Source organism: Lepisosteus platostomus, chromosome 8 (assembly GCF_059453375.1).
Source record: "Lepisosteus platostomus isolate fLepPlt1 chromosome 8, fLepPlt1.hap1, whole genome shotgun sequence".
Classification (NCBI taxonomy): domain Eukaryota; kingdom Metazoa; phylum Chordata; class Actinopteri; order Semionotiformes; family Lepisosteidae; genus Lepisosteus; species Lepisosteus platostomus.
In genome coordinates, this window is record NC_142618.1 from 62,017,904 (window position 1) to 62,505,490 (window position 487,587).

Genomic DNA, 487,587 nt, shown 5'->3' on the forward strand with positions numbered 1-487,587 from the left:
GTGGGGTACACAACACATCAGCTTCCTTTTAGAACTGTTGTAGTCTTTAAAGTCACTGTATCATGCATTCAAAAGAGAAAAATAAAGACATTTTAGTTGCAATAAATAGTTGCAATACATGTGAAATAATCAAAGAAATGTTCAACTGAAAGCTACTGTATGAATAATGTTAATACAGACAAGCTGACAGCAGCAACTAAGACCAGGAGTGTTAGTGAGAATTGAATGACCCTGTTTTTACGTCTTTATGTTAGAATTGATTTACACAACAGTGTGTTTGTGCAATGTGATAGAAGCATCTTAATTGTCTGCAAGACAGGAGAAGGTTTCCATTTTCACCAATGGGAATGCAGGTAGGCTGTGTTGATCTTACTGGTGCAAGGGTAAGGTAAATAATTGTATATTTATTGTATTCTTATTTTCTGTTAAATATGGCTTCTGTCATTGCCTCTATCTGCCATGTACCTTTCTTACTAGAATAATAATTATAAATTATTCTGATTATGTTATTGCTCGCAGAAATCTTTTGATTAGCTGTACAAAAGTCAACAAAGACTAGAACCAAAAAGGTTTTAGCAAATTACACTCACCAGATCTTAATGTTTGTCTTGATTATTTTATTTAACAGAATGATAAATAGGATTTTCATTGCCTGGATAGCTGTGGGTGTATTTATATGAAATAGAGATTTTCAGTTACAATATAGAAAGCGCAAATTTCAGTTTAGCAGCACTTAACTGAAAACTGACTTGTAAATATGTTAGTAGCTGTAAAAATATTACTGGCTCTTAGTTTCAGAAGTGTCCATATCACAGAGCGTATTTAAAAGCTTATAATAATCTGTTTCATTGAATAAAGTTACAGAGGCCTTTAGGTTAATGAGCTTGTATGGTTTTCAGTATGACCCTTATACTAGTGTTTAAAGCCCTGTGCTAAAAGTCAAAATATGTGATGAGAACCCTGTTTGAACACAGCTAATGGCAGAGGAGAATGTGGGAAAACAAAAGAGACAGACTTTCCTTTTAATTCTATAATCTCTGGAGGTGAAGCTGGTTCAGGAAAGGCTTACAGAGGAATTAAGTCGTATCTGTAACATACAGTCGCTTAAATAAATATTCAGCCTCCTTTGATTTACTTAAATCATTTAGGAAGTACGAGAAACCATGTACCTGTCCTGCTTGCGTTTATTTGAATTGAATTCTTCTTAACCTAAAACCAGTGATTTTTTCCCTAGAGACAAGAAAATTGCAGTTTACCTGTTAAAGGTAAAAAAAGAACTATAAAATTAAAATAATAAGGGGTCCTAAATATTAAGATAAAACACTGTGTAACATTTACAGTATTCACTGTCCTTCAGCGTGTCTTACAATTCATTGCAAATATCTTCAACATTGCTATGCTGCCCGAATTAAAATGAGTCAAGCATTACAAATAGAGCTTTATGTTTACAGCCAGCTATGACTTGTTAAAATATGTTGCCTTTTGCATGTTGTTTGAGCAGAATATACCAGGCTCAGAGAAGTCGGTTTTTAATGCACTGAGCAGCTCAGCTCTTAAATCATTCCTTTGTGGACCATTTTAAATATTCATTAACACTTCTTACATTAAATTTCGTCCCCATGCTATGCCTTGATTATCACTGGAATTCTTTAACGAGTTTCTTGCAGTGGACTAGGACTGGTGACCTCATACAAAGTTTGGCCTTGTCACAGTCTGAACTTTAATTCAGGAAAGGCACAGATTATATTTTGTTCTTCCTTCCTGATTGTACTCTCAAGTTTTCTAAATATGAAAAGAAAAAAAAACATCAGGATACGAAAGGTTAATCTCAATTGGTCCATTTCTAAGATTGAAATCATTCCTCTGCCTCCGCTTTCGGAGAAGCAATTTCTTTTTTTCTGTTTTGTCCATTGTTTAGAGACAAAAGTGATGAATTTAGAGATTGTGAAAAATGCCAGACTGACAGCACTGAAGAATGAACTGTGTTATTTGTCTACACAGCGGGTGTGACGTTCCAGGCCCAGCATGAGCCTCTGTTCATTGTCCTATCATGCACTTGTTCTCGGGGAGCATCTCCAGAGAGTAGTTCAGCCTCTCTTACCATCCAATCCTAGGACACTAGAAGGCTGCCAACAAAAAGGTGAAAATTAGTGTAAATTGCAGGTTTTTTTTCCTCTTGTAATTTTAACACTTGCCCACTGCTAGAATTGGGTTTAAAGCAAGAGACAGCATCCGCTTCAGTCTCCACAAAGTTGTTTTTTTTTTTACATCTTGCAGATGGGCTTGGAATATCAATGATCAGCCTTCAGCTGAAAGGCTGTGTCTCACTGCCAATCAGTTCAGACTGCTGATTAAACCAAATCAAAACATGGTCCCTCCTTCCAGTTTAGATGTATCAGCCCATTCTTTAGCCTTAGGAAATTATAATTGAGCTAATTAGGTGGAAAATTATATGAAATCAAATCCACATGCCAAGTGGTTTGGACTGAACATGTGTATTTTTTTCAGTAAGCACAGGCATTATATGAAGTGTTCCTTTCGTGCCTATATTTTATTACAGCCTATGAATATGCATGCTAAGTCAATTTCATGATGATGCTAGTAATAGCAGAAGATGGTCTTTTAAACATTTTGCCTCTGTATGACAGCCTCAAGATGTTACTTTGATCTGGCCTCCTCTGTACCTTTCTTTCCTCTTCTCCTTTGGCCTTGATCCAGTTGGGCTTTCTTGCTGACCGCAACTGATTTAAGAGCGGTTGTTTCTAATGTGCAGTTACAGTGTGGGCCACAGCCCATTGGCGTTCCCAAGGAGGAGTACTTGCACGACCTATGAAATTCAATGTAATAACGCTCTCATATTCTTCTTCTCATGTAAGGCACGCAGTTGTACCGGTTGCACTTTCCTTTTGTACTTAGTTTCACCTCACTCCTGATTTCAGACTGACATCGATGAGCACTCCTGCACAGCTTCAACATCCAGTGTCCTGCTCTTGGGTGCTGCTTCTTTCTCCCAGCACAAGGAGACCCGCAGTGCCTCCGAGCCTCCCAAACTCCCTCTCTGCCCCTGCCCGCTGTTTTCCTCCACAACTACGGCGTCCACAGTTCGATGAGACGTGACCCCTCCCAGACCTTCACTTCACAGCCTCATCCCAGCAGGAGCCTCAAATCCTAATGATGCAGGATCAGTGCTCACACAAACACTAAGATTTTAATTTTCAGAAGAAAAGGAAAACAGATCTAAATCCGATACACCCCGATGTCCATTTTTACCGTGTCGGGGGACAAAACGTCCTGTTGGCCAGCAAGCCTGTCCCCTTTTCCCCCCATGCGAAGTAGAAATGCTGTCGTTTTTGTAGTTTTGATGAGTTTATGATTGGTTTGTAAGATCTGGCTTCATTATTTTTAGGGTTCTTGTATCTGCATGTTTCGATCCTCATGAGGGACACCTGACATTTCAGTATCTGAAGCAAGGACTTTTCTGTCGTGAGGACAGCAAAAATAAAATCTGAAACACAGGAGAAAAGCTCCTGTTTCTGAAGCTCCGGTTAGAGAGCTGAATACAAGGCGGCTCTTTGGGGTCTGGGGCCAGGCTGAAGGATGTTACGTACTACAGACACAAATAAATGCAAACACAGGCTGTAAGACATAAAAAGTAATCAAGTGCCTTTTGTTGAATACTGAATACTAAAATATCTCATTTATTGGTTCACAGCAGTGCTAATCACAACATTTTTTTCTCTGGTTGTATCTTAACACAGATTTATGGGGAAATGGGATTTATAGCTACTGTACTGTATGTATGCATTTGCCAGTATAGCTAGGCTTTTAATGCTCAGGTTAAAAAAAAAAGTTTGTGATCTCTCTTTTGCTGTAATGCTGAAGTAACTTTGCTACATATCACTCAAGAAGTGTTGGCTATTGCCATTTGTGTAGACATTGATGCATGTATAAAACTCTGTCTAACCTTTTACAAAGTGTTATGACATTTTTAGTGCTAATATGGTAGGGACTCCGGTTACTGTTACTGGCTATGACAGTCCCTGCATTACTTGATGATGTATTTAATTAGGTTTATTGTACAGACGCAGTTTTTCTGCAGCATGAGATGGCAAGTGCATTGACTTTATGCCTGATAATTCAATACAATAAGTGGTCTGATACAATTGTTATTTCATTAGAATACAGTACTTCAGCATGTAAATAGTTCTGTATTTCTGGAGAGGTTTGTGAAAAGGTACATTTAATACTTTAAGTTTCTTTGTAATGAAACTTGAGGTTGAATTCTGTTTTAGCTGAAGTGAATTTATAAAAGCAATTTACAAAATGCCAGCACTTCTGGACTTGCTGAGTTCTTCACTTTTCATAAATTAGAGATGCTTCTAGCAGCTCAGACTCCACTGGGATTTGAGTAGGTGGTAAAAATTTATTCTTTTAACTGAGGTGAAAATCATAATTTATTAAGCATTGATCAAAATAAATGACAGTAAGTGCTACAACATTTAGTGAAAAATAACTGACAAATTGACACACAATTTTCTTGCATTTCAACTCTTAAATGGCTAAAGTACACAAGAAAAGACTATAAAAATATAATCAGAATGTGCCCATGTGAAAAACAAAAATCCATCAAACCCATTACACTTTAAACTTGACATTGTTAAATTACCTTAATGCCTTAAATAGCGAGCATTTAGGACCATAATGATGCATTTGGTAAGTGTTTCTTACTTTTTGACATAAATTACATTGTTTTATTTGATTTTTTTAATGTAGCTGGTAATGGGAGACGCATTATGCATGGTAAAATGCCATTACATGGTGTTAGTAGCAAGTACCTGAGCATGTATTTGAGTAAATGTGCTTAATCTAGGAAGGCTTAATCTAATTTTTATCAACAGTCCACATGTTCCAGGCTGTGAGCGGAATGTTAATATGACCTCATTAAACTATTACCCGACTGAGAGGATGAGAGTGGTCTGCGAATATTAGAATAAATAATGCATTATTTTTGCGAATCTTGGCCCCGTGCAGTATTAGACCTCAGGGGCAATTAAAAGGGGTTAGGTGGTGTCAGTCAGGCAGACAAGCTAAAAAAAAAAAAAAGAAGTTAAAATGAAAGACAGAGAGCATGTGCAAACAACAGTGGTGGTACACTGCACTCCTGAAAGACCCTATTAATAACCAAAGAAATATGTGCAGGCTCATTCCAGAATGACAAAAAAAAGAATAATTTTCTCTTGGGATTTTTTCCCTCTCATGAAAAGACAACAACATTGTTCTTCAGGACTGTGCCACGAAAATAGCATTATCATCAGTTTGTCAAACCTCTGTGCCCAGAAAGGCATCCGAACCAACAACCTGCCAGGCTGGAGTGTCATTTGCTCAATGTTCTTATGCTGTATGGTCTCTCTTTCTATTACCCAGATCCCGGCCCAGTGCTGTAGATGTAAACCATTCACGAAAAAAGGGTTTTGTCCATCCGATTATAATTCTAACGTTCTCCCCAGATAGCTGGGGAGTATCCACATGCTCCTCAGAATATACTGTAGGCTGAAGTGATATTTAGGACTTTGGACATCAGTTTATTTCCCCAAGATGCCTGTGCTCTTCAGCAGCCATCACAGTAAGTTGTAGCCTGAAGATAAAAAAATTATAATAGGCTAGTAAAAATCATTTTACTCAAGAGCTATGGTCTGTCAAGCAGTCTTATGTTTTTGCTGCAAAGATGTAGTTCATCTTTTTTTTTTCCAACCCTCATAAAGAATAACACACACAAAAAAAACCTGAATTACTCTCTTGGATGTTGGAATAAAAAAAGTTCAACAGACTTGAGTTCTTTTATTATTGTTGCTTTCTTTGGCTGGAAATCCTCCAGCTATCAAAGTTCCTGTGTTGACACTTTTTTCTAATTTAAACGTCTAACGTTTTCTTCTTCTAATGATCCGTGAAGTCCGGTGAGGGAGTAGGGGAAGAGTAGAGAGCCTTTGCAAAATGGGATTGAGATTCTGTTTGTGTGAAACATAAACCAAGCACGTAAGTTGCAAACGAGTGATTTGCTTGTTTGAAAATCCCACATTTTAGTTCAGGTTTCAGAGTCACTGTTGTGAAATCCACAGCGGATCCAACACCTCAACAAACTTCCAGAGTGACATTTGCAATACAATAAGCGGCAATTAGCCGAGTTGCTTATAAGCTACAGTACGCGATTGCTCTGTTATATCCATGAAGTACAGGACATGACGTACAGTATCTTGAAGATTCTTGAAACAGTTGCAGAAGCACAATAACACAAAACATAACTCCAAAGACCAACTCCAGATTGGTCTTGAATAAGAATAAAAACACTCAAGCAAAAGGATCACAATCCCCCGGAAAGCAATCAGGAAGTAAAAGTAATAATTAGTAGAGCAGTAAAAAGGTACAGAAACTGGATCTCTCTCGTCATTGTTGAAGCAGTGTGATACCACAGGTTCAGACTTTTTAAGGAAAAATAGATCTGAATTTGAAATGGCGGACAGTGTTGCAATACAGGGTAAAGGTCAGATTTTTAGCCTGTGAAATAGGAGAGATGATCTCTGAAAGCAATGATTTTCCAATGGCTTGGAAAAACCTAGACTTGACTTCACTCATCCATCAACTTTCAGTCCTTTTGCTCTAGTGAGTGACACACCTGAGTGTAATTTAGTTATTTTGAACACATTTACAAGTTGTTTTGAACTGACAGGGATCAATAATAGACCTGTTCAGTAACTCTGGTTGCACGCTTTGATTTCGGCTCGTCCTCGTTTGTCATCCTCTGCCCTGTCTTGACAGATTGACTGGAGTGCAGGGCGATATCGCCAGCGTCGGTCTCAGCAGCCTGGCTCTCCACGTGACCCCAAGGCCTGTTCAGAGCGGAGCTGCCTGGCGCGTGCTGCTCGCGAGTGCCTCGAAGCTTTCAGTTCTTCTCAGGATACTTTTTTGACCTCTCTTTTACATGTTGTGTGCGTCTCCCTTTTCCTGCCACTCCTTTCCCTCTCTGCTCTCACCGCTGGCTGTCTTTGGGATACAAGTCAGAGGGACAGCCACCCTCAATCTCTCGAGCCTAGGGCAGCTTAATCAGACTGCTGTCAGCTACACGAATCCCATAAATCACCAGACAAAGATTGACAAAGAAAATAGCAATTTCTTAGTCGGAATAAAAGCAGCTGAAGCAACACTGAATTGAAACCCGCTGCACAGATTTTAAGATGCTGCTGGTATGAAGCATCTGTATTCCTACCCTGGTATCAGGCAAAGCTATTGTCTGTGTGGAAGAGGAACGCACAGGCCGTCCCCCAGACAGCACACAGGCCGGGTTTGTTACTGATCCGCTGTGGAATTCTTTGAATCTGTATTAATTAAAAATCTTTGCTCTAAAAAAAAATAAACACCAGAAGTGCTTCTTCATATTCCTGCGGTACATCACACACAACCTTAGAGAAATCTATTTGTACAGCAGGTGCTGAGTTCCCAAAAAACAGCAACTTGTCTAGAATGGGAAGATCGTATCTGCAGTCAATACACTCCTGAAGCTCCAGGTACTGTACCTCATTCACTCCATGTGATGGGGTTGTAGATTAAAAGCAATAGTAAAGTTATTGTGATATTACTGTATATTCACCTATACGTCAAATTGATAAAATGTATGCATTTTTTAATATTTTGTGTATATTTCCTTTTTCTTGGATTAATTATTTTTCATATGCTCAGTATATTTGTTTTTCCTCTTTTCTGGTGCAAGCTTCGTCTCACTTAGCATTTCTGACATCAAATGTCACTTTCATAAAAAACAATCACTCTTCACAACACATTATTGTCTGGGTTTCCAATTCAAAAAATTCCAAAGCATAACTTTTTTAAATGACCTCATGTGTTCACAGTGGAGAGGGCATGGACCTGTTTATGAAAACTGATAATTACAATCATATAAAGAGGAAAAGCAAAAAGCGGAAAAAAATGTGCTTTAATTTGTTTGGACCCAACATCTGCAAATTGAGATATAAATCTTATACTTACCTCTGTGTCTGTTTTATGACCCCTGTAGAGCAAAGCTTCACCCAGTTGTAGGTTTATTTCAACGTGTTGTAATAAAGGCCTTGACTACCAATTAAGAATGAAATATACTGTGTAGTGTGAAGCGACTCTTCAGAGCACACTCTTCTTTTCCCCAGAAGAGGATTTTAAGAAACAGCAGTTCCATCTTAAGGATTGATAATCCTGGAGACCATGTTAAGTCTTTCTTTTCAATTGTTCAAATGCATCTAATGAGCCAGTGAAATTAAAGATTCGTGTAGGAATTTAATAGATATTTTCCTACAATCTGTTACTGTGCTGAAACTGTTTGAACTATACTAATACATACTCATAGGTGACTGAAAAAAACAGCTCAGTTGCCAAAAAATAAACATAAAACACAGACGACTCTGGATTAATTTAAAATGAAGGGCTAAGGCTTAGGAATCATGGGGTTTAGTTAAAAGAGGCCTGTCAGATTCCTGTTCTTAGTAAGAAGCCACTGACTTGTACATGGCTATACCTCACACTCCTGGAAGAACTGAAGCTGAGCCGTTGGATCGGGATTCAGTGTGGAGATCTGCCTTAAACTGATCTTGACATTTTAAAAAATGATGGATTTAGTTGATGCATCTGCTGGACCGCAGCAATGCATGTGAGGCCTGTCAAGGTCAGAAACAGAATTCCTTCATAAAGCAAATGCACCAACTTGCTCTACGAAAAATCGTAACATTTGCAGTGTGCCACTGTCGAAAAAGCTGATCTGAGTAACGATACTGCAAAATAAAGCAAATGGTGGCATCTACTGTACACACACCACATGTAAAATAAAATAGCGTATCCAAAGTGTCCCTTTCCCAGTTGTAGTTTCTCTGAGAGCAGAACAACAAACATGTGTTTTGATCCGCTGTGACAAAGCCTTGCTGGGGCCAGTGACAGAACTGTCACACTAATTTGCCTTCCTGTAGGAAAATGCAGACTAAATACTATGCTTTACAAATTAGACCTGTTAATGCTAGAAAGAGCTCACAATGGAGTCTTAGACTGAACAAAGAAACTGCTCGTCAGCAGCATTTTTAAACTCTGCATGTGCCTCACAAAAGGGGATGCATACTAATGCTTCAAAAACAATTAGCATTTATAAAAATATACTTAGGAAAAAAAAACTCTCAGCAGAATATCAAGAACTGTTGATTACACAAATACTTTCTTTTAACCATTTCATCTGACACTCTCCTGAACTCCCAGACAAGCGGGGATACAGAAAGGTTCTGTACACGTTAGTGGCTGTAACAACAAAACAACAATAACATTAGTATTAGCAGTTTCAGCAGTAGTAATCCACATTTGACTTTCAATGTCTCAACAGATTGCAGAAAAATGAAGGGGATAAGCTCAACTTTTCACCCTCAAGCAAATTTTATCTCATTTTTTCTACATAAAAAGTAGAGAGCATTTTTTGAGAGCACGGAAACTTTCTCCACTGTGTTTTTGAAGTTTATATCTTGATTTCTTTCAAGGAACAGCAAAGTGAGATCCGTGGATCAATTTAACTTCTAACTACCAAATGGACAAGATGGGCCGAATAGCTCTCGCTTGTAACCTTTTTTTGGTTCTTAGCAGGTTGTAAAATGCAATATACAAGCTCTGAAATGTAATTTGGATTCTTCCATTTCACATCCAGGTCCACATCATATGTTATAGAGGATTTTTTAATGGAAGATCCTGCACTGCTAATACAGCCCATTGTTTCTGTGCAGCACATGGGAAGTCATGCAGGATTCTCGGGTTTCTCACAGAAAGTGCTGATAAAAATGCTGTTCTTCAGTGAAGACACCCTCTTTAACCTCGGATTTGAGTCGAGATTTAAGGCGACTTCTTGGCTTTGTCATGTAGTGCAAGTGTGTGTTAAGCTCTCTGTGATTTCTTCAATATTTCTAATTCCCAATGATTTTTCTTTTCATAGTTTCCCAGATTCAGACTGCTGATCGTCAGTGAGCTCAGACCAGCGCTGGAGCACGCCCCCTTTCCAGCCGTTCAGGACACCACGATCCCCACGCCTGGCGCTGGTGCTGCTCTCACTCACACTGGAGCAAGCACACGGGTGCCCGGAGCGTCACAGGGGTCCCGTCCAGCCAGAAGACCCTGAGCCCTGTTAATCCCAGAGCTGAAGATGCAGGAGCGCCCCTTCATATCGGTCTCTCTCACCTGCTAATATAGGCTAATGTATACTATTAATATGTATAACAGATACTGCTCATACACTCAAACCACAGACTCCTCCTGCTCCCCGGGAGAGAGGGAAGGGCTCTGAGCCATCCTGTTGCATAGTTATCTTCCTGCTACTGGGAAAATCTAAGCCTTATACTTAAAATCTCCAGTCGATGTGCTTTGCAGATATTCACATGCTGTACTGTAATGCTGTATCCAGTGTCACACATTGCGGTGACTAGTTCTCAGATCCCTTGAGTGTGCATCTCATCATCTTGTTTACTCTGTTTCTGTTTGTCTCCCGTCCTTCCTCCTAGAGCATCTCATGTTTCTTGATCTCACTCTGAACTGCTGTTTTTCTTCGGGGTGATCAGATAGAATGGAGAGGATCATAATTTTAATGACGTGCAGGGGGTTTCTCCCTTCAAAGGTACGCAGGTATGAATCAACGAAGTACAGGCTTACACCAACCCAGTTACACGTCCTCCTGTCTCCCCGCACCTACTGTACGTGTGGATCTTTGTGGCAGCGTGATGAGCAGATGGGAGAATGTGAGATATTGTGCGTCCCGGACCCGGGCTCAGAGCCCTGGCAGACGATGTGTAGCGAAGAGGAAGACTGGAGAGATGGTAGCAAGTTGGAGTAAATGATTTGAAAAATTGAAAATTGTAAGCTGAATTGTATTTTTCAGAAAAGCAGTACGCGGGACTGAGAGGTCAGCTAAACACATCACTGCGCTAACGGGTTGTTGTGAGGCAGCCCAGGGTCATGGGGTTGACGGGGGAATGCACTCTGGGACGCGGCGGGACCTGGAGAGGGGCTCTCCTGCTGCAGAGAGAGAAGGCCGAGCTGGCTGTGTGGCCACGGGGAATGGAGAAGTGAAATCCGCACTCGTCTCGTGCTGCTAATTTTCCTGTTAACGAGCTGTGGGGGAAACACGGCGAGTGAGGAAGAGACCTGACGGGGGTATGCACTCCCTTGAAAGCAGAACTGGGAGTAACGATAAATATGGAAAGAGTATGCATCTAGCTTTGGCTTCTGGGTAGCTCTCTGAAAACAAAAACTGAAATCGCTCCAGACATTTTTATTTTAATAAGACAATGTATGCTCACGATGACTTTAAAGTAGTTTCCTAATGATTACAGAGTTCAGCTAATCTTACAGATGATGAGACTCTTCATTCCCTTTATGTTTCTGGTTGTCCGAGGTGTAATTTGGAAAGCAATAACACCACAATTTAGGGGCTGTTTTTTTTCCCCACAAGAGGCCCGTGTGGCTATTAGGAGCCAGTGAGGGGGAGGGCTTTTTATTGTTTTCTTCAGCTGACTTTGAGATTTTTATTATCATTTTCAAAGCATCAAAGGTTTTCTCCAGCCAAGCTTAAAGAGATGAAAGTTTGCCTTTGTTCCATCCCTGGTACATTACCACTTTGCATTAGGCCCCTTTTTATCCGTGAAATTACCTTTTAGATGAGAAATGTTATTCTTATTGAAAGAGCAGGTCTAAAATGCGCCTGTCTTTCTCACCTTTTATCTTATTGTATCTTTCCTGCTTTTTTAATGCAAAGATAAAACTATCTTTGCTTTTCAAGTTTTTTTTTTAAGATGGATTAGAAACACACTCCTTTTCTTTTGAACAGTGTGATTTAAATGGCAAACACTAGCTTGTTTGTTCACTCTTGAAAAATATAGATTTAAATTCTTTTGTTCGGACACCAGCTTCGTGTTCACGTAAGTCTAACTTTGAAATTGTGTACTGTACTGGAGAACATACATTCATCAGAATTACTGTGTACAGAAACAGTTTGTAATCATTAAAATGTTCTCTGTCTCAGGGAAATTTATTTGGTCCAAAATCCTTTCATATTAGCAAAACCTCCCCTCTTGTATTACTTGCATCATTGTGACATCCCTTTGAACACAGAAGAGATTCCCCTGTCTGGATTAAATTGGTGTACTGCAATTAATAATGCATTTTGGCACAGTGTCAATTTTTGTTACATAATTTTGACCTAACAAAACAGAAATGAAGAAATTCTGAGTAGGCTATGATTTGATTACCACAAAATAAGATACAGCACCTAGACTTGTGTACCCAAATGAAAAGCAGAGTTTCTCCTTATCTTAAATATCTCACTCAAAAACTGCAGAGCCGCTTTGCTTTTCACTTCGTTTCAACGTAAAACAGTTATCTATACGCTCTCCAGAACTAACACCTGGCTGTCCTCACTGTGAAACATAATTAATTGCTTATTATCCATGACGAATTTTAAATTAGCATGTAAATTGGTGATTTAACTTAGGGATAAGAATCAGGAGATTCACCTGTCAAACTCAATTTCACTGCCTCCTTTAAGCAGGGATTTCCACAATGGTAGAGGACTGATAGAGATGACATACCGCATGAGACTTTTTGGGGAAAACTCATGCTGCTGTACAGTATACCAGCTGGCATGATGATTTCTCTTACTTGTCCTATTAAAATGTGTTTTCTTCATTTTTATTCATTTTCTTCTGCGTAGGCTAACTAAATGCTTCTGGATATTTTTATTGGTTTTCTTCCATCTGTTCAAGGCTTTAGTTGGCTGAATGAGGTGGGAATGAAGGGAGAGCAAAACCGATGCAGGTGTTTTGGGGTGCCAAGAGTATAATTCCCCCAGTGATATTGTTTTGATTACCTCAACATGCAACCACAGACTCTTCTGTTCTTAACACTGCTATGGTAATTGATGGAAAAATGCTTATAACAAAATCTGTTCATTCACTCAGAGTTAAAGATGAGGGCTGTCCGAAGCACCTGTGCTGGCACAGCACAAAAATGCAATCTACATTTTTTTAATGAAGGTTGTGTGTAACATCCGGCTCTTCACTTCACTTAGGTCAATTGTACTGGAAATGAGCCACAAAGTATCTTTAATGCAATGTTTTAGAACATGCAGAGGTATGAATAAGTCTGATTCAGAAAAAGATGAAAGATAAACATTGTCTTTACAGACCACTTCAGAGAGAAAATATCCTTAAAGAAGGTACCACGGTGCACCACAGTGTGGCACAAAGTCCTGCAACCCTTAGACTAGGTGCTGTACTGTATGTCTTAGTCAGAACATTGCACTTGTTTTTCATCACAATCACACAACTCCCTTCAGTGCTTCCCTGCAGTAGAACATTCTTTGGTTGATGGTGTGCACAGGCTGTGTGGACACCATGTTCCCTCCTCCTCGACTCCATTGACTCTTCTGTGGCCCATTGAGCTCACAGATCTCTTCTTGAGATCATCTGGGATGCTTTGCTGCCACCTACTTTTGGAGCATTCCAATTTCAGTATTTTCTACGGCATAGAAATTGTATAAATCGACTTGACCAGTTTAAGATTTTTCACTTAATCCTAAGATGAACTCCTTGGTGGCACTGGCTGCATGTTATACAGCAGCTCATTGTCAAGCTGCGAGGTGAAATTCATCCTATTCAAGTTCCTTTAAGTCATTTCTGGGATTGAATTTCTCAAGTGTTTCAGTAAATTGGAAAAAAAAAGAATAAAAAATGATACAAATTATAGGAATAGATTTTGTTCTTATGAACAGAAGGACGCATGTACTTTCTGTTCAAGTGTATGAATGGACAACTGTATATTGTGAATTTTTCCCCTGACATAAATAACTTATATTCATGAAAATGTATTCATTTTCTTTTTGTTTTCATTTTCAAATAGGCTACTGTATATCCATTTCCCCTTCTGGTCTACACAGAGATTTAAAATTCTCATACATGACAAATGGCAATTACAACATTCTTTATCATGACCATAAGATTCACTTGAAACAGTATAAAGGCTAATAGCTATGCAAAAACATCATTATTTAACAAATTCCATTATGCTAAATATTTAAATTTGAACCTTTCAATATTAATGCTGCAATTAGTCTAATTTAAAATGCTTCAGAATGAAGGCAAAGGGTTAAGCACATGTGCCTGAACACTTGTTTTGTATCATATTCTCTTTAGTTAATATTGAATGCATTTGGTCATGCTGATAAAAAAATGATTTTAAAAACGAGTATTGTATAATACATGAAAGAATTAGATCATCCCTTACACAAAGCTGTAAACCAAGTCAACTCTGCACGATTGTTTAGAGGTTAGCACTGCTGCCTCCCAGCTCCTGGGTCCTGGGTTTGACTGCAGACTTGGATGCCTTCTGCGGGATATTTGCATGTTCTCCCGGTGGCTGACTGGATTTTCTTCAGGAGCTTGCTGTCTGTGTTGATTCATGCCTAAAATCACATTACAATGCGAATGGAATTCAAAAACAATGCAGCCATGAGGACTTGTTTTGATGTAAACAGTTCACTTGCAGGATGATTGATTGATGAGTACAGCATGTGGGATTTTAAAGGGGGCGATAAATGGTGGCCTGTGTGGAATGAGTGTCCTTCGCTCTGTGCATCTTAGGGCGTGTTCGAGTGAAGGAGTGTTGATGGGCCCAGCTCCTGGATGCTGTGGAAACGGCTTCATTCCCAGCCCTCCTGTTTCCGGTTCAGTCAGAGCTTGGCTGAGCCGGGCCTTTTCCTCATTCTGTGAAGCCTGTGGTGTCCACGCCATTAATAGAGCCCGCGGCCATGCCGCTCTCAGCTTGGCCAAGTGGCCCCCATGTGCAACAGGTCCCGGGAGGCCCTCCTGCGGCCCTGCCACACGGGCTCCCCTCTCCGCCCTGCGCGTCTCGTGCCAGCGGGACCAAGCAGAGCTCCAGCCGGGAACACTAAAGCCCTGCTGAAGTGTTGTATTTGTGCCCCACTTCTTAACACACCTCCCCAGCCAATGTGTGGAAGGGACCTGCTTTTCCAACTTCCTCTAGCGAACAGTTTTGCTGTGGGTGTATGTGAAGGCAACGCCCGTTTCCCTTCAGCAAGGGAGAGCAGCAACACGCTGTCGTTCAGGCAGGCCAGTCTCACAGGGTTGCCTAAGGCTACTGACGCCAGGCCAACATGCCCAATACCAAGCGGGTGACACATGACTTCCACAGAGGCAAAAGAGAGATGGGAGAGGTGTCTTTCTAGTCTTCTTTCAATTATTTCAGTCCCACGTGTGTAGACTAGTTTCAGTCAAGACCAGAGACCTTGTTTTTTTCAAAGTCAAATGGAAATGTATCTGCCTCTTTATCAGAGCAGAGAGAGGAGTGAGAGGAGGCCATCTGGCCCATGCACCTTGTGAGCTGCCCAGATCTTCCCCAGTGAGTCCCCCCCTGTGTTCGATTTCCACATTTCACCGCTGGTGTGATGCACCGCTGAGCCTCTCTCTCCTGACAGCCACATCTCTATTCTACATATTTCCACTGCCTGAGAAAGAATGATTTTGATTTTTTGATTTTGGTTGGGGATATAGCCATCACTGCTGTGAAATTCCTGTCTTTATAGTAGGAACAGAAGGAAACACCCTTTCTCTCTTACTGTAGCAGAGTGTAGATATCTCAGGATATCTCACTTCTATATAATCTCAACATACATCTTAAAATTGAAACTGTATCTCAGTGATATAATTACAAATGTCCCTTACGCAAACCTTTTTTTTAAAGCCTTGCCTTTGCTATTTTTTCTGGTGATCTGTACTCTAAAAAAAAACTTTTAAATTAGTTTGGCTACGTTCTACGCCCAGTCTGCCAATATTCCAGGGGTTTAAATGCATTTTTAACTCAGCCTGTCCAGTTTGGTGTTGACACTGATAAATTACAACTGTTTAGATGAAATACTGCACGCTTTAGTCTCATAAAAAACAGAACTGGAAATTCAGATGCAAGAATTTTGAAATGTAAAAAAAACATCATTACTCATATCAAAATAAAAAAACAGTCTTTAATTCAGTAGTTATACATCTCTATATTTGCAGTCCAGTCAGATGCACAGTACAGTAAAGCTATAATACTTTAATATTATGTTGAAAGTGCATTATTATATTACTTGACTTATAATTGCTTAAAAACACTACATTTTCTTTGGTTCTGTTTATGATTGATTTATGTTGTAGTGGTAACATAATTTCCAGAACCCCATTAACCTATAGATGTCCAGAGCACTCAAGTATGTCCACATTTGCATTCCCCTTTGGTTTTAAATGCAGCAAAGCCAGTTTCACCGTGTTCATTTCAATAAGCACAACTAAGTGTTGTTAGCTGGGTTTGTGTACTTTTTAATAGATCAAACAAATCAATTCATATCAATTTGATGGTATTATAATTGCCTTGTGTCAAACATTTTGTGCAATTAGTTTTAAAAACAGATGGAACATACATGTTAGTCTAGCAAGGGCAAATTACTTTCTGAGAGATTTTTTTTGTGCGAAGGAATTTGTTAAAATATGACACACCGATGTTAAAATGACGAGCTTGGCAAATGCTGACCCCAGAACGACAATATGCAACCCTAGAGCCAGCACGTCACAGACAACACATGCACGTCTGAGTGGTCCGTCTTTGTTGGCTTGTGGAACCACTCCGTACCGCTATGAGGTACCAGCAGTGCCCTTTTGGGGAATCCTGCTCAGTCCAGAAGACCTGGTTACCCACTCAGAGGTATTTATAGTACAGTCCATTCAATTCCTCTTCTTATGTCGAACAACTCTTTAGCCCTCTCTTTTCCACTGGAAGAGTTGAAACTGGAAAGAAACAAATTCCTGGCAAACTCCTCTTAGTTTCCCATTTCTCGTCCTTGCCAGATCTAAACTCTTCTTTTTCGTCCACTGGAACCCCTGGCTCTCCCATTCACAGCCAGTCTTTTCTTCACTGGAAGAAGTATGTTCCATGCCTCCTCTGAGACGTGCTGTTGCACCGTACCCGACTTAACCACTGGCCCCCAGTTTCCAGCTATAAACTTCCCTAATCTGCTAGTCTCCAATGACACTGGAGAGTTAAAGTTAATCCAGGCGTATATATTAAGAAAAACAAATGCTAAAATAAACTCTGAATCCTTCTTTCTTTTCCAAGTCTAATCCATAATAAAATCCTAGAAAATAAAGTCTTCATTATCTCTTTCTAACTTTTCCAACCTAAACGGGTGTTGCTGCTGATCTTAAAGCACAGGAATTTAATGAACTTTCCACTAATGTTCCATCCTTCTCTGAACTGCAAGAGCTTAGTTACAGACCCATCCCATCTTGTCAAAGGTCCCATTATCCAGAGGGCCAATCAAATGAGCCCCTTTGCCATTTGTGTGAATAACATTCCACAGGCCAGTCATCAGCTCATTAAAGCAGGTGTGCCCAATCTAACACCAGCAAGAGGAGGCTTCAACCGAGCCTCAGCTTGCTCCATCATAAAGAGTTTAAGCCCTGGGCTAATGTCTGGCATGATGTTGACATTTCCATAACTGGTCTTCCATTCGTGCACAGGCAGCATCCCTTTCCCATGTCGATGAATCATACTGTGTGCAGTATACACACATGATGATAAAGCTTTTGTTTTCTTGTTTTTTTCCCCATTGTAGACCCTTTCGAGAACTTCAACTCATTGTTCCAATACACTTGGAAACACAGAAGTCGCAATAGGAAATTTCTGTCTGTTGTTCTGCCATTCTATTTGTTAGATATAGTTAATTTACCATTCCTTGAAGTTGAAAATTGAGTTAAAAATTTGAATATCCACAAGATTTATTAAGGATGGAAAGGTCGGAGTACAGATGAACCAGTACACTCCTGCGATGCAACAGAGCAGACGGACACAGCACTATTCAGGTCCTCTGGAGGTAGCGCTCCATCAGGATGACAAGAACGTTGAGTTCAACATCTTTGCTACCCAGGAGACTTTTGGAAAATTTGCACAAGCCATTCTGGATCCCCTGAGAGACGGGCTTGTACAGCAGTTCATCTGCAGTCTTTGCTGCTTTAACCTTTCAGCACATTTGGTCTCCTGAGAGCACAGGAGGAACAGTTCCTGCTGCTCTCACTGGTATCTCAACCTCACAGGTGTGTTTCAGGTACTTCAGATTCATATGGAAACCAGCTGGCATCTGGCTACTCACCAAATACTATACAATCCATGATCTCCAAGCTCTTGTGTACACACACTAACCAGCAGTGTCAGCGGAGGAGTATCAGTGAGCTTTGGTCACTGGTTTGTGTGAGACAAATTCAGGAGTGCTGGATTCTCTCAAAAGCCATATTATCTTCAGTTATTGGGATTAGATCTATTGATTGAGAGCAAGTCTGTGGATCAATAACATGGCAGATACCAATCTGGATAACTTCCTGATTTGTTATTCTTAATCCTGAAAGATGTGACTCAATGAGTTTACTCATGATCATCACGAGTCTAAACTGCAAACATTCATTTTCCACCACTGAAGTCAATGTGGAGCCCAGCCAAGTTGGCAGCACTGGGTCCTGCCTTCTCTCTTGATCCCTTGCTGGGGATCTGTGTCCATCTACACAGGGCCAAAGTCTCACCTGTCCCAAACTGCAGCAGCCTTGCGCAGTCTGAGCTGCAGTCCCTCTCTCCTTCATCTGCGCCAAATTCAAACCCAGATGAGCCTCCTTGGCCACTGGCCGGAGCCCCGAGAACTCGAGGGGTTGCTTCTCTGCTTTGTGAACAGGTATTTGTGCCCCCTACAGGTTATAGATTGTGGCAGTCTGTGTGTGTATGTGTTCTCACTGGTTGAATTTTGGAGGTCTGGCTGGCGAACTTTCATCTTGTACGGGATAAAAAGACAACGCACTTATGCAAATTGGCAGCAGAGAAAAACTAAACCTTCAGGCCATTCAGTTGGCTGTGGGCTGATCTGGTAATGGTGGCACTGACTCTCTTCCACTGCAGTTTATCATTTTTGTCAGCTACAATATAACCTCTTTAGGACCTGCAGGTTTCCCTGCTTATGCCTCTGCTAATCACCGGGTGATCTGTGATTCTTTAATAAGCCAAACACTCAGACATGCAGGCTGATGCTCCTCCAAGCAGAAGGATATACCCAATCTTACACAGCTTTCTTTCTTTATTATAGACTCAATAATTTAAAAACAACACGGCTGAAATCGTAATTATAAATACATCAAGCTTTAGGAATTTTGTTTTTTTCTTTAAAAGTAAAAAAGAGTATAACACAGTTTTAAAGTCCGACTGCAATATTAGCTCTTTGTCTCATAGTCTTTAAAGATCATGTTTTATTTTTATTTAAACAAGGGTAAAAGACGTCAATGAACAACTAGGTCTCGAAAGGAGTAATTAAATGTGTTGTATTGAACGTGCAGAGTGAATAGGTTTCGAATTCCAGTTAATGTTACGCTCTACTATAACATAACTAGTACTGCAGCAGATGCATTTCATAATGTAACAGATTGGACTGCGCAGTTAGGCCAGTTGTCCTCCATGAGCTCATGGTTATTGATCTAAGATAATTAGCTTAAAGATTATTTTAATGTATTTGTATGTTGCTGCCTAAAGTCTCTAAATGTTAGCCCCCCTGTTGTGCTGCTTCTTAATTTTTATACTATACTTTATACTTTTTTACAAATGATAATAATCAATGGATGTGGAACTAAAGAAAGAGATGATCCTTCAAAGTAAGATCCTTCAGATCTTTAGAAGTTAACAATGGAAATTGATTAGAATAAAGTTAAGGGAAAGTGGCCTTGATTCATTCATTGATGTAACAATGCATTCATTTTAACATATCACTTCTAGTAATATTTATTCATTAATAAAATATACTGCCCACCCTTTTATATAATAATATGGAAAGAAAATACTTGTAAGCACAATTATATGGTTTGACTTTGTCAAATTGCAAAACTCTGTAAATGATGTGAAGGTTGGAGAATTTCTAAAATATACAACAATGTACTGTATAGCTTTGCCTGACCTTTACTGTCTGCGTTCTTCATTGCGGAAGAGATGTGGGGGAGAGCATTTTTTAGGTGACAGAGAACAGAGAACCTGTCCACTTCAATCTGTTTGTACTCATCTCATCTAAATGATTGTTTTTGCCTTTTCCTGTTATTTACAAACAAGAGAACATAGTCCTGTTCTTTGTTTTTGCTGACTAATGAGGAATTATGTGACTTACTGTAAGTGTGTAATCCTTTAATTGTTTCAGTCCTAAATAAGCATTAGAAATGGGAGGAACTCTGGACTGCTCTCCTCCACTGAGTGACCTTTCCTCTGTTGCTGGTTTTCTAGACTGCCTACTAAGGTGTTCAATAAGAAAGAAAGATGATGAATCAGTGATGAATGGCTGTATTAAGAGCAAAGCTGAATTAATATCTTTTTTAATTGAAATATCATTTAGTCTTCGTCACTTTGCGATATGCCTTCAGGATGACAGTTTTATGAAATGGAAGAGATGGAAGTTCCTATTACCCACTGTTTGTGATATTAATGGGATCAGTTTAGATCGATCCAGTTAGTTCATTTTTCTCACATAATTCAAAATTTGAAAGCAAAATTGTGGAAAAAAATTAATCACTCAAATTAAAATAAAAAAAAAGAATAAAAAAGCACGAAATAACTAATACGAGAAATAGACTAGGCGATAATGAATGTGGATTTACATTCATTGTGTCATGTATTTTTACCAGGTTGTGGCACAAGTAGCTTCCCTTAACATATCGGCAGTGTCAGTATTATTCCCTATCGGCTGCACACCTCCTGCTTCCAGGCAGCTCCCTGCTCACCTGAAGAGCCACGTGTTCTTTCCTCCGCCACAAGCAGCTTAAAGTTCAGTGTCACGGCTGCTGGGAGTGGAGTTTTTGGTCTTTCCTGAACAACCGTTGTGGAACCGAGAAACTTATTTTGATTTCTTAACATGTGCTGTGAGAACATGCCTGAGAGTGTCAGGTTCCGCTGGCTGGGGAACAGAGCCCATGACAGAAAATGCCTGTTAACCTCTGCCACACCAGTCTCAACACAGCCACTTCTTCCCCACTGACCGCAGCCTTTAATAAGTTAGAATCCAGTCATGGAAACATGCATTAGCAATTTTGCTTGGATTTACCTTGGCTGTCCCAAATTACCCTAAAATTAAATGCAAAAGCAAAGCTAAAAAAGATGGTTATAATTACAAACCTTTTTAAAAGCACACTGTAGAATCCAGGCACTAGCCTTTACCACATCCTGACTTGATTTCTGTTGTGTTTGGATGCAAGCCAAACATACATATGTCATTTCTTTCCAGTGGTAATTATTATCTAAGGTTACAAAATAATTGCGCATCATTTAAATTCAGTTGAGATTTGCTCTACTCCCGTTATTTTTGCACAATTCAGATTGACTTTTGATTAAGTGGGTAACAGTTTGGGTTGTTTTATTCTTCTTGTTTGGGTCGGGGATCTCTTGGCGATTTCCTCTCGGGTTTGGGACCGACCTTGGGAGTGGCCCGTGTGGCTGGTGAAAGCTCGTTGGTGTCATTAGGCAGGACGGGCTTCAACATGAACCTTGGAGCAGCCCACCCAGCTTGTTCTTTTACTGGCTTTTCACTCCGCAGATATAATTGCCATCTCATGGGTTATACCCAGGTGGACTTCACAATGTGCCAATAGGTACCCTGGTGATCCATGAGCTTTGTTAATCCAGGTAAAAAATAATCCTCATTGGCATAAAAGATGCTGTGAAACACTTGAATAAAATAGCTGAATTCATTAATAAAAGAAATGCATTTTTTTAATTACACGCACTGCGGCTCTAATTATACTGCTTCTATTAAGCTGTTGATAAGTGTATATTAAAGCCGAAAATTGTGCATTTAATAGAGGCCCACAATGAATTTTGGTTGTCTAATGCTGCCCCCCACTGATGTGTCTCAGAACATTTATTATCCTATAATTATACATTCCCTTTGAAGAGGCTAAAATCTGAAGGCTTCAGCTCTCATCAGTTTTTTTCACCTGTTAATTCATTTCTTGTGAGGTAATAACCTCAGCATAATAACAAATGTGCAAGTACTCCGATTTTGCAATTAAAAGCAGCAGGGTTCCTATTTTGATCATACAGATTGTGACATCCATCATAGAAAACAATTCAGGCCTAGCGGGATGACAGATGCCACACTGATGGCTCTACTAACTAACTGCCTGTCCTACAAAAAATAATTGTCTCTCTGCAGCCCGCAGCTGCAAGTTATCTCATAGTTTCTGACCATTCAGCAGAGAAAACATGCAGTGACTAAATTACCGAGAGGTATTTTTATATCACAAAATGAGAGAATGTGATCCATGCACTGCTGGGTGCTCTGGTTTGCTCTAGATGACTTCTGCATGTTGCCTTTTGCAAACAGAGGGGAAAAAGCGCATGAAAAGCTGGTCACTGTATTTCTGGGGAACAGGACTTTCCCCAGCAGGCCTAATATTATTGTGCCAATATGTTAACTGATTCTAAAAGGGATTTTTTTTCAGTCGCATAATCAGGTGCACGGCGTGCCAATAGTTTATTTAATTAGACTCCTCACGTTGCTTCACACTTCAAGGAGTGTGATTACACGTTATCTCTCCATTTCAGACTCTTTAGGACCCCCGATACCATATGGCAGACTGGAAGGTGGGTTTCCCGTCAGCGAGGACCTGGGTGGAACTGCACAGGCGTGTGTCTTCTGCTGCCACGCAAAAAAGGGTTAAAGGAGGAACAAAAGAGAGGAGCCCGCTTGGACTGGGACGTGCGATTGCTGGAAATTCCAATTGAGGGCTGGAATCCGTGTCCCGATAAAACAGTTCTTCCCTTCCCACCAGAAAATATATTCGGAGCACATTAAGGAAAGATCTCCAACCCTCCTTGGTTCTTTGATTTCTAACAGTTTACAATATGCTTTTATGTAATAATGAGGGCAATGCAACCTCCTTTTTTAGGGTTAGCTGTGACCTGTAGCAAAAAACAGGAAATGAGTTTTAGCGATTGCAGCCCGTAATGAAACCCTCAGCCCCAGAGCAGAGAGGATGGGGGAACAGTTTAATATATCTGGCAAAACCAATAAACACTGGTTTGATTAATTGCACAAAGCATCACCATAAACACTGAAAGTGAAGCCAGACATTGGGATGAAATTCACCTTCCTTATCATTAAGGTCGTTAATTCGTATAATATAAGAGGGCTTTATGATACGGAGTGTTGTAGTTCTGAATCCCTGCAATATCTGGCTCTAAATATGAGGGCTAATGATACCAGTGGCTGCATAAAAGGGCAACAGTGAGCAGTAAATAACGCAGCACGGCTCTTCGCAAACTCTGACCCCACACATTGTTAAGACTATCATTAAACAGGCCCTGCATGCAGGGAGTATATGGTATTGTTAGCAAGACACCCTTGTTAGCACTCGTGGCGTCGGCTCCACTCCCTGGTTTCCAGCAACGGCGAAGCAAGTTTCGAGGACCATGGGCGAAACTGGCCCTGTCATAAAGAGAAATGGATGTTTTTAAAGGTGACAGCATTGCCCTAAGGGACAACTTTGGGTCTTAAGATTAAGGTAATTTTTCTTTGGATCCTGAGAGTGATTAAACCAAATGGTCTTTTCTTTCTTGCTTTTTTTAATTCAAAGACACCAAGAAGGCACATAAGATATCATTTACAATGCATCCTAATGACTCTTTCAGCAACTTTAAATAGAAAACTGTGTTTTCAGATCTGAGTGGGACCCCACTTATTGTTAATCAGGCTGCTGCATTTTTCTTCATTTAAATGGGTCTGGCAGCAGAGAGAATGGAAACTGTAATTAAAAGTAGGAAGAATCTGTAGTAGCGGCATGAATAAAATGGCATATAAGGCATTTTCATTCATTCTATTTAAAAGGGGCACAAGCAGCATTTTAAAGAAGTGACTTATTTATTTTTAAAAATAGCTCCTTTACAGGTTACACAATGTCATGTGGGAGATAATGAATGGAAAATATTTTCTCATACATTGTATTTAATCTATTGCTGCAGCGGAGCAAAACTAATCATTTGTTAAAACCTCAAATCCACTTTATTACTATTTAGGAATCAAGAATGAGTGATTGAAAAAGTCTCATTAAATGAAACAAATAATGTGATTGAAATGAACTCTTGAAATGTTTTTTTTTTATCCATAGTATTAAAGCCTTGATAATGATGACTAATCTTAAGCAATTAGTTTTGATTGGATTTTGTTAAAAGTGGGACTGTGTAATCTCCAATATTCCTTTGTTTCAATACTATAAATATTCGTGGAAAAAGACACAATGATAATTTATTATTCAGTTAGTCTTGTACCAGTGCCCCATGGATATAATAATAATAATTTGTATTCCTTTATTAAGCAGATTTCTGTATGCTGTGTTTATCATAAAGATGTCATCGATGCAATGCCTAGCAACCATTAAATTGCTCTGGAGGTGTTTGCATGCATTTTCCTGAGGGAGAGATCTGGCCGGTCCCTTTCCAGCAGAGCTGTCAGCACACTCTGATGTATGAGGGATAAAAGGAGTCCCCACTGCAAAGGGAAATAAGCTGGAGTCATGGCCTGAAAGTACTGGATCGGGCATCACTACGCTCCGTTAGAAAATGTGTCAATTATTGTCTGGACTGCCTGAGGGCACAGCCCAGGCCTGGGAGCAAGCTAAACCATCGGCAAAAACAAACGGCGAGGAAGTGAGGCGAGTTTAGACGATAAATTGGAGGAAAAAAATAACATACGAGGTTGAAAGTAACCACTTTTAATGGGCTTGAAGGGAACGATAATCATTGTTGCCTATTACCAGAATCTTGGAGATCTGTGTCATTTCCAGATGGCCCGTTGCTGTCTCGGTGTTGGGATGTTGAACTAGTCCTTGTTCGGAGGTAGCTGTCACGTGAGTGGGAGTGGGGCAGTTTCCGAAAAACAAAAATTGGGTTATTGCGATAACTGGTATGTACTAATAATGACCACACCTGCTGCACATTAACAATTCCAAAGTAAAGACATTGGTTAGTGGGCCGCAAGGCAATCTTATTAGGCTGCGTCTTTCTATACTGCAACATCTATTGAATGAACATGCCCCGTTACAGACAGACTTATTTCCAGTTTCACAGTTAAGGTCATGCAGTACTTGTAGGCTCAGAACTGGACAGCACACAGCTCATCTTTGTGGATCTCTAGTATCAGCCCTTAAATAAATGCATCAGTTGTTAACCAGACACGTCTTTAGTTGTTCACAAAAAGCTGGCTTTACTAGTCACCCAGGTCTGTACAGAATACACAGTAAGGTGTATTGCCTGTGCGATTACATTTATAGTGTCAGTTCGCATTATTATTAGCTTTTGCCTGAAGAACAATAAATTCTTAGATACAAGAGAGAATGTTATACAAATACTTAGGAACTGTATTCCTATTACAGGAATACTTCAGCCAAGACACACTTCTGGACGAAGAGCAAAGGCCTTCTCCATATGGGACGTTTGACTTTTCACAGTCTTCCTTACTGCAATATAAATGTTTAACAAAGAAGACAAAGTGGCAAAAAACATTCCTATCCTTGAAACTGCTCTCCATTAATAAAGGGAGAACTCCCTAGTCAAATACTAATGTACTTTTCTGACAAACACCCACGTGTGGCTGTGAACGGGGGACTCTGACTTCCAGTATGGGTTTTGAGAGCCAAAACTAGGGTCAGAAAAGGACAGAGACTAGGGCCTTTTTCCTTTATTAATGGAGGAGAGTTTCAAGAGCACAAATCTTTTCTGCTTTTTGGTCCGAATTGGTCTCCACTCACTTGTGTCTTTTCCAATAAGCTACTGTGTGCGCGCAGGGGAGCAGCAAGACCATGAGAGGGGAACTTATTTGCTTTAATACTTTGTGTGTTGCAACGGTTTTTGCGGCTTCAGCATGAATGTTCAGAACTAGGCATGCTTGTGATTGGAATAAACCACTGGCCGTCGACGGGAGGAGGGGAGATATCTGAGCAGAGACACGTCAAAGTCAATGCAGACAAACAAGCAGGCAGAGAGTGCTGGGATCCGTTCTGTGTACGTGGGACTGGCGTTCCAATCTCACCTCCTTCAGAACAACCCGTGAATGACTCATGGGAACTTCTCTCTCAAACAGGTTCATTTGAGCTGCCTGTTTTGGCACTTTTGATCTCCTTCGCTGTTGTTCCACAATTGCTTGAACTCAATTTTCTCAATTGTCCCCCAGGCAATTTTAACATCATTTATGAAGACAATTGTCACGTCTTACCAAGAATGTGAGAATCAATCTTTCAATTAATGCACCATCCAGCACTTATTGGGCAGCTTTGGCTGTTCTGTAACCGTGGTCCTATCCTCATCCAAACCCCAGGTTACACCTTGCAAACTTGGGTATGTTAGAATAATATGTTATATAAAGATTTATGCCCCAATTATATCCTACAGCTCATTTACTTTTGATTACCTGTACCTATTAAATATAACCCTTATAATGTCTTTTGTCTAGGGTATCACACAGGCCTGTATTCTTATTTCATACCCCAAATAAAACATTTCCTAGTGTATCTTCCCATCTAGTGTAGATGTATGTGAATAATGAATTTCCAATGCATGTCTCACAGAGTACCCTGCACCAGGAGTCTCCAGCCCTGCAGAGCCACAGTCCAACAGATTTCATACTGTAGGTCTCCCCGAAGTTATCCACCAAGCAATTTTGTGTTAAACCCCGAAGCATTTCATTGGTGAAATTAAGTAGTTCAGAGGTCATTTGAGATGGAAATATCAATACCCTGTGGCTTTCGAAGACCAAAAATCGGTCATTTATTGTCTCGATTGAATTAATGTACTACACTGATCAAAACCCACTTGTGCTCCAAGACTTATATGTATTCCAGGTATAAGAGTGAGCTGTGAAACCTGAGGGACTGGGTCTGTCCAGAACCAGGGCTGGCCTCCCAGCCCTGAAACACCACTGGCTCATCAGGAAATTGATTTGCAGAGCACCTTGCGAAAGAAGTGAGGTTTATTCATTTGCGACTTGTGTGGCTATCCCGAGTCTGTTCGCTTAGGCATCGAAGCAGCATGGGGAGAAAGTGCACAGCAGTCGCTCAGTCCATCGGTTGGGGGGGGGGGGTGAGATAGGAGGGGACAGTAACAAGGACTGTCCTGAGCACCTGTCTCAGCCATAACTGGCCTCAATACAGGCACAGGGTCTCCGTCTCCCACTCTCAATCACTCCACTCTGACAGGCCTGAAATTGGAAAATCAGGCTGAACTCAAGAAGATATACGATAAGCAGAAAAATCTCTGCTTCTTCTCACACTAAATATAATTTTATTCATCATGCGGGGAGGGGGGGTTGGGGGGAGATCAGGAATTAAAAAAAAACTGTAAGCATCCCAGTTCTTTCACAGTTCTGTAAAATGTTTTATTTTGCATTACTATGTATAAAAATCTTCCCCTTTCCACATTGTGGGAATGTTTTCAGTCTTTATTCCTTTAATGTAATCCTTTTCTGAAGCAAAGCTACTGAAATTCTTTTACAGTAACAACAGATGCTAAAAAATGATGTTTGATGATATTTAAATATGGGACTCTGCAGCTCTGAGAAGGAACTCTGCCTCTTTTAAGTTTTTTTAACTTCTTGACATGTGTCACATTTAGGAATTCTGCTCTCTTGGGATAAATGCCAGATTACATGGTGTAGTATTTTTATCCTCTGTACATTAACCAAAAAGCTTACAACATCAAAGGGGAGGCAGATCACTCACATCAGCAGAAAATGGAATAGGACTATAATGTGTTTCCTTTGATCTCTTCTTCTAATAATTATCCTGGCTGCACGCATGCATTCAGAGTAAGATTTGAATTAATAAGGTCAGCCAATCCCAGAAAATATAAGAGAAATCCTTAAATGTTCATTTGAATTATCAGTAACAAGATAAACTGAAATTTTAAATTCACATCTGTTACATTTATAAAGTTACAATTCTTTATTTTATGTGGTCCTAATCATCTCCATAAAGAGAAAAGGGAAACAAATGACATTTCACTGCTGGTGTTTAAAAAGGTAGAATTACTAAACGATGTAAGACATTTTATCTGTTGTTCTGTATTGAGTTTTGTCTTTCCCATGCAGAAAATACTTCCTTCTGATCATTTGCCAGAGACAAAACTGTTGGCAATTATGCCTGTTTTTACACTCCTGACTACTGGAGGGACAATTGAGGGAGGTGCAGAGAAATAATGGGTAAGTAAATGTGCCTTTTAAAGCTCTACTTAGGCAATGGAATTTCATCACTGACATTCTGGAGGAATGATGATGTCTAGCTGTTCTACATCATAATTATTCCCGACATTACTTCTCAAAGCTGTATGTAATATAAATATATCATAAACAACTCCCTCAACCCCATCTCTACCTGTGTAGCTCCATCCTGGTACACTACTACTGTAGGGGTCCTACACTCCTCATTCTATGACCTAGACATCTCGGCCAAGCAGGCTATGACAAATCTCACTCTGCCTACATTCTCAAACATCCTCAAACGCATCTAATTCTGGACTTGCTGTTCTTCGTGGAAGTCTAGTTTGCTCAGCAGTCGATCACTGGGAGTCACAGGTGACAGGTGTTGACCATCTTGTCAGTTGAATAAAAGGCACAATATCTTGTTTTTACAACATTATGTCATCCAATATGTTGTTATTTTTAGGCAAAAATCCAAGGCAGTTCCTTTTGTGTTTTTCACCTACAGTAGATTATGTTTTATTTTGTAACTCCATGTCTTTTCCCTCACAGTGGACAAAAGTAGAAGGATATTCAAGTCTTGCAGGGTCAGCCTTGCTCGACTGTAGTCTCAGGGGTCTTTCTCTTTCATCGGCTCCTGCACCAGGCAGCTTCGTGGATTGGGATCGCCTGCATGCAGGGCAAAAATCAGCACCTGTTTCTCAACAGGATTTGCAAGTGCTCTCACTTGCTTCTCTCAAATGGCTGAAGCTGCTTTCATTCTAAAATCAAATTGAGTCAGGTTACTAGCCTTGATCACTTTTTTGTACCAAAAAAAACACCAAAATAGTTGTTGCATTAATGTTTTCATGCTCTTTTCAATAATACTAGGAACATCGCTATCTCAATTCACTAATTCACTGAGACCTATCATTTCAGTTGAATTTGTTTTAAACTATCCTTTAAGAACCATGTTATGAACTTGGTCCTACAGCTGAAGAAAGAGACCTTTTATTTAGTTAAATTAATGAGACTGGGGAATAAAAAGAAGACTTCATTTTACACTTAAATGTCTCAACTTGTCCTTTTTTCCAGCTGTGCTTAAACCTCTTAGAACTGGACTGCATTTAGTCTGAGTTTGTTTCTTGTATTTTATTGTATAAGCAGTTTATGGATGGTAGAGCTGCATAATGAAAATCCCACTTCTGTGTTTCCATTACTGTATCTTTTCATTTACGTAGCTGAATCTTCCAATGCCTGCCAGGAGATAACCCTACCTTTCTCTAAACTGACAATCAGAAGCAGAGAAAAATGGCATGTTTCCTCCAGGTAATCTATGTAAATGCATAGATGCGAGCAATGCTTTTCATCTAATAACATATTAAGAAAAAAAGGGTATTTGAACCTAATGATCAAAGAAGAATACTGTGACAAAGCTGATCAGAAGGAACATTTGAATATACAGTAACAATAATATAACATTTAGTCAGTAGTTAGATGAGATAAGATAAGTACAGTTCCAAATGAGAGGAGATCATTCGGCTCATCTAGACTGTTGGTTGGGTAATTAGTAGTTAATTGATCTGAGGACCTCATCCAGATGTTTCTTGAACAAAGTCGGGGTATCAGCTACAACAACATGGCTGCTTAGCTTGTTCCATATCCAACACAGCTCTTTTTTTAACAGATGTCACCCCTTTCTTCATCTTAAATGCACTTTAACATATTGTGGTTCTGAAGAAATGCACAGGGCTGGCTTTGTTAACGCCTTTGAGGATTTGAATACTTGGATCATGCCCCCTGCCATGTGCTCTGTTCAACACTAGAAAGCTTCAGTTCTTTTTGCCTTTTAGCGTAGGACATCCTTTTAAGACCCAGAAACTGTGCTTCAGTTCTTCTAGGAGTGCCTCACTTGCGGATCACTGGAAAAAAAGTGTAAGTTTTAGTAATGAAATAAAGGATGACACACAGACTAAAGGTCTGATACACAGAGCAAAGCTCTGCGTAAGCACTGTTTCTCCCATTTGCTCTGATTGCAACAGTGCAAGACGCCTTGTATAAACACATACAAGGTCATGTTTGATAGAAAGCTGGCAGAAAAACAATCCACAAGTCAAACTCTCATAGCCAGGATACTACCAGAGCCCTGTTTTCCCTATTGTGTGAGCATGAAATAGTTCTCCCAGAGAGAACCTGTCCATTCATTAGAATTCTGATCAAGTGTGAGTCACAGTTGTCTCTCTCACAGTGCTGGTGGATTTTAAAGGTCTTAGTCTGTGATGCATGCCAGTCTAGACACCTACCATTTGGAAAATAATAGCAAAAGAGAAAGCCTTAGAAAATTTAGATAAATGACATTATTACACGTATGAATTCCCAGAAATCCGTTTTAAAGTTTCTGTAAACTGGGTCACAAAACGCCACGCTTAAGGCTGCAGTAGAAGCTACAGTATTTTAACTAAGCAGGTGTATTAATCAGTCCTCTCATAAACATAACCAAGTGTAAATAAATGCTTTGACTTGCCTGTCAAATCAATCAGCCCACCTAAATTCGTCATTATTCATGAAATCCGGAAGACTCTTAGAGTGACAGATGAAGAAGAAGAGCGCTAATTAAAAATTGAAAGATTAACGAGCATGGAAGATTTTGTATACAGTACCTTCTCCAAAGATCGTGGCAGAGATTTTTTTGGAAGCCTGGTATAGCATCAGCCCTTGCTAGCATGTCAGTTATTCAGATGTAGTTATTTTCAGCAATTATTGTTTTAATATAAATCTGTAATATTACTGTGCCTTCAAGAAAACTGGCAATAGATATAAAAAAGCAGAACTGCAGCACCTCCAGAGTTTTGGAGATGACATCAGCAGATATGTATTAGCAGGACCGTTACCCCTTTATCTGTGTATGTTTGTAGGAAATGAGATATACAGATGTTGGATACTGATTAATTTCTTTAGCGTCATTTGGGGTGATTAATCATTTGTGATGGACTGTGATACCCATAGGTGACTTTGACTGTTGCAAAAGCAGCTAATCAGCTCATTATTAGTGAGGGTTGTCTGGACTCAGGTAAGGAAGGGATTTAACCTGTTGAGTGTCAGTCCTGGTTAAAGCCAAAAAATAACAACAAAGGACCAAGAGAACCACACCTTCATGCCATCGGTATGCCGGAGTCCAGACCAAGTCAGCGCTCTGTCACCGGGGTGTCACAGACAGCAGCTTCTCACCTGGCAAGACATGACAGCCCACGCACACAGCGCCCTGTCTGTCAAGGGCAGGCCACGATCTGGGAGATCCTGAGTCACAATGCCTATCCAAGATCGAAGGGAGCTCCAAGTGTGATGGTCTGGGCAGGAGAGTCTGGTTGCTGCAGGGCTCCCTTTGCAGTGACTGATGGCAGCCTGAGTGCACGGCGCTACACTGATCACGTCCTGGCAGCATCACTCCCTGTCCTTCCTGCAGACTGAACTGCTGTGGATGCCCTGCTTCCCTTCCCTTGAACTTTTTTTGATCCTCTGTGGGATGAGCTGGGATAAAGTGCGGTATCTAGGGTTCAGAGACCAGTGTTCAGACACGCTTATCCAGAGAGTCTAAGAGGAACGGGACAGCCTCTGCGTCTTAGTGCAAAAGCATGAGCCACAAACGCATAGCCTGCATTGTTGGCAGGGGTTGTCCAACACACGGCTAACCAGTCTATTTGTCATAGTAGACCAACTGCCAATCAAAACTGTTTGTGATGAATTTATCTTTGTAACGTTAGTTCTATAAAAATTCAGTTTGCCTGCTGTAAAAATATACAGTAGTTTCATTTTGGCGAAATTTTGTGAATTGAGGTGATGTTTCTTTTTATTCTCTGTATACTTAAAGCAGGAATCACTATAGTTAATTCAACCATGGCTTTAATGCATCAGCCTCTGTGTTCACTCTTTTCCTACTGTAGAACTGGTACTGTGTAATACAGTTGAGTCTTCTAGTTAACCCTGAGATAGCATATACATTGCTATTGCCCATTTACTACACTGTAGTTAACACCTGAGCCTAGCATTATTTTGTTGCTGTATGACAGCTCGGTTGTTATATACTTTTGAGGAAAGAAAAGTACTTTAAATTGTTTATTGCAACATTACATTTGACAAACCATTGGATGTTTTCATTAACTCAACTTTAACTTTAACTTTTCTAGTCACTTTCTGTTCCAGGGAACATGGTGCTCAGGAGCAAACCCCCTTCCATTTGAAGACAGAGAGGGAAGATCACCTAAATGCTAGGCATTCAGAACAAACTAGAAGTTATGCATCTGTTAACAATAGAGGTTGTTAAGAGGATTTCATGCTGCTGGTATTTTTACAAGAAATGTCAGAAGGAGGGCACAGTGTTCTACAACATTTACCATTATGTCTGGAAGAAGGGATTTAAAAGTACCACAATGAAGGCTTTAAACATACAGGATACCGACAAAAACAGCATTCCTAAAAATCCAGGTTCAATAAAATGTAGTACCAAATGGTGCATCTTAAATGATTAGGTTTTTTAACTTGGCTGATAAACATGCACAACGAAAGCACACTCTATATATAGTATATACTGTATAGTATGCAACAGCTAATGGATTGTATAGATCTCACACATCTGTTTGTTAAAACTAATAATAGAAAATTTTCCTACATTGCATTATGCTAACCTTTCAGTAAAGTAAAATAACCTTGATACTTTCCAGAAGTTCTTAGATTTGTTAAACTTAATGTGACACAGCAGTACTGAGTGAAATCAGATGTTTAACCAAGAAAATTCTGTTCATTTGTACTGTAAATTTGTTAGTTTGCAAAAACAGATGGAAAAGGATTATTTTGTATTTAGTATCAGATTTGTTCTTTCAGATTCCTTCTGTCGCATCTGCCTCTATACACCTCTAAACAGCTCTCGCACATTGCAGCAGGGTATCAGGGGACTGACTGAGTGCATCATTGTAATAAGTACTGTTCCCTTCTGTCAGCTCTCTCTGGCAAACATGTCATTCTCAGCACTAATTATAAACATGCAAACTCAGTTCCCCAAAACACACAAGTTTATATTGCTGCTACATTTTTGCTCAGGCTGATGGCAGACACAACCAGTACTAATCACTTACAGGAGTCAGGTACAGAATTACCAGCCTCGAATGCACTTAGAACTGTGTGTGACCTTCAAACTTTATTCCCCATAATTTACCTACTGTACAAATTATCTGGACCCCTTAATTTTTCACATCTAATACCAAATTCGGATATGGATCCATGGGGCACATTTACTTTTCTGTAATGTGTTAACCAAAATTGAAGACAATATTATAAATTAGTAGTGACATGCTTTTCACATGACACACATTGTTCAGTTCTATATATTTCTTTTTAATTGCTTCTCCACATTGTCTAGAACTAAGATGTAAACAATGTGTCAACATAAACACATAGGCCTTTTTATCAAGTAGCCTCTTCTCGCTCAGTATTTTCAGTTTTATCTGGCTCATTTGTATTGCCTGTACTTAAATTAAACTTCATCTGCCAAATATGAGCCTATTCTTAAATTTTATAGAAATTGTTTTGCATTTCAGTTTGGATTTTCAGTTTCTACTTCTACAGTGTTTGCTAATCCTCCTAATTTGCATCATCTGTAAACTCATTTTGCTTTTTTAGCAACGTGCTGCTTTTTCAAAAAGTGTTTGAAAAGAAACATTACTCTATGAGGGCAATATGACTTCAAAGGCTCACATTAGGACAAGGTAAATAATTCAGAACAGAAGTTTTAAGAATGCAATTGTTTTTCCTCGTCTGTTTATATATCTCAGATTCAATTTCCGGTTCTTTTCTTCTGCTACAATGTTGGGCAACCTTAGATACTGTGCATTTACATGGAATATATCTTACATTTCCATGAACTAATTTAGAGCTACTGCCTCACTGTTCTTGAGCACTGTATGCATTCTGGACTGGTGGAGACCATTGCATGCATGTGCATCCCTACTCTGTTGGTACAAGCTTTTGCTGATTGCTCTGGTTTCAAAAGATTTTTTTTTCTGTGTTTGCGTTTGCGTGTGTGCGTGCCCTGTGACGGACTAGCGCCCCGTTCTGATGTGGCTGACACCTGCAAGAGTGGGTGGATTTTTGGTGAATGACTGAGGAATATGTTTTCATGAATTCTGTAGCCTAAACACACACTCCTGGAAATGAGTCTACAGTTCTAAAAAATATGATCTGCTCATGTGAAAGTGATTAAGAGGTATATTACAGTTCTGAACATTTATACTATTACTTATATTACTGCTTAATAAGGCACTCTTAGTAACCCAATGAATGTTTTGATTTACATTTTAAGTAAAGCTGAAAAAGGAAAATGAATGGAAAGAACTATTTCAAAACCACTCCAGCCAATAGCTGCCATTTGATTATTTTTTATTATGTTGAAAAAAAATGACAGTCCAGATTTATTTTATCTTTACGTCAGAAAGAAAATGTTCTTTCAAACCACAAGTGGGGCTAAAAATATATTTAGGGAGCTTTATTACAACAATAATAACAAACGGATCCAAAATGTCAGAAAATCAAAAAAGCTTGCACTCTCTTTAGCAAAGGACACTTGTATTGTTAAGCTACATCTTTCTATCCTTATACTTGAAATCTTTCCAGTGCTGTTCTAACACACACCCCCGATAAACTGATGTTTTAGATCACTTAAAAATCTAAAACCACGGCTTATCCATTTAAATGGATTAAGCTTCACAGATAAAATTTTAACTCAAATTTTAGCACAAAGCTTGTTTGGTTATATATTCTCTAATCCATGAACTGGCATTTTTACTGCAGACACAACAGATTCATGTATTGTGAAGGGGCAGTCACCAAACTCCTCTTGGGTTCCTCAGACATGGTAGCCGAGTCCTGGTCTTTGGTAGAGTACAAAGGCCACCATCGGTCAGCCTTAGATGAAGTGTTAGACTCTTTCAGTTAGCTCTTAGAATAACCTGGAGCTACAGTAAACCATACACTGTCTTACAGATGAGCAGGAGATATTTAAAATATAGTCTGAATTTCAATGGGAGCCAGTACACTTTACTGAAGGAGGCTAGGACTTGATGTGGAGTGGTGTAGTAGAGAATTCTAGACATACTGCAGACAATTTAAAACCTTAGAGATTCCTCTAGTAGGTAAGGCATCACATCAGTCTAAAGTTAAATGAAGACATGGGACATATAGACAGTGCAAGGACCGTAACTCGGCAATGTTACACAGAATGAAAACCAATACCTCTTTCTCTAGGTACTGTACCATCACTTTCTTAGTGGTGAGTAACACCAGTAAATTGTAGGCACTGCAGGAGAACCTGAATTTGGTCTGAATTTGGTTTGGTCATCAATATACAATAGTAGTAAAACCCATGTCCATGCTGGAAAATGATCTATTCAAGAGGTCACATGTACATGATAAACATGAAAGGTCCCAGTACAGAAACCTGTGGAACACCTTGAATTACTGGATAGAGATTTATTACAAACTCTGAAAAGAAAATGGTTTTGCTTACACAAACTATGTTTGAAGATTTCCAGGAAGCATCGCAAAAAGGATTCAGTTAGCAAAAAACATGGATGATTGCAAAACGTTAACAATTTCAGTAATGCAATTGTTTTCACTGTTTCTGCTAGAACTAATGAAAAGATTGTGGGATTAATACAAAGAAGGGTTGTGGGGGTGTGGAAAAGGCTTCCCAGCCATGCGGTAGAATCTGATGTTTTGGCTTCCTTCAAGAAAAAGCTGAATGAGACCCTTGGATCATATAACTACTAACTACTAAACGGGCATATAGTCTCTTCTCATTTGTAACCTTTCTCATGCATCTATGATTAATACTGTCTAAATGCAATATACATTGCCAGAGCAGTTCTGGATCAATATCACCCAATAAAAATGTGCTAATAGCTAGAGCTGTGAGAATATCCTGTTGATGCACATTTAATAATGATGTGTTACCTGTGAGTGTCTGGATGTCTTAGACAGTTTCATCCTTAGACAGCAAATGAGGGTTTGTATTTTTAAAAGAAAAGATTATGCACTATCCTAGTTAATTTAGTCCTATTATTCAGCATCCAATAATCAGCAATGTACTGTATGTGTTTTAATGGGTGTATCTAAGATACTGTATATATATTTATGAAATGTATCTTTATATCTCTTTGTGAGGTTTATAATTCTCATTTTCTTCCTTGTGAGAATGCGGTTATCAGCACCTCCTCAACGGTGACCAGAGATGGCTGAGCAGAGTGCTTAGGCCTCAGCTGGGTACTTAATTATTTCTTGACACCACTTGTGATTAGTTGTTGACATGTCACCTGGGACTCTTTCACGGGTGAATATGCGTTACGCACCATGGGCCTAATTTGACACACGCTACATCCTTCTGGTGCTCTGAGTGTGTTACTTAACCCAGGCAAGTTAGGTCTCCTAAACCATATGCTAAAGCACATTAATAAACCCCTTGAAACTGCCAGACAGTGCTCATATACCCCTGAAAAGCAGGTGCCTTTATATAAGGTGAGACTGTATTTTTTCTTTTCTTAATTTCCTTCTTTGCCTTGGCACTAGCTTGGAACAGGTTTGGACAGCTTGACAGCACTTGTCAGTGGCTTATGGAATATTCCCCAGCTTTGCTGTAAGCCCTAGTGCTATGATGTCCTTGATTTTGAATTTTCCATGACTGTGACAGCAGCAAATCCCTCTTTGCTTAGTTTAAATAACAGGCTAATCTTGAACTGTTGGGATGTCATACCTTCCAGTAATCTTGTGACATAATGGATTAATATTATAATGAGTGGTAACACCTGTCCAATTAGTTTGTTCATAAAGCTACTCACCGACTAAACTGTAGCTGGCTTCTTGCTGTATAGTATACTCTAAAAGCCCGATTTTAAACCCACTTTATTTTGGGTACTTCATTTATTATTTAAGCAATGGAATAATGATATCCCGGAAGAATTCAGAGTGAGTCAAAAATGTGCTTGTCATCGTCAAAGGGTCTCTTTCTGAATTAAGACGTCACAGGTCACTACAGAAATCCTTGTATGGGGGTCCTGACTTCCTTGTCCTGTGGTCAGCTGTTGACCCTCGGCCACACAGATCAACCCAAACATTTTTATACCCAACTCTTTCACACGCATTCCTGAAGCATTATCCTGTATTTATCTCACTCGTTACTGAAGATCTTTAGATGAATTAATGAAGAATATTTTTAAGTATTAGAACCTCATTTTAAGTGTTATATTGCAAGTACAACTTATTTCTTATTTCTTGTGAAGTGGAATTTAAATTAAAAAATGTAAGTATAAGCATTGCGGACCTACAGCTTTTGTCTCATTGTAGTGCTTCTCGGTACAGACCTGTCAGTGTTTAATCAGCTGGGCCCATTGTATAGCAAAAGAATTCAACTTTACCCAGAGCTTGCTTGTATGGGGCTCAGTATGTATTGAGGCTTTTTTTTTTTTTATTGAAGGCAGGACTGCCTGTGTGAAACTGTGATTTGCTTTGACACTTTCAGATATACAATTTGAGAAACGCCGTGATATAAGCAAGTTTGTCCAAGTGAAGGGTGGATTTGCCATGCAGATGTCTGTGTGTACGTGTCTATGGTGTATCTGTGGTGTCCTGAACCACGACCGAACCCTGTTCGGGGGGAGGCAGAGATGTGGACTGAGGCAGTAGGAGATCCAGCCCTGTACTTTGCTGTATGTAGCATCACGATTAACCAATAGAATAGCCTGGCCTCCCTTTTCAACTCTACTATATAGAATGTCTAATGGATACAAGAAAAAATGATTTTGTTTTGGTCATATATTGCAACAATGGACCTTTCAACTTTATTTTTTTTCATTTTTTAATTTTTTCCAAAAATGATCAATCTCACACAGCTGCCGCAGTTACCTGCTTTTGCTCATGGAATCTCTGTCAGCTCACGACTTTAAAGAAAATACAAGGTTGTCTTTCTGACAAAATTCTGCAACTTGACGGGTAAATGCATCCGACACGAGGCAAAAAAAAAAACGTTATTACTGACACAATTAAAATGTTCTTGGGTTTTGTTATAGATTGACAGGAGGAAGGTCAAGGCTTCAGAATGAATTCTATAGCACAGCACAGAAAATTAGAATAAAAAGTTATTCTCCTCCTGATTCGGTGTTCCTGTATTGGTCACATAAAATTTCGATATTTACATGAGGACTGCATATATACTACAAAGGATTCATGTCCCTGTGACTTAGTAAGCAAAATAATCTTGTAATCTTGAAAATGACATATTGACAGGTGTTATCTTGCTAACAGGACGGCACAGCTGTGCACGCAACGCGTTTGAAATCCAGAGAACGTTTGGTCAGGGACTGAGCTCACAGGGCAGAAGAAAAGGCCTGGACGTTCACGAAGGGCCAGGCATGTCTGCCTTCCTCAGCCTCTTCCAGGCCAGCACTCCACTGTGCACGGCCCAGGATTTCTAGCCAGGTTTCTTAAGTCAAAACTAAATGGGATGTCTGCTCACTGCACCTTGGGCTCCTCTCGACTGCTGCTGAAAGTGTTTCACCATAATACAATCCGTGTTAACTAGCTAAACTCATTAAATAATACATTAGCCACTGTCGTAAAAGCCTTAGTATCATCTTTCTCATTTTTTTTTACATTTGACAGCTCAAATAAGCGACAGGCAGTGCCGTATTTCCAATATTTCTCAGGGTTCATAAAATTTTGATAATATGATTTCTTTCTGCCTCTGCCTTGTTCTCAATTAAACGAAATGCTCCAGTTCAATTAATGTGCTCCAGCAATTTACTTTTTCATTAGAGGATTCTCTTGTCTCTGAATTACAGCATCACCATCCATTTTCTCCCCCTCCCCTACCCCAATTCAGGCTGTTTCATTATGCCTGCCAGCTATAAATACAATTGTGAGCCAATATCATTTTAATTGTTTCACTTATATCTCGTTTTAAATGATTCAGCAGACATCGGGAGTGATAAGTGCTCTTGTGCCCTGTAGGCTTGCAGGCGATGTTATGAGGCAGTGTAACCGGGCATCAGAATAATGAAACCTTACACACCAGATAGCGGAAACACACTTTTATCTGTGTGAAGATAAATGAAAACAGTAGATCTTCTTTGGTCTCTCTTACAAGAGCCATTTTGTCTCCCATTTGAATGATCAGCCCTGATAGATTATTGTGCATAACACAAAATGCATCTGTGTGCAATGTACCCTGCAGAGCTGAAATAACGGTGCTAACGAGCTATACAAATTTTCTTGTTAATTATCTAAAATTGTTACTTTACCTTTTGAGGGGGATTTATAAATTAGACTTAATTACACTGGCTAATTACAAGAGGCCATGAATTGGACTTGCTCCTCCATTCTTTCCCACAATCCCAAATCGTCACAGGCAATCCTAGGTAATTGTGTAGATGAATTTAATAAGCAAACAGCCATTTTATGTTAATGGTTTACTGGCATTTACAGGCCTGGCACAGAAATGAACTGGAGGAGGGCTCTCTAATGGCAGCGCATAATCACATTAATTAAAATATAACTGCCATTTAAAGATTTGTAGTGTGGAATTACAGTGTGTTGGGAGCTCAGGAAAGCAGGCTAGAGTGCATATTAACATCATTATAGCACCCTCCTTCCCCAGCAGTCATCACCCTCATGTGTTATAAATGTAATTTATGACTGTTTCTTGTCCTAAAATATGTGTTTTAGTTCAGCTGTTACAGAGTAGTAGAAAAAAAAGGAGTTTCGGATGCAGAGAGTTCAAAATTAATTCATACACTTGCCGTCTGCTTCCAAGGCATCTTTTAATATTTATTTGAAACATTATTGTTGACGCAATTCCCTGCAAGATTTATAACTTCACGGTGCAAAGGATAAGCTTCATTTCTTGTTTCATAATTGCTAAACAGTCCATACAACAACTCAGTCAAAGAAAGGCCTTTTCTTAGAAATCCTAGTTATAATTGACAATTTGGGAGGTATATACTGTGTTAGCATGGGTGTTTTCTGAAATGATGTATTACAGATGTTATCTTAAAATGCCCAGCTAAGATATGTAATTGAACAATAGTTTACTAGAAAAAACTCTGCTGAAATCTGTTCTCATTATGTGCAATGTAAATTCATGCTCCGAAATGCAATCACTATGACAAGACTCCTTTTTTATATCAAAATGATCACTACTGTCATCATTGTGCGAAGAATGAATTCAGATGTCATTACTTCTGATAATATGAGATTTGATAGATCTACAGCAACATGATATTCTCAAACTGAATTAAAGTCTTTAAAGTTGGTCCACGTGACAGCAAAACATCAGCCTACTTTCTAAAAGTAAATTTAGAAGTCATCTGTTGCTGGTAGGTTTCTTTAGGATTTGTAAATTGTGTAGGGCTTTATTTTAAAGAAAATTTAATTTACAGTAAATCAAAGGTCACAACACAATTTATGACACTATTCATCATCAATGCAATAACTAGCTCTCATTTATTAAATTAAAATAGGATGACAAGGAATTTTTGCCCACTAGGTATATTTTTCACTGATTTGACATCTCTATCTTGACCTTTTATCAATTTCTTTCTGTTTCTTTAATTGAAGTCACATGTCAGAAGATGCACAGGACTAGTTTGTTTTATGTACTGAAGTGGTGGTGAAAGTCAAGTATTGCTGACATAATACTTCCATAATCAACTGATACATTTTTGGCAGTTAATTCCTACTGTACATGTTTATGAATATCCTGATATCCAAATATCCTGATTTTAGAAAGAAATGTTTTTGTCCCAGTACACCCCAGATACCCAATCTGTTAATAACGTTAGGAAATGATGCTGCTATCATTTTCTTAATTACTGGAACTGTAGAAAATGTATTTAATTAAATAATAATTGGGGCGGGTGTAAGAAAGGCACAGGTTACATTAGAACTGCAGAACATCTGATGCTCACGTTCCAGTCCTGTGACCCACAGACTCCTGCCCACTGGGCACACCGGTGAATCTAACAAACAGAACACTGCTGTTCCAGGATACAGTTATCATTCCTGGTACCATGTGCTGAATTTATGACTTAGTTCAGAACAAACCTCTGGAAGATTAGCTTTCCAATTCCTTCTTAACAATAACAGAGTTTTACATCTATATTCTTAGATAGTTGAGGTGGGTAGCTGTGTAAGCATGCGTAGGCTGCAAAGGAACAAGTAATAGGTTTATTCCATGCTGAAAAAAAGAAGAAAGAGAACACAACGTTTCGGCCGTGAAGCCTTCTTCAGGTATATTCTTAGATAGTCCTGATTAAAATAATCGTGACACTTATTTTCTTTGGAGGATAACACAGGAGTAAGACATTTGCAGCACTTGAACGATTCTCTCTTCTTTTCCTGATATAATTACTGTGCCATTACTGTGAAGACTGTTTCATTTACACACCAGTATACAACCCTCCGCTGTTATGGTGGCGGCTCTGTCTGCACACTGCTACCTCACCCACCCTGCAGGCAGCACCCATGAGGTCCAGTGAGTGAACGGCTCGGGGATGAAGTCATGGTTTCGTGACCCATTTCAGAAAGTTTTGGAATCCCTGAAGTGAAAGTCCATTAATTTTTTTCAAAAGAGATCCCTTTATTTAATGCCCCAGCCCTGCCTGTGTATGTATGCTGTATATACAGTAAGGTGTTCCTTAAAGGACATATACAGTACTGCACATACTGCACACCCATGTCACCTGCCTGAGTTAGCTCTCTCGTGCTGAGGAGTCCAAATAAGGACAAAACAGCCGCCTATGGCTCTGAATTTATATATTCAAAAAAACAGAACTAAAGGTCTGCTCAGACAGTTCTGCCTCTTGGCATTGCAAAATGGTAAGAGCTAATTAATATTCATTCCATATAATGCAGAGACTGCATGCACTTAAAAGACACCATAACCCTGAAAGGCATTTCTTGTAAGAGTACTTATACAGTATATAATTATAATTATATATATACTGTATAATGTATTTGTGAGTGAGTATGTGTATCTTAATGATCTCTGCATCCTCTAATTGTGGTTTGAAGGAAAGTGATGCTAATTATTGTAACACAAGACAGTTTTGCTGGTCCTTCGCCTTTCAGTCTTCGGAGTCCATGACATCACAGGCAGTGGGTTTTGGAGGAGCTGTGGGTTTGGCTGTGGTTCAGCCAGATAGTCATTGTAAGGAAGGGAGTGTTTCAAATTTTTTTGTAATCAGACACAGGTTTGCAGTATATGCATTACGTTGTCATGCGGTTTTCTCTGCCGTTGAAGATATCTATCCTACTTGCCAGGTGAAAGAGCAGGAGCCCATTGTGTGGCTGTACCCTCTGGTCCTCAAAATCACACATTTCCTTGATGCTGTCCAGGGAGTAAGAGACCCAACCCCACTTCTTGCAGCGGTCAATTGGCAGAGCAACACTGGGAGCCTATTTCTTATTTGAATCCAAACATCAGTTCCCCTGCCTCTAATAATAATAATAATAATAATAATAATAATAATAGTAGTAGTTTGGGGAGGACGATGGGCTCAAAATGCATGTAAAAAGTCACACATTTAACAAGTGATAGCTCTGTATCACAAGTTTCATTCAAGGATCAATTTTTTTCCTTACCTCCCCATTTCGTATCCAAACAAGATGCACTTGTTATTAACTGGGGCACTTAGTAACCCATTCAGCTGCACCATTAGCCTGTATAAGTGGATAATCACATGCAACATAAAAGCATTGAGCAAAAATGTTTTGCAACAACATTGTGCAAATAGAAACATTTCATCCTACTATCAACATGTTATTATTCGAAAATAAATAGAAGCCACTAAACAGAGTCAATTTTAAGAGACTGAGGTTTCGCGTCCTATTAATATTGCTGCCTAACCTTTTTTTCCCTCGGAGATGAAATGGTCTTTTGATCAAGGCATTGGAAAATGCTCGCTTAAATTAGTTGGAAATAAGTGGAATTAAAACCTCTTAAGTTGCAATATAGGACACTTTTGTCACTTACAAATTGGAATATTTCAGATGTGCCACTGCACGACCATGTAGTTTGAAGAACAGTAAAAAACATCCATGTTCTGTATATACTGTATACAGTAGATATCCACCCACCAACCCATTTTCTACTCGCATTGTCCAATTCGGGCTCACATCTCGGAAGCAAGGGTCGCATGGCAGGATACACCCTGGGTGGGATGCCAGTCCATTGCAGGGCACACATAGGCACACGCACATCACAGTCAGTTTTCCCAGGAGCCAATTCGCTCACTAGAATGTCTTTGAATTCTACTGTTAGAGGACGCCAGAGCAACCAGAGGAAACACCCACTAACGCAGGCTTTCCATATTGACAGCAGCTCAGAAACTGAACCCAGGATCCCAGTGCGGAGATCAGCAATGCAAGCCACTGCTCCACCCTTATGTACGTACTGTATACTGCATATGCATTTATATTTCAGTGTATTGCATATACACATGGTAGATTTAGATGGAACTACTCTAAAGACATTTGTACTCGTGACAGAATTAAAAAAATATTCCTAGTTTTAGCTAATGCATCGTCCTGAGCAGTCCATGCTCAAGTTAATTTACCTTAAAGCAGGGTTACAGAAGCACCCCAGTTAAGTTGCAGCATTTACTCAATGCTAAAAGAGCCTCCTACTGTACCAAACCCAGATCTCAAGCAGTTCTGGTAAAATCAACAGAGCAGACTTAATTTTCCACCGAGGACCAAGTCAATTTACTCACAAAAAGAGAATAAACTGAGATCTGCAATGTATTTCTTCCCCCTTCTGTTAGACATTAGAAATCAAAGGTGTAGTGGTGTTTTTACACTCATGTTCACTGCTGTCAGATTGGAATAGAGCTCCATTTAGCCTATTAGCAGTGACATTTTAAAAATTGGTATCTAGCAGCTCTGTTGACATAATTCTCCAAGCACCGCTTTTACAAGTTTGTTACCATTCTGAAAAAATGCACCGTAATGATAGTCTTAATGAGCATTAGCCAGGTTCCTCTGCAAACATACGGTTGGCCTTTCGTGGACGAGCAACAGCATTTTGATATCTGCTTTCAATTTAAAACCTCGTTTTCCTGTTGTTTTATTTTTATGACGGTGTTAATTGCAACCAGAATCCCCATGGAAGTTTACGGAGTAAAAGATCATTTGAGGGAGAGTGCATTTTCAATTTCCTTATTTGTTTTTACCGTCTGGGAAGATCTCGTTACACTTTGCTAGCAATCTCGTCAAGGTGAATATATAAAGCATAAAATACGGCTTTAGGCAAGAAGCATGTTGACAATAGGAATCTCTTTATTTCTAGCAGTTTTGCCTGTATCCTTTACTCAGAAGTGTGCCCTTTACTATGACACTGAATCAATACTTCTAAAATGCTTTAGCTCAGCTAGGAAATCTTAGCCTGAGACTATTAAATGTCAGTTTAGTATGGCATGTACTCTACCATACAGAGTGAGGAGACTACAGAATGGTAATGAGAATTAATGCTGGTTTAAATTACTGCCTTTTCACCTTTAAATCTGAAACCAGCAAAGCCAGTGGTGAGCAAACATGAGTCCAACCTGAGAGCTGATTAGCTCACATGCAGAAGGAGAAACCATGCTGTAGGAACCCCTGCCAAGCACCTGGGGCTTTTGCAGAAGTTCTGTGTTTGTTTTCTTCCCCGTTTAAATGCCTTTCAGATCATTTTGAAAATGCCTTGTTCTTTACGTACCATAAGTGACGGCTCAGCTCCTGGTTAGACTTGAAGCCTCAGCATTTTGTTTGGTGTCAGTTGCAAAGGAGATCAGTTCGCAATAAATTTGCCCATGTGCAAATTGCCCACTTTTATTCCAGGCACAGCCGTTTCACATCAGCGGATGCCTTTTAACACATTCGCTTACTCATACTCCTGAGGTTCAGCCATGTTTCGTCTTACATGATGACTGTCCAGTAGTCTAGGTTTGCGGGCATTTAATGAGCTGCTTGCTTTCTTGGGAGGTTACCAAACAACAGTGTATTCTCAAACACGTACAGGTGTTGGTCCTGCTCAGCATGCCGATCCATCCAATTTTATGTAAACATGTGGTTCCCTGTTTATTTTGTTCTGAAACTTCATCTTAATTTTAAAGGTTTTAGATGGTTGTGTGTGAACTGCACCACACATAATACATGAGAAATAAATAAACTTGTCCTGGAGTGCCACACTGATTATTATTTTCAATATTCAGTTAACAAAAACTTTCAAACTGGAAAATTCTGGCTTACTTTAAAAACAAGCCTGTTAATAAATTTATAAGTAGGAAATTTCATACTCCCCAATACTGTAAACTTCAGTTCCTGAAAGTATCTGGTTGGACAGATGTCTGAGCAAGGAAGTTCATTTATAAAATTCCAGAAGCACATTTCTGTTGCATTCACCTGTGATACGACCTGTAAAGAAATTCTACTCAATTGGATATTGCAGTAATTACAGCACGGTAAATTGATTTCAACGGCAGTGTTTTGCTTGTCACTGTACTGTATAATGACTTTTACCATCCTTGCAGCTCAAAAATACACTGGCAAAATATTAGAAACACAAGAACATGTCAAGGAAAGAAAACATTAAAATAGACACTACACTCTTCCTAACCTTTATCCTTTATATAATTCTAAAGGTAATATTGCCAACTCTGGCATTTTGAAACAAAATTGAAAAGCTCTTAAAAGCCACTCTGATGACTTGCAGAATTTATTAAATAGGGAATTTCTTCTTCTGAGAGTCAGCCTTCTCCAGTAGGACAATGAACAGGAATATTAATAACTTCTTCGTCTATCAGCGCACCTCCACTTTCAGTACAAATGTACAGAAGAAAACAAGCTGTAAAGCTGTAGCAGACGTACCATGAAACCCAATGCACGGACCAGGAGGGCCGAGCCTGTATCTCATCAGTAAAACATGAGAATGTGCTTGAGTAGAAAATCACATTCTGTTACCCACAGGCTATTTCCTGCATCTCATGTACATTGATAAATTCAAACTGCTGTAGCTCTTCTCTTACCCTTATTTTAGACCAATGCAATCATTAAAATCCCATTTCAGAGCTCATGAAATGAAACTACAAGTGTCTCGCTGAAAGTAGGTGCCTGTGACAGTCAGCGCAAAGACTCCTCTGAAATATTAGTCTCAAATGCTTCTGTTCATGAAGTGTATATCCCAAGGTTTGTATTTGATACACATCCCAAGAGGATTTTTTTATTTTCCAGTCCTACAATGTAATGTCAGACATTTGAGTTTTCTTTTCCTTTACAAAGTGGTCCTGCTCGCCCTCGCTGTACTCCGGCTGTAAAGAAATTATTCTAGCTGGACTCGTATTATTACTGCCAGAATGTTACTCATTTATCTAAATTAATCTAATGTGGCTGTAATTTTCTGGGTTGATAAAATATTAGCAAATTTTAAGTTGCCTGTAATTTCTTGTTTTTCTTAATATTGATGAAACAGTTGCAGACAGCTTTACTTGATCTCTGTAAAAAGCTTTGGGACAGATACCGGCAGTTCTTGGTTCTACGATCAAGAAGTTCTATGATAAAAAAAAAAACAGTTTTCCATGATTCCAGAAAAAATATTCCTTAGAGAACATGCAGACATCTTTCAGAATCTGCAGATTATAATGATTTACATTCATTTATTCATCTGTCTCGCATGTTGTGGGGGATTGTTCCAGACTCATATACAGAGAACTATTCCAATCTTTTTCTCCACAGGGCGGTTTGTCCGTCTTTTTCTTCTGGCTCCCTTAATATTCTGATTTTTCTTTTCCACTAAAAAAATACGATTTCAGAACATGGTGAATTGATATATTTGTACTATACAGTATAAATATATATATATATAATATTGGTACTGAGTTTCCTCACTGGATACTTTTTCCCCTTTAACGTGTTGATACCGTCCCAGAAAAAAAAGAAATTAATATGTTCAGGCCAACAAACACTTTCCTCTGCATCTGTGCAAACTTTATATTATGATGACAGTTATGTTCCTGCCATCGATCTATCCACCTGTCTTTTTGACCTTACTGTATATAGTTTTAGCTATCCCTCCAATCAGCACGTATTTCTACAGTTCTGCGTTGCTGGCTCTCCTCTCAGTTTGTCAGGGAAGCATTGAATGTCGACAATGCTTTGCAGCATAATGAATAAAAGTAATAGTACAAATAGCGATTAGTGCAAACCTAGAGCTCAGGAAGGTCATTGGTTCACATGAGTGTATGCCGTAGGTAAGGGGCACACACCACTGTCCATTGCAAAGGGTTTTGGAGATAAACTTTAACTTTAACTTTCTACATAGTCCTCAGCTAAAGGGGCATCCACTTTGATGAGAGATAAAAGACTTTTTCTAGCTATGATTAAATCTTCAAAAAAGGACATTCTTTGGAGAGCTGTTAAGGTTGTGATCACCTCAATCAAGTCAGGAGCAAAGCCCTGGACACTGGAGCTCTCCAGAACAGGATTTGCACACTTGCACTGGTTTATTTTTAAACTAAGCCATTATTTGCAAAGGCTATTTCCTTATAAACTTCAGCAAGAATAAAGATAAGTGGTTTTTAGTTTTATCTTAAGCAGAAGTAGTTGACAGAAAAACTATATTGATATATAAAAAAGGCCTGATGCACTGAATTCACCCCCTTGAAGTCTAGTCTATTTATAAGACAGGCCAATCTAATGTACCACAAATACAAATTTCTCTCTAAAACTCTTACTATACCCTCCTTCCAAGAGGAAGCTTTTTTTTCCTTCTAGCTGGTCTTATAAACTTCTTAATTAGCCCAGAGGGGTGGTTAAGTCCATATAGAGCCTATCCCAGCAGCTCCTTTCCTTTCTCATGTGGAAAATTCACTCTTTCTGAATCCTAATTACCTGTTCAGACAAGGTGTGCCTGATCCTGCAGGCGCCTGCAATTAACAGGTGACCCTCTCAGCAAGCCATCTCTTGCTGCCTTAACAAATCTTTTACTTTTCTTGATGTTTTAAATGCAAAGAACAACTTGATTATTGATTATTTCAAAAAAGATTTTTTTGATGACAGAAATATCAAATAAATTCCAACAACCAGGTCCAAAACAACAAAATATTTACCTATGAATGAAGAAAAACAACATAATAGTTATATAGATCAAATGATGGTTTAGGTTTATGTTATTTTTTATGATATTGTATAATATCGTATCTACCTTTTTTAAAGTTAAATTAATTTACAATAGTGAGAATACTGGCCATCCAAGGTCTGGCAATTTTGATTTGTGAAAATGACATTTTAAATGCGGTATCAATAATTTTACAATACAATTTAAGTCTATCTGAGAATTTTTCTCATGATAGCAGATCACGCTGTTAACAATTACTGAAGACCAGTACTATTGTAAATATAATGAGAAAAGTCATTCCAGAAGGTTATAGCAAGGGAACCGGAAAAGAATAAATGAATGAGTCAACATATACTGTAGAGTTTAAATTGGTATATTTCTGATGAGAGAGATAGTTGAATAATGTTTTGAATACATTTTTTCTTACTTTCTTTGAGTTGCAAAATTGAGAGATTAAACCAAATTAAACCTATTGGGCGGTATTAATTACGGAATATTTCTTGATATGAACTAAGAAATCACTGGCAAGCATAAATGTTTCATAAGAGAAATAATTCCCTCATCTATTGTATTTAAGTAATAGTTAAGTAAATAAAATGATAAATACTTGAGAGTGGAGTTAGTGAGTGTTGCGACCCAGAGATCTAGGGGTAAAGGGGTGTAACATTTAGGATGGGTTTGGATGCAGGAGGGTTTCTGGTGAGGGACGTGGGAAGCGTGACAACACAAATTTGGTGCAAAAGCGATTTATTTTAAAGTGAATAAGTGAGTGGTACATATACAGGACACAATAACACACAGGGAAAGGGAACTAGAGTGGTGCCAAAGGAAAGAAAATAACAAACAAAATGGAGCTGGCTAATAAAGTGAGGGGAAGCTGATCTAACTACAAAAGAAAACCCGAAACACTCGGTCTTCTGCGTCTTCTAACGCCCTAGCTAACCTTCACTGACTACCCAAAACCATACAAGACAAAAGGCACTCACCCGTACTAAACTAGTGTTTCTAACACAAAGACCAACTACGTGTACACAATGTACCCGACAACCTTAACTAACCCTTTACACAAAAGTTCACACAAATACACAAGTGAGCTACAAATACAAACAATGGAAAATGAGAGAAGACAGAAGGAACAGGGTACAAAAGAGCACAGAAGTTGATATAACACATTAGGGCAAAATAAACGATAAACACAAACAAACAAAAGTACATGGAGACGAACACAAACCAACAAAGCCGAAGCTATATGGAAACACACACAAAGCAAAACGAACTAAAACGAAGAGAGACGGAGACTAATCTGAAGTTAAACAAAAGTGAAGCAAAGCAAAATCGAAGTTGAGCCGAGCAGAACCGAAGTCGAGTGAAAGGCCCCTTTGTTCTGAAAACCTCCAGGTTAAATACTGAAGAAGTTGAGTTCTGATTGGTCGAGAAGCAGATTAAGAATGATGTAATACAGCGGGTTGGATGAATTAATGAACCAATGGGGGAGGGAGAACAACCAAAGTCAGGAAGTGGGGAACATAGAAACAGAAACACCCATGGACCACACTGGGACGTAACACACTGGGACTGGGGAAAAGAGAGGTGGAAAGGAAGGCAGAGGGGATGGGAGTGAGAGTGGCCATGTTTGTCTGGGAGATCCAGTGAGGTGTCTCTCAGAGTCTGATCGAAATCTGTTATGGGTCACAGTGATGATGGCAACCCTTCCCATCACAGTGATTCATGGCAAATATGTTGCCGAGTCACAGTGATGACACTGTGCACTACACTACTGCATGTCACATCAATGAGACTTGTGTCTCTATCTGAGTCCTGATTGGTTAATAAGAGGCCACCCTGACTTTAATAACTTGACATGTGTGTCCAAATTTGAATGTACGTTCTTGGACGTTTATTAAAAATGTCAAATTAAAATGGAATTCTTCCGCTGTCCTTTGTTTTGGGAGAGTTCAGCGCTGTTTCAGGTGTGACGCTGGGTCTATTCTGTACCTGTGATCGACTCTCTTTTGCTTGTTTTTCACCCCAGACTCGTATCATTACATGTCTGTGGGAGTCAGTTTTCATTTGAGCAACAAGACATATTATTTCTGTTATTGTAGCATTTCCTATTACGGATCATATTGACTTTCACACTCTGCAGTCCAGCTTTTTCATGACTTAGATGTCGGCAAATCTGTGCAACGTGCATTTACAACAGGTACGAGGTCCTCATTTAGACAAATACAGTTATATAATAATTTAACAATGCAGAAAAATAAGCCGCAAACTGAGCACGAAAAGGAAATGAAGTTCTCTGTACTTTTCTGGTATCTAATTCTTTTCCTTACAGGAAGCTCATTGAAACAAAGCTTTGTAGTACGGAACTGCTGAATTCACAAGCAGAAGTACAGCTGCTTGTATATGTGTTGTGCAACATATTTCAATCATCACTGCTGTTTGCCAGGATTTCAGTTGCATGGATGGTGATAAGCTTCGCAATCTATCCACAAGGTCTCTTCAAAAACGGCCACACATAGTTCTTCAGCTTTTCCAAGTGAACACAATTGCTCGGCTTCCCTGAAATATCCCTCTTCTCAGTGGCAGCTCCAGAAACTCTCTGTTGCTCAGCTTGTCTTGGAAAATCCTCAGCTCCCCAGCATTTCTAACTCAGCAAAAAAACCACAGCAAAAGAAATTACAGAGTAGGAGACTGTAGCCATAAGGCCACAGAGCTCGTCCTGTCTCTGTCTAACAGCGCAGATTTATCCACCTCATCCCTGGAACACCCCCTAGGCAGGGTGGAGACAGGAATCGCCCCCCTGACAACACGGAAGTGGTAGCAGGTGGGAAAACAAGAGAGTTGAAAAAACTAAAAACTAAGTATATATTAACATGTGTATTTATATATACAAGAATATTAAGATGCAGTGATGCAACATAAATATGCAATTTGTAAGTGATGCAAGATCAATAATGTAAAAGTCCTACTCACCAGTGACACATCAGTTGGCGCTGGGCAGTTCTAATGGCCCGGAGCGGAGAGACGACCTGCATTTGGAGAAGGAAGCCTGTGCCCAGCTCCAGGCCATCAGAAGAAGCTGTGGACACAGCGTATGTGAGGTGCGTAAAAGGTCAGACACTGAGGTCAGTCCTGCCGTCCTGTGAGACGTCACAGCAAGGTGGTGGCATGATGAGTTACTCGCATGACCTTTGAACTTCTCCCGGCAGCTGACATCATTGACAGATGTTGTAGAACGGGGGCAGTGGCGTCCTCTGAATGAGCAATTGATTTTCCTCAAATGCATTTAGATGGATTTGTACGCATTTATAATATTCTGTAATATTATCTGACTACACTCTAATTATATTACATGAAGGATAAAAAACAAGGCACGAAATCTGGTTTGATTGTGAACCCTACTTGCCAGAATAATATGAGTCTTCACATCATTTCTGTTTTAGTTTTGAATAATTTGTTGGAGACCAGAATTGCAGTACGGATGTTATTTACCGTGATTGCCCCAGATGCACAAATTTAAAAACAATCTCCATAAAACAGTAACAAACGCAGATCAAGTTGTAAAATGGCATGGAGGCATATAAACTAATATTTACAGACATTTTTAGGGCACATTAGCTGCATTAGAAGCAAAATATAATGTAAATGTGTATTAACATATATTATGATTTGCACAGCAATGCAAATTAGTTTAAATAATTAAGAGTCTTGTATAATACTTCAGGGTTTGCATTTTTTTAAGAGTAAAAGCAGGAAAGTACTCTCAACTGAGAATTCTCTAAACAAAGAGACCTAAATTAGACTGCTTCTCTCCAGAGTTTCAAGTACAGCTGTATGGTTAAAACACTCAACAAATTAACATAAAGCTGTTTAGCAAATTGAAAAGGAATAACTTTATTTTTTCTCCTTTTTTGCTTTGCACATATCATTTATATTTAAAAATTTGACTTTTCCAAATGAATACACAATTGGAGCACTTTGGTGAAAAAAACAAACAAGTGTTTAGTTAGCATCTCTTTCTGAAGGAGTAAGTTCACAGCTTTTGAGCGTTTTGGTCCATATTGTACCCAAGGGAAAATGTCTCTCTAAGGGTAAATAAAATAATTAAACAGTCTGTTCACAGTTTACTCACTGGAAACATCAATCCTATTGTATAACAATAAAAACAATGAAGGTCTACTTTGAGTCATAAAACAGATTTGTTTTATAAAACAAATCTGAAGTGTTTTTTACATATTGAATGTGTCACAGTTGATCTTTTATAAATATTAATTAAGAGGTTATGATGGGAAATGTGGGAAGACTCCAAATCATGCAGGTATGACTGTTACAGTATCGTTGATCATTGAAACAGTCAGAAACAGCCTTTATGTGTGCATGTCTGTTAGGGTGTGCAAAAGCCCTAAAAGTTCTCAACTGAATCTCTGAAACTAACCAGCTTAGCTGGTGCTTCTGTTCAGATGGTTGGTTATAATAACAACAGCGTGCCTCAAGAACTGTAGTCAGTCAATACACATTCTATGGCAAATAGATAAATATATAAGCACATTAGAAATGTGTTTATTGAACAATGTGCACAATATTCAGATTAACCTATTGATATGCAATATGAAATGCCAATATTGCTCTTTGATCAGTGGGAAGAGCTATTGTTTTGCTATGCCATTCCTCATCTCACCTAGTGTGGAGACATACTGTACACAAAAGTCTAAGATAGATTCTAACCCTTTCTTTAGTTCATGGAACTAGTCCAAGTCCTTGTAAACCTACAGTATGTAACTGCTAAAGCTTTCATAAACAGCCCTATAGGCAAAGCTCATCACATCTCATCATGGCTTTTTCTTCACTGATATCGGTCGTTCCAGCAGTTTCTTTTTTATTGTTTCTTACCTAAAGTACTGTCAACAACATGTTTTCCCCAGGGAATCCTCTCAGATTCTCTGCCTGTAATTTTATGTTGCTTTGGCTGCTCTCCATTTTTATTTTATTCAGGTTTAGTTAATAAAATATCACATTTAACCTGACACAATTTAGACGTTGAACTGTAGTTTTTTTTACGGTTTCTTTCCCTGGATAACCCATTTCATATGCACATGATATGTTAAATCTGATAGTAAATCTGAAAGTTTATCAACAAAGAGACCTGAGCTTCTGATAAAAGCCTGGGGGCAAACATAAGTAAACAATGTCTCTAGGGAAAGAAAATACACAAGACTTTGACTGAAAAACATAACCAGCATTACTGTGTGCAGCATTTTTTTTGCTGCATTTCTCAGTAAGGCTGCATTGGTATTGAAAAATGTAAAACCTAAGTCAGTATCTAGAATGAAAGTAATGTAATAATTGCACAAAGGATATTTCCATTCACCCAGTGCTTTCCTGCATCATAGATCATTAAAACTGAATGTTTATTGCTTAATTGTGATAATGGTTAGTGTTTACAGTAAGATGTCGACATTTGCTCACGTTGCAGGATAGAAAAGCATGACAGCAGAGAATCTTGGAAACAGTGGTGTGTGCATCTCTTTGTACAAGAATCTGAAAAAAACACTGATTAAGCAAATACTGTATCAGGGTTATAATAATCTTGGGTGTCTACAGCATTCTGAAACACTGAAAAAAGAAAAAGATGCTGCTACTAGATGATGATGGATCTTACTGAAGACCTGTGATCATAAAGAGGGAGAACTCTGCACAAACTAGCATCGGGGCCTCATCTATTTCACAGGGCTGTTAACGCACCTCCAAATCCACTCTAATTCTTTATTATCTTCAATTTTCTGTCATCTGTGAGAGAGCTGAAAACAGCTGAGCCCCCTCTCTCTAATGGCTGGAAGCACCTTTACATGAAAATCAGGGGCCTCAGAAGATTCCGACTGGTCTTCTGTCCCGCTGTTCCCTCTATCCAGTCCACCCTGTCCCCACGAGGACACGTCGGAAAGACCCCATCACACGCATGGCTCCCCCCCCCTCGGGCTGGGATGGGATGGGATGTGTAACGTCCCAGGCGTCTCCCAGCACACCCAAGCTGGGAGGCAGACAGGCCGGGCTAGGGGATAGAGCACATGATCCAGTGAGTCTGCAAAGCCTTTCAATCTCCAGAGGGCTGTCTCAGGACTGACATTACATGAGTGGGTCCCCTGACATCCGCCAATCACAACTCTACCAGCAACTGGGGGTTCCCATGATGCACTAGTCTGCTTTGCTTGACCTGACTTAGAAGTAAGACTTATAATAATACTTTTTACCTGCACTTGTACGGAGCTTTTCAGTCCAAAGCATGCTGTCGTACCACCAGAGGGGACCCACTGAAGTGGAGCTCCCACCCGCCGCACTCCCCCTCATGACAGGTCAGATGGGGAGCTGAGAAAGCTCTACACCAGCTGGGTAAAAGCTTGCAAACTGTAGGGGCTCAGGGGGCCCAGCATGTAGTTTAGCCAGGACACCCGGGTTAACAATTGCGAAAAAGTGAAAAGGGGCATTGAACCCTTTAATGACCAAGTAGGCAGGCCACACCTGAAGGACAGTTCCTGTTTCAGCACAGAGACATTGGTTTGGAAATTCTGATGCAGAGGAAAGAGGGCCACCTACTGGTCCAACAACACCACATACAGTTAAGCAATAATAATGTTTAATTAAAAATCAATGACATTGAAATTTACAAAAAGATGTAAAACTTTTCCCAGGGTGCATGATGCCATTTTAGAAGCTTTTAGATTTTGTATTTGGTGTTTTTTAGTTATTTACAGTAGGTTAACACATGCTGTATGATCATTCTGCGCACATACTGATGCAGTGACACAAAATATTCTGGGAGAGTCTACGTCTGGATTGTTCTTCCTCTACTGTGTGCTTGGAGAAACCCTCATGTAAACGCAGAGCCTGATCAGCGATCATTGAGTCACTGTGTTGGAAAGTCGTACCTCCCGATGGCACTGTTGGAGTTTTGAAGGCGCGAGGATCTTCTCTTTGTGAAATAACAGTTCTGCAAGCTTTGCATGCTGACAGACAGGAAAAGTACAGAGTGGAAAATGTTGATTTATTTTTAACATTTTTGTTTAAATCTTGCCGTTGAGTTGCACAGAGAGTACATGACCTAAAGGCCCATGAGTCTTCGAAGCTTTCAGCTTTGGGGTCTTTGAAGTTGTCTTATGTGCCACCAGACAGCGAAACTCGAGTTACTTAGACAAACTGTTTTTAGTCACGGTTGTAGTCGTTAGGGCTGCTTCCTCACAGACTGCAGGAAATCATTGATATACATCTGTTTGATTTAAACAAACAGTAAACAAACCTTTATTTTACTTAAGTCTGGTTCACTTAAAGCTCCAGTGCTAATAAATATTATTTCCCTTGTCAGTAAAAACACGATCTTAGTTAATACTGCTTATGGAGCAATCTGTGATACTGACTTCTCACCAGCAATATTTGAATCTGTAACTTGAGCAAAAAATAATATCTATACAATCTAATTTCAGCATTTTAGTAATATTCCTAACTTTCACATACTGTAGCTCCAATAATAGTTTGGTTATGTAACATGTATTGAGTTATTACAGGAAACAATCTTAGATTACACCAAAGTCCACATCCTAAAACCTAGTTTATTTTTGTTATTTTCTAATGATGTTTTTTCTCTGTCCAATTTCTTTAGACATTTTTATAATTTATTGTAAATGAGTAATTAACTATTATGCTTTTAACCAATGCACATGCAATTTAATGTTATTTGATTTACAAGTCAGAGTTTGGAACAATTATTGCCAATTACGTTGTATCTGAATTGTCTTTAACCTGAAGTTTAATGACTCAGTATTTTGTGATTCTATTTCCAAGAGCACAGTAAGAGTGTTTGTCTTTGATCAAGGCAGGCTGGCTCTTCCTCTGTGTTATAAAGTACAGCTAACTTACATTTTTGTTTTATTTTCTCAGCATGTGCTATCTTATTTTCACTTCTCTAAGTAATCCATTATAAACAAATGGCAGTTAATATTCAATAATTTTAATAATTTGGAATGTAATTATAATATATATATAATTAGTATCAATGGCAAAATCCTTGTGTTTAAAATAGATAAGAAAGGAAGAGGGAGAGAGATATAGGATGAACTGTTCATCGGATCTCAGCATTGGAGAATTAGTGGTATTATAGTGCAGGATTCACTATCACTGAACAAATCCGTGACCGCTCTCCATCAGAAGGGTGCCTTGTGCCTCTTGTTTCCCTGGATTGAGTCCAGGCCACTGAGACCCCGAATTGAGAAAGCGGGTCTTGAAAGTTGTGTTTTTGTGTGTGAGCGTGCTGAACCTCCGTTAAAAAGAGCAATATACAGTACAAACTGGTGAGGGTTACAATGATTGGTGTATTATTAAAGTTTTGTGTTGAAGTAACAACAATAAAACATAGTTGTCGGAGAGGTAATGGTAATCTAAGCAGTAAATGCATAGAGTAGTAATAGTAAACTTTATCTAATTAAATTGAACTTATTTAAAATGACCTTTCGTGGTGCATCATCTCAGGGTGCTATACATTAAAAAAACGGAAGAGACAGGTATAGATAAATTAAACAGTGTTAAAAGCTGCAGTATAAAAGTGTGTTTTAAGACTTGTAAGAACTGAAAGATGCTGGGAGATCATTTTCTCAGTCTTGGAGCAATAGAAAAGAAAACAGTCTCCCAGGGTCTCTCTGTGCTCGGAGCTTCTTATTTGGAACTGAAAGAAGGTCAAAGTTTGAAGAGTAAAAATGACATGTAAGATATATGGGAAGTTAATAGTTTGTTGATGTAGTCAGAAGACAAACCTTTCAAGCTCTTAAAGGTTAACAGCAGTATGTTGGATTTTATTCTGAAGTCTTCAGGGAGTCAGACCAAGAAAGCTAAAACAGGTGATGTATGCTTGTGCATGTTACTTTCAGTTAAACTCACAGATGCTTGGGACGGAATAGGGTGCAATTTGTTAAGAACATGTTTGGACTCACCAGCAGGTAGTGCTTACAATGATGAGGCTTGGACAAGACAAAAGAAGGCATTATCTCTTCTACATCCTATTGGGAGAATCGTGAATGGATCTCCAACAAGAGAATGAGTGATTACTAGCTTCAGACAATCATGAGCTTTAATTACACTAAAAACAATGGTGTACAATTGACAAAACTTGAATTCAGGATGAAAGGCACTGTTAATTAAAATAATAATCATCTGAAGCATTTTCTTTCAGTTTTAAGCAATGTTTAAGCAAAGGTGAAAATATAACATTTGATTTGTCTGTTTCTAATTGCTGTTATTAAAACAGCTGTGATTTTGTTGTGATTAAATTTGTTTTTTTTAAGTATATACCACAATAATATGTTTACCGTCTAGAAATGAAAGCAAATAATTCTAAGCACTGTGTTTTCATTTTTAAACACATTTTTATTTAGTTCATGTTTCTATTCATGATTATGTATTCAGTGTCATGGGTTTCTCCAAGGTTTGTAGAGGTGACATTTCCGAAGTGACGACATTTCCGAAGTGATGTCAAGGTGCACAGTTTGATGTTAAAAAGGTAAGAGGATGTGACTTTATTTCATTACTGTATATCTTTCCCTTCCCTTAATCTTAACAGCAGCATGAACTTGAATTTTCCTCCAAGTTTTCTTGAAAAGATAAAGAGAAAGAATTCCTTCCTGTATATACAGCAGATTTATTTTGCACTGTGCACTCTCTGAGTCTGGTTAAAAAACAAAGAAGAATGAATTGTTGCATGTATGGCCTGCCAGGAAATCACTATGAATTAAGACTTGAAATGGTTCCAGTGTGCTCCTTGTGGTTTCCAATGGCTGGAAGCTACACAAAAGTGAGCACTATAATTGTGTCTCAAGAAAGATATTCAAAGTTTTGGAACATTTTATCTGTTTATCAGATTTTCCGACCCCAGGCTTTCATCCGCTGAGACTTCTCCATAGCTTAAAAGCAACTATGCATTACTTTTTAGTCTGGTTGTAATCCACAACTTTTTCTCTTTTCTTCTTTTCCTCCTTTTTTTTACAACAGTTCAAATTCGCGGACATTGGTGGTACAATCGATGTACAGTGCCTTGCGAAAGTATTCGGCCCCCTTGAACTTTTCAACCTTTTGCCACATTTCAGGCTTCAAACATAAAGATATAAATTTTTTATTTTATGTGAAGAATCACCAACAAGTGGGACACAATTGTGAAGTGGAACGAAATCTATTGGATTTTTGAAACTTTTTTAACTAATAAAAAAATGAAAAGTGGGGCGTGCAAAATTATTCGGCCCCCTTGCGTTAATACTTTGTAGAGCCACCTTTTGCTGCGATTACAGCTGCAAGTCGCTTGGGGTATGTCTCTATCAGTTTTGCACATCGAGAGACTGAAATTCTTGCCCATTCTTCCTTGCAAAACAGCTCGAGCTCAGTGAGGTTGGATGGAGAGCGTTTGTGAACAGCAGTTTTCAGCTCTTTCCACAGATTCTCGATTGGATTCAGGTCTGGACTTTGACTTGGCCATTCAAACACCTGGATACGTTTATTTGTGAACCATTCCTTTGTAGATTTTGCTGTATGTTTGGGATCATTGTCTTGTTGGAAGATAAATCTCCGTCCCAGTTTCAGGTCTTTTGCAGACTCCAACAGGTTTTCATCCAGAATGGTCCTGTATTTGGCTGCATCCATCTTCCCCTCAATTTTAACCATCTTCCCTGTCCCTGCTGAAGAAAAGCAGGCCCAAACCATGATGCTGCCACCACCATGTTTGACAGTGGGGATGGTGTGTTGAGGGTGATGAGCTGTGTTGCTTTTACGCCAAACATATCGTTTTGCATTGTGGCCAAAAAGTTCGATTTTGGTTTCATCTGACCAGAGCACCTTCTTCCACATGTTTGGGGTGTCTCCCAGGTGGCTTGTGGCAAACTTTAGACGAGACTTTTTATGGATATCTTTGAGAAATGGCTTTCTTCTTGCCACTCTTCCATAAAGGCCAGATTTGTGCAGTGTAAGACTGATTGTTGTCCTATGGACAGACTCTCCCACCTCAGCTGTAGTTCTCTGCAGTTCATCCAGAGTGATCATGGGCCTCTTGGCTGCATCTCTGATCAGTCTTCTCCTTGTCTGAGCTGAAAGTTTAGAGGGACGGCCAGGTCTTGGTAGATTTGCAGTGGTCTGATACTCCTTCCATTTCAAGATGATCGCTTGCACAGTGCTCCTTGGGATGTTTGAAGCTTGGGAAATCTTTTTGTATCCAAATCCGGCTTTAAACTTCTCCACAACAGTATTACGGACCTGCCTGGTGTGTTCCTTGGTCTTCATGATGCTCTCTGCGCTTTCAACAGAACCTTGAGACTATCACAGAGCAGGTGCATTTATACAGAGACTTGATTACACACAGGTGGATTCTATTTATCACCATCAGTCATTTAGGACAACATTGGATCATTCAGAGATCCTCGCTGAACTTCTGGAGTGAGTTTGCTGCACTGAAAGTAAAGGGGCCGAATAATTTTGCACGCCCCACTTTTCATTTTTTTATTAGTTAAAAAAGTTTCAAAAATCCAATAGATTTCGTTCCACTTCACAATTGTGTCCCACTTGTTGGTGATTCTTCACATAAAATAAAAAATTTATATCTTTATGTTTGAAGCCTGAAATGTGGCAAAAGGTTGAAAAGTTCAAGGGGGCCGAATACTTTCGCAAGGCACTGTAGATGTTATTAACAAGCAGTTGTCAGGGCAGAGTTTAAGCCTCTGAGAACTGCTGAGCGTTTTACAGTACGTAAAATTTAATACAAGTTGGTACAGCATTCAGTTTCGTTGATACATCTATGCAGATAAGGAGCTGCAAAGATTACAGTGTTTAAAATTAAAATTAAATTCTATGTCAACCCTCACAAGTCAGACAGCAGTATGCTATTCATTCTTCAGCGACTGCATTTCCAGTAAAGGAGCCTGCTGTTCATTTGTCTTTAAAGCACTGCGAATGAGGTGGGCAAACATACCACCACTCGAATTTACAAGTTCAGGTCAGCACTTTCAAGGTGACAAGACAGACCCGTCGAAGGTGACCCGTATTTTGGCTGAACTGTGGATGAGTACTGTTAACTGCCAGAACACTCAAGGAAACTGTTAGACGTAAAAAGCCACAGTCCACACAAGGAGCGTAGTGGTTAAGGCTCTGGATTGTAAAAAGAAAGCCAGTGGGTTCAAATCCGAAGTGAAACATTGTTGTTGCATCCCTGAGGCAGGTGGGATGGAGAATGTCTGTGGGAAGTACACTCCTGTACAAATGGGTACTCTCTGGGGATTCATTGAAAAAAGAGAACCTCATCAGGAGTGACTTAAATTAAATGCTTTAATTTTAAAAAAAAGTGGTAATCTCTGAGTGTTCCAGGTATTCATTGTATCAGAGTGTGTGTGTCGAAGGCTGAGCCTGAGCAGGTTGACAGAGCCCTGCAGAGCTCGACAGACCTGCGGGGGTCACCTGAGCTGTCTTTTGGCCCAGTGCAACTGGGAGGTGACAGTGGCTGAAGTCCCAGCCAGCGGAGAAGTGCAAAACATGAAATCGGACACGCAGACTGACGGATTCCAGTCCCGGAGGATGCCCTGGAATTTGGAGAGAGGGACTTTGGGCGGTGGGGGGTGTGTGATAGGGCTCAGTCGGTTCTGGTCCTGCGACCCAGAGGCATAAGTCAAGACAACTGGCTCATACTGAATGATCTCTGGTACACGAGCAAGGAACCCCCAGCTCAGAGCGGGAGAAAGCTGATGGGGACAGCAAGTTGCAGCAAAGACATGAAACAGCAAAGGTGTGAAACCATGGCAGACACCTGTTTCTTTAATGCTCCCTTGAATCAGTTTGACTACTTCTGTTGGAGGTCCCTTCTCAGTGTGCACCTAGAACAAGGATCACCAATCCTGGTTCAGGAAAGCTGGTGTGCCAACAGGATCCCAGTCAGGCTGGGCTCCTGAAGACCTAAATCAACACATTTTGAAACTCACCAGTTGGACAGCTTCACCCAGCTCTTCAGGTGCTAGCGCTCTTGAGGGGCATGGAAATCCTGAAGGACAGGACTGGGGTCTAGAATATTGTCAGATATAGAAAGCAATTCCTTTGAAGTTGGTTTATGAAGATAAAGGAAGTCACTCAAATTCAGTTAGCCCATGGGATCATGTCCGAAACACAAATTTCTCACGGCGAAATGTTTCACATTCACCTTTCAGGAAAAAAAAACTTAAGAGACAGATTTTTTTAGGGATTCAGAAATCTTTCTTGCTCACTACTGGTTATAACCAAAACAGCAGTACCACGCTGCTCATTTTCTTGTGTTCTGAGCTCCTTTCCATGAACTCAGGACATTGTTTGAGACATTCCTCTGTAAGACGCAGCTTCTAAGATCACTCTTTCAAAACCCCAGATCTAGCACCCTGTTATGATTGCTTCACTTGTTCTAAAAAGAAAGATGCGGAGGTAAATGGACTTTTCAAGTGATGAGGACATTAGGGTGGATGTTAATGATCTACGCAAAGAGGAATCATTCATTTAATGAGAAGCAGCCTTGATGACTTTGAAGATGAACTGGAGTGCTGTAGTGTGGGGTAGTAATGAGAGCCAGTGAGAGAACTATGGTTCCATTTAATCTCAGACATGCTCAGCTGGAGCACATCTTGAGGTTATTCTCATCAAAATTCATTTGTGGGATTTTACAGTGCAATAACACTTGCAACAGATCATTAATTTACTAATATGAATATATGGAATTTTAATTTATTAACAAGTAGAAACATTTTACTACTGTGTACTGTTTACTATGAATAAATAATGTTCATGAAATGACCATTTCTGTTTGTAGGTTTTCTTTTGATGAACAGGTTTTTTTATAGGCTTCTGTAACACAGAGAAGTGTGGGAGGCAAGGAATATAATGTGCAAAAATATATGTTATAAATCTTAAAGTGCTTTTTAATATCAAAGCAATGGTAACTTAGAAATGTTCAAAATCATTTTCTATATTAAAATACAAAGTAGTGATCTGGAATCAATCTGATAATTGGAGCATATTTTATTCCATTGGATTTGTGCTCTAAGACATCTCTTCTCCTTCAAGTGTGTGTCCATGTAGGCTTTTCAGACACACAGACAAGAAACGTTTAATGCATTGGTGGAAACCTATGCCTGGCAATAAAATAAAACGAATGCTCAGCCATACAGTAGGATAAAAAAAGCCAAACAAATGACTATTTCCCAAGAAAACAACAAAAAAGCTATGTTATTTTCACTCAACACACTGTATCATGTTACTCTTTAAAAAGCAACCAATTTAGCAAAATGTACTGTATGCGGTTGAAAACTCTTTCCAGAAATGGAACTTATTTCTGATCTGCCTTTGAGGACTAAAGATTCAAAGCCAATACAGCAAACCTAATTGCTATAATGCATTATAAGAAATAGAAAATAAGTTTTCCTGTTTGTGAACAACTCTGTGGGAATTTGATGAATACAAAACAGCTGAATTATTGGCATGTTTTGGTTAAAAGAAACATTTTTTTTTAATTTAGCATTTATTACTAAATGGTCATTTGAGCAGGTGACACGTTTACACAGTATTATAATGTGCGTTTATCGTTTTTCTCTTTCACCTTTTCATCACACTAGAAATAATGCAATTGAACGTCGTCTGATTTTCTTTTCAGCTTGATTTTTAAAAAAAATATTGTTTTTGCTTTGTTTTATAGGGGTTTCTTCCAAGGCTTCCAAGGGTTTGCGGCCTGTGGACCAAGAAACTGTTTTATTTAAAATTTTGTTTTGAACGTCCCGACGCTGGTGGGAGGAGGGGGGTGGTAGTTTAATGTCAAAGTAGTAAAACTGGGGATTGGCAGCCAAGAGGAAAGTGCCACGTTGGTTGTCTGCCAGGGACTGGCTGGTCCTCACTGGAGACTCCCAGCAAATCTTCCAGGGCTGATTCACCCCGTTACATTACAAGTGATCCTGTCTGGGCCAAGAGCAAATCTTCCAGGTTCAGGTCAGGTCAGACACAGCCAGTTCGATCCCAGCGGCAACCAAGGGGCCTGGCCGGCAGGCAGACTGGGAGACACTCATCTCCCTCTGTCACGTGTACGTTTCGGGGAGAAGTGGAAATTTGGACATTTGGATTGATCGTTCCCAGCCAGGGAGAGAGCAGAAACAGCTACAGCATATGTGAGCTTCATTATAATATTTGTGGTTCAAAATGATCACATTCTGCCGAAAAATGAGATTTTCTGATGTGGCTCGGGGTTATCTCCCCTGTATACGTACTGTTGTTTTCTTTCTTGCAGTGCTTACAGTATGTATCAAACTTCATGACTTCTAAAAATAAAGAAAAGGGGGTGAAGACTTACAAGTAAGGAAGTCTGTTTGCATTAAGCAGTGGTCAGATTTAACTTACGCACCCACATCCTCACAAAGATCAGTGAGAGGAATATGATGGATTGAAAATAAAAACCTTATGTACATTCAGCTGTCACTTTGCAAAAACTGTGAAGACTTGTCATGTGAAGCTCGAGAGCAAAATGGATCATCTTGCTATTATCACTAAAATGTGAAAAGAAGAAGGCGTCAGCAGCAGTTCAGATAAGATCCTTCAACTGTACACCTGATTTTTTAACTGAGTGTATTAGTTTTTTATGAATGTTGCTATAGATACCAAGCTTGTTTCCCAAAATCCCAATAATATAATTATTACAATTTACCATAACTCCAGGCAAAATGTGCTCATTTTAATTGAAAATTACAACAAAGCTTTCCATAATTATTCAAATTATGAGGAACAGCTTTTCCTGTATGATTATAAAATTTACAACACATAAAAGGTAATGAGCCGGAACTCAATGGACTCTTTCATCGTTTTGACAGATAGGGAATTTGGGTGTTGAAAGCAAGCATCCTAAAAAAAACCTTGAATATTGTAGCATGTTGAATATTGTATTTCCTTTGTTTTTTGAATTGCCTCATCGAGCACATTCCAGTTCCACTCGGAATTTCTGTTTTTTCAAGACAGGTATTTCAGTGCTAGATTTACAGCACTTAAACGTGTGCAATCATTAGGCAGCATGGCTGATTAATACTCTGCTTATAATATTTATTCCACAAAGCCTGAAGCAGGTGACATGACCACATAGTGAAGGGACCTGGATTCCTTCCATTATACAGCAGCACAGCCTGCTGGTAACACAGGAAGAGTCAGATCACTGACCGAGAATGAAGTGTCTTAGGTTTTAGTAAAACACTTGGCTCTCTACTAAAAGCAAGAGAATAATACCCTTCTAAAGAAAATTAAGTATTTTGCGAACTTTCTAACGTGTTTGTGAAAATAAACATCAGAAGGCAAAATTGTTAACATAATGAGATTATCTTTTATTGGATCCTTCATTTAATTATCCAAATAAAACTGGTAAAATGTGGATTTGATGTTTTATTGGGTTCATAGAACAGCTAGTAGCCAATAGTGTTTCTCACCTTTGAATTGACACTTCTGGTCAAACACTGAGGCAAATGTCACTGGAATGAAATAAATGAATATTGATTAATTCTCTCCACGGAGTATATTTTGCAGGTTTTTCAGTGCACTGTGTGTTTCTCACAGGTTTAAGGCCACAGAACTTTATTCAGTGTGCAGGCTTCTCTCGCTGTGCTACCTGTGCCCTTGTAGAGGGGGCTCAGCCAGGCGATTATGCAGGCAGGTGTGTCACTTCTGAAGTCTTGCCACGTCTCTTTATCACGAAGAGCAAACCCTTCACCCATGCTGGCTCCTGAGAGTACCTCCCGGTGCTGGAGAAGTTCCTTTACAGGCGTAATTTCATTTTTCACCAGACCTCCTGCTCCTGCAGCAACAAAACACTTATACGGCAAAGGAATTTGACAGCCGCATTGTCCTAATGTCTGCTTCTAAATTTACAAGCATATTCCCCTCTCCTCAAAATTGCTAATAGGATTTGTAACTTCCTTTCTGTTTCTTAATGATCTTGAAACACTTGTTCCTCAGTGAAGAGGATCAATAACTACTGACAAATATCTTCAGCAAATGCTTGATTTTCTATATTCCTGGAAATATAAAGCAATTTGGCTTTTCTAAAGTTTTTTTTTTTTCCTGTGAGTGTGCAAGTGCATTTCAGGTTACAGTTTCCATGCCTGATATTTAACAATCATCCTGCCTTAGAACGTTACACTTCCTGTAATAGTGTACATGCAGTGTGGCAGCTGGAAGCTCTTGTTATGCTAAATGTGGGAGAATTTCAAGCTAAGTGCAAGTCAAGCTGGGGACACATGCCAGCATCAGTAGATCTGGTAAAGTCCTTTAATGAAGGTATTAAATAAATTATCAAACTGAATATGTATATAGTCCTTTAAGTGTGATCTCATTTTCAACACAAGATGAACTACTTTTCAGAGTCTGAAGGATAATGGTATAAAATGGCCTTTGGGGTAAAGATTGGATTTAATGTTTTCAGGACTTGTCCTGGGATTCCTTATTATTTGTGATTTTGTTTATATTGCAGTCAGTATAGTGCAAAAGTAAATACTCTCTAAATTATTTTAATGTGTAATAATAATAATAATAATCAGAAATATCACTGATACCTCTACAATATTTCAGTAGTAAACTCTTTTACACAAAATACATTTTCCAGTGTCCTTTGGCTCGAGAATTTCCTAGCACCCATTTCAACAAAGCTTTCCATCCAAGATTAATGTAAAAAGCAGAATTTCATTTTTTTTATTTAAACTTTTGAATAAAATTGTAATTACACTGAGATGTCACAAACTATTCCAAGTAGACAGAATGCATAAAGTTAGATGTATTTTAAGTTTATTAGTGAATTGTAATCTGTTTCTGCATATTAAGATTCTGTGTGATTCAGTTTTATATTCTCCTTTAAAATAAATTTGTCCTTGTTAGCAACTGGCTATAGTCACCTACAATATGTGGAGATGATGACTTTTTAAGGTTTCATACTTTTCTATGGATTCATACAGTATCAGAAATCTGCTTATTGGCCAAGGCTGTGGCGACCTGGAGACTAGTTATAATTTCTGTTCCTGCTGAATGTATGAAACATGCTGTATTTTTCTATACAATATGATCTGCCAGGATTTGATTATCTTGGATTTTGATTCTTGGATTTGATTAGTGGATTCTATCTTCACTTTAATGTACAGAACCATTGTGTTGTATGTTGTATATGATATATGTATGTTATTTATTATTTTTATTATTTTCTTTGTATCTGTCTTTTGGTATCTCTGTTATTTCAAGCACACAACAAAAAATGCCTAACAACCCGAAGGGCTGGTTTGGCAATAAAGTTAACTTTGACTTTAGTTTACTGGCTATTTCAGAACGTATATCAACAATATATAATCAATCATCTCTCTAACTTGAGCACCATCTCCTTTTCTCTTTTGTATCAACCAGTTCACAGACCAGATACATACCTGTACGTTACCTTGGGTCTACTAAATTTAACTTAAGCATCATTTTTTTTTATGTGGAACCTTATCAAAAATCTTCTGAAAATCTAAATAGAACATAATATAAATACATAGTTTATGTATCCATTAGTGCTGTTGTTTGGTCAACCCTAACCCTAACCCTCTAACAAGACAGTCGAGCATGAAACCTCTTTTCTAAGACTATCCTTTAGAATCCTATTACCATAAATATGACCCTGCAGTTAAGTTCCAATTGTCATGTATGTAATTTAACATGCAATAGAAGTAAGACTTACAAGTGTCATTATTTTGTTCAGTTTTGTTGCCCTTTTTATGGATGGGTGCTACTGTTCCTTAGCAGTTTCCCAGTTGATGGATATTTCCCCTGTTTAGATTAATTGTTAGAAGAGTTGTGAGTTGATGTGAACTAAATAATATGTGATGTAAATAATATCCCTCATTTCCTTTAATACAGTTGGTAGACTATCATCAGACCTGGAGATTTGCTTATCTTAACAGCTTCTTTTACTTGCAATACATCTGTCTTTTTTGTGCTAGTATTATTTTCAGCAGTTTGGCCAAACCCTAATGCAATTTGCTTTATTGGCGTGAATCGCCTGGCTGAGGAGGAAGACAACCTGGCTGCAAGGACGAGGCTCATGGGACCCCTTCCTTTAAGAGGAATATCTCTAATTCCGCTTCAAGGATGTAGAAGGGTGGAAGGTGCGTTCATATGAAGAATTTCACGAACTAGGGGGGGTGAAAAATAAAACGCTTAATTTAGTCTTTGGCACAGTGTAACAAATCAAAAGGCAAATTTTAAAAAAATATTTACAAAATCACAAACTACATTTACTACATTTAATCACAAATTACATTTACAATAGAAAGGCCCTCTCAGTCAGGCACAGATATTTTCAAATAAAAGATCCTACTTAACTTACCCCCTCAAACACATGCCAGTCCCTCAAACAGATGGGAACCATTGTTTTCTTCAGTATTTTATATCATTCTGTATTTTAGTGCATCACAGAACGATTGATAGATACATTTAGCCTTGTGGGGACCACAAACAAATATTTTCACAAACACGAGGCAGAATCCCCTTACCAAAAAGCTAGAATCCGTCACTCCAGTGCCCAGATTTGCTGGACATGTTCTGTTGTCAGGACAATCAAAGGAAGAGTCATTTCTTCTTCTGTCTTCCTCTCACTTCTCCTTGGTGCCCTCTCTTTTATGTCTCCGATGTTATTTCTGTATTGACTTTAACACTGTCCTAGAGCTTTTCCTATTCCTCATCAGTGAGAAAGTTGACTTAATTATTTATCAGTAATTGGTTTGGTCCTATTTAAACATAATAAAATGACCTAACCAGATCAACTGCCTCAAGAACAAGATAAGACCAGGGACAGTTAAGCAATCACTGCAAAGAATAACTATTGTCTTATTTTAAATAATTGGGTACATGAGGTGAAATTAAACAGTTTGACACCCTGTTTGACATATAACATTAATGACAGCAATATTGTCCTAGCATTTATATATTAATATTCCACAAAAAAGATGCCAAAATGCTTTATATACTGTATAAGAAGGAGCGTGAAGGATGATACGTTAGCAACCCAATACACAGTCGATCAAGTGGAGAAACTGCTCCTCCATTTGAATTAAGGAACTTTAGAAAGGCAGATTGTGAAAACACAGTGTGGAATTTGGCCATTACACCAAGGTTATCACCACTACTCTTACAAACAGTGCCATAGGATCTTTAACAATCAATGAGACCTTGATTAGCATCTCATTAAACGAAAAGCACATCTTGCAGTACTATGTTTCCTGTCCACATACTGGGGTATTGTTTTGTATATTCTTACCTAGATGGAACAGCAGATACAACAGTATCCTGTTTTGTCAGTGGTCCCCCATCCCAGTACTGACCATGCAGTGTCTTGCAGAGCCTCTGAAACCTGGAAACTTTAGCCTACAGTGTTGCAAGGCTGCTACCTAAACAAATGCAGTCGCAACAAGCTTTGATTCTGTGCAACTGCTGGTTTAGCTGTCCAGCTTCTGTTTAATGTGCAAATAGAAAATAATACTTTGTACCATTTAAACATTTCTGTTATATTTCAATAGTTACTATATGATTTGGTATGTGGAATCTTATTTTGTTACTTTTAGTATTTTATTGTTCTCAGATTTTCACAGTTAATCATTTATCTCCACCCCACCTCTCACAAGCTGTTCCCTTTTCCGAAACTGCATTAGATACTTATTGCCAAATACTACTGAGCGGTAGAATAAGTAGAACTGATTAAAACCATATTTTGTCTAAACATGCCCCATGAAATCATGAAAAACTGAGTTTTCCCTTTGGGAGTCTGAAGAAGTCAGAAGTGTAAACAGCACAGACCAAGTCTGGACAACAGTAAGTAAGGAAGCCTCAGAAATATTAATGAAAACTCAAATATCTTAAGTCCTGTCCCGATTCAAAATCTTCACATCTAATCAGTTTGATATTGTGAAGTTTTTCATGGGAATGTATGGACAAGGCCCGGTATTGTTGGCTTCGATTCCAATTTTTCAGTTTTTCCCAAGAAATCTAAGACAGGCCAAACAAAATTCACCCTATGCTTTGGAACGTTTCCATGAAAATGCTCAGTTTTCTGCCAGCAATGCTAATCTTTCTTACAACACCAGACAAATAAAGCAAAGGGCAGGAGATTATATTTACTGTAAGTCAGATTTGCACAGGATGAAATGAAAGTTACACTGAAGTTTCAGAGAAGTCCCTCAAAACTGTGCTTCCTAATCACAGAATGCATTTGTGCAAAGGAATTTTGCAAGAAAACCCTGATAATAATGGATATCTTAGGTAGCCAGATTTTTTTACAATAAAGTTTCAAAGCCCGTGCCTGGTTGTTCCAAACTTTGTCTTTGTTGAGAATTACAACTTTTATTCTTGTACTGTACTTAGAAAACGTCATAGGTCCCAGAAGTGAAATTGCTGCGGTACATAACATATTTGTATATGTTCATGAATTTAAAAAAACCAAAAGGCTGTTCTTGGCATATCAAACATAAATCCCATTCCATACCTAAAAACAATCACAACAATGTTCAGGAACTCTTTTTTAGTCTCAGAGAGATATACATAATAAATTATTTTACTACCCAACCCAGTTGGTGTAGTAACTAAAGCCAATGGGCGTTACTTTAAATTACTTGTCCCGGTTTTCATTCTAAATGAGTTTGCAGTCAATTAATTGAACCCATAACATGTCGATCAGAATTGTTCAATTATTTTAATGCCAAAACAGATGAAAGAAGTTTCTTTTCTTTCTGAAGAGTAGCCACCAACCTTTCCATTGCCCCTTCCATGTGGCAACAAACAGAACGTTCATATTGACACCAACATTAAGCCAGTCAGGATCGTGATCCCTGTTCGTCCCCCTCCCCTGAGGGGTACAGCGCAGGCACACCGCTCGGTTTACTTCCTCACAGTGGGTTTGTGAATGAGCTTTCATCTCTGTTATCTTTTCTTTTCTAGCTGCTGTCAAGTGGGATTAATTGCGAGCTCACTCCCCTCCCCATCCCACATTTGGTCCAAGTGCATCTCATTAGCAAAGGTAAAAACAATACCGTTCTTAGCTCTTCAATTTTCAAGGCATGGTTTTGGATTCCATTCCTCCCTGTTTATTTTTGATTATGCTTTAGTGTAGGACAGTTTTCCACCCCACCTTCTGTATTTCTTTTATGTCTACATGGATTGCAAGATCCCCTTGTTTGCTCTGGAATATTCTCCTAAAAGTTTCTCGGTGCTCCATGCACTCCTACAGAACTGTGAATGTCGGTACCCTCGTGTACCCCTCTCAGTTTTCCAAGTATATCGGTGTTTCCATGCCTCCTTGTACCTCAGTACTTTATAAATGTCTTGGAACATAGAATTACTGGCCGTGTAGTATGATGTGTCGTGCCCGACATTCCTCCCCTAGAGGGCACTCCACTACTCCTGTTATTAGTCCCATGATTGTTGCTATGTTCCCCAGGTGTACCCTGTCATGTGTACAGCTACTGATATAAGTAAAGGAAGCCACTGTCTTTTTTTGCCCCCAAATTCAAGCTGATTGTGCTTTGAGTGTGTAGACAAACCTGTGCCCCATGTAACCATAGGCACAATTGCAGATTGGAATTGTAAGTAAAAAAAGAAAGAAGATCCTGGTAGCTCGTGCACTGATTTTGTGCGATGAAGGAAAACCATCCTCATTAAAAATGTGCTCCAGTCTGTGTATGCCTTTGTTTCCCCAATGTAGGAAAAAGAAGGAAAAATGATCTGTAAAAAGTTTCTGATTATGGAAAATATGAAAATAGGAATGTCACATCTTCTGGGATTTTGTAAATCTTTTTCCTAAACGCCAAGTTGTAATTAAATACATAATTATAGAACTAAAAGGCAATCTACAGTGTCTAATGGGAGTGCTTGTATAAATTAAATCTTGTGAATTCTATATGGAAAGTCCAGACTTTCCTCAAGTAATGCCAACAGGAGTGTTGGGTTTAAACTAAACAGTGATTGCAAAACAAAGAAGAAGAACTAAATTATTAAACTCTGGCACAGCTTTGATATGCTGTCCCTTTCCATATGAAAAAATTCTGGTTGGCAAACTGTTCCAATATCCTGACAGGGGAGAGAGAGTGAAGTGAAGTGAGGAGTGCTCTGTCACTCCTCTGTGTACACAGTGACTTACTGCAGAACAGCGTTTCATCAGATCCAGCTTGAACAGTTTTTGTACATAAAAACACAGGACAGCCAAGGAGAGACAAAGCAATGTGGAATGTTTTTTCTATATATTATATATATTTATACAGTTAATTTTCTGTTTAATTAAGAAAATGCTCACTTGAAAGCTCAAAAGGTTTTACCCAATTTTGTATTTCTTGATAAAGAAAATTTCCACCCAAACTCATAAAACAGAAAAAAGGCCAGGAAATTAATACTGTGCAATGCAATGTTGTTGTTAATCTTCATGGATTAGGTAGATCCTCTCAAACTATTGTTGCAAAAACATTTTGTTTGTGCACACTTAAACACTAAAGTTTTTCAGGAAATTTTTTTATGAAAAATCTGTTATCGGGTTTACTTTGCGGACATTAAGAAAACATGGAACCATTGATCCATTGATCCTCATCTCTAATTTCTTATTAAGGGCTGTTTTTCCAAAGTGATAGGAAAATGTATAGCACCTCCAAGGCATTACAATAAATTTCTTTCATTCTAATACTGCAGACAAAGATGTTTATGTAAGGAGAAAGTGTTCATATCAAATGAATAATAAAAAAGACAAATCTAGTGTTTCTGATTATATTTTTATTTTAGTGAATCCCATGCCAATTCATTAAACTATTTTTTTTCTTTTTGAGGTATTTCAGTGTGTAAGCAGTTCCAAAAGGAAGGTTGTAGACAGCTTTCCTTCGTGTGATTCAGGATAAAAAAGCCTTTATCTGCTTCAGTAGATGACAGATGTTCCAAAAGATCATTTTGTGTCGTAAGAATATTATATTTGGGGGACAGGAAATGTGAATAAAAACAATTTCTGAAAAATGTGTTTTTATATTGGTTGAAAGTCATGAGGCACTATTATGCAAAGTTTGACCTAATATGAGCAATACGCTGCTACATAATTATATTTATTGGTAACGGGGACAGACCCTACGATAATTATATCTTGTTAGTGTCTGCATCGCTACGTCTTTGATTTATGTATTTTTGTTGGAGTTGACGGATAAATAAGACAAATTGTCATATTAAACACTAATAAATATAAATAATATCGGAATCTGCCTGGAAACAGTGCATTCGGAAAAGTAAATCAATGCATGTATCACAGAAATTGTATATAGAAAGGTAGTTTGGTGCTGTGTTTGAAGGAATCGTTTATTAAACACTGCTGGGGGAAAATACATCCCAGCTATACTGGTCCTCTACCTGGACTTCAGGTTGTGAAAATCTTATTGAAAACGTACTGTGAGGGAACTGAAGAGAAAAGGCGCATCTTTTTGAGGTGGTAAAATCAATGGTGTATAATTTGGGATTTGTGCTTGTGCATATCATACACAGATGGTCAGGTTCTAATCTGGGAGCTTTTCAGATCAGATGTATCTGAGGTGAACTTATGATATCCCCATTTTGTTTTTTCCCTGAGTGGAAAAAATCCCCTCTCTCCTCAAATAATGTTGAGATTTCCAAAGATGAAGACAACAATCACCCTGTAAATCTGCAATGAATTGCTCCCTTGTGCCACTGTGTTTGTTACTAGGGTCATCATTTCAGATACACAGTTTAATCTTGCAGCTGTCATCTTATCGAATTTTATACCACACAATTTCTTCCTTACACTGTGGTCAGTGTGTTGCACTTCTATTTCACTCTGGGTGGACCCTGTTCTACTCATGTTTCATTGAGAAAGTTACTAGATGAACTGCAAACCTGTCTCATACATCTGTTCATCTGTATCACTTTTGAGCCATATAGTGAATATCTACGTGTCCTGCATTCTGGATTCATATTCCTGTGACCCCAAAATACAAGTTTTGATTGCAATAAAGTAGGTAAATTATATAAAGGTATTAATAATTTCAGATTTACATTTATTGTTTACATGGCTTTACGATGATAATAATATGTGAAAGATTAAAACTGGAGGAAGTGAAACAATTAGTAAAGTGAATTCATTTTATATTGGATCCAGATTGTGTGATTATTTCTTATATATATAACTACATAATCACTGTCAATTTCTATAAATCTTACCTTCACTTCCATAATTTAATTTAATTATGCTGCTTAAAATTAGCTTATTAAAATTCTGTAATTAATTATATCTTAAACTTGAACATTTGCCTCCTATCCTGGAAATTGGGTTTTCCTACTGTACCTTTCAACTTGGTTCATGTTGCATTATTTTTAATTTTTAATTTTAGATTTTTTATTTCAATACAGTTTTCCCCATCCAATCTTAACACTTGTTTTCTGTTAGATAATATTTATGTGAGAGATTCCTTTCACTCTTCATTTTCTATAGAAGAGAGATCCACACTCGACACAAATATGCCTTGTAAAAATCAACATTCTATTAATCAGAGGTCATGTTCTAAAACAACAGAAAGGTGGGGCTGCAAATTGGTTGTGGTGGAGAGGAGACCCCATTACCTGTAAAGCACTTTTAGTGGAGTGTCCAGGAAAGCCCTATATAAGTGTAAGCAATTGTTATTATTATTATTATTATTATTATTATTATTATTATTATTATTATTATTATTATAAAGTAGCAGCTAGAACAACAATCATCTTTCTCCGACTGGCTTAAAAAGTGTCTGGTCAGAGTATATGCAAAATATTCTTTCCAGGAATTTCTCAGTAAAGCCGCCCTTTCTGTGTCAGTTTCAAATACTGCTGTGCCAGCGCTTACAATTTCCAATCCTCTCAGGCAACAGCATGATAAACTCCGATAGACATTTAGCTTTCCCTGTCTTTTTCGTACTGAAAAGCAGTACCAATATTGCTGTAATATACAGTGCATTGCAAACAAAAGAAAACTAAAAAATAGTTCTTACTGTATATACCAAGGGAACCCCCTCATAAACACTGATGAACTATAAACTGATAAAGCTTACAGTCTGAAAAACAGTTTGATTTTAAATAGGAATGAAGGTAACTAAACTGCTCATTGACAGCTAGATTAGGGTAGAGAGTGGCTTTCAGGTAAGCATCCTACATACTACAGGTTTCTTAAAATGGCCTCCTGAAACAGAAACGATTATCTCTTTCAACTCCAGACAATGGAGAAGAAGTGCGTTGACTGTCCTTTCCAGCCTGTCATTATGACCCTCTTTCCTTTTTTGTTCTGCAGATGGAATGTGTTGATGGAGCACAGCGAGAGCTGCAGAAGGAGCTGGAAGGAGCCTTCGCTGTCCGGACTGCTGTGGAGGCCGGTGAAGAACGTGGCGCTCGTTGGGATCGGAGGCTCTCTCTTTCCGCTGTGCTGCCCTGAGAGCACAAGCCTGCGAGCGGCTTCTTTCATGCCGGCCTCAGCCCTGCTCCAGTTTCACAGAGCTGAAAGAAATGACACAGCTCATTATCAGCAGGACTTCGATTTCGAGCACAGAGCAGCCTGATATTAAAGCAAACATCATAAAAATGGATGTGAGGTTTATTAGACACGTGTAAGCTTGTTGATTTTATTTTAAAAACTTTGCTTAATGACTCTTCAAGAAATAATTTATTTTAAATTTATTTTTAATTCTTTATATTCTGTAGAATACATTGATATGACACCAAATATACTTAAGCTTTTCTGTACAGTACATAAATATTATGAGTCCTTTTCTATCCTCATTATAGACTGCACACTGCCATTTAATACTATAGTCTAATTACAGGAATCCTTGATCTCAAAGATCACGATGAGACACCTGCAGCTATTTAACTCCCTACAATGAAACCCTACCTCAGGCAATGCCTGCTGACTCTCTTGATGAGACTGACACTTTGTGCACTTTCTCAACGGAGTTCGGTCTTGGTCATCTATGATTCTCAGCTGTTAACTTGAAATCACAATGGACTAGAAGGAGACTGTCAGACTGTCATTAGAATGCTTGCTGTTAACAAGCACAGTGAGGACAATGAATATCACTTCTTATTTGCCTGAAACACAAGCCCTTCTTAACATGAAAGGAAGTGACACAGACTAGACAATGCTCTGTTCTGCTCAGTTAATTAGCACATTTTAAGCGACTTTATAAGACTGAGGTGCCCATTTAATGATAAATAGCATTTTGTTTTATTTTTTCACTAAAATAAAATGAGCACCTGCTTAATGGAATTCATTGATTCAGAAACAAAAGCAATTGTATTGGGGGAGAATATAAAAATCCATTAAGCTCTCTCTGCTCCTTACTTCTGCTCTGGTCCATTCACCATGGTACAGGGCTCTTAATTAATTTCTTTTCTCAGTACTTTAGATATGGCCTGCAGTAACAACAAAGTCTTTCTTCCTGAAGTAAGTTTCTTTCTTAATATTTTGCAGACTGTCTATTTCTATGGCAACTCTGAAAAAATATTTAAATAGAGAACTAAAACATTTTACGTCCATTTTTATAGTAATTATTTAATCAGCTTCATCAGTTAGAGCAGTTCAATTTTTTGTAAAAAAAATGTATGGTTTGGTGGGATGTGGCAAACTTCCAAATTCAGACTTTTGGTATCTTCTCTTCTAACATTTTCACTTTTATACCTATGATGGCTTGGCTGAAGACTAAATTCATGTTCTTGTTACTTTGTGTTAACTAATAAAAGACATGTTACATACAACTGTTCTGAAGACGGTAAATGCTTTTTGTGAAAAGGTATTTTAGCTTGAACCAAATCTTCAATGGAAGTCAAGTTATATTATGGAGTTATTTCACTATCTCACATACAGTATATTACACATATATTGTTATACAATCTAAGAGCTATCCATTACACACTGTTATAACAAAGTGGGCTTCATTACGGGTAATTATTTTTATTGCATTATCAATATTTAATTAAACTTCGGAAATCTGAAAACTAAATTACCACTCAAACCAAATAAATCACCAGAATGGGTTACTGTAGAAACATTTCTTCTATGAGCAGTAAGTGAATTAGGTAAATGGGATAATTCCATTTTCAACTCATGTTTGCTGTGATACGTATAACATACAATACACAACACTTCCTTTTGAAATAGTTTCCAGTGGTGTTCCAGTGTTTCATGGAAATTTAGTGGAGATTCACAGTCCAGGATTGTACTGTACTCAGTGGGACAACATACAGGTAAATCAATATGCTTTTATTTAACTTATTTAAGGGTAACGCAAGGATGTTGTTACCTAATTTTCTTGGCAGTGTCTTTCTCATCTACAATAATGAGGAAATAAAACATACATATAAATAAAAACTTCCAATTAATGCCGCATTGAGTTATATGTTATATGAAATCTATTATATTTATATATCCTGAGAGGAATTAAATCACAACAAAAGCTACTGATTCCAATTATTATTTGCTAGAATTTCAAAGCACCTGTGTATATTATTTTATATATTGGAAATATTTTAATTCATTTAACAGGAAAGATGCCTCACAAGACCTATTTCAATAATATATCAATTATGTATAAATTAATAAATATTATGCTCTCCACATCACTCTTATTCAATTCAGAACTATATTATTCTTTCATATACAGTATAAATTGCAAAGCCAAAAGAAAAGTAAAAATGCATGTATTTATTTTTTGTCAATATGTATAGGTATTGTATTCACGACAACTCTAAGAAGTACCAAATTTCTGGATTCATGCCAGACATTTATAAAGCTCATCCAATGTTTCTCATTTGAAAGTGGAATTACATATAAAACTATGTACTGTAGCATCTATCTGCACCCAGCTATTACTATTTTATTGAACTGGGGGCCATTCATCATTTAATAAAATAAATGTTTTGGGGTCGGGGGGTTCGGATGAAGCTGATCCAGCAACTCAAAACCAAAAAACTTTGGTGTCTCAACTGATACCAGCTTACTGATGGATCTCTGGCAAACAGCATGAGACCAAAGGCAGGGAAGAGCAATATTTGTACTACTTTGCTTTGCCCAATCCCCTCTTATCATTGTAATAAATACAGGAAGATTTAAAATACTGAGTAGAGCCGGAAACGTCCACTGAAACGCACACAGTAGTGCACTAATGGATCATGAGAACTGCTCATCTTTTCTTCTTTGTTTCCCCTGTTAGAGAACATGCTGTCATGCTTGAGAGTGTAAGAACAGCCCTGCTCAGTCCCCGTCACCTCTAATTTCCCAATTTCCATTAGGAGAGAAAGCTCCTCTTGACCTTGCTATCCAACGCCCAGTAAATGCCTTATTTATTTTTCATATATTGGTCCTTAAAGAGTATTTATAGAGGTCAGTTTTTCCGTCAGACCTTAATGAGCAGAAAATAAATGCTCTGAATATTTTGAAAAGAAGACTCGTTTTTGGGATGAGCACAAATGGTACATACTGTAGATAACAGGCAGGACCAAATGGCAAAAAAACATCCTTTACCTGTCAGAGAGAAACAAAAACACCAAATTAAACTTGTTTCTCAAATGTTTTGTGAATGATGTTCTGATGAATAAGATGTTCATCCCAAGGGGTTCGTTACAAGGTTCCTAGTTCCATAACAAATGAAAATGAGCCCACAGGACAGGTTTTTAGAGAAAAACCCTGATGAAGGCAAGTATCTGTGCTATTGGTCACGTGAACATGAATCCAGAAAGCCTTTCTTTGAAGCATAGACTCTTCCGCTGGAAAGAAGGATCAGGTAAAGGGGTGAATTTCCTAAGAAATCACACATCTAGGCTTCCAGCTGAAGTGTCCTTGTGGGAAGTGGTATGCAGAAAGGAAAGCTGGAGAATGGAAACATCAAGAGTTCAGAACATGAAAGTGCCGTTACAATTCAGGACCCACGGCCTTCGGCAGCGAGTCATTTCAGCGGAAATAGACATGACGTGTGTTTTCTGAAGCTGTGGCTGAGAAGGGAAGGAGACTGAATGAAATTACTACTTCTAAGAGAGGCTTATTGGATCCATACTATCAAAACATTCTATAATGTCTGAAGACTTGTATTTATCAGTGTTTCTATAAACATCTGTCCTATTCATCCAAATAGATATTATGTACTTTTGTACTGTATGTACTTTTGCTATCATGCTTAATGTACTGACAGGCATTGAAAATGGAACAAATGAGTTAAGGAACCAATAGCATTTGTTGTGTCTTTAATGCCTCTATACAGTACAGTATATCATTATGATAGAACACTTTTATTTTACAATATAAAGTTTTGTTATTTGGATGTATTATCGCCGATTGCAGATGTGCTTTCTAATGAATCATGAAACACTGGCCTCACACCTGCAATAACGAATGTCTCTTACTTCATACCTGTATATCTAAATTATAGAGACGAGCAAATTCCTCACCAAAGTAACCAGTTGTTAATAAAATCACAAAGAACAACCTGAAACAGCTTTCCATCCTGATGTTTTTCCAAAATGATTGTGATGATATTCCACATACCGTAGGTAATAGGAGAGTAATATTGACTCTCCAGTTTTCTATTTGTAAGCATAACATACTGGGTTAGGCTGTGTGTGTTATATTAATTTGACTGTTTTGGTAAAATATCCTATATTGATTTGCCTCATGCAGAGTTCTTTCAGAGACTCCATTTCTTTCGCTGTTCTGAATTCTGCTGCCAGCACTAAACCTGGAGTGCATTATATTATCCAGGTATCTTTGTGCTTATGTACAACTGAATCATTTGTTATTAAACCTCTTTTTCAACATTCTCCTGCCTGCTGCTGTGATTTTGCATAGCTGGGGTGAATCCTGGTTCAATCAGCCAGAGGTTTCCTTGAAAGAAAAAGCCCCAGCAGTGGAACCAAAAGATTAGAAATGATTGCATGACATTCCCACATCTTGGCTAAATATATCACTGTCTACGAAGCCACAACTTTCTGATATTTCTCAACAACTGACTCAGTTTCAGTTCCCACTACACAGTCTTCAGGAGACACCCCGCTTCTGACAAGTGTGGAGAATTGGAGAGACAACAGCCAGACAACACTGCTTCCTTCCACTTCCTTCCCATGTCTCTGAAACACTGGCCAGCTCCTGTTTTCATGCCATTTGAATGAGGAGTTTTGCAGATTTGAAAAATATCAACAGATGAAGCTCACAGAAGCAGAATGATGTTGTTCTGCCTCTGTTTCACTACCCAAAGTAGAAGAAGAAAAGACACGCTGGATGTTGCAGTTTGTTCCAGACCCCACAACTCTTTGTGCAAAGACAAGCTTCATGCTTGAAGTCCTGAGTGTGCCCTCTCTGAGCCTGTGCTTGTGTCTCGGGGACTTGTTTTGTACCTGATCCTGCGAGCTTGTGACCATCAATACCTTTCAAGATTAAATACTTGAATCAAAACTCTTCAGAGCTTCTTTTGTTCAAAACGTGCACTCTTTCAAGGAAGAGATACGCAGCACTGAAAATAGCAAAAAATATCCTTCTAAAATATCTCAGAGAAAGGATCTAATGTTTCAGTTTTTCTGGGGTTTTTTTCTATTAAAAGTACGGTACAAAGGTTACTTTTTATCATACATGAAAAAGGAATAAAAGCAATTGAACGCTATTTAAATATATAATTGGAATTTTCAATTCATGAAAAACATTATGATCCAACCCTTGTAGAATATTATTCTTACATTTTGTGTGAATGCAGACCTCGTGAAACAAAGAGCAGAAATTTTAAAAACAAAATTTCTGAGGTTATACTGACCTCCACAGGAAAGAGGATGGAAAAGTATAAAGACGTCTGAATAATGAGACGTGTTTTGGAGCCAGAAACAGCTGCACACTTTCTATATTTGAAATCAGCACATTGGGAGTTCACTCTGATATTTTTAGGAACATGTCTTGGAAAGTCCTCTGTGAGCTTAAATTTGAATACTCATACAATTTTGTATTAGTTTTATTTTTCATTTGGTACCAGCATCCCACAACTTGGCAAGAGAAAATGTTTCTGTAAATGGACGCAGACAGTATTTGACATATTCTCTCTTCTTCAGGGGTCTGTGATACTACATGAACCACAGAAGAAACACTGCATATAACTGCAACGCAGACAACAACAATAATAATGGGAAATTAAGGAAATTACATCTGATACGAAAAACTTGATCCATATGACGAAGCCAGGTAGACAAAACATTATCCCATCATCTCCACTCACTGTCAGATACTGGTCTATCAGGCTGTATGGGACCATTGAAAAGGGCATCTTAGCAGCTGTCAGAGAAAATTTCACAGTAGCACAACACACGCAGCTAAATCCACTAAATTATACATGCACGTTTTTTTCTTCTCTTTTCCACAAAGAAGTTAGATGATTTTCGTCAGGCTTATTAAATCTCCATGACAGCAACATCAGGAAAGGTATTCAAAATAATGTGGGGTTCTTCAGACGTCTTAAAAAAACGAGGTTCGTTGACACTTATTTAACCTTAAAAGATGGTAGATATGTGTTGTCTTTTCTTTAGTCTCAAACTCAAAAGAAAGAAAAGAGCTGAGGAACACAGTGTGTTTTTCAAAACACCACTGGGAAAAAAAAACAGATAAATTAGAACTTTCATGTATCAATATTTTTATTGTTCTTTTTTCCATCGTTTTGAGAAATACATGAATTACAAACATACATTTTATATTGACTGGTATTGTGAATGGCACTGGAACTGTGGTGATTTCAGTTAGCTACAGTATATGGACATACAGTATATATGTGGATGACACATGAAAATCTACTATTTGTGCTGATGACACGTCTGCAGGCCTGATTCATGAAAGACTGTGTGCGAGTCAATTTTGAGCAAAACAAGTTTCAGCTTTGCGCTGTTTCGCAAAGCATAATATTCATGTACACAAAGTTCAGAAGCACTTATTTCATAACAGTAAACGAACAAGATCGTTTTGCAATTTTTTCAAATAAATGTTGTTTCTTTAAATTATAAAGAAATCGAATGTTTTTTGTATTGTATTTATTTGTTAATGGTCTTTTTGTTTTTATTGTAACGCAACGGGGCGAAGACTTTTTTACAGCGGACAAAAGCTTCCGAAATGTTCTTTTGTGTTTTGAATATTGAGCATCTGAAACGCAAGCATCGAAGTTCTCCACTAGGTGGCCCGTTTAGAAGCAGGTCCCCTTAGCTACAATATCTCGGGTTGAGCAAAACCACTCGCAATCTGTACGTCCCACCATTGAGTGAAATCTGTCCTTTTTTCTTACTTCACCGTGGTTAGTTTCCCATCTTTCAGAACACAGAAAAAAAGTGACTGGGCTGAAATGTGGGATGATGGGTAAATTAAACCGATTTTTTTCTTCCGGCCATAGTAAGGGGAACAAGTAGTGGGTTTATTCCATGCTGAAAAGAGAAGAAAGAATGAAGAATTCACCTGAAGAAGGTTCCACAGCCGAAACTTTGTGTTCTCTTTCTTCACTTTTCAGCATGGAATAAACCTATTACTTGTTTGCTTAGCAGCCAACGCATGCTGACGCAGCTCCCAACCTGCACCACTATAGTAAGAGGAAGACGACCAGGCTGTGCCATATAAAAGCTCCAGGGCCTCGACTCCAGGCCCGTGAGAGAAGCGCGTTGGTTCCCCGTTGCCCCTGTGGAGGACTGGCCAGGCCTCTCTCGGCCCCTGTGCCGGATCCCCTGAGCGCACAGCTGGAAGACGGAGGACTGCGGCTGCGGTTCGCTCAGCGAGGCGAGTCTCGCCAGATACTCCCTGGCGCATTCGCTAGGGTCTAACCCAACTACCGGAGGGAAATTATTAAGTTTCAGTTATTAAAGTAAGAATGAACTTATTACAATACTATAGCGCTGTCTAACTGTCATACGAATGGTAATCACCGTGCATTTGCAGAGAGAAGACAATACTTCATGAGGATGAGGACTGAAAACGCAGTTTGTTGCTTTCCAAGGTTCCGTAGTACTATGATCTTATCAGTGAGCTCAATTTAATTTAAAAAAAAACCCTGAATATCAAGGGTCATTCAGCTGTGACAGACTGCGCTTCTTCCAGATGTATCCTCCTCTGCTAGATACAGTAGTTATCCTCCGTGCTTAAGCGGTTTAAAAACTCTCGTTGCGTCCTTGCAGGACCCCGATCTTGAGATCATTTGTATTTCCCTGGACTGCACTCACATCAAAAGCAGATTTTGTGTCAGATGTCATGACTTGAGTTGTTCAGTTTTCATAATGTTTAGTGAAGTGGGCAGCTATTTGGTTAGGGCTAACAAGACGTACATTACATGTGTTGAATTAAGACAAAACAGGCCGCGTAGCATAGAACAATTTTATGTCATATTAAACAGTATTCCAGACCTTTATCTCCTGAAAGCACTTTATAGTTTGTTAGCATTTGATGTATTGGTTACTTGCCATTGAGGCTTTCTGGAAGATTGCCGATACACATTTTTCCCTTCAAACGCAGATCCATTCCTCTGTTTCAGCAAAACTGACTTTCATCATGGTAAAGGTCATTTGTAAGGAATATTTCAGAAAAAGCGTGCGGGACCTTAAGTTGGCTCCCCCAGCAGCAAATCGAATATTTGCAACAATTTTCGGCAGCGAGTTTCAAACGTTTTCTTAGTTTTGTCTGTGAAATAACTTTTCTTCTTGATGTAGTGCAAGTGGGTTTCATTTGAATTCCGGCAGTATTTTGACGAATGTCAAGTATAATGATTTACATAAGAATTATGCAGCCTCTAATCATGTGAAAGCCATTTAATTAAGTCAGAAATCTAAACATATCTAGCTGACCCTAAATGGAACTGATAAGTAAAATGCTGTAATTTCCTCCACATCAAGAAATCGGTTATTTAAATTGGTGATGAAAACAGAATTCCCATAAGCCACAAAAACACGTCCAACATGATGCTATTTTAAACAGTGTTTTCTGGAGCTTAATCTATTAACTAAGAACAAGACGAATTGAAGAAAACGAGAAACAGAACTTTTTCTGTTTTTCTTTTTTTCTTTTTTTTTAGAAATATTTTTTTAACTCTTCTTCTTGTGAAACAGTTAATTTCATTGAAAGACTGTTTTTCATTTTCATTTCTCGGTCTAAACTAAAAAAACAAACAAACAAACATAATAAACCTATAAACCCTGTTCCTAGTTCATTAGAAGTCACACAATTGTGAAACAACTACTGTAACCAGGAAAAACGAAATGTACTCGGGATGTGCTAGTACCGCACAATACCACAAGAGGGAGACAGTAGACCAGCTTTTCTGCTAAGAGGGCCCGTGAATGGTTTTCAGTTGGACGGTCATTTTGCCTTCCAGACGGACAGAGGCCGAATTTTCTAGATTCTCTCAGTCTTCATAGACTCAATCCCAAAAGCACTGATCGCCTTCCAAGGACTTAGGTGGAAGATGCCTGAAGAAATGTTTCTCAATGGGCTAAGGGAACTTTATTAAACAAAGGTGCATTATTATCTTTGTTAATACTATTATTCGGAAGATGGCTGTATTGTGTTAACATGGCTAGCTTACTAAACAGTGATTGTTTGTAAAAAATAATAAGAAGTGTACAAATTAATAGCACGAACACACATACATCTTTAATTCTCATGAGAGAATATGTTAAAATATGAGACTGAAACGACAATGACTAACAGCGTTTCTGATTCAGTGAAATGATTTCAATTCAACACGAGTTAATTTTTTCCCAGTAATATTTATAAGGAAACTGAAGTGAAATATGTGGACTTGTATTTAAACCGAAGAGCAGGAGCTACTTCTTTACCTTCTCCACAGCTGGATGGGCCCCTTGGATCAATTAGCTACTATACGACTTGGGTAATAATAATTGCTTAAACTTATATAGCGCTTTTCTGGACACTCCACTCAAAACTCTTTACAGGTCATGGGGATCCCCTCCACCAGTGTGCAGCCCCACCTGGATGATGCTCCAGTACTCTCCCCACTCATCAGCTTTCAGTGGGGAGGAGAGCAGAGTGATGCAGCCAGTTCAAAGACAGGGATTATTAGGAGGCCACGACTGGTAAAGGCCGGGGGGGGAATTTGGCCAGGGTGACACCCCTACTCTTTTTGAAAAAACACCTTGGGATTTTTAATGGTCACAGAGAGTCAGGACCTTGATATTACGTCTTATCCAAAGGACAGAGACTTTTTCTTACAGTATAGTGTCCCCGTCACTATACTGTGGCATTAGGACCCACGCAGCCCTCAGGGCGAGCGCCCCCTACTGGCCCCACTAACACCTCTTACAGCAGCGGCCTTACCTTTCACACCTGCTGAGCTCCAGTGGGGCTGCCTGTTGTGAGTTGCAGGGTGATGTAGCTGCTGGATGGGCTCTTCTCATTTGTGATCTCTCTCATGTACTTATATTGACTAGTGGAGCAGTGGGCACAGAAGAACATTATGTAGCAGTAGCATTATGCTTCTGCTTCACTCTTTACAGGTGACCATAAAGGATGATGAAAATCAGGAAACCAAGCAGACCCATCTGAACACGTTTGGAGATGCTGTCCACCAGGGTAAGTTCTGTATCTTTCACCAACACCCGATGAGAAAGATGTACCACTGCTCTTTGTCGCAAGCCTTCATCGTTCCTGACTTAGTTTTTTTGCAAAGAAACAACACATTAGAAATCAAAAGCCTTCCTAAGGCTCCAGCAAAAAGTTAGCAAAGGGAGTCGTTAAAAAAAAGTGGTGACAAGGTCATGCAATTTGATTTACTAGATGTACTTTATTTCATACACTAAAAAAGTGATGTAATTGTAATTCCCAAAATTCATAATTTTAAAACAGCTATACATCACACATTCCACACAAACTCAGTTTTCTTTCATAGGGTTGATATATATATATATAAAAACGTATATAAATTGGCAGCAGCTACTTAAAACATAATAAAAAAAGCAACTTACATATTCATGTACTGGTTCATGTATAAAGTGATTCAATGCATTTGTACTTTTTTTTAATTTAAAGTACATCACCACAATTACAATAATGATTGTGATCATTTAAAAGGAAGAAAAGATGATGAAGAAAGAAAAGATTAAGAATTACTGGCCACTATATAGAAGAGCTGACTGTAGATGCTAGAGACCTAGTTTGTATTGTAGTTGAAACACATTGACAAAACAATGTAACAGGGAACACTTGCAACTTGTCAAGAGTACAGCTTTGAGCTTGAAATGACGGAGTTGCCAAACGGGTTGATATAAAAAACCCCTCTCCCAGCAAGACAAACATGAGGCGATATGCATAAGTATTTCAAGAAATGATGTAAAAGAAACTATTAAATGCATTATTTATAGCTGTCACCAGAAGCACTAGTATTGGGGTAGTGTCCCATTGCCCCTCAGCAGTCAACAGCCACGAAACTCAGTCCTACTTCTGAATAGAATGAGAGGCATGCATCGGAGTGAAGTATCACACAGGAGGAGCCAGTTTCTTACATTAAATGAAACCAAAAGATTAATGAGCTACAAGCCTCAATGTCTGGCTCCCAGCCTGAAGAAGCCTTTAATTCATCTAAGATGTACCCCTTAATCTGGCGACAAAATTCCTCCTCTCTTATCATTGCTTGTAGCATAAATTTAGATCTGTAAACATCAAATGGAGCAAAATGCAGCTTTAACAAAATATGTGCTGCAAAATACAATACACAACTACACAAAAAGATATAAAATACAATGAGATTCTATCCCTGATACAAACTGTGAAACTTTGAAAAACAGTGGCAGTTTATATCACAGCACAGTACACAAACCAAATGAAAGAGCGAATTGTTGAACTTCACAGCATTGTCAACCAGAAAATTTGCAGAAAGCAAGTTCCTTTAAAATGCATTTTGGCTGACACGCTTGGCAGTAGATCTGCTGATCCATCTGTTGTCTGCATCAATACCACACACAAAAAAATATCAGTTAGAAAGAACAGATACAGATAATATGAGTCCTCTCATATATCCAAGGTTTTGATCTAAGAGGCTACAAGAAGGGGCAGTAGGTGGACGTTTTCAAGTAACAGACAAGTTCTGATCTGCAAAAAGCATAGTCTAATTTTTTTGTCTTCTATAAAACACAGTATCCTTCCATCTCCATAACTCCCTGGACCCTCAGTAGCAAACAGGTTAAATCCCTAATCCGGTGCCAACGGTAACCCAGCAGCCGGCAGGAACAGCAAGAACTAAATCTCTATCTCTATTGATGATCACTAGTGCAACTATCGTGATGATACGATACACTGCGGGTCGCACTGCTTGTGGGCTCACGGATACCCGTCAGCCGTTAGTAAACATGGGGCTTGAGCAGCTCTGGACAGACTGCCCCCTCTGCGCCCCCGGCCCCGCGCCCATCCCGTGCCCGCGACGGGAAGAGCTCGTTCCTCTCCCGGAGCCCATGTCTGTGTGGCGTCCTCCATAGCCAAGGCCTCCCCGGGCCAACAGTTCTGGTGCAAGGACGGGCCGGGCCGGGCTGGGGCGCTGGGCGCTGGGCGCTGGGCTCAGGCCTGGCCGTTAACTCCCCTCCGGTTTCTCCTCCTGAGCTGAAGGAGGCCGCTCTGTGGAAGACACTTGACTTTTTTCACCACCATCCCCTTCTCCTTGAAGAAAGGCACAAGAGAGAAAATGAACCAGAGAAGCGTCGCAGGAGCCCCGAAAGAGCTCGAAAGAAGTAGTGGCCTCTTAGCACTCCAAATTAAAGATAATGTATGACCTTCCCTGTGCACTGGGGTCACACCACTGAAGACTCACACAGCCAGGGACTATGACCAGAATCGGTCAGCTACAGGAGCCTACAGGAGGCAAACAGTGAAGTTTACATGTTTTTTTCAGTTTTGAAATAGAAAATGCAGTCCCTCTGGTTTCTAAATACATTTACTAGGCCTGGAAATGACACTCGTGTTACTAAAGACACAGAGACAGACACAGACACAGAGCATTGTAAGGTAGTTTGAAGACTCGAGGAGTCCAGGCCAATACCAGCTACAGAACTAAAGCTCTTCAACTGCTGAAGAAGGACAAAGACCGTAATCATTTCTGAATGAGCTCCTGAACCAGAAAAGACAAATGTTTGAATAGTAATCTGTTTGTTTTATATATTTTATATATTCTAAACTGGAAGAGATGTATTCTAAAATGCAAAGCAAAAGACTTACTCTTTCATTCATTCTTTCATGAACATGTTTCTACAGACTGTGTGTAGCAAACACACATTTACGCCTTCATTGTAAAGTTAATTTTGGAGTCACAAGAAGCACACAGCTTTAGATCATCTGTTTATTTTGCACAAATGGGGAGACAGTAGGTACATATATTGTACATTTGAAGTTGTCGAGACCTGGACAATCTTAAAATGAAGATAAGAAAACTAAGCATAAACTATTGATGTTTTTGAGTGTTTCTTACTGACTTGGCCATGAAGCGATGCCCAGTGTGGGCAGACAGAGCTGCACACACACTCTGGCCATCCTGCTGTACACCCTGAGCAGTGCGTCAGCTTCCCTCTCTCTCTGTTCTGTTCATTTCTTTCTCTGCAGACTACTTTATCTCCGGGAGGGGATGTTTATGCTCGCCAAGGGTTTGTTTTTCGCTATGAAAATGAATGACTCTAAACACACTCCAAAACGGGAAATACACAGAGCGTAGAATTAAAGTCAACAGAAGAGAGATTATGCAGAAGCCCTGATAGAGAAGCAACACAGAATCCAAAAAAGACACAGACCTTAAGAATTAATCTTTGCAGTCCTGTTGAGACACAGCAAAGGGCATTTTCAGAATATTCTGGGGTAGAAATAAGGCTGATCCTAGTAATGGAGCCTCGGGAGGGTCTGGCGGTGTGCCATTTTCCTCCCGCGTGACCGCCACACCTGCACAGTGGCGGCCGCTCCGCCCCGCCTCACCTGTTTTCCCGAGGTCCAGTTCGGAAAGCTTCAGAGACAAATCGCCGCCCTCCAGGTCGCCCTGGGCTCCGAGGATGTCGTGCAGCGCGTTCCTTCGTCCCGTTCGTCCGGAAGCAATGAAATCTGCGTACGTCGCCTCCACATCAGTCATTGCTGACAGGTGTCAACATAGCAGTGCCTGCGGACACAGGAGCACATGAGCCCCTCCGGGACAGAATCTGGAAGTGGAAGTCGAAACTACGGGGAAGTGAGAACAGGGGGCACTTCCTGCCACAGAGGCTTGTGGGAGTCCTGGCGCCAGCTGCTCAGCCACGTGGTCGAGGCCTGCGCTACAGCCGGACCAGTGGGCTCCAGCGGACCCTGCCTGCCAGAGGGGCCCAGCGCTGCCCTCTCGTTGAAACCCCTCTCTTGCGTCCCCATTGTATGTGAAGCGCGAGTCCAGACAACGCCTGGCGTCAGACGAAAGGGGATCGAAGACCAGGGAGCTGGGCGAGCAGGAGGCACACCGGGCACACTCTCCGGCAGCTGTGGGAGAACAGCTGGACCGCAAGGCTTGGAGATGCAGAATCCACCCCACAGCCACGGCTCTCCCACCATTGCAGCTGCACACGTCGTGAGATAAACTAAACAAACCACGATCACTTCAGAGGAGTCTGCATCTTTATAGCGTGATCACAGCACTTGTAGTTGCAAACACGTTAAACATTTGATCATTTAAATAAATCTAGTTCCAGTATTTTAAGAATTCAAGTATTTTAACAGGACATGAATATTTATGTGAAGATACTTTCCCTCTGGGAAAACTGCCCATCTAGTTTCTTCAGTCTCAGCGGGCAGTTTGCCTAGAGAGAAAACAAGTCACTTTGCCAAATAAATATTGTTGGAAATGATTTAAATATTGAGCAAGCTTTTCAAAAAATTCCACACAAAGACAAATCTATTACCATACAGTGTATACTCTCTCTATATATATCCCAGTACCTTCACAAAAACAATTCATATACTAAAATACTAAAAAAGTAAATAAAACAGGTAAAGCAGAATATATATATATATATTTAAATGGTTGAAATTCCCAGGTGTGGGAGGTATAGAGGATCACTAGCCTGGAACCCACCCAAGATCATCAGGCCATCACTAACTCATACCTGAGGGAGACGGCCAGTAAGAAACTGCAGCTTGAGCAGAGAAATGGTAGTAGGAGCTGGCATTGTGAGAAAGCCGCCATCTTGGCTCAGCACTCGGGCTCAGCGGTGTTGCCTTGAGCCAAGATGGTCGCCTGCTATTAGCAAGGAGCCTGCAGAATGAGACACAGCTGGTCTGAAGGTGTAATTAGCCCTCTTGGGGAGTGAAGGAATCTGTCAGGACGGACTCTGGGGCTTGCCGAGGGATGCCTGAGAAAATCCAGCTTTGTTCTGTCCTTGGCGCCGGTACCAGGTGGGCCAGCAGCACTGCCCACGTGCTGGAAAGCCAGGCTGTGTGGTTTCGGCCACAGGGGCACGTACACTCCTTGTGTACGAGAGGGAAAGAAAAGAAACCCAGCGTTTCTGCTGCGAAGCCTTCTTCAGGTGTGTTCGACAGCAGTGTTACCGCTTGCAACCTGACCCTCACAGGTCTTACAAGCTAGCAAGGATTTGGTCTGGTCAGTACCGGGATGGGAGCCCTCCAACAAAACCAGCCTGCTGCCTAGTGGTAGACCAGTATGGGGCGCTGTTCCCCCTGGACCAGAATTTCAAACAAAGGCCCCGATTATTCTTGACCAAAAAAGCCAAACCTAAGAAGACTGTTTGTAAGAGTGGAGGTATCAACCCTGCTGGCACCACCTGGCCTCCCTGAGAGTGCCTCATCCTTCATCGGACCTCGTTTAATTTTAAAAGCAACACAAACTGCGACACCGTGCGCTGTTCTTCGGACACGACACACACAGCCGGGCCAAAAGGGCTGTAGTGACACTAATAGGCCGCTAGAGGCCGCTGTAACGCTGTGGAGACAGGAAAACGATTAGAATGATCCCACAAACACGAAACACGCGGGCGTACAGCTGAAGAGGCCAATCTTACCGATGTCGAGCAGCTGGAGCGAGACTATGACACCCTTCAAAGTGGAATTGCTTGTGTTTATGTAAGTGGTATACGCAGGAGAATACCCTGCCTCTACCTAACATAGGAGAGGAAAACCCTACTGCTGCAGCTTAGTGCTGTTGGTAATAGGGGCACTAGGTGTGGGCCCCTATGGAAATGCAGGTCTGCTTTACCAGGGTGTAATTAAGCACGAGTGTCGTCCGGCCAAGCCCCCAGAGAGCGGGACTGGAGCTCCTTTTGGCCACCTGGGTAGTTTGATGGACAGTGGAGAGGGTTTTAGTCTACATTGCCGGGGTAGTTCAAGTCAGGAGCCGCGTCAGCTTGTGCAGGATGGAAAGGAACAAGTAGAGGTTTATTCCTGCCGAAGAGATGTCCCACCCGAAGAAGGCTCCACGGCCGAAAACGTTGTGTTTCTTTCCTCCTCTTTCCAGCATGGAATAAACCTGTACTCGTTCCTAAATTGCTAGGGAGCAACTGAATATCGATGAATACACGAATTCAAGCGGCTGTGCTCCACCTAGGTTTGAGGCATTCATGGTCCTTTCAACTTAACTGAACTCGCTATGATATTTGCTTCTGTCAGAATTACAGATAAAAGCCCCCCGAGTCACACCAAATGTTTAGAGTGAAAACCGGAGACGCAGAGACACAGGCAATACAATTAGGAGAAATATTACAGATAAAGAACCAAGACATTTGGATATAGTACTGCTTTTGGACTGGAAAACGTATGCATTTTACAATGTTCTTATCTCCATATCTCCAGACACAGCTGCACTTTCCCTAGGTGCACAGCCACACAGCGGGGAGGTCCCGGGTGCAGCACCTGGCTCAAGGCTACAGCAGCAGCGTGCCAGCTGGGATTCGGACCCACAGCCCTCTGGCTGTAGGAATAGTAGAGTACTGTACAAAGCTGAAGTCTGAAATGGTGCTGTGTCTTCGGATGTGTGCTTTCTGTTCTTACAATGGCAAAACACCACACGTGAAAGCATCGTTCTTCCATTATACTCGTCTGCGGTGCCCATGTTTGAGAGAAAGAGAGAAAATTGACTTTTTTAAACTTTTGTATTTTTGATTGTTTTAGATCGATCTGGCTGATTGTATAATTTATGGCATAAATATATTATGTATAATATGGTATACCATTTTTAAAAGTTAAATTTAAAAATTTAAAATAACTGCTAAGTTATTAATTTATAAATTAGTAAAACTTCAAGGTTTACACTCAAGGATAACTTTTAAAATGAGAACAAGGTGCCAGGCTAGTACTGAGCAGGTTCACTCACTGCAGACATTTAACAAGTGTCAATATTCAGGATTACCCCCAATTCACTGCAACAGAGCTGTGGAACATGCTACATTAACAGGTTTCCTGATTTTCACAATTTAAAGTCTTGTGTGCTACAGGTAATGAATATCTTTCACACTTTCAGAGATTTAGAGAGCATTATAGTACAGCAACCAATACTAACACAGCAGAAGCAGTAACTGCAGTAACTGCCTAATAGATAATAAGCTATTGTAATTGGAGTCTGCTGTTTATTAAAATTACTTAAATACTTGCTGTTAAACTAGCTATGCTAATAAAACCTTTTACATATTGTACAATTTATCCTGCCTGTCATTAAACACCTGGTTGCACAGAACACCACAACGATTAGATCCACCTCCATAGCCTTACTAAAATAATGAACCCGTACAGCTTTCTAGGAAAAGAAACGAGTTCTGCACTGTCGGACACTCCTCGTCTTCACGCAGAAACACCTGGTCAGCAGCCACACGCCTGACCCCAAGAATCTCCAGTCAGAGACCAGAAAGAAAACCCAAAGCACACAACAGTGGCTGAAAAATTGCACAAAGTAACATTATTGCTCTTGACTTACTGATAGTCACTGTTTTATCCAAATCCTGCAGGAGGCCTAAAGCTAAATATTTGCAGGCTAAGGCTGCTGTTCCCCAGGATCCAAAGCGTTTGTGCTATTTTGGGTTTACAGCGTCATCGCCTCTCTCCAGTCTCTTCCAGCTGTCGCCACCAGTGTGCTGTCAGTCAGACAGTCGAGGTGCATCGCAGAAAGCCCACTTAGACCTGGAAGTTGGGAAAAGCCCTTTCGGCTGTGCTCATCTGAGTTCTGTGCTTCTGGGGGTTCAGGCGTCGTGTTCCACTTGGAACAGGAGGCAAGAAAAAAAGAAAGCCCACAGTAAATGATTCCTTTTTCAACAGCAGAATAAAAAAAAAAAGAAGGTAAATGAGTCTTGTACTTCCATTAAAATAGTTTAATACACAGAAATTCATTTAACTAGTAACTGCAAGTGCAGCTTTACAGAAGCAGGACACTTCTCTGGTGGTCTGGAGTTAACAACTATGCAACAATCACTTGCATTTTTAATGCACTTAATTCACCATTACTACATAGTTACTACAATGAATAAAGCATACCGGTAGATCACACTGTCCTTGTGTCAAGGACAGGGCTGTCCTGTATTGATGAAATTCTACAGCAAAAGCATTCCTGCCAAAGGGCTACACTGAAACAGTGGACTGATCCACCTTCAACCTGCGTGTAAATACTACTGAACGTCTGTCGGACAAGATTATCCGTTGACATGAGTCCAGTACACTCAGCCACCGGGACCTGCTATATCAAGCAGCTCAGCAGTTTCAATAAGGAGACAAACCTGTTTTTAGGAAGTTCCTCCCTGCATTGGTCACTCTGCTGTGCAGCTGTCACAGCTGTTTGAGAGGGACACACCCTTACGGATGCACACACTGATCCTGGTGTCCCGACAGTAGGTGCCAACACACACTGCAGCAACTGAAAGTGACGGAGGAGTGCCCTGGCACTAAAGTGGTTCACGTGACCAGCATTGGAGAAGCAGGATTAGCATTTTCTGATCAGCTTTAGACTGGGAAGGAGCCCCTATAGCACAATGAACAGCTTCTGAGATGGCACCATCGTCAGTTTCTTGAATGATCTGTGCTTGTATATGAAAATAACCTACTGTACATCAACTTATTTTAAATTAAACTTCATTTTCCAAAATGGACGGATACAGTTTACATTTTAGGGACCTAAGAGGTCCAGTAGTTATCGCTTCTAATTTTGTATTGGCTCTCTGATCCTGGTGAAGGTTAAGAAATTCTTCCAAGTGAAACTTTAAGAAAGATGTGCAGAAAAAAATCTTAAATTCAATATCAAAGCTTTAAAGGAAGAAGTGAGCTGAGAATTGGATCCCTGCACTTGATGTAATAAATATGTCCACTGCCCAGGTTGAAAAAATGTTTGGTTAAAAAAAGCTGATCTGTCGACACGTTTTTGTTCTAGACCATCTATATTCGAAATCCTTCAGTATTTCATTATTTGCAGTAACTGAACAGCAAGGTGATGCTATTCTGCTGGGTGGCAATTGAATGATATTATAATTCAATTAGGCAAATTACTGTACATGATATCACCCAATATTCATGGTTTGTGTAGATGTACCATTTTAATTGTTCCTTTTTTTCATAAATGTCTTCACAACAGGTGTTTCTGAGTTTTACTGATCTACCCTTGTGGATGAATTCTGACCCAGTTTTAAAGAAGTCTTTTTCAACATGCGGAGATCACGATTTATAACGGGGAATCGCAGCATCATGTACCTGAAATTGAATGAACACGCACTGCCAATACGTGCCTCTCTGTTATTTTCGAGAATAGGTTTTACAGTTCATAGAAACTGAAAGACGTACAGTATAAACACGTTTACAAAAACTGGTACTACACAGAAAAAAAAGAGTTTAGTTGGCAGGCGAAACAACATAAACCAAAATAATGCACTTAAATACACAAATAAGCGACTGAGGGCAGGAAGGAAATTGAGCAGATAATTCCGAGAGGAGAAGACTGAATACAGGTCAAGTCGGCTCCTGTCACTGCTAGCACTCTTCAGTTAACATCTCGGGGAAAAAGTTTTCGGAGTTTTCACTTTTCAATGTCAGATTTGGTTGCAATTGGTTATACCCATTGCAGGCGGGATACTGTACGTACATATTACAAAAAGCCTTTTACTTTCAAAAGTGAGAAAAACTCTGCAGTGCATATACTGCTCTGAGTAATGTTCACATCTATCAGCCTTTCTCTGTGACGTAGAGATCTCAACTAACCAAAATATACATTAAATACTGTATTTAAAATGTCACAGTGAAAAAAAACACAGTCCAGATGTTACACATGAAAACAGACATTTTACTGAAAGAGAATTAAGTTTAACCACTGATGATCCTTGGTTTTGGTGTAAAACAATTTAAGAATAATTAAGGATGAAATATGCTACTACAGTAGGTGCATAAGCAGGTAGTTGTCTGGCTCTGCTCATTTTGGAAGTATTCATTGCTGAGTAAGGTTTTCGTTTATACAGAATTTAGATATACAATTTGTGTTTTATAAAATGTTCTGTTACAGGCCAATTTGGAGACGGAAATGAACGTGTCTATTGTGTCTTTGGAAGGTGGGAGGAAACCAACACAAACAGCAAGCGAAGCCCACAAAGACGCAGTCCGAGACCAGAATCCAACCCAGGAGCTGGAGTGGACCATTAATAACTCCAATTATATACAGTCTTTTTATGAGTGCTATTTTCTTTTAATCTGGTAATGCATTCGGTCAGTAAAAAAATATTAATTTTAATAAATGTCTTTAATAAATAGGTCTAAATTAAAAATTAATTTAAAAAAAAAAAAAACAGACTGGGAGATTTTGGATGGGATCACAAACTTTGCTCCCATTTTTTCATGCTCCACACTGCCCTGGGCTCAGCTTATCCATCAGGATACTCCAGCTGCCTGCAGGCCGGAGGGCAGGGCAAAAGTGCATGAGGAATCAGTCACTTATAAATCCAATTATGTTGCAGCCAGGAAGAAATAGACACCATGCTAATAATGTTAAAAAACGACTGCCTTTTGACTTTACAAATCATGTGTTTTCAATGTGCTGTCCAGGTTTCTCACCTCTGTTTGGTCACTGGGTTCATTTAGTAAATCAAGAGCCCATTTGTTCTTTTTGTAGCTCATCTCAAATTTACTTGACAAATTAGAGCACTGCTCATTTAGTACACATTTTCTTTAGTAGGATACAGTCCTTTGACATAATACCGAACTACTAAGAATGTAGGTCACTGTTAATATATTAACAATTTCTGCCTCGTGATTGTTTGGGATAATAAACGTACTTCTGTACTGCACCAGCAGACAGCTGTAATGTCACTATTAAACACATATTTAAAGAGATTTTAGAAGCAGAGGCGTGATCTCAATGCTTTACCTTTTTATTACGTGTTCTCGCAAGAAGTGAGATTGCTGTAAAGGGATGTTCTGTCCTGAAGAACCTGATGGATCTCCCATACAGGGAAGAACTGGCAATGGCTTGGGCACGAGGCACATCTCAGAGGCTGCATGGTGGAAGTGCATCTTAGACCAGGCACAGGAATTGTACTTGGATAAGGGGTTGTGGAAATCTGGAGCAAACGTCCCAGTCATGTTGCTGGAGCTGATACCATGACGTCTATCGAGAACCAGCCTTTGTAAAAGCCACTAGCAAGCTAACGGACTGGATGGACTCAATGACCTCCTCCTGCTTGTAACCATTGTGCTCTAAAGGGGGAACAATGATCTAATCTTTATTAGATCTGTAGCATTAAAACTTTAGATGTAGTATTTTGAAACTACAGTCACAAGGGAAGCATATTTGATGACCTGTAGCTGCTTATTACTTAGAAAATATGGAAACAGGCAAGAACTGGGGGGCTGCTGTATTGCCACAAAACCATGGACACAGTGAAATCATTTTTAAAAAAGACTAAGGAACCATAGAAGATAATTATTTCTCAGTCCGATTAAAATAATGAAAAGGAATATGAAACTTGCAGGTGACTTTAGCAGGATGTCAGAGTTTCACAGAGAAACTGTAGACTCCACCCCTCTTTCATCTGACCCTGGGTAAATTGGACAGCTTACTGCATACGTTCTGTATCTGAGTTCATTAGTTCCTATAAAATATTTCTAGAGCAATTTTGTTTTCAATCAGTGTTAGTAATTCCTGCATAAAAAACATAATAAAAGGGACTTGGGATTTATCTTCAGGGAGATGCTATTGACAGTGGTGAGTTTCATCACACAGTATGGGAGCCCGTGTAGTCCTGGATCCCCCAGTTTCCAGTTAAATACATTCCCAGACAATGAGTCCCAGACCTAGTTCGGATACAAGAAAGTATTTGGGTTTCAGAGGAAAAACTACACCAAAGTAGATGCGTTCTGCATTTGAGTACCAGTTAGCTCTCTTTACAGAAAGAAAGAGGCTAAATAAGATTTAGAAAAATGCTCAGTTGTAACTCAGATCGATTCACACATTATACTTCTTCCCTTTAGATATTATTTACTTCTGAAATAAGCAGCCTGCAATGGACTGGTGTCCCACCCAGCGTGTATCCTGCCTTGGGCCTGATATTTACCAGGACAGCCTCCGACTGCCCAGCAACCCCATACTGGATAAAGGAGATAAACAGCACAGTGTCCTTAGCTGAATGCAAAAAATGTGATTGCAAAAAACGTGGAAAATGAATTTTCCATGTGGCGGTAGCATGACTATTATGTGAATGTGGGTACACATTTTGTCACACAGGTGAGAGAATGACAATTTTGCAAAGGGATGTCAAATCCGTTACTCTGGAAGAACCTCACAGGATACCAAAACTGCACACAGTGCAACAGTACAAATGGCAGGATTGCCGAGTGACAGATTCTTAGATCATTACGCCACAGCTGTTGCAGGACGAGGGTTGTGTCCAACAGACAGGCAGCCCTAGATTTTGACCTCTCCTGGAATGACCCTCACTTGCACCCTGCCCCTGTCTGAGGTAACACACATCCTGATGAAAGCGTATCTCTCGCGGTCTAATCAGTGGTCTAATTGCCTCATCAGCACTCAGCTGACGATCTGTCATCCACTCTCTGCCTCAGAGGAGCCTCTGTGGAGGTCTCCGAGAGTCTGCGATGACAGGGAGAGTCGCAGCCCCAGAGCTGTGTCAGGTGAGGCAGCCACCCAAGGCACAGAGTGGGTCAGACGGGTCCCAACACCTTTCAAGAGTTTCCCTCTTGCCGAGAGCATGTGGCCACTGGGATGCTGGCTCTCTCGCGCAGTCTGGGCCTGTCCCCCCGAGGGCAGGCGCAGTGCATGCCCACTCTTTCCCGGCAGTTTTATCCACTGTCAGTCCCCCTGTGTGGGTGAGGCTCACGGTTGGCATATGGATTTAAAACCAGTCTAAAGGTTAATACTGGACCGGAACTGCCGCATACAGTACACACCTCCGGTGACGGGTAAATTAGATCAGCCAGTGCATCCTGAAACCAAGAGTGCAGGTACAGTACTCTGTGGCCTGTGTTCTCATGCTACCCTTCACCTATCTATCTTGTGGGAAAGGCACCTGTCACGAAACCTAAAATGAGATGCTTGCAAAAAGAATACCCCCGTCACCCAGTCAAGTTCAGAATTTCACTGTAGCGGCACACGAAAACATGGCTTCTCCTCGATCACCTACAGTATCCCTTGAAATAAGAGGTCCAGCGGCGGAATACTCCAATCTGAAACACGCTTCTCGATTCATAGAGAGAGACAAAAAGAGACCTTGAAATACATAAAGACCACGGCGTGCCTGAATCCGAGCCTATACCACCCAGCTACACCGTCCGCAGGCCTTACAGGAGGAGGACATGATAAGCGCGTTTCTCCGGAGCGGCGACGGCGACCCCGCTGTAAACAACACAAAGGACAGCACCAGCGCACAAAGCGCACAATGCGCAGCGCTTTCTCTCAAGCGCACCGCCGCAGGGAAACCACTTTCGGCGATGGACGGACATCGCCCAGGCGCACCGCAGCTCTGATCGTCGCTGTTTTTGAAGCGGTTTCTCACACAGCGATTTCAGGTACAGCAACCACCTCCTCGCCCCTCCCCCAGCAAGATAAAGGTCGACTCCACGGAGGCTTACCTTATAAAACCTTGCGGATAACCAGCGACTGGGGCGAATATTTACAGTTCCAAAACACGAACGTACTGTACATGGCGAAATATAAATGCCATTATAAAGACACACTAGCAGTTACGTGTTCTGTGTATAGCCCGCACACACAATGTACAGCTGAAGGATTTCGTTTTGCAGATGTGTTTTCTTGGGTATCATGACACTGAACCCGGTGAAAACGTTATCGCCGCCCCGGTCTGGCTGACCCCCTTGTAGCACGTACTGTACCTTTTAAAGCTCTGACAGTCCAGTCATTGCAACGCAGGAAGCGGATTTTGAAAGGCGGCCTCTCCTGTCTCTGTGTCGGGACTGCACTACCGAGAGCGCTCCTCTCCTGCCATTCTGGCTGTCTGATGATGTCATCGGGATTCCGGGATGCTCTCCCGAGGCGGAGGGAGGGAGAGGGAGAATATCCACGGCAGATTGCGATGGGAATGACTGCATGCGGCCTCCCGTGCTTTGCCTCGTCCTAAATATCTGTCAGCCCCCGCACATCTAGAAACTTGTGCGGCATTCAGCTACAATTTCCCTGGAAAGAGAGGTCTCGTCCTTTGTCACAGACTTTTTTTTTTCTTCAATTACAAAAATAAGTATTCCGTCAGCAGAACCCATTTGAAGTGCTCCACAAACTATTCACATGTAATGTTTTAGAACTATCAGGGTGTCTGTAGCATCCACCAAAAACGACCAACCACTTGCAAAGCGGAAATATCTCAGTTCTTACTATTTCTGTTGGGGTTGCATGAATCGCTATGCAGGTTCGCATTGTAATCCGTATTTTATTAAGATTTTCTTTTATAACCGTTCAAACTGAAATGAAAACAAAAACATTTGAGAGTGCAAGTTATTGTTTCGATTAGTGATTGTCTAGATGTCTGTCATTTCTCTTTGTTTCTCGCAAAAACTCTGCAACGATCAGACCTGAAACGTTTGACTGCGTCGGTTACAACCTGTTCACCCATTCCCATCTGATACCAGCTGGGAAACTCTGGGGAAAAGGGCTGTTACTGCAGAAACATTCAGAAAGCTTTGGAGCTTCAGTGTTGTGAATTTATTTGAGCTTAAAACGTTTTTTTTTACATTAAATAACGTGAAAACGGAAGTTGTGTTTCCCTGCGTCTTAGATTTACGGTGAAGTTCAGAATCGGTCTTTGTGCTCCTGGACTTGGAACTCACAGCCTAACGTTCAACCGATACTCGCTTCTGTACTGTAATATGTTCTTAACGTGTGCTATTGTAGTGTAATATTAGGTATCTTAAACATATTGGAAGCACCTGTGAAGACCTCCGTCTTCCTCAGCTCAAAGCCCTTTCTCCGAGTCCAAGCGGAGACGCAGTCAACGCCGTGCAATGGCTCGCCATTACTGTACAAGCAGCCAGGGCTCGATAGCCGGGCTTCAGTTTATACCACCGGCTTCAGTTTGAACGTTTCGTGTGCTCAGGTATCGGAATGAGATCTGAAGCGCAACGCAGGCACATGTGGCAACGGTGAAAGTGACGTCATGCACCAGGACTACATACAGACCCAGTACTGGACCCAGTGTGCACAGGACTGTATATGAGAAGGGCGTTCCTTGTTAGTTGCCGTACCTGTACACAGTATTTTTCGTCACTCGGGAACAGGAGAAAGGTGCTCTCCGGGCGTGTGCACAACCCGGAGTCCACCGTGCAGGTGTTTCAATATTTATTTGCTCTTGCCTTTTCAGAGCGCCGAAGGAGCCGCAGCTCCTGTATATGAAGAGAGACCTCTTTATTCCTGCCAATACAAAGACAAAATTAGCAGCCACCGACAGCTGTGTTACCTTTAACACAGCCTTCACCATGAGATAACTTCGGCCAGTGAAACGCATGTGCGTACAGTATGTATCCTACAACAAACTCCTTGTAGATGCTGTGCAGACTGTGTATAAACACACAGCACATGCAGTCCTCGTACGTTCCTTTCATCATTGTCAATCGTAAATATAGTGCGTTTTAGGGGTTACTCTGACAGCTCTGTTATAAAGTGTCTACGCCGTTACAGACAGCCTTAAGGACATAAAACAGATTGAGGTACTCTAATTGGGAGAGTATCAAACTGATTCTCACTGATGGAATAATCGCCACAGTTTTAGAGATGCCTTTCTGTCCACGCCGGTTAGAATCACGGGCTACGTCTTCATTCAATGGACTGTATAGTAAGAAAGCCAATAAATTATTTGCATACTAGATTATTGTTTTTAACGGATCATGTACATTCTTCAGTTTGTAAGGCCTAAGGCCCCAATATATTATACCCTTAATTAATTGAATTACATTAAATTCTTAATTTCGGGGTCAAAGAAATATCTTTACAAATCATAACAGAAAAGTAAAAAAATAGAATTGCTATAACTTTAAATAAGCGTACTTATTTCTATCAAAGATATTGTAACGCAGCGGGGGCTCAGGCGGGCGCCCTTGCCGCATCTGGTCGGCCCCTGCACCCTCCGGGGCTCGAACCCGGGACTTCCGCGTCTCTCTGCAGCGACCTAGCCCCGTGAGCTAAAGAGAGATCTCTCCACAGCCCAGTAGCTGTGGTCCTGCTATCACAGGGAAGGGCGGTGACGTCACCCGCTCTGGTACGCCGGCTCTTACACAGCGCCCTGTCGGCCGTAAGCGTTACACTCTCCCCCGCTTAAATCGCCGTCCCCGGCGAAGGGCTATCCCGCCCCGCTTCTGACACCAATGTAACGCAACGGGGGCTCAGGCGGGCGCCCTTGCCGCATCTGGTCGGCCCCTGCACCCTCCGGGGCTCGAACCCGGGACTTCCGCGTCTCTCTGCAGCGACCTAGCCCCGTGAGCCAAAGAGAGATCTCTCTTTAGCTCACGGGGCTAGGTCGCTGCAGAGAGACGCGGAAGTCCCGGGTTCGAGCCCCGGAGGGTGCAGGGGCCGACCAGATGCGGCAAGGGCGCCCGCCTGAGCCCCCGCTGCGTTACATTGGTGTCAGAAGCGGGGTGGGATAGCCCTTCGCCGGGGACGGCGATTTAAGCGGGGGAGAGTGTAACGCTTACGGCCGACAGGGCGCTGTGTAAGAGCCGGCGTACCAGAGCGGGTGACGTCACCGCCCTTCCCTGTGATAGCAGGACCACAGCTACTGGGCTGTGGAGAGATCTCTCTTTGGCTCACGGGGCTAGGTCGCTGCAGAGAGACGCGGAAGTCCCGGGTTCGAGCCCCGGAGGGTGCAGGGGCCGACCAGATGCGGCAAGGGCGCCCGCCTGAGCCCCCGTTGCGTTACAATATACAGTATTTTCAACAAACTGATGTCCTGCATCCTGTATAACACATTTCAGAGTCTGTAAGTGCCTGCAAGCTCAGTTTAAGCCCTGTACTGTATCTATTGCAGCCATTGTCCAAGCAGTAGTTCGTGGCCAACAGTCGCTTTGTTTAATATAGTAACTTATTGTCTGGCTCTCAAGTCTGGGCAAGAGTAGCAGCTGGCTAGCAGATTTGTGTGTTGCAGAACAGCACACATTCCGTTCTTTGCGACATAAAGATAATGCTAATTACTGCTAATAATCCAGTGTTTGTCTTTGCCAAATTATTGAAAGTATTTTACTGTGGGAGATGGAAGGCGTGCACTGAACTAAACTCGATCCTTCATTCCAGTATGGGGGGATATGACATTTAGCAAGTTTGCAGTTCAGAGCCTCACAGGCTCAGTACAAGACGGTTTATGCACCATTAGGTTTAATGAAACATGAACAACTCAACTGATTGAAGGCAATGTGTTATGTGGTACATTTTCACATTCATTTGTGAATGTGTAAACTGTACAGTATGAAAACACATTTATCTGTCGGGTAAGAGGGCGTAAGAGGGCTTTGCTTTGTCCCTTTTAAGCAAGGATGGTAAATATTGATTTACATACGTTAGGAAATACACTTAAACCAGACTACCCTAAAATAATTTACCCCACACAAGAAAAGGCTGCAGTAGTGGTGACATCCGATCACCATCTGCCCATCTACATCGTGCAGTAAAATCTACACGTTTACCCCGTGAGAACCGAGACAAGGCATCGCCAGAAAAAAACAACACGATTTCTGATTTAAGTCCAGGCCCATTCGCGCCTGAAAAATACACACAACCCCCCCACGAAATTGCTTGATGACCGTCGTTATCGTGAAAGGTTTTGCCTTTTAAAAGTGACGTATATTATAATACTTGACTAATACGCCATAATGATAGCATCATTTATTTTCATTAAAATACACAGTACTTATGCTGCATATAGTACATGAATTTTGATATTTGTACAATTCTGATAAAACATGACAGAGAAGACTTAAAAGCTAAAGATTTCCACTTTTTACATGACGTGTCTCGCAATTACGTATTAATTTATATATATATAATTGATGTCAAAGACGAAAGGGGAGGATCAGGGCTTGGGTGTGACAAGAGCCCTGTGGCGTACAGTCGGCGGTACGGCAGTGGAAAATCCGACCCAGATTGCCCGTCGTAGTGCCTTTTGTGTGCGAGGTGGGGGCAGGCGGACACGCGTGTCCGTGGGTCGGGCCGGCCGCCTCCCCCGCCCCACCTGCTGTCTGGAAACAAAGTCGCAGCGCTGGGAGCCTCGACCCCAGCCAATGAGACGAGCGGATACTGCGCCGTCAGGCGGCTTGTCAAACCAGGCTTGTTGCTACAGCAGCGGTCGCGCTGCACAGGACAAGAGCAGGCGAGAAAGATGGAGGAGTACGAGGGTGAGGCATTAACGGATTCGTGTCGTTGTCCTGCGTCCTGTGCATTGTTATTTTATGTGTCTGCGGACCCAGACGGCAACATGAACCGTGTTCAGGCTGCGTCAGGGCTGGCGGAGGGTGGGGGTCACCGCTGGGAGAGGAGGCGCCCTGTTTCCCAGGATATTGCCGCGGGCTCGCAGTGGGAGACCACCGTTTAGGGGCGTAGGGCTTGGCTTCCTGTGAGACCGGCTGTCCGGGGAACGAAGCCGCGGTCAGTCGGTTCATAACTCGACGCCCCGGCTTCCTCTTCGCTGTCCGTGTCGAGTGCGAGGTGCCAGATTGACCTCGCTCCGCTTTCCGGTACGGGCAGCCCTCCTGAACAGGGCGATTCCCCCGGGCAGCACCGTTCAAGCGCTGTTCCCCCGGCCCCCGATCGGAATGGGCCGTGATTGATCCATTACACCGCCCCCGGGAGCTCAAGGGACGGCTTCGCCAGGTCTCACCTGGGCACTGTCCGCGGACTCAGGTGACACCTGGGCTGATGCTGGGTCTGTTGCGCGGAGGAGAGTGCTCTCACGGTCACGGGGTGACCGACACCCCCATCTGTGGCTCCGGCGATGGACCGTTCTCCTCCTCTCCTTGTCTTCCGATGGGAAGCGGTCGCGGAGCTCCTCCAGGTGGGGTCGGTCGAGACCGACAAATGAGTGTGCAGAATGTGAAACATTGCCAGAGCGGCAAAGATGTGAACTGCGGGTCGGCTTTGCCCCAGTCCTGAAATAAACTAGAAATCATTTGCTACCTGGTCCCAGCGGGAGCTGTTCTGACGCACAGTAAGTCCCTAAGAGAGCTGGTCTGGTATAACTGGCCCTCTCTCCCGTTTGTGCAGTTATCTGCCCTCGTACAATGTCATATTGGCAAAACTTAAAAAAAAAAAAAGGTTCCTCGTGTTCCCGGGACAGAGGCTGCCCTAGCCAGACGTCGTGAAACACTGCCCTCGGATCGTCCTGCTGCAGTATCTGTTCAGTGCAGTAACCTGCCACAGCTTTTGTGACTTCAGAAATGAAGTGACTTCCTTCAAGCTCAGGGGGGGAGACTGCTTTTTGTTTTTTGTTTTTTTAAAAAAAAACAGATCTGTAACTGTGTTTTGACCAAAGGGAGAGTTTTATTTATATACATTTTAAGAATTCAAGAAATGTTACCTGCAAGAGAAGGCGTTACCTGTTAGTCTGTGGGATTGTGAGCGGAGTATCTGAATAGTACCACTGGGCTGACTCTTTGTACCTCCTAAGTATTATTTCGGACTCAGTAAAGTGTGTGCTTGGGATTGGCTGTCCTTGATATTTCAGTTAAAAGTCACACTGGCCTGATCACAGGCAGAAGAAGGAACAGGCCAAAACAGACTGTAGATGTTATTTCAGATGGCTGCTGTGTTTGGGAGCGAACAGGGCACCCCATAGTTACTGAGAGACTGTTGTTCTTGTTGTCAGGTAGATGTTCACTTCCACGGGTCAGATTGCTCATTTGTTACACACTCATTGTATAACGCTGCTCCGTGCACTTGAAATTGCTCAGTCCCAGAGCATTGCATTGATTCTGTTTTTATTGATGTTCTTTTGTTAGAATTTGGATTTCAGCATTTCAGGTGTCTTTTTTGTATGTTTTTATTTCTGGCAGCTGATGAGAGCCAGATTCCAGTGGAAGATCTTTTGCCTTGTAAAATCTGTGGAAGAACATTTTTCTCCACAGCGCTTGTAAGTATGCTCCTAGCTTTAATATCTTCAAATACATTTGTCCTTCTGTGTTTAACACTTCCAGAGTAACATGATTTTATTCTTCTAAATGGGTATTTTATTGCATTGCAGAGGAAAAGAAAAATATAAATATGTGCTTATTGTAGTTATTAAAATGTTGGAGTGTTTTGTTTTTTGTTAAAATCTTTTTGTATTTCATTCAGCCTCTGCTTATGAAAGTGTTCAGCCTGTTTTATATTTTCTATTGCTCAGTGTATCACACAAATGCAAATGTATCTATATATTTCGCATTCGACTTACAGCCACATTGAATAATAATTATCTTTTTTTTTCCAGTGTGGGGAACAGTTTTGTACAGTAAATATAAAGTTGCTTTTTGATAGAGTTTTTCATTTGAATAGCTGATCACTAAACTGCTCTTTTAAAACTGGACGGCTGAGTTCAGGTTTTGGCCCAAAAATATTTAAACTGCCTTAAAAAGCATATCATAGTTTTTTTTTTAATCCGACCACTACTCAGGGTGATTATATTTGAACTGTTCAAATGCATTGTAATTGAATGTAAATTGCCCAGAGACAGTACATTGACAATTCTTAATGTATTTAAAACATTGGAGAATTAATGACACTGTCAATCAATTTGTCCTTGTAGAAGAAACATGTGCCTATTTGCCAGAAAGCTTTGACTAAGAAAAGGAAAGCATTCGACTCCAGTAGGCAGAGGGCAGAAGGAACAGACATTCCCACAGTGAAACCCTTGAAACCAAGGGTGAGTAATCATCTTCAATTTAATCTTCTTTACTTCAGAACCTAGACCAAATATTATCCTTTGCTGCACAGCCTTTGAAAGTAATGCTATTCCCACAGTACATATCTTAAAAGGATTTGTGAGGCTTATGGAAACCATTTCTGATTCCACTGAAGCATTCCAGTCTTGAAGATGTGTGTCTACAGAATCTCCTTAATCAATAGTCTGTCTCTGTGATGTCGAGACAAGGCCAGGATTATTAGGAAAGCCCAGTGGAAGGAGCAGGACACCCCTCTGTGTCCCTGGCCAGAACAGACCCCATCTCTGGATTCCTGTTTAGAGTTGTTCATAACAAGTCGTTCATCGTTCAGCCTGTAAAGATAAATTTTAACTGGAGTTTTATTTTCATTGTGCCTTTCATGGGAACATCTCTAAGTAGTATTCCATATAGACGAGGGACTTATTTTAAACTTTTGGTTCTACATCATTATACTTGCAGCTTTTATCATCCAACATAATTTTCACAGAGGATTCTATAGATGAATTTGCTTAGGATTGTATGGATCTTAACAGTGATTGTGTGTCATTTACAGCCACGAGAACTGATTTGGGAGAATGTGCTCCTGTACTCTGCAAGCACTTGAAATTTGCAATAGGAAACCTCAGTGAAATAAGACGACAAAAGATGTGAGATGGTCTCATTTTGTTTTTCCAGTTGTAAACTGTCCACATACAGTACAGTCCTCTTCATTGAGAAAAATTCCCAGAGGCAGTTTGCAATTATATTAATTGTTTGGATACAGGTTCACAGCAACAGAAAACAGGTTACACAGAGATGGCGTACTTTCAGTGTTCATAATGTTTGCCAAAGAAGAACAAAAATATTGAGATGGCTGTCATGCGTCACGGGAGGTAATTACTGGAGGTAATAGCAAGCATCTTTATCTTTATTATTTATTTTTTTTAGTTGATGCTCTTATTCCATGTTTGTTTGCACACATTTACACAGCTAGGTTTTTTTAACTGGAATAGTTTGGGTGAAAGTGCATTCCACAAGAGTGCAACAGCAGTGACTCACCTGGGATTCGAACCCACACCTGTGAGGCCAGAGCCTTTCTTGCTGCCCACGCTGCTGTTGATTGTGCATCACTCAGATGGCACCAAGAGAAGGTGAAATTACCGGGAAACTGTGTTCGTCCCCGCAGCCCGAACCTCCCAAGAAGCCGTCCAGCTGGCGCAGGAAGCACGACGAGTTCATCGCCACCATCCGCGCGGCCAAGGGGCTGACCCAGACCCTGAAGGAGGGCGGGCCCCTCCCCCCGCCCCCGCCCCCGTCGTACGACCCAGGTGAAGTGGCCCCCGCCTGCCGCTGCGCTGCCCGCGCGGGCTTCACAGGCGCGCTCGAGCAGCAGCCTCGAGCACCTGCATGAGACGGGAGGGTCGGGAGCAGCGGACGCCCAGCGGACGCCCAGCTAGCGCTGGTGGCTGGGCCACGGATGCCGTCGAAGAATTAAACGGTGATGCCAGGGGCTGAGAAACCTTGTGTTCTCCCACGTCTTGTTCCAGATTATATCCAGTGTCCGTACTGCCAGCGGAGGTTCAGCGAGAGCGCTGCCGAGAGACACATCAACTTCTGCAAAGAGCAAGCGGCCCGAATTAGCAACAAAGACAGGCTTCCCGCCGATGCCAAGGGGAAACCGCCGGCACGGTCACAGGTTAGACGCTCGCTCGTCGGGTCTCTCATCCCAAAGTGTTTCAGGAGAGACCAGCGCCGTCTCCCACTGACGTCCCCGACCTGGGTGGCGTTTTTGCTTTAGCAGCCCCTCTCGGTAGCAGACCAGGGGGGGAAGTGAGAAACTGGGTCTCTGACTGAAATAAGAGAGTACTTTTAGCAGACAGAGTCCACGCTGGGGTTTAGGCAGAATGCTGGAGTAAAACCCATACAGTACCATGGGGTCTTTAATGGCCAAGTAGATTAGACCTTCACCCTCTCGATATAGGGTGCACCTCCTATACCGCAGTGTCAGCACTCACGATTCTGGCTCAGAGGGAGGAGCGCCACCTACTGGTCCACCAAGACCATTTACAGAATCGAGAATCAGTCTTGGGTCTGCCAGCAAAGTACAGATCGGGTGCATAGGCTCTTATCTATTTATAAATGACAGTTTTTCTTCCATTCAGATAAGATTGTCATAGGTTGTACAAAGGCTGCCCTGTGAAGCCAGGATCGGCTCTGTTTTCCCCATGACCCTGTATTGGGTAAAGCAGTTAGAAGATGGATGGATGTAGGAAGGCTTGCAAGTTTTGCGGTCATGCTTGCTGAAACATCCATGAATTGTGTATCTGCTTCTCGGGAGGATAATTGTGGGGAATTTGCTATCCGTTTGATTTGTGCAAAGCACGTGCAAGGTCCTGTGAGCTGCGTCACTTGTTCTGATCCTCTCGCAACAGTACAAGCCCCCGGCAATAAAGAAGACGAGCTCTTCAGCCCCAGCCGCGCCCTCCTCCTCGCGCTTGCCTCAGCGGTCCTCGCCGGCGCCGGCAGCCGCAGGTGAGAGCCGCGTCCCAGTCAGAGCTCTGAATCGCCCCCAGGTCTGGCCCGCAGAGAGGCCCAGGGAGTGATTAGGAATCGGGGATTCTGAAACGGTTCGCGTTCACATACAGTATCTTATTATACAGGCTGCGAGTCCAGTAAGGGCGTGAGTGGGCTCAGCTGTGGCCTGTGGTGAAGTTATCTGTCTGGACGGCGCTCAGTTAGCAAGCAAAGTGTTGCTGGTGGGATTCTGAATATTTGACATTCATTCTTTGGTGGAATGAAGCAGTAAAAATTAATGATGTCCTGAGCTTTATCCTGATAATAAATTGCTGAAATCACCCGATTCATAGTCGCATCTTTTTTGTTTCCGCTTGTCTCAGAGAAGGTCACAGCATCTGCTGGAGCAATAACCTTGCAGTAAAGGCCCCAGTGAGAACACAGCACTCTTCTTTATGGGATGTAGTTCTGTAAAACATTTACAGTAAATCAGTAGAAAAGCAGGGATCTTCCTTTCAGCTTCTGTGTAACATCATGTTCATATGAATTTGAGAGTTTTTTAAATATTGTCAATATTTCCGTTTTTTTTTAATATTTTGGTTAAAATGTGTTTTTTTTTTTTAAATGTGAGATAGGGTCCCATGTCAAGTGTTTTTCATTTGCCTGTGAACCTGCTGGGCAAAATCAGAATAGTGTTAAATTTGTGTCATTGTTTGTATTTAGATATTGCCAACTGTATTTGTATTGTGTACTGTACACAACAACAACAACAAAAAAACAGCTTTTCTGAACTCACTCTCTGATCTCCTGCTGAGGACTGTTGTTCTGCTCTAATGAAAAGGTTGAAGGTTGCTGACCCGGCTCCCTGTCTTTAATTAGGGCCGCCCTTGAGCAGAATCGCTTCATCTGGACCTGCCAAGACAAACGCTTCTGGCTTCTCTCCATCTCGCACCGTTTCTGCAGCGTTAACGTCCCCTCCGTCTGGGTGAGAGTTGAAAGCAAAAATAAAAATCCACAGAACGCTTTACGGAAAGCTCATTAGCCTCGTTAGTGTGCACCTGTAGCAGAGATAGAGCGACAGATGTTGATCGTGAAGCATTTGGCTTCTCTTTTAAGCAAGAAGTGGGAATAAAAATGGGTCGATTGAATCTGGTGTGTGTTTCGAGGTTTGGGGCTTAGTTCACTTAAATTGTAAATTATTGAGTTTACTGCTTTTGGCTTAGTATTGTAGTGCCTGAACAGAACATAGAAAGTTACAAAAGAGAGGAGGCATCAAGAGGCCAGGGTGCTGACTTCAACAGCATGGCTGGCAGCCTGTCCCACACCCCCACAGCTCTCTTCTGTAGGGCAGATCCTCCTGTCCTGACTGGAGGATCTCATCCAGCTGTGCCTGAAGATGTGGTATCGGCCTTATGCTCTGTATAGCAAAAAAAAAAAATCAAGATTTTGTCAAATCTATTTCTTTGTCGATAGAGCAACAGTGAAGTCGAGAACACCTACTTCACCGGGATCCCTGAAGAATACGTCTGGCGCTCCAGGAAACAAAAGAAAAGTCTACAATGCTGATAGCTATGCTACCAGGTATCGTAACCACACACATCGGGGTCTGTAGGGTCTTCATACAGTGCATGTGATAACAAGCATGAGCTGTGTGCACAGGGCAGCTTGTCTTGGAAAGGTGTTGTAGCAAGGCAGGTGTTCAGTAGAAAAGAGCACTCAAGGCATTTCTGTCTGCTAAAAAGAGAGAAACTGAGGGTGTGTCGCCAGGCTTTTTCTGGGAGTCTGCAGACTTTTTCCATCTATTCCTGTCTGTGAGCTGTTTTGAGTGTATGTTTGTATTGGACATTTCATTGGAAAGTTGCACAACAGGGTCATAGTTTATATTATATAGAATTGTTTTTAACTAAGCTGTTGAAAATAAGCCAGTAATCAATTGACAATTGGAGGAAAAAATGTGCAACTGTCATTTGTTGGCAGTAGTAAGAAGGAAGTGTTTTGTTAGTATGTGTTCCAAACTACCAACACAGGTATTTAATTAGTGTTTGTGCTCAAACCAGCCCCTCAGGTTTCCTTGAAAAGCACATGAAGTCTGCTCTGCAGAATCAGGTGTTCCTTCTGAACGCTGTCCTACACCCCCTAGTGGCGCATTGAGGCAGTGCGTGGAGCTGCAGACCTCAAGATGACCTCTCCTTCTCTTTGCCTGGTTTGAAACGTTGCATTCCCTGTTGTCTGCTGCAGGAATAATGCCAAAAGCGGATGCGAAGTCGATTCTTCACCGCCAGTGAACGGAAGCAGGAATAAGGTGAATTCCGCTGGCCAGCAAACCAAGTTCTGTCATGAATGTGGAACCAAGTACCCTGTGGAATGGGCCAAGTTCTGCTGTGAGTGTGGAGTGAGGAGGATGTGTATATAATTACAGGCTTGTTAATGGTAGGACTGCATGAACACTAAATTTAAGAAGTTTTTTGTGTGAGACTTTGACTGTAAGGTGTGACTACATGCGACCATCGCTTTGCTCAGTTGCTTCCCTGTTACAGGCACAGTGCCATAATCAACGCACAGTGTGTTCTCCTGCCCTCTTGCTCCATGCCCACAGGCTGGTCATTAACCAAGGTGTATCACAACAGAACCTGCCCTGCACTGGCTGTGAGCTGCGGGCGATGGGCTCGGCTTCACTCTTCAAATATTGCTGAAGGAAATAGGTTTCACACAGCTGTTTCATTTTGGCGGGGAAGATGTGTAAATATGCACACAAGTGGACAAATCTGACTTGGAATGACAATTAAAGTGTAGGGGGGCCGGGCCTGCAAACGTTGAACACTCCTGTCAGACTGTCATGGGGTTCCAATGGAAAATCATGAGTGTGATTTTAAAAAATACATTTAATTGAATTTAAATTTAAGTCACAGTTCTAAAGATGTACTTAAGTTGATCTTCAAGTTCTTTTTCAGACAGCTATGTAAAATAAAAACAGTTATTGCAGGGCTGTGCTATTCTGACACATTTACCATTTATTTAATAGCTTTTATTTACTACTTGTTTATATGTCCAGTTTTTTTAACTCCATGAAAATTCCATGAGCTCTATATTTTTTTTGTTAATAGAGGAAGGGAGCAATTATTAACTCATTTGCCAGATTTTAAGATATATTTTTGTAACTTATTATTTGAGGTTCATTGAAAGTAGAGACCTGACAGTCTTTTCTTTTTCTTGACCCTAATAGTGCACACTGCTCAACAGTAAGTACGCAACAAGTAGTTTACTCATGCATAGTACAAGTCAAATATTTTTCTTGTCTGAGTCTGTTATTGGTTGATTGGGTTTGGCAATGGATGGTCATGGAAAACCCCAAGAAACAGGACTACAGTGGTTTTACCCTTGTAGAAAAGTCCCAGTGCTAAATGTGTATAAAGTACATACATGTATTCTGTAGGAAATAGCTGCTTTATTTCCAGAAGCTTGCCATGTCCAGGTGATCTGTCATTTCCTGCTTTAATGATGATAATGTGAGTCTGTGTGACTGAAAATCTAAATAATGTGTATCACATGTTCTTTACATTTAAATAAGGAAATAAACAAGTATGGAAGCAGAGTTATTGTTGTAGCTGTATTGTCTCAGAAAGTTTATCCTGTCATTTTATAAACAGCTATGTGTTTAGTTTTTATGCTTTTTCTGTTTTTGCTTTAGGGTGTACCAAGATCCCCGTAAACAGGAGGCTTCAGGCTGCTAACTTAAAATTACCTAGGTTTGAAACACAGAGCCTATAATGTAAGCCATGGAAGTTATAACTATAGTTTGAAGAAGTTCAAACAGGGAGCTTCATCAGCATGCATAGGCTGCAAAGGAACAGGTAAAGGTTTATTCCAACCTGAAGAAGGTTCCACAGCCAAAACATTGTCTCTTTTCTTTTACTTTCAGCAGGAATAAACCTTTACCTGGTCCTTCGCATATACAACTATAGTTAGTGCTGGTTAATCGCCCATGCTCTGGTCTGAATAAAGCCAGACCAATGCAAACTTCAGCTCTGATGGCCTGCAGACTGACAGAGTGGCCCACACATTACCTACATTATTTCCTTGTACTGGAGATAGCCCAGAACTGGTAAATTTAATATTTCTTAATTTATAAAAATACTTTAACTCCAACACATCTGATGGCCTAATACACAAACACATGTACTGTACTTTAACAAAAGTTCCATGTACCTTTATTTTTCAGCTAAACATAATAATACTTTAAAACCCTGCCAGACTAAACAAGATACTGTAAGAACCCTGGTGGCAATCCCTGTCCAGGACAGGACAGCCCTCCTGAGCCTCAGAGTGACCCGAAAAACTACCCCCTTCTTTTACCCACCTGGCTTGTACAAAAAGGCATTACACCATGTGAAAGAAATTAGCCCTGCTAGTACTGACCTTAGTGCACAATTACAAATGTAGAAAGGGTCTTTTGCTGTCATCTTAGCGTTCACCTTTGTTCACCCCACACCTGGAGAGTGTGCGCCCGGCTCTGTCAGGGTCTGTGGGAGTCGAGGCTTGCACTGAGGTTTCATGTCCTCCAGGACTCCCAGCCTCCAGGCACACAACAGAGAAATCCCCCTCCTTCTCCTTTCAGTGTGAAGCTTGTGGTGACAATGAGGTGTGTGACCGTGTGCAGGCACACCTGCGTGTGTGCTCGCCCTGGAGCAGCCGTCAGCGCTGGGACTGATGGGCGGAGCTGGTCCCTGTGTTCCTGCAGGCTGCCCGCTCCCCTCCTGCTCACACAGACGATGAGCGTTCTTTCAGCACGGCTTTAAAAAGGAGGTCATGTGAATACTGCATAATGCTGACAATACAGATGGCACATGTTACACGGATTTTTACAAAAAAATTGTAGTCTGCAATTTAAAAAAAAAATACTCTCTTAGCTTCTGCGCTTTAGGGAGTACTGCTGTGATATTTGAAAGGAGGGAAGCAGGAAGAAGTACTAGTAGGTTAGGAGTCTTCAAAGCAGCTGTAGTTGATGTAAGTGGAACAGCATGGATGTCATTCACTGTTGCTGTGCGTGCGTCCAGCCCTCACCTTGCCCGACACAAATTGTTACTTCTCTAATTGAGTAATCCTACACAGCAATTCTTCCAATAATACGAAGGCAAGTGCCTCAGACAACACCTGCTGATGGACGTGTTGTTTGACTGCAAAAACACACCTTTTTGACCCCCTTGTCAGGCTGTGATCTGTTAATGGAGAAATAAAATCTACTGTCATATTGTAGATTTACTTTCTCACAACCAGCTCATCTTTGCCCGTAATGAGGAGTTAATATCATGACAATAACCAGGAAGAACATGTTTGCACTTCTTACTGTTTGTCTCTTTTACTGGTCTTGTTTGCTCATGTGTTGGTACATACTGTACAGGGTGGTTATAAAGTTTAGGGAACTTGACACTCCTGTAATAAAGATTCCTGTGACCATCTGATATCTCCTTGTGGATTTGTCCCTTTGTCATCCATAAATCTTTGATCCTTGATGTGGAAATTGTAAGGAATTATGGCGAAGTTCTTCTGTGAAGTGGCTGCAAGATTTTGTCATCACACCATAGTGGACATTACAATGGACACCTTTACCCCAGAACCCTTATTTTGAAATAACCAAAACATATGTAGGACAAATCACTTTCAGAAACGGCAGGTGGTATAAATGTAGCAGTCAGCAGAATTAAGATAGCATTTACTTGTTGTATGGGCTGTTATCATATTTTCAGGTCATTTTCTAATGGCTTGCATTTGCGGTTTATGTAGATTATGATGGTCAGTTATATTGTCTTTTGCATTAAACACGAAAAAGTGCTTTGGACTGGAGGTGCCAAAATGGACTGAACAGCTGATGTAATCATTTCTTTTTTTTTGTTCTTATGTCTGCAACTATATATTACATATTGTTTATTATCACTATAAGTATACTGTAAATATTCATCAAAGAAAATACATTGGAACTCAAGTGTTAAAGGAGAACGTTCTAAAAGTGAATAAATTAGGCAAACAGCTCAATACTGCTCTCTTTTCAAATATATTGGAAGTATTGAGGCTTTTTACAATTTTGGCTAACCAATTGAGGTAAAAGTTACATTTTCTAATATCTGTCATCTATCTTGTGTTCTGTGTGTTATTTTATTTTGATTTATCCAACCCAACTAATACATTTCAACAGGAAGCTTTTCGAGGCCTAATAAATACGTACTGTGATGCATAATGTAATGCACATTAATGTTGTAATTGGGTTATATCTAAATCTGATGCAATCCATTAGCAATAATACGCTGGACAAAATGCCTTTGCCACTCCCTTGTGCTCAACTTCATTTACAGATGCCAGCTCTAGCAATTATACAGTCTAATAAAATGTAAGAAAAACAGAAAATTATTGAGGAAACATGATAAGACACTAAAAGAAGCTACTGTACATGCTTTGTATAATGCTTTGCATAATAGATTTTTTTGGAGTTTACTTTCATTTTCCATTGTCATCTTTCATTCGTCCTCATGTTTTCTTACTAGTGTATTCCCAGATTTCAGCTCGGGAACACCCACAAAAGTCCTTGAGAACAGGGCTACATTTATCAGCCTGACTACAGGGCAATTTTTTCCATCTATGGAATGCGTCTCTGCCACTATGCTAATCAATGCCAAACGAAGGGGCATTCCAGTCCCTCACTAGGGTTTGCTGTTAGTGTGCGCACACTGGCAACTGAGGCACAGCTCATGTGCATTACTGTCTGCATTTAAATCACAGAACAGGAGTTTCCAGCATTACCAATCGCTTGTGCTGGCTCAAGCTGTGTTTTGCAGCAAGAAACTGTGATGAAGATATCTCTCTGAATTCAAGGTGAGATTGTGAGTCTGCAAATCAGTGTTTCTTACTTCATATACTGTAGCTAAACCAAGAATACTTGAATAAAAAAAAAGGCTGGACCAGGAAGCATTTCCAATTGTGCAGTATTCTCATTCTAATCTGGTATAACCTGTGAAACTTTTTGGTTAGCTAACCAGGGCCTGACAGTATTTTACCAGTTGTACTTGAAGAACTTAGATGTTGTTCAAGCTGATAAAACCTTTACAACAGTCACTCAACACAGGCAATGCGCATTGACTAAAAAATTGCTAATGCATCATCCATCTGTAAAAAGGGCAATTAAAATTGAACTAGAGATTCATTTACAATCGGTAGGATTGTAGAGGATAGTCAACATTTAGCCATCAAAATCACTAAATACAACTATAGAGTTAAGTTAGAGTCATGTTATCACGGCTGCAACACATGGAACATGTGGAGTGGTATACACACCATTACAGACTGCAAAATACAACCCAACTATGTTGCACAACAGTCTGCCTCTCTTCCTGATGAGCTAAATTCATTCTCTGCTCGGTTTGAGGTCAGTAACAGATCCAGCCAGGAAGATTCCAGAAATCCAAGACGGAAACCTACTGATCATATCCAGAGCGGATGTGTGTAAAGTTTTTAAAAAGACCCAGCCACACAAGGCTCCTGGCCCTGATGCTATCCCTGGCTGTGCTCTGAAGGCATGTGCAGACCAGCTGGCAGATGTCTTGGACATATTCAATCTTTCTCTAGCTCAGTCTATAGTTCCTTCCTACTTTACGAAAACCACCATTGTCCCTGTTCCTAAGAAACCCGGAGCCAGCTGCCTGATTGACTACCGCCCTGTTGCACTCACATCAGTTATCATGAAGTGCTTTGAGTGGTTGGTCAAAGCATACATCACCTCCTCACTGTCTGACACCCTAGACCCACTGCAATTTGCGTATCGCCAGAACAGGTTAACAGAGGATGTTATTGCCTCTGCCCTCCATACTGCCCTCTCACACCTGGACAAGAAAGGAACATATGTGAGAATGCTGTTTGTTGATTTCAGCTCAGCATTCAAAACCATAGAGCCCTCAAAGGTTGTCATCAAGCTCCAGGACCTGGGACTGAACACTTCACTTTGTAATTGGATCCTGGACTTCTTGATGGGACGTCTGCAGGTGGTGAGGGTGGGCAACAACATATCCTCTACCCTGAATCCAAGCACTGGAGCCCACCAAGGCTCCATCATTAAGTTTGCAGACATTCATCGGCCTGATCACAGATGGTGAGGAGTCTGCGTACAGGGAGGAGGTTGAAACCCTGGCAGCATGGTGCCAGGAGAACGACCTCTCTCTGAACATCAGTAAGACTAAGGAGATGACTGTGGACTATAGAAAACACCAGGGAGGAGATCACATACCTATTCATATCAATGGGACTGCAGTGGAGAGAGTCAGCAGTTTGAAGTTCCTGGGAGTTAACATCTCAGAGGACTTAACCTGGACCCACCACACCAACACCGTGGTAAAAATAGCACGGCAGCGCCTATTCTTTCTCTGCATGCTTAAAAAGTTTGGCATACCGTCACATATCCAGGCCAGCTTCTACAGGTGCACTATTGAGAGCATCCTGACTGGCTGCATCACTGCCTGTTATGGGAACTCCTCCGCCCGGGATCGCAAAGTACTGCAGAGGGCGGTGAAGTCAGCGCAGCTCATTACCAGCTGTGAGCTACCAAACATCCAGGATATCTACTCAGCTAGATGTCTGAAGAAGGCCAGGTCCATTCTCAAGGACCCCAGTCATCCCAGTCACAAACTGTTTTCTCTCTTACTGTCCGGTAAAAGGTACCGAAGCATTCGGTCCAAGTCCAACAGACTACTGAACAGCTTCTACAGCACCTCCAAGCAATAAGACTACTAAATTGGACATAATGTATTGCATACACCCTGGACACATACTGTAGCGGTTCTATTTCTATTCAGTTTTGTCTGTTTATCTTATTCAATTTCTATTGCACTATTATGTATGTATTACTATGTCACCTTATTTTGTAACTTTAATTTTGTGATTTTGAATGGCTGCATCTGTAAAGTGATGGGACTTATTGCCGGTTTACTAATTTTCACCTTACAAATAGTTTTCACGGAATGAATTATGTTTGTAAAATGCTACAAAAAAGTTACTGCTGCTCTAAAAGTGACAGTCTTAATCATTTCGGTCTTTGAAGACAACGACAGTACCTGATTAAAGTGTTCACAATCCTCAAAGGCACTGACAAACCACAGGCCTTCTTCAGGATATAGACCACTGGACATTAAAAATGCAAACATGACAGACTTTTTCACACAAAAAGTTGTTCTGACTGGAATAGGATATTCAGCCCATCAGCCCTGGGTAAATAGCAGAAACAATCACTACTGGCCCAGCAGCTGGAGATGGAGTGCAACAGTGCAACACTGATCGTAGCCACCAGAGGGAGACAGAACGCTACTGCGACATCCACACCCTTTTCATTTACTGGAGGCAGGATACTGGGCACGGTGCACTGGGTATGCCTGTCCATACTGCTCCCAAGGCCAGCTAGAATGTAGTGGCCTTGCCATGCCACTGGTCTCAATGTGGACTGAAGTACAGTCCTCAACAATTCAGAAACTCACCAGCATTTCACAAAGTTACAGTTTTGTCCCTCACACAGCAGTTCATCTGTTCGCAACAGCTGCGTGTTTTTTGGCGGATACATACATTCATTTTGTAAAAACAGCTGACTGCTAAAACTGAAAAGGGCAAGATAACATCCACTGAGGAGACAATAATGCAGCTCTGTCAGATATGATGTAACCAGTAGAAATGTTACGATAAGCTCAGTTATTTTAAGCACACGGATATTGAAAGTTCAGGATTTACAGGAACTGTGAATAACATCCTCCGTAAGCGTTTCTCAGAAATAAAAGAAAGAAGTTTACTTCGTGCTCTAGTAATACCCTTTAATCTTTAATTTTGCATTTGCACTGGAGAGCAACACAAAGAATAAGCAACATCAGATGGAAATCATGCAAGTTCATTTGAAATCGCAGTCAAAACATTATCCATGTAACACATTTTAAAACACCTATGTATTGTTTAAATGTTACATCAAGCCTTGCTGTTTTTAGATACACGTTTTACTATAGTGGGATCTCACTACTCAAGAAGTCTAAGCATACTTAACTCCTAAAGGAGAATGTATTTCTAAAGAAGCCCCACAGTTACAATATACTGTAGTATTATATGCCTCCTACTGCACTACATTAACTTTTCATATATAGCAGGCTAGGGAAATGTCCTCACGCGACCCCTGTTCCTGCCTGGTTACACAAGCAGCAGCTACAGTGTACTGATGCCCAGACGTCTTCAGGGTCGAGCAAAGACTTCAAAACCCAAAAGGTGCTGAGGGTGTTAACTGAGTCTAGGATCATGGGATCGAAATCCAGGTCAGGTCAGAAATTCAAGATTCAACCCTTATAAGCCACATCAGACCAGTTCTGGAAAACTATTGTTGAAGTTGATGTCTAAGAGCCATGATCATGTTAGCTGTTTATTTCTGAATTGGTTACACCTGATACAGTATTATTGGTGCTGCTCCTTGCTGGAGGGGAGTTTCCTTTAAGTTAGGTCTATCTGTCGGCCTCAGAGAACAGTCTATTCTTTAGGTGAATTCTTCAAACATAGATCGTATGGTGCATAAAGCACTCTGTACTTTATAAGACATTGTGAATTATTCCACTATTTACTTCATGTTAGACCTAACAATGTTATTGCATTATGAGTCTTTTGGCCAAATCCTATGCAGATCATGGGGTTTACTGATGATATTCTTTAAATCATGTCACTATATATAACTTTAATAATATACAGTATGTGAACCGAATACCCAATACATAAATAATGACTAACAATGTTACAATGGGAAACAAAATTTTAAGCAACTTCAATATGTATTGAATTCAATATACTGTATATTGAATTTAAAATATTTAATTATGAAGCTTCCAAAAAATATTAAAAACATATATTTTAAACAATTGATGATTTCACCGATAACTCTTTTATCACTCAACATCTCACTCGGTTTAAGCAACACTAAGCAGCAAAACCTTATCATGAAAATCTCTATCACCATGTTTTTAGGAGCCACATACTCCCTTTTTATTTACGATTGTTTAACATTACAAAAAAAGTAAACGGCGAAAAAATATGTTTTTCCTTGGCACTGTGATGTATAGGTAGTAGTAGTCATAAGCAGATTCAATAGGATGGGTAAAAAATAGAACACTTCATGATCGTCATTGTGCTGCCAACATTCAACACGTACCGCACATGAACCTCGGTCCACACTCCCCTTGGCACTGATGGACTATACAAAGGTAATAATTAAGGATCAGGAACAGTGTCCTTAACACTCAAGCAAAAAGTCGCTGGAAAGGAAAAATCACTCAACACTTTGCGGTTGTGGCAGTATTTTCGAAGGGACTCCTCTCGTCAGGCCTCCTGTAACAGTTCCCATCTGTGTGCGTCTCTGGAGTGTGTGTCCGGGACTTCACCTTGCGGGCGGGGTTTAGCAAGAGCTGCAGCAGATCTGCCCCTCAGCGGCAGGAAAGAACGCCCCTGCAGCAAGAGACACTCTCTGTCTCAGTCCTGGCTCTCTTGCTGCCCGGCCAGCACTCAGGCAAACGTTTTCCCAACACCTGTCCCAGCTCCCTGCGGCACACTGCATTTTTCCCAAAGTCCCTGTCTTCAGCACCCATCCAGGTGAGGCAGAGAAAAACATCCGCCCAACAGCTGGAAGACGACTAGATGAATGCGAGTCTCAGCTTCTTTTGTCTGCTGCTTTCTTCAGATTTAGGAGTCCAAACAATACCGTTTGCTCTGTCCACCGAAAAACTATTCACGTACCCTTTTTTTCCCCATTACGATCCTACTATATGCGAGAGAGACAACTTGGCGAGGTTTCGGCGAAACAGATGGCCTGCGTCAGCTGCACTGAGACCTTCAAACAGGCGTGACCAGTCTCAGTACTGCAACTGCTTGATGGAGTTTATAACAGAAATTCGGGAGGAAGGTTAGATCTTAATTTCTCACAATTCCTCTCACCTATGTATGTAGGTTTCGCAGCCGGGATGTCCCATAGTGTGTTTCTCTCATACCCCTCCCGCCATCTTGTCTACACCCTGGCTCAGTCCTCACAATACAGGGGGGTCTGGTCAATTCTCTCCGCCAGGTGAGCTACGCCAAGTACACTCTGCACATCTCATCTCTCTCTCGCATTTATTAGGATCTAAACAAATTACTCAATATACTGTACAGTCAATGAGTTAGTGCTCATAAGGCTGATGTCTAGAAATATACATTTATCAGAATATCCAAATGTTTTTCAAACAGTCTATAAAGTACACTAGATTCCAACAATACAGCTACATGATACATCTTATACAATAGGTGCACATGGAGTGCACAGTGTAATACAAAATTCCAGTAGTACTGTAATGTCTTTTAAAGCTCATCTGGTTACTGTTTTACAAGTGAAAGTAGATAATGTAATGACAACAGAGAACACATTCTAATAGCAGGGTTGCTTGCCCACATTTTAAGGTGCCATCATAAAACTTCACAGAATAGAATGCAGAAACATCAGTGTTAAAAGCTTTGATTTATTTGCAAGACCCTAAGGCTGATTTTGGTTTCTAATAGCTGCCATTACCAAGGACAAAGGTTAAACTTTCATCTCACAGCAACTAAGTCGAGGTCTGCTGCACAAGGCTCTTCCTCGAGTGTTGGGTTTGTCTGAGGGCCATTAGAGACATTCACACACTGTCAACAGTCAGCACTCCTCAGCTTGCTTGACTTGTCACACCTCACCTGCAAAGCCGTATTAATCAAAACCCAATACAAAGTGAGCAAGTTATAACAGAATGTGAAAAGTTCTTATTACAGACTGTGTCAGCTAATGCAGGTTTAAGTTATACCAAATCAATATGAAATTTAATACCTGACATTGAACAGTGTTTAGGAATTTCACTAGAAGCCATCAACTACTATATCACATTGCAAACTGACATGACAGTTATGCTTTTTTGAATTAGCGATAAACTGCTGTGTATCCTTGCAAATTATTTTCAATCTGAAATGCAGCTTTGTACAGTATAAATAGGAGGCAAATTATTTTAGCTTATAAATTTCTTCTGTTGCAAAAGTTAGATAAGTTATGCAGCAAAGCAATATACTAGTGAATATATTGTTAAACATATTTCCATTCACACATTACCCTCTGACAACTGGAGGATCCATACTGTCTTCCAAGCACCACCAGTAACCTGATTCTCTTCTTCTGAAAACATCCTCTGGCAGGGCTTATCCACCCAATTTATTACGCCCAAGAATAACATCCTTCTGCTTGCTTGAACTCACTTGACTCCATTCAAACTCCCAAGAGAAAGGATATGTATATGTTAAGTGCTTAAGCAAGCTTACACATTAGTTAAGTGGATTATTGTTCTCAGTGATCCCTGTACCTGGGTGTTCCACGCTTAGGTGCCATCTACTGAGCTATACTTCACATATATCCGCGTGTAACAGTTCTGTATATTACCAAGAAGTCTCCTTATTTTGCAAAGCCTTTTCTCTCGCCGGTGTGGTCTCTTCAGTTTTTCAGCTCCATGCTGGACTCCTGTATGATCCTGTCGCAGACAAACACTGGTTAGAAACTGACCCTCTGTAAAGTCACCCACACGCCGGCCAAGGCGCCCTGGCTGTTCAGAACATCTCGGCGGCATCCCAGAGGGGACCTGCAGCTTGGCTTCATCTTGATCAGAGATCTTCTCACTGGACATACTCTATGTGCGGTTAAGGGATTGTTTAAAGGTCTTCTGCACATTTCATTTCTGATATTTCAAGGCATGGAAAATGTGTGTTTGCACCTACAGTAGAATGTGCACAAGACGTGGTGTGAGGACATGGCTCTGGAGCTACACAGACTTTAGCAGCACCGTAGACACAGAAACCTGCTCTTAGTCCGTTCTCATGCAAACTCGAATGTGCTTGTAACGATATCATTATCAAAGAGTATTTTTCAACTTAATCTGTGGGTTTGCTGGAGAGGTAGGGCTGCAGCCCAGCTCTGTTACTGCTGTGTTTACTTCTCACCTTTCTTCTGTGACAGGAGCATCCGAGAGACTGTTCCACAATTTGCACAAGATGTATCGATTTCACTTTGATGTCTCTCAGTTTATTTTTAATGTTCATAGAACAAATCATTTGAAAAATTGATCCTATTTCCTGAAAAATAAAAACATAACTGCAAATTTACTTTCATAAAACATCTCCTCATCCTTGTTCCTGTTTTTATTAAAAAATGTTTGAAAGCCTTAGTGGTTCCTAACTTACTTGTTACTTGGCAAGACAGGATTTTTCTTCGATGTCACACACTACATCTGGCAGGCCTACTTTGGTCACTCATATTTCCAAAACATACCAGCTCAACGCACTAAAGCGTGTATGGATATTTTTATTTCTTAATTCTTGTAAATCTCTTTGGAAGAGTAACAGTTGTTCACTCCAGAGACATTCCAAACGTCCAGTTCTAAGAATACATTTTAGACTTTCTATAGTTTTCTCAGAACGATATTCATAACCACTTTCCTTTCACAGCCATCTTTACGGGAACATGTGAATCATACTGTAGTACTTCACTGCCAGCTCTGAGAGTTTGGATATAAAGGGTAGATGGCAGTACAGAGCAGGTCTTTTCTTGAGCAGCCAATGGAAAGTGGAATAATCATGCTGTTCTAGTTAACAATCTGGAATCCAGTTATGATTTTGTAATGGATGTTTCAGTTTTTAAACTTATCTAAGTTTTACGTATAATACAATTCACATTCCGATTTAGACGAACTGTATCTCTTGTCTCAGTAGGATCTGCGTTATCATATTAACAGCACAGTTTGCCTAACCATAACATAAACTCCTTAGCAGAGACTTAAACAAGCAACTGCAATGTTCTGGCGGTAGTGTATTCGCACTCCAATAAGCTTCCATTTTTTGGTTTAAATGTGTACATCTGAACAAAAACAAATTGTTACTGTATACATTTTATAAGAACATGTTTTTAAACTGAATTACTGCATAATTAAGGGTTTATTAACCCACTACAATAATGAACATTGAGGGCTAATTCTTATGTAGCATATGTACTGACAGGCTCCTTAGATTTCTGAAAATAAAACAGTGTTCCTTGGTCCTTAAAACCAAGTTTTTTTTAAGCAATAAAGGAGAATAGTTGTGAAATGAATTTCCTTGCTGGAGCACTCTGTGCCTGACCAAACGAGGAATGTGGAGCATGTCTGAAAAAAAAAAAAGGTGCAGGTATTTTAAAAATGCACACAGCCCTTCAGGAAAGGGTTAAAACAAATATTTTCCTTACGTTATCTTCTTCACATGAATATGTGTGATTATCCTCGCAGTTTGTGTCCTCTGTGAGCTTTGAAAGACTTCTGTTCTATTAAAACAAAAAGAAGTGTTCCATTTACTTAGATTTATGCAAAGATCATCACTGTGAAATGAATCACAGCCCAGTTGGAATCCTTGCTCTGCAGTATGAGATCTACATGCTGGCCTAGAGTGTTCCTTCACCCTGCCATCAATCCTGCTTGTCAGAGAGACCGGAGTCCCTCCACACACACCTACTGTGACTCATTGAGGAAGTAAGCAGCACCAGGAAATTCCAGTCCCCTTTTTTTTTTGGTTTTCTTTCATTCTGCATTAGAAGTGGATTATTTTTGGAAAGAAGAAGTAAGCTGATTTTAATTACAAGGACCACAAGAGGCAAAAGCCAAATATATAGTCTTTGTAATCCTGCATTTTATATGCCAGACTATAATGTCAAACATTAAGCTCATCGTGAGTGTAAAAGATTATCTAGTGTTTTTTATATAAAACAAACAAATGTAGCACACTCCAGGTTTAATTTTTTTTTGAAGAACAGGTGTGTTTTCCATATTTTGAAAGACGTCGATGTGTCAGTCCACCCTGATGCAGGTCTCTGTCAAGATGTAGTAAGAAGTAGTCCCGTTTTTACTCCACACAGAATTAACCAACAGGCACAACGACACGAGGGCCACACACACAGAGGACGGTTCTCACATGCTCCATACTTACAAGGTCGTCTATTAAGGGGCTAATAATGTTCTTGAAATCTTCAGTAATGGAATTCATGGCCTTTCGGTTTTCACAGGAAAATGCAAAAGACAACGGTATCAATGCCAGGATATAAATACTGAAGATATACCTATAGAGAACTGAAAAACAAAACATTATTAGCAACATGCAATGAGCACAATATCAGCAAATGCTCTGTTCCATTTCTTCAAAGCTCCATCATCCTTCATACTGATTTCATGAAAAGTAAAACATGACATGGAAACTGATTTATTTTGTCCATTTGCACTACAAAAGAAAAAAAAAGAACATTATAAATTAAGTGAATTTCTGCAGCAAAATCAGATTTTAAAATCATGCCAATCATGTTTTATTTTTACAAATTTGAGTGCACCTGACTTCAGAACCCCCTGCCTTCTGTCAATAACCAGACCTTAATGCCACATCTTCCAGATTTTGTAGAATCCTCAGTTCCAGAGGAACATCAGCTCACACAATGACTACGTCATGAACACCATTCCTCATTTGGGGACATCCTAAATGCCACTGGACTCACACGGTTAAAAGCTTTTGCTTAAGAAAAATAGGTTCTTGGTTCTTTTCGCGTACTGTATGTAAACAAACCTCAGATTTCGTTCTCGTTGAGTGCTTTTGATACTTGATACCCTTGGCCTTGCCCTTACTGCGTGTGCTCACAACTACACGTTATTCTCCTCAATTAATTTCTTTGTGCCATTTCTGCCAGATTTAATTCGCTGATCACTGATGGTTTTTTTTAAAACCCTAGTTGCAGGAGCTGCGACAGTTCGAACAGTACAACACTTAAACATCAGTATGTAAAAGCAAAAATGAATGCAGAAATGCAGGACTGAATACAGTATATCCTCAACAGCTACTGTGTTTCTGGAATACTGTACCTCCCATCCACTCTAGAATGGGCTGCAATGAGCACTCACTGTCGGAGCAGCACCAGAAGCGGAAGATAATATTTGTTTCCTTTTTAAAATATTACCATTAAAAAAAAACGAGTCACGCAAAGAATAAGTGAAGGCAGTAACTAGAGAAGAAATAATATTTTCCGCATAAAAACGAAGTAGCCTGGATTAAATACCAAACCCGAGAGTCAGCGCCGGACAGTACTGTACAATACACGTTGAGAAAGCTCCCACTGCTCGTTTTAATTGAAAATGAAATGAATCCCTAAACATCGTAAATTACCTAGAATTATTAAAATTGCTTATCACGTGACTGGTTCTAGGGTTTTTTAAAATGTAGGTTTCTGACGCAATATAAAAATATTTTCAATTATGACATTTTAAAATACTACACAATTATGCATCGTTGTGTATGTTATTTCCAGAGCTGAATACCTGGTAATAGCCTACTTTTAATGTTTTTTTTTCTTGTTAGTTTCGAACTACTGTGATTTTTCTAATAAACGTTTATTACTTGTATTACTTATAATTAAAAGGTTAGACACTCAGCACACGCACTACAAATACTCATAATTACTTACAAACACCTCTTGCCCTAAAAGCATTAATGATCTACAATACCTTCAGAAATAAACCCACTTTAAATCCAGGTGACTGGTTCTGTGGAATTGGTTCTGCACATTGGAAATGTAAATCTGCAGGTTAAATCAATATTACAAAAACACACAGAGAGAATTGCTGTGAAGAAAATATACTACAATTGCCCCTTAAGAACCTTTCCATAATTATTTCACAATGCGCTGAACCGTAAAAAAACAGCTCCATAGAAACTTCATCATTAATTTAAACATATAATCTCTGCGACAAAAAAACGGATTACAAAGTGTCTTTTCATTCCCGTTCATAATGAAACTTAATGGAAATTCCCGTAAAATCCTAGTTTCCTTCTCTTTTAAAAGGAAGTCCGTAAAAAAACATATAGCCCTGGAATTCCCCTGTGCTGTGTATATATACCCTCCAAAGCAGCCGCTCCAGTCTCCTTACAATCTGTGTCGCGGAAAGGCGGACCCAGCGAAAGGCACTGGGACTCTTCAGAAGGATGCATGAGAAACGAAATTCGCTATCAAATGCTGGTAGGTTTTTTCCCACTGCGGTGAATTACTTTCTTCTTCACTCACATAAAGGAATTCCTCTGTATACAAACGGGTTGTTAGCTAACGTAAAAATAACACGGTCTTGTGTTAGATAAACTGTGCGTCACGCAACTGTCGCGCCTGGAGGACTGAAGTAAAATCCAATCTCTTTTAAGATTATTCACTTGTTCCACGCACTTACCATATGTCATTTTATGCTCATGTTAGCTAATGGACGGGACCAGGAACTCCCACTCATGTTTAGAAGTTGAACGTCAGATTCGCATTTCAGTTTCATACATTGCAATCTCGATTCTCATGAAGTAGCAAACTCCATGCGTTCCACGCTGCCGAGTCTCGCAGTGAAAATCTTGTGCTCTTATGCGTTGTGTCCGGTGCAGTTTTCTCTGCGCTCCAGCAGGGATCTACATCAAGGAACTTCCGTCATTGCTATCCCATTACTTTCGCTTTCACGTCTGAGTGCTTGCTCTCACTGAGTTCTTGCCCTGTCACATTCTGTAAACAGTTAACAGTACTGCACACTGGATGTGCAGCGTGCAGCACCGGCTGCACCACATTCAACTGACTTGTTAATATATAGCTCGGGTGGGGAGCTGCGTCAGCATGCGTAGTCTGCAAAGGATCGAAGAATAGGTTTATTCTATGCTGAAAAGAGAAGAAAGAAAACACAACGTTTCGGCCGTAGAGCCTTCTCACACCAGCTCAGACCTGAAGAAGGCTCCAGGGCCGAAACGTTGTGTTTTGTGTTAATATATATACACCTTCAACAGTAATGATCAACATTCGCAATTTCCAAATATTTAAGTATCTGCAGCTATGAGGTGGAATATTAAAAAAATGGTAGCAGCCCATACAGTACGTGCATCCCTTCAAACATACACTTAGAAGTGTTAAAGACAGTTGTGGCTTTAAATCTTTGAATCATGATATACTCCATGCAGGACAGCATATTTTTATTTTAAATAATGAGGCATCTTCAAAAAATGTGTTCCAGCAACACAGAGTTGTGTAATATATTGCATACGACTTGGGTGGCCAAAACTAGGTCCCGTTCCACATTTTAAGAGCAAATTGGAAAACAGGCCTGGAATGGAAAACTGAGTCATCGTTCTCAATCCTGTGCACCTTAGAGCAGGTGCAGGAGGCACAAGCTCATGGGAGTGTGGAACAGCTTTCCCAGCCCTGTTGTTGAAGCCCAGAGCCTGGCTCATTTTAAGACTCGGTATGGATGAGATCCAACTAGTAAATGGCCTGACTGGACCACATGGTCCTTCTGAGCCCTTTCTGATGTTCTTCCTGTCTGTTCTTATACCATTGCAATTGAAATAACTCGGCAGTTCCCACCCCTGGTGCTGTGGCCTCAGCTGCTTGTTTCATTCTAGTGAAGCTCTTAAACTAACCAAACCTTTAACTCAACTTACAAGTTGCTCCTAAGATATATTTTTGCTGATGGTATTTTCCCCCTTTTCACTTAACTGTAGCACCTGGCGTTAGTGTTTACTGTAAGTGTTTTGGGTTGTAGTCTTACTAATTTACAGTAAGTCATGTTTATTCTGTTTGCATGTTAGGTGTATCAATATTATATCTTGATATCAGACCTTTTAGGAATTATTATAATTATAACTAATTATTAATTAAATACCAACAAGATGCCTTTTTTAAAGGGGGTGATGACTTTGAAGAGCACAGTGATATTGTGTCATTACAAATGTTTGTTCCTTCTGATTTTACTGTAAACCTAATTATTGTTGCATGACCACAGCAAGCCTAGATCTTCATCTTCCCATCTCAGTGTTGACCTGTCAACACTGCAAGGAAGGGAATGGAATGTATTTGTGCTGGTTCTCCAGTGGAGCTCACAGCGCTGGGATCCTGGGTTCAGTTCCTGGCGTGCTGTTTGTGTGGAGTTTGTATGTTGTATGTTGTCCCTGTTTTCATGTGGGTTTTCGTTGGGTGCTGCAGTTTCCTCCCAAAGTACAAAGACATACAGCGCTTGTCGGTTAATTGGCTCCTGGGAAAATTGGCGAGAGTGTGTCTGTGTGTGGCCTGCAGCGGACTGGTGTCTCCCCCAGGGCGTACCCTGCCTTGGCTCCTGGGAAAATTGGCGAGAGTGTCTGTGTGTGGCCTGCAGCGGACTGGTGTCTCTCCCAGGGCGTACTCTGACTTGGCTCCTGGGAAAATTGGCGAGAGTGTCTGTGTGTGGCCTGCAGCGGACTGGTGTCTCCCCCAGGGCGTAACCCTGCCTTGGCTCCTGGGAAAATTGGCGAGAGTGTCTGTGTGTGGCCTGCAGCAGACTGGTGTCTCTCCCAGGGCGTACCCTGCCTTGCGCTCGCTGCCTGCTGGGCCGGGCTCCGGCTCCCCCATGGCCCTGAATTAGAGAAAGAGCTGAGTAAATGGGTACAGGGATATTTTAATTCTTACTTACCTTTTACAAGGAAGAGTGTTCATGTGACAAAGAAAAGTCAGGTGTTGGCCAGACAGGGTAATGACTGACGTACATTAGCAGCTTTGAGAAAGAAATGACAATTTAAGAAACAGTGCTCACTTTAGTGCAGAACTCATTTATAGAAGGTTGGTGTATCTCTCAATTTTAACAGGGAAAGCAGTGCTTTACCTGAAATGAGTAAAAAAAAAAAAATAAAGATTAGAAGCCGTCACTCTATCACGGAGATGAACGTTTTTCAGTTTCACAAACATCAGATGTAGTAAGGCCACAATATAATTCTCTAATCCAACTCCAAGCGCTCCAGACAGCGCCATGTGGGGAGACAGTTTCTTTTTCAACAAACACTGCCGAAAACAAAATGAAAACTGGTGCATTCAAAGGAAAAAGAAACGCACCACGTTGTAGATTTAATGCACAAGATTGTGATATGCGTCCAATTTTCTCCAATACACGAAATTGTGACATGGCTGTTTAAAAATCCAACCAGCAAACCAGCATTCCTGGAAGGTTATTAGGACAGAGGGGCAACTACAGGTATATATACTGCATTCGAGCAACAATGTGTCAGGAGCATAATGACACAAATAATACTGTACTGTACGTCCCGGGTCACCTTTTCCCTTGATAATACCAATGAAGTCTTTCATAAATTGACAGTTCGTTTCAAACATACCCGTCGTGGTTTTTATTTGACTTTGCGTCACCTACAGCGCACAGGGAAGAAAGGTAACAGGTTTTAAATTCAGTCCAAGGACTTCTTGAATTGCTGGGGGGTGAATTTGTCAGAAGAGTGAAAGATTTCAGCAGGCGATGGAAAGGGACTGAACAACATACGTAGAGGTGGTTGTGTCGTACCCACAAGGAAGAACATAAATCGCCGAGAAGGGTTTTGGCAAGATGTCAGCCGAACATTTTACATGGCTAATGTTCACATTAAAATGATTTTAAAGCGACTTCTCCCCCTTAGCTGTATTATTTTAACACATTCTATTAAGGACAGCCTGTGCACGACCTTTTCTCCTAGAGTTTGGCTTTGTTGTGTACCGAAGCACATTTTGGTTTTGCTCAGTGCTCGGTTTCTTTATATTTTTTTCAAGTTTTAAATCTGATGTTCTTGACACCTGTTTTCAAACCCTTATAGTTTATAGCGTATTTATTCCGCGCATTGATGAATAACTGTTTGGTTATAGGTTACAGACATTTAATATTTTATGCGATTCATTGGAAAACATAAAACATTTTTATGTTTATTGAGACCATGTGACAATAATGACCTTGCTTTTGGCACTCACACTGCAGTTTGATTTTTAACGAAATTTTGCTTGTAATTTTAATGCCTGGAGTGTAATCTATACTCTTTTACTTTCTAAGCGTTCGTCTTATTTTTAAAACTATTACCTTAAATATCAATCAAACTGCTTTAGGAAAAAGTGATAATAGCGACTCATTAGCTGACATTTGACCAAGTTTTGTGGGGCATTTTATTTTATAGCGGATCTTCCAGACATCTTGTGACATATTTCAGCTGTCACTACAGTAGATTCGACTCTCGAATTTTGTATTTCGATCACTCTGTATAATAATGTCAAAAGAGTACGTTTCTAAATAAAATATTTATATTTCATAGTACACTAAAAATAAAAAATAAATGATGTACCGTATGTGAACGAATTGAAGAAAAATTAAGTTCTTATCATACACGTGAGTTCAGTTATAATATCGTTCACAGCCTAATAATTCAATGAATCATATAGCATGAACGTACACAGTTCAAAATTCATACAGAACGCTGTTAATTCTTAATTCAGTACTACGTTCGTTATGATAAGCAATCAGCTACCGTATATTTTACGGTTTTGTTTCTTATTTATACTATTCTTGTAATATTGTAAATGACAAAAACAATACAATAATTATTGTAAATATGCAGAGGCTGTGAAAAATATTACACAAATATATTCATTTCGGTAACACTTTACAATAAATTGCGGTTCAAGGTTAATGATGGATTAGAGCAGCAATATAACGAACTGAAGAATCCGTCGTTACCTCGTATATAATTCATATGAACCGCGGAAATAAAATCAGTTCATGTCCATTTACAGTAAAAAACAACATGCTCGAAGGTTTTATCTTTATGTCAAATGCTTCAAAACATTTTCATCTCACTCTTCCTCGTGAAGATCTTTGACTTTGCGTTGTTTAAATAATTTTTTTAATTTACGCTTTACATGAATGCACGAATGAATTAATGTGTTTTTTACACATTTTGTTGTTTGGTTGGCGATTGTACGAGTTTTGTGCATGTTTTATTTTGTACTTATTTATTATATTTGTATTTGTTCCAGTTTTTTTAAAATAATTTAATTAATCTTTTCCCTTGAAATTGTTTTTTTTATTTTTTTTTGAAAGTCACACTAGTTCAGATCTATAGAATTATTTTAAATTAAGATACACTAATATCAGGCACATTGATTACGGTGTATTAACACTAATCGTGTATTTACACAGTAAGTATGAGGCATTTGCATTTTGAAATACAAATATTTACATATGAATCATATTCTAATATAGCAACTGAATATTGTAATTATTACAAAAAATACACGAGTTACAAATACAGAATGACAAGAATGGCATTTTGTAATTACGGATTCAGTCGGGATTTTCTTGTGTAATTACCAATATGGTAAGGTTCAGCTTTATTAGCAGTATTTTAAAATGTAAGTACTGCATGCTTCTAAATATAAAATAGTACATGTTGCTAAATTAATAATGACATAATGCAGTTACAATAAGTTCTATGTACAATGAGTTCTGTGTACAATACATATATTTAGTTTATCTAAATACCATAGAATTACAAGGTAATAACAACCGTTGAAACACTTTAATGTTCCTGTATTTTGAATCAAATATTTAATCAAATTATTTTTATGCATGTCATAATTGAGACTACAAATCTTAAAGGTGATGTAATTGTTCCTTTGTTTAAAATCATTTTAGTTGAAATCTCTGAAGATGTTCAAAGGCCCTGCACTGTTGCCAGTGTTACAGCTGTCCCGCAGGCCAACCGTCTGTAATGAATCACACCCAGTCATGCTAACTTAAAAATTATCGAAGGCGTTGAAAAAGTCAACCCGCCAGGCCTATGTGTCAGCCTTGAGTTGCCAGGACCTCCCTGTCAGCCTCGGCTTGTCAGCTCAGTGAGACTGAGAGAAAAAGCACCAGCTACCATTTGTTGCTCAGCCTCCTGCAGTCGGTACCATACACCAACCGTCTTGTCATGGTGGAAAGCGATACCGAAACTTAGACTCTCCAAATGTGGGTGTCCACACTTCCTGTGATGTGGGTGAAGCATGAGCCATTGACTTTCAGAAGACGGCGGGGGATAAATGAAAGATTTTCCGATTTCGGATTTCATCTTTTGTCGGGGCAGTGCTCCTGTCCATGCAGTGCAGAGGAAGCTGACTGTGTCTTGGCTTGGGCTGAGCTTTAAGACCTTTTTGCCTGTGCGATTGGAGAGCTGGATCATGGTACCTGGTTATGATGGACTGCTTTTGTGTTCCTGTCCCAGAATGTCAGTGAACTATGGATATGACCTCCTGATCTAGCATGGGTAAATACAGTTTCATTATTTTGGGGCAGTTTCAGAGATCAGCACTGAAAACATTGAAGGAGCTGCACACTAGATACACTCTGCTGGGCTATGTCAGTGCAGTGCAGTGCAGTGCAGTGCAGCAGTGTCTTCAAGACTGTCCTGTTATTTTATCCTTCTTTTGAAGTGCCAGCTATTGCTTGTCAATAAACTACTGAAAAGGACCATGTTTGACTGCTAGAAGAAGATAAGATAAGGATTAAAAAAAAGGTCATTCAGCCTTCTAGCTCACTTGTTGGTTCTTGGCAAGCTCCTGTCTCTGAGTATCTCAGCAGGAAATGAGCACATATATCAGCGTCAACTCCATGGCACCCCAGAGCCTTGTGTGAAGCAGTGCCTACTCTTCTCGGTCTCCTTCTCTCTTCACGGCAAACAGTGTTGAGCTCTTGTGATTGCAGAGTAACCATATCTTTTTCTTAATGCACTGACACAAACTGCACACAAATATTGTGATTTAAATTGTCTATGGTTTAATTTTATGACTCAGCAATTATTCCATTATTATTATACAGTACATGTAAGAAATGGAGTCATACTTTTGTAACCAGAATTCCTTACAAAATACACGTGCACTCACATTAGATGCTAATATGTGTCAGTAAATTATTGTATGACAGATTTCTCATATGAGTAAGTGGGTAAGTATAATGAGAGTAGATCAGTGTGCACTAGATTAACTTTTCAAGCTACATATTTAACTCACTGAAGAGTAGTAAGTAGCACCTGACTATCCAGTTACACCATTTTACTCTCATACTACCACATTGTTACCAAATGGACTAAAGTCTTTTCTGTACCTTTATTCAATGTGAGCTCTCCACGGTGCTGAACTCTCTGGATTTTTTAAAATATAAACATATAACTGCAACTTCATTTACATATTTATTTAATATGGTAAATGGCAAGTATATTTTTAGATATTGTTGGCTACAATGTAATGGAAAAATATTTTTGGGCTTTTCTTTTTTATGAAATTTATAGACATTTTATTCCTGCTACTTTTCAGAACTGTTAGGAATGAAGTCTGGATGCAGACAAATATCCTAGCATTTTCTTTTCTTATTATGTTTGGCTTTGCTTTTATTTATATTTGGGCTGGATGTTCTTTAGAAATGATCTTTTCTGGACTGCAATATGTGGAAAAACGAAACACTAAAAAAAACATCTAAAATATTCTAAAGATTCTATATAATACATGGAAGATATGAAGTGAAGTTGAACAGGATAATAACAGACAAGCCAGTCTCACCCAGCTGTTTTAACTTCCTGACTTTTGCTGTATGTATACCTCTCGCACACGCCTCTACTCACATCGTTGTCACACTCATCCCTCCTCCGCACACTGTAGGTAGGGTTGGCTCACTCCTAGATCCTAATGTGGCCAGCGGGCTGCCTCCTTACCATGCTGATTAAGCCAGAACATATAATATTTAAATTCTCAACCGACACTGACAGAGCCTCCAATTCTTGGCTGTTGTTATTCGTTGTGAGATATGCTGTTCATGCAAAATTGTTTAGGGGACTGTCTCTAAATCAGGCAACATTCCTGTAATATTACAGTGTGGCCTAGGAGAACTCTGAACTGCAAGGCTCTCCTTTCCCTCTGTTTGTCTGCAGATACCAGCCAGCCTGCTTTTTTGGGCTGGTTTTGTGCCATCCTGAAACAGAAAAGAGATGGAAAAGAGGAGCTAGGAGCAGTGGGAGACGCTCTGAGGGAAGGCAGGCCCAGGAGGTGCAGTGAGTGCAGCCTAATCTGAAAGAAATAAAGGGTCACTCGTCAGTCAATGAGTAGAGAGCTTCTAAATTACCCTCCTGGGCAGGCATAGCTAGATTTCACAGAATCTATGAATGAGCTGCCTCACATATGAGAGATGGAAATAACGTCCTATTAACAGTGCAGGCATCTTTATCAACAGCTCCGACAAGAGGCTGGAAACTCTTACCTCAGGCAGTAACATTGTGAAGCTGCTGATCTCCACTAAAGAGCTACACCTCAATTTATGGGAAACAAGTTCGTTGACAGTTTGGGAGCTAAGCTCCTGGCACTGGACTTGAACAGGTTCAGTTTGCTCCGGTATTCAGCTAAAGCAGCTGGAATCAGAATTACAGGAATCTTAGCCAAAACAACCTGAACTTCTTTCAGTCGCATACTGTATGTTACGGTAGGCTTGTAACAGCCATTCGTCATTTGTGTTCTACAGGAAACTGTAAAACCCAAGTATTTCCCAAATGGAAAGCCCATGTGATGCAGGGACCATTATTTTGGTAGGAGTTCTGGTGAAGAGCATCAGTACAATGAAACAGTGAAATACCTGAGTGAGTCACTGAACAAGATTGTTCTTGTCTTCCGGCAGTTTGTGATTCATTAAGAAATTATTTTATCCACCCAGACATTTTGTAGTTCATTTGTGATGCTTAAATGGACATATTGTACAGTATGTGTGTAGTTTTTCAAAAATTAAAAAATATTTTAAAATGTTGACAGACTTATATATCATTCATTCACTAAGGATGTTATATAACAGAGGAAGTAATGACATGTAAATACACAAACTACTTTTTTCAAAATGGTGTAAAGAATCCGAAGTGTGATCTTTCCCCTGATGTTAGTAGTTTTAAATGTGTATGTTGCACATATTAATGGCTTTCTTAGAATGAGGAAGGCAAATCTGGCTTCAATCCCAGTTATGGGACCACTTCCTCGTTAATGTGAGCTGCACAGGTACCTGTTCAAGCGTGAGAAGACATTAGAAATCCAGGGATCAGAAGAGTTAGCAACTGGCAGCATTCCTGCTCAGTGTATTCAGCTGATTCAGTAGTCCAATGCAGGCAGTTTTCCTGCCAAAAGGAGGGCATGCTCGGGCACAACCATTAATTTCTGATTAATGTCTGTAGTATAACAATATGTTTTTCTGCATTTTTGGTGTTTATTTTGCAATAGCATTCTTCCCCTTGCAAAGCAAATACCAGTCACTGTGCATTCACTGGATCCCAGTTTAGCAAAAAAAAGTCTTTATTGCCCTCTGGATAGAGGATTGTGTTTTTATCATTATAAATTGTAATTGTTCTTCTCGTGCACTGCATACATATCCATTCTGTTGAAAATAATTATAAAATGCGTTTACTAGATGTGAATTACAAGGGCTCTGGAATCGTGCTCGAGGTTTAGATGAGACAAACCTTCCTTGCTTGAGATGTTCAGGGAAAAGCAGCAGATTGAGAGGAGAATGCCATTAAGCGGAAAGCCGAGCATGCACATAAAGACGTTTGCTGATAAGGTCTGGCCAAAGGTTCAAGAAGTGATGAGCGAAAGAAATGGCAGAACTCCAGGAGTGAGAGGCAGTAGTACCAGCTTACAAGAGCATCAGATGACTGTCAGGGATGACTCGCTAAGGTAACAGGAGGATAGTCCCTACTCCATACCTAAAGAGTAAAACGAGTGGCGAAGTCCGAGTTGGGTTCCGAGGTCTGTGAGGAAAAAGGCAAGAGAGAAGGTATCCAAGCCAGAGAAGGGCAAGGCTGAGGTCGAAGTCGAGTAGGCAGATCCAGAAGTCAGAAGGAGGAGAACAACGAGTGGGTTTCCAAATCCGTGGGGCGAGACAGTAGGCGAAGTCAAGGTAGAGATCCCTGGTAGGTAAAGAGGAGTCAGAAGGCCAGGAGATATGACAGCAAGGCAGGTGAACTAAAGTACAACCAATACCAGGTGAAAACAGAAGGTTCAGAGGGGTTTAAGTACTGTGTGAAGAAGAAGGTGCGTTGATTGAGGAAGTGTCGTGGTTGGCCGATTTGCAGGGGCGGTGTCGTTTGGCAGAAGTGCTCAGGGCTGGAGTGTAGTTAGTGTGGGTGCGTTTCCATGTGAGAATGCGGTGAGTAGAGGGCGTGACAATGACAACGTTTTAATGACAAAATAAGGGGGAAAAACTATGGTAATTTCTCGGAGAACTGGAGAAAACTAGCATATATCAGAGCTGTGAATTACAAAGAGTTTGAATTTGCTCCACAGCACAGTGGTCAGCATTGGTGCCTCTGAGTACTGGGGCCCTGGGTTCAATTCCTGGGGTGCTGTCAGTGTGGAGCTTGTTTGTTCTCCCCCATGTTTGCATCCTTCGCAGGCTTGTGTTTTCTTGACACTTTCCCAATTTCAATAAAAATAATTATACCCTTAGTATTTTAAACCGTGTATACCAAATACTGCCATTTATTTGTAAGACAGAACAGGATGTTCTATGACACATACTGTAGCACAGGCTATAATCTCCACCCATTCGCTGTGAAATCACCGAAAATCCATTGCTAAAATTAACTTTTTCCAGTAAGCTGGAGTCACAAGAACATGGCTCTTTGTATAAAGAGTTCTGGCCCTGGGCTTTGTTTAACAGCACGTGTGGTCAGTCAAAACCTTGCCAGCTGTTTTCTGTTGAAGAACAAGACTTCATCTATCTCACTTTGTCCCAGGCAGGGGTCCCGAACCTTTTGGAAGGAGGTTGAGAACTCATGGCATGGTTAATTTGCATCTCATGACCCCACAAGAGGCCTAAACAAAACCAGGACCCTTCAGCCCTGCAGGATACCTGAGTCTGCCCTGGGCCAGAGGAGGAGCAGGGAACCATGACGAGGCAAAGCACGCTGGCCCTGCTGTGTGGCAGTGCTTGGCAGAGGGAGACACTCCAGGACCTCTGTGGAAACTGGAGAAAACAAACAGAATAAACCAGATTAGCCAGAAAACACAGTTCCTCCACAGATTCTAAACTACAGGGAAAATGCTAAATCTTACAGAAAAATGTGTTCTTAACAGATTTAGGATTTAACCTTGCTGACTATTTTTTAATGCTTTCTTTTAAGTCTCAGTCTCAGTGAACCCTTGGTTTAACAGAATACCTGTTAAATACGGGGAAAGGGGTGTCCATTTTTTCTGAATGTTCAAATCATTTTTTTAGCCCATAAACACCATTTATGTAACAATATACTGTATATATACAGTACATGCACTAAATATAAACTTTCTGGATCTTTTTTTTTGGACAATTGCAAAGAACAACATTAATGAAATGTTTTCCTGTGCCCATTTATTATAAATATACAAGCAATTTATTTCAAGTTTTGTAAATACTTTTAAAAAAATTCTAAAGCATACAAAACACAAAGATTACCCATCGTAAGCAATTGACCTTCCCCTATAGGGCAACACTGATAATTAAACCCATGCAGTATTTATTTTTACATTGCTTTATTATTTGTGCATTCCTTCATTATTTTGGCGAACGTTTGGTATTTCTGATTTTACAGACAAAAAGCAGATTTTGACCATTAAATCTGAAGTCCATTAACAGAGGGTTTACTGTACTTCAAATCTTAGCCGGTTACTGTTGCAGAGCAGAAACAAATCTGAAAGAGAACTGTGAGGCAGAAGGACAAAAGGTCACTTTAGTTTCATTATAAATACTGAATATACTGTATCGTAATGGTTGGTAAGCATCATGTTTATGTTGCTCAGTAGTTAATTAATGTGCTCTGTTTATTAAACAAGTTTCATTGCCATATGCAGCTCATGATCCTATACTGAAACACTTTCAGTGGGATGGATGAGATGGGATAAAGTTATGTTTCTTTTCTAAATTACTTCGTTCATCCCTTTATCTTGGAGGAAGACTGGATGGAAAACACTGCACACACACCACTTGCCATTCGACCTGTAAAGCAACTGTACAGTCAGCAACATTACTCAATGTTGAACAATCTTTTTTTTTCCCAGGGCAAGGAATGATCAACTCACTACCATATGATTCACAAAACAACTCATATACACGAAAAACTTATGAATGAAAACGGGAATGAAACTGGGATTGGATCTTGCACAAGCTTCTGTGATCTATGCTATTCTGTGTTTTTTCACACAGAAAATCTAGTTTCATTCTTGATTTTCCCAAGAGACGTTCTCTTTATCTGTAAGCCTCTGCTCAAAAATTAATACCATTGGTTGTTTTCATGCAAATAATTCCAATCATTTATTGTATCCTGTATATCTACTGAACAATTAGCTTTTGAATGACACTAGACTCAGCCTGCTCAGGCATAGCCATGTATACTCGAGGGACAAGACCTTTTTTCTGCATCGAAGGCTTTACATTTTGAACAGGTACAGGTTGGTACAGGTATTTTTCATTACCTGATCAAACATCTAGAAATAAAAAAAAACATTGAACATCAGAGGCATGAGGGCCATAAAGCCCAGTCTTGGCACACAGTGGATCAGATATGCTCTGAGTCTTTAGTGTCTCTTTCATTATTCTGGTTGTCCAGCTGCGCGATAAGTACAGTTGCAGTACAACAAGGGAATTCAAAGCATTCTTATTTTAGCTCTTTCTTTTGACCGAAGCTAAAATCTCTCTACTCCATGAAATCCTGTTTAGAGTAGCCAATAGCTTAAGAAGTCAGAGACTGTTAGGGCACCATGGTTCAGCACATCATTTATTCAGTGGTATGACATTAACCTAAAATAAACAGGCTTATCATCTCACTTATAGAAGATCATTATAACACCACAATTTGGAATAAGGTTCAGTTGTGTTTTGGTTGGGTGTGTGAAGTTGTCTTTATGAACCATTCAGGTATATTTATATTCCTCGATAGCTGGGTAGGATGTCAAGGCATAATCCACATATGAAAAACTATTTCGCTCCAGGAATTAAATGTGTTTAAAAATAGTTTTATTTGTTTCCTATAGGTAATGGAAGAATTTCACAGTGGTCTCTGTAGTGTGCCACTGCACAGAGGAGCCAGAACACTTTAAAATGCCCTTCACAGCGTTTTCTCAGGTGTGATATGTCTTGATTGGCTTCAGTTCTCACAGAAGAAAAAGGTCTGGCAGGCAGGATCGTGGAAAGGAAATACGCACATCTCCTACCCTTGGGCCACGAATTGGACTTTATTCAAGAATTGGGCTGAAGACATGGCAACTTGAAAGATTAATATAACAAAAATGTAGATGAAATTACTTTATATGATAGTTCTGGTGGAGGATATGGGTGTGGTAAAAAAGCAAGATCAGTCTAGTCTTGAGTAAGTGAAAAAAGGGAAGTTCATCTGACAGTTACTGTAGTTTGTGTCTTTTTGTGTGCAATGTGCTTCAAATAAAATATGCTTTACTGCTGTATGGACTGTGGCAAAATACATTTGTGAATAATCATTTGGTTTCAAAAGGTCTTGGCATATTAATCTGCTTGACTATGCCAGTCATCCTACTTAACACTTCTGTAATGGATGCACAAGTAATCTGCACACTCAATTTGATCGAGAATTTCACTGATATTGTGGAGTTATTGAACCACAGAGCACAGGGCTTCACTCAGGCACTCTCAAGCTGACTTGGTTTGGTTTTAACACAACTAATGTACTTTCAGTTTCCTTCAATATTTTTATTTTACTTAATTTCACATAAACTTCTTTATTTTTAGACCATGCAACTAGTGTAAAATATCAGCTCTGTTAAAGTGTAGCATTGATTCTTTTTCAAAATGGCAAAATTGGCAATAAGTAGAAGAAAATATATTTTGTTTGAAGGGTAGGTTTAAGGAGATTGGATTACTGTATATGGTGAGATTCAATGCAGATAAGGAGTTAATTGTTTTTGGGGGGTTCGTATAAAACATATACCCCCTGACAATATTATCTTTGCTTTCTCTGAATTTAATTATGTATAAAGATACACAAAATCCATAATCAGCACTGTGCAATAGCTTGACATTACAGAATGGAAATTCTGTTCATCCCAACAGATCTCAAATGGTGTCAGAAGTAACTTTTAGTTATGAGAATGTACAGTATGTTACAGTACCTGACCACACCTCCTGTACCCGACATCGTATGTTAACATTAAATCTTCAGGGAGAGAGACTGGCTACACAGATTACAAAATTTCTGTTTAGGATACTTGCTGTCTTTTTTACTGCATGTACTGTACATATTAGTGGCTGTTGCGAAAATTGGAGAGGAGACTTGTTGCTTCTTGCTTAAACTCTAGGTACAGTATTTGAGACTTCCACATGTTTTCAGTATACCATTAAGCACACGGTACGTGGAAAGGGTCATGAGAAAATGACCTGCAAGATAAATCACTTGAGTATAGACAGACTTTTTGTGAAAGAATGAAAAGTGCAAAACCGTCACTTACTGGAGGAAACGAAAGCAGAAGCTTAGTAATTTATTGTAACTTGATTCATTTCCAGAGAACAGTATGAGAAGATTAAAAGATGAAGAGGGTTAGAATGTTGAAAAATCTAGAAATTCATTTGAAGTAAAACACAACAGGAGTATACTGCTGTACAATGAAAACACAACAGTCTAAGTTCTACATCAACAGTAAATCGGGCATATACTGTTCTGTATACTCTAATAGATATGTTTTCTCTATATTTTATCTTGCGAGCAAACTTGTTGATTATCGTTCATATTAAATTATTATTTGGTGTTATTATTATGTACTATAGTTTAACAAAATACGGAGCTCAATTCATGTTCATTCATGAACACCACGTATTGGATATTTGATATCTTGTGTTGACTTAAAACTGACAAAATGATTTAGGAATGTGTGTGTAAATAAGCAAACAAAAGTAAATCCCAAAAAAAGACAGATTGATTGAAGGTGAGCTGTCTGTGGGAGAAGCTGCCCAGAAAATGGGATTCTGTTTTGACCATCAGCGGTCCAGTGCAGGAAGCAGGCCTTGTCACCACGGCACATCCACCTGTTCAGTTTCAGGCTGGAGTAGCAAACCAGCAGACTGGCTGCAGCTCTTCACACATGTTAATGACCTGCATGCTTGGATGCCATTCAGAGGTATTGCTAGGAAAGTTAAGGCATGAAACTGCCATCTTTTGTTGGCCACAGAACATTTGAGAGAATGAGCAGATAGAAGCTGAAGTATAGAGTGCACTGTCAAAATAAGTTAGAATTCCTCTTCGCTGCAGCAGGTCTCTAAGATGGCATTGAGCGGGTAGAAACCATACAGACTCCGAAAAATAACAGGAGGTTACTGATGCTATCTTGACATTAAGGACCTTACACATGATACAGCACTTTTTCGATAACGCAGACATCTCAACTCCAAACTAGAGAGTTTAGTCCCCGCCACGCTCTACTGGGTAGGTAGGTAAATTCAAAATGTCAAATACGTTTCTTAGTTTGGTGCAGAATTGGCTCTCTTGGAGTGTTATAAACTAAGAGAGGCAGTGAATGTGATTCTTGCGTGACCTTTACGCTTGCACATTCGTACTGTGGAGTCAGTCCTCCTCAGCAGCAGGGGGTCAGCTCCTTGGCTCTGCCTCCTGTCAGGCTTCACCGCTGTCTTCAAGCCCCGGCTGAGGACCACACCTGTTCCCAATCCCCTCAGTGCCGGCAGAGATACCGGGAGTTTGTTCATCTGTGTTCAGCCATGGTCACCCTATGTGAGCACCATGAGTGGGTGTTAATGAATGACCATTACATACATATTGGAATCAAAGAAGATACTTGCGTTTATGGCAAAATGTCTGTTCCTGATAATACAGTAACAGTTGTTTCTGACATGTCACATGCAGTAGATGCCTGTTTAAAATGCACTCAGATCCTGTTTAAAAAGCCAGGTCAGGACTAATGACCCCAGGCCAGAGTCAGATTTCTGCACTACTGAAATATAGCGTGCATTTTGTCAATTACAACAGACAACAGCCATGTCAGAGAGAGAAATGTAAAAGCTGGGGAGAAACCAGCACACATCACAGAGGGTGTGCGACCAGGAAGCCCTCAGGCTGATAGACTGTGCTGAGCTGTGATCTTGTCAATCAGCGAGCTGGTCTGATGCACCACCTCACTGGGATTTGCCATTCTCAGTGTATACTGTATACGTTTTAACACGAATGGGTAATTCCAGCGTTACCCGACTTATTTTTTAGTCAGATTTCTTCTCAATTTGCAATGTATTTACTGGAACCTCCTGTTGGATAAAGTTTTCACTGTGAAGAGGATTATTCTTGCAAACCTTGTTTCTGCTTTTTGTTGGCTTTCATTTTTCTGGTCACTGCTTGTGCTGCAATGCAATGACTTTGGAATGTTATACAACGTGTCATTACTAAGGCTGTTCATTACAACACAATACCATCTGTTTTTCTTACATACAGGGAAAATCCTTACCAAAACATCCCTAAAAGGAGAAATTAAATCTATTTAACCCGGGGCAGAATGGTGTTCTGCTTATGTTACAGTCCCAGCGATCACTGTGGTATTGCTGCAGTAATGTTACACTTACAGAAGGACAACAGAGCTGCACTGGGCAGCATGAAAAAAATAAATGTCTGGGAATGTTGTGAAAATATTATAATTAAGACTGTGAAAGGCCATTTCTGCATCACCGCTGAGACATTATTATATAACAGCAGAGAAAAATTGTAGCCGCATGGGGTATCCATGGCAACAGTGGAACACAGATCTGTCCAAGGCCCTTTGTCAAAACCTTGCATTCACAGAACCTTGTAGGATGCAAAATGCAGAAGAGTCGCTTAATTTTAATGGAAAACTCTAACAAGATATCTATTCGATTTTAATTATAAGGGGCAGTTTGTAAATATGTCAAAAATGTCAATCTAAATGCAATGATTTATGGTGCTGTCAAAATTTAGTTTTAATTGTTGGAGCTCCATGAAATGAAGGCTTCATTTATATTTTAATGATGAACTGAAAATCTCCCAACTTATTTGAATAGAGTCAAAAATGCGAAGGTTCTAGCCAAGCAACTTGCTGGTTCAGTGAATGATTCATTTAAGCTGAGCCGCAATGAAAACCGGCAGGTGTGTGTGTGTGTGGCCCCAGGCCCAGGAGTGATAACCCTGACATATGGGATGATTTGAAGTGCTCAGTCTCGGCCTCTGTCAGTCTTACGTTGTCGGAGCGATGAGTCTTCTCATCTCTGGTTATCATGCCATTCTGCGCATGCCCTACACCTGCAGCTCAGACGAAATCCTGCCTGGGAGACAGGCTCAGTACGTCCTGAAACTGACTGAAATTCCTCTATACCAGCTGACCAAGACCAAAAGCAGCAAACTCAGTGCGAGTCCATTCCCTTTTAAGCTCCCCAGACACTCTCTGTGTTTGAATACAAGCTAGAACTAGTGCAACACCCGTGGACAAGAGCTCCCTGTGAACACAGCTCACTGGCTGAGCACAGCTCCCTGATGCAGCAGTCCACCCCGGCTCATACCTCATAAGCAAGGAGGGACATGACAGCTCTGATCTTTGTCCGGGCCAGTTAAAGCTGAAGCAATAATAACGTTATCAGAAACTGATTCAATAAGAATCAGCTGGGGGTTTACTAACTCTAACTCTTCTGGACTATTAGCGATAGGAATAAATCTGAGCCTAAACTCCCCGTGCGTCATTTCGTACTGTTAATGCAATCGAAAATGATTTTTTTCATTTGATGTCAGTCAGCCTCACTGACCCTGTATGACTTATAGTTCCGTGTTTCAGAATTTCCTCTCTATTGTGAGAATGTGCTCAGGACTGAAGTGATTGGGTATATCCAGTATCCAATGGATATGAGAGATCAAAAACATTCCCAGGCTTTCACAGGAAGCAAAATTGATTAACATTTTATTGTTAAAAATCTGAATTATTGCTGCTACAAACACAATCTGCAGGTCTTTTTTCTAGTTTCTGTTTGCAGAGCTATCTATCCAAAAGTGTGTTAAATAATGAATGCTCACTAGGATTCACGATTAACTCCATTTCAAGATAAACTCTACAGTTCCATGTTCATTTGGGATTTCCTCTTCACATTCAAAGTCATTTACTAGCAGGAAGTCAACATAGTAACTGAGAAGCAACCATTTTTAATAGCCAGCACAGGAAGAAAGTTCGGGTGGGATAACAACAGCCAAGTTCAATCATCCTCAGCTGCCCTGAATCGTAATCATTGTTGATATCATTTCCTCATGTTGGAAATGATCAATACTGCACAGTACATCAGCCCTGTCTCTCCCTATGTAACAGGAGCCGGTCCAGGCTCCCTCAAAGCACAGTTCAGGACCCTATGCAGACGGTATCATCTGGAGAAAGGAACAGCAGGATCGGACGGGTTGACAGACAGGGGGGCGTGACAGCGGTGATCCGGTGCTCAGGGGGCATGGCGATGGCAAACAAGTTCAGACAGTCCAAGGGGAATCCGGGGCGCAGTCCAAAGTCCAAAACCTGGTGATCCAACCAAGATGAGAAAAACACAGTTAAAATCTGGAACGGGATCTGGAACAGGGACAGGGAATAAAACCAGGGTGACGAGGCCAGGCGCTCCGAGCCCCGGACTCAGATGGTCAGGACGCCGTGACAAAGCCTGTGCCGTCGGGTCTCTCCTGGACCAGCTGGTCGGCGGGCTTCCGGGCGTCCATCTCCCAGTGCTGAGCCAGGAATAGTGGGAGTTACCGGCTTAAATAAGGAGACAAAACAGGGGGCAGGAGCACATAATCAACTAAAATACGAAAGGGCCGGAGCGCCCTTAAGAGGAGGGATTACGATTGTGGCACTGTATCCTTCCTCCAGTCCTTCACCTCCGGTGCAGCTGCCCCTTGGTCACTCCTCCCGCCACAGGGGAGTCCCGGCCTCCTCGTCCCGTGTCCCGGAGGGCTCAATATGCTTCATTCGTGGGTGCTGCTATTCCTAGAGAACTGATACTCGTGTGTCTCTGCATGAAGCAGTCAAGCTCCTTCTAACTGCTCCTGTAGCAAAAATTTGCATAATGTGGTAAAAATGTGGTAAAAAGTATAAAGAGAAGTTCTTTCATAGCTGAGAAAACAGGAAACTATATACAGTATAGCTCAGACGTAGGGAATAATGCAAATATACAGTACAAGCATTACAGAGGAAAGCATTCACACCTTCAGTAGCGTTGCTGCGGTATATCACTTCTTGTTGCCACTGTTTTCTGTTCTATAGCAACATGAAAAGCTTTTTTTAATTTAAGATGAAAGGTTCTGTTACCAAAGGATGTTACGTTTTATAGTACACTGGGTTTTTGGAATTCACAATTTACTGCAATAGTTTTTATTTGTTATTGAATTAAAATTCCAGTACAAGTTAAGACACCTTTGCCTTGTGTAACTGTGGAATTTGAGTTAAAAATGACAAGAATATAATATGACTATATAATTTATCATTGTCAAATCAAGGGAGGTTATGTTAGAATAGTACAATGCACTAGTTAGGCCTCACCGAGGATACTGCGTGCATACTTGGTCACCAAGTTACATAAAAGATATTGCTGCTCTGGAATCAGACCAGAGAAGAGCAACCAGATACATTCTGGGTCTGCAATGAGTGTCCCACACTGACAGGCAGAAAGAGGTGAACTGTGTGAATTTTGAACAGAGACAAAATCAACGCAGCAGGTTTCTTCCAAATCAACAGTGAAACATGAACCAGGGTCACCAGTGGAACCTACAGTATATTGAAGTGCAATTAAAGCTGAGAACAAGAGGCTCTTTTTTCTTGAAAGGGCAGCAGGAGTAACAGAACAAGCTGCCCAGCCATGTGGCTGAAGTCGATACTTTGTCTCCTTTCAGGAACCAGCTAGATCACACTCTTGGTTCAATTAACTACTAACTACCAAATGGACCATACAGACCCAATGACCTTCTCTCCTTTGTAGCCTTTCTTCTGCTCTTAGGAGGACGAGGATATGGCATTTATACCATCTTATAAGACTGTTACCATGGCCAGATTGTTGTCTTATATTGCTCATGATTTCTTAATTTCTGTAAATTGCTGTAATTCTATACTGAATGTGTAAGTGTTTGACAAAAATCAGCGTAAACTTAACTGGAACTTTATTATTATATTATATTCCTTCCCTTATATTATATTATAAGGGAAGGAATTTCAGCATTCCCAGACTTCAGGCAGCACATCTCTTGGGAGGCTGTAAAATCAACTTGTTTGTATGACTGGGAAATGCAGTGTTATTATTTATAATAACATAGCAGATTATTAACATAGTGAATATTTATAACACATTTATAACAATTGCATTCAGTTATAAGCATTGTGTAAATTACATACTGTATATATGTGTGTTTTTTTGGAAATGTGCTGGCTAAATCACCTGACCTGCAATTCAAACAGTTCTATGGAAGTCACTGGGTCTTCTGGCTCTGGAATTTTGTTACATCTCTGTAGTTGTATTCAGATATAGAAGTACAGTATAATGCTTTGTGGGCAATGCTATTGTCTACTGCAGTGGTTACCAACCAGGCTCTTTAGTGCACTAATGTGTGGATACAGCTCTCGATTGTATTATTGAAAAGCAACATTAGATGCAGTGTCATGAAAGACTCTGTATGAAAGAAATGTGCTGCGACTGATCACGATTATTATAATAATTATTATCATTATTATTATTGGTCAATGGGCACAACTGTTGATCTGCACAGGTTTATAGTAGTTGATATTTAATCACTACCTGATGTATTACTGGACACTCAGATCTACTGGCAATCATTTTATTTTTTGGCACATAAACTGTTTTGCCGTTACTTGCTTTGCTTTTCTTGAATTCATATTTGCTTGAATGGAATTAAATTGGAAAGAAATAAAAACCTTGGCAGGATTTAAACAGCCCCAGGGCTCACAAATACAAATCAGCCTTAACAGGTAACAGTATTGTTCAAAAAAGGTTTATTTTCTAACGATGAACTACGTGAATTGTATTTTCTTTTCACTTGGAACAGTATTATAAGCTGAGGCTGGAATAAGCCAGGTTCCTTTCGAATTTTGCAGCTGAGAAGCTTAAATTACTTCTGTGGACACCTGTGTTTTTCTCTAGATGTTTTTAGCATGGTAGAGTGCAACACCCTGAACTTGGCTTTACGAGAAATGATGTCAGGTTACCTAGAGCCAGTGTATTACAATTTATGGTTTAGCAGATTTATTCTACTGAACTACTGTAAATTCCAAAAATACCTACTAGCAAACAGACATGACATTCACAGAAGCAGGTGCTCAGACTGCCTTAAATTAATTTGCATTGTATTTACCCACTGCTTCACCAGGACGACAAACAAGTAAACAAAATAAACACCGATTTATCAAATAAATATGGCCAGAGGTTTGACAAGCTGTGCCAGGCTTCTTGCTGGTCTGCTTGCCAACTTGTTAACTGTAGTTAACAGTGAAATGCCCGCACCGCCGGTGAGGAAAGATGAGAGAGGGCCGAACACAGTTATTTCCTTCAAGAGGAAGATCAGGTTCTTTTAACAGACTTCCTTCTAGCACGGGAAAGGGTTTTCCTCGCCTTTCTCCTTCCTCTGTGCCAGTAACAGGCGCCTCGGTGAGAGCTTGTGCATTAAACTGTTTGCAGCTTTATGTGACTGGCCTGGGCAATCTGACCGTGTGCCATGACAACCTCAGGGGCAGTGCAGCGGCTGGACACTCGGTCATTTCTGAAGGCAGCTGCATACACAGCTGTAAAATCCCTCAGCAGATCAGAGCCAGATTTTGAGTTATAGTTGCTACTGCTGTCATCTGAGGAAGTTACATTTTGCAATAAGAATAATAGGGGTTATGCTTCCCTAAGACTGGTCTATATTTTGCAAGGACATTGATGTTACAGCAGTACTTTGCAATCTATACCAGAGATGCAAGGTGCAACTGAGAGGTGATGGAGTTCTGTTGTTTTTTAATTGTTCTAGCTGGAGAGTGTGTCTCCATAGCTCAGCAAAGACATCGCTTTTCATTTCCACCCTGATGTGAAGAGCATTGCTGAACAGGTTCACATTGCGTCTGCCCCCTAAGGGAGGCCCTTGACTCTTGCTCCATGGTAGACGGAAAAGGTCTTTGCTTAAACAGCGGTTCGTCACCTGTCTGGAGAGGCCTTCAGATGAAGCCCCGAATTGTGTCCTTTTACTGCAGGAGAAGCCCAACCTGCTCTTGTAGCGCTCCGTGTTAAAACAAGGAGCTGTTTTCCTGGAGGAGCGAAGTGGTCAGACACACTTCTCCATTGTGCTGTGGCAGCCTGCATACATTATTATTCTATTATTCTCAAAACTTTGCTGGCTTGGCTAGCTGGTGTCATGAATGCCTTAGTAAAGAGCTCAGCCATTGTGGACACAGCCTGACTGAACACTTGCTTTTCGCCTCCCGTGCAACAGTCCCTTCTCCTGGCAAACAACGTCTCAGACATTTTTAATTAGAGAAATTCCACACAGGACACCTGTTCATCCAGAACTGCGAGAAAGCACGACAAGGATCAGATGCCATTTCTTATCAATAAACACCACCCAGCCTCAGGGCAAAACCCCCGGGAACTGTTCCAAGGCAAATCTTATTTAATGAGCGACATGTTTTGTGTGCCTTTCCCTTTCACATTCCAAAATAATAACACTTTAGCGGTGTGTGTTTACCTCAGTGTCGAATGTCTGAATCAACATGTACCACAGTATAATAGAATAATATACAGTATATCTATAATACACTGGATATAGGAAGAGTATATATTTCGTCTTTCCTGGTTACATCCTTGTGGTACGGGGCTCAATGTTGCTCAGTAATAATATATTTTTGTTGCTGTTTACACGTGAAACCATGGTATCAATGGAAACTCCCTTTGGCAAAGGCTCTGCATCCGGTCTTTCTCCTGACAGTCTGTGTGCGTAATCACTGTGCTCCATCACACAGCCAATTGATGATCAGCTATTATTATTATTATTATTATTATTATTATTTGGCTGGTGTTCCAGCTGTACCTGTTCATTCTGCGTTGTATTTCCCTGTGGCAGTCGTTCCTGGCCCAAGGGCACCACAGCAGGGCGCCATCTGGACACTGTCTGGACACAGCAGCTCACAGCACACTCCACATGAGGAAAGAGGATCTCGTTCATCCACACAGGTTTTCTACCATCCAGTACGATCTGGTCTTGTTAGCACATGATCTTGTAATCATGATATTACATGATATTAGCAAAATTCTTTTTTGTTTCAAAACATTGACGTAGGGGTTCGGGTTTCAAAAAGGCTGTTAGGTAATTGTTAAGGCGTGCATAATTTTGTTTTGAAATTGTTTCTGTGCATTATATCCACCTATCCGCTTTCTAAACACTTTATCGGATACAGGGTCATGGTGCAGCAGGAGCCCGTCTCACTGAGCTTTATAGTTCTTCTTCAGTCCATTGACAGAAAAGCCCATTCCACATCCTTCATCGTGAGCCCCTTTAGCACATGCTTGAAGTGTGCCTTTGAATAACTGTTATCCTGGCTTTAATTGTCCAAGACCAAAACAGCAGGAGATGGCAAAACGGATTCTTCCACCACTCTGTCGGAACCTAGATGAGCTCATCTGGTTCTGTGACTGCACGGTGTTGCCAGTTCCTGAGCTCCAGAAACATCTTCACTTCATACTGAAACCTCCACCGTGCTTCACACTAGGTCTAATATTTTCTGGCGTCTACATGAAGTTCATGAATATTTTCCCTAAAAAATTGAATTTTAAGTCTTTATTTTTGGAAGATCCATTTAATCACTTTTAACCCCTCTTCACAAAAACTTCTTCAGGTGCTTCCATGTACTTTTGTGTGCAGTAGCAAATCAGAGCAACTTGCCAAAAGGCTTGTGTTCAAAGTTTGTGTGGGTCCTACATGGCATTAATTTCCAGGTTCTCTGGACTTCAGTAAAGTTCTAAATTTTCTAAAACCGAAAGTGTTAATTCAGGTGTTTTTCCTAGGCTGTTAGAGCTAATTGTGTTTTGTCTGCTTGACATATCCTCACTATTGTCCTAGAACGGTTTTATTTGTATTTCTTGTTTCATGTCCTTAGAATTATCCTCTGCTTCAGTAGTCTGTACATTTCAGCAGGCGTGTTGTGTCCTGCTTGTTTGTCTCTTACTGCCTGCAAGTTGCATCTCTTGCACTTTTATGTTACACTTTTGTCTGTTCTTCCAGTTCCTACCTGTCACCTTAAGTAGTTATGTTTTGTTTGGTGTAAATTCATGCATGATCACAGATGTCCACTATGCACTGATGCTACTGTAACATGGAGGGTTCGAATGTTTGAATGGAGGAATCCTTCTTCTGGAACTCAACTGAACCAGTATACAGTTTGCAGCCACAACCCTCTGAACTTGAACTTGAACTTTATTGCCATATGTAACCGGTACTGGTACAATGGAATTCTTACTTACAGAAAGTCTCTCGATTGTAAAACAAGTGTAAAAAACAAAACAAAGTGCAAACAGTGCATCAAGACAATGTACAAACAAACAATAGACAATGTGCAAGTAAACATGTAGACAGTTTGAATGTAAACAATACAGACGTGTAAACAATGAATCTCCTACCACCAATGCTCTCCTACCACAGCAGAGTTAATCACAACTCCCTTCAACCATTTTATCCATACTAGCTGTATAATGTCTTTATACCTAGGCATTGCAAATTTCATAGTAATTAACCCATTACATCCTTATAACAAAAGTAAGGTGAATTTCCCTCTCTCTCTTATTTTAGAAATGTCTTTGTCACTGGTCACTTGTCACTGGTCACTCGTCGCAGCTACTGTAGCTTGGCAATATGGGCTCTGTCAAACCTCTCCCACTGTAAATAGCAGGAGTTCATTCTTTTTTATTTAGATTTCCAGGTTTTGACATAGATAGACCAAGCAGGTCTGACATTCCTGGTCACATTGTGACATTCCTGGATACCTTGCTCAAAGAGACATATCATCTTCTGCATCACTTGTCTGGCACGGCATACAGTTTCACATTCTTAGCCAAGCAGTCATGTCCAGCCCAGGCAAAAGAGTTCCCTTGACCGGTAATGCCAGCGACTTCTTTGTGGAAGGGCTCTGGGGAGGCCAGACTCTTTCTACTGTTGTCTGTACTGACCATTCAAGCACAGTGTTATTTCCTGTCCAAACACACAGGACAGCAGACTGGTATTGGAGACATAAACCCGGTGTTACTGCCGCTACTAATAATTGCAACAGTAACCTTGTGGTTGATGCAGAATGATTTTGGATGTTCAGGTGGACCAGGGGGTGTTGTCCTGGCCAAGGGGATGAGCCAGTCTGCCCCCCCATAACCAAAGGGCTGCAGCATTGGCAGGGCGGGGCAGAGGAGGGGGCTCAGCATTAGAAGAGTGGCAGAATAGGGGTGCAATCAGTAAAACGAAGTATTAAAGCAGCAGAACCAAGGCACTTACAAGCCAGAGGTTAATTAAAGCATCTTAATGCTGTGTCTCACATAAAACCAGATGCCACGTGACATTCAGTGATGACAGATGATCCTCGCGTGTTTGTGCAATCCACCCTCTCTGGCATGATGTCTTGTCAGCAGCTTCTCTTCCTCAGTCAAATACACGCTGCTCAAGGGGGCACAGGATCACCTCTTCTTCAGCCCCACAGCACAATGTGTCCAACACAGAACACACATTTTTGTTTTCTCTCTTATTGTGTTGGTATGCAAAACAGATTTGCCCAAATGGGACAAGAAGCACATGTGAACGCCAAAGGATTCCAAATCATAGACACCAGCTCCCCCTTCTGGCCAACTCATCTCCATGACATTCTAAACACAGATACTACTGTCCCATGGAAGGGGTGGCCAACCTGTGCTGGAGAACCCTGACGCAGCTGGATTTATGAGCATAAGATTTATTATGACCATTGAAGCAGGTGAGGTGCTCAGCTAGGGAATTGAAAAGGCAAGGAAAAAATATACGCAGCTCTCAAGCAACATAGCCGACCCTTCCTGCCTTAATTGAAAAAGTTAACTGACTTAATTGTCTAAAATGCAAGACCTGCATGAGCATGAATATTACAGTTCTTATTAAACAGTCAAGGAAACCTGGAGATGCATTGTGGCTTTTCACAACAGTATTGCATCTGACCGTGGCATCCTTGAATTATGGTGATGTACACTTCCATTTACCCAGACTTACATGAAACTAGTTCTTGAAAATATCGTGGAATAGGTTCAAGTCTTGCCTTTTGCAGTGTTTATTTAAATATCTCAGGTAAACAGACTACATGTATCTTCATTGATTTAAAGTAGCTACAGGACTGTACAAATCAGAGCTACAGGAGCTTTGTTGAGGTGTGGTCTCCTGACCTGCAAGAGAGACTTTAATTTTTTGCTGTGACTTTAGTTAAATGCTGTGTTCCTTACCTGGTAAATACCCTACAATCACAGTTTAGGAAACCCTACATTCCTCTTAATATAGGTTTATGTTGAATCTGCTTGTGTTTGCATTGATGTGGGTTCGAGAGTAATTTCAGTAGTGTGGGTTATCCCTCACAGGCAATGTCTGAAGTCATTCCAAGGGGTTTAGTGCATTTCTGCATGTAAATCATTCAAAATGCAGCTTCAGACTGAGGCAAAATGCAAGAGTGCAGGAACGTAGACTCAAATGCAACATGTTTGCAAACACTTAGAAAGCATCTTGGAGAAGCTGCGAAAAGCCTTACATAAGAGAGACAAAAAAGGAAATTACAACACCAGTACCCCCCAAAACTCTATTCACTTGTCCGTGTGAGTTCAATGAGCAAATCCTGGAACAAGAGCAGCCTCTAAGCTGATCCTGAATCCAGCCAGACAACTGTATAGAAGGAGTCCCAGGGACTATACATGGTGAATGATTATATTCTTCAAGCCTCAAGCCTCATGGCAGCCTAGACAGACTCAAATCTCTGAATGGGACCGAAGAAGGTGCTGGTCTGTTGTCCCTGATGAAGAAGGTGCTGGTCTGTTGTCCCTGATGAAGAAAGTGCTGGTCTGTTGTCCCTGACTGTGATATATAAAGTGTTCATTATATATATAGAGAGAGAAATTAGTTCTCGGCGTACACCTGAATAAACTAAATAAAATAAGAGCTAACACACAGATGAATGACGAAAAAAATCAGGAAATAAAAAAAGGTTTTTGAGAAAGACTCTGGAAGAGGCATAGAAGGAGAGACACTAATGGATTTTGTTTTGACTGTTTTCCGAAGTGGCAGACAACTGTTTTTTAACCCAAAACAGTGAGTAATGTGGAGAACGTACTGTATACAGAGACACAGATCAGACTGCCATTATCCTCTGATGGATAATTCAGACAGGTGAGGAGGGAGCAGTCCACACAGAGCCCTGTGTTTTAACAAGGGCAATTTCTGACATAAACCAGAGGAATCCGCTTCAGGTCATAAAAATAAGTGTGCATCCAAAAGTTGAAAGTCCAAAGACAAATTATTTGATACAGATTCATGATTGTTTTCAAAGCAGAAATGAAGCAAAAAGTCATCAGGAAAGCAACATATACTGTATACAGACTCTGTGGTTAAGATACCCCAAAATGGGAAAAGAAATCCATGACTGTAGTTATTAAAATATATTTTTCTTGGCCACATGCTTCTGTAAGTGGTATTTGGAGTTATGAAATTTGACTTTCATTTTCTCAGTTTATTTCCAGACATTTGCATGAAGATAAAATAAAATCATGTTGTTTTTATCTTAACCTTTTATTTCTACTGTTACAACAAGTATCTTAGATAAAATAAGTTCGTATATTAGTAATGAACATTATGAACGTATATATGCTGTTGCATAAATATACTGTTGTTTCCCCTTTTTCCCCCAGAAGTGTATAATATCTGAGTCTTGATTCATACTTTTGTATCAGAGAACCACAAACTCTGCATCTCAGCAATAAACTCCTCTTATATTAATATAAAAAACAAACACATTGTACAAGAAGTAAATGAGAATGACTAAGCTATTAATGCTGTGCATTTTCTCCATTCTAAAGTTTGGTTTTAACACTCTTCCTGTGTTGCGGATCTCATTCGTATGTGAAAATGAGAAGAAAATGGTAGTCAATAGGCGGTTTCAGTTTTAATTAAAGGCTGACATTCTCACAAAAAACTGCTTCCCTTTTAATAATCCTCATTATCATTAACGATTGTACTTTGTACATTTAATATGTTACAGTTTAAATCAAATTTTATTGCTATGTTATGCGTTACTGCCAAAAATGTCCTGAAAACTTCCTTTGTGTAATATGACTCTTAATAAGCACTTTAGCTGTATCGAGTGCTGGAAGTCATATATTCAGTGTCAGTGATGTTCTAAAAGTAGTAATTACAAGCACAAAGAATGCTGGACATTTTCCAGATAAGTGCACACTTCGTTCTAGAATGCTAACTGTGTTTGACAGTCCTGGCTCTTGTGCCAGAACGAATAGATTGTACTTGCCAAAAAAACCATCAGACTTTCTAAGCCAATGACAGCCGGCTCGCCATCAATCAGATTGTACCTTCTGGGTCACTTAGACGGTATAAGGTTGCGATTATTATTAATCTGATAGAATCAAATTTCAAGCAGGGCTGAATCTGAATTTCGTTCCCATTAGATCTGTACTGCCTGCAAGAAAGGAAGCATTAATTGAAAGGTGTGATGTTTATTCATAAGCATATTTGCTGTGATGTTTTTATTTAACTTGCATTTTTGGTTGTTTTCCCTGCAGGAGAGCAGCTGGATCAGAAGATCTCTACCAGGATATTTGTTATTATGTTCTTTGACATTTTTATATGATCTTTGAAGGCACATGTAATATTTTAGCTAAATTAAATCTCGCAATTTAAGGAGGTAAGATCATAAGACTCTGAAAAGTGATACCTCTCTCATACTTCCCTGAACAGTTAACAGTAGTGCAGTGCATAAGCGCTAAAGAAAAATACAAACCTTTCTTCAAAATGTCATTGAAAACTGTACAGCTAGTTTTCAAAGACTTGAAACATAAACTTAGCCTTTTCAGGATAAATATCAGTCTTACTTAAAATTGTTCGTAATGAAATAATTTAAATACTTCTTGCAGTTAGGGGGCATCCAAACTCAAAACAGGAAAGAAGAGTCAATTTATGTCCTTGTAACCTGATTGCAAAGACAAACTTGAGCAGAAACTAAAAGCTCCTTGAGTTTCTGTTTACAGTGTGTGGAAATTAAGGTTTGCACTGTTCCCTAAAGGTTCTTGAACTCACCACATCACTGTAAAACCCCAGTCAAGAAAGCAGCTGGGAAGTTTTGACTGGCATTTGATTAGAAGCTAGCAGAGGCATTTGTCCCAGATTTCAAGAGGCAAATGGTGTTCCTAAGAAATGTTTAGGTTCAGACAATATACCAACTCCTGCCAACCACTGCTTCCAGGGAATAGTCACAAGACCACAGACGTTCTCTCCCAGCATTCTTTGCTTAAGTACCCCCCTGCCCCACCCACCACAGCCGTAACCATACAGTCTGTTTTACAGCCACTCTTGTCCGTGCAGCCAGGCTGCTGCTCCTGACACTGTGTCACTACCTTGCTGTGCTACTCTTGCAAATACAGGAAGAAGTGCCTGCAAGAGGGGTGATTCATCAACACAGTTTGCACAGTGACTCACGCCTGTGGGTCGGTTGGTTTTCCAAGTGCTTTGTTTGAAGGTCGTGCCACAGCTACTGGTACGCATTCCCACACACTGAGCCGCTTGCGGAGCTGTGCTGGTAAACAGGGGGATCCAGGTGTGGGAGCAGAATGATTCACGCAGGAATGGTTTCTGCAGCGACTGGGAGAGCGCTGGAAACTGGTCAATGGACATACAGCCCCTGAGCAATGCTCTATCAGATGAATCATAAGTCCTAGAAATATGTAGCAAATGTGGATGTGTTTATATTTTGGTTTCACTCAGAGTTGGATGAAAGCAATGTGTTCTACATTTTAGATCATACCTCGTGCATCATTCCAGATAATGCAAAGAGTTAAAATCATATTGCATTTACCCTGTAATACCATCTCTGCACTCTTGCTTTATGGTCTTCTAGGATTCAAACTTATTCATCAATTGAATACAGAATGACTGCAACAATGCTGAATTGTGGTTAGAAAACCAGTTAATCCAGACTAGGGTTAAAAGCATCTGAACCAAATACATGCATCCTAGCCTGTATATTGAATGCATGGACATGCAGAGCAGATAGAATCTGATGATAAACATTTTTCTGACGATAGCTGGCATAAAATGTGGAGTGATTTGCATCTCTTGTGAAACTACTGCTTTATTTACTGGATAGAATATAATACAGTTCCAAACAGTGCATTAATGTGTCTTAAAGGACAATAAGAACTAGAGAGATGATCCAGATTATGGATTATGTACACGTTATTGAGTGGTCTCAAGTTAAACCCTTGAAACTTAAACTATGTATGTGTGTGTGTGTGGGTGAAGATACAGGTAAACATAACTTTCAATGATTGCAAAAACTTTGAAGTTAAGACCTGACTGATTTGAATTGAATGTAATGTGCAGTAATTGAATGTGATGTGTGACATTCATATGTGCAGTTATTTAGTTGTATTTTAAAACACTCTGACATCTATTTCCTGTAAAAAGTGTTTGTGTTGTCTTTGACATTAATAAAAACATTGTTCTAAGAAATGTTTCTGCGTTGGTCTGCATGTGTCGTTGCTGTTGTAATCCTGGAAGAGTTTGAGATGCCTGTCGTTGCTGGACTCGCTGTGCGTGTGGGAAGGAGAGAGGAGAGGCAGGAGCTCCTCTGGGTTACAGGGAACCTGGACAAGAATGTGTTGTGTCACACAGGTAGTTTCACTCCAGCTGCCTGCAGCGTCACTAGAGGAAACACCAGAGAGGAGGTATCAGGTCTCTGTGCCTCTTGCAGTTTGGAGCTTAAAACAAAGACTGAAAGTACATGGGTAAGGATCTGCACCTGTGGCTGGAAGGTTGCTGGTTCAAATCCTGTGGCCAGCAGAGGAATCCTACTCCATTGGGAACAAGGCCCTTAACCCCAACTGCTCCAGGGGCTTTACAATGGCTGACCCTGCGCTCTGACCCCAAGCTTCTCTCCCTGTCTGTGTGTCTCATGGAGAGCAAGCTGGGGTATGTGAAAAGATGAATTCCTAATGCAAGAAATTGTATATGGCCCATAAAGTGATCTTATGTGACATTCCTCTTTCTGAGCAGTTTATCCTTTGCTTTTCAAAGAGGATTGTCTTATTTTTCTTGCATGGCTGATTTTGGGAGATCCTTTCGGATTAGGACTGGATTTATTGATTCTAATATCATTTTTAGGTTTGTAATCTTCCTTAGGGTGATAAATAATCCAAGCAGTCAAAGAACCAATTGTTTACCAACTCCGGGATGCATAATCAATTTGCCATGGCTGTATTTTATTAGAAGAAATCAAGCAATATCTAGACTAAGTCATCTTAAGGTAATCCATTTTAGAGACATCATTATCTTCTCCTACCGACATGCACATTTATTTTCATCTTTACAGCGATTGTATTTACTCAGACAAACGACCTAAAAAGCTTTAAAAAAACAAAATAAAAATCACTAATCCCGTTAGTTGTGCATTGACATCTATTCGATTCAGGTACATGATCCCATGTGAAAAGATCACCAGGCCAAGCCCATTTGATTTAATTTACTTTATATTCTTTAATATTCAAGCTGTTTTGGTCCCAGAACCTCTTCTAAAAGGAAGGTGGGTGGGAGAAAATTTATTTTGTTTCCTCCACTGCAGCTCTTTCCAGATTACTATGTTCCTGCGATTCTATTCTGTTTTTATCTATTTCTTATCTACACATCCCATTCTTATGAAAGTAAAAGTACCATGACATTGATTCACAATATTTGCACTTTATTATAGAGATATTATTTTTGAACATTGGTTGAAACATTGCTACTGTAAACATCCATCTGCGATCAGAGAGCTGCTTATTCCTGATGGGGAATGTAGGTTCTCCCTGTGTTCACATTAATTTCTTCCATGTACTTCAGTTATTCTCCACAGTCCAAAGACATACTGGTAGATTAACTGGCTTCTGGAAAAAAACTGACCCTGGTGTGAATGCGTGCATGTCTGTGTGTGATCTGCGATGGACTGCTGTCCCATCCAGGGTGTATCGTGTTTTGCACCCATTGCTGGCTGAGATAGGCTCCAGTTCCCCATTGACTCTGTATTGGTTAAAAAATGGATGGATGGATATAAGTACTTTTCAGTGCTCAAGGAGTTCTTGTAACTGAAAAGTTTACATACTTGATTCATGAATAGCTCACAGGTGTTGCCAGTCTTTGAAAACAGGTGACCTAACTGGATTGGAGCTTTCCAGAGCCTCTGCTTCTGACTTAAGAACATGTGCAAAGAGTAGTGAACAAACAGAATTCCACAAAAAGTAACGTCTATTTAAAACCACATGGAAAAGATTACAGCATTTTTTTTCTGGTTGTGGTAGTTTGAAAAGAATCATGACAGTGCCTGTGCTATATCACCCTGCAGCTCACAACTGGCAACCCACTGAAGCTCAGCAGGTGTTAGCTTGGTCAGTACCTGGATTGGAGACTCCTGGGTAAAACAGAGGTTGCTGCTGGAAGTTTTAGTGTTAGTGGGGCCAACAGGGGGCGCTCAACCTACAGTCTGTGTGGGCCCTAATGCCCCAGTATACTGACCGGGACATTATACTGTAAAAAGGGCGCTGTCCTTCAGATGAGACGTAAAACTGAGGTCCTAACTCTCTGTGGTCATTAAAAATCACAGGATGTTTCTCAAAAAGAGTAGGGATGTTAACCTCAGTGTCCAGAGTTTTGAAGCCTGAAGTAGAATGTATCCAGAACAGTGGGGAACTGTCTGTGAACACTACCATTCGTCTAAAATGTTTTTTGCAATACTTAATGACCAAGTAGCCAATACCTCAGTTTAAAACTATATCTCCTACAACACAACATCGCCGGTCACCATTGGTTAGGAAATTTGGGTCATGTGGGGATAATGCCCCTTCGCTCCACTAACTCCAATTACGGCAGCAGGAACCCAGTGCTCCCTCTCCGTCCATTGGATGAGATGTAAAATCGAGGTTCTAACTCTCTGTGGTCATTAAAAATCCCAGGACGTTTCTCAAAAAGAGTAGGGGTGTTACCCTGGTGCCCTGGCCAAATTTCTCCCTGGGCTTTATCAGTCATGGCCTCCTAATAATATCCATCTTTGAACTGGCCTCAGCATTCTGCTCTCCTCCCCACTGAGAGCAGGTGTGTGGGGAGCGGACTGGAGCATCATCCAGGTGGGGCTGCACACTGGTGGAGGGGATCCCCATTACCTGTGAAGAGCTTTGAGTGGAGTGTCAAGAAAAGTGTTATATATTGGTAAGGAATTGTTATAGCTCACTCCACACTTGGGTTATGTACAGACTGCAGAGTTACTAGCTCAATGCCCTTAAGGACACATGGGCCTATTCTATGGGCAAACACTCGTTCTGTTCAAGATGCCCCGCATTGTCTGCAGACTGTGCTCTGTTTTGCATCAGTGATGGCACTTACACCACAATTCTAAGGTTCAAAACTGCAGAGGATGTTAAGGAGCTTCAGAAAATCTGAATATTTAGTTCTCTTAAGCTTGTGCGTTTGCTCAGGTTAGTTAAATTTCTTGATTGACTGTAGTGCGCATCAATAACAGATTGAAGATAAACAAAGTGCCTTTAATAACAGACAGTAAGGGGGTATACAGACATAAAGGCTGTCAGCCTTGACTTTCCATCTTTGGTTCACTCCTGCTTGTTCAGACACGCTCTCCTGCTCTCATCTTACTTTCACACAGACAGAAATTGCCTACAAGGATCAGTCACCTACAGTTTGGGGTGAATCTACACTAGCTGTAACCAGGCTGCACGCAGTGGGATCACGACCACAGAAAAAAGTGCTCATCTTTGTAAACAGGAAGAGTACTGCACGCCATCTAGTGGCAGCAAGGAATAACATCACTTTTGAAAGACTGTTATTGAACTGCTGTCAATCCGCTGTAAAATTCTGTGAATTGTTCTCCATCACAAAAAGTTTTTTTTTAAAAGTACATCAAAGTGATTTCCAATATGATCCTAAACATGACATAGTTCAGAAGACGTTTTCTGCCTGTAAGAAGAGACGATGACTGCTGCTGCAGTTTTTCTCTATCACTATGCAGCCGTCAACATTTGACATGATGCTGTTGTCAGTCAGCACTGCAACACAAACCGTTAAAAAGATGCCTTATGATCATACAGAGGAAAGTGTTTGTCTCCTCTCCAGTATGAATGCCTGTGGGCGTGCAATACTTTCTCAAAATTTGAGAAAATATCCCTAACAAAGATAGTTACTGCAGACAAACAGATGGTCTGTGGATGTGCTCATCATGTAAATGACTTTTTTTGAACCCTCAAGGCACCTTCTTCTACATCTAGAAAGCGCCAAGCTCGATGAGATCCCACACATGTAGAAGTACAAGCCTGGGTGTGTTGTGGGGGAGGGAGGATTCCTGTCACTTGACCTCCAGGTCACAAGTGAAGGAGTCAAGGGTGTTTAATACAATGTGCTCTGTCTCTCTCAGCTCCAAACCTCCTTCTTTCTTGTAGCTGGACTTAGCTGAGGTGCAAAGAAGACTTGGGGTTTCACTGGCGATGCAGCTAGATAGGCACATCGGAGCTGTTCTTTTCTAACACACGCTGTTAGTTTATGTATTTAATTGCACTTATGTTCTCACGGTTGATTCAACCTTTTCATATTATTTTCAGATTATCTGCTCTTGAGAGGAAGCAATTGACCTCAATAGGCTAATTTGCCACCTCTTGGGTATAACCTTTATACATGTTATAATCATGTTCTATATACTGTAGTTATGCCAATGGAAGTTGCTGACATTTGTCCCTCTTGTTCTAATTTCATGAAAATCGCCTCAGTTACAGTATTTAGCATAAACACATGTATACATTTTCTTGTCCAGATGCTCACAGATTCTTATACTCTTGCTGATGTTTATGAAGATAAATGTGTTATTAGCAAAAAAAAACAACATGTATACAGTATATACTGTACCCTATCACTTTGCAAACTAATTGTTAGATGTATTTCAGTCACACTAATGTTGTTATTTTCCAATTCCTTGTAAACTGTGTACTGTATATAGAAAGCATCTGGTTGTGATTGCCTCTCTGATTGGGCTTTTTCTTCCCTGTTCTGGAAGTGTTTTCGTATTCATATTAGATCTGAAACCTTTCACCTAATAAACTCTTGCACTTGAGACCCATCAGTGTATTCTGCAAGCATCTGCTCATGTGTCTTCATTGCTAAACTAAAAGACTTAATTCTGAGTACTAATACTTAATTCTAAGTATTTTAGGATAATACTAAACAATAATAACTTAACTAATCTAAATACAGAATTTTAAGGTTTATCATTAAGATGATATGTCAGTATAATGGTTAGCATGCTTGCCCTGGGTTTTCTTTAGCTGCTTTGGTTTCCTCCCACAGTCCAAAGACATCCTGGTAGGTTAATTGGCTTCTGGGCTTCTGTGTCCTGTGATGGACGGGTTTATCCTGCCTCGATTCTGTTGCCTGCTGGGATAGGCGCTGGCTCCCAGTGTCTCAGAGTGATCTGTTTTTGTTGGAAGCTGACAAAGAAACTGTTTGTTCTTCTTGGGCAGGACAGCCCAGGCGAATGTCAACAAGTTTGGTTGTTAGGTGTCAACAGGTCTTTCACAGATATTGTGACAAAACATACATTTTACTGGTGGGCAGCAAATATCAGCTGGACGAGCCACAAAGCTTCACAGTCATGGCTTCAGCCATCGTCAGGAACCCGGGAGTCACTCTTGATCCTCTCCTGTCTTTTGAGCCCCATGTGAAAATTAGATTAAAACCTCTGTTCTTCCCCTTATAAATATTGTGCACATTAGGCAATTTCTATCAATGTCCGATGGTGAGTGCGTGATTTATGCATTTATAACATCAAGGCTTGATTTCTGCAACTCTTTACTATAATGGGCTGCCTAACATCTTCTCTACAAGTTGCAATATGTCAGAAAACTCTGCAGCTAAACTCCTAACTCACACCAGACGTTAGCAACACATCACTCCTACACTCAAGTCTCTATGTTGGTTGCCTCTAAGGTAATGCATTCGATATAAGATATAGGATCTTATTATTGACTTTCAGGGCTCTAAATAATCTGGCTCCGTCATATATGTCTGACCTCCTCCATGTCTACACCCCCTCCCACGGGCTCTGGCCAGCTTACTGTGCACAGGACTAAAGCTGGGAGGTTTTTTTGTGATCGTGCCTTTCCTGTTGCTGCTCCAGTGTTATCGAATGACCTTCCTCAGACTCTACGATGGACAGATTCTTTGAATCTCTTCAAATCCAAAATCAAAACTCATGCCTTTTACTTGGGCCCTTGTCTGATGGCCCTACATTCTATCTGTATGAATTAGTATGTTCTCGTAATTTTTGTTTACTTTTTATTGTGCTTTTTTTGCCTTTGTCTTGATCACTATGTACACGCTTGCATCCTTGGGTTTAAAAGGTGCTTTATAAATAAAAAAGATATGACAAGAAACTGTTACTTACAGCCTCTTTAATTTTATTGATGCTTTCCCTGTATTTCTGTTTGCTGTCTTTCCATAGCTTGACTCACACCAATTTGCTTTTGAGTAAAGGAAATGGGTAGGGTGAATGTCCCAAGGTCTCAATTTAGTAGCATCACCTGTTACTTTACATTTATTAAGACTAAGAATGCAAATGAAAGCATAACAATGGCTTATCATTTGTGACTTGAAATTCTTCTTGGTGTGCTTCTGAAAATACCCACATATTTTGAGCTCAATTAAAGCACACTGTAGTTTTAAAGTCACTTAATATTGTTCTAATCATGTTCTGCTTGTCTATGTCTGATACTGCGAAACATCCATGCCTTTTGTTTATCTAGAATCGACTATTGTAACATTTTCCAGGTTGATATCTAAAAAACTGCTATTTGCAGTTCTCATATCTCCCCAGTGTTGAAGTCACAGATCTTGTTCCCATTCTAGGACCCCACTATTAACTAACAAAGCTCTGCATGATCTTGCATTACTGCGTTTGAGGACCTTTTACATCGAGCAAATGATGGTTTATTGTTTGTGCCCCAAACCACATTGAAAACTTGATTCATATGAGTGTCTTCTGTTTATGCTGCAAACTACATATAAAATTCAGGGTGGCAAGTTATCCTGTCAAAATCGTACATCTGAATCATGCATTGGAACATTTAATGCACTGGACAGAAATTCAAATAAACATATTTTTAATATGGGGATCCTGGATAAAAAATAATGAATATATATTTTTGGAATTCCACAGTATATCTGTTAATAACAGAGGCATGTATGCCTTGTGTGTTTGAGCTACAAAGGCAATCGGTGGGCACTGTCTCACCAGCCCTCTGAGGCTCAAGCTGTTACTGAAAAGTCTGAAGTATTAACAAACTTTGTATCAGCGTTTTAGGAAGGATCATTTTCTATTAAAAAAATCTTGCTTAAACTCATTATTTGTGAGTTCAGTGAAATAGGAAACACTTTTTTTTCCTTTATTAAAATAGCACAGTGCTCTGGACGAGGTGTTCAGATGAGAGAAGCTCCCATTGATTGGTGCAGTGCCAATTACTCTGCACTTTCAGCTGGAACACTTAATCGGCTTAATTGCCAAACATATTTCCAAAAGGTAGAGGTGAGTTTAAACAACCTCTTTTGTGTCTAACGTTGTATTGTGAAGCAAAACTTTCCATTTACGTGTACCCCAATTACTGTACGTGTTTTAGACCATTAGACATTTTAGCAGATGCTTTTAGACTTCCAGAAGTTGGGCGATACAGTACACACCAAGAGTTTGTGTTGCAGAGTCACTTACAACAGACCCTTGCTTCTGTACTGCTCTTTGACCAGGTATTTAGAAGCAATCTCTCATGAAGGAGTTCAGTAAGGTTCAGTGAGCCCGAAACGGCAGCACCACTATCAGAGACAGCAGAAGAGCAAGCAGATGCCTGGCAATGAGCACTCAGCCATAATCCACAGTCCAGCGTCCCCCGGCTGTCTCCCGCCTGCCCCCCGCCTGCCCCCCACTCACACAGGGAAACCGCCATCTGAACTCCACAATCTGAAAAGGTAAGCAGGCAAAAATTTCAGACGTACTGTACACTACCGTGATGCTGTTTGCTTTTCTTAAGGTGGCAGATGATCTTTTTGACAATGAGTGTGTCTCTTGGACACACATGACAGATGCAGGACGAGGACTATATCCCAGAATAATCCAGGGGCAACTGCTGACACTTATTTCGTGCCCATAATCAAAGATGGGAGGTTACTGTGGCAGGAATTTTCTGGTTAATGCCATTCGGCTGTCTTTCCTCCAGGCTTTTGTTTATAACATTGAGCTGGATTCTTCACTGATTCCGTTTTGGCAGTGAACCAGAAGGTCCAATCACTCTACAGCTGCCCGTTAGGCGTGCTTGGTGAATAATTAGTTTTTGGAGCTCCTGAAACTTGCTGAGCTGACTGTACTAGACATTGTTGTGCTTAGTCAGTCCCCAGTTCCTGACCGGTACACACAGCCACAGCTGTAGAAACCTTTCAGGCTTCATTATTTAAGGACTTTTTCCTTTAGTAGTAGGGGTAGGTTTTAGCTCTTACACATTTGCTTATGAAGCCCCTCTGTATATATCATGCCTTCGGGATGTTTCGTACAGCAAAGCTGAAATCGCTTGAAGTGGAGAAGCAGTTCCCAAAAACTGAAGCTTGCAACTCTTCGAGCACACAGGTCAAGTCATGGAAGACAACACTGAATGCAAAGCCAGAGGAAATCCTAAGACATGGAGCACTCAGTCTTGGTGTCAATCGTCTGTGCCACCTGACAGCCCCATTACCACCGAGCTGTCTTTGAAAAAGAGCCCCACAGCTGTATAAATAAGCTGTCGAGAAAAATGAACTGCTGCAGTGGGTGAGAATGATGTCTTAATTCTGAAAGCAGAGCTATAACGCTGATATTCGACAATCAGAGTAAAGACCTGTATAAATACTGATTAAATCTGCCCGCCTCAAAGTGAAATCACAGCTTTCACCCAATTTGTAGAGTTCAGTCCCCCTGCTTCTTCATTCTCAATTCTATGTAAAATCTCACGTTCAGTGCCTAGTATATATTTCATTGGTAAGAATTTATGGTAATGGTTTTTTTCTGCTTATTAAGTATTTCATCACTTGTGTGTCAGTGACATTTTATTTTTATTCAAGCACTTAGTTCTGCTGTCTTGTCTAACAAATAGTAGATGTCTTTTGCGGGATTAGTCGATGACTCTATTTCTGTCTTCTGTGTGACTCTAGTTTAATCTCAAGGCATTCAGTGTAATATGATTGGTAACCTCAACAGACAATAGTGCAAGATGGCTAGAAATGTTTAATAATAGATGTAATTTAAATAGAAATTAGGTTATGTAGGCCATGGGCTATTAACTAGAGTAAAATTAATTGTCAACGAATAGCATGAGATTGGAAGAAATGTATTTTTGCCTAACAGTCTTAATGGAAATGGTGGAGTGTTATTTATATTTACATTTGTCCTGTTGAAAAAAAAAGTTCAGTTCATCCAAGATTTATTTATTCTGAAAGAGATTTGTGAGTTTGTAATCCCAATGAATCAGTTTATTATAATAATAATAATAATAATAATAATAATAATAATAATAATAATAATAATAATTGTGCTTAGAAGACAAGCATTATTCCAGATCCTGCATCCTCTTAAGTAACCATGTGTTGGATGTATTTGCTCTGTAAAACACAAGACAAAGATACTTAACTCTGTAATAAGTCATCAACACAGTTATGTCCATTATTAGTAGGTACAGTATACCGATACGGGCGCACCTAGACATTCAACATTCTTCAGTGTGTTCATGTTTTTGGGACAGTGAACACAAGGTACAGTAGTACCTCTGACTAAAATACCAGCGGGAGAGATCAAGTTTTCAAAAATAAACCCTCGTAAAGAAGCACATCATACTGGGGCCTCTTGAATTGCTCATGACGAACGGAGCTATTCTGCACAGCAATTAGAGGGAGGTGAGAAATAACTGGAGACACTTGCCATAGATGAACACAGAGCACAGGCTGTCTCTGGCCAATTACAAACTTGAGAAGCAACATAAATGAAGGCGCAGGGAAACATCACGCGTCTTTGCTGGAAACTGTCCCACGGTGTGACTGGATGCCAGCAGAATCTGAGCCAGACAAAAAGAAGCTTGGTGCCATGATAAGGTCCTGAGAGCTTCTGAAGAAGATACAGAAAGGCCGAGAAATTAAATCCAGCAAGGTCCTGGAATGGCAGTGAGAAATAAACACAAGCAGGGGTTTCGAATGCAGAAATTTTACTGTTGTATATTTGAAGATGAAAGAACAGTGAAACGTTGGGCAAGCAGGCCCGTGTTCCCCCACAGGACAGGTGGTCCTCGCTGTCAATAAGACCTGAGAGAGGACTTTGACAATCACGTGTTCCTTAATGTGACTGGTAGATCAGTACCATGTTTAGTCATGCAGTCAATATTCATAACTGATTGCTGCTCTACTTTGCTGTAGACATGGAACAAAGGTTTAATGTCTACATTTAATGTTTAACGTCTTGGAATTTTAGAACTTTTCGCAAAACTGGATTGTGCTGAAACACAACGAGCAATTTGGAAGAACGTGGATTAAAGAAGATCTGGAAACAATAAGACTGGGCAAAATAAAAAGTGCATCTTACTTCTAATTGAAATACACCTGTCAAGATAATGACTCAGAGGAAGTCAACTGCATTAAGCACAGAACCAGTGGACCAATAAAGGTTCTTGCAGTTTCTGAATTCTGGTCTGTGTTCCATTAAGAAAGTGGAGTGATGTCAGGGGACAAGGCACGATCGCACTGATGTCTACTGATGTCCATTCACCTGAAATGTTACTGTGAAGAGCTCACCCTCAGTAACTGTGAAAGAGGCATCTCAGGGTAAGTTCTGTTGCATCGTTTAATCTTGTACTGTAGATGAACTGTAGTCCACCTGGCTTCATTGATAGTAATTTTCTTTGTGCTTTTTGTCTCTTGGGAAAAGGCAAAAGAAAAAGAAGACAAAGAAGTAAATAAGTCAGCAATGTAGACAGGGCTAACTGCAGTAAAGCCCTGTGCTTCTCAGACACATTGTAACACAAGGAGCAGGAAGACAGAAGAGGGACAGGATATCGAATGAGAGGGATCTCTCATGGCAAAGGATGTGGTGACGTCAGGACCCTTGCTCCCACCTTACTTAGGCACAGGGACCTAGTGTGTTGAATTGTGACAAACATTTGCTCATTCCTGCAGTCACCAGGACAGTATTAGCCCTGATACTCTGTGAAACTTGACACATTTTCTCTTAAAAAAGAAACAAACAGGCAAAATTAATTTTCATTTGTGAGCTGATTGTTTTGCAGGCAGCTCACCCCCCCTCAGTAAATACTCTGGGAAAGGGCTGGGACAGCTGCTGTGTGAAATGTATTCAGAGCACTTAGAATCTGCTTCCATTCATGCCATATGTAGACATTAACAGGCTGCAAATTTACAATTCCTGCAACATTCTCTACTGCCGTTATTCATGCCAGCTGTGGCAGTTGTGATGTAATCACACTGCTTGAACTCAGCCATATTTCATGCAATACTTCCAAGGTAAAGGGTTGAAATAAATTTTCCATGCCATCTAGTGTCTCTAAAAAAAATAAAAGGAAGTACTGTATACTAAATATTCCGGAAAAGTAGGTCAGTTTATATTGCTCTGCCAAATGTACACATGTTCGCACTACAGTTCAGTAACTGGACTCTGGGCGCTCAATGGTCTGATCAGTTTATACTGTACGTTACCAGGTTTGAACAAGTGAAAAATGAAATCAGGTCTGGTTGCTTTAAGCTGGTTACCTTATTTCAAAGAGATCTGCATACAGAAAAAAGGTAAATTTACATACAGCAATTATACTTATTCAGCACCACTCACGTGAGAGCTGAGATCTTGGCATGCTTGAAAAAGACACTGAAGCTGCAGTGCAGGGAGGCTGTGTTTCCTACTGGAGATCTGTCTCCCAAGCACTGTGATACAAAAAGAGCGAATTAATATCTATTCCCAAAAAACTGTAGCTCCAGCACACTCTTAAAAAAGAACTCTATGGTCCGAAAAGTGTACCTTGATCTCTTTAATTTTGAACACAAAGAAAGACCAGGCAAGAGTGCAATAATTAATCAAGCTCAGTAGAGAGGACGGGGACCTGAGGACGGATTCCACAGGACCACACAGACGGGATGGAATGGAGGGTCTCCTGTCCTTTCTGATGTCCTTAACTAGCGATTCAAAAAGTGAGATAGCAGAGGGTGTCCTCAGCCTTGTTTTTAGGGACTGTCTTTCTGTCTGTTGGTGTGTTTTAAAGTAGTGTGAGTGACAGCATCTTATACACAGATATACACAGATACACAGGCAGGACTTAGACCATCCCAACCAGAAAAAGACTGTTTTTTTTCTCAGTATACCTCGGGGAAAAGTTGAAGAGAAATTTCAGTTTTGGGATTAATAATTTCAGGAATACCCATGTATTTGGTACTAAGCATTGTCTCTTTTCAATGGCACGTTAGCCAAGTATTGTGAATGTTTTGTTTTTAAATAAAGATATGTTGTTTTCTCTTAATTAATCCTATAGTTCACAACTGAATGAAATTCTGGCATAAATCAGCAATATTGTAAATTTTGTTCTCATGTTGTGGAAACCGCCATTTCAAGTTGCTTTATTTGTCATATATACTAAGGGCCGTGTTCTGCATTTCAAAACCAACGGTCTGTTAAAACAAATAAAAAAAGTGACTGATTTTCTGAGTAGAGTGAATAGAAAGCAATATGCATTGCATTAGTGCTTTAAGTCAAAACTGCCCAGAGTATAGAACATAGCCTATTAATTCTAAACTACTGCTGTTTTCTAAGCCGTAAAGGAATGTAATATCCACAATAAATTCTACAGAATGTCATTTAAGGCTTCATATCCACTGTATTATAAAAGCAATGTTTAAGACAAACCAGAGATGCTGGGGTTGTGTAATCCCTTTATCTGAACTGTCGTAATAACATGCTCTCATGGCTGCACAACCTTCAGAGACAAAAAGAAAAAATATAATAAAAAATATTCAAAAATATTTTCACCCTTTGCTTCAAATGCAGAACTGACTATTGCAGGTCTAAGAATGTGTTAAAATAAACTATTTTTCTCAACATGTCCTTTGGGTTTCTATTTCCTGCCAGAGAAGCCCAGATTTCCAAACTGAGGCACACCTGATGACAGTAAGGACAGCAGTGCTGGAAAGGGTGAGGCAAACGTTCTCTGGAGCAGAGTTCCACAGACTGGCACCCTGACCGGCAAATGGGATACCAGCTAGAGGAGACAGCACTTTGCAAAGCAATTGTGTGTTAGCGCACACTAGACACTTTTGTCCACTAGACGCTTTTTTTTCCCCATTCACGATTAGGACATTCTAGACATCTTCACTTTCAGACATTTAAATCTGCTCTGGCTCATCTGTAGAATGATGTTTCGAATGGTGTATCAAGATGACTATTTTACAACCGAATTGTTCCTTGTTTCACAAGATTTCTAGGTTTGTGGTTCTGACCCCTGGCTCTGTCTCTGACTTTGTCTTCTGGATCTTGACTTGATTATTGTGGATTTACTGTTTTTTTACCCTGGCCTGACATCCTGAACCACATTTTGGGATAAACTCCTGCTGGTACTTCTGAGTTCAGAGGATTTTGCTTAGGGTCTTCTGCATTGTAACAAAGCCAGAGGTCAGAGCCAAAAACATATGAAACAGGGAACAATGCAACTCCAGCTGAGTAAACCCCAATACTGAGCAAGGCGTGGTGTGTCAGGCTGGTTTAAGCAGGCAGGTGGAAGAAGGTGTGTCTGATTAGTTCATTGGAAACTGCACTGGAATGTGTAGGAGTTGATTAAGGGTGGTGAGTTCTCTTGAATGCTGTGATGGACTGGTGTCCTGTCCAGGGTGTGTCCTGCTTTGCACCCTGTGCCTGCTTGATTAGGCTCTGTCTCACCATGACCATGTTTAAGGATAAAGTGACTCCTGAACATGGAAGGGTGTTTGTAACACTGGAACAGAGTAAAAACAGAGGCAGCTGAAACACAAGATGGGGGAAGTAAATGGTGTTATGAAACTGCTAGGAATACCTTTGTAAATATGCCTGAGTCATTAATGAACCACATCAAAAAATCCTGCGAAGAAGCAGCTGCACAATTCATTTGTAGCTCGTGTGTTTGAAATGTGATTAAACATTTCTTACAGTCTGAATATATACTGTAGTTTTACTGTTTTAGCTTCAACTATATCGGTATGCTAAGCAACAACAAAGTAAAATCTGATTCAGCTGGTTAGAAAACATTTGTGTGTTGTTCAGTCTTAAAAAGATAAACAAATAATACAACAGGCCTACAAACAAACGTTTTAACTTGTCACCTTGACAAGCATGTGTAAGCATGTGTTAATTCCAGCCTTCTAAGAAATCAAAAGTAGAAGATTTTAATGTACAAACATGTTAAAAACAGGCGTTAGACGGTATAGACATTCTACTTTTTTTTGTGTATATGTAAACACAACATCAACATCACGCTTGAAAATTAACTACAGATTGGGGCGATATCAAGAGGTGTACAGATTACAAATATACTTTCGTGGGCAGTGTTAATTCTAAAAATGCTTTCCTTAACAATACGCATTATTTTTTATCTTCGTTTTAACCTGTAAGATGTTGAGGTCGAACTCCAGCGAATCACAGAAAGCTGCCTCGCCACAAAAAAATAAATCCCTGTGGCGCGAGGGGGGGGTTCTGCCTAAATGCCCACAACAAGTAATTATCCCTGATAGGTCTCGGTTTGCGCTACGGACAGGTCAGGACTGAGCCAGAACCTTAAGACGGATCGCTGTCCATCAGGCGTGGGATGAGAGCGGAGCCGGAGGCACCCTTTCCGTTCGCGTCCAGCAGATGGCGCTCTGTGCGCTCTAGCGGGTATCGCAGAGTGGGCTCGGTGGTGAGATGCTGTGTGTCTGGGAGCGGGTTGGTGGAGACCGGAGCGGAGTACCAGCGCTGCTGCCTCTCTGTAGCTGCTGCGCACCGCAGTGATCCGGTCTCGCTTTCGTACAGCTGTTTTGATCCGCCGCTCGGCGGATGCTCCTTCTTCCTGTCTCGGCCAGCATCCAGCAAATGGTCCATTTCTGCACCCCGGCAGGGTATGAGAGCACAATCCATCACTGATTGCATTTTTGGACAAGAAAGCGGGAGAGGAGTCGAGAAGAAGCGCTGTTCCAAAAAGGATAATATTTGGTAAGTGCAATGTCATTCCAGTGGCTTTTTTTCCCTTCTCCCCCATTCACCCTGCATGATGTACAAAACCACAAGATGCAATTGTCTTTGAAATGGAGAAAACGCAACAGCGCCAGCTTTCGCGCGTCTGCTTACCCGAAAGCATTTTTCTCCCCTTTTTGCGGGTTTTGAATTGACGTGCATTTTTACGGTTCAGCTGTCTCAGAAAACCGTGTTTGGTCGCACAAATAGCACAGGTAACATGTCTGAATGCTAACTGGAACAGAAGCCCGTTGATGTCGCTATGCCCTCCTAGTCGGGCTTCTTAGTGTAGCGGATAGCTTAATACTTTCCTGCCTAGTGACCTAAATTTCGAATCAATGGTGGATTTTATAAGCCAGTGCCTTACTGTGTAACACGAACGACTATTGTTCCTGAGCAAAGCGTCTTGGCTTCTAAAAATAGGAGCGTCGTTTGATAAAGGTGAATGGAAACGCGGTTTATTCGGGAACTATATAATAAATGACTGAGAAAGAAGCATCTCCCATCATTCTGAAATGCTTTTGCCTTTCCATCCAGTAAGGAGAAGCAGGCGTATTATAAAGACACTGCTTCTTGTTATCTCAAGATGGACATAGTTTTGCTTTTCTGTCGCTGTGTATTCAAAGACGCACAATACACAACAATTGCAGTATTAAACACATTGCCTGCATGAGGGTAACGCAATTATTGGCATTAAAAGTGTGGGTGAGATAATGTTGTAGATCTACCATCCGGATTGCCAAATGGACGTCCTTACTGCAATACAACCATATTACAATAATTATATAATAGAAAATGTTTTGTTGGTGTTGGTTGTATCGTTTTTAGAGCAAATACAAAATATCCGTCTATTAGTTGTTTTAGTTATTAATTATCAGACGATATGCTGTTGAGGTTAGCGGCAGAAATGCTACCGTTCCAGGATTTATAATATTCCTTGATTTGCATCTGGAGCAATATTTTGTAGTAACGGTTCCACGGTATTTTGACAGTTAGATAAAGAACTTAATAAAATATTTAAAATATTAATATTTCGTTCACCGTTCATTTCCCGTTTCGATTATTTTCAACAAATACTTAGAAGCGAAAATTTTCTTTGCATTTATTTTTGAAACACTTCATATAGAAATGCAGTACTTGGTCAATTCTCCTTGCAAAATGTTGCACGCCTCAAAGTGACGTTTTTCAAAGTGAAGTTTACAATTTTTAAAGGATGATGGAAATAACCAGTTTAAAGGGGTTTTGACAGCATAGGATGTATTACGAATTTCAGTAAAAAAAAGTATTTGGAAATTTTGCGCTTTCCCTGAAAATACAGTATGTAGTTCTTATGGTTTCAGTCAATCTCTTGAAATGCGTTTCAATAGCGAAGTAATATGACCGACCGTAATCTCTAATGAAACGAATTATTGCTGGAAACATTGAAACAGGCTGGATCATATACAGTATATTTGTATATTAAATAAAACAACAATTAGGTTTGACATTTTCAGTCCAAGGATAGATTTCTAGATATTTTTTTTAACTGATGGTATTGTACAGTACATTGGCTTCTTTACAGACGGGATTGCAAAAATAATAATAAAAAAACACCTTTCACGATGTGGGGGACTTACAGATATCATCACCTAGAGAAATATGGGGAGACGCTCCTCTAAAAGAGTGGGTCTCAGGGCTGCTTAACCACAAGTGTCTGTGTTTGTGGACCAGAACCAGCCTTTAAAAAAGGTAGGTTTTTTAAGTCAGTTTTGACAAGGGCGTCTTGCCTGTATTAGTCGCGATGGCAGTGAATCTCTGGATGTGTGCTGATCGGCTGTAACACAGAGTGCTGGAGACGTGCCTGGCAGAGGCGGCTAGGCTGAGGTCTGTCTGCTGTTTGCTTGCATGCTCAGGGATGGCAGCCCCAGACTTTGGCTTTTTAATTATTCATGAATGTGTGGGGGTAGATCTGTAGAATCACGGTTGACAGGCTGTGGGTTCGTGTCCCGGGTCCCTGCTGCAGACGCTGTTGTCGTACCTTGAGGAGGGGTGCTGGACCCCAGTTGCTCCAGTCTGCCCAGCAGTGCGAGTGGCGTCTCGTGGTCTTTGGCCTGTTTAGTGCCACAGGAACCAGCACTAAAGGAAGAGCTCTGGCCCGGCCCAGCTGCTGTGGCTCGAACCTGCAGCCCATCTGCTCGCTGAGCTCTCACGGACAGTGGGTGACACCGTACCTGTCTGCTGCTGAGTGCCGCAGTGTTGGTGAACAATATTTAGCTGCAGAGGCTTATTAAGATTTATTTAGCCAACGAAGCTGATCTTTAGTCCACTATTTAATTTTTTTTTCAAGGCCTTGTGTTTTTTAGACATTCTTTTAATGAAATAAAGCTAAGAAAGGAAGAAGATGTGCTAATTCCTGTAAGATGTGACATCTTCAAGAACACACAAGGCAACAGGTGGTGTGTTTTTCTGGTACTTTACTCGCCACCAAAGCTCCTCTGCTGTCGTCTGTCACAGCTGCATGTAGCCTTACCCCTGTGTTGCCTCTATTCTGGTCTGTCTGGATGCAATTATCCCCTGAAGTGCGTTCATGCTGCTTGGAGGTTTCTCTCTCACTCTGACGTCAAGCCCAGCTCCTAACATTTCAGATCAGTTAGTGTAAGCTCCACAAGCTTCGTATACTGTAGCAATGTTGCTTTCTGCCCCCTTGATGTCGGCTCTTTCTGCCACTGTGGAGCAGAGTCCGCAAGGCAGTGCTGATGGGGCAGGCGAGCTGGTTAGGGCTGCTGGTGAGCTGTGCCCTGCTGGCGAGGCGTGGTGGCAGTAGTGCTTCCGCTCAGTGTGAGAGGAACCGCAGGTCCAGACATCCAGACATGTGGTGTCTGTGCTCATCTGAGGAGCCAGTGGTGCGAAGAGGCCATCTGTGGAATCGCGACTGAGCTCTTCCTGTCAGAATCCCCCCTGAAGGTCCAGCAGGACTGCCAGAGCATGTCAGCTAGGTGGGGCTGCACTTCAGCATGGTGGATCTGCAGGTGCTTCAACGTCCTCCTTTAATTAAAGTATTATAATAAACACAAGCTTCGCTACTGAATTATTATTATTATTATTATTATTATTATTATTATTATTATTATTATTATTAAGCTTATCCATATATTATTAACTATAATCCCCAGAGTATGTGGGTGTCTGCAGAGCTTGTGGATGTAGAAGGTGATGGGGCACCCCAGTACCTCAGAACCCTGGATCAGGACACTCACGCTGCCTCAACAGCTGCAGCACGTCCTCAAGCTCAGGAACACAAAGAAACTGCAAATCAATAAGATCCACTAATGCATTGAAGTGTCTTTTATATGGGTAAACTGTTATGGAAAAAAAAATGATTTCGCATTAGTAGAACTGTTTTTTTAGGGATATGTTCGCTACCTTATGTCTTGAAGGGCAAAGCAGTGAATTAATGAATGTTCTAAGGAGTGAGTGGGGAAAAAAGCTCAAGTCAATTGTGATAAAAAAATAAGCACCCAACCAACCCTGGAGTAAAAATATACTTTTTTACTTAAGTGAACTAAAAGTATAAAACTATACTTTAGTGTAATGCTAAAGCTTTAATTAAAAGAGTTGATGGTTGCGGAGGATTCCTAACTGACCTGGGCGGTGAGTTCCACAATCCTGGTGCTGCACGCAGGAGGCTGTGCTGTTCATTGTGTGGAGCCTGGTGTTCAGTGGAGTAGGAATCAGCAGATCTCAGATTAGGTGTTGGGAGCTGGTTTGGTTCCAACTTTTCAGTGCCTTGTACACACATGCCTTATAATTTCACTTGAAGGCAGTACAATTTGCACAGTTACCTGCTGATATTGAAGCCTGTCTTAATACTTTCTTAGGTAACTCAGTAAATAAGCCATTATATAGTATTATATTAATCTTAAATTACGTCATGTTGGAATGTTCCTAACATGAATTTTAAACGACAACACAGGTATTGCCAGGGTATTTAGCTTCCACAAAGGTTAAAATTTCAGTACTGTCAACATCAGCAGTGAAGTCACTGCCTTTGAAAAACTGATGAATCTGGGAATCTATGAGTATGGCCTCAGTCTTGTTGTAGGCTTAACTTTTTTCTGTTGTAGGCTTAAAGTTCTGCATCAATTTCTGAACGTCAGACAGATGCCTGTCAAGTACAGAAACTCAGCAGTAGTGTTTGATTTTGGTCAGCAAATGATTGTGAGAATCATCACAATAGCAGTGAAATCAATGTCCAAGATGGTGAAGTATCTGACTAAAACCCAACATGTACATATTAATCATTAAAGGCCCCAGCACCGAACCCAGTGGAACACCTTGAATAAGTGGAGCATCATCACATATAAAACAAGATTTACCAGTTAGTTCCTAGTATCCAATCATCAAACACCTGTGCTCCTGAGTGCCATAGCTGACAACAACAGAGGGTTCACTTAAAACACAGAGTCACAATCCATCAGCAAATCATTAGCTACCTTAACAACAGTGGTTTCAGTATTGTGTTGTTGTCACAGCCCTGACAGGAAAGGTCATGCAAGAAGAGATCCTGACTGAGCTACCACTGCCCGTCCCAGAGTTACTGTGAGAAAAGACAAATAAGGACCAGAACAGATACAGTATCATTGAATTGAAATGCAGACCAGTAACACAAATGTATTATTAACATACTGGTACAAGATCAGATCTCAAAGACTATTTTCCTCTCTTATTTAAAGAATGCACTATATTATTTTATTTCAGTGAAATGAAACTGGTCTTTACTTCATAAGCTGATTTGTTATTAGTAATGCAATTCTGCAGTTTTTTATATTACTATGTATCTGTTGCACTAAGTTGCACCATCAGGTGTGACCCATAACTCCATAAGTTTGCTACACGTTATGCTTTTTATTTATACTTAAAGAATTATTTTTGTGTTCCCGTAACTCAGTGGAAGGAGAAATGCATAGCGGGGGCTCTGTGGCTCAGGATCTGTGCCCATGGCTGGAAGGTTGCTGGTTCAAATCCCACAGCTGGCAAAGGAATCTTACTCCATTGGGCCCCTGAGCAAGGCCCTTCACCCCAGCTGCTCCAGGGGTGCTGTACAATGGCTGAACCTCCCTCTGACCCCAGGCTTCTTTGTCCCTCTATGTCCCTGTGTGTCTCATGGAGAGCAAGCTGGGGTATGTGAAAAGACAAATTCCTAATGCAAGAATTTGTTTATGGCTAATAAAGTGATCTCTTATCTTATTTTTGTTTCTTGAATAGAGTGTTCGTTTGAAGAACAGACAATGAATAAAAAGCTTAAACAAAAAAAGTGTTAACATTTTTCCAGGTGTTAATCTTGTTGGAATGATTTTGTTTTTTGTTCATATGTCTCAGAAAATGTTTGCTGACACTTTTTTAAATTATTTTGTAATGGGTAACAATGATTCATCGGAGGATTTTTTCATAGGGAAAAGACAATTAAACTTTTCAGACCAATTGAGATGCTTTTCTTTTTGAGTAAAAATCTAGGCCAATTTTGTAATGAACTTAAATTGTTCCTTAGATAGGGTCTTGGAGAATGAAAACATATTGATGTCCAATTCATTCATTTTCAAACCACTTTATCCAATAAATGGCCAGGAGAAGCAGAGAGTCTATCCCAGCAAGCAACGGGTACAAGGCAGGATACATTCTGGATGAGATACCCGTCCATTGCAGGGCAATATTGATGTTCTACATTTAGAAACACCTGAGCTTTCAGAGGGTCTGTTAAATATTTATTTCTCTATGTGTTTTATCAGTCCACAGCTCTTTATGTGTTCCAGTACCTTCAGGTTGTTCGCTAGGTCTCCACACTAAGTATTCCTGAATTATTTCAGTGCTGTTTGAGGTGTGGTTTCTAGGCAACCATTTGATTACTTAATTACTGATCATTCTGGGTTACTTTGCCCAGCTATTACCATATGGTCTTTGTTATTAACCTTTACCTTGCAGACTGATGACTATATTATTAGTAATGCAATTTTGAAGTTTAATACATTCTTTAATAATTCTCTGATTTTTTTTCTGTCTGGATCAATGGATGTCTTTTGGACTGGGAAGGACAGAGCCTGAGATTTCAAGCTGACAGAGTCATACATGATGAAAGCTGCTTACTGCCTAAATAATATACTGTTTTCTTAAGTTGTTATTTGCTTGATAGAAGAGGGTGTAAGGTGATAACTGTTTTTGAGGCTTCATGAGCAAAATAATAGGTTTTATGAAGAGATGTGAGCCTGCTGTTTGGTTCTCCAAGTCAGTCAGAGACAGAGAAATGAATGCTTTTTCAGCAACAATTTACCCATGAACAGGAAATTTACACCTCTGTGTTCACCCTCGTGAGTTACGCCTCAGAGACGTGGTGCTTTGGAAGGTGTTGGGTAAGGTCCTCTTTGTCAGAAGCATTAATGCACTGGAGGGCCTGTGGAGTTAATGCGAAGAGCATTCAAGTGCTAGGTTTTTACTCGTGTGATCAGTAGAGCCCTGGTTATTTTCCCCTCATGTTGCAGTGTAGTAGACTGCTGTACACTCAATAAGACAGATACAGTACATGTATCAGACTTTTTGTTAAAATGAATAGACAGTAACAGGGTGAATTCCCGAGGTTGTAAAATAATAGTTTCTCTTCCACAATGACAAAAAAATAATTATTGCTTTTGCTTATAGAAGTAAGAATGCAATTGTATAGATAGATGTTTAATAGATACAGCCCAGCACCTGTGAGTCTGATGGTTTGTACTGCATCTGTTCTTAACTGTTGAGCCTTTGTACGGGGATTTCTTGATATCCGTGTATCATTTAAGACTTCGTTCAGTTTTAGTTATTTCAGTTTTAGTTTATTGCCATATGCACAAGTGCAATGAAATGCTTATTTGCATGTACTGTATGCTCCTATACAAGACATTAAGGAAACACCAAAAACAAAAACAGAGACCAGCGGCAGCAACAACAACAACAAGTTAAATAACAGACATCTTAGAGAAAAAAACCCAACAGTGTGAGCCAGTGGTAGGGGTAGAGTTCAGTAATCTGACAGTTTGTGGGAAGAAACTGTCTCTGAGTCTAGACGTTTGTGCCTTGATGCTCCTATAATGCTCACCAGAGGGAAAGGGGGAGAAAAGTGAGGAACCAGGATGACTGGTGTCCTTAACGATACTCCTAGCCTTCCCGAGACAGCGCGTAGTAAAAATGTCTGAAATAGAGGGGAGCTGTACTCCAGTGATGGACTGGGCTGACCTGACCACCCCCCGTAATGCCTTCTGGTCAGACAACGAGCTGCTGCAACACCACACTGTAATCCCACTTGTGAGCATATTCTCAATAGCAGATCTGTAAAATCAGGACAGTCCAATTTTTTTCAGTTGTCTGAGAAAGTAAAGGCATGTTGTGCCTTCTATGAAGCTCCAGTTACATACTGGGACCACTGTAACTATCTTTACAGCTATGCCAGTGATGTGAATAGGGGTTTGGTCCCCACCCTGCTTTCTGAAATTAATGACCAGCTCTTTGGTTTTGCTGACATTGTGGGAGAGATTATTGTCAAGGAACCACTCCACCAGGTTCCTGCTGACCGCATCCCCGTAGACTGTCTCATCATAGCAGTGATTCGGCCAATGATGGTAGTGTCATCAGCATACATGTGGATGCTGCACATTGGTGCTGGTGGAGGGGATCCCCATTACCTGTAAAGGATTTTGAGTGGAGTGTCCAGAAAAGCACTATATGAGTGCAAGCAATTATTATTATTATTTGAAGATGGAATTGGAGCTGTGTCTGGCAACACAATTGTTGGTAAACAAGGAGAACAGCAGGGGGCTAAGCACACAGCCCTGGGGGGCACCTGTACTGATGGTCAGAGTGGAAGAAAGTTTCCCATCTACCCTCACAGTCTGTGGTCTGCCAGTCAGGAAAACCACACTCTACCTGCACAGAGAGATGTTGATGTCCAGGTCATTCAGCTTCCTGACTAGTCTGGAAGGAACTATCGTGTTGAATGTGTCTTAAGACTTAAGAAAATGTATTTTTACAACCTGAAAAAAGTCTAATACCTTAAGTAAGTGTAATACCTTTAGTAAGACGATATGAGTAAAATGAAATAAAAGAGGAATTGACTAATTCTACACCTGTCCCACAACAAAAACAAAAGCTGTAATATCTGCAGATACAACAGAGAAAGAAAGGGTGCTGAACATTAATTTGTGATGATGAGGGGGTCATTTCATTCTCTGCTTGCTATGGGTGATTTTCCACCCAGTATCAAATAATTACAAGCCTTTGATTAAAAAGAAGAAAACCTCTTGATTCTTCATTCAAACTGCTGCATTCTGCCATAGGAACACCCTTGACAACATGTGTCTTTTAGCTCTTATAAATGGTTCCATGGATATGGTAGAAAGAAAAGTGTGTTTTGTGATGTCTGAAATGACTTAAATAGCTGTCTAAAGATGGAGCAATTACATTGACATAGATTGCTCGGCGGAAAAGTGAATTTGCCCTCTGTGGGAGAGTATACACTTTAAATCTGGCATTAAAGGGATCAGCTATTGATTAGCACTGGCTACTGGCAGGCGCTGACAGTGGGTGTGTTTGTAACATGTCCAAAATCACATCTATCAACAGCTTCCTTCCCCAGGAACTGTGCTAAGATGTTCTGGCTTTGCAGGGTTTGCTTTCGAAAGGGCTTTTGCTGCTTCACAGATAACTCATGTCACAGCACACAATTGCACATGAGATGGAAATTTGAATGAAACATCTTGCACTTGGGCAGATGGTTTGGGATAGAAGTCAGTGATGTGACATTAACAGGTTTCCAGAAATTGTTTATAGTTTTCGCACATACAGTAAGCTCCTTGATTTTTAGAGTAAGATTGGAAATACAGTATCTGTATCTGTGTCAGGTTTATCGGTAAACTGAGCATTCATGGTATAGCCTGAGACATGTCTCTGATTTACAAATAAGGTGTAATGGGGGAGAACGGTGACTGTCACTGCATCGTAATTGGTGAAAATGCTATTTCTCACATTTAAGAAACGGTGTTGGTCTACTTACTGAGACAAACCCTAGTGTTAGGAAACACATTTGTAAATTAGCTTAGAAATTCATTGTGGATGAATGTGCACTGTAAAACATAGCTCAGTATTTTCTGAAAAAAACAATTTTTAAAAAAAACATTGTCATGAAAAACTTGTCAGGAAAGAATCAAGTGATGAAGCCAGCGCAACCCCATCAGTGGTGAGGTGAACGTGTGCTCTCCTGGTTATTCAATGGCAGAGCAATCCGATCAACTCCGAAGATCTCAGACATGCTGTTTACTGTACATGGGGTGCTCCACTGCAACATGAGCAGCCAGATTTCCTTCCGTTATCCAAAATTCTGCTTCCGTGGTTGGCACCAGGAGATCTCGGTAGTGTTAGTTGGGACCAGACCACCCCTCCTGGGTGTGCAGGGGAAGTGTTAGAGCTGGGGCTCAGCAGCGTTTAACAAGGTTGTGTTTTTTTTTCTTCAGTCTGTCACCAGTGCTTGGAAGCCACGGGTTTTTCCTGGTGGCAGACATTTTCACTTTCTCCAGTGACAGATGTCTGAGCAGCCGGTCTAAGGCACCATCTTTGGTAACGATGCTCCTGCTGATCAGGAATGCAAAACTGAGAGTCAGGTGGGCCCTAACTCCCACCGGGACAGCAGTAGTATGGGTGTGTGCAGGGTGTCACAGCAGAGAAACATCACCCAGCACATCGGAAAGGTCAGGTGTGCTCCTTGTTGTGTAAACAGACAGCACCCTTTTTTTTGGAAATATTGTTTCAAAAACCTGTAACCTCATTGTGTTTGCCCTTCCTTGAACAAATTGGCAACAGTCTGTGAAGGTGGTGGGTGAGTGACTTCCTTCAGAGCTGGGCTTGATAGACCACATGGCCTCCTCTGGCATGTAACCATTCTCATGTTCATAGTTCTTGAATTTTGAGGAGTGCTGGAAATGTTTGATAAACAAGACGTCTGCCTGGAGGTAAGCCTACTTAAGTGTGCGGTGTGCCCACCCCTGTAATCCATCAGATAAGCCTTGTGTTGGTTTACCACTTTGCAGATAGTTTACATGAGACTGGGTCAGCAAACAAGCAGGGTGCAGTAGAAATCACAACAGGTAGTGCAGTACTGTTATTAATTATTTAAATAGTGTGTTTTGCAAAATGCACTACCTTAGCCTTCATAGTGTGCACACAAAAATAACAATATATTTCCTGCCACTGCCTCATCTGTACCCATTATTGTTTTTGCTGTGCTGCTCAATAACGGCTTTAGATCTGAAGATTTTAAAGGCTAATTGAGCTTCAAGGAAAACCTGCCTTTAAGAGCATATAATCGTATGTTTACAGACAGCAGATAATTTGTTTTAGTCAACTGCAGTTGCATTTTACGAATAACTAATTTTGGCAATTCTGTTTGTCAGATATGCAAATGTTCTTAGGCAGTTTTTGCTTGCATGCCTTGCTCTTTCAGCTTTGTGATGGGTGTCCACACTGTAATCATGTTATAGTGCAATTCCAACCTTTAACGCTGTTAAAGGCTTTTATTGACTTCGGTAAAGGTACAGTATGAAAGTAGATTATGACAGGTTTCCACCTTGTTAATGTCCTGTGAAACACCGCCGCCTCCTGAATATGGAAATAGTGTTTCTTCAGCATTATCGCGAATGTCTGTGGCAGTGAACGCAGGAGTAAAAAAAGTGGGGGTTTTTGCCCAGTCGTGGACAGTGTTATCACATTTGTACTTCTGACCTGGACCACAGCCAGCTTACAGCAGGTCTGGCAGGTGGAAGATAGATGTTGAGGTAAAGGGCTGCTTTTAGAAGAAGCCCTGGTTCTGCTACTGATCTGCTCCTACTGCCTGGAGCTCCTTGCTGAAGCACCTCGTGCCTTGTGCTGTGGAAGAACGGAAAACCGAAAGGGGGCTGGGAGGGGTGTGTCTGCAGAGACAGCTGATGGGGTGGAGTTAGCGGCTGATTTAAAAAAAATGTTTTGACTCTCGTGTTTGCACACTAAGCTGACTTTATATGAACTTCAAAATTAAACTATAAGAGGGTCTCCCCTAAAACACAGAAGAGGAACATAATTTAACCACAAAAGAGAAATAGAGAAATTATCCATGTTCCTATCTTGCAGGACTGACAAGTGGATGTGACATTTTCTACAAAAGGCTAGTTATTGCTTACTCAAAAACAGGGGTTTATGGGTCCAGCTTGAGTGAATGACTCTTGTTGTTGGGTGTGTTTTTTTTGTGTTACAGTGACAGCTCACTATTATTCATCTGGCTGTATGCTGGGGAAACATTGTGAAATCTTTCTATAAAAAAATAATTAGAGATGACCAGGTGACCTGTGTGCTTCATGGGTGTGAAAACTACAGGTGATTTTGAACCTTGTCTTAGACTTCCTGTCTGTAATGCAGCGTTGCGGTCTTCTTCAACAGACTGAAAGCTGCCATGAAAAATCCTGAAATATTTACTGTACAGCACATATTTCTGGTGTTTCAAGTGTTGAATTTCACTTGTTGTCTGTTGTATGTCCGTATTTGCTGAGCCTGTGATCCCACTGTGCTGTGCTGTGCCTTGTGAGCCATCCTCAGCATGCCTTAGAATTGCTCTGTGGCTGAGAAGGTGCTGTGCTGACTGTGAAGCAGCTCTGGAACAGGTTGAACCACAGGAAGGCTAAGGATCAGATGCTTGTAATGCCTGAATCATCTTCAGAGTCATTCTCAGAAAGGCCATTGCAAACTGAGTGTTGGGCTCCATTAAAGGAAGGTCAGCTGGGACGAAAGAGAGGGATATCTCGGTTTCCTTCACTGTTTGTAGCTCAACTCTGCAACCTTCAGGTGAAGCAAGCAGAGCAGAGAGTGGTGTGAAAAGCCTTCTGCTATTTATGGCTTTCCCCTATGCTTTCCCTCTCTCGCGCAAGCTGGGGAAGGACAAATGAGGAAAATGCCTTCCAACAGTCTTGTCTTCTTTGAGATTGTGCTGCACAGTTTGACAGTTTCAGCCAGGAAAAAGTCTGAAGCCGAGAAGGAGATGCTTGGGGTGAAAAATATGGTACAGAACAAAATATGGAGACATTCCTGACCCCCATCTCCTGCAAAAAATCACTGTTTTTTAGGCAATATCTTTCCATATTGTAAAGTTCAAATTATGAATTTTTGTGCACTTTATTTTTCTGTATTTAATTGTGTAACTGTTTTGGAGCGAACGATGGGAACAATAATTCTCCCAGGTCAGAAAGTGAAGACCCTGTCAGCAGACCTGAATTCTGAAGCAGAATTCAATATCTGCAGGCAAGCAGCTCAGTTCCAGCTCTTGACTTTAGAGGAGAAATGAAAACATTGCGATAGGTTCTGCAGCCAGTATCCTGCAGTATTCTTCATACCATACAGTTTACCTTTCTTAAAGCACTCACAGTCCAGGCAACAAAAGCATTACAATATTGACAAGGGCCCTTCAGGGTTTTTTCAAATCACATCAAATAAAACACATCTTAACGGACAAATATGAGTAGCTAGCAGGCATAAAAATCAATACGGCTTTATGTAAAAGAATCTCCTTCCCTGATTTCTCAGGAAAATGCATTCTGCCATTTTTCAGCAGTTATGAGAAAATCGTAATAGATTTCTTTGGGTAACTGAAGGATGAATGAAGGTAATCTTAAAATGCATGAGTGTTTATGGTTGTATTACTTGCCAGACATTACAACAAAACAGCAGTTGTTGTCACTCATTATTTGTTTATTTTTATTTTTTCTGGAACCTGGTGCCTTATACCATGCAATCTTTCAGAATGAGATGCTGAGTCATTCAGAATGTAGAATGTAGTAAATTTATACCAGCTGCATTGAACAAAAGAATACTGTTCTATTTTTCTGGTGAAGCAAAAAGATGGAAGGACTCCCTAACCATCACATAATATGTTTGTGTGGGGAGGGGGGTGGGGGTGAGAGGAAGTTTTTTAAACCTTCCCTGTCTAACGCTGACAGTAGTCTTGACCGGAGATACTTTATTTATGAGGGGGACATGATTCAAGAGTCCTCAAGGGCATTGCGAGTCAGTACTAGGAAAGCATGTGCAAGGCTAAAAATGCATGGGGGCTATTTGACTCATCTTACCTGTTTGGTAGTTAGTAGCTTTTTGATCAGAGAATCTCATCTGGCTGTTTCTTGAGCTGGTCCCATACTCCCACAGCCCTTTATGTAAAGAAGTGTCTCCTCAGGCTTCTCAAAACTTTTCAGTCACCTACAGTACTAGCAACCAAATAAACCAAAGAGGGTGAATTGTTTGCAAACTTTGCGTATCCTTGAACTGAGGTTGTATTAGCACCATGCTCAGATCACACCAGACCTGCCATGATTTGAAATAACAATAAAATTAGCTGTGTATTGAATGCACCTGATCTGGAACTGTTTTTCTGTGTTGATGTTCGCTTGCTCTTATCAGTACATGAATGCAAATTCAAACTGTTAATGTCAACAAAAATATATTTAATTTTTACACTCTTTTCTATGCGTTTGTGTACTATAAAAACAGCATTCTTCTATCTAGAAAATGTGATCTACAGTATACTAAAAAGACATAGGGTGATGGATGGAGTTTAGGAAGCAGCAGTCAGATCCATGCATATCCAAAAAGAAGGCATTCATTGTTCTGGACCTCTGAATACTCTTGCCATTTCTAAAGACTGTTATGATAGAAGCTAAGCTCTCTTTGTAACTTCAAACAAATTTGCTTTCAATAGGTCATCAGCTCATGTGAATGAAACTGCTGTGTAAGATCAATGTCATGTCAGCACAGTTAGAACAGCTAAAGAAACAGAGCAAAAATAATGACAAAAGAAGAAAAACATCATCATGATGGTATTTGATGAAAAAGAATATCAAGTTTTGATATTCACAGTATACAGTGCAGAGAAAATGTTTGGAAACACCCCACATTAGTATTCTGGTATTGGACGTACTGTAGAATAGGCATAGATAAGATATATTTGGGTTATTTAATTAACATACTGATTCAGCAGTAAATATTCTAGTGTGAATAAGTATGTGAACCCTTATATTCAGTAACTGGTTGCACCTCCTTCCTCCTTGAGCAGCATTTCCAGGCATTTCAGTTTCTTGCATCCTCTTTTAAGAATCGCGGTCCATTCCTCCTTCCTGTTTCTAGTTGGTGACATGAGAGGGTTTCCTTGCATGAACAGTGTTACGAGACTAAAAGGAGAACCCTGTGCAGGTCAGTCTCTTTAGGAAAATGGAGAAGGCGAACGATTCCGAAAGGGCTAGGCAGAGTCTGTCTCCAGAGCAGTCACTAAGACATGACTCAGGAGACAGAGGAGACTGTACAATACCGGGTGCAGAGGTGTGGACTGAAATGGGTTTAAATAGCAGGCCAGGTGTGGAATGTTAATTGTTAATTAACGATGTCCCGGTGTGGCCATCACAAAAGGCTTGCTTCAGATCCTGCCATTAGATTTCAGTGGAGTTTAGGTCTGGGCCTTGACTTGGCCATTCCAAAAGCAAAATATGTTCTTCTTCAGAGATTCTGTTGTTGATCTGTTTGTGTGTTTAGAATCATTGTCTTCCTGCATTACCTACCTTTGACTCATCTTTTGTTAATGAACGGATGGGCTCACATTCAGAGATTGCCAATACAGCATCAGATTCACAGTTCTGTAAATGATGGTAAAGTGACTTGATGATGAGACAACAAAGCATGATACTCTACCCACCATACTCGATGGTCTGCCAGCATGCTTGATGTTCTTCTGCTGGAAGGCAGTGTTTGGTCTCTGCCATGCAAAATGTATCTGAAGTGGATAAAAAGTCAAACTTTCAAATCATGTGTGCAGAGAACATTCTTCCAGCAGTCTTGTGGATTATCCAGGTGCTCTTTGCTTCTTCCTGCCTACAATCCCATGAAACCCATTTCTGATCGTTGACGAATGAACGCTGACCCAGCAAGAGAGGCCTGCAAATCCTTAGATGTTAATCTGGAGCTCTTTGTGACTTCCTGTATTATTTTTCTTGTTTCCTGAGTCAGTGTGTTCTTGTATATTTTACACTGTTTGACAGTGGATGGGTGGAGCACCAAATGTTAAGAAATGTTTTTTTAACCCTCTCCAGACTGATGAGCGTCAGCTACTGTCTTTCTGATGCCCCTGAAATCTCCTTTTTATCCTGGGATAATGGGATTCCACTAGCCTGTGTGATGAAGACCAAACTCACAAAATTTCTGACCATAAAATAGGACAGGACAGCTCAAACCCAGTCCTCATTTGTTTTTCTCCTAATTATTTAACCACTCAATTCTAATTTACCCCCTTAATTGTGATAAGTAAACTAGGGTTCATTTATTATTTGACATACAGTGATACTTTTTTCAACTTCATACATGAGATCATCTTAAAAAGACCAAATTGGTAAATATAAACCCTTTCTATTATTTAGGAAAAAATGGTTTTGATTATGCAAGGGAAATTGCCATTTCCATATGTACATTGAAGGCTCACAAACTTTTTTCAGTACTGTATTTCCCTAAGGATGTACTGTACATGCACAGAACATCTTTCTTGCAAACCCATAGCAGGTTTGGGAAGAGAATGCATGACTTTTCGCTGTGAGGAGACCTCACATAATGAAATTCAGCTCCAGCACTGTCTGGCTACTCAACAGTAGTGACCTCTCCTTGGAGATCAGCCCTACTCTAATTCACATGTAAGCAGAAAGTAATTGTTTCCTAGGAATCTGCTCTCTGTTCTCTGTCAGGTAATTGCTAATTAATTTGAAACCTGTCGATAGTGTCCAGAAACGAAGCCTCTCTTGGTTTGCTGAATGTAAAGCTAGAGGTCACGGAGATGGGCACTGATCAGTAAACATCTTTCAGTCACGGTGATGAAAACCAGTGAATCACCATGACATACGTGAGATTACACTTTTGATCCCTTTTTTGGTTTAAAACCACATAAAATCTGCCTACTAAGCTTGTTTACTCTTATCCACAAAGCACTGTATTTTAACATTCCATGCTGTAATCTATATTTTGATTTTGTTTCAAATTCCAGCTAAGAGAAAGTATTCTGTTCATCATACAGTATATTCTGCATGTACAGTATTTAGAATGGAGTGTTCTGTAAATGTAGAAATGATTGTCGAACAAGACTTTATCAAACAATTGCACTTAAGTTAATGAACAAGAGTTGCTGTGACTGTGCTTTACCATGATTAATTCCTGGATGACTTTCAGTATACTGTATCGATAATTGTGGACATTTCTATTGGTACAGTATGTGCTCAAATTGCAAAATCTAAATCCTAGCTCCCATTCCTACAGTACGTCAAAGGCTAAATCATAACACCTCTTTCAACTTAATGTGATGAAATAAGAGAAGTGGGATGGAGGAGGGTAGATATGAAATCAGTAATCAGGAAATGGACAACAACATATTAAACAGATTCTGCTTGACGTCAGAACAAATATATCTCAAAAGTGAGTACATCATTTTTAATTAAAAATAGTATTCCAATGGTGCATCAAATTGATAAAAAGAAAGCTCTTTTTAAAAAATATTAGAAGATATCAGGATCCAGCTAACAAATTAGTATGATGAGTTACAAGCACAAGGTAATAATGAAGTTTAATAATTATGTTATTGTAGAAAGGCCGAGAGAGAGAGAGAGAGAGAGAGAGAGAGAGAGAGAGAGAGAGAGAGAGAGTGAGTACAATAAAACCCAAAATGTCTTTCATTATCATTTTCAATGGCAAAAGAACTGTCAGAGATGAAGTAAAATGTATCTGGGACAATAATGGGATACATCCCCTTGACCTGAGGGTATCTCACAAGTTGTACTCAAGGAATCGAGCATTCAGAAGCCATTGATGCAGCTCTTACAACAGTCTCACACAGGGCTGCTACCCAGGGACTGGAGAACTGCTATACTTATAGACCAGTTGTTATAGACCAATATGTTTGGTCTGTTACATGTTATGTAATGCAAGCGAATATTACAACTAAATTAGAGGATCACCTATTTAGAAATATAATCCTAAAAAAACAGTCAGCCTGAATTTACAATAGTGTTAGTCTTACCTAACCAACTTTTTTGAGTTCTTTATACAAACAACAGGGGTAACTCGTACACATAAGGCATGTGACATAGTGTATTTAGATTTTCAGAATGTTTTTGATAAAATCCCTTAGAAAATATTAATTATAGGTGATAAGCATGGGGAGTGTGAGTGTTTGGACTGAAATCTAGTTAATAAAATGTACAGATATGGTATGAATACTGGTTACGGAGGTGGTGTGATTAGTGGAGTACCACAGGGATCTGTACTAAGACCACTGCTCTTTTTTATTTTAACTAATGTCATTAGTTAACTATCAGGTTGCAGATAATACCAAAACAGGAGGATTAGCAAACACTGTAGAAGCAGCAAATTAAATTTAAACAATCTAAAGATAAAATTCAGCACCGGGCCAACACCTGTTTAGAGGGTGTTTAATACAGACAAGTGAAGAGCTTTGCACACAGATAGCAAAAAATATAAACTATAAATAGAAAATGGTAAATAAAAGAGGGCATGTAGCAAGAAGATATTTTGTTACCTTGTGTTTGTGTTGACATATTATTTACATCTTCTAGAAAGTTTGGGGAACCAATTAGAAAGCAAACAAAATGCTGGGATATATACAGCTGAAAACACAGAACGTAACTCAAGAGATGTTCTGTGAAAATGTAAGCCACCCCAATAAGGCCTCATTTAGAATATTGCGTATCATTTTGGTTGCCGCATTACAGAAACATATTGGTCTGAAATCGGTCAGTAGAAGAGCAGTCAGGTACACCCCAGGGCTGGAGGAGTAGAGACCTTTAGCCCTGAGCAGAGAAGATCACAAGGGGACCGTCCGAATCCTCAAGGGCAACTGACAAAGTCAACCCAGCAGATTCCTTCAACACAAACACTGAAACACGACCCAGGAGACACCAGGGGAAAGTGTGGAAGTGCACGTAACACCCAAAGGGTTCTGGGAGTACACAACAAGCCACCCAGCCATCGAGGAAGAATGAGACACCTGGATCAAAATTGCTTCTAACTACCAGATGGGCCAAATGGGTTGAATGGTTCTTCTTCTTATGGGCTCCCTGTCCAGCTCTTCACAGTAAACCCGACCATTTACCTTGGTCCCTAACCCCCTTTCAGCCTCTTCCCCCTGCCAGGACAGACAGACCGAGTCTCAGTTGTTTTCTTCACCTGCATTGTCAGGTTTGGTCCCCAACTGCAGGAGGGAGATTTATAGGGTGATGACAAGGGCATCACTGGCTAAATCTCCTGAGGAGTGGTATGAACCAGGTGGCAATGTTGGTGCAGCAAACTAAGAATTGCAATGTCTCCTCTTACCTCTACAGTATAAAGAAAAACACTAAACCAAGCACTGCTGGTAACAGCGAAATTTGAACCCCCAGCACAAGCCCTGCCCTCAGTTCCCACTGCACAGCTCACCTTAAACACTTTTCCAAACTACAGCCCTAAGGCTTCAAGGCCATTCTCTGTTTTCCGCACCTTTGAAGGAAGATAGATGTATTATTCATTGCACAGAAGTCTGTTTTTAAATTGCATTCCGAGTGAGTGGAGGGGAAACTCGAAACCGCGTGAGGCTGTGCTATATATCGTGGCTGAATCGCAATTTGAGAACTGAGATTCGGCTCTGTTTTATCCTGAGGAAGTGGGGATCAGAGAGTCAGTCAGTATACGGTATCAAAACACACTGCTGTAGCGATTATTGGATATTTTGAGGAAAAGCAATGTCATTCTGTTTAATCATTGCTTAATTTTTCTTTTACTCATTGCAAATGATCATTTATGCAGATGTTCAGAATTCTGGGAGGACAACTGAATTTGTTAAACAACTCCTGCTAAACAAGGGAAACTACAGTACTGTATTTGTAACATTAAATTAACCGCTGATGTCTGTAAGAGCTTATCATCCATTTCCAAAGAAAGTGTAACAGTGGATATGCTCAACTAACACTTTATGTTCACAAAGCTGGGTTTTGGATCATAAGTGTCCAGAAAGCTTTCACAATCTCAGATAAGATGAGAAAGTCTAGATTAAGTCACCAGATGATTGATTACCCTGGTCTCTAAAGGGCAGAGCATGAAAGAGTGTGTGAAGAGTTACTGTGGCTCCAAGGATGGTGGTCAAATCTAATAATAGCACATCCATTATTACCTTTTTGCAAGGAAGGCTGCTTTATAAGGGAACTATCAGAAAAAGTAAATGTGTTGTATAATGGAGTGGAGACCAGAGCAAATAGGTATAGAATAACAGCAGTAGGTGTGTAAACAAAAGAGTCTGATGCAGAAAATGAATTACTAATGCTACTAAAGTACGGTGATACAAAATTCCTGTAAAGTGCACTATTTTTTATTCAGATTTCTGCAGATTTTGAGGCCATTTGAGATCTAGGCATGTGCAGCAGACAAGCTCCAATGGGAAGAGTTTGAAGAGTTGAAGGAGGTGTCAAAAACATGCACGGTGGACACTGAACCATGACGATTGCCTGAAGGACTTTGTAGAACAGTCTCGGTGAATAGGTCTGCATTGCCTCTTTCCAGGAGGCTTTTGTCTGGATGAGTTAAATGAGGAGGCTTTTTAATTTTTTCTTCAGTCTTGCAAATTAAGTGCTTTCTTAACTCCTTGTCTCCCTAGATATTTTAAAGCTCTCGACGGGCCTCTATCACCTGTTGAGCTTTTCATATGGGCTGAATTTGTTGTTTTGTGCTTTGGATGAGCTAACTCCACACAGCTTTTGCATTTGCACACCCAACTAATCATCCAGATCTAGCAGTGCAGCAATACTGCATCTCCAACACACTGAATCAAAACAGCAACTGTACCTGAAGTGAATAATTGTGGATATTTTGGCACTTTAATTGACACTTAATATGCTTTTTGGCCCTGCTGTTGATTTCATACACTGGTGTTATAATTCACTGCTTCTTTATGGGCAGGTCCAATATCCTTCTCCTGGATGCAAGTCACAGCCAGGGAGTCAACAAATAATTGACATGGACACATTCATCTGTGGCAGGAAATGCAGTCTACATATTTATGGGCTGCTTCCTGAATTATTTCCATCAGTGGCCTGTGCCAACAGTGAGGTACCACAACTACATTGCCCTGATTCTCAGGCACTTAAGCTCAGAGGAGCTGGAGAGGAAATAGATGATGGAGGGAATAATGACAGGGTTAGAAACGACAGAGGAGGAGGGCCATTAGGCCTGTCGGAGGCTAACTGGCTTCTGCAGGGCTTCTGAAAATCTAAAATACGAAAACAAGCATCAGGCTCCAGGAGCTCAGTGTGGAAAAGGAGAAATGGAGGGCAAGGTGCCTGTATGATGCTATAGACATCCTGCTTGCTTCTAATATTTCACTGTATCCTAGAATTGTTGTGTGTTATTATTCTGAAATACTGTACAGATGTTAAATTTACTGATCTTTTTTTAAAAAAAAGATGCTCCATTTCAGTTTGGCTGGCATGGGTGCCTTTTAGTTGAAGGTATGTTCAGCCTTTATCCACAAGGTTAAATACAGTAAACCTTTGGTTTAATAGACCTGTGGGAAGAAGGGCTATCTGTTAAATTAAGAATGATGATTTATCAGCCCAGAAACACACCTTCATATGAGACAAATATACATATATAAGCCTACAGGATCGTTTAACCTTTTTAACAATTACAATCAAGACAGTAAATGAAAATTATTCTTGTGCCTTTTTCCATACAGTACATATGCAAGCTCTTTATTCAATGTATCTTAAATAATCTGTATATTATTAGCTGAAGTAAACATTAAAGAACATCAGCAATTGTAAGTAATTGACTTACCACTATAGGCACCCTTGATATTTATTAATTTCAAACCTATGTAATATTAATTTTTTATTATTTGCATTTCATCATTATTGTGGGGAACGTTCATTATTTCTGATTTTACAGACAAAATTCCCCTTTATCAGATTTTGTCCCCTAAATTCCAAGTCTGTTAAATTGAAACCTGTTCAACTGGTTTACTGTACTTCAGTTTATTAACAGGTATTTGTCATATTTGTGGGCTTAGCCATGCTATAATTGTTTAAAACTTTGATAGTTAACACCAGTGAAGGTTATTAGATAAAGCATGGTGTTTGTGTCTTCAAGGTGTATGAATATATACAGTACCTTAACAAACTTCAAATTATTCCATATTCCAATAAAATTGGGCTTTTGTGAAGATCTTTTGTATTGATGAAATAAGTGTGTTAAGTAAAGGTAGGCTTGCATGATAAAAATAGGGCAATTCAAACTGCCACAAGAGAGATCTGTAAGTGAAAAAGTTAATAAGCAGCAGACTTGTTTGATCACAGCTAGCCTCAAATAATTACTCTTTATCATTTATGTCATGCTTAGACATCCTTTGAGGAAGTTATTCCAAGAGTTCTTTAATTGCTTTAGGCTCTGAATATCGTACACTGTGACTATGACATTTGTGCTGTGTGCCACATCTTTATGAAGCAAACTCCCATAATACAGACCTTCATTAAGTCTGGGCGCACAGCATAGCAACAGTGAATAGCTCCTGTCTGAGTGAGTTTCTGACTCTTCTTTAAAAGATTAAGTCATTAGGAACAAAACATTTTGACCTTTACGCTTTAAATAAATTGTTCAAAAAGATTATAAAAGAATAATGTTCAATAGATGTCACATTTCTTTATTATTCTACAAATAACTGTCTGAAGTAGTGTTCATCCATTTCTAAAATTTAAAAATAAAGCACCATTGTCTCTGCTATTGCTGTGCAATTTAGTTATTACAATCCAGGCATTATTTCAGTTATCTCTCAAATGACACTGAAGTTTCCCTTAGAAAAGGAAATGTGGTGTTCTGTTGTCTGTTTTGTCTAAATGAATCTGTTCACACATTGATAAGCCAGAAAATGAGACTGAACAGCTTAGAAATGCTGGAGCAGAATTTCTCTTTTCACCATTGAAATCAGTTTGACCTTGTAGATAATACAGGACCTCATCCCTGTTTGTCAGGTCTTAGGACAAATAGATGATATCCCTTTGAGACCTCTCAGAATATTTCAGCAGCAATGCTAAAAAAGAATCATATGCCAGCTACAATATATTTCATCTATATTTCTAAAGATGTTAGCTTTGATAAGCCATATTCTAAATTGCAATGGCATATTATTTTAAAAAAATGTATATCTCAGCCTTGAATTTGGTTAATGACTGCAGATCTTACCAGAACAGTAGAAATGAGTGTCACATGTACAGTACATAATATTCACGTATATAGGGAAGGGCAGATATGACCCTTAGACCCTCCTGTGCATTGAGCTATTAGCTACTGATACTGTATGTTGCAAGGTCCCCAGCTCTGGCAGGAGAGAGGGTGCTGATTGGACGAGCAGCTCATCTCTTTATGACATCACTGCAAGCCTGCAGGAGCCCAGGAGGCCACTGGCCGGAGGTCGCTGAAAGGTGACTAATCCCAGCTGTACCCCAATGGAACCCCAACAGCTGTACACCAACCATCATGGGGTCTCCTGGTCATCGCTGACTTGTGGCATGACCTAGCGGATCAAACTTCCAACACCTGAAATGAGGAAGCCCAGGACAAGAACACAAGGACAAGTCTGCAACTGCGAGGAGGCCATTCAGCCCATTTAGCCCATTCGGTAGCAGTTAATTAATCCAAGGATCTCGTCCTTGGAGCCAGGGTACCAGCTTCAGGTACCTTCTGTTCTTGGTTTTAACAGCACTTCCACCTGTGTCCTTTGGTTCGTGTTTCGCTGCGGATTCGGAAGGAATCTGCTGGATTGCCTTTGTCAGGGCCTTTGAGGACCTTGGTTACTAGTAACCCCCTGTGTCCTCTCTGTTCAAGACTGGAAATGTTCAGTTCCTGCAGCCTGTCAGTGTAGGACTTTCCCTTTAGCCCTGGAATTGATCTGGTGGCTCTTTTCAGGAACGAGTACAGCTTGAGGTCAGGAAAAAGTTACTTCCAAGTATCTCATTTTTTGTATTTTAAAACATTTTTTTGCACTGAAATGAGTACGATTCCAGAGGCTGGTTGGAGGGAGAAATGAATGTTTTCTATGTACCGTCATCAGCAAGACACAGGCAAAGGGCCATTCATGAAACCAAGTAAAACCAGTTCAAGTCAAATTGAACAACTTCTCATTCGTAAAAGTACTTCTTTAAAGGAAAGAAAAATGAATTTTAAAATGAATTAATTTAAATATATACTATAAAATGCATCTTTGAAGCTCAGCATGGAAATAAAGTTTTAAACGTGATGTTAAATTCACTCTTATATCCCTTGTTGTTCGGTAGCATCTCCAATTTACTTGGGTACCCTAGTTTACCCAAGTAAAAGCTACATAGTAGGATGCAGTAATTGCAAAACACAACCTGTAGTTTGGCTTAATTATACAGTACTTTAAGTATTTAGAAAGCAGGTCTTTATTACAAGCACATACAGTATTGCAATAATACTTGCCTGCTTACCTGTTTTCTCACAAGAAAATGTGCACATTATTCCTCATTCTTGCTGTTTGGAAATCAAATTCCATTTTATGATAAACAAAATGATCATTTAAAAGCTAATATTCCTCTGGGGAAGGCACATTTAACTGAGAAAGCAATCATTACTGGGATTAAAGTATTTAATGTTGTACGCAAAATAGTCACAGTCTGTGCATTGCTTCCCTCAATCAAATGCGTTAATGGAAGCAAAAGAAATGATAATAAAAGATTATTCTACCTTTAAGCATGCTGTGCAGATTTCCCTGTTATGATATGGGCATGCTCCATATTTAATATAGATTTTTGCAGTCGAACCATTTAAATGTGCCTTGTTTGCTGCAAGCACCTCCAGTCTACTAAACAGCAGATTCTGCCCAGTAGTCGGAGATCACTTGACACTTTATCATGTTTCCAAGGAGCTGGAGTAGAACTTCTGCCATCGTCTCTTCAGTGCTTCAGTGTTTCTCACCTCAGTGCCAGTCATGACATCACCTCCCCTGCCAGCATCAGTCCTGCTCTTGAGTGGGCGACCTAGTTTGGACTTTTTCTGAGAGCTTTTTTTGTGAGATTTATTTTTATTTATTTTATTTTATTTAGTCTTTTTTAGAAACATACAGTACCAGCAGAATACTAATTCCTCCACCTCCCACCACCATCTTTTATACCTCCAGCAGGTTTCTAATAAAAGACTAAATCACAGACGGACAGTTATGATGGAAATAATGGTCTCAGACACAGACAGCCATGTTAGAAGCACTGTGCAACGATGACCTCAGACACAGTACATACACAGGCAGACTGGAAGGGGCATGCAATGATCTAGTACTCAGGCAGCAAAGCTAGAAGCACCATGCAATGGTGAGCTCAGACACATACAGTACTGTACACAGGAAGACTGGAAGCACCATGCAATAGGAGAAGAGGAATGTTTCCAAAACCTCAGCAGAACTAATCTCTCCTGAACATTGTGAAAAACGTGGCCAAAGCGCCTCATGGACAGAGCATACAGAAAATAAGACACTAGAGATGAGTTATATATATTAGCATCAGTGAAGGATCAATTACACCTTGTGAAGAACATTTTAAATGAATCATACCATAAGGAAGCAGAATGTACAGTATGTATGTACAATGACGCCTGAAGAAGGCTCCATGGCCGAAACGTTGTGTTTTCTCTCTTCTCTTTTCAGAAAGGAATAACCCTATTACTTGTTCCTGAATGTACAGTATGTTTTCCTAAACATTGCATCAGGGCATTTTTTTGTCCTTAATGTTCTAATTCCCATTAATTCCTATTCCAGGTACTAACATTTACAATTATAAAAAGCCTCTAACAGAAAAGGAATAAATAGTAGAGGCTTGTCCCTTAGTCTTATTCTTAAAACCTAGAAGGCTATACTGTACGAGGGGTGTGTAGACAAGCTCGCCCCCTAGAGGCTGCTATAGGTACACACTGCAGAGCAAAAACATGCGAGCAAGACTGGCCTAACCTTATCAGAAATACCTGCGTGTATATGAGTGCCTTTATTTCCCCTAACTGGAGAAGAGGGAATGTGTTCTTGGATCTGTGAATCTTTCCAATAGACACCATGTTACACCATATTGTAATGGTGGGCGCAAAACACAAAGTATGTGCGGGGAATCCTGGGATAAATTAAATCCTGAGTCTATATGGGAGCCAACATGCTGGAGAGTCAGGGGGAGACAGAATTAACAGCTGAACAAATCCCTCTCTAAACAACAGCAGCCCCGAACCCCCCTGAATCCTCAGCCAGGTTCACACTGCGAATTATTGCATCCTATGTAAAAAAATAAAAACTTGGAATTAGATATTAAAACTCTAATATTTATAGAATATGTGCTTAAGGTGCAGCATTACTAAATCATAAAGTTGGCAAATTGAAAAAAAGCTGTTTATTTCCTACTATTTTTTGTGATGACTGTGTACTGTGCAATTCTTACTCAGGAATTTAAACAGCATTGATGCCTGAAAAATGAGGAATCCAAAGAAAATTATTAAAATTGTAGATGAGGAAATGGTAAAAATGAAAGGTGGAAATTTTAGGGGGTCAGGGACGGTGATGTAGAGGTTATGCTGACACAGGTCCAAATGAGCTCATGAAAAAATCACGCCTGCATCATTCTGGGGTAATGCTTGCTCAGTAAGATATCGTAAGCAAAACAAATCTCTGTAAAGGTCTTTCTTCAAGAACACATCAGCTCCGTGCTGTATATTGTGCCAGGCATAAATTTGCTATACTGTATGTTTGTTGTTTCACACTCTGAGTATTTAATCTGGACTGTGCATATGGCTTTGTGTTTAAAGTGTGAAATAGCCATAGCTGTCTGATTCTTGAAGCTCTGTGCTGCTCAGCTCCTCCCTGTGTTCACAGACAGATTTAACCAGTCCTTGGGCCAGTGCAGGTCCCTGCCTGCTTCAATGCCCTCCTGTCATCCCTGTTCCCAGGAAGGATAACATACCCTACACCAGTTGCACTTACTTTGGTCGTCATAAAAACCTTTGAGAGTCTGATACCTCAATATCTATCATAGGTCCATTCTTGACTACTTGTAATCTGCATACAGGTCTAATAGGTGACGGAGTGCTGTGGTTAACATTTGTCTCCACTGGATCCTGCAACACCTGAAATATCAAAGAGATTAATTTTTGTTGATTTGAGCTCTGCATTCAACACCATCATCCCAGAAGTCCTCCACAATAAACTGTCTCATTTGAATGTCTCCCTCCTCACCTGTCAGTGGATAATCAACTTCCTAACAAACAGACAGCAGTATGTGTGGTTGGGCTCTTATTTATCAGACAGCTTATCTGTGAGCACTGGTGCACTTCAAGGCTATGTTCTCTCCCCATCACTGTACTCCCTGTATCCCAACGACTGTACCTCCAGCAGTCCTTCTGTCACACCCCTGAAGCCTGCAGAAGACATCACCCTGAAACATTTCATCAGCAATGGAAATGAGACCAGGTACAGAAGAGAAGTGGATCATCTGTCAACAACATCCTTCGGCTCAACTGTAGTAGCAAATGCTATCAACATCACAAAGAAAGCGCACCAGAGATTGTATTTCCTGTGTCAGTTGAAAAATCTTTATGTTTCCCAGTTCATTTGTAAAGAGCCATTATTTAATCATTCTCATAGATTCTGTAACTGTTTGGTTTGGCAACTTGTCTGTCCCTTTTAGAGGCAAATTGCAACTTGTCTGCTGTGCAGAGAGTGGCATTGGAGGCAGTTTGCCATCTATATAAACTCGGACTAAAGAATCGACAAGAAAAGTTTTCTTATGGCTCCTTTCATCCAGGGCACTATCAGGGATGTCAGAAGGGGAAACCGTGGAATGACAAGGAGAGCAGTAGAGACCCTATGTGTAGTGGTAAAAGGGGCAACAGGAGCGACCTGGTGCTAGGCGGGTCTCGGGACATCTGTACCCTCAATGCTGAGTGAGGAGCAGAGCAGACACAGGAAGTAAATAGGCAACACAACAAGGCACACCAGAAAGACATGAATAATCAGAGAGAACTAGGAACAGGACAGAAGTAGATCGCCCTCTAGGTGTACAGGGCGTGACAGGCACCCCATGTTTCAAAAATTTGCCTCAGGGAGACACTACTGGTCGATCAAAACCACAGTTTTTGCACCAAGACACCAGATCAAATTCCTTGTACATGTGCTTGGCAAATAAAGAGACTCTGATTCTATTTCTGAAGCTTTCTCAGCACAGAGAAAAAATAATAATATTATTCATTGAAAACCTTAAAACAGCATTTTTGCAGTAGCTTTGTTTGTCTGAGTATTTAAGGGGTTATTGAATGATAGGATTATAAGATATCGAGGTTAACTAGCTTGATTTACTGTAAGAAGTGCTGGAAAAAGAGAATGTAGCATTTGAGCAAGATCTGGTGCAAAGACATCTATAAACTTATTTTTTCTGCACCTTAAACACCTTAAATAATAATAATAATTGCACTTATATAGCTCTTTTCTGGACACTCAAAGCACTTTACAGGTCATGGGGATCCCCTCCACCACCACCAGTGTGCAGCCCCACCTGGATGATGCGCCAGTCCTCTCCCCACACACCAGCTCTCAGTGGAGAGGTGAGCCGAGTGATGGAGCCAATTCATAATGCTGCTATCATAACATGTGTATAAAACATGAATAAAACATAACTTTATGTAATGTCTTAGTATTACAATATAATTGGATGGAGGGGTGCTGGCCCTGATCAAGAGACAACTGTGTCTTTTCCCTGTGAAGGACAGTGCAAGTACCTTTGAGTTATGCAGTGCTTTTGCCTGATGCAGGATAGGCTTTTAGGCATTAAAATTAGTAGAAAGTTGTCACTCTATTTCCAGATTTCTACATAATAATTAAGTAATTTCATCTCTCTGTTCTGTTTGTGTATTCAAATTGTAATACAAGACACTTTCACTCTGGGCTTGGAGATAAATGTAATTTGATTAATGAGCACACACTCACACAGGAGTGTTTTTGTAAAACATCAAAGACTTTTCATTTTTCCTTAATAAAATAAGTATATTTAAGTAGTCTGAATAAACAGTTGGAGACTCCTGTTATGGGCAGATAAATTATTTAAAATTAATGTGAGAGACAGCAGAGAAGAGAGTGAATTATGACATTAAAATGAAGGAAAGGAAGATGAATATTCTGCCCAATTCTATCTCTGTTCATTTTTATGTCCATTAAACCATTTTGTTTGCTGAAAGATTAAAATGTACATGCCTGTACTATTTGATGTTGGTTTTCAAGTAAAGACATGCAGCTTTTTATGTATACAGTTGAATATTTTTGACCAGCTGGAGACCTTGGCTTTTTATGTTAATCAGTGGCAGAACTACAGTATTTCGGTAAAATTTATTATTAAGTATCAGACGTGTTAATTTTTATCTCTTTCAAAAGGACCTTATTTTCTTTTATTACAATCTGCATATGTAACTGATCATTCTTCCCAAAGGCTGATGATGCCAGGCCATTGTGAAATCACAGGAATGTTCTTTATCTCCATCCAATTTAATTGCGAGCTTATTCTGGAGGACAGAGAAAAGCATTTGCAGATCAAATTAAAGAAAATCACATTTTCCTATTTTTAAATACCGCCCATCCTGTAGGTTACTTTACCGTAGGATTTCCTTTACAAAGGAACTGAGTTCTGGGAATCTGTACATTGAGCTTTCATCCTATGGTCTAAATTACAAACAGATCTCAATGTCATCAATATCGTTTACTTTAAGAGTAGTATGTCATGTTCTGCTTGTGTCTCTCCTGTTGTTTAAATAAGTTATACAGAATGCACATATCACTTTTTATCAAGAGATCAGACCACTACTTATAATGTAGTAATGCGTCTGAGTGTTGTTTTATGACACCAATACTGTACACAATGTAGAAACTGTACATTATAGCTTTATTTGTAGAGATCCAAGCTGACTTAGTCTATGAGCTGTAGAGGTTAATAACACACTGAAAAGTGGAAAGAAAAGAAAAATTGAAAAATTTCAGTCGTAGACTTCAAGAAGATTATCTTCATTGTTATCAATGCGTGGTACTAAATGTTTGGCTTTGTGGTCAACATCGCATGTGGAACCTGTGCAAGTGAACTCAAACAGGCGATCTGTGAAAGGTCCTCCTGTCTGAAAATTACACCATCAGTGCTCACATCCAGATAATGTGGGCAAGAAATTAACAAGTTAACAAAAAAAAAACTGGGCATGCAAGGAATATAACCCGGTTGACATCATTAGTACCTTCTGTTGTGAACATTGTGTCCATTACTGGTGACTAACTTACCAGATGCCTTTCTGTTAATCTGAATGTAAACACACTCTGATTTGATCATGATCATGATAATAATAATAATAATCGTCATCATCATCATCGTGATTAATGCCTACGCCTGTTTCATCTATATGGTAGCCTTTGTAACGCACAGTTCTTTCCGGACCCTATGCGGACGACACAATCCAAAGAAGTGGGGAAACACTGGGAAAACGTCATGCAGGGATACGGGGCTGAAAACAGGGGGGCGTGTCCAAAGTGCGCTGGTGCACGGGGAAGGTGTGGCCGAGGCAAACAATCCAAAAGAGTAATCCAAAGCGGGTATTCAAAAACACAAGAGGAAGTCCATAGCCAGGTGATCCATCCCAAACACGGAACTGGAACTGGAACTGGAACTGGAACTGGAACTGGAACTGGAACTGGAACTGGAACTGGAACTGGAACTGGAACTGGGGTTAAAACCTTAACGGGACCAGGCGCTTCCAGGTCCCGGACTCGCACGATGCGGAAACCAGATGCAGAGCCAGGATGAGCTTCAGCGCCTGGCTTTTAAGGTGGGCTGGGAAAAGGGATCAGGTGCACAGAATTAAATCTAAAGTGAAAGGGCTGGAGCACCCTTAAGGAGGAGGGACTATAATCGTGACAGCCTTATGTGTAGTATACATAATTGACTTTACATTAGAATCATTGATAAATTATTTATTATTTAAATAAGTACCTATAGAAGCTTGGTAAAGCAGTTATGATTTACTAATCTACTGTAGATCTATGAGTAAAACATAGCAAACATTTACAAATGATTTTTAGATACTGTTTCCTGTTATTTCTGAATAAAAACAATGCCCTTAAATTATAAACTGTTTTGCAGATATTTTTAGAAATGTCCAATGGGTCTGTTATGAGTTTAATACTTTTAGAATACAGTTATGAAATTAACCAGGGCGCTTGGGTAAAACTGCTTTTAGAACACCTTTAGTTTGTCCTACTGTAGTTTAAACCTTTCTAAATGTGTTACAGAAGAGCAGAAATGGCACATTTTAGCACATTCATTTTGCATAATTTGAAAAATTACATCCCTACTGGTCTTTAAACTTAAATCATAATTTGACAATATACCTTTACAATACCTTTAAAGAAATCTCAAAATTGTATTTCAGCAAAATGTTTAATATAATATAATGCTTAATGACTGCAATGTGCTTCCTACTTTAAGGGTTTAAGATGAATGTAATAATAATAATTCCTTACACTTACTGTATATAGCACTTTTCTGGACACTCCACTCAAAGCTCTTTACAGGTCATGGGGATCCCCTCCACCACCACCAGTGTGCAGCCCCACTTAGATGATGCTCCAGTCCTCTCCCCACACACCAGCTCTCAGGGGAGGAGAGCAGACTGATGAAGCCAATTCAGAGATGGGGTTATTAGGAGGCCATGATCGGTAAAGGCCAGGGGGAAATTTGGTCAGGTTAACATCCCTACTCTTTTCGAGAAACGCCCTGTGGTTTTTAACGACCACAGAGAGTCAGGATGTCGGTTTTACATCTCATCTGAAGGACAGCGCCTTTTTTACGGTATAGTGTCCCTGTCACTATACTGGGTCATTAGGACCCACACAGACCACAGTGTGAGCGCCCCCTATTGGCCCCTCTATTACCTCTTCCAGCAGAAGCCTTATTTATTTCCCAGGAGGTCTCCAGCCAGGTACTGGCCAGGCTCACACCTGCTGAGCTTCACTGGGCTGCCAGTTGAGAGTTACAGGGTGATATTGCAGTTGTTGGTAAAAAATATTTTACTAATACACTGGTTTCCGAGCCTCTGTTTAAGTCATTATTTCAGGTATGAAAGTAGATGTTTTACAACAAGGCACCGGTAGTTTATTCCTTTATTCTTTCCTTTGCTGTTAGTGATTCTTTCACTTTAAAATGAATCGTCACCGAATACATCTGGAGGCACAAAATGATCTTTAATTCAGAAAAGAGTAATGACATAAAGATAGAAGTTGTATCTTTCACCCAGGTTTTTGTCATTTTGTATTAGCAGGATTAGCCCCATTCTTTATATGGTAGCTTGCAAATCGCATTTTCAGTTCTCGCCTATTTCTGAATTAGTCATATGAACAGAAAATTGACAGACCTGAAAAGAATTCAAATAGTGATTTAAAGCAACACGGTACGTTATGGATCATTTTTTACAGAAAAAAAATGCAGGGCCTTGGCTTTTTGTTATTCTGAAGTAATTAACTTTATTCTGGCAATCGTTCCCTGGGAATAGACCTTGGGCATCAGTAAACAACAGCAAAGCACTCTTTGCTCACTGGTGCTGCAAGGGGTAAACAAATATATTGAAAAATGTTCAATAAAAAAATAAAAAAATCTCCCTCTTAAAAGACACCTTTGCTTTTGGAAAATCCATCCAACTTCAAATATTGATTCTTTTCCAAATACATGATCTCCAAAACACTGTTGTGTTCAGTCCTCCAATGTTAAAAGAAGAGGTGTTAGAAGAGCAGGGAATGTCACGTTTTTCAGTTCTGGCCCTGAGTGGGCGAAGGCACAGCCTGAAATTCTTTTGTTTTACTCACTAGCATGTCTTTCTCTCCAGGCTGGTGGTCGTTTGTACTGTAGATGTCTTGGTGTATCCTTCCTCTCTTGAGCAGTAGTTTACATTTTGGATCTCTGTTCCCCTTCATGCATGCGACCTTAGATGCAAGACATCAGTGGAATAAAATGGAAATACCTCATGGTGGTTTTATGTGTTTGAAAGCATGAATTGGTGAAGCTGACTTTATTTTTGGGACCAATCCACTCAAAAAGCATCAGACGAAAGCATATACAGTAGCATTCAGGTAACAGTATTAAACTGTACACAAGTTTAAATTGAATGCATCAATCACTCCAGACTTTTTTATTTGCTGGGTTTTGAATTAAATTTTAGATTCATAAGTACAAAGTCATTTAACTTCAGCTTGCTGTGACCTCTGATGGATGTTCCTGCAAATAAAATTCATTAGTTATTTAATCAGATTTTTCTTTGTCAGCTGTTATTTCTGCCAAGATTATTGCCAGACAAAACAAGTCATTTATTTAACAGATATAAGGGGAGCCCTCAGAGAAGGAAGTTTACATCAAGTGTCTGGCTTGGTGACATTTTCAAAGCCACTCTGAACTGCAGTTTTTGTATTGTGAGATTTAGTAAACTCGATGTATGGTTTGTTTCATTAACATGAATAAGTAGAGGGAGGCATGAAAGCACATTTTTTCTTGTGTTAGGAAAATTTAGTTTTACACAACTTTATGTATTTGATAACACCAAGCACAAAATTGAGCATTCACAAACAACATGGTCTGGTAGCATGTCTTCTTGCATGCTGTAGACACCTATTTGGAGAGCTGGTACTTCTACAAATGCAGAAGTGTTTGTGGGAAACGTGTCTGCATTCAGAGATCGTTTTTTATGCATGTGTGAAGAATAGCTCACAGCACATCTGGAAGAACTGCCATTAATTTCCACAAGCGCTGTTCTTCACACTGCTGCACACACAAGTAAAGCGTCCCTGAAGAGAAGGATGACGAAGAGGGGCAGTCCTTGCGCAAAGCACCAGCCCATCCACCCTCTTTAGGGGAGACAAGAAGGGCAGAAGAGGGGATTGTATATCAAAAGGAGTATTCACATTCAGCAACTAAAACTAGAGGAATCAAGAAACATGCCAGAGGTACAGTAGGGTAGTAGGAGAATGATATTGACCAAAAAAAATGCAGATGTGGGATATAATTCAGTACATTGAATACCTACTACTACCAAGTGGGCTAGATGGGCCACATGGCGTCGTCTAGCTTGTACTCGTTCTCATGTTGTTGTGTCTGTCCAATGGGTGCACTTACACACTCTGCTCCTGATCCCTCTCCACACCGTCTTTTGCTTGTATGACACTGGCCTATTAGTAAAATACCTCCTCGGCAAGGAGTAATCCACACGGAAGTAAAAAATCATTTTCTGATGAGTAAAAAGCATGCCTGAGAACTGTCGGCATTAATACAGCTGACTGGGTAGCCTATTCTGTGTTGACTGTACTCATAATGCATCATTGCAGACTTATGGATGTGTTTGGAGCACTACATTAGTGCTATTGATTGTCTTAGATGAGGGATGTGCAACAAGCACTTTTTTATGCCTTGCTAACAGCACATTTTCAACACTGAAAGGCCAGCCTACAAGTGACTTGTTAATCTATTAAGGTTAAGAGATTGCAGTCCTCAAAAAAATGAATGAAAGGCAGCAGTGCATGCTACTGTACTGTGGATAACCTGAATGCAGTGTCTGAAAGTTTGCAAACCGTGGAAGGCCTGTTTGTCTGTCTTGTTGATTCGATTGCTGTTTATTTATGGTATATCTGGATATCATTTGAAACACCATAATCATCTGTGAGCTGTGGTCATGAAGTATGAACACTTTCATGCAGATTTTGATCTTTTCTTTAATCTTTTCCATTTTCTGCTGCTGCTTGATAGCTAAAGGACAAAAAATGCAGGTGAATGTGTTTCTAATCTGCACAGTGCTCCTTTTAAGGGTGGAGTTCCAAAGGAGAGGGAACATTTTTTGAGGGAATTTTATCCAGGTTCATAATTTAATGCAAATATACACAAATATCTTCAAAGGCACTGGCAATTTAGAACAAACAGTCAAACATGTATCAGGGGACACACCTGGGAACTATTGAAAGTGCATTTAAAACCAAGAACAGTGGCCACATCTTTATCCAAAGGGCTGCAGGACTATGGAACAAGATACCCAGCGATGTCATTGAAGCGGATATCCTGGCTTCCCTAAAGCAAGAGCTGGATGTGAGCTTTGGAAAAATTAGCTACCAGCTACCAAACAGCAACAATGGTTTATGACTTCCTCTTGTGTGTAACTTTTCTTATGTTCTTGAAAACTAGGATTAATCTTTTTGAATCAACAACAGAATAATCCAGATTTTTTTTTCTCTAACTCGAGTGTAAAACTGCAAGGGCAGAGCCTTTAGGACAATGTTCTTAAAGAGCAGCTCTGCAGCAGAATGGGCAGCAACAGTAATAAAAAAAAATCTTAGAAATGCTTTGTGTTTAAAATTTGATTCCCCAGAGAGCTGTTGCCATGAGAAGAAAAAAGATTGAATTCTTTGAGAGAGGGGCTACATAACTCCAGAGAGAAGGACTTAAATATTTATGACAAAATACTGCTTGCAAGACCATTTTATAAGTATTATTCTTTCTTAAAGTGTAGTGTCACAATACACAATCCAAATGCACATTTTAAAGACAGCGTTTGTGTTTTTAGGGATACACAGGAATATTTTCAAAGCTTTTACTCAAGCTCAAAATTTTCTCTTTGTCTCATCTCTTAACATACAGTAGTCTAAAATATGCTCAAGTTGAAAACGATCATTTTAGTTTTGTTCTTCATGCCTTTGTGGTGTTTATCTTCATTGGCATTATCTGCTTTTAATTACTTTCAGCATGTTGAGAGCAAATTCCGCTCAGTAGAAGAGTAGGACGTGAAACTCCTTCCTAAGAGTGTTTTATCTCTGTAATGGATGATGTTCATGGTACTTGTTTGCCCTTGTATCGTCCAGAGTTCCCCAATCGTTTCAGACACATCCACTATGTTTGCCCTCGAACTTTCAGAGGTTTGGAGTTACAAACACAGCTACCATCTTCCCTGAATCACCAATCAAACCCATTATCTCTTCATGCAACATTATTACTATGTATTATTATGCATTGGTATTATTTTTTAACCATTCAGTATATTGAAGCCATTTTGGTTTTTGGTTTTTGGAACCAGTTGCGTAACGATCTAGAACAATCTACTGGTATATGTACTCCATTTAGGTATATTATAGATGTATTGACTATTACAAAATCTGATTTACTTAGTAACTGATCTTTACTTCAGTTACCACAGTGTTGAATGAGAAACAAAAAATGCTCTTGCAAGCTCATATTAAACCTGGTTATTCTATAGACCAGAAATTAATCTCCCTTATAACAGCTGCAGCCTGGTCTGTGTTGTTGTGAAAAATATTTGCAATGCCTGAAAACAGTATCATGTAGGAAGGGAACAAAATAAATAAGTAAGCTGCAATACCCTGAGTTCTCCAAAAACAAAATATTTAATTATATTTTTACAAAAAATAATACAATGGTTTTGTTTAACATTCCTGAATTATAGCTGCAATATACTGTACAAATGCTCACAATACTATTCTTTATGTATATAATTTTTAGGATGTGTACTTCAGATGAATAACTTAGTTACAAAACATTAATGAACTTTTCATATTTTGAAGTAGTTCTTAGTATTTGAGAAATAGCTTATTGTAACATTAACAATACAATGAATGGTATAAAAAAACCAACACAATCTAAACAGATTTAAAAACCAAACACAAAACGTGCTTCTTAGAATTATGCATTGGTTGTTTTTTTTTAAAAAAAGGAAACCTAGAGTTTAAGCAGTGAGTTTGAATTCTTCTGTGTTGTATCTTTAATGTTAACGTCCAATGCGACTCCACTGCCATGCAGTATTCAGCAGGATGTTTTATTACTGCAGCCCACTCCATGTCTTAATTAAGATACTTATTTCTGTTGTGAAGTAACCTGGGATACTGGTACAAGATGAGAAATTTACATTCTGTGTCATCTCTGTCCACGCATTTTAAGTCATGATATTATCTTGTCTTAGAGACAAGTTCAGCTGTAAAATCCTCTTCTACATCTAATGATTCTGCACACAGAGGTCTGTCACAGAAACTTGCAGTTTTGCAGTTGAAGCTCCTTTTCGTGACATGGACATGATTGAATGTAGATGTTTTTTTTTCCTTAAACAGAAATCAGCTGTGCCCTAACTATGGAGCCATTCATTTGCTAGCAAGGTTGCTTTTTGCTCACACTTGTCTAATGGACTTTGTTTTCCTTCATTAGCTGTTCCTTTTTAATTGAAAAATATGTTCAATGTGGAGATAATTGCATTCTATGTAAATGTTTAATCATGCTGGCCTTTGCTTATTAAGACAAACAACAGACATATGTACATCATTGTAAATGCAAAGTGCAAAAGCATTAGAAATAATCAAATGCAGGAGCCTAAAATGACTTTGCACTTGTTTGCAGGGGTATTTAGCTGGATGTCAGTAAACCTCTCCGGGACCGTTGGTATATGTCTCACTTGACTGTTTCACACTTTACTGTTTCAAGATGTCTATTGCCTGGATGCAAATTTTATAATCATCTAAAATTCTGCAAAATTTAAAAAATCATAAAAACCAGCAACTGTTCCCAGTGTCCCAGGATACAAAAGTCTCAACATCTACTTTGGCAAATGAACCATGATTTAAGGATTCAGTACATTTCAGATTAAATGTTGGACGTAATATACTGTATATTTACTCTGATGATCTGTTCGAGAATCTTAGGAGGGGAGGGAAACAAAGCCTGATCTATTTCCATTAATACACTGCCAAGACCTGCCTTTTAAAGCACAGATACCTAAATGTTTTAACTTGTGGACCTTGAGACCTACATTACAGTATTGGGAGCTCTGGTGCACATTCTGCCCAAGCTGGTCCTGACCCAACTGAATCAGGTATTGATTAATCAGCTCTTATCTAGAACTGTTCCCACTCCCTCAGTCCATGTAGGCTTTGAGTTTCCAGTATGTCCCCGGGGGTGTTGTCCTCTCCAGGGCTGGAGGTGAGTAGCTCTGGTCCGCTCTCCTTCAGATCAGTTATTTCATGCATCACTCTTCCCAGGGCTGGTCAGCGGCCATTACTGATGGGCTCTGTGTGACCTCTTGGCCTGAAGGGTCCCAGTGCCCGTGGCAGCCACACAACTGATCCCAGCCTGTAGTCTCCAGGAATGTGCGCTGGAATGGGCCTGCGGTTTGTTGTGTAGCAAGGTGGCTTTCTTTATCAATCCTAAAATGTTCCGAGTGATTTGTTTTCCACCTTTTTTTTTTTACGTTGCTGGCATGTTTGTTTCATGGCCATTGCAGTGAACGAACAGCGAGCAGACTCAGCGAACGGGCGTCATGACCACGTCTAACTTTTCCACTATTATCATTATGATTCCATTATAGCTGATATTAAAATAATAGCGTTGTAAATGTAATTTCTAGCTCCTGCCTCACAGGCCCTGCCTGTCTGAAGTGTAAAAGGCTGGAGAGATGGTACTCACACTCAGCGTCTTGGTGTTTCTTAGCCATCAGTGCCTTTCTTGCTGCTCTTCCCAAAATTAATTGGAAATTATGGACATTTAATAGGAGGGGGAAATACCCTTTGGACTGGAGGTAAAAACTACAGTATGTAGTTGGTGATTAACCAAATGCAGAGATGTGAAAACAGGGAATGTGTTGTTTACATGCTACAAATCGCAGGATCAAAATAACTAACAAATCTAGACTTGGTTTACATAGCTGGAAAAATGCCTGGTAAGACTGTGAAGATTCCCTTTAAATGTTGCATTGCATTATACCAAAGCACTCAAATACAAGCTGTACAAAACGAGCATTGTGTAGATAAAATTATCTGCTGGTGAGTAATGTCTGGGAAATTTCAACGCTGACATCTAAAGATTAAATATATATATACTGCATCTCCTTTTGTGTACTCCTGAATTTATACAGTAGCTGATTCCTCACAGAGGTTGCTTGTGCATTTTATTATTTTCATTATTCCTTGAGATTAGGCTTAGAGCAAATAAAAAAAATCAATTAATCTCAGTTTTGCGAGTTTACGTTCATGATGTTAGACCTTGTCTGAGTATTGCAAATTGCATGTTAGTATATTGTTTGTTGCTGCATAGAACAAATGTCAGTTCTAATAGCTTTAAAACTTTATTCAGAAATGATGGATAAGTTTTGTTAATGATTTGACACCAGAAGGCATCCCTCCAAAATTAAAGGAAAATGCATTTGCAGCAATGATTCTTAATGTAAAAACACATTAAAGAAAAGCTAAAGTCCTTAAGCATTTTGTGAGGCAGTGAGCATTGTATTTGTCAGTGCTGGCCAGTGTGTTGCACACAGGAGCCTGGATGAGCACACGGACCGGAGGACTGTGTGTCCGGCCAAGTCTGACAGCCGGCACTCCCTGTAGTAAAGCCGGCAGGATCCGCAAAATGAAATTACAGACTGCATCAAGGGTGCTGCTTTCGCACTTGGCTTCAGGTGGTTTGATAAGACAGGAGGAGGGCCGGGGAGATTTCCTTCAGCACACTGTGTGTCATTCAACCACTGGCAGGCAGATCAAACAGCTGAGGGCACTGTAGTCACACACTGCTCAACTCGCCAGGCCAGCCACTGTCTCTGTGCTGTGCTTTCAAACATTTTGAAAACAGACAAGGAAGCTGCCACAAATTTCACATCCATCCCAGGCTTTTATTCTCTCTCAGAAAAGCCCACAAGACATTGAAGACAGGCATGGCGGTGTCTTCAGTCCATGAGGCACGAGTGAGGTGGCTCAGAAACCCATGAGGTCTGTTCGAGGAGGTTGTTTAATAAGCCCACTAATTCCACTTCGATTTCATTAGTTCCCAAGCAGCTTCTGCTGTGCAGATTATAGACTACTATTTTAAATATTTGAATAGTAGCCCCTTACAATCTGACTTTTAAGGCTGTATAATCTTTGGAAATTGTTTTTCCCTATTCCTTTCCCAGTGTCTTTCTTCCCCAATTCGTCCTTTTTCCTCTTGTTTCGTTTTCCCCCTGGCAGGCTGTGCTCCAGTGAGTTAACACTTCTCTGCTGCTCCTGCTTGGGTGTTTTGTTGTTTTCTTTGCAGTGCTTGGCATGTGTGTCCTCCTTCAGCTCCCCCTGTATTCATTTTCCTCTCAGAGACATCAAATTGAGATTCAGCGTGGGAAGGAGACAAGAATGGCCGCCAGACGTCTCCCCCTGAACGCAGCCAAGATATGGAATCTAAGGGGAAATCAGTCAATCACGATGAGGCCAGGCTGCGGAGATTGCGTACACCCAAAGAAGTGAACGGGGAACATTATTCACTGATTTCCTGTTAGATTACATTGTTGCTCGACTCTGCTTCCATGTTCATTAAGGAGAGGAAAAATGCAGCCGTTTTACGGGACAAATAGAACCATTTGCTGTGTGTGGAAAAGACAAATGTGCTACATTTGCAACATGGCTGAGCCAGGATCCGTAACAACAGGGTACTTGAGGGTTGTCATTGTGCTATACTTACAGTACAAGTGCAGAGAGAAACACAGTGGCACGACCTTGTACTGGAGGGAACGCACACAGGTTCTGCAGTATGAATTCTTACAGTATGAGAGATACGCTTCACAGTGCTGTAAAATAAAAAGGAATGAAATGTATCGTGTTGCAGATTTATAGGACTCTTTCACATTTTGCTGCTTTAATTCATGTACTTGAAAATGGTGTTGCTTCGATTGTTTTAATCCCACTCCTACACACTTGGGTATTTTTTTCTTACAACGTAGCACTGAGTGGTGTCTCAAGCTTGAGTTCTGTAGGAAGTGTTGTGAAGTATTTCAGTAGTGTGCAGAGTCTTTTTAAAAGTCAGAAGAGGTTTGATTTTGAGGTCAGTGCTGTCTTGCATTTAACAGGATGCCATTCTAAAACAATTTATAAAAAGGCGTGTTTTCAAAGGCAGTTTATTTCAAGCACTTGGCACTTTTTGGATTTATTGTAGCAACATGCAGTATGTGCTACATTAAGTACTTAAATGCATTGTAACAGTTCTTTCAAAGATTGCTGTTAAATTACTATTTGTCCATCTTTTGTGACCTGTGGCCAAGCAGATAAGCACTCCCTGTCAGAGGTTTGCAGAAGCAGTGCATTTAAGATGAAATAAGGCTCCGCTGTTGACTCAGTGGCTCCTGACACCAGAGCAGGTCGGAGGTTCAAGATGCCTCCATGCTGGGGAAGGAGCTACAGGCTGGCTGTGTGTACGCAGCCTGGGACTAATTGCTGAGTTGGTTTGCTTTCTGAGCCACTGCCACATTGCCAAATCAAGATGCCAGGCGGCATTCGGCTGTGATGTCCTCTGGCACAGAACAAGGACTGTGCTCTTATACCACTCTAAACACCAGAGTCCAGTCCCAGCCCTGTCACAATGCCACAAGCACCTTTTGTATTGCTTATGTATAGGGGCTCATCGAGCCCTTTGGTGTGATGTGATCCCCTAAGGACCTGGAAGTCTCCCTGGCAGAGAAGGACCCTGGGGTATCTGGAGAGCAGCGTACTGTATCTCTGAGGGCTGGGGCGCTCGGAGGGACCACAGGGACACAGCTCCACTCACCAGCACTTCACTGTCTTTGTTAAAGGGGCGTGTGACTATCAGCAGGAAGAAAATGGAAAAATGTGTGTGAAGCTGTTGTTTTGTGCATTTTTTTTAAATACTCCTTCTGTACAACTGTTGAGCATTAATGTTGTTGTAGAATTGCAAAACAAAAGTTCAGCTTTTACAATTAACTGAGTCATCCTTGATGTTGCTTATTATTTTTATGTGTTAGTATCCACCAGATCACTTGATCTAGATGGTAATTGATAATCAATAACAGTTTATATCCTTTCTCTTCTATCCCTCCCTCTATATCTCAGTATAACTCATTAGAAGTTTTGCACAAATGTTTTAATTTCTATTTCAAAAGCCATTTGACCCGATGCTTCAACACAGACCTTGCCTATGAAAAATTCAGAAGAAAATGCTCCTGGCAATTTGTATAGGATGGAGACAACAATCAACATTCATTTTGAAATCTGTAGTTTCGCTTTAATTAACCTCAGATAATCATTAATGCATAACCCAACTTTACATAATTACATGTTAATTTTCTTTTGCAGCAAGGTATTTTAATTAATGGTTTCTCAACTGTTGAATCGGCTGGATTTTCTATAACAAAAGTATTGCACGTTTCAAGCAGTTTCAATCTTTTTTTAATCTTTTTGTCGAAAAGCAGGAATTTTATACTGTTTTATGGCTCGATACATGAAAGTTTTATAGTGCTGCTTTAAAAATTAAAGAAGAAACAACGAGGCCGCCACTCTTTGTCTCTGCAGAATTGCAACAGTACAAATTCAAAAAACAAAAAAGACAAAAGTCCTGCATGAGAGTGTCCCCAGGTGTTTCAGAACAAGCTGGAAACTGGTGCATGAAATGGCAGGTGTGATTGCTGCCTTTTATAAACACTGTCTGTTTTTTCAATACACAGGGAAGGACAGTGTCTTACCTGGATGTTCTTCTGTTGTTTCATAATGTCCCAAGTGGTGAGGTGGGCACTGCCCAGTGTCTCTTTGTAGGGCAGTGATATAGCTGATGGCAAGGAAAACCTTATTTGATTCAGAAAAGGGAAAGTATTGGGCTGAGTTTTGGTTGAGAGTTTTAGATACATACAAAAATATTGTATCAGGACTGCGAAATGTTGGTGATAAACACAAGCATTAAGGCACTTGTTCAAGCATTTGTGAAGCTTTATTATTAAAAACATTCACTAGCCATAAATCTCAAACATCTAATACATTACACAAACTATTTTTAACAAAACTGTTTTAATAGATATCCTGCAAGGAAATAATTACCTGTACTATAAGTAGTGTGTTTTTCAGCAGTAATTGGATGTGTAATAGCTAGGTATTCACCAGCATTAATTTTCACATTATTTATTATTTGCAGCTAAGAAAGGTTACAAGTGAGAGGAGTCCATCTAGCCTGTTTGGATACTAGTAGCTAATTGCCTTCAGCATCTCATCTAGTGTTCTTTTTGAAAGAACCTAGACTAGAGTATTGGTTTCAACAGGAATGGCGGGGTAGCTTGTTCAATATTCCCACAACCCTTTGCATGAAGAAGTGCGTCTTTATTTTCAACTTCCAATGCACTTCACCGTAGTTTCCTTTGGTTTCCGTTTTTACTTTTGATTCTAAAAAGGTCTGCTCTCTTGTCTTTTTCATAAGTAGCGTCTTGATACCCAGCATTTCTTATACTCCATGTATAGTTTTGGAGTTCGTTTCTCCACCCTGCGTGGTGCCAGGTGGTCACCTACCTTGCATTTTAAATCATTTTGATTCCCTGTGTCACTTGCACAGCGGGAGGCTCATGCAACAGGTTTCATAGTGAAAGAGTGAGATTGGGACGACAGTGCCACTCGGCACTTTGTCCTTGGGCTTGGTGCTTGTCCGGACGGTGTGGGTTAAGACCTCAGGCAGGGGCCTGACATAGCAGTTCTAATCTGGGTTGTGAGTGCTGACGTTCCACTTGAATATGACCCATTTTCAAGCCAGGAAGACCTGGTTACGCAAGCAATTATTTTCAAGCTGTGCAGCACCAGTGAGTGCAATACCTATTGCACATCTGACATTACCAGGAAAACATGGCGCAAAAGGTATGATAGGGAGCCCTAGAAATACAGCACAATTAATTATTAAGGAGCGCAAACGAGCATATAAAAGCAGGACCTTCTTTGATCCTGTAGTTCAAGTAAAATATACTTAAAAGCAAAATGGCCAACTGTTTTAGAAGTCTGTTACAAGCTCTAGCCCAGACTAATGCCTGGGGACCTGCTGGATGATAAGCAGTGTGCAGGAGATCACCTCGCATGAGGATAGCACAATGATACTCCAGTAAGGAGAACATTTGTGCATGTAAGCTGTAGGGCAGCTGTAGGGTCTCTTCTTAGGAAGCACACTAAGTAAACAAAACATTCCAGAATGCATGAAATCAACATGCAGGATTGTTGGTTTTTTTTAAGGCAACATCCTCCAAGTGCTCAGAGAAAAAAAGAATCAGAGCAGCAACCAAAGTTCATGTAGAGATGAAAACTAAAGGACTACAAAGAAAAGCTGATTACAACCAGTATCAAGTGAGTTTTTTCTGCTTTAGCTCTTCGGGGACAGGAGAAGTTTTGTGTGATAGAATAAATTTAAAAGAAATGTGGCAAAGCAACAAGATATTATCTAGTGCTGGAAGCATCACCCTACTTTAACATGGTGCTCACTTGAAGCACACAGCCATTCGGCATCACACTTCCTTAAAAAAGAAGCCGTGTGGTGTCCACTGTGGTCACCTCACCACAATGACCTTACCTTTAATCCAGTATTCAGTTAAAGAGTGTCATACTGTAAGAATACTGCAGCACAGGTACAATGCATGCTGTGTTCCTCACTTGCTGTGGTTTATGGGGGAGGGTGAATATTTGAGTCTTTACAAAGCTGGAAATCACCTGAAGAGAAAAACACAAACACACATCTTTTCCTCATAATGTGTGTAAAATAATTACTTGACATGCTAGAGCTTCTGGTTTCACTGTGTGCAGTGAATCTGGATTATGCATCATCCATTAAGAAAAAAATAGGGCATCCCTATTTACAGCAAGGCCATTAATAAGACACTTGGACACAGCATCAGAAGGAATCTGTTTGGTGAAGCTTGTATGCAATTAATTCGTTTATATTTTTCCTTTGGTGTATGATGCTGCACGTTTTCACCCACAAGAGAGTGACTCAAAAAGGGTATAGGCATTTGTTTAACCTTGACAGCTGGACGTAGGACTTGGCTCAGACTGAATTTCTCCAGGTAACACTTCAGTGATCATGCCTTTCTGGTACTTGCAACCTGTGTGCCTACCATTGATGAGTCACAGTCAATACTGATTTTTTTTTGCTTGCACCTGACCAAAAATATAAGTGACTGCAAGTCGATTCAAGAAGAAATTTCAGCCCGTTTTTTAGTTCAGCTCTTTTGTGTGGCAGCGGATTTCAAAGTCTGATTGCGCTTTACCACTTGGCTGAAAGGCGATGTGCCCTGTATCCATCACCTGGTGTTTTTTTCTATCAGCAAGAATGATTAAGAGGAACGGTATCCGACCATTTCAGTTCCCTTTCTATGTGTCTGACTAAATCAGTGACATGTGCAGGGGATTTGCCACAAGGATCAGACACAGTTAATGAGTTCAGCTTCGCCAGGCCTTTGTCAGTGGCTTAGCCACAGAAACTCAGATGTAAATACACAGCCATCAAAGACAAGGGTAGAAACTTTAAATATCCTTGATGGAAAAGCCTGGAACTGGCTGAAACCTTTTGTTTTTCATGAGTTAGAAATATATTTTGCACTGCCACCTGGTTAGTTTCTCCTAATATTTTCAATTAGAAATGGATTCTGCAATATCCACGTCCTAGAAATGGCCTTCACAGGAACACCTCCTGCAGTGAGTCGTAAGTGTAACTTTAATACAAGTTAACATGGCCTGGAATTGCTTAGCTTAATTAGAATGTGTTCCACTTATTTTTATTTTCTTCCAAACCCACTCAGTCTGGAATCACTTGAGTGTTTCACTCCGACGGCTCACAGCGGCAAGCCCACATGGGAGAGTGGGGAACGGTCATCTGACTTCTCTGACCCGCCTGCTCTTTGAAGCCCTTGCCATCTGCTGCCCTGTGCAGAAGATTCAGCGCCACCTGGAAGAGAGGCCTCAGGCCTCCAGGTGCCTGAGGAGTCCCAGGGCTTTGCCAGGAGTGAGGGAGTCCTTGCTGGCAAATCCCACCCTCCCCTAAGGCAGGCTGAGGGCTGGTGGTGCTCAGCCAGGTCACGTGTGGATATGGGCATCACCCACTCGAACCCGCAGCTTTGGGTTGAGTGTGTTAACAGGCTGCTGAGCCACTCTGGAGCCTCTGTCCTGACATGCAGTACATGTCCTGCCTTCCAGTCGCACAAGCAAGTTGCAGGCTCAGCATAAATGGCTTGTCTTTAGCAGTCAAGGGTATTTTGGTGCCATTTGATGAATGATTTAGTCAGCTTTAAAAAGATTATTATTCTACTTCAATACTCAACACAGTAATTCACTTAAGTGTCTTAAATGGTCAGGCTTTAGTAAAAGTAGCTAACATCTTTAATAATCGTTGAAATGGCTGCAGTCCTAGATAATTGCAGGGAAGTGGTGGTAATGACTGCAGAATTCCCCTGGTTGTCTTCGTAGTGCATTAGAAACTGTTTAGCCAGGCAGAAGCTTAGTCTTTATTGACCATTTTCCAATAACAGCAGGAGAAAACTGTAGCCTGGATCCACAAACCCTAATGACAATCGGAAGTCCTGTAAACAGTTTGTTTGTTTGTGACGATTGAAAGATGTCTGACCTCATACAGAAGCTTCAACATTCATTTTTAAACCAAATCAAGCTGAAATAATAAAACGCTACATGGAGACAATTCTTGATGGATATTTTTAGAACAAATTTAGGTTACGGAGTGCAAGCATTGTATCCTACATAATTATCAGTGCAAAGTAAGTAATGCGTTGCATTTTAATGAGACTACAGGGAATCCACTCTGCATGCTAAAATATAAAGTAGTTAACAATGAGAACATTTATTATTGAGGTGTTTGACTGAACAACCTTTAACCTTTCCTGAGTAAATATGTCACAGTTTATTAACCCTTCTTTCTTTTCTTGGCACATGGCAGATGTTAATGAAAATCGTATTTTCAATGTTATAATAACACCGTAACAAATCAAGAAACTGTTAAACAGACTATGAGAATTCCTTGGTCTGTAATTATCACCTTCAAGACACTGATTGGTTTAGCTTTGCAGGTGTGTTTAGAAATCTGGAAATGCTTGTTTCAGTATGGCTTTATGAATGTCACTTACTCATGTGACACTTGCTGTCATAGATCAGCAGTCAGGTTTCCTTTGTGCTTGAAGGGTCAAATTGAGGATTGGATTAAATTCCAAAAAACAGATGTAACGATGTAACAACTGAAAAATGGAGCTGACCTGTGATACTGTACTTCTTATACTTCAATCTTTGTCTTTAAGGAGTCTGATCAACTCTCCATGGTCACTGCTCCGCTGATTGTACGAATTACTCAAAGAAAGACTGCGGATTCATTTGATCCATTTCTCATGAATAAAAGCCATGGAGATACTGTACATTTGAATGTTAGCTATAGGCAGGATCTCCACATTTTAAACACTTCCTACTGTAGCTTTGCATTTTGAGTTTCTAAGTGGGAAGAAATGTCAGTCTTACTCTGTGCTGAATGAGTGCCTGGGCTCACTGACAGCCCTCACATTGTATCTGTCTGAACACCCATCCTCTGAACACAGCTCCTTGTTCAAATGCGAAAACTAATTTCCGAAGTTATAGAGATAGGATATGTCCTAGTAAATATTTTGAAAATCTTTATTTTATCTGAAATATTTATCAGTTTTATCGATTAAATTACATACTGAAGCAGTAAGTATACTTTTCTGTAGGTTAATTAACTGCATAGGAAAAAAAGATTGAAAAGCAGTTGACTACCTGGGTACTCGGCTGTTTGTAGGGAGACAAAGATGAGAACATAAGAAGACAAAATGATATGTTGAATTACCTAGGTTAGGATTCGATACACTATTAGTTCCCCTTGGTGAAGTATCAAAGAGAGTTAAACCGGTCTTGTGTCACCTTTTTAAAAAGAAGTGTCAGGCAATAAATACTATATATTCATTTCAGCGCATTACTCCAGTGCTCTAAACATCAGTGTTACAGCAGGAGGTGGTAGCAGAACTATCGTCTTGCAGCCTGATCTGGTCAGGTCTCCCGTGCACAGCAAGGTCACTCTTGGTCACTCCTGGGAGCACCAGGTTGATGCTGTAACTGGTGTTGGTGGTCCAGTAGACGACACCCTTCCTTCCAGACCAGATTTTCCAGACCTTCTCCTGTGTGTTGACTGGAGACACTGTGCTGTAGGAGGACTCATGCCGCATTTCAGATGGGATGTTAGACCTACAGTCACAGACACACACAGACATACAGAGACACACAGAGACCCCCCCACACACACACAGACCAGCTTTCGGCTGCTGGACATTTTCTCTCTCTTACAGTAACATAGTAACACATGCAGGAAGCCCCGTGACGTAAAGAGGTCTCTCAGCATCCAACTAATATCATCATGCGCAAGAAAATATGCATACAGAAATTCGGTAGAGGCTCATAATTTGCAATTATGTAAACATTAAAAAGACATTATGGCTTATCACTCACAAAAACTGCTGGATTCGTCAGAAAGTTAATTTAATTCAGATGCTGTGTGTTTTGAATGTATTATCCTGAATCATAGCTCGAGGCTGAATATCTATATTTTTTTATCCAAAATGATGGAAGAGTGCGTCATGTACAATAAATGTAATTACCTCTGTAGGTGTCAATGAGTAGTTTTATGTAGTAAAATATAGTGTTTTGGCCATTAAGTCGGTGATGAAGAATGATCAGAGGTATTGATTAAAATTGTGTTGCTTCATAGATCTGCAAATGTTGTTCCTCAGAACAAAATTCTTGATTTATTGCAACGCTGGACTTCTGAGATGAGCTGGCAATAAACAGTAATTGCAACACTAAATAATTTTGAATGTGGTTGCTTTAAAATGTAATAATCTTTTTATCATACGAATGAGGAGATGGGATGAATTTGTATCTTACTTTATCGGGGAAGGATTATTCATCTGTAGATCTGTTATGTTTTGGTTCATTTTTAACAGTATGGAAGGAAATCAGATGTATTGGACACATTTCTCACAAAAAAAGTGAAACAGAATATCTTTGCAAATAGAAAAATTGCCATCTGTTGGAAATTAACATGCCATGTAACCACAGGCTGAAAATACTCTTCTGACTTAATTTTTTGCCAAATGTTGTTGAGTGAACAATGCACTAATATGCACTATGGATCTTTAAGCAGCAGTGTTACCACCTTGTAGCCTGTTGTCAGCTCTCAGAAGCGAAGTCTGGGCCTTGGCAGTCCTGGGGTGAAACACAGCGTCACTGGTGTAGGTGGTTCCGTAGAGCATTCCTCCTTCTGGTCAAGGACTTCCAAACCTTTGCCCAGTATTGGGACTGGGGACACTGTGATTTAACAAGATGTTAAAGTGAGGTCCTGACTACCTGGTTAGTAAAATTCCCACGACTCCTTTTTTATGAGCAGGAGTGTTAACCCTGAGGTCCTGGCTCAAAACTCCCTGAAAACTCCCAGGTGGCGAAGACATTTGTCACTCCTCAGCCTGATCTTCTGGTCCCGAAAGCCCCCTGTGAGCCACACAGGTGAGGTGAATGAAGAGAACAACTTCCACAGTCAGACAAAATTGGAACTTATTGCAGACTGTGAGGCTCGTTTGTAGATATGTCCTCATCAGGCTACAGTATTTAATAACTCTAATGGCCTTATTATCTATAATATTTCTGTTAGCTCAAATGCACACTATTATTATTTTATTTTATTCAATTCTGCTGATAACCCGTTAAAAGTGTTTTGGAACAACACAAAGGCGCTTGGGTTTGGATTTTTAGCTACAGGGTCCTCATGAGTATAATTCTGGGAAATCAGATTAGAGTCACTGTGTGAAAATTAACGGGTAAAGCTGCTTCCAAAATTGCTTTCTGAGATTCAGTTCACCAGCTGGTATATGAGTTATATAACTGTATACACTAAAGTGTGAAAGACAGATTAAACTAGTTTGAGACTCAGAGAATACAAGCTTAAATAGTTACAAATTGCTTTTCTCTGAAACTGGGACTAACAGAAGTGGTGTATTGTAACGCTTACGGCCGACAGGCACTGTGTAAGAGCCGGCTTACCAGAGCAGGTGACATCACCGCCCTTCCCTGTGATAGCAGGACCACAGCTACTGGGCTGTAGAGAGATCTCTCTTTGGCTCACCGGGCTGGGTCCCTGTTGAGTGACGCGGGAGTCCTGGGTTCGAGCCCCCGACGGTGGGGGGCTGACTTAATGCGGCATGGGCGCCCGGCTGAGCCCCCGTTGCGTTACAGTATGTTAAAACTAGAAATGGTTAGAATAAGCGTGTAACTCTTCTCTTGTCTGTACAGCATGATAGCAGATATTAAAGGTCAACAAAGAGGCCTGCTTCTTTTTATTTTCTGTTAGAAAAAACAGAATATTTAGTGTACTTAAGGAAAAAAACGCTTTTAGTTTAGTTGGGAGATTATGTGAATGTGTTTTTTTTAATGTAGGTACTGCCAAGATTTCAACCACAAAAGAAACAGCTGTCTCAGAAAAGGAGTGTTCTCCTAACCTGCACTGCACATTTGTGCCGTTTCAGGAATAATTTATGTCATGGACTTAGATCTCCGGTGGAATGAAATCCCAGAGTGTTTTGTGTGTGTGTGTGTTGAAAAGATTCAAAGAAAATGTTCAAGAAAGAAAAAGAAGATCTTTCTTTTGCTTTTCCCCTGCAGGAGCTGAGGAGGTATGCCTGTTCCAGACCAGCCTTCTGACTCTGAGAAGAGTGCCATGCTGAGCCCTGTACTGAATGCCTCCAATGGGGATGGTTCAGAGACAGAGACAACTTCTGCCATTCTTGCCTCAGTGAAGGAACAGGTACGTTTGGTCATTTTTGCTGCAAGATAATCTTTGTTGGTGGGGCGTTGTTGCTGCTTTTGCACTTCCTAAAAGTTGCCAGTGGCCATTGCTTTTGATAGAATGATTGTTCTCCTTGCAGTTGGTTAGTTTTTCACAGCTCTCAACACTTTGTGGCTCGTGCAGTATGTGCATTGGCTGCCACAGTTTCGTACACAGAGAAGAGAAGACAATGTGTGTCACACAGGGTAAGGATGGACATTTGGTGTTGCCCAGTGGCTTTTATACTGCTGTAAGCTTGTGGAAAAAGACCTGAAGAAAGAAGAGGCAGTGAAAATCAAATAAGAAAAAAATAATCATCTTGCCTCATGTTGCTCCAGACCTGGGCGCTGAGAACGTGTGCCGCTTTCAACCATAATGGCAGAATAAAAATTACATTCATTTGAAATTTAATTTTATCTTTCTGTTCATTTATACTGTAGTATCAAACGTAAGCTGGGGGAGGGAACAGAGACACATGCAGCTTTTTAAGTTCACTGGAATTTGGAGATAGTGTTCTTGTAAGAGTTGTAATTAATAAATTCAACTAGTAATGATTAGTTAATAAAAAGTACATATTTTTGATAGATCTGCAGTTGATTGCAAACTAAATTTCGGTATGCAATTGAGCTTGTGGTCTGACAAAAGGCCCATATTGCTATGAACAGCTATGGATGTTTAGCGGAATCAGTGCTGAAGTGCGTTGCAGGTGTAATCAGGGGTTAGAGGTATTCACTAGTAAGGTGATATCGTGGAATGACCATGAGCGTGTAAATACGCCAAGCAGCGACCTGTCCCTTCAGCTAAAAAGAATGAAAAGTATCTACAGGTACAGTTGTAGCAAGAAAACACAGAAACAAAAGTCTTTTACTGTATGTGCACATTTTCAGTACAGCCCAAACGGAATCATTCAGCTCCATGGATTTTTTTAAATTAGTTATCTTTTTATTGCAAGTTACTTCTGAGAACACGTAGAAATCAGAAAAAAAATCCCCAGAATAGAAATAATTTCACTGTCGATCACTTTGAGGGCTCGAAAAAGCTGCTGGTACGCTACCTTGCCAAATACTCGGGGGACGTTGAACCACAGAGTACAGACAGAGCGGGGGCTCCAGGAGGCTGTGCTGCTGTCAGAGGGCAGCGGTAGTGGCATTTCGATGCCGCAGAGCTGCCATAAACGTGAAAACCACAAGATAATTTAACAAAAGGGGCCGTGGTTGGTACGGTATTATGCAGTATAATGCTATGATTTTAGATAATGCGACACTCTATTACTGTGACTGCTGTCACTAGGGTTGCTACTAATAATAACAGTTCACAACCATCTTTTCTTCGTCAGGTTCCACATTAATACTTTCTGTTCCATAGAGCTCCTTCTTTTATCATACGGTTGAGATAAAAATACCGTGACAGACGTCTAGCGAACAGCAGTTCCGTCAGTTCACTAGTCAGGAAGCGCAAAAATGACTCACTTGGAGAAGATGCGGATTAACGCTCCTTAATAGTGTGTAAATGTTGAAACATGAAAATATCTTTACAGATTTCACAGTAAGTACGACACAAAAGGACAACTTCTGTTTCTTCCGTACAAAAATATGGAGTCAGAATAGTTGGTTTGGTAGTCTTTTCAGAGGAAGTTCCTCATTTTGTAATCACAAGTTGTTCAGGTTTTTTTTTTAATTCTATATTAAAAAAAGACCAAAATCACAATACAACTAAAAAGATTGTATTGTGAAAATAATTAATAGAACTAAAATAAACGTAAAAAGCCGATAGACAAAATAGAGGTTTAGGATCCTTCAGCGAAACCGAGAATTAGCTGGTTCAATGAAGATTCAAGCACTGATTAGCCTGAAATTGCCTTTCTTTTGGAAGACAAGGCTTCTTTGAAGTGCTGAGGTGCTGGCTGAGTTTCAGCTCAGCTTGCGGAAGATGGAAAGACTGAAACTGCTCCAGGACTGCTCCAAGGAAGGACCTGCTCTCTGTGGACACGCTGGTGTGGATGGAGTCTGTCCCAACACCTGTCCTGGTGACGACTGCGAGACTCCCAGGCAAGCCTGGAGATGGAGACCCCCAGCGTGTCTTCTGTGTGGGCTGGGCTTTTCTCAGGGAGCTGGACCCAGCAGAGCTCCAGTCCTCCTAGTGGGCACTCTGGCAGGACCCATCTAGTACATAGAATAAAATGCAGTTATACTAAGCCTTACAAGCAAGTCATTCGGAATTGTATCTGCTCTTATCCTGTAGATACCTTGAAGTTAAAAAACATGTTATTTGCACGTGTTCTTTTGTGTTTTTAGTCATTACAAATATCCTTATCCAGCTCTCGAGCTCTTCATCTTTCTTCCTGAATAACTTAGACCTGTAGAGTGTGGTACAGATACCCAAGTTTACAACCTTGAAAATGATTCTAAAGCACCTCTGGGCTGTGAGAGAGCAGCGCCCTGCAGCCGCCTGAATACGAGAGGCTGGGGGACACCTTGGTGAATTAGAGGTTAGAGAACAGCAGCTCTCAGATGGAGTATCACTCAGGGGGATCCTTCCTTATACAAGTTCACATTACACGAAGTGTGCTTCACATACTGTACCACAAATACACCAGTAAAAGCACATTACCCAGGCAGTGCCTCAGTAGAAAAAAACTATCTAAACTTTTTCATTACTTATGTATTTGTCATAAGAGTGGACTTTAGGGAGATGTAAAAAGTCGGGAGTCTGAAAAACAAACCCGTCCAATCAGCAGAGTGCTCCATGTCACAGAAACGTATGGCTGACCGATGCAGTAAAAGTAGGGACTTTATTCGCCAGTGGAGCCACATAGGCTCCTGAAGTCTGTCTGAAGGCCTGTGCAGACTGGAATGAATCCTGACAACACTGGCATTGTGGTGGCTGCTCAGTCCGCACTCCTTGGGGCTGGAATTGGGCAGGAGTGCAGGTCTGCTCCCGCGGGCGGGACGTGATCGCGCTGCAGGGATCTGGGCTCCGCCACGTGGAAGAACCGGGCTGCGTTGTGTGACATTATGAGGCCATTCTCTCTCATGCGTTTCGTTCCTCTGAAAATGTGTGTTTTAGTGGGCTGCTGCTGTATACGATATCAGCTGTGTTTTACAAGCTTGGCACTGTGTCTGTTCCAGTGGGTAGTTGAGGCACCTTCTATTGGTAACTATGGATTCCTCATTTTCTCCACAACCAGTTTTTCTTTTTAAAATGCACACATTAGTGGGATTAAAGGGTTAATGTAATGACACTACACATTAGGCATACAGCACTACTGCTTTTCATGTAAACAGTGTGGTAACACCAAAACAAACATCTTGGTCCTACTCAATTCATTTCATCCACTTCAATCATTTCATTATCTTTTCACTTTCACTCTGACTTGTCCATTTTACTCCAAAGGCCCCTTGCAGATGCATGGGCTCTGCTCAGAACTCAAGTGGGACAAACTGCCTTTCAGTAACAAAGGCCGCTGCCTTCGAAGCAGCTCAAGAAGGACAGGGAGTGAGCCCTTCATGGCACCGACGCTGTCCATGTGCATGGAGCTGCCAGTGTCGGAGTGAGCCTGCGGAAGTGTTGTTTTTTTGTAAACCCAGAGGACAGAACCAAAATGTTTTGTCCCTGTCACTGTTTGCCATGGATCCATGTGCTTGATGCCAGTTTGAACTCAGTCATGGACAGCAGAATGAAGATGAGCAATTACTGCAGCCTTCCTGCTACTGTAGGCTCCGGAACAGCAATTTATTTTCAAGTACATCTAGATTTTGTCTCCCTTCCAAATTCATGCTTTCTAGCATTTTCCTGAAAACATAATGAAAACATAATGTGCTATGCTGTGTTGGTACTGTGATTTTGTGTAGTCAATGACTGCAACAAAAGACAAAAATAGATGCACTAATAGCACCTGTGATTTATAAATATAAGTAATTAGATTTGTTTTGTATTTGGTCTAGCTGAGACTTTGTTTTTGCTCAATGACGAAGATACTTCTCCCAGAAGACTCTCAATATTAACAGTCAAACTGGGGTATTTCAGATGTAGTCAGCCTCATCAATACATGTTTTTGTTTTCTGCATATTTCTTTAAAACTTTTCAAAAAGAAACCTTAAAGCTATTTCCTTTACTCTAGATCAAATATAATGAAATACAGCAATTTGGATGCTAAAATTGTCTAACTGTGAAAAAAGAGAAAGACACAATCTCAACGTACCCATTAAAAAAGAGAAAAAATGTTGACAATGATTTATTTTGCTCAACAGGGTAGAACAAAATAAGTCAATATATCAGCTTTTCACACACAAAGTGTCTAAATATTCAGCCGCCATTGGCAGAATAATTAATCAGTTTATTGTTCGTTGCAGGTGGGCTAATAGGCAGTAGCTGGGGGTAATGGAAAGGGTCCAATGGGGTTTGCTGAGAAACCTGAGGCTCAGCAGTGCAGTGGTATTACCAGAAAGCTGCTCTGGGCACCTGGCTTGGAAAACGACGTCTATACTTCAGGGATATAAGATCAAACATTCCCACAACACTTTTATTCATTGCCGTTGGTCAATATTTTGTGAAATAGATTTTTAATCACAAGTCCATCCATCAGTTTCATCCAACACATGTTTTCATGTGAAGGCGAGATACACACTGAACAGGATAACCGCTTGAACACACTTTCCAAGTATAAATGTGCTCCATGACTGATTGCTCTGATTGTTCCTGTTGACAGCAGCATGGGCTGAAAGGTCACAGGTTCAAATGCTGGGTGGGATGCTGGTACTGTACGCTTGAGTAGGAGACATTGCACAGTGAAGTGCTCTGGTACGCCCCCTGCTGTGCCAAAGGGAGAAATACAGCACACGCTGTACTCCAGGGAATTAAAAAGGTCTTGGCTACAGTACCTTGCATACAGAAAGGGTCTCCGTTTACCTGCCCCTGTTGAAACTCATTCTGAATGAGATTTTGTTCTCAATTCACTGTCCTGAGCAAAAAACGTATTTTTAAAATATTGAAAAAAGTCGCATTGATGTTTCTAAACTGTAATAAACTAGGACTGTTTATCCTTATAGAAAAAAACTAAAATAGTTACCCCACTAATTTGGAGAGAGTTTTAAGGATTTAATCAAATATAGCACGAATATACAGTATTTCATTTAAACAATTTCGCCTTGGAGTGTTTTTGGAAGGTATACAAGATTTGTATAACTAAAGAATGCCGTTATTTCATTATATCCCAGAGTAATATTTTCTGAGAAGATACAAAGCAACATCATATTTCTAAACATCATTTTAATGTATTATGCTCATATATGAGTCTCTTCTTCACTGGGTATTATTTTTTCAGAGGTGCCATATCCTTATGAAAGTCTTTTTCCCCATCCTGAGTATCAGCAAATAGCTTCATAGCAGTCACTTGAGACACACTAACTTGATATGATGTCTCCTATTTGGGTTTCATTTGGATTTGTCTCTGATCTTCGTGTTTTACATTAATCACAGTGTCACTGAGCTATGACTTTCAGCTTTGCTTCTACCGTTTACTCCAATGCCTGATTATTACAAAAATGAATAATATGTTCCATCTTTACGAACTACCAAAGAACTGGCAGTCAAAATGTTATTTTTTCCTCTTTCTAGTTTTCAGTCTAAAATGAATGAATTCCAGAATGAATTGCATACTGGTATATTCTGCTCTCATATGCACGCTTGCTTTAAGAGTGGCATGTTTGTTGTTTTAGCAATGTGACACTTTATTGCTCATTTGTAACAGATGTGATGAACATCTGTTACTTAACATCCTCCAGGTTCAAAGCCGTATATTGTTCTTAGTTGAAGATCTTTTAAAATTGTGTTAATATGCAGAAAGCAAAATGGAGCTCGAATGGAATTTGATTTTTTTTCCCTTTTTAAAAAAAATATGTGTTAAAATTAGGCCCAGGGTTGTAATTCTTGTCTTATTTTGTACCAGGAGCTGCATTCTAAGTATCTGACTGTAAAATTTATTGTTCATTCATTCTTGGATGATCAGTTTCTCATTCAAAGACGCCCTGAAACTGAGGGGGGCATTGGCTTACACTATGCATGAATACAAGTGTTTCAGATTATATGTAATTGATAAGATGAAGCACTCTGTTCACACTGGTTTAATTTGTTAAACAGCAGTGCAGTGGATGGTGTTTGCTCTGTTGACCTGGGCTTGCTGGGAGAGCACCAGGAGCTGATGCTGAGGTTTGCAAGACCTTCTTCTGCCCCCTGCAGAGCGAGGGAGGCGGCAGTGTGGGCTGAACTACATTCTGCCTTCAGTTCTGTTTGCTGATTTTCTTTTTAGTTAAAGGGTGACATTGTTTGCACTTTATGTGAGCCTGAACCATAAACTAGATCTGATATCAGCATGTCCACATTTTTACAGATTTTCCTCTTTCAATTGGGGGGGGCTATTTTGAAAAGCAGCAAAAAAGAATAAAAAATGAACAGAAGCTAGGAAGATCCAGGGGAATACTTGTCTAACTGCAGAGACTGTGAAACAATCGTCCTGACAGCTGAAGACTGCAATGAGATGATTCCTGAACACATTCAAAACTGCCCCTCCCTCGATTGGAGATTAGCCTTTCCCTAATACATTCCTGACATTTGACATGGTTATTAATGTGATAACTTTAAAGTCGATCACCTTTGATTTTAAAACTAGAGGCCTTTAAAAGCACAGTTGAGATATCTGACCTATTCTTTCCCTGTTGGAATAAATACGATGGCTTGTGAAGCAGAGGAGCATCGGCTTCTTTGTGCTCTAACATTAAAGCAGACTGGTGCTTGTGGTTGATGGACTTTATACAGTGCCTGCCACTAGGTGGCAAACACATTTTACGGTCTCTTAGTTTTAAAGATTTTGTGCTTTATACACTAGCACAATACTGTATGGGAGCTGACTGACAACAGTTAAATAACAGTGAAATTAAAACATACCTTTGTTTTCCCATGTGCCTTTGCACCACATTGTGGAGAACAGAATATATTTAAAGCTGGAAGCTATATGTACAGTAAAGAACATGAAGAACAGACTAAAATTATTTTTGGCTCACCTACTGTAACAACGGGCAAGTGCTTTTATGTCACTTCTTAATACCAGGACTAATAATTCAGTATTGTCTCTAATTATTACAGTTTCAAAATAGCATTGAATGCATGACACAGTGGAGACATACACTTGTTTAATTTCAGATTGTCTTTAAAAAAAGGAAACACTGTCCAGATGTCTCTGTGTAATCAGAAAAAACAGATAATTTCAAAGCTATCTTTTTGTATTTATGAAGCTACTGTATGCCCACTCTGATATCGTCTGGGCTTTAATAAAAATGCAAAAATAAAAAAAACATTTTGTGTATCCATAGGTAATTTGCATAGGTAGTCCATAACCCTCCCAAGATGAGGTTTATGGACTGGAAAAGCATTATGTTAATATTCTTAAAGTGCATTTCATGTGCGAATCCGACTAACGGAGTTTATTATTTTAACTTACTGCTGCACTTGTTTGGCACAACACTGGCACAGTCTTCGCCTGCAGGAGGCCGGCTTCAACCGACTGATAGGGAAAGTAAAATTGCAAAGAGCAGAATGTGAGAAGCACAAAAAAAGCACACTTAGAATAGAAAAGTCTTTCGTTTCTTATCATCAGTAAATGCATAAAACTAGATATGTATCTGGTCATCGTGTATTTATTGTTAATGTTGCCCGAATATGTTAGTGAAATTCCAAGGAAATAACTGCAAATAATAATGTAGGAGAAATAACAGAATTCAGATAGCAAGCTGTTTCCCAATCCATTGGTAGGTGTGTGCCTTAGCCAGCTGTGAAAGTTTCATTAAGTCTATACTGTATGTATTGTATGTTCTACCTCTTACATGAAGGCATACAAATTGGTACAAATCGGAAAGTGGACACTTGTCATCTCCCGAGCTTGAGCTGAAGTCAGCTCTGAAAAACCTTGGCTCCACTAATGCTGTGCTTTTATTGAAGCTACACATGTGTATTTGAAAGAGTTGCACTCTGTCTTGGTCTCCACAGTGCAGGTTAGCCATTTCCAGGTTTTGCCCAACCGTTTTTCCTGTTTTTGAAAAACAGGCTGGTGGGGTCTGGAACAAGCTGCCATGATGCTGAAGCAGCTTCACGCAGATCTTTCACTGGATGAGCTGCTCAGATCAATAGCGGTAAGCTGTGAGCAGCTGACCAAACATCATGAGTCAAAACATCTCCTCTTCTACAGTATGTGTCATTCCTTCTGTTCTGACGGTATCATTTAATACAGGCCAGTACAAGTTAGACACAAGATTCAGCCAAGCAAGGGAGTAACGTGGCTTGAAAAGGTCAAAGTATTGAAGCTGGTCAGCTCTACGGAAGTGTGAGACAGTATGGCTTGCGTCCGCAATGGGTCATCGGATCTCATTGCAGGGCTGGGATTACAGCTTGAAGGCTATAAGGCAGAGGAGAGGCTAGTAGGGTCTAAGACGTTCAGGCAGGTACAGTAGCTGCGTCAGCATGTGTAGGCCGCAAAGGGACAAGTAAAGGTTTATTCCATGCTGAAAGGAAAAGAAAAGGGTCAAAACATTTCCGCTGTGGAGCGCTCTTCAGGCGTGTCAGTGGGGTCTATGACAGGGGGGTTCTGAGGGGGTGCAGTCCTCATGAACGCGGGTTGGTGGCTCCTCCACAGCCAGGTGTAGCAGCAGGTGAAGTGGCAAGAGGGAGGGTGAGAGTGGGACCCTGTGGGCGCCCGTCTGAGCGTGCCGGGTGAAGCTGGAGCTGTCACCTCTTACAACACTCTGCTCTTTTGTGAGGAGTGAAATAAGTTGGCTGAACTGCAGCAGCTTTTGGAAAAATTGGAAAACTTATTAAAAATTTTTAAATTATCTGTATCGCTTCAGAATGAACATTAGAAAAAGATTAATGCTAATCTCTTCCTCAAGGCTAGACCTGAATGTCATTTTAAATGAATGAACTTTACTACCCAAAGAGAAATAATTGCAGAGCCCTTTAGCTAGAAATACATTCATGTGAAGGATTAAGTAATATCTACTATCTAATTGTATCTTAATTTTTAAGACTGTAGGTGAATTGCTTTATTTATATTTTACTGGACATATGCTCTTTATAATATTTTTCCATCATCTTTCTTTTGACACGTTTACCATAGTCACCCTGATCTTACAGTTATGTGTATTTTGACATTTAGAGATTGGCCCTAAACTTTTGATTAACTGTATAAAGCAATTTTGTTCACTTTCATTTACCCTTACTATATGCCAGACTTGATCTATGGTGTCCCCTTCCTTCCTTATTAGTGGGTATTATCTTCTATTTTTCTTGAAAATGTAGCATAAAGCTCATATACAGTCAAAATTCAAACAGCTGTTCAACAGCAAAATTGAAAAAAACAGTCAAAATAAAAAAAGGTTGTCTGTAACCTTTACGTTCTTAATATTTCTTGTATGTGAAGATCTTAACTTAATTCTCTTTTTTTCGTTGTTTCAGTCAACATCATTGTAGGATGAAGAGCTGTCTGTCTTTGCCTCCATTCAGGAAAGACAAAACTTAAAGCATTAGTCCTTCAGTCCTACAGTATCACTTTGCAGGAAGATAACTGTAAAATGTGTTTTGGGATGATTTATGGACCTTTGGCAGACTGCAGGTGCACATGAGGGTGTGTGTTATCTGCTGGGTGTTTTTTCTTTTACTATATATTTAACATTTGTAGACATCTAGGTGCCCAGTCGTAATTAATTCTACTGGATACAATCTCTACAAAATGAAAATTAAATGGCGGCATACTCTACAGGTCTATCTTTCCACTAATTGGTTTCATTAGGTTAGGATGAATATAATAGTTTAATATATGTCATAAAAGAAAGTGTTTGAATGGAGGAGACAAGACTTTAATTTCAATAACTTTAAAGGGCTGCGTGTGAATGATGGTTTTTATATGCTGGAAAGTCAAACATTCACTAATTATACTAATAGTGCAGTGTGAGCCAATTCCATGCGTTTGCATTAAGATGTCTGGATGGGTTTCAGTGGATTATCGTTGTGCCGAAACTCATAAACATTTATCGATGTGATCAAGATCAGAGGGCCTTTTTAGAAGGCCCACATTAACCTGAATTCTAAGAGGCTGTTTGCCAGTCTTATACAATTATAAACTAAGGGACTAAAGCTTGTGCATTTATCACTTCTGCTTCAAGGAAATTCTTCCTGAATATCCACATGATGTAGGCTATTCCCATATTTGTGCTGAGATGGGCCTGAATTAGGTATTTAATAAAATGTATTGGAACATTCATTTTACCAGTAAATATCGTGTCCTGTATATCCTCCAAGCCGAAGAGAAAAAGTCACCATCTCATTAAAACGACTAATTAAAGTCTTTAGGAAGGTAATTGATTTGCAATGGATTTTTACAAGTTAAAGGCAAGCTGTATTTGTTTGTAACTCTGTTTTGAAGGAGCACTGGATATTCCTGTGCCTGCACTATGTATACCAAGGCAGAGAACCGCAGCCAGCGTGGTGACTCCGCGGTGACAGATCGAGATCGGATACTTGTCTGCCTCCTGGGCATCTGCCCGCTCGCGGGACCCACCCTCTCTGTGGAACACCGCCTGCATGCAGATGTTTCACCTCTGCGCGGTGCTCAGTCGTGACATCATTTACTCTGCTCTCCTCCCCGCTGATAGCTGGTGTGTGGTGAGCGTTCTGGCGCACTATGGCTGCCGTCGCATCATTCGGGTGGATCCTGCACATTGGTGGTGCTGGTGGAGAGGATCCCCATTACCTGTAAAGCGCTTTGAGTGGAGTGTCCAGAAAAGTGCTATATAAGTGTAAGCAATTATTACTATAATAATTGGCGCCCGGAACCTTCAGCCACAGTGCCATCTGCTGGTTGCTGGGGAAGGCGCAGTGAAGGGCAGTCTGGCCAGAGTGGAGTGTGTCCAGTCTCCTGTGTTTTCACACCTCCACTGCTATGAGTCTAGAACAGCCCTCCCATCTTAGTCACCATATTAAAGCCTGGAGAGATGCTCACCTCTAAACCACTGCAGAAAATCCAGTCGAAGTGTCTTTATTACAGTCAAAATGAGAGAAATAATATACGCATACTGACGTTGCCTAGCAACTGTATGAGCTGTAATATTGAGCTGGGACTGTAAGGAGCTTTGCTAATTATTTTCTCTCTCATCGTTATTTAAAATTTTATTTTTACCGCTTTTTAATTCTTTTGTCTCCTAAGAAAACGTGTTTTTCTTTAATAGGGGAGCATAATGTGGAAGTGGAAGGTCCGCTCCAACAGTTGGGTTTTAGTCTCATTTACTTTGCTATTTAAATTATTTAATTTGTTCTATACCACGATTGAAGAACTAAAAACAAAAACAAAACAAAACAAAAATGCCAGCCATATCCCCACAATACATGACTTTTCACCAGTCTGTACTTGTGTTCCCGCCTAGACAATTATCATGCATAGAACCATTATTGTGAAAATTTAGATTCAAGCTGGGGATACAGTATGTGTTTTTTTTTAGGCCATCCTGTTTTTGTTTAATCCGTTTGTGGAGTGTTTCTCCCACTTCTGGAAAAACCGCAGACACCATCCATTTGATTTGTGATCAAAGGACTTCTGGCAGTCTGAGGAGTCTTGTTAAGAGGCTTGACTAACCTGCCGGGGTTCTGCACAGTGGCCTCGGGACTCCCTAGGCTATACAGGACCGTACAGCGCTCGACAGTTGGCGGCTCCTGTGCACATCTGCTGTGCTGTGGGGCAGAATGGCCTTTGCAAACGTGACAGTCGGAAAGTGGCAGCAACTTCGGAGAGTTAAAGAGAGTAAGAAAGTTCTCAGAGTCTGCGCGGAGAAAATGTGGGGATCAATCAACCTCCTTCCCCTTTCTGTAGTACTCCTGGATCCAGACAGTATATTGATCCATATTCAGCCGGTAGCCGGGCCAATGCTTATGAGATACCTGGATCCATTAGCAATGACCGACTTCCCGATCCAGAGAGGCAGAATGGGCCTCCTCTGCATTCAGAGCTTCCTTAAGTTCTGGTACCTTCCAGCAGATGACACCGGCATTAAAAGCAGAACAGATATGCAGGGACAGAACAGGACCATGATACATGTATGTGAGCAATAAAAATTGTTTCCTTTCCTCTGGTCTGATGGTTCTGATGTGATGGCTCACATCTAGCAAACTGCATGTTGACTTCTGAGACAACACAAGGCTGCAAGGATGCCAAGACACAGACATTTAAGCATAAAAAGACGTTTTGCATGAAACTTTACTTTTGTCTTGTTTGTCCAGTAAATGATTCTTGCATAATATTCTAAAAGTTTGCTGAGTGGTTCTCCCAATGCAGTTTTCACAGACCACCAGCAAAGTTTTAAGACAAAATATTTTAAGATAGCATAGAGCTTCTCTCCCAGAAACATTTAACCCTTCATGAACCATAGCAAACTGACCACAGCAGCTCCTCAAATACAGTATTTGTGCTACAGGATAGCACTACAATCTGGACATTTATCCCATGTTGTGGGATCTGATTACTATAACCTGTATAATGTCCACTTCAGTTGTCTTACAAATTAATTTTCATGTTCTTAGACTTAGTGCTTGATAACTACCTTAAGGCTTTTCTTCTGTCCTTCATTGACAGAATTGAGATGTACATGTTCTCTTTCTCAATAAAATAATGTAGGGCCTCTTTTGAGGCAGAGTTTACATTAGTAAGGTTACCTGCCTATTAAATTATAAAATGAAGTCTGTAGACATTGTTATTGTGCTTGACTGGTCTTCCTCGTTACTTCTCTTCATTAGTTCAGAATTACACAATGATAAGGAAGTAAGTCCATGTTGCTCCATTGTTTTGACAGGTCAGCAATAAAAAGTAGATTAAAAAGCATCATTTGAGATTAAATGTGTGAATTACGTATTCATTGTCACTTTTGTATAAAGGTTGTGAAAATAATTGTCAGTTGTCAACGAGCAGTTTATTCCCAGGCAGAAAAAAATATTCCGTTTTGTAAAACTTCAAGCTTGTTCATGGGCTTGCTTAAATTAAACCCCCTCATTAGTTATGTTTTATTTTTGTACTTCAGGGAATAATTTTGACTTGAACTTCAAACAAATGCCAACTGCCTCAAGAGGTATTTTGGTTCTTTATTTAGTGGATTGCCTATGCTCTGTGGAAACCTGCAGGATAAGTTTTTTGTGTGTTTATTTTAATCAAATTCTTTTTTAACTTGAACTTTTTTTCTTCCTTGGAATTGTCACTTAGTCATTGCTTTCAGACTCATTATACTTGCAAATACAGGGTTTATCAGTGACATAACGGCTTCTCAGCTGACATTTTCTTCTGTTTCACGTCCATGTTTACAAGGGATCCTGGAAAGGCCAACGCAGTCCTCTTTGCTGTCCCTTTCTTTCCCTAAAAGCACTTTGATGTTCGTTACTTAACTGCAAATGAAACATTTCCTAGCCATTCATCAGAGTCATGTACACCCTCTTGGGTTAAATATGACTCTACTTGCACAAATTCATCTTTACGTAGAAACCTACTTGGCCCACTAATCCAAGTTTGAAGTTATGGAAAGGTTATGTTAGAGGTGGAAAGTTTATTAACACAGAGGATGTATAATGCTCCATTTAAGGCTTCATTTTCTTCCAGTTTCACTTTGTTCTTGCACACGTGTGACATTTTCTGTGTATCATCTCGCAGTGTTTTGCTGAAAACTGAGAGTAACCCATACGGCAATCATGTCAAGTGATTTTATTTTTGGCTGTGTTAATTCTCTGTTCAATTGCTGAACAGTTCAGTGTAGGTGAATGAAATCCACAATATTTTATTTATAAATGTGTTTGAAGGTAGTACTCCTTCCAATGTTTAATTTATTTACAGTAATGTATATTTCAGCACATTCTATTTGTGATGTTTAATTATTCTTATTATAAGGTTTTCAATCTTTTTTCACCCGTCATTATTTCATTTCTGAGAAAGGAAAGAAGTTTCCTCTTGGACTGTTAGCTGCTGCTACAGCCCCTGTCTTGCTCTCTCATTCCCCATCTTGCAATTCTGTTCTCCTGTGCTTCCTTCTCACTCGCTTACCAGGAAAAATAAGGGAGTGTCCCTGCTGAATCCTGGATGGTGATATATGTGTTCACAAAGTGACTAGGAAAGGGTCCCTTTCAGCTCTCAGAAGATTCTGTAACCCATTTTACCCTTCCCCTCCTCCAACTGATGTTCAGAAATATCTAAATGTTTTTCATGGACGTCTTCCTCTTACCCACTGTGTAATGCTACACTTTCAACACACTCTGTGTTAAATTTCACATTTTAGGCATCTGCCTAGTTCTGGTTTTGAGCACTTTTACTGTTTTTTGTTGTCTGTCATCTGCACATTTGACAAGTTTGACTACTTCAGAATTTAGATCATACTGTATACAGTATGTAAATCTGAATCATGGACCTTAAGCAGATCCCTGCGGTACTCCTCAAATTATTATAACACTCTAAATTTCTCTCCATTTACAAGTTTTCAGTCTGTCTGCATTCATTACTTTAGCTACGCCAGCTTACTTGTGCAAATTTCCATTAATTTGAAGACAATATTTTGCTATTGACATAGATGTAATGATGAATAACTCATACTGCATTGCTCAAAGCAGCCAGTGGGTAATGCAATTTGTATTTGCAGGTGTGTTTTGTATTGTGCATTATGTAACATTACAGAAAAGACAGTAAAATTCAGCATCCATGTCTGTGTTTTGTATATTTCATAATGGATATGCCACACATGCATGCTATTACTTTCATTTGAATACCTTTAGAAGGAATACAGGGGACCAGTGTAAAAAGATCTGTAACAGATAGATACTTTATTGATCCTGTGAGGGAAATTGCAGAATCCATTTGTGAAGAGAAAGATGAAGAGAAAGTTCTGTGTAGGGTGTGTTTTCTTTTCCTTGTTTGGATTTTGCCTAATGTGGTGACTAGATCTGTAACGTAAAACAACGCTCTGATTGCACCACAGTGGTTGGTTAAGGGTTCTAAACCTTAAAAGCAAACAAGACACATTGTAGTTCAGTAATAGGGGTATAATTTCAATATGATTTAATATTTGTCTCTCAGAAATTTCTGTTAGATTTATATTTAGCCCCTTTTTGAGCCCTCTTCCATGAGAAAATACAACAGCATCATTAGACAGCAAGTGTAATGAGGCATGAAATCAATATGTACAGTCTCCACACAGTACTACATCACTAAAGGCACAGTGTAATAAGGTGTCAGGAGTCATTTACACTATTTTTAATCATCTCGGCCTCAACCTTGAAACTTCTGTTTCTCCTACAATGGACAAAAACAGCTGAACAGTTCTGCAGAAAAGAACTGCAGCTTATGGGCCACATGCTCTTTGTAATGACATCACAGTCGGGGTTTAGCCAAGTATACAGTCTTCCACCCTCTAACTGGAGGAGTGTGTTCTCCACGCAAAACCTCCTTGCATTCTGTTTCAGCAGTCATAGGTGAGGAGGCTTCACAAATGTCATAGTTGACAATGCAAAGATTAAGTTGCAGTTATTTAATTGTGGGTGTCAGGCCTATTTTTATTTGCTTAGTGGACGCCTATAACCAGTAGGATGTATGATTGTCCAATTAAAGGTTTCATTTTCAATATGTGCATTTTCAATATGTGCAAATTAACACAGAAGTCTAGACTGTGAAGCATAACGTCTTGTACTGCAGACAGGAGCACAACCCTGAAAAGATCTTAGGTTTAAGAAACAGATTATGAACTGACTATATTAATCTCTGAAGACACATTGCATTGCAAAGAAATGTGAACAACTAGTTGTCTTTCCATCTTTTAACATGTACAGGAGGTCCTGGACACTAGGTCATTGCATTGCTGGGGATTGCAATCATTGGTTGCATGTGTCAGTTCAAGCTACATGATTGCATGTGTGGTTGAACATCAGGGTCAAATTGCATCTTAAGGCCGAGTCTAGTTACACATCTGTCACTATCAACACTGTGAAGAGCTGCTAAGCTTTGCTTTGCATGTCCATGAGTTTTTCTGAAGACTGGTAAAAAACCTAGTTTTTAAAGTTTCATTAAAAATGCAATAAGCGAGGACTGGAGCCAATAGATTGTGCTGTCTTTTTCATGCCTTTCAGTATACAGTACGTACCAGGAAAATGGACTGTCACTCATAATAAAGACATTATGTCCTCATTTCTGCTGGAGATAATCACATGAACAATGTAAACATCATCTGCCTTTGGATTAAAGGAGAATGAAAAATATCAAGTAAATGGATTTCAGACAGTGTTGTCTAGCAAAAAACAAAAGAAAAATGATTAAGCTTGCAAAATGGTACCATTGTCATGGGATGAAGATTTAACTCATTGGCTAAAGCTCCTTTAATTATTCAGATGTGCTTGTCAACATGTTGATTAATTCCAGCGTTATCATGATAAAGAACAGCTCAGACTGCTTGCAAGCTTTATTTTTGTTTTAGTAGAACACAAGTGAAGAAAATCATCCACTTTTTGTCTATATTTTATAATAATTGTGTTTAATTATAATTACACCTTGGCATACCTGACAGACACTATAATAGGATTGACTATTACACTTCAGAGATTAATTAAAACGTGTTGCCTGTTTCTAAAGAAAAAGCAGTTACTGTTAACTTTGCTAGCAGGTGGTCTGGCTGGCAAGAAAGGATGATGTGTAATCTCACCCCAGTGTTTCTACATCTTCTGCGGTTAACAATACATTTAAAAAGATAGTTCAGGTGGGTAGCTGCGTCAGCATGCGTAGGCTGAAAAGAAACAAGTAATAGGTTTATTCCATGCTGAAAAAAAGAAGAAAGAAAACACAACGTTTCGGCCATGGAGCCTTCTTCAGGTGTGAGGAGTGAGGTGTGCTCCACGGCCGAATCGTTGTGTTTTATTTCTTCTTTTTTTCAGCATGGAATAAACCTATTACTTGTTAATTTAAAAAGATGTTTTGGGTATTACAATACATTTCGTCAGCGCCTCGCTTAGAGAAAAACAAGTGTTTTTAACGGTCCAGCCTTTGGTTCTTTTTCACTTTTGCCGACTTGAATAAAACGTTGGAAAGAAGTTCAACAGGACGCTGCCCTGACTGTGGTACGACTATAACTGCAATCGAATCCACATCTGGTGCACGCAGACAAGACTTTGGGTCAGCTACAGTACAATCCCTTCTTCAGGACTCACTGCAGTCAGACGCCCTGCTCTGCGATGTCTGAGGCACCCCTAACACAGCCCTTCAATGATTGATAATAAATGATTTTTCCTAAAATAATTGAGATTTGTTGAACTTTTATAAGTGACATAATGTCAAGTGACAGACATTTCCATCTATTCAGGCACATTAAAACATTTGTCAACTTTTTTCATTTTACTTAAAACTGACAGAAGAGGGCCTACACCTCACATACAGTATGATTGCTACAGGACAGCACCTGCAACTGGAACACAGCCTGGGTGAACTACTGAAGTTATTGAAAACATCACTTGTTTGGACTCAAACGAGATACTGTACTCCAGAAAACATGTGCTCGACAGCTAGCACCCTGTTCTCTATATCTGATCTGCTCTGAACTCTACAACATTTCCAGTCATCAAAAGCATTATAGGGTGTTTTGTGGAAAGTGGCTTACAGGACCTGTTACTGCATCGAGTGGCCTCAGACACTTGCAGTAATCTCAGTAAGAGACAGGCCTCCACTGCATCTTATTCCTAACAACATTCTGCTGAACTGGAGGAATGTTAGGATTTGTAATGCATCATAATCATTTATGATGTTAACTCAGTTAAAACACCTGTTTGATCCTGATATCCAATCCTGGTGCAGAAAGGGATGTGATGCCATTATAGAGCACTTAAAACAAGCAATTCGAAATACAAATACTTTTTCCTTTACATTATAATTGCTGAAAAGTATTAAATTAAGAATTTCATAGGCATTTTCAAATACTGTACCATTAGGGTCCCCAAAACCACTGTGGAATCACAGTTTGTTCGTCCACTAGAGCCCAACAGGGACTCTTTTCATGTTGTTGTTGTATTGTTCACAGCCTTTATGAACCTCAGTGCAGTAATAACACTGTCAAAACAAATACAGATTAAAGACAAAAGATCAGGCTTTCTTACCTTGTAATAAAGCTACTGCTGCAATGATGATAGCTTAGTGAAAGGCCATAGGCTACCATCAGGTTAGTCCTTTTTATGATATGAAAGGCCATGGTTTAATTAAGGCTCAGTTTGGGCTTCTTTTTTAAGGCCTTTGAGCTGCTGGGTTTCTGAATTGTGTGGCCAGCAGTGTCCAGCCCACAGGGCTGCTCCACTCGATTCCCAGCTCCCTCAACAAACACTGTGACTGCAGCGGGTCCAGCGCCTAACCAGCTCTCTCTACTGGACTGTTTCATGAGGGGGAAAATCCCAAGTCATTTTTGTCGAGACAAGAATATTCTTTTCAGAAGATTGATGTGCCACCAAAGACCACATTAGACCCCACAGTGTCTCTGGTCGAGCTCCAGAGGTGTCGGGGGACGCTGATTCAGAGACTTCTGCGCAGACAGCAACGCGATTAATAGCACAGTAGCACGCCGCCATCGGGGTGGTTACTGGCAGAGCTGCTCGTTAACAATGCATTAAAATCAAGAGCCCTCTCCTTTTTTTTGCTGCTGGATTAGAAATCCATTTATTTTCATGTCGAACATATTTGTCATTTCTGTTACCAGTAGTGCTTTGTGTTTAGCTGAAAGGCGCAGTCAGCCTTCACTAATGGACCTTGTTGTCATTGTAATTTTCTTTACTAATGCGTTTTGCTTTCCTCCACAGTAATTTTCATTATCGGTATCGAGCATGCAAAATCTGGCAAGCGGTGTAACTCTGAGGAAGCAGGAGGTGGACTTCTTTCTGCCAAGTATTATAGACAGAGGGAAACGAGAAGCCTTTTCTCTGCTAAACTTTTGCACATATTTTCTGGGTTTTCAGCTTCTCTGTGCCATACAGTAGCTTTAGAAAGGCAGCATGCTTCCTCATACTTTGCCTGGTTTGCCTTCACAGGAAAAGCAACTTGGTATTTTGCTGGGAACTTTTCTGGTCGTTTTGATTGAAAGAAACAGGGCACAAATGCTGTACATTTTCCCACACCAGCAGCAGGAGAAAGCTTATACAGTATTTAAATACACAAAGAGTTTGTGCTGAAAACTTCAGTTTCAGCGTATTGTAAACTTACTATCATTCCCTTTTATGCTGACAACCACGTTTGTAGAAGTGTTATATGTCAATACTGAAAATATATGCATGATTGGGGAAAATTCCTGGTTATTTCTGCACTAAGAAAAAATAGAGCATTAATATTTAAGTTAATTAATATATAAGTTGTGTTTAATGTACATTTCCTATGCTGTAGAAATCACAGGATAGACTTTCTTGGCAGAAGCAGATGGTATAAAACACATTCAACACTTCCTGAAGACAGTCCCATTTAATGTATGACCAAAATTGTGCAATTAACATGACAATGTGCCTGTTATAATGAACAGTTGCTGCAGATTAAAGTGCCAATGAAATCAATTGTTAATAGCAATGAAAACTCTCCAGTTTGGATTCCTGCTGTAAAGAACCTGCAAAAATAGCACCGACAGATCATTTTTAAATACAGAAAGTTTTAAAATGTGGAACTAAGGCTTTAGATGCTACAACTGAAGCACACGTCAGTATACAGTATGTTGTACTGTACATCCTCAGAATAACAAAAGTAAAAGCCTGAAGAAGAAAAATGTGTTTTAACCTTACTTATAATTCAAGAAAAGGGTGGTAGCCTTTTTTAGCAGACATCAAAATTCAATCTAACCATGAATCTCTCACAAATGGACTGAGCAAGGGAAAAATAATTTTCTTGTGGGTGAGGTTGTGCTGTGGTTTCAGTGGTGGTGAATCCGGCTTATATCTCTGAGAATGAGGCTTGGTACTGGAGCAGACCTGGAGATAATGAAGCAGGGAGGGTTGTGGAGGAGAGTTTGAGGCGTGGCACAGGAGCAGACCTGGAGACAATGAGCAGGGAGGATTGTGGAGGAGAGTTTGAGGTGTGGAACAGGAGCAGACCTGGAGATAACGAAGCAGGGAGGGTTGTGGAGGAGAGTTTGAGGCGTGGCACAGGAGCAGACCTGGAGATAACGAAGCAGGGAGGGTTGTGGAGGAGAGTTTGAGGCGTGGCACAGGAGCAGACATGGAGACAACGAGCAGGGAGGATCGTGGAGGAGAGTTTCAGGTGTGGAACAGGAGCAGACCTGGAGATAACGAGCAGGGAGGATCGTGGAGGAGCTGGTGAAGCCACTGGACGATGTTCTTGTTGGAAGCACTGAGAAAATACACATTAAAAACGTGTCACTTTGTATCCAGCCAGATGAGAATTAATGACACATGTAAGCATGCAGTTTGACTATTGCTTAAGGAGTTTGGCCTGAAGGAGCTGTGTGAGTGCATCTACCCAGCTTGTGAGTCTCTGCAGCCTTCGTTGCAGAGCTCTGATTTGTTAGTTTCAGATGGATTCATTGACATTTCCTCAATGTTGTGTGGCAGGTATTGCCACTGGCAGATTTTAGCTTGTCATTCTAAATAGCTCTGAAATATAGTTCTTGGCATTCCTTTAGTGAAGCTGGAAGATAATTGGTTGTCCTCCCTGTCAATCCTGTCTGACAAAATGTAGGGTTATTTGTTTAAAGCAATTTTTTTTTTCTTCTTGTGTAAAATAGAGTAACTCTGAAATATCACTTCAGAGGAAAGGATTGGAAAGGAATGTACAAATCGGGGTTTCAAACACAGTACATATAAATAAACAATATTAATATGGTTGACAGAGTGTTGTCTTGGAAAATCTGAATCTGTCTTCAGTGTTCCAGGGAGATGGTAGTGAGATCTTTAAGATGCTGGCAGCGACTTTTACAAACTTACAGTAGGGTCTTGACGTCTGCGAATTTAACTTTCACCAATTCTCTTATTTGCAAATCGGTCTGGCAGGTGGGGTCTTGTTTGGAAGAAGAGCAGAGCAAGCTGAAGGTTATTGACTAAAACTTTCAAGTTAGAGACGCAACAGACAAGGATCATGAGACGCATCTAGCTAGTGAGTGAGCCTCTGCCCCAGCCTCTGCATCTCAGTCTGGTCTTGTTTCTGTATTGTAACAAACACTCCAGGTTCTGTGTCAGCCGGTGACTGGTGACAGCTTTATAAGTCACTGACAGTGACACTGACAAGGAGGGATTCATGTTGTTTATTTTAACTGACTACTATAATTTTTACTATGTTTACTGTTGTTTCTTTTACTTGATCAGTGTTATTTAAATTAACTTATAGCCAATGCATTAGTGCCATTATATCGGGAGGGTTAATTACAGCACTACATGTCTTTTAACCATACATACCTGTGCTCTATATGTTAGCACATTATGCAATGGTATGGGGTGGACATGGTTATATGTGATTTTGGCTACTTCTGACGATTCTCTGAACCCTCAAGGATGTTGAGACCCTACTATCCTAAGAAAGCCTTTTGTTTTCCCCTGTGCCATAGATAAAACATTACCAGTCCTGATATTATAAATACAAAACAATGTCCAACAGATTCACAGGTGTTGTATTTTTCTCCTCTTCCTCGTTGTTTCACTACGTGGTTTCATAACTGTGTCAGTAATCGTGTCATTCCACTTTAGGTTGGCACTTCCGACTGCTTAAAAACATCTTTCCTGTGATCTGGAGTGGAGGCTTAGATCTGCTTTAATCGCTCCCCCTTCAACAGTGTCTCTCTGTAGTCTCTCCCTCTTATGCATTGGTACATATATATCTGTTGTGATTTGTCCTTTTGGCTGTTTTAAAATGTAAAAGAAACAAAAAGAATAGTAGATAGCCCTCTACATCACACAGGGTGTCTCATTCTTTCAGTGGACACATGGAAAGTACAGGCTGACAGATTGCTTAACAAGCATACTGTATTTAAAATTAATTGTCTATGTCCAAGGGAACCATTGAGAGAGAAGAGGAACTTACCATACCTGCTGTGGCAAACGTGGCATTTTCTCCTGCAGGCAGAAAATAAGCCCAAAGACCTACAGTATACACCAGAATGTAATAGCACACACTTGCCAAGTCAGTGCTCCAGGGACAAATATTGACAAAGGAGGTTTTGAATGTTGACCCAAAAGCACAGTGCATCTTCCCAAATGTCAATAAGGATGACACCCTAAGCCTGTAATGACTTACTCAGCAGTGCGTTTGCAGGAGGGGTACACCTCAGACTTCGGCTCAGTAAGCAGGATGATATTTAAACAGGAGGAAATTATTTAATTGTTTTAACATTCATCTTTCTTTCTGAGTCTTCGTTACTCAGGAAAGCAGCCCAAATGAATATTTTTAACTGGGATAATAGAGGTTGAGGTCACATAGGATTGAGAGGAACCTATGAATTTATTTTATCATTTGAAAACATGACTCTAGATGTTACAAAATATGAGATATTGATTATGGTTATTTTCTGTTTAATGTATCTCTTTGGAATTCAGGGAAAGCCTTTGGTGGAAAAATGAATAATATGCCTATGATTGACATCTAGCCATTAGATTGAAAATTGAGGGCGCACTTTAATTGGGGTTATGTAATTAGCGAAGTAACACACTGATCTGTTTTGGGACCCCTGCTGGGCTGAATGGCTTCTTCTCATTGTGACCTCCATGGTGATTTTGTTCTGAGATCTTCCATCTTAGTCTGTTTTCTCTAGCTCATACACTTGGGACAAACAGAACTCCAGGAGCTAGAAATGTCAGAAAGGGCTAACAAATTATGTAATTAGATCAGGGGACAATTTTGAGTACGGAGCTGAATCAGCATGCGATGGCTGCAAAGAAGCAGGTATAAGCTCATTCCACGTGGAAAGAAAAACAAAAGAGACACAAAGTTTTGGCTGTGGAGACTTCCTCAGGTGTGTTCCTGGAGGATAACTTGTTTGGCCTACATTGCCTGTTAGTCTGGGGCTATAAATGTGTACTAAAAAAATGTTGCTTCAGGTCTTCATCATCAAAAACAAAGAAATTAAGATTAAGGTAAAATGGTAAAACCCATCTTTTTTGCAGTACAATGCACATGTAATGATACTGTACGGTGAGATATAAACCTCTTTAGGCAGCCAAGGTTGTCGACTTGATACAACAGAATACAGAAGATATTGTAGGTAAGTTATTAAAAAGCACCTGAAATTGCTTATGAATAACTCTCACCCAGCCTGTGTATGAATTCTTCTGAGGTCTGTATTGATGCTTTGCCCTAGAGAAAAAATATATCTCAGAAATACCACCACACTCAGTGTCATCACTGTGTTCTGTGAGTAGAAAGCACCCCACTACAACAAAGGTGCCTAAGAAAAAAAGGAAGGGACATCATCAAAGGAGATGGCTAAAAGAGTTTTTTTTTTAAGAAATGAAAGATGCACCAGGATTTTTTCAAAAGAAGATGTTGCAACTGGTAAAGGGTGATCCCAGGTAGACAGTAGTTTCAGCAGGGATGGAGTTCCTGCAAAATAAGCAAAGCACACCTGGAGGCACCCCCTGTCCCCCATCCTGTAATGAATCCAGAATCAAAGACAGGAGCAGTGCAGTGCACTGGACTGTAACCTCTTCACTCTCACCTCATCTGAAAGCCCAGGCTGTGGCTCTGTCAGCCCCTGACACCCAGGTACGTGGGCTCCTGAGCTGCACGGCTCGAAACAGCGGTGGCTGCCGCAGCTGCAGGGTTCCGCTTGAGCAGACTGTGAGAGCAGCGATGTGGCTGCCTCTCGCTCACGAAGGGGCAGGGACCAGGAGCCGTAGGGAGAGACTTTGATGTGGAGAACAGCAAGCCAGCACTTTAATCAGCCATAGCACTACAGCAATGAAGCAGCTACAGGAAGGGTCTAATCACACCCTTCTTTTACTTTCATTTGGGCTGCAAGCCACAGAAATAGCTGTTTTTCTCAACTGAGACTGGAGTATGTCTCTCACTAAAATACATAACCAGATTTCCTTCGTTTCTACTTATTTCTACTTCCTGCACAAATGATTTGTGATAATGGTCATGGTGCACCGATTATGTGTTTTCAATTGGACAGAATAGCTGATGGTCAAATGAACTTATTTCATCCAAGGATGTGTTTATAAGCTATAAGAGTAAAGACTGTAAATGCAAGACTTCAGCATCAGGGGCTGTTCTTACCCATCTTTACAAAGCTAAGCAGCAGAGAGGCTGTTTTGATTTCTTTCCGCCTATTTGACCTTAGCTGGGACCACTGCCTGCCTCACTGCTGATAGTGACTCTGAATCCAGTAAGGATGCAACTTTCTGAAGTTGTCAAGGTGGACTGTGAGCTGTTTTGTATGTGGTAACATCTGCCTTTAGACTGTTTCAAATTTAGAAGGGATTTGAAACAATACTTTTCGGAGGTTAAGATGATGACTCAAAAGGACAGCGTGAAATCCACAACTTGGAACTAGCAGATATAAATTTGAATCACTCATATAATATAGGAGATATAGCTGTTATTTAAAATACATATTCATTGCACAAAGGTCCTTAAGATAATGAATAATGAAAATGAAATAATGAAAAAATAATCATGCATTTATATTTTGCACAGCTCCAAGAATGCACAGCTCATGAAAAAAGAATGGGATAACCAAATTTTCAAACAGAATTGTTAAACTGACACTTGAATAGAACTGGGATTTGAGTGTGGGATGAAAACAGATGTGCACAGAGGGGTTGTATTTGCATCATTAGCATTTGTTAAGTGATAAAACCTTCTGATGCACAAATGTGGATGGAAGAGGGAAGTTCAGTGCAGGCCATTGCAGAGCCAAAGGAGTACAAATCTGAGGATATGTCATGCTGGACAGTCATCATCTTCACATGATCCTGACACAGAGGACTGACTTGCTGCATCACTGGGTACCCAAGGTCCACAGCCTGCTGTCCACTATCCAGACTACAGACTGGCTTTCATTCCATCCTTCATGTCATCTCATGTTTCTTTTCCGTAAATTTGTTTCCAGTTCAGAAGAACCTCTCCAAATACCCATAGTGATTTTAAAAAAAGGCATGGACCCACATTTACTGTGTAACCATTCTTAACTGCAGAGATAGTCAGGTTACAGTCTGCACTGTGTGCAGGTACAGTACGACTGTGGAATGTGCAGGTCAAGGGGCACTGGTGGGGTACAGGTCTAAAACAGTCGACCCCACGTCGCTGCAGAACTGGACTCAGCCACACGCACCTACAGGTGGCACAAGCTGACTTCTGTGTCCATCTGTCTTCTCTCCTGCATTCTGTTCACTTGCCTTTGCTCATTCTTCACGGACGAGTTCGAGAGCTCAGGCTGATTCTGTTATCCTCTCTCACAGAGCTGGCACCAGAACTGTTTGTTTTCTGATGTTCTGTCTTCTGCTAAGACAGATAAAAGCGAATATCTAATCTCCCACCCTTGAGTTGAGCTCTAATAGACTGTTTTGTTTTCAATGGCATGCGCTTTATTTTTTTTAAAGTAACTCAGTTTTTTTTTTCTCTGCATTCCCTGGCAATCAAATCTAACCAGGCTGTGGTGGGCATTTGGAATAAAAATTTGCCATTTATGAACAGTCCTCGGGGCGCTGACTAAAATTGTGCCAGGCATACACAGTGCAATTATAGATCTGTGATGTACTGTGTACCATCAAAATTCAATACACAATAAGGACCCTACCACAGCTACTAGTGTAGAGATGCTAAAACAAATGTTTACTTTCCTTTTGTGAAACAGTGACAGTGAGATTAATGTTCCTTCTGTCTGGATAGTGAAGCTGTCTGCTGCACTAAGAAACTCCTCAGAAAGTAATTGAAACAGGACCTTTGAGGTGCCCTACTACTTACAAAACATACAGGAAATGTTCAGACTTGTGGGCTTTCAGAAATGCAGAGCACAGACATCATATTCTGAATACAGTTTTCGTAGAGGTACAGTAGGTGGAGGAATGGAAATTTTGAGCATTTCACACGAGTTGCCCTCATCCAACCCATCTGATTTACCCAAGACCTTTTCCTCTCCTGCCCTGGTCTTGTCCAAGTGAAGTACCAGGGCTACACCACAGCCTGGGTGATGATTAGTGCTAAGCATTAAACACAGTGCATCTGTTTCTTTATACACATGACCCGCACAGAGAAAAGCTCAGCTCCAAAGACAATGAGGCCAATGCACCAAAACTGTCAGAGTGCTTGTTCTTCCTCACCTCCATGTGTGTTCGGCCAGTACCTTTTTCCTTAGATTAAATTAGAAGTGCTGAATTTATTAAGAGTATAGATGCATGAATGCCGGACTGGGACCAAGGCCTCCACCGGATTCTACAGAATTGCTCAGTGGTCAGTCTTTCCTATGCTGGGATTTGAAATGACAGAATATCCTGCTCTTAATATCCAGCCCTGCTGCACTGATCACAGGGGATCAAGCAGCTGCTCCTGGGAAGCACAGGGTACCAGATCTCTTGTCGTTACCAAATGCTCGTCACAAATTGGCACTTAAAACAACACGTTTCCATTTCATCTGTTTTCCACTGGGAACATCTGGATTAAGATAGTAAAAACACACAAAGTTCTTTCCAAAAAATTTAGATAATGCCAATGCAATCTGTGTCTGTACTATGAACAGAATGTGTTGCTTGCCTCTTCTCAAACCACCGCTGCTCGCAGAGCTCATCATCAAAAAGAGGGCTGTATTCATCAACTGTTCTTTCACAGTAAGGCTCAGACCAGGTCAAAACTCAGGACCACTTCAGTCACAAGCTGCGAATCCAGTATAACTGGATTAATATATAATGCCCAGTTCTGGATGTCCACCTTATAAAATATTACATCTTCTGCAGGAAAAGTGTGTACAAAATTTACAGAGACCCTCTCAAACCCTTATTATTACATAATTTAAAATATTACAAAATAATACTAATTAGTAATTATAAAAAAAGACATGGGAAATGTACACATTCATTTTTATGTACCGTATATGGTTCTCAACTTTGGATGAGACATAAAAACAAAGTCCTGACTCTCTGTGGTCATTAAAAATCCCAGGGTATTTCTTGAAAAGAGTAGGGGTGTTACTCCAGTATCCTGGCCAACTTTCCAATTGGCCCTTACCACTCATTACCACTTGATTATCCCCATCTCATCATCTTCATCATTGCTCTTCTCCCCACTGAGAGCTGGTGTGTGGTGAGCGTTCTGGCCATCGCATCATCCAGGTGGGGCTGCACACTAGTAGTGGTGGAGGGGATCCCCATGACCTGTAAAGAGTTTTGAATGGAGTGTAAGGAATTATGATTGTTATTATTATTAGCAGGGTGTTGAACCTACATGCTACACTTAAGAGTATCTATCTTCTCTGCTTTACAAGTTTGTGTTGAGCTGACACCATGGAGGTTTGTTACTTAAAATATGAAGAGCCCAAATCTCACACTACAGTTTCAGCTATTGCTGTGACTTGTCTTTCATCAACCAGCTGTTAACATCTGGATTTAGAGATGTTTTAATAGATCTGAAAAGAGCTCGAGGAGACCATCTGTTCTTATTGTCTCACAATGTTTATGACTTTGGTGGTTTTCAGAAGATTTATCCTGTATAAATGGTGATGAATTTTTAAATGAAGTTTAAATAAATAACGATAAAGTTTATCATTTTATATCCTATTACAAGATAATAATTATCTGCACACTCATTTTGAAATGTTTATTTCTGAAATATTGCTTCATTGTATCAAATTATCTGATGAAAATTTTGTAATAAGACTACAATAAACTGAAATGATAAATTATAGAGAATCACAGAGAAACTGTAACTATGAAGAAGGGTACTAAATAAATTCAATTCAGTGAGGAACAAACATTACAGAGTTAAATTTTTTGAAAAACAGTAGTTTTAAACTATGTTTATATTTCTAAATGAATGCACGATTTGCAGTATTTGCATAAAATCTCAAATAAAATATATTACATTAAAAATAGAATATTAAAGTTCCACTCAAAATGCACTTGTTGAGGGGTTTTTCTGGAAGGGAAAAAAACACGAAGTAATTCATGATGCATACTTTGCAAGCCATTTTGTAATCAAATTCATACAAACTGGCCCTTCTGAAAGGAAAATTGTCAATCATCATCCACAGGCAAAGTTCCAGCTTTTCTAGTGAAGATTGCTCCGCTGCTTTCCTCATAAATACACTCATGTGTGCTGCCTTCCGGCCGTTCTTTTCTAATCTGACAAGTACAGCGGTGTTTTCGGGAGTACAGTACGTCTGTGTGCATTACTGTTTCTGATACAAGGAGCTGAGGTGCCTTCTGAGCGAGTTAGGCCTATACTTGACATTCCAGGCGATATAAAGGGCAACAGCAGTGTCCCTTTCGCTGCTGCCTGTCCTGGTGGGTCTGTTGCCGCGGCGTCTTACATAAAAGCTACACCTTTAGTAAAGTATATTGTGTTTGCCACTGGGCGTAATGTTGAGGCAAGTCATGCTTAATTTCTATAAACTAGAATGCTGTTTTTTTAAAGTTCAGTAATATAGATATAATATAAGATATAATTTATCTTTTAAAAAAAGCGGGCAGAGTGCTGGTTCTGTGGCTCAGGATCTGCGCCAGTGGCTGGAAGGTTGCCGGCTCAAATCCAGAAGCCGGCAGAGGAATCCTACTCCCTTGGGCCCCTGAGCAAGGCCCTTAACCCCAACTGCTCTAGGGGCACCGTATAAATGGCTGACCCTGCGCTTCTCTCCCTGTCTGTGTGTCTCATGGAAAGCAAGCTGGGGTGTGCAAAAAGACAAATCCCTAATACAAGAAATTGGATATGGCTAATAAGGTGATCTTTGTGTCTTTCCTGTGTGCTGAGTCACTTAAATAAGTATCTATCCTTCCAGCTGTCCATTTTCTGGGTTGTGGGGGAGCTGGAGACTGTCCCAGCAAGCGAAGGACTCGAGGTGCACCCTGGGCAGGACTCCAGGCACAGCACAGCAGACACACAGACACAGACGTGCACAGGGCCAGTTTTCCCAGGAGAAAATGATCCTATCCGCATGTTTTTGGATTGTGGGAGGAAACTGGAGAACTCGGAGGGAACCTACATGAACAAGGCGAGAACATGCAAACATCACACGGATAACACTCCAGGTCTGGACCCCAGTCCTGTGGGGCAACAAAGCTATTTATTGTGCCATCTTGCCCACTTAAGTATGTAACCTTTCAAATTTTACAACAAAACAGCAGAACTTCCTTGCCTTATTTCTTACAAAATGGTACTTCTTCCCGACTTCATAATTAAAGTCAGTTGTGACGATAATTCATCAGTTTTGGAAATAGTGGATGAAAGAGGTTGCTGCTAGAATTTAGGCCATGCTTTGCTGTGTGTGCTTCAGTGTCCCATTTAAGTATTTTCTTTAACTGTATTTTCTGTTGAAGGACAGTGAGGAAGATATGTCTCTTCCATACAGATTCAGTCATGTCTCAGTTCCTGTGATCTGGTAAAAACCCTGTTTGCAGCTCCTCTGCCAGTCTCTCAGTGGGTTTCAATAATGTGGCCATGGTCCATTTCTCATGTCGATATTTCTCTCTGCTGTACCCTACTTAAAAAAGAGCTCTTAAGCTCGTAGGCTAAATATTCTAGTGGACATTTATTTTCATGTTACAATAGACAAGTCAAATTGCTTATGTTTGTTCGTAGCCTTTTTATGTAATACTTAGATTTGTAATGCAAATTATAATATGTTCTTTTCAAAATTCAGGATACACAATTCAAGAATGGCAGCAACTGGGATGAGCTCATGATTTCTAATTACACTGTGCCCAGGTCTTCTTTTCTTTGGGACAAAACTATGCAAGATGCTGTAATAGACAGAAAGACCTTTATGATTCATTAATAATTATATATACTGTGTGACTCCACAGTACAGCTTTGTGTGAACGCTCCCATTGGGATAGACTGGACTATGTGCTTGTTTGAAGACCTTTCTTCAGTTCTTATCAAAACCCTGGCTTCTATCAAGAAACTGAAGATGAGGCACTTATTCAAACAAACGGTTGTGGTAGTGTTTAACAAGCTGCCCAGCCATGTTGTTGAAGCTGCTATCTGCTTTTTCTTTTCAAGGAACATCTGGAGGTCCCAGGATCAATTCACCATTATCTGCCGAACTGGCTGACAGGACTTCTCGTGTTTGGAACCTGTCTTGTCGTGCTCAGAGTCGATGCCATGACCCTAGGCAGTCCTTTTTGAGATGTACAGATACCTGTGCCTTAAATAATAGAAGTGTATTCTAGAATTTCTTATGTAATTGATAGCATGCATTAAATTTTAAACGTAAGATAGTGGAGCACATCCTGTTCTGAAACTATTATCTGCTCAGTCTATTTGATTTGAGTTTTCACAGTTTTGCGTTTTACTTTAAAAAGTGTTGGCTTGCAGCTGTCAGAGACCTCTTGTCGAGTTCTGGTGCTAAAGAGAGGAAAGAGCATGGTTTTGTGTTTCCCCTGGAAGCTTCAAGTTGTCAAGGAGGGCTTTTGTTTCTAAGGTGCGTTATATTCCTGCAGTGTGCGACGCTCTGCTGCAGAAATAAGCACCTTCTTTTGACTGATTTACAGCATTTTAAACATATTTCAGGGGATACAGACAATTATTTGTCTGTGTTAATTGCATAAAGGTTTAATGCCAGGATTTGGCTTAAGGCAAGACAACGCGAACAAGAAAGCTTGAGGTCCTGTAATTATATACATAGCAGGTGATTGGCAGGAACTGGAGTTTGTCTCCCTCTCAGGCATTTGTCAGGAGTTCAATTAGTAGTTCCTTTCTCATTCTTGTGCCAATCTTGCCCAGCAGCATACTGTATATTGTATGAATGAAATTTCTGTAACAAGGTGGAGATAAGGCTCTTGTGCACTCTTTTTAAAACTCATTAGAAAAAAGAGAAATACAAATAAATCTCCGACATCAGACAGTATACAGCTCTGCAGTGCAGGACTGCTGGAAGAGAGGGGCTCCCCTGGTTATTTAAGACAACGTCAGGATGAAAAGATGAGTTTCCATTCATTCTGTGGTGTTCTTCTCGTCCTCCACTCCCACACGTAGTTATTGAGAAAACACCAAGTTCTAAACAAGTTCAAGTTACACAGCAAGTGAGCTCAACCTGGAAATTGCTTTTTGTGACCATATTTTTTGTCAGAATATTGCAGTATTCTGGTGGGATTTAATATTTCTTGCTTCTTTTCCGTCAGTGATTCTAGCTTTAAGGCTGTGTTTCTTAGTGGCTTCTCTGACTTATTTATACAATTATGTATTCTTTCTCTCAGTTAATTTTTTCAACATCCATTGTTTTTTTTTCCATTGAGAAATGGTCGAGGAGACAACTCTGAAGAAAGTCCGAACATTGAGTTGTGCTTGACTAAAAACTTAGAGTTAAGGTTCCAGAGTAAACAGAAGGAGATCTGCTTCCAAAGCAGAAATAACAACAACATAAAAATTAAGACATGCAGTGGGTTTTACTGTTTATATTGTAGTTTTATGGGAAGAGCACAGATAACACTTGCAAGTGCATTTACACTGCCAGCAGTACTCCTCTGCTTGGCCTGAGGGATTCACACATGAAGCAAAATGAGAGGCTCAGAATAACCCACATTTAACAGACATAGACATGAAGACCCAGTGTCTCAACAGCATCAAAAGCATCAGACCATTATAATGTGTTTCAAGTTGCATGACCAAAAAGTCATTGTAGGGGCTGGGCATTCACGAGAATCATATAATTCATCATCATTGGGAAAGCTCAAGAAGAGATTCTGGAAACGAATTAACAATACTTGCAATTAAGCAGGGGTTCCTGAAATCATATGGTGTCTTAAAACCACCGGTAACAATAGAAGTGAAAATTGTCTTTTCTACAGTTCATCCCTATGATGATAAACAGCTAAAAAGGGAAAGAAAGACATGCCTCTGTGAAAAATTGTGAAACATTCGGATACTCAGTTTTTATGGACTATCCTCCGACCAAAAGATGAAAAGTAAATACTGAGTTACAAAAGTTGGCTTCAACGGATAAAGCAAGTCCCGCCCACCCGGGCAGAGCTCAGCCAATGGTATCACTGCGCTAGCTGCCTTCACACTGCAGGCCCGGCCCACCCGGGGAAAGCACAGCCAATGACACCCCTGCAAGGTTGTGTTCAAGGTGCAGGACCATCCCTACCTGGCAGAGGTCAGCCAATGACATTGCTGCATGGGCTGCATTCAAATGAGCCCGCCTCTCCAAACGTTTCCTTTAACTCAACATGCATAACAGAATTAAAGGGCATAAATTAAAATTAATTGCTTTTGAATTCATGACTGAGCCCCCGTGGCTGCCTGTTAGAAATATAAACAGGAGTTATTGCTTTATTATTTCTAAATTATATAAAACATCCCATGGTTTGAAAACACCCTTTTGTGCGCTTGAAAACAATAAATAATGCAATAACTATTTTTACAGCCTTGAAAAAAACACAGGTTTATATCACACCCATCGCTTTGCTGTTCTATGCATGGTGTGAATGTACTTTTAGCATGAAAATGCCATTACGATTACCCTTCCGCACAGACTCGGCTGGAGATGAATCATGAATAATGTCCACAGTGATTGTTAATGAGTAACCTGTGAATGCAACTCCAGTAGTTAGGATACCACTTCATGAAGACTGAGAATGAAATGAGTCTCCCCGTTGAACCGTTTGTCTTGTCTGAACTGTTTTGAAATCGCTGCACGGCTGCCCCTTTACGTGTGAAGCGTTCACCACCGGGCGACTGTAATCTGACACCGCAGACTCAGAAATGGAAATGTCTGCATCAAGAAAAGATAAAGCCTAATGAGAGAAAAGCCGATGTTAGCACCAGTCTGCCAAGGAAGTGTCAGTGTTCTAGCAAAATTCCCCCATCGCATCATTTAGTTTAAAGCAGACTTTCTTCTCGCTTGGTCTTTTTCGATAGCTCGCACAACATATTGCCTGCCTCGGTTTAGATCACTGCGCCGCGGAGTTGACGGGAGTGAAAAGTAACTTTGCGATGTGTGGAAAAAGCTCTCCTGCATCCAGAAGTGCATCCTCTGTCAGCACAGTTTTACTGATACCAGCACGCCTGACACGAGGGAGGACAGGCGACGAGTTTAAAGCGCTTCTGTCAAGAAGCACTGTAAGTGCCGTGAAACAGAAGCCATGTTACACCTGGTCTTATTTAGAACACCCTGCACCTCGAGGGACATCTTTCTGCGTGCTGGTTGTGTGCCAGGTGCAGCTGGTCCTTGTCAAAAGAGCACTGCAGCATTGATCTTGGGTGCTTCTTAAAAAAACAGATTTCAAATACTGATACAGTGGAGATGAAAAAGCTGAATTCCCTGTTGTTGTTGGGGTTTTTTTTTGTTGTTGTTGCTATTTTTCAGTACAATTTAGCAAATAACTAAAATAAGGGAAACTGCTTTAGTTAGTGTTCGACTGTACATTGTTCCAAGACTGTCATTAATTGGAACCATTAACAACTCGAATCTTGCAGCTTTTGAAGAATTATACCACGGATTTCTAAGGTTTTCCATTCGGTTTGATAACTCTTGTACAATGTTGTCTTCTTTGAATGATTCAGAAATATCGCACACTGCATTTCACAGCACCCAGAGAATTAGATGTGTCGAGGATATTGATTCTAGTTATAGTGAGATACTGTATGTTCTAACTGTATGGAATATTTAAAGTTACAATAAAAAAATTAACACCCTACCACATGTTGATGTTACTTCAACTCAAATATAGTTCTAAAAAACAAACAGTATATATTGTTTCTGCTTCATTACATTATAATTATTAATATTATAATTTAAGACATCATTAAATACTTGATAGACGATGACGGTTTTTGCATACCAGTACTAATAACTGCATAAAACTAACCCTATAAAATATAATAGTCTGTAGTGCAGTGACAAATAACTGAAACAAAAAAAAGTCAGTAAATGTTTTAGAATTAGAATATAATTTTAAAATGTTTGGTACTGCCCACTTAAATGACAGAACTAGTCATGGCTAGTGACGTTACTGTTTCTGTGCTAGGCTCATGTATTCATCCTTCAGGAAGCTGCTTGCTAGATTAGCCAAAGACAGGATGAAGTCAAAGAATGCTCAGGTGTCTTATTTTCCAAGGATCCTGCTGTTAAAAGAAACTGACAGTATAAAACAATTGTTAAAGCTGTTTGACGATTTCTACGAATTTACCTACAGTAAGTGTCTGTGTTTGCGTCTCACAGCTGTTTTGGAGGCCCTCTGATGCAAACGTTCACCCCCCTGTGTGACTCCTCACAGCTCTCATGCTGTCTTGAGGGCCGTCAGTTAGTAACGTGCTGAATGTTTTGCGGGGTTCGCCCATGGTTGGTGTGGGGGGACAATGCGAACACAAGCGAGAATGTGTGAGGTAGGACGTGTGCCTCTCCTTCTGCAGAAGAAAGAAAAGAGGTCATGGAAAGATGGTGATTTTTATAACCGTACGCTACCTGAGCCGTGTGATATCCAGATGACTTTCACATTATTACAGTGCCAATGCAAGGAAGAACATATGTTTTCATGCTTTTAATATACTACTTAATTTGATTTGAGAACCATTCGATTTCCTGTATTTTAACAGTCCTCTGTTGACGCTAATGAAATTCAATTCTTGTGGTAGCTTTTAGTGGTGCAGGGCTGTTTGTCACTTCCTCCAAAGGAAACGCTGCTGGATGAGTTCCCGCTGTGACCCAATTCCATTGTGAATGATGCATTTATTAGCAGTGAAAGAAATCCTCCATCTCTTATATATGCCATTAATGATGAGATGTGTTCAGTTAAATCTCTAACAGGCTGAAAACAATACAGATGTCTTAACCCATCCATTAATGACAGCTTGGCTGTATTCTGAGCACAGGTCACAGTCTTAATTAACTGAAGTACAAGTGTTGGGTAAACACAGCACAGACATACTGGTACTGTAGTAGTAAAAAAACACAGCGGAAGAATATTTGAATAGCACTGTGACTTGTGACACAATAACTGCAGTTGAGTTTCTTTTATTACTTTAGTTGAAGAGGTACTGTAAAGGGTCTGATAGAACCTATTTATTCAGTCAGAACTGAGGTCTTAAAATGAAAAATGGAGACACAAGTCATCCTTCATTTTAGTAGTTTTGGGATCTGTAATAAAAATGATCATAGTAATTTACTTCTGAAGTGAAGAGTATAGCTAAGAATTGTATTTTTTGTAGAGTTCTTGGAGCAGAAATCTCAAATTGATACTATTCTTTTCTTATATGATTTTTTTTCATAACCACAAACAGAATTTTGAAGTTGCAAAAGTAACCTTTGCCACAAGACCGAATTATTGAGTCAGGGAAAAGAAGAAAATCAAAAATAGAGTTTAACCCAACAAATGCTAGGGTTTATACCAGCATATTCATCTAAATTCATTCTGCATTATAAATGTAGAATAATCTGGTCAGAAATATAATACTAGCAGTACATTAACTCTCTTGTTAGCTCTTTTCTGTTTTATTCTTGTTACTTTTATTAAACAATAAAAATTAATAATTACATTTGGAGGCTAAATAGTTCTGAAATACAGGTGGGGGTTGATAAAGATGTTCAGTTTCTGTCAGGAAGATCAGGACTGCAATGCTGTCTGCTGGCCTGATCTGAAGAATTTAAGAATCATAAATCCAGTTTAAAAAAAAACAAAGAATAACCAAATTACTCTTATCCTGTGTGTGCCCTGACTGTCAGTGGCACTCGTTTTAAATCATGAGAGTCTGCAGGAGAGCAGTAAAGGTGGGCCTGGATAAGACTGGCAGTTACAGCTCATTCTTGTCCTAGTATTTATATAAACATGCATGAAAACATAGAAAGCCAGACACTTGCAAGGGAGGCAGAGAGGATTTGTGTTGGTCCAGCATTGTCAGTTTCTGTACAGTGTATCTGGAAAATTGGCTGTTCCACTGAACCGCTTGAGTGGAGCAATGAGTTGGAAGAAAAACCTTTTACTTTAGAAGAAGCCTAATTAGGTGATTAATCTTGAAATAAGGATAAACTACTTTATCCAGAGGGGCCAAGAATTCATATAGATTTTCCAGAATGCACACAAAATAATGGGAGTGAGTCGCAAGACAAACTGTAGTTTATTAATTGTTCAATTATGCATGCTCAGACTTCTCTACTGACTCAACCAGTTTTGTAAAACAATATTTGCCTAAAATATTTATATTATTGAATTATTAAATATTGTTAATATATTATTATCTGGAATAAGAAATATTCTGAAAAGAAAAATTAAAATTAAATTAAGTAAGAAAAACTGAAAATTGGTAAGGAGTCTTTCAGCCAGACAGGTCAGACTCTTCTTCCTATACTGTACTTTTTAATATAATGTACATGTTTTTTCAAATTCTCAGGGTTTCCTTTAAACTTGAGCTTTCATGGTTAGAACCCTTCTTATTTTCTTGTGATTACATTTGACTGCCCTTTACTACATTGGGTGCCAATGCGCATTTAAAAAAATCTGCTTACCTCTGTTTTGTAACTTGAATAAACTTTACATAAATTTGCAAATAAAATAAACCACTTTAGGTTTAAAAATGGCTGTTTGATTTATTCATATTAATAGATGTTACTACTTGGTCTTGAGCAGCACTGAAGGAAATTTAATTATGTCTATTTCTGAAAAATATATATATTTCAGAACTCATAAACTCAACTGGTGTCTCAATAATCCTAATACCAGTTACAATTTTCAGCAGGATTTATAAGACTGTTACTGAAACAGGCCACCAAGTAGTGTATGCTAATCTAAAAGGACCACTGTCTTTTACAAAGCAATATATACTTTGGGTTGATACTACTTGATAACACCCTTTTTAAGGCTTATATAATGTTTCCATCAAGAGAGGAATGCTTCACTGACTGGAATTTGTAATTTTCCTTCATTATTCTTTCACAGTCGCTATTATACAATCAGCCAAGCCGAAGATGCGCAGATGAAGTTTGAGATTAAGTAGTGGAAGAAGGCCTCTGAAAAAAGGGTGAAACTAGTTTACATGTTAATTTGCACAAGGTCACCTGTTGCCAAGACGTATCTGCATCTTCTTTGAAATATTTGGTTTGAACTCCGGGAGAAAAGCTGTGCTTCAGAGAAGCTTCTGTGACCAATTCAGTAGGTTCAAACTTTTCACTGCAGAGGAGAGACACTTCAGGGCTAAATCATTTATGTTTGCATAAAATGTTTGCTGGCTGTAGGAAAGGTAGCATCAAAGAGTGAATAGTACTGTAAAGTTCAGTTAATTAAAAAAAACTATACAAAAGTATAATAAAACCCTCACCTAAGATAGGTATTCAGCTGTTACATCATTTATTGAAAAGCTGTAGACGGGAAGTTGGGGAAGTTTTAAAAGATTTGTCCCAGACCTGAATTGTGAACAGAACCTCAACCAGCCGCTAATTTTGAAAAGGATCTCATTTTCCTTTCCTTTCCTGTCATGATCTGTGTAAATGATCTCAGCTTATTTTCTCCATTTTCTTACGAGAAGTAGCTGGCTGAAATTCTCGGATCAGTTAGACACTGGCAACCAGACTAAACTAATGTGCCAAATGGCCACCCCTCGTTTTTAACCTTTATGATCTTTTTCGGCTCTCACAACATTCTGTTATTTCTTCTCAAGAGCTGGCTCATAAGCTCACCACCAATGATGGTGATACTGTCAATAAAATAGGTGGAAATTTCAAATACACTGATTCCCAACTGAGCCATTCTGCTGTCTATTTTTTGTAGCAGTTATAGATATTGTGTTTACTGGACAGGCATGCCTTCACAGCATTAAAAATGCTCAGACCCTGACAGCATGCAAGATACTGTTCTATTAAAGTAGCTGCAGCTGTCTATACTACCACAATAGCACACAGACACACACTGCAATGCATAAAAGAAATTAGTAGTGTGTTTCAATTGTGCAAATTTGATTTAGCTAGAATATGTTGATTATTTGTCAGGTTTATGTAGGCACTTTTATAATGCTTCATAATGACAGAAACATACATTACTATATCAGGAGCAGAGACACATTGAAATGAATTTCAAAGAAGACCTGAAACCATGGCTCTCAGCACCAAATGTGAACAAATGATTTTTTTTTGTTTATTTTGTGTTTGTCTTATTTTTGGGTATTTAAAAGATCATACTTTCTTATACTTACTGTACATAGCACTTTTTTGGACACTCCACTCAAAGCTCTTTACAGGTCATGGGGACTCCCCTCCACTATCACCAGTGTGCAGCCCCACCTGGATGATGCTCCAGTACTCTCCCCACACACCAGCTCTCAGTGGGGAGGAAAGCAGAGTGATGAAGCCAGTTTAGAGATGGGTGTTATAAGGTAATGATTGGTAAAGGCCAGGGGGAAATTTGGCCAGGACACTGGGGTAACACCCCTTCTCGTTTAGAGAAACACCCAGGGATTTTTAATGACCACAGAGAGTCAGGACCTTGGTTTTATATCTCAACCGAAGGACGGCACCTTTTTACAGTATAGTATCCCCGTCACTATAGTGGGGTATTAGGACCCACACAGACCGCAGGGTGAGCGCCCCCTACTGGCCCCACTAGTACCTCTAGTACTAGCAGTAACCTGAGCTTTCCCAGGAGGTCTGCCATCCAGGTACTGACAGGCTCACTTCCGCTGAGCTTTAGTGGGTTGCAAGTTGTGAGTTGCAGGGAGATACAGCTGCTGTTAAAAAAACAAGGGTATCCAATCCTGGTCCTGTAGGGTTGGTGAGTCTGAGGGTTTTCTAAGCCCTGATAAACACCAGCACCTGAAGAGCAGGAGAGAACTCCCAGTGTGTTTCAGTGAAGCCAATAAGGAACTTGTGTCGCTGAGCTGCAATGAAAACCGGGGAGAAACAGTGGATACTTTTAATGGGTGCACAGGTAATATTCACATGATGCAAGTCTGACAAGAGGTGTCAGCGCAGTGGAGTGCTGTTTACAAAGATGCAAAGAAGCGCATCCCAGTGGGCCCCTTGTCCTGGGATATTGTTGTGCATTCCAGTTTGGTTTTATATGGACAGTGCATGTTTTATTAAAGTTGAGCGTTACAAGGACAGATTAAATTCCTCTGCCCAGTCATGCATGTACAGCATCTGAGAAGTACAGTATACATTATACACAGTGCAGCCCAAATAAGAAGTTCTTCACGTGGGATTGCAAAGGCTTTTTGGAACTGCCATTAACGCTGGTGTCTTTGTAAATAATTTGTATGAGAGACAATCTTGGCATCACCTTTCCATTACGGTCCTCTTTCCAGCCTATCTGAGTTGCCTTCAGCAATGTGAAGTGGCGCGGTGTAATGATATCACACCGAAATAGACAAATACAAACAGCTGCTTGAAAATGGGAAAAGAGTAGAAGCAGCAGAAGGAGCACAAAGAGTTTCTAGCTGAAAGGAGGGCAGTGCAAGTCCATCTGGGTATCTGGGTGTTCTCTGGTGTCAGCTTTCACCCCCAGCCTTAGCAGAATATACAGTTTAAAGGGAAAGGCTCTCTGGCTGTGCCACGCCTAAAGAGAATACATGCAAACTGCCTTTGCTTATCATTGTCCTTATTCAGTTATCAGGAATTTGAGGACATTTTAAAAAGGGAGCTGTAATCCATAAAGATTGAAACCTCTCTCCTGCAGTACCTTGTATGTATATAACAGCCAGCTGTGAACACCCATCGAAGTATGAAGTTAAGAAAGAGGCACGATACAAATTTGCTAGTGTCTGTATTTTACATTTAGATTTCCTTTTTCTGAAAATAGTTTCAGCTTATATTGTGATAGATCTTTGAACAGTTTGCTTCCCAAGAGCCATCACCATGGCATTTTTACTTTTGGCAAAGTATTTCTTGTTAAAAGACATACGCCATCCTACCTTCACTATTCTTTCTTTTACTATTTTGTTTTACTTGCATTACTCCTTAAATGAAAAGGCAATCAACAGGACCAGTCAGGCCTGGTTAACGTCGACAGTGTTCTCTTAGTTTGGGATTTTCTCTTCAACAAAAGACAAATGCACTCAAGTTAAATTTCACTATCTTGTTAGAAGACTTTATTCTGAATCAGTATGATGTGTGGCTAGACACCACGCAGGCATTTTCTGAGTTGGCCTCAACTCTCTGCAAAATCTCTGCAAGTCCGCTCAGAACATATTTATCATTTGCAGTGTTTGCCTCTTTAGCTGTGTGTCTGCTCTACCGGTGACAATGGAGTGTGTGTGTTTGTGATATTCATGGAGATGGGCCCTACATACAGCACTGTAAACTCATTTCTCTTCTACAGTCACAGATAGTGGTAGATGGCAGATGTAGCATTCAAGCTCTCGACATAGTGCTTTGTCATTATCTTTTGACTAATTAGTATTCAGTCACGCAACCTGACACCCGAGACAAAACACTCCAGTCTTTACTTCTGCTGAACAAACAAGATGTACTGTTTGAAATTAGGCCACGATAGCCGGGCCACTATCATGCAGGGTAGATGTCATTACCCTTAGGAAAATATCTACAATTTCATGCTCATGAAGATAATGCAGCTGGCTTTGTGCGTGAGTTGTACTAATTTAATAGTGCATTTCACCTCAAACTATAATACAGAGAGGAGCCATATAAGGTTTCATATTTAATAATCACTGCAGATCAGATAACACCAAGGATAAAGGCTCTAATCTTAGGTTAAAGTGTTATACACAGATTGTTCTCTACATATAAATTTTTAATATGATTATGTGCAATTTTCAAACAGATGTCTCCAAGCATATGCTGTGCTTGAGAGCTATTGTCTTGTTTTGGACCTTTTTTTGGAAGAGAAATGATCACCTACATCTGTATCTACAGAGGCGTGGTAGTGTGTTCAACCTGACATTCAACAGCCTCTCCAAGTTGTAATGTGCACCTTGTTCAGTACGTACTGTATAACATAATGGTTACGTCATGTCATATGAAAAAAAATCTGAATTTAGAAAAATAATTTCTTGTCTATACAAACTAGATCTTATAAATTAACTTTAGTGTGAAAAGTCAACAAATACGAAAAATACCCTGACACAGAATGTCAGTGTGAGTTGTTCCTCAGCTTTACACAATTATAGTTGCTTTCCCCTAGGGTAACACAATCATTTTAAAGGCCTTGAAAATCCTTTGTACTCCCCTTGTACATGAAAGGAAAGGCTGTTCATTTATTTTGGAATAAGAAAGAAACCGGAGGCTTATTGACTACACTTCCTGCCCCATCTCTGCACATTACAATAATGAAGCAAAGGTGTGTAAATACACACTGTGTGGAAAATCAAGGATCTTCCAGGAGTTCTGACTCCTCGCCCTGCATGCTCTGGTTTCCTTGTTGCTTCCCCTCACTGCTGGTAAATAAACTCACAGGCCTTGAGAATCGAGTCTGTTTGCCACTCTGCACTGAGCAGTGCTTGGTATGCATGAAAGACAAGCCAGTGACCTTTCATCAGTCCGGTTTCATCTCTGATTTTACTGATTGCACCGGCTCCAACACAGAAGGTCAGCAGCATCCCTTCCAGTTTTAATTTATTGCTTCTAACTAGAGCTCTGAAACACAACAGCCCCTATTAGCCTTAGATTGGTCTTATAAAGCAGCAGCTCTTTGTACCTTCAAAGGCTTTTTAAATCCACAAACTGCTTCATTTCACTTGGAAATGACACCAAAGCTACATTGAGATGCAGTGGCATGTAGAAAGCAAGTTTTGTTTATGCTAGTGCCATATGAATTTAAATACTTATGTGTATTATGCTTTCAGTCCCTTTACAGTACATCATTACATGTTTCAAATCACATAGTCTAACATAATTGCCTTCCCCCATCCATTCAGAGCAACACTCCCTTCCTACCGAAAGAGAAATAAAGAGCTTCATTAAAACAGAACAGCCACTGAGCATCCCTGAAGTGTACAGCCCAGGAAGTTCGCCAGAGGAAGAAAACATACTTACTGTTGAAACTAAAAGCACTTGCCTTCCCTGGCCACTCTCACGGCTTTTCAATGAGGCACCTCAGAACACCCCCTTTTTTGTGGGAAGTGCAGATGGCGTTAGGGATTCGCGAGGAGAATAGAGGAGCAGGCAGAGACGCGATTGGATAGCGGCAGGATTTGGCAGGCAGGCTGGTGGGAGGGTCCTTTTGTGATGAAATGTTGCATAAATAATGCCAAAGGGGGTCTGGATCCACTGTTGCTATGGAGACCTTTGTGCCTGGCTGAACTCTTATTCTCTGCTGCTTGAAGGCAGTCACTGCTGGGCTTGCAGTTCCTCTAATGAGGACAAGAATTCCTTTTATAAGGAGCTGTGCATGAAAGAGTGCTGTGCATAAAGTGGCCGAAATTGGATTGTTCTTTATATATGGCTTATCTGGAGTATGGTACATGTTCAGGTAAATTTCTTTCTTCTTCTCATGCTAGGGAGGGCGTAACAGGTGTTTTGATTTGCAGTAGAGGACAAGGCTTTGAGAAGCGGAGGCGACAGGTCTCTGACTTTTTGTTCTTTACACATGCTGTTGCCTGGAGTTAACCCTCGCTTAAGGACTTTGAGTGAGAAACTCATCTTTGGTCTTTTCACAGAGTTTAGGCTCTGTCATTTTCTAACTTTTACGAAAAGTGTTTTTTTTTTTGGGGGGGGGGGGGGTGGTGGGATAATTATTTTCGTGTGCATCCAAGCGTGTGTTATTCTTTTACAGGGTTTCTGCTAAAAATCTTCTGTGCAATTCTTTCTTAAAGCCTCATGAGAGATGGTGAAGTTACTTTCTACACTTTCTGAGAAATTGTGAAGCTACTGTACTCTTTGCAAACTGTTTTCGCTTGTGTGTGTTCTGCCCCAGAATTGGAGGGAAAGAGCTAAGAACTTTTCCTGCATGCAGGTGGAGCTCTGTCGGAGTCACTCTGAGAGTCAGCACGAAGTGAGCTCTTTAAGTGTCGGTCGGTGGTGTAGTCACAGAGGTCTTCCTCTGTTGATTCCCCGGCAGAAGGCGAGAGGGATCTCCTCTGCGCTGAGTCTGGGAGTGAGGGAACATGGAGGGAAGATGTGCGTGGGGCCCCTGTGGATGCGATTGTTTCATTCAGGCCTTGAACAGCTTTCTGAAGAAATCAATAGCTCCTGCGGTGCAATACTGTCCACATGGAGGGAGAGCAGGCTGCTATTGATTGCTTGCTGACTTGCCTTAATTAAACCAAATATCTTGTAAGCTAATACCGTAAGAGAGGGTGTTTGACATTTTAGTTACTCATTTAACTGCGGCCTTCTAAGTAATATTATGGTAGTATTGTATTGGGGATGTGCAGGCCTTTATCAGCCCTTTTCAAACGTGCATCAGGTTGTTTGTGTTTCCAGATTAAAGATGCTCGGTCATACTGGTGTTCTATTAATATTAAATCGTAACATCACAAAATGTTGTTTTAACATCAATATGTCATTTGTTTGTCTGTCCAAGTTGGTATGTGATAGTATTTCCATATAATTCCACCTCATTAGCACCTCGAGCTTGATGGCTAAATCAATAGGGAGTGATTTCTGATCTGGCCCATTGTAAGCTGTTTGTTTTCATTGACTTGATTCTGTCTTCCGAGAGGCAAATTCTCAAAATTACTCTCTGAGTCTCGGTATTAAAGATGGTTTTTGTCTCTGTGGAGTTGTACCACATTTCATTTTTCAATTTATTGTGTGCTTGTTCAATTTCAGGAATGCTAAATTAATTCTTCACTGTAAGCCTTATTCAGTCACAGCCGACAGAAACAAGAAAAATGTTTTTTTTTTCACAGGACATCATCAAAAAATCAATCTAAGAACCATCGAATCAAGACTCACTTTCCTGTTTTATTAATGTTTTTTAAATATGCGGCTGTTTTCTGACTACTCCTGTTCAATGAGTGTTGTCCTTTGAACTGGTCTGTGTCCTATTTCATGAGCTTCCATTTCTTACAGACAGTTTCTGTTTCTGTCTTACAGACAGTTTCTGTTTGCCAGTATTTTGGCAAAGTTTTATTCAGCCTCATTACAATCATGCAAGAAGAAATCTTGAGATATTCTCAGCCACCTTGAACAAAACTTTAGTTCAAACATGTTGAGAGACAATTATATAAAACCTGTGGATATTTGAAACAAACCCCACCAAAAGTATGCTTTCAAATTACCTGAATTTTTCTTTTCATTTCCAAAAACTAGGAAGCTTTTTTCACCAGTTCTAAAATAGGGAAAAAACAAAATTTAAAGGGGCTCCCTTTTCAGAGGCACATTGTGAATAGCATTCTTATTGTTTTTTGCCATTTTAATTGACTGACACTGTTATCCAAAGCAACTTACATGAGCACCCATGTGTCCAGCTGGGTATCTTAATGGAGCAATTCAGGTGAAGCACCTTGCTCAAGGATACAACAGCAGTGTCTCACCTGGCATTTGAATCCACTTACAAATCCAAAACCCTGACCCCTGGATAAGCACTTTAAGTGCTGTTAGTCTTCTTATACTGTATAGGTTGGAACTAAGAACTTCACAATTCTATCAGATAATCAGTATCTCTTAAAATCTATTTATTTACTTAACATCAGTTTTTAAGTTTTAAAATGCGGTATTACTGAATGTATAAAAAGTTATAGCTCACACTCTCTTTTGTTTCTGGCCTACTTCTGTGTATGGACTCTGTGAGTGCGAGCATTTGTCTTAGCAGCAACCTAACACAGGGTATCTGGGTAGTGGTCTTCCTGTGGAGATTCAGAAATAAAGAGGATTCAGATGAGTGAATGCCAGATGTAACCATCTGTACAATTCCACATGGAGGAATGTTTTCTTTTTAAGTAATGTTCAAGAAATCTATGACTCATTACCATGTCTGTGAATCCATTAGAAATTGCATATGGTATATTTTCTGACCTTATGAACAGATTCTGAAGTGTGTTTTCTTAATTACTGCCTCTTTAAGCTTCTCAAATTGCCCAGTGAACAAGTAACTCATCCCATGCTTCTAGTTTTGAAAGGAATACTTCTCATTATTTTGAGATAAATAGGAAAAAGCTGAGTTTTATTCTTATAGATTTGTGAGGTGCATTAGATGTAGTAGAATGTGTACACAGGGTGTGTATATTTATCCAGGCAGCATATCTATACAGTATGGTTACTGTACTGTATATCTTGAATCGATACATACAAAAAATTAGCTTGAAGACCTACTAATATCATAGCAAGGTCTGCTCTTTTACTCGTTATAATTATATATTTTGTTAATAAAAGTGTGGTTTTAATACATATCTGTTGTTATAAAACACAGTGACTTCATCGAGCTGCTATTTACTGTATATGATACTTCTCAATAGTAAAGAATAGTATCTGTAGCTCAATAGTAGCTCAATAGTAAAGAACCATTAGTTAAGCCCATTAGGCTAAATCATATTCTCAGTACAGAGAGAAATATCTGTTGCTGATGTAATCTTTGTCTCATGGGCTGTGTTAACTCCCCTTGTTACATCCATAAAACCCTAATTTCACTGTCATGTTGATCTTCAAAAAACAGCAGAGACGTAGAGAGCTGCAGTCTGACCTGGCAGCACTGTCATGTTTCTAAATAACTAAAACAACAATATGACAAACAAAACCAGCACACAAGTGGCTAATTCCCATAATGGAATTACTCAACAGTCTTTCATGACTGGGGGCATACTGTATGTGTGATGGAGCCTATTCTGCACTGGGTTCACTGACATGTGTGTGCACCTGTGGATTCCTGGCACTGAAAACTGAGGGCTTCGTCCTAGAGCCATATCAGCAGCCAGCAGCCATATCACCCTGCAACTCACAACTGGCAACCCACTGAAGCTAAGCAGGTGTGAGCCTGGTCAGTACCTGGATGGGAGACCTCCTGGGAAAAAACTAAGGTTGCTGCTGGAAGAGGTGTTAGTGGGGCCAGCAGGGGGCGCTCACCCTGTGGTCCATGTGGGTCCTAATGCCCCAGTATAGTGACGGGGACACTATACTGTAAACAGGCGCCGTCCTTCGGATGAGACGTAAAACCGAGGTCCTGACTCTCTGTGGTCATTAAAAATCCCAGGGCCCAGGTCGCTTCTCGAAAAGAGTAGGGGTGTAACCCCGGTGTCCTGGCCAAATTTCCAATTGGCCCTTACCAATCATGGCCTCCTAATAATCCCCTTCTATGAATTGGCTACATTACTCTGCTCTCCTCCCACTGATAGCTGATGTGTGGTGAGCGTTCTGGCGCACTATGGCTGCCGTCGCATCATCCAGGTGGGGCTGCACATTGGTGGTGGTGGAGGGGAGTCCCCATTACCTGTAAAGCGCTTTGAGTGGAGTGTCCAGAAAAGCGCTATATAAGTGTAAGCAATTATTATTATTATTAGAGCATAACAGGGTTCCTCTGTAGATACATTTGGCATGCTTTGGCCAACTGAGAAAAAACAGCGCAGGCAACAGATCTGAAGGTGTGTTGCTGTGAAAACTTCACATGAAAAGATTCAAGGATAAATTCTACTTGTGGCTTTCGGATTTGAAAAGCGGTGTCCTGCCAGCCATAGCAGTGTAAATTACATGCCCTGTCTTGGCACACACTGGTGTCTGAAAACCATGTTCAACGAGATTTTGCATTGCAGTAGTTTCAGACAAATGAAAGCACATTTTACTTTCATTAGGGCCCTTAATTAAATTTGTCCTTGATAAAGACTAGAGAGTTTTTGAGGTCTTACACAAATTTGGAGAGCTGTGTCCCACAGCACGCCCTTGCAATGGAGCCAACAGGTGACAAGCCAAACTGCCTATCGGGCGAAACAGGGAGTTTGGTCAGCTTGGTCAGGGCTGCTCTGGGGTGCTGTGTGCTGGCCAAGGGAAACACCCCTACAGCAGCACGAGGCAAGAGAGTGGTTTGAGGAGCTGCGGTTCAACAGCACGAGCTGTATGGTGGGGAGGCGATTTGGTTTTTGGAAACTGTTGATTATACATCGCTGTATATTTTTAATCTGTTGATCTTCAGCAGCATCAGTTGCATAATCACAGGTTTTCCTAACACGATGCCAGCACAGTCATTTTTGTTAAAAATCATGCCACATTAATATAGGAGAGATCGAAAAATTTCCACGCAGCTGAAAAGCCATGATTTTGTTGCATTTAGGGAAGTTTTTCACATTTAGGGATAGTGATACCCAATAATGACAATTCATCGGCTTCCTTATTGTAGCCGCGAAGAGTCCTTTAAGGGACAGGGTAACTCGTGAAAAACAGATGCGTAGCACTGCACTCAACCAATCTTTCCAGCTCTATAACCATCTGCAATAGAAGGGTTCACTTTTGACTGCATTGGTTTTTCTTGAAGTGAAATGAAGATCGGAATCTTTTGGAGTTTGTTTCAGTGTTGTACAATCGAATGGGATTGCTGGTATGGCTCCTTGGAAAAAATAGCACTACTGTATGTCATTTCAAAGGAATTATTATGATGATTCTGAATCACAGAAACTGTCCTCCCATTCATTATAATAGTATTGTTATTCTGAATATGCTGTATACTCCTTTTTTAGCGGTCATGCTTATTCTTAACAGTAAATATGTCTGTGTTTTATTATAAATGTAACAGATAGTTCTGCACAGTCTGGCACAGTGTTCCAGGAGCCAAAACCATCATGACAGCTTTCGCACTGTAACTCCCAGAAGCTCGAGAACTTTATAGTGCGGTACTTCCGCTGTTCGGCGATGATGGGGGTCGTTTTCTTGTCCGTTTTCGCTTGCCCAGAAGGACGAGCCGTGAGGGCGTCCTGGCTCAGGTGGGAGCGCGGCGTGGGGCTGACTCTGTGCCTGTTCCGCAGGAGCTGCAGTTTGAGAGACTGACGCGGGAGCTGGAAGCAGAGCGACAGATTGTTGCCAGCCAACTGGAGCGATGCAAGCTCGGCTCTGAGACCGGCAGCATGAGCAGCATTAGGTACGTACAGTACTGCTCATTTATCAGCCTCTGCACGCTTCGTGGGAATGCTAATTTAATAAACCTGTTTATTTCAATTTGGAGTCTCTCTCTCTCTGTGCCGATGATAAAATTGAAGCGTTCTTCCTTGATTCCTGATTTCTTTCATTGTTTTGTTTTCCTTGGCATTTGATTATGGTTTTTGCACACGATGCTGAGTAAGACGCAGCTTTTCTCAGGAAGATTACGGCGCCTTGTGTCTCGGCAAGTTTTGGAAACATCACAGGACAAGTGGCTCCCTGCTGGCTCACCTGCATATACTAGAGTATTAGAAAGGCCATATTTATTGGACTGCACTATTGCAGTGTTCAACGCATTGGTTAAGGTTTGTAGACGTGAAAGAGTGTGTTTGTTTCAGGTCAAAGTCTTCGCATTCCTCTTCCTTTCAGTTTGCTTTACAGAACTGTGATGACAAAATGTGACTAATGGCTTTGGATGTTTTTCATGTAAATGAAAAATGAAAGAGGGATGGTTTTCCAGATGTTTACGGAATGTTTTTTTTATTGTATTCTTAATTCATTATGAATTACTGTGAATGATTGCATGTTTTTCCCTGAGGATCCAGCAAAAAACAGAATCTATATTAGAAACAACAGCTCAGACATACAGCAGATAACTCCCATTTTGAGTACGATTTCCAATTTCTGGCTTTTATCATCAGACTGTATCGTGCCATTGAGACTGATAATGTTTATCTCTTGACAAAATGAGCTCAATTTTTTTAATCTTTGTGCAGACTTTAAAAAAAAGTGAAAATGACTTGAAAACTATAAACATGTACAGCTAGCATGATTTCAGTTCATCTCAATGTTTAATCTACTCTGTGAAGCTGAATAAAAATCCGCTGCTCCAAAGGGCAATACTGACAAAAGCTGCTTGTAGACTTATTTTTATTGATTTGTTAGCAGTGCTGTAAATTTGATAAAACTTATTGATTTATATGCCATAGAAACCATGCATTCACTCTGAGCTGGGCATTAAGTTTTAATAGTCAAGCAATAAAGACGCTTGTGATTAACACAGCGCTGTGAATACAGTCTTTAAGCAAATGACATTCAAGGCTGATGTTATCACTTCAAAAAGAATACGACTGAAAAACTGAAAACAAAAACCCTCTATGTGTGAGGGTTAGAAGTAGAGTTGGAAGTAAGATAATGGAAGTATCGTCCTGATGTTAGAATGCAGTGCCGTTCAGAACAGATTGCTCAGTTCACCGATGGGAAGCACAGCTCTGAAATACAGTTTTTTGCCCAAATGTGAGAGTTGCTTGCGGTAGCCAGCAGCGCTCGTGCTGTCCGTGTGGACGGAGCAGAAGGCTCTTGCTGTGCTGTGGGATGTGCCTGCGGTCACAGAGGATGGCTTCCACATGAAAGGAACAGGTCCTGCTTCCGTGGGGCAGGAATTACACGGCTGGAGAAGCAGCACCTGGGTCCAGACATACAGTACGTGCCTGTAGACAGACTCCGCTAAAAGACCACAAAACCGGAGTAACCACCTTCCTAAATGCAACCTACTATAAGTGTTTATCCTCTCCATCCTGTCTCTGACTGTAGAAATGACGGGGGGACCACAGCTGACATCACATGACCAAGTGTACCTGAGTGCTCTGAATGACTGGGGGCCCGATACTGTAGATCAGATTAGACAGACATGCAAGAAGTATACAAAACACATTTAGACAAACATTTATCAAATACAAGAACCAACCCTGTAAAAAAAATAAAAAAAACGAAACCACTAGACTTCATCTCTAGATGGAACAAGTAATAGGTTCATTCCCTGCTGAAAAGTGAAGAAAGGAAACACAACAATGTCTAGGTACAGAAGACATAGTGTTTACTGCAGATAGACAAGTCCAGAACTATAAGAGAGTGCTAGCTTTACAGATAGATAGCTGATTATTCTACTCGTTTCCAAAGACAAAGCAGCTTTGTTTTAGAAACATCACTAAAATTGCAAGTGTGGTAGAATGATAAATAACTTTGTGGTATTCTTAGAAGGTACAGAAGATATATATTTCAACTTTCTGAGAACTGATCACCTGAGCGTGAATGTTCAAATTTATACTTGAGATGTTTAGCAATACAGCAGCTGCTGTTCCCCTTTAAAGGAATGAAAAAAAAAGCTATTGAAGCTACAGAATAATTTTTGATTGGAATCGCAATTTATATCCCGTGCAATTTTTTTTACATATTGCGAGGAAATTAGTAGCTTCGTTGTGTTCGGCGACTCATTAAGGAAGACCAGGAAGATTCCGACAACACAGTAGAAACCTGACCAGGACACAATCGGTAACCCTACTCCGGCTGGGAGTCCGCACAGGAACACCCCCTTCAATATGCTGTTCTTCCTGTGGGCCTGCTGCCGCTTGAGGGTGGTGTCTGGACTCGGCTTTTGATTTCTGTGTATCCTCCTCGAACACCTGTACGCAGTGCCCAGCCCCAGGGCTGATGGCCCGGGCGCATAGCGTCTACAACGCCCCGCGGCAGCACCGTATCGAAAGCCGGGAGAGGAGAAGTTCAGGTGTGGAAAAGCACAGTGTTTCCAGAGTCCAGACCCCGTCGGCCGCAGGAACAGCTAGCGTCGTTCACCCCCCACCCCTCTCCTGGTCTGGGAGTGTCAGACGGGGTGAGAGACATTGATTTCACGCCAATGGAAATGAGTCTTTTCAACACGAGGCCCCTAGACCTGTTGTTTGTGGTCGGGAAGCTGATGGGGTCCTATTGATCTGCTGTGGTTTGTGAGGCAGCGTTCCCGGTACTCTATAAAAGAAACTCTGCTTTAACAGGACATCGAGACACAGAACGATTGCATTCTGGGGGTAAAGACCTTATTTTTGCACCATTTTACTTACAGGAAAAGAAAATCTGGCAGATTCACAGTGAGATTATTTCATTTTGTTTTCCACATTCATGCAAAGGCACCATTAAGAAATTCAGTGCGTGTACAATGGTCGGGTGTGCTACTGTAGCATGTGGTTGGGAGTTGCTACTAAAAACATAAATATATACAGAAAACAGATCAAATATAAATATATAAACATGAATGCACGTACATTTTAGAGTGAAATTATCTGTAAATCATAAATGTTAATGTTCCGATGATTATTTTAAGAACTAATCTTGCTAAGAAGGACTTGCGTGTTTCGAAACCTAGAGCAAGACGCGTCAGGTGGTTCTAGTGAAACGGCCAACAGCACAAATGAGAGCAAACACAAGCTGCTGTGTGAGACAGAGCACTACGCTCCCCAGGGTGAGCTCCTTTCTGCTTCAGTTTGTTGTTCTTCTGTCGCACCATTTCTTTCCATGCCGTCTCATCAGAAAAGCCGTATCTGTCCAGCAGAACATCCATCTCCCTCTCTTGTCGTCGATCCAGGCTTACCCCTGTCGTGCTTGTGACCTGGCGTCTGTTTCTGACGTGCCTTATCATCGAGTGCGTCTTTTTGCGATCTGACCGTTGTTATAGATTGCAACGATTTAGCTTTGCTTTCGCAGGAATGAATCTGTTTCTAACAGACCTTACCAATATATCCGAAGCCAACCCTTGCGTAAGGAAAATGCACTAGTTTCTAAAAAAGACAGTTTTCCCCGGTAAAGTGGCATATTTTAAAATATGAGGAGTTGAATAATAAAATGAAATACAAATTGGGAAAATAAGCATTTATTGTATTTGTGATTGATCATAACTAGTGTCCAATATCTCATTTGCAAAGATAATTCGATATACAGTATCTTACAAATCATTTATATTGAAAGAAAGCCACAGTAATTGTTGTTTTCTCAGAGCACAAAGTCAGATGTAATATGTATTTCTTTTAGAGAAATTGAGCATTATCTCCACTGTTATTGCAGAGCATTAATCCTTTCAAAAATGTTTAATACATTTTTAATTACTAATTTGCAGATCATAGTAAAAGGACAAAAGACTATGTGAATGAGGGAAATTATCAGAGTTTTAGAAGATAAACCTGTCAGTTGGATTGTGCTTAGAATAAATTATCTACACAATCTCAGTAGTGGGGCACAGCTTTAATAAACTTCAGTATCAAAACAGATCACTGTCTTCCAAGGCGGCCTGGAGGCTCGTCAGTCACATTTGAAGGTGTTGATTGGAAATTAAATGACTTTAAAATGGGAGTTAATAAATTTCTTTTGTCACTTAAATAATTGATAATTTGAATTCAATCATGTTTGAGAGAGTATATAATTAACTTCTGAATTTGTGCTGGAGCTTGTGTGACGTAGAAAGTGCTTATGAAACTTTGAGTGTTTTTTAAAGCAAATCTCCCATTAATATTAATTGTACATTCACAGACAATTATTTGGGTGTGTGAATGATATACTTTATTACATGTCTAATAAACTATAACTTATAATCAATTTTAGGACTTCTTGTAAAGTGTTAATGGTTTTCTTATTCTTGTTGCTGTTATATACCAAGGGAATTATACTGGGTTTCATATTTTCATGGACAGATTGAATAGAAGTTGCTCGGTTCTGTTCATTCTTTTTTAGAACAAACAGACTTGTCAAGGCATCGGGAGGGTGATCCATCCTCACGCCAGAGTCTGACTTGGAAATGTAAGAGTCTTCTTGGCCTTCTGCTTGTACTCTTGAGAAAGCCAGTCAGAAGGCTGTCAGGAGTGAGTACTGCTTGTGTCATGCACAAGCTGCTTATCTCTGTTACACGAGGCTCAGCAATGTACCGTAAGATCCAGCTAGTGAAAGGAGCCAGTCATTTCTGGAGGTGTGTGGTCCACTGGAATTCTTGATAAATAATCCATCTCTTCATGTAATTATGTTTTATTGGATAATAAAAAGTGAAGAGCCTTTCATTTTTAGCACCTGTTGTTTGTGATGCTGGAAATGTCATTGCTTACAGTGTTTCGTGTACACTGTACATTGATCTCTTCAGGACTGCCCCTTAGAAATGAACAGAGAACACAGATATGGCACCTTGATACAGATGTAGTGTTAAGACAAACGCCATTCAAATGTAAAATCCACAGTTGTTAGTTGTAACTCTAGCCCGAGTATTATAATTTTAGACATGATTGGAATGTGTGGATTAATGCACAAAACTCTCACATTTTTACACTATGCTTTTATGAAGTAGTGCCATTTTTTAAACTTTTTTTTTATGTCTGTTGGATTTGCTTGCTGGCTCACAGTTAATTAGGCTGTGCCTTCTGTTCGTCTGAGTGCAGCTCATCTGATAATCCCTTTTCTGGATAACATAAACATCAAGACCTTATTTCCTTCCCAGATACCAAAGCCATTAATTGCAGTCTGCAACAGTATTCAGACAGGCTGACCAACATTTAAAATTCTCTCCTTCAAAACAGTAAGTCGTTACTGAAATGTTGTCTACAGTGGAACAGCATTCTTTAACCAATCTCATGTTACATTTAGAATATCCGTCTTTTGATAACTGAGATATTGTGCACATAGTATCCTATGGATAGATGCAATATGCATGTTATAACACTGTTATTTTATAATGTTATATATATATATTGTGATTAATCCTAAATCACAAAATGATTTACATCAAGATTAAAAACTCAGTCATGAAGACTAAGGATCTTTCAAAGTCATTCAGGGATAAATTCTTTGAAAAACACAGTTCAAGGGAAGGATACAAAAATTAGAAGTCTCAAGAATATTCCCGTGAGCTGAGTCTACACAATCATTGAGAAATGGAAGATCCATCACAGCACTCAGACAGAGCCTCGATCAGGCTGCTCCTCCAAACCTGTAAGCTGGAAAAGGAGGAAAATGGTGAGTGTGGGGGTCCTGCGAAGCAATTGACTAGCCTGAAAGAGCTATAGACACCAATGGATGAGATGACAGTCAATAAGATTTTGATAACTCCACAGGGTGGAAAACCCATCTCATATCCTCCACGGAGTCACAGCAAAGCATTTAAGCGTTCTGCCAACATGCAGCATGAGAGATAGGGGTCAGATGAGATGAAAGTGGATCTTCCTGGAGTAGTCGCAAAGTGCCACATGTGATGCAAACCCAACACAGCGCATCACCCAGTCAGCATCATCCCTGCAGTCAAGCATGGTGCTGGCAGATGTAGAGCTCATGCTGTAGCGATGCCTCTGCTCAGCAGGGACTGGAAAGCTTTTTTTATGGATGGAAAAATAGGAGGAACCAAGTATGGGCAAATACTAGAGGAAAGCCTGTTTCAGTCTGCTAGAACCGTTCAGCAGGGAAATGATCCAGAGCCATGCCTGAGTGGCAGAAGAATAAGAAAGCGAATGTCCTGAAGTGGCCAAGTCAAAAGTCAAAGTCCTGACTTGAATTCTGCTGTTAAATTCTGAAGTCAAAACGCGTGTCTGCATCATTTTGTAATCTCACAACATGGGACAAAATAGTAAGCGTCTGAAAATGTTTGCAAGACACTGGACTGTATATATCAGCCCATAGGCAATATAGAAAGTAAAGGAAAAATTACAGTAGCATAAGAGAAATGCTTTGTGGGACGTTTGGGCATTACTAACAAGGAAGAACATTGCATCTTATTGTAGCTAAAATACTTTAAACACTGTCTCTACATCGCAGTTTAGTTAATTAGTAAATTTTGCTCTGTACTATATATACACTGTATATATACAATATTCTATATGTATGCAAACTCATGTTACACAAGAACTCGTCACTTGACATAGCTAACTTAGAGCAGTGAAATAGGTGTGATACTGTATGTCACACTGATGAGAATAAGGGTGAAAATGTTGTCTTCGGCACTACAGTATACAGTATAGAGTCTTTTTAGATGGTTCTGACTTTCAGTGTTATGAACTGACAAGAGCTAATTAATATTCATTTCCATAATACGTAATCATACATAGTAGGTTAAACTGTAGTGCACAAATAAACAGGAAATTAGGTTTTTATGCTGCACAATTTATGCTGATAAACAATCCTTCTTCAGGTCGTAAGAAAAAATATAGCCATGGTGCATTGTCTGAAATGCCCTGCGTTTTCAGTTGTATACAGCAAAAATGTTGTTTTTTCAGATTTGCCTTTCCTGTAGACTTTCTAAAGAATAGGACAAGAAAACATCTGCATAGAGACTTAAAAGTATCTACAGTAATGTACAGTAGTTAGCAAGTTCTACGTAAATGTCTCAGAGGAACCTTGTCTGCTTTGTTTTGTGGAGGGATTCAAAAAGGAAGTCAAGTTTTGGAGTTAAAAATAATTTCACAATTCTGATTAAACAAAATCAATCCTAATTTCTATATTTTGTTAGCTCCTTATGTCAGACTATACAGTGTGTCTAAAATTAATTTATATTTGAACAAATAAAGCTTTTTTTCCCTTAAAGAAAAACTAATTTCACTGCCATTTTTCTATATGTTCAAGCTAAATATTTAATCTGTTTAAAAAGTAAGTGTGATCCAAAGGCTATAAGGCAGAAAATAAATAGCAAAGCATTTGGCAACAGAATTCAGCAGTAATGTTAACACCCACAACATTACAGGGAATTAAAAAGTGGAAGATTAACAATATACCAATGATGCTGTCTGATCCTTCGGTGTATCAATTGCTATGAACTGATTTTCTTCTGCCTATTTGCCTTGAATCCCAGTTTATTTGAAAACTACTTCCTCCATGTGTTTGCTGAGGAAGCTGAAATGTCAAAGATTTAACTATATAATTTATCCGATAACACTAATCTTCAATTTCTGCCTACTGCAAAACAGTCTCATTAGCTTCAGGTTCAAGTAATTCATTATAAAAGAAAAGCCTTAAGAAGTTTTTCCATTTAATTACAGTTTTCCTTTTAAGCTGATGTAAAAGTGTTCTGTTCTAATTGGGACATCCAAGGGAAACAACAGGAGTTGCCAGGAATTTATACAGTTAACCCGTTAATAATGGTGTTATTAATGCAGACAGCTTGTGTCATTTTGAGTAATGTAGTTTCTACATAGAAATGGTTTTAATGAATTTCCTAAATTAAGTAATGTAGCATGTAACAAATGCTCAAAAGTATTTTTTTTACTTCATCTGTGTTTCATTACCCCTGTGTGGTAACCATACATGGCATACATGGTACACTGTGCTTTTGTGAAAAATGAGCTGGCAACACAAACTGTCTGACAGGTTTTTCCCTAATATTCTCTCGCTGAGCTCAGCAGACAGCGTTTAGGAAGAGGACCTTGAACAACAGGGAGTAGCTTGGATTCCATCTCTTGGAGCTCTCGAAAGAACTGTGCAAACAGATGTTTGAAAAGGACACCGTAGGTCTGGCACGCTGCATCTCTGTTGTAAGCAAATTAGCTAATGTCCTCTACCTAGGCATTCTCTAGAACTGGCATGCTCTCTCCTGGCTTGAGACCTGCTGCTACACCGACCACCTGAAAACCACAAGACTGAGGCTCAGCGTTGCCTGCTGAGACAGGCAGCTTGAAAACCATGTTTAACAGGGAAATATTGTCCAAATAAAAGTAGGCGTTACAGCTACCTTCTGCTCCTGGAGACAAACAAGCAAAAATAGGCAAGATGATAAAACTGTCTTCAGCCGTCAGATATTAAGGAAAATCTGTAAAATTTTAATGAAAGCAAAATAACTGCTTCTTCTCTCTGGTCTGCAACATCACTGAATTTTATTAACACATCAACGATATAATTATTACACACATTTGTGTCTATTGAGAAATTAGGATTTGGTTTTCAGATGCATATAATGTTGGGAAATGTATAAACCAAGGGAACAGTAGTGTGTGATGGACAAAAACGATCAACATTCAGTTATATTGTGCATAGGTTTAAATCACATTCAGTTTGGCCTGGGCCTGTGTGATGTAACATAAATGCTGAAGCAATGTCTGTTTAAAAATACATGCTGTGTTTTATTCAGTTTAAGAAAGAGTCATACATAAAAAGTGCTTCATAGCTAAAAATATAACTTTTAGTAGAAGACGCGTGGGATAATTGCAGTATGAATTGCTGATGACAGAAGGTTAGCAGATGCCAATGAAAGAGGTAAAGCCGAGACTCTTACTTGTGAATGTGAGAGGAGCCAGAGGAGGAGGCGAGAGGATGTGTTCAGAGACTGCATCCCTCCTTTCGGAAAATGATACAATTATCTGGATAATCCATAAAGGTGTCCAGTGGAGAAGCGGTTTAAATGGCCAGCTGAAGAGGTCTAGTCCTCTAGCTGTGAAACAGCAATTACTGTGCTGCTGTTGTCGGTAAGGTGGACTGACTCGAAGTACCGTGAGGAGCAGGTTCACAGTGCTAACGCACAGCTGACCACTAAGACCCTCTTCAGTGTGTATAATGAGGCCAACCCAGGGTGTCCGAAAGTCTCTCCACAACTGAAGACTTCACGGGACGGATAACTAAGAGCTCTCTAGAGGACTTAACTGAATTTAGAAACCAGGTCATTCCCTGAATTCTAAAAAAAACCTATCCATTTACTCCTAGATGACGACAGTCAAGTGATTTGCGTTCCTCCTTCAGTTCCACTGACACCAGTGGAGTATAAAAGTAAAATACGCTGTTACTCCTCTGCACTGTCCCTGCTGTGTACAGAGGAGAGGGTGAGCTCCTTCAGTGTGGACACTGACACGAGGTGACTCTGGGAACAAGGCAGAGGCGTAGGTGTCCTGTAGCTGGACAGGCTGAGCCAGTGCTGGGCCCACACTGGGGGCATGATGGACAGACACTGTGCCTTTGGAAACCAGTCTTTGGGTCAAATTTGGAGAGAAACAGGGACAGCAGCAACCTAAGTGTCTGACGTCGAAATCCGCACAGTAGGATTTTACCATCTCTGCTCCTGGAGTGGCCTTTTGTCTTATTTTTTGCTGCTTTATCTTAAATTGTTTTACAACTCCTGAACAGCTGGAGATTTTAAATTACCTGTAATGACTGTATGCACTTCCAGTTAAGAATGTCGAGGAGTTGAGAACAACTATAGGCTTTCAGTTGCTTGTATTAATACTATTAAAGTCTGAGGTTTCAAAAGGAAAAAAAGAAATGTATGTTACTTAATTGGAAAACATTGACAATATGTATTCCTTGCACACTAAACAAATGTACACTTTCAATCTATCATAACCATTGACTTCACTTCCTGGTGTCTGCCTTGTCCGATCAGCCAGAGACCTTAACCAGCTTCTGTCAGCCTCCAGACCACTGCGCCACTCTCAGCTCTTTCATTTACAGAATTTTTTATTATGCAGTTGGTCAGCGGACACTTGTTTGCGTACACATTCCTGCACGTTTTGCAATTGAACGGTTTAGTCCTGTGTAATCAACAGGAGATTTCCCCTCTTAAAAGGGGAAATGTTTTCAAGATCACGTGCTGTGTTAAGCATTGTGTTTTGGTAAGTCTCTGGTTAGGTTTGGAGTTCCATAGTTGAGATAGGTGACAGTACTGTATGTATTTTTGTACATAATATTCCAGGTACAATGCTGGCGTTTATTGGTGAGTTCCATTACATTTCAGTCTTTTATCCCACTGTGGCAGTTGTTAAGTGAAAGTGGAAATGCCTGCGTTTTCTCGGTAGAATCTAAGGTGCAAGGAGTTCAGAACCCACGAGAATAGCATAGTTTTCCACGGCTGGTGCAGTCGTTGAGCCTCAATAAAAAGCAGTGTGAGTGTTGAAATCATCCTGCCAGGGAGCTATGTGTCTTTCTTTCCGGTACTCGATTTAGATCCAGCGCTGTGATTCCAGTGGTTGCAGGAGAATCACTCTATAAAAATGCAGTCAGAGAAGATTCAGTCTCTTGACAGCTGCCATGCCAGGTTGGAAAGCCCCCTGTGCAATTAACCCAATTGAATTAGAAAATAGCTTCCCTTTTCTTCATTCCCTGCTAACATTTTCTTAATATAGTGCTTAGGATCTCAATCCATTTTTCTTTACTCGTTTACTGTAAAAGAGATTCTGCTCTCTGTCTTCTCAATTGTTCGATTGGCTTGTCAGCTGGGAGGCCCTGTGATGGTGCCTTTTTACACAGATACTTGCTGTTAAAAGGCTGTCACACCTATAATTCCTGAATGGACTGTTTTATTCTTCTCAGCAGTTAACTTCCGAGTAGAGTCCCACAAAAGACAAAAAGGAGCTAATTTTAGAAGGAAAAATTCAGATTGTGGTTTCTAAATTTAATGTTCAAATTTATTTTGCAGATCACTGGCATATGGCCAGCTATAACATCATGTAGATGTTGACACCATCAACATATGCAGTGGTATGGTGATAGTATTTAAAAAGTTAGACAGCAGTGCAGACTGGTGGTTCAGTTCTGGCTTTAGAAGAGGAAAGACAAAGGAAATTACTTTGTGGGGCACTGCTGTTGAACCCTAGAACAAGGATCTCTGATAAAAATGTGTGCTTGTTTGCATACAAGCGTCAGATACTTTAAATAAATTAAATTGCATCATGTTATGAGAAGATATTGCAGAAATACAGCAAATGGTGTTTTTAAATTATGTGGTACTAACAGTTACACTTCTTATATGGTTATATTGTGTCACAGCATAGATTTTAGGCTTGAATTTTACAAGTGGAGCTAGATATATAAATACATCACACTTTGTGCAAATATCTAATTATCTTAAAAAAATAAACAGGTAATCATAAACAACTTGCTTCTAGAAAAGGTTTGTTGTGATTGTAGATGTCTGAAACAACTCTTGATTGTACAATGTGATTTCTATACCCTAATGGCGATCCATGTTGCAGGTAAACAGATAATGTTCCCTAACATTAATTTAGCACTCATAGAATGAAAAATTAAGAACTAGATACTGTACATTAAATTGTGCATTAAAAATCCTAATTGCTGTTACATTATGTTTTGGACTGGTGGATGCCTAGGTTATTTTCACAATTTTTAAAAAAAGTCATCGTACTCTTTCCATTTGGATATTCCTCAGCAGTGGAAAGAAAGCAAAATGAAACTGAATATACCTGTACACCATCAGGTATTTATCATATGTATTTATGGGAATTTTATTCTTAAAAAACCTTTCAGTTTTTTACTCATGTTTTCATGTATCAGTGTGCAAGGTTAGGACTGAATGGTGTTTTTTTTTCATATTGAGAGTATCTGAGTTGCACTTGGTGTTTCTCAAGGGCTATCATTGGCCTTGCATTAAAAAAGTGAAGTGCTGTAAAGTAAATCGGAGTAAACAACCTTCACGAGCTAGGAGCACTTGTATTTCAGGTGATTAATAATATCATTTACATTTGGTATAGAGATGAGCAGGTATAGTTTATGGTTATTTGTCAGGAAATAGGAATACATTCTGATGTGGAGAGATGCACAGTGTTTTATGTGGCCTGGAAGTGCTGTGGCCATGTGCTGCTGTCAGCCCAGGTCCAGGGCATCCACAGCCATGCCTGGAACTGGATCTGTGGATCATTAGACAGGGCAGGTGTCAACTCCTGTTAAGCACTGGCAGTTAGTGCACTCACAGCCTGTCCGGACGAGAGGTGTAAGATGCTTTCAGAAACCCATGGATATGTTGCTGTACCAACCTGTTTTCCTTATACCAATGTATTGCTGGCATTTTAAATCGCTATAGTAGTTAGAATCTATAAGGCCTTAAGAATCTATAAGGTTAAATACTGCTGCCTTGACACTCGTTGAGGAGTTCTGGGCCATAGGCCCTTCAGAGCTCATCTGTTTAGTGGTCTGTTCTTGAGTTTTAAGTCGCTGTCAGTGTGAGTTTATTTAATGGCAGACCCACAGACATGCCTCTATGTTTCTTTATTTGTTCTTTATTTGTTAAGACAGAGTTTATTGATTTAGCAGCTGACCTGTTTTGCTTTGAGAAGAGAGAAACACTTCTCTCTGAAGGATAACCTGGTATGAGAATAATGTCAACTTCCTTTCATCTGTTGATGGGAATTCTCTGATTATAACCAAACTGTGTTTCTTTTTCTGAAGTCCAGACACTTCTGGGGGATACTAAGAGCAAAGAGGTCAACAGAAAAGCCTCTCGTTATTGTTGTTGGTGTCAGACTCATTATCCTTCTTGTTATTAGTAGTAGTATTTATATTACTTTGCAAGTTTGCTTGTCATACTCTATAGATCAGAACTGAAAGGGATATTATGAAAAGTGTAATATATTATATCGTGTGAGAGCAATTTTATGATAAAATTCCTTGACATTTGTTTCACATGACAGAATTAAATCCAGCAATATATCTCGAGACACTGTTCATGTATATTCCTCTTGTGCACGATCACTACACTGATGCTAGTTTAGTAAACTTCACAGCACATCCAGTTTCTGTCTATACAGTATGTGATGTTTGGGAGACTGACTGTCTAAAACCTTTGGGTTTTACCTGTAAGACGATGTACAGTACGTGCACGCTACACCCTTACGTTTATTAAAACCTCAAACCTCAGTCAATTTTAAAACCATCCTCATAAGTTTCAAAAGCAAATGACGAGTCAACAATGCACCTGAGTCAGTCTGGGGAATGAAAGCAAATTAGGTTCTTTATTTTTTGATGTACCTTAACAGGAAGCTTTGCATTTTTGTTAGGTCTGTCTGTAAATACAGTACACTTATGTTACATTGAATCATTTTAGGATGTTAGAGTACACTACACTATCAGGATAAAGCTATATAACATATTTCTAGAGACTGTCTCAAAGGATGAGACAGATGCGAATTAGCCTTTATGGGTTTTGCTTCCTGCTGACCGAACATTTGAGACTCTGAGGTTTGGTCTCACAGCACAAAACATATCTGCCTCTTCGAGAAAAATCTAGAACATACAGTATACAAGAGTATTCTCTATTTTCTGGATGTCTATCAATAAAACTTTGATCTCAAGTGATTTAGCAAGCCAAAGGGCACATTGTCCCCTAAGTCCTTGTGACCTGGTGTTGTACAGACCACGGACACTCAAGGATATCTCCGTTCATTAGGGGAAGAGTAATAATCAATAATGGCCAAAGGCTTTCCTCTGAGGGTTACGCAGTAGTAATTATGTTCACACTGTCAACGAGGGTGACAGGATTTAATTTCTAAATGGTCTGTAAAAACAAATGTACTGGTCACAGGAATCACTAAAACCTCCAGTGACAGCTTTTTAAAAATTGTTTCTCCTTCATTATTTGCAAACCTGTCCCACAGTTGGGGTAAAACCGATAATTCTGTACTGATGAATGTTATACTGTTCACTCAGGGCCTGTAGCTGAATAGAATATAGACAAGAAAATGTGAACACAAAGAATGATAGCTATAGAACAGTGTTCAATGGATTAATTCTGTTTTGTTGATGTATAAATATACTGTATATGCATAATCTTCATTGTACAATTCTTTAACTTCATTTCATTTTCTTCAGACATAAATCATTTGCGTACACTGATGGCTTGCCTGAATTTGCATATTTATTAATAACATGAATGAATTAGGCATTTTGGACTGTACAAGTGTTTCCACAAATAACACAGGTTAAAATGATAAGATTATGTACAAACTTTAAATAAGACAAAGCTTGGTATTGTAACTACTTGGTTTTGAATAGAAAAAAGAAATTGTGGCATTTATTTGGATCACATTTCACTAAATCTTTCTAACAGAATTTGAAATGGATAGGTCTGTGTTGTCTCTGTTCATTACTCTGGAATTGTTTCCAGACGTTTAAAGTCCCTGTTCTGCCGCTGCTCTGTGAAAGTATTCTCTATAAGAATGCGTTGGCCAAGGGGAGAATTAGTTGGCCAAGATTTATTTATCTTACTGTCTTAGTGTCAGATCAGACTGCTGGGCATGGCGGAGGCTTTGATAATTCAACCAGGAAGGAATAATTTTGCACGCTTGTACCAGAGGGCCCGCCAGCAAAAAGCCCTGCCCTTCCGACAGATGTCACTGTTGTTCACTCCCAGTGTGGGCTGCTGGGGTTGTGCCACACTCAGTCTGGTGTGGAGCCTGTATGCAGTATGACAACAGGGCTTGCGCAGAGATTTTAAGGCTGACAAGCACAGAGCAGCACAGAGTTGATTTTTCTGAGTGTTCTGGTCGAAATCACCTAAAAGAAGAACCGTAGTACCATCTGAGTTAGGCCTGTAAGCCTTAGATTAGCCTGCATGAATCAATCAGCATAAGGTCAGCTGCTTCTTATGACCACTTTGAGAGCAATTAAAATGACCCATTAGCAGATGGTAGCACTAGTTTATATGCAGAGATGTGGCGTATTGACGGAATCACATTTAAGTAAAGGTCACCATCCAGAGGGAGCTGTTTAGAGTTACCAGGCTGCACTGTAACATTAAACGTGAGATAAGAACCGGGAACTTGTTCTCCTGGAATTCCACAAGCCGGAAAGCTTGTGCCGGAAAGCTGTGTGCCTGTGTTTGACGAGTACAGCTCTAAACAAGCTGCTGAGGTGAAAAACGTTGCACGTAAGAGCATAGGAAAAACAGAAGAAAGTTCGGCCCATTCTAGCCTGAATTCTAGTTGTCAATTCGTCTAGCCCATTCTAGCCAGAGTACTTAATTGAGTACTTAATTGATATGAGGATTGCTTTCAGCCACTTCTCAGAACAATCCAGGGGACAGCTTCAGCCTCATGGCTGGGCCTGAGCTTGTTCTGGACTATAACCTCTGTGCAGGCAGAGAGAGAGGACTTGTGCCATTTGTGCTTTGAGAGTCTGCCATCTCAGCTGTGCCTTTAGAAGAGTGGGGCATCTCTCAGTGATGCCACTGCAAGGCCCAGGACACCCCTAGACCAGCTAACAGTAAGCTTGTTACACAGTGCAGGCTCATGTTTGCTGTTTGAAACTTGTGCATTCATTTCAGTGAGAAGTGAGAAGAAGATATGCCTATATTTGTTACTGCCAGGAGTTATCTTTTCATTGCTTTCAGTTATGATTTTCCATGTCAACTCGTTTTCCTTTGAGGAAGAGAAAACCAACATGTTTTTTTGTGTTTTGCTGTTGTCGACATCAAACTGTCATTTTGTAAAATGGCCACCTACTCCTGTGATGCCCCCCGATCAGTTTGTCCCATTATGCTGTAGCACATCACGAACAGCAAGTTGCCAGTTCAGTGCGATAAGTTGTCAATTCGTCAGTACATGACTGACCTGCCAATTAAACACATCAGAGTCAGAAGGGAACCATCTCCTTGAGGTATACAGTGTATGTAGGTGTGATTTGGAGTTCTGTGATCCATTCAGATTCATGTTTTACATGATGCGCTAAATGTGTCCAAAAATAATTTAAGAGAAATACTTGGAGATGACTTTTCACAGTACTCCAGGAATCTCACGAAGCTCAGAAATCATTTCAGAAATGTGAGCAGGACTTCTAAGACTTCAGAAAGCATCACATTTTCCTTCTTTCTGTATCGTATTGGTGCATTACTCTTCAACTTCCTGAAGGCTGTTCTAATCATTCTGTCAGCACACAGATGTGATAGCTTTAGGCACAACAATTCAGCATTGAAGGCCACATCTGTGACTGTGCTGCTGTATTCTGTTAGCATGGAAATTTATTCCACTTAATCTTTGTTGGGATTATTAAACACAGTGAAGCCCTATTCATACAATTATGTCTTTGATCCACTGCATATCTGATCAAACTAAAAACAATAGCTATCGCATGTTTCAAGCATCACAAATAGTCTCAATTAAGTTCAGTTAAAGTATTCAGAGCTGCAAACTAGAAATTTGAATTGCAAGCTATAGGGACAGAGACAGTAAAGGCTACCGTGTCACTTTAATAATAATAATAACATCACTTTATTAAATGCCATCTCCTAGTTTGGAATCTACTCATATTCTTAAAACCTATAATAATGTGCTGTTAGTGGACTTTTTTGGGGGGAAATGAAATAAGATTACTTTCAGTTATTTTTAGCCTTGGTCTAATGAAAACCTGGATTTTCCTAATAGGATTTTTTCTAATCAGTTTGTTCTTCTTGCACTACTTACCTGTGGATATTGCATCAGATGTGGAATTTCTCAATGGACACCTTAAACCACCTGCAGTCTACAGAATGCTTGGCATTGGAAGGGTGTCATGATTAGAGTCTTATGAAATTGTTTTGGAACAGGTCGCTTTAAGGCTTATGTGCGTAACCAATAATGTTAAATTACCGTAGAAACCATAAATGTACAGTAATTTGTTTGCATATTGGTTTTTCATAACAGGCACAGTATGCTTTTAGAATGAATATGGAGATCTGCGGTCTTTGTATTCATCACATTTTCATGAATTAACAATGTTTTGAAGCAAAGGTGAAACCGTGTCTTACTGTGACATTAAACATGATTTTGGTCAATTTGCTGAACGGTCATTTGGTGTGCAGTGTGGTGGTTGGTAATTCTGTTATGTAACTGATATGGTAGAAAACGTATATTGTGCTGAAAAGTTGTAGGTACCACTGGAGTGCAGTAATATCATTTTTAGAACACCATTTAGTGGCAGATTTAAAATGGCCATAATCACGTAAGTTTGGATGGTTTATTACGTTAGAAAATTGATATACTTTGTCAAAGGAAAGGTGGCTGACGAGGTGGATGTAAAGGTTTGAAATCAAAATTAAAAGTTACAGAGAGTGATGTCAGCTTTAGGGCTTATGATTCTGACATTCCGTAACCCACGGAAAATAAGAAAGTTTAAGAACTTGAGAAAAGTCATAGATGAGAGGAGGCCAAACACCCCCTCTGGCTTGTTTGTTATTGATCCAGGAGCTCACCCTGAAACATGCCGGGGTATCAGCTTCAACTGCATGGCTGGGCAGCTTTCTTCATACTCCCACAACCTCACTAAAGAACTGCCCCTTGTTCATGGTTTTTATGTGCATTTCCACTTAGTTGCTACTTGTGCCCTCTAGTTCATGTTTCACCCTTTTTTTCTGGAGGAATCTCCTGGGCTGACGTTGTCCGTACCTCTGAGGATTTTAAATACTTGTATCAGGTCCCCTCACCGTCATTCAGCCTGTCTCTAGCAGAATAGGACATCATTTTGAGCCCTGAGATGTTTCTGGTGGCTCTTCTTTGAACTGATTCCTGAGCAGCATTATCTCTGTTTTATAATGTGGTGACCAGAACTGAGATCTTCCCAGTGCATTGTAAAACGTTTGAAAACAACCATCTAGCCCATGAACTCTGTCCACAGGCTGGAATGTGAAACGGAAGCCCAGGACATCTACACACAGAAAGTGGAATCAGTCTTTTTCCAGAGTTCCAGGCCCCTCCGTGAGTCGGCCAGACCCGATTACCCTCCTGTTCCAGAATTCTCATGAGCGGCATGCTCCTAACTTGGCCATCACCCCTGAAAGGAGTTCCTTGCAAAATAGCTATTTTTTAACATCACATTTATTTGTTGGAGTATGAAATACAGCTTTTAAATTGATTTTGTTTCTGCTAGCGTGGTTGAAGTATGACCTAATGCCATTTTTGACAGCCATCCTAATTTTCACAGTAAACAGAAAGGCAAGAAGTAATTATTTATCTCATTTTAGCCAAGATGCTTAATTAACCTTACTGAAGAGGACAGATATAGAAACACACTATTGATCTGATGCACCCGATCAAGACATACAGTACGATGGAGTGCCTATAGGTTCTGGTGGTGTACTTGATGAAAAGATTTGCTAGATTTGTGTAAATGCCTCACCTGTCTTAGTTGTTAGTTGTGTGGATGGCTCTGACAAAAGTGAAGCTGCTGCAAACGTCCTGACAGTGAAATGTGCAATGACTGCAAAGTTGGTAAGTCAGTCACTTAATTTATAATACCTGACCATTCATTCCCACCTAACACCATCAACCCCTACACACATCGCGACGCACTGAAGTACTGTATTATCTATTTCATGCACTTGAATGTAGAAAAAGGGTTCAGTGTCATAAAAATAAAACCCTGCTCTTCCCTTCTTTGCTTGCTAATAAGTATCCATTACTGGTGGCAAAGGGCTATTTTCAGGTACATAAAACAGGTGTGTAGGTTGGAAAAACCCATTCTAATGCATTTTGTTGCAGGCAATTACAAGAAAGCAGCTCCATTTGTATCATTAAGGTATTTATCGTTTCCTGTTGAATGGTACAGTGTGGAGGAAAGAGCCAATAGAGTTATTCTTTAAATAATATTCCACATCCCAGAGAAGATTACATATCTATTTAGATATTACATCTCACTTTTTTAAAACATCTTTCCTATTTGTAAAGAAAAATACATCAATAATTGTTTAAGACCTAATGTGTCTCAGAGAGTTTTCATAAATACATACCATTGGTAGAAGTGCTTTGCTATTTCAATCTTCCTATGAATTGAATTGTGTAAGCTTGTTGCGTTTGAAGTCCTACTGATAAGAGGAGAGTAATCAGACAAGAAAATAATCAGAAAGACACACACTACTTTCTACAAGTCATGAAAGCATCTCAGAAATCACACCCCAGTGCTTTGAACAGCAGCCATGACCTGTGGTCTGTTTGGGTTTGGTGAGGATTGGCATGGAGATTCCTGAGGCTGAAGTGGTGCATTTCATTTCAGTCCTGACAGACTTTGCAGGCCGCAAAGTCTCGAGTTGTGCAGTATTCTGAGTTCTAAACTTTCTTCTGAACTTCTGGCTTTTTGCTGTGTTTTGTACTATGAGCTTTTAGAACAAAAGCACAGAAGCATCCATCACAGCAGCTGTGCCCCCTCCTCTGTGAGCATCTCAGGTTCACACAGGGTGTCCCACATCACCCATGCTTAAGCTTAACCAACCTCCTTATCACAGCAACCCGGACATCCTAGTCAGAGGCTCAGACCAGGGCCTCAACACTGTCTAATGTCAACACGTTCAGGGGTATGAATACCTGCATCTCCAAATCCCACTGGGTTGTCAGGCTTTGTCCTCACAGTTTCCAGTCTTTTCTGATGCCACAGTGGCATTGTTGAGCACGAGATGAACAGCACTGTACTGCAGTTCCCATCTTTGGTAGATTCCGGTTTATTCCAAAAAAAACAACAACCTGGAATTTCTTTTGTTTGAAGAAAAAAAAATCAGCCACTTATTTTACATGCCACAATGACAACAAATTGCCCCTTGGGAGTATTAAAGACACTCTCTCTGTCTCCTTATTTCTTCACAGCCTATAGGCTCCTAGTGGTTTTCTTGAAAGGGTCAGTCATTGACAAATGTGTTGTTCATGACCGAGGAGGTAGAACTGTGTGTTCAGAACCCTCCTGAAGAAGGCTCCAGAAGGCTCCACAGCCGAAACGTTGTGTTTTCTTTCTTCTCTTTTCAGCAGGAATATACCTGTTACTTGTTCCTATGTTCAGAACGACTGCTTAGTCCTGTTTTCTCGACATGCTGTACATAAAGATGCTTTATTTGAAAGTGAGCAGCCTTTTCCCGGCTCACTAAGAGCGCTGGACAGTGCAGCTGCAGCCAGGGTGGGTCAGTGCGTATGAATGAGCCGCTGCCTGTGCTCATACAGCTCAGCAGAGCCAAGGCTCTCCAACAGGAGGCTCATGGTCAACAGTAGTAGCAGCAGCTTTGCTTGGTTTCTCAGGGTATCAATTAACATATTTATTTTCGGCATCGTTACTGTATAAGTCACTCTGGATTTGTAGCAGTTGACAGGGAACCACGGCAGCATGGACCCATAATTACATTGTAGCATTCTGCATGCTAAAAAACATCATTGCAAAACCACTCGTGGATAACAAGACCACTCAAGTTTTGAGAAAAAATGGACACTGCCTAGCATGCAAAGGAAACAGTAGCTCATTAGCACTCAATACAGCAGGGCCCTTTTCTACAAACCTAGAAATCGAATAGCAGTGTGCTGAGACTTATGAAACTGTAGAAGCAATAATGATTTAATGGATTTCTCTGTGTGCAGAATGAAGAACATTTGACTTTGAGGTGGTGCTCACTATGAGAAGTCAAAGGTAATTGCATCCGTATGGTGATTTTAGAGAAACCATCTTTCTTTTTTTTTAATTTCCTGTGCTAAGGAGAAGAAATAAGTAAAATGAGAATATAAACCAGCACCATAAAACCATAATACACATTTATTTAAGTATAAGGGAAAATACCTTGGAGAAAATCAATTTTGCCATACAGTACGTTTAAAATATATAATACACAGCCCTGTACGACTGAAATAGATCTCTGCAAGATACACTTTAGCACAGTATGTTTTATTAATGAACATAATTGTTTTTATTAGGGATAACTTTTCTCATTATATTAGCATATTGTATAGTGCAGAAAAAAATGAAACTCTAATTATGTGGCTTAATAGAGGGAAAAAATCAACAGAAACTAATGGTATTTATAATGCTAAAGAAATGGGTGCATTTTCTCATTTAGAAATGTAACTGTCGAGTTAGCATACTTTCCCAGGGCTGCAGATGAGAGTGATGATCACTTTGAGCCTCTGTAATGTAATAAAAGTGTAAAAATTCCAGGAAAATTGTGGGGTTTAATAAGCTGCCAGGAGGCTCTCTTCTGAAGTTATCTCATTTTTAAGTCCAAAAGGGAGCACTGCACAGGTAAATTTATCTTCCCTGAGTGAGACAATTTAAAAAAATGGCACACAGCTCCACAAGCTTCATGGAGCTTATAGTTCAGTAAATGACCACCATTTGCACTTTGAAGCAGTTATCTTCTGATGATTAATAACGCAGCATCTTAAAACGGGACGCATTCGCACGAGCGAAGAGTGTCGGCAGATTCAGGACCAGCTTCTTTCTCGGTGTCTGTACTGTCTGCATATTCAGCTAGAGGCACTGGCAGCACATGAAACAGGACTGGGATTTCTACAGGAGAGGGAGGGGAAGAGGAGCTGCTGTAACACTTATCATAATGTTGATACTAAGCAGTATAGAAATTCTAGTAGCTCTACACTTACTACAGCTTGCAGTAGGTAAAATACCCACACATCTTCCCATCTTATTGAGGAATTTAGAAACTAAATTCTCGCAGGGCTTTGCACGCTTGTGGACACCTGTTGTGGAATGTATTTTCTTAGTAGGGGAGTGGGACATAAAGGGGGGTTTAGCGTTTTCACAAATGTGAAGCGGCATGCAATATCAAAGAGAGCCCTTCTAGAGCTCAATGCTTTATGTACAATAGTCTTTAATCTGGAGGTCAGCTCTACTTTATTCTCGTTCTTTGCGACTTCTCTTACACTAGTGGATCAACAGAGAGCTATTGTCCTGAACTTTCCTGGGATTATTTGTTTCGGGCCTGAAGGGGAGGGGGTGGGTGGTTGGGGAATGATCAAAACAGATCTCCTTGTGTTTGGTTTAATAAGCTCTTCAAGAAGGAGGTGCTTATAGCATGCATTTGTATTTGTCTGAGGAGCATCTGCAAAGGAGTCAGGACACTGAAATCTCATTAAAAATGCAAATGCATTCTTATCTTGTCCAAACACTTGATAGTGGCTGAGCCCAGATAAGGTTAGAGCTCCGCCAGGCAGTGCAGAAATCTGCAAGCTGTGCCTCTGTGAGACTGCTGCTGCAGAAGGGCTAGGCTGATGCAGCAGTAATGTGATCCCCATAGCCTGACACCTATTAAGTTGTGAAGGTTCTGCGTACTTGTTTGAAGCCTGTAGCAAATGCAATTTTGCTCACTCCAATTATTGACAACGAGGGTGTGATCCCCTTGTCAGATGTGGTAATACACATTAGTGGTTATAGAATAATTAAGACCCCTACTGTGACAGTCCAGGAAGATTCAGACCTGTCACTCTGTAGAAAAAAGCTCCCTGATCTTGGGTGGAATCCTGGACGAATCAGCAAAATGTAATCTGTGAGTGATTTGATTCAACAGATTATCAGATAGAGTGTCTCTATTATGCATGAGTTCCTGCATTGCAGCCATTTTATTTTTGTCTGTAAAGAATATGTCAAAATCCCACATTAATGACCAGCCCCAGACAACTCACAACTGTTTAATTACAGTGATTTATACTGTCAACTTTTGTCTATTCAATTACATTTATGTTTCTTTTCATTTCCTTTTCAGCACTTTGACTACCAGCTACTGTATCTTTCATTTGTAGTTTGAATAAGAAAGAGGAAATACAATTATTTCGGTACGTGTTTCTCTCTAGTGCCTGTAAAGCTTTAAGTGACGAAAAGGTGTTATATTCTGTCACACAGTTTTTAAAGAGAGTATTTCCACTTGCGCTTAAAGCTCTAATGACACCAAAAAAACTGCCAAACTAAATCATTGTAGCTTTATTTAGACCATCTTACAAGGAGACACAGCCTGCACTGCTTCATATAGACTAAAGTTATGTCTGTCTTAGTACACGTGAAATGATTTGCTCCATGTCTAATGACAACATCAGAAAAGGGAGACCAGGTGCTCTTGTCTCGAGTGAGAGCTTCAACAATGGAGCTGGACCAGTGGAAGACAGTTTGAGGTCATTCTGGAGTCTGTCCAAGCAGACCAAAATAGTGTAGAATTTCACGGATAATTAAATATTAAAGACACACCTCCTCTGAGTAGTAGAAAGAAATGTGTAACTAATTGATCTCTGAGTTGGATTATGAATAATTGGACATAAGCGTGATTCACGAAAATAGTTTCTGCAGCACACTGTATAATGAGTTCTTTCACTCTTCTGTGGAGTGTTGTGCATTGTTTAATCTTAAAGACGGGGTAAACCTTTCAGTGGCCCATTGGTGTGCTCTGCGGTCCTTTCTCTCTGTGTCTTCTCTTACGCGGGGGCGCTCTTGCTTCACAGGGCTGCTCTGTTGTAGCTTTGTTTGCAACGGCAGCTGCAAACACAGGTTTTCTGAAGCGAGGAGAGAGTTTGTAATGGGCTCATTAGTGCCAGTCCTCCCGTCTGAAGGTCCAGAGTCCACGACTTCCCTGCTTAAAACCTAGCCGCTAATTAGGGTCTGAGCTCCAGTCAAACCGCCTGCCGGTCCTCGAGCTGCACAGCGAGTCCTCAGCTGAGCAGCACCAGTAGACGTGTGTCAGCTCCCCCGGCCACGTCCCTCTCCTTCGGCTCGTGTTCCGCACATCTCAAATAATATAATCGATAATAATGAGCTGTGAAGACAAATCTAGGATAATGAGGGAAAACAAATAAAATGTTCTTATTTTCCCTAATAAAAAGCAAGTGGTGCGTAAATACTGAAAGGTCATTAAAGGGTTGACCGAGACACAAGTTTGTTACCTACGCACCAAATCTAGCAATGGGGCACATGACCTTTTTGCTGATTATACCGATTTTTCTGTGAACAACTTTTAGTTTTCCATTTGCCTCTCAGACCCCAGCCTGCCTCTCCCACCTCCAGCCCCCTCAGCCTCTGGGGTTCTGCCACCCCAGAGCTTTCTGATCCAGGGCCCGCAAATGTGCAGTTCCTGCAGAAGCCTCTCGTGAGATTTAGCCACACAGAAAGAGTTTCGTCTGGTTCTTGCCGTGCTCGAAAGGGAGGTGACCTTTATTTTCCCCGTGTGTCTTTGCCCCTGGGAGCTTTTCAGGTACCACTGAATTTTCTTTGGAAGTCTGTGACTCATTATGCATCAGCTCATCCTTCCTTCTGTGTCTTCAGTGATGTTTTTTGTTTACAGAGGAGGTGCAAAGCATCGTGGACTCAGTACAGACATGGGAACATGCAAAAGCTTTATGATGAGAGAGCTGCGGATTTTCCCTGTAAACTCAGGGGTTCAATCTCAGTTTGGAAAGATCCTGTCCTTTCCTCCATGGTGCGGTAGAGTTACCTCTGTCTAAATAGCATCAACAGCAAGACAATTATATTGTTTCCTGATATTGGTGTGATACTTTGATTTGATTTGAGTTTTCCTGTCCTTGCCAGCTGTATGTCCTTGTATCACTGATTCCACATTATTTATTAAGGAAATTATGTCAGTTAAAATATTACAAGATTGCAAAATAAGAGATTAATAATAATTAATAAGGTACAATATGTGGGCTCTGATTTAAAATCCTATTTTCAGCTAATGATAAGTTATTAGGTGGTAAATTTCATTGGAACCACGCAACACATTTTAGATTCTGCGATCACGATTAATACCTCTAACAACCCTTTTATAACAAAATTATTGTGTAAAAAATAATTATTTGAACAGGATTCTTTACAAAAGCAGCAGCAATAGGGTGCAAGTATTTAATGTAGTGTTATAGCCTGCCAAAGGACTTGACTTTTACCTGACATTTCAGAATTTATGTTTAGATTGTGAAGATTCTTATGTACATACGCCTCCCAGTTTTAATAAAAGACCTGCTGCTTACAATGATAAAATAATGTCAGACTGATTTCTAAGGAAAGAGCTCAGATACTTTACTGTTCACTGTTAAAGTACAATATTTCTGAATCATAATCCCTCAGCAACTTCTGATTTACAGTGTGTGCGTCTGGATAAATTCTACTTAGAGAAATTATAGAAATGTATCCTGCTGCAATAATCTACATTTCTGTTCTCCAGAGGGAAGTGCTGTAAGATTGATATATGATAGAAATGCTAACATTTTAAATGTATATAACAGTAATTACTGGGTTGTTTGAAATGTCATTTGTTGTAATGAAACTGCGTGACTCGGTTTATTGTGAGGTATAGGAGCCATAGTCTTGAATAGACAGAGAAGAAGAAGAGAACAACCACCCCTCCCCATTACTGGAACCAGAGAGGCTTGACCGTCACACATCTCTTACCACCATGGACAGGGTGGAGACTGCGCGCATCTCACTCCCGATTGTACGGTGTGAGAGTCCTTCTCCATTTTCCACACTGCTCATCTGTCAGTGGCATCAGCTGGAGGAGTGTGCGGGTCTAGCTCACAGGTGCGTGTCACCGGCAGGCTGTGGTTAACAGAGCTGACTGAAGCCCAGCCTGAGTCCGTCTCTGAGGTTTTAGTCTGTGAGGTGCTAGCTGGTTGTGGTGTTCAGGATCAGCTGACCAGCTTGAGGGAGTGCAGGCAAAGACTGCCCTCCAACGGGAGGGGGCAGATTGTGCAGTACTTTTACAGTAGTTTATTTATCAAACTCCGACACACCTGGACACACCTGGCAGATTGTGCAGTACTTCTACAGCAGTGTCTTTCTCAAACTCCGACACACCCCGACTGGTTGACATGGAATTCTGCAGCATTGGGGAAATTTCTCATTTTGTACAGTCCTTGTGTACGCAAGCAAAGTGTTGAAGTTTTCCTCGCGTGAAGCTCTCATTTTAATATAAACTCCAGTAACATACTGTTTAACCCTCAACAATCTTTGCTAGTAAAAACACTAGTATTTATTCAATGAGTGACCTATACAGAGCAGAGTACACAAAATCGTAAACCTAATATTTCTGTGAGATTAAAAATCAAAAGGGAATCAGGATGAATGGCATATTCACACTTTTTCTCGGGAGTGTGCTTATTTGTACAACAAATGGGAATGGTATCTGTGTGTATTGTATCCCTTATAAACCGACCAAGCAAAGTGACAAAGCAAACTTTATAACCTGCGAGTATACAGAATAATTGAATGCTATAGCATAGTTTGCCATTGTTTCATAGTTAGCCTTTCTTTTTTGTACTCTTTTTAATGTGTAGTTTACAAGTGAAAATGTAACCAACTGAAAGCCTTATTTTATATTGTGTGTCAGTTTTCTTTTTTGTTAGAATATGTAAATGTAGAGTCCTTCTGACATGAACAAGAACATGATTAATTTCAATGGCTGAGGCCTATAGTTATAGTATACTGTACGTTTATCAAAAACTGAATGTCATTCTACCTTGTTTATCTAAATCAACTGCCCTGGGTTTTAGTATATTTGGTATAAGATTTATTATTATTCACTTAATGATAGAAACATCTTATTTCATTTAAATAAAAGAGAAAACTACAGTGAATATTAGTGTTTTATGATGCATAGAGATGAACAGATGATTGTAATGAAAAGGAACACCTCACAATTATTCAAGTACATTTGACTGTCTTAGCTACAGCGACATTTCACGTTGTTTGAGTTTTCAAGTTTTTTAAAGATGCTGATCAATGTGAAATAAAGATTATCTTGATTTCTTGTCAACTAAAAAAGATATATTATTAAGAGTACACTGTTGGTACTCATAACAGCATCTAAAGTCTAAAACATTTGCACAGGACTGTATGCCTGGGTAATTACACATGTACAGTACGTGTCACCCAAACCGGCACATGACAGAGGAGTTACTGTATGTCTACAGACACAAACATGTCTAGTGCATTCCTAGAAAACCACAGATTTTGTGCAGCAAAGTCTATATGGCATAACAACAGCATCATTTTTGCCATATAAAATCACCCCTGATCTTAAGGTTTGGCTATGGAGCTGTCAGTTGAGTCAGTTTGGTTATAAAATAACTTAAATGCTGAGTTTCTGCCTAGGACTGAATATCACGTGTGAAGTTTTCGTTAGTGACTAATGACACTGTATCCTTCATTGGCAAAATCTGTGAACTTTAGGAATGCACTTGGTATGGCTTTGTGCACTCCGATTTAATTTCTGCTTCACAGTTATCCTGTGTTAAGATTTACTGCAGTATGTTTAATGGAATTTCCAGATTAAAACCAACAGTGCTAACTTGCTGTTTTAAAAAACTGTAAAAATAAATAACCAAACTAATAACTAAAACGTATGATAAAGAAACTTATTAAAATAGGTAATAAAAAAGAAGGGCACAGATCATTTTGATATTAAAATAAGACCCCAAATCTTTAGTGTATCTTTTAGGATTGTGCTTAGATGTCTTTGTGTGGGAGCCATTGTTGAGCAGACCTTCATTTAGAAGTTCAGCACTACAATACTTGATTTGTCTGTGCACAACGACTGTAGCCTTGGGAAGCCGTTTCTTAGTTCGAAGCCTTTCAGCTTTTGTTTCTGTGTTCTGCATTTCCAAAAGCTATTCCTTGACCATTCTAATAGAGAACAAGAAATGAAATCCTTTGTCACAAACTGTGAAGGAAAAAAAGAAAATGGTGCAACAGGTGGAAAATCACTGAGCCTGCATTAAACTCTGAAGCTTTGAGCAGGAAACAAAAGAATAGCTCTCTTTCAGAGGTAAAGACAAATAATTCTGTCTAATTGTTACCTTTACAGGGTGTGTTGATATACTGTAAGTTTCTACATCACACTTGATAATGTTTGGCCTCAGGCAGTTCACAGCTAAATGAAATTACAAATGCATGTGAGCATTTTGACACATTCACAGTTATGTGATGTGGAAGTTAAAACTCTCTCAGTCAGAAAATCTTCCACTGGCACAGTGAAGATGTGTTTATTGGCAGATCGTTTGTGTGTGTTCCTCTGTTTGCTGAGGCAGTTTTAAAGTTGCTGTTAACAGATGTAATTTACTAAGGGACAGGCAATGAAAATATACAGCCTTTGAGAGGACAAGAATTCAGTTGTAGATACAGTATCACTGGATAAAGAGCGTCTTTAGAGTTTACTTTAAAAATTGAAATAACACCTCATGAAATATCAATGATGCATTTTTAAAATCTAAACAGGTGTGCATAGTGTACATTATAAAGAACATTCCCAGTTATCAGTTTTTCTGGTGAATACAATTTCTGGATTTTGTGCTGCATGCAGAGAAAGGGGATCATTATTTAAATGTACATTAGAAATTGGCCAGAAGCAAGATAATATAATTACAGTCTATTTGAAAAAAAATGAAATGAGAACATTAAAATTGACACAGTTATTATGTCAGACATGCAATATTAATCTTTAAGGACTATTGATATGGGAGTTTAATGAGATATAAATATGTGACAAGGACAAATTAATACTTCAGTCTGGGGTCTTGGTTTGAAGGCACAATATTGTCTTGAGTTCCAAAGGTAAAGCATATTTCATAGGATATTTCTCATTGTAATTTTGCTACTGTTCAATGGACAGAAAACACAGAGCTTAGGAAAGCCTAATATTGTAGTGTGTTATTAACCATGGATTTGTGAGCTGCACAGAGCTGTAAAAAGTCCCATTCCATGTAGGCTACGATAGGATACTGTGGAAGCTGGAGGTTTGTGATGTGATTACAGTTGAAAAACTGAATGAAGCAATAATAAAATCTGAAAAGATTCACGGCATGGAAATTGTCATACAATAAAGCTGGCAGGAGGAGAAACACCCTGAATAAAAAGATTGTAAAGGGTTTCTTGAGGTTTGGACATTGCTGAATAGAGTACTGAAGACTGATGTTGTTACTGATTCGAGTGTATACCAGATGTTTGGGAGAAAGGTTAGATCTGAATTCTTTCCTATAGTACTTCCACTCTCCTATACTCTCTCTTGCCTTCTGGACTTCTCTTTGCATGTTTCTCTTACACCCCTCCTGTCTCCCATCTGCAACCCCTGCTGCAGCTCCCTGGCTCATTCCTCATGAAGGTGAGAGGGGGATTCGTCAGCCTCATCCTTACACTTAAACTGCCATTCTCTCAGCTAGGAGGGCTCTGCAAAATAACCTCTAATTACTATTCATTAGGATCTAACCAAACTACTGAATTGACTTTTGCAGGGCTGTACATTCATAATAACATAAATGCCATAAATAACATAAATGAGTCTCCGGGTGATTTTGCAGGATATATTGGTGTGCTGACTGCTGACTAGAGATCTTCAACCAATATATGAGCAGAAAATCCTGGGGTTTAGCTTGGTCTTGCGTGACTGAGGGCTGCTGGAAAATGCGTTCCTTCACAGAGGACCTTTTAAGAATCCAATGACTTCGGCAAAAATAACCTTCAAATAAAGATATAACACACACTGTGCAGAATGCACCTACTCAAGGCTTTTGGCCTTGAATTGTAAAGCACTCATGATGTTTTAGGAGTCACGATGCTGTAATTTTGGCGACAGTGTTGGAAGTGAGGTTCAGGTTTTTAAATGGGATTTATATTTCAGTGCTCATATCTTCAATGGCATACCACCCAGACTTTAAAAGCTTTCCCTTTTTCAGCTTGTGAAACTGTCAAATCGGCTTAGAGGATGCATACTGTTCAGATGTGTTGTTTTTATTGTTGCAAAAAATAATGTTGATTCTCTTTTGTGTTCTCCAGCATCTGGGAGTATCCTTTCTTATCTTGTTTAGAAGTGTTGCTGAACTATTTTTTAAAAAGGATTACTTCACGTACGCAACTACTTAAAAAGAAATGTTTCATACATACTGTAGTACTTGGAACAAAGTTCAGCATCCATATCTTTCTTTTTCTGTCAGAATTTCAGTGGCAAAAACTGCTGTTTTGCTCAGAAGTGATTAAATTTACACTTCCACAATGCAGGGATCTCTTATGGGTTTTGAATTACTTTAATAGCCAGAAAACTACAGTACTCTTGGTGTTAGTACTGTATAGCAGTTACATTGAAAGTCCAGGCACTCAATTAATATTTTCGGTGTTTCTCTCTTCAGGTTGGATCAAGTTGTGTGTAAACATACAGTAGTGCTACCTTCAGAGTGCTTAGGTGCTAAAAGCCCTGTTTCTTCTGTGAGACTGAGTGAGTCATGTCACTGTGGCCCAGGATCTTTGGACTGCAAATTGTTATCTAACTCTGGAAAAAATAGCCACACAGAGACGTTTTTAGAATATTGTCATGTGTAACACAGGCATACTCTTTCGCCTTATTGTCAGGGTCCACCTTCTGCTGTGGAGTCTTAGTTCACAGTCTTAATTCTCCTTGAGGGTTCAAATGCGCAAAACCTTTCTTTGTTCTCTAATCTTCAGCAGCAACCCCACTCTTCCTGACATTCAGGTCTTTGCCAAACAAGAGAGACAAATTACTATGCTTGCCACGCCCTTACTCCCCTTTGGAGTTTGAGAAACAAGCTAATTGTCAACAGCTGAGCCCCCAATTTCTCAACTTATCAGTGTTCCTTTTTCTTTTTTTTCATTGTAGTTTGCTCATTGGAACTGGGTGGAGAAAACAAAATTAAGCAGACAGGGTTATAGTGGGTAAAGACATCATTAAACTCTTGGTTTAAATGCGGTCTATTCCATCTATGACCGTGCCCCAAGTTCTGTCGTGCTTCATATGAGAAAAAAAAAGACTATCCTAAAGTCACTTGGGCAAGACAACAGTACCTGCTGTACAGAGAGGTAGGAGGTAGATGAAAATATGTTGAGTAAAAGAAAAGAAGCTTACAACGAATAATGCAATTCTCTGTGAAACAGTGTGTAGTGTGGGGGCACTGCAATGCTATTGCCATTCAAACGCACAACTCTGCTATGCTGTGTGTTGATGGCTGAAGATGGAAGGAGCACTGTTACCCCCTGCCTGTGCTGTGTCACTCACTTCACCTGCAATACTGTGCCTGCTTGGCTGGCAAACTGAGCTGACTGGCAAACAATACTCTGGCTTTCAATACCAATATAGTACGGCCGGAGCCCGGGAGGGGCCATCAGTAAGAAAAAAAAGTGATATCGAGGGACTGGTTTACAATTCGTGCGCACAAAATAACTAAATCGTTCCCTCGTTGTCTTTAATTCGTGCGCACGACATAACGACATCTCTTTCCTTCGTTTCCTTTGTGTCACAGTAGTCGCACATACAGTAGAAAGGTTCTAAAACGCCAGCATTATCCCCGACAACGCTATATCAAACACTAGTTTACACGTTACCATGTCTTTATATTAGTACAATAAAGCCTAACTGTCTGACACTGCTGTGGATTAGAACAATGGATAGAGATGAACTGATTAAGTTTGATTTTGCTTTGGGGATGAGTTATTAGGGCATTGTAGCTACTCTTGAACTACAGGGCTTCACTGTCAGCAAGCGGCAAATGAAGAGGATTCTCAGGTTTAATGGGCTCTACCGACGGAGATATGCAGACATAGAAGAAGTGATTGGCTTTATTCTTGACCAATTGCGAAGGAAAGAGTTAGAAACGTTATTTCGTGCGCACGAACTGTAAATCGTTCCCTCGATATATCTTTATTTTCCTATTGATGGCCCCTCCCGTGTTCTGTAATATAGAACATTGAACGTTGAGGAAAAATTAGAGATTGAATTTCATTTACAATCTCTTCTGTGTAATACAGATGAAATAGATAAAACAAAAATTAAGTATTTCAAAGTAAGAGACTTAAGACTACTAGTAGACTACTACTACCTGTACTAGACTATTAAGTAAGTCTATTAATTTGATAAGCTGTTAACATATCTGTATACTATCAATGCATTAAGTGCAGCAAGCTTCATAGGCTGTTTATGAAAACCTTAAATCAAGTAGAGTTTAAAAAGCTTGGAATGCCGACTATGGATTTCATCACAATTTGAGCTTTTCCCTCCTTAAGTCGTCAGTCAGCACTGTGTTAATCAGCTGCTTCATTCAGTATGTTACAGAATACTCTGCTGTTCGGCAGAACAGTGGGATCCCCCTCCCTGAGATTGATTGGGAACATATAAGGCATATTTCTACTGTGCTGTGGCGCCCTGAGTCGGCAGCTGGGTCTGACAGCCTTATGAGGGTGGGAGAACTGACTCAGCCAGCTCTCCGTCATGGCCAGCCTTAGCCGTGAGCTGCTAAGCAGGGCTTCTACACTGCCTCCTAGAGGAGGCTCACAGAATACCATGCTTGCAATAGCTAATCTTCTTTAACTGAATATTTGCTGTTACACTTGCTCTCACTTTTGATCATTTTACATTTTTTTGAATGATAAAAATATGAAATTCTAAAGTGAAATTTTCCTTCCAATAATGTTTTTGTTTATGTTGGGTACTGATCTTTGTAGGGATCTGTCGTCTTTTGTACTTTATATTTGTGTTCTACACATGCTGTAAGTAAGTGATTCAAGTAGGCACAGCAGCTGCGTCGGCATGCGTAGGCTGCAAAGGAGCAAGTAAATGTCTATCCTGTGCTGAAAAGAGAAGAAAGGAAACAATGTTTCGGCTGTGGAGCCTTCTTCGGGTGTGACACACCACCAAAATCCACAGCTCCACAGCTGAAACGTTGTGTTTCATTTCTTCTCTTTTCAGCCTGGAACAAACCTGTACTTGTTTCTTTGCTGTAAGTGATACTGATAAAACTGGATTATATCAGTGATACCGGTGTCTGAATTGTATTCCTGTCCATCCACATGTTCAGCTGGAACCTGGACAATGAACAGTAATTCATTTGGATTATTATGCTATAGTTGGATATTTCTATACTGTATATAAACATTTTAAATTAAAAAAATATTTTTCTTGTCATATAAAAGTCACGCAAGTCCTGAGTGTATGAAGACAGTGCTACTAGAGGTCTTGTTGTAGAAGACATATCGCTTGTCAGGAATAGAGTTCTCTCATGTCAAGTGTGCTGAATTCCACACTGAAAAGTAAAATGAAAGAAAGCACACCCACAGCTGAAAGAAACAGTTTTCACAAACTCGCACAGCTCACCAGTCTGACCTGTTTGTTAAACATGATTATGCATTCTTCAGCTCCTGTACCAACAGTGTGTACTTCTTAGCAGGAGGTCTTGCACTTTTCTTTATCAGACAGAAAAACAATATCTACACTTAACTAAACAGCCTGACAGTTGTAGAATAATAAATGTTATTTTTTTGTACAAGCAAAAGAAGACATTCATAGCTGCCCCTAGCTGACATTGAATTAATATATATTCCAGGTGAGCTAGGTAGTCAATGACAGTAGAAACAAAGGTGTTTCCAGTGGGGCCAGTGAAGTAAAATGAAGGGCATTCAGGCACACAGCTATGTCGCAGATTCCAGTCTAACAACCAAACCAGCACAAAGAATTAAAGGCCAGATACAGTCCATCATAGACATGCAAGAGATTGTTTGACATGGCACATGATCACATACTGTACGTGTACAGTAATCAGTTAGCTGGCATTGAGTCTAAATTCCAAATGGCAAATGCACTTGCCATTTCTTCCATCTGAGGTGCTGTGTGGCAGCAGGAACACATCACACTCCAGGGAACGGTGGCTGATGTTTTGACAATGGAAACAAAACCTTGTAAATTTGAAAGTGATTGCAGAATGACTGAGTTCTCCAAAGCACAGTGTATTGTGAAACATTGAAGAGGCTGTCAGAGGAGTCCATTCAGATTGAGTTTTTACCTCAATTGTGTTTCATTTCAACCTAAATGGAATAAAGAAACAGTATCTTCCAGTTCTAAACCATACAATTGAACATTTTACTCTGGAAAATAAATGTGTTCAAATATATACTGTCAGCCTTAAAATCCATTGGAAATTTGTGTTGATTCTGGCTGTCTGATCTAAAATCCTAAACTGATTAAGTCTTTGAACTGCTTCTATTGCTAGTTATCCCAGCTGTTTTTATAGATTTTTTGTAATATAGAAACAATCCAGTCATACTCAAACTTGCAATGATGACAATAAACAATGAAAGTCATTTAGAAGTATTATTGTAGTTTGAAAGGGGATGATCACTGATCACTGTCACGGCAGCTTAAATGTCACTTTTCAGTAGCAGACAAAACCTTGTATGGTTGCTCTTTAGGTTGTATGTTCCTCAGTAACAGTAACAGGATGCTGTTAGATTTTGTCAATAATAAATACACATCTTCTGTCAAAACGGGGTTCAAAAATCACTCCCAAGGCCTTAGTCAATGCCCTGACAAAGATCATCTTCATATTCTCAAAAATCCTGGTTCAATGTACACGTTGCCCTGCCAGTGGCATCCTCTCCTGTGTACACAGGAGCCTACTCATGGATCAGGCATGGTTAATACAGGCATCTCTTGCACGTGTCTACTCAGTCTTTATGAGAGAAGCCCATAGACATAAAGCAATAAGCACAGTACTGAAATCTCACACATCTAGGTGATGTGCAGTAAAAAATTACATGCTTTTTTTAGTTCACTTAAATAAGCCCCAGATGTTCCCGAGTTTATTTTTAATAATCATTTCAGCTGCATCTAGCTGAAGCCGAGATCCGTTTGAAAAATTCCACATCTCTCCATTTCAGACCTTCAGAAGCAGAGAACCACAAATAGGCACCAAATGAAGCTGTGAAGCTTGGCCAACATAATCTCTTATTTGTGCGTGAACTCACATGACTGTCACCAAGGCGAAGGAAAACAAAACCTATTATATAAGTTTCGGCCTGACAGAGGTATCTGTCTTTGTGAAAACCTCCCTAAAAAAAAATACAGTACAGTACCTATATGTTGCCACTACATAGAGGTGTGTGTAGACATATGTAAGGGGTTCCCAAGTCAGGTGCTGGAGAGCCACAGTCCAGCAGGTCTTATACAGTAGATCACCCTTCAATCGTCAATCGGTGGGGCCTGAGTGGCTCAGCCAGTAGTCTATGACCTCAGGTTCGAGCCTGGTCATGTCACCAGCTGGTATTGAAAGATAAGTGGGTCAAGGCTCTCTCAGGCTCTCTTAGTGACACAGCGCCCCCTGCAGGGTACTGGGGTGCTGTCTGCAAGGAGAGTGCCTCTCCTGTGATCAGTGCAGGGCTGTGCTGCCTGCGAGGTGCTAAAACACCTGCGACCCACAGGTGGGCAGGAGGGAGGAGTCTGCCTGCGTTTCCTCATTTTCCCGTGTGCTGCTGCGCATTTCACAGAACTGGCTATTTCAAACAGGGTGGTCATAACACACAGAATCAGCAGCTGCAAATGAAAAAAGAAAAACAAACATCAATTAGATCCAAGATTTGGAATAAGAGCTTTGATCCATTTAGTCATTTAATTGGTTCAATTAAGTCTAGAATGACCAGATGCCATTCTTGAGAGCTACCGGGTGTCGGGAATTTCAATTTACATGATCTCTAAACTACTTAATTGAACAAATCACCTGCTTTGTTTTAAAGGGAAACAATATGTGCAAATATAAACAGTCAGTAGATTAGCTTTAGGTTTAACCCTCACATCTCTTTTAAAAATTGACCCCTTTCTCTCTTTGTTTCCTGATAAGTTTCAAATTGATTTCAGCTAACGATCAGCTAATCAGTCTGCCGATTCTTCAAATTAAAGAAGTGCGGGAACAGAACACAGATAAAGGATTGAAGTAAGAAGTAAACAAATGAAAGGGTATTTATTAACTCGGAAAAGCTTTTAGCACACTTTTGAATGGAGTTCGAATACTGTTGTTACAAAGTAATCAAAACATTATTAAGTTCACCAGTGCTGTGCAGGGTGTAGGTTGATAGCTACAGCATCTGCTTTAAACCCAAAGCTTTAGGTAACACACTTTTAAGCAAGGCTGAAGGACAGTATTTTTATCTTCTTACTTTTACTTCTTATTTATTATTACTGTTTTTGCTGGCGTTCTCCACAGTGACATATTCTGTGATTGTGCAGTTGTGGAGATAGTAAAAGGGAAAAGAATAGCCTGATAGAAAGGGTTTGTATTCATGTTTTTCTATAGGTTATTTCTCTGAAATACTATATGCTAAACCTTTTTCTGTGCAATATGCTCACCATAAAAAGATTAATAACAGCATGTATTTTGTTAGGTTAATATAACTGAATCTGTAACAATCTCTTTCTTTTATTTATTGTTTAGTGTCTATAAACTGAAAAGAACCATTTTAATGAGGCTTCCAAAATCGATCAAACCCCATTCAGGCACTTGTGACATATTTGCTCAATTTCAGTTTAGATGTTGCTTTTTAAACATTTAGGGACCCGTTTACAAATCATCTGAATTGAAATTGGTATCTCTGGTATTTCATTGGTGATTTCTGCTTTGGTCTCTGTTGTAGAAACATCCTTTATAGATTGTTTTAATGGCTATAAAGAGGTTTCTCTTAGAGAGATTTCATACATGTTGTGAGCAAATGAGTCACTTCCAGTACGTATTTTCCCTGCAGTCATGCTGAGTACTTTTTCATGGGAAAAGCTGGTTCAGGTTTTCTTCCTGTAGAATTTTTCCACAGTCCAGATTTGGCACAGTCCGTAGTTAGGCTAGCATCTAAAATTGGATCTGATGCCTGAAGCCTTACTTGCAGAATTGCTGACAGTTTAAGGATACATAGCTTTGCATCTAAAACCTTGCATGCTATGATGATCATTGTTTTCCAAAGGCCCTGGTACACATATATTTAAAATAACAAGTAATATGTTTATTCTATACTAAAAATAGAAGAAAGAAAACACAATGTTTCAGCTGTGGAACCTTCTTCAGGTGTGAGCAATATATTTAAGTCATATATTTAAAATATATGACCTGACATTGAATACAACATAGTCTTGTGAATAACACTGAGGATATTAAGTCAGCATCTGGCCTGTGTTTTGAAGGTGGCAAAGTCCTGCTGTCTTTGAGCTCCGGGGTTCAGTCGTGGACCGGGGGAGCCTGTCTGTGTGGAGCTCACATGTTGAGGGAATAGAACTGGATGAGCTCAGTGGCCAGATGACCCTCTACCCCATGGGCTTTGTCAGGCTTTAGTTTCTGAGGGGCTGTCGAAGCTGTAGAAGGAGCAAAAGATATATCCTGTTATTTTCTGTCATTAGGACCTGTATCTTATTTTATTTTTAGTTATAGCAGCTTTAGTAGTCTTGTTATGAACTACTAAATTTGAATTAATACACCCATGACAATTATTTTTTTATTGCCAAGCTAGATTTAATGTCTGTGTTAGCATTAAGATCAAAAAGACTTCTGTTCTGTTTAATAAATTAACAAGCGTCAACATATGTTTTCAATCCAGATATGAAAATGGACAGTTATGTTCTTAATCCTTGTGTAAATAGTAAACCCATGATCTTAATTAGTTTCCTCAGGTGTTTGCAGTCATCAGATTAGCATTCTGTCAGCGTTCCAGCGTCTAAAAAATGAATACATTAATCTGCATCCTCAGCCACCTTGAAATAAGGCTCAATTCATTGAAAGTGTTTTTTTTTCTTCATTTATGTAAAACATTGCACATCATCTCCACACTGAGCTGTAGCAGCAACACAAAGTCCTACATTTCTGGGGATATACAGTACAGTACAGTACATTGCCACACTGTATTTCCTAATGTCTCCTTTACAAGAATCTAACCTTAGTAATAACCTTTGAAACAGTCTGAAGAAAACTGTATTTAAATTATCTATAGAGGCAATGGCAATCTGTAGAGAAACCTGCAACAAAAGCAAGTCTATAATGAATATTAAATCTTTGTGTGATTGTGGCTTTGAACACACATCTCCTCATCAAAGCTGAAGAAAAAAGATGACCCTTCTCCTCCCGTGATACATCTGGTGCTGTTTGTGCAGCTTCTCTCCGATGTTAAGTGGCAGTATGAAATATTAATGCATTACATAATGTGCACCCTGATGCCTTCTCAACTGAAGAATCAGGAGTCACTATCAAGCAAATGGGATCTTGCTGTGATCATCTTGCGCTACTATTATTATGAAGTGTTTGGTTTGGACAAACGATTCCTGCAATGTCTGAAATATATTGTTTCCCATTTTAAAATGACCAGAGCCTCCACATATTAGTTCAGCCAAATGATATGTCAGTATTGTTAAAATATTAAAAATATTAAAAAGGACATATTTACTTGGTATTCGAGAGTACATACTGGTACCAGTGGCAAGTTGAAAAGTTTAATTGAAACACTGAAAAAAGAATGTCCATTCACTGGAATTTAATTCCCTTCCAGCTTCCTGCACAGCTTCAATCCCAGGAAACGAATATCAGGGAAAGGCGTGTAGTGTTAATGATCAGTGTTGATCATGACAAGAATAACAACCTAATGATGATGACTTCACCAAACGTTAATTTCACCAGAGGCATGAATTATCTTCAAATTCATGTCAAGGATGATCTGCTTTGGCAGTTTTTGATGCTAATTTAATCATTTTAATTATTACTATTCTTTCAGTGTTCACCCCAAGTCCTTTGCACCTCCCAATTTTTTGTATGGAAATTTAAAATGCTTTAGAGCTTCTATTTACTATATTTTGTGACAAAAAATATACATTTTATATATATAATATATAACAACAACAATAATAATAAAAATAATAATAATAATAATAATAATAATAATAATAATTCCTTACACTTATATAGCGCTTTTCTGGACATTCCACTCAAAAGCGCTTTACAGGTAATGGGGATCCCCTCCACCACCTCCTGGATGATGCACCAGTACTCTCCCCACACACCAGCTCTCGGTGGGGAGGAGAGCAGGGTGATGAAGCCAGTTCAGAGACAGGGATTATTAGGAGGCCATAATTGGTAAAGGCCAGGGGGAAATTTGGCCATGACACTGGGGTGAAACGCCCTGGGATTTTTAATGACCACAGAGAGCCAGGACCACGGTTTTACGTCTCATCCAAAGTATGGCACCTTTTTACAGAATAGTGTCCCTGTCTCTATACTGGGGCATTAGGACCCGCACAGACCACAGGGTGAGCGCCCCCTGCTGGCCCCACTGACCCCTCTTCCACCAGCAACCTTAGTTTTTCCCAGGAGTCTCCCAATCAGGTACTGACCAGGCTCACACCTGCTGAGCTCCAGCTGGGCTGTCCATTGTGAGTTACAGGGTGATTTGGCTGCTGGCGTATGTTATATATAAACATATTAATATATTATATATAAATATATAGTTCTCTTCATTTTCATTGAAAAATAATATCAACTTTCTTCAGATGTAAAGCCATGTATGTTTTTTGTACACTTAATTATTTATTATTGCATTTTAAAGCTTGTAATTCATACAATATAGATTGTACACAGCCTAATTCCCATTATTGATGGATGTTAAATTAAAATAATATAAATATACATATGCTGTTTTTATTGCAAAAATACATTGAAAGTGGTTGGTATGGATGTACAGTAGGCTCAATTTTTATTTCAGTTTAATTGAAATCTTCCACTAATTATTTTCTTAATTAGACTTTAGCACTGATTTTCAGTTCTGAAATCTTGCTGGAGATTTCAAATCACATAGAAATGTAAGCAGCTTAAGACGACCTATCATTTGACATCTGGAAACACCTGGTTCAGCTGAGGTTTTAATTAACTGAGGGCTTAGTGGAGAGGGCTTCAGGACCAGAGTGGAGAAATACAGCTTCTTGTGGTTTCGAAAGGCTTAAAAATAAATGTCCACCTGCAGTGCGATTTGAACTGGAGCTCCTGGGCTGTCCTGAAGTAGGCAGACATGGCTCTGTAGAGGAGCTGGTTGCAGCGTGGTGTCGTCATGGCGGGGAGCTCAGCCGCCCGGCTGGCGGAGGTCTCCCGAGTTCGCGCCCAGGGGGTGAGCGGAGCGGCAAGCCGCGACCGCCACAGCTCCCGTCCTCGGAGCCCCTGTTGGGCCACAACACAACACAGGAGGTGTGTGTCTTGTGACTCCGCTTCCTTGCCCAATTCTGTGGGAGGCTTTCTAGTTTGAGAAACCTAGAGAAGCGCAATTGCAACCGCCTGCGTACTAAACACGACCCACTTGTGAAGGAGGCGATTCACACTTACAGGGGCTTTATTTAATGTATGATGTGCCTTTTCAAGCTCTCAAGGAGAAAAGTAGAGTCACACTTTTATCACTTGTCTTCTAGCGTGTCAATTTTTTTTTCCTTTTTTTCTTTCCGAAGAAAATGTGGAACGGTATTTTGAAATGGGCCTGGTGCTCAGATATCACATACAATACTGTTTTTCTCTTTGTGAATACAAACGATGAAATTTCCCCAAACTGTCTTTGTTTCTAAACTCTAATGGCCTATAACATCACAGGCCAGACCGAGGTACAAATACTGTAAGATGTAAATTAACAAACAGCTTGCTTTAATATCTGTTATGATTGCTTGTAACAGCCTACTTTGTCATTTTGCAATATAAACTCCAGGCTCATTGTATATTGTAGCTGGCATCGATTTGTGTGTGTGGTTCTTTTTTATCAGAAACCTGAATACGGTATGTATAATTAACAGCAGAAAGAGGAAAGTTATTACAAGGTCAGACACAGAATGTACTTTTACGGAATATGGGTTGATATCTATTTCTATTTTTGTGTACATCGGTCAGCAGGATTACAGTCAGCTGACTTTTTATTGTAATAGCAACACTTTTAGAAAAGCTGGACAAAACAAATTATTTTAACATATTTTAATCCCCTCTCTGACCCTATGTGAAGTTCTACATTATTTGCGTGATGTACTGTATGTGTTATACCCGGGTGAGCCAGAGCTCGCAGCCCTCAGTCTCCATGGTAACTGGCCGCGCTCACACGCGGATTCGCGTGAACGCCTCCCGGAGCCACGGGAACGTGTTTGGGGCGGCTGTCTCAGCTACCAGCCCCCACTTAATGGGTACCTATCCTGTCAGCTTCAGGATACTTTAACTCAGATGTGCCCATGGTCAGGCACTCTGTCATTGAGCTTTTCTACAATACTTCTCTAGGGAAGTGCTCTTAGCATTTACCGGCTGTTCTGACTATATTCACTGATTCAGCCCATCTGCCTTATCCCGAGGTGGAACCCAAAGCCAGACAGATCCTAGTCTGCTCCTTACCCTCCACACCCTCACAGTCACAGACCAGACCAGCGGGACCCTGAAGCTTCCTGATTTTCCAGACTTGCTTGGCTGTGCAGCTGCTCTACTCAGCTACTCTGTACCTCCCGTGTCCTGTCCGTCCTCTGTCTCCCTGTACAGCGCAGCACGTGCTTCATCCATCCTCTGTCTGCATGCACAGCACAGCCCCTGTATTGTCCATCTTTGTCTGCCTGTCTAGGGCTGTCCCAGCTCTCAACTCTTTGTTTACCTTCACTGAGACCAAGTATTTGGACTCCTCAGCCTGTCTTACAGATGGGGTGCTTTCCAGCTCAGCCCTGCATCATTACAATAAGAAAATGCATCTGTGGATGAATATTAAAACTACTGGACTGCAGATGAGTAAGTTCTTCCTAAAAAAATTACATGTAAGATGCACTGAGAGAAAGGTAATTTGATCCCAAAAGTGGTTTGAAAGTCAAGACGGATGCTATTGACAGCTTTATCTCTGACACACTAGTACAAAGCAACACTCTTAACAAGGGGAATGTGTAAGGAGGCAGTCTTGGTTCAAGCAGACATGAGAAACTGAATTTAGGGAGCTAATGTGACGACTCATCTGACACTCAAGGGCTGTTTGCACTAGTGGCAGTTTCATCTCCTAAATGTGCTCATGGCTTCATTACTCTCAGTCATTTTAATTAACAGCTATGAATTCAAACCGTCTTTTTGATGTTGGGCCAAACGACTAGGCGACAATGAGTAATTGACTGTAGCTACACCACTCAGATGCTGTGTGCACAGCACCAAAACATTTTTGTGGAAATATAAAACAGTACCTCTTTAAACAAATATACAGTTCATTTTTTTCAATGAAATCATTAACTGTTTTTTAAATGTAATAAATGCAAGTGTTAGTATATACAGTATCAGAAGTAACTAATTTTTCCAGTCACGGGGTCTGTGTTAGTATCAGTATTGAGCTCGAACCGGAATTCCTTTCCACTCTTTACTATGGTCCACATTCTGTCGAAGACATCGCAGGGGATGTGGACAGGACAGATGCCATGTAGGATGTATTGTGGGATGAAGAAAAGTTTGGTGAGGAGGCCTGTCCTGTTGCCTACATGTCCATGAGGCACTGAGGGGGTTTGCTAAAGTCCTTTTTATTTGGTTTTGCAGCTCCTCAGTCATGACCATGATAAGAGAGCGTGCTTGCTCTTGTAGGCCCTCATTCAGCATCCTAATTAAATCAAATGCTTAGCCAAACTTTCCAATCTCTATGCAAGTGATGAGTGCTTGTGTTTTAAGCAACAAAATCTAAACAGAGAAAGAGTTCATTGTGTGAATTGACTGTCCCCGATGGGGTGAAGGTAAATAGAAAGAGCCCAATTGAAAAGCTCTCTTGAGGATTCCTGAACTGTCTTCCATTTGGCCTTGTCAGCATTTATACTTAGGAACAAGTAATAGGTTTATTCCATGCTGAAAAAAAGAAGAAAGAAAACACAACGTTTTGGCCGTGGTGCCTTCTTCAGGTGTGAGGAGTGAGGTGTGAGGTGTGAAGCTCACACCTGAAAAAGGCTCCACGGCCAAAATGTTGTGTTTTCTTTCTTCTTTTTTTCAGCATGGAATAAACCTATCATTTGTTCCTTTGCAGCCTTCGCATGCTGACGCAGCTTCCCACCTGAATTACTACATTTAGTACTTAGGACTGCTCTGATAGAGCAGGGATTCATCTGCTTGTCTGTCATTTGATTCTGTTACTCCTATTCTGGACCTTGAAAGCGAATAGTGCTATAAATATCCACTATCTTCAAAGTGGGGTTATTTGCACATCTTTTTTTTCCCCTGGCAACAGATTCAATTTTGTCACTACAACAACTACAATAAAATAACCATCACAATGATCATGACACTGGGGTACAAACAGGGGCGCCACACAATTCCAGATGTAGAGTATCCTTGTTATTCATGTGGCCTGGTCCATTTTTTCCTCGAAGCAATAGTGGGCTCTATCATACAGCCTCCTGAGGCTGTTTTCTGGCCCAGTTTTGTTCTCCTCTCACTGGTCTGTACAAGTGCTATCTTTTCAGTGTTCACTGCAGAATGTGATTCATGGATATTCATGCTGAAATTCACCATTATATTAACATGTGGCATTTTGTTTTCTCCAGCAATTCGTCACTCGAGTGCAAACAGGGACGGGCTCGCAATATGAATCCCTGAGAAAAATCAATGGAAAGTGTGGGGCTGGTTTAGCAGCTGTCGCTCGGCTATGGGTGGTGAATGACCATTTAGACTCATCATAAAATTCAGCCCTTAGCAGCTCGTGCCACCACACAGTTCCTTGCAATATTGATCAGAGGAAAAGAGAATTCGATATTTAACACCAGTTTCATTTCCAGCTAATCTCTTATTATTACTTGTATTCACTGTGCTCCAGATGGGAGAGCTTTCCTCATTGATCTCCTTGACAGGTTTTGTAAATGTTGACACTACCGGGACACACTCTGGCTACATTATTAAAAGCTGACCTTTGATGAAGATAATCTTTGTTTATTAAATGTTTTCTTAAATAAATTTGTGATGATCTATCTAATGACAAATTTCACCCTAGACACTGGTGTTTTCTGTTAGCTCTGTGCAATGTGGTACAATTTATTCTTGAATATTTAAGCAGTTTTTAAAAAACGAAGTTACAGTATTGGGTTTTGAAAAAGCCTTCTGTGCTAAAATGAGAAGTTAGGAGAAAACCATTTCTAGTCCATTCCCAGTCACACCTCTCTAAAGATCGAGACTTGCTCAGCTAAGCTTACCCTGTGCTGTATCTTTCCAATACAATATACAAACATATTGCACACAAAGGTTGAAGGAGCTGATACTGTGTATTCTGGGTATTCACAATACGGTATGCTTGTGCCCATTTGATCTTTACATTCACGTTTCATGTCTGGGAAGGTTATACAGTTCAGGAACAGGAACAGCAGGACTAGATATTAAGCAAGAGATAGTTTTTTAAAAAAATATTGAGATAATGTAAATCACGATCACAGCAGGGTATCCTCTTGATTTTTTTCTGCTATTGCTCCAAGCAGGAATGCATAAGAAAGCACCAGTTATTTTACTCTTCAAAATCACTTACACCACTATACTACTGATGCGCTTAAGGTACTTAACTCTTTAACCTTCTTCTCCGGGGAACCATTTTTGATAAAATAGCTCTCCTTCACACAAACCATTTTGAAGGTCTGGACAAAAAAGGAATGTGAGAAATTACAAGGAACCAATCACATACAGAAATAACAACCATGACTCATTCTTCAAAATTAAAAAACAAGTTTAATAAAAGCAATTGGACTTTTTCACTGTAAAGCTACATCAGATTTAATTTGTTATGCACAATAAGTACATAAGTGCAGAACTGCACTAAGCTTGTAATATATAAAATCATTGTATTTGATTATTATTGAGCAGAAGCACAGGGTAAAAAATAATTATTCCATTCCGAGAGAAATGTTTGATAAAATGCCAAATGCTTTTAAGAATCTATCAGAGAAATATTGTTTTCCCCCACAGTCTATTCAATGTGCTTTTCATATTGGACCTACAATTACTGGGTTCACTGCAAGGAATGACTCCTACCACATGAACACAGAAATGTACAATAAAGTATAGCTCTGAAGGTCTAACAGGAACAGGGATCACCATGCTGGGACTGTCAAATCAGCCACCACCTGTACGATATTCATCTGTGATACAGACAAGCAATTCATGAGGGGAAACTCAAATCCATTTGGGCAGCAAAAAAGTAAAAAAAAAAAAAATCAAATTTTTAATGGGGTGAAATGTTTAAAATGAGTGTAAAAATATGTTCTCACCTGAATCTTACAAAGGTTTAAGCTAACACATAAGTGTGTGCTCATTGTGATGTGCTACTGACAAAAGTGAATGTCTTTAATGTCATTTTGCCCATGAAAAGTAAAAATGGGATAGAGGAACGAAGTGGATACTAGAATCATTGTGATTTCAAAAGAAGAAAGTAACATCAGTCAAAAGCACGTTTAGCTGCTGGAGGTTTTTGCGTAGTGTGTTGGGTTTATATATGGTGTGTGTACACACAGATGATACGCAGAGGTAGACATGTAACCCCATACAAGCAAAGGAATCTTTAAAACATCTGCTCTGTGCGGCTCCTCTTTCAGGCTTCAGACTGATAAAAATGCAGGTCAAAACACATTTCTCCTGCTATGATTTGTTGCACTTTCAAGTAAACCTTGTATTTTGGTCCATTACCTCAACGCAGGCATGCTTTGTTACCTCTGTAAGCTACGTCTCGCCTTGCTGGAGTGAAGATCTGCTACAGGAAGTATGAGGAAGAAAGGAGAGGCCTCACTAGCCATCCAAATTTATACTGACTGAACATGCGATTACAGCAGAGTGCTACTGGTATTCGCTGCGTCAGTCTAACTTTGCATAGTGTGTCATTATAATGGGAAATCTTTTGCTTCCTTGCAGGAAACTCAGATGAGCACAGTGGCTTTGGCTGGGCTGTTTGCCTCTGCGGTGTGCACCATCAGATGATGATGGTGTTCTCCACAGTGACAGATGTGCACAGGCATTACACTTGAATGGGCACTTTTTTAATGGGATTTCTTTTCCTTTTCCTTCCAGTTCAACAGAGGAGCCATTCCGCTGGAATACCCAAGGTAAAATTCTGTTGAGTTCAGGAGTTAATACGTGCGTGAGCGCACACACACACACATATATATATATTGTATAGAGTTATCTTCTCGGCTTCCTGGTTTGGAGCTCTTTATTTCATTACTCCCTCACTGGTGCATCCACGTGTGAGCCGGAGAGAAAGGGAAACATCCAATCTCACAAGACCCCTGTCACGCCCTCTGCAGCCAGAGGGCGCTCCTTCACTGTCCTGTCCCTAGTTTCCGGTCTGCTGTCCTTCCGGTCCCTCTCTTTCCCTTTCCCTTTCCCTTTTTTGCACTCTGTCCTCGCTCAGCATTGACGTTCTGATGTCCTGAGACCCGCCTAGCACCAGGGCGCCCCACGTCCACTCCCTGAGGGCATAGGTTTCTATACGCCATTCCTGAACTCTTTGCACTAATGAGCCCGGGCCTTTTTCCCGTCTCGCCGCTACGCATATGGGTCTTTTTCCGCTCTCCTGCTCCCCACGGTTAGTCCCTTTGGACGTCCGTGACAACCCCCCTACCGCACAGCGAACGGTTCTCCGCCGGCCCTCCTGGGCCGCCTGCTCCGAGAGGGTCGCCATGGCGCTGCGTGTCCCGTTAGCCTCTTCCTCCTCCCAAGCCTGAGGCCACGGAGCTGCTTTCCCTGCGGCCGGGACAGGAATGGCGGGAAGTCTGGAGCAGTTCCTCCTGTATCAGTATTCTCTTCATTGCGGTTCGTTTACACGGAGGCAGTAGTTAACAAGGGCATACTGCAGACAAGCATGCGGAAGCTTATGTGCCTTTTATACACAGCAAACTGTATATAAAGTAGATAGAAGAGTGCAATCTGTGATTTAGTTAATAATCTGTGTGTCTGCAGCCTTTCACTCTCTGGTACTATACATACTGTACATACAGTAATTGTTTTATACTGTATTATCCAATATTTTTTAATTAAAGTCTATTAAATAAACTGCCTGTTGATTGTGTTACATTAAACTCATACTCTCACACATACTCAGTGTGTCCAGGTGTGCTGCGGAAATTGTTTTGAGGGTGTGACTGACAGGTCGTGGGTCTGTAGTGCTCTCATGACAGCAGTACTGTGCTGATATGTTACAGGCATGCAAGTGCCCCACCCAGGGACCAGGGAGAGCTGTTTATCAAGCCTTTCTCAAATGTGCTCCGCATGTAGCGCTGACAAGCGAGAGGAAGTAGGATCATTTTTAAAAGAAATGAAGTGCCGTGGGTTTTCAATCAACGTGCTCTTGGCTCTTTGGGAGTGTTTAAGTCATCTGAAGATTAACATTTAGCTCCCTAAGAACACGGCTATCGGAATGGTTGCTGTATATGGATCTAAACTGTGCGTTAGGATCACTTGTATTAGTGATGCTGAGACCTCGGACCCCTGCATAGTTTCATTGTTTTTGTTACAGTGGAGGTTAATCCTTTGCCTTAAACCCCTTGTATAAGCCCCTGGCAGGCAACTTTTATACTCCTTGACAGGACGTGTCAGTAATGAGTGCAAGCAGGCAGGCAAGGTGAAGGACATTTATTTACGGAATGTAACCACAGCAAAAACAAAATTCCTTTTGGGAGATCAGAGCTAATTCCACGAGTCATTGTGTTGTTCCAGTAATGCGTCGGTTGCTTTGATGACGAGATTTACATTTTGGATTACAGATGGCCAAAAAGACATTGAAGATGAACTGACTACAGGCTTGGAACTTGTGGATTCCTGCATAAGGTCCCTCCAGGAGTCAGGCATCCTAGAACCTCCAGGATACTCTTCAGCTGAAAGTAAGGCTTTTTATGCCTTTGTGTCGATTGAATTTGTTTTTTGCATTTTTTTCATGTCGAGATATAATGCGCTTTTAGCAAAGCTGTGATTAATTGGACCCTAACGTTTATAGGGTGAGTCTTGAAGGATTTTTTAGCTTTAGTGATTGATCTTAATAATCCAAGAACAAAAACCAATCGAGATGCCTCATTAGATGAATGTATCTGTTTTCGGAATGCGATTCCTCCTGGAATTTTGATTGTCACCATAATAATATGCAACATGTGGTGTTTTTCTGCATTATTAAATAGCTGTAATGATTAGTCGTTCATTTATGGTGAGAGCCCTCACACTTCTGCACATCATTACAGGTGCTCGTCAAACAAAATACCTCAATTTGTCACTTTCTGATTCTCTACTAAAAATGTGTTACTTTGTTCATAATTGGCCTTAATGATATTTGGGAAATCTTTACACTAATATTCTATGCAAAGACCAAAATAACTATGATGCTAGTCTTTTGATCCTAGAAATTAGCTTCTGCAGTCTTTAAAAAATGCACATACATTCAATTCAGCTTTATTAAGAGCTCTCTTGAAAGATACCTGAGAAATTTTACCTCTTCCACGTACTGGTTAAAGTGGTTCTGTAACAAAAGGTTCTCTGAAGATAAATACCTGTCATTGCTAATTCAGCGTGCGTCAGGGGTCTTGCTGTGAATTGTATTGCACAAAAGGATCAAGACGGCCCACTCTTTTCTTTTAAGAACACTAAAGTGCACAGGTTCTCCCTTGGCAATATAAAAAAGAATAAAATCTTAAGTAAGCCAGACAGGGTAATCAAATTCATATTCAGTTAGTTGAATGGGATGGAATGATAAGTCTGAAACTCCAAAAAGGGCAGAAAACTCAAAAAGGAACTTGACAAGTTGAGCAGCTTCTTAAATGTAAGATGATTAATGTATAGGTCTTTGTGGCTCATATAGCAAACCCTCTTAGATACGTGTTGTGCACTCAAAGTGTGGATTTGAGCACTGAGTGAAATAAAATGCTGAATTCAGTATCCATTCATTGAGGAAGCCTTTGTAATCTAAGTGTGCTCATTGCTTTTCAGTACAAGAGCTGCATTTCTGTCTTAGCTGTTTTGTTGAGCCAAGTCAGGCACTCTGCACAGAAACAAGAGTAAAAATGCACCAACATCAAAGGCCAACATCACAGTCCAAGCATGCCCTTTTTACCTCAGAATAAAAAAGGAACCAAAATATTAGCTGTTGAGTGGGCTGTTCTAGACTCACACTTTTCTTACAGATTAGACTTACACTGTTTCTTACAGGCAGTGTACAGCATAATTTGACACTTGTGATTTCCCAAAGTGAACTGATGCTGTTCTCAGTGGAGTCGTCAGTGTAGTACACATACACTGTATATACTGTACATGCACATACTTTATTTTCTTACAGAACACAGTTGGATTACCTGTACAAAATAATGCTCTGCACTGTTAGGAAAAACTAATATGTGCCACGATTTAATAAACCTTTATTCTTTTAAACTGAGTTTTGAATTGTACAGTATACTCTTTGTTATGATCAGTGTATTTAACAGAAATTGTTTCCCGAGAGACCTCGGTTTTCTTCCCTCTAAGTTTTCATTGCAAGAGATGGGATTGTAATTTTTGAAGTTGGGCTTGAGTGCAGACTACTTCGTGTTTGCTTATGGTTGTGTGGCTAATGACCAACTGTACAAAGCCCTGGAGTTAACTGTTATATATGACCATTAAAATAAGTTCAAAATGCAAGTATTTTCCGTGGTAACTCCCTTTCTGTTGTTTTTTATACCTATGAGGAGAAGCAAGATTATTTCACATGGTTTCTCCAAGATTGCCAGTTAAAAGGTCTTTGTTTTTTTAATTGGAATCTTGGCTCCTGATGACTGCAATGAAACTGAACCATTTGGCTTTTTTTTCATGTTGTTTTCTCAAGCTGAAGTCTGAAGAAGCATGTAGAATGCTCTTAAATCCTTCCTGTGGTTGCAAACTTGAAGCACCCTTCAAAACTAAAATATTTAGCTGTGTTTTGCTTTTAGAATGTGTATGGATTGTTTTGCAATTCATTTCGAATTCGGATCTTCTATCATTTAGAATGACATTTTTTTTACCAGCTTGTGACTTTGTTTGTGAGTTCTGCTTTTACCCATTTACTTCAAACTTCAAATCTAAATTCCCATTAAATTAATAAAAGGAGCTTTGTTAGAATTTTGCATGAGTTTCTTCTTACTGAAAAAACGAAGAAAATGTGGAGATATAACTTTTACTAAATGAAAAGCTGATTTTTGCCATTGAATGTAGAATTGTTTCCAATTCTTCATTATTATTTACTTCTTTCAGTGCTGCTTGAGATTTTGGAAAAACCTCTCATCTTATAGCCCCACACTGAAGTGAAGTATTCCTTGAAAGAACAGTTTTGGATTTTGATTTTAATCATTCTAGTGCAGGACTTCAGTGGGAACCACCAAGCTGTGTGAGGGGAAAGATTATTTTTCCTTATATTTCAGAAATGTCTAATGCATGGTTTCTAGTGTTTGTAAGTAGTGTATTTGTCAGACGGTGTTTCTGTAGTACTATGATGTGGATACATTTAGATTTGTTTATACTGTAGCTTGTTGGGAACTAGGCCAACTGTTCTGAATACTGTCTCCAGCACAGCACTTGAGTCAAAAATAATCTTGAAAGTTCAGTAGAACTAAGAACATTTAGCGGTGCAGTAGTTTGTCATCTTTCAATGTACAGATTTTCCCAGAATCCACTATTCGCATCAAGCCGAAGATTTAACGTTTTCATAGTCCACAGTTCCTTATGTCTTTATTTGTTCTGTCTGTTTATAATTTGCTCTTTTTGGTGCTATTCATCTGCATCTTTAGGAGAAACAACTGAGCAATAACCTGCATAGGAAGAGTTTGACTCCCGACAACGGCGTAGAAGTAAAAGTTGTTATGGAATAAAAAATTTAGCTGTGCCAATTGTAGCCAAACAGGGGTCCTCTGTGTAAATACCTGCATTGTACTTTCTGGAGTCAATTAATCAATGGTAAAATATTCTCTCTCTCCACTTTGTTGTAACAGAGATCTGGCACTTGCTAAGCTAAAAAAAGAGCTGATATCATCATAAATTGCACAAAATATTCGTTAATTTCTAGCAAGAAAATTAGCTGTTCCCAATTACCTTTATTACTGTCCTGATTTCGACAGCGAGCAGCACGTGTGTTCAATCATTCTGAGCATCTCCTGATAAATTATGTATGCTGTTTCTGCTTCACTGAGGTCTGCATCACTGCCTGCTCTAAATTACTTTCAACACAGGGCCGAGCCTTCTTTCCCAGAGTGCACTGCAGCTCACTTCCAATCCAGAAGGGTCTTTCCAGTACACAGCCAGCTACCATAGCAACCAGACCCTTGCTCTGAGTGATTCTTCAGCACCACAGATCCCTTCTCGCAGCGGCCAAGTTGGAGGTGCTGTCCACAGTTACAACCAGGTATGTGCCAGATTCAGACTCTGGGAGATTGCGTCTTATGAAAGCCTTCAGTAAATTTACAGGCTTTTTCTGTTGGCTCCTGAAAGGAATAGTTTACTAAATAATTCAGGGATGTAAAAGCACAGTTCTCTTGTATAGTAAAAGGAGATAAAGGGAGAGGAGAGTGCCTTATTACAAAGGAAACTGTCTTCATCACTTCAAGGGACTTCTAATTAACTTGGAAAGGATTTGGTGCTCAAGTGCTTCATTGTGTGATTGGATGTGTTTCATTCCTTAATTTTACCTCTGTCAAAGCTTTCTGAAAACCCTCTGTGAATCTGAATTTAAGTAGTTAAAGGCTTCTTCTAAATAAGTGTGAGAGATGAGGCAGAGCTCCCTTGATTTCTGTTACAACTGGGAGGAAGGAATTTGATGAAGAAAGTGATCAGTGCTTTGGTCGGATAGATTTCATTAAACGGGCCCTCTGAGAAACTTGTTCCTAAAGCCTACTCTGTTTCTGGAGGCTGATCAGGAGGCTGCACTGATAAATCTCTCTGTGGGAACTCTTATTAGAAGACATTCATTTTCACCGATTAGCAGCCACAGATGATCTACTGAACCTGGGATCTTAGATATATAAATTGCAAACCTGCCTTCTTATTTTTAATAAACGGCCTGAAAATAACAACCACCTCCCACACTCAGCTCTCTGCTTATTTCCCACAAAAAGGTATCAAATACTACAGTATGCACTGCATCATTTTCCAAACTGATGTTAGTTAATAATTATATCTAAGTTATAATGGGTTAAGTGTTCACTGAAAATCACTAAGCTAGTTGTGGTTCATTATGTATGCTTATGTAAGAGAAGTCTCTCAACTTCACAGCGAGACATGCTTGTAGATCACTGCGCTGTCTTTGCACAATGACCCTTGAGTTTATGAAAATTGGAACAGCTTCCATAAGAGGCACCAGCCAGGTTATTTTGTATTTGCCATGCTCCTGTCTGTGTGCAACCTCCCTCTCCTTGTTCATCTTGTCTCGCTCGTGTTGTTCATCTCTGCGCTGGTGGGGCTGTTCAGGGTCCTGAGTGCTTCACGGTTCATTCACTTCCCTCTGCAGGGGGTCTGATTTGAGATAGATGGGATTAACAATAAAGGAGAATCTTTTTTTTTTCTCAGCGGTTCAGCAAAAATAACAAAAGCCTTGGCTTTGTGCTTCTCAATCACGCAAAGATTTTGTGCAAGGCAGTGCCAAATTAGGTGGCATAATGGTGTTTGGCTGTCAAGGTGATTCTTCTGAATATATCTTGAGGAGACCAGGGTAGTCAGTCATAGGTTAATAGAATACATTGGAAACTGAATATATACTGTATGTTCACAGTATAACAGTCTGCTTATAATGACATAACCCAAAGGAATTTCAATGTCTTTAGCCTGAATAGGGTATCCATTTAGAGTCCACTGCAGGTGACTCATTATATGAATACATGTATAAATCATATTTTAATCTTTTGCCCAGCAAAGAGTATTGCAGTTTTGCACTACCAGGACCAGGTGGTTGTTTGGGTCCCAGCTGGTGGCAGTTTATGACAGTAAGGGCTGTCCCTCCTTTGCTCCAGTCCACCCAGCTATGAAAGTGAGTAAGAGCTCTGCGTGGATCCACACCCCATCTGGAGGAGAGTCACATCCTGTCTGTCCCAAGACAAACACCAGGATGATCTGTGGGCTGATGTGCCTAAAGGCTCAGGAGTCGACCTCACTTACCCAGGAAGCCTTTAGTACAAACTGTAGAATTCCATAAGAAACTGTGGTTTCTTGGTTTCTTTTTTGGCATAGATCTATTGTATTAAATTATATATTGTTTGTATAAAAATGTTGTAGGGAATTGAGTGTATATGGCATGAGCTTTTCTGAAAAAAAAATGTAAGCAGTCAAATTGTAGAATTCAGGCAGGCGGACCTGTTGAGCTGTCTTTTGATATTGTGTGGTAGGATAAACGTTTTGGGTCTCTCTTGACATTTATGGTAACACATAATGTTGGCCAGGGCTGAGCGTGCATCATAAAAAGGATCTCCAGAAGGATCACGTTTGGGGCAGAAGAAGATACGTTTGTGTCCCTGTGCTGCTCTCAGGAAAGGGCCTGTCCGTGAATTCAACTCATTTCACAACTTCACTGAGCTGCGCTGTGACTTTTTGTATGCCTACAAAATACATAATCATAATGAAGCTGTTTGGAATAGCACAAACAACATCACTGGATGTTCAGATATGCTAAAGCTTAATAAACATAATAAAATAAGCTCAAGAAGTGGGACATTTGTTTAAAACAAACTATTTTAGTGTGGCTTTTCCTTTATTGGAGTAAATGCCAGAGATGTTTGCTGTTTTGTAGTCATAAGGTATGACCTCTGATTATATATATGTTTTGTATGCAGTAGGTCTTCGAGGTGTTAGTCTTGGAATTTGCTTTGTAAATTGGTTTGTTCCAAATGATTGTGAACAAACAACATTTGCACTTTCTGCACTTATGCTAGAAAAAAAAATGTTTGAAAACTTCTTTAAATCCTTGAAAAACAAAATGCAGATCACATACACATTTTCTGTACTGCCAACCAAGTATTTGAGACACCTAAAGGTGTTGTTTTCCATAAGGATTCAATGCATGTGCTGTCCTATATTCAATTCGCCTGGAGCACTGCTTTAAAAAGAAATACTTATGTGTCACTAACAATGCATTGAATTGTGTGTAACAATTTCAGGGAACAGGCTCTATTTTCTGGCTGCAGTAATATAATGGATTACAATGAATTGAGACATATATAAGTATGATTCTGCTTTAAGCCAATAGCAATTTCATCAATTACCAAAACAAAATTCATTTAGAAAGTACACTCCTTTTTGTAATCACTTCATGTTTGAAATGTTCCCAATCTGTGGTGGTGTGATTAAAATAGCACAACACCGCAGTCTTTCCTGGAGGGCTGGAGTCGCGCACCTTCAGGGTGACACACTACTCGTTCTGTTTTTATTTCGAAGTGTTGCGAGAGGTCCTGTGGCAGGCTGGCCCTGCTCCTCCTCTGATGAGTCTAGCAGGCTCCCAGGCTCTCTGCCTGTTGGACCAGCACGCCGGTGTGGTTGGTCAATCAGTCACTTCCCTGCCTCGCACTGAGTGAAGGGGAGAAACATCGGTTTTCCAAAACTGTGCCGTCAGGGTACACGTGGACCCGTGGTTTTGCAGATTCTGTAGGGTTTTTGTAAAAGTGACCAGTGAAAGAAACGTGTGCGAGTGTCATTGAAAGGTGAGGTGTTTCCGTCCGATATTGTAAATGCTCCCTGTCTCCTCCCAGGTGACGTCGAACCGCGCCGCCCAGCTGGCAGCGGGCGAGTCCTCGCAGCCCCCGCCCCGCGAGTCCTTCGCGCCCAGCCACGCCAGCGCCTTCCACCTGCCCGACCCCCAGCACCCGCCCGCGCTGTACTACTCCAGCTCCACCCTGCCCGCGCAGCGCGTCAGCTCGCCCCTGTCCATGCAGCAGGGCGGCTCGCCCAGCAAGCTGCAGCGCGTGGGCTCGGCCTCGGAGACCTCAGGCTACGCCACCACGCAGAGGGTGTCCTCCCCCAAGCAGTCCCCCAGCCGGCTGGCCAAGTCCTACAGCACCAGCTCGCCCATCAACATCGTGGTGTCCTCCTCGGGCCTGGCCTCCTCCCCGCTGCGCGTCGCCTCGCCGCCCAACGCCCAGGGGGGCCTGCCCTCCTCCCCCCTGCACCAGATCAGCTCTGCCGTGGGCAGCTACGCCACGCTGTCCCCCACCAAGCGGCTGGTGCATGCCTCCGACCAGTACAAGCACTCGCATGACCTGTACGGCGCGGCCACCCTGCAGAGACCCGGCAGCCTCGCGGGTAAGCACTGGCCGGCCCGGCGCCGTGCGCTCGCCGCGGGTCCAGCAGGCATCTGCTGCTCATCTCAGTCTACTAGCTGTGTTTCTGTATGTTCAGCAGCAGCATTCTCTACTGTAGGACACTGCAGCGAACCTTAAAGATATTGCTGAGTTTAAGAGTCTTATACTGTATGTACAGTACTGTACATCAATTTCAAATATGAATTATCTAATGTATTGAGGTAGTATATGGGTGTATATATACTATCCTATATATACCCATTCAGTATATGGAAACAAATAGTAGTTGTTCTTCTTTTAAAGCATAAAAGCTTTATGCGGGATATACTACTGAACTCAAATGTTTCTGCCTGCTTTCCCACACTGCATTCTGGGCCAGTCAGGGCCCAGAGTGGTGCATTTGCTGTGACAAACCCATGGCTGTTCAGCTCTGGATTTAAAGACCCTTCTTTGCCATGTCTGCCCTGTGATTTTATTGCCTCAGCTGTGTTGTGATTTATGCCCATGTTAGGCCGTGAATCTCTTGGTCTCAATGGAGTTTTGGGGGCGGATCTGTCAGCTATTGAAGAAACGTTCTTATTGATGGTTCAAACTGGCTTATTTGTTATTTTTTCAAATTTGTGTTTAGCAAATTGCTGGCTCAGAAAATGTGATCTTGCAAGTCTTGTAACAGACTTAAAGCATTATATTTGTAAAACCATTCCTGCTGTTAATGTTGTTTAAGTTAACCAAACAGTTTTGTTCAGGTACGTACTGTAGTGTTTGTCTTGTTCAACAGATTTGTGTTCGGTTGCCTGGTTTGACCCTTGTTGAGTTGGTTTCTTGGATACTTCTGACATTTGAAGCTGACTGTCTGTGAAACCAACAATCTAGCTGAGAGCTAAGAGCTGTTGTGTGAAGAATCTGATAGCACTCCTTTAGGGATGATCTGTTCTTCTTATCCATGTGTTGTTGGTTAACTATACAGTAGGTGGATTTTGGGGTTGTGGACAGTCTGTGTTGCCCATTATAATCAAACATAGTTCTCACAGCAGGGGTGGCAGGAGCTCTGTCACAGAAGGAAAAAATACCAAGGCTTCACAGGCTTTATGCTTTGTCTGCATGCAGACAAACCAAAGAAATAGAGGCTTTAGTTTCACTGGTCTCCAGAAGACCACTTATTTGATGGGAAAAATAAAACAGAGAAGGTTATGGTTTACATTTTGCCTGAAAAAATTTCTATAGCTGTTTTTTAAATGCAGTATTGTGTGATTGTTGCTCACAACAATGCCAGTTTCCTTTGCCAAGTAAATAACATATCAGCTTCAGCTCTAAGGAGTATCATTTTTTATTAAAGTGAAGCAACAACCTCAGGGCATGAACACCAAAATTATTGTACACTCTAAAATATATGTGTCTGGCTGGGTACAGTGGGTGAGTACAAACCCCTAACAAGATTATAACAAAGGGTTCAGTACACACACAAAGGCTGTGCTGTGAAAAAGCTAAGGGGAAAAAATTCTAAATTTGTGTTTCTTAAAGTATTGCCCTTGGTTTTCATGTTTTTTGTTTCTGTATCTTGGGACACCTGTTTCCCATTGTTCTAGCCTTCAGTCTTGAGTAAACATCTGAAAGCCTTATAAATAAAGCACTATGTTTTTGAGCATATTTGTCACTTCAGTGCTTTTCCTGAGAGTAAGTCACTGTGACTCAAGGTTGTGATGAATACAGGTGTGTTTTGAGAAGATTCTGTGTTCTTAAACCAGCTTTGGTCTGTTGCAGGTCTAACTAATGCACAATCAGGCCTGACCGGCTTTGTTAAATATGTCAGAAAATGGGGACAAATGCCCAGGGGACTGACATTTGTGCAAATACATTGCAGCACGAGCTCAGGGGAAAGTTTCGAAACAGTCAGTCAGACAGTCTCCTTTGCCAGCTTAAAAAGGAATTGATACTGTTCCACCATTTTGAGCTCATGAGTTTATCCGCTGCGTTTTGGCAATTTGCTGTTACTCCGGAGTTCATTATCTGAAAACCTAGAAAATTGATATTCTGAGAGTGTGCGTGGCATTATTGATTTTCTGCCCTATCACCTGTCACTTGATTTAGTTTAGAGCATTGCTGCCGTACTATAGGAGGCTGAAAACTAAACACTGTAAAGCCAGCAGAAGCCAACCTGAAACATTGGCTGGCCTCCAATGTCAGTGTGATTAAAATAAAAGGCACAGGCTGGCCTTGTTTCCAATGAGCTAGACTCAGTTCTAACACTGCCTCTTCTTTAGAGAAGGCCTTTGTGGGTGTGGGTGGATGCAAGGATGAGAGTATTTGAAGACATACTCAGGGTTTCACAGACCTATATGAAGTTTCATTAGCAGGCTTTCATAGGGTTAGTAATGTAAAGGATTAGTCTGTTCAGTATTGTTTCAGTTTTTGAATATACAGTACAGTACTGTAAAAGCTCCTGTATTTCTGAAAAAAATGTATTCCTCAATGGGTAAACAAAAGGTTTTGGGTAAAATGGTGTTTTTGTATTTTAAAGAGATTTTGTTTATTCAGTTTTCTGTGCATTGCAGCGACCTGATTAATTATTTGCTCAGAAGGAATTGCTCTGTATGGAACTTACTGTAAGTGTAACTTGCTTTGCTCATGTCTACAAACTAACATATTGCACAGAGACAGGTATAGTATGACAATCCATAGGCCCTTCACATCCTTAAAATGTTTAGCTTGCATAATGAGCTTAAGGCCTTTCAGGTGTGAATGCAGTATTGTGCTTTTTGCTTTCCTGGCATTGATGATTGTTGTTCAGTCAGTTGATTTGTCATTTGTGACAGTATTGGGGGTCACTACTGGCCAAGATCTTTCAATTTCATGATGTTATCTACTACAGGAAAACAAGCCACACAAACGTTCTTCTGGTATACACAGAGTGCAGCACAGTGTTAAAAAGTCTTTCATTACTTCCAAAACCAGCAAATATAAAGTCTAACTCCTTCTGTGCAGCCGTATTTTTCTTTCAAGCTCTCAGAACTTCTGACCTCTAAAACTTACTTCAGCGGCAAATCCAGAAGATTCAGGTCTTTCCTAAACCAGAATACAATAGGCCGTGCAATTTTAGTTTCTTTCTTAACCTACAACCACAATAGGTTAAGAAACAAGCTAAGTGTTGACAGCTGAGGCTCATTTTTTAAGAACCAGGCAAAGGAAACAAGTCGCTTGGTACCAATACCTTCCTTAGTACTGAAGATCCACTTCTTGTTTCTCTGTGTTATAGACATCAAGGACTATTCTGAAACTCGAATTATACCAGGTTTCCTTGTGCTGTACTTTGAAATGACATATTCTGACTACTGAACCTTTTTTTAACTCCTTATTTCTTTTAATTTATTCTGTGTAGTCTAGTTTTAATTGTTATTTTAGTGCCAGAAATAAAAAGAACCCCCAATATAATTATGGGAATTACAGTTTTTACTGTGATACCCTCGCTTAATCAAAACTGTATTTTCTTAATTAATTAAAGGATATATAGTTACCATCTCAGGCTGTCCATTCATCAGCTGAAGCTAAGCTCAAACTGGGTCATGCATCACGATGATCCTAATGATCCTAAACATACAAGCAAATCTAGAACAGAATGGCTAAAGAAATGTCACCCTGTGGATTGGCCAAGCGGAAGTTCAGACCTGTTCATGCAAGGAAACCCTCATATGTCACAGACAAGAAGCAGTTCTGTAAGGAGGAATGGGCCAAAAGTCTTAAAAACCTATGCAAGAGACAGATAAATGGCTGCAGGAAACATCTAGCTGAAGTTATAGCTGCTCAAGGAGGTCCCACCAGTTATTGAATGTAATACTTCACATATTGCACTTATTCACACAAGGATATTTACTGTTGGTCCAGTTTGTTAAATTATTCAAATAGATTTTGTGTGTTTGTTTTATTTAATGAGATTAGCTCTTATTAAGTCTGACATGAAAATTTAATTACATTTTAGTTCTAACATACACAAGAATACAGACCAACCTGGGGGATCCACAAACATCTTCCTGGCACTGCAAGCTCTAGAAAGTGAGTGATTGCTCCCGCCCTGCAGCCAGTGAGCAAACAGAGTCGGGGATAATTGTTCTACTGCCTCTTGCCACTCCTGAGAGTTAGTGAAGAATGTGGGTCAAGCAACTACTTGCCATCTGGGGTATAAACCTATAAATGAGTTATGAGACTGACATCAGTTATTGTTGTCTTGGAAACCATGAAGCAGGAAAGTTTTGAGTCAATTAAATTGCAGATGATTGAGAAAAAGAAAAAATCCATTTGTTTGGGAGAGTTGTTGTTTGTGGTTGTGAGAATCGTGTGCCATAGCCATTCCCAGCATATGGGTCTGCACTTTTTTCAAATCGTGGGTGCATTCGAAGGTTCATCTTTAGCACATACAGTAGGGGAGACAGAGACAGATTGTTTAACGGAATATATGTAGGTTTCTGTTTCATGGTGATGGAGCTGCATCAAAATAGTTCTTAAAAATGTGGCATTACAAACTGAATCCTCATTTGTCGTGGTTGTCTACTGGGTACTGTACGTGAATAAATATGGAATTAAGCTCCAGATTTCCAGTGTCTCAAGAAACATTTGCATCACAGTTTCACTACGAGAGATTTTGTGGTCTATTAAGATCATTAGATCATTAGAAAGATTAATAACTGAGAAGAGGCCATTCTGCCCATCTTACGTGTTTGCTTCTCTAGAGGTAGTTGGCTTTGTCAACACAGCTGGGTAGTTTGTTCCAGACTCTAACAATATTAAAATGCCTCTGCTTTCTGTTTTAAATGCACCTCCCTTTTTTACTCCATGTGTGTTAAGCGTAAATGATTACCTCTTTCCTTTAACCGTTCTGATGTTCAGGTGACAAACTGGAGAAAGTACTTTATTGTCAAAATTATATTTGCTCAAATATCGACAGCCCCAGTCATTCTGTTTTTCAAATGATCATGTCTCAAATTCATTGGCATTTTCATAAACATTTAAGGAGTCTTTCACTGATTATTTTGAATCTCATAAATTCTAATGAAAGTAAAGGGTTTCAATCACAGAAAGACTACTAATCTCTCATTGTGTGAGAGTCTCACTTAAGTTCTTTGATTATCTGGTGCCTGGTTCTCAATGTTTGGCTTTTTGGAACTCTCTGATTTTATTTGAATGCAAGATGCTGATTTTAAGACAGATCTTCCAAGTGGTTCCATCTTATGCAAAGTACTTTCAAATCAGAAAGGCATTATATATGCTCAGTCAAGAGTGAAAAAACACCTAGAGATTAACACACAGATTGGAAAATGATTACACACTAGTTTGATTAAGTCCTGTTCTCCGGTTTCTCTGGCTTTGGTGCAGCTTTCTATCTGATGTTAATTACCATTACAGCCTCTGAAGAGATAAAACGATGTAGTGGTCAAGGATTCAGAGTCCATTTCATACTAAATTGCCAGCAGCAGCTTTGAAAACTGTTAAAATAAGGATTTCACATGAATCCCTAATTTTCACTCTATCAAGTGCACAGCCAAATCATCCTGTCAGCAAGAAAAAAGAAAGACAAATTATTTCTTTAGGTGTTCCTTTCAAAGACTGCAAAATACAAAAAGGAAGCAGCTTTGCTTCATAAAGATAAGCAGGGCCAATGTTCTAAGGTCAAAAATAATTTTTGCAAGGCGCTCTCTTTCCTCGCGCTGTCTAAAGGCATGTTCTTGGGGTTCGCTGGCATCTTTGTGGTCAGGGCTCTGGACTCTGAAGGGGAATGTCGAGCAAGACCTTTCACTAAGAGCGAAGCAGTAATATGCACAACTGTATAAACAGATACACATGTTAGTTTTGGTTAAAAGCTCAATAACTTAGTTATTGCTCTAAAGAGCACAGTGTGTGCGTGCGTGCGTGCGTGCGCACCCCTAGCCCCTGGCTCACCCCTAGCCCCAAGCCCCAAAGGATAAAGCAGTTTGCTGAAAATGAATGATTTTAAGTGTGAAGCTTTCCAGCTGAAATGATATTTCTTTTGATAACAACACCTTGTTCAGACGAGGGATAACTCATTGTTTATGTTTCTGTGAAAAATGTAAGAGACTGTTTAAAGTGTTTAGTGCTTTAAAAAGAGTTTAGTAGTTCTTTATTTAAGATGAACAGAACTGATTTTATTATGTTGCAATATCATATCCTGATTGCTTCAATCACTATTGTGCACTATTTAGTCTTGGCAATGCTGTTTTGTTTTTTACAGTAGATGATTATTTGAGTTACAGTAGATGACATTGTGATTCTATAAATGTAATTGGTTTTGCGTAAGGATGGCCGTGTATACTGTATAGGTGTCAGTGTGATGTTTGTCTATAAATGTTTCAATTTGCAGTATTTTTTGTTTTCTCCTCTATTGAAGTTTTCATTCAGCTTCCACTTTGAGATGTGGATTAGAGCTTATGCACTAGACAGTGCTCTTCTCTAATTCTGATGGACAGATTCAGGCTTTTCAGAGTCCTGGGGCGCCAACAATGAGATTTCTTAACCTGTTTGTGAGAAAATGATGTTTCTATTGGGTTTACTGAGTTTTTACTTATCCCTGAAGATCTTCCCGTACAACAATGAAAATCTGGTTTTGGACCAGAGGCAGACAGCTGGTTGATGCTGATAAGGTGATTAGGAGGAGTGAGGGCTGAAACTTCAGGTTTTTATTGTCTGTAAATTTGGGGAATTACATTCCGCTGAAAACTAATTTGCAGAAAGCGGGATGCTGGGAGGGAAGAAATATTATTTCCTTCTCCTGTTGTTATATTTACTGTAACTCCAAGTGCCCAAACATGTAGGGCAGGTAATGTAAGCAATTCTTTTGCTAAAGGTCCATGATAGCATTGCTTACATCTCTTGTTTGGTTTATTTTCTCCATCTGCTTGAGGTCTTTCACATATTCTGAAGCTCCCTTTTCAGTTGTTTATCAGGATGCAGATTGCATCCTGTGAGAGGGTGATAGGTTTAGGCAAGGACATGGAGACTCTTGTCTGAGCTTACCCTCCTCTCACAGTCCTGTTTTGTGGAGCATTTTAAAGCATGTCAAGGTAAGACAGAGCTTGTTAGAACAGGAAGTCACCTCCGGTCTCCATTACTGATCCGTGCTCCACAAGGTGAGTTATGAGCATCATCCTTAGGAAAGTTTTCGCTTGAACTCCGGAACAGAAATGTCCATGAGAGAACTGAGGTACACAAACATACAGCGAGCTAGAGATGCCGAATCTTTTTTGAGTGCCCCTAAAACCTTCCTTCATGCATTTGTTTTAAGTCTCCTTAAAAAAACCTTGTGTTTTTTTTCTGGCAGGATCCAGAGGATCCTACAGCAGTCAGCACAGTCACCTTGGCGCTGAGCTCCGGACACTGCAGTCTCCAGAACACCACATTGACCCCATCTATGAGGACAGGGTCTACCAAAAGCCCCCTATGAGGAGTCTCAGTCAAAGTCAAGGAGACCCACTGCAGCCAGGACACACTGGCACCTACCGGACCAGCACAGGTAAGCCAAGGGGACAGCTGGGCTCAAAGGCAGTCCAGGCACTTTTTAAAGTCTGTCTTGTTCCTGTGCTGTTGGGGGTTCATGTCTTCTCCTCAGCCCAGCGAAGGTAAGAATGCTCCAGCCTCATTTTCACTTTTGTCATATTTTGATTGCAATCCTGCAGCCCCTGGGGAATGTGTGTGAAGCAAATCAATGACCATACCAAAGTACTCTGATGATAGCCTTCCTCACAATGTCTTAAAAAGGAGAGTACCTACTAAAAATAATATAAAACATCAGATAGCAATATATGGGGTGAACCGCTGTAGAACACTGCTAACTGAAAGAAGCGGGTGTGAACTACAGTATAATTCATGAACTGTAACTGATGAAGGCACAAAGTTGTCGAAAAACCCTGTGAATGAATCCACTTATTTTTGTGAGATAATCATCTCAGTGTAGGAGACTGATCATTTTCATATTCATGTTGTTGTTTGCTTGTCTTCTTGACTCGGCCCATGCGCATTTGACAGTCTCCTTGCTCTGTTTCTTGGTGTGCCTGCAAGACGTACTATGTGTTTCCTGAGTTTCAATGAATGAAACATTAATCTGACCTGCCAACACAGCAAGACTTTACCGAATTATAACTGAAAATACTCAAGTCTTTTCTTCTGTTAAATTAAACCAGTTTATGAGTAGATGTATGTGATCATAAATGATACCAGTTTCCCTAAATAAATAACAGTTCTGTTCTGAAATGCACTGTGCTTCAAAGTCTTTGTAAGAGTGATGAGCAAAAGTCATGAATCAAAAAATCTGGAGGTTAAGTGGATGTGAAGAATTTCAGTTTTCAGTCTACGTGTCCTCAATTTAAAAAGTTTGCTGTTTTTCCTTCCATTGAGATGGATACAGTCCCATTATCTTACTCTCATTCTCTCAAGTCTAACCTCTGTCCTTCCTATTTGCCTTCTGCCGCCCTCTCCTCCTCCGTCTGGGACAAAACCCCCTCCCTCTCCATTCGCACACACATTTCTCCTCTGTCAGGACCTGTTCTCCACAACTCCCAGTCCAGTTCCCAGTACTCTGCTTGACGAGACTGGGCGAGCCTCCCTACCCAATTTGTCTGTCCACTCCCACTCCTCCAGGGCTCTGCATCTTGCCTGATCTTTCTCAAGCTGCTCCGTTAATCATTCCCTCCACTGGCTCCCTATTGCTGCACGTATCCAAATCAAAACCCCCGAGTCTCAACCACCATCCTCTCCCGTTCCCGGCCTCCATTTTCTCCCTCCCATCACCCCTCCTGCCCCCCCTCTCTGTTCCTGCCCCTCCTCTTCCAGCAGATTTCCTGAGATTTCCCACTCCATGGTCATTCTCTGCCACCGGTCCTCCGTGGGGAATGTGACCTGCTCTGTCCCTGTCAGTGTCATCTCAAGGGTTCCCTGTCTGGCACTGGTGATCTCCCAGCTCTCAGTTACAGTTAACTGGTGTGCTCCTGCCTCTCAAACTCGCACCACACTTTATTTATTGCTCTTACTCAACATTATCTGGACACTATTTAAAACCATTTCATTTTTCACGGTATCAAATTCTTCTGCCATAATAACTAATTAAGGTTAATACTTTCCTAGTGTCCTGTACATGAAACAGACAATTAGTATGTTTTTTAACTAGTACGACACGTTTTTTATTTTTGGTACATTTGGTACATTTGGGATTTTTCTCATGACTGTAACATTGTTCCTTCAGGTTTCCTAGTCAGAAACTAGGTGGATCAGCTGACTTACACAGAAAAGAAAGAAAATCCCCTTTCCTTTTTGCAGTTCATACATTCGGATGTACATTAACTATGTCATCTTATATGTTATTAAAACTTAAAATGCCTCTTAATTTCCTAAACATGTTTTTGACTAACACTGGCCTCGAAAGATTTGCATTTGATCTGTTTTGGCTCCTGCTGTGTATTCACAAAGACCGTATTAAACGGTTCTGTGATTGAATTTTCACCGTGACAATTCAAGCTCATTTTTCTGACTCCTACCCATGGACAATTTGATGTGCTGAATTATTTGTCATTGTATTGAATCCAGTCAACTGTATTTCTTCATCAGTGATTTTTACCCATAAATCTACTTAAAGGAGTAGCTGTGAAAGGCAGGTCACTATGTAGCTTTAGAGCTGGTGTAAGTTGTAATTAAATGAAATTCGCCCACAGATACCTGACATGTGCGTCATATAAGACCACGGTGTCAGTAGATTTAAAGACAGTGAAGATCTGATCAAACTCTTTGGTGCTAGTACCAGCAATGTACTGTAATATTAAACACCTAGTCAATGGCTAGTTCCAGAATCTATTGCTTACTTTATTTTGAAATATTTTGTTGTTAAGTTTTTTTTTCTTTTATGTCTGGTAGAGGTTACAAAGGTAGTTTTTGGTTTAAGTGCAGCTGTGAGGTCACACACCGTGCAGATGACATCTGTACAGGTTATTCCAGCCCGATATCCAAATCCCGGGAAGGGGCACTGCTATGGAGTCTTTTCCCGGCTCACGCTCGAGTCGCCCACAATGGAATTCTTTTCCAGATGCTGGTCAGGCCATGGCAGAGCTCAGGTGCCCAGACTGTTTATTTCTTCTGTGTCTTGCTGAGATACCATTAAGAATAGTGAGTGTTTCTCCTATCGATTGTTGGGATTCTTCAAGGATCCTGTGTTTTGTATTTAGTTCACATTAGTGCTCACTGGAACAGGAAATTAAGCATCCGTGTGGTCTTTGAGAGACATGCTTAAATTAATCTTCATACATTGGGAGAGAGTGGCCTTTGCTTGGCAATTAAACCACAGCGGGGTGTGATGTGTTTTGTCTTCTATCCGGTACAGATGTTTTATTTGGTCTGAACCCCAGACTGATTCAGGGGTCAATGTGGGGAGCAGACAGGTGCTTTGAAACCCATCTAATCCACTTATCTTATAGCGGCACCTTCACACTGAGTCAGAGTGCCTTCGATGGATTCGCTGATAATGTCGTCAAGAATCACCGTTTCTGAAAAAAATAAATACATGTGATTGTGGCATGAAATTCTGTGTCAGAGAATGAAAGCTCTTTAGTGTAAACTTTTCCGTATTACTCAAAACTGGGGTGATACCTGTTGCCTGGCAAAACTGTTAATGTGTAAAACTGAGCAAAGTAATTGTAGACCAATAATTCTCATGTATTTTGGTTGTAAGGTTGTAGAAGTGATAATTAGAATGTAGCGTTCATACTTTACATTAAATATATCATAACTTAGTGCTTGCACAAACAGTATGTACAATGTTATACATTCAGTTTCAGTGCAATTAATGTGTAATATATTTTCCTAGAATATGTAACTGCACATGCCACAGTTATTTCAAAGCAAATATGTAATTACAAATAGCCACACTGTAAATACGAATAGTATCATTGTAATTATAAATACATGGAAATTTAGTGTGCGAGCACAAAAAAGTGCGAGCTATGAAAATGCTGTGTTATGTTGTGTGTAGAAACACATAATGCAAACAGCACAAGCCAGAGAAAGTGGAAAGCAGGGGGTGGTATATTAAAACAATCAGTATTTATTAAATCGCTGTGGGAGTTGGTGCTGGTGTCCTCAGATCTGTCAGATGAGATGACTTTGTCATTGCTTACGGATACTTGAATTAAGTCTCGTTATAGTCATGACTTGAAGGGTTCGGTTCTTTTCAAGTGTTGTTCATTTCTTCAGGCCTCATAATGTGTCTGATCTCTTTTCTTTCCACCGTTTATTATGATGGAGAAAATTCACATTTTATTTCTTACAGTTCTTATGGGGTTTTCAGTTTCATGGTCATGGTTAAGATTTGTTTTGGTTTTGATGAAGTTGAAGCTGTGTTTTATTTTATTTTATTTTTACATTTTTACTCAAGGCTCTGCAGTCTCAGGCATCTGTGGCATTGGACTGTGATCATGTTTCCTTTATTTTCTAGGAATCAGTCATGTTCATTTTGTGTTGTGCTGAAAAGTGTATTTTAACAACATATACTATTGTTGTTTAAACAAAGGAGGCTACACCTTGTGTTCCTTCAAAAAACAATGTGTATCAATCAGAGTATCATATCATTCAATGAGGACAAATCAGTCCTGATTTCCCATTTTTTTTGCAACAATTAAGGCCGTTGGTTTAACGCTGGCAACATCACTGTCACTAATTAAGAACAGAAGTGTCCTGCAAGTTCCTGTTGCCTTGAACCACATATACTCTTAACACTGCCTTCTGGGAAAAACAAGTAGCTAATCTAATCGTTAAATGAAAATGCAGCAGACGCTGAGTAGTTTTAGGTTGCTTAGCAACCATTGGTGCCATTTTTGAGAAAGAGACAACAGCTATATAAAGCTGGGAGAATATTAGCATGTCTGCCAGCACTGATCTCATCAGTTCTTTAGTATTACTTGCAGGGCTTCTGTTTGAGGAATTATACAGGGTACTGTTCTTTCATGTTTGCCAGTTAAAAAAAATAATTAATTCGTTTCTGAAACTGTTAAATGGGTTTTACTTTTATATTTAATTATTCTGCAGTTATCTTAAGTTTGAGCTGTACATTAACTGTTTATTAATGTATAGTGTTTGCCTGATGCTTTTCTAACCAAAGAGACTGACATTTGTTCTCTTCTATACAGCCGGATGCTTTATTCTGGAGCAATGTGAGCGAAGAATCTTACTCAAGGGCACATCAGCAGAGTCACCTAGGATTTGAGTCCACTGCCAGTCCAGTTCTAAACTGGCAGCAGTGAGCAGGAGTGGCTGGGGCTCTGGACTCTTCTGCATCTAACTCCAGAGTACTTCACTCAGATGGCTCCTTTAAAATGCCCAGCTATAGAATTAGGGGCCCCAGACGAGCATTATAAACGAGAATTTGTCCACCGTTGACTCATCTTGTAAAAGCAGTCGTGCCAAGGTCATTGTAGAGAAGACAATCTTTAGTAGAGACTTCCCCTCAGGACGTTCCCGCTGAAACTTACAGACACCTGCGTTTGCCCATTTCTTTTAAATTGAAGTTAAATTTAATTCGGATCTTTGAATCAGAAGCTTAACCTCTTTTTCTTTGGTGGTCATTTGATTTGAAGAGAAACAAGAATGCCTTTTTCACAGTTAAAAGAAATAATTAGAACTGTTGAAACTATTGTAATTATTAGAATCCAGTTATAATATTTTCAATTTGCCACAGTTAGTTTATTTCTCTGCTTTCTTGCCTTGGAATCTGTAACTGAGAATTGCCTTGAGGGATTTGATTAGTAAGAAATGAGATTTTCTATGATAGATACAGTTTCAACTTTTGCAGTTTTACTTCCATTTCCCCAGTGTTGCTGAAGTCATTTTGCTGAGAATCTTGTTTTTACACTTGCTCTGCTGTGGATATTCACAAAACATTCAAACTGTCTGTCAGAAAGCACACAAGCTGTTTTAAAATGTGTCTCAGAACAGATAGACTGCAGAAAATTGAAAAAAAAATTACATGTAATGGACTTATTTTACCTTTTTATTAATCTGGTTGTAGAAAATACACATTCAAAATCTGATATGTTAGTAAGTAGGTGTAATGTTATTTGCCTGATGCTTTTTAAGAATACAACTCTATTAAAAAAACAAAGTGCAAATGACAAGTGAATGTTTTCAGATGGGTTGAAAGCTAAAGAGACACTAACTTTTGTCATTGCTGAAAATATACTTGTATGTCTCAAAGATACAGGTTGCTGTCATAACTGCCCATAACTGCCTCTGTCTGTGTTTTACTGTTATATTTCCTTCTGCTTTAAATACATGCCAAAAAGAATATTTATGGCTTGAAACTAATCAAGGGATTTGAATTTAATCCATACTAGGTCATGGCAAGCTTTTTTTCACCAACTGTGCTTCAGTTAGTATTTTGACGTGCTTACACTTAACGACTGCCTGTTGGGTTGTAATTAGTTTAAACAGGAATCATCTCCAATAGTGTCACCAAAGCAGTCAGGAAATATCAAAGTGTGCTCTAGTTAAAGCACAGCACTGCCACGCTCCATCTAAGGCATTTTACTGCACAGAACACATTTTGCAGGTGCGTGAATCTTGTGGATTCACTGCTGTATAAGATAGTTTGCAGCAACCTTCTGTCTTTGATGCCTAAAGAAGAAAAGTGACTTTTGCAATTCCTTTTAAGCTATTTATCTCAGTTGTATTCACCATTTTCAAATGACTAAAAGGGTGTATAACATTGACATTTCCAACTTAGTCAAGCAAATTAGGCTCTGTACTGTATTTTAATTGAAAGGACATCAGCGCATGAACAGTGCAAATTCATCTCTATAGAAAGTAGTGTTTTCTGAAAATAAAAAGGGTTCACCCAGCCCTAGAGGAAGTGCTTTCTCAGAGGATCAGTGAGCAGCATGGTTTCCTTTTCCATTCAAACACTGCCCTGCTGACTGAAATGACCACATTGTTTGGCGGTTATATAAAAGAGTCTTTTTCAGCAAGGTCTAGGATGACACAAACCTAACTTGATGAAAAGAGCCCTACACAAACCCTCTGCACCTATTCATTTTTCCCTTGGAATCTGTGATAGCAGGTTATCCCAGACACACTTACTCATGGGACATGAAACCATTGAAACACATTATTACTCTTCTTGTATTTACCTGTTGAACTGTAGATTTCAAGACACTTAAATTCGAGATGTGATTAGAGGAGAGATGCACTGCAGGTTCTCTTTCCACGGATGCCTATGTGTCTTGGAGCATGAGTACTACTGTATTAATGATTCTAAGAGACAATGATAGAAGGTCTGTCCAAATCAAAAGGTATGTGTCCTTTCCATAGCAGATTGGCAGTTTAAAATGAGGTGAAATTCCAAAAACACCAGTGATACACATTGTTCTTCTTTCCTGATTTCTTGAAATTAAGATTCACAGAAAGGTTTTTGGACTGTTTCTTGATCGTGAAGGAAGTGTTATTCAGCTACAGTAAGTCTTTCACTGATTTATCTTTTCAGTTGTGATTTGTAGTCACTGCAGAGTAATGTTCTCACCCTCAGGATTAATGCTCTTGGCCTGCTTTCTCCCATCCTGTCACTCATTTTGCTCAATGCTGTTGCTTTAGCTGGCTTAGACTTGTCTCTGTGATGCTGCTTTGTGGAGGTAATGTGCTAAAATGTGTTATATTCTCTGCAAAGGAGGTTTTCCACACATACCAGCGGAATTCAGCTGTGCCTCAGAGAGCTCAGACTGCCTTTACATCTGAGGTCCACTTTCAGTCTCTTGCAGAGCTGAGTTGACAATAAAAATAAAAACTGATGATTTTTTGTCTGTGAGGAATTTCATTGATATTGCATACATATATATTTGTAAGCTATTGGCACAATTGCCTTGACTTGTCATTTGCAGTATTGCTATGAGGTCAGACTGATGGAAGAGGGTGCAGTGTTTATGGTAAAACAACTATGCCATTAAATATGCCACACATAAAACAGTGCCAGTGCCTTATTTATTAATAGATTGATGTTATTTTGCTGAACTCAGTTCTTAGTTCCACATATTTGGTAATGTTTTCAACAATTCATATTGAGACAGGGCTTTTAAACTATGTATTTTATCAAGCTTTAGACATCTGTATTATTTATAAATAAGCATGGAGATCAAGAGGCTGATACTCAGGTACGCGTATCAGGTGTTTTTCTGATACGCTTTACCAGCATGATTGTGCCAAAGCTGTGTCCTTTCAAGTCCGAAGAGAAAAGGTGAACATGTCAAATACTAATCGAGTCAGTTGCCTTGTCTTGAGGCCCCAGAAAGCACTTCCATGATACAAACAGGCCATCAGATTCAGACACATGTCAGATCTCAGGGATACTTTGTTGTTTCCAATGTGAAATGAAGAAAGTGTTGACTTTGCTCTTAATGTAGACCTGTGGCTATCAATATCAAAATAAACACAGTTTAACAAGTACTCAGCTCTAATGTCCCGTACAGATTTTTATAACAACCCAAACCTTTAACATCTTATTTTACAAGACATACTGTGTACATTTCATTTTTTGAAAACTTTTGTTTGCTTGGAGCAATAGCCCGCAGATAAATAAAAGATCAGTGGCATTGTCTAATGCTGCAACTTGGAATGGCAAACTCGCTGTGGAAATTCAAGTGAAATTCAACATAAAGTTGTAAATGTGAGTCATTGTTTAGTCTGGCGGAGGACATGGACATGGTATCAGATGGATCTGTACAAGGAAAAGGAAACTCCTTACAACTGTCCATTGCTCTAATGCAATACTCCACGAATACTGAAATAAGTACAGTATGACTGTAACTATTCAGTATAACTTTGTTCCTATTGCTTTGCTTTGTTTTTATTTATTAGATTTTGACTGGTTTACTGTCTTTGTTCCATGGTGTGATTGGACTGGAAGGTAGTAGGAGTTAGTAGGAGTCCCAAAATAATTTTATTAGAAAGCCAGCTGTCATTGTGAGAGCCTGTCTCTCGGTGAACTGGACCCTGTCTCTCGGTGAACTGGACCCTATCTCTTAGTGACCTGAACCCTGTCTCTCAGAACACTGGACCCTGTTCTGTAATGAACTGGACCCTGTCTCTTGGTGAACTGGACCCTGTCCTGTACTAAACTGGACACTGTCCTTTACTGAACTGGACCCTGTCTTGTACTGAACTGAACCCACTCATTCAGTGATCTGGAGCCTGTCTCTCGTTTAACTGTCCCTCAATGAACTAGACCATGCCCTGTAGTGAACTAGACCCTGTCCTGTAGTGAACTGGACCCTCTATGTCAGTGAACTGGACCCAGTCATGTACTGAGCTGGACCCTGTCTCTCAATTTTACTGGATCCTGTTCCAGAAAGACGGGGCTGCAAGGCGAGACAGAGCCCCTGGACAGGACAGAACCAGTCCATCACAAAGCCTCTGAGAAAGGAACAATTTAGAGGAAAGCTTTATTATTGCTGCACATGGTATTATTTTTTATTTATTTACAGGCTTTAAACTAAAGTTAATCACTTTAAAAGTGCTCAAACACATTTATCATAATGCTTCCTTTCTGCCATTGTGATCTAATAATGATTCCAGCTCTTGTCTAATTACAGTGCAGCTATGAGCAATGACTGCCAGTGCTTCATCAGTGATTTACAAATGTGGTGTGCAGCATGAAGCACCAAGGAACAAAATAGAAATCCTGTTATTTTTCAAACCACAGAACAAGTCTTTAAAACAACGTAGCAATGAAACTATGCATCAGTTGTATGCATCTGTATGTGACAATACATACAGTATATATTTTTAAATGTGAAAATACTATATCTTCCCTGGCGACACTCAGCCCTGAAGATCAAAAAGTTCTCACTTAAACCCACAGAAATGCTGTTTCTCATAAGTTTCTTCTCAAACACTCCGTCTCTTTAGTTGATTCAGTAACAGCAAATAAACAGAGACATATGTGCATAAGATGTGTTGAGTGTGCAGAAGGGTAACACTTCCCACAAGCTTATGATGTGTCAGAATAAGCAACATTCGTCTTAATAGAGGGTTTTGAAAGAAACTAAGTCACAAATTTAGAGAAAGACTGCCATCTGCAGAAGTGCGATTGGAAGTTCGAGTGATGTGCGCGGGAAATGTTAAAGCGTTGTTGGGTTTTAAGTGTTTTCTGAGTATAAGTTTGACTTGTTGCTTTGATACACAATCACAATGTATTAAATCTAAGATACCAATTGTTATATGCATGTGCAATCCAGTTTGTGGGGCAAACACAGTGTTTTAGTGGTTGTGCTCGACTTCTTGATTAACTCAACTGTCCTGATGGCCACTACCGTATGTCATGCATGAGAGTTCTCGGGAAGGAAAAGTTTTAAGTATATGATATTTTCGAAAGGGGAAATGGGTCACTCATAAAACTGTTCTTAAAAAACTAAAGCATCAGTAAAAAGAAGTATGTGCAATAAATGTTAAAACTGCGATAAACCCCTTAATCCAGAATGGTTGTCTCTTCCTATTAGCTGACTTTTTGGTCATTTGGCTCCTAAAGCTCAGTAGTATTAAACACTGGTGCTGAAGCCCTGCTTTACAGCTCCTCTGCATTGTAAATCACCTGCCTGAAAGTGAACAATAAAAGGTGACGTGATTTGGGTTAATGCAGAGATCTGAACTCCAGAACCCCACTGCTGAAGCATACATAATGATCAATTATGCATTCATGGAGGACACATTCCTGGAAATGATGGATAACAGCAGTAACTCACACTGAGGCCTTCCTACATAGATACTTAAGGAGTGGCTTCCTTAACTGCAGACTGATTCGTACAAATGGTCACCTTGTGCTTTCATGTTCCTGCTACAAGACAAAGGACAGAGGAGCATTAATTTCCTCTACGTGTAATGTGTGCAGGCAGCGATTACTCAGTGGGAAATTAAAATCATTAAGACACGCTGGTGCCAACTCCTCGACGGTCTCAAACACACTGAACAATTTCCACAATTACATCTGACAGAAAGAAAATTATATGTCTGTACGGACATACATTAAAGCTGATCTTTGTGAATGTAATGTGAAGTGATGGAATGGATCACTATAAGGAATATTTCTCTATAAATAAATATTTGCCAGGAAGGTAAACGGGCATACTCTTCAAGTGAATTGCTGCACCAATGTGCAAATATTTCATGGCAAGAGTTATTTTGGTATTTGTAGAATATGCCTGTTATTGCGCAATGTCATACTCTGTGTGATACTGCATGTGTAGACTTTAACCTTGAAGAAAGGAGCATTTTGTTAATGTTAATACAACAGCAGTATTGGGCTTGAATTTAAAGATTTTTAGGGGTTAAATTGTAGTTATATCAAAGTTGCAAATGCACTAAAAATGTCTGATTTCATAAATTTTGTGTTGAATTCTTTTGATTTGTGCGGTATTTCAAGTGTTTGTGTTATATCCCCTTTGTGAGAGTGATTAGGCAACAGCTTTAGAATGGTTCCCTTGCTCTGCCGGGCTCCTGTGTTTTAGACAGAGAACCTTTTCTTGTGAGAAAGCAGACTGACTTTCCAACTTTCTCATATGTTTTTCATAAGTGCTGTATTCAATGTTGGATTAGATGTTTGCTCTTTTAAGACGTGAATTCTTAGAATATTCTCTTTGTGTTCTGTATTTTGCTGCTCCTAAAATGCAGAACTCTTGCATTTTTTTTCTGAGCTGTGTTACAGTGTATCAGGTCTAGGACTTTGAAATCCCCTTTAAACTATTCTTAACAGTGTTCAAGGTACATTTTAAATACAAGATAAGTTATAAATCATTCAACATCTTCAGAACATCCCAAAAAAATGCTAGATGTATTTTAGTTACTTAAGTTGCACTATGACTTGAACCACTATCTTCAGGCTTGTAGGTAACTGATTTTGGTGTACTTTCTGAACTACCAAATATTTTTGCAGAAATGTAACTTTAGAAGTTAAACAGTTGACTTGTTGATTACACTTTGCTGTTATCTTGTGACAATGTGTAACAAGTCACCTATTAATGATTTCTGACTTATTTTGTGTATTGTGTGAACTACCTTTTGTTTATTGAGGTATAGCATGTACTGGTATGAATACCCATGTGGTGATTAAATCAGTTTCTCAGGGTGAATATAATATAATTTTACTGTGCTTCACAACAATTTTCTTTTTGCAATTTCAACTTTAACTGTATATAGGATTTCATTAGCTATTTGGCCAATTATAGCAAACAAAGCCATGTAAGGAGAAGCCATGTTTTATTGTGTTAAAAAGCAGTCTTAACAGACTCAAAATTGAACTTTAGAAAACCTCTTTAAAGGTTCAGTAAAAAGCATTTGTTGGATGAAAAAGGTCAATTTATTTTTATCTACATCACACCTTTAACAGCCTGTGGGATCTGAAGCTCTTCCTATCATATGAAGTAAGTGTAGCATTTGGTGATAAGTGCCTAAAAGATAAAGTTATTTTAAAGGTAACCACTGCAAATGTTGCATTAAGAAGCTCAACACAGGTGAGATTAAAGATTCTGAAGGCCTATGGTCTGAAGAAATACAGAAAAAGCATAATGTGTGATGTATGGTGGCACAAAAGTGCAAGTTTCTACTTGTGTGTGCAGAAGGTTCTCCATCAGAGGAGACTCTTGGTTTGCTCCAGAACAGCAGAGCACAAAACTATCTCTTCTCCTCCAGCTCTTTGATCTCGATCTGTTACATAAATCTATTTTTGACTGCATATTGTTCTCTAGAATCAAAGCTTGAATTTTATAAAAAACAATAAAGGATTTCGGATGCCTTATTGCAGCGATTCCCAGTCCTAAACCTGATGTCTCTGATATACAGTATAATGGTTTTTACTCCAGTTGAGTCCTCAGTTACTGCATCACACCCTTGATTGAAATAATTATTTGGTTAATTATACATTTGTCATATTATACATTTTTCAGGGTTTGTAGCTGCTTGGAAGCTCTGTTTTAAGTTACAGATTGTTAGGCTTGCCCTCACTGGAACACTGTGTTTGCAATGTTGGCCGACGACCCCTCCGCTCAGTGCCGGAAACACATTCTGACAGGAAACCTGTATCACCTGCAGGCAATCACACTTCTCTTGGTGCAGGTGATGCAGAATATGTAAGGTCGGCTTTTAGAATGCTCAGGTATAGAGTTAAGAATGCTCAGGTATAGCGTTAAGAATGCTCAGGTATAGCGTTAAGAATGCTCAGGTATAGAGTTAAGAATGCTCAGGTATAGCGTTAAGCTCTGTGTCAGAGTCTGTTCTTTGAGTCTTTACTTGGAGCCTCTCAAGCCATGAGTTCTTTCGTTCCCTAGTTCCCTGCTTGGTGCTTGCTTTGGATCTTTGAGCCCAATTTGTCTTGACTTTGTCTCTTGAACTGCCCTTAGTGTTTTGTGCTGTGATTTGCCAGTTTTGAACCCTGCTTTATTTTCTATCACAGACTCTGGAATGTATTTGCCTGTACCAGTCTCTGACGGTTTCCCCTGCCTGCTACAGCCCCACTGCGCCTGTGTGTGCACTGCCCACTCCCTTCCCTGTGTGCATGCTGCCTGCTGTTGCCCTGGTTCTCTCAGCTGTCTGCCCAGTGCATGGGTTCACTTTATGAAAACAGGCCACTGCTTCCACCACCGCAAGAAATCAGATGTGACATATGTTAAATCAGATACAGTAGTTAACTTGAAAGCAGCTTAAATCAGTTTAAAAACGAATAACCCTATTAATAGTTCAATGAGAGGTTTCACTAAGTAATGCAGAGACCTCAGCTGTTTTACGTACAAGCAGATACAGTGGTGACCAGCACAGGGACCAGGAAGTGTAGTAGAGGGGGGTGGGAGTGCTGTCCAAGGACTTTAAACCAGGCAGCTGCCACTGGCTGATGTGGATATCTGGGCATCACTAATGCTTTGTTGTCTATCTGATTTGACAATAAACCATGTTTCCTGGACAGGAAATAAGTGACACTGATATTCTAGCGACCTCTTGTAAAAGGGCTGAATCCTGAAAGAAAGTGATTGCTGCAGAACAACGGAATTTCCTCAATTGGCATGAAATAGAATGAGTTTTTTCCAGCGGGCCCTACTCAGAGTTTTCCTCGACCCCAGGAAACAGTGACAGGCAGTGCCTGAGATTGAGGCTCTAGCTGTTTCTTTCCTCCCATCAAGACACAGGGTTTATCTCTCCTGTTGTGAGAAAGCCAGCAGTGATATCACTTTAGAATCGGCTCAGGATCAAGGGCCTGCCGAGCTGTTGATTACACTTTCTAATCAAATAGATGGGTGGAAATCTCAGAGCTTCTGAAACCTCAGTTTGAAGGGATTACTAAATTTTACATAAACATTTTTTTAATTAACAAAAAAATTCCTCTTATGTTTCCTGTGCTTTTTTTTTGCATTTACATTTTCTCTCTACTTTTTTACAACAGTGGCAGATTATTCTAATTTGTGGTCATGCTATCTTGCACTGTTGTAGTTGCATATTCCCTTAAAGCAATTAAACCAAGTGGTGATTCCAACTGGGTGGTTATCTAATATAACATAATTATAACATTATAATTAAAAACAATTTAAAATATAGTTATAAAGTAAGAATTATGTATTATTGTGAATCAGTTTTTTTACATTCTACTTCCACCTTAAGAAGTCTACCCGTAGTATGAATAAAATCAGAAAATTACCCTCACAGATCCTCAGGCAAATTAACCTGAGTGAATTCTGAACCTCATTCTTTGCTGAAAACCCTGCTGCATTTATTCTGTTGTGTGTTCCTTTTTTATGACACTTGCAAAATTGCATTAAGAATGGCTTCATTTGTTTTCCCACTGATTCCTCCAGGAAGCTCTGTAAACTTTAACAGCTTTGCTTTATCATTTGGGCTACAGTGCATTACAGAACTACAGTACATTCTGAAGGTTTGACCTGACACATTTACTTCTTCCTAGAATGTATATTCTGAAGACTAGAATAATGCTACATGCACATGATATTGACACTTTGCTTTATTATGTCACTATTCAACAACTGCAGACGCTACCAAATGCAAAGACAGTTTGTCCCTCAGTCAAGTGTATTTTGGTTTTGTTCACACTATTTATACCTTCATATCCAGCGTATTATTGTAATTTACCACTCTACATAAGTCTACACTGTTGTGTTTGTTGAAGCTATTTTCTTGTCATTATTTGACAAATAAATACTTGTACAATTGCACTCAATTGTGTCAATAAAATTCGTTTTCCTTGTTGACTTACTCACCGGTTGCTGTGTGTAATTGAAACTTGGCTGTAACGTTGTCCTCAGAAATGCTTGAGAAAACAATATCCTCTGAACTGACTCTGCTCTCGCACCTCTCGATCCCCTGTTTTCATTCTTGTTCTGTGTGTTTTCTTTCTGTCCTTGTTTTGTTTCTTCTCTTCACACGTGTGTGTGTGTGTGCTTGCGTGCTCCTTCTGCCTAGACCTAGTGAACCAGTTTTGTGAACAGGTCCTGAATTTTTTGCTTTGTCCCTACTTTCCTGTCGTAGCCCCATCTTCCCCTGGTGTTGACTCCGTACCCTTGCAGCGCACAGGCAGCCAGAACGCCACGGGCACTTTCCAGAGAGCCAGCTACGCCGCTGGCTCAGCGGCCGGCTACGCCGACCCCTACCGCCAGCTCCAGTACTGTCCGTCTGTGGAGTCTCCGTACAGCAAGTCCGGTCCCGCCATCCCGCCCGAAGGCACCCTGGCCAGGTCACCCTCCATCGACAGCATTCAGAAGGACCCCAGGTGAGTCTGGATCCCCAGCCCTTGCCCTGAAGGGACTCCTCCATCCATGAGCCTCTCAGAAGGTTCCTCATCCTTGCCGAGAGGTGCCGTAGTGGGAACGACACAGGCCTGGATAGCGGGGTACTGCAGTAAGTGGAACCAGATCATAAAGCATTTTACTACAAAGTGTTATTAGCATTCTTGTATATTAATGGTGCAGCCCAGGTAGGCGCTGGAAGACTTTCTAGTACGTCTTGCTTTGTTCTGCTCTGCGAAGGCCACATTCCTTCAGAAGCTGCCCTTTCCTCTTGCCTCCAGAATTTCAATCGTGTACTTTGATTCCCCTGCTCGATAGGACGTTTACACTTTGTTGATTTTTATTGCTTAATTTATGGTTGGCAAATATAGTATTAGACACACTCTGTTTAAAACACACTCAAATATTGAATTAAGAATAAGTACACTAAAAATAAAGCTTGCGTGTGGAAAACCAGATACAGTACATGGCATTTTTATCTCCATTTTTGCTTCCAAATTAAAAGATTTTCTCGGTTTCCAAAGGTGATTGATGTTAGAAATGTTCAATACACAGTGAATCAGCTCAGAATGACATGTCAGGCTAATCCTAACCTACCTCAGCTTCCTGCCTTTACAGTCACTTGTACCTGAATTAAAGGAACTGAACGTTCACCTTGATGCAAATCCATGCTCAATAAAGGTGCTTGTAACACATTTGAGTAAAAGGCTTTGTGAGTTGCCTGGAGCTCCATTCATTAGTCCCTTAAAAATGCGTAGATGACTTCGATTTCATGGGTTCACTTTCTCAAACAATATAATAGTTCATGTTTTTATAGGAATGTTCACGTTAATTGTTTTTCATGTTTTTTACCGAAACTATGGTTTCAGCAGTGATGATTTTTTCTTTGACTCGTGTTGGCTTAGGATACGCATGCACACACTTATACAGTATAGTCTACTGTATATATTTATTGATCAGAAAGAGGCAGGATTATCAATACTTAGACTATAGTCACAATAGTCTCTTGTTTGCTTCTGTCAGAAGAAGATGCTTCAACCACTCAGACACGGACTACTTTTTAATTAGGTTCAAGAGCATTACAGAACATATCAGTCATTAAAATTCAATTTGAAAATGTCTTCTATCAGATTGTTTAACAGTAATAAACAGAATGGTGTTAAATGTGCAGAGGCATTTTTTAATTAAGGCAAAGTTTAATGGAATAGCGCTGAGTATACAGCCCATTGATAACACATGCAAGAGCCATACAGAAAAGTAAATCAAGCCCATTATTTCTAATTAAAAAAAGAAAGTTTATGTAATTGAAGAAGACTAAGCAGATCAGTTACTAAGCTGATATTAAGGTAAGAAGCTCTGGTGGAGTCAGGACTGGGATTGATCAATTATTTTCTGTAATGTTTTCTTTAATTAACAGCGTTTACAGTGTGCTCCACACAGGGCCACTGAGCGAGTGATTTTCGGTCAACGTGGTGGGATTCAGAGGGCTTACAGGTGGAGGGAGTCAGCACCACCATGATCAGAGTGCCTGTGCCCCAGTAGACTGGCCTGTGTTTCCAGTATTCTCGTTTGGAATGATTTGATTGTCCATACAGTGCGGTGCTGTGAATATGACTTGGTGAATATTTTAAAAATACACATCCATTTCATATAAGCAAATTGTACAGAGTATTTATATATACTGTATTGGTGTTGAAGCTCATTAGACCTGCATGTCTTTGCTGAAAGCCACACAGTGTTTTATAGTAACAGAGCAATCAGAGTTATTTGACAAACGTTATTTCTTTAAATGCTAGACACCTACCTCTTTCTTTTTGCCTGTCTCTTGATAGGTACGACCGTGAATTCCTTGTCTGGAATCAAAATCAAGCCGAGCAAAGAATGACAAAGTAATCAAATGTTTATTTACATTTTATTCCTCATTTAATTACTATCATTCTTACTGTTTTCTTTTAAATTATTGACCCTCTACAGCTGAGTCTGACTTGGAGTTAAAGGCTCTGTGTAGCTTAGTTGACAGGTTCTTAATTTTTTAGCACTGTCTTTAATACAAACTCAGCTGGGGTTTCTATTATTCTGAAAAAAATGTTAGTGATGCGTTTTGTGTGTTTTACTCTTCCTTTTTCTACTTGGGGAAAACTAAACAATGTTTGAAAACTCCCATGCCATTCTTAGGCATTTGCTGTCTGGCAATTTGATATGTTGGGTTTTTTTTTCTGAGACCTGAAATATCTCCTACTTAATGATCCATTGTCATTCATTCATGTCATTATTTATTTCATTTCTGATCTTGTTTAGTGGGTATTTCATTTCAATAAAAAAAACACTCATATTTTTCTGTTCAGTTGAGGGTCCGGCTGCTAATTCAGTTATCTTGACAGAAAAAGCAATAATGCTTAAGGGACAGCTGCTTTCAAGGATATGATAACTGGCCCAATATCAAACTAGTTTGTAGAATAAGTGGGCCTTTTCTTCTTTTACTGTGTGTATTCAATCGTACAGGAAAATAACAGAAACATACCATGCAGAGATGTGTTGCAGGTAGCGTTAGTATTAATGTTGGCGACTCTGCTGGAGGCATTGTTTCAGATATTGTGTGGTGGAAAATCAACATTCCGGGAAATGCTCGTTTTTCCAAGGAAAAGAATCCCTTTCACCTCTGTGCCACGTTACCTGGAATAATGAGAGCTGATGTACCTGGAGGACTGTTGGAGTGAATAGGTTCAAAGTCTTTAAGATCCAATGAGGAGGTGGAAGCCTGTTATTGGGAAAGTATTTTAGTGCTATAGAAATATATGTTTTAAAGATATACAGTGTATAGATGGTCATGAATTTATGATTTACAGTATATATTTCTTCCATCTGTTCTACCTGTCCTGCTTCTCACATACTCCACATATGAGAAATAGTCTCATATTCTTAGACAGGAAGTATTGTACACTTTGATATTTTATAGCAGCTGTAACTAGAGAATTATGAGGGAACGACATTGTAGCTGAATAAAATTATTTTAAAATAAATTTTTAATGCAGACAATCTCAAATTCAACTCAAACGTCCTATGCCTTCAGGCACACTTACAAGTCCATTACTTGATTTTGTGGTTATTGTTATCAGGTTCACAGAAGATACCAAATTAGGAGGATAAGTGCACCATATAAGCTGTGAAAGAAAGTCAAAAGCATTCAGACAAAATTCACAAAATTGTGGTCAAGGGCAGAGTGTTACACACAGGCACCATAAGGAACAGTTACAAAATATTAGGACATGAAGGTAAAAGTGCAAATAAACCATAAAACCTTTTGTTATCTCACACACAGAACTCTGAGAGGCTATGGAGTGAAATAATTAACACAAAGGATTGTTCTTATTGTCTTTTCCGAAGGGATTGGACGCTTAGAGAAGATTCTGAAATGATCACTTTGGAACAAAATGCTGTAATTTCAGCAGAGAAATGTTGGCCCTAGCAATCAATTTAAAATTTAGCACCTGTTAGAAATTGAACTGCACAATAATTTATCTGAGAGGTATGAAGTTGAAGGAAACTAAAAAGAGTGCAGACAAACTGATGTGACGAATGAGAGAAGGTTTTTTTTATCCCTTTCTCTGGAGCCATGCTGCTCTGCTCCCTGAGGACACAGCTTTGTCTACGTGAGCAGTTGTGAGTGTAAGTCCCGTTGTATCTGCAAGTTATCGATTGCTGTGCTGAGAATAAATAGAAGCCACATTCTGTCTGAAACCTGCTGTTAGGCTTCATCATTATCACTTAGCCTTCAGATTGTGTTTATCCTTTTCCTTTTTTGTTTAAAGGTGATAGGACTGTAATACAATTTTATGTAATTGTGTTCTTCCCAGACCTATTTATAAAGTTGCTGCAGCAGAGGTGCTCAGACAGTCAAATTGATAAAAAATAGGGTGCACTTTTTAAACGACATCTTGCCGGTAGTGCTAATGGGTTGAAATGGAAGTAGTTATTTCTCAGCAGGTGCCTTGTCCTCCTGGGCTCCTTCATCGTAACAGAAAGCTATTCAGCTGACAGTTCTTGAAATTTCACATGTTTTGAAGTGGAGGTTTAGGGAAAGGAAGGACTGCCTAGAAATACTGTATCTGCTGCATAACCTGGTGTTCATTTGCTAGCCAGAGACGTTTTAGGCCAGATCAGCTCAGCTTTGGTGCTCCTGCATCAGAGTCTTCTGGTTTCCATTCCAGCTGGACATCCGCTTGTTCAATCGAAACCTTAATTCCACTAAAGATTTGTCTGGTTAGACATTTACTGCTCTTAGGACTTCACATTTTCAAATTAGCTACAGATATTTAAGAGTAAATTCAAGTCTGTTACAGCTGAAGAGGCTAAAATGCCTAATTAGCAAGTAATCGGTCAAGTCTGGATTTTGTTTAAATCGTTAAGGACTTTGCAGAGCTTTCCAGTTCTCAATGTCTCCACATTGTGGAGGTTTTTTTTTTTTACAATGTGCTCCAGTTTCCTTCCACAACCCAAAAACTTGCTGCCTGGGTTAATTGGTACCTGTAATTTCTTTAATTTTTGCCCTTTAGTATGTGTTCATGGTCACACCTAGGCAGGTCTCAAACCTCCCCCAGTTTTTCCCAGGCAGAAATGGGGATACCTTTCATTGTAATCTTAATCGGTTATGAACAGTTTCCTCAAGCCTGTTTCTTTTTCTTTACACCTGTAGCCAGAATCTCTGTGGTCGGCATGGTCTTACGGCAGGAAGCCTGCTGCCTGTGCTGAGGGCTGCCTTCCTCCGTGAATTAATCCCTCAATAGCAAAGGGGCCCTTCCTGTGTGTCCCGCACTATAGAGTTAAGGCCTGACGCATCACTTCCTGTCCACCACAGCGTTTAATCCCACTCTCTTGCTCTTCCCTACTCCGCTGGCTCGCACTCTCACATCCAAGATAGCGCCTCCAACTTTGTACGTTTCACCAGCTATCAGTAACGCCGGCTGTGAGACAATACCCAGCGCGACACAATATAGTGATGCAACAGAGAGGCTCTGTGAGCGGGTTTTGGTTGGCTGTTGCAGGTAAATTGCCGTTCTAGTTATTTCTTCCCAGCGAAAGCCAGAGAACTGTGCCTGTGCCCTTGTTGATAAGACACTCTACCCACCATTAACTCTGGAGGCTTTATTGAGCTTTCTGAAGTGGAGAGTGGTGGACCAGTTTGCTGGAAGGCAGACGAAAGGAGGAATTTACCAAACCTGAGTAACCGTATTCAAAATCCTCTCTCACTCCCCAAATTTCATCAGGTGGCACGGCACGACTTGCACACTGTGTAATTGGATATATCTTTCATTTATTTCTAAAGAGAAGGACACACTCCAATCAAATCAGGAACAATTAGAACCAAATTGAACAGAATCATCCATGCTTGTGACTTCAGTTTGCTTTCCCTGCGGATATCTCTACCTCACCCATCGTTATTCTCCAGGTCCAGGCCAGATCTGTTTGTTTTGTTTGTTTTTTGTTGTGTTTTCTCTAATTCATTATCTTTAGAGCTTTGTGCCTAAGCTTGAGTCCATACTGTACTTTAACAGATTATAATTAAGGAATGTACTAAAGGCAACCATCTGGAAGTACAGTAGGTATTTGTACACTCTTCCAAAGACCAAGAAACCTGTCAGTGCACTTCGTGAAGGAAAGCAAAGCAATGACAAAGCAATAGCCGATTCCATTTTCTCCATTAATTACACATGAGCATGCTGCTCTTAGTTTCTTAGTTGGAACAAATCTGTGTTGTCAGATAACTTGTTTCCTTTCAAGAGGTTAAGTAATTGAATCAAGTCACGTCTTGCTTTCGCAACACAAGGAAGTATTGTGGTTGCCTTGTCAGAATGTTTTCCAGGTATGAAATATCTTTTTTTATAACAGTGTGCTATTGTAAATCCAAGCACAGTAGTACAGTTTTCCCATATCTTCAAGTGTAAACTCCTTGCTTACTCCATCATGCATTCTGCAAAGCAATAATCACATGATTGATTGCAAAATACTTTATCACCACAAAATTGCACCCAGAAAAAACAAAGAAATAAATTAATCTATTAATTCGGTGTATGGAAATATTAGCACATTTTGAATTTTTTATTCTGAAAAGAGAGTTATTGTAGTTATAGCTCATTTTATACTTCCTTTGAAATTAAGTTGTCAGACTTTTTGTGACCAATTATGTTCTTGTTGTTTATGTTAATTACAATGCTTGTCAAAGGTTCCATTAGCATCCATCATGCCTCTTCATTGTCATTAGTCAGCAGTTACATGAATGGATGCTGTGTTTTAAGAGCTACAGAAAACTCCTCTGTTCATCTCTGGAAATACAGTACAAATTATATTTCAGACCTAGTAACAAAGCATTTCTACAGCATATTGTTCAAGGGCCACCTGCTTAGTAGTGATCTTCTTTGTAAATAATTGGTCCATTTCAGTTGGCAGCTTGATGTCAGCAGCTTTTCTAATCAGCAGCCTAAAAGAACACATGACAGTGAATGAGCGATGACTGATTTTTGGTGTCCCAACCAGGGTGTAGGCCAGCCTTATGCCTTGTGTTTCTTGAATTTGGATTGCTGCAGCTCTCACCAGACTTAATCGGCTTTCTCAAAATGATTGCATGAATGAGTGAATGAATGAATGAATGGGTGGGTGGATAAGTAAAAGAATAGATGGATGGGATACTTTATATCCACATGTGTCTTTATATCCTCTTGCTATGGGTTGTTGTTACTTTCAGAAAATCAGTTTTGAGCAAATCTGAATCAATATGCACATTAATCAGCCTCGGGCAGTACATTTCAAGTAGTCTGCTGCTTCTGTTTTATCATGAACAGTGTGCACTGCAGGAGAGATCAGAGGCACTGCTTTAGACACAGACTTACTGTACCTGTTGTACTGCTTGAATTATACTATTATCAATGAATTTGTTTGCATTTTAAAAATCACGCTCTGTAATTGGAACCACTGATATGAGTGCATCAAGTCCTTTATCTATAAATTCAAAAGCAAAGCATGCAGCAAAAGGCCATGTATCATAGAAATGTTATCCCGCTACATAATGGCAACATATTTTGATGAATATAAGTGGCACTGTAGATATAGCTAATTTATTGCTACCCTAGAAAACAAGCTACAATGTGTTTTCCTACAGACTCAGAGTTGAAGGCAAACGCATTAATTTGATATTAATCAATTTTAATGTGTGAATGTCAAATGTTTTAGAAAACATTGTCCAGTACTCTTCTGATTAAAATCAATGCAGAGAGGTATTGTAGATGTGGAACTCAGAGTTTTGGCTTGACTCACGCGTAGTGTTTTACTTTGTCCATAGTAATAGCATGCATCATTTTGAATAGTGTAATTTGCATCGCATTTCATGACCAATTATGAATTTGATTTAAAAAAAGGTTATTCAGTGTGTGCATATTTAATTTTGTCTTTCCTCATGCTTCAATTTAGTTTCCATTGAAGTGTCAAATGCAATACAGTATTTGTAGCTCTTAAAAATTAGCTGCATAACTTGTAATGATATTGCCTTGTACAGTTTTGTCTATTACTGTACATCCATCTTCTAAATAAAATCTCCTACCGATCTCTATTGTGGAAAGATGCATCTTGTTTCTGTTTTTTACCTCTTTTTCAATATGTTACTTTTCATTTTTGAAGCACATAGACTCAGATCCATTCATGGACAGATATTTTGACAACATTCTCTGACAGACCATCTAGAAGAAGAAGAGGATCACTTTATTGGCCATATATAATTTCTTGCATTAGGAATTCATCTTTTCGCTTGCTCTCCATGAGAGACACAGGCGCACAGACAAGGAGAGAAGCTGGGGGTCAGAGCGCAGGGTCATCCATTTATACAGCGCCCCTGGAGCAGCTGGGGTTAAGGGCCTTGCTCAGGGGCCCAACGGAGTAGGATTCCTCAGCCGGCCACAGGTTACGAACCGGCAACCTTTCAGCCACAGGTGCAGATCCTTAACCACAGAGCCACCACACTTATATACTTACATATCTATACTCATACAGTAAACACCTCTCTTACAAATTAATATCACAGGTCTGCTTTAAAACAAAAGATACTCACACATGCTTGGAGATCTAGAAGAAACCACAACAACCTGTTATCAGACTAGTTTTCATGATGTTAGTTTTCTGTGCTCTCTAGCTGGACTGTTGTGTTTTAATAACTATAGCACAGAAGGCATGTTCTGGAGGCCTGTGCCGTGTTTGTCATCCCTGAGATAAAGCGCTTGTGCAGTTTGCTCAGGTGTGCAGCTGGAGTCTTCAGTCAGCATGGCATATATCATGCGCAAGAGCTTTGCAAAGGCAGCAAACTCTCACACTTCTTTGCTTTACTTGCATTTGACCTTTCGTAAGGGGGTGGAAGAAATTATTCTTAATTAATTAATTAAGCAAGTTATTCTTCAGGTTATAGGAAAAACTTTCACCATCCTTTCAATGTTTGGTGAGATTAAACTAGTGAAATATTTATTCATCTTCAGTTATTCAAGGGTTTTTTATGCTTGAATGAAAGAGACACTTTTCAGAATAGTGCAATTAATTAAATGAAGATGAAACCTACCAGCACGGAGAACAACATGAGCCTGTACTGGTAAGAAATTAAGGACGGCCTCAGCCAGGGTCTCTCACATTGCTTAACCTTTGCGTGACTCATGCCTCCCGTTCAGCCTGTGATTTTGGAGTTAAAAGCTTTTGTGGGACAGCCGACTTTGTAATGATTGACACCAGTAGCAGGGATCATATTGTTCTTACTAAGCAATTCAGCCAAAGTGAATTCAGAGCACAGCCACTGAGTTGTGAATGACACATGTACACTGCAGTGTCTTGCAGGGGCCTGTATAAGCCTGTCTGCACAGATCGCTGTCCTTGGTCTGCTAACAGCACTCTTCCTTCCCCTTTTCTGAAATATATCGCTTTTTCAGTATTATTTTTGCCTCCGATTTCCCAAATGTCTTCAATGTCCACGAAGGAACCACAGCTGCGTAACCCTGTTTTTTATTACTACTATTGTAACTTCTTTTTGTGCTCCAAAGGTCTGTTCCTGTGACTCGCTTGGGAATCTGCTCTCCCCAGGGATAGGGCCTCTGCAAGCTCTTGTGAGCGGAGGTGTTGTACTGTGTGTGTTGTAGCAGCACCTCATTTGTCTGCATTTATTGTGATCAGCACTGGTGCCTGCATTGAGTGAGAGGGGGCATGGCCCTCTGTGAGCGCTGAAAGAAAGGTCTGCAGAAAGGTGACAATGAACTTTATTCACTCGTTCTGAATGTCTCGGTCTCAAGCTCTCAGGTTTCAGGACTTCTAGGAAAACTCTCATTCCCCAGAAATGGATTTGTAATGGCAGCTCGGAGTTAAATCACAGTCCATTAAACACTGAAGATGCGGTGGCTTTCATGGACAGACTGGTAGGAGACACTGACACCGACAGTGATTTTTTTCCCTGAATGAAAATTTGCATTCCTGGAAAGCTTTCTCAAAACACTCCTCCTTCTACATTTTCTAACACTTACACCAGGGCCACGTGGGGGGTGCAGCTGAAGACTGATGTGACTGAAGGTCCCAAGTGTCTCGACTTTGTGCCTAAGTGCTCTATTGAGCCAGCATGGCCCGAGCAGTGTGATCACAGGGAAATTCAGATGCTTTCTCTCTGCTGAGGCTTGTCAGCCCAGAGGTGAACTGAAGAAAAATCCTGATTTGTCTCAGTTTCTTATAACCTTTCAGTTCTGTCAGTTAAGGGATGGACAATGTACCACACTTTCTGCACTTTCAGCTTTTAGAGCTCCTGAATCGTCTCTTCCTCCAGTGCAGTACTGTGCTCTTTTGAATGGTTCTATTACATGAGAAGAGATAAAGGGTGTTTGTCTGTGTTTCAACATGCAGTTAGCACAAATCCTTTAAATGCAAAATATTTTTTTCTATGTTTCTGCAAAGGTAAATTTGAATGCTGAAAACAACCTCTTTATAGGGTATTTCAATATTGTGCATAAAATAGCCTTTTAGGAATAAGAATTAATCTCTGAAAGGTGCTGATGTTTTTAAGAAAATAATAAAAATAAGCAGTCTATTTGTAGACTACCTTTAAAATGAAATAACAAGAAGCTTAATTTATATAGAGAAGCTTGTGCATAATTTATAAAACTCAATTAAATATTCGCACTATATAGATTTAATATTTTTTATAATTACAAATAAAATGACTCTTTATGTTATTAAATCATCCAGAATGTTTTAACTCTTTGTTTAGTCTACTATGACACTATAACAGCCACTCAATGGATATACTGCAATGTTCTATATCCTTGATGTTGTTTTTGCACATCAGAAACTTCTCAGATGATTTTAAACAGGTCATTTCTCTTTCCTTGGTGAACCACAAAATGCATTCTTCACTTGCACTTCAGAAACAAGGGGTGTTGGTTTGCAACGAAATATGCTGCCTGTGATCATATTTCACAGGAGCAAAAGAAGCTGAAATAGATTTTGCTTTATTAAATATAAAAGTTTAAAAAAAGCCGGAAAATCAAACTAATAAGGAATAAGGAAGAACAGATTTGCAAAACACAAGGGCTACTGCTCAAAATTCAGCTTTTCATATTGGGATTCTCCTTCCTTTAGTGAGGAGGATGTATTCCACGCAAGAGTACTCGCTGCTGTGGCCATTGTTAACTTGTACCAGCTCATGATTTAAACAGCCGCTGAGGGAGTGATATTCGGAAAGAGGAGACATTCTCCATCCTCGGATGAAACCTGGTAGCTGTAGTAATATGCTAACAGAAAGCCCGTGGCTTTGCATGTTGAGTGGGTGCGGTCTTGGAGTATGTGTTTAATATGTATAGTAAGTTAACACCGACTAATATCCTGCTGAGTGCTGTAGTGAAGGGGACTGTGTTCTCGGCATTATCAAAAAGAGGGACCTTTACTTCCACTCTAACAGAGAGTTTTGTATCTAGTGCTTTGGTCTTAGGATTTAACTCCAACCATCTGAGAATCTATTCCATTGCAAGAACAGCCAGCCACAAGCTCACTGCAGACGAGGTGCACAATAACACAGTATGTCTCAGGAACCACATTTTTGACTCGGGACCCCAGGATAGCTCATCTGCCAGTTTTGTTTAAAAGAATCGTTTTAATTGACTTTCCCAATATCCTATTTTGATTGAACTGAAAAACTCCAGCTTATTTGTACATCCTCATTAGAATTACTAAGGGACTATTAAGGATCATAATGACTTAAAAAGAAATGAACAGTAGTATTTGCAGAGGAATGACATTTTCAGCATCCCCTCATTATGTAAGAATACCAGTTTGCACTCAGAATACAGCATGTCACAGTGATTTCATCAATCAAATGTTTGGCATCAGCAAGTTGTGTCAAGAAACACATTTTCATAGACAGAGCACTGATAAATGCACAGGTGGATCATTTCTGGTATCAGAACTGAAACATTTATAGAAGCAAAATAAAAAAAAATCAGAGGACTGCTTGTCTTGTCACAGTGGCCTTGTTGTAGGTGATACAATATTTTATTTGAGACTACATGAATCAAAGAAAAAGGCTTTTTGCCTAATGTTGTAAGTCCGGTTCCTCCTGCATGAATTGGGATTGCTTCCTGTGCACTATAAATGCTGTAGAAAGTATGCAGGGCTGCCACATGGGGCCACAGGGTGAGGTTCAGCCATGGGGGCGTCTCTAGCGAGCTGTAGAGTGGCAGAACAGCAAGCAGTCATTTGTATAGTATGGATGGTGGGAGAGCTGACTAGTGAAATGTACTTGACTGAGAAACATGCACGTGGAATGGAAGCAACTGTGAGGAAGTTGAGAAACGTTTTCTAGATGGTGGAATTTCCAAACAGCCTCCAGGAGGCTTTGTGAGGCCTTGACACCAGCCAAGAGACTGGCACTGGGGATCCAGGGGGTTTGGGATAGAGCACATAGCCCATGACATCAGTGTCAGTGTCAGAGCTGTCTGCTCTGTTTTATAACCTTTAATGAATTGAGGGGTGTAAATTAACGCAGTCTCACACTCACAGATTACCCATGCCTCTTGAAAACCAGTTAGCGGAGCAGTCTGAATGGATTTAAATAGCAGTTGGTTTTCTTTTTCCCAGTGTTGAAAATATGTAGGAACACCGTTGCACCATTAAGAGGTTTAGAACTCCTGTGAATGTCACAGGAGCAGGTTTTGAGCAGGATTGCCTTCAAGGGTACATCAGCAGATCTTATAGCATCGTGAGCTTTAGGCCTGGACTAGCGCTGCTGGCCCAGCTTTTATGGCTGCAGGGGACCAGAGAGCCAAATTACCTTCTACTGAAGGATTGGTCTTTTGCAGGAATCTCATGTACAAATGATCCCAGAGACAAATAAATTGTATCTCCTAGTTTGCCCAAGTCAATGCTGTTAAACCACAAGAAGTGTCTGGAAGAGAGAGGGTTAAGACAGCTTTAAATGGTGGGAGGTGGAGATACAGAGTGCTTGGAAATCACTGAAGAAAATGTGGAAACCCACAAGAAAAATAATACAGTACATGCAGCAAATGCCTGATGATCCAGCAGTATTCCATAAAGGGCAGAATAATTAGAATTCGTATTTCCAGGCCACAAGCCTCTGGTGAATCATTCTGTAGTGACATCATGGCCACCCCTCTGCTGTTCTTATGAAGCATGAACTCATTTGTGTGAAGTGTTCTGCAAACTGTGCTAATGTTCATTTCTGCTTCAAAGGACAGCAGCTAACATGCCATTACAGTTAGGAGCCCTAACAACAGAACAACATACACAGCCAACCTGACAGAAATACTGTCCTTCCCACGGGATGAAAAGCTCTTGATTGTGTGTACGGTACCTTTTATGTGTTTCCATTGGAAAGGTACATACTGTAAGAGCACTGGCTTTGTCACTGCCTTTGAGGATTTTGAATACTTGGATGAGGTTCCTGAGCAGTTTTCTCTGATCAAGACACACAAGTTTTGTTATAGTTCCTTAGAGTATTGGCAGGGCAGACAAGCAATGCCAGATTTCCTTAAATGTAGACGTTTTGGTTATACTTGACATGTTACTTGTGATGTTCCAAGCATAACTTGAGTGATTGAGAAAATGAGACATTTTACACTACAAATTGACTACAGAGGCTTTAACGGGGCATAAAAATGATCAATGGCACTTCACTTTATATCACTAACAAGATTGATGTGTGATGTGGTCCAAGTTTTATTTGTTCATTGATTGAAAAAACAGTTTTAAGCATGTTTTAAGTACTGACATAGAAAATAGTTTAAAAAAATAAATAAATGCATAAAAAACTTTTCTTGAAAATATTAACGTCAATTGCTCTAAAACTAAAAGGTAAATGTTATAAATTTTCATATTTTTGGAGATACACTGATAGAAGGCATTTCAGCTGTCACAATAATTGGTTTTATTGTATTTTTTAAAAAAACTAAATTTGTTAAACTTAGTTTTTTTGTCTTCCTAAGTCTCAGCTTTGTCATTTAGTAATAAGCTTTTGTTCTTTACTTTTTATCACTATTGTTGTTTTGTTTTTGTGTACTTAATCCCTTGTTGAACCAGATCAGTTAATTGGGAGCATATTTCTGCACTGTCAAAGTAGGAAATTATTTCTAGAAGAGCACATTTCATTAGAGCACTCCCAGCAAGGTGTATCTTGCTCAAGGGCACCCTGTCTGAGATTTTAACCCATGTTCTGCTGGTCCAGAGCCCTGACCAATCCTCCACATGGTTGCCTGCAGTGCTGCTGGAATATTTTCTTTCTCAATGAAGAACAAAACTCCTTTAAGAAGGTTTACAAGTGTGTATCAGTCAACTTTAAATGGATCTCCGAGGGTCTTAATTATTGATACTGTGTGTTTTCATGCCCATTACAGCCTGAGTCCTGGTAGCTGCTGGCAGCAGCCAATTAAATGTCAGGCAGACATTATTCTGAGTCTCTTGCGGAAGAAGATTGTTTGTCAAAATGATAGATGTGTTAGAAAAGATTTAAATGGCTTCTGTGGTTCATTCAAAACACTCGCTTTGCTGCCTTTCATTTCAGGTGCACAGTCCATGTTCTCCTCAGGGGTTGTCTCAAAATAACTTTTTTTTTTTTTTTCATTTTTGACTGCATTATGTCAATGCTTTGCTGTATTTTATTTACTATATGTTTTGCTAAAGATATTCATGATTTCATATGACTGAAAAGCTTGATTTACCTTATTCAGGTTATACTGTAAGTCAAGGAAGCTGTAAATACCGAATATTACTCCTAGATAAAGTTTTTCAATATGGACACAAGCTGTGAACTCAAGCTGGGTGTTTTTTAAAAGGTTTTATAGAGCAGAGTAAATGCATGAGATGATCACAGAGGACACTATATAACATAATATTAGTAAAATAATACCAGTGGTTCTGCTTAAAGTTTGTATTTAAAAAATAATTTTGTCCCTTTGCTAAAAGTGGTGCAAGACCCTGGAGGGCAAGACAAACACAGACTAACTTGCCATTGCCTTGGAGTGAAAGCACTTGAGCTCAGCTATAAGAAATCTCATCAGCCTTGTTCTTATAAGGAAACCACATCTGGGCAAATGGCAATGGTGAAAAGGCAAGCAGTCGAGGGTTCAGATATTTTATAGCATTCAGACAGCCCTTGTTGATCTTCTGAGTGACCTGCTTATGAAGGTTCCTGCTCTCTTCAGATTTTGCTAGCTTTGTCAGCAAAGTTCAATGGCAGTTTCTTGTAAAAAGGGCTCTGGTCCTGTCTCCCACTTTGGGCCATTGTGTTTGTGTTGGGTGTTGCTGAAGCTGACATCTTAAGTACCCCAAGGCTCTGTTCTGGGTCCCATGTGTTATAATCATTGTTGACTTGTCACCATTTGAGTAATTGATGCATATCGGAGTTGGTTTTCACATGTGCTTTGTTGATTTCAATATGTCAAGGATACCAAATGGACCTACAACAGTCCCAGTGTTTTCATTTTGAATTTGATCAAAAATTGTACCTTGATGCTTGTAGCCAGTCTATGAGATTTTATTTTTTCTTGTATTCATCCCTGCTGGAAAAGTCTGCACCATTCTTGCACCAGCATCAGATTAATATACTGTTGTTTGTATCAGGATTAAAAAAAATTGCTTTAGCTGATCGTTGCAAACTTCTTCAGCATAAATGCTGACATTTGCTATGGCATTACTGTTATTCCAAATTATTATAACCCCCATTTTATCAGGACCTCAACAGCTTCCTACTGTACATGCTTCACATGCACAGCCTTATGAGCACCTAATTCTGCCAAAGCTAATTTACTTCATGTGCCATTGTTTTGTGCTGCTTATTTTGGTGCCTGTTTCATCTTAGGCCAGTCTTACCAGATGTTTCCTTTGCGTTGTCTATTTACGATAATGATGGTAACAACGACGACTCTATTCATCGCTGGTGATGAAAAAGGGTCCCGAAGTGCTTCACATCTCAGAGGGACTCACTTCACCCTCTCGAGGTGCTGCCCCACCTAGGAGACACACAGAAGCCCCACCTGCACAGGCGATCGGGGGAGAAAGTGGTTCAGAGATGATGCCTCGTTTGATGAGTATAAAATAAGAATAGAGCCATAACCACATGTGTTTTTAATACAGCATCAAAGTTGTACTTTTTCCACGAGTTTGGTGTTGATATTAATTCCACCTAAGATGAAGAATGAATCAAACCTGCCCGAAGCCATTCTCTGCTGCCCATGACATGTTTGTACTGTATAAGACCCTGGAAGATTTCAAGCCACAGCCCAGCTCTGCAGCTGGCCTGCTATTACTGCTACGGAGTCAGCACAGCGCACTATGGAGTAGGTCTCCAGATCACAGAGGTAGATTGCACATATTCCCAAAAAATGTAAAATCATTATTGAATGCACAGCTTTTAAAATGGATATCGATCACAACTGCCTGAGCCCAGTAAGCCTGTTTATTACTGAAGTGCTCCTATTATTATTATTATTATTATTATTAGTAGTAGTAGTAGTAGTAGTAGTAGTAGTATATCATTTATACATTCATTATTTCATTCTTTTATTATTATTATTAATAATAATTGCTTACACTTATATAGCACTTTTCTGGACACTCCACTCAAAGCGCTTTACAGGTAATGGGGATCCCCTCCACCAGTGTGCATCCCCACCTGGATGATGCTCCAATACCCACACACCAGCATTTGGCCTGACTATTGTCCCCTCTATTACCTCTTCCAGCAGCAATCTTAGTTTTTTACCAGGAGGTCTCTTATCCAGGTACTGGACAGGCTCACACCTGCTGAGGTTCAGTGGGCTGCCGGTTGTGAGTTGCAGGCTGATATGCTGCTGGCTATTATTTATTACTATTTTATTATTTTATTGACTGTAATGAAGGATATTCTGTGTTGAGTGTATAAAACCAGGTTGTAATGATGGGCTCGTTCATTCAGTGCATCTTTAAACACCCTGGGACATGTGCATCCCATTCTCTGCATTAGTAACTGTACAGTTTGGATACCGGAAGCGTGATGTGGTGCACAGGGAATCACTGAACCTACCTTCTCTGATTCCGGACTCCGGACCTGATATTCAGTTTACACGGTACATTGAACAGAAATATTACTGTGCTTTTGGGCATTTTCCTGGCTATACAGAAATGCTTTCGAAAGGTGGCAGGCATTCATTTCAAGGCAAATGGTTTTAAATTAATTCAATTGCACAAGGTTGAAGCTTTTCATTAGTTATGTAAGAGGGAGGGTACATTTTTTCTCTTTCTAGTCCAGCCAATTGGGATTTTTGATAATGAAATCATGTGTCAATGTCTTAGCATCTTCAATCCAAAGACAAAAGAATAAGCACAACCACTGAAACAATTTAATACAGATGCCATCATATTATTAAGTAATGGCCTCAGCTAAATTGCTTGCTGAACAGTAGCTCCATGTTGTTAGAGGAGGGGAGTCTCATTCATATACACTCATATCTTCTAAAAACATGGTGTCTGGGCTTCCTGGGGCAGGTTGAGTTACATGAGCAGGCAGTCATAGAACTGCATAGTTACTGGAGTGAAAATAATTCATGAGGAAAGTGCTTGGTCGGGGTTATGGATGGAAATATTGACACTGGGTGATAGTTTCTGAAATTAATGTAAAGCTTTGCTTTTGCTTTTCAAATAGTACTAGATTTCTGCCTAGACATGGTGGACTTTAAGTTTGAAGGACCGGTAAAACCTTTACTTTATGTGGTTGGCTCTTCTGCAGTTTGTTTCGGCCTTTCACAATAATCTTTTGAGCAAATGAAGCTTGAGCTTGAGCTCTCCCTGTTGTCAATCGAATATTTATTTGCTAACAAAGATAGAAAGTGATCTTCTCACTTTAGAAAATGCTTTAGGATTTGCAGAGTGATTATTTCCCTGCGAGTTTCTTTTAAATTGCATTGCTTGAAACGAGCACTACAATAGACACCCAGCAAACACATTGCAGTTGTAATAGAAAGAAACTGATGAGTTATGTCCTGTTCAGCCTTTTCAGCCATTACAAACCATTCCTTTCAGGCACAGTGGATACAATTTCAGGCTGAAAGTTCTCGTTTTCGAATGTGTCGATTTATCGCAGTATGAACAGTCTCTGTTTTGTGACTGAGCATCCATTCTGTGGAACAGCCACTGTTGAAGACAAAAGTGTCAGCAAGACCAAAAAAAGCTTTCCCCTGGCATTCACCTGTCTGTTTCACAGAGAGCGGAAAGGCATGACGCGGATTTGTGCTGTGCAGGATTCTCAGCTAGGAACGTGTAGGGGTGTCTCCCAGGATGTGACAGTTTGTGTTAAATCATGTGCAGAAGTTCCTGTCAGAGACGTAAGCTGCAGTGAATCCTTTCTTCATTGCAGAACATGTTAGTAATAAAACCAGGGCCAAGCTTGGTTGTAAGACTTTGGGCCTGTTTACGTATTTCTGTAGTATTGTTATGATTTGTGCGACAACATCACCTGGTCATTCTCTGTCTCATTCCACAGGGTGTCTGTGGCCTCTAGTGTTTGATTTGTGAAGAAGCACAGTAATATCAGATTACAGATATCATGGCAGATGTCCTTACTTTGTGAAACAAAGAGCTGATGAAAGTTTCTCCTTTTTTTGTTCCATTCTACAGTTGCTCAGTGGTCAGTGTATTGTAAGAAAAACTTTCAAGGGGGTTAAAAGGACTGTGCAGTTTGTGAGAAACTTTCTCACCAGTCTAAATAAAAATTAATCACTGCCAATCATACCACTGTACATGGTATTATTTAACAGAAGTTCCGGGGCAGAGCCAGAGCTGGTCCTCTCACTTCTCACTTCTGCTCCCCTGTGTATCAGTCGTCTCTGGGTGCCCCAGCCCAGCTACACCCTTGTGGCAGCTCCCTGGCTCATTCCTCGCACATGAGGCAGGCTGTGGCAGTGCTGGCCAAAGAATAGTGTTGTCATCTCCCCAGTCAGGCGAGGTAAAACCAAGGCATTAAGAACTGTATACTGTTATATTCTTCAAGTTGTTATGGAGTTATTAGACTGTGACCGAACTACTAAAATGTTTAAAATGTGGTGGGACGTACAGAGTCATATAAGTAAAGCTTTTTGAGTTAATCTTCCAAATTTTGTTGCTAGCTTGAATTTGTGGGTGAGTAAAGAAATGGCAGGAGCGCAGTATCTGAGCACGCAGGGATCTTAAACGTCTCTGATCTAACTCCGACTCATTGCTCATGGGAAAACGCCGCGGGGTCTTCGAGTAATGAGGATGTGTACAGCATGGCTATTTCAGGCACCACTGCTGCTCAGTGGCTTTTTAATACAGGGCAGGAGAACAAGGCTGTAAGGCTGCTGTACATAGAGTTGATTTTCTAGTTACAGGCACAGTTTCCTGAGTATTTGTAAGTGCTGTTTTTTTAAGGAATATATTTGAAAGTGATACAACATAAAAAGCAAGTGTTCTGAGAAAAAGCATAATGGATGTTTTGGGATGGGATAATAGAAAAGAGTATTATACTGATACCTTAATATTTTAATAAAATACTTAATATTTTAATAACAGACTGCTCAAAGAGTATGAGTCAGCAAGAACTGTTGATATATGTTAACATATGACATCTGAATTGTTTTAGTGCCGAATAGAGTAAACTACAAGGACATTTAAAAAATATATATTTAAAATCCTCAAACATGGTGACAAAGCCAATGGAATTCTTCAGAATCAACATTGAAGTATGAGCAAGATCACAGAAGATCGCACAAGATTACATAAGATCACACAAGTGGATGCTACAGAGATGTGCTTTTAAAACTGAGAATAGGAGGCACATTTTTACTCAAAGGGGTAACAAGACACCCTGCCATGCTGAAGCCTATACTACTATTGTATGTCCTTCAAGAAACAGCAGGATGAGATCCTCAGATTAATTAACCACCAGCACTCAAATGGACCAAATTGCCTGTTTAAGTTCTGTTGATTTTCTTATGTTCTTATGATATTTTCTTAAACCTCTCAAAGGAAAATATGACAGTTCAATGGTCATTTATTTTAAAAATGCACACTGATAAGTTGATAATCATAGTTCCTTGCACTGTTGTATAGTACATTTCAGTCCAACAGATGCTTATGCACTTTAGACATTGGAGAGTAGCCACTACATCCACCAGTAAAATACATCTTTAGCGATCTATAGCTGGGATCTAATTGATGCCATTCAATTGGCAAAGTGCAGTTGGGTGTCGGTCTCTGTCCCAGAAGTGCCACTGCAGTGTCAAGTTTTCTTTTAGAGTTTTTACTTTTGACACTGGTTTGAAATAGTTTCTTTCTTGATGTCGGCGGCGAAAAGGTACACTAAATATAAATAGTGTTCTGTTGAGCGAAGCAGAAAAATGTGACATTTGAAAATGAATAGCATTCATAATGTCTTGGTTGCTCTTATTTGGATCTGCAACTTCAAAAATTCCTTTATGAGACAAAGGTTTTTAGATCAATTTAAGTGTAAGCTATTGGCCCTTATCTTTGTTTAAAGGCCACATGATAATTCATATGTTTCAGTGAATTCTTCTGTTCCCTAAACCTTATTGAAGTGATCACTCTTGTCTTTAAATTATGTATCAAAGACGATGACTCCTTGTCTTACTGATGATCTGTTTTTATTCACTGCTCTATTGATTTTTTCTCACTCCTGCATCTCAAGAAAATTTCACTTTGTTATTGGAAATTTGGCTCATTGCTCTCTGTGCTTAAGTAATGGCTTTCCTACCACCTATTTAATTGATCTGCTTCATTTAATTGTTCTGGGACATTTGCCTTTAATAGACTTAAACTTTCTTCCATCTCTTTCATTTAAAAAAAAGTCTTAGGTGATACACTTTTTACTTAAAAGATATTTTGTGAAATGTGTTGGTTTTATGCTTCGTTTCTCTCTTTATTTCCATCTTCCTTTAATTAAATCTTGTTTGTATTCTGTCACCTCAGCAAGTGTTTGTTTAATGCCATCCATAATCTAGTTCTGCTTTGCATTCTAGGGAACTGATAAACATGTCATTAATTCAATTAGTGAGAGTGACATGGCAATGGCTTCAATCAAGGTTTACTTTGTATAATGATTAAGACTGGAATCTACCACATGCTCTAAAGTTCTTACATCTTCTTACAATGTTATGGTATTGTAACAGTTATAGGTGCAGTCCTTTTATGTCATTGTAGCAATTAGGTTTACAATCATGTTATAACACTAACAGCTATTGTTACATTCATGTTATTACGTTATTATATGTGTTTTGAGTGCTTTGCGGCTGAATTTGGTCTAAATTTATTTTTTATGTGAAACTACATGTAAAAAAACAAAACTCAGGGAAATATCTGGTTAGAAAATTGCAACACTAAAGTCCCTGGTCAATACGATCTCTTGCTGATCTAAATTCGAAGCACAGTATTGGATAATGGCTTACCACTGATTTGGCAGGACACAAAGGCCTCTTGGACTCAGGAAGCTGCCATCTGTGAGGTGCGGGCCAGTCAAAGTTCTGATTCAATCTGGGCCTTAGTCCATTAAATTAGCATTTGATTTTGCACGGCTACTTCTGTTGGACTTTTTAGTTGTGCGTGGCAAGAAGACGAGTTTTTTTTTTTCCCAGGGATTGAGAAATGCCTCTCCACGTGATCATAGAATGGTTGCTTGATATTAAAATGATTCCTGTTTTGCCCCTGGCTATATATCTAGTAGAAGCTTATTCAAATATATGTCAGTTGACGGGAGTTGTGATACATTTAGTGTCCTGCCATTATGTTTCACGCTACTAACACTACCAACCTGTGTGAACTGTGATCAGGAGAAGGTATCCAGTGCAATACCATGTATTGTGAGTCTCTGGAACCCAGAGGATTTTAGTGATGGCGGTTTACTGATGACATACTGTAGGCAGTTCTCTGCCATGGTACCTAAGACCAAACCTGAGCCATGTGTTGTGCCATGTGGATGGTCAGATCACTAGTGTGCAGAGTCCCCATGTCCTGATATTGCAGATCCCCCCTCTGGGCTGAGGCACAAGCCCAGTAAGGCTCGTCTGAATAGCAAAGAACTGAAGGCTGTCGTGCTTTAGGCCAGGAGCCTGCAAAACTCAGTGAGGAGCCACTGTTGACTTCCGTCTTCCTTTCAGGCTGAGCACTGAATGACTTTTAGGGATTTATCACACGGGTATGTTCAGATCTTAATCTGAGATGTGGTGGTCCCAGCTTTCTTACTTTGGTGACACGATTGACAGACTCTGTTGAGCTCATTGCTCAAACGCATTAGACATTTTGTGACTGTTGACATTTTCAAAACTCAATTAATGACATATTTGTTCTCTTAAGCTTTAAATAAGTGTAATTTAGAATTACTCTTGATTTCACAAAGTAAACTTGCTGGACTTTTTTTCCTTTTTGTTTGGCTCCTTTTGTGTATCATGTGTGTTGTTAGAACAATAAGTTAGTAGAAAAGCTCTCATGAATAAAATGCTATTGTTTTTATTAAATGGTATTAAATGGTAGAAAATGGATGATGGTATTTACATTCTAAACAACTGTGTTGCACAGAACAACTTTTTTTGTCTGTTGACAGTGATAAGTTAATATTAACAAGTTGAATATTTAAGTTTTAGGAAAATAACCTGTCACCTGTCAGCTCATAATCTTCTGTCAGATTGTGTTTGTTCAGTTGATCTGATGGATTATAAAGCAATTTGTCTCTACAGTGTACTTCCCTGTTTTGCTACAGATTCTTGCTGCGGCGTCTGTGCACAGAGAAACTGTAACTCACTTCCGAAACTTTGTTCAGTGCAATTTTTATTCTTTTTCAGCCATATAACACAACTTATGACACAGACAATCACATAACACATTCATAGTTTGGTCTGGTAGCACTAAAATATAAAGAAGGAGGGAGGTACAGTAAGGGAAGTTTTCATAGGTTAGGAGTTGAAGTATCGGTAGGGTTAAATTTAGGGAATACTGGTTTAGTTTGTCCTAGACACCATACAGTATTTCCCATCTAGCTCTGACAAATAGGCGTCCACTTTCTCTTTCACTTTAATCACACCTACAAAACAGCATGATAACTTGTTCATTTGAATTAATTCCTTTCTGAGAAGTGTGACAGAAACAGGTCTTCACAAGTTGTGCACGAGTTTTAGCGGTCATTATTACAGCGGTGACAAATATCAGGGGGCAAAGAAATAGTGGCAACACTGAAAACATACTGTAATGACAAAGACACTGCGGCCAAGAAGCAATTACTCACCTTTGGGTTCTAAATTTCCACATGTACAAATTGTTGATAAAGTGAAGTGTGCTTTGTGTAGGGCTGTCAGAACTGTTGCCTCTGCTCTGTAAATCTGACAGCATTTGCATTCCCTGACTCCAATACCACTGCGATGCACAGGATCTGTGATGAAGGTTAGAGAGTTAAGCACTTCTAGCTCAGGTGGGATGGGCGTTCAGGTAACCCACCCTCCTGAAACAGGAGAGTTAAAGGTAGAATAGCATTTTTCATCTCCTGTCATCTTTCACACTCTCAACACAGTACTAATCCCTAGCCCTTGAACATACCGTTGGTTGCATGAAGGAATCAAAGAGCTTTTCTGAATAAAGGAAAAATCATGCCTTAAAAATTCATTAGAAGTCCATGCTGTTATTTTTTTTAAATCTGTAGGCGTTTCCTTTGAAAAATACTTTTTTCTACCAACAATACTTTTCTCCTTTATGGGCACAGCAACCCATCCACCATCTCTTTTTAAAATGAAGCAGTTTGTGCAGGCTTCCAAGTAGTGATTTGTATTTCATATTTTTTTAGATGTAAATAGAAATACAGTAAACTGCTTTGGATACAGACACAACAAAACCTTTCCTGCCCCTTCCTTTGTTGAAAATACATCATTGCTGTGTTTATTCTTGTAGAACAAACTATTATCCTCACATTTTAATAAAAATCATTTGATTAACTTATTGCTTAACTTATTAAGAGTTGCCTATGTATCCCTTCCTGTAAATTTCCAGACTCACGTCGCACAAGCACTATCCTCATCACTGGGCCCAACATTTTTAATGCAAACCATCTGATTTATTTTGATTCATTAATCCGGGCACGAAGTCAGTCCACATTTCTTTTTCAGATCCCACACTGAAGGGGAAAAGCCTTTTCTGGTCACCGTTTTTCTTCCAGTGTCAGTCCTCCTGCAAACAGTTCCATTAACTCCCAGTGCGTTATGAAAAGCTCCATAACCAGAACATCTTACATGTGCTCATGTGGGCAATGTTAAATCAGCTGTTGTTGTTTCCATTGATATTTCAGATCACAAACTCCAGTCTTACACTCTATGCCTGGCGCTCTTGGGTTTTCTGTAATAGTCCTTAGAACATGGACAGCAGTGGCTCTACCTGTGCAGCCAGAGGCTCTGCCCAGGCCAGGCTTCTCTCTTAGGTCTCTCTGCAGTTGATCCATTTTGTGGGTTAGCTTTACTATGATGTCATTGGACACCAAAGCAACAAAACAGATAAGTGGAGCTCATACAGTATAACGTTGAAAGCCAACACAATTATTGAAGTCAACAATCTGTCAAAGCACATTATGAAAGATGACAGGCACTCTTTGTCATTTTAAACTCTCATTTGCAAGTGAATATTCTATAGACTAATGAAGCTTTGGAATTCCATAATACGCATTTGCAGTCCCAGCTGAAGGAAGGATAAAAAAAAACCCTATAAAATTAACAGTGTTCTAATGGTTTCTTCCATACTGAAATATGCAGTTTTAACTTAGGATTATTTTAGACATGCAGTGTAATTATGAGTTAAATAAATCACAGACATTTTTAGACAAAGGGGCAGTAATGTAACAGTCTGCAAATCAGTTTCCTAATTTTGTGAGTAACTGTATTTCAAGACACAAGTTTTTGGTAGCAATCCTGGTTTATAAAAACATCACATCTGTTGCTGTTTATTAATTATCTCAGGCATTCCTGAAGGCAGCTTTCTGATTAATTTGCCATTTTTGTGTTTTGAACTTGCAATTCATAATAGTCAGGGACTGTATTAGGACACAGCAGGACAAAATGAGCATCAATGAACAAGTGGAAGCAAGAGTTTCATATCAGTGTGAGGTGTGGTAGATGTGTGTGTTGCGAATGGACAGTAGAGGGCTCACCAAAAGGGATAAACTTGAGAACACAAGGCAGTAACCCGTGAAAAGCAGGTAGACAAGAGAAGTATCATATTTGTGTTTTTCTTAGTATTTTGTAATAAACAGATCTACTTAAGTATAAAGCCCATGCAAGGTTGGAAATGGAGTTGTTTGCCTACATTGCCTCATACAGACACTGAATGAGACAGGAGTAAAGGAGTAGGAGTAAAGAAGATGGCTCAAAGCACATCTATTTATGACATATTTTAAAAAGATCATATATATTTCATATCAAACATGAAGAGATCCATGAATTTGGAGTATTGTTAAATGATGAAAATTTAATTCAAATGTCTATGGTTTATGTCCTAGTAGATGCATCTACTGTCAGAGGGATGAGAGAAGGTGCTTTAGCTATTTTAACTAGAAAATACCACCACAGTCATCGCTCCAAATATTAGGTAAGGGAAATGTTATTTCCAGGGCAGTTTACTTTTTCTGAATAATTATGGATTTTAAAAACATGATTAATTATCCAAGGTCAGCAGTTACATTTATGCTTGTATATATAGCCCGAAATACTGACACATTACTTTGTGAGAGAAGTTTCACACTGAGCATTGATAATCCCCAAGGCTGTCTTTAAATTCTTGTTATGTAATACTCCCCATTAGGAAACAGTACAGTTTCCTAAAAAACTTCCCAAAACAATGATGTTAGTAAATCTGAGGCTTCAGATTTGTGCTAATTTCTTTGTTTCTGGCTCCTGTTGTGCTTTTATCACTGAGATGCCCAACATAGTAACTGAATTATTGGCAATTATTTTTTAAATAGCTGGACATATTATAGTCGACACTTCAGTCATCATCATCATCGTCAAACAAAAATGTTCAGAATATTCCAGTTTTCTTTAAAAATCTTTCATGTGGAGATAATGTGCTTCTTTTTCGTTTGTACAGATGTGCAACTAATTTGTGTAGGATGGTCTATATCCTATGGGTACTAGACAAATGGGCAGACTGTATAAGCAATGACAAACAAAAGCAATTAAACATCAGTAGGACAGATGTAGAGCTGTCTAAGTGCGCTTATTCCTTATAGGTTGGTTACAGGCCTTTTGCTGTTTGCCATCAGTGCCTGAATACAGGGTCTTTTTCCTCTATTGTACCCAGATCTGTTCAGTGAATTGACAACAGAGCACTTTCTTTCCATCACCAGTCAGAGAGAGAAAACACAGAACCCCCAGCCTCTCTGCTGCCAGCTGCAAGGTGCTGGGGTGTGTGCATTGCAGTTCCAGTGCCCTGTATATAACAACCACTACATCAATTAAACTAAAAAAAAACATGTGAAATTCTTGACCACACATGGTCTCCCAGTGATTCTTAAAAGACTCCAGCAATCAGGTCATCAGGCTGGAGTGCTGCAAATGTGAAGGAAACAGTGAACGTCATTATAAAAATAAATGTCAAATGCAGGATACTGTACATCTATTCTCAAATGTATTTCAAAACTCTACACGTCTCTGCTTTCCCAACCAATTAGGACAACTGTCTTCAATTTGTTTGATAAAAGAATCGCGGTTCAGAAACAAAATCTATAAAAATGAAATTGAGCGTGGCTGTCTTATGCACTTGTTCTTACCTTCCCTGGTAATGCTTTGCGGGACTCATTTCTGCAGGTCACATACACCAGTCTGCACTTGCGCTGCCGCTATTGGAAAAGGTAACTGAATTGAACCAGATCCACTCCAGCTGGTAGGAACAGGGTATTGAGTAATGGCAGCCCTCCAGAGCAGAAATTGATTAACACATAATGCTACTGGCACAGATTTTTTTAGCTACCTCTCTCTGGAAATACAATTCAATTTAGCTCTTGAGACTGGATAGATAATTTCAGGTGTTATTACACAGGGTTAAATTTTATGAGGTATGAAAAAGTAATTATTGAAAGCCCATCTTTCATAGTCCTTCCTGCCTCTCCACTGACCTTGTTTAAATATCTTTTAAGATAATATCATTTTTCTTCCCATTTCTCTGGGAAGGCACCCTATAATTTTAATGAGTCATTCTCATTTTTCCATTTGTATCAGAAGAAGAATGATGGATTGGCCGATTTGTCCGAAGGTTCTTCCTCAGCTGAAGCATGCATCATTAGGAATGAAGTATTGGTTGTACCTTGGAAATAACAGGAAGGCTCAGTCTTGCTGGGATTTCAGGAGTTCATTAATGGATTCTTTCCCCTATGAAGATCAGGACAATATGGAGAACCAAGGCACCAAGTGTTATAGTAGACTGCAGATCTTACAAAAAGATTCTGTTTTGTAGTATGAACAGAGAAACTTCTTACAGATTTTGAGCATTAAATATTGCCCATCTGTGTGTGCCAGTGAATATCTAAATGAGTGTGTTTTGCCCAGGAGTAAAATGAGTCTATTCTTTCAATGCTACCAAACTACCACATGCTGCCTAACGTACAGTATACTGTACATCCAAATGGGCTGGATGGGTCACATGGGCTCCTCTTGTAACCTTTGAAAGGATGAGTGTTTGGAAATGTTGAGCTGAATTCTATTGAACCTTTTTTATTTAGTTCTTGTTTTAATCACTTTCATTTTTCCATTTCTTGTTTTTTGCCAAAATAATGTTAAATCTTTCCTATTCTTTAAAAAAAACTCCATTCCCCAAAATCAGAAGGATCTTGCTCAAGAAAAAAATAAAATAAAAATAAACACTTTACTGCAGTTCCTAAAGTCTGATTTAGTAAAAGGCCTTTAGGTCTATTATGGATTATTTGTGCAGCATGCTGCCTTTAAGAGAGATCTATTTTTAGCATGAGCCTCCCTTCTCCTCTGACTCTCCCCTTCATTTTCTGGGTGATTTGTCCTAAAGGCAGAAGGTCTTTTCCTCAAGGAAGCAAATGTTGGTTTGTCCTGCATTCACTAACTTGACAGCTTTACTTGGCTCGTCCTATGCCAGTTTTAATAACAATAATGGAAGAAAAACAAACAAAATATTATTTGCCTAGTGGAAGAGTTTGAGAATGACTTTGGTGGCATCACAGCTATCAACAAATCAAAGCTGATCTTGTCTAAACAACAAACAAATGAAGACTTTTCAGTCAGCCTAACATCCCCTTGAAATCAATCTGTTTCAAAATCTTCCTAACATAACATCTTTCCTACTACTGTAATACCTCATACTATTGCTATGATCACAATCATTTTGAGTATTGACCAATTAATTAATTTGCTTTACCATAGTCTTGAATCACAGCTGAACTCCTGTTCTCAGCGATTATACACACACATACTTATTTTCCAGTAACAAAGAACTACCATTGCTTTTTCAAAAGCTTCAGAAACACAGTAATAAATGCATGCATTATATGTCTCCCAGAAGTGGTTATCAGGGCACAGTGGCACAGATAAATGTTTAGTAGCTATAACATGCAATTCTGTCTCTCGGGTTCTGCTGTAGATGAGAAGCATTCTATGGATTTGTTATTTGATGTAATAGACGCAGGTTAGATGCAATAATGGATTTTTGTGCTCTCTACCTCCCAGCCAAATGCCTACAAATATAGAAATACTTAGAGCTAATCATGCGGGGACTTAATTGGTGTTTGCTAAAACTGTTAAAGCACTGATGCTCTCAGGCACTGAAAAGGAATGTATCCATTCTGAGCAAGTCCATCTGAAAGCACTGGCTCTGAGAAAATGCACCTTTCACACCAACAGCCAGGAGACTTTGGGATTTTGTAGATGCCAGATATCCACACTGTCAAAGGTGATTCAGCCTCTGAAAGAAGTGAATAAGTCACTGCCTAGAACAGCGTTGAAGCCCTGCAAGTCTACCTGCTACTCACCCAGGTTTGTAACGCACAGAACAAAAAACACAGAAAAGAAAATGTTCCCGAAAGAACAGCAGGTCTTTAACTTGTCGTGGGACTTTAAAGAAGCAAAACTAGCAAGATGAAAGGTTCTGTTCTTTTCCATTTAACTGTCATGTTGCAAATTTAATCGTTTCATCATATTAAATCAAAAGGGCACCGCAGACAACATTTTTTAAAGCTGACCTGTTGTGACATGCAAGCGTTTCCATCAAAATAATTATTGTCTAATGAGCACCCTTGAGCCCATAATCGGCCAGCTAAGTGAGCTGCATATGCAGTATGTGTGCTGCTGATGGGTGCTGCAGAGCACAATCGCCACCTGCTGGTCGGCTGTAAGTACTGCAACCGGCGGAAAGGAGACTGTAGCCATCCAAGCCTTTTGGTGTATAGTTTGCCTTTGGAGTTCATGAATGGAATTTGGATTGTCTACTCCTTCAGGATTATATTTAGGAATTTTAATGTATAAGATTTGTATGTCTATACTGTATACACTACTGTTCATATGAAGCACAGCTATAGACCTTTTATGTGTGTTTTTTTTGGCAGCAGGTGATCTCTATAAGCATGACTGACATTCAAAGTGAAAAGCTTGGGTTATGCTGCAGCCTGTAATTAATACAGACCGATTTCCTTATCTTATTGTCAGATGTTTGTCGTTTATTTTCTTATCAGTGATGTTAAAAATAATCCCCAGGGTTTTGCAATTTCTTGTGCTGAAAGCTAGATTTTATCTGGGGAAGCTGCAGAGAGAGTCTAAGTGGTGCAGTTTTCATTAAACAGGGACTCTGGGTCATGCAAGATCGCAGTCCAGCAATATAAAACCGTGGCCTCATCCTCATTTTCTGTGTTAATTAGCAGGAAGCTGTATTGCTGGTTTAGAGCAATGCAGTGAAATTAGAAAATGGATTGTGAATTTATGGAAGTCTAGCATTTTGAGGTTATTTAGCATAAATCATAGCTGAACAAGCATAAGCAGAATAAAAATAAATTGTATAATACAGTACTGTAGAGAGTATGGCAAACTGCAGGGATTGTGCGCTCAGGAAGTTTGGAATTGGAATGTGTGCTCTTCGGTGCAGAATTGAGTGAAATAAGTTGTTCCAAGCATATACAGATTGGACAAACAGAAGCAGGGCTGTTGACTGTCAAAGGTCCTGGGGTTAATTGTTTGTAGTTAGTATTCTGTTCCCTCTTAGTAATTCTTATCTTTCACACTCTTGGAAGAGCAAAGCATTCCTAATTAAACTGAAAGAGTGATATAATTAACAAAAGAAACGTGAAGCATTTCAAAAAGCATGCTTTTTAATTTCTGCTGCGGTGCATCTGCAATTCTAACAAGCCTCCTACAATCAGTGAAGACACGTCAGTGCCTCTGGATGCCAACCTCTGTCCTGGTTTCGTGCATGTTCCCATCCTTGGCAGCGCTTTTTAGAAATGGATTTTTTTACTTAGCCTCAGCCCAGAAAAACTAAGGATTAGTTTGTCACATACCGAGAGGCATTCAAAATGCAACAAATGAGAAATGGCAAAAAAGATTGTGTGTCGGCTTTTGAATGCCTCTCATCATTTAGTCCAAAACCACTCTGACGTATTGGTGGAGCAGTGTTGCGAGACCTGCGTCTGCAGTCTGGAGCACACACAGAGGCGGAGTTCACTGTCAGTCAGCCTGGACGTCTCAGAAGCACAAAGCTAATATAATACGGTACGAATAAACATGTGAAAAAATCAATCAATCACACAAGTGTACTGTAGGTATTTCTGGATATTCATTATTATGTTTAAAAAAGAGTTATTATCACAGTAGTACGAGTGTTACTCAATAATGTGGAAATGCCTTTTGGATACATTTGAAAGAATAACATATTCTTTAATTTCTCCCAGCAAATATTTAGTAATTAGCTAATGCTTTTTGAGTTTTAAATGTTAAATTAACTCTATCAGACAGTTCATAATATTACAATCTCACAACCAAAGTGAGCCTGGTACTGTGGCAGTAAGCACATTGGTTTAGCTAATTTTATGCTGTACAGTGACAGTTTTGTGAGGAAGAGTTTTGGTTTAACTTTTCACTTCGTGTTTCACTTTAACTCCATCATTGCAGCATCTCTTCAAGTTACCTGGAAGAGTTTGTAAAACAGAACGACTGCTATCTTTACCATCTGTAAATGTTAGATTAGTTAGTTTAATGTGTCCATCCGAAGTGCCCAAAAACATACTGCCATATTGCCAGCTCCTGTGTACTGCGAAAGGATGCAAAGTGTCCGGAAATAACAATGGATAAAATCAGAGTATGCTGTGTCACTGCAAGTGTGCCTGCCCATTAGTGTGGCTCCATTTCTCAAGAACTTCTGTCACCATGGCAACCAGTGGAAACATCAGGTTGAAAACCTCAGGGCACCGAAAACGTAACACCAACTTACAGTGTTGGTGCTAAAATAAAGATACAGTATGTGTTTATGTTTCTATGTACTGTTCAGTGTTCTGAATTTTATTCATGTGTTTAGGATTAGGAATGACATGGCAGCATACAGTATGTAAGCCGTGTGCCATGAACTGGTGTCAGTGCTTTATTTCTTTTTGCTCTTTTGCTGTCAATGCTGTTTTAATGAATTGGCTGGCTGATTGATTGGGTTAATCAGTAATTCTACAGTCTCATCATGAGAGCCCTTCATAGTGGGAACCACAGGATGTTTTTTTCTGTGTACATAAAGGTCCCCCTGTAAATGTCAACTGCAGAACACTTTGCGTAAAGCGAAGCGATATCTGCGTTATTGTGAAAGATTCTTTATGTATGGTAACATCATCATCTCTATAAAAAATCTCAAAGCTCCATTTTAATGTCACACTTGAAGAAATCCCCTTGTAAACCCGTCTGGAATAAAATCCTTCGGTTGGACAAAATGAAGATTTGTAACCATAATGTTTTCCTTCCTTTCTTTTTTTTCAAAAACTTCGCTGCAGATGGTTAGGTTGCTGTATGAAGCTACCTAATCCCCCCACTTAAATACCTTTCCACTTAGAGAGCCTGTCCTGCAGCCTTGCTGGAAACAAAAGACTTAAAAGTGAGGAACACATCAAAGACGTAATGCAAAGACAATGAGGGAGGATAAAAGGTGATTACTGGGAACTCCGCAATCAGCTACCTTGATTGTTTCAAACTTGGCATGTTAAACAGACCTACAGTAGCAATAAGAAACTTCTGTACATTAAAAAGTTCATGGACAACTCAAGTGGCCAGGTCATCAATCTTTGAATCTTTGATACAGTGTGAAAAACAGCTGTTTTTTAGGCCATTCTGAAACTGCTGGCTCTGCTGGGTCCTGAAGGCTGTGTTAAGTGCTCTTGGTTCTCTCTCTCTCTCTGTGTGTTTAGGGAGTTCGGATGGCGAGACCCAGAGCTCCCTGAGGTCATCCAGATGCTGCAACACCAGTTCCCCTCGGTGCAGTCCAATGCTGCCGCCTACCTGCAACACCTCTGTTTCGGAGACAACAAGATCAAAGCAGAGGTAACGGAGACGTAATCAGGCCGTGCCGCCGTCCTGAACGCACGCCTTTCTGTGCCTCCGCTCTGCCAAGCACAGCAGCACGGATTCGAGAGGCTAGGTGTTGCTATTTAAAGCACAAAAAACAGAGCAGGGGATGGTGTTTGTGAAAGCAGCATGTGTCCTGTGCTGTCACATTACGGCTTGAAAGCGTTCTTCCTTACAGAAAATCGGACCAGCTCAGCCACCTGCTGTTCTTGTGTTTTTTTTTTCACGTAGTGTCCCAGCAGGACTTCTGCTAATTTCAGAATAATTTCCCCCACTTTCACGACAATAAGGGCAAGCCTCCTAAACGTTTCACTGAAGAATGTAACATGTGTGCCATGTGGTAATCCGACATCACTGGCACCTGTACAGACTGTGAGAGTGAGAGCCTTAGCCTGGTGTGTCTGAAGACATGACCTTTCTGAAGATATGACAACGAAGTCGACTAAGGGCCAGTGCTCATTTTCATATGTGATATCGCAGACTGGGAGAGAAGTTTGAAGGAATTGACCGTCTTTAATGTCTTTGTCTTGGAACTGACCTCAAAAATGATGAAGTAATTTACATACTGAGGAAACGCCTGATAATAAACCTACTGTACCTGCAGACTTCTGACATTTACAGCAGGAGAGCAAGTGAAAGTTAAAGTTAATTTCACAGTGGAAAGCGGAAAGAAGAAGCTTATTTCTCCTTTTCAGTAGACATAAATGACAGAAATAGATTTGACAGAAACTTCTACTTTCTAGTTTCCTCTTTCTGCTTTCAACAAGCTTTACTTGATCATTTGAAACCAACACACGCTGACACAGTTCCCAATTTAAACAAGAATAAAAAATTTTTTGAAGAATTATTTATTGATTTATTGAAGGAACTTGCTTTATATTGTAAAGGATTAATAAGTGAGTATATGGCAAATTGCTATGTCCCTTTAAGGAATGCGAAGAGTTTTTGCACTTTTCTTTTCCTTCCCTCACATTTTTTTGTTCGTTCCACAGTCTCTTTGCACTGCTCTGTATTTTCATTATGTTGTTTTGCAAAAAATGTACAGTACATGTACAGTACCAGTGTGCACTTATCAGCTGAAAAGTTGTAAAACAAGGCTTTTCAACACAGGAGAGAGCCAGTTTATCTGTGGTCATCTCTTGATACGGTGGACAGATTCCCCAGCCGCAGCAGGAATCCTCCAAGGGCACAGACAGGAGTCCCACTCTGAGGAGAAGAGAGGGAACAATTCTTTGCTCAGAGCGTGGCTGACATTTCAAGCATGTGTACTGTCCATGTTGTGCCTGTTGATAAGAGCTCCTTCCAGAAAATGTTAGAAGTCTTTTTGCTTGTACCAGGAGGAGAACTAATGGACACAATAAGATGTATTTTATTTGATATGACAGTCCCTGGAAATCCCTGTTTTTTACACTTCCTGGACGAAAGCTATATAAACATCAGGATGGGCATTAATCAGCCTTTGTTATCCAGGATCCATGGGCACAGTACATATGTAAATGTGTGTGTTAACTGGAGACACCAGAAAGCAAAGACCTAATTCCTCTGGGATGTCGGAGAACTGCTGTGGAACAGTTTAGTTGTGACTGGGAAACAGGTTGTTCCAGGAGGAACTTAAATAGCAACGTTGATGGATTGATGGAGCCCTTGTTGTCCTCCAGTTTGCCTAGAGCCGGAATACAAATGATGAGCTATGCTAATGTAAAGACACCATGGTCCCAGTGGCGAGAGCCTGGAGGTGAGCTTGTATCACTCAGCAGTGCTTCGGCACAGTTTGGTGGCTCCCAGCAGAGAGAGCAGAGAACAGAGTGAGAGCAGTGAGAGCAGTGAGAGCAGTGAGAGCAGTGAGAGCAGAGAGAGCAGAGAACAGAGAGAGAGCAGAGAGAGAGAGCAGAGAGAGAGAGCAGAGAGAGAGAGCAGAGAACAGAGTGAGAGCAGTGAGAGCAGTGAGAGCAGTGAGAGCAGAGAGAGCAGAGAGAGCAGAGAGAGCAGAGAGAGCAGAGAGAGCAGAGAGAGAGCAGAGAGAGCAGAGAGAGAGAGCAGAGAGAGAGCAGAGAGAGAGCAGAGAACAGAGTGAGAGCAGAGAGAGCAGAGAGAGCAGTGAGAGCAGTGAGAGCAGTGAGAGCAGAGAGAGAGAGCAGAGAGAGAGAGCAGAGAACAGAGTGAGAGCAGAGAGAGAGCAGAGAGAGAGCAGAGAGCAGAGAGAGAGCAGAGAACAGAGTGAGCAGTGAGAGCAGTGAGAGCAGAGAGAGCAGAGCAGAGAGAGCAGAGCAGAGAGAGCAGTGAGAGAGAGCAGTGAGAGAGAGCAGAGAACAGAGCAGAGAACAGAGCAGAGAGCAGTGAGAGAGCAGAGAGCAGTGAGAGAGCAGAGAGAGAGAGAGCAGTGAGAGAGCAGTGAGAGAGCAGTGAGAGAGCAGAGAGAGAGCAGAGAGAGAGCAGAGAGCAGAGAGAGAGAGCAGTGAGAGAGCACAGAGCCACTGTCAGCTGGGCTACTGGAAACACTCGTGCTAGAGTGTTGTGAAGGTGTTCTGATGGTGTGACGAGATCGTATCTGCATACACAGTATTCACAGTATCTCCATTGGTAAATCAGACACTACTCAAGACAGAATTCTGTCCTAGTCTCAAGATCCTGAGCCGTTGCTCCGCCAAATGTGATACTGCTTTCCAGAACACTAGCTGTATTAATAGCTTCTAAAGGAGCAGCCACACAGAAAGAAAAAACACTATTGACAAGAATCTGAGGCACCTGAGCCCAGTAACTGTTTCCCTAAGACTTAATGGTTTGTAAGGTGGTGGAAATAAACTGAAAGAATAAATATACATGTATCTGAATCTGTTTAAAAACAGTCAGATCAGACGTCAACAGTAAGCCATTAAGTGCTCTCCCTGTGGTAAGAGCTGCACTGAATAAACAAACAGCAAAGCTAAATAATTAATTCCAGAACAGCCTGTTATACACCCCATCCATTTTCTAACTGCTTTATTCAATTCAGGGTCACGGGGGAGCTGGAGCCTATCCTGGCAAGCAACAGGCTCAAAGCAGGATACACCCTGGAGGGGACACCAGTTTATCACACGGCTGACACAAGTACAAACACACACACACTCACACAAGGGCTGATTTTCCCAGAAGCCAACTAGTCTACCAGTATGCTTTTGGATTGTGGGAGGAAACCCACACGAACACAGGGAGAACACACTTATCCCAGGAGCTGAACCCAGGGCCCCAGTGCTGTGAGGCAGCAATGCTGACCACTGTGCCACAGTGCTGCCCCTATTATGCACTCCTCTAGATTAAAAACAAAATCTTCAGAAGGATGGGAGAGACAGTACTCTTCCATGAATAGCACATCTTTGATCCTGTCTGTAGAAAATGTATTTTTCAAGCTGCGGCATGCACAAGGATACATTGAAAAACCAAGCTGAGATTGCAGTCCCCTTTCTCCCAGTTGGAAGCACATTCTGAAAATGAGCTGTATGTGCAAAAGTTTTATTTAAGTAAAAAAAACATACTGTAGATGTCCTGTGTTATTCAGGAGAGTTCATGCAAAAATGTATTGTGTGTCGCTAGTGATATATGGAGTATGTACTGTAAGTGGAATAATGAATAATGGCAAATGGCAAAAGACCCTGCTCTGGTTTGCAGAATTTCATGGAGAAGGACAATGGAAAAGTGACCAGATTTCAGCTGTCCTAGGATTTGGTATAGAATTTGCTGTTTTTTATCCCAGATGTTTGCGATTTAACATAAAACACTGTAAAACGCCTTCGTCCTCAGGTTGGAAAAAGTCAGACTGATCCCTTGATCTTAGCCCAGATGTGATAGTCTCCTTGGCGTGGTATTGCGGTCTTCTCCACTGCTGTCTGTGCAGGGGTGGGCTCCAGATTTATCCGACGGTAGACAGAGCGCACTCATAGGGAGAATGTCTAGGAAGCCTGTGACTGTTCTTCCAACACCGCCGTGTAAAATCAACACAGGGGTATTGTGCTTTTATAGATAAGAATGTAATTATTGTCACACTTTGGTACAGTACATCTGAGCCCATTACTGTTCGGGCCGGCCTGCGAACTTCTTTAACCAGCATTATCTGTTACATGTTATACATTCTATATTAATACATTATAAGAGTATAATGTGTTTGTATTTCACTTCTCAACTGTCCAAGTATGGGAAATGCATCGTTTAAATTTCCATTCAGGTCATAATGATAACTGCAAAAAAATAGAAGCAGCAGTATCAGAAGTCAGAATGCGAGAGTACGTGACAGGCTCCAGATAGCTGCAGGTTGCTCAGGGACAGGAAGCTGCACAGCCAGCTGTGTTGTGATATGATTTGAATACTTATAATGAGAAATTATCATATATGTAAATGATGTCATTATGTGTCCATAAATTCAGATTCATGAATGACGTCATCTTTCTTCAGATCTAACTCTGTAAGTTAGAGAAAGTTCTCCTTCAGAAATTGCATCATTTATGCACCTTTTTTTTCCCCAAAATAAGTTTTGGAAAGAAAGCAGGATCATTGTGAATATTGCGTTATGTAAATCTGTTACTTTGCTTCACTTCTCTGCTAATGCTAGGCCTGATCAAAGCTATAATATTATTATATTGGAGAACAGAACTGAATACTATCTTGGTGATTTAAAAAAAAGGTTCCTTCATGCCATACGTTTCCACTAATCCCATTGCTCTGTGCACCATCTCCACTTCCGACTCTTCTAATTTGATTTGGTTGCTGCAAGTTGTCAAGTTCTACAGAGAAACACAAAATAAAAGTAAAAATTAATATACGACTCCTCCAGATGAGCATGATCTCAATGTCCAGCATAATTTTAAAATTCAGTGAGTTAGACCCGTAAAACCAAAGCTTAAAAAACATGAAAACGTGATTCAGTACAGCAGGATAGTAAATTAATCTTCCCTGCGCAGGAAGCATTGAAAATCATTGGTGCTCTTCATATTGTGTCATTGAAACCATGCAGAACGTGCCATTGAGATCACACAGAACACATCACTGAAAGATGAAACCACCAGCAGTGGAGAGAGCGGCAGTCACTCTCTTTACAGTGGAGCAGTGGGGAATAGTCTCTCAGCAGGGTACTGATGTTGAGGACCCTGCCTGTGCAAGACAATGTGGAGACGACGAAGACATCAGCGGACCAACACTGCCCCCCTCCTCATGTATTTATTATTAAAAGTGGTGTCTGGTCTTGGTAAAGTTGGGATTGATTGAATCTGCGCTCTGTCATTAACAGTTTCTGAGTGTTGTTGAAATAATTACAGGAAGTGCTTGTTCTAGGGACGGCAGCACACATTAAATAGCACCCTTTCTCCACAGGACAAGATTTAATTAAGGGTTATTGTAACTGAAGGTTAAACATCCATCAGTTAGGTCTGGGAACCGATTAACATGCTGCTTCAGTGAAAGTGCCTTTGACCTGAAGCAAGCACAGTCTTTTTCCACCTGCACGAAATGCGTGCTGCACTGGAAATGTGGTGAATTTTTTTTCAGATCAGCTGGATGGCACTCAGTGTTTCTTCCTCTGCTTTTCTTTTCAGATAATTAGGGGCAATGAAAAAAATTGCTGTACTTTCCTGCAGTCTTGCTGAGATGGTTCCTATTTTGTTGTTGTTGCTTACAAATTATCTCAGAAAAACTGTTCCCGGTCAAAGAGCAGTAAAATAACTAACTACAGCAAGCCAGAAAGCAGATCATGGTGTTTAGTTGTCTGCAAGAAATTGAGGTAGCAAAGGAAGAAATTCATTTATTATTAATAGTTGTCAATGACTAATCACTCTTCTTTTGACCTCAGGGGCTTGCATCATGCACAGCTTTGGGTGTTTAGAGAGGATCATTCACATGTGTCACACAGTAGCTAATGTCTGCATTGCAAAGATGTCTTACAGCATAAGCTGGCACGTGTGCAGAGTTCATCAGCGGCAGGATTTCAGAGGTGTGTTTTGCTGAGAGCACTACAGTGTGAAGTTTGCCATCAGGCTCCAGTCCTACCATTCCAGGGTGGAGTGAAGCTCAGTCACCATCCTGTTATTCCCCCTGGTGCTGCAGGAATCTGGGCTGCCTCAGCTCCGGTGCTCTCTCCCAAGTTTCCCCATGACTCATGCAGCTTGTCCGCCATCTCTCCCGCACTGGCCACACCCCAAACAGGGGTCAGAATGTCATCCTACAGAAAGGAGCACCTTAGCATCCAGTTCTGAGGCAATTTTAAATTTTAAGTACGATTGAATTGTTTGCCAAAAGTACTGTATGTCTGGCAAAGTCCAAGAATTTTCTTGTATTGACGTGTGCAATAAGTCAAGATGAGTTTGCTGTCACTTGAGCTTCACTAAGACTAGGAACCTTCTGCAAACTTTTTCATTGTTCATGTTTTCTTCACATAAGTTGACAATAGAAGCATTTTCATAGATTCAAATTAGTCAATAAAACAAGCTGTCTGTCCACCATCTGAGATATACTCACGTCCTACTAAACCCGTCCTAATTAGAAGACAGATATAGAGCAATGTTATTGATTTGTTTTGGCAGATTATACTGAAACGTACATCTGCCGGGCTTTGGCACTGCGTTCAGAATCCCATCACTGTCACTTCCCAGCAGCTAATCGCATCTGAATTCCAATATAAGTAGTTCTGTCCTTAATATAGAGCAGGTTAGATACACCAGCTGTAGTAGTGAGGCAAAAATTTCCTTCCTGTGTATAATCTGCAAATAAGACATGTATATTTATGCCAGTAATATGTTCATCCGTCTTCCATCCCTCTTGCATACCAAGTAGAGCCACAGCAAGCTGGACAACAGCCTGGCCAATCAGCAAGAGGAGACACAGGCAACTCCATGGATTCTCCTAAGTGCTTAATTAGGCAGTTGCTTCAGAACATGCGAAAGTTTGCAAAGGGGAGAAAGCCACCTGGCCCATCTGTCGCTTCAGGTAGCTAAGTGCTTGACAGATCCAAGGATGTTATCCGGTCGTTTCTTGAAAGAAGCCAAGGTATCGGCTTCAACCACGTGGCTGGGCAGCTTGTTCCACATCCCCACAAGAATCTGGGTAAAGAAATGCAAGTGCCCCTGTTCACAGTTTTAAATACACTTCTCCATGGCTCCCACCTGTGTCCCTGGCTCCTGCTGTCCCTTCTGAAGGAATCAGCTTGGTTTGACTCTGCTAATGGCTTTGCGAAGTAGCGGTATTCAGGGTAGGGGACAAATAACCAGTAATGTGCCAAATAATTACATCTGTCCCTACCAGTTGCTTTCTCTGGCTTCCCGAGAGCAGATCATTCTTGCCTTAATGACTGGCAAAAGTCACAGTGTGTTCCAGGAGCCTGGTCTGCGCAGTGTAGCTTCTCTTCCAACACGCACCTGTGCCGTGAGACCCGGAAAACAAAGAGATAGATGGCATAAAAAACCTCCTTTCCCGTCTGTCCCTGCAGATCCGCAGACAAGGGGGGATTCAGCTGCTCGTGGACCTGCTGGATCACCGCATGGGCGAGGTGCACAGGAGTGCCTGCGGGGCCCTGAGGAACCTGGTCTACGGGAAGGCGAACGACGACAACAAGATCGCGCTGAAGAACTGCGGGGGGATTCCTGCGCTGGTCCGGCTGCTGCGGAAGACTGCGGACGTGGAGATCAGGGAGCTGGTCACAGGTGAGCTCGGGCACGAGCCGCAGACATGCTGCCGGGACATGACCCACTGGCACGCCTGCAGGGCTTCAGAAAGTCTGGGGCGTCACAGAGAAATGGAAATCATTTTGTTTATTATATTACCTTCTAGGAATTACTCCATCATAAAGAGGAGTGAAATTACAAAGAGTATAGGTTTCTTTTTTTTTCTGGTGCCTGCGAGGCAACTTAAAAAACATAGTGTTGGTTCCGACGTTCAATGCAGTTTGTAAAATATATGCACCAAAAGTTAGAATTTGCACTCACAGTTGGCAAAACGAAAAATATTTCATTCGTTTTTAGACCAATATTTATTTCAGATGGTAGGGAAAGCCGCCAAAATGTTGAATTGTTATGTAGTATCGTTGTTATTAAGATGAAATCATATTAAAAACAAAATGAACCAAGAAGTAAATGGTTGTACGTTTCTGGTGACTCACCTCTCCTTTGAGCTTTAGTCAGGAAATTGTAAGGAAAAGTGGAGACTGAGCTTTCTTTGAAGTAAAGTTTCCCTCCCACATTTTAGAAAGAGGTTGATTCAGCATCCACTCAAAATTTACAGTTACAGTCAGTAGTTTATTCATCTGTGTTCATAACTAACAATCTGTGTTCCATACAATCTTATTACTCAAACTGAGTTGTGCGAATAATTCTTATCCTGTGATCTAGATAAATGCATTGGATATAGTATACAGTATATATAGAACCCACTCTATTACTGTCATTGTTATTGTGACTATTACTGTCCCTAATAATAATATACAAGAACACATTTCTGAAAATGTGTCTTTATTGAGTCAGCTCTGGTGCCCTGAAATAAATACGGGCTCATCTCAATATGTTTAATGGGTAGAGCTTCCTGCTGCCATCGTCTGCTCCACAGAACAACTCCTCCGGTTTGGAGTTGAAGTGGGGGAGGTGTCTTGGTCAGGAGTGACTTTGTCCTGCAGCGCTGTAAGCGCTGTAAACTGATGCCCCCAGGGTTATTTCTGTCTCTGTTCATGATGTCCTTCACCTACCACTCCCCTTTAATTGGCTGTCACTTGAAATAAAAGAGCTATGATTTGTAGCATGAAATGGGTCTGGGGGATGCGTGCATCCTAATTGACTGACCATATTACAGTATCACATCACTGCCAATGGGAAAAATTGGTCCTGGCAGCTAACAGTTATCACACTAAAAAATCAAAGACTTTAAATTCTGTTTTGTATAACTATGTAAAAAATAAATAAAACAACTTCTCTGATTGGCAACACCCTGACTTGCTGAAAATGAATTCTGTCACCATGTCAAGAGAAGCTCCATTTCCTGTGACTCTCTCCTGAAAAGGTTGAAAGGCTTGATTTCTATATATAATTATTAAAAAGGTCCTGCTGTGGTTGTCTCTTCTCTGGTAATTACTTATCATACCGCTTATCATGGTCTCCTCCTGGTCTCAGATGACTTCACTGTTGTCGCTGAAGAAGTCAATGCCTTAAAGGATCTGGAAAACATGACCCATGTGCCCTTGTAGGCTTCTCTCAAGACTGAAGAGATTCAGTTCTTTTGGCCTGGTAGTGTAGAACCTTCCTTTAGGCACAGGAATGTATCTGGTTGTTTTTGTTCTCTGAATGGATTACAGAATGCTTTTGTATGGTGCTGACAAAAATTGTGTACAATTCAAAATTGTAATTGAGGTTTTAGCAGTGCACTGTATAATTTTAATATGCTATTCCTTCATTTACTGTATATTCTAAAACATTAACTATACAGTTTAGCCTAACATTTTATTTGCCTTTTGTATTGCTTCCTCACATTGTCTAGAGGAGACAAATTATAATTTGCACAGCAGTGGTTGTGTTCTTAGCTATCAAACCAGTGTTGTCATGACTTCTGGAATCTTGTCCTCTGGAATCTTGTCCACAACATTTAATAGTTTTGATAAACTCAGAATACAGAACAAAGAAAAAACAAAGTCTTTGTTTTTAAAAAACAAAGTCTAATGCACTAAGGCAACTCTGTTGTTGGACAAATGTGAGGATAACACCCATGTTCAGCTGTGTTCTGCACTGCTGTGTATCACAGGTTCTGCGATGTCCATCCAGGCCTGGCATGTCATCTGACATCCAGGACTATCTTTAACTAAATAACGTAGTCTTGCTTTGTGAGCACCAGGGACAGGATGTGACAGGAACAACCTCTAGAGGAACCTCTAACTGAGATGCTGAGTGAAAGAGAGGTTGTAATGTTGCCAAGTCTGAAAGAAGACAGAAAAAGATTTGGGTGCGTGTATCCTACATGTTTGTTTGTAAGAATAATCAAACAGTTTAAGTAAAAGGCAGATTAATAGGAGGTTGCAGTAAAATAATGTTAAAACAGCTATGGTTACAATGATCTACGTAGTGTGTGTCTATATACTATGTAAACTACTGTAGGACATTAGCCATTAAAGTAATTTACTCCAGCTCCTTGTTAATTTAGAAAAAAAATTGAAGTAAAAATGTTTCTAATCAAATAATTTGCCATTGTAATTTGTAATGTTCCTCAACACTGGTGTTAACTATATACACATTAAAACATAATCTATTTTTACCTGTGTTCTAAATTAAAAAAGGAAGAAACAGGTACAAATCTCTTTATATGCTTACCATAGGTTGATTTGCCTATGGATTCAGATATTGTCATTGATTAGAAAAGGCACCCGAATGAAAGTAACTCACATCGACATGGCGTTATTATCCCAAACCATGTTCTTAGCTAAAAATAATCTATTTTTTTGCTAACAACGATATCAGTAGTCTTGCCCTGATTCGGTTTTGAGTGAATGATTTTCGACTGCTGACATTGTTCGCGATGCAGATTAGTTTTGACGGGAGCTGCCATCTTTGTTCTTCTCGCTCGTCCTCTTGATGAAACTGAAATATCCTCTGAATGACGTCTCAAGGAAAAAGGGGGCTTGAACGTTTATTATCATGGATGAAAGACCAGCTTAAGGAATCAGTCTTTGCTCCTCACATCATTGTGTTCTTTCATATAGTTAGTCATATTTTTCATTCTCAATTAATCCATTCAATTGACCACGGCTAACATACTTAAGCTTAGCCTTTTGAAGAAATATTGAGAACTGACAGCCTGGCTCACAAGGCATATTTGTACAGAAGAGTCTAGTTAAGTACCCGGAGCAAGGACTCACCGAATTGAGGCTGTGCAGTACTTTTGAATTGAATTAGAAAGTGGAAATATCCATCAAAACTGTGATTACATACTTGGCAACAATGAAACCTGCATATCATATAAGTAACTTTTATAACAGTAGCTTGCTGCCATTGTTAATCCAGTTAAATGCTCATCTTGTCCTTTGTATGACATGATTTTCATGAGGAGAAAACTGGCTTCTTATTTGTTCCTCAGACTATGCTGTCCAATCTCCCATCACCACAGGCTCCTCCCACCTAAATAATGAGATACATTAGAGCTGATTTTATTCTCAACAGCCTGTGGTAGACTGGAATGTGAAATTAGGTTCAAACAGTATCAGCACACATACTGTACACTTGTGGATTCACAAAGCAAAAGAGTATAGCTGATATATTCCTGGGTGAAATACAACATCAGCAAAATGGCATTCTGCCAGTATTCTGAAATGAATGTGGAATATGAAATGAAAAGGGGAAGCTAACAGCTACTGTATATCTTTGCCACAAAGTAAATAATTAATAAATAAAAAAATGTGTTTAACAGCACAAGTACACAGAGGCTGCAGTACTCCAGAGAAAGCTGTGCTTTAAGAGGTAGTCTGGTCAAATCATTTTTAATTCATCGTGTGTCTTCTAACTTTCGCAGTTTTTGCTTCAGCCCACTCATTTGATCTTATGATTAGGGGCCTGTTCATGGGTAAATTAGAATGACCTGACTAATCTGCAGTCCAGGGCAAAGCCTCCAGATGCTGGTCTAGACACTCCAGTGAAGCTGATGTAAAGATTAATTAAGTCATTGGAATGTCAGCTGCTGGCTAATTATAAATTACCCCCAGGTGAGGGGCCATTGACGCCACTTATAAGTTTGAGAATGAATGGATAAACATTAGCATTTCGCCTAGAAAAACCTTATGTTCTAAATTGGTGTTTTTTAAACAGAGGCATAAATAGATAGCCTGGAGAGATGGGGCAGCATGGCAGTGCAGTGGCTAGTGTTGCTGCTTCACAGCGCTGGGCCTGGTGTGAGGGTGCCTGTCCGTGTCTGGGTCCCATCCTGCACCCAGGGTGCTGTCTGTGTGGACTTTGTGTTCTCCCCATGTGTGCATAGGTTTCCTCCCACAGTCCAAAGGCATACTGGAAGGCCAATTGGCTTCTGGGAAAATTGGCCCTGGGTGTGAGTGTGTGTGTGTTTGTGTCTGTGTGCGGCGTGCGATGGTGCCAGACACTTTCTGGGACTCTGCATTCGATAAAGGGTTTAGAAAATGGATGGGTGGATAAAATGGAGAGGACAACTGGAAGCTGAATCGCACGATCAGGATATTGGAAAATGTGTAAACCTGAGGAAGAAGGAGTCACTGTGTAGCCACACACATTACACTAGGTTACGCTACTGAAGACCTCCACACATGCTGCCGAAGTTGGTGCATTTGATTTGCTGAGCAAACAGATTGGCTCTGCTGGACCTGGCTGTGTGGAGCCGAGCGTGCAAGTCACCGTTTTTTTTTACTAGTACTAAAACATTTTCAGCACAATTCAAAGCAATCAATAAAACCCACTTTGCATGTCATTGGGAGGTGTAATGAAACCAGCACAGCCCACCACAATAACATGCCTCCCCGTCAGACACTGTACTGTACTGTATATACAATCTGCCAAGACAGACAGGAATACCCAGGTCATTCTCTCTCTATTGCTGCAGCTAAAATTTTAACCTTTGCAATGAATTGATGGAATGATGACTGGATTTCTGAAACAGTCTACTGACTCTGGCTAGTTCAGTTTCTGAAATCTGGCTGTAGCTTTTAGACTGGAAAAAAAAACGTTACAAGAGTCAAATAAAGGTAAAAGTCAATAAAATGTGTCCTCGATTTCATTTACCTTTTCAGTTGATGAATAAGCTAGTGGTTTATGTGCAGCTTCTTAATAGGATTTCACTGAGATTTATATGAGTCTGCCTGATGTTGATTGCCAATGCAAGCATGCAGTAGCTACAAAAGCGAATCAGTTGTTGTAAACTTAAACACTCAAATCAGACCAAATATCACATCACAGAGCGATATCATAAATATCAACATCACAAATTAACAGACTAAAAGAATAAACTTGTTGAGTGCAGATTTCGAAATGTGCTTTAGAAAACTGGTTGTGAGACTTCCTACACACGATAACCTTTCTTATCATTTGCCACAGAATGTCATTATGACCAATGCACCCGATTTTCTCTGAGGATAAACAGAACGTGTGAAAGCAAAATACGTTTGACCTTAATGGCTAGTTTTTTTTCCTTTTAGTATTTTTCAATCTCTTTTCTTAAAGCTCCCAGCAAAGTGGACCGGCCCAAGTGTGTTTTATCTTATTCTCCGATTCTTGCATGGCACTGATAAGTAGAATTGTGTTCTGTAGACATCAATCAAGGCAGGGGAGGTGGAGGTAGTGGAGCAGAGGAAATCTATTCCAAGCCTTGACCTTTGGATGGGCTTCAAGGTTATCACCCTTGTCTGACATAAACCTCACCATCTTCATCTGAAATAGTTGGGGAGCTGGTGTTTTCCACCCTCTAAATGGGTCGTTGTCCTGTGCAGACAGCACCTTTCATGTTCTTAGTGGTTCAGGGATGGTAATTGGGTGCCATGTGTGTGGAGGTGATACTGAGTGCTACGGCTCCTGGGTTCTGCAGTGACAGAATTAGTGACAGCACAGGCACTGGGCACACTTTCTCACATGTTTCATCACGTCCCTCTGGGCCATTTTCACACTTAGGGGCCCCAGGAGCCGCTTTGTCAACAGTAACAAGTGTAAGAATGTGTTCTTTTCATTATTTTTCATGACACACTACAGTACCTATGATTTTTATTTTCTTTACATTTAAGCTGTTCCTGGGTTCATACGGATTTACTGTACTGTACAGTAAACACATCCCTTTCCTAGCCTCTGAAAAAGTGTGTTTCAGTCCCTTCTGTCTTATGGCAGTAAATTTCCTTATGATGTTTTAATGATTTTGTCATGAGGATTTACAGTATGCAGGCTTGAAACACTTGGCGGGCACACGGAAGATAGTTAAGATTTCCCTCTTTTCACCTGTGAAATGCAAGACATTTGAGATGCAGCTCAATTTCGAAAGGCCGCTCAGTCTTCGTGGATCCCTCTCTACTCTCATGACAGTGAAGGATATGGATTTCCTCTCTGGACTCTTGCACAATTAAACCGCTGGTCCTTCTTTCCCACAGCAGAAGCCTCACATGCACAGTGGTGCACAAAGTGTATGTAGCTGTTTCCTTGAGCTGAAGAAACTACCTGAAGCTCATATCTATTTACCACCATATGGTATCTCCCCGGCCTGGGTGCATTGTGCTTAGTATGAAAAATTTAAGAACACATCAATGGCACAGGCATCTAATATTACAAAGAGATTTTAGTATTATGTACAGTACCTGTTTTCTAGCTTTATTTTTGGAGCTGTTGAATTGGAGGCAGAGCTAGCCCCTACAGGGGGTGGTGAGAACAGAGGTGGCCCAAAAGAAACATTAAATCTCTCCTTAAGGAGTTCTCTGCTGTCCAGGGAGACAGGGGGAATCTCATCTTCCTAGTTATGTTTACGTTGATACTTAGCAGCTGGGTACAACTAAAATGAATGAAAAAGCACAGCACAAGAGGAAAAAAATGGATATCATCATGCAAAAATTACTTTAAAACAACCTTACAGTGTTAAAAACATAAACATATTTTAAGTACAGTAGGTAGCTGCATCAGTATGCGTAGGCTGCAGAGGAACAAGTTAAGATTTATTCCATGCTGACAAGAGAAAGTGTTTCTTTACTTCTCTTTCCAGCATGGAATAAAGCTTCACTTCTTCCTAAACATATTTTATTCCACTTCTCAAATAATTCTGCAGGAAAGGAAATAAGAAAAACCTCAGTAGTGTTTTGTTGTCATGCTCAGTAGATTCAAAACTCCAAATAGTCAAATGACTTTGTAAATCTTTATTAAAATGATCACCTGAGGTCAGCTGATTGGTGTGACTGCAGAAGAGTTTATTTAAAAGTCATACAGAATAAATGAACAGTACCAGTTGTCACTGCATGAGGACTCAGGGTGCAGTGCCAGAACATTTTAGTTTCTCTCACTATTTGAAATGCAAATTAGTTTGTCTTCCATTTTACTGCAGTGATGCTTCTGATGTGAAAGCCAGTATCAGCATGTCAGTAGTAATAAGTGAGATATGCCACACTTTAAGTATATAGATAAGACCGTGGATATATATCAATGAGGCAACATACCTCTAAGATGCCATGTTCTGTGATTTCTCCTGAATATATTTTACAATTTACAGTACAAAGACCAAACAAGTCATCTACAGTGTATAAGTGATGATAGACAAAATCCACCATGTAAAAATGTTTCGGTACAAGAGCAATTTGCAGTACTATCATCTAGTGTGACGCATCTGACGCATCTGACGCATCATGGGGTTAATCAGAATACAGCATGGGCCTTTGTAATTCCAGAGGCTAGAAATTCTCACTTGCCTATTCATAAAAGTTAGTGCAGAAAGCATACAATTCAGACAATAAGGACTGTCAATAGGCAAGACAGCATTCGCACTGACCTTTCACAAGTGCTTCCAGAGAGTCCTGGCAGCTGTTTAGACAGGCATGTGGATTCTGGCTGAAAGTATGACTTGGAGCCAATTTTTATCGATAATCATACTCCACTGGAAACACAGAGCCATTTGAATTTTAGACCAGTCATTTGCAGAGCAAGTGCTGTCTTGATTCAGGCACTGTTCCTTAACAACAGTTACAGGTCTAGGAACTGTCCTGTACCTTTCCATTTTTATTCTGACTGTGGTTTCAATGTAACACAAAGGCTTGACAATGTATCTTAAGAATCTTAGTTTCAACTCAGACTAACAGAGTTTTTCTGGCTCGGTGTGATCAGTGATTAAAACCCTTGTTTTAATCCTCTTGATCTTGGTCACCCTGATGACTTTCAGACTCTGAATAGAAATGTGACTACCCGGCAGCAACCCCTGGGAGAATTTCAGCAACCAGCCTGCCTCCTTGCCTCCTGCCTGTTTCTCTGGGGATGCTAAGCATGATTTGATACTTCAGCGAAGGAGCTGGAGTGCTGATATTAACCTATTTCAACTCTCTGGTGAACAGACTCTCCTTCCAATCTAGAACTTCAAAGGAATGTGGCTGCATTCTGCTGAAAGACACCCTTTATACTGTAGTTGTGGCATTTGCAAAATCTCAAACATGGCATGTAACTGAAATCTGGGCAAAACACAGAAAATTGCATTGCTTTTATTGCACATGGATTCCCCCCAGGAAGCAATTAAGTTTAATTTACAGTAGCAACCATGTTTTGGTATTTTAAAGAAACACTTAAAGCTAACTTCAGATTCTTTTAATGATTTCCACAAACATGGGATTTTTTAATGTACCGTTCAGTAGCTTACAGCAAAATAATTTTCCTTAACAGGGCATGAATTAAAAAATGACAGAATGAGGATATTTTTCTCTTCTGCAGTGAGAGGCAAGGAGCTCACAGAAAACTGGCTCAGCTGTTTGAAATCGGTGCTCGTTTGTACAACTTTGCTGCTGATGGTTAGTCAGTAGTCTCAGCACCTTGCTGAACCTAAAGCCCATTAGAATGAAGCAGTCAAAGAGAAAACATGAACCACCTTCTTCAGATGTTCTCCAAAATAAGGAACATGTAGTGTAAAAAGGCCAAAGTCTCATATACTGTATGCCTTGAGTGTAAAGGCTTCCTCATCATCATAACAGGTTTTCCAGGTGTGAAGGTGAGCACTGTGTTCAAGAGGAACTTTGGCTGGGCTGAAGGTGGCACATACAGTAGCTGCAGATAGTGACTGGAGCAGTCTTGGGGCTCATAGCTGGAAAGTTGTGGGTTCACCTCCTTGCTGAAGTGCTGCTGTTGTACCCTTGAATTATTCAAGTTGCCAGCCATGTACCCACATACCCAGCTGTATAAATGGGTCTGAAGGTAGGTACAGTAGCTTTGCATAAATTGAAATATCCCAATGAAGAACACATTTAGGTAGGAGAAGCATGAAAGATAAAAGATGAGGCAGTCCCATTCACACAGCAAATAAAAGATGACATCACCCAACTGCACGCTTTTGACTGTGATTGTAATCAGGAGAAAAATGACTTCTGGGGGTTTTGAATTAAGTGAGAAGTGTGCTGCAAATTTCAGTGTGAAAGGCTTTGAAGGTCATCTTTGTCAATGCGGAAGGTTATTTTTTTTTAATTGGTTCATCTCCTGGAGTCTCGCTTAGCTGAACTTGCATACAGCTGAACCTGTGTGCTTTTGGCTTTGATTGTCAGACACTATATGTTCATTTAATCCTGCAATTGAATGCAGTGTCCTGAAGGTGACACGCAACTCCAGTCCTTTTAATTGGCTACAGACCAAAGGCCACTGCTCAGATGCCCACAGCTCAGTCATGGCATACATTTAATCAATGCTCTCCTGTGGTTCTGTCTTCCCTAACACAGAGATATGCATTGTGCTTGACTGGAATTACTTAATTATACAGTGTGTGATGGTGGAAGAGGGGACTGACTTACACTATATTACTAAATGAGAAGACATTGAGCATGATAATTGAAATTTTACAGATAAAACCAGACCAAATAGGATCTTCAAAAGCATTGCAGAGTGGGTCACTGAAGGGTTGCTACCTTTCCAGTCTATTACGCTGTGTTTGGTTTTGTAGATTTGCATAATCTTCAGCCTTTCTCAGGCTTTGTTGAAACCATGAACTGCAATATCTAATCAAGCTAAGTGCCATATTCATTTTCTCTCACTGTCCCAGGCTTTCTAAAACGACTTCTGATTTAAAATAGAATTAAAGTAATCCAAACTTTTGTTTTCTACGGATGAGCAGGAGACATTAGCTGGTTTATCTGGAATCACTGTGAATGTTTTCACAGTGACTGCACAGATAATCGCAACCTTGTATTGAGGGTGAATTTATTATGCTGTAGCAGAAAGTGAATGATGTTCAAGGATAAGCCTCTAATGTGCCTTATTTAGTATTATAATGCTAAAATCGCATTAAACTTAAACAGATTCTAAAACACTGAGGGTTCATAGTGATTATGCTCATTATTTTTCCTTTTTTCATTTGAGGGGAAATGCCCCCCAGTTATAAAACTGCTGAATGATCCATTATCTAATGAAACACATTAAGAGCTTATAAAGAACATGCTGATAAGCATGCAAGAGAAAAATACAAATAAAAAATAACCGCAAAGGATTCGATTTGAAAAGCGTGTGTGCAGAGGAATGCTGTGGCAGAAGCGGCTGAGGTAAAGATGAGTTCGCAGTGCAATGCTCTCTTGACTTCAGTCACTTCTGAAGTATTGAAGAGCCCGCAGGACACAGTGTCTTGGGCATGACTCCTGCATTAACGTTTACACACAGGGAAGAGTTATAATGTACTGCAGAGCCCGGTTACTACAAAGGGTACCATTATATAAATCTTTATTAAATCATTATAAAGACTTTAATAGCAAATACAGTATATTAATCTCATATCAAAATGCACAATTCTGTGTAAATTTCCATTGAGTATATTCTGCTGTGTGGTGTTTTTTAGAATGCCTCATCCATTTTACAGTATGTGCTCCAGTCATTGTCTTTTTAGCTTGTCAACAGCTACATTAACCAAATTGTGTGGCTTTTCTTAAGTAGATGTGTTTTGTGTTTTAACAGTTACCATTCACCTGCAAAAAAAGAACAAAATTGCTACAAAATGCTAAGGCACAGTGCTCACATCTGCACGCCCTTTTCTTCTACTCTGCATGGCTTCCCTTGTTTATCCTGTTCTAAACAAGATGCACTCTATACTCCTCAAACCCCCAAAAATGTCTTTGATGCCTCTACAGAGATTGTTGTTGAGATGTGCCTTATTCCTTTAAAAAAGATGTTTGGAAAATAATCTACTCTGCTTACCTTCCCGGAAACTCTTTTTTTGGTTTTGTTTTTTTTTTTCTTTTTATTTGCTGTAGAATGTTCTTTGTCAGCAGTTTTACCGATTACTATTTATATAAATCCAAGCAGCTACCACTCCTATTGTGACACAACATGATTTATCTATCTCTTTTCACTCACTGCCAGGAAGTTTACTTTTGGAATTTAAAATGTTGCTACTCAGATCTAAGTGTGTAGCAGATGCCAGGCTCCTTGCCCTGCTAGTGGTCAAGGTTCCTTTCTCAGAATCGGTTCTTTCAGTGAGCTTGATTTATTGGAGACTTTTTACATTAAAAAATGTTTTTCTTAATTGTTTTTTATCTCAGCACTGTCTCTGGTTTTCTTTTTACGGATGGTTATGATTAGGTGTTGAAAAAACTGTTAAGTTACATAGTTGAACAACACATTGCTGTTCAGTACAAGCGCAGTATTATACAGTACTCCACTGGTGCTCATCCAATCAATGTGTTATTCAGCCTATAATTATGAACCCAAAACACAGATACAGTGAGCAAAGTATTTAATCTAACAGTAATTTTAATAAAAAATATAAATTGAAAAGGCTATAAATTTAGCGCATTGAATGGAATGGAGAACCTTTCAATCTTGAGCTCTATATGCACAGATTTACAGTATGTAGAGTATAAAACTCTGGATTTAAAGCCAGTTGAACTTCATAAAATAATGACTGGTAAAATAATTATTTAGCACAAGAGCAAAGTGTATAAGTGTTTAAAGGGTTAGGACTTCCACCAAAGATGGAACATCTGACCTCCCACGTATCTATAAAGGGCAGGACCTTTCAGGTGTTACAGTGATCTGTGTAGGACAACCAGCAGAAGGATTTTGAGTAAATAAGATACCAGCTGAAACTCTTGCCACCGATTGAGAAAAGACACCTGCCCAGCCAGCTGGCTGGAGTGACCGCCACAAAGGGCTAGGGCGGCTGCAGGTTCATCTGCACGGTGCAGAGGAGAAGCAACAGCCCGCCCCAGCCTTGTTCTCCAGCTCGTTTGTTGCCATAATCTTTCATCTTCAGCCCTCTGCACCCATCCTGATCCTGGTGCAGCCTTCTTGCACCCTATTCCCTCCTTACATTGGGGGAAATCGGCACACTACTCGGGCAAGGCTCAGCCGGAAGTCTCTTTTCCATCCGTTGTTACGTGTTTATCTGCCTGGTGCTTGTGTGTAGAGAATCTGAATCTCACATCTGTATCCGCAGTTGGGCTCAAGCACTCTGAGTGAATTACCTTGCTCAAGGGTGACACAGCAGCAACCCCAAATCCACAGCCCTCCATTTCAGAGCCCAGAGCCCTGACCAGAGCTCCTCTTGGTTGGCTTAGTGAGTGAGCAATCTCCTACGATATACTGTATAGCTTAGCCATCAGCTTGTTTCTCTCTATTCAGAATGTCTTATTGAGAAAAGCAGAGCCTTTCCATCCCATTTCAGATTCCCCTGCTATTGTTTTTGCCTCGTGCAGGTGAAATCCAGAGCCTTGCAAATTGAATTTTTTCAGCTAGTACAAACGCTAGAGCGCAAGCAAGCCTCAAATTATGACTGCAGCAGCTGTTGATTACGATCATAAAGAAGCACAGGAAACTGGTCGAGTAACACCTAAGTGTACATTGATTGTGCATGGCAAGGAAATGCAATCTACTGAGTGATTCAATAAAAATGACTTTAACTTGCAGAAATGAGACACTACATTACTAAAAACTAAAATCAGAAAATAAACTGCTTAAGCCTCAACAAAGTAAATGGTGTGACTGCCTTGGAGTATTAGTTAATATGGTCTGTTAAAGTGACACCCTTTCTTGACATCACAAAATATACAGTAAAAGGAAATGTGAACAGTAGTGTATTTTCAGGATGAAAAGAATGCAGACATTACAAAAGCATTATTTATTACTCCAGCAGGGAATAGTCAAATCTTCATCAACATTTTTTCTTTCATTTTAACTCAAATACAACAATGAGCATCTGTCATGTGTCATTTTTTTAACTAGATGACCTGTGTATATTGTAAATGCAAGCAAACAATACTCTCAATTCTGTGGAAAAAAACACTACAAAAACAAACAACAATCCTGTATGCTCACTAATTCAGTTGTAAATGACGTTTTAGTGTGAGATTCTCGAAACGTCCCCAGAAATTACACTATTGTGATGAAGATGATGTTGATGTTGTTTTTCCCCAATGAGATATTGATGTGAAACACAGACCGTTGCCTTTTTCTTGTGCATCAGCGTGTAACTGTAGTTAATCACAGTACACAGCAATCGATGACAGACGTGTGTACTGCACAGGGTGTTTTTTCTGCTTGGCAGTGAGATGTACCAAGGTGAAAATGAGTTTCCTATCTGAATGGTCTGATAAATATGTTAGAGAGCCTAAAATCCAACATTTATGGGGAACTAGTTGACCACTAACGGGTGGTACATACTGTACAGGAGATGCTTTCCTCTGACAACATCTTCATTGCAGTTATATCTGCGATTGGCTGCCTTAGAGTCCAGGAATTATCACCTTTAGTGCGGGCAGGGTGGGGCATCTCTCCGGACCGGACCAGACTTTACCGAGTTCTCTGTAGGCCGGTCGGGCCCAGGCTGGGCTACGCCCCGCGCGGACTGAGACTAGGATCCCCCCTGGGGCTGGTGGGGCCGAGCCCCCTCAGCTGACTAGAGCGCTTTCGTGCCGGGGTGAGGCAGCGAGTGCCTGTGGGACCACAGTGGTGTCGGGGAGAGCTGCACCACTCCTCCAGCGGGTACGCAGTGCTGCGGGCGCTGCGGGACTCGAGCTGAGAAAGTGACATCGGGACAAGAGCCCACACTTCATGAAGATCTGAGCAAATGATGATTCTAGTCTGGCAGGTATGATACGGACAGTTGCATTACAAAAGAAGCAGACAAGTGGGTTTATGTAGTATATTTGATATAGTGATCTGTTTTTGTTTCTACCTATGACTGATTAATTGCGAAGAAGTGTATCTATAGCTGTTCATCATGGCTTTAATGAAATCTGTATTATCTGGTAAAACCAATTTTGGAGGGAGATTCCTGGATGTCTAGAAAATTCTGTGCCAGCTATTGTTGTTAAACTTGAAAATATCCCATCCTTCTCATAATAAACATCTTCATTTGCTTTTAATTTTAAGGTGTGAGACTGCTCTTAAAATACATCTTTTAGGATTTCTTGACAGATAACATTTTTCTATCTCCCGTTAAGCAACCCATCTTGATTCAAACTTTCCATTGGATAGACTAAATATTTATTTACATAAAGATGGGTAATAATGAATGAAGTATACCTAGCACAGTTAAGTTTCAAGTATGCATATGACCCCAAGATCTTGTCCAGCTGTTTCTTGAAAGAAGCAAGGGTATCAGCTTCAACATACTCCTGAGTCTCAAAACCCTCTGTGTAAAGAAGTGTCTCCTCTTTCACTGACCTGAAGCAGTCAGCTGGTATTACTAAAAAATTTACGATAAAGCTATTACTTTTCTCCCAAAATAGTTTGCTCCAGACTTCCATAGCACTTTCTATAAAGTAGTGCCTCCTGTGCTCAATTTCCACATCTGTCCCCTGATTTATGTTTCACTATCGATCCTGAAGAAGTCCGACGGGCTGTCTTTATTAATAGAGTACCCTTGAGGATTTTTAATGCTTGAATTAGATCCCCTTAGCAGTCTTGTCTAAGATTTAGATTAGATCTGTTAGCCTGTCAGTGTAGGACAGACCTTTAAGTCTGGGAATGTATCAGATTGCTTTTCTCTGGATTGAATCCAGAACAGCCATATTTTTTTAAGCTGGTGACCGTAAAAAACTGTACACAATATTCTAATTCAGTCCTTTCTAGTGCATTGTGTAATTTTAAGATATCACCACATTATTTAAATTCTGCAATTTTAACTACAGCATACAGTATATCCTAACATTCTGGTGATATTCCTTCACAACATACTAATAGGAAATTGTTAACTTATTAAGTCAGTACCTGCATAAAATTATTAAGATGTTCAGGTAGAAAATAATATTATAAAGCACATATCACAGGTGCAAGTGTGCTGTGGAACCTGTCCTCATGGGCTCAGTGCTCTGTGCTCTGTCTGTGTGCTCTTGCAGGCGTGCTGTGGAACATGTCCTCATGAGCTCTGTCTGTGTGCTCTTGCAGGCGTGCTGTGGAACCTGTCCTCATGGGAACCTGTCCTCATGAGCTCTGTCTGTGTGCGCTTGCAGGCGTGCTGTGGAACCTGTCCTCATGAGCTCTGTCTGTGTGCGCTTGCAGGCGTGCTGTGGAACCTGTCCTCATGAGCTCTGTCTGTGTGCGCTTGCAGGCGTGCTGTGGAACCTGTCCTCATGAGCTCTGTCTGTGTGCTCTTGCAGGTGTGCTGTGGAACCTGTCCTCCTGCGACGCGCTGAAGATGCCGATCATCCAGGACGCGCTGGCCGTGCTGACCAACGCGGTGATCATCCCCCACTCCGGCCTGGATAGCTCCCCCCACCAGGAGGACCGCAAGCTGCAGCTCCACTCCTCACAGGTGCTGCGCAACGCCACCGGCTGCCTGAGGTCAGTGACGCCGTCGCCAGACGCTTCTCCGCAGCGAGGCTCTGTGCTGCTGCTCGAGAAGCCTGACAGTCACAGCTGCGCCTCTGGGGTTCCTATGAACCAATTTTCCAGGCTCGACTTTACTGTTCTATAGAAGAGAGCTGCATTTCTAGACGTTTCCACTTTGTTTCCTGGTGCAGTGCTCAAGTGTAATGAACTGTACCTGTATGTTACAAACATATTCACTCATGTTTTTCTGCCGATGCTTTTGGATCTATTAGGCAGTGATTTTGCTTCCATGTGCTTTCAAACATAGTATTTTTTGTATGTGAACAGTGTAAAAAAGACTATTTTTACTTATTGTTCTTACTGTTCATGTTTTTTAAGCATTTTCTAAGAGTGTTTTCTTATATAATGAATCTTCTGTACATACAAAAAAAACTACAGACATCTCTGTAGGGTTATTAATGTTCAGTATAATAACCTGTACATAGTCTTATTCAGAATTTAGGATTGGTGGCTTTTTGCACGTCTGAGCCTATGGAAAATAAGTATTTAAAATAATAAAAAAACACTAGGATATTTTAGAAAGCCTTGAAAACTAGTATATTGTTTTTTTTTTTTCGGAAGGCCATCACTGGACTTTCTGTGAAGCTGAAGAAATAGACAGAATTGCTTCAGAAAGGCAATAAACTTTAATATAAAAAGATATGTCAGACTTAGTAAGATATTTTATTGGCTCTATATCTTTCCTGTCTATATAGTGCATCATCTACATGATGGATTATACAATTCCACATTCATTCATTGTCTCTTCAACTACTCATGTCTTAAGAAAGAAAAACTATTAAAACTGACTTTACAGAGACCCCTTAGAGCAGCTCTCATAATGTGTAGTCTGCATTTTCATGGCTCATTTCAAATCACCGTTGTGTTGTTAGTCACAATCCCTGCACTGGAGAATTGGCGTTACGCTGAATGGCATCCATTAAAGAAATAGTCCAAACAGACAATATTTCACACAATACAAGCAAGACTAACAGTTAGTTAGCTTTACAAATTGGAAAAGCAATCATTGGCTAAAAGAAAATGCAATAGGGTAATGAAACACTGAACTCTTTTTGTTCCTCTGGCACTATCTATAGCACTGCTCTCATAGGACTAGCTGCTTCTTATTCAAATGTGTATGTTTGTGCATTTTAATTTGACAGCCTATCTTCCCCACCCTGAACAAAGTTTTATGCAACACACACTGATGAATACCTCTTCTCTCATTGTTGACTTTTCTTACAACATAGTTTGTTCCAGATTCCTTCAACACTTCATGTAAAATGCTTTCTCCTGTTTGTGTTTCACTGTTCATTCTCAAGAAACCTGCCAGGTTGACTTTGGCTTTTGAGCATTTTGAATTCTGGTATCATTACCCCTTGTACTGTAGTCTTCTCTGTTCAAGACCAAGCAGATTCTTTTCTTCAACCTCTCAGTGTTGGACTTTTCTTTTAAGCCCCAGGAGGATCCTGGTTCCTCTTCTCTGAGCTGATTATGAGAATCTGTGACCACAACTGTTCATAAAGTTCAAAGTTAAAACAGAAAAGTGTACTTCTTCAGCTTCTCTGAATGTGTGGAAAAGGCTCTACATGTAGCTCAGAAAGCCACCTGGAGAAGTATAATTTCAGCCTCATAGATAAAGTTCAATTTAAAAAAGGTTGTAATCCTCTGATTGGAAATCGATAGTGCTTAGTCAGCTTGTGAGTTTTAAGGGACATTTTGGCAGTCTGATAACAACTGAAAAATTTAACAAAATGTATTTTCTTAATTTTTATACTTAACAGTATAGTTCATATCTCAGAAGGTACTAAAAGCTTCAGAGAAAGAAAGTTTACCTTACCTTTGGTATGGTCTGAGACATTTCTTTCATGTTAAAAATGTCAGTATGTTATTCATGCGTGCAGTGCAGTGAACATTTTGATAACGATCTCATCAGCTCAGGTGTCCCAGTGATATTGATAACTGAACAGGGTGGCTATTTGCCACTTTGACAGAACCAAAGAAGATGATGGTGTAACAAACCGAGAAGCTGCTTTGACTGCAGCCCCTTTCTGTATCCTGCTAAGACACGTCAATGTAATGTGCTCTGTTTCTGTGTTTAAATCTTTCTGTGTTTTAATATTTTTAACCCTCATGGATGGTAATTACATTAATTAATGAAGAGCAAAGATATCTAATTGCGATCAGCTAATGATCCGTTTCCTAGGGCATAGAAATTAATGCCTGAAGTTAAGAAAGATGGGTACCATAATAACATTTACCATAAAACCATTTTAGTGGAATGCTTCAAAATCGCCAGTGTGGTTGTCTGACAAGAACACAAAGTAAAAGAAAAATGGTTGACTCTCATGGGCCTGCTACCAGTATCACTTTAGCTTTATCCTGGTAACTGTTTCCATAGCAACTCTGCAATTTCAATTAGCATGTAAATGTTTGAATACTTTGTTGTATCTTTGCTATTTAAGGTTTTGTTGATTAGTTCCTTTTTCGGTAATTTTTGCATCCTAGCTGCCAATGACAAGCTGGATATTGTTGGAGGTGCTTGAGAATCTCATTGTACTTCGTCTCCGTTCATTACGTAGAAATGAGGGCAGACAGTCATGTCTGTAAGATATTGCCTCCCTCCTCTTTGCATTTGCTTTGGGGCAGAAGGTGCCCATGACTGTGAGGAAGGATGTAAGTTTATAATGAAAGTTCAGGAGGAATGACAATAGCCAAGTTCAATCGGTCTCATCGGTCAGTAATTTGTAATCACTCCTGATGTCATTTTCTCACCTACAGTTTACATACCGCATGTGATCCCCTTCTCTCCCTCACACACGTCTCCTGCATCCCTCTGCAGCTGCCCCTTGGTCACTCCTCTCTTTGCTGGGGGTACCGGCCTCCTCATCCTCTGGCCAAGAGGTCGGCCCTCAGTCAGACGGGCTCAGCCTAAACATGCAAACCTCTCCAAACACTTAATTCTTGGGTTTTGTTATTCCAGGTGAAATAAGGTTCTACCAAACATTATATTCTGTTTGATGTCGATATTTTTCCTCACAAAACAACTATTTTACTCAAACTTGACGTGCAGATTTAGGTTTAGAGGTCTAGTGATGAATCTTGGGGCTATCTGTGTTATTTCTGTGCTCTACCTAAGACAGATTCATGTCACACAGCGTCAGGGCCAATATTAGTGAACTCTTCTACGCTTTTTAAATGTTTGAGGTTGCGCCTCGAACCCTGACTTTAAACAAAAGTGCTTAAGCATTTTTCACAGGCTGGGGCTGTTTTAAGCAGTGTTGGAGGGTTTCTTAATTTAGACTCTTCTCAGTTGGCCTATACACATAGACAATCAGACTTATTTCTGTTATAGAAATGTATTAATGATTTAATGCTTTCATTTCAACGGCATTCAGTAGTTTTCAGTATTTTTCACTTATTCCTTCAATTCAGAACATATTGAAGACCTAGTGAAAATCAGGGAGGCAGGATTGCTGAGACTGACAGTACTGCCTTCTTAAATCGGTTCAGAGTTAAAAATCCAAGTCAAGAGGCAAAACAAAATATATCTTAACACAAATTTTTGGTTTCACTTCAGGAGCCTTGAACAGTATTGGTTTACTTTTCGGTTCAGTTTTAGTCCCTTAAAGGCTGTTAGTGTCCACTCTATATAAGCAGCTGAGGAGTGTCCTGAGACAAAACAGTTTTGTGACACATCAAAGTGTCATGAAGACAAATATACTGTTCACAAGAGTCTGGAGAATTTCAACATTTCATCTATATGTGGTCTCCAAGGACTCAGCACTTGATTACAGAATAGCCCTGGAAAGTGCAGTGCACAGTCTTAAAACACAACTGGCGACAGCACTGGAGAGATAGGAGCACAGAACAGAAGGGGCTGATAAATGGCACCTTCATTCCTTCACTGGGGAAGAAACAAGGCCTAAAGAGATGTTAAAAACTTATCAGCAGGCTAAATGTGTGGATGCCAGTATCGGACCACAAAGAGGTACTTCAGTTATCCATTACTGGATGGATCCCACAGTGCTATTATTCAAGATAATTTCTCTCCACAAACACCTATGCCATTGTGCAGATAAAGTGGGATGTTTTGAAATCTCTGAAAAGACACTGACATTACTTCAAGAGATGGTACAGAAGGAGCCATGCAGGAGGGATTAGCAGTTCTGCTCTGGCGGGGAGTAGAGGAAGCACAGGCAGGAAGCTTCAAGATACCCCCAGAACACCTGTAAGCAAATGTCAGAGACACCAAAAAAGGACAGTGGCCATTTAGCTGTGCCATTATTAACTGTAAAAATCTAAATACATAACCTAAAACATTTCTTTTACAATTCTTTGGAGACAGTAAATGACAGATCATTTCTAACTCTCAGTTCTCAAGAACACAGGTTCTCTCCTTGTGTGTGGGCCGGGGTGAAGAGTGGAAGTGTAATTCTGTTTCGAAACAGGGAGGGTGAAAAGATCCCATTCAGAAGCTGAGATTCCGTGGAGGTCAAGTATCAGAATACAAATCTGATGCACTGCAGATGGAATAAAATAGAGACTTCTGTGGAAACATGGCTCAAATGCTGGAGGCACGTAGGATGTAGGATGTGTAAGAAACTAAACTTAAATTGTTCAGGTAACTTTAAAATACCCAGTTACTACAGTGCATACTGTATATATATATAACCAGTTACAAACTTAAGTTACTTTGGATACAGGTTTTAGCCAAATAAACCTGTAATAATTAACATTTTGTCTAGTAACAAGCTTGCTCAGATATTGGGAAGTTTATACAAGATTGCCTCCCTGAAGGAAGTTTAAGTTGTTTTTTCTTTGATACCACCCAGACTAAACTAATGAAAGAATGTTACAATGCTAATTATGTGTATCGATAAAAACTCCTAATTAAGAAGAAACATTGAACTTTTTATTTTACGTACTGTATGCATCATTGACCATACACAGGTCTTAAATAAAATTATGATTTGGGATTTATTGCAAAACCTATTGTAAATCCCATGCCAGATTGTTTAAGATGAATCAGATTGCAGTGAATAATACATAACAAATATAAGCATTGCAGCCTGGTAATTATGTATACAGAAACAATGGAGAAAAGATTCTGACCAGAAGATGCAAGAAATGTACTCGTAGTCATTTAATAAATGTGTCATCTTCTCACTTTATTTCTGTTACATTTTCAGCTTTGTAAGTCAGACAGATTCTGGACTTATCTGAGAGCCCTGAATGAATTATTACTCCTACTCTTTATGGGTAGCTGATGCTGTGTTTTGGGTCCAGAGTCTGTTTGCAGACATTTCTTTTCATTCTCACTGGAGGCAAACGCAGATAAGGCTTAGTGTTCAGTTTCTAGCTAACTGTGCTCAAGCTAGGCTGACATGAAAGGCTGACATTGCAAACTGTCCTCTAATAATGCTAATTATGACATGACATTTCAGTATCTATCACTAAAATCGTCTCGTATTTGCTCTTACTGTCGTTTGTTTAAAGGAATCTCAGCATCCAACTCTAGGTTATGACTGCCTTAGTATCCCTTAACTTTAACTTTCTTGTTATTGTGTATTATAGATAGTTAAGATGTTGAAGTGTGTTATAAAGTTTTAAAAAAAGGACAATAGTTTTTAAAAGAGCAGTGAAAAATCCCATTTTCACATCACATTTTTTATTTACTTTGATGAATCTCAGATCTGCACCCAGACTCAGAAAATTCAAATACGTCCTTTTCTGTGTATTCCCTCTCCCTCAGCTTCTTCAAATGCTACATAAACACGTTCTTCCTGTAATCCCAGAGATCCGCATATCGTTCACATTAAGAGGGTCTGATGATTATTCAAACAATAATTAATCCAAAACTGGATCCTGAAGCGCAAGACAGTTTTTCAGTCATGATGTTTTATAAATTCATAATTTATGCTTCACAGTTTTGCATAAATAATCAGAGTGAGAGATAACAGTTTATCATATCAGATTAATTGTGTTGGTGCTTGAATATACTGAATAGTAAGATCTGCAGCACTGATTGAAAAACATGGGCTGCAGAAGACCTGAAACTGATGCACTGTGGCCTTCAGTGGCAGGAGAACCACATAATAACCATTTCCTGCACAAAGGCAACACTGGCACAAACCTTGTGCAGCTTTTGCTTTGTCACAAAATTAGTTATTGTAAGCATTTTTCTCAATATGTTAATAATATTTCAAAATATTACCTAAAAGCTGTTTGCATAATGTTTGCTTAATAAGATCTGTAAAAAATGTATCACTGCATTTGGTGTGTCGGACTCCTGGCAGATGAACCAGGGCATTCATTACACTCAAATCCAAACAACCAAAAACACACTGGGCATCTCTGAAACACTACAAAACACAGAGCAATAACACATTCACTTGCACACTTCTAGGGAAGAAAATCACCCAGACTGTCGTCACTTAAACGTTATGCTTGATTTAATCTTGTGTTAATTGTGTTCAATAAGTAATTACCTAACCAAGTACGTTAATTGATTTGATCAAATTTATTGAGAGTGACAGAAAATAAATGAGTCACATATGTAATAAAGAAGCACGAGGCTCATTAACTATTCAAGGTTAGCTGTAACCTGCCTGCAAATTAAAAGCTAAACAGCTGGATTTATGTTGTGTCTTACTCCCATCGTTTGATGTGAAAAACTGTGCATTGCTTCTACAATAAATCATGTTACAGGCCACAGATTACGCAAGAGCCATGGTGAGACAAGCACATAGAACATTCCTACAGACAGCTTTTTCGTGAAGGAGTTGGAAAGATGTATAAGCAAAGCCTGCAGCATGTTGGTGACCTTCATCAGGTGACTTGAAATTCCTCTGTTGCTCCAGCACCATATACTGTACAAGCTTAAACCCCTCATGAAGAGTGCCAAGCATAAGTAGTCCACAATGCTTTGGCTATGTCAGCATAAGATTACTGTTCAGACCTTCTACTGGGTAAATTAAATAGTTTATAGAGCTTTGGAATTCTGACAAAATCTTTGATTATTGATCAGGTGCTGCCAGCAAATTGGCGCACCATCAAAATTAATCTGGGGCTCCAATATTTCAGTCGCAACACAGGTTCTTGTTCCACCATCTGAGCAGCTCTGTGCACAAGGAGAAAAACTTTCAGAGAAAATTAATGGAATCTTAACTATCACATGCTTGAATGTCGGAGGTCCGATGATGCATTTTACAGGACTCATGAAGGGGGATGCAGTTCCATCCTCTGATGTATGTTCTGTACTTAGGAATTCAATGACTTCACTTTATTAAATAATGAGCTTTGTGTTCTTTCAATTTGCGCCCATTTGACCTGCCTTGAGAAACACGAATAATGAATTAACCATGTGATTTGCAAAGTTCTGCTTTTTTTGCAACAGACGCACATTTTTAAAAAATAAAAAAAACAACACAAGAGAAAACAGGAGCTTTTAATTGGATTCTCATAAAAGCCCTGTCTGTTGTAAGGATGAACAAGAAAATCTTGAGCTATAAAAGGACCCATTAATGAAAGAGCCCTTGGAATCCCTCGCCTTAGCATATCTTTCGCACATTTCATGGATCATTAAATAGTTGTATTGAATACTAGCCTGAAAACCCCCTGCTATCGTGAGCTCCGCTGCATGTAGGCCTGCCTCTCGGCCGCGCCGCGCTGGGCGTGTCGTACAACACTGAGGGGGAACTGCCAAGGGACCTTTTTTAAGAAGAAAGAATCTTACTCTATCAAGATCGGCTGCTTTTTCTCTGCTGAAGTCTTCCTCTTGGGGGAATTGCATTTTAAAGCAAAGACACATTTCTGTAAGAAGAAAAAATTATCCTGAAAGCAGTATAGATCCACATACTGAATTTGCTCTTATCTGCAACTTTTTTTTCCTGAGACTTTTGTCCGCCCATGTTGTATATTGCAGGTCTCAGGAATTGTATTCCTAAACTACGTCAGAACAAAAGTTGTAATAAAATCTGTTCTGCTGGTTAAACCCTCTTAATTTTGACTTAACTTACAACTAGATGTACTGTATAACAGGAGTCAACATTGAATGATTCTTGTAACCAAAACCCTACACAGGCCTGAAATGCCAGCTCGTTTCAATACCTACTTACAGCATTTTTCAGCTGATTGAAAATTTCCCTAAATAGGGTGCATTATTGAAGACCATCAGTTTCCAACAGCATTTCTCAATGGTTTCAACTGTTTCAGACTCATACTTTTTTCTTTCAGGACCATTTTCAAATCTGATGACAGATTGCAGGATAGCTCTGTTGACACCCCAGCTAGGGTTAGGGTTAACATTCCCACACGAGTTTTACACTCTGTGCTGGATTTTGGGTCCCAAGGGAAGGTTAGGATGAGTGGTGATTTGCTCCCATCTGCAACCTTTTTTTCGGAGGCTTTTGGTTGGTCATATTGTTTAAGGCACCATTGAGTGATTGACAAAATTGAGAGAAAAAAATTAGCAAGGAAACGTATTCTACAGGGCCAACTCACTTACCTTTGTCATTTAATGAGCAACCACATGTACTGTATAACTGCAGTCATTACAAGCTAAGTCACTAAAAGAGTTTCAGCACTGGACCCCCTGCACATTCATCAGATACAGCGAGGCCTCCTGGTCTTCCATGTTTATTTTACAGCTGCATACATGCTTTGAAAACCATAATGAATGCCCTCTTAGCTAAGGCAAAACATACTCAGCCTTGCTTGGGATTTGGGTGCTTCTGGTGAATCTGTAAAGTTTCTAATGCTGTAACGTTTTTCAGACATAGTGCGCAGGTTTCTCATTGCAGAAATAACACTTGGCAGCAGATCTCAAGCAGGCGTAGAGGCCTATCCCATGATCAAGAATAAAAAATGAACACTGAAATATAGCCTAGCTACTGAAAATGTCCACAAGGTCAATATATTATTGTACCAATACAGAATGTGTCTGGTGTCTTTACTTTTATTACCTCCAATATAATACTGCATCTGATTTTCCAAATTTCCATGAACTGTTGTCTTATTCAGTTCTGTTTGAGTTACTTATAAAATGATTTTTTTCTCAAATTATTAAAAGAAAAGGTCATTCTGAATGTTTAAATTCCTCTTTAGGCGTGGTCTTTTAATTTGTAACACTTGTTTCTGGGCTGTATGTGAGCTTGTAAGCACAGATTTAATAAAACCTATATTAAGGAACTTTGTTCATCCAAACAGAAAATTTGAATCTCAACATGAAAAACTGCTCTATTTAGATGAAAAAAAATAATTTTGCTTTTGTAGGGTTAAGGTCCTTTATGGGTAAATTATGCTTTAATCAATCTTATTTTTGTTAATATTCATTCAAAGCAAATATTTCAACCTTGCTAAAACCAGTGGAGTTTGTAGATAAGATGATTGCAGTTACGTGACCCTTTCTTCAAGACATGAAAGGATGCCAGGTGTTTCAAAATCTGCATGTCTGTAAATTTGCATAACTTTGTTATAGTGCGTATTCAGAAGGCTGAGTTTCTAATGCACGGTTTTAATTCTTTTTACAAGAGCAGCAAATGAGGCTGCCACTTATTCAAAAATGTTTATTTTATTAATTAGAAGCTATTATGGAAGACACAACAATGCTACAAAGCACAATTGGCAAAACTATATTAATATGGATTAGCCTGTTGATTATTATATTTATTCATTTCAGTACTTGGTTTGTGTAAATAGGCAGATTGAATTGGTGATGTGTCAATTCTAATTACTTCCATGTTTGCCATATAAAGGTTAAGTATGCAGATCCCTTTTCTGTTATTGTGCTTATATGCAGAACAGCGTCATTAAGAATTTTCCAGCAGGCCAAACACGAAATAGAAAGAATCAATTTAATACCATATACTGAGCCTGATTGCCTCTTGAAATGGAACACATTTCTTTTTAACCTTTTTAAGTATAAAATGAGCCTTCTGCTCGTATCAAAACAGTGGTCTTTCTAATTCTACAAATCTTGCAGATTTGTCCAATATGACCACTGCTCTGCTGTTGAGCTTCTTGTATAAAGTCAGGGACTTCAGAGGATACAGATAAATTATGACTGTTGCAATGCAATTAAAAGAATGTAATCTTTTTTTGTATTGAAGGATAAATGCACTTCAATCAAATGAGATATTTTTATCCAATTTCAAAGAGGAAATTGCATATTTGTTAAGTGAATTTTGGGAGCTGTGCATTGAATATATATTAGGATTTGGGCTGGTATAAGCATTAAAATGAAGATGAAGGCTGGGATTAATTGCAGGTGACACATGGAGCCGAGTCAAGGAAGAACCAGGGTAAGATGTGGATTTAGTCTGGCTCCAAACATAGGATGGGATGGGGATGCGGGATTTAAAACAAGGATGTGTTGAAGTTTCAGGCTGAGATTAATGGAGGGGACAAGCTTTTTGCTTAAGTAGTTACCTACTCAGGCAGAAATTACAATTTGCTGAAAGAAAAGGCTGTAAGCCATTTTGTGTAACCACGAAGCAAGAAAATCAAAGTTAAATCTTCCCCCAGTTGTGCAAAATACACAATAATTGATAAAAAGCAGTGGGGCAGCAAGGTCAGTTCTCATACCCTTTCGGCCACACTAGTGCAGGAACAATCTGTGCAACGTTGTGTTTAGATTCGTATGTGTTAAAGACTGAAGTTAATGCCCAACACTGGTGCCAGTGAATATTCTGCCCTTGATTTCTGTGAGGCCGCTGGAGAAAACACACCACCTCCTCCTCTTCGATATCCTCTCAGGGGACAAATCCATTGTCAAGTGTTTTCTTCGTGACATTTTGATACCAGTATATAAACCTGCCCTCACTACAGGCCCGCAAGCTGCACTTTACATCAAAGGCGAAGGGGCGAAGATTGATCCACGCTTTGTTTACAGAGACATTATAAGCTGCTCTAAGTGCAACACAAAAATTGAATATCAATAATTTCACCATCCCAGAAACACAAACTCAAGGAGAGACAGAAAATACAAATCACAGTAAATCAAGGAAACTGCTGAGGCAGATCTGAGCTTCCACTGTATCTATCAACTTTTTTGTTTTTGCCTTTGTCAATGGTTCGATCCAAGATAACCGCTCTGGTTTTACAAGTGACAGAAAAGGCTTCACATGATACACACATATTGAAGATTGATTTAACGCAGCATTTTATTTTTTTTCCTAAGTAATACTCTCATGTGTCAGTTTCAAACAGGAGGTCTTGGCTGAGAGGTATTGATTTGAGAAGGTGTCCTCTCAATGGAAAAGTTTCACTGCCTCCAATCCATACTCCATTTTTTAAAAATAGACAATCTATGTTTTTTTAGTCTCTGGAGAATCTTGTAAAATTATCTTTCATCAGAGAGGGATGTTAAATAGCCTACTTGCGGACATTATCGGATATGGCACTTGACAGTGTCACGAAAGTGTTAAAGTGAATTGAGTCAGCGTTCAACAACCCACTACCCCATGGCTGAAGTGATAGTCGTGCTATAAACAGGGTTCCCTGAAATGTCTTGTGAAGTTCCGTATGATGATGTAACACTGATTTTTAGATGGTATCCACATGGGTTCCACTACAGATAAGGAAAGCCCTTCTGTGTTTCTGTCACTGGAGGACATGTGGAGTAACTTCCCTGAAAATACTGCACTTCATCACAGCTCTCTTAAAAGTCAGATTTGGAATCGCATGAAAGATTTAGATAGATGTTGTCAGTTGTTGTGGTCCAAAGCGCTTATGACAGGAAAGCTATGCTCAACCAGAACGATAGTTTCTGTATGCAGAATGTATGTGTACTGTGAATAAAAGTTGAAAAAATAATCCTCTTCTTTTTATATAAATCTGCAGTTGTTACACAGGTTAACTTTGCACTTGGTAATGTAAGACAGAGGTGAGTCACTCTTAACTGAGGACACTGCAGAGCAGCTTTTAATTTAAGACTTTGTACAATACCAGAAGAAAGAGGAGGAGGAGAAGGGCTGAAACAGACAAGGAATATTTACAAGGGAGGTCATGTCTTGTACCTGATCCTACAGCAGAACAAAAGAAATCAGAAAGTAACCCAAACAGCCCATGTTTTTCTGCAAATTTCTGAAATCTCTGAGCAGTGGAAGGAGCATTGTTCAGGAGAATAAACCGATTTTTAATACAGTACCTAGATAAATTCAGAATGATCATGCCCAAGCTAGGCATATCCACCTAAGCGTGTGTATTTGCTTCCAATGCTACATTTTTCGTTACCAAAAATAATATTTTTAATTGGTTCTCAAAATATTGCAAATACAATTGATCTCCAATATCCTTCAAACACAACCATTTTGTTGTTTGTTTTCACTGCATTGAAACTAATTTGTAATACACAAACAAATGAATAGTGTAAGGCAGACAATTGCACTTTAGACAAAAGCTGTACAACAGTTGAATAATGTATATTTTTACCAGCAAAACCAAAACACAACATCACATACTATACATTACAAAACCCAGGGTTTTCAGGGCTCTGTTTCATACCTAGATACATCAGCATGAAGAAAATTAACCTTTTTTCAAAAATAGTCATCTTGCATTTCAGTAAAGAAAAGCAGGAAAATGTATCTACAGTGTAATTTATAGTTTTTCTACATTAAAATACAAGGGCAAAAGCAAACGTCCACTAAAATACATAAAGAACATTTTATCTTACCTTGAAAAAGTGCATTCATTTTACTATTTTGCCATAAAAATTCATGAGTTTACAAACACATTATGCAATAAAGATGTCTGCTGAAGGCCTATACATTCAAATCGACTGGCTCTAGAAAAGGCTCATCTGATAGGTTAAAATAGCTGTCATTCAAGGTATCCTGACCATTCAGGGACTTAAACCCTTCTCTCTATACCATGCATGCATAGTTTTTTTTTATTTTACTAATGATAATGTTTCTTTATTAGCCCTATACAATTTCTTGCATTAGAAATTCATCTTTTCACATACCCCAGCTTGCTCTCCATGAGACACAGACACAGGGAGAGAAGCTTGGGGTCAGAGCGCAGGGTCAGTCATTGTACAGCGCCCCTGGAGCAGTTGGGGTGAAGGGCCTTGCTCAGGGGCCCAACGGAGTAGGATTCCTCTGCCAGCTGTGGGATTTGAACCAGCAACCTTCCAGTCACAGGCGCAGATCCTGAGCCACAGAGCCACCGTTCCGCCCTAAAACATGTTTATTATGAGTAAAAAAACTGTATACTGTATATAGTACTGTATAATACTATATACTGTCTAATACTAAAAAAGTTCAAAAAAGTTAAAAATTAGAATGCTACAGTAAAAATATTTTCTTTTTGTAATTTTTATTTATTTTACATTTTTTGGAAGGCTAAAAACAATCCTGCACTTTCAAACTTTTATTTTCATGGTAGTAGATATTTAAGACCTAAAAAAAGAAATTTACATCCCAAGTCTCCTAAAACTTGCAAAATTGCCTTTTGAAGACTTGAAGACAGACAATAACATGTGTCTGTTTTTGTTCCCTGTTTTTGTTCTGGATATTTCTTTCTAAAGTGTGTCCTGAGAAAGACAAAAAAAATTAAATGTTCAGGCAGGATGTCCAAGGGGTTCTCTTTAATTCGAGCCCCTCACCAGGCCTGTAGTGTGTGCAGTTTCTAAGATAATTCAAGATACTGAAAGGCAAATCCATTCCAGGAGGACATTGACCTTGACTTCCATTCTGGGGGAGGGGATGTTAATAAATACAAAAGGTAATACAAATAATCAATGCATTACACACAGTTCATGATATATGATTAAGCCTTCAGATTAACTCAGTTACTAGAAGTGAGGCTATATATAATGGTTCCCCACCTCATATAGTTTGGAGTCACCATTTTTTTCTCTGTAGCTCAGCTCACAGCAGCGACTCCTGTACAGCACAGGGAGAATGAGGGGGGCCAGGCACCTAATAGGAGAGTGAGGAGAGGGAGTATCTTCTTCATGTGTTCACATGGATTTCCTCCAGGCGCCACAGTTTCTGCCCACAGCCCAGTGACTCTAGTTGGTTAATTGGCTTCTGGAAGAATTGCCCCTGGCTTGAGTGTGTATGTCTTTATGTCTGTGTGGCCTGTGGTGGTATCATGAAGTGTGCCTATTGCTTGCCAGGATAGGCTCTGGCAACCCTGTATTGGATAAAGCAGCGAAAATGGATGGATGGATTTATTTTTATGTGAACAGCGAAGTTCAGTATTGAAGTCTGGAGTACAACACCTTGTGTGATTGGTAATGAATGGAATGTAACAATTGATTTTTGTGTACAGCTCTGAAAGTAAATTGATGTTAGATTCAATATAATTTCATGCCAGTTCATGAAAAGGGTATTTGTACCCATAGCACCGAGGCAAACACAAACAGGTATAGAAGTAGATTGTATTGTGAGGACATTCCATACAACATTTTCTCAGTTTTCAGTCATCTAATAGACAAAGACTGTCAATTTTCTGCTAAATATATTATGATTTAATATTTTACAGTCTGGTCATCATTACTTAAAATAAGGCTGTTTTTTCTAAAGTTTTTTTCAGCAAAGTAAATAAAATCAACAGGAACATACAGCGGATCTACTTATGTATTCTAGATCATAAGATGATGGAATATAATTTGATTTCATGACTATGCTGGAGGATAGTGTTGAATGTTTTAAAGCAGAAAACAAAACAAATGAGCAATGTCAGATACCCCTGTCCATGGTGCTGAATTTTTTTTAAATGATCAAAGAACTGCAGTTCATTACAAAAATAGTAAATAACAGTGTGATACCAGAATACATCTTCATATTATATTATTGAAAAGAAAAATCATCATCATAATCTGTTAAACTTTTTTCACACAATATCATACAGTATAAACACGTAACTTTACTGGGAAAGGAAAAGTCAGGCAGCACACTCTGAAGACTGGAGCATTGATAACGACACAATATTCTGAAAGGTGACAACGATATCTTTACACCAGCTTCATAATGCAGCAGGCTGGTCGAAACAGCAGATGGGTGAGACGAGCTCTCCGGCCCCGATGTATTTTCGGAAGGAGGGGTCTGTCTGATCTGGCTCCATTCAGGCTGCTCACCCCTCCTGGCTCGGGGGGCAGGGACGGCTCCCGGTTCGAGGCTGTGACCCTGGCGTTGGTTGTGTTGCAGGAATGTCAGCTCTGCCGGAGAGGAAGCACGCAGGAGGATGAGGGAGTGCGAAGGGCTCACTGATGCGTTGCTCTACGTGATCCAAACTGCTCTGGGGAGCAGCGAGATTGATAGCAAGGTTTGACTTTATATTTCCTTCCTCTTCTCCTATTAAAGCCTTGCTGTAAACCAACAGAGAGTGCGGGGCCTAAAAAACAAATAAACAGCTTTGCGGTTAGCTGCACATTCAAGGTTGCTGTAGCCTTGTCCTCTGTAATGGCACTGTTTAATCATGATTTAACGGCTACCACCCCCTTGGCAACGCACACTTTGAAATAAGAACGCTGTGATATTTTCATAATAATGAGAATTGAGTGCGTTGCTGTGTGCTTGCAAAGGACTCCACAGGCATGGTGCCAGTGGTCATTTTCCAAAAGCCATGAACAGAGTTTCCAGCGAGTGCAATCCTTCATAATCTCGCCACTATCTAGGAGCAAACGTCCTCTGCGCTGGGACCCCCGACACGCCGCGGTTTGTGCCGTTAGAAGAGTCTGTTTCCGTCTGCCGTGCTACAGAAACCATTAAGGGATAAAAATGAGAGAGATATAGAGAGGAAAGTAACATTAATTGTGAATCACTGCGTTGACAAATCAAGAATGCTGAAGTCCTTTATAAGGCACAGGCTTGTTTTTATATAAGAATTATTCCACCACCTGATGGCTACATGCAAAACAAAAATAAATGCCTAAATGCCTGTCTACAGCTGTTTAGGAAAATCACCTGGATAGATTCAGCCTGACAAGCAATCCTACATGCTGTAGGTAAAATTAAAACTTTTTTTCTCATTATAGAAGAATATTAGAACTCGATTTTGAAACATTTGCTCTCAAAAAATCTTTCATATTTTTAGACGATTTTGGCAATAGATGATGTTAATTATGCTGAGGCACAATGAAAGCTCAGCAGTCTAAGATTTACATCAATATCTCATTGGGCGCATGCTGAATGCTATTTCCATTTTAAATAGTGAACAGACAGGATTGTTGATTGTTCAAGTAGCTCTGTTCCTTGGGATAGCAAAATACCTAAACGCCAGTCATGTGATTCAATAAAAATGCCAGGTGCACAGATATTTAAGTTCAGTTAAACTTGCCAAAATGAGCTCATTAAGCATCCGTATAAATAGCCATTCAAATAGACATGATTTTAATTAACACAAGAGCTGTGAAAGCTGAGTAATGGTAATTGAATGAGTAATGAAGATCATCTGGTTGCTACTGGCATGATTGAAGGCAGCCTGACTGGGAGAGAAGTTGCCCAGAGAACGAGATGTTCTGCTTCATCAATTTGCAGACTAGTGCAGAGAAGCCGAACTGGCAGCGTGAGTCAGGCCAAGTCCTGGAAAGCAGAAAGCCACCACACTGGTACTGAACCTTCTGATCCATCTGCGTAATGATTTCAGACTGCAGTGCCTACAGCATGAGAAATTCCATTTCCCATGAAGATATAACAGCACATCAGCAGAACAAATACATATCACTATCGTAATTAAATAATCTGTCTGCTCAGAGGTTATTTTGGAGTAACACACCATACAACTGAGAAAAATGTTGACAAAGTTCAAGTGCAAGACAAAGTAGCCTAAAGTGTCATTCTTCTAACAGGACAACGCATAACCACACAGTGCCAGGATAAAATGGAACATTCAAAATGTTCTTATAGCTATCTTTGTGGAAAAAAAACATTAGACACATTCAGCTTCCTGACCTCTTTTTTATTTTTTTTAACATTCTGCGAAGTTTTCCACATTTCACAATTATGAGTGATTTACAAATGCGTCTGTCTAAACAGTTCCGCTACAGAGCAGCACAGCCTCACGAAACTGCAAGGCATCGTGGATCTTGATTTCGAGCACTGTCTCAAGAGAGAATGATATTTTCAATAAAAATGCAAGTAAAGATATGATCTCAATAAAGAAAAATGGCTATTTCAGTGCAGCGTACTGCATACATAACTAGATGGACTGTAATAAAGAAATTTATCTTCTTTTTCTTGCTCTAACACTGAATGGAAATCATGGAAATGTAATTCAATACCAGGCCAGGGGGGTGCAGAGCATATCAGATGGGAGAAGTGATGAAGACTAGGATCAGTGATGGCAGCAGACCTGTGCTGTTTTAGTTGTTGAGCTGTTATGGAAAGAAGCATTTGGATATTTTAAAATGAGTAAATCATTTAATATTGTATGTGTTATTTAAAAAAACAAGCAAACTGCAATGCACAGCAAGCATGAGGTGCTTAAATGGGAGGCATTAGCAGTAAGTTGGATGGAACAGAAATAGGGTCTTTGTTTCTGTTTGGACTCCTTTCTGTAGAATGTAATGGATGAAAAGAGGTCACATGGTACTGAAAAGTTTTGAGAGAAAACAGGAAATTGCTCATTCATTTCTGATCCATTCATTTACTAAACTCAAAATGATCAGAATAGAAGCATGTGAAGGTTCCTGAACAATAGTTCTTCAAGTATGTTTTTGTATCAGTCAGTGGCTATGCATAACCTCACTCTCTGAATGTGGAAGGACTCCAAAAGTGAACTCGTTTAAAGAAATGATGGTTAAGCTTGTGTGAAGGGCAGAGAAATCTTGAAGCAGCTACGAATTACATTCCAGGTCCTTCTTATTTTTGTAAGCACATTATTCAGAAAGACATCAGGTATTTTTCTGATTCATGCCTCTAAAATTAAACTAGTCTTCCAATAGCAGTAAAGTACAAAGGTCTGCAATGTTGGAAAAAGATGTGGAAACTTTTCACTTTTCATACTCCAGTCTGAGCATTTTTGGATCGCGTCTCCTTGTAGATATGTACAGTAGATACAGTATGTGAGGGCGCACACGTTCATATCATTCTGAATGGCTTGCTCTTCAGAAGTGATTGGAAATCCCTCTACATGAACGTCTGCCACCCACATTGTTAAGATTTAGCAATTTGACTTTTTCTTTCGTGTCAGTCAAGGAGTCACTTTGACAGATGTTCCTTTACTCGTATTTCAGATCATTCCCTCCCTAAACTCTTCCCGCAAGAGCGCACCGGCGTCTCGGGAAGCGTGAGTTGGCATCTGGGAGTCCGGGAAGGCGAGAGGCCTGCAGCCGGTGCTGATATGTGTTCTGTGCTTCTCCCTCCAGACCATCGAAAACTGTGTGTGCATCTTGAGGAACCTGTCGTATCGGCTCGCAGCAGAAACTTCTCAGGGACAGCAGATGGGCACGGACGAGCTTGACGGATTGCTCTGTGGCGATGCCAACGGCAAGGACGCGGAGAGCTCCGGGTGCTGGGGGAAGAAGAAGAAGAAAAAGAAGTCACAGGATCAGGTGGGACATGTGGCTGCAGCTGTTCGCAATTACTGGTGTTTTGTCGTTCTTGTACAGAGTACAGAAAGGTCCCCCTCCGTGGATAATTAGGTATTTTACAAGGTTGATTTCTTGTCATTACAGGAACTAGATGTATCTACTGTAGGAAACAACAGAGAATCAAAATGACTCTTGTATGCAGTCAAGGGATCATACTGACAAAAGCCTCCATCTAATACTCATCTAAGACTGGCTTCTTAACAAAAAGTAATCACTTTGGGTTAGACAGCATGTCTCATTAACACATTAAAGCCCTGTTTGGTCTTTTTCCGAGAAATTTATTTCTGAATCCAGTAACCTCAACTGTGATTCTCAAAGTTGATTGCATGTCTTCTGGTAGCTTTTGTTTAATTTTCTGTTCATACAAAGTGTTTATTGCAATGGAATTTGCTCTACAGGGCAAATCAAGTTCACATCTAAGAAACTTCTCATTTTTTTATTTAATTAGGTTTGTATGTATTTTTTGTGTTGCATTCTTAAAGAACTACTGCCATCTCATCTGCATTTTTTAATTTCCATGTGCTGAGGTACCATTAACCTAGAACTACCATGTGGAAAAACAGTATTTTCTGTCTGTGCAGAGCAGGGGAGGGGCTACATTGTTAGAAATGGCCAAGACTATTAGTGTACTAGCAGCAATGTAGAAAGGAAACAGCAATGTGAGATCGTGAAAGTTATAAAAATAACGGGGATATAAGCAGGACTACCTTTCTAAGCAAGATACAGCCTGGGTAACTGCAGAAAGGAAACACTCCTTAAAAAGAGAGGAATATGAATAATTCTGATAAATGTGTTTTTTTGACCCACAATAAAGTTTGTTTATGGTGGTTCATCTGGTGCCGGCATGGAAAGTGTTGTTTGTTTTTGTGTATTCCACTCTGAAATTTGTAAATGCTCCTCAGCGCTGAGAGGCTCTCTGGGGAAATGTTGTAAACGAACTCTGCGAGTGATATCATTTAAATAAAACAACACTGAGAGGGATATCAAAGTGTTACACAGATAGAAACATTTTAGAAAAAATAATACAACGAATTAATAACTTTCAATTCAAAATTGAACTTCAAAAAGGAATGCATTGCCTTAATGACTGTGGTCAAATACTTGTTCTCTCCCATGTTGAGTATTCATTTAGTTAAAATCAGTCAAAGTACAAAATATGACGTGAAAGTTTGGTTATATGAAATATGAAAAGGTTTTATTGGTCACAGTAGCAAAAGGTAAGTTTCTCAATAGTCGAGCTTGAGAATAATTTTTCAGTCTTCTCAAGATTTGAAGGACACTGTACAATATTGGAGTACTGTGTGCCCATTATCCATGATAAGAATATTTTAAACACATCTAGTAATTTCCATAAAATTGATTACATTTCTATTTAGTTAGTGACCACACATACAGTATGACTCAGAATTCCCAACCACCCACATGAATGCTACATTTTAATTAGTTTGTGTCTCTGAAGCATTTCTACTGTACAGCAGCATCAAGTATACTTGACTTATTTTACAACATATATGTACATCAAGTATTTTCAGAAATATTTTCTTTGAGTTACTTTATCAGTTCAAACCCCAAAGTTGCTAAATTAGAGTGTTCTTAAGCTAATAGATTCTGCACTTATTTTCTTGTAAATTTCAAAAACAAATTGTGGACATCCAGTTTGGATTTTTCATTTTTGGTGGAAAGTGTGCTTGGATTTGTTTGTTTGAGAAACTAAAGCAAGGTGATGATTTGCTTCCTGGTTTATTAAAGGAAAACTAAAGGAATACCCAGTATGCTTTGGTGATAATGGCACTATAGAGAGAGAGAGATTGCTCATTTTGAAAACAAAAATGTAGCACAACTTAATATTAATTACTCACAATGGTAAACAAAACATGTAGACTTGAAAAGGGTTCTTTTTTTCACCTCTGCAGTGTACTACAGTCAATCTCTACAAATGGGAAGGCTTGGAGAGATTTAATTTCATGCTTTCTGGAGATACATTCTTTATTCAGATGGTTACTTTTTATGAAACCTGAAAGAATAGTGAAAGAGGCATTTCCATAAAGGTCAGGCAAACTTGCTCTCGGAGAATGTCACTGGAATGTCTTCTAATCATTAACACACTAGAGAGTTTACCCTCTGCTGCTGCTCAGTTCCTAAGCATTATTCAGTTTTTTTTTTTATTTCAGCTTCTCCAAAGAGCACTCTTCCTTGACTGGTACTTTTAAGTTTGGCACTTTCTAGCTTCTAGTAGCAGCTGTAGAGGAAAAGGTTTTTAATTGTTGTATGGATCACTTCACATTGTCCTGCCTGACTTTGGATTTGATTGTGAACTATAACTTTAGAGTTTTGCCATTGGTACTCCTCCTGTTAATGACAAAGACGCTCTGAGTGGTGCTCTGCAGCTGATACAAATGCTACCACCTTCAGAATAATTTCAGCACTCAAGAAAGCATACGTAAAGCATAAGAAACCAAAGTCTCCTGGTATTTTTTTGCTGCCATTTATGCCTTTTTCTTTTTGTTTTAATTTTGAATATTGTTATCAGGCCTGCATTGATGATAGCATGTATTTCCTGGACTCTTAATTGTAGTACCTTTTGGTACTACACAGAATCCTGTCACTGCTGATGTGCAAGTGATTTCACTCTCTGGTAGGAGCCCCCTGCCCTGGGTGTGTCACAGTAAATATCAGGGGAAGGTGTTCGTTTCAAGGATATCTGTGTCTTTCCACCAGAGCACTGTGCATCGCCTGAATTACTGCAGTGCAGAAACAGCATCAAAGTCCATTGCACACGTATTCAGAAACAGAGCGAAGCATGACTCTGTGTTTTGTTAATGTCAAAGTCATGCTTTTGGGTTTTTTACATTTTACAGTTCAAGTGCTCTGCCAGCCAGCATGTGTCTCCAGCAGCATGCTTAGCTCCTCCTATCCTTACTTTCTGAAGGTAAAATGTGGGCTTTTAAGTGATTAAATCCTCACAGGCTTCACTGACCTGGTCAGATTCCCCTGGAATTCAGATTTAGAGCTTGGCTTCAATTAAAATGATCTCTACTAGGAAGTGTTTGTTTAAAAAAAAAACAAGTCAGCACGGTACAAAGCATGAATAGATAATTAATTGCATCTTTAACTGGATAATTCAGTTAAATGTCAGAACCCATTACTGCAATTCTGCTTTGAATATAGGATGTTTGGTAGAGCTCTGATATCACTAACCCAATGGAATGTCTGAACTGCCCCCATCAATGCCACATAAAGCAATTAGCTCTTCTGAAAGAGGACACCTGGGCCTTGAGGCAGCAACAGGGCCTATTTTCCCTTGAATCATTAATCAATGGAGAAGGGTCGGCTGCTTACCAAACAAGGCTGCAGTTTTTCTTCAGGGGACCTGATGTTTGTCCGCCTTAATTGACTGGAAGGGAATCCCTGCAGGTAGCGAAAGATTTGTCCATTATTTGTCCCTCAGTCCGCTTTTGAGTAGAGGGCATAAATCATTTCATGAGAAAACAAATGATGGCAGGCGTCCCTCAAAAACGGCAGGCTAATATTCATTTACCCTTTGATGAAGAAAAATGTCACGTTTAGCTTTCGTTTAACTGTGGTAGAGTGTCGTCGGAGCTGAAATCATCAGTTTATTTCCTTGCTACACCCACGCCGTGAGGTCGAGGAGAGTGAGGCCCGGCGGACATGGACACACCTTGACCCCTGCTGTGGGTTCGCGATACTCTGTCTCGTTAAGCCTGTGTCTGTGCGTGCACGGTTTATATACCATACATCATGCACACAGATTCCTTTTCACAGTGGCAAACATACTTCTGCAACTTTCCTGAAATTAGAGTAGACAAATCAGTGGAAGTGGTCTCCACTGCATCAAAGCCTCACAGTGAGTCACTGTTTCCTCCTGTGAAGAGAAATATAATTGAACAGTATATTCTGAACCTGGGGACTGGAAGACTAATAGTAAAAGAATTTCAGTTATATCTAAAACAATGCCGTCAGTTTGACGGGCGCGGTGCTATCAAGCCGAGGAAGGCGGCAGGCCTGTGTGGTATTGAAGACAGCCTCTCTGCCTCTGCTCGCTCTGCTCTCTGGGCTTCCAGTTCTGAAGGCATCTGTTTTCACATGTAGAACATAAGAGATGACATCAATTTCAGTAATTACATTTATTACCCGAAGGTAAAGGTAAATGATCCAAAAAGCATCTTCACTGGCAATTTTAAGTTCTTTATGTTTCAAAGCTCCCTGCCTAGAGTGCAAAGGCAGTCAGTACTGTTAATACCCTCGAATGGCTTCAGATGATTTGACTGGAGAGGGAAATGTGTTTTTTCGAAGCCTTTAGGCAGTTTCCATTGACTGCTAACAAAAATATAATACAAGATAGTATAGCTTAAATAGACTGTCAACTGTAGCAGTGTAATTTTGGATGTTTATTTTGAATTCTGCCAACAATTTTCAACTGCTTTGCGAAGCGAACACTTTTTCTCTGGTGCTGCTGAAGAAAGATATGAGATTCTCCGTTTTGTCCAAAACAAACATCATGTTTTATTTTCCCAAAATACTAATTTAGTGTTTTGTTAAATATTTTTGGGGATTGTTTGCTATAACATTGTTTCTGTTCTTAAATGACACTCGTATGGCAGTGGCTTTCTAACGTGACATTCTAACTAAAAGCTTCACAGTGAGTCACTGTTTCTTACTGTAAACTGAAATGTAATTTAACAGTAAATTCTTTAGCTTCAGTCTGAATGAATTTCAGTTACATATGATTTGGTATCATCTACAAAGTTGACAAGTTTCTTAATTATACCAGTGTCTGGATTATTGCTTTCTGAGGAATAAGGTCCAGAGAAGAGCTGTTGTCTTTTCTGAACCTGCTGCCCTCTTACAATATAAATTAGGGGTGGTCCTAGTACAGTCCCTTGTGGCATTCCTCTAATTACTGTACATCACCCTGATTGGGGCATTTACCCCTTGAAGGAACCAGCGGTGAGCAGTGCCAGGCGTTCCGAGGCCAGTGAGTGTTGACAGGAGAGCTGACCCACAGAGTCAGGGAGTTCAGGGATTAAGACAGAACAGGGAAACAGCTCGAGTGACAAGAATTACTGCCTCTGTTGTGTGTTCTGGGTGAAAGCCAAACTGGAGGGAGTCAAGCACCAAGCGCTGCATGGGGAATAATGTATTGATTGTAATTATATAATAAAAACGGTAATGAAATTCACACATCTCAGTAATGTATAAGGAGATGTATTTCAACTCATCTTAGATAATTAAAGATTCAGCCAAACTAGCAGGTTTATTTTTTCTGGACATCTCAGTTTCTGAAAATGCTTTATTCACAGGCAAGATTTATTGAATTGGGGCCAGAAGCACTCATTTCCTCTCCAGTATTTAATTGAAGAAAATTGCACATCCTAAGTTCAGAGCAAGTAGCTTTATAGTGACTCATTAAACATTGACAGAAAAATAAAAAGCCTGAACCAACAAAGGATAAGAGAAAGGGAGTGTGCTGTGATATTACACAAGTGAGCTCTTACCTGAGAATGGGTCGCTGAGTGAACACAGTAGCATCACAATTAATTTGGTCTTGTATCAACTGGTATTGTTTCTTCCTGAGTGATTCGATGTTTTAACAATTTGTTTGGAAGTTTAAAGACAACAGTAATCTAGCTTTTGCGCCCAGGGGATGAATGCCACACAGTTTTGAACAATAAGGATCTGGAGTGCAAAATAGTAATGCTAAACAATTTTAAAGGAAAATGTGTAGACACTGGCAGCTGCAGCTTGGTTTGCCTGCCCTTAAATTGATGTGATGTTTTTGCCTCGGTCATTTTAAGTAAGACACATTCAATTTTAAACTCAAAATTCCCATCAATTTGCGCAGGTGTGAGCAAGCTGCGTGTCACCTCTCATTCATCTCACATGAACTGTAGATCCCCATGGTAGTACTGCAGCTTCTTTGGGAAGAGTTGGTCTTATCTTTTGTAATGTTTGCTTGGTTTCAAATTGTTTAGGGCATGCACTTATAAGTGTATTTAATTTGGTTTGTTTTTTTTTTTTATCTGAGTTCCTGCCTGTAATTCCAGTTGCCCCAGAGAAACTATTTCTTCCACTAAAAGGCTGGGTAAAAGAAAAGAATCTTTCCTCTTTCGTTCTTTATCATGTAACCAAGCAGAGCTCAGCATTTTTATCTTAGAGTGGTCTGTATCTCGTTCATTTCTCCACTTTTGTAAGATATGAGGTCTAAAGTGGGAAAAGCACAGCGCTCTCATCTGCAGTGTGTGTGTGGTGCTCACAGCCCACGAAGACTGTGGGGCCGCGCCGTCCTGCCTGCCCGTGCTCCAACCCTTCTCTTTCTCCCGCAGTGGGACGGGGTCGGCCCTCTGCCCGAGACGGCGGAGCCCCCGAAAGGCATCCAGATGCTCTGGCACCCGTCCATCGTCAAACCCTACCTCACTCTGCTCTCCGAGTGCTCCAACCCCGACACGCTGGAAGGCGCCGCCGGGGCCCTCCAGAACCTGGCCGCGGGCAGCTGGAAGGTGAGGCCGGCCGTCGGGACCTGCACACACGTCCACCCAGAACAGCTCAGGCCGGCTGCCCACTGCCGCTCAGAGAGAACTAGGGCTACTGGGGGCTGCCCACTAATATTCTCGCTTCGTTTGTAGGAAAGCGACTGGGGGAAAAAAAAGAATCACTGTATTGAAAGGATGAGATTGGGGTTGGGTACGGAGCACGTGATGGCAAAAAATCTTCCCTGTATCCCTTTTCCCTGAAAAATGATAATAAAAATGATTTCTTAACATTTTATAGCTAATTCTTTGCTTTCCAGCCTGTAGTGAACCTCACTGAAATGGAACAAGGGACCAGGGTGAAACAGCTTTGGCTTCCTGTCCTGGTGCAGTAGGCAAGCATGAAGCAGGCGTCTTACAGAGCGACTGCTTTCCCCATCTGTGTTGTGATGCTGCTGTGAACACAAAGCGGGGCATATGGACGTACTGCAGAAATTAAATCTAGACTTTTCAGTTCTTTCAGGCAGCTGATCCATATCCTAATTACCCATCTTCAGATTCCACAGCTGCATAGATTCTCTGGCGAGCAATAGAGCTGTAATTTGTCATTATTGAACGTGAAGGAAAATCATATTGCTGGAGAAATGAATCAAGACTGAAAAAAGAAGCACCAATCAGTGTATTGCAGTGTATTCAAAATCTATGAAAAGAGTTATTGAAAGCTCAGCTGCACAATATTAAGGAAGCCTCTTGATTTGTTAAGAGTCTGCAATGCAGTTCCCTTTTACGAACGTTGAACTTTAGTGGTACTTTCAGACATCGCTGTCATCCCCCATGACATCTCCAGTGCTCTGGTGTGCTTCGTGTTTGGGGCTGTGGTACAGTACAGAGTGCTGGAGAACTTGATGTAACTCTGCTTTCTCTTTTTATATGCAGAAAAAGTGTCACAAGAACATCACAAAAATGTAAAGGTTATGTAAAATCACTCCTAAAATAATCTTTATACGTGTTGATGTAAATAATTTGCCATTTAGATGGCACTTAGCCTGTAGGATTATTTATAAATCAGCAGCTGGTTTGGTGTCTCACCCAAGAGATGCGCATCAGGAAAGAGCAGTAACTTGCTCAGGGTGACACACGATGTACTGTATCAATCGTTTGGTGCAGAATGCAAATGTTCAAACTATCATGTACATCATCAGTAAATACCGTGGTGCTTCTGTGCTCTGGCTAAACTGCAACTGAAGCATTGTCCTGTGTTATACAGGAGGATGGCAGTTTAGGGTCAGTGTGACATTACTATGAGCTGCTGACTCACAAGCAGTATTAATTACATTACCTACAGCTCAGAATGCTGGCATCAGATAATTTATTCATATGCATATTGGACAAATTTTCAAGTACCAGAGATCTGGATATATTTCCACTCATTAAAAACATAAAACATAAGGGAAGAAAGAACAGTGATAATTCATTGAAAAGCACTTAGGAATGAAGTTCACTGTTACAGTGCATAGTTCTTTCATGCCATGCTGTAAATAACTTCTTGGAAAAATTCTAGGACAGACAGGACACAGTAGTTTTCAATACGCTTTTATCTTCTCAGATGTTTTCTAAGTGAACTGAAAACAATAAAAGTGTAGTTCTTATGATCCCTACCTGCCCGAGTGTTGAAAGCAATGAAAAAGCTTGTGGACAGAGATGGAAAACTGCAACTTTAACATTTTAATGTGGATCTACAAAAAATAATAGAAAGGTTTAATGCTTCGTATTTGTTAGAGGCCATGTTCACAAATGTCCTTTTTTAGCACCATATAGCCCTTCATATTACAGAGAAAAAAACAACCCTGTTTTTCCTCGCCTGAAGAGGTACTGATACACTTTTTGAGAAAAAAATGCCTGTCTTTGCTACAACTCTTACAACATTCTAATTCACCAGTGGTGTTCTGGACGGTCAGTAGCCCCTTTTAGGTTTAAAGCTGCATTCTCAACTAAATCACCACAGAAGATAAATTTGAAAATCTTAATGTGTTCATTGGAAAAGGGGTCAATTCTATTCAATATCAATTCTAAATTATTATTTGTTCATCCTTCCCTTTTCTCTAGATTATTTTATCAATTTGTAATTGCATTGATATTGTGTCTGCAGTCTGACTATTGAGCTGCATTTCGCAGTATGTCAGTGGAGGTGTGCTTTCGCATGGCAATTTACGATTCTGCTGCCTTATTTCAAACAAAGAAGGCAAACCATTTTCATCTAGGTCCCAGGTTAATGCAGTGATGTTTTACCCACGAAGGGCCACAAGCTTTAAAGGCCATGACTCATTCCTTGCTCTGTACGGCCAGGAGAGCCTGCATGAGGAAGGGGGATGCTTATTTACACCTCTCCCCACGTGGCGCCATCTGTCAGTCCAGTCACGCTGCAGTGCCTGTGGAACGAGCGAACCTGCGGCCGCCTGAGACTGACCTTCATGAAGGCAGTGCTGCTGCCTCGCTGCACTAAGAACAGGCAGAGGCGCCGCCTGTATGACAGGAATCAGTGCCATCTTAAACAGCTTCCATCTCTCACAAGCGCATCAGGAAAGACTGGTTAAGCGAGCATCCTGACCACACAGACCCAGAGTTAGCATAGAAACTCTCAACAGCTCCACTGAACATGAGCACAGCTTCCATGTGTGACTGTGTTGTGACAGAGGCTCTTCAGACCTGGTATTTTTCTTTGGAGTCTCAATGTATGTCCCTCAAGTTTGTTTTTTTTTAAACGAAAGGGCAATATGATTAAACTGTCCTGAAGTAATACTTATGTGGCTCAAAGTCATGATTCTCTGCCTTTCCTTGGCTGCCTGGATTTTAACTGTGAAAATTCATAATGGATGAAACCCTTGCCATTGTATTGGACTAACCAGCAAATGGGAAAATTGTGAAGCTAGAGCTGTTTATGTTGTCTCATAAGTACAAGATTACTTGAAACTACAGAGGCCCTGAAGTCATTTATTCTGCTAGTCAGGGCGGGGGTGCCAGGCAATACCATCAGCATAAGGCAATTAAAAGATGAAGAGAGAGCATGAATAAGTGACAGCAGGAGGTGGGATGTGCATGTGGAGGGTAGTGCGGGCTTGTCAGGTCCTCCCTCACATTTCAGCAAACACCCTAACACTTCTGTTGAAATCAGGGGTGACATCACCCACACACAGGTGCTGACAGTTAAGGGGTCAGCCCAGGTGAGGTCCCCAGTCGCTGCTTGACCCCTCTGAAATCAATAAAGCACATGTGACTGAAGGAGGTGCAAAAAAAGATCCTGCACTCCACCCCACCATCCTGCATTACTAAATAATACTTGAACTCATTCTCATTTTTAACTTGGTCCTGAACTGAAAATTCAAACTGAACAAAAAATAAAATATGTGTGGGCAAATTGCATAAAAACATCATATTTAATTAACATATATTAAAATGTATTGTTCATTTTTCTCATTTTCAGATTCTTTGGAGCCATCTGTGATTTAAAATATGACTTCTTCTGCCTCTTCTTTCGTCTCCTCTCCTCTGCTCTGCTCTGCTCTCCTCTCCTGTCCTGTCCTCTCCTCTCCTCTCCTCTCCTCAGTGGTCTGTGTACATCCGGGCAGCGGTTCGGAAGGAGAAAGGCCTGCCCATCCTGGTGGAGCTGCTCCGGATCGACAACGACCGGGTGGTGTGTGCAGTCGCTACAGCTTTAAGAAACATGGCCTTAGATGTGAGAAACAAAGAACTTATTGGTAAGCTTCTGGTTCTTCCTGTGAGTGGTAGGCTGTGTCTGGGCATTTAATGAAATACAGACAGAACATGTAAATTACGCACTGAGGCACTGCTCGAAATCAGACTCATGCCTTTGACTCTGTGGTTATCATGATCGGGAGCCCAGTTCTTGCTCAGTCCTAAAATAGCTATTTTTTTAAATTATAAGAGAAAAGCTTATGCACCTCAGTAACAATGCAACATTATTTCATCTCTCTTTCGCCTGCTGGTTAATGTTGCTGGGGAAAGAGGAAGAAATCCTCACAATCAAGCCTGAAGTCACATTTCCGGGTGAAAAGAGGTTCTCAAATAAAACCCTTATATAAACACGGGCCTAGCTGTTTGAAATTCTCTCCATGAAGCTGCGAACAGACTATTGATCTTTTTCTTATAAACTTGGTTTCCTGGTGGGTCTTTCCATCTCCATGGCAACTGCCTCCCCCTTTTTCAGGCAAACTGTTTCAGTGCTGATCTGACCTGACGAAACTTTCAGAGCATCCTGGATTTCCTCAAACTCTTCCTGTTGTGAAAATGACCCAAACTGATGTACTGAAACGTCTTCCAATAATTGCGTCCAGTGTGTAAATATATGTTAATATCTTTGAACTGTATTCTTATTGTTTAAAATAGATTTTCCATAAAGTTTAAGGAAAAGGTCTTTGTTTTCCACAGGCTGGGTAAACTACTCATTCCATTCTACATTACAGACAGTCACGAGACACGCACACTGCCTGCTGTCCTCTGTGCAAAAGAGGTTTTAAAGACATAAAATCTCTCTTTTATTATTATTTTGTAGTTCATCCTTCTTACTTTCTCTCTTCAGCAGATACTGAGAGTTGTTTAAAAAAAAGATGAGCGCATGTTAAGCACATGTAAACAGGACATGTGTGCATTTCAGATATCTTGTCTCGGCCTTTGGGGCAGTTCGATATTACCAGCCACTGCATTCACACCTTGTCTGATCCTGTCAGCCTCTGGTTATGGATGGAGAGCCTGGCTGCTATTGCAACTGGTGTTGGAGAACCAATAGGTGGTGCTCTACCCTATAGACCAGAGTTTCTTAAGAGCAGTGGTCCAGTATGAGGATGGTGCTGTGCTATAGACGGCATCACCTTTTGGATGAGAAGTTAAAACAAGGTCCAGACTAGCCCGTCATTAATAGTCCCGTGGTACTTTTCAAAAGTGTGGAGAGTCCTCCTTTGATAAAACACTTTGGGATCCTTTGGGGTAAATAGGGCTATTATAAATTGAAGCCCTTATTATAGGGAAACCACCTTTTTGAATGTTAAAATGGAACACTTGCCTTTTAGAAAAAATGATTGGGATGGTGTATTATACTTTACGTCCAAACTTTAAAAGTCTAGATTTCATAAAGTTCAATACAAAATAAGTGTTATTACTAACTTACTAGTTGTTCTTCAGTGGACTTTAAACCTATATAAAAAGTCTGTACTTTCTCCAGTAAAAAATTGCAGTTTAAAAAAAACTAATAAAATCAGAGTTTGGTTTGGTCACACTGCAAGTCTGGACTTTGATCCTAGAAAGAGGCAGTGCCTAGTATTTGTCACTCATGCTGAAAGCAGCTGGGAGGTGACAGCGATGAGTGATGTTGTGGATTGGCTATAGCATATGGCAACCATAGTCATCGAGAGTGAGGTGGAGTTTGTGCTGTGGCTTCTATACAGTGGCTCAGTGGTGCTGTTGGTTAACTGGTAAAACTGAACAGCTTTAAAGAAATCTGGAAATACTGACATCCAGACATCCAAATGTTGTCACATTACTAATCAGGGCACTCACATCAGCATCGACAATTAATTTGAAACATACAGTAAGAATCATAAATTACACAACTGGATAGAAAGAGGCCTTATGCACCACACCTTATCCTTCAGCTGGGACAGATATACACTTAGATAAGTAAAACTGGTATAAAGACAAAAAATTACAGAAAATAGGAAAATCCCAGATTAAATCAGGCAGTTCTTTGTTAAGTGCAGAAATATTTCTTTGTTTACTCTGTAAATATAAAACCTCCGAAAAGCACAGATATTTAACAAAAAAGATTTATCCAGCTGGAGCTGCGCTGTACTGTATCTGTATTTCTGAATTCTTGAATGCTGTGAGGACTACGTTTTATAGTTTATGGTGGTGCCTGGTGAAGAACATGTATTTCCCAACTGTATTAGAAGGAATTAAGCTGCTTTTAATGTAAAAACATACCAGTGCTTAAAATCTTTTTTTTTTGCTTTTTTAGAACAGTATACACCTAATTTTCTCACATCAATGAGTAATTATCATTAAAGAGAGAGTTAGGTTAATCATATGATTCAAATTGTGCTTGTTCGGGTACATTTTAACTCAGATGTGTTATTTTCTTTATGATTTCACCAATAACCTCTTCTCAGCATATTGGAACTTCAAAGCTTAATGAAACTATTTAAAAGGAAAGAAAAGTGCCCTTTTGTGTGCTTTAAATGAACCAGAATTGATCTGAGATTAACATTCTGAGGCCCATTACTTCCACATCCTTGAAGCCAATAAAATATTGTCTCTTCTTATAAGGTGATTTCAGCCTGAAGAAACTACCATAAAAGTGAAAAGACCCAGAGACTTAAAATGTCTTTACAAACACGCAGCCAGGATTTTCTCTCAGAGATTATAGAACATTCGGGGAATATGGATGATTGTGTTTAAAATGCGTTAATTATTTCAGCTTCCCTTGAGTTTATTTGTGCACGGTTATATTAAAAAACATATTGCTTTTCCACGTAGTAATTGCAGAATTTATGCAGGTGCTTTCAACAGATGAAAAAGTTACTGACACCGCAAATAGTTTAAATGAAATCCAATTGATTTACTTTGACATAATCCGTTCCGCACTTCATGTTATCTGGAACCGCACAAAAGGCCTCTGACGGTAATCTTTCATTGCGCAGAGCTCTGAGCTCCGAGCTCACACAAGCCCTGTCTCAGCACAGACTGGAGCTGGGATACCTGGAGCTCCAGCCCCGGGGCTGGGCCCGGGTCTCCTCTCCTTGTCGTTGTCTCTTGGCCTCGTCCCTCAGTGTGGAGGAGGTTCAATGCATCAGATAAGGTCTCAGATGTGGGGAAAAAATTGGGAAATACTTGGAATTCTGGTAACATTTGCCAACACTTTTGATGTGCAGCACACTATCCGGAACATTTTGATTTTACTTTTACTCCTATTTCTAGAGGACCTGTGTAGAGTACCTCCTCAGCCCTATTATTTTGACACAATTATGTAATTATTTATAGTATTTAATTATGGACTGGAAACTCAACAGGCTCATTATCTTGTTTCCCCCCTTATAATTACAGACTCTTCATTTTGTATGAATATAAGAAGTCAGTTTTTATATAGTAAGTTTTCATTTTCCTACAAATTTAACCTTTTGCTTTAAGTTAGTAATAATAATAATATATTAATAATAATAATAATAAAAAAATAAAAAACAATTTCAGTCCTCCGTGAGATAAGTGTTGGTTATCTGCTCCTGGGGGGGGGGTGACATCGCCTGCAGTACCAGACTTGTCCACACGGAGGTGGGCAGCGGGACTCCACTGTGTAACCACAGGCTCTGGGCGGAGCCGAGACACGATTGCCACCTTCCCCACGCGGCCAACAGCGGCAGCTCTAGATTAAACCCCAATAACAACCTCCAATCTAATGGGACCGAAGCGACCTGCGTTTGCTGCCCGACAGGGCCACTTGAGCCCTTGGTGAGGATTCAGGATTTGGCCATGATGAGGCCACAAGCACTGCGAACTGCAGCCTTCCAGCTGTCTGTAGGCTGCTCGTTCGCGTACCGGCCTGTTCCAGGTACATTGACAGCGTCTGCTGTAGCTGTGGCACACTTGCCTTCAGGAGTCGCCATGGCGTGAAAACAAGAGTGCTCACTGCTGTCACTCCCAGGCACCTGACACCTGAGAAACGGCTGCTGGGATGCCTTTGACACCACACGAACCAGCTGCTTTGACATCCCAGGGCCCAGGCTGTTCCCTGTGCTCCCCAGCCCATCTCCCCGATGAGAGGGTTTACAGCTCGGGGATGTGCACACCTCACCTGCGGTCTGCTTGTAGCCTTCCTTATGCACGTGTAGCGGAGCTGGTTGCAGCGCGGTGACGTCACCGCCCTCCCTGCGTATTGCAGGTACCTCAGCCGCCCAGGCTGGGTGGAGGTCTCCTTTAGCTCCTTTAGCTGGTTCTCTGTTGCGTGGCGGCGGAGACCCGGGTCTGCACCCAGGTAGTGAGGGTCGAACCGGCAGGGCGGAGCGGCGAGGGCGCGACCCTGCGCAGGACCGCGACGGTCACACATGGTGACACCGCATGGCGTCCCATGAGATCCGTGCTCTGCTACAGGTCATCGTGCACCTCTCAGCAGTTCAGAAACCGTAAGGGCAAACGTGTTCTGTGCACACCAGAAAATCCCCCAAGCGTCTGTTCCTCTTGCAGATGAGCAACATGAGCATCTGCTGCATGACGCATGATGCAACGAAGAGGATGCCATTGCATTCTAATTGTCTTTCAGTATAGTTACTGTCCAGGGAATTCCGGTGATCTGGAGTATAAACTGTATGCACCGTAGCGGATAACCCCACTGGATGTTGGAGACACTGGGACTGGAGTGGCCGTCCGTTCCCGAACGCAGTGTGACCTGGGGAGGATCAGCACGCCGCCCTGGTAACGGGGGACTGGACAGGCAGCAGTTCAGTGACCAGGGCAGAATTCCCCGACTAGAGAAATTCAGTCCTCAGAGTTGATCAGTATGTTTTGGGGACAGACTCGCCTGTACTATAAGAAGACGTTGGAAGTACTTTCTTTACAAAGCACTTCCTGCAAAGAAAACTTCATACTGTGCATAATGTATATATTAAAACTCTTATCAGCAGTGACATAAATTTTGCTTTGCAAAAACTGCTGAAAGAATCATTTTTATTTTTAAAATAATGGCTCATTCCACAGTACATGTATTCTGGGATAACATGTAAAGTTTGATTAAATCATTGTGCAAGAATGAAGTAATCAGACAAACCTGCAAAAGAATTATATTTTGTATTTTTAAAATCATCAGCCACCCTCTATTCTTTCATCACAACCATGTTGTTTTTTCTTTAATTTAAGCTGAAGTGCTGCTCACAAAAGGATTTTAAATCTTGAGTTTTTAATTTCCACTCTTTGATCTCTAGTGGCTGACATCAAAGGAACTAATTGATACAGCTATTAGAAGACTGTAATTCAGATGACAAACTTTCACAATGTGCCCAGAACAAAGCATGGAATTTAGGATTTATTGTAATTCCCAAACAATTGTTCATACTTTTTTTTTCAAAAGCAGCCATTGTATATTGGAAGGGGAATACAAACGACAGCTTGAAGCTTTTAATTTACATGGAGAACCTGACCCTTGCTATTCTCCTTTTAATCTGCACTGTTCTCTGAGAAAATCCACGTTCTTATCAGATATTCCTGCGGCAGTCTCTGTGGAGTGGGATTTCCAGATTTGAGCGCGGATGCCTCACACTCCACAGCCTCCGGTGTGATTACTGGGAATTAGTGAAAATGGGGATGATCCCTCCTCACATTAATCAAGGGACTAGAGCTCAGCTTGGCAAGGATGGAGTGTACAGGTGTGAAAATCTAACACCCAGGGAAAGGAGAGGACCTGACATTGTTTCACCTTGTTTAGCGATGTGTCGCTCCAGCTTCACTTAAACCGGGGACATGGAAAGCAGATCTTTTTAAAACGCCTTAGCATTTATAATACTCGTACCGGATATATAAACACTAGAAACACGCTGTATTTCTGACATCCCTCTCAGTATGAAAGTGATAAGAGTGGCTTACTTTAGCATGCTGTCTAGGGGAAAAAATACCCAGGTAGCTGCAAATTCAATTTTCATGGGATTTGCAATTTTAATTTTTGTGATGGCAGACACCACCTGCATGGATCATCAAACAAAGCTAAAATGCACCTCAATACATCTTTCCTCTGCTGTTTCCTGGTTTTCATTCCTGCAAAGTCAATCCCAAACTGTAAATCCTTACCATACTGTAGTGCTGAACTTCTAAGTCTTGCTGTCAGTATTTGCCATGTGCATTTCTGCTTCTGGAAAGTGGTGCTTTGCACTTGCCTGAACTGAATTTCATTTTCTAAATGTCCTTCCCGGCCTCCAATGTCTACTGATGTTTTCTAGGCATTGACGTCTGGATCAGTCTCCACTCTGCAGTTGCTGCTGATGCTAGTAGTACAGTACATACAGTAGTACTCCTATGATGTTGGTGAAGTCGTGAAGAGTGCCTTTCTGTGGAGTAGAAGTCAATTTAGCTTTCCAGGAAGCTCCTAGTGTTGGTCCTACGAGATGTCCACTGTCTGAGAGATCTGTCATGTTGCCCAGCCTTGCAATTGATTTTCTGACACGTTAAACTAAGTTTTCAGGGAAGCGCTTGGTCGGAGCTGTCACAGACAAGCTGGAAAAGAAAACTCAGGGACTTTGAAATGTTGAATTTTAAAATGTTTAATTACATTCTTTTGACACGTACTGTAGCACTGCATGTCTCCAGTGTTTCTGGGCTTCAGAACTTCAGTCTCTATTTGAAATATGTCCCTTGTAAAACAGAAGATCATTAAAGGCCACCTTACTTGCTACCTACAGTATAAGAAGTAATAAGGATACTAGGTGGTTGCAAAGTTGTCTATGTTTTCTCTTCTTTCAGAGACTGCTGTCAATTTGTTTATTTTTGGTCCCCCTTGTGCCTCAACTGGACACGTCTCCAGGCATCAGTTTACAGCAGTGCTGGTCAAGAGGAAAAAATAAATATGCGCAAAAACATATTTTCATTGTTTTCATTGGTTATTTAGTGCACACAATACTTCAATAAAATTGAACGAATGGAAGAAATATAATTTAAGCCAGTCTGTAGCTTTCATTTCTTTTCTTTGCATGTAGAAAGATTTTATGTCAACTCTGTTAAAATCTTCAATTTACTTTTTTAATACTACTTTTAAAGTTTGTTTTATAAGTTTTATCAGGAATGACCCAATTTTTAAATAGCCTAATTAAATATGCTTTTAACAAGAGACAAATCATTTAACCTTTCTTGTCATTTGGAGGAGTTTGATCTCTTTCAATCAGATTTCTATCTCTACCTTTTATGTTTGATCTTAGCAAGACAAGTGAGAAGTGTGCCCTGGCAGAGAGTCAGATCTTAATGCAGAAAACACAATTTATGTTCAATTAATTTACTTCATAGAACCAGGCTCTTGCCCAAAAATTAAATTAACATTCCTTGTTTCATTATCAACACCAACAGCAACATCTTGCAAGGCAAGGCTAGTGAGCACACAAATGCAATTAAAGAGCCTTTGCCGTACCTAACACAACTGCAGGGTGTTTACAGAAACTGGGATGAAATTTACAGGAGGAAAACAGTGCAGAGGATCTTTTAAGGATTACATGCAAAGTGTTTCTTAGGAGTAGCAGATAAGCAATGTGGTCTGTGTTCTTGTAGATGGTGCAATGATTTTGCTAAGCTTTGGGGACCTAGTGGTTTGAATGTGGCTGTAATTTTTCCCCCTTGCCCTTGGTGAGAACAAGCCTCACCCTTGTCCTTGCAAATCTTCTTAAAAGCCAGATTCAGTGGAAGAGAGTCCAGCGAGGTTTTCACGGTAGCTTGGGCTGATAAAATCTGGTGTCTGCTGGCCACGTGCCAGGTTATGTTTTGCTAGGGGGTGCTAATATTTCTTTTGGAGCATTATTGTCCGAATTCTCGTGGCTCATTTTCTGCAATACAGCCCAAGAGGGGCCCACATGTGCCTGTGGAGGGGCTCAATCAGCACCCATTTTGATCTTTTCAATCAGTGCTGAATCTGAACCTGGAGGTGGAGGGATGGCACTGCACCTAAAGTGTAGGCCTGGGGGTCAGTTGATGTCTATGGGTCTTGTAGCACAGCGGGTTCAAAATCTTCCTATTGAGTTACTTTAAAATTCATGTGAAAAGCGACTAGCGTATTTTTTAAACCTGTCCTCGTCAGAATTACTCTGGTTTTTGTTAAAGTGTCCTGTACGTGTTTCAGAAGGTCTCCTTCCCTGCTCACTGCCACTCTCCTCTTTCTCAGCCACCGAATGCACATGCTCTCCGTAGTCAGAGTGGGCCCTGTCTCATGTCTGGGGGGTGAAAAGAGCCCCCTTCTTGGAGATACAAGCTATTTTTACCGCTACACTGCAGGGACCGGCTGTTTCACTGATTTCCGCTGTTCAGATTTTTTTACATCTATCTTGAATATCCCCTGCTTACATAGCAGGCAGTGACGTCTGTCTGTCTTCCCACTGATGTGACTCGAATGATTCTCAGCTGGTGGAACTTTTCCCTTTTACACTCTCAGGTGCTGTCAGTGCTGTTTTTCACAGGATGCTGATGAGCAGCACCCTAGGGTTTCACACACACTGGCATTTTCATGTTTTCCCCATACACACTCAACACATCGAGGTTTCATTGCGAATAAGCCAAGCACAGCTCCATGGTGGCCACCAGAACTACCTGAGAAACAGGCTCTTCTATGTCGGGTGATTGTTTTCAACAGTATGACCATTGTATGAGCTCTTTGCAAAGCACACTGAGCAGCCAGCAGCCACAGTTTTCCTGTTCTTCTAGTAAAGATCTCACACATTCATATCCTGTGGTACTCCTTTTTATCAGATAATCCATCTGTTCCCATAGCACATTGCTCCACTATCGCCAATAATCCCAGAATGCCCTTGAATCAGGAAAACATGTCACTTTGTAATTTCAGTTTTTAAAGTACCAGATCTGCTTCAAGGGAGGTTTTGTATATCCGTAAATCATTCAGAACTAAATTAAAAATATTAGACACAGCTTATGAGCAAAATCTTATTAACACAGACATGAGGAATTAAAGACATTACAGATTTTTGGTGTTTTTGGAGTCTCGTGCAGCAAAGGTTTGAAACACAGCCGTGTACTACATCAGTTTCTCTTTCCAGAAACATCCCCCATGTGCTTTAAAACTAATGCCAGTTTTTGTAAAAGTGATATACGGAAATATAGGCATTTTCTTCTGCTACTTCTTGTAGTTCGTAACAGAGCGCTTGAGGTCTTAATTACATTAGGCTGTATTAATCTGGCAGTTTTATTTTTTTCCTATTGTTTGAACGTCGGAGAAAGAGCCTCCTGGCAATTCTTCCAAGTGTTGTTGACCTCCAGCTGACACACTCTCCCTGGTTAATAATTCCTCCGCAGCCTCTTCAGGGATTTTCCATCATTAGCTTTTTCACAGTTGTCCTCTCACTTCCGTTGACATGCATGGGGTTGAAGTCCTCCGGGCAGTGCAGCCGGTCGCCTGTTTCACCCACGTGTGTTCGCTGTGCCCACTCAGGAGGAGGAATTCCACTCCTCTTGGCACATGGCCCTTGTGTGAAACGCTCGAAACACCTCGCTGGTTAATCGGCAGCTTCTGATGCGTCTAATCCCTGAGCATGGACATACTGTGGACAGTGACATTCGTAGAAATTGCGTGTGCTTTTTTTCTGTGGCCGGATCCTTAATTATTTAATCGTTAATTAGCAGGATCTATATAGCAATTAAAAGGCTGTTCACATCCAAGCATTGCAACAGTGGATTGGAACCACAAGTCGAGTAGCCCTACTATAGATGATAGCAAAATTAGTTGTATTTAAACAGTATGCGTTTAAATACACACTTTCACACTTTCCTAAACAATATAGCAATTGATTGTTTATTTTTTTATTTGGAATGAAAATCAGCAAATATTATGAAAATCTGATGCATTATAAAGTTTTTATCTTCTGCTTGGAGTAATATGAATAAGGCAATACGAAGCTTTTAGGAAGGCTGTGTCCTGTAGGAGAGCAAGCATGTGAAGGAACATTCTCAATGTCTGATGAAGGATGTATATGCTCCACACAGCCAGGTGGCTCATCACAATTTATTACACAGGCAAAGCAAAGCCAGCACAGCCAGTATCAGTATTCTTCTCAGCCTTCTTTCCCATGAACATCTTCTAAAATAAATGAGATTTTGTGTGTACGCGCCCTCATATTGTTTTCCCAGGCAAGATAATTCTGCCTGGAAGTACAAACTGATAAATGAGCATTTTTCCCATGTTGTTTCTGAGCTTAATATTTACTATGGTGTATGTCTCATCTGATTTCAGGAGCTCACTATAAATTCTATGTAAAAACTAGAGTGGATACACTACATAAGAGTTCAAATTACAGGCATTCTGCTATATAAAAGGGACCATACTTCTGAAACTGGGCTGTTGTGAAGTCCAGCACATTGCACTGTTATGGTCTTGTTGTAATTCCAGTAGTGGGAGATATTCCTCCAGTTTAGGATGAACTTACATATCATCCCTAGATGTACTGAAGGCTTGTCACAATTCTCAAGTATAAAACAAAGAAGAGGAGAGCTCCCACTCAAGGTGGGAGTTGATTGCTTTCAAATCAACAGCAGTATTGTGTGGGGTTCTCTCTTCTTTCCACTGTACAAGGTTAGCTACTGTCATTTTTATTAGCTCCATGAGCTCTCTGTAGAAAAAAACTACTTAAGTTTTAGAGCACAAGCAGTATAGAGCATCGACCAAAATTCATTTTGGCCAGGATGAGATCAGTCATGTAGATAAAATATACAAGTGTGGATTATACCTGAAAAAGGGAAGATATGCCAGTATTACTGCCATCATAGCTATTAGCAGCTGGTAAAACAAAAATAGAAAAAGTCCCAAAGTACAATATATAATTTATGTGAACATTTTACGAATGGCTGAACAAACACAGAGCCAACCAAGTTTATATTGTCCTCCTGTGTGTGTCTTCCTGTTAAGGAGTCGTGTGTGATTAGTCATTCACTTTTGGTTTTAATTACTATGAAACATAAAAGTGAGCTGTTTAGAGCAGCATCTTCCACTGTGATGTTGTTTTCAAGTACAGACTAAATTAGGTTTTTATGATTCAATAAGAACAATAAGAAGTGGCATTATCGTTAGGTTATTACTGAGCTGAGGTACTGTAGCTGAGCTTCCCAAGGTGAGGCTGAAGATGTTTAATGGACCCAGAAGAGTAATTTTCCATGCTGTATTGCGCACATTAGTCAGCACAGATACAGCTTCCAAAACAGTTTGAAGGAAAGAGAATTTTCTACCATGAGTCCAGCACTGGAAAATGCTCAGGAAAGGGTGTGGTTGCACATGGTTGTGTTGTACAGGTATACAGTATTTAACTTTAATTTTTCTAAATGTCTCCTGTTGAAATTCTTTCCAGCGGCAGTTCTCAATATCTGAGTTCTCGTTTGAGCAAGGAAAGGAGAGAAATATCTTTTTGATGTCTCCTCACACGTCTCTTAAGCTTTTTTTTTAAGCTCACATCTCTCTTGAGTAATTGTAAATGCATGGCCTTCACTATTCTTTTAATTTATTATGTTTTTATGTTTCCTTTTGTTGTCATTAGTTTCTACCGTCTGGAGTTTATTTCCCCAGCAAAAATGTGGGTTATCTTGCTTCTTGAGATCTAGACATCTCTTCAATACCACACCAACAACAAGCGAGCCTTTAGATTTAAGCAGTGTCGTTTTTTTTTCTTTCTAATAAAGAAAGAAAACATTAAAAGCACTATTAATGTTTTCCAATATTAAAAAGAATGGATTGCTTTACTAAGAAAGATACTGCATTGAGTTTCATTGAGCATTCACTGGAAGGCAGTAGGTTGTGCCATGTGGCCTGTAATGGATATACAGTAGCATATACAGTAGCATGTCCATTCCGAGGCTTTGCATGATGGGAAGGGAACTAACCCCCGCATGCCTTCTGTCTGCTTTCTCTCCTCTCTCCCGCCTCTTACCAAAAGGCAAGTATGCTATGCGGGATCTGGTCCACCGTCTGCCCGGGGGCAACAACAGCAGCAGCAGCACCAACAGCAGCGCCGGCAAGACCATGTCCGACGACACCGTCACCGCGATCTGCTGTGCGCTGCACGAAGTCATCACTAAAAACATGGAGAACGCCAAGGCCTTACGTGATGCTGGGGGCATTGAAAAACTCATCGGCATCGCCCGGAGCAAGGGAGACAAGTATGTGCTGCATGGCCTACCCTCTGCTGCCTCCTCCTCCTCTGCCTTGATTTGGTTTTTCTACAGATGGACCAGGTCTTAATTTGTTTGCCTTGGCTGGGCGTTGGGTCTGTTCGAGGGAAATGCCCTTTGTGTTTCCAGATTGACGTACATTTTTCCCTTCCATGGCACACCTGCTTATTGATCCTGGTGTCTAACCTGGCAGAGGACTGAGAAAAACACACTGTCTAGCGCTTTAGCTGCTTTAGTGCTTTCAAAGGTACAAGAAGCAGTCCTTCTAGCTGACACATGCTACCTGCCAAACCCCAGGGCAAGCCCCCTGTTGTTCACAGGCACAATCCAGAGAGGAGTTGTGCCTGTTTTGGTAAACAAAGACACAGCTGCAGAGCAGTGGATTTAGACAGCAGAACTTATTATTCTTTGAGCATCTTCATCCCACCTCATTTTGAAAGAAGGCCAGCTCAGTTTTGCAGTTAATTCTAACTGAGTCTTGGGGAACACTTGCTGTCAAGAGGCACTCTACATGCCAAGTGAGAAGAGGAACCATCTCACTACTGCCTAGGCCAGCTGAGCATGTTCACGCCAGTCGCCACGAATGTGCCCTCTGAGCCGTGCACGTGTGCGTGCGCACACAGTTTATGAAATCGGCGCACATAGGAAATTGAACTGCGCACAAAAAATTAAATTACAAAAAAATAATCAAACAAACACAGTTGTCAATTGAAAAATGCTAAGTTGACCATGAGACTGGCTGTGTGCCTTATTACTGCTACTCCATCATCGATATCTATGCTCTCATAGTCTCGAACCTCACTGCTCATACTCAATCGGCACTCAATCTCTATGACTGGGCATCATTGAGTTGTTGTCCCAGTCTTTTGGATTTCTGTGCTTCTATGAGAATGACTATATTAACAAAACATTATTTTAGGTTTACAATTTTACATACACTCAATTTAGTGCGCACAAGTTTTTGTGACTGGGAAACAAATTAGCACAACTCTAAATTTTTGCGCACACAGGCCATTAAACATGAGAACAGTGAGAACATTGGTTGCCACATCTCCTATTGGCTTAATCCTTTAGTGTCATTCATCTCATATTATCACCATGCACTTTCTTGTTGCATGATTCAGAACCAAAAACTTAATGGTTTTAATAAACGTGTTTATCCAACATGACAGTGAATGATGAGACTTTCTAAGTAATGGCTGACCTTTAGGGCACTGTGTCTGATACATTTACTTTGCTCCCATCAGGACATTTCCATTGGCGGCTGTTTAACACTCCTTCTTATCACGGGGGCATGGTTGCTTGACTTATCCGTCAATGTTTTTGCTCAGCACACTGTAATATGTAATATTGGCCAGTCATTTGTAGGCATAAGGAAATGGAAAGGTCACAAAGTGGAAGTTAATGGTTTATGAGAGCCTTTGCTATCGCTCATTGTGCTTTCAGGCTGAGAGCTTTATTCTGGTTTTAAATATGATATTCCAAGACAAAAAGAAAAGCCTTTAATTCAAATTCCAAGAGATGAATTACAGTGACACAAATCTCACTAGAAATGTACGGTCATACATTTGCCATTTTCAATTTTATGTCTTTGCTGCTACGTTCCTTATACCGGATTTAATGTTTTCTCACAAAACTAGGTGGTGAACAGTCTTCAGGCTGCTTGTGTAGACAGAGAGAAGTAAGCCCTGGAGAATACAGTACCTTGGTATTAAATGCACAGTGCCGCCCATAGAGGGTGACCCAGAAACCCTCCTTGTGCCCCCACATGACCCACATAATGACCACAGGTTGGCCAATACTGGCGGCTTTGCTCTGGCCATGCTGGGATTCAAGCACAGAGGACCCAGATGCTCAGAGTGGTCAAGCAAACACCCAAAGACCAGGTTGAGAGTTCTCCTCGGTCTGGAATTCACTTCTGTAACTCTCTGAGCCCTGGGCTAGTACCGCCTTTCTCAAACCCCAGTCCGCTGGGAGGACTGTCCCTGCCATATTGAGCTGGGACCAGCTTTATTGATTGAGTTGTCTTCCTTTTTGTCCATGTTGTAGCCTGAGCGTTCCTAAAAAGAGAAGGACCTTAGGGGTGTGTTTCCTGGTATAATAAAGCCTCAGAAACACTGAACTAGTAAGAGATCATACAGGCAGATTCGGAAAGCCTAGTGACCAGACCTGAGCTCTGGTTCATCCAAGTGGTGAGGTTTCAGAAATAGTCGACCTAATAGCATTTAATTATAGTTTAAATTATCTTGTCAGCAAGATATCGAAGGTGGAGCTTGAAAATGTGTTGAAAGCGCATGATTTTGTTGTTATCCCGTGTGTCACAGTTAATCTCTCAGGCACTTTGTGATGTGCAAAATGAGCACCGCTTACAGCCGACACTAGCAAAGGAGAAAAAAGTAAAAAAGTGGAAAAGACTTAGACTTAGACCAGGTCCATTTCCAGATTTAAGTCCAACTGAACGTGCTTTTTATATTCTCCATAACAATCTGTGAACTAAGAACAACCCAGGTAATGTATGGGCAAGACTTGGAGAAGCAGCTCAGATGATGACATGAAGATTCAATACAATACTGCCTCAAAGGAGCAACACTTCCACTCTGTCCTAATACTCGCGGTCACTTGAAACCACTGGCTTAGTGATGATTTTATTAACTTAGCTTTTATTTCTAATATGGTCGAATGTATGCCTGGATTGATGTAAATTAAACTGTTCTTATCATTCATATTACTCTCACGATCATTATTATTTATGATTTTGGCTTGTAGCTTTACTGTTTAGCAAAAACAATAGTTTGAACATTTCTGTCAGTACACTTTTGGTGGGCAAAGCGTAAAAGTATATCAGTGTTATTAATAAACCGGATTTGAAAGTATTTCGTGTTAGGATACTCTAGCATTTGCTTTCAACAAGCAGTCTGTTGCTCTCTTACCTGAATAGCACATGCATTATTTAGACTCTGCTGCTTGGAAAAAGATATCCATGCAGTTCTTAAGGACCCCCCCTGCCTGTGCTGGTGCATTTTCTATAACACAATTCATAATACCATGAAGGCAAGTACCTTGTAAATGTTAAAAGCAATGATGGCTGTAGGATACCTACAGTTAGTTCATCTGGATAGGTACTTATACAGATCATGGCAACAGAAGATCAGTACAACTTTACTCATTGAGCAGTACAGAATATTTTAATATGTACAAAAATCATTATAACATAACTGTATGGGTACATTAGTTGTGCCTTTTATTGTCTATTCAATAACACTATGATTTGTTATTATTCTTCAAATGTATCAGATGTGATAGCTATATTTTGTTTTATTCATTGTTTTGCATTGAGGGCCCATGTACAGCACAGTCCTACAGTACAAAGAGAATTATTGTAGTACCAGGTTATGCATAACTCATATTAAGGATCATTAATTTCTTGGAAGCATTTTGTAGAAAATGATCCCACTCAAACCTTGCACAGCTGGAGGAATAAAAGGCAAAAGCGTGATTTATTAGTGTTGATAGGTTTTTATTGTTTGACAAAACAGATTTAAATTGATTCAATCAAACTTGTTTTAATGCCAGCCTTTCTGGCTCACTCCCAGTTTAGTTTTGCTTAGCTAAATTATGTTAAAAACGACCCATGTAATCTTAGCCTGGGCAATCAATTTTAGCCTATTCAGCTTGTTATGAAGAATTAATTTAAACATGTTCGTAATTTTGCAAAGACAACCATAAATGGAATAGAACTCAATATAAACACTTTGTTATGGCCTTTTATGACTTGGCAAAGTTTGCAGGACCTTGTTCTGAATAGATTTATTTTACCTGCTGTTGTCTCTTAAGGAAATCAGTTGTATTTTAACATATTTAAATGTAATTTAGAAGTTGCTATACATTCAATTTTTATTTTGGTATACCAAAGAGTAAGTGATTCAATGTCTAGTACTACATAAATAAAGACTGTAAAGGTACTCTGGTGAAGCTCTGATAAAGATATTATTAATGTAATACATTTTGAATCGTTTTTATAACTTCTGAATAATTTTTTCCTCTGCAAAAGCCAGTTTTATGCATCGGGCTGCTTAGGAATAGCAATCAGAGGTTCAGTCAACAGCTTGACGCCATTCAGGCCTCGGAGAACTGGAGTTATTCTTCAAGCGTTTCAAATCCAGAGAGTACCTTCAGCCGAATCAACACGAGTTCTTCCTCATCTGTGCTCTCTGTTGACAGGGCCATCTCTTTACAGAGACTGCAATAAATCCGGTGTATTTATTCAACACAAAAATCAACTTAAATTGCCGTTTCTTGTCAAGCATTTGACAGTTAGAGGGCTGATCATTCTGCTTGTATGAAAAATGTTTCTCTTTCCAGGTATAATAGCCCCTGTATATTTTTAATTTGATGAGGAGGGTTTTCCTGTGTTAAAATAAATGGTGCTGTTCACAGTGCACCTTCAGTTAATTACAGTTTACTTATGTTATTATATTTCAATTAAGAATCCTAAAAGTAATTAACTTAATTGCTTAAAAGCAATTATACACTGTCTCAGAAGTGCATTGCAAATAATGTAGACCTAGGTAGTAGTGAGACGTTAATTAGAGACTAGATGTACAGTATATAAATATACACATTCACTGTATATGCGTACACACTCGTACTGTACAGTACAGCTCCCACAATCAATTAGCTGCAAAGACTTTTGTCATAAGAATACGCAGAAAAGAAAACACCTTCATGAAAGATGATTTCTGGAACCCTTCAACCCTTCAACAACATTCATTTCTAGAAATGCTCCTGCGAGCAGAGGAGCGAAGTACTTGCGAGTTGTGGATATCAATGCGCCGGGGAGTACAGCTGGATGGAGCAGGTGTCTTACACTTGCCTTAGAAATGGAGCGTATCCAGGCCGGCCTGAGAGATTTGCTCGCAGCTGAAGGAGGACAGCGCCATCGCTTGAGGGCTCCTGTTGGATAGAGACGAAGGGTGAAGCAGGACCACTCTGTAGTGGAGTGGGGGAAACTCGGGGGGACTCTAGAATGGACCAGCGGTGGGTCGGCGCCCTCTGCCCACCTCTCCCACAGCACCAGTGAACTCTTCACCCCCCCAGGACTCCAGCTGGGCAGGAGCAGGGTGGGACCGCAGGAAACACGGGGGTCGGCCCCGCGGACGCAGGACCACTCACGATCTGAGCCGTTACCTGGCCAGATCAACAGCTTGCTCTCCAGCGTGCGTCAGAGTCTTGGAACAGGAGTCTCGGGGGCTGTGCTTCATGAGCAGGAGCCAGCTGGCTCCCCGGACAGGCAGTCCTGCACACAGAGACCAGTGCGCTCCTGGAGCGGGATCTGAAGCACAAGGATGGTTTACTGGCCGGTGCCTTAATGGAAGCCATTGACTAATGTTCTTCCATATCCAATGTATTTACTACTGCATCTCCTGTGTATTCCTGCCAATAATACTGCACACACTGGGAAAGGAAGCAATTCATTGCTGAAATAAGAGAAGCATACTTTGAACCTGGATTAAAATATGTTATAATGAATTAATGAGTCTTTCTCACATTAAGACAGAGTGGGTAGGTGAACTAGGTTTGTCCTCAGAACGTAGATGACATGTGCTGCCAATCTATGTAGCTGTGGGGATTTACTGTAGTTACAGTACTGTATGTTCTATTCTAAAAAAATAAATGTCTGTTTCCTCTTCTGTTCTCTCTCTTAGGCATTCACCAAAGGTGGTGAAGGCAGCTTCTCAGGTCCTCAACAGCATGTGGCAATACAGGGATTTGCGCAGCCTCTATAAAAAGGTAAGAACCAAACAAAGACCGTGGACTGAATTCCCCCAGGTTACATTATCACCATGCAACCACACAAAAAACAACAGCAATCTTCATTTTAGCCTTGCACCCTTCCTGAAGTCTCCAGTTTGCTATTGGCCTTTAGGCATCCTCAGCATGTATTTAGAAAGTATTTGCTTGACTACCTTGTCAGAGTTCTAATACTAATTCTAAAATCTCAAGCAGTAGGTTTTTAAAGTAATGCATTTTTGGATTAAGAACTGGTTAATTAATACTGTAGGAAAAGGAGTATAGGTAATTAATGAAGACTCTGGTCCAGTCGAAGTAGGTAGTTGAGTACCACAGGAATCTGTATAAGAACCACCGCTCTTCTTAATTTCTATCAATTATCTACAGTATGTGGTGCAGTTAGGAAACGTGTCAGTTTGCAAATAATACCAAGAATAGGAGGATTAGCAAGCACTGGAAAAGGTACAATAGAAATTCAAAAAGATATATACAAACTTCAAAACACACAGACGATCACATTTAATGTAGGCAACTGCAGAGTGTTATTTCTGCATGTAGCAGCAATATTGATTATGGATTTCGGATGAAAAACTTGAAGATTTTACAGTAATTGTTAAGAAGATTTAGTAGTTAAAAAATAGGTGAAATTTGTATAACACACTAGTAGGACTCATTTAGAATATAATGTTCAATTGGGGTCATCACATTATAAAAACATTCTGCCGCTCTAGAATCAGTGCAGAGAGGAACTGGGCTCAAAGAAATCTCTGTACTGACAGCACAAGAGAACTTTATCTTTTTAGTCTAGAACAGAGAAAACTACAAAGGGACCTGATTCAAGTATTTAAAATCCTCAATGCCAGCTGACTTCTTCAGAATCAACAGCCACACCAACCAGAGGACACTATTTAAAACTACAGGGGGACATGTATCTAAAACTGAGACTAGATTGCACAAAAGTTTCTCAGTCATGTTGCGAAGACAATGCTTTTACTTCTTTCAGGAGGCAGCTCGGTGAGATCCTCTAATTGCTTAACAACCAAACTGTAGGCTGGATGGCCCCCTCTCATTTCTGTCATTACCTCACATGTCTTTCAATCTTATCTACAAAATATTTTTCAGCAGCCTGGGATTTTATATATTAGTAAGCCTGAGGACAGATATGTGGATCATCAAGTGTCACGGGTCTATGATAACAGCCAAGCAAGGGTAGCCACCTGCAGTAAATGTCTCTCTAAATATTAACTGACATATGTCACAAACCATTTCCTTGAATTCTGCAGTGATATATATTTATTCCTTAATTATTTTATTGTGAGCAGTTAATCACATACAAACACTGATACCAACAAAAAGCTGTATGCAATTATTAACATTATACACATGCTCTCTTAAAGATTTGATAAAATGTTATGGTTTGTATCCTTGTAGTCTAGGAACAATGTGTGAAATAAATATACAGTAGCTACACTCATTCTGAAGTTTTTAATGGTTATCAGCTAAGCAGATGACTCTTCTGAAAGAAAGCAAAATATTCTAATTGGATCAATCCTTGGAAATCTGTGAAAATGTGTTAAATAAAGACTGTAACTCTTTAAAATATTCCAAAAGCAGACCTGCCTAATGTTTCAGACAAAGGTGAATGTGCAGAATTTGTTAATTCTACATTTAATTCCTGCTGTATATGTCTTTGGGTGCCTGGACATGTGTTTAATTTGTAAAGATCTAGCAAAAAGTTACCCTGTCAAACAAAACTTCTCATTTTACTCATTTGCTTTCATAAACCATACTTATGCGATTCATCTGTTTCGAGAGGCTATTTTGAATTATTTTGTTGACGTGACCCCTCCTTGTGTCACTTGGAAACAGCATCCCAGCAGTGACCCTAGGTCAGTGCTTGTCTCTTCCGCCCCTACTGCATATCTGGACACTGATCTGTATAGAGATCCGTGTGTATCTGTCCCAGCACACAGTTTCCCATGCCCTCCCTGCCTCTGCCTGGCCAACTACAGCTGCACACACAGTGTTATATAAACTGTGCAGCCTGTAGGTGGCGCTGTGCAGCTGAAGACACAGCCAAACCTCTTTGCATTCAGATGTCAAGCCCCACTGGTCATGGCCTCTTGCGCAGCTTCATCAGAATGCGAGCAGCGCACACAGCTGCATCTTAAATAGGCCGTTTACCTTTAAAAGGAACCATTTTCTTTTGTGATTGCTGCCCTGGGATCCTGGTAGCACTGCTGCATCTGATTTAAAAAATAATAATTTACTTCGCTGGGGGAAGTGAAATACGTCTAATAGTTCTTTCTGTGTTTCCAGAAGAGAAGGATGCAATTTGTTTGTTAGTTGTTGTTTTTTTGAGGTTTTAATCCCCAAACAGTCCTTGAACATGCTCGTGGTGATTTTTTTTTCAGTGTCTCAAACTTGCTTACATTGGTCCATCTCTCAGTAAAGCTGGGTGGATTATAAATACTGTACATAAACACACTTGTTGACAAAACTGTGCCTGGACTGGATGGACTTTGTGACGAAGAATTCTGGAGCAGCTTTGATTAATGTGCTAAAATGTGTTCAGACAGACCTAGACAGAGACAGGCAGCCCCTAATGAGATCAGACGGTTTCGGAAAGGAAGACTTAAAGAGTTGAAAAACATGGTCCTAAATGAACACAGAGCATGTGAGCATTAACTAACTGGAAAGAGCCCCCAGGGGCAGCCTGACAGAAACAGGAACAAGGAAGCTCCTGGTGACTCAGGGCAAGAGTGAGCACTGCTTCAGCCTCAGCTAATCACTTCAGGACTGTCAAGTGCTCTATAGGGTCTTTAGAACAGAATCTTCAGGTGGAAATAATATGAAACAGATTTTTTTCTCTGCCACGTGCATTGCAGCAGTTTACAATGGCAATCAAACCTGGGTGTGAGCTTTGTCCTGAATCATAGTTTTATTCTCTGGTTTATCACTTTTCTCCTGTGTTTCCCGCAATCTGGGCTTTTGCAGGTCAACATTCAGGTACAGAGACGGGAAGCCACATGTGAGTGAAATGTAACATTTTCTCTGAGGTGTACAGCCTCTTTTCACCTTCTCTGAGGTGTACAACCTTGTCCTGACATTTGTTCTTCACCTTTTTTGCAGACATTCCTCGAGATTTGTTATCAAATGACGTGTCGACGTGTCCATCCATTATACCTTCCTCCTGATATCGATTAAAGGCGTTCAGTTTAAAAGCTCGTGTTAGACTGACAGTGTATCCAGCTCCTGTATAAGAGGGGATTTAATTCATTCAGTATCTGTGAAACTTCCGATAAAGACCGTACCCGATGTACTGGTTGATTATTTGATGTTTCACAAGATTGGCTGTAGGTTTCAGACTAAAATTCACTGGGCCATTCTATTCCACTATGTGGAGTCAGAATTAATTTCATTATTATTGCTGGTGGTTTGTACAGTTACAGGTGTGAGAGGGCTATTAGTACCGTATGTTTAAATATAATTATCCCAGTGGCCTTGCTCATTTGTGAACTAGCATATGGTCATTTTTCTAATTTCCTTTGGATTTTTTAAGCTTTATTTGCTTTTTTTTGCAAAGGATAAACTGCTAAGAGAAAGACTCATGCAAGCTAAGAATTCCAGTATCTCTTCAGTCTAATCCTGCTCCCCCCACTGCAATCATGTCCCCTCAGACTAAAGGAGGGTCAGGCTAATCTCTCCCACTGTCAGCGGTCAGCTCAGTCCTCTTGGGGACCCCCTGGCTGACCTGCAGGAGAAGCGCCCCCCGTGTCCCCGCCCAGGAGCGAACCCCTCTGGGCGAGGATTCCCCGAGTGAGTCATGTGAGCTCTGTTAGTGCTTCTATACAAAAATACAATTACTGCAGCTCCCAAGCCCTCTCCACACTGTGCATCATTACAAGTTATTATTTTGCAGAAAGTAGTTAAATGTTACATCTACGAAGAGAGATGGAGAATCCCCCTCAGAGATCCCTGCAGTCTCCCGATGATAATAAGGAAGTTAGTGACGCTTACAGGGAATACTGCCGGAAGCTGCAGGAATAGCACATTCTATCTTGAACGAGACAGATCAAATACCTGCATTGGAAGATGTGAGTTTATTGAAAGAAATGGCCTTAGAAGGAGTGTTAACAATCCCAGTTCAGGAGGTTCCCACCCTGTCGTTAAAGTATTGTTCATCTGAAAGAATACCTTTGAAAAAAAATATTAAAACAGCTTTGCTATCTCTCGTAATCTTGAAATAAAATATAATATGTGTGCATTAATCTGCTGCAAGCATACCTGCCTTTCCATTCATACTTGTGCCATTTATATTGTTGTCGCAAGCTAAAAAAAGCACTTAGAAGTCAGATGAAGCACACTTAATATCTAAAAAATGAGGAGTTTTTTTTAACACTCAGAAACATTAAAGATCTGTGAAAGCTGTGAGTCACACCACATTAAACCTTACTTCCATCTGCCTGGTTTCATCTCTACATGAAATACATCCTCTGGAGACGAGCCTACAATGTATACGTGTGTGTGGGAGCTCAGTGAGGATCAAACAGAAAGGTATTTATTTTGAAAAAATAATAGGAAAATGTGAACTAGCCTTTTAAGAGCTGAGGCTCAGAAAAGCACAAGGCTCAGAATAGAACATCTTCTCTTTCTAGTCATTCAGTCTGGCCAGCAGGCTACCTCACCCCCAGACCAAACTCGCAGGACATGCATGGGAGATATGGAAATATATATTTTAAAAGCCCCAGAAGGTATTAAACATTGAATTAATCAATAATAATGATAAACTATCTTAGTGCATTTCCCCGCGAAATATTAAAAACTACTATGCAATAAAATCTCCATTAAAAATTGAAATACAAACAAAAGAGCTACTCAAAATGATGATGTGCATGGGGAAAATCGGGTCAGGTCATTTTAAATGAATGAGTTTTAAGGTGAGATTTGACAACAGACAGGGGCTCAAATTCCTGAATCTGCAGGTGAGCTTATGTGTAAAGCAGGAAACAGCTGTCTCAACTGCAGTTAATAATCTGGTTTTAGGCACAAGACATCAGCGTCAGAGGAATCGAGAGCCCTGCCAGGCCTGGAGTTAACAAGAGTTCAGAAATAGGGAAAATAGAAATAAAGGAAAATGCTATTTGTGGCCATGAAAGTCAAGAACAATATCTAAAAAAAATAACTAAAACAAAATGTAAATCTCCATATTTGGAGATTTTGATTTCCATAATTAATGTATAGAATTAAGTAATGAGACCTCAGTTAGCTGTCTTGCAGTATTTGATGCGTGCAAAGTATCACATCCAGTTGGCAGCAGAGACCGTAATGGTTAGCAGTTAAATCTGAGAAGCAACTGTATAAAGGTGGAAATTAACAGAATGATACTGAAATATTTGGCCACCTGGAAGCATGTGTATACTGGAAGCTTATACTGTATAGTCCCCTGAGGGACACGAGAGCAGACCAACCCAGTAACAGGCCTGAAATGACCCACAGAGACAAAGTCCTTTTTGAAAAGGAGATAAGAGCTAAAGGACTCGAGGGTCGTAGCAAGGATAATATCATGGCCCCATGGACCAGAAGCACTAAGCCAATGAAAGCGCTCAAGTCTGAAGCCATTAAAAGATCGTTAACAAACTTGACAAGGGCCATTTCTGTGCTAAGAAGCAGTCTAAAGAATCATTGAAGATGGTCCTACAGTTTATTCAGCAGGAGATGGTTGTTGAATTGTTGCGCCTCACCGCATTCAAGAATACTCAACGAGAAAGGTGTGTTTGATGTAGGCCCATAATCACAGTGCTTAAGCTGTCAGTAACGTGTTTAGTATCTTGTGTTTAGCAGTGTGATTTTCTGAGAGCAAAGCTCCGCAGCTCAAGGATGATTGTGGTCACCACAGGACAGAAATAATGATGAAGGAGGGTTGGGGTGGGGTCTAACAGGCAAGTAGTGGGATTTACTTTACTAACCAGCTCAGCCTGGTCTTCAGTTCATCCTCAGGGTGGAGCAAAAGAGGGAGTGTCAAGGTCTCGCAGTTTATGTGAGATGTTAGAACCTGATGAAGAGCTCTGAAAATTATATTTGAAGAAGAAACCAAATTGCCTCAATTTTCAGATTCCAGTAATGCTCTTGAAAATTTCAGCTCTTCTTACAGCAAACAGTTCCCAAGATTAACAAAATGGAGAAACTGGGTTTTCTGACTCTACCAGTTCATTGATAGTTGAGTAAAGCTCACAAAAAATGACTGACCAGCACAAAACTGTCATAGCCTTCATACAATGTCATTTCTCAGTAGGCGTTTCAAGCTGCGTCTTCCATCATCTCAGGTAAAGTGATTTTGTGTTGCAATTCCTAAATGGAAACTGCAGGTCCTTTAGAACGAAGCAGTAGGGGCACCAGGTGGGACTAAGAGGAGAATTAGCACCTTGTTGAATAAAATGCTGCTAATCGGGTGTATATTATTAGAACAATATTAGTTCACTGAACATTATACTGTATTTCCTTGACCATCTGCATGCAGAGAAATGTACATTAACTGCACTTTGGTGCATTGTACCAGTATGTGGTGGATCACAAGGGCAATTGTTGTGGCAGAATGAGTGATACAGGTCTTGCTCTGATGGTTCATTATTTTGCAACTTGTGATGCTTCACTTTCGGTGCTCTTTTCACACTGCTAGACTCAACCGAGCCGAAGCCCTACCTCTTTATCGCAGGGCTGCAGTCCTCCCTTCTGACAGTGTGTTGATAACTTTGTACAGTTCTTTCTATCAACGGTTTACCTATCGCTATCTGAACTCTATCTTTCCTTTCCTTTCATGGTCTTTTCCACCTCATCTCCCTGGAGCCCTTGCCCACTTCGGTTGAATGGGGCTCTGTAGAAATCCATTTCAATTTACTGTGTTTCTGCTTTATGGCGTATGAAGTGCACAGAGTATACTGTACATGCTCTCCCTGTATCAGAATCTTTGTACACATACAATACAGGCAGCTGCTGGTTTAGCGAATTGTTACTCTCACTTACTTTCACTACGGTGTATGTCCTAAAAGAAATATAATTTTGCATCATTTGCCGCACTGTTAAGAAGATAGGGAATAACAGATTATAATAAGCAATGCAGGAATAGTAATTAAAGCTGACGTGCCGAGTTTTGCTAAATGAGCTTGATTGAGATTAATTTTTTCCCATATTACACTTGCACGGGGAAGAACAGAAATCCTTAAAAACAGAATACAAAAATGCAATAATTGTGAACAGTAGATTTGATTCATACATCTTCAGAACGGTGGCAATGTGTGTTTCACCAGTCCCATTTCCACATGTGAATTTGCTGAGCCTGTGTACTGCATGAAAAGTGGACACATTTTGAATGTCTGTTGCTGCTTTGATCAGTGAAGACAAAACGGTGTTTGGATTTTCTCTTCCAAAAGTTATTGGACCGAGCGTTTAATCCACAAAAAACGAAAACATAAAAGCGAAACAGGGATTGGTAATGTCATATGAAACTAGGTAGCCCGGAAAGGGCTGCAGACATGCGCTTTTGACTGTTTCCAAGGTTACAAGTGACTAAAAGAAAAATAAATATCTTCCATCACATCGATGAGGCCAGGGAGTTATCAGAACCTTCTAGGTCCCAGCTACCTTTGCCTAAACAAGGTGGTTTCAAGCTGATGGGAGGTCCGTGCTGCCTTCCAGAACCTCTGATTCTTTCTGAGATGGAAGTTATGGCACTGCCTTTTGTGATGTGTACCTTTCTAGCACTTTCTAAAAAAGCCTTGAAGATCTTTTTTGAGCTATTTTTGCTGTTGGGAGTTTATGATTCACAGCACTTTCAACTTTGTTTAAGAACATAATGACTGCATCATCTGTGCAACATTTATTCATGAGCTTGCTGTGCTGTATATGAGTATATGTTGCTTATGCACACACACGTCTCGTACTGTGAATCGCACTGACAGTTCATATTGAAATGTGAGTGTTTTCATTTGAAAAAGCTCTGAATCATTTCACATTTCACAAAGAACTATTGAACTATCACTGTATGTGAAAAAAACAGAGGAAACATTTGCTACTGTAAGATTAATGACGAATTTTACCAAATCAAAAATGTATTATGAAAAGAAATCATTTCAGGCCACACTATGTGGTTCATGAAAGAACCTCCAAAGATGCTCTACGAAGTCATTGTGCTGGATAAATTGGAGTGTTTTTTCTGTTCATGACCTATTGTTTAGTTAAAGTTCAATTACCTACAATAATCACAGATGTCTCATTGACACTAAAGAAATAACTACAGAAAACATTGTGCAGGTTTCTTATTTTCTTACCAGCTACAAAGAAAATGGAAAGTTGTAATTTGTGTTTTATTTTGTATCAACGTGATAATGAGGCACTATCAGAACATACTTTTATCTTCTGTTTTTTTTAATTACAAATTGATAGCTATTATTTAATATATACCCACCTGCTTTGGAATCTCCAGAAGTGCCTTTGTCATGACTCAGCTCACAGCCACGGACCCTGTGTCTGGCGACAGACTCCTTCCCTACTGGAGGCTCCGTGCTCGCTGGTGCAGAGGCCCATCCGTCAGCACCAGCCCCACAAGCCTGCATGTGCCTGGGAGGCCACAGGGGGCGCTGTGCCCCGGCTGACTTACCCCACTCTGCCTAAGGCAATACCAGTCTCTGTCTGACAGTGACCTAGGTGCAGCTGGGGCTCTTTGTGGGTGAGCGCACACACCCTTTGATGTGGATTCTCACGTGTAGGAAGCTTTTAAAGCTGCAGCCATACCAGTTACTCCAGCTTCTCTTTAGTGCTTCCTTTGCAATAATGAGATTGGATTTGCAAGTGAAGCTGGAAGCAAGCTGCTCGGGAAATGATTAGCCTTGGTCTTTCAAGAAATGGGCCTGTCTCCTCTTTCTGATGCTCTTGTCTGTCAGCCTGTGCCACCTCCTGGCTCCTTGCAGATTTTAACATGGTCCTTTTGGTTCTGAAGCACATGTGCAGCCTTCTGAGTAAAGACGAGGTGTAAGAGATGTCTGAACTCCACAGAAAAGGGTAACCATTTCATTCAGGTTAAAGTGTTTGTTTTGAAATGGAAATCAAGCCTTTACATTTAATGCTTTATACATTGTGTTTCCTTTGTTGGTAAGGTTTGCAAGTGCTCCCATCATTGTGATTGTGTGTAAAATGCTCTGGGTAAATTCCTAGTCCTCTGTTTCCTAATTCTTCATCTCAGTCCACAAGTCACATAGACTGACGCTTCAATCTTTTCTGAACTTGAGTAAGGAATGAGACTTTTGAGTTACGTTGCTCCATATTTCCAACTGTTTGAAAAGACTCTCCAGAATGTCCATCTTTGCAGTTTTCTGAACATGCTGCTGATGATTTTATATCTCAAAAGTATTCCTATCTCTACAGAGTATTTTGATTAGTGAATGATATGGTCTTCTGATGTCATATTTCTGTTCTCTCTGTTACGTAACATTTTGTACCTCAGATGTCCTTATTGCACCTCAGAGTAAATATAAGATAAATGCAAAACAAAACACTACCAGAAACCAATGACATGATCTTCACCTCAGCAGTAAACGAGTGAAAAAAAATTGTATCTAAATTCGCCTGAGAATAAACCCAGAGGTGAATTATTTACCCTTCTTGTTCTTCTCTACCACTGTATGTACAGGATCACTCCACCTCACACTGAGATTTCTCTCAGGTTGGCTTCACAGTGTTAGCTGAACCTTGTTGTGTCTTAAAATCAATGCAGAATATGAAACAGGGATGAACTGCACTAGGAATCCGCAGTGTGAAAACCAAAGCACAGGCCATAGGGAGTAATGTGCTAGACCTGCCCATCCACAGGTGTAAGAGCTGACCTCTGTGATTCTGTAATTGAATTAACTGTTATGTTTAGCAGTTAAGGAGCTGCTTTGTACACAGACCCTGTAGTCGTGAGAAGTGAAGGTCTCCTGTTGGGTTACTCCTCAAGTAGGCTGCCTAAAGCTAAAGCAGCACTGCAAAGCAGGACTCTCAGTGCACAGCGACTGCTGCCCAGCTCATTAACATCGTGGACATTAGCTGTGGCAGGCTAGTGTATTTCTAATGTTCTTTCTTTTTAAAAAGAATTAGACTAGTTAGCTGCCTTTCCCCACCTGGGAGCGGGGGTTGTAGATACTTGCCGAATGTCATTATCTGTTACAAGCTTAACGGTTGTATAAGAACCGCAGTCCTACCGTGCAAGCTGGGTTTTGTAAAAAACTTGTAACCTTTCAGATAGAAACAAAATCTGGCCCACAAAGACTTTATTATGCCAAAGTGAAATTGTTTTTGTGTTTCAATCGGGATTTTCTAAGGATACTATTAAAACATACAGTATTCTTGGCTTCTTTACCATTTTCCAGATGCTCAAGAATATCAGTTTGTTTATTTCACTGTGGCCCTGAAGCACAGATTTGGATTTTAATTCTTTACTCAGTTGTTTTGAATCTGTCATTTGCTCAGTATTTCGATTGTTTTTCCATCTGTGCATCCAATCAACGCTGCTGTCACCCAGCGTCAGACGACTTGCTTGAAGCACCTCGCTATTTCTTTCCCTTTGCAACTGGCTTTCAGAATTGCTTTTGCTGTCAATCATCTTGTTAATGTAAGCAGTAATTATTTTGTGTTTATATTGTCTTTCCACAATGGATTTTGTTGGGTGAAAAACAAATTACAACTTCAACTTTGTAGGGAAGAGATAGAAGCCGTCTTACATTTCAAAAGATTGGTTTTCATGCAGGTTTAAGTTTACTCTCTGCCTTGACCCAACCCAACAATTTTCATACCTGTTTTTGGAAAAGCATTTATGGAAGTACATTTAAACCCAAGAACAGGAGCCAACTGTTTTGTAACAAAGGGTTGTGTTTTTATGGAACAAACTACCCAACCATGTTGTTGAAGCTGAAACTATGGCTTCCTTCGAGACAGAGATGAATTAGATCCTTGGCTTGCTTAGCTACTACCTACTGTACCACTTGGGCTCGATGGGCAGACTGGACTCCTCGTGTTTGTAACCTTTCTTACTTTCTCATGTTTCCCGTTATTGTCACCTTCCCATGTGAGCATTGGACTTCTGAGGTTGGATACTAATCCGTCTAGCTAATTTCATTCAACATGATTTCTTAAGTGTTGAGCACTTTTTTAAAAACATTTCATTATGGGAAAAATGGTTGAATATATTAGATGATACGAAGTGTCTCGACGAACACCGACTTGGATATTGCATCACACTTCAAGCTTCCAACTGTTGGTCGCTCGATAGTAGATAGATGTGTTTTCCTTTTGCTTATAACTAAAAGCTGTCATCTACAGTTTCTACAGCTAGCCCATGAACTATAGAAAAAAAAACAGAAAACAGTATATTGTTATATTTATTCTCCTATAAAATCACCATTTGCCTTCAAATAAATGATGGTCATTGATGCACATTCTATTGAAGTATATTTCTGTTTCATTCAATTCAGCTTGAATTTGGCCATTTCGCAGAGGATGGTGTGTAGATGAGTTTCTGGAGCCTGTGCATGTTTTATCTCCCCCAATCTTTGCCACAGGATGCTCTATGAGTTGAAACCTTTCAAAATAATTATAAAGTTCTAATTAGTTCTGTTTTTATTTCCAGTTTCTTTTTTTTTTTACTGAGACCAGAGAAGAAAAGTTAAACATTAAGAATTGAGCTTCAAGCCATGTCACTCAGGTGCTGGTTATTACTTTTTTTGAGGACTATCTGAGTTTTGGGTTTTGATTTTTTAGTGCACAGTTGTGCTTGTAGCATGTAGTATTTGGGATTAAATGTTTTCAAGAAGAAGAGATTTCCCATTCAGCAAAATAAATTGAGTTCACGTATTTGCGTCTTAGGTCTTTCTCAGCAGATGGAGATTAAACACTCAGATTGTTATTGTTTGTACAAATGAGCAATAAATGTTCCTTCTGTATAACTGGAATTGTCAGGGTAGGCACCTGCAGGCTATTACCTTGATTGCCTGTTCACCCCTCCAGATGAAAGATAAGTATTAAAGGCATTTGAAGTAACAGCTTCTTATGAGACTGATGCCTGATTTTTTTATTCAGCCTCACCAGAAAATGAGACTGTGCCCTGTTTATACACACAATAGAGTGAAATACACATGTGCTTGTAACATGCTGTATCCTACCAGTGTGCATCAGTTCCAGGTAAAATTCCACTGATGATAACTACGCATGCCAGCACCTCCACTTGAAGATGGAAGCTGGAATTGAATTGATTCTACAAGTTATGTTGTACAGTTGTGGTATTTTTTATTTAATTTAGTTAACTAAAATTTTAGAGATCCATTTAAACGTAGAATGACATGACCCAGCCTGTAACATGCAACATCTGGATTGAGTGCTCGAGTGAGCAGCTTTACTCGGTGTATATCTGGGGGGAGTCATCTGCGCATCTCTTCTTACCAACTGTCTTTTCATTATGAGTATGTGCAGTGTCTTTTCACTGCCTCAGATTTTGTAAAGCCACTGAAACCCGGTCAGCGAACATCTCTGACCCACTTGTGTTTTGCTTGTTTGTTTTCCAGGATGGATATTCACAGTATCATTTCGTTGGGTCTTCTTCAACAATTGAACGGGACAGACAAAGACCATACTCCTCCTCGCGCACTCCTTCGATTTCCCCAGTGCGGACATCCCCCAACAATCGATCAGGCGAGTAACGTGCCACAGTCGTACTCTTCTCTCTCCAGCACTCTCTCTTTGTTTTTTCATCTTGCCCTGGGGATCCATAAACATGACATTGCTGAGATCCTACAGTATATCAAAACTTTCCTCTCTTCACTCCTCATTTCTTTTTTTGTTTTGCTAAAACCTTAGATGCATCTTTCTCAGGGAATTTTGCCAGGTTGGTAATGGCAACCATAAATCAACCATTTCTTCACAGAAAAAAAAAATGACTGTGATGTCATTGACTTTGAATATTTTTATTATTTACTGTTGTTAAGGATATTAAATGCATTATTTGACATGAATTAAGCAGGGTGTAAATTCCTATGTTGCTGTCTGAATGTGTTAGAGTACTGCTTTGAAAAACAGTGTAAAACATTCATCTGAAATTCCACAACATAGACATATGGATTTTTTTGTGAGATAGTACAAGTCATGTTGGCTATAAAACAACAATCACTTTTTAAACTGAAACAATGTCCATTTGGTTATATGGAAATGGTTCCATTTGGTCTGGGTGCAAAGGTGGCATGACAAGACCAATACTTATCTATGGTGTTCTTACTAAACAGACTTTATCAATAGTACTGGCCTTTTGTGTCAGACTATAAAAATGCACTCTTTTGTGAATGTCTTCATAGCAGAAATTTTGGTACTGTAGCTGCTGAAATGCACCTCATTCTTAGATGATTCTGACATTGAACTCCGACCCGGAGAATTCTGGCACTAAATGCTTCTGTCCCATGTGAATAGACGAACAGTTGTCAATTTTGCCCACTTGGTATTCTGCTCATCTGAGGCATCTGACCACCAAACACTGCATTTTCATCGGCAGGCTTGTCATCAGGTACAAGTAATTCAAATAATGCTGTAGCTTTTCATTGCAACCGGAGTTTCTGCATTGCAGATTCATTCATTGCATTCTACAGCTTATTTCATTAGGAAGGCCAAAGGCCCAGCCATTCTTGAACATGTGCTGCTATCTGACCATTATAGTCTTGTACAGTGGTGTCTTCTGAACACTTTTATGAAAGACTGAAAGACTAACACAAAAGTCATATTACTAGTAAAGCACCACAACACTCACACTTATAATTTATTAATAAAAACATACTGTGGTACCTTGTATCAAACAATGGTAATATATGGCCCAAAAAAAATTATGACAAATACTTGGAAGGTTAGAATGTTAATAATGCTGTTTTGTGAAGGAGAAACTGTGATCTGTTTGCAGTCTTTAATTGTAAGACTCATTGAACACTAATAATATTTCTATAACCAGAGTTATAATCTAAACTCTGATTTACTGCAATTATTTCACAATATGTTTTTGATTTAGAGTGTAAACAGTTAAACTTCTTGAAGTGGGAGCTGATTTTTTTTTTCTACAGCATATCCCCTCCAGGGGAAAAAAACACCAGGGAGCTAACTTTGCAGGATAAGGGATTAAAGTCTGCTTCTGCAGCTTTGGTCTTTTAAGATATACCCAGCCACATTCAAAACAAATCACAGGGAGAAAGAGATAAATGCTGGAAATAATTTCACATACTGAGCATTTTGGAACAATCACATAAACTGAATTGTTGTAAGAAAGTATTATGTCCCGAAGCTCCAGATTTTATTTTAGTGAGGCTGGCATCCTCTCCCCGAGAAAACCTGCACAGCACAAGTGCTTCAGAAAGGACGTTGTTTTAAAATCACTTGATGCACCAGATCCGCTTGATCTGAAGCCAGTTCCTTCGATGCGGCTTCCTGGCATTGTCACACAGGAAGCAGCCAGCTCTCTGTCTGCCCACTGATTCAGAGCAAACTAAAGGCACTTTAAGTGCAGAATGAAGTCAATACAGCAGAGAGTAACACTCTACAGTGCTCAGACAGAACAAGGTTCAACAAAGCAGTTTGCTGGAATGGGCTGTGGTCCTATTACACTCTTAACACCAAGTGTAATGATCACCTTCAGCAAAAACCTTTTACTGTCTGAAAGTGGAATTAGAGACGCTAGCCCCTTAAGGCCAGTTAATAAAACACTGACATCTAAGAGAGAACCACTTTAAAGCTGTGTTGATAAAAGAAGCTGGAAAAGGCCCAGACAGTTATGGTACAAATAACTATAAATATGTCCTCTTGAAACCCTCTTAAATTCAGTCTCCTGGGAGCCGTTTCAGGCAACTCTCAAGTATCTTCCATTTCTAATGGGAAGGTTTTGACCTTTAACAGATATAGCAGTAGTGTAGGTAAGGACTGGTGTGTCTCATTCTCAGACATTTTGTTTTCTCAAACAAGCATTACATTGCAGTTTTATTCTACTGTTATGTACACCCTTTGCATCTTGTCTTGCTGTGATTGTAAGTCTCATTGATTACAGTGTGTACATGTAAATGTGGAAGGAACGCAGGTGGTAACCTAACCCACACAGATTGACTGCAAGTGTGGTGGGTCAGAAACGCGTCATCGTCCTCGGCTCAGCGAAAGTGTGCTCACAATTAGAAGCCCTTTCTCTTGCCTTGCGCTGACCGCAGGCAGTCTGTGGTCACTGCTGCATGTCTTGTACTGTTTTCTGTGTGTGAGCTGGCCATGATGTATGAGCAAGGGGCTACTGCAGAAACAATTTAAACTGTCTGCACTCCCCTGAGTCCACGTTCCTGACGTGGCAGCTCCAATGTAAAAATACATCTCGACAAATGTCTAAAAATTAAGTGCCAGATCTGTGCAAAGTGCACACTAGATGTTAATATTAGTTACTGAAGGACATTCATTTCCCCGAACAGCTCTCTTGATTCCTTTTCATGTGGGAATTGAAAACAAAGTCAGACCATGACACTGAGGTGGGCTGGCAGCTGGACAGGGGCTGGTACACGTCAGGTACTTGATGTGTTTTGGTTGGGTTGGAAGCCTTGGGTGACCATGCAGCCAGAGCTGCTGTTCTGAGCTGCTGGCTCTTCACACCACAGCAGTATGTATTCATGTATGTATTCAATGTATTGAAAACAGCTGGCGCAAGAAATGTTTACATTTCAGCAAAGATTCAGACATTCGCGTATGGTATTTTCTGCTGCTGCCCTCTTCAGTATTAACTCCACTGCTGCTGTACATTCTCCGGAAGAAAGCTCTCTCCTGTCCTGCTCCAGCCTGGTGCTCACTGACTGGAACATTCATTATTACTATTGATTTTCCTCCCTGGATGGGCGGGGGTTGGTGATGCTGGAGTTGAGGTCAAGTTAACCAAGCACTCTGTACAGCCCTGAGACCACACTCTTCTAAACAAGAACAGCAATATTAAATGTCTTTCCTAATGTACATTGCTTTGGAATTTAAGTTGGGTATTTTGTTTTATTCCGAAGGGTGCTATGCTATCACTCCAACCTGCTTTTAATATCCTGTGTGAAGGTAAGACTTCATTCATCTTCACTGAATCACTGAATTCACTGAATCATCAGTAATGGTGTCAGGAGAGTGATTGATATAAGCAGAATACCTGAGTGCACTTGCTTTGCATCAGTGTCCACACAGCCCACTGTTTTCATGAGCTGACAACATCCTTATTTAACCAAGGAGTGTACACAGTGTCTCAACATCAACGTTTCTATTTCCTGGCATCGCTGTCGTTCCACAAAGGGCAATTTGATTTCATACAGTACATATCTGGAGTGACTTGTGTTCTGAAAACAAAATAGCTACTATTGCAACTATGAACTTTCCAGTGGCTTTGTACGTACTTTTGCTGAGACAGTCAATGCTGCCGTTACACACTGTGTTTAATTTTGAAACACAGCTGGGACTTTCTTTGGAGTCACAAATTGCATGAGTGTCAGTGCCAAAGGCGGGTTTAAAGGCTTTCTGGGAGCACTGCATTTTCAGTTTTCAGTGCTTGACTTTCAGATAAACCATGCTCTACAGGCACGATAATTACTAATAGTCTTTAAATTGATAAAAGCAACCGGAGCATACATATCACAGCTGTAGATTTGTAGATCCCAGCTGGCATTAATGCTCCACACAAAATATATTACAAAGACATGTGCAACAGACATTATTGCTCGGGTTTCTTTTTTCATCATTAACCTTTATTTCACTAGTACTGTAAGACACACTGAGGTTAAAACTGAAAGTGCCCGGAGATCTGCACCATTATAAAACAACAGTGCTGTTCTTTAAGACTCAAACAATCAAAGGATTTGCATGGATGTGTTCGTGCTGGACTCTCCATGAGGTCACAGTGCTCTGTGACTCTTCAGGTGGAGCTGTTTGGGACTTCAGGCCAGAGCAGAGATATGCACAGTGCTCTGTGACAGTTCAGTCCAGGACCAACACTTAACTGTTAGTCAAAAAAGACCTACCCTGTCTTCCACTGGGCAGTTATATGACCTTTAAGTCCAAACATTGATGCTGTTCTTGCTATTTGACCCAAAATATGAAGCCCTCATAAGAGTCCAGCACTGATAAATGATAGTGGTATTATAGCATACTCTACATCATTCCTTGAACTGTTTTATCAGTGAGCTTCTAGTTCTCTTCTCTTATTTTCCACCCTGCTTCAAGGGACAAAAACACCTTAATGTGGAATGAAACACTGCATTTTTTTAACTCTTTAAAATGATACTTAACATAGCTTTCCAAGCTAGATTTCTCTAAATAAGACCGACCACTATAGGCATTCTAGTAGTTCTATTAATGAAAAGATTCTGAATTACAGAAAAACAGCAACATGTGGTGAAGAGTAACATCCCAAATGACATGCATGAACAAGTACAAAGAAAGAAAGTGAAATTAGGGGAAAACTGCTTCAATGCCATCTTGAGTGCATAAGTTTCTTCTTAAATGTGCTAGTACCAGTGAGGAAAAATACAAATACAATTTATTAGCAAACTAATTTGCATAGGTACTAAAAATATGAGCTAGAGGATGGTGCTGAGACGCCCTGGGAGTCAGTTCATACAGTATGTGTCCAGCACTAATGAAAACTACTGTTCGGTTTCCAAAGGTTCAGGGTGCATCGTGTTTGACTTGTCTCTGTCATAGCAGTAGCAAGGATGACACAGTTAAGGGTGACCCTGTGATTAGCCCGAGGTCTAATAGCTAATGAGTGCTGAGAAAAAGGCCCATTGAGCACTGAGCTGGGTTATCTGCCTTTCTGTCAGATATGTCAGACTGCACAAATGCCTGTTCATTCTGAGAAAGTCAGGAGCCAGTCTATCCTCCACAGAAGAACAGTGTGACCGCTGGCTGGGCTGCCAATCCCTTTTACCTTTGTAAATCATCAGCTGTGGGTATTTCCTGTGTCCTTTGCTTGATGTACCAGAGTGCTGGTGATTTGAAAAGATCATGTACATAACAATGCAAATATCCACGCAGGCTGGAATGGTGGCTCTGTGGCTAAGGATCTGCAAATGCAAATGCTCTTTAGACTGATGGTTTTGACTGTAGTATTTTCCATGTGCCTTAATCAGAATGTGAAAGGAACAATAGTTACGATACGTACATAAATGGGTAGATTAAAGCCAATAAAAACAAGACATATTGTACAACACTGTTGCAGAATAAAATGTGCAGCTGTGAAAATACTGACCCTGCCATTACTGCCCTGTTTGTAAAGCAAATACCATGAGCAAAAGCTGTGTCAGACCAGTGATTAGAATGTAACACAATCGGTGGCCAAGGTATCTTGGCCTTCAGCAGGTGCCGTGTATTAAGGCATTTGGAAAGTGGTCAGAGAAAGAAAGCAAAGCATTCCAATAATCTGACTGTGAGAATGCCAAAGCATGTGGGAGTTTTCTCTGCATCTGTCTGGAAGAAACTGGGTTATGTCTATCAAGCCCAGCAGATGAAATCACTGCGAAGAACAGATGACGCCACACATGATCATGTGGCGTCTTCTGAGGAATTCCCCACAGCTGCCACTGTTCTGTGACAGGATACCAATTCTAATACCAATACTCTATAGGCACTGCATGGATGTATAATTACTGGGGGCATTGGGGGGGGGGGGGGGTAGAGAGCTATTTCTCACTCCTTGTTTGCAAACATGTTCAGTCAACACCATCCGTTCTTTATTCACGTCAGTCCCACGGTATCTTCGGCGTTATCGGTGAGAGCTGCATCACGTCACCTGGAGGGGTGAGGCAGCTCCTCTCGACAACACTGAAGGCAGGGGAACACCTGGAATGCTGAAGGGCTCAAACGAGCCGAGCCAGCCGCAGACACCTTGCAGAACTCTGGCTCACCCCCACCTCCTGTGGCTCTTTCATAACCATGTGCTGCCACTGGCACAGGTCAGTCCCTGCTGGCTGCTGACACTGCCCAAAAGGACTCGGGGAAGTCTGGACTCGTGGCCTCGCCCTGCTTTCCAAATAAATACCTCCACTAGTTAAGTTACTTGGGAGCCATGGAATAAATCAGAATTTGAATATAAGTTGTGTAAAACAGAGAGATGAGTAATAATCTAATACCAGAGTAAGTGGAAACACCAAACACATTTTCTATTCCTGAACAAAGCAATTGTTTGTTTTTTTTAGCACAATTTTAGAACATTTGACCTCGTTACCTTCGTATTCTGCAGATCTAATGCTTGTGTGCTGAAAGTGATGGACGGTAAACAAAGACTTTCCTCACAGCCTTATCTTTCGTTATTTACTCTAAAGCTGGTCGTGGAGAGGAATCAAGAAGATCCGATAACAGATAAAAGAGTAATGGGTTTTTTATACACCGGGGAGTGCGTCCAAGAAGTCAAACCAGAATTGCTGCCGCTGTCAAAAATGCCAGATGCTTATTGTGAATTATGTGGATGATTTCCTTGTCTGTAGCAAGTGCCCCTGCCTCACCTCGAGAGATGATCAGCCTCAAGGAAAGGAAGACGGACTACGAGTCGACTGGAACAAATGCAAGTTTCCATGGAAACAAAGGGGAACACACATCCAGGAAAGACACCATGACAGGTAGGAAAGAGCGCTGTTGTTGTTGCTTCTTTTTTCTGCACAATCACTTCATCTTCCTTTGTTTCAGAGCAGTAAAAATTAATCTGCAGGCTTATTTGCCACTTTAATTTGAAAGCCTGTTTTAATTATATTTTTTTAATTGCAACGGCTTTATAATGTAGAGGAACAGTTACTTTTTATGTCTCATTTCCTTCATCAAAGGGAATAAAATTAAAATTGAACTTGCTTCTATTTACTTGGGAAGGAGTTATTTTTAACACCATTGATGACGAAGAAGGGTAACTGTTTGCAGAAACTTAGTTGTATTGAACTAGGCAACACTTGGGTCACATAAGTGTCCATTCAGATCATACTGTTAATGTTTAGCTTCCACAGTTCCCACACACTCCCTGCCTTGACCTCCTATCTACACTGAGCACGGGGGACACTAGCTCTTAGGGCTTGACACATCTCACATCTTGACTCCACCTCAACATGATAACTAAGAAGCACTTCCTGTCCTCAGTAAGAACACAAGAACAGTTCCAAACGAGAGGAGCCCAGGAGCCCAGGAGCCCATTCATGCCTCTGGTCCATTTGGTAGTTAGTAGCTCATCGATCATCCAGCTCTTTATTGAAAACAAAAAAAGGACATCAGCGTCAAGGACATGGCTGGGCAGCTTGTTCCAGCTCCCACAGCCCACTGAGTAAAGAAGCATCTCTGAACTGGAGGAGGTACTTGGAGAAAAGGTTCCAGTGCCTTTGTCATATTCACATTTTCCCCTTTGTATCATTTAAAAGCTTAGCTGTGTAAATTAGATGCAATAGAACATAAACAGCAGAATGAATTTCAATTCAATACATTGAATTGCTGAAAACTGGAGTTTGATCGGAAGAGTTGGAACTAGAGATTGTACTGCACTTCCACAGCGTCACACCAGTGATGAAGTGCTATACAGGTTAGACAACAGGTAAGACAGACTGAGTTCAAAGAGGCTCACGCTGGAGTTATGAGCAGCAATCCAGTCGATGACTTGCTTCACCCTGCAAACTCCATTTCATTGAGATACCTCACGTAGATTAGGAAACTGAATAATGAAACCATTAAAAACTTAAGGTCAGTTTCTCGGGGCATGTGTACCACTTAAATGCTGCACGCTGCTGCAGAAAGCTCTTGTTTATGTGCGTCTCTCCCAGCCAGTATATGAGATCATGGGTAAGATGAGCTACAGATCAATTCCAGTCATGTGGCCTGTTTATGCAAGAGACCCTCTCAAAAAGTATGGGTCAGCTGGGGGCTGGGTGAATTCACTACACAACAGGGACTCCCCAAGAGGTTGCAATGTTAAATTCTCTTCTCTGCTACACAAGTACATTTTCTTTATTGTGAGATGAGGGTCAGGCTAGGCCAACAATGTCAAAACTCAGTAGCCTAGCTACTCAAGGGCCATGGGTACCATTACCTTTGACTGTTGAAAATAAAAGATGCATTCTTGCATTTAAGCAACCTGTGTTTCTTTAAGAAAATGCCTGTGTCCTTTGGAAATGTCTCACTCTTGCACTGATAGTTCATGTAGTTATTTTAATCCCACTGTCCTTTACAAGTTTTCAATCTGTGAGACCGGCGTGCTTATTTCCTCTGTGTTTTCAACTATAGATATAAGGCATTTTGCTGTTCTCTGTGTGCCGCATGGCATCATCTTCAATGATTGTTCTTTACAAGCAGTTCCTCCCAAGCACCTGAATGCCACCCCATGTACCCACCTGGCCTCCCTCTGCTTCTGTTCTCTAGTTCAAATCTCAAGTGGAACCTCAACGTTGTTCCGAAACTCTTATGTTACCCCTGACGAAGACATCAAACATAACCAGGTATGTGACACCCGCAAATAGATTAGGGGTTTTGGGGGGTTTTGAATTTCTTTAATTTGATTTAGTTACAGACTGATTTCACCCTACTGGTAAAATATCAACAAATTAGATATTTTTAATTGTAGCTTAGTTTAGTGCATTGTGTGCTATAGTACATATTGCATTAACAAGGAAACAAAATGTGGCTATAATCTGGTGAAGATTGATTTAATAGGACTCAACAACTACTGTGGTGTTTAAATGACTACACTGCACTTTATAGTAGCTACTGTAAGTTGTGCAGTAAAAAAGAACAAATAAATTAACAGTTTAACACCTTCCTAGCAAATCCAGAGCTTCAGTAAGCATTTAAAAAGGTAACAAGTGAGAAATACAATGACATCCTTACAAAGTAACTATTTCCTCAGGGCACTGAAAAATGTAGCCCAATCTGGTTTTAAAGAGACTTGCTCTAAATTTAAGCACTGGTGGACTTTTGTGTCTTAGTTTTTAATCAATTCTTAACAAAGTTTCCTGCAAGGCATTTTTAAAGGTTATCAACCAACAGCCAGTAACCAATTATTTTCTGCCTTTCTGCAGAAAGTTTCTGCAGCAGTGCATTCATAGTCTGCTCTTGATTTATATGTAAAAGGAAGGTAGCAAGAGTCAATGACATTTAATTGCATTGCTTTCTTGCCAGTGGTGTGAGTGATATTAATTGGTGGTAACTAAGTAGATGTAACTAAGTAGAAGGTTAGATTTCTGATTTTTTTAAATGCAGGAAAAGCCTGCAAACAGTTTGTGAGATCCCTACAGTGTATACTGTAACAGCACAGAGTATTCACAGTGAAGCTAAGCTCTTTTGGTGAATTAACTCCGCTGCAGTCTGTTCTGGAAGCACGACCGGGGATTGCACTGGGCAGGAGAGTAATCACAGCCATTTAGCTCACACTGTTCGGAGCCCAACCTCTGCAGGAGGAGACACCTCTGCTGCTCTTCCTGTAACTTGTGCTCACACTGCTGAGCTGGGAGCTTGGAGCGCCTGTGGAATAGTGGGACAGTCGGGAGCTCTAGGCTGCTCTAGGTGAATAATCATCGGGCGTGATGATGTTTTCCGCTGCGTTGTCGTCTGGGTGCTGCATAAACAAACAGCCCCACTGCTGGCAGCAAATGTCTGCACAGCCTCTCCAGATAATGAGTGATTAAAATCATATCATCCAAGTCTCTAATAAGATTAGTCATTCATTGAATCAGGAATTCCATGCTCAGACACTGTGTTTGTATAACAGAACCAAGAAAGACTGTGTCTGGGCTCAGTAAAGGTTGACTCCGGCTGGGTACATTTCCTGCAAGTGTCTCACAAGGGCCTCATAAGCTACACCACAGGCCTCCCTCCATTCCTCGGAGCTCTGCTCCACTGACACAGCTGTTGTGGCTGTTGCTTACGACTCTGTGAGTCTTGACTTTAACATCTCAGCTTTTAATATTGTGTTTAAATGTCAGACCGCTCTGGGTTTTGCGGTCTCGATGCTCTTAAATGTCGTAAGACACAGAAAACCTCCTGTGCTAAGGAAGGCAGCGCCGGCAGTCATATGGCGACTCTTAAGAAGACTCAGGCATGGTCTGCCAGCCTCTAAATAGTGTGTTTTCTGTTGCAATAGCTGGCTACACAGTAGAGGTTAAAGAATTAGCTTCTTCCCGATATTTGCTCATGATTCTCACACATCAGCACTGCACTTGTCCTTGCATAACTCGTAATTGATTCTCGTGTGGCTCCTGAAGTTGGCCGTGCCAGCTCTTACTGTGTTGCGCATTGCCAGAATCCCAAGGAAGAGTCTCCTCCAGCTTTTCTCAGACAACACAGGGGTTTTCTCTGATGTTCTGTACCGAAGAAGGACGGCGCGTACTGCTGGCAGTGCCCTGGGAGATTGCCCGCTTGTCCCTGCAGACAGGGGAAAGACAGCGCAATGAAAAGCTCACACGTCTGCCTTGTTCTGCCGCGAAGACAGTGCTTCTGGGGCCTTAACTGAGCCTTTGTCTTCCATTTCTCACCTCCTGTCATCGTGCTCCAAATTCTGCTGCTTCAGTAATGAAATGCTCAGTGCTTTCAAGTGGCACTGCTCAAAGGAGCACATTACACAGCCCATTTATCTTATTTGTACTTAGTAGGCATTTGGTCAACATGTAAGAAATGAAAGGCACCTTCTTCTATTATGCAGTATAGTAGATTAGCAGATTTTAGGACAGGTTGGTTCACTTTCAAGACAGTATTTTTGTTACAGGACTGATAAAAAATCTTTTAACTTTAAAAACACACAGTACTGCCTAAATAATTGTTCTAGATTTAGATTGTGTGTTAGTAGAAAATCTCTTTAACCGTGGGGTATAATAATAATCACTCAACAGGCTCACATTTCAGAGGCTACAGAGAATAGCAGGTGGCTGTTTTCTGCTCAGTGCCAATCTGTCAGATAATCTGCTGTCTGTGACCAGGCAGCATGTGTCTATTAACCCCATTGTTCAATTAACATGCTAATTTCCTTTTTAATTAAAAGTAATAGTGGGGTCTGGAGATATCAGTCTGTACCTTAAGAGATAGGTGAGGTTGGATTTTCTGTCTCTCAAGCACACCGTCTGCCCATTTGATTGTTCTACCTTGTTTCAGGTTTTTTTCTCATTTACATTTTGTCTTACCAAGCTGAGTAATGGAACTGCAGGACCCTGCAGTGTTACATAAGGACAAGACATGCAGTATGCAAATTTAAAACAGGGGCAATGTGGCACCCGGTGTGTTCCATGTATTTTCTATTTTTAGCTCTTTTTTCCTGTCGTGGGGGACAGGGAGGGTCTGTGGACTGAGCACGGGCCCAGGACTTTCCCTTAAAGCTGGGAGGAGACTCTCACATCTTTCCCTCCCTGTCTCTCTCTCTCTCCTTCTCTCTCGCAGGTCTCTTCCCAGCCTGTGCCACAGGAAAGCAGCAGGAAAGACTACGAGACATTCCCACCATTTCAGAACTCCACCAGGAACTTTGAAGACTCGTTCTTTGAAGACCAAGTGCACCACCGTCCTCCGCCGGCCACAGACTACAATATGCACCTGGGACTGAAGTCGACTGGCAACTACGTGGACTTTTACTCAGCAGCTCGTCCCTACAGTGAACTCAACTACGAGACGAGCCACTATCCCGCCTCCCCCGACTCCTGGGTGTAGAGGCTCCGGCCGGCAGCGGTCTCGGTCGCAGACGGGAGAGCCGTGCATGTGCATGTGTACCACGAGACATTCTTCAGCCAGTTTAGTTTGTCCAAGCTCGTTCCGTAGGAAGGGTGTGTCGAAGCGTGTGGCGGTGGTGGGGGCAGGGCGGGAGGGGGGCCGGGGGCCGGGGGCCCGAGCAGAGGCAGAGTGTGGGTCAGAGGACAGGCGACAGAGGGGGCTCGTTCGGGGGGGCAGCGGGAGCCGTGACCTTTCGCGTCGGGACAGAATGTCAGGGAGGGCGTCTGGGATGTCGAAGATGGAAAGAGACTGTAAATATGTGGGACAGTAGAAAGATGAGTATGTCAAGCACAAAACAAATGAACTGTTATTTACAGGAGTTAAGGGAACAGCTTTCCATGTTTTGTTTATTATCTTCACCTCATCGTGAATCATGGCTTCAACTTGCATTTAAGGGGTTTCTTCTGTGCAAGAAGATGCTTCCGGCCTTTTCTCTTTTACTTTTAATTTTTTATCAGTTTTTTATTCTCACTTTTTTCGATGCTTTGTTGTAAAGTATTTGATGTACATTACAGAGATACAAGTGCATTGTGTATATTATTACACAGATGCCACTGTGTCCCTTCTTCAGTGGCCATTAATATTGTTTTCCGATTTTAAAAAATTGGAAAAACGTACGAGTTACCAATATTTCCTTTCCTTAAAAGTACTTTTAACAGCAAGAAGGACATATTTAGCAGTATTGTTCGTTCTGATAATGTGAATTTGTTTGTGGCAACTAAACAAACGTTTAAGGACAGTTAACAGAACATCATTCCACACTCCTTGTCAATGAAGTGCTTTTTCACTGCCTAAAAATTTTAGATGTAGATATTTGAAATAGATTTTTTTTGGGGTTTTCACTTATACCAGGTTTTTATTTATGATGGTACAGTGTTATAAGATAATAAATTCAACTTTGTTTGTCATCCATATTTGCATAAAACCTGTCTGTTCCACTAGTATCTCAGTTATCTGTGCTTATATTAAAAGAGGATTAAAAATGTGCCAAACTACATTATCTCTAGTATCAGCCTGGAGATACTGTAATTTAGAACTCTAGTTTACATTCAATGGTTAGTTATATGTTCTCCTGATGCCAGTTTGTAAATGCTTTTTTTCTAAATGTGTTTCAATGGAATTAAGCTATATCTAGAGATATACTGAAACATAACCAGGAGGGCAAAATCTTTGAGAGCTTAATTCCCTCCAAAGATGTACAAAACCCCTGTCTCTATATTAGCTGGGTGTGTGTTGTTAGTTAAGGATTTTCAATGTCTAAAAAGAGAAGCATTCTGTCAGACAGGTGGCTACTACTGTTTGAATTCACGTTTTAAAAAATCGTAAATCATCTTAGACTACAATGTTAATAGCGAATGATAAATATATATATAAATATATATATAATTTTTATGTGCAGATGTCAGTGTCACTACAAGCAACAAAGCTATGAAAAAGACTTGTAACATAGGACCGTTCACCCTGATAATCTCATCCAGACATGCTACAGTATACACTTAAAGATATTGACCTCCTGGTCTGAATTATGTTGTTTCCAAGTTATATAGATCAACGTTCTGAAATTTGGGTGATGTTCAGATGCCAGGAAAATAAATTCTTCTGTACAATCTTCAGAGCTGTTTAGAAAATCCTGCTCTTAACACCCGCATGAGTTCACATACTAAAGCTAGCACAATCCCTGTGAAAGCAGACACGTCATACCTGACAGCCTGTATTGCGAAATGTGCATACAACTTTATTTTGTTGGTGTTGCTCCAGACCAGGTGTTTTTAAGAACTGTGGATATTTTTATTGCCTCTACAATTTGCGACTGCTAAGATATAAACTGACCATCTAGAGCACAATGTTTTTGGACGGTTTATTCATTTGCACTTTCGTTTGTTTTTTTAGTTAATGTCAGACCATTTTCCCTCAGAACGAGGTGTGCCTTCCAGCCAGGCTCGTGTTTCAGGGCCCCCCAGTCCTGTGCTGCTCTGCCTGCTCGCAGTCGGTCCACACACGTGTGCACGGAACACGTATGCATGCTCTACATGGTAGCGTCCTGCAGCATCATCCCTCATGAAAACAACAGATAAAATAGATGAGAACTATCTCACAACAATACCTAAACCACAACTGTTCTCCAGTATATATAGACTAGTAACATATAATATATACTATGATACTTTCATAATTCTATATTTGAAAATTGTATAATAATATATAAAAATATGTTTACTAATATAGAACAATCTATTATTGTTTGTATGTGTTACACACTATTTTAAAATAAAAAACTATATAACAGCAGAAGTAGAGAGTGAGGAACTAAGGACAGAGCCCTCATATAGTAGCAGATACAGGCTGAAGTTCATACTTTAAGAATTGATTTAATTCATAGGTTGCAGAATCTTCAGTACTTGTTGCATTATTTAAATTAAAAAAATAAACTGTTTAAAAATATTGATATAGAAAACTACAAAACATATAGAAGCATCCAGCATCTTTTGGAAGTCCTGTATCTTGCTCTGAATTGGCTTAGGATCCAGCACAGAAGCAGGCTGGACGTGAAGTTTGCCCCAGTTTGAAGCAGTAAGTCTTGCCATAGTGTTGAGAGTTTAAGCCGTCGCATTACTGCTGGTAAATCGCAGGTCTCAAAATATGGTCCACATGTAGGTAACAGCATCAGGCTGACTCCCGGCATTCATGGGCCCCCACACCAAAAACAAGGCGCATTCCTTATGTGAACTTCAATGAACATTTCTTTTATTGCTTATTCCCTCCCCTCACCAGAGGACACACTAATGATTTATGGGAGCCACGAATTTTCTTCCAGTATTCATGGGGGTTGTCGCCCATGGTGCTCTGCAAAGATCAGTCACGCAGCCGGGTGGTGTCGAATCATGCCGTTGCTGGGTTGCCAGCTGAACATCATAGTGCGTATAGGCCTTGGTCTTGCTATGCACAAGCTGCACCTCTGGTGTTCCTTCTGAATCTAACAGTCCCGGTTGCAATCAGTGGGCTGTGTCTCAGTCCATCAAGAGGTTGATTATGGGTGATTTATTTAATTCGGGAGCATTGTTGGGGTCTAGTGGCAGTGGACAGACTGATACAGCCTCTTCAGGGTTAGCAGCATTTCCGGAGGAGTGATCCCTGTCTCTTTCGCTGAGCAACAGCGTCTTTCCAGCATGATCGAGTCTGGCACTTCTGTCTGCCTGTCGCACAGGCTATCATCACCTTTGCATTTGCAGACCCATAAGCACACATTGCACATTGTTTGTTGTTTATTCGACAACCCTTGTTATTTCATCCTCAGGAGCTAATGAGTAGTACAAAAGGGCAATATGAGCAGGAGCATTTTTCTTCAAGTGCATCGCAAGCTGTTATCTCTCATGGAATCTTTTTTGAATTAACATCAGAATAATAACCATGCCCTGTACAGTAAATACGTGGAAAATAAATAATACATTTAATAACATTTTCTCAACATCAGGTGCTTTCACAAAACCTCAGGAGAGATTTGTAGAAGAAATCACCATGATCGTCACCGAGTATTAAATTAGGTTTAACACAGAAGCTAAACGTTATCATATCAATATGCGGGGAGCCAGGAATGTCCAAGGATCTCAGGTGGAAAATTGCTGACCCCAATCACTCTAGTGAAGGCAAATCTAAAATAGAGAAAAGATAACCCAGGTTTAATTGTGGTGTTCACCATCAAGAAATTCAAGGCAAAGTGCACTGGTGCTGCTCAACATGGAACAGGACTTATGAAGAGTTAACCTGGATGTGGAAAAGTGGTCTGGAAGGCTAACGGGCAACTACTGAAAATCTTCAAGAAACTCTAGCATCATGAAAATACAATGTCTCCAGGACTACCTCAGGGGCTTGATCTCATGCATTTGTTGTCTGCACCAGAGTTTCATAGCAACATAAAAAAATTGAATTTTCCAAACAGCAATTAATTGACAGCAAGTATTCAGGAAGTTCCTGAAGCAGAATGTTTAAATTCATTCGTATCTAGTGTTGCGAGTCAATTCAAAATGTAAATCAGTAGGTTTTTCTTTGAAACGTTTAAATTCTGCAGAAATATATTTCAGGAAAATGATGGCTTTGTAGTTTTCAGATATTAATTGTTGTAGTCAGTGTATCTACATTTGCCAAAAACCAAAATCAAACAACTCAAAACAAAAAATGAATGTTAAATCATGCACATTGTATATTTATAAAATTGTCACTGTTAAACAAGAAGGTATGCATAACAATAGAAAATTCAAAATGACAGCTATAATATACAAACCCTTTATCTAAACATTCATTTGTTTGATACACTCAGGACTAGCTTGGCACCATCAGTTGCAGCAGTTAATGAAATTAAAGGTTTCCTTTTCTAATTGGTGCATTTAAAGTTGACACTGAAGAATTTTCAAACAACACAGTTTCTCATATTTCAACATTGTTCCTGTTTTCATTGTCAAACTGGTTTGAAGGTGGTAGTTTTGTTAGAGACAACAAGAGTCCCTTTCATGTCAGAAGCTGGCGCACAGCCCATACTGAGCAACATTGCAACTGAGTTAATATCAAAATATGATCCTGAGATCTCTGAAAAATCTGTCCTGGGAAAACCTTATCAAACTTACTTTTATGCTAAACATACATTCAAGTGAGCTTCAAAGTTTCTAGTGAATACAAAACAAGGAAATAACAAAAAGCTTACTGCAGGATACAGGAAGCATGATTAATGTCTGATTACATGAAATCGCACTGCATGAGGAAGGTTTCGTCTTGAGAGATGTGAAATTAGGACCTGGGACACTAAGCTGGCATAAGAGCCCAAATGAAAGATGTCCTTCCTGTGAGACAGAACTCAAAACAATTTACCTGTTTAGAGTCTGGCCAGAGGAGTTAGCAGTTAATTAATGCAGGGAATTGTTCAATCTTTTCTCCATCACAGTTAATTAACCTTTCTTAATTCCAGTTACTGTTACCATCACATTGCTGCCTGTAAGACTGTCTGTATTATTGTTCTTTTCTCGCTTAGTAAAGACTTCTAGGACTGAATTCAGGAAGCGCGTCCTTATGCAAGAGATTGTGGATAGTTCAAACAAACAGCTGTGAAAGCAGATTTCCCACGATCCTTCAAGTCATTGCTGGATTGATCCCCAGATCAATAAGCTACCAGATATCAAATAAGCAAGATGTCCTGAACTAAGTCTTCCTGTTTGTGATCTGTTCTCGTATGCCACGAGCGATATTAATGAAGTTAAACAATACATTAAGATCCTTTAGAAATGGGAAATTCCCAAATGAGAAATAGATACAGTCTAATAAATCAATTTTAACTACTTAAAAGTTTATATTTTTCTAAACCAAATGTCTACTTCTTTTGTTCCTCATTTCCTTTATGCAACATCAGAAAACATTATCATTTTATCTACTGAATTCATTGTTAAGAAGATCAGATAGAACAAAGAATTCAAGAAGCTTAGATGCGCGAACAGACTTTTCCAGTGACAAGATGAGAGCCCTTGCAGTATATTCGGAGTGGAAGGGATGTTGTCAGGTTTCCACCAAACTGGACTCGGCCTTAGCCATGGTGTGACACATATCTACAGAACCACAATGAAAGAGAAAGACAGAGAAAAAGTAAGACAAAATAACCTATGTGCAAATACAGGATACCTCTGTAATGACATGTTTCTTTGTATCTTTAAATATAAAAGAAAAGTCTTTTTGACTTGGAAGTCTGAAAGAGTTCATTCCTCCTTAGATGAACATGTGCACTATACTCAATCCCGAAAACAACTGGTCTGGAAGGGGATGTAGCCACCCATTTTTTTGATGAGTGTTCAGCTAACAAAGTGCTACAGCTGCTGCTCACTCATCTCCAATTAGACCATCTCCGGTCGTTCATCTTGAAGTAGCCAGAGCCTGTTGGCCTGTTGGAGAGTCTGCAAACTCTCCTGACCTGTCACTGTGTGGAAACAAATATATTGGTTATGTTTTTTTCACAGTTTTCCTGAATTGTTTTTATTTATTTTAATTTAAAAATAACCACCTGCCAGCTCCTTTATGGACATGTGTCTTGCAGCAATGAGCTTGACACTGAAATTCAGGCTCAACAGCAGCACTAAGATGATAAGAAAGGCTCAGAATTAGCAACACCATCACAAGGTCAGAAGAATGCCTTTGTCTTCACATGCTGGACTAGAGTCCATATATAAGACCAACACCGTTATGTGACATCGTTTATTCCTGCCATGTAGAGACAGGTGTTCCATTGTATGTAACCTTGTCTGGCTTCCTTGATAAAAACCCACATAGACACACAACCACTGCTCCTTTGCTATTGTAGTAAGGTTTGGCATGGTATCGATGTCCCTGTGGTGTGCTTTTTAGAAGCAAATGTTTTCATTTTACCCTACAGAGTGCAGGCAGGATGCAGCCAAGCAGTTTCACAGTAAGATCATCCACACTTGCAGGAGGAGGTTTTAAAGGCGGCCAGAATACACAAAAGCTGCTGCTTATATCCACTGCAATGTAGTTTCTATTTCTGTGCCTGTGGCATTGCGTTCCACAGTGGCTTTGATCAGCACCTTGTAGCTTGTTGTCAGGTCACAGAGGCTGAGCAAAGCTGCACCTGGTCACTGATGGGATAGAAGGCTTTTGCGCTTTGTTTTTGAGAAGTTTATACGTAGAATTCTACTGTAAATTATAATGCAGTCAAAACCATTTCTGATAAACCTTTTCATACCTGAATAATGCTAATGGTAAAAGTATCAGCTTTCCCCCACAATGCTCTTAGTAACGGTATGATTTGATTCTGCCTTGTGTCTTCTGTAGGCTGTCTGTTGCTACAGTATATCTTATGGGAGATACAGTATTTGGGCTGGAACAGTTAGCAGACAGTTAAATATAAGTCAAAAATCCAAATTCTTGCTCTTCAAGAAGTACAACTCGTAGACTGCACAGTAAAGGCGTGTCTTTCTATAGAAATTCTATTGAAATCACAGCATTAGCCCCAGACTAAAGAATCCCAAGTCCAGGTCCTTCCTACTGCGGGCTTTTCTTTAATATATAAACACATGACTGATCATTGGGCTCTACACGGGAACAAATATCTACACATACTGTAGCAGCATGTCTTCCACTTCTTTCTTAGATCTTTAAATCTCAGACTGCCGTATTATTTTTTCCTATCAAATAATTTTTCTTTTTGTTTTCTGGGAGCTTCTCCCATGTTTTTTTGCAGCGTAGTTGATTGTTTTAAACTGACACATGAGAAAGTAACGACTGAGCTCAAAAGCAGCTGGATTCCTCGGGGTGCGAAACGCTAAGTCCGTTACTTTCAATGAGACAAGTTATATCTGTTCATCTAAGAAAACAAATAAGTTGTTGACACTCCAAGCCAGGTATTTTACTGAATAGCAGAGCAGTGTGTCCTTAAGAGGAGGGATCCCGAATGTGACACTTCATGAATTTATAACACCAAAGTCGTTTTTTTTTTGGACCTCATCTAAACTTGAATGATTACAGTGATTTGCGGAATAACACTATATTAAGAATAATGAGAAATAATGATATTTTTTCGCCATTTCCCACAGCATGCTGATGTCAGGATCAGAAAGAGCCAAGAGTCTGACCGACCCTCTTATCCCAAATTCCACACCCACGGAGGACCTTTCTCCCAGGGGCTGTGAAGTATCAGAGTGCCATCAGCCAGGCTTGATTCGCAGTTTGGGTTTCATCCATGCCTCAGTGTTAAACATTATGGTTGTTTATAAGGTATCTTATTCTGATTTTATTCACATTATAGATATTTTGTTGGGAATTTTAATTCAGATGCCCTGGTGATACTTTCTTACTTGCAAATCAACTTACTGTTGAGTTATGCGGCTGAGATTTTGAAGTTGTAGAGTCCTACGACTGCAACAGACTGCAGAAAAACTCCAGATGCTTTAAGGTCTGCCTCATAGTTAACATGTCTTCTGATATCATGTATTGCCCCCACATACTGTACCTGTATCTACGAATCTAACACACCATGTGGTAAAAGCTCCAAGAACATCCTTAATGCAGCTTTTTTTACTACGGGGTCACCACAATGTCATGTTATTTTTAACAATGGTGGTCTTTTTGGTTGAGTTGTTGTTCTGTAGCATTTCAAAACACCAAGTCACACAAGCAAAGACTCCCCCTGAGAAATGTTTCCTGGGGAGGACTGTAGGCTTTACATCTTTCCCAGAGGAGAAGAGTTCTGCGTGAGAGGAAGAAATACAGAAACAATGTGTTTGCAGCTCAGGATGCACACAGTCGCACAAGATGGCTTGCATCAGAAATTTCACAACAGAAGCTTTATAACATTCACCCTGATTGTGATAGCAGTCTTATCTGCATTAGTGTCCTCGCTGAAGGCAAAACCCTTACAATGTGTGAGAGGTTGCTATCTTTTCAAAGCTTAATACCTAAATGTTCCACCACATACAGTTTTACACTGGTTACTTTTAATCCTTATCCACTAGATAAATCACAATAGCTTAAGAATTTCTAAGCTAAATGGGATGCTTTTCCATTTGGGAAAAAAAATATCAAAAAAACGTTGCAAATGTGAACACAAAGTACACCAACTACTTTTCTTTCCAACCTACTGCAGTATACAAAACCCTGCAATTCATTAAAGAGGTATACTGTGTGGGAGGCAAGGTGATTCTCAGACTCTAGTGTTTTCTGATGCTTAAATGACTAGTTCTATGGATACACTGTGACGGCTCACACGCGTGCGCAACATCTTGCCATTCCTTCTGGAAACGAGGCTGTGTGATAACCCATACAGCACATTCTTCTCACAGTTTAGTTTAATCTGACATATTGAACACATGCTGTACATTGTAAAAAGAGCAGCCAGGCTGTTATAAAGGCCCAAGATCTAGAGTTTTACTACTCAATCAATCAATCAATTTAATTTGTATTTCACCCTTTTCAGCACTTTGTCACTTCCAGACGTCTGCAGGAGTTACAAGTGGGGCTTTGAGCAGAAGAAGGGTGGAAATGACCACCCCTTGTGTTTCTGTACAAGAAAGGGTGAGCATACTGTGTGTCCTAATAAATTAATTGATGTCTAAGTGGCCCACACCACAGTGCCTGCTGTCCCGCTGTCAGGTTCACCTATGAGACTAGATGTGTACAAGGAGAAGCTGGTACCCCAAAATACAGCCTCTCTTTCAGGAAGAACCCAGCTTCTTCCAGCACCCACATAATATGGGTCTAGTCATGGAGATCGTGGTCTGGGCATAGGACATGTACAGATTTTCCTTTTCCTGTACCTGATGGGTTAAATGTAAGAACGTCTAAGAAAAGGGTATTGTTTTCAAAACAAATAACATGATCTGAGAATTTTATTTATACATGAATTCTAACGAGGAACAAAAGAGCAGCTTTTGAGCAGCTTTTAATAGACCCTCCCTGTCAATGACACAGCAATCACACAAGCCTCTGTAGCAACGTGCGGAAATCCAAATTGTCTTTCAATTTATGGCTATGACACCATTTGTTGTGAGGCAACATGCTCCACAGCTACCATAATCCATGAATGTATCAAAGATCCTGGCACAGAGTGTTCAGTTTTGAGTTTGGTTAATCAAAACTCCAAATATAGCATTAGGAAAGTGCAATAAGTTAGTGTCTGGCAACAGAAAATCACTCATGAAGCAGATTCACAGAGTCTGCTCTCAAGGTCAGTTTATAAGTAATCTATTTCTAAGGGACTATTCAAATTGAAGCATTGTTTTGTTTTTGAACCTGGATAAATCAAAATGGGGTGTGAATGTGGGGGGAAATGAGAAAAGAATCACACAGAATGAAAGAGGCTTTGGACAGACTGTATAACGTGTTGAGAGCACTAATAACATCTCAAAGCAGAGTGGAACCTTGAGGATGTGAAGGCAGTAACGTCCTTCTGTGCATATTGTTTAAATCCATCTTTATTAATCATCCATACAAAATGCAAAGGAAAAGTATTCCAAACAATCAGGAGGGTAATTTCCAAACATTGTTTCCAGACCTTAAATCAGAACACATCTGTTTCACACTGGATCCAACCAAGTAAGACTAGACCCTTGACTGAGTGTAGTACAGTACAGTAGTTATGCAAACAGTCCGAATATAAGCTTCACAAACATAAAATGAACAAGACAAATACAGAAAAAAAATCCAAATTTTGAACAAAGTACTTTATAGAAGACCACCATTCGAGTTTCTTTTGTATACATGAAAGCTTTTTATGAAAATTCCTATCCTGCTTTAAAAGGAGAACTACAACAAAGGACTGCAATTCATTTTGTGTTGTATTGGATCTTAAAGCAAAACCCTGCTGTGTGACCAGTATTGTACTGTTAGCAATAGTAGAATATTCCTAAATGTGTGTATACTGTATAAATACCTTTCTCAGAAAGAGTTCCTGGGTCAGTTTCTTGATATCCTGAAGTCAAAAGTTAAATGGATTGCATAAACCATTCCACAGCATAACTCCAGAAAGTTCCCTATAACATGCTACTGAGGCACTATAAGGACTGTAAGTGGGCTTTAAGTGTGCTCTGTTTGGCTGTGAGTTCTGCAGTTCAGTTATTCTGTTCAGTGGGTAATGTCAGCAGCTCAGACGTGAATGAACCATCTAGAGAAAGGAGCACTAGTACTCATTTGTTTAAGTTCATGTTTATTGTCATTATACTCATATACAAGTATATGGTATAACGAAATGCTATTTAGCTAGGTCTCAGGCAGTAGTACAAAAAAACAACGATACAACTGTATAAAAAAAGAAAGACAGAAACAACAGGCAATATGCAAAACAACAACAGGTAACAGGTAATGTGCAAAACAACATCAGTTGTGCAAAATCATACCTTGACATGTGAGGTAGAGGTAAATTTCAATGTGTGTTTTGTAAATGAATACGCAACCACACACAATTCATTGTGAGAATGGGATTTTTAAAACTACTTCTAGCCATTGTTCCTGCTACATAGATTGAAATACAGCCCCGTCCTGCAGAGCCTAGCTTTCCCGTTTCTGACACTGGGCTTGAAGCAGCTTCTGCCCCTCCCAGCTGCTGACTGTTCCTGAGCTGGCCGTGTTTCTGGCCTGGCCCAGGGCATGGCTGCCTCAGAGAACGGCCCCTAAGCCCCTGATCCAATATCTAAACTGCGGTGCTCCTCCTTGCAAGAGGCAGAAAGACCAAGACCAACCAAAGACGTACAGGGGTACATGAAATGTGCTGCTTAAACTTTAGAAGACCACTACGGACCGAAGCCAGAGCTTCTTCAAGGCCAACGCTGCCGGACCTACCGTTCCAAGGCTGTCCTGGCTCTGTGCAAGGCCTGCTACTCACACTCAGAATTATGAATACTCTTTAGAGGAAGAGCACAAAAACTGAGAATGAGACATGAACAGTTGGAAAGGCAAAATCCTCTTTTACTGGGGGTAACTGCAGCATTTCAAAATAAGATTTGGTCTCAGTTATGTTGATAATAAGAGGCGGTTTTAACATAACGACTGATGAGTTAGAAGACATTTGCCCCTTTCAGCAGATCACTAAAGTAATCAGATAAAAAAGCGTTTGCATGCAAATGAGGACATTATAAATGTTTTTAGTCGCCGAGATCATGGAAGATTTACTTTGCCATTTGTAGTATTTTATGTCATTTAAAGCAATCTTAAATTTTTAATTACTGATGGTTATACTGCCAGAAACTGCTTAAGATAAGTAGCATTTTCTTTCATTTAATGGATAAATGAAATGTGGCTGAGCAGCTTGCTTTGTGAATTTTGTTATTAAATATGTATAAATCACAAGCAGAAACTCACAAAATCTCATCGGCAGAGAACATGTACTGTATAAACCTCGCAGGCTATTTTTTTTTTACTTTGCAAAAAAAAAAAGAAAATTAATCATCTCTTATGCTGCTAAATTAACAATTTGTTCTTTTCCATCGTTTTATCCTCATTGATTTACCCCATTTTCTAGTGTATTTTCAGTTAGTCCATTCCTAAGTCTGGGCAGCTGATAATATGAATCTGAGTTCAAAAGTGTTCTAATGACAATACCACATGAGAGATTACAATACACATCTTATATAGACGTAGCTCTCAGATCTTGACAATAGCACGGGGATGTCAAAGTGCCTTTCCTAAGCAATGACTTCAGTGATGTGAAAAGCCTTTGCTGCCTCTGCTTCTATACCTAGGGCTTAATATGAACAGAGATCCCCAGGGAACACTCCTCCTTCATGCTGACGACTGGGGAGGAAGACACGGTCAAGAGTCACTCAAGAACACTGGCCGGTGGCCACTCTGTGCTTCTAGAGTGTTGACCAGCTTCTGCAAGTTGGCCCATGTCAGTTTTGTGATGCTTTCTGAGTGCACACAGTGCCCTGGTGCTTCCAGGCAGGTGACTGCCTGCCTGACCAGGGTGTGGCTCTTCAGGGGCCTCAGTTTGCGTCAGCAGAGCTCCTTCTGGGTGCGATACGGTACCTTCCCCTTGAACAAAGTCAAACTGTAAAACCTGTCAGCACGAAGCCTTGCTCTGGTACATGTATAGACTGTGCACAACCACTTCAAAGGGGATTTCTGTCTCACGGTGCAGAGACTGATGCCGCTGCCAGCCCA

The 487,587-nt window shown here is 40.2% G+C and overlaps 3 protein-coding genes and 4 long non-coding RNA genes across 18 annotated transcripts; 3 read left to right on the top strand and 4 right to left on the bottom strand.

The window, feature by feature from the left end:
* Positions 1 to 85,364: 85,364 nt before the first annotated feature.
* Positions 85,365 to 99,077, bottom strand: pkia (cAMP-dependent protein kinase inhibitor alpha). 4 transcript variants are annotated; one of them, XM_088644227.1, is made up of 4 exons: positions 93,306 to 93,638; positions 92,513 to 92,791; positions 88,549 to 88,726; positions 85,365 to 87,249 (listed from the first exon to the last, which is right to left on the bottom strand). In XM_088644227.1, the coding sequence occupies exons 3-4, from the start codon at positions 88,697 to 88,699 to the stop codon at positions 87,164 to 87,166; spliced, it is 237 nt and encodes a 78-aa protein (XP_088500353.1). In that variant the 5' UTR covers positions 88,700 to 88,726; positions 92,513 to 92,791; positions 93,306 to 93,638; the 3' UTR covers positions 85,365 to 87,163. The 4 variants fall into 4 exon arrangements, with proteins under 4 accessions (XP_088500353.1, XP_088500349.1, XP_088500351.1 ...); XM_088644223.1 differs by lacking the exons at positions 92,513 to 92,791; positions 93,306 to 93,638 and adding an exon at positions 98,911 to 99,077; XM_088644225.1 differs by lacking the exons at positions 92,513 to 92,791; positions 93,306 to 93,638 and adding an exon at positions 98,650 to 98,904.
* On the top strand, positions 98,241 to 113,873 carry zc2hc1a (zinc finger, C2HC-type containing 1A). Of its 5 annotated transcripts, XR_015941036.1 has the most exons (11): positions 98,244 to 98,586; positions 105,061 to 105,137; positions 105,789 to 105,905; positions 107,090 to 107,231; positions 107,451 to 107,599; positions 108,336 to 108,435; positions 109,297 to 109,402; positions 109,891 to 109,998; positions 110,656 to 110,719; positions 112,106 to 112,186; positions 113,033 to 113,873. XR_015941036.1 is itself a non-coding variant. In XM_088644220.1 (10 exons), exons 1-10 carry the CDS (start codon positions 98,457 to 98,459, stop codon positions 113,123 to 113,125), a joined length of 1,086 nt encoding a protein of 361 aa, XP_088500346.1. In that variant the 5' UTR covers positions 98,241 to 98,456; the 3' UTR covers positions 113,126 to 113,873. The 5 variants fall into 5 exon arrangements, 4 of the variants coding, with proteins under 4 accessions (XP_088500346.1, XP_088500347.1, XP_088500345.1 ...); XM_088644220.1 differs by lacking the exon at positions 112,106 to 112,186 and having other exon boundaries at positions 98,241 to 98,586; XM_088644221.1 differs by lacking the exon at positions 113,033 to 113,873 and having other exon boundaries at positions 112,106 to 113,026.
* Positions 113,874 to 119,267: 5,394 nt separating this feature from the next.
* On the bottom strand, positions 119,268 to 127,163 carry LOC148657670 (uncharacterized). Its single transcript, XR_015941037.1, has 5 exons — positions 126,729 to 127,163; positions 124,459 to 124,598; positions 123,725 to 123,799; positions 122,449 to 122,580; positions 119,268 to 121,982 (listed from the first exon to the last, which is right to left on the bottom strand). It is a non-coding gene; the product is annotated as an uncharacterized LOC148657670 (long non-coding RNA).
* On the top strand, positions 126,394 to 139,802 carry LOC148657671 (uncharacterized). Its single transcript, XR_015941038.1, has 2 exons — positions 126,394 to 126,526; positions 139,376 to 139,802. It is a non-coding gene; the product is annotated as an uncharacterized LOC148657671 (long non-coding RNA).
* A 4,455-nt stretch (positions 139,803 to 144,257) lies between these two features.
* LOC148657672 (uncharacterized) lies at positions 144,258 to 149,536 on the bottom strand. The gene is made up of 2 exons (XR_015941039.1): positions 149,413 to 149,536; positions 144,258 to 144,871 (listed from the first exon to the last, which is right to left on the bottom strand). It is a non-coding gene; the product is annotated as an uncharacterized LOC148657672 (long non-coding RNA).
* A 21,665-nt stretch (positions 149,537 to 171,201) lies between these two features.
* LOC148657673 (catenin delta-2-like) lies at positions 171,202 to 476,789 on the top strand. Of its 5 annotated transcripts, none has more exons than XM_088644228.1 (23): positions 171,202 to 171,892; positions 221,574 to 221,715; positions 269,729 to 269,841; positions 315,899 to 315,933; positions 317,593 to 317,709; positions 321,046 to 321,218; positions 324,547 to 325,096; positions 332,420 to 332,611; positions 347,575 to 347,881; positions 349,730 to 349,786; positions 379,837 to 379,969; positions 387,441 to 387,654; positions 403,236 to 403,419; positions 418,608 to 418,725; positions 421,769 to 421,954; positions 428,338 to 428,511; positions 432,086 to 432,236; positions 444,159 to 444,381; positions 450,099 to 450,183; positions 462,774 to 462,900; positions 469,716 to 469,847; positions 471,619 to 471,695; positions 474,622 to 476,789. In XM_088644228.1, the coding sequence occupies exons 2-23, from the start codon at positions 221,587 to 221,589 to the stop codon at positions 474,883 to 474,885; spliced, it is 3,741 nt and encodes a 1,246-aa protein (XP_088500354.1). In that variant the 5' UTR covers positions 171,202 to 171,892; positions 221,574 to 221,586; the 3' UTR covers positions 474,886 to 476,789. The 5 variants fall into 5 exon arrangements, with proteins under 5 accessions (XP_088500354.1, XP_088500355.1, XP_088500356.1 ...); XM_088644230.1 differs by having other exon boundaries at positions 171,205 to 171,892; positions 347,641 to 347,881; XM_088644229.1 differs by lacking the exon at positions 349,730 to 349,786 and having other exon boundaries at positions 171,204 to 171,892.
* LOC148657674 (uncharacterized) lies at positions 248,728 to 264,021 on the bottom strand. The gene is made up of 2 exons (XR_015941104.1): positions 263,874 to 264,021; positions 248,728 to 249,117 (listed from the first exon to the last, which is right to left on the bottom strand). It is a non-coding gene; the product is annotated as an uncharacterized LOC148657674 (long non-coding RNA).
* Positions 476,790 to 487,587: the final 10,798 nt, after the last annotated feature.

What these genes read in the sequence shown, in the direction of transcription:
- LOC148657673 (XM_088644228.1), top strand. Translation starts at nt 221,587, where the DNA reads ATGCCTGTTCCAGACCAGCCTTCTGACTCTGAGAAGAGTGCCATGCTG. An exon ending in AACGCCACCGGCTGCCTGAG is followed by an intron (nt 403,420 to 418,607) that starts GTCAGTGACGCC and finishes GTTGTGTTGCAG; the next exon opens with GAATGTCAGCTCTGCCGGAG. An exon ending in AAGACATCAAACATAACCAG is followed by an intron (nt 471,696 to 474,621) that starts GTATGTGACACC and finishes TCTCTCTCGCAG; the next exon opens with GTCTCTTCCCAGCCTGTGCC.
- pkia (XM_088644223.1), bottom strand. Translation starts at nt 88,699, where the DNA reads ATGACTGATGTGGAGGCGACGTACGCAGATTTCATTGCTTCCGGACGA. An exon ending in ACTGGACCTCGGGAAAACAG is followed by an intron (nt 87,250 to 88,548) that starts GTGAGGCGGGGC and finishes CCTTTCTTCAAG; the next exon opens with GAGAAGGGGATGGTGGTGAA.
- zc2hc1a (XM_088644219.1), top strand. Translation starts at nt 98,457, where the DNA reads ATGCGCAGCGCTTTCTCTCAAGCGCACCGCCGCAGGGAAACCACTTTC. An exon ending in AACCGCCGGCACGGTCACAG is followed by an intron (nt 107,600 to 108,335) that starts GTTAGACGCTCG and finishes CTCTCGCAACAG; the next exon opens with TACAAGCCCCCGGCAATAAA. An exon ending in GCTGATAGCTATGCTACCAG is followed by an intron (nt 109,999 to 110,655) that starts GTATCGTAACCA and finishes TGTCTGCTGCAG; the next exon opens with GAATAATGCCAAAAGCGGAT.